Here is a 520,003-nt window from a genome sequence, read left to right as displayed (position 1 = left end):
TATTTTGTTAACATGAATGTTATTGTTAATGTTGATTTTAATGATTATATATTCAATCATGTTTCATTTAAATATGCTGAATAGAAAAGCAGGTTTAGGTAAAGAACGGAATAATGTGTGACACATTACACCTTAATTTGACTTAGAAATATTGTGTGTCATAAAGTTAGGTCAGAATATGTTATGAAATACCTAATTTAAAGAGTTATGCTCTCATATGTCATGCATGGTTTCTACTGCTAGACTGGGCTCTAAGAAACAAAATCAATTCATGTTAATGACATAGGATGATTACCTTATAATCTTTTAATGAAAAAGATACAAGACTTCCCATTAATGGAGTTAAAAAGAGACTAATGTTCAAAGATACGAGAAACTATAAGAAAACATAAATGAATAATAGTGAACTTAAAAGCATAAAAACCCCATAACATGACACGAACATAACAAAGAAAACATAAAAGGAAAAAACAGCAACTTGAGAAGACTATCATCCCAGCAACGATAAATGTCTTGAATTGAAAACCGTCAAAAGATTTGGAGAAAGAACAGCAATAAGAAGCCTTTAAACAAGTCGCATCAAAGAAAGCATTAGAACTTTGTGATGAATCATGGAAAATAAGATTATTTCTTTCCAGCCGGGGATCAAAAGAATCGCCTTGACTGTGTTGTCCAAAGCAAATAAGCTCGTGAATTCCACCTCGACCCACTTAAGAGTTATGAAACATTCCTCTCCAAAGAATGAGAAAACCTAGCTATGATATTTTAATTTGTAATAATTTAGCCTCTAATATTCGATTCGTAATAAATTAAGTACATGACCTTTCAAAATTGTGGTAATCTAATTCTTATCATGGAAATTTCCATCACAATTGTCATTTTCTATTTTTCTAACAACTTAACTTTTGTAGTTTAAAAACATTTGGTCCCTAATTTATTTATTGGGTAAAAGATTCCATCCATTAAACTTTTGTAATATTTCTCGTTATACATTAAATCATTACAAATTTTTAATTTAAAAAATAATATAAAGACAATGGATTAAACACTTACCTATTAGAGTTGATGGACTATTTGTTACGAAATTTAACATATAAAGATTAAAAAGTTACAAACTAAAATTCATATTTAGTTATTTTCTAGAACTACGAGACCAACAATAAATTTAAACAAATTTCATCCTCCTTTTTCCCTTCAAAATTTCTTCACTCCATAGTCATATATAAATTTTCTAAAGAAAATAACTCAAGAGTCATAAAACACATTTTGGTATCAAAATGCGAACTCCACATGCACTATATAGGATGTCACCTTTTTTGTATATATAAAATTTCTTATTCAAGGGATTACTATGAAGAAAGCTATCATATCAACTGTCAAGTCAAGATGAAAATCTAGTTTCAAATTTCATGCACTTTCTCATCTTCAAAGTAGAAACCGCTGAAGTAACCTATTTAATTTGTACTTATAAAGTAAATCTTAGTTCAATGGTAATTAAACAATTTTTTTATTGAATTAAATGAAAAGAACCTAGAAAATTAATAATAAAAACAGCAAAAAATTTACCAGTAATCATATAACCACATACACAACAAGTGGTTGACAAGGATAAAACAATATACACCACAAAACCAATGTTGGCTATAAATAAACAATTTTAGATCACAAAACATTTCCTACTCATTTATTATCTTCAAATGCTACCAAAAAATGTCCCAAAATAGCAAATGGCAGTTCCACCCATTTGGAAATCTCAAACTGAAGAAAAAGAGATAAAAGTTCTCCCATTAAACCCAAATTAACGATCCTACAGCTATAATCTCACTAACAATTTAACACAGAGCTAACATGCAACCACACGAACATTTCAAAGGAATTAAACAGAATGTACTCCTATTTTAGAATTAGAAAGAACAAATTTGAAACTGCAGCCAATTCTTTGAGTTCATAATGATGCAGAAAGGTAAAAGAAAATAATAATAATAATAATAAAGTAATGGATTTACCTCTTTTTTCCACCATTTTTCAGGTCTGGACTCGATTTGATTTGGTTTGGTTTTGTTCAGAAAGTGGCAGCAAACCCAGTTTAGGGCAGATTATCTGGGCTTCTTCGATTGGATTGATCATTGTTGCAGCAATGCATTATCGGATTCGGAAGCTACGAGATCAAAGGATCATCCCTCGTTTGAAAGTTTCGGATACGGGCCGCGTTGAAAAGCTTGAGAGCTTTCCCCATTATGTAGGTAAAGATTATATACTTTACGTTCTTTAATTTTCATAATCTTTTACATTATTGAAATTTTTCTAATTACTCCGATGATAGTTATCTATAAAATGAATTTCTACATCCAATCAATATAAAATAGAGTTAAAGTAACCTTTTACTTACTTACACCTAAATCTCCTCTTTTCTTATCTATATTTTTACTCTTGTTTTTAAGCCAATTTTTGAAAACTAAAATAAAATTTTTCCATAAAGTTTTTTTTCTTTTGAATTTGGTTTGAACTCTGTGATTGTATTTAAAAAAATTGTAAATTATTGTAAGAGGTGGACAGAATATAAGTTTAATTTTCAAAGATAAAATAAAAAAGATATAGTTGCTAAATGGTCTAATGTTTGTGAGACTCTACTCCACTGCATGAAATTATATTCCTTTATTCATGAATCAAATCTAGCGATAAAAGATAAAAGGTGATTTTAATCCTCAATTAGATTTGAAAATAAAAAGAAGTTCTATAAATTGGGTTGTTTTTCGACGTAGTAAAATGAATCAAAATATTTACAAGTACTACAAAATATGATTAATAGAGATGTTGATTGATAATGATAGATTCTATTACTAATGAAATTTTGTTCAACTTATAAATATTTTCAGCACTTTTGCTATTTAAAGTTATTTTTCTTAAATTTTAATTTTTTTTAGGTTTGAAAACTTACCTTTTTTTTTTAAATATCGATAGAAAATAGACTAGAAAGCAAACAAACCTAAAGGTGATATAAATTACTATAAACTTTGTTGGCAAATGAAAGATTATTACAATCATATCCTCAAACTCGTGATGTGACCTTTACTCTAATTTGATCACTCACATATTTAATTTGATAAAATTTTGTACGAGTAAAGTGGTGGTTCTTATTTCATCCTCACTTGATATTGATTTTGAGCGTTGTACACAATTTTAATATTAAATTTACATTCACAAGTTTATGTTTTTCTTTTTTGTCAATAGAGATTTAACATTCTATCAATAATCTCTATGGTTCTTTTCAGTTTAACAATTTGTGTACTTTTATTCTCAATCATCAGCAAGGCAAATGGGATTTAAAGATACACATGAGTGCCCACATCTTTGCAAGTTGGCTTCGGAGTACATAGCTAAATCAGACGAATGTGAAGATGATATCTATTCATTTTTCTCAAGTGAGCTCCATGCAGATTCACTTTTTGTCAAACTGGTGGAAGAGTTTGAGAGATGCATTCTCAGTTATTTTGCTTTCCATTGGAACCAAACAGATATTATGATTAGTCAGGTAAAGTGTAGTTTAGACAGGAAGGTGTTTGATAAGATTTTACATTGAACTTTGTCCAAATGAAGTTTCTTGTTTGTATAATTTGTGTATTGTATCTCTTTTTGTGTTTGTTTAGATTTTGAGTTCTGACCACCAGGAGCCAAAAAAGAAGCTCAGAAGCATTGTCATGGCTGCAACCAGGTGGGCATCTCTTGATCAGCCTTGATTGTTGTTGTAGTTTCTGATATACTTTTAAATTAAATTTATCGTAACCCATGAGTTTTTTGAGTTAATTAGTAATTTGATATATCAAAGTAGAAATTAAGTGATATTAATTGTAGAATTTTAAACAAGGTGTCCAATTATTTCTCGAGACTATATCACTACCATGCATAGAATCTCTAGCTGTAAAACTCCGAGCTTATAAACATGGTATGATTTTTCTGTCTCGTCGTTGCTTTCAAAATTCTAGTCAATGTTTGAAAACTAGAAAAAATAATTTTTCTAAAATTTGTTTTTATTTTTAAAATTTGGCTCATCTCAAAGTTCTAAGATGAAAAACTGAATGATTATCAAACGATCCAAGAACAACCTACACTTACATCCATATCATTTTTGTGATGTTGTTAGGGAACAGAGGTTTGAGAGGGTAACAAAGAACCTGAAAGTTGCAAGAGTCTTTACGACTTTGGTTGAGGAGATGAAAGCAATGGGACTCGCATCCACCGACGACTCTCAATGCACAGAGGTGATGGCTCCAATGGCTCATGCCGATAGAAGTCCGATGCTCTTGTTCATGGGGGGCGGTATGGGGGCGGGGAAGAGTACTGTGCTTAAGGACATTCTCAAAGAGTAAGTAAAATAACAAACATATTAAGGATATATAAATCACATATAGGATGATGGTGATGTCAAAGACTCAAAGCCCTACTTAGAGGTATAGGAGGATTATTAGTAGAATATTAGTATGGTTATTATATAAGGGGCAGATTAGTGAATAGCTAGTAAATTTGTTAGAGCTTTAGTTATAAATAGAGAGACTGTGGTTGGGAGGAAAGTGTGAGGAATTTCATGGGATTTCCTTTGGGGAATTTGGGAGAGACTAGCCCCGTCTCGAAAAGCTAGGCTATCTTGTTACTTTTAATATTACAGCATATTTTATATATTTCCAAATTTAAGTCTTCCTAAATCATCTATGTTGTTCTTGAGTATTTCCTTGCTAGGTGGTGTCCTAACAGGTGAAAGCGAAAAAGAATTAGCATAAGAGATTGAACTGATTCATTCTTTTGGATAAAATGTTAAACAGGCCATTTTGGGTGGGAGCAGGACCTAATGCAGTTGTAATTGAAGCAGATGCTTTTAAGGAATCAGATGTCATTTATAGAGCTCTTAACTCCACTGGTCACCATCATGACATGCTACAAACTGCTGAACTGGTATCATTTCAGCTCTAAAATCTTCCTTCAAAATCATTCCATGCTTTGAGATTATCTACAAAAACTTCTCACCGTCCATGTTTTCTATGGCTTTAAGTTTGTATGATAATGGTTTTTTGTGACTTCATTAAGACCAAGTATTCGTAAGGCCTGTTTGAAATTACTTTTTTAAGTACTTGAAAATAGTTCTGGGGTCTCCAATATGTAACTAACATGAAGAATCAAACACCACCTAGGGCAGTGGCTGAGTGTTTGCCTTACCACTCCATCGATTCTGCAACTATGTAGTCTGTTGTTGTGTTTAATAAAAGGTTTAAGTAGAAAAGGGTTTAATCCATGGTATATTACCTAAAGTTTAATATTCTGCAAGTTTTTTCACTCGTAAGTGTTATAGGGTTAAGTAGGTTGTTTCGTGAGATTAGTTGAAATGCATAAAAGATGACATCAACACCCGATAGGTATAAAAGATAATAATAATAATAAATAAAATAACAAAGGAAACCTACTGATATTTCTTTTCCATTATTTTCCTAATGAAGGCAAAAAATATTTTTATGAACCTCTTGTTTCTTTAGGCCATGGGATTAGATCTTGAAATCTGCTATGAGCAGATATTCTTACACTTTACTTGTGATCCTTGCTGCACCTGTTTACACCTTTTGATGTTTCAAACAGGTGCACCAATCATCCACAGATGCAGCTTCATCTCTTCTAGTGACAGCATTGAATGAAGGACGAGATGTAATCATGGATGGAACATTGTCGTGGGTACCGTTCGTAGTTCAAACCATTACAATGGCTCGGAATGTCCATCGTCGACGTTATCGAATGGGAGCTGGCTATAAGGTTGGCGACGATGGCACGGTTACCGAAAACTATTGGGAACGAATAGAAGATCAAGAACCAGACCAAGTTGGGGGCAAGAAAAGAAAACCATACAGGATTGAACTTGTTGGAGTTGTTTGTGATGCTTATTTAGCTGTCATAAGAGGCATAAGGTACAGATAAAACTTTTGAGCATTCAATTTTCAGAACTTCTAGATGAGATTTTCTTTTCCCTTCTGTCCTCTTCCTGAGATAAAAATTGTTGTCTAAAGTGGCATTGTCTGACTTTAAACAGGAGAGCTCTCATGTGTAGAAGAGCTGTAAGAGTAAAATCTCAACTGAAATCCCACAAAAGATTTGCAAATGCATTCTTGACATATTGCCAATATGTTGATAATGCAAGGCTATATTGCACCAATGCTTTGGAAGGCCCACCAAAGGTAACATTGTTTTTCATAAGCAAAGAGTATTGAACTTTCTAATTGTTCAAAAAATATTTCAATATACAAAAAGATTGTTTTTAAACATTTAGAAAGTCAATCTAAACAGGTCATAGTTTGCTTTTTTTTTTTAATATCAATTTATACCTCTAAACTTACTTTGAACTAATAATAGTTATATCAAGTTAAACCCTAAACTTTTGTAAATTTATTAATTTAGACTTTCTCTAGATTTTGTTTGATCAATATGGTACAACACTTATAATTACCTTTAATTTTTTAAAATCCTTCATGCATGAATTCTCAAACACATGTAGACTTCTTCAAATGTCGGTTTTACAAAATGGACTATTAGAGTAAATGCATAGACAATACTAAAGAAATTCTAACCAAAAGTCTAAATTGATTCATTTAGTAAAGTTTAGGATTTTAGTCGATGTAATTATAAGCTTCACATGAGTTTTCCCCAAACGAACATAATGAATGTTGCAAATTGATACACTTACCAAAAGTTCGAGGCTTAAAAGTCTAGGCGTATAAATTGATATCCCTTTTGTTGTGTTCATGTGATGTTGTGTTTATTGACTTAAAATCCATTTTCCATGTGAAGTTCATTGGATGGAAAGACAAAGACAAGACATTATTGGTTGATCCAGAAGAAATAAAGTGTCTAAGAACTGTTGGTAGTTTAAATGAAGATGCAAGTTCCATATATGAACTTTATAAAAAACCAAGTCCTGCTTGTGAATCTGGATCAGTTTGGAAAGACATTGTGTTATCACCTTCAAGGTTAACCATCCAACAAGAACTGAAATATTGCATCAAGAAAGTTGAGATTTTGAAATCTTTAGGCAAAAATGGAGCAGCTGAATTGCTACATCATTCCTAACTCTTTCCATGATGAAGCTAAGTAGATATCTTCTTCTTTTTCTTTTCTTTTCTTTTCTTTTTTTTTTTTTTCATATTTTAATTCATGATGACAACTGAGGGCTAATATTTTTGTCCATGTTGTTGGGATGGATTAATTCATTATAGATGAGGCAATACAGAACATGAGGAAATCCTAGTAAGATATTTAGAATCTCTATAAATGTTAGAATGTGATGGGAAAAATCCTTTTCGTAAATGTTTCATTATTGTATTGTTTATATATTAGCTTATGATCCTTAATCTAATTTGATCTCAAACTTTGTTTTTACGTTAGCTTATGCTATGTTTGTTTGATGTCTATTATTGAATGTATGTTTAGGAGTGATTTTGAAATTATTAAAATCACTTTTGACGTGTTCAAAGTTGTGGTGAAACATATCTTTTAATCACTCAAAATTAATTTAATATTTAATTTTACAATTTTTGTATCGAAATTGATTTTGAATGCTTATGATTTGGGGTTATTTTAAAATTGTCAAAAATGATTTTAACTATATGAGAATTACTTGCAAACATGTCCTAAATGATGTTATTTGTTCCAACATATTCAAAATGTTTTAACTCGCAAAGACATGCTTTTCTAAACATATTTGGTGCATAAGAATGAATTGGATGTCATGAAAAGGAAAGTCTAGGCGGCATAAGAATGTGCTTGCATTTATTTGTGCGTAATGTAGCCGTTTAAATTTGTTACCCTCAAATTTATCCTTCATGGAATAGAAGGGAATTTATTACTTATCCGATAACCATTTGATTTTTTAATTTTTGAAAACTAAATCTAAATATTGAGTTTTTTATTCATTTCAGGAGTTCTTTTTTTTTTTAAATAAAGTAATTTTGAAAGAGATAATAAAAGTTTGAAATCTTGTTTAGAATTATTAAAAACGTGTTTTAGAATAGTTTTTAAAATGAGAGTGATTTTAACCGTTTTAGAATCACTCAAAACGCACCCAAAACAATTTTTATTTATAAATAAATTGGATACTCAAAACGCACCCAAAACAATTTTTATTTATAAATAAATTGGATATTCATTGACCAAAGACAAACTACATAAACTAAGGTTTATGAAACTCATTCATTTCATCCATTCAACCACATGTTATATAAATTTAAGGTTTTCAACTATCTACACGAACCCAAACTCGATTTAAACTTCTAGTGCTGAACCTAAACTCATTAAAAGAGCAAGACATTGTAAATTATCTAAACTTAATCCAAGAGAAGATATTGACAGCAACAAGAAAATAAACAATGTTCATCCAATTTGGCCGATCCATTGATGAGCAGATAATACGTTTAGATTTTCTCATCGAACAAATAAATAATTACGTAAAATATGCAAAGGAACATATGCCCGGATTTCTTCTGGATTCAGCAGTTTGAGTGAACAAACTCATGGATCAATAAATTTTTGGTAATAGTTTACATTTTTACATCTCATTCCAAAAATAGAAGGAAAAAAAGATGAATTTATAAAGTCGTCATATGTTTTTGCATTACAAAATTTGACAACCATTTCGTATTATATATAACATAAATTATTACCTCAGTAAAGGGCAGGCAGGGGGAAGATCAATTCACATAATTGGAAGACCAACTTTGGTGATCATGAATTTCTTGACTAGAAGTACTTTCTAGTAAAACATCAATTCACGATAGGTCTGCAAATTGCTCTTCTTTTCCCATGAATTTGCCACGAAACCGAAAGCTCTATACCGCATCATACGTCCCCCCCTCAACAGGCATTGCCATTGAGAGAACCAATAGCCTACTTATTCTACCATTTACGAGGAAGTTCTAAAAACGCAGCGGGTTGGATGAAAGTGGTGTGGAAGGTCAATGGTTTCAACAGTTTTGATCAGTCAACTGCTTTATGGTAGCAAAATGCATGAGAGATTCCTAAATTGTCTTTAATGTTTTTGCATACCTCTTTAATCCAATGATAGGTTCCCAATGCGAATATTACGCTGCTGGTGGCTTATTCCTTTTCTTAGACGTGACTGAAACGTGCCGAACTCTCCTGGTTTTCCACTTAGAGAATCGGAAAGTTTCGGTTGTAACCATCTTCTCAAGGCCAAACCATTGATTCTGATTTTTCCACTTGATTCATTCCCCAGGTAAGGAAGCCCAAGTCTTCTCAACAATGCCGCAACTGCTTGTCCAACCCTGTAAAATCATTGCATTTGGGTTAGTTTTTTCTTTTTTCTTTCTGGAAAGAATACGGAACTGTTCAATAAAGAAATGAGAAGAGGCTAATGCTCCAAATTACAAAGAGGCCAGGTAAAAAGAAAAAAAATTGAAAATGAGGAAGAAACTAAACACAAGAGAGCATCAAAATGGAACTATGGAACTCTCCCAATTCCTATTCGAACATTGTATAGAGTACCCCTTAAAAGCATTTAGATTTTTCTCTCCTTTTTTAGGAGGAAACAAGTTTATTATTAAAAATTAAATAAAAAGAGACAAAAGCTCAAAGTATAAGAGGATTATATAACGAGTAATAAGAGAAACAAGTGGAGGTCATATCCATAAAGGAAGTAAAAACTGAATAATGTCTTTCCTTTAGACTAATATAAGCCAATACATACCGTACAGACCATACAAATCATAAACAATTACAACCAAAGTCTCTAGAAAGACCAGCGTCACTTAGGCTAATATCCGGAAAAACAAGAGAAGCTGTCCACAAAACATGAAGGCCAAGACATCAACTTGGAGGGAAAATAAGTAGATTAATAATATGATCATTTCAACGTGTGGAAAAATGCTATCACAATGCAAAATAAGGAAGAAAAGAAACCGAGTATGATTTCATAAGTTTCAATCTTTTCACCTTCCCGAAAGGTTAATGGTCCTCTCCCCCTTTGGAGAGAGAATTTGCGTTGTCTCATTCGGCAGTAAGATCATTATGTTTGGTAACCTTGAACCTGAACAAGAGAAATTTAATCGGAATACAAAATTATTAGACTCCCTCATCACCAAGAAGTGCTAAGAATCTCCTTTTCCATTATAATAATATTAATGACCTAATAACTTTCCTTTTGACGATATCTCATTTAGTGAATAGTGATTTCAACATAATAAATTATAATAATATTAATGTAGTTGTTGAGATGAGAATTAAAATAGTTATATAAGAGAAGTTGAATGAGTCCCAAAGGTCAAATATCATTTTGTATCCCTAAACCATCAATATAGACTCTAAACTAATAATTGAATTCATTTAAACATTGAACTTTAGGCTTGTATCAATTTAAACCTTAAATTAATAGTTGTATCAATTTAAACCATGAACTTTCATAAATGTATCAATTCATACCCTTAACTTTCATATCCAAATAAAACATAATCGAGGGTTTAAACTTATACAACTACGTAAGTTCAGGTTTAAATTAATATACTTATAAAAATTTAACGTCTAAATTGATACAATTATTAGTTTGAGGCTTAAATTGGTACAAACTTCAAAGTTTAAGGTTATATCGATATTTTCCCTAAAAGAATATTTTTTGGAGGGAGGAAACAGAGAGAAAGGGAATCCTCGAAGAATGTCTTAAAATTTAGCCTCAACGTCATGGAATTTTTTTCATTTGATGGCCAGTAATACTAGGAAGAATCAAAGTAGTTAAAATTCATTTAATTTTGTAAGTCTCATCAAGAAGTTGAAAACAATATGAATGAGTACGAGTTGTAAACAACAATAAACAATAATTGTGAGCATTAGTAATTAAAAGATAAAAGACCAAAAATGTATATGCCAATTACCAGCGGCAAGCCGATGTTTGAGACCTTTCAAAACTGTCAAGAGGTAAACCTGGCAGGATTTGAATAAAAATTTCAGTCACGTATGAGACTAGTTGTGAAATGCTTTTCACACATGTTGAACATATTCTACCCAAAAGTTCGTGTTGATTGTGACTATAGGAAGTAAATGGAAAGATAAAAGTCCGTGGATCATCAATACAGATTTAGTCTAGAACATACCTAGTTAGAAACCTTTCGTTGTAGGGGACAAAATAATGTATTTTTTGCTAACAGAAAAAGACCAACTTGAACCACACCAAGTAAAGCAAGCAATAAAATGGAAAATTGACTATGCTGCCAAGCAATAAATCATTAATGACAGGTCGTATTTTTATATCCTACACTTTGTGTTTAAGATCTATGTTTGGTTCCTAAGTTCAAAGAATTAATTTGGAATGACAGTGGAAAATATATGCTAGACCCCCAGTTCTATTACAATACCAAAGAAGGGGCAAGAAAGTCGTGCGGGGAAGGAAGTGCTGATTCAGTGAGAAGGAGGAAGGGAGGGAGGGAGGGAGACGGGTGGGCGGGGGGGGATCGTACAATACCACAGTAAGGGATACCTTACAATCTACTTCCTAACTGACAATTACTCAAAGTTGATTACACAATCTTTAAGTCATTTGTTTGTAAACTACTACACTGGAACTATTTTTAAATTTCAAAGTTAAAATTTTACTTCGTACAACTCAAGAACTAGTTGTGATTCCTAAGTCCTAACAGCTAACACAAAGTTAAATACAGCTAAGTATAATTATATCTAGCCAGTAACGATTCCAAAAGGTTAAGTAATTTCAGAACACATACACTTTGGTAGTAATTTCATCTACTTTGTACAGTAAATGAAGTACGATTATCTCTCAATCAAATAATAACTGTTGGTCTGTTAGCTCCAATTTTTCAAGATGAAGAAAAAAATCTTACCTCAGCTGTATGAATCTGCAACTCCTTGGCATCTACAACAATAGGATTTCCTTTTGGGAACACAAACGTAGCAACTCCAAGTGAAGCAGCTTCCTACATTTTGTTGGGGGTAAATATAGAAAGAAAATCAGATCTTTCAAATGATTCAAGAATTTGAAAATTTTCGGTAAGATATGGAAACAGCCTCATATTTGCACAGACCTCCAACAGTGAAAATGCGCGAGGGTCATATTCACCAAAGCCATCTATCAAGGAGCAGAGATTTGAAGATCTTGATGAGTCAGCACTTACTCCTATGTTTTCTATGAGTCTACTTTTTAAGGCGGAATCATGAGGAATCTGCAAGCACCCCAAAACTTGAGATAAAACGTCAATGCTTGGAACAATTCCGGCTTCAATTATTTCCCGGTACACCATTAAGGCCTGTGCTGTCCTGAGGAAAGATATTTTGAATAGTGAATAATCTCAGAAGTTGCACTATAGTATCATAGGTAGTGGTTTGTGATTGTTAATATGAATGTACTAACGATTAAATAAGAGGCAACATAATATTTTCAGTATACTAAAAAAAACTTAGTAAATGAAAATTTCAAAAGTCGAAGACTCATACCACTTATTATCGACTTGAGGCAGTTTAGAGTCCAGTGACATGAGTGGTCTATCAAGGGAAGTGGGCTCTGCAATTCTTCGTAAGCACATGCCTTTGAAAAGATTAGACTACAGATTAGTCAAAAGTATAAAAAGGCTAACCAATTAACTCAGGATAATAGTAATCTATCAAGGCAGAAGGAACATTTCTATGTAGGTACAGACATGCCTTTGAAAATATCAGACTAAAGATAAGTTAAAAAAAAAAAAAAAAAAAAACCAATTCAAAGTAATTTTTAGGAAGATATAAGCCAGAAAATATTCTTGAAACCAAGAAATGTAGAGCGCCAGAATCAGAGACAGAAGTACTTAAAATTCATGATAAGTTGAAAGATGTGCTTTTTTTCAATTTTTTTAAACCGGAAAAATTCATCTGAAAGAAAAATACATTGTTATTTGTACACAGTGGGTCAGCAGACAATATATGACAACTAGGAAATCCTAAAACAGAAAAGACATGTAGTTCCTTATGATAAAAAACAGGTGTAGACAATTGAATTCAATCAACTTACCAATTATGCACCTATACATCGTTAAGGTTGGCACAATCCCATCCTCTTTGGCTTGAGAGAGGAGCATCAGGGCAATTTCTAAATCATTATTCCTACAAACAATTGAGAAAAAGAAGCTAGTGAGAATAAGGATTAAATTAATGTCGTTGATACAAAACTAAGCCAATTGTATTTACCTTTCACTCGCTGCCGTAAGTATGGAGTATGTAATATTGTTCGGGGAGAGTCCTAATTCCTTCATTTCAGTTAGAATATCCATAGCCATTTGTAGTTGTTCCCCATCACCTGTAGGTGACATTCTAATGTTATCTTATAGAAGCAACGCACATTATTTTAAATGTATATGAAAAATGTTAGTTGTGATTAGTTAAAGTGGATATGTTTCATTTTGTTACAAATGTTGGTGAAATAACTTCAATCAGAATATTGAGCATAGAAGGTAGCAAAAAAAGGGACATACACAGTGCAGTTATCAGTGCGTTTACAGTTGATACAGTTAGCCTCAATTTCATAGACTTGAGATCCTCATACAGTGCCAACGCCTTCTGCCAGTTTTTAGCCTGAAACAATGATTGGAAAGTTTTTTTTATTGTCACAGATAATTTCGTAACAAAAAAAAAGTCCGTACTCAATTGTTTTTACTTCATAGTAAAAAGTAAGAGCCTCAAGTAAAAATATGTTGTGCCAAGACAGCATAGATGCCTCCATAAATAGAACTTCTAGATAAAAATGAACTTCCATCTCAAAACTAATTGGCAATGAAAAAAACAACTCCATGTATCTTATAAAAATGGTGAGTTTCTCAATTTCTCTAACGTGAAATCTCCAACACACTCCCTTGCCTGCCTCTTTGTGTTCACCATTTTTGGATAGGATCTCAGTTCTCTATTTCTCTAAACCCATGTATATCATTGCTCGTTTGAGTTTCATGGGCTCTTATAACATATTATATAAGCATGGAGTTCTATTCCAAAGTCAATTGACAATGAGAGCAGTAACTCGCGAATTTTATAAAGATCATGAGTATTCTCTATTTTTCTAATCTAAGATCCTCAAAAAAACAGTCAAAGATGATGAGTCATACTCCGTCAAAATACACTTTTAACATTCATATCAATCATATCATTAACCAGTATCAGACGTGAAAAATTGATTATAAGAACCTAAAAATGAAGTTTTTGAAGTCAGGATAGAGCTCGTAGTATATAATACTTCAAAGAAATTTAAAAAATAATAAAAAATCATTGAAAAGAAAAGTGAAAACAATACAGACCATCTAAACACAGCAAAACAAAGAACTAAACAATTCCAGAAGAGGGAGGGAGGGAGAGAGAAAAAATGCAAGCAGAAAATAGCACTCAAGTGAAATGCATAAAATCAGCCCTTTTTAGATGAATCTAAAAGTTTCCAGCATGCTTGTCAATAATGAACAAAAAAGAAAAATTTAACATACGCACATTGCTACAGGCACCCATCAAAGAACTATATGACACAATGCCAACACGTATCCCTAGTGTCTTGGCTTCTCCTAAGATTTCAAAGGCAGCATCCAGCTTACCAGCATGGCCTGCAACATCTATTAATGCACTGAGAAAAATCTGCAATAGAAATTAAATACGAGAATTAGCACCCCCATGGATAAATCAAAAAGCAGCTGAACAGCACACACAGAAGACTATCCAAAAACTTGAAAAAATTCTTTCTTCCAACTTACTTACCTACATGTTATAGCCGGATCAAGTTTTGTAATAGTCCGGAACCACTCTTAATAAACATTCAAAAAGAAAGAAATACCCAAACCCTAACTTATTTTATCTATTCTAAATCATCCATGAATAATGATCCAAGCAAGGTGTACTTAACTCCATCAACATAACATACCTCATCAGGTTGCACTCCTTTCCTGGTCATATCTTGATATACATTGGAAGCAAAGTCCCAATCACAAGATTGACTGCAACAATTAACAGCAATGGTGTAAACCTCTGGTGTGCCCTTAATCTTATAATCATGGATCATCTTGTACACTTCTATTGCTCGATCAACCTATAGGAAATGATTGATTTTTCTGCTCTTAAAACCAACACCAACAACCTAACTGGAGAGAGAGAGAGAGAGAGAGAGAGAGAGAGAGAGAGAGAGGAGAATTGAATGGTAGCAAGAAACTTTTAGGGGGTGTTTGGGTAAAGGATGGGGTTGTGAACTCCAAGGAGTTACTAAATCTGAGGAATTGTGAACTTCTAAAGCTAACAATGTAAATAGTTGATAATGTATAAAATCAGTGTTTTTAGTAGTGGGACTCACAAACTCTTTGGGTCAATCAAATAGTGGAGTTCACAACTCCACACTTTCCAACTCCCCCCTTAGATTTAATAAAAACATACCTGACCAGCATTTGCACATGCCTTCATCAAAGCACCAATTGTAATATGATCCGGCTCTATAGGATGTAACTCGGCCCCCATTTCTGCAAGCACGTCAAAAGCACGATCCACCGCGCCTGACTGACCACATGCAGTGATAAGTGCATTGAATACAACTCTGTCTGGCTTCACGTTCTACTGCACAGAATATCTTATCAGAAAGAATTCTTATTTTTGTTAGAATACAAGTTGAACATTCAGCGTTTAGTCAGAATATGTAGCATGCCTTGTTTGCACATCCATATGTACAAATATAAGTAACAAATAAGCACAGATAAAATGAGAGAAAAGGAACGTTAAGATCTGTGGTCATACCTTTGACCTCATTATTCCATACACGCCAAATGCCTTTGCCACTTGACCTGCTCTTGCACAACCATCAATAAGTGCCCCATATGTGTGAACGTTAGGTTCCACACCAGCATTAACCATTCGGTGGAATACCTAAAAGCAAAAAGCTCAGACAATGCAATGATAACAGGAAACTCATGTTGAAAAATAAAAATCTTTCATACAAGTTTTCAACAAATGAAAGAGGAGGAACAATTTCAAAAGCATGTTCCGTAGTTTATAAGAAGGAAAAGTAAAAAAATAAATAATACATTCTCGTTAGGTACTAGAGGAAGTAGTAAATTGTCAGATGGACCAATTAAAAAAATGTGTGAGATTCAAATTCACTGCTATCAGAATTCCAGACTGTCAGGAAAGACAACTGATGCTTCAACTTTTATAGTTAAAAGTACTGGAAAACTCAGCATGTTTTCTTTCCAAGTAGAATTAAGTTAAATGGATAAATAAATAACAGGAGGAAATATTTTTACCAAATTCAATAGTTCAAAAAGAGATATCAATAAATCAATAGAAGCTTCATCACATGTAAGAAAGGTCTATTGAAAGCGCATTAAGAAAACCCCAGTGAGATAGTCTAAGCATTAGTGAAACCTACAAACAGGTAACCAAAATGAAAGAAACCATACTTCAAACATTGCATCCACTTTTCCACTTTTGCCACATGTTGAGATTAAAGTAGTGTACAGTTTGCAATCTGCTTTCATTCCAGCCTCCTGGACAAGCCGCACAACTTGGAAAGCTCCTAAATTTACAATGCATAAATTATGCACCCTAAAAGAATGATGGTTGTAAATAGTAAAAGACTGAGATTGTTTCCACACAGAAGAAGTTAAATGATAGTAAATAATACATTAACTTACTTTCAGAATCTTGACGACTTGCACATACAGACATGAGCATATTGAACGTACTCAATGTGGGGTTTTGAATAAGTGCGGTGTACTGAAAAGCTTCCTGAACAGCCTTTTTACTCTTGCAAATATTGAAAAACTTCCCATGATAAATCTACAGCCGAAAAACTCGATAAATTAGTTGTAATTCAGATAAGCCTAAGTCATAACTCATAAGAAATTGATGATAAAAATGGTCACATTTTACCTTATTCATATCCAATATCCCTTCTGTTTCCATATCTTGAAGTATTCTGATGCAGTCATGCAGCCTGAGAAACCAAAAATAAGAAATAAGTAACAAACGATTTTCAAAAATAGTTGAACACAAATCAATTCAGACTTCTACTATGATTGGTGAGTGAGAAGTGTCCTGGAGGTTTTTTTATTTTTCCTATTTTCATTCATTTACAAATAACTTTAACGTAAATCATCAACCATATGACATGATACATCAGAGGAGAAATATTGACTGCATAATACATGAAAATGAGAAACAAACTTACCTTCCACCTTTCAGGCATTGATTATATGATTTATATTGATCTACATGAAGATTTTTGTAATGTACATGCTTCCCATTTGGATGGGTTACCCCATTCACAACTTTTCCTTTATGCAGGCTGGGTTCTTTTCTTTCCCCATGTCCTGAAATATTGTTGCCACCAGATTTTTTTCTGTTTCCTGAAGAACCTTCCTTATATCTTACATCAGGTACTTTTCTTTGAACATACCCTGAGTCGTAAAAACATTTGCTACTGAATTGGAATATGGAATAGAGAGATGCAAAGATTTTTAAGGAAATAATGTTGGCATACGAGAAAGAAAATCATATTTGCTGTCTATTCAAAGAAACAAGGTAAGAACCATCATGATCCTATTAAAGCCACTACCTGCAACTGGAAGAGAATCCTCTAACACTAATTCTGCCACTCTGGAGACACCGTTAACCATCAGTGAAGAAAATTTTTTATTGTTTAGATGAGAAGTACGGGAAGAAGTTTCTGTTTGATTACTTGACTCTGTATCTTGGTAGAACATGTAAATATCTTCTCTAGCCGGTTCTTCAATTTGAAAGTTGGAACTACTTAATTCTTCCTCGTTTAGAAGCTCACCATCTTCTTTTAAATGTTGAGTCACTTGATCATACACACTATATAAAGGACCAGTAACAGGTGGAAGCTCAGTTGTATCGACCACAACAGGCAATTCAGAGTGGGATTTGACATGAGATCCATTCAGTCGTAAGTCAGTCATTTCATTGGCAAAAATAAGAGGCTGCAGAACGCCTGATTCGAATATAGCAGAAAGAAGAGAAGGATCTGTTGCTTCACTTTCATCTGAAAACAGAGAATCACTATCCTTAGAAGTAGTAACCTCAGAAACAGAAGGCGGCAATGTCTCATTGACGCTGGCCTCATGTGAGAGGCCAGATTTTTGAAGCTGCAGAACAGTCTCCTCTTCCCCAGAATAACTCTTCTCCTCAGCTCTATCCTTTACGGCAATGTTCTGCTCTAAAAATTCGCCATGGTGATCTCTAAAGCCCATTACATGACCATCAACAGACCAGTTGATGCCTCTACCTAGTTGAGATAATGCAAGCTTTGGAGATCGGGAACGCTGTGATTGGTACAAGATCCAGAAAACATGTCATCTCCACAATACAATAACAGATAAATCAAACAAACGAACTAAATTGTTGAGCCCATGAAAATCACAGACGTCGATTTACATCCGTACTTTATGCAAGAGACTTCGAAACCTTGATGTGCTCCAAAACTAATGAACTAAATATTATAAAAAAATCCATGACAAAAGTAAGAGCAACTTCCAAAAGTGAAATTAAGGATTCGATAATAATCAATTAACAAATGTTAGGAACAGCGACGTGCTGTCAACTTCATCAAACAACAATAGAAATTAGCTTCCAATCGAAATGCTGCTTCGTGTTCAATATAATCCTCTTTAAATTTCCAACTGCAAAACCAGGATTGCAGCTAGTACATTAATGTATCTCACAATCAACTCAATTATCCTAATTAAACCTATCCTAGCTTAAAAAAACTTATTTAAAAACAAAGGTAATGCAACAGGGAAAACAACAGTCACTCTCTGAAAACTTAACAGTATCCATTCATTTTCCTAATGCAGCATTTACCAAAAAACAAAGTAAGTTCTAAATCGATAATTCCAACATACCTCAACCGCATTCTTTTTCCTTCTATTTAAATTCATGTAGATGAAGGATACAGCAGAGAAAGTAACGACAGCAACAACGATGAGAACCGGATTGGAACTTAAGGATGCTCGGAGAATGCACCTCGGAGATTGAACAAAGAGGCCAAGGTTCCGGCACCTTCGACGAGAGCGCAGGGCATCGGGAGGGCGGAGATTGTGAGAAGAGCCAAGGAATTGACGGCGGACGAAGCGGAGGCGAGAGTAGGAGAAGGAGGAAGGAGAATTGAGAGGAAGACATGGATTGAAGGTGAGTGATTGAGGGTTGGAAGAGAAGAAGACCTCCATGGAAGAATAGAACAGAGAGAGAGAGAAGGAGTTTGAGAAATGGGAATGGTTGAATTGAATTGAGGATAGAGAGAGAGAGGGAAGGAACGAAGGAGAAGGGTCGTTGTGTGAGAGACTCTGTACCAGTGGTAGTATTCAGCTTGCTTTCTCTTGGTTGGTTTTTTTTGGCTCATCCACTTCCTGCTGACGTGGAATTTTCTTTTTATTTTTCTTTTATTTTTATTTTTATTTTCTTTTTTTTAGGAAAAGAAAAAATCTAAATAAATTCGTTGGTTTAAATTATCGTTTTAGAGACGTTGTTGGCAAAATAATAAACTTCAATAAGCCTTTTTAGGTCTTTCTATTCGTACTTAATTCATCTTCTTTTAATTATCCAATTTTAGTCCCAATTTTTTAAATAAATTTTAGTTTAGTCATTTTAACGTTTGAATAATTATTTTAAATTATGAAACTTTTAAAAATATTTTCAAACATAGAAAAAATGTTTATTAGTGATAGATATTTGTTAGTGGTAGGGGATAGATACGGATATATTTCTAGTCGAAAAGTTTTATTGTATATGTAAATAAGTTGATTACCTTTACTATTTTTTGAATTATTATTTATTATTTTATAGAAATTCATCGATTAATAATTATCATTGAGTAGATTTTATTTTTTTATAAAAAAAAATTATCAATAATAAAATAGTTCAAAGGATTAGTCGTAAGATTTAGTAAAGACAAGATTAAAATATTGATGTCGATGTGGATATCAAAATTTCAATTTTATAGGTATGTCAATTGATACAAATGTACTTACGTAGAACAAAGGATAAGTATATATCAATGAATACTTACGTAGAACAAAAAAATGTACCAGATAAATATTTAGATTAATAATTAAGTTGTTTATCTAGGTATGTTAGGACATTATTTTGGAAATGTTGAAAATTATTTTTTGCATAGTCAAAATATCACTCTAAAACACAATTAATTGCTCGAAATCAATTCAATGTTTCATTTTACACTTTTAAACGTATCGTTCATATGGTTAAATTTTATTTTTGAATTAATAAAAGTATTTTTTAAAATATTTTTAAAATGACAAAAATAATTTTGATTATTTCAAAATTACTCTAAAATATTAGGGGCATTTTGGGGAAATGTTGGGTTATGGAGGGTTAGTGTTATGATAAAATTAGGGTTATGATAAACCTAGTTTTATCATAATATGAGTTTGGGGGATTGGATTAAAAATGTAATTTTATGATAATATGTGTTTGGGGAAAGGATTATGTGGATAGGGCATGTGTTTAGGGAAGAGTTATTTAGGTAGTGTTATTAAATTTATTTTTTTATACATTTTTTTAAAATTCATATTATAAATCCAATACATAAGTTTCATATATTTAATTCAACAAATTGTCTGAAAATAGTTTTTAGTAATTTCTTTAAATATGATGTCCATTTTCAACTTTTTTTTACATAATTGTTATATGCGAATAAATTATTATTTTTTTTTAAATTCATATTCTAACTCCAATACACAAATTTTGTATATTTAATTTACGAAATCGTCATAGTTTTCATAAAACAATTTGCAAATCATTTTTAAGTAATCGTTATGTGAGAATATTTTTTTTAATTCATATTCTAAATCTAGTAGACTAATTTCATATATTTAATTTTACAAATCGTCATAATTTTTATAAAATAATTTGCCTTAATTTTTTTAAATACGACCTTGAATTTTCAACTTTCTTAAGTAATCGTTACGATTGAATAAATTACTAATTTTTCTTTTAAAATAAAAATTATAATGAATTAATGAAGTTATAAAAATAAGGAAGAACATACTACATTTTAAGAAAGTAGAGCATAATTTGTTAAAAATTTTAGATTCAAAATTTAATTGAAATAAATCTTAAATCAAATTTCGCCATTAAATTAATTTTTTTTAGAAGAAAGTCTTATTGATTTAAAGTTTAAATAGTTTTTAAAATATTTGTTATACATAATATTTTGTAGGATATTTAAGGATCTAGAAGTTATTTAATTTAATATTAAATTACCTGGTTTGATTTCGTTCTACTTTCTATAAATTTAATAAAATTCTTTTTTTTTAGAAATTCATTTAATTTAAAATTATCACAAATAGTTTAGATATAACTAGATTAATTTTAAAATAAAATACTTGAAAAAGGTGAAAAACAAATAAAATAATAAAAAAAATAAAAAACATGAAATAATAAAATTAAAAAAAAAAACTAAATATTGAGAACTAAATGCATAAACTAATCACAATAATATTTAAATAAAATTAATTTCGTAAATAAAATAAATTAAAAACAATATTCTTTTTAAGATTATTAAATTAATTAAAAACAAATGATATTTAATAAATAAAAGAATAAAATTTAAAAAATAAATGAAATAATAAAGTTATGGAGGAGTCGAAGAGATAGGGTTATGGAAAGCTTAAGAGGGTTTAAGAGGAAGGAAAGAGAGGAAAGAGGAGTTATGATAACCATAAAACAATGTTATGATAACCTTTCCCCTAAAGAAGGGTTGAGTTACCATAACCCAACTCAATAGTGATAACCTTTGGGTCAAACGGCTCTTTAGTGTTTCTTTTTCCATTAATGTCGTGTTCATTTTCCTCTAAGCATAAATACATCAATGATAATTTGAAAAAAAAATGTCTCATTTGATGTTTTTTCAACATTTTATAATCGTCATTAAGTGTATGTTCCACTTCGAGATTGTAATCGACAAACACAATTTGATCGTAAATGAGAGAGTTCATCAATTTGATTACTTTATTTTTGTGTGGGATCTACGTCATCTTTTTTACTAACATTTCATCATTTGCACATTTATACATATCTATAAACAATATTAGTTTCGGTAATCTAATATAAGTATCGGTATCAATATTGATAATTAATATATTAGTAATTGGTATCCGTATCAATATCAAATAATATCATGGGAAATTTTTATAAATATAACAAAGGGTAAAATATTTACGATTCGTGTAACAATGCCCATATAGTTAGTCATTTTTTAAAATATTATAGGTTTGCTCTTCTCTTTTATCATCTTTCTTCTCTATCTTATTTCACCTCTTCGTCTGTGAATTTGATCGTCTTTCTTTCCATCGTCTTTCTTCTTTTCCTTCTTTTTTTCCAAACTGTTATTTGGTTCAAGATCGTGTATCAAATATAAAAAATTTATTTTTCAAACTTTTATTTGGTTGTTCAAGATTGTGTACTAAATATAAATATAAAAGAATAAAAAAAAACGTCGTTTAGATTTGGATGTTGTACAAAAAATTTTAAGAAAAATGGTTTAAATTGGGGTAGTCAAATCTAAACCATCCCGTATCAAAAAAAGTCATTTAGCCAAATCTAAAATACAAATCTTGAAAAAAAAATCGTTTAAATTTGGGTCCAAATCTAAACTATTTTTTTTTGCTATCCAAATCTAAACGATCGTGTAACCAAATTAAATTCGTATACAAAGAATTGAAAAAACAAATCGCTTGGATTTGGCTATCCAAATCTAAACGAACGTATATCAAATATATTACACGCCTAGTTGACGGAGTATTTTTGGTATTTTTTATTTTGGGCCTATGAACTTTTTCCATGTGTTATATTTTTTAAAAACGAGACCCTAATATAATCTTATGAAATAAAATAACATTAGGTTTTTGTTTAAAACTTGTTACGGAAGTAACCAATCACCAATAATTATTTTTTATCAAGATAGCATCAATAGAAAGCACATAAAAAAAATCTCATTCTATTTAGGATTAAGAGTTTATACATCTTAATGTTGCAACAATTTTGATTACAAATTAGTAAATGTGGGCTAAATATACAATTTCATTTTATGTATTATAAACACTTATAAAAAGATATTGAAGGTATCTATGAGTCTTAAAATTGATGTTGAACTCTTTAATGTACCAATATATTTATATGTAGTGTAACAAGTTTCAAGATTCGGATCCGAATTCAGTAACTGAAAGACTCGACAACTTAAAGCCTCGACGTTCCCCTACGACTTAGCAAGGAGTTGCTACCTTTACTTGCCTTAAAGGTTTAGGGGAGTGAAATTCTATAAGAGGTCATCCGACATAAAATTGTTTCAAGTTAAACACATTTAACTTTGTAGTTTTTATAATTGAGCCACCAAAAAGAAAGATGAACATTGTTTGTATAGATATAAATTTCCATTTCTTTTCAATCTTTCTTAATATGTGTTTCATGTCTTCAGAATCTCTCTCATTCAGACACATTAAAACATGATATCAGTTCATACATGTCTCCGTCCTCGGGGCTTGACAATTAGGTGGAAACTAAACTTTTCTACCCAAAGATCAAATGTTAGAAAACAAATTTAGTTCATAAGGATTTATGAAAGTAGCAATTTAGTTCAATAATTTTAGCATATAACAATTTAGTCCTTATACTTTTAGACTTTTTAATAATTCAGCCTCTAACGTTAAAATAACCACCAAAGCTTTTTGTCAATTTTTATTATTATATGATATAGACTTTGTATTTTATTTTATATATATATATATATATATATATATATATATATATATATTTATTTATTTATTTATTGAGTTTAATTCTTTTTCTATAATATTTTAATTCTTTTTTAGCACAAACTATATGCATCAAAAATCAAAAGCATATGACTAAATTTTCACAAACTAAAATGCGAATAACTAAGGTACTTTATTTTTTAAAATTAAATTTATTTCTTTCTATATTATTTGCATATTTCTTAAATACAATAATTAAAGAGGTATTTTCAAGTATAACAAAATAAACTAATATATTTACAACATAATAGTAAAATTTTAGATTTTATCAATTACATAAATCGTTAAACTCCTATCATTATCCATTAATACTGTCAATATTTATTTTTAATAAAATCTAAAATTTTATTATATTTCTTAAATAGTTTGTTTAATTTACCATTTTTATAATTCGCATCATAATTAAATTTTGGATGGTATTAAAGCGTTTTGTTTTTCCCAAGAATTATTGTTATTTATGTCTCTGTTGCGGTTACCCACAAGAAAGAATGGGGAGAGGGAATGAGATGGAAGAAAACAAATCGATCGCATTCTCGAAACCACTGGATAGAACTTCAATTTTCAGCCATCTCTTCCGCATCATTTTTATTTTCTTTTCTCTTTTCTCTTTTTCTTTTATTTTAGTACAACATTATATATATATATATATATATATATATATATATATATATATATATATATATATATATAGGAATGAAAATGACATTGTAGCAATCACTTCTAAGATTTTCGATGTTCAAAAATATTAAAATATTGCCTGAAAATATATTCCTTAAATAAATAAAAATAATTCAAGTGGTATTTTTTTTTGGTTATCTTTTCCTGTTTATGAAGTTAAAATGTATAATAAACTTTCGAAATTATGATCAACATGAATAGATCGAGATGTTACGAAATCAATAATGGAGATGGACATAGATAAGTATGTAATTCATTAACAATATGTTAGTTATGTTCACGAGGAAAAAGAAAAACAATTTTATTAGTTAGAGAGAATTTTTCATAATACAGTACGACCCCACCAACTTAGATAGTTTATATATAACACTTCTCTGATTCTTATGGTCAATATCGTAAATAACTCAAAAATAAGTATATATGCTTAATTATATTATGAAAGTTGAAGAACTTTTGTACTCGATTGTTTGTACCACTACATATGAAATTCGATCAAGGTATTCCAACACGAGATTATATCTGAAACAGGAGAGATCTTAAAGATATGGAGGTATTATTGAAAATGGCTTAAAGATCTTGAAAAGTTAAATGTTTTTTGGTTGCTTGATCATAAGAATTTCAAAGCTAAATTGTTCTCAGTTATCCAGGGGATTACAACAGTTCAAAAAAAATTAATTGATTGATTTATTATATATAAATTTAAATTTTATGTCTAATTAAATCTTAACTTTCAATTTGACACAAATTAAACTTCAAACTTAAAAGAACTAATTATAGTGATAAAAATTTCATAAGCCTTGGATTTGAAGTTAATGAACACATGGAAGTAAATTTGCTTTATTTTCCTACAACATTAATGATTTAGGGTTTAAATATTCTAATTATAAAAGACCAAAACAATACTCATGAATACAAGTTATTACATCTAAAACTCATAAATCACACAACATAATTCAGCAAAATTTTGCATTCATAATTGGTATATCAAATCATGTATAGTAAACGGATTGGATTTGGAGACATTCTCAACCCAACCAATATTTTCAGATTGGTTGGATTGGCAAGTCGAATAACTCGAATTAAGTTTACAATCTAATCCATATTTTTTTGAGTTGGATTGTCAAATTGTTTTTTTCTTCAAAATTCTAATGTTTATAAATTTCAAAATTTTTCTTTTTTTTTTTAAAAAAAAATTCAAACAGAATTCAAAGTTTTAAACATACGTATAAATAAATAAATATATATATATATATATATATATATATATTAATTCGACTTGGGTTGAAATAAATTTTTCAACCTTCAATCCAACTCGAAAAAAATTAAAATTTTCAACCTAACATATATTTAATTCGGCTTGGTAATTCAAGTTGTCGGGTTATTCTAGGCCTCTATACACAAGCAACATCTACTTTAAGTTTGTATTTAAATTAAACTAAAATAGGTACGGTTGGAATTAATTGAAAGATGAGTTTGAAATATATCTTGAAGTAACTTAATTTAGAAAACAAATCATCTTCGAAAACAAAACTAGCTGTGCTCTAGTCAAAATGCACATCACTAAAACATTTCCCATTCAATTTCAAAGTTGATCAACATTTTCCCTCAACTTTTGGCGCCGCCGCCGCCGCCAACAACCTCCGACCATCTTCAAAATCCCAATCTCTCCTTTCGCTCCAACCAACACCCCATTCGGCAAATTCTTCGAAAATCCATAATAAACCACACAGGCCGCAAACGGCCCCACCCAAAACACCCAATGCCCCTCCCACAATAGCCCCCCTCTCAACACCGCCGGCCCCAAACACCTCGCTGGACTCAGCCCCACCCCACCGTACCCCGCCCGCCCCGTGATCGTCGTCGACACAAAAACTGCCACCGCCGAACTCGCCGCAATCATCCCACACACCATTGGCAAACCAAACCGCTCGCTCATCTTCTGGTCGAGCACCACCGTGACTCCGACGTAGAGAACGACGAATGTGCAAGCGAATTCAAGGATGAGAGCGGTGGTGACGCTGAGGCCGGGAGTTTCGCCGGTGCCACGGATGGTGCAGCCTCCGAGAGAGTATTTGTCAGCTACATCGGGACTCATTGCATCTTTGATCATGAGAAAGGCGAGAATGGAGGCAAGGCATTGGGCGAGAATGTAGACGGTGGCACGCGTGAAGGTAATGACGCCGTGGAGGGCGGCGATGAAGGCGAAGATGGGGCTGAGGAAGCCGCCGGAAAGGGGGAAAGTGACGACGAGGAAGAGGAAGAGGATGATGAAAACGGCGAATGGGATTAAGAGCTTTGGATCTGATTGGTGTGAATTCAAGCATGAGACGATGGAAGTTGTTAAGCAAAATATTAGAAGGGCAGTCGCTACTAATTCTGTCATTGCTGCTTTCCACATCTGTATTTCAAACATGAAAAAATCCATTCATTTTCTTTGGTTAAATTCTATAAGAAAAATGGCGAATTGCAAAAATAACTCCTAAAAGTTTGATGATAAAGTATGATGGAAGTATAAAAATTATGAAAAGGCATTTACAGTGAGATTTCAGATTCTAATTTTTCAACTCATTTGATATTCTATTTTTCTTTTAAAGTTATGTTTTTCTAAAATGGTCTTTCTTTAAGTTGAAAAGTTAAATCATTTAGTCAAATTTCACGAACAATTAACAAGTTTTTAAAATTATTTTCTTTAATTTTCAAAATTTAATTTGATTTTGAAAAACAATAGAACAAAATAGATAATAAAGCAAGAAATTTAGAGACAAAATTAAACATGAAAGTTTGTAGGCTATAAAATTTTAAATTAAAAAAAATAAAATGATTATCAAAGAAGATCTTTGAACTCTCAATGATAAAATTGAAGATTCGAACTTATAGATTTGTTACAATATCTATAAATTTTAATTGGATAAATTTGAGAATGTAATTACAACTATCATGATTTTGAAATTTGAAAAAATAAAACATAAACTTTATCGCCAATCTTTCGCAAAATATTTTAGGGCAATTTTTTTTATAAAAGAAATGTCCTTTGTTAGAAAAAAAATTGATACATAAAAGACACAACTGTGAAAGTTTATAAATTTGTTCAAACATACTTTTTTTTTGTGTTAAAAATATGTTTTTATTTTCTCTTTTTAAGTTCTAAAACTTCTTCCATTTAATCATTGAATTTTTAATTCGGTAAAAATCTATTATTTAAAACTTTGTATATAATCCTTTAACCTATATACCTTCAAATTTATAACAATTTAATCCTTACATTAAAAAGTTCATCTATACTTTTTATTAGTAATGATTTGGACTTTGTAGTTTATAAAACATATAGAATTTTTAATTAGTTTATTGATTAGCTAAGTAAGATAAGAAAAAATATATATTTAAGTACATCACATGCTACGCTTATCTTTATGATTTGTTTTGTCACATGAATTATCCTATTATAATTTATCATACGACAAACTTTTATTACTTCTTTTAAAAAATATTTTTTTTTTTGCATGTGATTAGATTAGTATGTATCTAGGTATTGTTTTTCCATTAAATTTTAACACTAATTTTCAAATTAAATCATTAGATATATCAAAGTATAAGAACTAAATTATTATGTACTAAAGTTTAAGTACTAAATTGTGTTATATAATTAAATCATTATAAATCAAATTTCACATTGTTTATTATATTGTTACTTCCACAAAACCTCATAGACCAAAAAGATTTTAACTATGCAAAAAAAGGTTTCATCGACCTATTAACCATAATATCGAAATTCAATATATATAATTATAATCCTTTTCAAAGATTAGAGAAGGTATTTAAAAAAAACCGAACCAAAACAAACCTCTTCGTTACTAAAATGAAATGAGACTAATGTTCAAAATACAAATATATATATATATATATATATATATATATATATATATATAAAACTTGAAGCACCAAAGAATAAAGAATAAAGGATAAGGGGTACACTCAGACATTTCAACTAGATTGCTTTCATCATATATAGATTGTTCAAATTGACGGAAAAAGCATATCCAACATTAGACCAAGTCTCCAAATAACCCATACAAGCCCGTAATCGATTACACGGAACAACAAAATCCAAGCAAGATCACTTCAAAAACCTCAAAAGAAAAAAAAAAGATCTAACTAGAAATAAGACAATACAACAGAGAATTAGAGAAGTTGAAGTTGACATATATAAATGATTGGAATTGAAACAAACCTCTTGTGAGAAAAGTTCATGAGCACCAATGTAAATAAGAAACCTTGAGAGAAAAGAGGAAGAAGAAGAAGTTTGTTCATCAAAGCTTCTTCCTTCTTCTTCTTCCAATGGCAAAGCAAACTCCTCTTGAGCCATTATTGATTAGATCCAAAATAAGCAATAATTAATTTTCAAAATATTGAATGAAGCTTTAATTTTTCTTTATAAGTGATAGCCTTTAGTTTTTTTTTTTTTTTTTTTTTTTTTTTTTTTTTGGGCGTGGAGGTCTAAATTTTTTGTGAAGAAAATGACAAATTAATGGCTCATCCTTAAGCTTAGAATATTCATTATTCTCTTGCAAACAAGAATGCATTGCTTTGATCAATCAATTTTCCTCGTTTTAAATACTATTCTCATCCATCTAATTACGTCACTTTCTTGATGTAGATGAAATATCAAACATCTAACCACGAGATTGATGTTAATTAAACTATGCTCATTTGTTAAGGTACTTAACATTTAATTTTGTTTTCTTTTCTTTTAGTTCAACAAATGGTGAAAAGTATCAAGATTCGAACCTTTATATTTTGGTCAAGGAAATACACATCTTTAATATTTGAGTCATGTTCAAACGAGCAACTAAACTTGGTTTTAAATTGCATGTATGGATGACATAAACTTAATACGCTAACTTCATCAGTATTGTTGACTAAGAATATGTATTGAATGATATATAATTAAATTTAAATTTACCTTTACTTGTTAGCTTAAGTTTTTTAGGTCAATCGGTGAATATGTACTTTTGAAATTACTCCTTTTTTTTTGTTGTCATATTTAAAATCACTTTTCTAGAGTGTTATTCTTCCAAGTTAGATAGAATTGCTATATTTGAACAAAGCATTTCAAAATAGACAAAACAAAGCATATAGTAGATGGGGGTATATTCGGTTTGGATAAGGCAATTTTGAGCTTGGAATTGTTTTCTCATCTGGCTGTTAAATGACCTTAATCTCCCACCATTTACTCGTTCTGTCTTTTCTTTTAAGAGGGTTATTAATGTAAATTCATCTTTGGTTCTATTTCTATCATATCTATAAAACTAAGTCTACGAGCACGTGGATTGCACGTGAGAGAGAAAGCAAACAATATAAACCAAACCAAGGATAGCTTTATTAGCATACAAATGTGTTGATAATTTTAAATTTTGTGTTCTTAATCTCTATATCACTTAGTACTCAAAATAAACTATCCTCTAAATCGCATTCGGCCAATATAAAAAACTAGACGTTTAATTAATTTAAATTATAAATTTTCGATCATATTTTTTCAAATGACACGTAATAAAAGGTATGGGTTTATATAATTATTAATTCAAGGTCTAAATCAACACAATCTCTATAGTAATATGCTAATGTATGCCTTAATTATTTCAGTTTGATTGATTTTGAGTGGTTATGACTGCGAGTCATTTTAAACATATGAAACGTGGTTTTAATAATTTCAAAATTATTACTACATAGGCATACAAGATAATAATGATAATAATAAACCAAGTTCTGCTTTGTCCCTGGATGACAATCATAACGATGATGATAGTGTTGATACTAATAAACTAATTCTAACTTAGATTCAATTTCTTACTAATTCTTCCGGACAAGGTCAAAAAACTAATATTCATGTACATTCTAAGTAAAATTGTAAGAACAGTCTGACGCTCAAAAATTTCTATATTGCAAACGATAGCTAAAACGAATTTGCTGTAGCTCTCAATATATTATAGAAATCAACGTTTATTCATCATTCTATAAGGGAAAATTGTTATGCGGGCATGTTCCATGCTCGCTAATGTGAGCGCAATACAACATGGACATCGAATAATCTTCATGCTACCTTAACCTCAAGAAATGTTTAATACAAGCACGAACCGAGCTCATGAGCAATGAAATTTATTTAAAAAGAGCATCTTTCATGCTTGCAACCAAGCATGAAACAAGCTCACACAATAGAATAATCAAACAATTGAGCATGCTTCCTACTTGCTTAAGCAAGCATGAAGTGAGCTCATTTTTCCCTATATGAGGAGATTGCAACGTCTGCAGAATGCTTCATTTTAGGTTTTTTTTCCTTTGGTTTATGTGGAATTTGTTTTACCTAAGTTGTAAAAATCCTCATATCTTGAGGTAGTTGTTTTTATGTTTTTTTATACTCATGACTTCGTGCGGATCACAATTATTTTTAGAAGATAACTGCTTGAGTCCTACTACATTTGATTGTAAAGAAAAATAACTTGTAGAATATTAAAACGTCACAAAAGAATTAGCACCTATGGGTAAACTCTGTTAAGATTCTTTCTTTCTTTCTTTCTTTTTTCTAACAAGAACTTCTTGTTTTACACATAGGCTTGATTAAGGGAGTTTCCTTTATGTTTGATGCCAAAGGAAAAGGTTATCAGTTCATCTACTCTTTGTGTTAGTGTTGGTAGATCCTAGGGTTGAATCCAAAAGGAAATCGAGTTAGCTTCGAGTATAGTTTGATGAATATCTCCCTTCAACTATTTTGTTTGAACTGCATTTATTTCTTCCTTTTCAAGAATGCTTTACCGGCAGTTCAGTTTGGGATCGGAGGAGGAATTGAGGATAACGCTAAAGGAAGTGGACGCATGTAGGAGCACCCGCCCCCAGTGCAATCAGTGAACCTCTAACTTCTAAGGGTGAGAAACTAAATACTATAAGAAGTGAAATTTGATAAATCATCAATCTTCTTTAATAATTTACTTACATGCAGCCAAGGTGATTTCAAGTTATGATAACAATATCAACCCCATACCCACAAACACGTCAAGAAAAGAACTTGGCCTGGCTATGGACAAAAAAAAAAAAAAAAAAAAAACACATGACACGATATCCATGCATCACACCACTCCAGATGGGAGTCGGAGGACGAGCTGTCCCCCCAAAACGCTGCAAAATTTCAAGACAGAAAGATCAGTATCAATGTAAAGTTATTGGTTGGATTTTCCAAATAAAGAAGAAAGACTAACCTCTTCACATAATAGTAACAGAAGTCAGCTAGGATAAAAGTCTGCACAATTTCTGAGATTAGAACCATAGATGGCCATAACCCATAACCGAGAGCTACTAGAAGGTGTCCACGACTATCCAAGACCTGAATATCGAATAGAAGGCAATTCCATCATCCGTCGATAGCAAATTGTGATGAATTTGTAGACGAAAAAAATAAAAGGATAAGGACAATTAGTTGTATACAGCTTAAATGCGGTAGGTTTTGTTCATGTATTAATTATTTGTAAATGCATATAACACAATTAATTCCAACTCAGTTTTCCTTCGGGGAAAAGAAAATCCAACACGGTTGAAGAACAAGAAAACAAAGCAGTTAAAAATCAAGATTGTAGAGTTTTCTCAGTAAACTTTCACCTTTAGTCTTCTAAATAACAAAGCAAGTACAAGAACAAACAAATGCAAGAATAAAGAGAAAGTATAAAAAAATCAAACCTGGAGAACCCAATGAGCGCAGCTAAGGAATCTTGCAATACCCAATGCAAATACATAGTGAGCAGTAAACGGTTCGACAATCTGAAGGTTGAGGGGGGAAAGTTTGGCATTAACACCTCACCAAATATGTAGTTTTGTAAGGCAAGTAAATTCATTTCGTTATGAAATATTGTACCTTAGTGTTTTGCATCACTCGCAACTGGGGCAACACTGAAACAGCTTCCAGATACACACAAAACGCCCAGAAAACTCTGTTAACAAAGTGATGAGAAGTTGATGGATGAATAAGTAAAGCCAATACAGCACAGGGTACTATCTGCATGCAAAATATAAAGTCAATTACATTTAATAAGCCACAGAAATATGCATCCAACTTAACTCACCAGTCCTGCATACAAATTACCAACAAAAAAATATTGTTGTTTCAATGGCCACAAGAAGCGTCAATGTTTCATAATATTAATAGGCTTGGGGTTTTCTCGTTGTTTTTACATTTCCCTTTTCAATGAAACTGCTTCTTAGAACAAATAACTAATGAGGTTAATAACGTAACCATCAGAAAGAACCTTCTATTGATTTGGTAAGGATGACATAAAATCTATTTGGCTAGTTTCTCCTAAAGATTGGGAAAAGAAGGAACTTGACAAACAGAACCTTACCACATAATATAATGCAAAGTTGTCTTTATCCTCCATGTAGCTCGACTTAAGTTTGAAACGGATCATATATATCACCCACAAGGTTGTGGCGAGTGTTGCTAAATCTAACAGGGTGTGTATATCAAACTCCATAACAAAACTACAATACAACCTCACAGCCAAGAAGATGGCAGTTAATTCCTGAGACTTGAGTGATAATCCTGCAAAACCACAAAGTGTTTCACAATAATATTTTGAAGATGGAATGCAAAGGAGAGAACATCTAGAGCAATCAATGAGCAAAAGGAAGCAATGGAGTACCCAAGTAATTCAAAACAATACGATTTGCAAGAGAAACAAAAACTAACACAACTTAAATGACATGAAACCAAATAAATAACTAAGGTCTAGTGTGATAACTATATGGGTTTTAAAATTACACTTGTTTTCTCACAATTTCTTGATCATTGTTTTCATCTTTCAAAGTAGACATTTGAATCCTCAACCGAATTCCCAAACAATTTGAGCTGAAGTTTAAAACATAGACAACAAAACAGATCAACCAATATGAGGAAGTAATGTTTACAGCCTTGATTTGTTATCAGATGGCACCTAAATTTCTACAATATAACAACTTGTGCATGTCTGAATAGTGACCTCATACGATTACAAGTACAGCCGGTCTAAACAGAACTTATAAATTGCTGCCTGTGCAACATAAACATTTGAATGAAGGATTAGAGAAGAAATGACACCCTAACAAGTCCCGTGAAGATTAAACTTTAAGGTTCTCGTCCTTTTTGACTAAGGTCATTTTCGAACAACGAGCAGTTTGGTTCCACTTTGAGGACTTTATTACTGTATGGCAGCGTATTCTTACATTCTTTCTCAATAAAAGTTGGGAAACTTTAACCAGAATAACTATAAAATCACCTTAAATAAACTAATATAGAGGGTTCTTGAATTCCCATAGTTCATCTCAGCTAAAGGCCAAATAGAGCTGGAAATTAAATAATTAGGAACAAGCGAACAAAGGTATAAATTCCGAATCCATGATCAAATTTCGACAAATGATTTTACTTATCAGTTCAATTGGAATGAGAACCCATAAATTAATTAACTAAGGGAATTTAACCACAAAAATCCAAGGATTACCAGCACAAGTTCTCTCTTTGGTGAGCTTATAGATGAGAACCGAAATCCCAATTGAGTGCAATGCCTCGGCAGCGACAAATAGATTGTCGTGATCGTGAACGATGAATCGAAGTACCACCAAAGTTAGCATGCCAAGAACGACGGCCATAAAGGCCTTCACCTTCGGCGGCTGTCGCCGGACCCATACTGACACGATGTGGATCGGATTTCTTGCCGGCCTCATGAGATGAAATGATTGTTATCCCTTCTTCTTCTGTAAGGTTGCAGGGCTAACTGGAGGCGGGGGAGGGTTGATCTTCCGGGGAAGTTGAGATTCTACGGCGAGCTTCCGACGAAGAGAGAAAGAGGTGAACCGGTGACGATGAAATTTGGTGCTTCCAACACTTTTGAACTTTGAGAAAAATATTGGGAGTGGGGCTGAATTGAGTGTTCGGGTCAACGTATCCGGATCAGTTAAGTCTTTGTTTTTCTTTTATTTTTTTTAAATTGAAATTTTTATTTTAAAATAGCTATAAATTATTTTTTAAATATAACAAAGTGAATTAAAATATTTATAAAATATAATAAAAATTTAATGGTAGATTATTCATGTATATCTATTATTATTGTGGATTTTAATGTGAATATTTTATTAATATTTTATAAATGTATTTTACATACCAACAAGTAGTAATAAAGCATATAGTCATGGACACGTAAAAAGGAAAAAAGATAGTTATAATTGTATATTTTTTTGTGTTTTGTAAATATATTAAAAATTGTTATCATTTAAGATAATTTTCTATATATGATTTTGTAAATACGATGACATTTTTAATATGAAATTTCGTCTTTGATTTGTTCCATAAGTATACTAATTAAATCCTTTGGATCATGGCATACTTCTTTCCATTCTTTCTTCCCTCACGATTCATTTTGTTATTCATTATGCTCATAATCCTTTTCTACATTGGTGGTTGTAGGGTTTTTATATACCTTTTTCTATTTCAACTTAGTGGCACTATTTTCTATTCCAATGTTTTGACTATTCTCATTGATAGGTTTTTGGTCGGGATGTGTGTTGGTTGGTCGGAGTTAGTTTTTGATTAAGTTGATTTAATAGATGCTCAAACCAACTTTGCGTCATCGACAAATGCAAACCAACTTTATGCCGTCAACGAGTGCAAACCAACAAATGTAGGTGTAACAAATTGAGAGTGCATTGGATTGAAGAGTAACAAAGGATGTTTAGAGTGAAAGGAGTAAATCAAACATGTATAATTTAAACTAATTAATTAATTTTTAATAAAACATACTATCGCTTACTTTTGATTTAAAATAGATATAATCGAGACAACAAATGATCAAATGAAGAACATAACGTATCAAATTTATGTGATCTTATTCCTAATGATCATAAATCTTAGAGACATGGGCAAGGAGTAAGTTTGTACATTATACTCAGATTCTTTTTGTTTGTGAGTTCTGGGGAGCACTTTGTTTTACCCGAGAACATCACTTATAGTGGGAAGGCAAGAAAAAGAATTGTCTTCCTACCTAATCTCATAACTGAAAATACGTATTTAGTTATATGAATATGTTGCATCTTCATGGAAGACCAACCATAGTCTATTATTAATTATGATTAACAGACATTACATACTAACAAAATCAATTTATCATGCTTTTTTGTTATTATAAACCTTACTGTGATTGTTTGATGAAATCAAGCAAAAAAAAAAAAAAAAAAAAAGGCAATACTCGATATAAATGGCATACCATCTTTTTTGTGAATGCTCAACCTCTTGAAAAAAAAAACTCATAACTTGGTTTAAACCTTCTTTTCTCTCTCTATTTCTTTTCTCAACCTTCTTCCTCTCATTTGGTATCAAGGGTAATTGTGGACACCCCTGAACCCAAAAATCATTTGAAAATCAATGACAAACACTCCTTTCGAATAATATCTCTTCAGCATGTTGTCTGATGATGCTAACAATAATATAACCAAATTGATTTGAATATGAGCCATAAAAATATATCAAAAGTTTATATCGAAAGACATAAAATACACGTCTTACATTAAACATAAAAAAGAAAATACATGACCTAGGATTTCTACCAGCGTCTTGTGATAGATCTCATCACCATACATCACACGATCATTAACATGACAAACACTAGCTCAAAAACCTATTTTTATCATATAATGACATAATAACACAATATCATTCAGATCAAAAGATTACGAAAGGATACTACAACAAAAATACTCATAAGTTACTTCTTTCAAATGTAAAGATCATATTGATGGAAAAAACAAAGCAGAGACATGCATCAGCGAAATTTAAAGGATCATGTTTTACTCTATATGCATCTAAACGATTTGGAAGTTAACATACATCTACCATGCGATGAACCTAAACGAAGAGAGAGGAAGGTAAACGATGTACTTACCTTTGTAGTTCTCAACTTCTTCTTTGGTTCAAAACTTATTCTCTTCCTGAAAATCACGAGCAAGGACAACCATCAAGCTGACATACTATGCTCAGGACCGAGAACGGAATTGTGGGACTCGGTTATGCGAACAAATTTTTGGAGAGAGATGGGAGTCAATCGTTTAGGTGTTTTCCAGAGCAAAAACTCTTTTTTTTTTCTCATTCAGTAATGAGAAGTTTTATATGAAATTTACATGCAAATTGCATGTAAATTATTTCATATCTTATTAATGCCTAATCAAATCATTAACTCTTTAATGAAATTAGTGGCCTTCAATTCATAATCAGCTGCCACATTTCCCATTAACGTTAATTAATAAAGTAATTAGTCAAAGGGGCATTTTGGTCATTTGACCAACTTAAAGTCAAAAGTCAACTTTTTGACTTTTTACTAATTTTCCTGTCTTGACTAATTCTAACCTCCCGAGTATGAATCCGTATTCATTTATCTAAAATTCAAATCTATTTGAAAATAAATCCGGTCAAAGTTCAAAATCAACATGTTGATTTTTTTTTACCGTTCTCTAAACTTTTCAAGCTTTTAAATATGAATCTATATTCATATTTATTTAAATCATATTTAAACATAAAACTTAAAGTTTATTTCTATCGACTTATATCTTATATATTTGTCGGTTTCTCTCTCTCATCTTTATTCGAACAATTCAAATTACTTCAACATACTTGTTCTTAGTTGAATCCATATGAGCTAGTAGAGGAACCTAATGGACCTATAGATCATGGGCTCCAACGATTCGAGATTAACTGGCTAAACTCTTTTAGACCAAAGTTAATCAACATTCGTTAACTAAAGAGTCATTCCACTAAAGACTATTAGTTGCACTCCCCTCACTATAGATATATTTCTGTCTACTTGATATAACCATAATGGGTAAGTCGATCCTTCACAGGTTGTTCGTAATCTTGGTTGGGTCAAAATACCGTTTTACCCTCGAGATTACATCTTGCTCCTTAAGACCCACTGATCCACTATTAAACAATTGGTTTAAGGTCCAACCTATAAACCAGAATCCTTCTCGGGTCAATGAGAAGGTGGGGCCCCTTGTTCAAAACTTGGATTCAGTCCTTAAGGGAACAACCTATCTATTATCCCATAAGTGAGTAAGAGTGAATTCCATTTTGCACCCTATGTCCCTAGCTATCCACTCGGTCTTATCTCTGAAATGAGAGACTTATTGGGCCAGTGATGTTGAGCTGCCCTTACCTATGTAGATCTAAAGGATACTACCGAATGAACAGAAGTTCATATAGTTAGCTCAGGATTAAGATTAAGTTACCTAGGTCATCATAATTGAAATAGTCAGTTTATAGTTTACGGTGTTATAACTAAAAGTGACTACTTCGTGGTTCTAGTCTTATGCAAACCATTTACATAGGACGCCCCCACTCTCATGTCTCTACATGAACGATTCAGGATTACATCGTTTGTACTAACTACGGAGCGGGCCGCATCCATAGTGTTTATCCAGAATAAGGCGCCCAACCTTATTCATACACTATAGACCATTTGGGCTATTAACTTGAACTTAATCCATGTTTATGTCTTTACATAAAGTTCAAGTATATATGACAAACTTGTAAATAGCCTCGGGACCTTAAACTTATTGGTTTTAAGATTATAGTATTCAATAATAATTTTTATTGAATCAAATAACAAAGTATGAGTTTTAGGACACAAATTCTAACACATATAACCTTTCAAACATTCATATCATCTATAGAGATGTTCATTTTCCATGTGAAAACCATTCATTGGCGAAATACAATTTTACATGTGAGAATCGTTTACATACAATCATTCGTTTATAAGGATCACTCACAAAATACTGTCTTCACTCTTTTCTTCTCTGTTTTCACCTTCCTCTTCTCGCCTAGCGGTTCCTCTTAACCAGTCATTCAACACTAAAAACTTTTTCTTGACAATTTATCAAAATGTTAACATCTCATGCCCTTTTTCTTTCGACCTTTGGTTCTATTTATATGACATTTCACATCAACGAGTCATTTCCACGCTTTACACGTGTCCCTTCCATTTCGTTGTCTAAGCAGCCAACCCAAACTTGGCATGTAAGTTTAATGTCAGTTACGAATAGACACTTTCCTTGAGACACCAACCTTACCTCCTTGGAAAGCTAAACTCCTTATCGTCTGACTCTCTCCTCAGGAAGCCACAGAAAATTTACTTCGACTCAGAGGGTTGTCCATTCACCTTATATAGATGTCCAACTTCTTAAGAAAACGCTTACCTCATTGCGACCATACTTAGGTGCAAGCACTTCTCCTCGCGTCACTACATCCAATACCTAGTTCTTAGTATTTGTCACGACCTTCTTCCTTGCCAGCTAATCTCATGGTGTTGCTTACTCTAGCGCAATAGCGTTTAGACTTAAAGGCTTCTTTCACCTCGCCTTATCTTTTATCGCATCATTCTTCAAAGAATGCCTTTTATCAACACTTTGTCCAACACAACTCTTATCAACAGGGCTCTTCTTCAACAGAATTCCCTTTTGGATTCGGGTCTCACTATACAATTGCTTACTTTCATTTAAAATAGATATCATTGAGACATCAAAGGATCAAATGAATGAGACTAAGATTAGGGTTTTTTTTTTAAATAGAACAAAACGTAAAAAATATTTACATCGTATAGAACAAATTTAAAAAGGAAAAAAGCTTAGAAACCTACAATGTGAAATAACAAAAATATTCTGTTATTAATCGGGTTACATACGTGCACGAAAAGCTTGGTACATGATCATTCAGATATTGGTATAGAATCGTTCAGCCTTGGTAAAACGATCTTGGGACATGATATTTGTACCAAATTACCAAATACAAACAATCTTGTACTAAATCTAAACAATCTTGGTACACAAACTTGTACCAAATTTAAATGAAATGATCGCATATCAATATCTAAACGATTTTGATATAAGATCTTGTACCAAATCTCTAAACGATCTTGGGTACACAATCTTGTTGTGTTCCAAATCTCTAAACGATCTTGGTTACCCAAATGTAAATGCGTAAAAAAAAAAAAGAAGAAAGACGATGGAAAGAAATCGCAGCCAAAAAGAAGAGGAAAAGTAGAAAGACGATGGAAAGATTAAACGACATAAATAAAGAATTGAAAAATAAGAAAGATGATGGAAAGAAATCACAGAAAATAAAAAGAGAAAAGAAGAAGGAAAAAATCGCATGGGAAGACGGGGAAGACGAAATAACGGGAGAAAAACGAATCACGAGGAAGAAAAGAAAGATGGAAGGGCAAACCTAAAATATTTAAAAAATGACTAACTTTATTGGCTTTGTTACATGGACTATAAATAGTTTACAATTTTGTTACATTTATGTAAGTTTCCTAAAGAAAAAACTAAAGAAATTTGTTAATAAAAAAACAATGATGTTAATTTAATAAGGACAGATTTTTTTAGGACTGTAATTTGGAGATCGACCTATTTAATATATACTACTGACAACAATACGTGCTAGGTTTTATTAAAAATTTAAAATATATTTTTTAAAAAAATATTTTTATATTTATATCCTACTTTTATCTTTATACACTTATTTAGAGTTAAAAAATATCATAAAAATTATGGTAATAAATTATTTGTTTAATAGACATATTAGGTATTGTAATATATACAATAAATCAAACATTTTTAATGATATTTTCAAATACATATATTATATTTTTCATTATGTTCTTATTAAAGTATAATTTTTTATAAAATATTTTATACATAATACAAATACACACAGTAAAGTAAATTATTAGAACAATAAATTTTTAAATGGAAAAAAAGTTTGTTGAAAGTATGTGTTTTTTTTTACATATTGCCAATAATCTTTTTTATACTAATAACCATAAGTTATTAATTATCTATTTTTTTAAGACAACCTACAATTACAAAATACAATAAAAATAAATTATAGAATCATCCCTTCATCTTCACGTGATAAAACAAGTGCAAAGACAATTTTCAAATCAAATCGCTATATGTAGTCAAAATACAATTACCATGAATAGCAATTAATTGGCATCGCCATGATAAAAATCTTGCTCACTATTTGTCGAATAGGAAATTTTAAATAAACTATTCTTGATATTACTCTTACTTTAATCAACAATGCTCCATACAAAAATCTCTATTAATTTTGCTAGCTAGTGATTGTTGGTGCCTCATTTATTTATTTTAGTTTTTATCTCAATGGATTGGTTACTACATGACTTGATGCTTCAATGGCGTGATCTCAAACATTTTCATATTTCTATATCGTTGTCTGTCATTACAGGTTCGAGAGAATGATATTTTTCAATTAGCATAATGAGCTTTATGTAGTGAATTAAATTTGCAGAATGAGAAGAGACCTTAAATGTAAAAATTTATTTATTTATTGTTGATGTGAATTGTCTAATTAATTTTAATCAGTGGATAATTTTATAAAAATAAAAAATTAATTAAAATCACTTTCTAAAAAGAAAATAAAAATTTAGAAAGCTACAAGTTATTGAATTTTTATTTAACAAATTTTAAAATCGACAAAATTATAACTTTGACAAAAAATTTCTCTCTATAGATCATTTTATACACGGTATAGATATATGTATATATAAATTTCACGAAGTGAGTCTTCTTTTATATATTATTAATATTAATTAAAAGAAATGAGAGAAATAGTGAGTCTTCTTCTTCGTGAAATCGTCACTCCCTCTCTTCCTCTCCTTTAGTTGACGCCACCTCCCAACCGCCGTTGCGCCGCTCGACTCGCACGACGAAGACCAGCAAGCCTCGCCGTCCGCTATCTGAAGCTAACAGCCCTCGGGTCTTCGTCGTCCAGCTCGCACGCACCTGCCATTCGCGACCAAGCAGCCACGAAGAGTGAAGAGTGAAAAGAGAAGAATTCAAAGATGAAGAATGAAAAGAGGAAGCTAAAGAGTCCTATACAAACCATGAGGCCTGGCAAGTCTGCTCGAGTTTTTATCCCAATGGAGGTGGAGGTTGATGAAACAGAACGGGTACAGAAGTTGAAGCATAGAGAAGTGTCTCAAGAGTCTGAAGAAGGTTGTCCATGGAGGAACTTGGAATTGATTTTGCTTGTTCAGAATAAAGACATTGACGAACAAATGTTTGTTTCTTCACACCTTAGCTTTGGTTAAATTCCTTAGTTTTGCCTGGAACCATGGTAATTTTTTGTCTAATTATATTCGGTGTTTGGGTGCAGGAAAGTCGAAGCAGTTTTCAGTTTTGTAAACTTGAAGTTGAAGGAGAAAGATAAATATTATGATACGGTAAAAGTATCGCGCTTGATAATTTTTCTCAGTGATTGGATTCATTCATTGTTGATTTCGTCGAAAAAGAATGTAAAGAAGGATGCTGCAAAACATATTGTTTTTGAGCCATGCTTAGATTATAGATGTTGGGAGGTTTTTAAATTTTGTTTGGAAGAATCCGTGAAAACACACACCACTTTGAATCTCTCAAAAAATCTTTTGCATGCCTTCTGTTTTGTTATAAGGCATGCAATATCCTTGCTAGTTGCTTCGTTGGGTTCAAAAGAAGAGTTATTTGGTGGGGATTGTTTCAAGTTGTACAATATTGTGCTTGACTGTGTTTCTTTAATCTTTTCTACCCACTTGGGTCTATCCAATGAGAATTTAGATGTTTGGATTTCTATAATTGAAGCAGCGGTTGAGTTTCTTCACATAATTTATGTAAATGGCTTAGAAGGTGGAGATGTAGGCATTTTTGCTATTAAGTTTTCATGTATGATGCTTGAGCCTTTTGGTAAATTTTTGTGGATTCACCCTACCAAGAAAACCGGATTTCACAATTTTGTCAATAAGCTTTTGGAACCATTACTGCAATTATTGCATGACATAAGCCTTAAACCTGATGGATGCAATCATTGTTGGACAAGAAAATTGATGAATTTACTTGAAGAAGTTTTATCCCATGCTTTGTTTCATACTGTGCATATCGATGGATTTTTGTGCTTACATGGTTCAGAGAAAGTTATGAAATCCCATGATGAGAAATTTGAAGAGTCTAAAGCACATATTAGGAGCTACCATAGACATTTATTTGATAAAGTGCAAAAACTAGTTGCAGGAAAGAAGTTTTTGGCATTGGGTGCAATGGGAGAATTGTTTCATGTGCTTGTTGTAAGGGTTAAAAAGGTGAGAGGGGCTTCAATAGAAATAAGGAGGTCCCTTTTTGAGTTTTTTGTACAGATTTTGGATCCTTTACTTCAGACCATAGAACTCATTAGCTCCGAGATTCAAGTGGGATCGACCTTGTCAGATGTTCATTGCTTACTCAAATCAATAAATAATGTACTTGCGAGTTTTATGAAGGAAAAGGTGTACTTGAGAACTGAGGATAATTCTGAAGGAACTTGCCATAATTTCTTAAAAAAGGTGTATGATACAATAAAGTTGATTTCCTCTCATTTATTATTATTATCAAGACTTGAGATAGAAGACAATATAGACCTAGAAGTCTTTGTTTTAACAGCAAATGAGATATTGGTGACTCTTGGTTATCTTCTGGAAATCGAATATGATGTGATTGGGAATGATTTGGTGAGCTTATGGATGCTGATCCTTTCTTACTCTGCTTTTAATGTTTCTTTCACAAGCATATCTGAACAACACTCGTTAACAACCAAGATTCAAGAGCTTGGATGTCAACTGGTTGTGTTATATGGTCAGCTGCGGCAGGTTAGTATTAAGACTCTGAATTATCATCTGAAATTTGTCTTGATTTGTTGTCATGTATTTCCCTATTATATTTTTTTTTTGTTATATAACTTGGTTTGATATTTTTTTACTTAATCTAAAACTTTAATATACAAAACCATGGTCACTCCTCTTTTTTTTTTTTTTTAATATATGTATATATATTTTTATATATTTGCTTATTGTAGGTCAACATCAGTATTTTTGCTCTATGTGAAGCTATGAGGGCAGTGATATCAGATGAATGTGAAACTGAAAAAGGATATGCTAACTTTATGACTTCTTTAGGCCATGAAGCTTATGAGAAATCAGTTGGGATGTTACTTTCTTCCCAAGAAATAAAATTTGCAATTCATAAAGCGATTAAATATATACCGGAAGGGCAAGCTAGTGGAATTGTTCAGCAGTTAACTGAGGATGTGACGAAGACTTTAGGATGGTTGAAACGGTGTAATATGAACTTGATTATAAGAAACAAGACGGGGGGATCAGATATGCAATCTGTGCTTCTTGGGAAAGGGTTATCTGAAATATATTCTCTGATGTTGGATTCACTAATGATCACATCAGGGAATGCTTCCCAAGTTGGAACTTTGATTGCGAACTTGGTTTCAGTCATACGTCCTTGCATGAGTAGATTAGTTGGACTAGAGTCAGATGGTGCCAAAGCATTCTTCGTTGCTGTCATGGGAAAAACATGGGAGAACTTGGTTGCAAATGAAGAAAATTGTCTCGGATCTGGAGTGACTAGTCATTGGGTCTTTGTTTTCTTCTTTCGCTTGTACATGTCCTGTCGGAGCCTGTACAGGCAAGTAATTAGTCTGATGCCCCCAAGTTTGTCTAGAAAGATGTCAGCAGCAACTGGAGACTCATTCATGGCCTATTCTGCTTGTGATTGGATGCAGAAGACTGATTGGAGTGATGAAGGATATTTTTCATGGATAACTCAATCTTCAGCTTCTGTTCTTGTTATTGTTGAATCTGTTTGTAGTCTTTATCATCAAAGCACCAACGTTGGTTGGTACTCTTTAATTTATGTCTTGCTTATCATGGTTCTTCAGAGGTTAGTGGATTTGAATAAGCAAATAAGTTCTCTCGAGTATTTGCACCAGAGAAGTGAAAATTTGATGCAGGTTGAGGTCCTTAGTGATGATGACTTGTCAGTGTTACAGAAAAAGATAAAAAGGTTTGGAAGGCTTGTCTCTGTTTTGCGAAAAGAAGCAGAAGATCTTACTGATTTCATGATGGGGCATTTATCTTTAGTAGCTAAACGTCGAATTTTGAAATCAACCAAAAGCAATGCAACTTCAAATGATAAATCTACTGAAATGCTTAGTCATATAGATGAATGGGACTTTAGTATTTATAACGTGAATAAAAGGTCATTTCCCACAGCTGTTTGGTGGATTATTTGCCAGAATATTGATACTTGGGTGAGTCATGCTGCTAAAAAGAAGTTAAAAATGTTTCTTTCTTTCTTAATTCCTACGGCTCTTCACTTCTTAGCAAGCAATCATGCTAATATTGGAACACAACAAACCTGTGGATATCGGCAGCCAAAGAAAGTGTCTCTGCAACAGATTTCATCAGCTGTTCTAAGTGATCCCATCTTTTATGAACACAGAGTAAGACGCTAAAACAAATACTACTCACCCTCTCAGTTTCTTTGTATTTCAAGGGAAAAAATGAACATTTTATTCTTTAGTTATGGTTTGAACATGATTGTTGATGTCTTTCGAAGGTTTCATTGCCGTCAATACCTTCTGACTATCTAAGTTTTTTACTAATTTCTTAGTGTTCATGAAGTTTATAATATCACGTGATGGTAACATTGTCTATTCTACTAGTTTGTACGCAGGTTTATGCCATCAAGATTTTGTCGTGAGTTGAAGTCTTCATTATTATCGTCGTTTCATGATTTGAATAGAAGTTTGGCTGATTGGATGGAGGTGATAGCCACACTCGAGAGATTAACTATAGGTGTTTGCAGTGGCAAACGCACTCCTGATGATAATGCTCTCCTTGCAAAAGCAGTTAATCTTTCTTCTGATATGTTACACACAGAAGATTGCAAGTTGAAGGGTGATTCATCTGAAAGCAATGTGAGAATTAGAGATTGTCAGCATCTGATTAACCTTTTATGTCTGATGCCAATGGGAAATATGAGTTCAAGGTCCTTTTCCCTTTATACGACTCATGTTCTTGAACTTGAAAGGTATGCATTTTTCGTGTCTTCGTTGCTCTTTCTTCCTATTAATGGTGCTGCAGATGTTTCTTACTTTGCAGGATAACGTAGAACTCACTCTTATACTGTAAGACACTTCTTGTTGTATGTCATTGTTTTGATATCAATGCTATTAATTAGACAATAAATAGTCGAATAACAAAACAATCTCAAGTGAATCTTGGAAGCTGGTTTGTTCTGTAGTTTCTTGGAGTGTCATAGTTTAGAGCCTCTTTTTTTTTTTTTTTTTTTTTTTTTTTTTTTTTTTAATTTTCTTTTGTTTTCCAGGATACTGGTGAATGCTTTATTAGATAATCAGACTGCTCTATGTTCAAATCAATTTGAACTCCTCAAATTGTTTGCATCTTGTCGGAAGGCCTTGAAATATATATTTATGGCTTACTGTGAGGCTGATAATGGACAGAGCTCATCTGTTCCAATTCTATCTGAAAATCAATTTCCTGTTTTATGGCTTTTCAAGTCTTTGTCTCTTGTTAATCAAATTCAAGAAGTCTCTCCAGAAGGTACTGACAGACAAATTAAGGACATCATCTTTTCATTGATGGATCATACATTATACTTGTTTTTAGCAACTAGCAAATATCAATTTAAGGAGGCACTCTGCATAATTGTAAATGACAACAAACCCTCCAAGGAGCAACACCAGGACGTGTGCCAAGAACTAAATGATGGGGATGATTTATGTTTAGATTCCATTCACAGTGTAGAAGTATGCAATAGTGCTATTCAAATGAGTAACAGTTTGAAGGAACAGGTGGAGAGTGAACTTATCTCTCTGAAGAAGTCTAATTTTCCAATTGGAGATTCTAAAAATAGAGCCGATATTTGTAAATTTAATTCTCTAGCTTCTTGCCTTAATGGATTTTTATGCGGCCTAGCATCTGTTGACCATACTGATTTGAGGAATGGTAACCATCGTATGAGATCAATGAAGTTGAAACGTGAATATAGTTCTGAACTGAACAATTGCATTAATTCAATTTCAGAATTATTAGGCCTCATCTTGGAAATGTTTCTTGATAGAGATAGTCAATTGCCGAAAAACTTGTGTGATTATCAAGCACTTCAAGACCTAGAATCTTCTTATTGTGATGATGACAGTGAAAATGTTACCAAAAAAAGGAAAAGGTTGAAATTGGAAAACAAAAGCAGTTTTGCTTCCATTCTCAACGATGCTAAGTCAATTGAGATGCAGTTCTTGAATCAACCCCTTTTGCGAGGTCTGCTGCAAGGTTTCTACCCTGAAGTTAATTTTGCTCTTAAGCAGCTATTTCTTGCTGCTTCAAGAATTCTGAGATTGCATAAGCAATATGATACCACTCCTTTGTCATCGAGTTCTATGACCATCCTAATTGGCATTTCCAGATTCTTGTTGCTTGAATTTGTGGATATGGTTGATGTGCCACAACCATTTTTGCTTGCATGCTTAGATGGTGTTTTAAAGTATTTGGAGGAATTAGGCCATCTGTTTCCTTTTGCTGATCCCGTGCGGTCCCGAAACCTATATTCTGAACTTATAAATCTACATTTAAAAGCTGTTGGAAAGTGCATTTGTCTACAGGGAAAAAGAGCTACATTAGCATCCCATGAGACGGAGTCCACTACAAAGACTCTTGATGGAGAATTTTTTAAAGAATCATCTTTTCCTGGAGTCTACTGCATGGATGAATTTAAAGCTTCATTGAGAATGTCATTCAAAGTGTTCATAAGGGAAGCCACGGAGTTGCATCTCTTATCTGCAGTTCAGGCTATAGAGAGAGCAATAGTTGGAGTACAGGAAGGTTGTACATCGATATATGGATTATATTCCGAAAGTGAAGATGGGGGAAGGTGTTCCTCTATTGTTGCAGCTGGTGTTGAATGCTTGGATTTGGTACTTGAATTTTTTTCAGGTAATTTTTAATCAACATGTCCATGTTTGTTTTATTTTCTTCTTAATGAAAGTTGTTTTTATTTTAAAAATGAAAATTTGTACAGTGTGCTTTGTTTTCTTGACGGAGTTCTCATGATTCTTCTTTACTGCCCCTTTAAATGGATAGTCTTACTAAGTGTCCATAATGGCCACCTAACTAGGATATGTCCAACAAGTTTCTTGACACCTAAATGTTGTAGGTTTAGGCAAGTTGTCATGAAAGAAAAGTGGTTTTAGCATGTCTTATAGGGTTTATGTTTTTTTTTTATTTGTATGTTACTTTACCATGGTCTCATATCAGCATTATCTGTATGTAGAAGTAGGAGCAATTAAACTGAAAGGTTATTATCATGTATTCTTTCTGTGCACTTTTCTTCCAAATAATTTCGTTATGCAACTTAATTTTCTTCTTTTTCTTTTTTAGGACGTAAATGCATGGGTGTGATTAAAAGACACATTGAGAGTTTAACTGCTGGTCTGTTGAGCATAGTTCTACACTTGCAAAGTCCGCAAATTTTCTATGTAAGAATGATTGCCTTGAAAGAAAGGAGTGATCCAGATCCGGGATCAGTTATTCTTATGTCTATTGAAGTTCTTACAAGAGTTTCAGGGAAGCACGCTCTTTTCCAAATGAACGTTTGGCAAGTTGCACAGTGCTTACGCATTCCTGCTGCACTTTTTGAAAATTTCTCTCTTAAGCTCCCAGGAATTGCCACTGAATCAGAATGCTCGTCGATCTCAGCTCAGGAAACCTCCTGTGTAGTTGTAACCACGAGTAATTCTACTATAGACAAACAATTCAAAGTAGATCTTTTTGCTGCCTGCTGCCGCTTATTATACACTATTCTCAAACATCATAAAAGGTATGATTTAGCATCGAGAATTTAGTTGTAAAGGTAACTATTGGAGTCTGTCTCCGGAGAGTGTTAATATTTGTCCTTTGTTCAATCATTTTCTATTGGTGATTTAGTCATGCTCAATGATTGGATACATGACTAGTTTTATTATGTTTAATCCTTGAAATATGTTGTAGTTCATTTAACTACATAAAGTACAACCTATTCTAGTTTTAACAATTGAATGTAATCTTGTCTTGTCAAGCTAGAAGCATGAAAATAGTTTCTTTTTGATGTTTTAAGTTGATATAACTACAAATAAGTCCAGCACCTTGATATCACTCCTCTAGTAATTCGCTGTGATCTTTTGTAGATTGCTGTAACTGTTGTTATTTTTTTCTCCTCTGTTGTACGTGTGTTTTATGTTGCTTGAATCAAATTGATGTCGGTTGTAGGTGTCAATTTTTATTCTTTATTGTGCCTTAGCGTAAAACCTGTATTTCTCGAACTAATTTCTTGATTGTTCATAGTGAGTGCAAGCGTTCCATTGCTCAACTACAGGCATCAGTGTCTGTTCTTCTTCAATCCCTTGAAAGTGTCGATCCAGACCCGAAATCTATGGGTGTTTACTTTTCATGGAAAGTAGAAGAGGGTGTAAAGTGCGCATCTTTCCTCCGAAGGATTTATGAAGAGGTTTGATATCTCCATCAATGTTCTGTTAATATCTATTTATGACTTGTGTTCCACAACCTAAATAGCATCAGCATTTCTGTAATTCTCCTCTCATTGCCGAGACCAATTCTTTTCTGCTTACTGCAATCAACTCTTCATACATTCAACAGCTTTTGATCAAATTCTTGTGTGTGGTTTTAAATGTTCAAGTTTTTTACTTTGACCAATCTTGTTCTGGAATTAGTGTCATTGGGGACCCTTATACTATAATATAATGTTCTGAGCTACAATGAGCATTTAAGATGGACGGCATTCATTTGCTTTTCAAAAATGCTATGGAGTCCATGTATTCTTTCCCATTCTCCGTATATGTTATTTGTGAACTTTCCAATAAACTTGTTGGAATTTTTTTTAATGACAAATGATCTTGTGGTCGGTTATGCTGTTGAAATGTTTTCTCAGTCCGGCTAAGTACCCTTGGTAGTTAGATAGATAATTTAAAACTTCCCTTATAGTTTTCAGAGTTTCGCTCTGATACTAAATGAAGTTGTTTTCATTTGTTTCATGTTTGTCTGTTCAAGTGACATAACCCTTTTCTGTTTCCACAACACAGATAAGACAACAACGGGATATTGTAGAGCGACACTGCTCCCTATTTCTTTCGGATTACATTTGGGTTTACTCGGGACATGGTCCCTTAAAATCTGGCATTAAAAGGTTTGGATCCTTTTTACTTCTAAGAATTTTTTTATTAAATTATAGCTCTACAGTCTTCCTAATATGTGTAGTCTTCCTTCTAAATATATATATGTGTGTGTGTGTAGTCTTCCTAATGTATGTAACTTATCCATTTGTATTAGTCTTCTTAATGTATGTAACTCATCCATTTGTCTTGGAATAAACAGTTGTTGAATTGTTAAAAAGTAAAACTATTGGGGAAGTTAATATGCCGTATTCTTTGAACTTTTTCCGAATTTGATAAGATTTTGATTGAGCACGTTGCTAACGTCGGACAGTGAATGCTTAACTCAATATCGTAAATTTGACAATTCTACTGCAGGGAAATCGACGATGCATTGAGGCCTGGTGTCTATGCACTTATAGATGCTTGTTCAGCAGAGGATCTTCAATACCTTCACACTGTATTTGGCGGTACGTATTACTAAATTGATATGATCTGTAGAGAAGTAGAAACACCGAATTTTTAAAGGACAAAGATGAATATGCAAAAGGTTAACATTACTAATTTTTGTTTGGTTTCTGCAGAAGGTCCATGTAGAAACACTTTGGCAACTTTGCAGCAGGATTACAAACAATTTTTCCAATATGAAGGAAAAGTATGATTCTAATATAATACAGAAATCATTCTTTTATATCTTCATGAGAAACGAGAGATTGTATCCATATCATGCCACAAAAAAACCTCAAAAGGAGTGGCTGTTTGATTGGATAACATTGCCTAACACAGAATTCTGAGGTAAAGTTAATGTATAACACAGAATGCCTTAACCATGGCTGAATATATGTGTAAATAAAATTTAAAAACTCAGTTTTCCTTTTCCTTTTTTCTAGTAATGTAATCTATTTTATGTTATTTTTTACATTGTATATTACATAGCAGTTTTTACTGCAGTTTTGTCTAATTATAATTTATATACCTCTGGGGGTTTGTCATCGGTCTCTAAATTGTGAAGTTTATTTATTTTCTTCATTGAATTGAATTTTTATTGCATTTTGTTTCTTGAACTTTTAATTGAAATATTTTAGACTAATTGTATATTTAATATTTAATCTCAATTGTGTATTTAATGTTTAATCTCAGTTCTCATTTTAAATTTACAAGGCTCAAATTTGTATTCGTTTAAATAGTTAAGTGAACTAATTCAGCTGTAACTTAACACAACTTTTTATATCATATGTAGAAGGTTATCAATTCTACGTTTTCACAAATGTTGTACTTAACTTGTCATTTGAGACAATTTAAGGTGTGTTTGGAATACCTTTCAAAAATAAGTTATTCCAAAAAAAATATGTCCAGTCAACTGTTGTTCTTCAACGCATTTCGGGAAGAACTAGCTAACTTTGGGTAGAAGTGGTATTTCACCCCTAACAACAATTCATTCGTTGATTCTTCAACATTAGTCGGTTCGGACCTTAACTTAGTTTCACCTAAACTTCATCATGGTCATGGATAGATCACCCATGTTCGGGTCCATAAGCAGTGAAAATTGTCTCACGAAGACTCGTTTTCGCTAAGTTCCTTTAACTAAGCCATTGTTATGAGTCGTCGGCTCATTCTTCAACAGGCACATAGTCAGAGTCCTGGTCTCCTCTCACGAAGTGTTATGCAACAACTTAAAATCTTTTGAAGTATATTTTAACCCATTTTCGTTTTTGGAAAATCATTGTTACTTACTTTATCTTTTGAAATTAATATTATTATAGATCATAAATTTTCTTTTGAAATTAAAATAGATTTGCTTTAAAACTAATGTCGAAAAAATTCAATCTTTTTAAAAGTGGCTTAATCTCATCGGATGTGAACTTAAAAAAAAAAAAAAAAGAAGCAAGGTTAGATGTTGACCCCATAAAATTTTCTCTCACTTGGGTTTTTGTTATGAATTTCGAAAAATTATTAATCAAACCTTCCACTTTTTGTATATGCGGAAATAAATACATCTAAATAGAAGTTAAATTATATTTGTTAGCTTTGGCCTCTATAACTTTACAAATAAAAAATTTATTGCTAGGCTTCTAAATTCAAGTTCTATCAATTCACTAATCAACCCAACACAAACTTTTTTTTTTTTTTTGGGAAAAGATAAGTGACAATGCGACTGAAGAATTACACGAGAAAAAAATTAAAGACTCGGACCATAGAAGATAAGGAGAAAAACAATAAGAGAAGTCGATTGCTCCTCCATAGCCTTTGAAGGTAAACAGTGATGTAGGATAACCAACTTGGAAGAGGTAGTTATTTAAGTTTTATTAAGGTTAAAGTACTATTTCGGTCCTAAACTTTGTATCTTGTTTTATTTGGTTTCTATATTTTTAAAGTCTATTTCAATATTTGGATTTTTGAAAAAAAAAAAACTCACTTTGATATCTATAGTTAATATTTCGTTAAAAATAATGATGTGACTTCCATATTTGGATTGTTAGTCTTTATATTAATTAAACTGGTAAATAACCAAATATTTTTGTTGATTTATTCCATAAATATTTTTTGCCAATAGAAAAACACAATCAACATTTTTGCAAATAAACCAAATTAAAAATTAATTATTATTTTTTCTCCAAAACTTAAAAATCTCCTGCAACCCCTCTTTGCCTTCTCACCTTTTATTTATTTCTTTTTCAAATTGGAATTGGAATTTTGGAGCAAAGCATAATAAAATAGAACTAACATATCGATCCATAAATAAAACAATTACAACACAGGTATAAAATGAACTATATATTTGAAACCAAAAAGAAAAGAAAAAATTGGGAGAAAAAGAAAAAAAAAACACTCAATGAATCACAAAAAAGAAGAATTTGTACACGAAAAAATTGAATCTAGCATATGAATTAAAAAAGTGAAATAGAATGACAATTTGTCAAAATAATGGCAATCAAAATCTTAAAGTTAATGCGACTTTTTAAGTTTTTTTATAAAACATCAAATTACTATCTAACATTTAATTAAAAATTAAAATCTTAGATTATTGAATGTTATTATTTTATTTGGAATCATAGTCATCTAAATATAAAAGTCACTTCATCATTTCATTAGAGAGTTAGCAGAATCTTAAGAGCATGGATTAGAATAAGCTAATTTTAAAAGTTCAGGAATTAAAACAAATATTTTTAAAAAGTTCGAAGAGCAAGCTAGAACAAAATTTAGAATTTTTTGGACAAACTTAAATATTTAGAGTTTTACTGCGAATGTATGAAATTGTTAGATACAACAATAAAAGTTTATAGATTTATTCTATACAAAATCAAAAGTTTAAACTCAATTTGTCGTATTTTATTTTTGTAAACTAAACTTATAAATAACCCTTTTCGTTTTACGTTTTTTTCTTTTTGTTTTGAAAACTAAATTTTCTTTACTTTTTAGTCTCCAAGTTTTGATGAAGAAGTGTTTTTGGTCCATAAGTTTTAAAAATTGACCTTTTTAGTTCTTAGGTTTATAATAATAGACTCATTTGATTTTTGAGTTTTCAAAATGTACCTTTTTAGTCCATGAGTTTTAACAAATAAGTTAAAAGGCCCTAAAAGTATTTTATTTTTTTATTTTTAAAAAATAATTATACGACATTTAAAATTTGAAAAAATAGGTTTAGAGTATATGATTATTAAAAGTTATTCTTCTAATTTAAAATGTTTAAAATGTCATATAATTATTTAAAATAAAAATAAAGTTATTTAAGGGGTATTTTAAATATATTTTTAAAAATTCGGGAACTAAAAATGTACATTTTCAAAACTTGAGAACCAAATTAGTTTATTCTTATAAACTTGGAGATTAAAAATGTTTGACTTTAAAACTCACAGAGGAAATGCACGTGTTTATCAAAACCTATGAACCAAAAAGGTAGGTTTTCTTTTTACTTTTTGTCCGCATTTTCAAAAACTAATCAAAGTTTTGAAAAATGAAAATCCAACTTAACATATTTTTCTTTAAGAACTTGTTCTTGTTTTTAAAATTTGACCAAAAATTTTACCATTTCTACTTAAAAAAATATATGCATATAAAAAAATTGAAACAAAATAAGTTTAGAATCCATTCTAATTTACTTTAAAAAAATGTTTTTAAAAAACAATATTCTTTGAACCTCTATTTACTTACTCCGTTCGGGGCCTTTCGAACTTGAATCTCTAGCCCCTACTTTTTGACATCCTTCCCAGGGAGCATGTAAACCCCCGTATTGCACTTCGGGTCGGATCGATCGGCTGAAGCATAAGAAGAGAAATCGGCCGAGGCGCGAAGCGAAGCCGTAGAAGATTTCTCTCGTAGGACCCACGGGGCGGTAAGGATAAGGAATATGAGTCCGTACCTTTTCAAATCAAGAAAAAAGACGGGAGAGTAGGATCATACGACAGCAATAGGAGCTGTAGAGGCAGGTTAATAAGGAGAGGTTGAAAAGAAGAAAGCCTAGAGTAGAAATGGAAGATCTCTCAGACTAAAAGAACTAAGGACCCGTCCGAAGACCTCCTTACCCCAGACGGCGCTTACCCGAGAGGCGAGTTGGAGCCCTTATTTCAGTCAGACAGCACAAAGGCTCCCCGGGAAGTCGATCGAGAGAGGTTTGAATAGCCCGACAGCTGCTCGTGTACATTAGGCTCGGGAATCGGAATGAGAACTCAGTTTGCTCACTCCTGGCTGCAAGAACAAGAAATAGAAAATCAGAGGTCAGAGACAGTGGCTTTGGCTGTGACTAATCAAGAGTCCGAGGTTAGTTTCCCGTATGTCAAGGTAGAGACCGAGTTTCAGTCTTCCATCCGACATCCTGATACACCAATAGACCGGCAATGAGTTCAGGAAAGAAGGAGGATTATGATTCCCCTGCCTGACCCTAAATCAAGGCCTTTCCCTGATGAGATCAGATGCACATGCGTGGGGACCGTACGAGACTGACTTATGGTGGGAGTTTAGTTTGTCCCAGAACTCTCTTTGTACCAAGGAGGGATCTGACTCGTTCATCGTATACAAGAAAAAGAATCTTAGCTTTGAAAGAAGAAAACTCCAACAGCCTCATCTCCAGCAACTCGAAAAAAAATAGCCACTACTATAACGAGAGAAAGAAGGCAAGCCACATCGTCTCTCAAATTCTTTGAGCCTCTTCCTACGCGGGTACAGATCCTTCTGATCTCTCCCAGCGAAACTAATAAGAAGAGACAACGGAGAAGGAGTCTTCTTCCTTGCCGTAGGGTTGGAGAAGGATAGGCTTTCGTACTTATTTTAGGTTTAGAGGAAAGGCATCAAAATTCAATTCCTTTCCTCTCAAATTCGTCAATATTCTTTCGGCTATTTTTTGGTCCGAAGGACTTGTTTATATCCATATTCATCTGCCCTTATTTATTAATGTTAATGAGACGGCTTTTCTCTTGATTTTCACCCTGGATCTCCGGCCTTTGTTCATTGAGGCGGTCCCCCTCCTCGATCTATGCTTGGCTTGCAACTCGAGCCGTGGCACTTATTCTCATCTCTCAGCCCGAAGCTTTCCGTCCTGAGTTGAAGCTAACTTATAAGTGTAAAGGCCCCTCATTCAAAACCGAAAGGCGGTCTGTCTAGTAGAATTCCTTCGTTGCACTCCTTCAAATTCAAAGGATAAGGACTCTCATATTACATTGATCCTCTCCTATATCTGAAACGTAGAGTACCTTCGCACCTTGAAGATTTGATATGGATTTCTGACTCGTCCTACGTAGCTTAATTAGGCCTATTCAAAGGCGAACTTTCAGTCCCTTTTCACATTCTTTGAGCGTCCTTCGGACTTGTTTATTCTACCATATTAATCTTTGAGAGTTGCTGGCTGTGAGTCGAAAGACCTCTTTTTGGTGTGAGCTTTCTCCCATTATTTCTTTTCTTTCTCAGGTGGGTATAAATGCCTTGCCTTTCTTACTGGTCTTTCAGGCACTATCTACAGACTATCGAAAACAAGAAAAGGATCTGGGCCTAGAGAAAAGATGCCGATGCCTTGGAAGCATTGATCTCATTTTTGCTTTGACTTTGTGGGGTTCAGGGATTGAGTTAGGAAGCCAAAAAGACTGATTTGACCTATATACAGATTTTCCTCTCCCAAAACTATGAAGGTATTAACAACCTGCAAAAATCTTAGTTAGCTAAAAAAATCTGAGCTTCGTCTTTCAAAGTTAGCTCAACTGAGCTAGCAAAGAGCTCGAAAATAGAGGAAGCTAAGCATGCAGTCCAGTCACCTACGGAGAAGATGGTGAAGCGAAAATCTGTTCTATCCTTCGTGTGTGGGCAACCCCCACGTAGCGCTTATTACGCCTCTTGGGCTCTCTTCGCTCTATCGCACCATTTCTTGGTGTAATTCCCTCTTCTTTCTCTCCTTGTGGCTATTGAGGCCTTCTACCGCGGAGTGGGCCTAGGCCTCATTGATTTTCTTTTCTGACTTTCTTCTTTGAACTGGATTTTTGAAGTCTCGCCTTATATGTCCCAATTCTCTTTGATTTCATTCCCCATGTGCATTCCTTCTCCTTGTTCATTGATGAATTTTGAGTGGAATTCATGATCCGTCCTTATTCAAAGAAGATCCCTGTCCGGAGGATTTATCCGGAGGACTATCCATATTAACCTACGGACCAGAAAGTCGAACTCTCATCAAAGTCTGTTCATTTCTTTGATAGGCTTGATTCTTTCATTGCCTTTTCCCGTCCGAAGGACCAAGCTTTTTTGACCTTTTTTATAGGACTTTTTCGAATCTTTCTATTGAACGAAAATAGAGAAAAAAATCTTGCATTTTCTTAGTTTTTCTCATCTTTCTATATAACGAAAATAGAGTGAAAAATCAGGCATTTGACTTTCAAAGTTGCTACAAAGTGGTTTGCTCTCCTTATCAGTCGAGCCCTAGCTTTTTCTTCATTTTCGCTAAGAAAAAGATAAGAAGAGAATCTTTAAGGTTCATATGGATTTCGTCTTTGAAGGGCTCCTTCGTCGAATCTGAAAATATATTTTAAAAACTATTTTGAATAACTTTCAAACGAGAAATATTTCATTTTAAATTAAACACTTGAAAATGTAATCTAAATATACTTTAATTTTCGATTTTTGAATAAGTAAAAAGTTTACCAAAAAGTTATCTTACACTTTTGAAATTAGGACATAGGAGAACTTCACAGGGGACTTCAAATTTCACCATCCATTAACCTCTAAGTTCGAAATTAGTTAACCCCTACCGCTTTTTCCCAACTTTTTGTCCTACACCTTCTGATGTCAACTAACATTCTCAATTACAAATGGAATTCAAATTAATTTGTGTTCTAAAAATTCGAGAGGAATTCTTAGAGGTGAAAAAGAAAATGTCAAAACTAATTAGTAGAAGTCTCTATTGATGATATATTTCTATCGATAAATTTATATCATTCATTGTTTATAGGCAATACATTTTTATTAATATCTATCACTTATAAACATTTGTATACTTTTATCAACATAAACGATAAAAGATATAGAAAATTTTACTATTACTTGTAATTAGTTTGATTTATTTTTCGATACTTAACATGCCCTTGAAACTTAATTTAAAATAAAATTCAAAAAATGTGAGGTTCCAAGAAACATAGAAATATCATCAATGGTATGAATGTAACTCTAAAACTTAGAAGCTAAGCTTAGAAATTTCGTTCTCTTATAAACAAAATACCTTTGAAAAGAAAAGTACGGACTCAAACTTCACACCGCCACCGGTCTACGCTATAAATACTCACTTCTCTCTCTCTCTCGCTTCCACTCCTCCCTGTTATCTTCCATTTTTCAAACCTTTCAACCTCCTCTCTAAAGTTCCCCATTGTCCACAGTTCAAAGATCCTGAAAAATGACTTATTGCTATGGATGTAAACCTCGCCCTTCCGGTCCTCTTCCCGGCCCTATCCTTCTGCTTCTCGCCGTGGTTTTCATCTTGATCGCCTTGTCCTCCCTTTTCCCCTCCGAACCAATCGACTTCTCCGAATTTCAAATCAATTGGCCTCTTCTCGCCGTTCCCATTATCATTCTTGTTCTTGTTCGTTGTTTATCATCCATGGATTCTTCACCCAGGTACTATGCTTGCCCTTGCAATCGTGGCTGGAAGATGAACTGTCGGTGCGGCCATGGCAGCGCGTGGTAACTGCTAAACCTAATTTAATTCAAAATTCGTTTCATCGTATACGTAATCGTTGTTGTTAGTGTAAATTTATAAAGAGGATGAGATTGTGATACGAAAATTGTGATGATCGTATTAAAGGATTATTATGATCGATTGATATGTGACGGTAAGGATTGAATAAGATGTATATGAAATTGAATTACGATGATCATGTGTGTTTGTTTGTTTGTTCTTATATTACATGTGAAGCGTAAATTTTTGTGATTTGGGGATAATCAATCAACTCTTAGACATTGAAGTTTTTTGAATTTGCAAGTGATAGTAAATCCTGCAAATCAAATCAAGAAAATCATTCCACCACACCTTGAAACAAATCCTATCAAACATTCTAGAGACCAAATTAAACTATCTGTCACCTGATAGTTGTTCACGGAGCAATTCGAGCATACCCGTAGCTCCTTAATTCAAACTTCGAACTTACATGTTATATCGATTGAAAAATTGTCACAAATTTTACTCTTATAAAACAAACACTTCATCCAGAATTTTATTCTACATCTCATACCAAAATTATTTTGTTAAAAACTAAATCAAAATTTTCTTTGAGGAAATAATTATGGATGAGTTAAATAAACAATTTGTTCTACTAAGATTTGCTAATGCAATTAAAAACTAAAGTATTAGGACTCGATTTACTAGAATTAAGTGTTAAAATCGAATTAAGATTTTTATACATAATCAAAGTACTTCCATGTCCATCAACCATATATTAAAATAATTGTGTTATTAATTTATTAATGTAATCATCTTTTGGTAGTACGAGACTTTTATACTCTATTCTTGATAAAATATATTATTATATCGATAACTATAAAGAATTTATTTAAAAAAATCAGTATTTGATAATTATAAAAATCAGTATTTGATAATTATAGCTTTAACGAATAATGAAAAAAGTAGATTTTTTAATTGACAAAAAGTGGATCTCTTAATGTAAACATTAGACCTTCTTAAACCATATGTTTTAATATAATTCATATTAAATTATCAAATCAATTGATTCAAAAATTTATTTATTTATTTTTTTTTTTTGAAAATGAGGTTGAACTAAACTTGATATCGAAGCTAATTGGCAATGAGTCAATTCAATCACATTCAACAAGAAAGAAAAGTTGGTATGAGGAATAATGATAAAATAAAATTAAAGTTGAAAAAAGGTGGGTGGTGGATGGACAATAGACTCAATTGGACATTAAAATAATGGATATGTTGGTAACGTTTGAGTGGTTCATAGAAAGTTTCTTCCTATTAATGCACCATTGGAAACTCCTATCACAATTTTATTAAATGAACAGTTCTCTTTTGGTTTGGAAATATATATAATCTTTTAAAAAGACAAAATATTTTCTATCGTTAATGTATTTAGAAATTTGTCAAATCAATCCTGGTTCAATTAATATAATTATACAAAGTGTATTTGAAATCATGAGGTTTGTTGTCTAAATTCTTTCACTTTATTTGTATTAAAAGGTAACGGTGTTAAATCTCTGATCTCTTATTATACTTCTTAAAAGATATATACATAGTGAAAATAGAGAGGCATCGATTCTTCCTCAAACACATTTCACATAAATTTATATAAAAAAAAACCCTACAATCATATTGGATTAGGTAAACAAACAAAAGTGGGATAATGATAACAAATATCCAACGAATGTCTTATTGCATTAATCTATTTGAATATTGTTAAGGGATTTAGTCCTCCATACCTTTGATTTGAGATGGGTATAGAGATATATTTGTTTTACATTGTATGCAATATTTCTTTTTAAAATAATTGGTTGTGATTATCACGTAGGATAATTTCACCTTTACAAATAATTGATTTTATTAAGAATTTTTTAGAAAATTACAGTAGTTTTAGAAACTAAACTTACATATGATAAAAATTAAACCGTTAAACTCGTACAAATAATTGGTAAATTCTATAGTAGGTAAGTTTGAGGGTCCAAGTCTAATATTCCAATTTTTATAATTGGAAGCACAAGGATATAACAGCGAACACTATTTAGAGAAAAATTTTGTAATTTAAAATTATCATGACATTATTCATACGTTAATAAACCGCACCATAAGGTTGAAAATTACATACTCATACCATGCATATCACAAGCTTTGTAAGATTAGTCTGATTTCAATGGAATGAGGATTGATAATAAAGCAAAACCAGAATGAGAAGGACCAATATGGCAATAGTCCAAGGCGAGGCACCTCGTTGAGCCAACCCGGTTGCCGATCGGCGAAATCCGAAGTTGATAAGTCGACCGGAGGAATATGAATACATGAAGAAAATAACGAAGATGGGCAACAAGAAAAGAACCAGCTGGAAATTTCTATTCAGTTGAGCTTCATGGCCAGCATTGAACTGAGAAAACCATAGCAAGACAATAACAATGCCAAAAATGATGAGCAATTGAATTGGTGGAGAAGAAACAGAGCCTAGGGTTTGGTCTGTGCCTGTCAATCCTCGTTTCCACTCTGGACCTCTTCTTTTTGGATAAAAAAAATCCATTTCTCACTTGAAAATTCTATAGTGTCATGAAATAGAGATAGAGGGGGACTATAATATTTGGTTGCGTTGGTTTTGGGATATATTCTTTGAGTGTTGCCTCAGCATAAGGTCATTAGGCTCCGTGGACTGATGCCTATTGGACACTCAAGTTCTTGATGCCAAGTTTGCATTTATATTAAGTAATAAGATCCTTTTTCCATCTCAAATTATCTGTGTTCTTCAAAAGGTAGAATAAAACACAGATCATTTGAGATGGAAAGAGGATCTTGTTACTTAATTAAACACTGATTATGAGAATAGAACAGACATAGGAAACTTATTTTCAACCATCTCTCATGTATTCATGGTTCGGTTTGAAACCAGAAAAGTCGATTTTAGATATATACTAAACACTGTGTTTGTTAGCTCCCGAATTGAACCAAATAAATGACAAATACTCATTTGATTTAGTTCTGATTTCAGTTTTGTACAACTGTCGTACATTTTTAAGAAATTTGGAAGTATACACCCAAACAGTTCAAATCATTTCAATTTTTCTGGATTAACAAATAGAAACAGTTATGTTTGATTTTCAAATCGAACATTGAACCTTACCATTTAAAAAAATGGACTCCTCACCATTTTAAACCCTAACAAACCAGTACTTCAATTTTTTTAAACCCTAACAAACCAGTACTTCAATTTTAAAAAAAATAAAAAATTTCAGTTCGGCTCGACTCGATGAGATCAGTTTAATCAATGCCCCTAGTCTACAAATGTAAAGACTACTGTGAGAGGTTTGAACCTTGACAGTGAATGAAAAACATGAACATTACCCAACACTTCCTGAGTCTCAATTTTTCTCTTGCTCTCTTTTTCCCCAAAGTAAAGATTGTAATAAACTTCCTGAGTCTCAATTTTTCTCTTGCTCTCTTTTTCCCCAAAGTAAAGATTGTATCTTTATTGTACATGGTTGAGAAGGTTGGTCGTTTTCCCTACATTTCGTATATTGCGAGTATTGTAGGTGCTAACAAGTACGAATTCAAATAAGGAACAATATTTTAAGCTATAAGTATTTGGACCAGCTCATATGCATCTTTAATGATTTTAAGGGACAATCCATCCGATCCTACAAAATTTTGATGTCAAGGAAACTCATGTAAAATTGATTTCTAGGCAAGTGGCCACCTTGGATTAAACCTATGACTTCTTAATTATTTATTGATAAAAAAAAGCGGGTAGAACTCTTATTAAGCAGAAGAAATAATCTGGATCCAATAATTTATGTGCTCTAGTATTCAATAGCAAAGTAGCCTCAGGAATACAACAGAAGGATATTATTTTCTTGCCTTCATTGAAAGAAGACCCTAAACACGCCGAAAACTTGATTAGCATGGAAACAAAACCCAAGGGATATTTGTTATGAATACAAAACATTGCCATCCTTTCCTTTTTTGCTCGACACTGGGGGCTCCTAAAAAATTATCAAGCAGCAACTTTCTTGGCAGTAACCGAGTTAACGATAGTTCCAAATTCAGGACCCTACAGTTGCAACATGGAACAGAAGTTTAGATGGAAACTATTAAAACATGTCTAGAGTGATTCTAAAATGATTAAAATCACTATGAAACATATTCTTAATCTTCTGAACTAATTTTGATGATGTGAAAATTGCATTTTGAATCGTAAAATTTAATACTAAATTAATTTTAAGGGATTAAAAATGAGACTTCGGCGATTAAAATCACTCTTAAAAAAGAGTGCGGATATAAAGAAAAGAGTACGGAGAGATGAGAAATGCACCTTCAATGAAGCACCGCCGACTAGAAATCCATCTATATCCTCTTTTTTTGCAAGCTCAGCACAATTACTTCCATTCACAGAACCTAACAATATTATCATTCCTTAGACATGTGAGCCACTATTGATGGCAATCTTAAGAAACATGGACATGGACTTCACAATAACAAATTCAGACGAGTAAAATGGGAGTGGCAGTTACCTCCATAAATGATTCGTGTTTTAGAAGCTACTTCTGATGATACGTTCTTCTTAAGCCAGTCACGAATTGCTGCATGCACTTCCTGTGCTTGCTCGGGTGTAGCCACTTTGCCAGTTCCAATGGCCCATACTGGCTCATATGCAATAACGATACTATCCCAACTCGGAACAGCATCTGCACTCAATGGAATACTAAAGTTACAGAGAACTCCAACACTTTTCTGTTCTCAGATTAGTAAGTGACTGTAAGATCATAGTGAAAGTGAAATGAGGAATGAGCCAGAAACTTGCCTGCATAAGCTTTCAATTGTTGAAAGCAAACATCAAAAGTTTTCCCAGCTTCCCTTTCCTCTAGTAATTCTCCAATGCAAGCTATTACTCCAAGACCCTCGCTCAAGGCATAGGCAGCCTTCTTTCCTATAAACTGTAGTTGCCAAAGCAACAGTCAGCGTTGGAGAGAAGCAGGTTGATCACTAATTTGTTGGAAACCACTCAAAGCAATTTCAAAACGTTTACCTGATCATCTTCACCAATGACATGTCTCCGTTCAGAGTGGCCAAGGATGACCCATTTGCAGCCTATATCTTTCAATTGTTCAACACTGCAGTACATAAAAATTAATTTAACAACGACAAGATTTGATACATATTTGAGAGCAAAGAAAACACAAAACATACATGACACGTTGTGCAAGTTCCGGGATATGAATTCCAAAAGAAAAAGAAACTAGTTTAGTAAGCATCTGATGCAAACAAAAATTAGCCCAATCATACAATTGCTTTTTGAAAAACTTCAACCTGTAAGGTGAAAGAGTTCAAAAAAAGGATATTTGACAAGCTAAAGCTACAAACATCAAAATCCCTTAGGGCTTCTAGTGTGTTTCAAACTCATAAATTTTGAAAGGTAAAGTTTACAAATCGCTCAAAGAAAATCAGTTCAAGCTTGTAAGTACCATCGAACTGAACACAAGTATTCTTGTGTTGAACATTATCATTATCTCATTTGCAGAATAATAAACAAGCAGACTTAAGTTGTCATCCTCATCAAATGGTGCAAAGTCAAGAGTTGCATGCACTAAAATTAATTTTAAATGTATAATTCTATGTATTTTAATATATATATATATAACTTCATGTTAGGGGAGAAAGAAAAGCATCAACAACAATAATAGTTGAATTAAGATAAATTTTTAAAGGCTTTTAAAAATTAAAAAGTCTCATCAAGGAGAAGTCGTAGTCAGATAACCTGATTTCTCCAGTAAAAGCGCCACCCTTGCTCACCCATGAGTTTTGGGCAGAAATCTCAATCCTAGATGTCAATGAGCTCTTCACCTGCTCAATGTAGACAAATGGAGGTGCTACAACGACATCTACATTTTTCCACACAAATCCAAAGTTCTTATTTTCAGAAGAATGTACTTGAAGAGTAGAATAATGAATGAGAAGAAAACAAATGAGTACGGAAAAAGAACAGCTTTCAATATGAAGATAAAGACAATCAATATTTACAACAAAAATGCTTTTCATCCTCATGACTTTTTGTTTTTGAAATAAAAGTGTATACATTAAGAAGTGTCAATAATCATTCTCCAATATCAAACGAACTTACCAACATCATCCTCCAACTTTGCATTGTTCAAGTCTGAGACAAGCTTGGCTATAGACTCCTTTGTACCATTCTGGAAATTAAAATAAATAGGGAAGGAATCAATATATGTCAATAACGAATCAGAAATACTCAATTTCCTTATCTACCAAGCAGGGAGGCTGGCAGATAAATGTTTTTATTTTGGGTATGAGTTACTACAATGGATCCAGTATACCTGAATAATAATAATAACAATAATAATAATAATAAATTATTATTAGTATTATCATTATTATTTAGGAAAGAGAGAGAGAGTAAACAGGAAAGAGTTCCTAATGACTAAGTATTAGGAGATGAAAGTGTGTAAGACGACAATCAAAATAATTTAAAAGTGGCATCTGCAACTCCCCATTAGACCCCGGATTCGGCAGGTGACGGCCTCGATATTTTCTTGTGTCTCCTATGAGCTGGCAACGTCATTCTTACTTGTCTTAAAGGCTTATTAGAGCAAAAGTGGTATTTTCAGCATGTTTTCTCCTCACTCACATGCATTCTAGAAAAATTCTCATAAGATCACCTACCATAAAATTGCTCGTATCTAAGCACATAAACTTTGGAGTTCTTACAGTTGAGCCACCGAAAAGGAAGGTATACCTTGTTGGTATAGATAGTAAATTTTAATTCTTTTAAGTCATTCTTAACTTTACTTTCATGTCCTCAATATCTCCTTTACTCAAATGTGATATTGGTTAATTCATGTCACCTTCCTAAACTCGGGGCGATACAGTATCTCACATAGAAATGGCAGGACAACCTTTGTATAGTCTAAGCAGCTTTAAAATTCAACAATTTTTCCCATGACAATGAAGTCTATAGAAAAATAGAATATGGTCATATTCTGTTTTCTACCGCTTCATATATTTCAAATGATTTGTACATGCTTCCATTTGGTAGCTAAAAGAAGGAGTTCCATACAAATCTAACTAAAACAATAGTAGATATCAATGATGGTACTAGACTAGAAAATAAATGAAAATCAATTACATTCTTATGAATATTTGACATAAGTTGATACAGATTAGCAAAATTCTAGATGCATCCATCAGACTTTTAGCTATAGGACTCTGATAATGAAGATACTTACACATTTCCAGTTTCCACCAACGAAGAACTGCAAATACAACAAAGGGTGATAATGATCAGAAATTACAAAAATATGCAAATGAGAGAATATAGAATACAGACTGTCAAAATAAATAAATGAACCCCGTCAAAACCATGGCCTTGTGAGTTTAAGGATGGGGCTAAAATCAATTTGAAGAAAGCATTCGTTAAAGATGTGGCAGTACGTATACTCTCCACATGTATTCGAAAACGCCGAACGGCTTCAAAGACATGATAAATGAAACGGAATACTAGTTGCTAATAATTAAGGCCTTGTACAATAACCATTTGGTTTTTGGTTTTTAATTTTAAAAAAATTGAGCATATAAACATTCATTCCAACTCTAAACTTCTTGGTTTGTTAGCAACCAAAATTATTTAAAAAAAAAAAATTGGATAAGAACTCCGCTCTTTTTACTCCAGAAACATGCACACCATTGCAATGAATGAGGAAAAAATAGGCTCAATTTTCAAAAATGGAAAACAAAAAATTTAATGGTTACAAAAAAGGGTCTAAATCTTGAATGAAAACTAATCACAATTCACAAATATGACCTACAAAAGAGATCGAAAATTAATGAGCTCGAACAGATTTGTACATAGGAGTCATCGCCTAAACGCCTAAGAATGAGAAAACAGGCAAACATGATCGACAGACTAATCCAAAAGTGGTTGAGGTAGCGGAAACAATTGGAGCAGAGATGAAGAAGGTGATGAAATACCTTGCCGGAACCGGCCATAGCGACAACGCCACGGGAAACTTTCCGGGAGGAAGCAAGGCGTATTTGTGAGTGGACGTTGTGAAAGAGAGAGTGAGAAGTATCGGAGTTGGAAGAGGAGAATCGGAGAGGTGAGAGTTGAGAAGCGAGAGAAGTAGAGACCGCCGCCATGGCCGAGCAAAGAAATGGATTCGGTTTGGTTTGGTTGGGCTGTGATGTGCTCCGCCGCTAGAAGTGGACTGAAGAAAGTGTTTCTGTTTGGTATCAGTTTGTGGTTCACGATCAAGATTAGGTGAGTGTGAGTGTGTGAGTCAATAAAGTAGATGTGGAAAGCGCGTGTCATCACTCTCTACGCTACCAACAAGCAAAAAATTTAATTATTTTCTTACTTTTTTTATAATTAAACATTAAGTAATCAAATTTATCCAAATTTTAAGATTAAACTTTCAAATTTACACAATTATACAAATTATATTGAAAATATTAACAATTTATAAAAAAAATTAGTCAATAAATAGTTGACAAGAAATATTAAATTTAATATTTATTAAAAATATTGAAAAATATCCCCACTCGACCTTTGATATTCAAAAACACAAGAATTATTCAATAGAATAACTAAAACAATGTTTTGGGTTCAACTAAATAGATAAATACATCTTCAAAATATCTCTAACACTTACAACAATATAAGTAACTAAAAACGAATATCAAGGAAAGGACTTATAGATAGTCTCGTTTTCGTTTGACTATCTCGAAATAGAGACATTTGCACATAGATTAGAGGGAGCTGACAATTAAAATAACAACTAACCCTACAATAATTATTGAAAAATTAAATAATCTTTTTATATATATTAGGTAAAGATAATAAAATTAGAAGGGACTCAGTACCGTAGGCTTATAATAAATCCACCGGTGACAGCAATAGAATAGTCTCTTGAGCAAATCTAGGTTGAGGCAATCAAAAGTAGATGAAGGAGAAGCGGGCCGCACTTCAACATATATTGTGAGGCTAACATTACCACGCGCTCTGCTTGCGATGGAAGAACACCATCGTCGGTGCACCAATTGTTGTCCTTCAACGGCAAGTGATTTTGCTTTTCAATTTTGGAAATTTGTGGTTATTTGACTACTGAACTTAATTTGCATTCATAATTGCAATAGATTTATTGACATTTTCTGTGACATTCGATAATATATATCAGAGTAAAGGCTTCCCTAAAAGGTTTAGAAATAAAGACAAATATGTACAACTTAACTAATGTGCCAGTAATAACTTTAATGAGCCTACATATGACAATCACGAATATATCTACGTAAAGGAAATACCGAATTTTCACTATATACTTAAAAAAAGAACGATTTTTCAAAGATAAACGAAAAATATTATTATAGTAAAACTTAGCTCCATCTAAACCTTTAGAGAGAGGCCGCTAGATTATGACCAAGAAGATTTCAAAGCTCATAAAGTGAGGGCTCCAACTCTCTTGCACTCTTCTACTTCACCAATGTCCCGTGAACAAGTTTAAAACATATCTAGATTTTCACAAGCAGCAAACAAAGCAATATCTTTTGGGGGCACTCATAATATGGATGCTTTTCCACCTTTCATTCAAGACCTCCAGATTTCTGGACAATATCATCATTAATGGTCTCTCTCCCACCATCTCTTTCAGCATTCAAGTCCTTTCATTCTATCCTCATAATCATTTTCACCTTCTTGGTGTTACAGCCAATGATGGTGTGATTGCTCTCCTTCAATCAAAGCGTGGATCATACAAGTCGCAGTTTCTAGATTCACAATTTCAGACATAATTTCTGTATGAATATTTCATATTTATATGCTCTCAGAGTCATTACCACATGATTTTTTAAACCAAATATCTGTGTCACATTCTCTTTTATACATCAACAATGACATAACCTCGGAATTTAGCACAAGGAAACAAAAAGCATCCAAACGAATGGACCAACCATCTTTAGAGTGCTTTAGCTAATTTCTCAGTGTGGGATTTTTGCAGCAAAACAACCCTAGAACCATAACCTTATTGCTTGCACTTGTACAGCCAAGTCAAGTAGATAAGATGAAGATGGATTGAATGGCTGCTGCAACTCCGAAGACTTCATAAAGGAGGTAAGGTAAAAATATAATGGTTGATAATCTCAAAATACTATTAATTGTGCGAAGGCCCTTTACATTGCATTGAAGATGATCCACCTCAGTTGCAGACGACTAGATAAGCACCAAGGAGTTTTTGAGTAAATTACAGACCATCCAAAATAAAATTCAGGGAATCATTAATTTGGGCGAACCTGCAACTTTTACGGGCTTCCACATATATCAGTTGATTTTCGTCCACTTGGCATGCTACTAGACGAATTGGCCTCTAAACTACGAGATGAAGAACATCTACTTGAAGAACTCTCTTCTGATAGATTACTTTCCTTTCTGTTCTTATCGTTTGTTTGTTCGTACGATGTATCCTGCAAATGAACAAACTTAAATGATGGTACGGATATATCATATAAGTATATTAACTACAGAGACCACCTTCAGGAGGTGAGTACTATAAACTAACCTGATCTGTGGAAGATCCCGGAGTTTTCAACTCCAGGCAAGTTGCAACTTCATTAGAATCTACACTTTTCTCAATCTTGCTTTCACTTGAGGACTTGCTCCCGGTATTTTGCTCACTCAAGTTACGAGACCGATTGTCTAACTGAATGAAAGGTGGTGCATTTTGGGAGGACTGCTGCTCAGTCAAGGAATTAGGAGGTATGTATGGGACGAAGGTTGAACAAGGGTTTGCAATCACCCTGGGATCTGGATTACCAAAGAACGTATAAGGCTGCAAGGATGGATGCAGGGGATATGGCCCTGGAGGTATTTGCATCGGCATGGGAAATGGAAAGGGGGCAGGGGCCATGACAACCGAGTGATCCATGGCAGCCCAAGGATATGTAGCCCTGAGTTTCTGCTGATACTGAGCATTAAGATTCTCGATATCAGATTTAAGCAATGCCTTCTCTTCTCTTAGATCACTTTTTTCCTGGGCTAGCTGCAGTTGATTAAAATCATGTGATAAACTAATGTTAATTGCTTAGTATAATATGTTAGAATTAGTAGGGCTTTGGGAAAAAATAATATATAAGATTTTATTTCCTAAATATTTCCTAGATTTTTTCCTTTCTTATTCCTATTGTACTCTATTTATTCTCCCTTTGTACCTATTGTATTTTGTTCATAAGAAAAATAATAAAAACTAAAGTATCGTGGTTTTTCTCCCGGTTCACAGGTTTCCACGTAAGTCTCGGGTTGTTGTTAATTACTTTCAATATGGTATCAGAGCAAAGCAATAACGAAACCTTAGAAAATAACCTAGGAGAAACCCATATCAAAACTGAACCCGTCACTGCCGCCGCCGCCGTGGAGAAACTGCCCCAGAACCTGCAGAAACCGCCGATCTACCCAACGGGAGTGGTTCCGCAGCCGTACGCGCCGCCGTCTGACCAGAAGATGATTCATGCGCTGCCTGTATCGCGCCGCCGCCGTTTCACGTCACCGCCCAGCTCGTTCCCTTCTACGCGCCGTCGGATGTCCAACCGTCAAACCCTTCCGGCCATCCGGATCCTCACGCGCCGCCTATGAGTTCTGGACAGCAACCCTCAACCGTAAATCTGTCAAATCTGTACAATAAGCATCCGTTGTACGTTGACTCTTTACAGCAATCGCTGTTTTCTGGTAACGAAATTGATCAACCCCAGAACAGATCGGACATTGAAGCGGGCGAATCTTCGACGCATTCCAAACAAACCGAGTTGCCGATGTATTCCAAGAACTCGGTAACTTCTTTCCCTAATTTACCGTCAAATTATATAACTGGCTCTTTGGGTTCATCTACAGGGAATTTTTCAGGTGAAAAATTAAATGGTCAAAATTATTTTTCTTGATCCCAATCAATAAGGATGTTCCTCGAAGGTCGACACCAGTTCGGCTTCTTAACTGGAGAGGCTGTGCGTCCTTCACCAGGAGACGCCTTGGAACGACTCTGGAAAGGAGATGACTCACTTATTCGGTCCATGCTGATTAATACTATGGAACCACAGATCGACAAGCCTCTACTATATGCAGCCACAGCAAAAGATTAGTAGAATACAACTCAAACCCTTTACTCGAAATGACAGAATACCTCTCGGTTATATACACTGCGAAAACAGGTCCATAATTGCAAACAAGGGACCCTGGACGTAACTACCTATTTTAACAAGCTCTCTCTCCTCTGGCAAGAGATGGATTTGTGCAGAGGGACAGTTTGGGACACAGCAAATGACAGTACACAATATGCTAAACTTGAAGAGGCTGACCGTGTTTATGACTTCCTTGCAGGACTTAATCCCAAATTTGACAATGTTTGTGGTCGTATACTCGGACAAAGACCTCTTCCCTCCCTAATGGAAGTTTGTTTTGAAGTCCGCCTGGAAGAGGATCGCACTAATGCCATGGGTGTATTGACTACCCCTACCATTGACTCCGCTGCCTCTAGCGCTCGGTCCTCAACTCATGACAGTGACAAGAATAATGGGAAGTCAATTCCTGCGTGTGAGCACTGCAAGAAACAATGACACATCAACTATCAGTGTTGGAAACTCCACGGTCGTCCCCCTGGAGGTAAGAAACGGTCGTCCAACGAGAAACATAACTCAGGACGTGCCTACATTAGTGAGACTACCCCTACTAGCACTTCTCAATCAAATGATCCTACTGGAGCCAAACCAAGACTCCGACTCTGGGTGCCATTGCTCAGTCAGGTATGCCTCAGTCCCTTGGGCTTATTAGCGTTGATGGGAAGAATCCCTGGATCTTAGAATCGGGGGCTACAGATCACTTGACAGTTTCTTCGAAACACTTTATCTCATATGCCCCGTGTGCCGGTAATGAAAAAATCTGAATAGCCGATGGCTCTCTAGCTCTGATCGCTGGCAAAGGATAAATAGTTCCCTTTGACGGTTTTGCTTTCCAGAATGTTTTGCATGTCCCTAAATTGTCTTACAATTTGTTATCTATAAGCAAGATCACTCGTGAGTTGCATTGTAAAGCTATCTTCTTACCTGAATCGGTTTATTTTCAGGACATGAGCTCGGGGAGGACGACTGGCACTGCCCGGCATAGCAGGGGACTTTACATCCTTCATGATGATACCTCATGTAGTAGTTTGTCTAGGGTTAGTTTACTATCATCCTACTTTAGCACTTCTGAACAAGACTGTATGTTGTGGCATTTTCAACTGGCCACCCAAACTTTACATATATGCAATATTTATTTCTTCACCTTTTTTCTAAACTTGATGTCTCTTTTCTATCTTGTGATGTGTGTATCCGGGCTAAACAACATCGAGTCACTTTCCCCTCACAACCATATAAACCTACACAACCGTTTACCCTCATCCATAGTGACGTTTGGGGTCCTTCCAAGGTCACCACCTCCTCGGGAAAGCGGTGGTTTGTAACTTTCATTGATAACCATACCCGTCTTACCTGGGTCTACCTTATCACAGATAAATTCGAGGTTCCATCTATTTTCCAAAACTTCTATCATACTATCAAAACACAATTTCATACAAAAATTGCAATTTTTCGAAGTGATAATGGTCGCGAATTCCAAAACCATAACTTTAGTGAATTTCTAGCCTCCAAGGGGATTGTTCACCAAACCTCGTGTGCCTACACTCCTCAACAAAATGGAGTGGCCGAACGAAAAAACCGTCACCTTGTGGAAGTAGCTCGTTCACTTATGCTTTCCACTTCCCTTCCATCATACCTGTGGGGAGATGCTATTCTTACAGCTGCTCACTTAATCAATAGAATGCCTTCTCGTATCCTTCACCTTCAGACTCCCTTAGATTGTCTTAAGGAGTCTTACCCCTCTACTCGTCATGTTTCTGAGGTTCCTCTTCGTGTGTTTGGGTGCACCGCTTATGTCCATAATTTCGGCCCTAATCAGACCAAATTTACCCCTCAGGCTCAGGCCTGTGTGTTTGTTGGGTATCCCCTTGACCAGCGTGGTTATAAATGTTTTCACCCGCCGTCTAGGAAATACTTTGTCACTATGGACATTACTTTCTGTGAAAACCGACCCTACTTTCCCGTTAGCCATCTTCAGGGGGAGGGTGTGAGTGAAGAGTCTAACAACACCTTTGAATTTGTTGAACCTACTCCTATTACCGTGTCTGACATTGATCCTCATCCCATAATCTTACCCACAAACCAAGTTCCCCGGAAAACATATTACAGGAGGAATCTCAGAAAGGAAGTTGGGTACCCTACTAGTCAACCGCCAGCTCCAGTCCAAGATTTCGAACCTCCTCGAGACCAAGGTATGGAAAACCCTACAAAACCTTGTACTAATAATACGATGAGTGAGAATGATAAGTCTGATGTTGCTGTTCTTGAAAATATGGAAGAAAAAAACCAGTAACGATGAAGCTGAACAAGGTCACACAAGGAAACTTGATGAGTATGATCCCTCTCTTGACATTCCAATTGCATTGAGAAAAGGTACCAGATCATGCACTAAACATCTCATTTGCAACTATGTTTCCTATGATAATCTCTCTCCACAGTTTAGAGCATTTACAGCAAGCCTTGACTCTACCATAATATCGAAAAATATCTACACTGCTCTAGAGTGTCGAATGGAAGAATGTTGTTATGGAAGAGATGGATGCTCTTGAAAAGAATAGAACTTGGAAGATCTGGCTCTACCCAAGGGACATAAAACTGTAGGATGCAAATGGGTATTCTCTCTCAAATACAAAGCAGATGGTACGCTTGATAGACACAAGGCAAAGTTAGTTGCAAAGGATTCACTCAAACCTATAGTATTGACTATTCAGAAACTTTTTCTCCAGTTGCTAAATTGAATATTGTTAGAGTCCTGCTATCTGTTGCTGGGAACAAAGATTGGCCTCTATACCAACTGGATGTTAAGAATGCTTTTTTGAATGGAGACCTTGTGGAGGAAGTCTACATGAACCTCGCCAGGATTTGAAGCCCAATTTGGTCGGCAGGTGTGTAAACTCCAAAAATCCCTATATGGTCTGAAACAGTCACCGAGAGCATGGTTTGACAAATTCACTACCTTTGTCAAGTCCCAAGGGTACAGTCAAGGGCACTCTGACCATACTTTATTTACAAAGGCTTCCAAGACAGGGAAGATTGCTATTCTAATAGTTTATGTGGATGACATTGTTTTGACTGGAGATGATCAAACAGAAATCAGTCAACTAAAGCAGAGAATGGGTGATGAATTTGAAATCAAAGATTTGGAAAATCTGAAATATTTCCTTGGAATGGAGGTGGTCAGATCTAAAGAAGGTATTTCCGTGTCTCAGAGAAAATACACCCTTAATTTGCTAACCCAGACAGGTATGTTGGGATGTCGTCCTGGTGATACTCCTATTGAATTCAACTGTAAACTAGGAAACTCTGATGATCAAGTTTCAGTTGATAAAGAACAATATCAGCGCCTTGTAGGTAAATTAATTTACTTATCCCATACTCGTCCTGATATTTCCTTTGCTGTGAGTGTTGTCAGCCAGTTTATGTAGGCTCCCTATGAGAAACATATGGAAGCTGTTAACAGAATCCTGAGATACTTGAAAAATACACATGGTAAAGGGTTGATGTTTAGAAAAACAAATAAAAAGACCATTGAGGCATATACTGACTCAGATTGGGCAAGATCTGTTATTGACAGAAAGTCTACCTTCGGTTATCATACCTTTGTTTGGGGCAATCTTGTAACTTGGAGGAGTAAGAAGCAAAGTGTTGTGGCCAAGAGCAGTGCTGAGGCTGAATACAGAGCTATGAGTCTAGGAATATGTGAGGAAATTTGGCTCCAGAAAGTCTTGTCAGATCTTCATCAGGAATGTGAGACACCACTGAAGCTTTTTTGTGATAATAAAGCCGCTATTAGTATTGCTAACAACCCAGTTCAACATGATAGAACTAAACATGTTGAGATTGATCGACATTTCATCAAAGAAAGACTTGACAGTGGAAGCATATGCATTCTGTACATTCCTTCAAGCCAACAGATTGCTGATGTTCTTACCAAGGGGCTTCTCAGACCACACTTCGACCTTTGCGTTAGCAAGTAGGGACTCATTGATATTTACGTCCCAACTTGAGGGGGAGTGTTAGAATTAGTTGGGCTTTGCCCTAGAGTACTTTTGGAAAAAATAATATATAAGATTTTATTTCCTAAATATTTCCTACATCTTTTCCTTTCTTATTCCTATTGTACTCTATTTATTCTCCCTTTATACCTATTGTATTTTGTTCATAAGAAAAATAATAAAAACTAAAGTATCGTGGTTTTTCTATCGGTTCTTGGGTTTCCACGTAGTTCTCGGGTTGTTGTTAATTGCTTTCAATATAATATAATTGTCTAATTTATTTATATTAGCACGTACAAAATATCATCTCCGCTTGGTTCCTCTTTAAAGTAGCACATTCAAAATTGTCTAATTTATTTATATACTTAGACACATACAAAATATCACCTCTTGTGATTCTTCCGTTAAAGTAGCATATTCAGCTTTCAACTTGTTCACTTGAGATGTCAAATCCTTCAGCAGTTGAATGGTATCCATTAAAATGGTTGCTTTGTCATTCTTGGGCCTATCAGGATCTGCAGAGTTATGGATAATATCAACGTAAGTAATCCATGTTCCTGATCCACAGGCAAATAACTGCACACAGTGACATCTGGAATCATTTTTTAAAAATATGATCTTACTTGAACTAGATTTGTAAGAGTACAATTGTGTTCTGAGTCCTAAGAATAAATAATAAAAATACAAAAAGTTCGTATTCTTGCAATACAGCAACAGCTCCAAACAGTATGTGATGGAGCTATTAGCTGAAATATGGCAATTTGTATTGCTTAAGAAAGAAAAATTACAAAGCTGTCAGACAGTTAGGGAGGTCTTATTCTCTCCCCTATTGACTAAGCTACTACTTTCCACTCCCACCCAGACCTCACTCTGATACATTTCAAACTATGGTTGTACAAGAGGGGACCCGGTCAGTTAACAACATCTGCTACGCTATGTCCATCATTTACACAGGTTCTCTTGATCTATGCATCACCTTCTCACCAAATCATCCATATGTAAACTGATTCAAATCCACACTTGGATCCTAAGCATAGGTAAAATGAACCAGACCCTAGAATTCTAACAAGTTCAATTGTCAACACATTCTAATCAAGAAATTCAAGGTAAACAATCTGAAAAACAAAACTTGAATAGTATTGAAGGCAAGCACACTAATGGTATGCAACAGAATAGAATGACATCCACTGTGAAATTTTGAGTCTCCCTAAAATATGTACATGTTGAACACAGAAAATAATAAGAAAGTAGAAACAAGGTTTTAAATTCCACGAAGAAAATAAAAACATAAGGTACAAACGATGGTACAAACAGAAAAACAGCAATGTGTGAGACAGATGAAATTCTTTTCATTTCACCTAAAATATTTCCCAGCTCGACAAATTGCTCATTCAAACGACCCCTTCTTAATTTCTCTCTGTCAGCCTTCTGAACTTTTCTAGCAGCTGCAGAATCCTTGAACTCCCCTTCAGACCTATGGTGGCGGAAAACATTTATGGATACGATAGCCAGTAAGCTAGAGGTAATTTATGTTCTTAGGACAAGAGGGAAGATAGTTAAACAACTCGGATAATGAGAGAGAAACCACAGAAACCATGGTTCTTTCATTGCATACTTAAACTAAATCAATTTGGACCTTAGGTTTCAAATTCTCCATAACACTGCAAAGAGTACCAAACTCAGCCAATGGGCAATATTTGTGATTGCAGATTGAGAAACTTTTCCTCTAAAGTCAAATTTTCCGAAATAAAAGCCATTGCCATTGCGATAGTTTCACAGAGAAACTAAATCGCTCTTAAACAAAGAATTAACAACAAAAGATCACATCTCCTCTTAATAGTCGGCAAATGTACAAATGGAGGGCAAGAGACTACACTAATGAAAGGCAACGAACTAAAGAACCATACAAGCTCAACGGGATGATCGAGACAAATTAAAATGGCGGATTCTTGCACGGACCTGGAGCTGGATTGAGAACGAATTGGGTGGCCGGGAAGTTCAACGCATGGTACAACGGAGGAGGAGGGTGTGGGCGGATTCTGAAGAAGATCATCGCGTTGAATTAGTTGATCCATTGCTGCTGGAGACGGGCACTGCTGGCCGTGAAATTGACAATCCACCGTCTGAGCTTAAGGTATGAGAATGTCTCCGTGGATCTTTCAAAATTCAGATGCATTTTCGAGTGCAAAAGTCTGTTGATAAGGTGCGACGCGGTTAGATGACGTTGACGCTTCTTGAAATTGCAGCTTCATGACGATCTTAATATATAATAAAAATAATAGATTTAGTGGTATTTTCGAAAATATAAAAAACGACAAATTATTAACTATTTAGATTTTGTATGTCTCTTTTTTTAAAAAAAAAAATTTGGTATAGACGATTTTTTTAATATTATTTATACACAATTACTTACCGGTCTAATCAATATTATTCGATATAAAAAAATAGATTTGGTTACCCAAATTTAAAATAGTGAAAGAGAAAAGACAAACAAAATTTCATAATTCATTTATAGATTCTGAAAAATATGTCTACGAAGATTTCTTTCACTTTGTAAATTGATGAGTTGGAAAATCAAGAACTATGTAATTTACTCAAATTTAAAATAGAGAAACTTCTTTCATTTTATAGGTTGGTGAGTTTAAAAAATTGAAAGTCACATGGTTGTGTAATTCATTTAAATTAAAAAAAATGTTATTATAAGAAGTATATTTGTTACACTATCATTTTAGCTTCTATATTTTGAAGTTTGTTCACTAATTTTAATACTTTTAAATCTCCAACTTTAATGAAAGGTAATTATATAAATATATTAAATGACAATACTAATTTACACACAAGAAATATAATATTTTAACACATGTTTATAATAAAAATATTTAAAATACGATAATCTTTTTAAAGAAATCAACATAGACCCAAATAAAGATTTACTCGATGCATGTGGACTAAAATTAAAATAGTAATTTAATTGTTGGATAATTAATTAATATGAGTGAATTAAACTATAAAACTATTCTTTAATTTACCATTTGATTAGAAAATAGAGAAATCTTAAAAAAAAAAGTTACAAAATATTTGTTTTAGTTGTTTTTAATTGAATATAAATAATTTAATTTTCTATTATTTTTGAAAAAAACCTTAAAAAATATTGTTCTACTTTCAAAATTATAATATTAAGTTTAAACATTTGTAAATGTTTAATATAATTTTTTTATAATTTAGATGAAAATAGGAATATGAAATTGTAGAGGCAACAACGTAGTAAAAATTGAATTATCATATTGATGGAAGTCATCTTTGTATATGAAAAACGTTATTAATTATTTTGAGAACAAAAAACCGAAAACATTACTAAATACTTTCGTTTCTTAGAAAATTAGAAACAGAAACATTACCAAACGGTCATCGGTTCTCAGTTTCGATCCATTTATATTATAATTCAAAAATAGTTTGAAAACATGATAAAAACTGATTTCCCGTATTTATACTTTAGCCCCAAAAAAGTTAGATTTCGATTTCCTATATTTCTATCTAAATCCTCTTTGGCGATCGTCTTCTCCGATCCATTACGAAAGGCTACGGCTACTAGGGCTGTAACGCAGAGTCTCTCCTGTTGAAGAAAAACCAGAACAAGAATGTCGGGCATGGGAGATGGCTACGTGGGCACTGCCCAGGACGCCGTCAGGATTCGAAGACTCGAGAAGCAAAGAGAAGCCGAGCGCCGGAAAATCCAGGAACTTAAGGCCAAGACTGCCTCCGCCAAAGGCCAGCCTGGTCTCCTTCAGTTTGGCTCCAGTACCTCTGAGGTTCTTATTCGATTTCAATTCTATTCTTTTTTTTTTCCCCTTTTTTCAATCCACTGTACGTGTTCTTTTTTTCTTCACAATTTCGATGATCTCGGTTTAAAAACTTATATGGGTTTTTGAAAATTTTGTTCTTGGTGTATCAGATTCTGGAGACCGCGTTCAAGAAGGAAACTGTTGGTTTGGTGACGAGAGAAGAGTATGTTGAGAAGGTATAGAAAGAAATTATGATATAAGAATGTTTCCCTTTACTGATAGTATGGTTACAAACAATTTGTTCTTCTTGATGTAATTGTAGAGGGTGAATATTCGAAACAAGATTGAAGAAGAGGAGAAGGAGAAACTTCAAAAGCTACAACAAGAGTAAGTTGGGTTATGGTCGTATTCTACTGCAAAAAATTCGGCTGCTTCCCATTCACTGTTTTTATTTCCTTGTGTTCAGGGAAGAAGAACTCCAATTGCAGAAGCGAAGGAAAAGGAAAATAAGGGGGAACTCACGTTTGTCCTTTTCTGATGATTTTGAAAATGGAAGTGATGAGGATGATGATAATAGTAAGTGGTTTTCTTGTTGTATCTGAAATAGTTAGTATCAGTTGACTTTTCTGTACTATCAGCTGTGATTAATGTACTTCATTTGAGTACGATGAGAAGTGTGGTATAAATCTTACGTCGTTTTAGCGTAATAGGATTTAGAAAATTGACTTCCCATGTCAATGCTAAGATGTTACTAGTTATGTCCTCTACTTAACAATCCTTATTGGTGTTTATGAGTCAGAAAATTTGGAGCCAAAAAAGCTTGGTCGTGGTAAACTTGGCAAAGATCCTACAGTGGAGACTAGCTTTTTGCCTGATAGGTGTGGCATCTTTTCCTCATCCTCCCTTATATCTTTAATGTTTTTTTGGAACTAACGTTTTAGCTTAGGGGGGTTGAGGATGCTATTACAGTGAGCGGGAAGCTGAGGAGCAAGCTGAGCGTGAAAGGCTGAAAAGACAGTGGCTTCGGGAGCAGGAGCAGATTAGAAGTAATCTTCTATTTGGACTCTGTATAGATTTCATGATGGCATACGAAATGATACAATACTGAAAGAAAAAATTAAATAGTAAAAAGATTAATACTGTAAGAAATGACTGTTTCCATTGTATTGCAGACGAGCCTCTTGAAATCACTTACAGTTATTGGGATGGAGCTGGCCATAGGCGAGTCATTCAGGTTTGTAACGATTATCTGGTTTTGAAACAATCCATTTTCTTCTCCCTTCCTGAGCTCTACTTTTAACCTTATGTATATATTTTGTTTTCCTCTTTTAAATTCAACCTTGCATTATTCAGGCACGAAAAGGTGATACAATTGGAGAGTTTCTCAGGGCCGTACAGCAGCAGCTTGCCCCCGAGTTTCGTGAGATTAGGACTACCTCAGTAGAGAATTTGCTATATGTGAAAGAGGATCTCATAATACCCCATGTAATTTAACTTCAAATTTTTTTGGGATATTATTTTGGTCTTTGCTGTGTGGTGACTGTGCCGAGTGTTTCTTGTATTGTGCAGCAACATAGCTTCTATGAGCTTATTGTGAACAAAGCTAGAGGCAAAAGTGGCCCAGTAAGCCTTCTTTTAGTAATCTTGACAATTCTATTTCTTCTTCACTTACTAATGCATTAGGAGTTCACATTTTTTTTGTTTTCAACTGTCTTCAAGATGTAATTATTAAGGACTTTATTGTTTGCATGTGTCTGATTCACAACTCCTTATTGAAGATTAGGGTTCCCGTGCCTATTGGTGGGCTTGTTTCTTTATTTACTCTTGTAGATTCTTTAATATTTCTTAATAGAAAGTCAGTTTCTTAATAAAAGAAAAAACATATAATTTTGTGTTTTTTTAGCTCACAATATTCTTTTCACGTACTTGTATTTGCTTTTTGGTTTTTTCTCCCCAAATTTTTCTTATCCAGAAAATGATGGGCAGAGGATTTTGGCTCCTTGACACTGAGAGGCATCGTACTTGTGTCCTCTTAGTAAATTTGAGGGGACTTATGTTATCATTTTGTTTTGCGCAGCTTTTCCACTTTGACGTACATGAGGATGTTCGGACAATTGCTGATGCAACAATAGAGAAGGATGAGGTATATTTTCAAATTTATTTTATTTGCATGTTTCTTGTGTTGGTTGATAGTACCAGTTTAGTGATGTCAGCGGAAGTAGAAAGTATCTTTGTATTCTTTATTTAATCTTGTGTACAAATTATTTGCTTCAGCCCCTTGTTTTTGTGTTACAGCAATGTCAAATCTTGTAAGCTAAGTACAGTCTGATTTAGTGAGCTAATCCTTCTATCCTAGCAAACATACTTGTAGAATTTAGATGGTAGAGATCTCCTAATTTATAGACTCTAACATCCCCCCCCGATCAATATTTCATTTGTGTGATGAAATATACCAGACAGGGACAAAAGCTAGCGGATTATAAAAGAACTGAAAACTGTGGCCCCTTATGTGTCCTATCAAATATCAAATGCAAAATGTTCTCAGCATTTGATAGTATGCAGTTGCCTTTTATGTTTTTCTGTCCCTGTCTGTTCCAACTTCCGAGGTTTGATTAAATGCATGTTGCTGCTTGAAAAAAGCGTTTGACAAGAAGAGTGAACTTTAAGTCCTAAAACTTCCGTTAAAGAAGAACAGAAGAGGATGCGTTTTTACAAGTTATGCTCTTGATGATACTGTTATTGGACGTCATAAATTCATCACTTATGTATTTGTTCATTCATTTTCTGACAGTCTCATGCTGGGAAAGTTGTTGAGAGGCACTGGTATGAGAAGAATAAGCACATCTTTCCAGCTTCTAGATGGGAGGTGAGCTATCTTCTTCTGGCATTGTTTTGTTAGCTTGGTCATGTGATTATTCTCCTTGTATTTTACTTCCACAAACTTTAATTCTTAATCCTCCTCGTGTGGGGCGAAAGAAATACTAGGAGCCTAGGATCTCCTTGGACGAATACAAAACTTCGAACAATATCATTGACTCTGTTATCTTGAATGCCTTGTGTAAAGATGGACCGGCTATGAACAGCCACAATTTTTCTTTCCTTATTGCAAATTGGACACATCTTTTGTATACTCTTTGATTGGTCCCTTCTGTATCCTTGAATATCTTCGGATTTATTTCTTGTTTACCTATTTGTTGCAGATATATGATCCAACCAAGAAATGGGAACGATACACCATCCATGGGGACTGATTCAATGACTTGTAGCAAAAGAAGTATGATTTATGCTTTGAATCTACAGTTTTCTTATCGATGTCTTCGTATACACGCCTGCTTGTTTAGAAATCTTGAAGGAATACGTTTTTAACCGAGAGATAAAGTCATGTAATTTTCCCTTGAGCATTGTTTTCTTGCTCATTGTGAATGGTTTGTGCATTGTGTTATTTAAGCATTTAGCTGTAGGATTGAGATGTTATATTATTCTACATTTTGGCTTTAGAAACTTGTTTAGGATGGATGGAACTTTCATTGATATTGATAGATTTGCTTCCCGTTGATCTGCTGTCTATCTGAATTCTTTTTCCCATATGACAAAAGATAGAGTTACTCATTTACTTACCTATAACAGGTAGTCATTTTGAAATGGTTGATATCACTTTTGTCATAAATACTCATTTACATACCTATACCTATAGCATGTTATCTTCAAACCATTAAAATTCTATTTGTATGATTAAAAGAATGTTCCATTTTGGAAGTCACAATAGTGATTTTTACAACTTTTACGTGCACTTACTTTGTGTCGAACACGTTTTCATATATTTGCCAACTTGAGTATAATTTATATTTTATTTGAGGTAAAATATGAACTTCAGCATAGGATCAAAAGCGTATCTAGCTCGAGTACAATGGATACTTCTAGATAGCAATCTCACTCGCATGATTTGCTTAAGAGATTGAGAATTGTCAAAGTGTGGGGTTATAATCAGTAATGGAGATGTGGTGTTTGCAACAAAAGGTTTTCATAATTCTTACTACACAAAATTGATCTTGTTATCAATGTGGGCATTTGTGATTTTTTGTTGAGACAATATCTTTGATTCTTTGGAAAGCTTTTTTGTGACGTATCTACTATGAGAATTAACTTAAAGAACTTTGTCTTTTGCTATATTAATAAGGTTTTACTTGTTTGGATTTAATAAAGTTAAAAAAATGATTTGAAATCTTGTGATTTTGAAATCCAAGAAATGATTTAAAATCAATTGTTTTGTTTGAAACGAATTTTTTTTGAAATGTATGTATTTAAAATTTTATGTTTAGACTGAAAATGAAAAGAAAGTAAAGAAATTATTATTATAAACTTTTATTTGCAGATGTGTTAGAAAATGATAAGGTTAATTGTGTCATTGTCCAGACATTTTTTCATCGATCTTTCCTATTAGAAGTCATTTGAAGTCTGTTATGAATTGAGATCCCTTTAAATCTTGACGTTTCAAATAAAGTAGTAAGATTTTCTCTGTATTCTATTGGATACTAATATGGTTGCTTAGTATTGTTGTCATTCGTGTAAAATGATGTCTTGGGAACAAAATTTAGCTACATAACCACCCTCGATGGGTTTATAAGATCCTAGTAGGGAATTTATTCTTTTTTATATATCTAATTTTATTTCCTTGTTTTTTTCGTTGGAAAGATAAAAGAGAGAGATTCTTTTTTTTTTAATTGAGAATGCTTATGGACCAACGTTTCTTTAAGGAAAATTCAATCAATATTTTGTATTTTTGTTACTACAAATAAGAGTGCAAAACTGTTCATACTATTACAACTTTGGCATTCTCTCTCATGGTCTTTCTTTGACCTAGAAAAAGGTTTTTTGAAATAGTATCTCCCTTGTTCTAGCTGATGAGTCTTGGGAGTAGTTGGATGAGTTTTTTGTTTGCTTTGTTAGTTCAGACACGTGAAAACGATGATTCAAACATTTTTGTATTTGTTAGTCGAGGAAAAAACTACACTTAGGTCGATAACTTTAGTTATACAAAGTTGCAATAGAAGTTTGATATGTAAGTTTTCTTAATAAAATAACTGTTGAAATAAATAAATGAGTCGATTGAACCTTCGACATAAATGTCATGAAAACTATTCTAAGTTCACTTTGGCAATTGCCATATAGATTAGTCAATTTGAAATTTTAATAGCCTTTCTTAAAGTCGCTATTTAATTTAGTTGATATAAAAATTAAGGTTTCGTTTAGTAACCATTTAGTTTTTTTAGAAATAAAAACTTCGCCTATAGATTAATTTTTGTTCCACCCGAGATTTCTTTTTTTTTTTTTTAATTGAAAAAATAATTTTTAAAAACTTGTTTTTGTTTCTGAAATTTGACTAATAACTCAACACTTGTAAGATAAATACAAATTATTATAAAAAAACAAAAATGGGTAGGAAAAAGCTTAATTTTCAAAAATAAAAAATCAAAAAAGTTACCAAAGATGATCTTGAAAGGTTGAATATATTGAATCTGTTAGAAAACAAGTACCCTTTTAATCTACAAAATTTGATGAATGTGTGTTTGGTCCTTGAGTTTTAAAATTATACATTTTTACCATGTCTATAAGAATGTCTACTTACTCCTCCGCGAACTTCCAACCACCATCAATCTTGGAAAATTAATAAAAATGATTTATTGAAAAACATTTTCTTTTCTGAATCATTCTAAATAAGTCTTTTAATTTAATCACAATAATATTTTTTAAAATACACATTTTCTCTTTCTTCTATTTCTTTTCTCCTCCAATTTTTTAATAATAATAATGATTGGATTATCTCTTTAATCATCTTTTTTTCTTTGTTTTTTTTTAAATTAATATTTTCTTCATTTTAGGGGATTTTGTTATATATATTCGATTTTTTATAATGTATTTTTAGAAAATAATAACGAAAATAGGGTAGGCGAGAAAGAAATGTAAAGAATAGAGTAGTAAAATTGTGTACCCGATCCGCGGTTACGCTAAATCGTGGATCGGGTACACTACTATAGGTCAAAATCGTGGACTCGATCCACGATGTGTGACGTGGAGTCATGTACCCGATGCATGACTCCGCTCTCATGTATACGTTCAGTTGACCGCCACATTTGTCCGGCATGCAGGGTGTTGTGGATCGAGTACACGACTTCGTCACTTTATAACCTAGTCTTTGAGCCTTTTGCCTTCCACCTTCAATTCGATTATGCCTTACATCTTCACGAAAAATCCTTCTTTCTTCAAGATTATGCCTTCCATCCTTCATAAAAACTTAGCAACCCTTCCTCAATCATGAAAAATCAGCAACCGAGAGCCTTCCTTGCAGTCGAGCTTCACGAAAAAAGTCTCATCTCCTCCCGTTTTGCCTTCCGATTTCGTCGTCACAAGGTATGTTTATTTTTCATGTATGATTTTATTATTTAACTAAGTCGTAGACCATGTAGATGATTTTGTTGTAAAAATAATTTAATTTAAGTTCGTTATTTGATTTTAAGATTTTGCTGTAAAAAAATTTTGAATTTAGGTTCGTTATTTGATTTTAATTATATTATTTGAATTTAGTTATATTGTTTGATTTTAGGAAAATTATTTTTTAAATTTGAAAATTATTTAATTTTATGTCATTTAGTTTTAGGAAAATTATTTAATTTTATATTATTTGATTTTAGAAAAATTATTTGAAATATTTGATTCGAGGTATCCTGTAAAAAACAATTCTTTGAAAATGAATTGATTTGAGGTAATTTGAATTTTGAGGATTATGGATATTTTAAATGTTAATATTTGTAGGATAAGTCTATGGGCATTTGATTTCGAACCTGTGCGCCAAACACCACTAGAAATATTTTTTGTTTGATATTTTAAAATAACTAGTATCATATACATATTCGATACTGATATGATACGTCCAAATACATGACAGATACATAAAACGAAGTATCTTAAAAAACAGAACAAATACGTTTATCCCTTTCCAGATACTTGAAGAAAATACACCAATCAATTTTTATACACATGTATAACAAAACAATTACTAAAACCTATAGCTTAGTTAATTTAATAAAAATATTAAAATTACTAACAAAACAATTATATATATATATATATATATATATATAATTAAAAATTAAAAGAAATATACCATAAAATCATAATTTCTCAAAGGTTTACCATCAAATATTTTCATAAACTCAACTTCCTTCATCCTTTAAACATTATATTAAGTATATTGATGTTATTAATTTGATATTTTATGTTTTATGAATTAAATAAATAAACAACACACATATACACTTCACAATTTCACCTTTTACCTATCACCATTGAAAGTTCAATTTCAAAACTTACACTTTCATTTTATATTTTGTTTATTTCTTGTCACCATGTGTATAGATGTATTCCTCACCTCAAAATCACATTTCAAATTGCAATTTGTATATTTCGAACATAATTGACCAACGACACAGAATCTATCAAAATGTTCAAATCTAGATTTCTTTTCGCATTAAAACACTTTATTTGATACATCAAAGTTAAGCATAGATTTCACATCACTTCATCAAATTTTAACTAAAATCTAACAAATTTTTATGTAGTTTCCTCCCCCAATTTCTATTAAAACGTGTACTTCCCACTTTGTTGGACGTGTTTGGAGATAGAAGACTTTTATTTAATTAATTTTTAGTAAAAGTTCAACAAAATAAAGTAAAAAAAAGTAATAAATGACTAATGATCTAAACTATGGAGTTTAAATCCATGTTTGCTCTAAAACAACACATGGGAGTTGTCAGAGAAAATAAATGAAAACAAAATTAAAACTTTAATATATTCAAAACGTTCCTAATTTATTATAAAGATCCGTAGTAGCACAATGACAATTTCTCTTCTTTGAAATTTAGGTTCAAATCCTTGCTGCGGAATTCAATGTTTTGCTATTTTCGTTTCATTTAGGAAAAATAGTATAGTATATTTACGTCTTAAATTATTACAAATTCCTAGCTAGGAATTAAAACTTTAATATATCCAAAACGTTCTTAATTTATTACAAAGATTCGCAGTAGCACAATGACAATTTTTCTTATTTGAAATCTAGGTTCAAATCCTGGCTGCAAAATACAATGTTTTGTTATTTTCATTTCATTTGGGAAAAAAAGTATAGTATGTTTACGTCTTAAATTATTACAAATTCCTAGCTAGGAATTAAAACTTTAATATATCTAAAACGTTTCTTATTAATTATAAAGATCCGCAGTAGCACAATGGCAATTTCTCTTTTTTGAAATCCAGGTTCAAATCCCGGCTGCGGAATTTAATGTTTTGCTATTTTCGTTTCATGTGGAAAAAATAGTATAGTATGTTTACGTCTTAAATTATTACAAATTTCTAGCTAGGAATTAAAACTTTAATATATCCAAAACATTTCTTATTTATTATAAAGATCCGCAGTAGCACAATGGCAATTTCTCTTCTTTGAAATCGGTTCAAATCCTGGCTGCGGAATTTAATGTTTTGCTATTTTCGTTTTCATGTGGGAAAAATAGTATAGTATGTTTACATCTTAAATTATTACAAATTCCTAGCTATGAATTAAAACTTTAATATATCCAAAACGTTTCTTATTTATTATAAAGATCCGCAGTAGCACAATGGCAATTTCTCTTCTTTGAAATCCAGGTTCAAATCCTGGCTGCGGAAAAATAGTATAGTATGTTTACGTCTTAAATTATAACAAATTCCTAGCTAGGAATTAAAACTTTAATATATCCAAAACGTTTCTTATTTATTGTAAAGATCTGCAATAGCACAATGCCAATTTCTCTTCTTTGAAATCCAGGTTCAAATCCCGGCTGCGGAATTTAATGTTTTGCTATTTTCCTTTCATGTGGAAAAAATAGTATAGTATGTTTACGTCTTAAATTATTACAAATTCCTAGCTAGGAATTAAAACTTTAATATATCCAAAACGTTCCTTGTTTATTACAAAGATCTACACTAGCACAACGGTAGGTAGTTTCTCTTCTTTGAAATCCAAAATCTTTGCTATTTTCATTTCATTTTCAAATTGAATGCATAGCTTTAGATTGTAGTAAACATTGTATATATATGTTTAGGTTGTGCTAACTTTAAATGTACAAAATTCAAAATGTAATAGAATTAGATGTACATGATAAAGAGTTGCAATATTTAGATTAAAATATAAGAATTTAAATGTAAGACTTGCATATATCAAAAAAAGATTTCTTTATAAACAATATTTTTTTATACAATTTGAAGGCAACTTATTGTTACTCATGGGCTTGATCCAAACTTTTGTTGTCTTCACTAAAATTCCTCTAAATAGTTCAACATAAAGTTGTTCATGAGAAAACTCATTAAGATATATTCCAACATTATGAATTGTTTGTCCTTGTATTTTGTTAATTGTCATTGCAAAGTATAAATGAATGGAGATTTGTTTTCTTTTGAACTTGAATAGATATCCATTATCATTTGGTGGGTTTAATGGTATTCATGGAAGAAAAATTTATTTTTCTGCATAATCACCCATTATTATTTCAGCATGTATAATATTTTTGCTAAATAATTGACATACTAATCTTGTCTCGTTACACAATCCATTAGATGAATCCAAATTTTTCAATAACAACGTTGGTAAAAAAAATCAAGACAGCCTTTTATATAGTAAAAAAAATGTTACAACAACTTTTCAACGTTCAAGTCTTTAAATTTGTATTGTTGATTAGAATTAATAAGATATTTGATTTGCAACAAATTTCTAAAATGTAAATAAAAAACCATTTGCATTCAAACTCTTTACATCCAATACTTTAATTCCTTCGCATCCTATACTTTAATTCCACTCAACTTAAATATAATTAATTAAAAATATAGTGGATAAATGAAAACCAATTTGCATTTAATTTTTATATATGCATACTTTAATTCCACTAAACTTCGTTAGAATTAATTCAAAAAGTTGTGGGAGAGAATGTGCATTTTATCATATTACAAGAAAAATAAAATTAAAAAAGAATTTACCATAAAGTCATTAAACAAAATTCAAAGGTTGAATGGAGAGAATAAAATTTCTGCACGCTTTGATATATACAAGATATTTAAAATTAAAAAAATAGTTTTAAAGAGAATGTTTCTAAATTATTATTCTAACTTTAAATATAATTACTCATAATTATACTTATTTTTTTTTAAATTTAGAAACTAAAATGATACATTCTCGAAAACTATAATCAAACGAGTTAATGTTATAAATTTTGAAAACTATTTTTTGTTTTTAAACTCTGCATAGCAAATAGCATATAGAGGTTTTTTTAAAAAATAATAATAATTAAAAAAACATTAAAGGCAAAATCTATTATTCCTTGATTTGTGTATAGGGTGTAAATATTTTGTTACTGTGTTATTTTTAACCATTTGCGCACTGATACGGACTAAAAGGTAAAAACATAATTTTCTCGAATTGTTATTAGAAAACTGGGGAAGAAAAAGGAAATCAAATCGCGCGAGGTGGGATTTGACCCGGGAACCTAAGACTAGCTCGGTGTGGTGTTGAAATCCACGCGTTGTTCACCGATTTTCTTCATAACAAACGCACCCAGGCTACGGCAGTCTTCGAAGCTCTCTCAATCATGGCGTCTATGGCCTTCAGGATTTTCTTTCTTGCGCTCCTTCTACTTGCCTCGCCTTTTCTCCAAGGTTTTGCTTCCTTAATTCTCTATCTCTAAATCTTTTCTTCCACCTGCATATGTTTAAACTGTTGCCTCTAGATTTAATCGAATTTCGATCTCGCTTGCATGGTTGCGGGCTTTAATTCTCTATTTCATTGAGATCCGGTTTCATTTATGCATTCTTGTCTGGTTCTATTGCATTTGGCCCTCCAGCTTCGTTGATTTTCTGTTGGATCTTGTGCGTGTTAGATTCGCTAATTTTCAGCTAAAATCTTTGGAATTTTTGTTCTTCGTCATTTATAAGCTGGTCGATAGCCTTTCTGTGGCTCTTCGACTCTCTTATACCTGATTTCAGATGAAGGTTTTTTTTTGTTCTTCTTAGAGGGGATGCACAAAATTGCTTGGGCAGCGTTTTTAGTGTATCCATATCAACTGTATAAATTAAGCTCGATATTTGGGTTCGTTGATCCACGCCGTTCTAATGTTTTTGTTCTGGTTGATTGGTGGCTTTAGGTTGTTCTTCTGTTGAAGTTATTATCGATCTTCCGCGATGTCATGGATCTGTATACTTCAATTCGTGCTTTGTTTTTATGTATTTTGTGTCTTTTCCTTCTTAAGTTGTTAGATGTCAATCGGATGCGGAGACGGAATCTGAAGAGGCCGTTGTTGATGATGCCACTGACTTGGGGATCGTTGGGGAGGAGGAACTAGATTATGGTGATGGGAGCTTCAGCGCTGCCCCAGGGGTTGATACCGTGTGTGTTTTCCCCAAAAATAGCGCACGTTGTGGGTATTCCATTTAAGTTGAGCACAAATATGGCCTTTTGAATATGATGTAGAATAGTCTTATTAATTTATAATTTCTCTAAATGCAGTAGTAGTGGCCGGAGAAGAGACTGAAATATTAGCAGGAGTGAAAAATAATGGTAATTGGTCCTTACCTGTCAACTACAAGCGTTGAATTGTCCTTATTTTTGTATAATCAGCAACAGTTGGCAGTTTTTTCATTTTCTTTTTCTTTCAAGTACAAATTGCGGGTGGGAGATTTGAACTTGAGACTATTTGGTTCTCAATAGTACATACAGATATCAGTTGGACTAAGCTCTTGTTGGCAAGAGACGACAGTTTTACAATTCATTTGGTGCCTTAAGTGGCTTTAATTATAGTTAGTTATTGTTGTTTTATCTCCACTCTGTGCAATGCATGATTTCCACTTTTTATTTCTTGATTCTTCCTGTTTTTCCAATTTGTTAATTGTTTAGCTCTTATTTCTTTAATCTCCGTTCTCTGCATGTAGTAGTACCTTTTTCATTATAGTTTTGTTTGTAATTTTGATGGCTACAAGGGCACGGGTGCACAAAAAACAGTGAGGTCTCCCTTATCGATACCTTGATCTGTGGTTTGAAAACTTTCTCTTGAAAGGATTGTTTGAAGTTTTCCTTTTTGTGTTCTCAACGAAGGAGTCCCCTGCTGGGTTTTGTTTGAAGTTGTCTGCTATGTTTCTTACTTCGTTTCTTTTGGTGAAAAAACAGGGGATTCTAGCTTGAATGTCCTTGCAATAAAGGCGAGTGTTCATTACACTTTTGATCACCGATTATTGATTCAAAATCTTTCCGCAGTGGTAAGTGACTGCATGGCTAATGTACACAAGTTCCTTTTCCCCATCAAAATTCATTGCATAACTTATATCTGGTCTTCCATATGCAAGCACAATTTTATGCCAACAAAATTCCAGAACTTTTACTCACTGGGTTCAAGTATGCGTAATGTAGCATCATTTACATATTCTGTATGTTAGGGGGATGAATTATTGATTGTGTTAGAGCCGTGAGATATGAACTAAATTTCATAAGGGTCCCCTTTTTAGCTCTCGCAGATTGTTCCTGCTTTAGCTTATTACTGTTAGAATCCGTAACTTAAATCATCTTTCTTCAGCTTAGAAGCATTGTAGGAGATGGTGTTGCTGTTTGATTTATTAATTTAATATACATTAAAGTAGTTAGTCACGAGGCACAACATAGATTCCATGCTAAAATGACTACCAGATAAATACAAAGAAATGTTCAGTCTAAAATTAAAGAGTAGAGAAGAGGAGACCCAGCCACCAAAAGATTACAACAACTATATAAGTCACTACAATCAAGGCTGCTAAAAAAAACTATTATAATTACAAAAATTGTGTAGCTGGTTGTACATTTCTTTTATCAGTGAACATATTTTGTTCTTTTAGAAAAAGAAAACCAATGGGCAATGGTAGAATGGGCAATGAACAAAAAAGAATGAAGGTCCTTCTGTGCGTGCTCATGAAAACAACTCTAACTATTTAGTTAGAAACTTGGAGGGTTTTTTTTCAACACCTTGTTCTTGATCTTCCTAGGAGCCACCAACTTTGTGAAGTTTTTGAATTTTTGGGAAAATATTGCGTTAAGATCAAGTCTATGATAGAGTAGAGGCCACATTGGTACCAGAAAATATTTACATTATCCTAGCCCCCAAGAGGCCAAGGTCTTTAAGTAAAGACATGCTAGAATCCACCTCAACCTTTTTTCAGAGACTGGATAAATAGGGTAGATCTGATACCGTTACTTTACATTACTGCATCAGCAAAAGTTTCAGGGAGAATCTTGACTCTCCAGACCAATTCCTTTGGACAGAAGGAATAGTAGATTACTAGGCTGTTTGAAGATAGGTATGCTTCTTTTAATTCTTCTTGGATTTCTGTTCAGCATACACCCTCCTGGTGGTGCACTAATTACACCAAATTCTTTTGTAATTGTACACTTTTAATAATTATTAACGATTGGAAGGCTCTCCTTCATTAGCTCTTTGGGGAGGGTCCTCTCAACCCCTTACCCTTGGGTTGTTTATTTTGTTCTTTTGAATATACATACCCATTTGTATTAAAAAAGTGTATATATGTATCTTGTAACACTTGGGATGATATTTAATGATGATCTTTAAGAAATTGAATGTGTTTCTTTTTCTCTTTTTCCTGCTAAGAATAGACAATTTTCAGACTTTGAGAAGGAAGTATATGAGCAGGATGTAAAAAGACCAAGGTGTTACAAACTATACACTGTTAAGATACGGGATTGATTCTTTTTACTGAATTTGTGTTTCATTCTTTTCTGAAGTTCTTTCCAGAGAAATAGGAGAAATTTCATAGGGGAGTGGTAGAGAAATGTTGGAATTTAAAGATATAGATTTCTTTTTGGTTATTGTATTTCCTTTAATAGCTTATTTTGTGATTATGATCTATTTGGAAAAGTAATTCAGCCTTCTTTAGTGAAGAGCTAATTTCTTACATAAAATTGTGTGATTCTGTTTTTAGTCTTTACGTATTCCTGGATGGACCATTTTCCCTTCTCAGTCTCTCTCTTTTTTCTTTTTTTTGTACAAGTTGGAGAACCATTTTGTTATCCCTATTGGTTGATGGGGGCGTCCAGTCTCTTAATTTTTTTATATTGAAAGATTCCTCATAAGAAACGATGCTGTGTTGTTGCATCACTTCCATATAAACTTTCAATATTTTATACTTTAGTTCATGGAATCTGTTGTAGTTTTGACTGCCCCCTTGGTTGGTGTTGTTAATCATTCCATTAAGTGAGATTTGATCTCACTCCATTGTTGAATATTTCTAGTAGTTCTTGTTTCACACAACTTCATTCTGTCTTATTCTAAAAAAAGTAGATGAGTTGATGTTTTGTTTCTCTATTCTTTAAGAATTTCTTATGTGCCTGTTTGTACATAATGCATATTACTTGCTACTGCATTTTGCATCTTGTCAATTCCCTTCTGTTATTTATTCACGTTTATGTTTTGGTCACAGACTTTTAACAATGCATCAGTACCAGCATCGTCACAAGCAACTTTCCCATACCTTTTTGCAGTCAGCAAATATCTCCAGGTTTTTGTGTCAATGTGATAGTCCTCTACATTGAAATTAAATTTATTGTTATCTAGATTATTTCTCTTTTGTCTGTGCTTTTTGACTGTAGTATAAATTGCATAAATGTCTAAAAAGACATTTTTTCCCTTTGTGCAGTCTGGAAATTTTGATCTCGTTGGAACCATTATCTATGAAATAGATCAGCATCCATATCAAAGTACCTTCTTCAATGGTACCATTGATGTTGCTGAAGCTGGTGGTTTTCTCAGCATTGAATCTGTATTTCTAGTTACCCTTGGAATTGCACTTATCGTGCTGCTTGGTTTATGGATTCATGGTCAAATACAGAATCTTTCCAAGGTACACAAGGCTGCTAAAATTGAACTTTTGGATTATTTATTTATTTATTTTCAATCGAGCAGCAAATGCCAGATATCAGTGATTTTAAGATATATATGCAGCATATTCAACCACACAAAAAATTACTAGCTAATGTGATCAGTAAGAGGGTGTTCAGAATACATTTTCAAGTGTTTGATTTAAAAAATGTCATTTTAGAAAACATTTAAATGTTTGACAACCGCTCGAAATAGCTTTTGAAACTACTTTTGAAATGTGCTGTAAATAATTTTTATGAAAAAAGTAAAAACAAAAACGAGTTCTTTTGAAAAACATCTTTCCGAGTCAATCCAATGGGCTCTAAATCTGCTGGCAACGATGCAATTGCAATATGCTTATTGCATTTTCTCTTGCTTCAGGGGTCGATTTCTTATCACCCTTTTTTGTATTGTTTTCATCGTTGTAAGTTTCTTAGTTTCCTATCAACTGATAAAATTAAAAAAAAAAAGGAAAAAAATTGTATGCTGATTTTCTCACAGTTATATTTTGCACAGTATGGATTTTTAAGTACGTTTAAGTTCTATTTTTCTAATGGCCATTTGTTTTGCTTTTTTTTTTAACAATAGAAACAATACTTGCTCTAAATATGATCCTAAATATATTTTTTGGGAAAGAAATTCTGTATTGCGATTAATGTACGAAATAATTTTTGAGAAGGATCGGTGAGTTTCAACAGAGCATTGTCTCACACTACTGGCTGCTTTCTTCTACAGCAAAACTGGTCGTGATTCTTGTAATTCTGGGTTTTAATTTGTTTTAGTTCCTTGACTAATTGTAATTTCTCTCTTTTTCTATTATAAAAATATCGCTGCTGATTGAAAAGTATTTTTGCAATCTAGTTGATTTATGTTGTGAGAACTTCTTATCTTCCATACCTTTGTGCTTATTCTCTTTCACTGGAAAATGATCTCTTGATAATAAAATAAAAAAGAATGCTATTTTATTTTTATTTTGAAAGCAGAATTATATATTTCTTTCTTATAGGTAATTAGATCGGCATCCTGAATTTCTTAACCTCTCATGATCATAAATTAATGGCTATTGAATGTTTTGTTGCTTCAACATTCTACCCCATCGCCTGCACACACCCATATTAAGCAAACCTTATAACACTTCTTTTATTTTATTAGAAAACCAAGAGGGCTCCTAAGGTTGAAGTTGGAACCAAGTCCTCAGATGCTTCATTAGACGAATGGCTGGAGGTAAGACCTGTAATTATATATGGAGTTGTTCCTGTCTCCCCTGCTTACTGAAACTTGTATTATTCCTTTCTTTTATAATGCAGGGCACTGCTGCATATTCCGGGTCATTGTCAAATAAATCAAAGAAAAAGAAGTAGATCACACCTTTTTCTGCCTTTACACTCGACACGTACCAGATACGCAGTCTCTTGTAACTCACAATTAAGCATTTGAATTGTTTAAGAGGCGCATCTTATATCAGTTTTTGGAAAGTAGGCTAGTTTAGACTTTTGGAGAAGTTGAGTTATTTGATAGAGATCTTTTAATTTAATCCAAATTTTTGACCATTTAATTGTTGTTCTTAAGTTACTTCTTGATCGATAACTTTTCTTTATTCCATCTATAGATACCACAGTGTTTTTATGCTTACCTAACTCAAACATAGTTCGACAGGTCTAAGATATACATAACACTCTCAACCCTTGCATGTACATGGATCGAGTCAATAGAGATCGTTTAATTTATTCAAATCTTTTATCATTTACCTTTTAGTCTGAAGTTACTTTTTGATGATAACCTTTCACTATTCCTTCTAGAGATAGATACTATCTGTCTCATCTGTTTATAGTTGAGCCTCAGAGTTGTTCAATTGGTCTAGGACATACATGAATAGAGTCGATAGAACTGTTTTAAACTAATCTAATTTTTTGACCATTTACCATTCTGTTCTAAAGTTAATCTAATGGATAACTCTCTTTTGCTCCATCAATTCCACCCATGTAGTTGCCATACCACCCATTTGTAGGATTAAGTGCTTTTACGCTTATAGACACTCTCAATCTAGAGGTCGAAGGTTCAAGTTTCGTTACTCCCAACTCCCAATTCCCAAATTTTTATACTCGAAAAAAAGAAAAAAAAAAGTGTTATGGTCATTATAGGATTTGATTATTGAGGAAACAAACACCAGCGAGATACATGTGAAGCTGTTGCTTAGTAGAGCGATGTAGGTAGACGTTTAGTCAAATGACAATTACGGTTGTGATTCTTGAATTAGATGGACTCCCTCCATACCCTATTTGTGAATCATTTTATCTTTAATTGGTGAAGTTGAAATAATGGCTAAAGTATAGCATGTGGGTTTGACCTTTGGTATAGCTGTTATTAGTTTTGCTTACTTTATACCCTCTGTTTCTTGTGTTATTTTTTAATTGCTTGAGCTGTCAAATCACATAGAACCAATTATACATTTGCACCTACATCTGTTGTGCTGTTACTCCCGTTATTTTATTTATTTCTTCGTTTTATGGTTGGGGGTTTTCAGGTTATTATCATTATTATTATTATTATTTTAATCAAGATCGATGGTTTCATTTGATTCACGTTTTTTGGTTGGTTGTTCTTCAAAATTTACAACACCGATCTGTCTAAACATGGCATTTGATGTTGAATTCATTGAAGACATGTTTGGGAGATTTGATTATAATGGATTATAATGAGCAGCCATGTTTGGATTCAGAGTTTGAGCCTGATTTGTTGTCTCTGTTACATTTCATTCCATTTCCTCCGTTTTGAACCAAACTCTCTTTTCCTCCAATTCATGCTTCATGATCCCATTCTAATTCTGATTTTAACTTTTTGTCGTAGTCTTGCTTACCTTTTAGCCTTCCAAATAGACTTTGAAGTTTCATTTTGTAATATGTCTTTAACCATTCGAAAGTAATTTAGATCATCTTTAATTCATTGGGGTGGAGTTGCAAAGAAAAGATCACTCATTTTCTCGAAGAAAAATTCTTATTTCAACGGTTTAGAAATTAAATAATTCTCAAACCTATTGTCTACCCACAACTAAAAAAACTTGACTAGATGTCTCAAATGATCCTTGAGATTTTAACTTTACATTTTGAAACATTATTTTCATACTATAAAAGTAATAGCATGCTTCTGAAATGAATAGACCATTCTAAAATCAACCGTGATTGTGACTTTATTTTTTCTTTTTCATCTTTAGTAACAAATTAAATTACATATTTGAATCTTTACTTTGATATTTGTAGTGGAAATTTGAGTGTTGATTATTGATGTACTTGTTAATGCTTGTTATTGATATATATTTGTAGTGGATGGGGGGCCCTTGGCATTAAAATAATCATTTGGTTTAATGTTTATAGTTTAAATTTGAATGTTTATTAATATTTCTTAATGATCGTTTATTAATATTTCTCAATGATCGTGATCGTGACCTTTGTAGAACATTTTCAAACTATAGAATAATGAACTAAAACATTTACAAAATATAACAAAATTTCATATTTTCTATTAGTGCTACTAGTACATTGATAGCCATAGTCTACTATGGTTGTAAAATTTTAATAAAATTTTGTTATATTTTATAAATACTTTATGCAATAACGTCTATTTTTATTTTATTTTATTTTTTAGGTTTAGGACTATTTATTTATATGGTTGGTTTTGTAAATATGTTCTTGATATTGCTACTGTGCTTCTGCATATTTGTTAATTGCCCATCGTTATCAAACTGCCTTTTGCTAATTAAATATTCAGATAGCAAAATTTCAATCACATCGTAACATAACTTGAAAATGAACATGAACTTGTCGACTCTTTCAACCATACAGAAATTAAAATCAACTTAAAAGAAAGTTCAATTTGAATGCAATTACTCTTAACAAGAACTGATTTAATTTACTCGATATCCTTTCATTTTATTTAAGGACTATGTTCCTTTAGTCAATAATAGTCCAACCATATGGTTTTAGGTGAAATCTAATCTACTCGGGAGGGTTCTTTTTATAGATTTTGTCATGAAATTTCAAATACTAAATCCAAAATATTATTATTCATAAACTTTCAACTTTATATGACTTTAGCATCCTTTATATATGGGAAATTTCTCACCTCCAAGATAAATAATCAAAATATAGTCTAATTAATTAGTAAAGTATTTTCCTTTATTATTACTATTAAGCTTAATTAATTATTTATTAACCAGGGATATTTTATGTAATGTTCAAGTGTTTGAAATAAAATTTTATTACCGTTGATTGATATAATTTATTCATTTATATTAATTAAATTAATTCAATCATGTTTAATATAAAAATGTTCCTTTATTTTTATTTTAAATTACTAAATAATTAGTTAATACAACGATAATGTTGTATTTAATTTAGGACTACATCAGTTGTTCTCTTAAATAATCATATAATTACAAATATTTAACTTCAACAAAATATTTAAATCATTTAAATCTTATACATTTAACATTCAAATTCATACCTATGAAATAATATTTGTAATCTAAACAACTCGTAAAATAATATTGATCAATTTAAAACAATGGTATAACAATTTTGTGTCACGAATAATCACCAAATGAAAGCACGTGAACATGCTCGTGGTTAAAAACTCGAGTACCTTTACATTATTTGCTTCCTTTATTCATATTATGCTTTTACCTTTGTAGATAATTTTGCAATTAGAATATTTACTATTGACTTTTCTTGGTTATTTCTAAATATGTGAAAGGAATTCACTTATCTATCCATCTACGATAGCATTGATAATTTAGTGTATTGATAAATGTCTATCAATCTCTCTTATATTTGTAAATGTTTTCGACGAACTCAACTAAATATTAAAAATATATGTTTATGTGTACACTGCAATACCATAATAAAAAGAAATAAATAAAAGAAAATAAAGACTACTTTCTTGTTGTTAACAGCTGGATCTCCACAAAGTGTTGTTAAAAGGTGAAGTTGAAATTGAAAACAATTAGGGGAAAGTGGATTGAAGTGTCATCAAATCTCAGCAACTTTGGAGGCTTTTCATTAAATAATAGAATAGGCCTTCATTTAATCCTTTGGTAATTAATAGTGTTCAAAATTAGCTAAGATTGCACAAGCTTACAACATGCTTCATTTCAAGCAAAGTACCTCTACCTCTTGTGAAAACCACTTTTGGTACATTTCATTCATTATTCATTCATGAATCATTAGAGACTTGGCCCTTTTATAATAATGCTACTATACTACTAATCTAATCACCATGTCTCATCATTATTCTTTTTTTTTTTTTTCTCTTTTAGTTGGTGAATGCATTTACACTACTCTCCTTCATCTTTTATAATAATGTAGGTGTGATATTATGTTGCTCTTTCGATCCTTTTTTTTCTTTATCTTAATGAATGACTTTATCTATCTTTGTTCAACTCATTTAACTGTGTCTAACTGTAGATTATGATTATGTTATGAACTTTTCTTTATTTTTTCTAACATATGCATATTTATTGTGATTGAAGGGGGTGCGTGGAGATATGTGTATATATTGTGGATTACATCAAAGTATTATTCGATAAATAATTGACGTATAATGTCAATTGTTTTTTTTAGTTCAATGAGTATGGAGGTTGAAAATTGGAGAATGTGAACCACAATTGATATGTTTCATTCATTTAGTGATATATCACAAGACCAGAGTTGGCTCTTCTTTTATCATTGCTTCTAATCACAATGTCTTATCATTTTTTTTTTCACCTTTTTCCTTTAGTTGGTGAAACCATTTATACTCTACACCTACATCTTATTTGTGAAATTTTTTCCTTAAATACATCTTAACATCTAGGTCTCTGCTGTTGCCCAAGTACTTGTTGCTTTTTACCTTAATGAATGGGAATTAATATGTGTAGAAGCCCACTTGATGATGGTTTTTGCTTTTGTTTATTTCGAGTTTAATGAATATAAAGGTGGGAGATCGAATAACCATCGACTTTTGAAATGTGATTTATGTCTTACAACAATTGTTATGGGAGAAATCAAATTTATTTGTAAAAGAAAAGATAAACAATAAAGGACATGGTTAGAATTTACATGATTCACTAACGATATATATTAACTACGAGAGAAATTAAAGATTTGAGGGAAAAAAATACATGTATAAGTGTTAACGGGAATAGAGAGTTCATATATGGCATCTCTCAAAACCGTGGACTAAAAATAATAAATGACATATATCATATGTACACAATTTAGGTTTCTTGTCCATATAATCCTTTAATGGGTTCAAGGCATTCCAACTACAATTATATAGGGTTACACTTGCTTTTGTTTTATATTTTTATGAATTGTCGATTAAGTGTGTAGTGGTCGATTCAAGTATACCTCAACTGGCTTAACTATATGCGCATTTGACCATATGATTAGAAGCTTAAATCTCTCACTTTACACATACAAGTTAAAGAAAGTGAACCCACGCAGGGTGCGGTTCAAATTATTCATCTTTTGTATTTTTAATATAAATTGAAAGTAATAATGTGGTGAATTCTTTTTTCTTTTTTAGGGTGTTTAGTAACTTGAGTAATTTGGGAGTATTGGGTTGAACGGGTAAAAAAAGCTAACTACTGTTTGGTTGACCAATAATTAAAGAGATGTATTATCTCGTTATTCACATCAACTCACATTTCTCATTTTGTCATTCGTGTAACTCTCACTTACTCCCCTGTAATTATTAGCAACTCAACTTAGTTCAACTATATATTTTTATGGTCGACTAAATGCTTTCTCTGTGAAAACTACTTTTCTTAATTTTGGAATTTGAAAATGTTTTTGCAATTAGATTATGTTAAGCAAAGAAGAATGTTAGCAAACAAGCACTATCAAAGGACGATTCTTATAAACATTTTCAATCACAACTAAATTTCCATTGTGCAAAAACAAATGAACTATATATACGTAATTATGAAACGTAATTAATTTCAATGTGTGAAAGCAACATTTGAATTGGTTGTCATTACTATCAAGATACGAATTATAATTTCTATATAATCTTTAATTGGTTTATCTATTTAAGCTTAAAGTCATGTGATTTTTCATTTGGCCATTAAGTGAAGTGTACAAAATTGTTTTTGATAAAGTTGCTCAATAAATGTAAAAAATAGAAAAGAGATAGGTGACTTGCTCGAGAGTTGCAAAAAATAGATAAAACGAAAAAGATAGAATTACTCGATAAATGTATAAACTTTTCAATTGTATTTACTATTGAAGTCAAAGGTCACGTTTACTCTACTGAAATTATAATAGATCAATGAGAAATAAAAAGTGGATCTCATTTGATTACTTTTGATGCCGTTTACTTATGTGCTGTATTTGCACTAAAACATGAGATCCACATCCAAATTTATGATGAAACAACACAATCTTATAGATGAACTGAGAGTACTCAATCCAACTACACCCTCATAATTAATTGCATCATTATTACCATTACAACCATCATTATTGTTATTATTACAACTAAAAATTTGTCATTTTTGACATTTTTACTATTACTATTTGACCTTCAAAGATAGAGGTAGAGATAACAATAACAATAAACGTAACAAAATTCATAATTCTAAGTAAACACAATGATGAAAAGCAATCCAATCACATTTAATTATGAGTAGAACTCATTACAATTGACCCATCAATAAAACTCCATTCCGATTATACCAATTTTTATTACGATTTAGTCCAACTTAGTCGTTTAATACCAATTTACAAAGTTGGCGGGTCGGATTGCTCCTTCGTATTATTGAAAATGCTTAAAATTTATTAATGGAGATGATAGGGCATGGGCCTTCACTTTTATAAGATGTGAGACTTCCATTGTCATCCTCCTAATAAAAACCTCAACAACTTCCAACTATATTTTTGAACCACCGTCACTATTGCCAAAATGTTTCCATCATTTGATCTTTTTTTTCTTCTTCTTCTGTTTCCCACAGTATTTAGATGTTTAAGTTTGTCTCCCTCCACAAATAAATAAATGAAAGAATCAACATAGTATGATATAAGATAATGAAAATGATATATAGGTCTATTATTCCATTGTTTTGGGTGTAAGATGAAGATTACTGTATTTGGGGTAAATTGGGAAAATCACCTTGCGTAAATATAATTATATTTTAAAAAATTTTAAATGTTAAAAATTAAATTAAGCCATTAAATTAATTTGAATTTTAAAATTAGCCCCTTAAACATATATAATTGTATAAGTTCTGTTGAATATATAAGTTTTGAAGATTCATCTGTGAGTCTAACTTTTTTTACGATTATTGTAGTGGTCTAATTTTAACACTTTTAGATGTTTAGGAACTCAATTGCTGTATTGAAAGTTTGAAAGTGTAATTGTAAATACCGAAAGTTTGAGGGTGTAATTGCAAATGCTAATGTAATTTATAAGTGGTTTATGTTTTGTCTGTTTATTTTTATATATTACGTAAGAAGAGTTTAAAAAAATTAAAACAGAACAAAAAAAAGGAAAGAAAAGAGAAGTTGGACTACACGTGAATATGTTTTTTGTTTTGTTTTATATTTTTCACTCATTAAAATAAATGGGTCTTTTCGAAAATATAACAAAGCGGCAAAACATTTATACCGAACAATTTTAAAAATGGAAAAAAGAAGAGTAAAGGAAGAAAGACAATAGAAGAAATTGCAGCGGGAGGAGAAAAAAGACGGAAGGACAAACCTATAATATTTTAAAAAATAACTAACTTTATGGATTTTGTTACACGAGCCGTAAATATTTTAGTAGTTTGTTATATTTATGAAAAATTTCTTAAAATAAATTGTTTGATAATCAGTTGAGTTTTCATTAACAAGCAAAAACAAATAATAGTAGGGTCTCGTTTCGTAATCATTTCAATTTTTTTATTGCTTTTTATGTTATTAAATTTTATTTGTTATACAAAAAAAAACCATACAAATTTGGTAACGGGTCTTGTTTTTTGTTTTCGAAAAACACGAAACTTTGTTTTTTCATTTTCAATTTTCTTCCTCCATTGCACTAATAGCATCCTCCTTTGCATTAATTTTAAAAACGTCTTTTTGTTTAAATAATAAAAAAAAAAAGTTACCAAACCACTTGTTTTTAAAAAATTAATTTTCAAAAATAAAAAACAAATGAATCAACAGATATGCCATTTGTTTGGTAATTAATTTGGAGAAAACAAACACAATCTAAATAGTTATCAAACATAAACAAATAACCATATAGTTTTCCAAAAAAAACTGATTTTGTTTTTAGAACTTGAATGAAGATTCAAGAATCTCTTTAACAAAACGAAAACCATACTTAAAAAATTTGGAGGGAATCTGTATAAATTTCAAAAACCAAATAGCACAAAAACTATAATCAAACTAATGTTATGTAAAAAAGGGAGGCATTTGCAAAACTAGCAAAAAATTGTGATAATAAAGTCTATGTCATTACATTTTTTAAATGACAAAAATAGCAAATTTAAATGAAGACAATCTTCTGATAGCCCTCCGTTAACCTTCATTAATTACTTTTCATATTCACAATATACAAAAAAGAGGTAATATGAACGGTTGTTTTTTTAAATATTATTGTCATCTCAAAAGGGGAAAAAAAACATAATTTTTAGTTTCATTATACTGTAAAGAATGAATGTCCCCTCTATGTGATTCATGGAAATGTACTTTGTCGATCAACTTCCCATTAAAAACCTTACCATTTTCCCTTTTATCTAAAAAGTACTTTTAAGAACTTATTAATGTGATGTGGTTAGTAGTAGGTTTAGAAAGGTGTGGAAGCATAGACCATTTTGATTACTCAATAAATGAAAGAAAATGGCAGTTGAGTTCTTTTTTTCTTTTGCTTTTTTTTTCAAATGGCAGTTGAGTTTATTCCTAGCTTTGTATGGCCAAACTTTCTCATATATTGCAAAATTAGTCCTTTCTTTTAAGGGTCCCCCCTATCTCATGTGACATGCCCTTAACAAGCTCTCAAAACTCATCTTTTTTTACTCACTTATTTTGCATCTATATAATGAGCTTCATCTCTTTCATTTCTTGTACATTGCCTTGAAGCTTATAGCTTCTGCTCGGTCTCGAAAAGAGTTCGTCTCGGATCGGGTTTAAGATTGTGGTTTTGACATGAGGAATCCCCCTCTGCTAGGAAGGGCACCTTTGTTGTGCTTCTTCTTGGTGTCCTTTGTTTTTGCTGCAACATTGTGCTATGCTGATGTTAAGTCGGTCGAGGTCGTCGGTGTTGGTGAATGTGTTGATTGCAAAGAGAGTAACATAAAAACTAGCCATGCTTTGTCAGGTTCATGCCATTTTTTCTGTTTTATGATTATGGTGAAAGCTATTTCTTAGGAGTTTAGTTTCTCTTTTCTTTTTAGCTTTACAAGTAATGAAGACATGTCTTTTATAGTAGAGACACTCATGAAAATGGATGGCTTGATTGATTACTTAGCTTACTTCATTTTGGTCTCCATTGACTTTCTGTTTTAATCATTCAACTTTAAATGTTTTGTTTTAGTATCTTAATTTTGTTGTAGTCACTGTCTTTGGGTTTCCATTAATATTTCTGTACAATCTAAACCTCTTTCAAAATCCATTGTTTAACCTACTTAGAAAAACTCTAGGCTATCTTTATAACAAACATCTACCTCTCAGATTCTCATCAAATAAGCAACACAAAATACTTTTCTAAGCAAAAGAAGTTTTTGCTAATGACACTGGATGGATGGAGAGTATATCGTCAAAACCGTCGAATTACCAATTGATCCAAAAACTTAAATCGATAAGTGGTGAAAAATATCAAATTGTACCTCTAAATTTAACAGAGTTGTATTAATTTAAATTCTGAACTAATTATTATTGTATCAACTAAACATCTAAAACTATTGCAAATGAATAGATTTAGATTCTTAGACAAATTTTTCTTTGAAAATCATCTGTACATTACTCAAATTGTGCATTTTGTAAACCAATGTTTGTAGAAGTACACACGTTTGAAAATTATATCTAACACTCTACCAAAAGCCAATCGTACTGATACGAAATGTACACTTTTAACTATGTGCAGGACTGAAAGTAGCCATAGATTGCAAATCAAGTGATGGGAACTTCAAAACAAGAGGAATTGGAGAGTTGAATGAAGAAGGAAAGTTCACTATATTGCTGCCTAATGCCATTGTGGAAGATGGAAAGTTGAAGGAAGAATGTTATGCTCAACTTTATAGTGCAGCAGCCAACCCTTGCCCTGCCCATGATGACCTTCAATCCTCTAAGATTGTTTTATTGTCCAAATCAGATGAGAAACACACCTTTGGGTTATCTGGTAAACTCAAGATTTCACCAGGAACTTGTACATCAGCTTTCCTTTGGCCATTTTTCAAGTACCCTCCTCTTTCCAAGTTCCCTCAATTTCCTTTGCCACTCCCTCTTATACCTAAGTTTCATCATCCACATTTGAAGCATTTTGTTCCCCCATTCTCCTTCCCTCCGTTGCCACCTAAAGTCTTCACTCCATTTCCACCTAAAGAGTTCCCACCAACGCCGGTGTATGAAAAGCCACTTCCACCACCTGTTCCAGTTTATGAAAAACCTGTTCCTCCACCTACACCAGTCTATGAAAAGCCACTTCCACCACCTGTTCCAGTTTATGAAAAACCTGTTCCTCCACCTACACCAGTCTATGAAAAGCCACTTCCACCACCTGTTCCAGTTTATGAAAAACCTGTTCCTCCACCTACACCAGTCTATGAAAAACCACTTCCACCGCCTACTCCTGTTTATGAAAAACCTCATCCTCCACCTACACCGGTCTATGAAAAGCCACTTCCACCGCCTGTTCCTGTGTATGTAAAGCCTATTCCTCCACCCACTCCGGTCTATGAAAAGCCACTTCCACCTCCTGTTCCGATTTATAAAAAACCTGTTCCTCCACCTACACCAGTCTATAAAAAGCCACTTCCACCGCCTGTTTATGAAAAGCCACTACCACCTCCTGTGTATGTAAAACCTAACCCTCCGCCAGTGCCAATCTACAAGAAGCCACTTCCACCACCGGTTCCTGTTTACAAAAAGCCTTGTCCTCCCCCTGTTCCTGTTTACAAGAAACCTAATCCTCCACCAAAATATGAGAAGCCACTTCCACCACCAGTTCCTGTTTATAAGAAACCTAATCCTCCACCAGTGCCAGTCTACAAGAAGCCTCTTCCACCTCCTGTTCCCATATATAAGAAACCCCTCCCTCCACCAGTTCCCATTTACAAGCATCCATTTTTCAAGCATAAACACCCCTTCTTCAAGCATTTGCCTCACATTCCAAAGATTCCCCATCATCCATTTTTTAAGAAGCCATGGCCACCTATCCCTCACTTCCCTCCTGTTCCCAAGTTCCCACCAAAGTACTTCTCCCACCACAAGTTTGGAGGGTTCGCTAAACATCCACCATCTGTTTCTCATCCTTAGAATGTCACTGTCTTGCAGCATTGTTGCTTTTTTCTTAATAAGCAATGAAGGAGATGGTTAATGTGCAGTGGAAGTTTAGTAACTTTCAAGTTCTACAAATAAAGCTCCAGTTTCTGACATACAAATTGAACCGAATCAGAAGGGAGAAAAAGAAGCGGGAGTGAATTGTTGTTTTATTTTTAATTTTTCTATAAAAAAAAAAAATTAGAATTGTGTGGATTGTTTATGGTTGTTGTTTCACAATTTGAGATCAGGATTCTGTAAATGTCAATGAACAGATTTTTCGTTTTGGAGAACTTTCACCTTGAGGTTCTTGCATGTTATGGTTGTTTATCCAGGAAATGATAATGAAAAAGGCATATGATTTACCCTTTTTTCCCCTAAACATCATTTGTTTTTTCTATGTCTCATATTCTTCCTGCTCCTTAAGAGTTGTAATCTCAAATTGCATGAACTGGAAATAAAAATTTCAAACTATGTGCTATATTATAAAAGATAGAAAATTATATAGTACTCCTAAACTGTGCAATATAAATGTCTCTTAAAAAACAAAAATTATCTTAAAACTGAGCTCCATGTTATGTAGGATCGTAAACAAATGAAGAAAGTTTGGATAAGTTTGGTTCCTTGTACTATCATATATGAACACAAACTATGCAAACTTTGCTTCTCCTTTTTCATACGGTTTCAAGTGCTCTAACTCCAATGGAAAAGCAGATTTTCACATCGAGTGTTATTGCCATCTGGAACCGACGCAACTCGATGGTCTCCAATGGCTTATAACATGCAGTTTGACCATATCAGGCGGGATTCGGAGTTTGTTGAGCAGATGCATACATATGTTGGTAAGAGAAGATCGAGTTTGTTATAGTCCCAGACGCACTTTTATTCGACTATTGATGATGTTTGCATCAATAGCTGAGAAGCCACCATAGGGTACCTCGTACAAGCTTAACTCCGATGCTTCTTTCACCGTGAGAGTGGTGGGCTTTACAGTCATTCTTCGTAATTCCAATAGAGAGCCAATGATTTTGATGTATACACTAAAGTTCACAACTTTTGTTCAGCTCGTCGCGATCGATTATGCTCTCTTGGGAGAAATGGTTTAAATAGTTTTAGTTATTTTCTTAATGGAAGGTCGTAACTATTTCAACAACTATGTCCGAACCATTGTTGATTACATTCGAACTTTTCATTGTTTTAGACTTTTCTCTCTTCACAAAAATTGTAATTACATTGCTCCTATTTTTAGGAACCAACGTCTATGGTGTTTTGATATGTTTACAAATATAGAGCAAGGAGGTGGTTGTTAGTTTTAGGTTATTATACTTTTGTTAGAATTGTGTTTACGATGAAGATTATTTTAGTTTGATTTATAATATTATATGTTTGGTGTGTTTACTGTTTTAGTTTGATAAGTAAATAATAAATATTGTAACAAATAATAAAAAAATGGTGAATGTCAAAGAGTAAAAAGGATAACAAATAGTAAATATGATAGCAAATTTGAAGTTTTGAAATAGTGTTTACTGCAAATTGGAGGAGTGGTTATCATGGTCTTAAATGATCTTTGCTCCAAATGGCCTTTTAGTTTATTGTTCTTCTCTGTGCTGCTAAACAAAAAGTTCCAAAAATGAGTTTAGCTCAGCATAATTGATATGACCTCTTTCTATCCTAGAAACGAGAGCTTTGAGTACTCCAATTCAAAATTAAAATTCTTGTATAATTCTAAGGGTGTGTTTGGGCCTCAGATTTGCAAGAAAAAGAGTGTTAGGGTTTCCATAATCCCTGTATTTCCTCTCAAACGGCCTTCCGTGTAATCTGGCTCACTCCTCTCTCAATTTTTCATAGTTTTCGGCATAATCCTTCTCCTTCTTCGCGTAATCATTCTCACTTCTAGCTCCTTCTTGCGTTCTTTCTCTTTTCCCATACCTCTGTTCCTATCCTTCTCCAAATGTCAGATCATTGTCGTTGTTTTCGTTGAATGGTTCGTTTTTAAACTCTAATCTTTGATTCCATTCTCCTTCTCCGTGAATGGTTTCGTTGGAGGCTGAGTTTCCAAACCTTGCCTCTAAAACCCTAATCGTTGTTAGTCGTTTATTTTGTCAATGTCGAGGGACAAACTAAGGAAACAGTTTCCTCGAATCAAACACAGAAGAGGAAAAGGTTTGGGTGATCTTAGGTTAAAGTTATAATTAAGAAGATTAAATAAAACCATTTGAAGAAATTTTTTATTTGATGTACCACATATATGCATAAAAAAAAAATAGTGAAAAATCAAGATTGAGGCAAAATTTTCTAAATGAATATCACAATTAAAAACATTTAATAAAATCAATTTAAGAAAAATGTGTATTTCATGTATAGTATACATGTAAAAAAAGAGTCATAGTGAAAAAAGCTGAGATCATAATAGTTTCACCCTAAACACAACTTATAATAACACATACTATCATAATATACACACCAAACACAGACTCTATAGTCTTCACTCTAAACGCAGATTACAATAGTCTGCACCCCAAACGTAGACTATTATAATCTTCTGACTATTATAATACTCTTTTCACTTATCGCCCCAAACGTCCCCTAAGAGAACAAAGATAGGTTATAAAAGAGAGATGAGGGTTTATATTATGCAACAAGTATAAGGTTCTAGAACGATGTAGTCTTCAAAGTAACGAAAGCAATAGGCTACACGAGAAAAATATTTTTAAAATATAGTGCTTTCCCTAAACTAGATTTCAATGACAAATTATTATAAAAAATAGAATCATTAATCCAACATGGCTTGCATGTCACACCTTGGCCAAAACTGAAGACGGATGTCATACTCGACTTCAATATATTTTTTTAATTAATTTTCATGTGACAACACATAAATATTTAAAATTTAGATTGGGTTGGATTTTTTTTCAAGTGGGTCCCAAAATACTCTTCAAACCCAAACCAACCCAACTTGTTTACCCATCTAATAATAACCCACCAGGTTCAAGAAGACGAACCGAACCGAACCGATCCGGTCTAACTTTGTTTCATACTTAAGTCGAACTTAGCGGTACTTTTGGTTCGGTTCTCGGTTTCCCCAAACAGAGCCACTCAAAATTAGATTTAGGGTTCCGTTCGCAATTTTCAGCGCATTTTTATTTGAATCGGTCGTTTGTTGAACACGTTCTCTCTCAGCTGGTTTAGGGTTCATCGTTCTCTCTTCTCGCGCTATATCTTTCTCTCTCTCAGGTTCGTTTCTTTCTCTTAGGCCATTTTATCAGAAGATCCTCTTCGTTCTCCGATTTTCTTTCCGTGTTCGCCCTCGGTTTCTCAGCAGACGTAGGAAGTTTGGTTTCCGTTTAGTGAATCTGTTTGGGGTATTACGAATGATATTTTGTACTGGGCTTTCCGCATAGTCTTTTTCTTTCTAGGAATATATGCATCTGAGAATTTATTTGTTTGGCTTTTCTTTATAAAGTATGAGGACATATACATCTCGATTGCTAATCCTTGATTATAATCTTTTTTTTTTCTATGTTGTTTGAATCTGTTTTTTTTTTTTTAATTTCAATAGGTTTTTTGAATCTAAAAATGTATTTCTTGGATGAATTGCATACTGTTGAATTAGAAGTTTATTGATTAGATTGTTGATATTTGCCCTAAGTTCCATGGATAGGTTTGCGTCTTTCACCTTTTCGTTTGCTTTTTCTTTTGGCTGACGACATCTTACATAGCCTCTGCTCTAAAAGGTGCCATGATTTTTTTTCCTGGCTTTATCTGAGTTTGCGCAATTTAGATTTGAAGTGATGATTTGTCTAAATATAAATATCTATCGGCCATACTATTTTTTGTTATTTTGAGTTTTTCAGGATGACTGCTAGAGAATGAAAAATCTTGAAACATTGTGTTTTGAAGTTCAAGGATCTTGTAGTTTTGTTCTTTTCTAGACTATCTCATTTGATATAGCCCTTTAAATTTAATCAAAATTTGTTAATATTCAAATCCTCGGACATTTTAATTATTTATCTAAATAGTTGTTTAGGCATTACTCAGGTTGCCCACTATTTTAAGCTTAGAAGCCTACTCTGGTTGACCTAAAGTTTGCATGCTATTTGCCTTATTTCGCACGACTCTAAACTGTTATAGACATCTTTTTTCAGCCTTCAGGTAAATGAACACAAAAAGGAGTGAAAGTCTGACTTCTGTGTGATGGTCTTTTAATCAATTATAGGGATTAAGATGGTTTTTTTATTCATTGTATAAATATTAAATTAGAATGATGACAACCAATAATATTAAAACTGACAATGGAAGGTTCCTTATATTATTTGGAGTGTACATTACAACAGCCTGATTCTTGGCTTGGCAGGTTCCTGATCACCTTGTAAACATGCCAAAGAACAAGGGAAAGGGAGGAAAGAACAGGAAGAGAGGAAAGAACGAAGCAGACGATGAGAAGCGTGAGCTTGTTTTTAAGGAAGATGGTCAGGAGTATGCCCAAGTTCTCAGAATGTTAGGGAATGGTCGATGTGAGGCGATGTGCATCGATGGGACAAAGCGTCTTTGTCATATCCGGGGGAAGATGCACAAAAAAGTTTGGATTGCAGCTGGTGATATAATTCTTGTGGGTCTTCGTGATTACCAGGATGACAAAGCTGATGTTATCCTCAAGTATATGCCTGACGAAGCCAGGCTGTTGAAGGCATATGGGGAACTTCCTGAGAGCACACGTCTCAACGAGGGTATTGCTGGTGGTATCGATGATGAGGATGATGGTGGTGGCGATGATTATCTTGAGTTTGAGGATGAAGATATCGACAAGATTTAGATTTTGAGTAACCTTTACTTTTGAAGTTTAGAGTTGTGTTTGTGTGGATGATTTGGTCGTATGGATTTGCTCCACTTTTGTTGTACCATTTACTCTTCTATTCTGTTGGAGAATTGGTATTTATTGCATAAAATCTGGTATTGATATATATATACAAAAAAAAAAAAAGGAAAAAAAAAGTCTACATTAAAAATAATTCCTGGAATGTGCATAACATTATTTATATATTATGTTTTAATTATATGTGGACAAAGTTTATTCGCAGGTTTCCTCTTGCATCCTAAAATTACCTCTGCCAATGATGCAAAAAACTCATGCTGGAGAGCAATTGCTTTGATTTCTAATACTAGTTTTTGCCCTCAACCACAATCATCTCTTCCTCTCTCGCTCTCCCACTCTGCAAAACACATACATACATGTGTATATGCGCACGTATATCACCCTTCTCTACAGAAACATTTCTATTATTGTGGTTAGAGATGAGCAGAAGCTAGTAAGCGAATTCAATGCAAACATTGTCTAGGATGAACTAATCTATGAGATCTGAGGGCTTTGTGCAACACTATTTTCACTCTTCCTTCCAAAGGATCCACATGAATGTGGATATTGTTATCACTTTGATATAATCTAATCTGCTTTGAGTTGGCGTTTGGTTCAAATTTATTACATGTTATTATTAACAGAAGATGTAGTTTGCTTAGTGCTCAGCGATGGTAGTTATGCCCATTTGATATCTGGCATTTAGGAACAATGAATGTGTGAATTATAGTGCTTATTTGATAATGTAGTTATGCGTTAGTGTCATTTTGAGCTTCATGCCCTTTAGAGCTCTTGGAAGCTAGAGTGTAGAATCAATCCATCCCAAATATTTTCTTTTTCAAAGAATGTCCCCACGTTTTCATTCAAAAAAGGAAGCCAATATATAGATCTATATTTCAATGGTTAAAGTATATTCACACCAAGTTCAAATTTTAAATAAAAAGTGTTTACAATCTAAGTTTAACATCGAGGAAATCCAAAATTTCAAGTTTAAAGTCAAGCTACTTTATAGAAAGATATGTATTTCACAACATCAAAACAATCTTCACAAATCCATGTCTTATGAGCTAAGAATATAGATCTACACTTCATAAATTAAAATGGATAAAATGTAAATAGAAATGGATAACATACCTATATAGGTTAATTTTTATAAATATAACAAAACATCAAAATATTTATGGCATGTATAACAAGATAATAAACTCATGAAACCTGTCATTTTTTAAAATTATTCAAGGTTTGTTCTTGGCGCTTTTGAATTTTACACGGTTTGATTTCCTCTTTTTTCCTTTCGATCTTCCTCACAGTGGGGTCACTTTCTCTTCTTTTGCAATTTTTCTTTTATATTTTTTTGAAATCATAATCATTGTTCTACGATGATTATTATTCTTTTTAATTGTACTTCTATTATTAATATATTTGTTTTCAATCTATCGTCAATCTTATATATATATATATATATTTTTAATTTTTCGTGGACAAAGATAAACTACATGATCGTGTATCATGAACTACAGGATCGTGTATTATGATCTACACGATTGTTTATGACACATGATAGTTTACTAGGACTTTTCAAAACCATCGTTTATCATGAACTACACAATTGTGTATCATAAACTACACACAATCGTGTATCATCATCTACACTATTGTTTACTAGGGTTATTTTTAAAACCATCATTTATTATGAACTAACAATCATGTATCATGACTATGCAATCGTGTATCATTTTCTACACGATTGTGTTTCATGATTGTTTATAAGAAAATTACACGTGTGCATGGGGTTGATATTGATACCACCTACACGATCATGTATAGTGATTGTTCAAAATAAGAATTACACACTCCCGCGTGTGATCAATTAATCGCGTAATGATTGTGACATTTTTTATATTTTATACTGTGGGTTTGTAGGCTTTTTTTCGTTTTCGAAAGTGTTTTATACAATGTAAAAATTTTGACAGTTTGTTATATTTTTTTAAAAATCCCACATATGTACCCTTTTTTACTGTGTCTGTGGAGAGAATAGAGAATATTGGTTGGGAAGCTTGAAAGGCAAATGAAATGAGACATCCTCAACATGTCGAAGAGGTGGCATGTTAGCAACATGCACCGATTTGGCACGAAGTCGTGTATCGGACATACAACCTCACAATTCACCTCCATTCTATTTTTGTCAACAAATACTAAAATAACATTATTAAAAAAAAAATCCCAAAATAAGTCATATAATATTTTTAAAAAACCTAAACATTTTTTGGATTGGAAGCACCCAAGTAGGTAGCAGGCGCGAAAGCTAAAAGCACTACAAATTTCTCCGTTCCAACAAATCACTCTTCCTCTTCATTTCAGCCGCTCCATGGCAATTGCTGAAGAAGCTCTCTGAAACTCAGAGGCGCGAGAGAAGAAGAGAGAATCACACAAACATTTTATTCTTTCCTCGTTAGGTTTCTGCTCCCAAGCTCTCACTTGAACTTCTCGCATGGCTTCCTCCACTTCAGTCGATTCGTCTCTTTGGTGGGATCCTTTCCATCCGTTTCTTACCGAGCTCGAAAATGTTTCCCTCTCATCTACAGAACTTCCTCCTACGCTGGTAAGATTCATCCCCTCCATATCCTGTGAACTACTGTTTCAGTGCACATGTAACTGGGGTGTGTCTTTTCAGATGAAAAAGATGGATGACAACCATGCTTGGTTCGTGGGTACAGTTTCACTCTTTAAGAAACCGAATGAGAAATCAAGGGTGGCTTTAGATTCTCAGGAAGTTAAAATTGGAGCTCACACGCTATCTATACAACCTGAGCTTAAAGCTAAAGCCCTCAAGTTGAGCTCTTATTTGGTCTGTCCTCGCGCTTTGTATGGTTTAGTTGCTATATCTGAAAATTTGAATGCTTTACATTTTGTCGTTCATGTCACTGCACACAGCACTAAATTTGTTAAGCTACTAATTCATTTTCTGTTGTTACTCTAGTTGTAAGCACGACAATATGAGAATTATTTTAGTACTATTTTGATAATATACGATGTTCTCGTTTGAAATAGATGAAATTGTTCACCAAGAAATGACATAGTGAAAGGATTCTCCTATCAGTGCTTTAAAAAGCCCTCAAGGTTGTGCAGAGAGGCACTAAGTGCAGGTCTGGGCTTTGCCTTAGGTGCACATCAGACGTGTCTTTTGTGAAGCCCCAAGGCTGAGCCTTGGGGCTTTTTCATTATTGAAAAACCCCCTACTAAAGGTTTTATTCTTTATTAACAAAATAAAAGAATTTTTTTCTATTAAGCTTATATGCAAAATTCCTAAACTCGTGTTTAGGGTAACATTTTTTTCCTTCACTTTTCTATGTCAAGTCGTCAATTATGCTTTCTTTTCTTTATGGAGGACTTTCATGTATATCGCACCTCACACAAAAACCAACCTTTTTCGTGTGGAAAGTGCTTAAGCCCTAGAAGATTATTGCACTTCGTTGCGGCTTGAGTTTTTAAAATACTGACTCATATAGGGAGTGAGAAAGAACAAAGTCAAGGAAAGGAAAGGAAAAGGGAAAATAAGAGAAGCCTAGAGGGAATATCACCCTGATTTTTAACAAGAAATACAAGGTACTGATAAGAAAAAGAACAAGAGAATTTATAATTATTTGACAAAACTGGGTTTTAATTTTTGAGGTATAATGTGAATGAAAAGGGTGGATTCCAAAATATTTACTGGACATGTTATTTTCTTTTCTCCTTGTTAAAAAATATAATATTATCATTTTATTTATTGATGATGTACGTTTATCTTTGTGTTTCAGTGTTTGGATGAGGTCCAATCGTACATTCTGGCTTCTAGAACCATTGAACATGAGAATGTACATGAAAACTCCCCATTTGAGGAACTTCTTCACATGGTTGGTAGCTTCTTCCGATGATTCTAATATGTATCTTTAATTGACAACTTTTGAGAGAGGTATTACATTTTGTTCCGTGGTGCAGATTCAACATTTGATCATATGTTAACTTTGTAAGTCTACAATGATATCGAGTAGCTAGGTGAACGATTAAGTCTGGTGGTTTAGATATATTATTGACGTTATATGCTCAAGTACTTTTTGATTAAGGTTTTATGAATTTAAATCACTAGAGCTTGTATAGTTTTTATACCATTGGAGGTAATGAACCATCTATATTATTTAATGGTATGAGATAGGCAACAAAATTGGGTTTAAAAGAAATGAATTCAAACAATGGCCTCTAGTTTATTCGATGAAAGGAGAGGTGGTTGCCATCTCCCCTAATAGGGTCAGGAATAGCCTTCGGGCTTCCCTATTAACACAACAATGACATCTAGGTACTTAAGATTTATGGTGTTTAGGTGTGAATGGAATTGTTAGATGATATAAAATTAAATTCGCCTTTATTCATAAGCGATGATTTAAGATGGTATCGAGGCAGGTGGTTTAGGGAGGTTCTGTATTCAAGCCTCTATGTCGTTGTTTCCTCCCTATTTAATATTGATTTCACTTGTTGGTCATTCTTTATATTTTGATTCCATAAGTGAGGGAAGTGTAGGAGATACATAATTAAATTCGCCTTCACCCATCAACTTAAGCTCTTAGGTTGATGAGTTATTTAAAAATTTCTTCTCCCTTATGCAAGCTTCGGTCAATACCATCAACCGTTTGGATAGGATCGTTATAGACTTTCTTTTGGGTAGGGGTGAACATAAGCCGGGTTGAGCCTGGTTGGAAGAAAATTATGGACCAATCCAAAGTATCCGGGTTGGCAAAAAAATGAACCATATCGGTTCAATTCGTAAGGGTCAACCCAACCCAACCCAAAAAATTCGGGTTGGGCCGGGTTGGGTTGACAGGTTTTTTTTTTTTTTTTTTTTCCATCTCTCCATAATTTATTTAGACAAATTTTCATATTATTTTTCAATATGCAAGGTGAACAAATTGTTATTCAAGGTACAAGGTGACAAATATATATATGTGTTATACATTCAAATTTCAAGTATAAAATGTTCATTCAAAATGAGGTTTACTTTTAGTTTTAGGTGTATATATATATGTATATGTATCTATATATGTATATATAATTGGGTTGGGTCGGGTCAACCCTACCCCTAACTTGCACAACCCCGACAACCCGACTCAACCTTTTTTTCTCTAATTTTCTAACCCAACCCAATATAAAATTTAACCCAACCCAACCCTTACGGTTTAGGTTGGGTAATCCGGGTTGGTCGGGTTATCGGTTTTTTTGAACACCCCTACTTTTGGGAATAGAACGGTGGCTCCTGTGTTCCTACTTCCCCAATAAACGAATAAGAAGTAGGAAGCATCTGGTCGATTAGCAGCAGGGTGAATTGGCGAGTGTCCTTCTAGTCTTTTGTTCCTTGTTAACTAGGATTTGGGATTGGTTCTTTTCGCCAAAAGAACAATGCCCTCCTTATTAAATGGCTTTGGAGGTTCAGTTAGGAAGAAAATGTTTTTTGGAGATCCGTTATTGGTGCTATCTATGGTGTTGGTTTCAAATCGGGCGAAGGGAATAAAGTATAAGATTATGGGCTGGAATTTTAAAGAACAAAGGGCATTTTGAGCATTGGTCCCTTAGAATTTCGGATTCTGTCTCCTTAGAACTCAAGGACACAGATGTACAACCTATAGAATATGGATTCCAGATTTGTTTGTCCCTTAGAATTTCTAGCACTTTTGATAATTCTCTTGTACTTAAAGCATGGTTTCATTTTATTTTACTAATGAAGATACTTGTTGCCGTTTAAAAAAAAACAAGCACAAAGAGCATTTTTTCAATTTCATTGAGTTTTCTTTGGGTGACGGGAAAGCAATTAGATTTGGGTGGATAGTTTTGTGATACTTAACTTCTTGCACTGAAATTCTCTGACATTTTTATCATTTCTTCTAAAATAAATATTGTGGTAGTCGATTGCTAGTGTGGCTCCAACCAGTCGTGGGATTTAGGCCTATTTCTGATAGAGAGATGGGTGATATGGCTGCAATCTGCAAGTTCTTTATTCTTGTGTACCGCAGGGAAACCATGACTGCCTAAAGTGGAAGCTTGATGCCTTTGAAAATCTGCTGCTAAAGCCATTTTCTTAAATATTGCTAAGAAAACCTCTCCCATCACCTACCCTCTGGATAATCTTGTCTGTAAGCAAAAGTTTCCCAAAAAGTTAAATTCTTCCTCTGGTCCCTTGCTTATAGAAGCCTAAATACCCACGAAAAGCTTCGAAGGAAACTTAAAAGTAGCTCCCTGCCCCCCTCTATTTGCTGCCTTTGCTTGAAAGATGAGGAATCTCTAGACCTTCTGTTTTTGCAATGTGAATTTTCCACTAAGGGGTGGACTCTTCTGTTTAGTACTTTTGGCTTGGAGAGTTGCTTCCAACAAGGTTGATGATTGGATGATTGGATGCTTGATGGGCTTGGCGAGCTTGACAGTCCTGCCTTTAGCAGTGAAGGAAAGATTCTTTGGAGGTGTGCTATGTTGTCTCTCTTGTGGTGCCTTTGGAATAGAAGAAATAGTAAAACTTTTGAAGATAAGTTTGTTTCTTTTGATTCTTTTTGGGCTTATGTTCAACATACAACCTTTTGGTGGTGCACAAATTATACCAAATTCTTTGGTAGTTACATCCATTTGATGATTTCTAACATTTGGAAGGCTCTCCTTCACTCGTGCTTTGGGGAGAGGTTTCTCATCCCCTAGCCCTTGGAAGGTTCTCTCCCATCTTGTTGGAATATACTTATTTGTTTCTTATAAGAAAAGATATATTAGTGAGAAGTTTTTTCCGTAAAAAACTACGGCCTCAAATTAATATTAGGTATTTGTTTGATTATATATTCTGTTTTTGAAACGGAAACAAGCCTCTTTATTAATGATAATGAGACTAAAACTCAAAGTACAAGAGTATTATACTAAGAGCAAAAAGAACTAAGGGAAAATACAAGCTAAAACTTAAACAAAGACTATACTTAGGTAACATAAATATGATGGAATTCTAAAAGCGAACTCGAGCAGAAAATAACAAGCTAATCAAAGCCACTCAAAGACAATACATTGGTAGAAAGCAAAATACAAAGAAAAACTTAAACTTTCCATTTTTCATTAAACTTGATCATATGTTCTAAGTTATTGTCCTTGTCTTATTCGGTTTTCTTATTATAATGAAGGTTCTACTTGAATATTACATTGAACGGCAGTGCTTGCTGAAATGCACAAGGCGCATACTCTTGCATGCTTGTAAGTTCATTTCGATGAGTGATTACCGTTTCTGATTTTTAGTTGTTTGCTCATTTTTCCTATCTTAACCGACTTTTGCATGCATGAGATTTCTCATTTAGGACTACTTTTTCCTATAGATGTTAATTTTTACTTAATTTCTAATTGATTTTATTGATGATCTCAATGTAGTATTTGTTGGAAATGGTTCCAAAAAAGGTGATATTTGTGACACAGCACTAAGACTGATCAATGATGGATTAGAAAACAAACTTATATCAGTCTTGCAGAGTCTTTTGTCCTCCTCTCACTCCGAACAGATGGTACGGTTAGAATGGTTATTGCAGTCTACTTTTCTCCTTTACTGTTGCAGTTGTTAAGTTTAGAGCTGGGTGACACATATATTCTGATTGAGCAACTTCAAGGAGTTAATTTCTTCGCAGCACTTTTTCCTAAAGCATGAGATGAACTAAATTCCAGTTGTCCTCTTGGACATTTTCTCTTGGTGGCACACCATAGAAAAGTGTAGTTTAATTCTTAAAAAGAATATAATATCATGAATGTAATCAAAGAAATTAAAGGTTTTTGTAAGAGGCGTTTTAGAATTTGAACTTTGGGTTATTGGGAGCTTTGGGAGTGCTATATTCACAATTTTTTTGGGGGTAAGATCCTCTCTCTTACTATAGACTTAATTTAGACTTCAGTTTTTTTGTCTTGTCCCTCCAATTTGGTGTCAGGACCCCTCCTAAGGCCTTTGTTTCTTTTGTTGGTTTGTGTCTTATTAATATATATATCTGATTTGCTAGCATATTTGATTTTCTTTATTTATTTTTGATAAGAAACAATTTCATTGATGACTGATGAGTGCAATTACAAAAGGAGGAGGAAGGGAGTGTAAGACCTTTACTTGGGGAAATATTAGGATTATTAGTGTGTTTATTAGTAAGGGCTTTCGTCATTGGAATTAAAAGTGCTGGGATTAGAAGTCTAATAGGAAGCAAGAGCTTTCGTCGTTGGAATTAAAAGTCTAATGTTCAAAGTACAAGAAACAATACCTTTTATTAGTAAGGGCATTTTAATAAATAGCTTAAGAGTTGGTTAAGCTTTTTTGTTGTCTGACTTACGTATGTTTAAAAAGAAGTTGGAGTGTTAGTTTGAGATCAGAGTCTATAGTCTCTTTCTTGTTTCTGCTGGCATAGTTGCTTTGAAGGTCATTTGGATGTTTACTTCTGCCACTACAATATTTGGCCACTTAAGTGAGAAAAAGGATAAAGGCTGTTTCCCCATTTGTCGATGATTATATGTTTTAACTTGATATTAACAATTGGAAATGCTATGTAGGATGTTGACCTTTTCACATTTTGGGCTGAAGAGACCTTGACAGAAGATAATCTAATTTTGGACATTCTTTTTATTGCATATTATGAGTCATTTGTTAGATGCAATGCTGATCAATGGAAAGCGTTGTGTCTGCTTTATAAGGTACATTGTTGTTCTTCTTTTATTGCATTTTTTATTGTATTTTTATAAGTATTCTATTATTCTGTTAATGCCGCAAGCGGTCCAGGGAATCATATCTGGTTCTTATAACATGGAAATACTTGCAATATCAAGTGCGGCAATACATTCTTCTCGTCAAGTTAAAGTTCAATTATTATTTATCCTCATGGAAACATTGGACCTAGAAAGTCTTCTCCAGATGGTTCATGATCAAACAACCTTCAGGTTATCATCTTGTTTACTAAAGCTTATATATTTTGGATTTATAGGCAGGCAATTGAATAAGGATGTCTTACCTTTCTTCTACAACCCCTATAGTTTCTATCACTGTTGGAAAAGTGTTAAAGTACAATGATTTGGAAAAAGTGTAAAGCTGATAGAATGTTCATGTTTTATTGAATGTTTTTGTTCAGAACTTTTGGTTGATTTTCAGTTGTGTTATTGGTTGCTTTATTAGTTGTTCTACATTGTTTTATCTTGGGTGTCTCTCTTTTTTATTGCATTGTCTTTTTCGCTCCTATTGGGAACTTCAATAAAACATAAACATTTTACTACCTTTCCATTTCCTTTTGATGATTTAATGAAAAATGGAATGTTGTTTTTTGTTTTGTTTTTTTATTAAATGCCCCTTTCCCGATTGAGAAAAATTAGGGGTGGTAACTTGTGGCAATTGCTTATTTGATTGTTCTGTGCAGCTGTTTATTCTTTGTTTTGGTCATTGCTGGCTCTCCAATTTTTTTCTAATTTATTCTTCTATTTAATATGAAACTCAACTTTTCGTTGAATTATTGTAGTCTCACAGCCTATCTTATCATCGACTTTTCATGAAATACTTTTCCATTCTTCAGGCATGGTGTGTCAGTTTTTACGTTGTCTGATTTTCAAGAGATGGACGCAATAGTCTCTAGTTTGAATGCTTTTGAAATAAAAGAAGCAGGTCCTTTGTTACTAACATGGGCAGTTGTCTTGTGCCTAATATCCTCACTTCCCGGAAAAGAGGAACACAATGTCTTGCTGGTATGTGGGTCCATGAAAAGTGCTGGTTTGTTTTAGTGGTTATTGGATACTTCATATGACTTCATTTTTAACGTATTATCTGTCGGCAGGAGATTGATCATGTTGGTTATGTACGTCAAGCTTTTGATTCTGCAGCATTCAATTATTTTCTTGATATACTTCACAGCGATTTACTGAAGGAATCAGAAGTATGCTGCCCTTACTCTTAAGTCTTCTTATTGTTATCTAGTTAAAGAATGAATTTGACAGATTCTTCGCCCTCATACTTTGTGCATGATAACAACTCATTTTAGTTTATATTTTATTGTGTAAGGTTGGTTGTTCTGTGTGTTCTTTAATACTTTGCTTTATATATATGTATATATTTTTTTTTGTAGGGACTTATTGTTGGCTATCGAAGTGTCTTGAGAACCTTTATTTCTGCGTTTATTGCATCCTATGAAATTAATCTTCAGGTACATGTTCTGTTTATACTTTTTAATGTGATGCTTGCATAGAATGGTTGCTGTTTTGTTATTTTTATTATTATTATTCTTATTGTTATCATTAAAATTAAAATTTTATTTTTAAATTTTAAAAAAGGAAAAAAGCTGGTATAGTTCCTGTTTTTTAAAAAATACATTTTCCCCCATAAATACATAGGAATATGCATGGAGAACATTATGGCATGGGTACTAGTAAGTGACTATTCTGGTCCTCAACAATTCCATTTTGTTGAGGGATATTTTGACATGCAGAATGATGTAAAATGCTATTTTCCTTTAAAAACTCGATCAACGTTTTTGTTGAAGTACGTAGTTACATTATCAATGTGTAAAATGCTGATTTTGGTTTGAAATTGAGTATCAACCAAATTATAGTGGATATGCAAAGGCCATGTCTAACGGCAAGCCAATGTTTCTAAAGTCTTGCTTCAGTGAGATTAAGGATAAGTACTTCATTGCAAATTTGATGAAGTAAGTGAATAATGAAGTTGGTCATGAGAATGTTGTTCAAGTGAACGGATAATGCTCCCAATTGCAAAGGTGCAAGACATTATTGAAGCACAATTTCCAACCATGATATGGACACCATGCGTAGTTCATACACTAAATCTTGCCTTGAAAAACATTTGTGCTGCTAAGAATTTTGTACTCCTACAAACTACAATGGTTAAGTATTAAGTTGACAATTGACAATGACACAGTGACATTTTATTCTTTTTCTAGTGAAGAACATTTAGTATATTTTTTTGTTGAGGAAATGAAAAACATTTAGTATTTTGTGACGAATTATATTATAAAAAAATTAATTTTAAAAAATAGCGTATTCCCAACATGTCCGTGTCCTATTATTTAGTGTTCTGTCTTATTCGTGTCCGTGTCCTATGTCCATGTTTGTGCTTCTTAGTCCGGGTGTACTTCCTGATTGTTTGTTTCTAATTTTATTTTTTAGGTTTCTTTATTATTTTCATTGTATAATTCTCTTTGTACTATAAGTTTTATATTAACGAAGATGCTTGTTTCCGTTTCAAAAAGAAAAAAGAAACAAAGAGTAGAAGCTATATTCTCTAGAATGACAAAGATGGACAAGTTATAGGTGGAAGGCCGGCCAAAACTGAATTACATGAAGTTTGTCTTTCGCCTCTTGAAACATTGAATCTTTTCCATCTATCCAGTTTTTTGTGCTCCTTGTCAATCACTGGTTTCCAGAAGACTCTGTCTTGGGTAGCCTCCCAAAGGGAGACCTAAATATAGAAAAGGAAACTTTTCCGCTTTGCATCTTAATTTTCCTGCCATTTGGATCAACTCTTCTTCCCCAACGTTAACTCCAGTAAGTGCAAATTTATCCCAGTTAATCTTTATGGCCAGAACACTATTCAAACAAATTAACAGCTTCCTTTTGCTTGAGGAGCATGGCCTCTTCATATTTACAGAATAGGATTATATCATCAGTGTATTGGAGTATGAGAACGTGTATCTTGTCCTTTTCATGTAGCCTTTAAAATGTCCATTAATGTGCAACTTATTGATAATGGCTCCTAGAACTTCGCTGTCTAGCAGAAATAAAAAAAGGGGAGAGAGGGTCTCCTTGTCGAATGCCTCTGTTAGGCTTCCTTCTTCCTGCTTAACGTTGTACAGCACAAACACACACCACAACAACACTACACACACAATAATACGCAATACTAAATATTTTTAAGATCAATGTAAGTCAAACTGAAGTTTATTTATATATATAACGGAAGAGCATTCATTACAAAATGATTGCAGTCAAGTAAGAGGGCTGTTCTCTCCCACACATGAACTAGGAAGTCCACTCAAAACATTCTTTTCATATCCCCCAACCCTAGCTAAGCTTTCACTATATATCCTTCCTCCACTGCTGCCACGTCACCCCCCCCCCCCCCCCCCCCGGGACCACTGACCATTCCAACTACCAATTTGTCTACGTTGAAATGTCCTTCCTACCCTTCTTCCTCTTTCTATGATAAACCTGCGTGACTGGTGGCCTAGCAATACCCCATGGAGAAGAGCCACCTTGTCCTCAAGGTGGAAATCTAGGAATTGATTCACCAGTGTGGCGTAGGACTCTCAAGTAGCTTCATGGCTGGGTTGATCCTTCCAATGGACTAAGTATTCCCAGTCCCTTTCGGCGTCATTCCAGTGAAGTTGTGATACGTGGTCGAGCTCTACAACAAGTTCCATCTGATCATTAATCACCGAGATGTCCGGTTGAATAATGTGTTTATCCCCCACCACTCGTTTTAATTGAGAAACGTGGAAGACTGGGTGAATTTTGGCCGTGTCCGGGAGGTCCAGCAGATAAGCAACCTCGCCAACTCGTCCCATTACCATGTAAGGACCAAAATACTTAGGGGACAACTTATCACAGCGCCTTTTTGCCACGGATTTCTGCCTGTATGGCTGCAACTTCAGATATACGCAATCTCCGATGTCGAAAACCACGTCCCTTCGGTGTACATTGGCGAATTTTTTCATCTGATCCTGGGCATGCTGTAAATGGCGTTTCAAAGTTGCCAACGTTTCATCTCTAGTCTGTAACTGAAATTCAACCGAATCATTCGGAGTAGTATTCCCTTGACCGTATGAAATAATGGGAGGTGGGGGCTGTCCATAAACTACAGCATAAGGAGTCGTCTTAATTGATGCGTGGTAATTGGTGTTATACCAATATTCAGCCCAAGCTAACTTGTCACTCCATGTTTTCGAGCGATCTTGACACAAGCAGCGGAGATACAATTCGAGGCACTTGTTGACGACTTCGGTTTGGCCGTCGGTTTGCGGGTGGTAGGCCGTGCTTCTTTTCAGCTTGGTCCCCTGTAAACGGAACAACTCTTTCCAAAAATGACTCAGAAATACCTGATCGCGATCGGACACAATTGATCTAGGATAACCATGGAGGCGCACAATTTCCTTCGTGAACTCCATTGCCACTGTTTTAGCCGAGAAAGGGTGGCGCAAAGCGACAAAGTGGGCATATTTACTCAACTGGTCTACCACCACGAGTACTGAATCAAACGTCCGGGAGCGAGGGAGACCTTCGATAAAATCCATTGAAATGTCTTCCCAAATACGGCTCGGAATTGGTAGAGGCTGCAACAACCCAGCAGGCGATAGGGCTTGGGTCTTATTTTGTTGACATACCGGGCATTGATCCACATAGATCTTAATGTCATTTTTCATCCCTTCCCAATAAAGTTCCGCTGCAATTCGTTTGTATGTGCGTAACTGCCCTGAATGTCCCCCTACCACCAAGTCATGGAAAGTATGGAGGATGGTAGGAAGTAAGCTGGATGTTTTTGGTAGGACTAGTCTCCCTTTATAAAACAGCCGACCTTGTTTGATGGAATAGCGCGGAATACTATCGGGGTCCTTCAACAATTGCTCGAATATGTCTTTGAGCTTGTCATCCTCTTGAACCTCCTTTTCTACCACCTTCACATCCAATATGGAGGGAACCGCAATAACATTCAATTGAGCCTCGCCTGGAATGCGGGATAAGGCGTCCGCAGCCTTGTTTTCGGGCCCTGCTCTGTAAAAAATCTCAAAGTCGAAACTCATGAGTTTCATCAGCCACTTCTGTATGCCCGGAATCAGTTCCCGTTGTTCCAATATGTATCGCAACGCCTTCTAATCAGTGAACACCACAAAGTGATGTCCTAATAAATAGTGTTGCCATTTTTCCACGGCCAGTACAATGGCCATCAATTCTCTCTCACAAACGGATTTTTCCTTCACCGTTTCTGACAATTTCTGGCTGAAGTAGGCAATGAGTCTTTTATTCTGTGAAAGGACTGCACCCAAACCGAATCCGGATGCATCGGTCTCTAACTCAAATGGCTGCTGGAAGTCGGGTAAGGCCAAAATTGGTAGCGTAACCATAGCTGTTTTCAGTTGTTCAAACGCAAATGTGGTTTCCGTCGTCCAGTGGAAGTTCTTCTTTGTCAAACGAGTTAGGGGTGCGGCGATGGTTCCATAATTGGCCACAAATCGGCGGTAGTAGCCGGTTAGCCCCAAAAATCCTCTAAGCTCCCTAACATTCCTTGGAATCGGCCCTTCCAGCATTGCTCTAATTTTTTTTCGATCCGCTTCCACCCCTTTTGCTAACACCTAGTGTCCCAAATATTCAATTCGTTCCTTCCCGAATTGACATTTCTTTCGGTTTGCGAAAAGGCTATGTTCCCGCAACAGAGTGAATAAAATCGTGAGATGCTCCAAATGTGATTCTGCGTCTTTGCTGTATACTAGAATATCATCGAAAAATACCAAGATAAACTTTCGTAAGTAAGGACGAAAAACCTGATTCATGAGAGCCTGGAATGTCGTCGGTGCATTCGTAAGTCCAAAAGGCATTACCATAAATTCGTAGTGCCCCTCATGCGTCTGGAAAGCGGTCTTCTTTACATACTCGTCGCGTACTCTGATCTGATGATATCCCGATTTTAAATCGATCTTGGAGAAAATACTGGCTCCGTGTAATTCATCCAGCAACTCATCGATCATAGGAATGGGGAATTTATCGGGCACCGTCGCTCTGTTTAACGCCCTGTAATCAACACAGAACCTCCATCCTTCTTTTTGACTAGTATCACTGGACTGGAGTAGGGACTAACGCTCAGGCGGATGACTCCCGTGCTGAGCATCTCATTTACCAACTTCCCAATTTCGTTCTTTTGAACATGTGGGTATTTGTATGGTCGGACGTTGATCGGGTCAGTGCCGTCCTTAAGCTGTATACGGTGATCAATGTGTCTCAATGGGGGTAACCTGACAGGTAATTCAAAAATATCGGCGAATTCCCGCTCAAGTTATTCAAATTTCGGTTGGAGTTCCTCGGCCGCTTCACTCACGGTTAACTGCCTGTCAGCCCTCGACACTCCCATGGATCGGAAATTCACAAGAAAACCCCTGTCCTCCGGTTGCCATTGCTTCATCAACATCTTTAGGGAGATTGCCATCCTTGTCAGTGACAGGTCTCCTCTTAGCATGACCTTAACATCTCTTACCGCGAACGTCATGGCTAAGTTCCTCCAATCGACCGTCATTGCTCCCTGTTTTGGTAACCACTGCATGCCCAACACCATATCCAAATTTCCGAGTTCCAATGGTAAAAAATCTTCCACTACGGTCAGTCCGGGTAGTCCAACGACTACTCCCGTGCACATTCCTTTTCCTTGAACCGCCTTACCGGAGCCCATGATAACTCCATATTGCGTCGTTTCTGTCGTCGCTATTTGCATTTCCTCCACCAGCCTCAAGGAAATGAAGTTATGGGTAGCCCCGCAGTCTATCATAACCACCACTTCACGATCCTCCACTTTTCCTTTGATCTTAGAAGTCCCCGGAGCAGTAAGTCCCACCACAGAGCTCAAAGATAACTCAACAATCGGGCCTATCTCTACCATGCCTCCGTCGTTCTCCTCCTCACTCATCTCGGTATCGATCAAGTCGTCGGCCACCACGCAAAGCCTTAGTTCCCTATTCTTGCAGCGGTGACCCTTACTAAAGGGTTCGTCACAACGATAGCAAAGCCCTTTTTCCTTCCGTGCCTGCAGCTCAGAGTCAATCCATCGACGATATGACGGTTCTCGTCTGCCTCCCCCGCCTACAGTATGAGATTGACTTGTGTTTGAATTTGACGTTTGATTGACAACTTTTTTCGCCAATGTCACCATTTTCGTCGGTGGGCTCCCAAACGTCTTCGGGCTGGATCCTAGGTTTGTCTTCGCAGCCTCTTTCGAGTATGGGTATGGGTATGGGCCTCCTTTCGTCACTTCGGCCTTTTCCTCCGCGAGTTGGGCTGCTTCCATTAGATCCTCCAGGCCCACGACCCGCATGGAAAATACTTCTTTTCGAATTCTTGGATCCAATCCGTTAGTAAATGTTCCCTCCAAAACCTCTTCCGCCATCTCCGGCAGCGGTGCCGATGACTCTTCGAATTTTTGCAGGTACTCGCTCACTGAGCCTTCTTGTTTGATCGCCAAAAATCTCGCACAAGCCGTTCCATAATCCCTACATCGGAATCTGTTATACATTCTCTCCTTTAACTCCTTCCAAGACCTGAACCGTTTTCGGTTTTCCGCCCATCTAAACCAGTTCAGTCCTCTCCCTTCCAAACTGACCACTGCGATTTTCAGCTTTTCACATTCGTTCAGCAAGTGCATTTGAAAGTAGTGTTCCGCCCTGTAGAACCACCCCTCGGATCTTCACCGTTAAACACCGGCATCTCCAATTTTCTGAACTTAAACCTCTTCTGTCCCGCCTCCGTTTCGACGCTCAGGGATGTTTCACCTTCTTCCCCTTCCTCTTCTGTCACTTCTTCGTTTCTGACTTTCCTCTTCCCGGTGCTTATCCCGGTTAGTTTCGACCCTCCGGTTTGTCTCTGGCGGTCTTCGTAAATCACTGAGAGCATGGCGTGCATCTTTTCTAAGTTTTTCTCTAACAATGGTAGCCTCTGGACTTCTTGCTTAATCGCCTCGATCTCTGCCTCTGAAGCGGTTAGGCGATCCTCTATCATCTTTTGCGTCATTTTCTTCCACCTCCCCAGACTGTCGACTCGCTCTGATACCAATGTTAAGCTTCCTTCTTCCTGCTTAATGTTGTACAGCATAAACACACACCACAACAACACTACACATATAATAATACGCAATACTAAATATTCTTAAGATCAATGTAAGTCAAACTAAAGTTTGTTTATATATATAACGGAAGAGCACTCATTACAAAAGGATTTCTCACAAAACGATTGTAGCCAAGTAAGAGGGCTGTTCTCTCCCACACATGAACTAGGAAGTCCACTCAAAACATTCTTTTCATATCCCCCCAACCCTAGCTAAGCTTTCACTATATATCCTTCCTCCACTGCTGCCACGTGCCCCCCCGGGACCACTGACCATTCCAACTACCAATTTGTCTACGTTGAAATGTCCTTCCTACCCTTCTTCCTCTTTCTATGATAAACCTGCGTGACTGGTGGCCTAGCAGCCTCTAGAAGCCACAATTCTGTCTCTTGGTTTTTCGTTGATGAAGATAGAAAATCGAGGGTTTTTCAGGCAGCCCAACATCCATGTTGACCATTTAGAGCTGAATTTCTTACAATGCAGTACCTTGTAAGTGAGGATAGTCTGACTGATGGGTCTAAAGTCCTTTGCATGAACCGCATCTTCTTTCTTTTGTATTAAACAAAAGAAATGAAAGTTGGTTAATGAGGTATTTTGATATTTTTGAAAAACAATCGAACGAATAAAACAAATCAAATCTTCAAGTTGGTTAATCTAACCTTTTAGGTTAATGAAAATCATGTTTTGATCGTTTGGGAGATGAATGATCAGGTGTTTCATGGTAGGTGGTTTTTTTGTATGTTCGTGTATTCTTTCATTCTTCTTTATGAAAGTTGTTTTGCTCAAAAAATAGAAAAAATCAATTTCATGTCCGTTCTTACCATTAGGCTAACCCATAATGGTTCTTTCTTGGTGGTGGCTTCAAATCACAAGAACCTTCCTCTTCTTCTTCTTCTCTCTCTCTCTCTCTCTCTCTCTCTCTCTCTCCCCCCCCTCTCTCCCCCCCCTCTCTCTCCCTCTCTCTCTCCCTCTCTCTCTCTCTCTCCCTCTCCCTCTCCCTCCCCCTCCCCCTCTCCCTCTCCCTCTCCCTCTCTCTCCCTCTCTCTCCCTCTCTCTCCCTCTCTCTCTCTCTCTCTCCCTCGCTCTCTCTCTCTCTCTCCCTCGCTCTCTCTCTCTCTCTCTCTTTGTAGTCTTTCTTGTAGCTCCCTTTGGATGGGTTTCTCTTATCTTGTTTTTTAGGTTGCCCTTTTTTGATCAATACTAGTTCTTGTTTCTTGTGGAATATTTTTTTTGGGATATGAAACAATTTCATTGATGAATGAATTAAATTGTTATACACCTTTTTTGAGTAATGTTAAGAGTCCAATCTCTAAATGCTACGTCCCATCAATACACTTCTTTTCATCTGGCTTTATTTGTATTGCAGATGGAGGACACTACCTTCTGTTCAATTTTGGATATTCTTTGCAATATATACCGTGGGGAGGTTTGGATGTATAATGATCGGCAATAAGATGATTCTGTAGTTTCTGCTTCTTGTTTTTATTATATTATATGCTGATAATTTTCTGTCCATATTGTGTTGTTCATGAAAATTGCAGGAGTCACTTTGCATTCAGTTCTGGGACAAAGAGAGTTTCACTGATGGTCCTATTCGGTGTCTACTTTATGACCTAGAAGGTGAATTCCCTTTCAGGCTTGTGGAATTTGTTCGTTTTTTGTCGTCTCTATGTGAAGGAGCTTGGCCAGCAAAATGCGTGTAAGCAATGTCTCTATTCTCTAGTCCTTATTGGCCCTGAATTTGCTAGAAAACACTGTAATTCTGAGTCTTTGGGTGCAATATCATGTTGAATTTCCACATTTTCTCCTGAGTTTGAAGAATTAAAGTCAGGCATTTCTTTTTCCCACATGTTGAAAATGAAATTCTTATTTCCTTTCACTAATGAAAGTTTTTATTACTTACGATTAATTGGATCGCTCTGATTAGAGCATCTTTGAGGGATAATTTGTCTTTTAGTCACCAAGGAGGGTGTAAAAGCCCGGTGGGGGAGGAGGTTAGATAAATAAACTAGGAGGCCATAGTTATCAACTTGACGTCCCTGGGTTTAGGGTTGGGAAGCATTTTATATGCAATATGCCAATATCATACACGTGGTGAGTGCTAGTGATACATAATTAAATTTGCCTTTCCTACTAATTGAAGCTTTTGGGTCGATCGGTGATTTAATTACATTTAGGTCATTGAGTTCGAGTGACTTTTTGTCGACACCACCCAACTAAAAAATAGCATTGCTGCTGCCGTGTACGTCGCCACTCAATGGTGCGTGGGAGGTGCACGTGCGGCATTTTAGCTTCCCTCGTTGGGTTCGTCTCAGATCTTAATTTTTGGTCTGTTTGTGCCTTTGGTTCCATCAAAATCTACTCAGGTGTGAAGTTGTTTGGAAAATAACCCTTTCGTTCCTAGGTTTGTGCCCGTTTTGTTCTAGTTCCTGTTTTGCCTTTTGGCATGTTTTTCAACATGGTTTTGATTCTGTTTTGCTTTCATTCTGCATGTGAGATCTATGGACTATGCGTTAGTTCATAATGGATGAGATGAAGCATATAGTATTTGATGTCACTCCCCTAACTTCAAAGATGACGGAACATTAAATGGATCTTGTTGCTATGATGGGCGTCAAATGATTCAACTTTACTTACTTAGTGGGTACTGATATGGATGGTTGTGACTGAGGATCTAACTATAGATGATAAGGAAAAGAGTTGGCTTTGAGATGTTACTCGACTTTATATTTAGATAAAGAATTTCAGTGATAATGAGGTCGTTGGCTACTTGGCTTGGTAGATCATTGTAATTCTGAAAATGAACTCTTAGAATTCTTAGAACTACTTTCATTTTTTCTCATTGTTTCTATAAAAAAAAAAGAATTCTTAGAATTTCTACATTGGAAAGAACACCTCCATCGAATGTTGAAGTTTATATGCAATTCTTTCTAGCCGAACAGAAAACATAATCTATTACAAGCTATTTTATGAGCTTGTTGATGTACGTGGAGCAATGGTGCTATATGGTTGCAGATAGGGTAGGGGATTTTGGGGTTTTGTGCTTGGATACCTTGTAAAAAATACTATTTTATTGAAACATAGGTATTTTCCTTTACATAATTACAAGAGTCTTGCTTAAATCTTTTACTTCTAAACTGTAATGCTTTTATTTCATCAGTGTAATCTTTTTGTAACTTTGGGATATGATGAGGATGCTATGGTTGTGTCAGCCTAGTTGAAATAGCTTGGTGCATCTGTTGATCTTCGTCTTCTAGTTTTTGTGGGTTATTATATCTTATTGTATTTTGAGCAATAGTCTCTTTTCATTTTATTAATGAAAATGTCTCATTTCTGTTAAAAAATAGTCTTACTTAAATAGAAGAAAGACCTAAAAAAGAAAAGGTAAGAATCCTATTGTAATAATCACTTTCTAATTACTTCACATATTAGTATTAACAAAAATTCAGGGATAAATCAGTAGCAGGTCTATATGTCGGCTTCATAATACAATAAAAATAATTTGAAAAAAAATTCTTCATAATGCAATAAAAATAATTTGAAAAAAAAAAAAGTATAGGGCTTGAACCTAGGTCTAGAGAGGGCTAAAAATTTTGTCCTCTTGGCCTAGGGTAAATCCGCCTTTGGATAAATCAATAGAGTTTTAATTGGTTTCTTAAGGAGAGTTAGGTTTTTCTTTTGATTATTTTTCTGGTTTGTTGTGTGAAATTCGAAACCAAGAGATACAGGAGGAGTTCTAGAGGGGTGGGGATCTCTTTAGGAGGTTTGAGCTATGACTAGGTTCAAGTGTTTGTGATTAGTACCCATTTTTGGACTCATCCTGTGTTATTATTGACAACTTCAGTCTGTTTTACTTCGTTTTTTGCCTGATTTTTTATTGCCCGCGAGTATCCACCTTACATTTCATTTCCTTTATGAGTATGGTTTCTTTATGTCCGCTAGCACTATATATACCTACGTTATATCACCTCGTCACTTATCCTTTATTATTTTAGATTTAGTCTTTCTCAATTGCCATGCAGTTGTTCTCTATCTTATGTATTGATTAATTTCAATAGGTTTGACTTTCTAGATAAGTCTGTGGGCATATCATCCTTGTTTGAGATTAATAGCAGTACCTTGGTAGATCATATCCCAGAGATTGTTGAAACTCAACAGCCATTACCTGTTCCTAGAATGGAAGGAATGTTGATTCCCTGTAAAACACGTGGACGTGTATTGAAAGTGGTTGGTGAAAATACTGTTCTAGTACGTTGGGAGGTAAACAAATGAATTAATATTATTCTTCTACTTGTATTGGTTTATCTATTTGGTGTTTTTGGTCTTTATTGCCAACAAAAATTTCACAGCTGTAATAAAATTATAAATGGCTATTTCAATAATGTTTAGAGTAAATGATCAAAAAGACTTTAGGCTTGGTTTAAGTTCACGGCATTGGTGAGCTTCATAGATACTAGGTTTTCTCTACTACCACTCCTAGTTATAACTTGACAAAAATTTCCAGTTAAAGTACATCCAGTTCAAAAAGAGAACGTCTATCAGGATGGGATTCAGTTTTTGGTGTCAAAAATATCTTTTGGAGGACACAAAGGTTGTCACCGTCTGTTGCTTGAAGTTTCTTCCTCATACACAAGGTCAGCTTTGGCGTCCAAATATTCCTCGTTCATTTCATGGACGGGAAGGGTTCTTCCAGAGGGTATTTGTTTTTTTTAGAAATGGAAACATGCCTCTTCATTAAAATTAAAAGAGAGATTAACGGTCAAAGCACAAGAGAATTATACAGAGCACAAAAGGGCTAAAATAGTTGCAAACAATAACCAATAGAAAGTAAGCAATAACGAGCTAATCAAAATCCTCGACGGAACAACAATTGGAATCTAGATTGTAAACTAGGTGCATAGTAATTAAAACAAATTGTCAAAAGGAATCCAAAGACAGCTGACATGTTGCTCACCATAAGCTTCGAGATGAGTGAAGAGGGAACGCTAAGAGGAGAATAACCATCCTTGCGGAATCTTCACAACAATGAAAGCACAAACTGCTAAAACTGCTAAAATAATAATAATTGTTCCATCGGTTGGAAACAATTCTTGAGCCCAACTTTTACATTGAATCTAGGGAGGAGACTTGAGTCCCAATCCTTTTATCAGCAACCTTGAAACTGCACAATGTAACCAATTACTGAACCAAAAAGTGACTAAAATCAGATCTCAAACGAAAACTAGTTTGCATTCTTCTACTATCGACTTTAAATGGGCTGGAGTTTTGGAATGCTTAGAGTGAGGGGTTTCCGGAGGTCTGATTTCCAATTCCTCTTCATTCTGAAACAAATCATTGAGATCAGTTGAAACAAATCATTGAGTTCAGTTTCTAAGGGGTCCTTCAAAGAATGATCCTCTAACCCATTTAGCTTCTCCAAATGATCGTCTTTGACACTGCACACACTAAAAGGAGAATCAAAATCTGAATCACATTACTTTTTGGATGGAAGGCTCAGAGTTTGGCAAGGGGACCCTCTCAAAACTCCTACTTCCGAGGAAGGCAAAGAAAAAACAGAATATTTAAAATGTGGATGGCAAGATCTTTGAGGGACTGATCCGGTTGAAAGAGAAGGAACTTGTCGAGAGGAGTGATCCATTGAGGGCGTTTGTTGAAAGGATTCCCTGGAGTTCACACCTATAAAATTTTCCAGGAGAATGATGATTACAAGGATTAGACATTTTACGGGATATTTCATTATTTCGAGAAAGAGACTTGTCTTTGTTTCAGAAAAAAAAGAGGGTTAGATATTTGTTTCAATTGTTCCTTCAAAACCTTCCATAGGTGAATTGTCTTGTTGGAATTTCATTCTTCTTGGTTTCCGAAGTTGAAGAACTAGCTTGAGAATTGCTTGTTAAGAGGTCCATTGTGTTCCTTCTTTGGACAACGTATTGGTTCTCCCAAGTAGTTTTTTGGTAAGTTTGAAGAGGTTTTGGCACATGCTCTTCAAAGTTCAAACTTAGAGGCTAAAGTTATCACATTCGCAAGCTAAGCCAATGCACGTAGATTAACAACTTTCTCTATGTCCTCACATATACTCTTGACAAATCTTGAAATGTTCTACTGCTTTTTGCCCCTAATCGGTGAAATTCTTATGTGTAATCTAAGATGGAGTTATTCCCTTGATAGCAATTTTTCTCTTGAAACAACAAGTTTCTTAGTGATAATAATCCAAGATGGAGTGATATTGACTATCGTGGATTAGTTGGTAATTAACCGGTAGAAATGTTTTTGCATCAATTGGAGCATCTTTTTTTTTGAAACGGAGACAAGCCTCTTAAATTATTATTATTTTTTTTTGGAAAGAAGACGAGCTTCTTTATTATTAATAAACTCTAAGTACAAGAGACTTATACAGTGGGAATAATAAAGAGAGAGAGAGGATCATTAGGTGCACTCAGACATCTCAACTAGGTTGGCATCCCTATAACTCCCTCATCATATCCAAAATACAAGAACAATACTAAGGTCATGAAAAGACCAAAGTAAACACAAAAAATAACAATATAAGCCACCTACGGTAGACAGAAGCAAGGCTAAAAAGTAATAACTTAACGGTAGAAATACATATTAAAGCCTGTCAAAACTACAAAAGTACATATTCTGAACTAGCAATCAGGGGAAACTGCATTGAATCTCTTCATATGAAGGCAATCCAATTGAGGTAGATATCCTGTATGGAGTGATCTTTGAATTATGCATTTGAAGAACACCAAGCTGCTGCGTTTGTTTTAGAATTGTCTACAATGTCAACTCAATCCCTTATTTTATCATGGAAGATATGTTGGTTACATTCAAGCCAAATTTCAGCTAGAAGTGCTTCTATCAAATTAACCCAAATGAGAAAAGGTTTTTTTTTGTTAAATAAGGCCCCCTCAATAATTGGAACACATTGGCGCTTAACGAATCATCAAAGACCCTAGCTGTTTTGAGCATAGAAAATATGCTAAACCAACAATTAGATGAGAAGGGACAGAAAATGAATGTGTATTAGGAGCTCAGGGTTTTTCAAGCAAAGGGGGTATACTGAAAGGCAGTGAGCACATATTGGGAAATTTCATTTGCATAGTCTCAGAACAGTTTAGAAAACCCACTACCATAATCCAAATCAGGACATTTGTTCTCCTTGGACTGCTGGAATAAGCTAATGAAAGAGAATGGGCAGTATTTTCCTCGAGCAAAACGGGTACTTGATCATCTAAAATCTGGGCTTTTAAAGAACGCTTTGCCATAATCTTTTTTGATTTTTTCTTCTACATAAAATACTTTGGAAATGGCTTGAGGTAATGTGGGAAGATCTTTGTAAAATTCTTTTTTTTCCAAATTTCCTCTAGAGCCTGACTTTGACGAGGAAAAAGATAAGAAGAGGAGATGGGAGCTGAAGATGAAAGGGTTGAAAGGAGGAGCAACCGTTGATTTTTTTTTTTTTGGAAAATAGCAACTGGAATAATTTTAGCTTTTAACTTTTTGTTCATAGGATTGGAGGAAAGAGGATCACCAAAAAGAGGGTTGCTGGCTAGTAGAGGGGACTTTCCTGCTATAAAAGAAGACACAACTGGATTTTTCTCTTTCTTCATTAAAAGTCTCTTCAACATCCTCTTTCTTGTTTCCTTTCAAAACAAATTTTCTTATTCTCTCTCCTTCTTAAGTGTGGCTCTTCGAATCCAACTGAGTTCACACTACTTTTCTTGGAGTCCAAATTTATTAACAAGTCGCTTCTGGGGAGGTAATAGGCGCCGACGCTGGCAAGGCTAAAATTTGGCGAGCTCCTTGTTTTAAAGTTTTTAAAGGATTTCTTGTATATGAAGGAATTATTTGGATTGATCTTAGATATTCCACCCCCTTCAGGAAGAATGCATCATCAACAACTCTTTCATCTTTTAAAGCCTTGTTTAATCTCAGCAAGTCAAATGGGTTTGAAAAATCTTCAAAATGATAAACGACCCTTGGTTAATGGAGGAGGCTCAATCTATTCAAAATCACCAAAGTGTAAGAAAAAATTCCCTCAGTTAAAGTCTGTTATTTCTAATGTAGCTCGTAAGGAGGTATCAAACCTAGTTGAGATGCCCGAGTCCGCCTGCTGATCTTTCCCCCCATTGCTCTTTGTATAACCCTTATGTACATTGAACTTTTGTCTCTCTATGTTTCAATATTAATAATAGTGAGACTCGTTTCCTTTAAAAAAAATGTACCTGGTACAAAATCACATTGGTTTCTTTTTACTTGAATCTTTGCTTCGCTAACATTTAGAAGGTTAAGCGTTTCAGAAGCAATATTTTTCCAAAACATCTTATTGCTCCAATAATCAAGAGGGATATTTTTTATTTTAATCCATCCTTCATAGCCTTCAATAACAGATGGTCTGCTATGTTTACTTTTGCTCTATTTCTTAAATTGTAAATGAAAAGAACCAATTACTTGCCATAACTCTTCTTTCCCAACGAACTCATCTAGAGATCCTTTAGCCAATTTAATCAAAGCATTCTTTGCAAACAATGGATTAATAATTATTTTTGATTGAAAAAGATCCTCCAAGGTTTTTCTAATTTCCTTCCAATCATCAAGCGCAAAAAATCTTGAAATAATCCATAGATTATCGAAGTTTTCTTTTAAAACTTCTAAATTTTTAATGACCCAGTGCTGAGTTGCACTCTTAAATTCTGAGGTCAGAACAGGGGAAGAATTGCTCCGTTTTACTAATTCTTGAACAGATAGTCCATTAAGCATTGCCTTTTCTGCATAACTTGCTCTTAATGACTCAGAAGGAGGCTGTAAGGAGGTCTGGAGATGATTTCTGTACCAAATCGAATAATTGTTGTGAAAGGATTTCCAACCCTATCGAGAGACACCAAAATAAATATTGGCGAAGGATATATTTTTGTTCCTTTTCCAAGCTACACACCTCATAATCCAACCTTATTTTGACCTAATTTTTAAGAGCCTTATACTTTCAAAATCATCAAAACCTTTTGAAGAAGAAAACCATTCTCAAGGCCACACAAGAATTCATAAATTTCCTTTAACCATCTGAATTGAGTGTTTGATGCTGATAAGATCTTCCCAGCTTCCACATCTTCTATATAGAAGTTATCTTTGTCGAACCAAATAGAGTAAAGGGTGTTCACTACTTTGCATCTTTCTACTTCCGTTTCACCAAAACTAGACTGCCGTTGAAACAGGGATGGATAAGAAGAATCAGGCTCTAGGAAACTTACCGGAGAAGAAGGATGAGAAATGTTGGTGGAGAAAAAGGGGGCCGAAGTGTAGTTAGGGACGAAAGGAAGGAGAGAGGAGAGAGGAGGGTGGAGAGAGTCTTTTCTTAAGAATTTTTTGTTCTTTTTAATTGGAGCATCTTTGGTCATTAATTGGTTGGTTGTTCAAGAGCTGCAGTTCAACTTTTTTTTTACAGAGACAAACTTCTCTATTAATAATAAGAACTCAAAGTGCAAGAGAGTTATACGAAGAGGGGGAATAAACAAGTTGTAAATTTGTAATCGATGGAGTTCTAGAGGGATCGGGAGGTGCACCCGGACATCTCAACTAGGTTGACACCCCCTTAGTGCTAAGCATCATATCCTAAGAAAACATTAAGGCAAAAATTTGACGGAGGAGCAATAATAATAAACGTCCAGCCTATTACAAGGGTCTAGAAAAACAGGAAAAACACGACCACAAAATACAAAAAAGGACCCAATAAAACAATCTCAAAGTTAAAAACCTCCGAAAGGCCGATCCTTCAAAACTTCAAGGCTTCAAACTGAGAAATCTGCAATTTTGTGGATTTGGTGCAGCAATGGTTAGTCTTGATTGAGAAAAACATTCGAGTTGAGGCAAATATCTTGAATAGAATAATTAACGAACTCCTTTTTTAAGTAACACCAAGCTGCAGCATTAAGATTTACTGCATGCATAATTCTGTCTTTTGCTTGCTTTATCATGGAAGATACATTGGTTTTGCTCGAACCAGAATTCTCAAAGTAAAGCTTTTGGCAAATTTTCCCATATGGTGCGAGGTGTTTTGGGTAAATTCGGACCTGACAGCAGCTGAACCTCACTAACACTTAGTGAACTATCAAAATTCCAAACTAAATTGAACAAGGAGAAAATCCTTTCCCAGCCAAAGGAAGAGACGAGACAGTACAAGAAAATGTGATGAAGGTTTTCGCTAGCCTTCAAGCAAAGAGGACAGATCGAAGAAGAGAGACATTTATTGGGAAATTTCTTTTGCAAAACTTCTGAACTATTTAGGAACTCGAAGACCATAATCCAAATCAAAATGCTAATTCTCCGAGAGCTGCCTGATTTCCGAATTGCTGAAAAAAGACGCATATCCATCGGAGAGGTAGTTTTTAGGTGAGCCGAAAGAGACTTAATGGAAAACCATCCATGAGACTCAATGGACCATGATCTAAAGTCATAAGAGTTAACCACTTTTTTCAGTTGGGAGGAGGGATAGAAGTGATTGAAATTTTGCAATCTCTTCATCTTTCAAACTTTTTCTAAAGGCCAATGACCAAGATGAAGTATCATGGTCTCAGTGTGCTTCTAGTGAAACCGGTGGGCAAAAGAGCAATTCTAAAGAGCCTAGGAAACTGCTCCTTGATAGGGGTGTTACCAACCCAAGGATATGTCCAAAAACCAACTCTAAGACCGTTACCAAGACTAAATGAGGGTAATGAGTTAACCGACCTCCAAACTCTAGCAATGTTGACCCAAGAGCTTCTTAGGCTATTAATGAACTTCCTTTTAGTGAACCAATCAAAAGCCTCCTTACCGTGAATGCTTCTAATTACTTGTCCCCAAGGAGCTGACTTTTCTTTCGAGTATCTCCAACCCCATTTAGCAAGCAAAGCAGTGTTACGAATTTTAATTCCTCTTAGGCCATGACCCCCCATCTTTTAGATGAGATGAAACCTTGTGGAGTCCCGCCTTTTTTTATTAAAGATTCTACATTCTTTATTCGGTCCAAAATCTTCTCAACATCCGTTCTCCTGTTGAAGCTTGATCTGAAGGCATAAGTCTGGCCATTTGGGTTTTGGTTTTATGCTAAAAAAGATTATTCCTAGACGAGCTTGCTCAAAGATTTTATAGTGTCACATTTCTCAAGGTTAATGTGGATGAACCGTAGTTGGTGGCAAATAAAGGGGGGGGGGGGGGTGAGGCAATGCCTACTTTTATATTATTGAAAGTGGGTAGAAACCATCTTGGGTTGGGTTGGCCTAGGGATAAAAAAGGTGACATAGTCTTAATACATGGCTATGAGGTCCAAGGTTCAATCCATGATGTCCAACTACTTGAAATTAATTTCCTAGTGGTTTTCTTGACATCTAAATGTTGTAGGATTAGGCGGGTTGTCTGATGAGATCAGAGAGGTGCATGTAAGTTGGACCTTAATTGGTGGAGAGCCATTGTTTTTTATTTTTTGATAAGGAGACAAGCTTCTTTGTTAACAATAATAATTAAATTACAAAAGAGTTTTACAGTGAAAATAATAGAGAAGCCTAAAAAAGAGAGAGAGGATCAGTAGGTGCATCCAGACATCTTAACTAGGTTGACACCCCTATAGCACCATCGTCATATTTGAAATAAAACGAACGATATTAAGGTCATGCTAATATGACAACCATTGTTTATTAAGACTAAAAATTTCAGTAGTTGTGTGTCCTAGCATGTCCTTCACGTTCCCAAAGTGTTGGAAAATAGAAAAGTAGTAATAAATTATCAATTCACATTATTTTGCATGCTGTAGGGTCAGGTGGATAGGGTCAGGTGGATTGTGACTTTTTAAAGAATCTTTCCATTTATATTTTTGAACTCTGTTATCATTTTCATATTGTTTTTTTATTTTCTGACATACATTATTGTTTACAGTATAAGTTACCAGGGATGCTCATGTTGCTCATGCGTTTGGCCCAAGGGATGTATTTGAATAACGATGAACAAGTTGCTATACTTGACTTGTTGAGTCGGATGATTTCCTTTAATACGGTATTTTGTTTGACTTGTTGCTCATGCTTTGGGTTTTAACGTTTCTGTATTTACTATTGGGCTCACCTCTGTTGACTGTTTTTTTGAATGAAAACATATCTTTTCGTTGAAATATTGAAATGAGATTAATATTGATTATACGAAAAATAAGCTATCAACAACTTGCCAATTTAGGATTAGAATATCAAACTAGACCCAAATATCAAATAAAAGGAGACTAGAGAGGATAAAAACGTGACATGAAATCTACAAGAGGACCAAGATCATGCAATAGGAATGCAACTGTTTCATCAATTAATCTATGACCGTCTTCTGAACATTGAAATCAAAATCTACAAGATGATCAAAATTGTGCAATAGGAATGCAACTGTTTCATCATCATCAAGAGCTCGGTCATCACTTTCAGCATATGCAACTCACTTCTCTATCCATCTTTGTCAACAAACGAATGAAAAGAACACCCATTCCTGATCTTCATTGCTTTTCTGAGAAGCTCAATCTATTTAACAACAATGGCTATGTGTAGACAGTAATCAAATCCAATTCCACTGGCTGGGATAAGAATTCAAATGGTAGGAAAACCACTGACATCTTCACCAATTTCGACAGGCTTGGGATAAAGCCTATGAAACATATCATTCACCAGCGACAAAAACAAAACAACATCTACTTCTTAGCAAATCCGAAGTTCTCATAAATACTACCTCTAAGTCATGATGCGAGTACATCATTGAGGACACACCATCATATCTGAACCCTTCAGACTTATATTGCTCTAGCCATCATCTTGCACTTCATAGTAGAAACCTTGAGTACGCTTAGCTATGTGTTTTATATGCATCACAAAAGTTACAACATAGCCAGAAGCACTCAAACGTCTCCCTCATGCCTCAAAGCATCCCATAAGGAACCACCAACAATTCAAAACATTCAGCTGAGTCCAGAAAATGATGTACCAAATGCAAAATAAGACGCATGACAATGCAATCAGACTTCCCCCTCAATTTCAAAATGGTAGAACAACAAACAACTTGAGTTTGCAACGAAAAACTTTCGAATCAAATCAGCAGATCTAGATTGGAAACAAAGAAAACGCATGAAGAATGCTTGGGAGTATGAAGAACTTCTAGGCTGAAAATAGAAATCCACGAAGAACGAAACCAAGAACTTCTGGATCGGAAACAAAGATCCTCATTGAGAGATCTAAAACGAAACCTACTAAGAATGACACAAAAACTTTTGAGCTGCTAACAAAGATCCTGATAGAGAGATCTAAAACAAAATCTAGAAGATCATTTTGGGGATTTGCGCGAGATATAAATAATTTTTGAAAAGGAAACATTCTGTTTTTGATATAGTAGGAATAGGGCATTATGGTCAAATCTTTAATTTATAAGGATTAAGATTAGTTTCTTGGTTTATTAGAATTAGAATTAGTTTCTTTTATTATTTAGATTAGGATTGAGTTTCTTTTATTAATTAGGATTAGGATTAGTTTACTTTTGTTAAGTTTCTTTTATTAATTAGGATGATTAGGATTAGTTTACTTTTTCTATAAATAGATTAGTTGTCTCCTTGTATCTACAACTTTTAAAAACGTTAATATAATTCTCTCATTTGAGTTACATCAAATGGATTTGACTATAATACCGTATTCCTATTACATCATTTTTATTAATATATTAATATGGAGAAAAAAGCTCAAATTACAAGAGGATTATGCAACGAGCAAAGGAACTAAGGATCAGGAGGTGCACCTAGACATCTCAATTAGGTTGTCACCCTCTCAGTACTCTCATCATATCCAAAACAAACTAAGATTCAAAGATAACATGTCCACAATCTAGTCCAATCATACAAATCAAAATTACAAAAAGAGAAATACACATAGCCATCTAACTGAAGGAAAGACGCCCAATTTAGGCTTATATCTAGTACTTAGTAACGCATGAACTTCTTAGAGAAAGAGCACCAAGTAGAAGCTGAATTTTTTGCTGACTCACAAGGGTTCCTCCATTGAAAAGCTTTGCTCTGAAAAATTCTTTGATTCCGTTCCAGCCCCAATTCCAACGGTATTGCTTTTATCACATTAATCCAAATAAAATTAGAAGCAGATTTTAAGGAAGGACCCATGAGAAGTTGCAGCCCGTTTTCTTTAAAAGAACTTCCAAAAGCCCAACTGATTTTAACCTCTGCAAATAAACTGTACCAGCATGAAGATGAGTAAGGACAATCAAAGAAGAGGTGCTGTGAAGACTCGTTTTCTGCCAGACATGAAGAGCAGATTGAGGGGGACAAACACTGATTAGGCAGCTTCCTTTGAAGCGTTTCCGAACTATTTCGACTTCCACCAACATTATCCATTATCCATAAAAGGATGCTGACTCAACGTGGGCTTTTGGATTTCCTTAGTGCTTTTTCCAGCTCTTTATCCAAAGGACAAGAGAATCGAAGAGGTTTAACCAACAAATTAACTGAAAATTTTCCACTGGGGTCCAAAAACCATGATCTCCTATCGTTTCTGTCTCTTACCTTCCTACGGAATAAAATGCTCATAGATTCTGAAAAAATTGTTAATCTCTTCATCTTTCAAAGCTCTCCTAAACAGTAAAGCCCAAGATTTTATCATGGACTCTCAATGATCTTCTATCGAGCCTTTCGGCGATAAAGCAATTCTAAAAAGTTTCGAAAATTGCAGTTTTAAAACAACCTTTTCGATCCAATGTCCCCATTTATGCGAGATAGAAATAAATGCCGAACAAACTAAATTATATCTCAAACTCCCACTTCAAATGTTAGAGCCAAATAAGCAATCGATCATAAAATAACAAATAATAATGCAAAGGGAAAAATAAGAACGACACCGAAAATTATACTGGTTCTCCCCAAATTCGGGACTTCTATGATGGAAATTGAAAGAAATCCTCAAACTAACTCCTAAAAATCTTTCCCAAGTAGCCCAACAAAAGCTATTTGAATCCAGTACTACAACTTGGTTTCTTGAAATAAAATAGAGAAACCTTGAACCCAAATAGAAAAATACACTGTATTTTACTTACAGTCACTCTAAAATACCGAAGAAGAAAACATCAACGCTCTCGTTCTGAGTCTTCCTCTGCGGCAAAATAGCTCACGACCCACTTCTATAAATTTTCTTCTTATATATACATTGTCCACCGCAACTTTCTTGTTGAATTAAATCAAACCTCAAACCGATTTCTTCTTTCAAGAAAATGCCTCTGGAATGAACCAATTAAAGGCGTTCTTGTGTGTTAAAAGTAAAAAAGGAGATGAGCTTTCCAACTCAAATGGGCCCAATTGCCTTGAAATTTTCCACCACCACTCCTTTAAGTATTTCCAAGGTGGCCTCCAAATTAACCAATAAAAATAATCTTATGGGTTAAGTAAAAGGAATTTGGGTTTTGAAGTTTTGCCCCCAAATTTCCTAACATTTCATGGAAATCATAGAGGTGGGGGCTCAACGGTAAAATAATGAGAAGCAAGCTACCCACCATTTTGGTCTTAATTTGGTGTGTAACTTACTTTCTTTTTTATGGGTCATATTTTTTTTACTTCCCTATGGAAGTTTATTCTTTTTGTTGGGGCTTGATTCCTTCATTTTTTTTAATTTTCATGTCACCGATAAAAGAAATAATGTCTCTTTAAGCAAAACATTCATCGATATAAAATGACAATATGAAAAGAAAAGGCAAGAGGCATACTTAAAGACTGGATTATTTTTAATTGCAGTTGCTTTTTGAGATTATTTTTGCTTCGTTTTTTATGTAGGCATATTTATTTTTTTTAAGTTAGATTTCTTGCTCGTTTTTGTGTATGAACATGAACATGAGCTATTTGATGTTCGATCACTTATCCCAACTAACATACAATAGTTATTAAAAGCCTGGGATGTAAATTCACCAGAATTATCAAGATGGATCGACTTAATTGTATAATTAGGAAATTGTGCTCTTAACTTAATTATTTGAGAGTAACCTTGCAAAGGTTAAGTTTCGTTGATAATAAGCACACGTGTGACCATTTGCTGGATGTGTCTATTAATACCATGAAATACTTAAACGGTCCACTTGGTGAGCTAATAGGTCCACATATATCACCATGAATTCATTCTAAAAATGTAGGTAATTCAATTCCCACTTTAGCCAGTGATAGTTTAATTATTAATTTGCTTTGAGAGCAAGCATCACATAATAATTCATTAGATTGAAAAATCTTCTAGCTCTTCAAGGGATGTTCATGGGAATTTTCAATAATTGTTCTCGTCATTATAGACCCCCGATGACCTAATATGTCATGTCAAATAACAAATATCTTTGGATTCATGGACTTTAGGTTCATCGTTGTATATATTTCAATTACTCGTATATGAGTATAGTATAATCCAGATGATAAAGCAGACAACTTTTCCTTTATACGTTTTTTCATTTGAGATAGTAGATATAATATAAAGATATTCTATCTCATTCTTTCTTTCAGTCACAAGATAACCGTTGCAATGTATGTCTTTAAAACTCTGTAGATTTCTCTTTGATTGACTAGAGAACGGTGATATCAATTGTGGATTTTGTTCCTCTAGGAAATATAATATTTGATTTTCCAAATCTTTCAATCAGGTTTTGCAAACCTGATATTTTATTGAATTTTGCTTCCACATTTGTCAGTTTGGAAAAATATTTTTTACCTGGTAGTATTGTGTGCATGGTTGCATTGTCTGCTTGACATATATCTTTATTGTTTGTTTTTGAATTATTCAGCATAAGAACTATATATGCTTCTTCATTAAACAAAATATTACAACGAGAGAAATGAAACTTACACCATAAAAAAAAGATAAAAATGAGAGATTAAAAAACATTAATTATGATATAGTCACAAAGAAACACTTGCTATTTTTCCAAATATGCCAATTTTCTCTTCAATTCGTTTTGTTAACCGTTAGAACGTCATATATAGGCTGTCTGTTTTACTTTGATTGGTGGTACAAGCATTTCGAATCCTCAAGTTTCAGACGTAGCTCGTCCGACAGAAAAGAATTTGTGGTGATTTTAAATTCTTTTTATTCTGTTTAAAAGTTTCATTACTTGCTTATTTGTTATCAATTCATATAATTTTTTATTTTTCACCAGGTTGGTTGAGGTCATTTGTGTTCTCGTGAGAAACTTATCTCCTGATTCAAGTAATGCTACAGTGATGGCCATGGGTCTAAATATTTTGTCAAAGATGTTGAAATGGTAATCTTAGAACTTTTAAAGTTGTTTTTCTTTTCACAATGCTGTGAATGTTCACAATATTTTGTCCTGAATTTTTCTATTCGATCTTTTTCTAATACATTTTTGTTCTACTTCTAGTTTCCCTGCTATTGTCACTCCTGTGGCGCTCAAGGCCAATATTTTCAATGTTGCTGGCCACGATGCACTGAGGTGAAGCATTCCTTTGTCTTCTTTATTTTTTATTCTATTTATTTTTCCTTGAAAATATTTATTGTTTTGTTGCTAAGTTGCAGTTTTGGCAACTTGAAAGTTGAAGCTGCTACTTGATTTTTTCTTGAAATGAAAACGAGTCTCTTCATTAGTAGTCAAAATGGGCATAAGCTCAAAGAATAAGAGGATTATACAAGACCTTCTAAAAAACTAGGATTAGCAGTTGCATTCGGGCATCTCGACACCCCTTATTGACCTCAATCATATCTAGAACTACATGAGCAACGGCTCTTTACTAGGTCTCACTAGGTCATGACTATTAAAGAGTTTAAAATAGGGGAAATATAACCAAAACAAAATAGAGAGAACGAATCAGTATGATAAAAACAAAGATCATAATCAATCTGGAAAAATAAATTCACTCCAATTTAAGTTAAGTCCTGGAATGATTTAGCAGCTGAAAAGCTCTGAGAGAGTACACCACGAGGAGGCAGTTCTGTGAGCTATCCATCCATCCAAGGGATTTATCATGGAAGACTCTTTTATTCCTTTCAAACCAAATTTCTGCCAAAATAGTTTTGGCCGCATTTTCCCAAAGTAAATAGTTTCTTTGTTCAAACTGAAACCTTTTAGCAAAAGCATGCATCACGTTTTTTCGAAAAACTGCTCGAAACACCCTACCAGAGCTGCAACTTGAATTATAACGGCTGTCTGAAATTTCAAGAAAGAGTACGGTTTATTTGTTTTTTGTTAGGCTTAGTAATAGAAAATGCATAAGAACCATTTACAAGTGATATTTTACCCGGGTTTTAAATTGTTGTATTAAAATATTGAAAGCAATAAACACGAAATCAAGCTTACGTGGAAACTCGAGAACCGAGAGAAAAACCTCGATGTTTTTAGTTTACTAATTCTAGGGTAAATCCTCCCCAATGGGCTAAGTCCACTAATTGTAACACAACTCCCTCTCAAGTTGGGACGTAAATATCAATGATGCCCAACTTGCTAACATAGAAGTCAAAGTTTGGTTTGAGAAACCCCTTGGTGAGGACATCAGCAACCTGTCGGCTCGATGGGATGTACGGAATGCATATGCTCCTACTGTTAAGTCTTTCTTTGATGAAATGCCGATCAATCTGAACATGTTTAGTTCTATCATGTGGAATTAGGTTGTTAGCAATACTAATAGCGGCTTTATTATCACAAAAGAGCTTCAATGGAGTCTCACATTCCTGATGAAGATAAGACAGGACTTTCTGGAGCTAAATTTCCTCACATATTCCCAAACTTATAGCTCTATATTCGGCCTCAACATTGCTCCTAGCCACAACACTTTGCTTCTTACTCCTCTAAGTTACAAGATTGCCCCAAATAAAGGTACAATAACCGAAAGTAGACTATCTGTCAACAACAGATCCTACCCAGTTCGAGTAAGTATATGCCTCAATGGTTTTTCTGTCTGTCTTTCTAAACATCAACCCTGTACCAGGTGTCGTTTTTAAGTATCTCAGGATTCTTTTGATAGCTTCCATGTGTTCCTCATAGGGAGCTTGGATAAACTGGCTGACAACACTCACAATAAAGGAAATATCAGGACGAGTATGAGATAAGTGATTCAATTTACCAACAAGGCGCTGATATTTATCTTTATCAATTGGAACTTGATCATCAGAGTTTCCTAGTGTACAGTTGAATTCAATAGGAGTGTCAGCAGGATGACATCCGAACATACCTATCTTGGTTAGCAATCCAAGGGTGTATTTTATCTGAGACACAGAGATGCCTTCTTTAGATCAGGTCACCTCTATTTCAAGGAAATATTTCAGATTTCCCAAATCCTTGATTTTAAATTCATTATCCATTCTCTGCTTAAGTTGACTAATTTCTGCCTGATCATCTCTAGACAAAACGATGTCATCCACATAAACTAGCAGAACTGCAATCTTCCTCGTCTTGGAAACTTTTATAAATAAAGTATGATCAGAATGTCCCTGACTTTACCCTTATGACTTGACAAAGGTAGTGAATCTGTCAAACCATGCTCTAGGTGACTGTTTCAGACCATATAAGGATTTATGGAGTTTACAAACCTGTTGACCAAACTGGGCTTCAAAGCTAGGCGGGGGGCTCATGTAGACCTCATCTACTAGACCTCCATTCAAAAAAGCATTTTTAAAATCCAATTGATTTAGAGGCCAATCTTTGTTTACAGCAACAGAAAGATCTTTGACAGTATTCAACTTAGCAACAGGAGAAAAGTTTTTGAATAAGCAATACCATAGGTCTGGGTAAACCCATTTGCACCCCACAACCTTATGTCCCTTGGGTAAAGCACAAATCTCCCAAGTGTTATTCTTTTCAAGTGCTTTCATCTCTTCCATGACAACATTCTTCCATTCAGAACACTCTAAAGCAATGTGAATATTTTTCGGTATAGTGGTAGAGTCAAGGCTAGTAGTAAAGGCTCTGAACTGTGGTTAGAGATTCTCGTATGACACATAATTAGATATGGAGTGCTTTGTACAAGACCTAGAACCTTTTCTGAGTGCAATAGGAAGATCAAGAGAAGGATCATACTTGTCAATTTTCCCTGTATGACCTTGTTCAACTTTATTGTTATAGGTTGTTTTGCCCGAATGCACACATCACAAGATAACGAGGAGACATCTATTTTAGGAAAGAGATAGGGAACAAATATGTCATATAAGTAAAGTTCGGGTGACCCAACCGAAAATGCCACGACATAAAGTCATGTTCAAAAGTGCTAAAATAGAAAGACAGTAAACTAGTCTTAGAGATACTACTATTGGAGGTATCATCATCAAGGATGTAAAGTCCCCTGCTATGTCGGGCAGTGCCAATCATCCTCCCTGAACTCTTGTCTTGAAAGCAAACAGATTCAGGTAAGAAAGTAGCTTTACAGTGCAGCTCACAGGTGATCTTACTGATAGATAACAAATTGGAAGAAAGCTTAGGCACATGCAAAACATTCTGGAGAGAAAAACCGTCAAAGAGAACTATTTGTCCTTTCCCAGCAATCGGGGCTAAAGAGCTATCGGCTATCCGGATTTTCTCATTACTGGCACAAGGGGTATAAAAGACAAAATGCTCTGAAAAACCTGTCAAATGATCTATGGCCCTTGAGTCCAAAATCCAGGGATTCTTCCCATTAACACTAATAAGGCCAAGGGACTAAGACATACCTGACTGAGCTATGGCGCTTAGAGTAGGAGAGTTGGTTTGGCTAGTAGTAGGGCCAGTTGGCTGAGAGGTGCTGGTAGTCTCCCTAACATTATTACACCCTGAGTTCTGTTGCTCATTGGAGGAACATTTATTACCTCTTGGGGGTCGACCGTGGAGTTTCCAACACTGATCCTTGGTATGTCATTGTTTCTTACGGTGCTCACAAAGGAGAATTGGTTTCCCATTATTCTTTTCATTATCATGGGTCAAGGATCAATCACTAAAGGCAGTACAGTTAGTTATATAATTTGAAGGCACATTAGGAAGCAAAATTAATGGGTTCTTGGAATACATCGGTAGATCGGTTGATTTAGACTGTGCCAAGGATGTACCAACTTCAAAAACAGCTCTCTTGTAGGTTTGGTTAATCCCGAGACCAAAAACATATGGCTGTCCGTAACCGGAGGGTGCCGGTGACTTGCCCGCTTCAATCCCCTATCTGTTATGGAGTTGGTCAGCCTCATTCTTATAGAAGGAAGGTTGCTGTAAAGGGTTGAAAGAAAGATTTGCATTGCCGTACGGATTTGACAGTTTTGCAGGTTGCTTTCTGGCAGCGATGGGCGGCGCGTGCGGTGGCGGATGACCGGAAGGGTGAGATGGTTGGACAGGCGACGACACGTAGAATCAAATGGGATGGGCAGTGAGATTAATGGAGGGCGGCGTCTGGGCCCACGCGCCCGACGGAGGCGGTGCGTGAGGTTGTTTTTGGTCGAAAGGTTGGGCGTACGGTGGCGAGGGTTGGCCCATTAGATAGATCGGCGGCATCTGAATCCTTTAGAGTAGTTTTTACATGGTGATGTCAACCCGCGGTGACAGCTTATGTTTTGGTCTGGGTTTGTTCTAAATTTTTCTTTGATGTTTCGTTGTTGCTTCTCTCTAATTCCATATTGAAAGCAATAAACACGAAATCAAGCTTACATGGAAACCCGAGAATTGGGAGAAAAACCACGATGTTTTTAGTTTTATTATTTTCTGATAATCATACAATAGGTACAAGAGGGAATAAATAGAAAAGTACAAAGAGATAAAAAAGGAAATAATATTTAGGGTAAATTTCCCCAATGGTTTAAGCCTACTAATTCTAACAAAAAAACACTTCGTCAGCAAACTTTATTTAAAAAATTAAGAGAAAATAAAAGATTTAGGTAGAATTAAAAAATTAAACTGTTGAGGGAATATACAATTCTTGATACTTGCATGCCATACACAAGTTAGTTATTTTTGTTGTGGTTTATTAAAGGGCTATTTTTAAATATAGCAAAATGAACCAAAATATTTACAAAATATAGCAAAATATTAGTCTGTCCATAATGGAATGTGATATATCAAGATAGACTACTTTTTTTGTCTATTTGTAGAATGATAGAAACAAGTAGTAGTGTATCTTGGTTTATTACAAATAGGTTGTGATAGTTTGCTATATTTGTAAATATCTCTAGAAGTTTTGCCATTTAGAATAATTTCCCTTATCTATTTTTAATCAGAGATGGAGGAATGCCCATTCTCTTTTGGCCACTGTTAATTAACTTCAACTGTATTCTATTTGCACACGGTGATTTCTCCTTTTTCTTTTCTTCTTTCAGTGAGTCATGGCTTCAATTTGGAAAGCTCGCAAAGATGTTGCTTATTGATGTTGAGTACAACGATTCTGACTCCCCACTGTCCATATCATGTAATGTTTAGTTCTAGATTTTAATGTTTTTTGGCTGATACGATTTATTTCACTTTGGCCCTTCATTTTCTTAGCTTTTAAGAATTTTTTTTGAAAATTCTCCATTCTGTACAGTAGAGTTTAATGTTTATAGATATACTTACATAGAAGGCCTAATTTGTGAATGGTAAAATTATAATAAAGGACAAAGGACTGATAAGCTTTTATATTCACAAAAATACTATTGCAGAAGTCTATCTGCTCTTTTATCGCGTGCTTTTAGTTCAATGAATTCAGTGCAAGCACCATTCACTCAAAGTAAAAACTGCTCGTCAACAAAACTTTGCTAGATCAATTGGTGAATTGTTTTGGAATGAAAACATTTCTTAAAGCTGTCTTTTTTTGGGAAATGGAAATTTGCGTCTTTACTATGTGAGAACAAATACAAAAGAGACTTAAAACAGAAATGATTTTTTTTATAAGAAACAGAAAAATCTATATATATATAAATCAGCAAGTACAGGGGATGACCCCGTTCCCCCCACCCCCCCAAAAAAAGAAAAATAAGAAGATATATCTATATGTATACATTCGGCTCAAATGAAATATATCCTTAATTTATCATGGTTTGAGCAAAAGATGTCCTATGATCAGCCTGTAATATCAATTTGTTTTCTGTTAATATTGATTTTCACGAATTGAATCTTCTACAAAAATTCAAACCCACAAATGGAGGAGTGTTAAAAGGGTTGATTTAATTAAATTTACCATAACCCATTAGCTTAAGCTTTTGGGTCAAGTGGTAATTTACCAGTTTTAATGCTCTGGAAATGTTGTGTTGTTGATGTCCTCACTTGCTTCAATGTATGGTGTATACTAGCATGGTCTTATGGTTTTGAACTTCTAAACTTTTCAGTACTGGACTTTACCATGCAACTACTGGAGACTGGATTAGAAAATGATGCTATTGTAGCTCTTGTTGCTTTCTGTCTTCAGTATATTCTAGTTAATCATGAGTATTGGAAGTACAGAGTTAAGCATACTCGTTGGATTGTAACTTTGAAGGTATGCTCTCATTTATAGCAGATGTTTTCTTGGCTTTGTTACTTTGTCAAAGTCTCTAACAGTGCGGACTTATAATTTCTACCTTCAGTTGACTGTATCAATTTTGTTGTTTATTCTAGTAAAATTTGAAGTTTGAATTTTTTTTTTTTTTTTTGTGTGTTTTTGTGTGTGTTTCGTCTTTCACATCTAGTATTTTTTGAACTGATTGCCGTTGGTATCTTCTGTGTTTGGCATGATCCAAACATTTTTCTCAAGGATATTTCTATCGAATTGATAGGGCTGTATTTTTATGCTTATTTCAAGAAAAGAGCCTTATCTTGTAATATCAACACATATATATGTGAGCTTGTGGTTGGAGTGTCCTCTTTTTTATTATTTTTGTTGTAAAAAGTTGACTGGTTGCAACTTTTCAATTTTGAAAAGTTCATGTTTCTTGTTTACAAAAAGAAAAATTTATGTGTCTTAATATAAAAAAAAAAAGAGAAAAAAAAGCATTGGAATGGAATCGTAGTTTACCTGTCTTGTGTTTGTTATAATTGTTTAGGGAAAGGCTTGGCTCAAATATTTGTTCCATTTCTGTTTATTCTGACCGATTACCCATTCTGTTGAAGGTGCTTGAGGTGATGAGGAGATGCATTCTTTTAAGTTCAGGCCCTGGAAAACTGGGGCCACTTGTCCAGAATATGCTTCTTTTTGATTCTTCCATCCATAACACTCTTTTTCGAGTGGTTTGTACGACCAGACAAGCTCTCGAGGTCTGTCTAGCAAATGTAGTATGTGTATATTTTAAGCTTATTTATTTTCTGACGTGGGGTATATTCATCAGAAACTATATATTAGCCGTCTTTCTGAACCAAGGGAGATCGAGGGTTTAGAGAATGCCATCTGTTCTATCCTGGATATTTTTTTCATCATGCTTTCTGCATTTTCAAAGGTATTTCATGATTGCATCATATTTTTTTTTCAAATGTAATTATTTCTGAGAATCTTTGTTACTGTAACCAACCTTTGGGTTCATATAACTTGTTCCATTCTAGTAGTCTTATGCATTGTTAATGAGTATATCAAGTCAAGCAACCTATTATTATTATTATTATTTCTTCTCACAAGAAACAAACCTAAACGTTTGGTGACTCGTAGTTTGTTGGCTTTACGTCTTGGTTAGCTTGTATTCATCTACAGCCATTATAGTCTTGTGTGTTTTTGTTATTTCCTTGTAAATTTTGAATTTTGAAATCTTAATCTCTTTTCATTTTATTGAATTTTTTTGCTGCAACTCAAAAATGGTTGCCATATATGGTTAAAAATCACCGAAAAGTATGTGCCGAAAATAATGTTTTCTTGTATTTCACGAAGGGAGAAGGGTGTTCTTAAATAGAAGAACAACCCTTTACAAAGAAGGGAAAATTAAATTTGGCAAATATAATACAACTAATACACTAAAATATAATACAAAAAAGGAAATAATCAACACTCCCCCTCGAACTGGTTTGAAGATATTAGTCATTGTCAGCCTGTCAATCAATTTGTTGAATTGCCACTTTGGAAGACCTTTAGTTAACACATTTGTAATTTGTTCTGTTGTCGGAAGATAGGACATGCATATTAGTTAACTTATTTGTCATGAGGGACTGGATTGTGGGTAATGGAAATTGGTGCTTTGTTATCACAATAAATGGGCATGGGCATTGTTTGAGTGAATCTCATTTTTTCTAACAATCTTCTTATCCATATACCCTCACAAATACTATGGGCCAAAGCTCTAAATTCTGCTTCTGCACTACTTCTTACAACCACACTCTGTTTTTTACTTTGCCAAGAAACAAGATTTCCTTCAACAAAGGAATAGTATTGAGAAGTGGATCTTCTATCAGTTGTGCTACTTGCCCAAATAGCATAGTGTAAACTTCAACATTGAGATGATCATGTCTTTGAAACCATATGCCTTTTCGTGGAGTACCTTTCAAATATTTTTGGATTCTATAAACTTCATCAAAGTGAGCTGGTCGAGGAGTATGCATGAACTGACTTACCATACTAATTGCAAAAGGCAATGTCGGGACGCGTGTGAGAGAGATATATGAGCCTCCCCACAAGTCTTTGGTACCTTTATCTTTTCTCTGTCTCATTCTTGGTTGCAATCTCCAATTTCAGATTTTGCTAAATGGGAGTTTCTGCTATGATGCAACCAAGTAAACCTATCTTTTAGCATATCAAGAACATACTTCCTTTGGTTGACAAGAATGCAACTTTTGGACCTGGTAAACTCCATGCCTAGGAAATACTTTAAAGTTCCCCAATCTTTGATTTGGAAATCTGATAGACCCTCTAACATATATCAATACAACAGAAAGGGAAAGAAGGAGAAGAGTGGCACGTGTGAGGGTATATGAGTCCATTGTAAATACTAGTATAAATAGTATTTTAGTTTCGGAGGGAGAGTTGGTTAGAATTTGGAAGTATTAGTTGGTTTTCTGTTTCATCCTTGAGAGATAGGATAGCAGAGAGGAATTGCCCTAATCTTGAATTGATGCTTCATCAATTCGATTCTATAGTTTCATTGATTCATGTACTGTGATTCTATCTACAAATATTATCAATGAACTCCATTACTTGAATATCAAGTTCGGGTCCCATCAAAATCATCTGCTAATTTTTTCTTCACAAAAGTCTATCCTGCTCATCATTGCATGTAAGAATGATATCATCAACATAAAACTATCAAAACCACAACCTTGTCATTTCTTGTTGTAGAACATTGTATTTTTTCTTCCTTCCTCCTCCTCCCTTTTCATTTTTTTCTCTTCCCGGTAGCTCCCTCCTCCTTCCTTCCTCCTCACTTTTCGATTTTTTCTCTTTCCGGTAGCTCCACAGTGACTACACCCCAGACTACCAGTGTTAGCCCTGCGGTGAAGACTACCTTCAAACCAATCACTAAAGTTCTGGTGGTGAGTTTTTGTTTTAATTGCACAGAGAAGTTTAGAAGCAAGATTGGAATGGAAGTGGTAAGTTTCAAAGTTCTTCGATCGTATTATCGCATTTGGTCAGAAGACGATAACTTCCTTGTTGAAGATGTGGAAGCTCAAAGAGCTTTATCAGTATCTAAAGCTCAACTGAGCTGGTTCTGGAAGTGTTATTGGAGTTATTAAGAGGTTCAGAAGATTGTTTCTTCCAGAAACAGGGGGAGTTTGACCGGGGAAGACTGAAGTTGTCGAAGTTCAGGGCAAAGGAGGGATGTGTTTTATGTTGTGACCTTTGGCCATTGTCAGGAGGACACTCTTTCATTAATGTGTGTTCGGGAGAAGACAAACAAGGGTGGCTGGCATTTCACAAATTCTGGAGAATTTCCTTTGAAAACATAGTATATAAGTTGGTATACACATAAAATTGCGTTTTAATCCAACACAGGCCAAGAATAAAAGGTGGTTGTGGTTATAGTTAGTCGTTGGAGATTATCGATTGAGTTGCCCACTAAAGGTAGTTGCGTGGAGCTGGTTGTTGCTGAAGGTGGCAGTCAAAGGTTGTTGGAAGTGTTATTGTAACGACCCAACTCCTTATACTGAATCGAAGTCATTACCAATATAGAACAAGTGGTTTAAGTCATGAAAAAATTTCAAAACGAATACGGCTTAAGAAATTTTATTTATAAAATTCAAACAAGGTAGTCATGCAGAAATGTAAAAGCAATCTGAAATCCTACTCGGGCCCTATCTACATAAAAGATGGTAAGTGATGTAAAGTACTCAAATTCAAATGCGAAAATCTGAAATAAGAATAAGCGGAAGCGGTAGTCCCTATGGCCCTCCACGGTCTCACTTCGGGTCGCTCGCCAGCTTGCCCTTGCCCTTGCCCCGTCCTCTACCTGAAAACATAAAACGAAGAGAGTGAGTATAAAAATACTCAGTAAGGGACCCACTACTAGTCCCACTAGGTGCCTGTTAACTTCCTGTTAGAGTCCTAATAACTGGTACCCCATCTCTGGCACGTTCCCGAACACGTGCAATCATGCGCTCCCGTAGGAACGTAACTCTGGTCTTCGGTGCCCCGAGGGACACCTAGGACAGTCGGGATGCGAGGACCCCGTCGAGTCACTCGAGTCATATCTATATCCATGCTAGACTGGCGTCCCGTCGGACCACACAGTCCTCAATAGGTGGTGATCCCGAAGGACACCCATGCAGGTACGACTCTAACAGATCAAGCTAACAGGTACCCTAAGTGCAGTATACATACACATGGCATCAGCATATAACATATCATATAAATCATCTCTGCCCTCTCCGTCTCGACATTCGTCGTATAGCTATAACGGCTCTCGCCACACATAACAGGCTATAGTATAGCCATACCGTCATTTACATCATACTAACATTGATTTCAGGCATCGTACCGTCCAATCCCCAACATGCAAAATTGGAGTATACATCATCTCATATTTCTAAGCGTGGAGCTAGTAGTAGAATCTCTTACCTGGAGATTTACTTGACGAGTCCTAACCGCGAGGCAGTACGCTTTCCAAGTGACGAGGTCCTAACTGTTTAATATGCCAAAATTCGTAATTAGGTCGCCCACGATTAACGGTTCAAAACTCATTCGAAATGACTTACCCTAGAAGGAGATTGCAGTGCTCAAGCCCCTACTGAAGAAATCCCCCGCTGCAGCAGTTACTTGGTCCAAGACGTCCCTTAAGGAAAAATGATCCAATTTAATTCCAAATTAAATTAACTAGTGCCCAAAATATTGAATCTTACTGGATAATGCCAAAATAATTGATTTAATTACCAAAAATTAGGTGGAAGGAGCCAAATTAGGCTTGGCGGCTCGGCTGGAAGGAGACAGAGATCGGCTCGGCTCGGCTTGGCGCAAGGATCTTGCGCGTGCGGCTCGGCTCGCGTCAGCAAGGAGGCGCGGCTCGGCTTGCAGTGCAGGCGGCGCGGCGCGGCTTGTGGTGCAGACCGGCGCGGCTCGTGGCGTGGGATGGGCGCGCGCGCGGGCTCGGCTTGCGACTCGGAGCGGGCGTGCGCGAGCGTGGAGCGGGTTCGGTTTCGGGCGAGCGGGCGCGGGTCGGTTTCGGGGCGAGCGGGCGCGGATCGGTTTCGGGTTCGGGCGTCGGCCGAAACGTGGGTTCGGCTTCGACGGCTGGAGGCACGCGCGGCGGATCGGCTTCGAGTGGCGGCTGCGGGAGACGGCTGTGCGCGGATCGAAGCGGCTCCCTTCGGCTTCGATCGGAGCGGCGCGGCTGGCTGGCTTCGGCTGTCTCGACGAGTTCCGGCTGCGCTGCGTCGGATCTACGCGGCGCGGCGTGGCTGGCTGCAGATACGGCGCTCGGCTGCGCGGATGAAGAGCGGCTCCGGATTCGGCTTGCAGACGCGGCGCGGCTGGGATGGTGGTTCGTCTCTACTACGGCCGGCTCCGAGGGTTGGCGTGCGGTGGCGTGCGGCGGCGTGCGGCGGCGGCGGAGAGTGGCGGCGGCTATGGTGGGAGCAAAGTGGGGCTAGGGTTTTCTTGGGAAGGTGATGAGTTTCACGCCTCCCAATGCCCCCCTTTTAAAAGGATAAAAGAATAATAAAAAAAAAAAAATATAAAATAAAATAAAATCCACACCAATTTACTTTCTTTTCTCCTTTTATTATTAATTTCTTTTCTACTTTAGTCCAATGGCAACTCTCCTCTCTCTCTCTTCATTAAGGCCACCATTGACCCTTTCCAAGGCATTAATTAATTTGTTGCTTCACAATTAATTAATTTATTTCACCCTTAAACCTCAACAATTAAATACCCAACCAAGGAAAATTTTAACCTTAATTAAGTGTAAGTCAAAATAAATCTCATTTCATAACCACTTTTAAAAAATAAAATACTCTTGAGGTGAACAATGGAACTCAAATCTACTGGGGCGTTACAACCTTCCCTCCAAAAAAAAACTTTCGTCCTCGAAAGTTCTAATCCTCGAACAGCTCGGGGTACTGGGCTCTCATATCCTCTTCTTTCTCCCACGTAGCCTCTTCCACTCCATGGTTCTGCCAAAGGATTTTGACCAGTGGAATTTCTCGACTGCGAAGCTTCTTGACCTCCCTTGCCAAGACCTCGACAGGCTGCTCCTCGTAGCTCAAGTTCTCGCTAATCTGCAGTGGTTCGAAGTCCACCACATGTGTTGGGTCTGCGACATATTTCCTCAGCATGGAGATATGGAATACGTCGTGCACTGCAGCAAAAGATGGGGGTAGCGACAAGCGGTACGCCACGGGGCCAATCCGCTCCAATATCTCGAACGGCCCTACGAAGCGTGGACTCAGCTTCCCCTTCTTCGCGAACCTCAGAACACCCTTCATGGGTGCAACCTTCAGAAAGACCATATCTCCCACTTCAAACTCGAGGTCCTTACGTCGTACATCAGCGTAACTCTTCTGTCTGCTCTGGGCTGTCAGCATACGAGCTCGGATCTTCTGTATGGCTGCGTTGGTCGTCTGCACTAACTCGGGGCCTAGCATCCTCTGCTCTCCAACCTCGCCCCAGCAGACAGGGGATCTACAGCACTTGCCATACAGAGCCTCGAACGGTGCCATACCGATGGTAGCCTGGTAGCTGTTGTTATAGGCAAACTCCATCAGATGCAGATGGGAGTCCCAACTTCCTGAAAATTCTAGTACGCAGGCTCGCAGCATGTCCTCCAAAATCTGGTTCAATCTCTCTGTCTGACCATCAGTCTGAGGGTGGAATGCCGTGCTGAAGTCCAACCTCGTACCTAATGCAAGTTGAAGTCCTTTCCAGAACTTCGATGTGAAACGGGCGTCTCTGTCTGAAATGATGGATACGGGTACTCCATGTAGTCTCACAATTTCTGTCATATATAGCTGCCCCCACTTACTGGCAGTGTAAGTGGATTTCCCTGGCACGAAATGGGCCGACTTCGTGAGTCTGTCAACCACAACCCAGATCACCGTGTAGCCCCTTAGGGTCTTGGGCAGTCCCGTAATAAAATCCATCGACACACTCTCCCACTTCCACTCTGGCACACTCAAGGGTTGCAACAACCCTGCTGGATGCTGCCTAGGTGCCTTCACCTGTTGGCACACCAAGCATCTACTGACAAAGTCTGCCACATCCCTCTTCATGCCCCTCCACCAATAGACACTCCTTAAGTCCTGGTACATCTTCGTACTCCCAGGGTGCATGGTAAACGGGGAACTGTGGGCCTCAGTCAAAAGCTCCGTCTTAACTGCGCTGTCTTCCGGCACACACAGGCGTCCCTCAAACATAAGGCCACCGTCAGAGGATATGGAGAAGTCTTCACCTTCCTCTGTCTCTACCACGCGACGCTTCTCTGCCAAGTAAGGATCATTCAGCTGAGCAGCAATGATCTTTTGCCTCAAGGTTGGCTGAACTGTCAACTGAGCCAACTGTGCGGTAACCTCACCTACTGAGACTGCAATCTCGGCTCTCTCAAAATCTCTGAGTAAGGGGGTCTGCTTGGTGATTAGCGCTGCTGAATGTGCCACTTTCCTACTCAGCGCGTCAGCCACTACATTTGCTTTGCCTGGGTGGTATAGGATCTCGCAGTCGTAGTCTTTCACCAACTCGAGCCACCTCCTCTGCCTCATGTTCAACTCCTTCTGAGTGAAGAAGTACTTCAGGCTCTTATGGTCGGTGTAAATCTGAATCTTCTCACCGTACAGATGGTGCCTCCATATCTTCAGTGCAAAGACTACAGCTGCCAACTCCAAGTCATGGGTAGGGTAGTTCTGCTCATGGATCTTCAACTGGCGGGAGGCATAAGCAACTACCTTACCTTGCTGCATCAGGACACAGCCCAGTCCCTTCTTGGAGGCGTCACTATAAATTACAAAGTTTCCCGAACCATCGGGCACTGTCAGGACCGGTGCAGTCACTAGCTTCTGTTTGAGCTCCTGAAAGCTCCTCTCGCATGCTGGGCTCCAGACCAAAGGGGTTCCCTTTCTGGTCAACTGGGTCAACGGGCTGGCTATACGTGAGAAGTCTTCCACGAACCTCCTGTAGTAACCTGCCAAGCCCAGAAAACTTCGAATTTCACTAACCGTGGACGGTCGAGTCCAGTTGGTCACCGCTTCAATCTTTGCGGGATCTACTGAAACTCCCTCACTGGAAACCACGTGGCCAAGAAACGTCACCTTCCTTAACCAGAATTCACACTTGGAGAATTTGGCATACAACTTGTTGGCTCGAAGGGTCTCCAAAACCTGGTGTAAGTGCTTCTCGTGCTCCGCCTCAGTTTTTGAGTAAATGAGGATGTCGTCAATGAAGACTATGACGAACGAGTCTAGAAAGTCCTTAAACACCCTGTTCATCAAATCCATGAATACTGCAGGAGCGTTAGTCAAGCCGAAAGACATCACAACGAATTCGTAATGTCCGTACCTCGATCGAAAGGCCGTCTTGGGAATGTCACCGTCCCTAATCCTCAACTGGTGATAGCCTGATCGCAGGTCGATCTTGGAAAAGACAGTGGCTCCCTGCAACTGATCGAACAGGTCGTCAATTCTGGGCAAGGGGTAGCGGTTTTTGACTGTCACCTTGTTCAGCTCTCGGTAGTCAATACAAAGGCGCATCGACCCATCCTTCTTCTTCACGAACAATACTGGGGCTCCCCAAGGCGACACACTGGGCCGGATGAAGCCTTTGTCCAGCAACTCCTGTAACTGGACCTTCAACTCCTTTAGCTCGGCTGGAGCCATTCTGTAAGGGGCCCTCGAGATAGGGGCAGTGCCCGGCTCTAACTCGATGGCGAAGTCTACTTCTCTGGGAGGCGGAAGTCCTGGGAGTTCGTCTGGGAAAACATCGGGGTACTCCCTCACCACTGGTTCAGACGATAGGGAAACTTCTGGCTCTCTAATATCCACTACGCTTGCCAAGATGCCCCAAGTTCCCTGGCTGAGCAGTTTACTAGCCTTCATGGCTGAGATGATCTTGGGTATACATACCATGCCTGCCCCCTGAACTTGAAGCTAGCCTCGGAGGGAGGGTTAAAGACAACTTCCTTGCCAAAACAGTCTATATTTGCATGGTTGGCTGACAGCCAATCCATGCCTAGTATCACATCAAAATCCTGCATGTCTAACACTAGCAAGGTCACGTCTAACATACGATTCGCTATCTCTACCCGACATGCCTTTATCTGTTCTTTGGACAACAGGACCTCCCCAGATGGAGTAGAAACCGACAAAACACTACCCAAAGGCTCTACCTCCAAACCCACATGCTGAACGAAAACGGAGGATATAAACGAGTGGGATGACCCAGAGTCAAATAGCACAAAAGCATAATGCCCCAAAATTGGGAGCGTACCTGTCACCACTGTGCCAGCTCGCTCGGCCTCCTGCCGGGTGGTGGCGAAAACTCTCCCCTGTTGGGGAGCAGAAGGCTGGGGCGGTGTCGTCTCAAAGGGTTTCCGAGGACACACATCAGCAGTGTGCCCCGGCTGTCTACATCTGAAGCAGACTCCACTTCCAGCTAAGCAACGACCTCCGTGGACTCTCCCGCAGGTAGTACAAGCGGGTAGCTCTCTCAGAGTCCTCCCGGCTGCTGCAAGCTCCCGTCGGTGTCTCTGGAAGACACCTCCTGACCTCAGTGTTCGCTGCGGTGCTACGTCAGGCTGCGTCTCCACCTTTCTCTTCTGTCCCAAGGCTGACCCTCTGCCGGCGGCCTTAGACGGATCGGCTCTCTCAGGCAGGCTCAAATCCAGTGCTATACGTAGTGCATCAGCATGCGTGGCTGGGCGGAGGGCTCTGACAATGCCCTGAAGGTCTAGCCTGAGTCCTCTAACGAATTTCTCCGTCCTGGCAGCCTCATCCCTTACCATATCGGGAGCAAAGCGGGACAGCATATCGAACTCGGCGTCGTACTGCTCCACCGTCATGTCGCCTTGCTCCAAGTTTAGGAACTCTTGCAGCTTGGCGTGCTTCACATTTGCAGAGAAGAACTTAGCATAGAAGTTCTCCTTGAACTGCTCCCAAGTTATTTTGCTGACATCGCCCCCCAGCATTCTCTCAGCGGTCTCCCACCAGGCGGTGCCCCTGTCCTCCAAGAAGAAGACTGCACACTGCACCTTCTGGTCTTCTGGGCACTTCATGTACCGGAAAATAGTCTCTATGGACGTCAACCACATTTGGGCCTTTGTGGGGTTGTCCATGGATCCGTCAAAGGTCTTGGGATTATACTTCCTGAAATCCCGTAAGTGTTTCGCCTCGGCCGACAGTTGAACTGGTACTGGTTGAGCTTCCTCAGGGGCTGGAGGAGCGACGGCCTGAGCCGGAACAGGGGCGGCCTGGGCCTGAGCAGGGGCGGCCTGGTTCTGCTGGGCGGCAAGGAAGGGCGCCAAAGCAGCTTGCAGCATGTCCTGATAACGCTGCTCCATCGCGGCGAGATCCGCCTGGGTGACCGGTGCGTTTGGGTCGACTGCCGGTGCAACAGGTGGCGCCTCCGGCTGGCCACGACCGGCTCCTCTGCCTCCCCTACCACCTCCTCGGCGTGCACCCCTACGTGGCGGCATTCTCCCTAAAATTCACCAACAAACTTTTCACCACGAGAACTTAACACCCTATATCTAGGTCTTAGACTATTCAGGCAAAATTGTAATCTTAACATTAGCAAGGCTTTAGACATACCTGGCGAGTGCCGAAGGACCGTATAGCCATAGGGTGAAGTAAAACCAAAACAAAAAAAAATGACTTACATCGTAGGTCAGTCTACAGAACCTAAAACACTGTGCTCTGATACCAACTGTAACGACCCAACTCCTTATACTGAATCGAAGTCATTACCAATATAGAACAAGTGGTTTAAGTCATGAAAAAATTTCAAAACGAATACGGCTTAAGAAATTTTATTTATAAAATTCAAACAAGGTAGTCATGCAGAAATGTAAAAGCAATCTGAAATCCTACTCGGGCCCTATCTACATAAAAGATGGTAAGTGATGTAAAGTACTCAAATTCAAATGCGAAAATCTGAAATAAGAATAAGCGGAAGCGGTAGTCCCTATGGCCCTCCACGGTCTCACTTCGGGTCGCTCGCCAGCTTGCCCTTGCCCTTGCCCCGTCCTCTACCTGAAAACATAAAACGAAGAGAGTGAGTATAAAAATACTCAGTAAGGGACCCACTACTAGTCCCACTAGGTGCCTGTTAACTTCCTGTTAGAGTCCTGATAACTGGTACCCCATCTCTGGCACGTTCCCGAACACGTGCAATCATGCGCTCCCGTAGGAACGTAACTCTGGTCTTCGGTGCCCCGAGGGACACCTAGGACAGTCGGGATGCGAGGACCCCGTCGAGTCACTCGAGTCATATCTATATCCATGCTAGACTGGCGTCCCGTCGGACCACACAGTCCTCAATAGGTGGTGATCCCGAAGGACACCCATGCAGGTACGACTCTAACAGATCAAGCTAACAGGTACCCTAAGTGCAGTATACATACACATGGCATCAGCATATAACATATCATATAAATCATCTCTGCCCTCTCCGTCTCGACATTCGTCGTATAGCTATAACGGCTCTCGCCACACATAACAGGCTATAGTATAGCCATACCGTCATTTACATCATACTAACATTGATTTCAGGCATCGTACCGTCCAATCCCCAACATGCAAAATTGGAGTATACATCATCTCATATTTCTAAGCGTGGAGCTAGTAGTAGAATCTCTTACCTGGAGATTTACTTGACGAGTCCTAACCGCGAGGCAGTACGCTTTCCAAGTGACGAGGTCCTAACTGTTTAATATGCCAAAATTCGTAATTAGGTCGCCCACGATTAACGGTTCAAAACTCATTCGAAATGACTTACCCTAGAAGGAGATTGCAGTGCTCAAGCCCCTACTGAAGAAATCCCCCGCTGCAGCAGTTACTTGGTCCAAGACGTCCCTTAAGGAAAAATGATCCAATTTAATTCCAAATTAAATTAACTAGTGCCCAAAATATTGAATCTTACTGGATAATGCCAAAATAATTGATTTAATTACCAAAAATTAGGTGGAAGGAGCCAAATTAGGCTTGGCGGCTCGGCTGGAAGGAGACAGAGATCGGCTCGGCTCGGCTTGGCGCAAGGATCTTGCGCGTGCGGCTCGGCTCGCGTCAGCAAGGAGGCGCGGCTCGGCTTGCAGTGCAGGCGGCGCGGCGCGGCTTGTGGTGCAGACCGGCGCGGCTCGTGGCGTGGGATGGGCGCGCGCGCGGGCTCGGCTTGCGACTCGGAGCGGGCGTGCGCGAGCGTGGAGCGGGTTCGGTTTCGGGCGAGCGGGCGCGGGTCGGTTTCGGGCGAGCGGGCGCGGATCGGTTTCGGGTTCGGGCGTCGGCCGAAACGTGGGTTCGGCTTCGACGGCTGGAGGCACGCGCGGCGGATCGGCTTCGAGTGGCGGCTGCGGGAGACGGCTGTGCGCGGATCGAAGCGGCTCCCTTCGGCTTCGATCGGAGCGACGCGGCTGGCTGGCTTCGGCTGTCTCGACGAGTTCCGGCTGCGCTGCGTCGGATCTACGCGGCGCGGCGTGGCTGGCTGCAGATACGGCGCTCGGCTGCGCGGATGAAGAGCGGCTCCGGATTCGGCTTGCAGACGCGGCGCGGCTGGGATGGTGGTTCGTCTCTACTACGGCCGGCTCCGAGGGTTGGCGTGCGGTGGCGTGCGGCGGCGTGCGGCGGCGGCGGAGAGTGGCGGCGGCTATGGTGGGAGCAAAGTGGGGCTAGGGTTTTCTTGGGAAGGTGATGAGTTTCACGCCTCCCAATGCCCCCCTTTTAAAAGGATAAAAGAATAATAAAAAAAAAAAAATATAAAATAAAATAAAATCCACACCAATTTACTTTCTTTTCTCCTTTTATTATTAATTTCTTTTCTACTTTAGTCCAATGGCAATTCTCCTCTCTCTCTCTTCATTAAGGCCACCATTGACCCTTTCCAAGGCATTAATTAATTTGTTGCTTCACAATTAATTAATTTATTTCACCCTTAAACCTCAACAATTAAATACCCAACCAAGGAAAATTTTAACCTTAATTAAGTGTAAGTCAAAATAAATCTCATTTCATAACCACTTTTAAAAAATAAAATACTCTTGAGGTGAACAATGGAACTCAAATCTACTGGGGCGTTACAGTTATGGCCTAAGTTGATCGCTAGAGGTTGTCAGAGTTTGTTGCTAGAGCATGGCACTGGACCAAGGCAGTGGTATTTGCTAAAGTTTCGTGTAGGGCAAGTGGAGTCATTGGTAACATAGGGGGAAAGAAGAAACCTGTTTAGTTGGGTGAGTTGGTAATAACCAACTAAAAAACTAAGTGGGTGACCAAACATTGAGTTGGTGAACAAAACAGCCCCTAAGAAATTCGTAACTAAAATCAGAGAAGGAAGATAAAACTTAAAACAGACTCTAGAATGGATGATGCTTCAGCCATTTGATGGTGCTTATTCACATTCTTTTACCACTTCTATTTTTCAATTTCCTTCTGCTTATTTTGAAATGCAATTGAGCTTAGTGGTAGACCTATTAAGAAATCTATTATTTTTTTTCATTATATTCTATAAGTTCCAAGTTAATATCATAAATTTGTTGTGCTTGATTAATTAGAAACTGGTTAGATTGGATGTATGACTGACATGTTCATTTCAGGATTCGTCTGCTGCACCTGCCGTGTTTCATCAAGCAGTGATATCATTGAAAACAAAACCCATTCCTATAGCAGCAGCGGTCATTTCTTTGTTATCTTATTTTCGAAATGTGGTATGCATCGATTGGTCAATTCAAACCATCTTGTGCGAAGACTTCATGATGGTGATCTTTATCGAAATCCAAATATTGGTCTTAATTGAGAGCTTTTCATTTATCCTTCTTGTAGTCTTATCTTCATTTATCATGATATTATCTGTTTCCTAGTTTTTATTGTTTTTTATTGCATTTGTTCTTTCCCTAGGGGAGCTTGTATATTTTGACAATTAGCTTATTTTTATCACATCAACGAAAATGTTTAGCTTCTTTTTTTTATTTTTAATTTCAGTTCATTGAAGTATTCTTGGAAACTTCATTGCCAAATCATCCGTCCATTAGTCAACTAATAGTCAAATGAACTTTGAGATCATTTATTATGTTATTGCAAGTATAAAAGCAGTTCTTTAATCTGCTTATAGCCTAGATTTTCCATTACACCTTATGCTCAATTAATTGAAATCATGAAACGTATGAGTATGACTGAGATTTCTTTTCCCGTTAGTTTTTATTATTTTTATCGTTGTTTATTTTCTGTCTCAAAGATTTATTGGTTGTGATATTTCTGCAGAGAGTACAAGTCGGTGCAGCAAGGGTACTATCTATGTTATTTTTTATAACAGACGATTTGCAACCCCATTTGTCTAGTGCATGCTTTAGTCTTGATGATGAGCAAGTATAGTACTCCATCTTGAGCTGTTTCCACTTGATGATTTCTGTTTCCTATTGAGATGTTTTTTTTGTTCTCATGGCTTTAGATAGCAGAGTTGAGGCAATCAATTGAGTGCATACTTCTTAAAAAATCTGTGTCGAACGAAGATCTCTTTGTTGCTGTAGTTAACATGTTGACATCGGCAGCACTTTATCAGGTTGGTTATCGTACCTACTTATTTTGTGGTTATAGACATTGGGGATAACATATGAATTCATTTTTAAGTAGATTTGCATCCTTGTGTATTCTTATAACGAATACCCGGGAGGTCATAATGTATCCTTTATTCTTGTTTTTACTTCAATTTAAACTTCTTGGGTTTTCTTGATATTTTTGTTATAAGGTGTGCTAATATGTGTATATTTATCATCTATGTTTGTAAGGTTTATTTGTTTATTAGTAGACAGTTTTTCTTTTATGTAGAAGACTAGTGGCGTTCATAAGAACTTTGAAAACCAATCCGATTGACTAAATTAGTGTCATTTGGTCAGTTTAAAGGAGAGGTTAGTCGGAAGTTGGTTTTCAAAACAAAGTTCTTTTTTTAGAAGGAGACATTCTTCTTCTTTTTTTTTTTTTTGGAAAGGAAACAACCCCATTTATATTTTTTTTGAAATGAAGACAAATTTCTTTATTAATAAGTAATTAGAGTACAAGAGAGTTATACAATGAAAGTAATAAAGAAGTCTAAAATAGGTAACCTTGAGGGATCAGGAGGCGCATCTGGACTTCTCAACTAGGTCGACACCCCTTAGCACCAATCACCTCATTTATTGATAAACAATGAGACAAAAGCTCATTGTACAGGAGGATAATACAACGAGCAAACAAAATAAACCGAACAAGGATCATGAGGTGTACCTAGGCTTGTCAACTAGGTTGATACTCCCTCAGCACCCTCATCATATCCAACAAAATAAAGGACCAAACAATCAATAAAGTCCAATTAGGGGCTAAACACAGCCAATACAAGAGTTGCTTGGTTTTCCCGATTTCTTTTAAACCCTACCACAATAGTTTAAATCCCAAAGCATCGCAACGGTCTTCCCAAATCTCACAGGCTTCAGATTCCCATGTTTGCATTAATTGGCCAGGTTGTACTATGCAAGATAAAGCTTCCAATTCAAGCACTAATGATAAAGGCATTTCATTGTTTTCTGATTTGAACCCTGACTTATTGGAAGTTAACTGCACCAAACCACTTGTTCCAACCCCTTCTATCGGGTAGACTTCACATTCTCTTCTTCCTCTACGGTTCAAGCATTCTGTTTTTTCTTTGCCTAAATCTAAGAAGTTTTCTAGAGGTATACCGTGCATTACCCCGAGCAGTCCCTCGAAAAAGATGGGTGAGTCTTCTTTTAACTCTCCTTTTAGTGTCAGTAGTGAGAAATTGGCTCATTGAGCAGTCAGTGGAGCTTGAGACGCAGGGTCATTTTGAGCTTCTAGAGACCGATTTTAGTGCTTTATTTCAATTCGAGGAAGAACAGAAAGTTGAAAAGATGTCCACAGATATTCGTTTTCATTTGAAGTCTATAGTTGCTGATTGTGGTCTGGTCTTTGTTTGATATTTTAACTGTTGATTGCAATCCTCCAACTTTTTGAACCTTTGTTTGTCTTTCTGAGAAGTTATTTTTTCACATGCAGGAGAGAGCAAAGTCTTCCAATTGATGTTTGTTAGATTAAAAGTTATATATTTGGATGTTTTGTCTTTGTTTTAATGATTATCAATGGAGGACAAAGAACTCTGGGCAAAGAATTATTGGGGTTGGATAGTTTTGAAATAGCTGATTGCCTCTTCTTGGAGTTCCTCTCCTTCTTTCAGATTGAAGCATGTGGAATACAAAATTTCAGTCCGAAGTGGACACTTTTCGTCAAAGTGCTTATATTTTCTTTGTATTAAGTTCTTTACTAATGTTCCAATACTTTGTTGCTTTGGTTCTTTCGTAGTTTCTCCTTTGTGATCGTTGGTAGGTCGTTTTCACGTGTCGATGTTTGTGCTTCCTAGATAATTATACTAGCCTTATAGAGTTTTGAAATCCGAAGTATGTTGGATTCACCATTGCAGGTTGGAAGAGGAGGATAAGTGCTGGAATTTACGTTTAAGTAACATATTCGAAAGTGAGATTGTAGATTGAGTCATGCCAAAATAATATATTTCTTGTATGTTTCACAAGGAGGGAAAGATTTTCTAAAATAGAAGAACCCATTATAAAGAACGAAAAAATAAATTTGGCAAATATAATACAACCAATACAATAAAATATAATACTAAAAGGGAAATAATTAACACTCCCCCTTAAGGTGTTTTGAAGATATCTATCATTGTCGGCCTATCAATCAATTTGTTGAATTGCCACTTTTGAAGGTCTTTAGTTAACACATCTGTAATTTGTTATGTTGTCGGAAGATAGGGTATGCATATTACTCCCGTATCGAACTTTTCCTTTATAAAGTGTTTATGGACTTCAATATGTTTTGTTCTGTCATGAAAGACTGAATTATGGGAAATGGAAATTGCTGCCTTGTTATCATAGTAAATGCACATGGGCATTGTCCTTGTGAATCTCAATTCTTCCAACAATCTTCTGCTTTTGCTTTTGCACTACTTCTTGCAACCATACTCTGTTTTTTACTTTGCCAAGTAACTAGATTTCCTCCTACAAAGGAGCAATATTCAGAAGTGGATCTTCTATCAGTTGCGCTACCTACTCAAATAGCATTAGTGTAAACTTCAACATTGAGATGATCATGTCTTTGAAACAATATGCCTTTTTGAGGAGTACCTTTCAAATATCCTTGAATTCTATAAACTGCATCAAAGTGAGATGATCCTGGAGTATGCTGTTAGGATCTCACCTAACAACGATTATTAAGAAGAAAGGATGAACTCTATAACACTTAAAGAACATTCAAATATGAAATATATACTAGAAGATCATAAGAACAAGTACTTTTCGAGAGGGCTAGACTCTCCCAAGGTTCCCTGACAAGGAAATCTTTCTATAGATTTCTTCACACTAACCCCTCTCCTGCTATTTATAACAAAAAGACCTAACTAACTTACTAACTATTTACTAATATGCCCCCATTAATAACCATCTTCATTTTCTACTAATAATCCACTACTTTCCTATCTAGTGTCCTGTTACTTTTCTCTTTCTTTTATCTCATTCTTGGTTGCAACTTCCAATTTCAGATTTTTCTCAATGGGAGATTTTGCTACCATGCAACCAAGAAATCTGTCTCTTTTAGCAGATCAAGAATATACCTTTGATTGACAAGAATATATACCTTTGATTGACAAGAATGCAAATTTTGGACTTGGCAAACTTCACCCCTAGGAAGTACTTTAAAGTTCCTCAATCTTTGATTTGGAAATCATCTAATAATTTTTTCTTAACGAAAGTCAGTTCTGTCTTATCATTGCACGTAAGAACGATATCATCAACATAAACTATCAAAACAAAACTCAAGAATGACTGTCAAACATGAAAATATGTTTATATGCATGACATATATTTAATTTTTTTTATTAAAAAATTAACATGTCTCTAACGTGTCGTGTCCTACTTTTTTGAAAAATAACGTGTCGTCGTGTTGCGTGTTGGTGTCTATGCTTCTTAAGAACTTAGTTTCAATCATATTGTAAAATCTAACGAAAACCTTTTTTACTTTTGACTAGTTAGTCAACAAAGAAAGACGGGTTAAACAAGTATGATCATCTATGAAGGTAACGAATCAACACTTAACATTGTGTGTTAAAACTTTAGACGAATCTTAAGCATCTATGTGAATTAAGGAAAAAGGTGAAGAGCCTTGTAAGGTTTGGGTAAATAAGTGGATTGATGATGTTTGGCAAAAATGCAACTTTCGTATTGATGAACAACCAAGATCTTTAAATAAATTTGGAAACAAATACTTTAATAAAAGAAATTAGGATTCCCTAATTTACGATGAAAAAGTATTATAGTTTCTTTAACAGAAGAAGAACAAACACTACTCAAACCTTGAACTTGTTTATGACTAGTTGAAACTTCATCAAAGTAGTAGAAACCACCACTCATCCTAGCACATCTAGTCGTCTCTCCCGAGTGCTGATCCTAATATGTACAATGAGTATCACAGAAGACAACACGACAGTTAGTATCCTTAAAGATTATACTAACAGGTAACAAATTGCAAGCTAATTTTGGAACATGAAAGACAAAATGCAACGTAAGTTTTGTAGTAAGAGGAATAGTTCTTTTTCCTACAATAGAGGTGAAACTACCATCGGCGATGCAAATTTTTTCATTGCAATGTCTAGGGGAGTAAGCTGCAAATAAGGAAGTGGAATTGATCATATGATTAGAGGCTCCAGAATCTATAACCCATGGAGATGAGTTTATGCAAGAGATGGCGTGAGGAAAATTACCTGACTATGCCAAAGAAACACTAGGATTACCAAATAATCTATTTCCTTTCGAATTCTTTAAATTTTATTAGCTTTTTTATTTATTGTAACGATCTCAAGATCTGGTTTCTTTATGGTTGGCTCTGTAATTCCCAAACTTTCATAGACTAATTTATGGTTGGACGCCCTGAGCTTATTGAGTTGATTTGGATGGCCAGAATCCCCAAGAAGATAGTAGTTTTATGTGGATCATCACTTCAAAGAATCGTAAGTACATGGGGTAGAGTACAAAGAAGGATGACAAAAGAAGAAGGAATGGTATTTATTTATTTAGGAAAAAGATGGAATGTTATTAGACATCTGCTTCTTTGCTGATGCTTGGCCTAAGATGCTGCAATCCTTGATCTTTTAGATGTAGATCCCCTTGGTGGCCTAGCTAAAATGACTTGGTCCAGCACTGTCTTTGCTATCCTTTAGAGGATTTGCTTGGAGAGGAATCAGAAAATTTTGGTAGGTATTGTGTTAAATCAGAGGAGTGCTGGGATATCGTCAAATTTTGGCCTCCATGTGGTGCTCGTGGAGCTACCTTTGAAATTATATAATGGAAGTAAATTGACAATACACAATTATCATTTTTGGCCTGATTTCTTTCCGGCATGCGACATGCATAAGTCTGATTTCCTTGAGACCTTCTCCCCTAATAGTTGTAAATTTAAGTTGCCTCCCTCTTGATTTGTTTTAAATTAAAAAATTATATTATTTGTTTAGTATTTTATGGTTCTTTCTAATATTTCTCCGAAATTTCCATAACTAAAAGAGTATATGTAAGAAACCTAAAAATATAGAACTTTTCCCTTCCCAATTAATATTTCCGGCAAGTTTGTGTGGATGAATTGTTAGTGCTGTTTGTAATTAGTGTTGATTATTGGTCCTTGTTAGGCCTGGTGCTCTCCTCTTGTTTCTTTCCATGTATTTTGTTTGGTTGTGATGAGGGTGCTAAGGGGTGTCAATTTAGTGAGATGTCTGAGCGTGCATGTTGGTCCTCCCATGTACTAAATTCTTTGTACTTTGTACATTGAAACTTTGTCTCTTTTCATTATTTCAAAGAAAAGTGTGTTTCCTTTTCAAAAATAAAAAAGTAGTGTTGGTGGGCACACATTCTTGTTGGAACTTTTTAGACCATTGTTGTTGTTACCGAATACATTGGGGGTTTATTATTTTATTTTTTTGAGCACATACCTCGGTAGCATTATTCTGATTTGGTATTTGTTTTTTCATGCTTCCTCTCTACAGCCTTCTTTCCTTGTTACTTTATTAGCTAGCAAGGAAAATTTGAATGGCCAACTAAATGTCAGTGGTGGTGGGACTCATCAAACTAAAGATTCTTTGCAAGCTTCATCAGGATTGGAGAAATCAAGTATTATTGATGCGCTCTTACAATATCTGAAGGAAGCCAATAAGCATGCCAAAAGGTTCATTCCCTAAAAGAATCCTTCCCGATTATCAAAAGACTACTCTTATTTTTACATTTTAAAAATATCTAAAGGTAGCCAATAAGCATGCCAAAAGGTTCATTCCCTAAAAGAATCCCTCCCGATTATCAAAAGATTTACTCCTATTTTTACATTTTAAATTGGGTCTCGTGTCCTTTTTGTTGGGTGCTAGATTCCTTATTTTATTAATTGCTATTGTCTTAACATTAAATGTGATTATGATCTTTTATCTTCAGCAACCTCCGGATACACCTGAATGTACTCAACTTTATCAAGGCACTTTGGCAGACAGCTGGCCCATTTATAATGATTTTGAATAGGATGAAAACTTCAGAGAAGGTTTTGGAACAATTGACAGACGGTGTTTCCCACTTCGTTTCTGGAGATGCTTGTGCCCCCAAAACTATTGCTGCGATGCAGGCTCTAAACTCTGCTTACAAATATCTATCACTCTCATCCATGGTGGAAACAATGTCATATGACATTTTTCTGCAAAAAAAGATGCTGCATGGTGAGTCGATTGCAGAACAACAGACTGGACCAAAGGACAAAGCTGCCGATGCTGTGAGCAGTGAAAATTCGAAATTATCCACGAGTCTCTCTGATGTCAAGAATATGTTATCAGCTGCATGTGATGGCTCCCTTTTAGCCAAGCTGACCAAGCTGCTTGCTTCTTGTGAATTTGATAATGAAACATATCACCGTGCGAAGGTGGTTTTCATTCAGTTTATAATTTCATTCAGTTTATTGTTATCTCTTACATCTTTATATTTTTTCAACAAAACATCTGTAATTCTATCGTACGCCAAGTTCTGGTTTCCGTTTTTCTTTCTTTTTTTATTTTATTATTTTATTTTTACTTTCTGGACTTCGTCTTACATATGACCTTTTCACCCAATGTTACTTTTGATAGAGCTTATGTTTATCAGAGCTCCTTGCTGTATCTGTCTATTGAGCATAACAAGTCGTGCACTTGATGGTAGGTTGCTTCCAGTTTATTCATTGTGCATGCGATGTCCAAATTAGCAACTGGAGACGGGGGAAGCTTGTCAGTTTCAATGCTCGGGAAGATCCATGAACTGTTGCAAAAGGTTGAATGGTTCTGTCTTTCTTCCTCATATTAAGGTTTTCCAAGTGCTTCAGATCAGTTTCTAATTGCAGTGATTTCTCTTGCAGCTTATCAGTTTGCCTGCTTTTGCAGAATTATCATCACAATATTTGCAGCGTGGTTACAGGTAGGATACTGTTTCTTTTCTTTGTGTTTATATATTTATTTTTAATTGGCCTTCTAAACAATTGTGATCTTCTAAACTACTAAGATTTATTTTTTTAATCAATGATCTCTTTCTATTGTTATATTCTGAGAGATGGATAGATAAAATGAGGTTAGTGTGGTAGCTCGATTTTGTATGAAGCACACTATCATTCCAATAGAAGATTCATAAGTTCGATTCTTGGAGGATTACTCTTCGAGGCTATTGAGGCTACATCAGTTCATTAACAGAGCAGTTGTCTAGACCAACTTTGATTTTAGTTGGTGGAAGATTGGAAAACTCTTGGTGACATAGATCGCAAGAGGGAGCTTTGAGTGTTGTGCTTGTTGCCAAATAACCCACATATATTGAGGCGAATCCTTTAAAATCAGGATTAGAAAGAAGAAAATTGAAGAAAGGAGCAGGAATCCAGTTACTCTTTTGGTTATGGAATACTACCAGGAAAGGATGATTCCTACTCAAGAACTAAAAATGAAAATAAAAAATTTAATGTCTCACTGAAAGTTTTAGATCCTGTAGCATTGAAGAAAATAAAGAAAGGAATAGGAATCCAATGTTCATTGGGAAAACTCACTCAGTTTTAGATCAACTATCAATTCATTTTGTAAGAGTTCAAGAACGAACTGGTTTTTTATACTGAAGAGAAAATATAAGAATTCGAGCAGAGAAAACGCGATTGAAGAAGTCAGTAGCATGGGCGAACGAATTCAAAAGAACTTAAAGCTCTAATTTCAAACTTTCAGTCGATTGCATGGAAGCGGAAAGGGAATAAAAATTTGATGCCTCAAACATGGAGATTTTGTGACATGATCTGAGGGAAGATGATGAAGTTGGTTGAAGGTGATGGGAGGCACCGTTGAAGCTTTTTTGATGAACGTGGTGTTGTTTGCAACTGGTTTCCAAGTGCGCATTACAACTACGATTTCTCTAGCGAAGAAGAGATGTGTCCATGCAATTTTTCATGCCTCGAAGTTGACCTACCCGACCCGGACGAAACTCACCTTTTCATTTTTTCGCCCAATCCAACATGTGACCCAACTCCAATTATTGTAGGTTCGACCCATTCCTTGTCCGGTTTGGTTCATTACTTTTTCCTAACTAGCCAATTTGGAGCCCATTTCTTGTGAATCTTTTATTAGAATGATAAAAGGTGAAATACTCATATTTATAGAGTTTATAATGAGTAAGGGTAAAAAGGAAATTAAGCTAGATTAACCCTATTCTTCCTACATCATATGGGTTATGGTAAATTTAATTATATCTAACACTTCAACGCTCTTTCTCACTTCTAGGCTTGAAATTTTCTAGATGTTAGATGATATATAATTAAATTCGCCTTCATCCATCCAGCGGTGGAAGTTGAAAATCCTAGTGTTTTGATACCATATTAAATCACCAATTGATCTAAAAGCTTAAGTTATTGGGTGAAAGGTGAATTTAATTATATGTCATATAACACTAGAAAACTCAACTAGTTGAAATCAATTGGGGGAGTAAATGATTTATAGGGATTTGAACATGTGATCTCCTATTTTAATACTATGTAAAATCACCAATTGACCGAGCTTAAGCCGATGAGTTATAAATTTAATTATATGAACACTAACATAACCAATCAACTCCAAAGCTATGATATTACTAGAGATCGATTACAAAACTTCCTACTCTCATAGCCTGTGACGTAGGCTCTTTACCATTAGTTGAAGGTCTTTCTGTATTTTGATTACTATTTTCTTTAATTGACTGCGGGTGGAATTTTATTTTTTATTTTTTTATTTTTGTAAAATCAAGATTTGTTTTCTTGATTCTTCTTTAGTTTTAGGTGGCATAGTGCATGTAAATGGCCGTTTGTTTCATTAGGCTTGCAGATTGTAAATAGCAGCCCTTCTTACTTTTTAGGGTTAGCTAAAATCTGAAATTATATCTTCAATCTGCAAGCCTACTGAAACAAGCGGCCAATGTACATCTTCAATCAACCTTCATTTCACATGGTAAGTGTGAAAGTGTTGTAATATTAAATTTTGCTTTCACTTATGAAATTTTGCTTTTAGGTCATTTACTGATTTAACAGTAAGTTTAATCTTTTATCAACACTTCAATATTTCCTCTAGCCTTTCTTTTAACGGACAAAGCATGTAAAAAAGAAGTCAATTGTCCCAACAGTAGAGGGAGAGCTTTATGGTATCTTCATGCTACTCAAAATGATGCATCTGTGTGGTATCTTCACATATGTTTCATTGAACGCCTATTCTGTTTTATTGTTGTTTCTTTGTTTCTGTTTTACTACTACTACTACTACTACTATTATTTATTTTATTTCTTCCATTTTCATTCCTTTCATTCATACTTCATTTACTTTCTTGTGCAGTGGAGGTGATGAATTGAACAATCTGATTTTGAGCGATCTTTATTATCATCTACAGGGAGAGCTTGAAGGCCGTAGTATTGGCTCCGGAGCTTTTAGAGAGCTTTCTCTATACCTTATTGATTCTGAAATTTTCCATTTTCACAAACATAACTATGAGGATGATATTTTTGTGGCCATCAAAGATGCACACTTGTTTGACCTCGTGCATATACAGGCAGATTTGGGTTTAGATCTATGGGATTATTCAGAATGGAAAGAATCTAAGGCGATTGCAGCAAGAATGCTTAGTTGCATGGAGGATGTAAACTCAATGATACTGGTCACCAGATCAAAGCTTACTGCTTTGAGAGCATTGATAACCATATTAACTTTGATGGCCGATGATGTAAGTTTGGAGCATTCTGACAACTTTGTCATTAATTGAAACTTGGAGACAAATAGTAAGAATAAAAAAATATAAACAAATTAAACTAGACTTCTGATTAGACTCGGATCATCTCTTTTTTCTTTTGTTCTTATTTGTTTTTCTAGATACAAATTCCTAAATGCATGATTTTGTCAGAAATTTGGTTATATAAATCGCATAATTATTTGTCCTCTGAAGTCCAAAAATAGGATTGCAATCTTGCTATTTGCCTCCCTCTCATTTTATTGCACGTCTGTTTCGTTCATTCCTTCAGCCTTTAATTTTGAGAAAAATATAATTTCTACACTTTTGCTTTTGATTATTTGCTAATTTGTATGATACATCTACATATGTGCAGACATTGGAGAAAGGGACTACAATTAGAAGAAAGCTCATTGATCATCTTGTTAGATATTGCATTGCAGACATATGGAAATATCTCGATGCGACTATTGAATCATTAGCATTCGGTTTGGGTGCCTTCAATTGTGTCCTTTCTTTTCTTACTGCTCAATTGGAATTGGTAATTCTTCTTATCAGATCTGCAGATAAAATTGTGCCTCTGTCTGTTTGTGCACTTATTTTAAAGACCTCAGGCTCCGGTCTTAAACAGTTGAGTTGCATCCAACCGGTTGCTGGAGCTCATAAGACAATTAATCTCTTGCTGAAGTTGGTTCTTTCTTCTTTGGAATGTCATGATCTTAATTCTTTTTCAGATCGACAACATAACTCTGAACATGTAAAAGACTTGGCTGAGTTTTCTAATGTATTGTTGGGTCTTTTACCTATATTATCTAGCTTTATCACAAATGCTGAGCACTGCACCCTGGCTCTGACTACTCTAGACTTGATACTAAGAAAATTTTTGTCGTCTGAGACATGGCTTCCCGTCCTACAAAAGTATCTTCAGCTGCAACATCTTTTTCTGAACCTTCAAGATGAAAAAAGTTTGTCTTCTGTCCCTGTGTTAATGAAGTTCTTCTTGACCCTTGCTCGTGTACGGGGAGGTGCTAATATGCTCATATCATCTGGTCTCTTGTCATATCTTCAGTTGTTGTTTACTCGATTTTTGGATGACAGTATTTGCTCGCAATCCAACTATGACAATCAAAATCACCAACTAATTTGGAAACTTGGATTAGCTGTTATCACTGCTGTAGTGCAATCTTTGGGAGATGGTTCTTATCTTGATGTTCTGGATAATGTAATGAACTACTTTTTCTCGGAGAAAGTTTATCTGATCTCCTATCATCTCAATGCACCAGACTTCTCCCCTGATGAGCACGACAAGAAAAGGTCACGGACTCAAAGAACTAAAACTTCTCTCTGTGCCCTCAGGGAGACAGAGCAAACTCTCATGCTGATGTGTGTGCTAGCAAGACATAGGAACTCTTGGGCTAAGGCAACTAAAGAAATTGATTCCCAGCTGCGTGAGAAATGCATACATATGCTGGCTTTTGTTAGTCGAGTTACTCATTGCCATGGAGAATCTCCTGTGAAGGTTGCTCCTTTCACATGCCCTCCTAATCTCAAAGAGGAGTTTGATCATTGCAAGAAACCATCGTTTATCCACAGCAAAAGTGGATGGTTTGCTCTTTCACCTCTCGCTTGCGGATCAAAACCTGAGTTCACGGCACCCTCAATGTCTTTGATAGTTAAGGATCAAACCACCGAAAATGCAGATCTAGTTTGTCCAACACACTTCTCTGATAGTCTGGCCATGCATATCTATTCAATTACATTTCTTCTTTTGAAGTTTTTATGCCTACAAGCTGAGGGTGCGGCTCAAAAGGCTGAAGATGTGGGTTATGTTGACCTCACACATTTTCCGGAGCTACCAATGCCTGAAATTTTACATGGGTTGCAGGTATTGCTGTCATGGCTGCAAAAGCCTGTTAGTATAACTCAACGTTGGATTTTTAGTGATCTGCACTTGAGTTTTTTCTTTCTATACTTTGTTAGCACTTGGAAAACATTAGCGACTGTCAAGATCCTGATGTTTTACCGTGTTTATGATACAGGATCAAGCAATGGCTATCATTTGTGATCTCTGTGATACCGAAGCAAAGCCTATTGATATTGATGTCCAGAATTTCTGCCGTTTGCTGTTGCAAATTATGGAGATGACACTGTACTTGGAACACTGTGTTGTGCAGATTTGTGGCATCCGAACCGTATTAGGCCGAGTGGAAGACTTCTCAAGGGAAGTCAAACTATTATTGAAATGTAAGATCTATTATTACATAATGCAGGTGATCCTGATACTATTTATTTTTCAATCTCTTCTCTGTTGACCCCTCATTTCATTAAATTTAGGTGTTGAGGGTCATGCATTCTTGAAACAATCAGTAAATTCCTTGAAGCAGATACTGTCGTTTGTCTATCCTGGCTTGGTGCAGAGTGAAAAGTTGTGAGGACTGAGCCTTGCAGGTGAATGTTTTGAAGCATATAGAGATTTCAAATTTTCGTCAAAAGAGGCGTGATTCTCTTACATCTCTCTTTTTCAGAAGTGATTTGAGAAATTGTAGTAACTTTGTATATATTTTCGGCTTTTCCTCTATAGGCATCTAATTGTTTTAGCTAGAATAGTAGTAGTAAATCATTATGAAAATGCAAGATCCGTGTATTGCAAGTTGCGAACTTATATGATGAAATCAGTAGGGAACAATGAAATAGAATTGTACAATTTCAACATAATTACAAGTGCATTACTAGATAAATGTGGTTTGGAAAATAGGGAACAATGGAATATAATTCTAAAAAATTAAAAACTCATTTTTCAGAAAAAAAAAAAGAAAAAAAGAAAAAAAAAAGAAAAGAAGAACTTCGGAAATGAAAGTGGGTAACAAAACATAAAAGTTTATCGGTATGATTTATAAGCTTAAAATTTAAACATTTGTTAGAGAGATTTAGAAATAGAATTCTTGTTTAAGGTCTTGGTTTTGCTCTTTCGGCTATTTCCTGATATTTCAGGAAATGTTCTACATGTCTCTTAGGATCAAATGTTGATCCTGTTGATTATTTCTTCCTTATTGGAAAATTTCTACAAAGTTATTTCACTCATTTTATTCCACATAAATCCATTGCATAATTAGAATGAGTCCGAGTTTTCTTTTTCTGCTGTGTTTATTTAAGGTCAAGTTGTATGCTTGCTAGGTTTTCGCATTTAGTATCCTATATTGAAGTTTTTGTTTGTATGGTGGTCGTAGGACATGGTTGTGTGTCAATCTCAGAGATTGTGAATAAAAAAGTTCTGTTGATCTCGAGGTTGTTCTAGATCATTTTGATGTTTGAATAGTTACTTGGGAAAGTTGTTCATTCTTGTGTAGAGCTTTAAGGTACTATTGGTTGAGAAGGGACTCTCAAACTATAAGAGAGCCTAAGTGGAGTCGTCTTCACTTGAAGGTAAAATTATTATAATTGAAAGGAAGTTTAAGTCTCTTTAATAGTTTGCCGCACACCTAGGAGAGATAAATGTTTTTTAATCAAGTTAAGATACTCGTGTGTTATTGTATTTGTTGATGTCTACAAATAAGTACGATATTGTAATTGTTTATCTTCTATTAGTAAAAGTATCTTTAACAATCGATTTAAATTGATATTGTAAGTGTAATATCGAAAAATTGCGTATCGTTAACAATCGATTTAAAAAATTTTATTATTATTTTTTTAATTCGTATAGATGTATTTTTTTTAATTTGTATCGTAAATCCAATATACAAATATTCATATTTTATTTATCGAAATTTGAAATTTTTATTGGAAAACATGTTTCATTAACTTTTGTAAATACGATGTTAATTTTGAACATTTTATACACAAGCTTTTCGTGCCAAAAAATTTATTGATGCATTACTTGCGAAAGAAATTATATGTATTTTTTAAATTGATGTTGTAAGTACAATATCAAAAAATTATGAATCGTTGACAATCGATTTAAAAGAACGATGACCAACGTAATAGCATTGAAACAAAATGAAATATGGGAAACAAATGTTTTCTTTTTTCGAATGCAGTTAAACGATGAACATCAATTATATCTGGCAACTCTATTTTGAAATATAGTATTAAAATAATAATAATAATAATATTTTCTTAATTTAAAATAATAATAATAAAAATATCACACTTTAAGAGGGAATTGAGAGGAAGAAAGAGAAGGATTAAGAAGGAATAAGGAGATTAAATATATTCTTTTGCCTCGCCTTATTCCTTGTCCCAAACATGGAAAGGACTGTATAGTCATTTCCTTCTCCCAAACATAATCTAGAATTATTATAATCATTTTTCTCTAACTCTTTCCCTCCCCCAAATGCACTTTTCTCTATAGCACTTTTCCTCCTCAAACGCACCCTTAAAGTTTAATTGTATTTTTGTTTGTTTTTCAAATTGTTGGACATTGTGAATCATTGTTATTATGTGGGATAGAATATCTGCATTTGAAAATAAAAATTGAAAATCAAATGATACTTTAGACTTAATTTTGTAACTATTTGTTTAGACAGTTAATAATTATTTTGTTTTTGGCTTTTGAAAACTCAATGAATTGAGTTCTTAGCCATAAACAAAAATAAGATTTAAAAATTTGTTTCCATTTTAAAAATAATTGGTAAAATGTAGATACCAAAGAAAACATTTAGAAACTGCATAGTTGTCCAATAGATTGTTTTTTTTCTTAAAGATATATTAAGCTTATAAATGTTACTTTTAATTATGTAATAAACTTCTTTGTAAGAAAAAAAATTGGATCTAACACGTTATATAAATGTCAAACATGATGTTGAAACATGTTTACAAACAATCAGAATAGCAGAGATAGTAAGACACATAGTTTGATACCTCAATTTTGTGTAATATAATATACAAATGGATTGGTTTTGTCTCTGGGAAAGAAACTTTTATAGAATAAAGAGTTTAGTAATTTTCCATTTAGGTTGCCTTTTATGCTTGAGGTCTAGTTTTCATGAGATAGCGTTAACAAGATTTGATTGATCTCCTCTTGATATCGCATCAAAGAAATGTATCGTGTTTTCATTGATGACTAAAACAACCCACACAAAAAAAAAAAAAAATCATAAAAAAAGAAAACATATCATGATAAAAACCGAGAGAAGTCTATCAATACCTTATATTCTTTTTAGCTATTTCATATTACATAGGATTTATTATATGTAATACTCATAACTATCTACCTTAAGCGTTTTTAGTCACTATACTATTAATAATTGTTCCTTTTAATTCGAGGGTTGTAAATGATGACTATAGACTAATACTAGAGGATATCAAGAATGTGGATAACATGATCATAATCATAAGAATGTCAATTATACAATAGTTGAACATAAAAAATAAAAAAGTAATATCTTATCTTTTATATTTACCATCTTTGATTTTTTCTTTTTTCTCTTCTTTGATTCTCTTCATTCTTTTCATCATCAATATCTTCTTTAAAGTGTTCTTTCTCAATTTGCTGGGAGTTTTTAAGTTAGGAGAAGAACACTATCATTGTCTATCACCACCATCATTTTTAAAAAACGATATTATATTTACATTCTTTTTTTCTTTTCAATTCTTTTGATTTTTTTCTTCATCAAGCTCCTCATTCACTTCAACTTCAAGAGAAATTGTTGTTCAAATACATTGTTATTAAGATAGATATAAGCATTTGCATATAATTATCTATCACTAACGAAAATTAATAAAAGTTTATAACTAACCAAAACCGATGAAAACCTATCACTTTCTATCATAGTCTTCTAATACTTATATACCTTAACAAAAGAAACAAATACCAATTTCTATAGTAGTGGTTGTAGGCAATTTATGATAGAAACACAATGGTTCCCTATGTTCGACCCGCTCTTGCTACCGATATTGAACATAAATTAACTACAAAGTTAATAAATATCTTGGTTTGGTTCAACCATAAAAGTTTGATGCTATTGTGTGATACAATACCAATAAGTCCAAAAAGGCCTTAATAGTCCAAAACAAGATCAGTCATTTCAAAAATATCATACAAAAACTAACTAAACCCAAAATAATCTTGAATAATTACAAAACTAGATCTATTTATCCAAATAAAAGTTATATACCATAGATATATTCCCCCACAATATAATTAAAAATAAAACCTTTAAAGGCTATTTAGATCACAAATATTGTTTCATGAGTATAAATATTAAATATGTGAGATTTGAATATCTGAGTTTTAAATGTTTTCGATAATTAATGCATGCGTTTGGATGCGCATGATAATAGATGACAAATGGTTAAATACTTGTGTTCAATTCAATAATTTATCAAATTAAATAATTACTTCACTAAAATGCTAGAGTTCAATTAAATTTAACATAAAATAATTTATTGTAATGTTAATTAGTTACTTAGGATATGTTCGGTTTGAGTCTTTTTTTATTATTATTATTATTGAGTTGACTTGTAACTATTATATGACTGAGTAATCGAAAGAGTTGACAATAATAAAAAAGTAAGAAATAGTTGACAAGAATAAAAAAGTAAGAAATGTGAGTTAATAAGGTAAGTTAAACCTCTTGAATTATTAGTATTCCCAAATTGTGGACAATTCAACTCGACTTAGGTGCCAAACATCCCCTTAGTTAATTAAAAAAATAATAATAAAAGAATACCTTTTTAACTAAACATAATTATATTAATTACTAAAAACAATTAAATTAATAAAAATATTAATAATTAACCATACTAATTTATATTAGATAGTTAAGATAACATAAAATATTAGTTGAAATTTATTAAGTCTATATAATATATTTATATTTAATAATTAACTAAAATTAATTGTAATAAATAATTTATATTAATTTATAAACTCATTAAAAGTGTATCTTTGTTGCTCATTCTCAAAAATAAAAATTTCACACTTTTATAGAGTATCAAAAAAACATGTGTGAGATGGATTTTAAAAAGTGAAATTATGAGAAGCAAATAGGAATATTAAATGTCGATCTGAAAAACTCGTAAAATAAATGCGGCTTAAAGCTAATCGCTATTTCATAGGAATTCAAGGTTCTATTTAGGTAGGCATTTGGATTACCACATTGTTTTGTGGTAATGTAAGATATCAATACATTTAAAGATTCTTGAACATCCTAAAAAAAGTGTCTACTATGTAACTTTCTTCGATTAAATTGGGGTTGTTTATGTTTTCTTGAAAAAGAAGAGAATCCAATATAAATCTAAATTAATATATATAGTAAAGAAAACTAACAAATAAAATAATAGAACTATATTAATTCAAAAAGAAACAAAAATAAATATCTTAGTTAAGTTTGACTTGTATTAAAAAATAGTCGAAGGTATTCTTGAAATATTAGTAAATTTAAGACATTTTTCTGACAAAAATCCCACAAAACAAACACAATTATCCAATATCTTCAAACATACCTCTAACATAATTATCTAAGGATGCTATTGTCAGAACATAAAAACAATCTACCATAAAAAACAATCGACCATAGAAGACAATCAACCATAATATTTAAATACCCAAAATTATAGAGATTCAACGTTACAACCTTACATAATCATGTTTTTTTGTAGGGATATTTTAAAAATATCTAAAAATATCTGAATAAGTGTATTTTGTTTTATAGTATTTAAACACATAAATGACATATTTAACTCATCTTCTAAGAATAACCCTATGACTATTCATTAAATTGATAGAAATAAATTGCATATTTCTTTTATTAATTTGATTTCTAAAAAAATAATACAGTTGTACTATTTTATTTATTACTTTTTTAAAGATAATACATATTAATTTCAAAACTTCTATTAAATAATATTATTTAAATTTAAATTTGAATGACTTTCTTAAAAAAAAAAAGTAAAATACATAATTAATAAATATGTATTAAAAACGTAGATGGATGATATTTAATATATGAAAAAGGGATAAAAGAAAGAAAAAGAGGAAAACCCAAAACATGGAACTTTTGGGAGGCGCCAGAAATCTTCAAATATACGGACATCTTATATTATAAGACAACAAACACGATAATCTAAATATTCACGGAAAAAAAAAGACTCAAAACTTATTTATACTAAATATGGGTTAACTGACAAAACCTAATTAATTTCTTTTAAGATTATTCATTTGGTGATGCAATTCCACCAACCTCGTTTGTGCCCTTGTTAAAACAAATTTAGATACAAGAAAAAATCCAAAACTTTTTCTTGATTTATATTTCACTACTTGGCCATGCTTCCAGCCAAAATTATCTAATACAAAAAGTTTGATTTAAGTAAAACAAATATCAAAGCTACAGCTATTCCTTCTACACATTTTCTGTTGTGTAAAGAGATAAATAAATTGATAAGTCAAAGATTGCTTCCCTCTGTCTACAAAAAGCCCAAGGCTATATAGCAAATCACTTGTCTTAAACCTTTTTAATTAGTAGGAGTCGGGAATTAGACGACTAGGAGCTTCCAAACACCTGCAGAAGCGGGGATGAAAGCCAAGACCTTGGTTATAACATGTATAAATAATAAGTCACAATGCAACAATCCAATCAAATTTTATGAACAAAAGATGTATTGCAGATAGCCAAGGTTATCATTTAGTGAGTTTGAAATGCTTTTAGATAAAATATTTTTGAACAAAGAACTTGTATGCTTCCAATTAAAGAAAAAACACTGTGAGTACTAGGAAGGATGTATTGCGAATATTAGTAGGATAGTTATAATATTAGTTAGGTGTGTCTCCCAAAGAAAAGGTTAGTAGTGCCTTCGTTATAAATTAGAAAGGTTGGGCACTTCAGAGGAATGTATAGTTTTGGGTATTGTCCTGCCCTCTCCAAAGGCCATTGGTATTGTAATATTAATCGACTGATATTGCAATATTGTTCTCTATGCGTTTTGTTCCTACGAGAATCCTAATGCACTTGTTGAAAATAAGGGTTTTTGTTGAAGTCTAGCTCTAGCCTATTTAAGTATTTTACTTTACCCTTAGTTTATTTTCTTTCTTTTTTGTATTAAGGCTTGTTAGAGCCTTTAAAATTATCTTCTCTTGCAATTTTCATTGTATGTGAAAACAATAAAAAAAGACTATCCGAGTTTTCCACGCAAACCTTGTGTTGTCTATTCCACCATGCAACTTGGTATTAGAAAATAGTGATGAAACCCTAGCCACCATTAGCGAAAACCAAATATGAAAGATAACCTTAATTCTACACCAGTTTTGCTTTAGCCACAGTTGCTGTTGCCATTGCGCCACCGCGGGAATGGCCAAAGCCACTAATTTTTTCACTACCGTCACTCCCATTGTTGTTGATCGTTATCTTTAATCCTTGCATATCCGTCCAATTCTAGCACCACCACAACCCTTTGATGAAAACCTTGCCTCAAACATACACCATGAAACCGAGATTAGTGAGTCGTCCACCTACTACCACACAGGTAAATTCCATGTTGCGGCAACAGGGTCTTCCTCATCATGCGTTGCCTAGTTCTAAACATCAAGGTTTGATTAGTTTGTCCCCATTAACAATGCAACAACAAATCGTTGCTTTTGAGGTACTAGGTGCTTCCACAAACCTAAATTCCAATACAATGAATTTTGACACTCCTTTCGGTTTACCGATGTACCAGAGCATATGGTAACCTCTTGCCCAACTTTAACTACTACAAACTATTTGTCTAGCTCTATGGAAAATTTCATGGGGTTAATTGCAGGAAAAAAGTTGAATGGTCAAAATTATTTCTCCTAGTTTCAATTAATTAAAATGCTTTTTGAGAGGCGTCATAATTTTGGGTATCTAACTAGTGAGATGCCAAGACATAGACCAAGAGATCCTCAAGAGTACATTTGGAAAGGAGAAGACTCCTTGCTACAATCACTACTAATTAGTAGTATGAAACTTCAGTGGGGAAATCGTTGTTGTATGTTTTCGGCTGCTACAAGATATCTAGGATGCATTTCTATATTCTAAAAGACAAAATGTGTCTAGTCTTTACATACTGCGTAAAGAGGCACATGACTGCAAATAAGGGAAGATGGATGTCACTTCATACTTTAACAAATTGTTCCTGATCTTGCAGGAGATGGATTTAAGTCCAATTTCGATGTAGTATGAGGCCGTATATTAGGATAGAAGCCTATACCTTCTCTTATGAAAATGTGTTCTACGATGTGCTAGAGGAAGATATAGCACTGCTATAACATCATGACTAGATCGGCTATTGATTCTGCTACTTTTAGTGCGTAACTATATGGTTCTGATAGTGACAAGCAAAATAGGAAACAGACCCCAGTGTGTGAACAGGAACCCGGGCATACAAATTAACAATGATTGAAGTTACATGGTAGACCACAAAATGGCAAAAGACACCCTCCAAATGACAAGCCCAACGCTGATCAAAGTCTTAGGAGTGAATTGGCGAGTACCCCCCTCCCCAGCCATAACTTCAAAGTAACTCCGGTATCTCTTCCCTTGTGGTCATCGTTCATACCTCTCAATCCTTAAAGTCACCTCAACATAAATGGTAAGAAATCATGGATACTTGATTCAGGGGCTATAGATCATTTGACCGAATTCCATGATAAGTTTCTATCATATCTTCTGAATGCTAGTAATGAAAAGATTCATATTGCAAATGGGTCCTTTGCTCCTATTGCGAACCCGGTCATATTTCTCCCTTTGATGGTTTAACTTTACAAAAATGTGCATGTGCCCAAAGTATCTTACAATTTACTATCTATTAGTAAGATAACTAGAGATATAAGTTCTTAAGTCGCCTTTAGATAATGTTTTCTTCTTGGACTTGAACTCGGGAAATGCAATTGGCACTGCCTAATACTATAGGGGACTTTATCTCCTTCACGATGGTGCTCCCTCTAGGAATTGTTATAGGACTATTTGTTGTCTTCTTATTTTTCAACTTCAGAAAAAGATGGTATGTTGTGGCATTTTTGCCCTGGTCACCATTCCAATATATGAAATATTTGTTTACTCATTTATTTAATAAAGTTGATGCCTCTTCTCTATCTTGCGATGTATGCATTTGTGCAAATCAGCATAGTCACCTTTCAGTCTCAACTTTATAAACCTTCTCAACCCTTCACCCTTATTCATAGTGATGCTTGGGGTCTCTTGAGTATTACCAACTTTTTGGGGGAAACGATGGTTCGTGACTTTTATTGATGATCATACCCATCTCACATGAGCTTTTCTCCTCACTAATAAATCTAGGGTTCCATCAATATTTCAACAATTTTGCACTGCCATTGAGACTCAGTTCAACACCAAAATCACTATTCTTTGTAGTGATAATGGTCGTGAGTTCCTTAATAATATCCTTCGTGACCTTTTCTTCTAAAGGCATTGTCCATCAAAGCTCATGTGCCTATACCCCTTAACAGAATGAGGTGAATGAAAGAAAAAATCGTCACCTCCTCAAGGTTGCACAATCTCCCATGCTGTCTACTTCACTTCCATCATACTTATTGGCAGATGCAACTATCACTACAACTCATCTTATTAATCGATTGTCTTCCCATGTCCTAACTCCAAACCCTTCTTCTGAATGCCTCGAGGAGTCATAACGTACCACGCTGCTTATTCCTAATGTCCCTCTCCAGGTTTTTGGGTGCACTTCCTTTATCCATAGTCATGGCCCTAACCAAACTAAGTTTACCCTCGTGCTAAAAAATGTGTCTTTGTTGGGTATCCCCTTCACCAACGGGATTATAAAGGATGTGCCCATGATACCCCATTGAGGAAGGGTAGAAACTTGTTGAACCCATCCTGAGTGCCCATGACATTGTTCCACCCACCAAACAAGTCCCTCGGATGTCTTACTACAGGAAAAATATCAGAAAGAAAATGTTCTCTACTGCTCCGCCGACTGCGATCCATGGATCTGAACCAACACAAGTTCAACGTACTATTGACCTGATAATACAAAGTTGCAAGTAGTGATGAAACTTCGACAGAAACACGAGGGGGTAAGACTCTTCCTCAGGCTGGAAAAGGTAATAAAAAACCCATTACAGATGAAGAATTAAACAATCAAGGGATTATGATATCTCTTTTGACATGCCAATTGCATTGAGAAAGGGCACCAGGTCTTGCACCAAATACTCCATGTATAGCTTTTTATCTTACGGTAATTTGTCTTCTGAGTTTAGAGTGTTCACTTCTGGCATTGATATAGCTGCAATACTGAAAAACATACATATAGGTACAGAAATTCCTAAGTGGAATATTGTCGTCATGGAAGAAAAGGGATCTTTTAAAAGAATAATACGTGGGATCTTTGTGCTCTTCCTAAAGACCATAAAACAGTTGAATGCAAGTGGGCATTCAATCTGAAGTATAAATCAGATGGAACTCTACGTAGGTACAAGGTTAGTCTTGTAACAAAAGAGCTTACTTAAACTTAGAGTATTTAGAGACATTTTCCACTGTAGACCAGTTAAAACTCCTATTGAATTCAATGCGAAACTAAAAGATTCTGTTGACAAGGTTCTTGTTGATAAAAAGAGGTATCAGCGTCTAGTGAGAAATTGATTTACTTTTCTCACACTAGACCAGATATTTCCTGTGTTGTCAGTGTTGTTAGTTTGTATCTACAGGCACCCTAGAATGAATGTATGCAAGTTGTGAATCAGCAGGCACCCTAGAATGATGTATGCAAGTTGTGAATCAGCTTATGAGATATTTGAAAAGCTATGAGGGTAAAGGTCCGATGTTTAGAAAAATTGACAGAAAATGCCTCGAGGCTTATATTGATTCTGATTGGGAAAGATAAGTTATTGACAGAAAATCTTCCTCCAGGTATTGTACCTTTGTGTGGATAACCTAGTTACTTGGAGAAGTAAGAAGCAAATTGTTGTGCTAGATATAGTGCTGAAGCTGAATACAGAGCTATAAGTTTGAAAATTTGAAGAAATCTAACTGACGAAAGTTTCGTCTGATCTTTACCAAGACTGTGTTTTACCTCTAAAGCTCTATTGTGATAATAACGCAACCATAACCAATAATCTTGTACAACATGATAGAACAAAACATGTGGAGATTGGCAGACATTTTATAAAAGATAAACTGGACAATGACAGTATATGTATTTCGTATATTCCATTTAGTCAACAAAGTAGTTGATGTTCTCACCAAAGGTGCTGAGTTTTGACTCATGTATTAGCAAATTGGGTATGATTAAAATCTACCCAACTTGAGAGGGAGTGTTGGAAATAAGAGACTTTTTTGATAGCTTATAGCCCGGGGATATTTTACCATTTTACTTTACCCTAAGTTTATTTCCTTTCTGTATTAGGGCTTGCTAGAGCCTATAAAGTTGTCCTCGTATAACTTTCTGCCAAAATAATATATTTCTTGTATTTCACAAAGAGAGAAGGGTTTTCTTAAACAGAAGAACGATCCATTACATAGAAGAAAAAAATAAATTTGGCAAATATAATACGACCAATACAATAAAATATAATATAAAAAAGGAAATTGTCAATTTTCTTGTGTGAAAATGATAAAAAGAAACTCTCTATAGTGGTTTTTTTTTCCCTAGTTTCTATAGTGGTTTTTTTCCCTGTTCTAGGGTTTTCCATGTAAACCTTGTGTTCTCTTTTCTACCATTCAACAACACTATTTGCTAAAAATTTCAAAATCACACATTCACACGTGTAACTATCCAAAGCTAAAAATTACTTTTTACCATTTTAATAATCATACCAAACTCAACCTGGATAAAAATTGACAAGTTAAAATCTAGTAACTTAGGGTAAATCATGAGATGAAGTTAGATTGTAAATGAAACGTTATTACTTACCCTAGCCAGGACATTTGTAGATAGTTTTTGTTTGTTTTGTACGGCAACATCTGCAACTGGTTTTGTTTGTGGAAAGCTGCGGATCAACTTTGGAAGTTTCTGGCTATCATCAAGAGAATTCATTTCTGAATCTTCTCGCAACTTCTGCTTCTGTGGGCCATATAAAAAGAGGGTAAATTTTATATTTTCAAAACGGGGACAACACACATACAAGTACAACAATACGATGAGAAAAATCAACTGCAGTTAAAGTTCCGGATCCCCAAAACGTCCAAATACATACTGAGATAGTGTAGTGATGTAAGCCAGTAAGGCTCTTTGATTACCTTCTTTAGCCGTTCTTCAATGGAATTTAATGCACGTGATTTATCAACTTTAGCAAGATAGAAATCCCTTTCCCTCTTGGCAGCAGAAATTTCTAAAGCCAGTTTCTGCTCCCGAATGGCGTGCTTGTAAGCTGCAAATTGTGAAGTGTTTGATATCAGTAACAGTGTTGTAACTTGTAAGCAAAAATAGGGCAAGACCAAGTTTTTGAGGTGTGTACCAGTTTCTTCCGTGAGATCATCCCACTTGAATTTACTCAAAGACTTGATGTTCCAGAGATCGTAATAGAAAGATGACCTCTTCCTTCCTCCTAAACCCATGCACAACAGGTAGGGAAACACAACTTTTATAGAGAGAAAATGAAGGAATACAAGAAGATACGAAGCCAAGCCCATAAAAGGAATTGAAGTCCATATATAAATATCCTCATTAGGGTTTCTTTCCACCTCTAAACATCCTACTATTCCACTCCCCCTCACAAAACTTAGATCACACACAACTCAACATGCCATAAAAGTTGACCATTCTCCTGAAGAGAAAGTTGAACTTCCCAATCACGTTGTCAATGAACTGCCCATACAAAAAACCAAACATCTGGATAGAAAAGTCCCAAAAGAAGCTCGCAAACTCAAGACGACAGAGAGTACGGTCCAGATCTTCCTCTACCTTCCTACAAAGGATACATCAAAAAGAACAACAAAAGATGGCAACTTCCTCACAAGTTAATCCATCATATTGCTGAGGGCATGTAAAACTTGCCAAGTAAAAAACCTCATTTTTTTCTAGGATCTTAATCCTCCAAAGAATGACTCACCTAGGAGAAGGAAAGGGTCACTCATATTTTGGAAGGGCGACTTACACAAGAATCCCACCAGTGGACTGAGACTCCAAACTCTTACATCCCTTCTCCCATACCTACCGTGACGGTCCTCAAGTAAAGAAAGAAGAGGCCATGTCTATGGCTTCCCTATTTGACACAGAGGGATGAAACCCGAAAGACCAGCCATATGCAATGAATTCCACCATCTCCCAAAGAGAGTAAAAATCATAAATCGAACCAGGATATCAAATACAAAACATGTATATTTAAATAAAAGTTTACCTATTGGTTCACCATTTAACATATTAGCCACCTTCTTGGCAACTCTTTTATCAGTAAATTCAACCCATCTGCATAGTACATATAAGGACAATACAAAATCAGTAACTAAAACCAAATCATTTGAAAAGCCAAGCATTGTTCTTTATTACTTTTGTTATTATTATTAGTCACTTGAAGGTTGGAACACAAACAATTAGAAAATAAAAAAATTAGCTAGGCGTGTGAGTTTACCCTTCGGAAAAAAACTGTCCTCGAAATCCCCCTGCACGCTTTCGTTGCACTTGACTGGCAGCATCTGAACACGAAAAATAAATTACCTTGAAAAATACACTAGAAAAAAAGTAGATTCTAAACAAAATGCCAGCAATGGAACAAAAGGGAGAACAAATAGGCAAGTAAGATTTTGAAGCAACAGGAAACTGATAGAAAAAATAAATGTTATGCATAATTACTCATTACCCTCAGGTGCAAGATAAATTCTTTGTATTTCCCCATATTGTGAGAGGATCTGACGAAGTCTCAAAGGATCCATGTGCGGAGGAACTCGACTCAAGTAACAAATACCACGCATATCTGCATTTGCTGCTTCCTTTAAGAGCTGCTTCTTCCTCTTAATTTTCCTTCGATCAACTTTTCCATTGTCAGACTCTAGAATCTTCCTATCAGAGTTTTCTCTAAGTATGCTGTCAGTCCTTTCATTCTCAGCATCTTCCAAAGCAATTTTCCTCTTCTCGAAAAATTTTTCACATCCACTATTAGAAACAGGACTAGCCTCTTTCTTAAAAGTCTCTGTTCTATTTTCATATTCTCCTGCCTCATCCTTGATAGAGCTCTCCTCTATACGTTGTTGAGTACTCTTGTTTCTCTTTTTCTTCTTTTTCACTTTGTCACTATCAGAGTTTATGTTGCTTTCCCCCAGCTGAACAGATCTTACATCTTTCATTTCCATGACATCTACACCTTTCATCAATAACTGCTTCTTTTTGTTTTTTCTACTTTTTGCTCTTTTCTTACTAGATTCTGGGTTGCAGTCAGTTGTTAAATTAACTTCAGAACTCTCCTCCTTGGACATCTTCCTACAAGATACAATTAACAACTTCAAATGACAATAAAAAAAAAAAAAAACATATATTGCTGCTATAAGAAAAATAAGAATAACATCAGGGTTCCATCGTTGTAAACAAGAATTACATACACTGTACTAACAAACTTCATTAATCACTTCTGAATTTCTTAATCCAACGTTCTCTAAAAAAATTCTTAATCCAACAAACTCTCTAAGTAAGATGATCGGTAAGGAGTTCAATTCTACTTCCAAAGAACTTTATTTTCTTTGGTATCTTAATCCTCCAAATCACAACAAAGACTGACTCACTACCAGAAGCAGGATCCAATAGGAACCTAAAAGACTTGCAAGAAAAACTGGCGAGCCCGAGGCCTTGTTCCTGTCCCTCTCAGAGACCGCTTTCCTAATTTCCTCCAAAGTAAAAGGGCCCACCAACTCCTCATCCTCCTTGGTTGAAATGGGACACCAATCAATACATGACCAAAAGGCTTCGCCTGAACAACCAGGCTAAAGAGATAAGGAAAGGCCAAGATCACCTCCTCTTCGACCTCTTTATCATTTCTAGTGCATTCCTCATTCTCCAAAATTAAAGGGTCAATATGGTTCTTATTCCTTTTTCCACTAGCCACTATATGGAAAAAGGCACTGTTGCATTCCCCTTCCATAGACCATTTGACTTTAGCCTTTTGACCCCAACTAATACTTTCTTTTAAATTCCCCTTTTAAGACATTCCTCTCCCCCTTTCAAAGCACTATCCAGAGTATCTTCCAACTCCAAGACATAGTGTCCTCAATTCCAGCAGTGATCTCTTTCTTTCTAGTATTGACATTTTCAAAAACTTCTCTATTCCAGACTCTACGATTTCCTTTTAGAGCCCTCAAATTCCCCATAAAACAATAGTCTTCCCACTTCCCTCGAACTGTAGTATTCCACCAAAAAGAAATATTAGCCTTAAAAGAAGGGTGTTCTAACCATATATTCTCAAAGAAAAGGGGAATTTGCAGGATAATGGACCAATGATTCGATGTAACTCTTGGCTTCCTCGTTTGTCTAGGATTACCAAAACTATCAATCCAATCAACGAAGAGTAAGAACCTATCAATCCTTGTTGCAGCTCTACAACTAGCACAAGTATACTTCTTACTAATGAAAGGAGGGCCAAACAATCTACTGTCATCAATGAACTTATTGAACACTCTCATGGAACTAGTGATCCTCCCATCAGAAGCCTTCTCTTTGGGAGAATCAAAAATGACATTGAAGTCCCCGGCCACACACCATCTAGGATCACAAGAACCATAAAGGTCCCCTAGTTTCTCCCGAAAATCTTCCCTCCCTCTAGGCCTTTGGAGGGCCATAAACCCTTGAGACCCAAGACTTTTCGCCTTCCCTATCAAGGAACGAGATTGAAATGGAAAAATTGCCTAACCATCTCAAGGACCTCCCACTCCACTCGCATACTCTTCCAAATACTAGCAGTTCTACAAAAAAACGAACTTATTTTGGTTTCCATTAACACAACAATATCTGGATTTTCTTGTACAAGCACCTTCTTCACAGACCTTTTTACTCTTTCATCCAACCTCTAACATTCCAAGAAATGATCTATTTAAATTAGATACATCAACATATATCTAATCCAATTTAAATAATTTAGTTAGCAAGACCAAAAGATTTTCAAATAAATTTTCTTTGTCTAACTGAACTCTTTTCAAATAAATTTTCTTTGTCTAACTGAACTCTTTCGCTTACAAAAGTTCTTGAATTAAACCCTCAATTGTGATTTGATCTAAATTCACTCAAATTAAGCTATCATCTTAATTGATGATAACTTGATCTCAAATCGATCTTAGCGAACACATAAGTACATTTCAGTTGCGCAAACAAATCGCCAATGCATGGCAATAGATACTTATTATAGATTGTTACTTTGTCCAGCTATCACTAATCAATACTAACCCTTAGGATGTCATCTTCTTCTAAGCAACTCAAGACTAGTGCATCCGACTACTGCTCCCATGTTATACCAATACTGAATCCATAAAGAGCTCAATCTCTCTATAGACAGTAATCCTTGTATTTCATCTGGAAATACATTCTGAAAACTTTTTGTACCATAGGAATGTTCTCAAGTTTTAGCTCTTGACTTGGGTTTTTATTACATAAGCCAGGTAGGCAATACAACCCTTTCTTAACAACTACCTCGCTCTTACCACAGAATTAGCATATGCGAGAAAATTTGTCTATTGCCTTTGAACTCACTTCAACATCACCTTGTTACTTAAACACGTGCTCCTTTACGATATAAACCTATAGTGGTGTGATACATTGACAAGAAATCTATTCCGATAAACTCATCAAACTCCAGGGTTAAACCAGCCATTAGATCTTTCATATGATAAGCTCGAAAGATAAGCTATTCGAGCACCCCTTAAGATTTATTTATCAGCCTTCTTCTCAAACAAGTTCTTCGCAACTTGTATAGCAGTATTTATAAGCTAACAACATCATCCATTTAGTGCTAACAGTAATAGCATACAAATCTCCTTTCTTAAACTATCTTTAGAACTTTTTCATCTGTCCACCTCATCTTGTATAACTAAAATTGCATGCTTGGACAATTACGTGTGCTTCTTTTCATATTTTTCCATAAACATAGTTTCTTGTTTAAGCTTCCAAAATTCATTTCGCTTCGCATCTTAGGATGACCACTGATAAGGTTTTTTACAATAACTCTTTAGGATTCTTTCTAACTAATTGATCTACCGTCGAGCATAACTTAGAGAAACGCTTCCAGTTCTTTGCTCCTTTCTACAACAAGAGCGTGGCAAATCTTGCCTTCCTTTCATTTAGACAACTCATGGCCCCAAACATTTCTACACTATCTCCAACCAATATTCTACATTTTTGGGATCAATCATTTCTGAAAAATATTGTTGCTCTCAAAGCCTCCAAACACTTAATTTTGAAGTTCTTCGTGGGATTATCTTGTATAACTCTCATACCGACGACAATTTCTTGAGCCAAACAAGGCATCATCCGCTCATCAAAGTTCTTCTCAACACGGTTGGCTTCGACTTCAAATTCCTTAGTCCCACGTCTAAACTAACGGGAGCGTCACGAGTTCCCTCAGTTTTGCTTAGTTTGGATTTATCAATGAGTTCCCTTACTCTTCGTTGATGCAAAACTGAGGGAACTCGTGACGCTCCCGTTAGTTTAGACGTGGGACTAAGGAATTTGAAGTCGAAGCCAACCGTGTTGAGAAGAACTTTGATGAGCGGATGATGCCTTGTTTGGCTCAAGAAATTGTCGTCGGTATGAGAGTTATACAAGATAATCTGAGTATAGGTGAGGAGGTGAATAGAGATTGTGGCATTGGCTTCGACCCTTGGAGGGTAGCTCTATGTGCACATAGGAGCCTAGTTATTGGTGATGTGGAAACTGTGATGAAGTTGCCACCTTTGCAGGTACTAAAACATATATATATATATATATATTGAAATCAAATAGAAAACATATATATATTACTCTCTTTGGAACAAGCTAGGTGCTACACAAGCTAACAGTATTCAAAGCGCTGATGCTATATTAGCTTATCAACAGGTAACCAGCCCCATTTCTCTTTCTCTACAACGTGTCTTTGGTGCTTGACATTTTTTTTTTATAAAAACAAAATTCAATGTTAAATAGTCGGCATTAAAAATTTATTTTAAAAAGCAATGGTCTTAATTCTCAAAATGCTTGAAGAGGGGAGATACTTGTTTATTCATCAAGCTGCAAACAAGCAACATTGGAATTGAGTGAGAGTGAGGGAGGGTGAGATAGTTGACTAAAAAGCTGGCAGTATTCATCTAGGGTATTGAATATGGAGTTTGAATTATTTACGATACTCCTTAGGTGAGTGTTTGGAGGAGGAACAGAAACAGCGAAGAGAGGATTAATTGTGGGATTCATTTGCATCCAACTAGCTACTGGCTTTTGGATTGAGAAGTGTTAGGTCCTCTTGAGGAGCCCCATAGACAACATATTCTTTGAGCAAACAAGAGATTGTGACTGTTATGATTGGAGAAAATCTTTAACAAGGGGGAGGAGTTCTATTATTCTGCAATGTTATCATTTCTGATGAATCTCTTGGCTACATCATCAATTCAATCAGTATCTGGAAAACCCAACAAACCAATGACGGTCTACATTTGAATGTTTAGCTGAGTTCTTTTCTTTATGAACAAGGATTCTGCTTAAGTTGCATTTATATCTTTTCTCCTACAGATAGTTGAACATCATGATTCTTATTATTGGCCGTATCTGTTGTTGACTGATGTGTACCCATTTCAGATGGACTTCAACTTAGTCAATATTGCATCCTTGTCATTAAGTTGCTGCTATACCTCAACTACAGGCATTGTAAGAAAGTTTAAGGATGATCAGTGTGGACAACTATATTTAGTTCAAGGAGAGGTTCAAATAAATATGTGGATGTCTTGTAGCTATGCTTTGTTCAACAATCTAGCTATGCGAAAATTGAATATAAGCAAAAACTCCACATTATTTCACTAGTTCACTTCATCATTAATTCATAGTCCCAGAATTCTGCATTCTAAGACCTTTTAAGGCAGAATTCTAATCAAAATACAAATTACACTCCATTTATTCTAGATTTCATGATTCAAAGTCAGGCAAAGTACTTAAAAGAACAAAACGAAAGTATAAAGCAGCAAAATTACCCATTCCCAGAGCAGAAAGTTCAACCTCATCAGCAAAAACAAAGAAGTTAGCAAAAACACTACCATACTAATATATAATAGATAGAAACAATAAACATGAGACTACACTGCAATTAATGCTAATTAATATATATAATACCACGGACTAATCAATCATTCTTTATTCATTCAAAATTTCTTTTCCAAGTTAGCAACCAATTTAGCACAACTCGTTTAATTCATTTCTATTTTCTTAATATATATATATATATATATATATATATATATATATATATATATATATATATATAAAAAGTTTAGAAAAGATGAAAATAAATAGGAGGAGAGGAGAGGAGAAGCAGTAAAAGGAAAAGGACAAAGAGAAGAGAAAGGGAAGAAAGAATGGGAAATTGGGACATTATTTAACCCACCTTTGCTAATAAAGTGTGTGTAATCCTAATTCATATTATTTATTAATTATGATGAATTTCAATCCTAAATGTAATTAAATTGCTGTAACTTGTAATCACATTTTGTATAAAATAACAAATATTATTATAAGACATGGGGGTGTGTTTAAGAAACGTGGTGAGTCGCAATCGAATAGTTTTATAAATAAAAAATGGTAGATGTAATAAATCCTTTGACGTTTCTGCCTTTTTTTTTTTGTTTTGTTTTCTTTTACACCTAATCCTCCTTCCCGGCCTACATAACATAATTCACTCCATTTCCAATCCCACTACCACTACTACTCTTTCACCTTTAATTCAAATTCTCCATTTTCATTTTTATGTTTTGGTTTTTCTATAAACAACCTTTTTCTTTCAACCAAAAAAAGAGAAATCACAGCATTCATTCCCTTTCCTTTGTTATTCTGTTTATATTATCTCAATTCATCCATATCATTTTTCTTCTTCTCTCTTTCAAATCCTTCCAAAACTGTGATAAAATGACAAAATGAGTATGATAAAATGAACTATGAACTCAAAATCAAAACTCAGAAATCAAAACTATGATAAAATGACTTCAATTTTGAGCTCAGAAATCAAAACCATGGCAGCAAAGTCACTTCAATTTTGAACTCAAACTCAGAAATCAAAACTATGATAAAATGACTTCAATTTTGAACTCAGAAATCAAAACCATGGCAGCAAAGTCACTTCAATTTTGAACTCAAACTCAGAAATCAAAACTATGATAAAATGACTTACGGCTGGGTAGTCGTCGATGAATGAGGTGATGCGGCGGTTGTCGTCAGGCGGTTGTCGTCGGAAGAGACGCGGCGGTTGTCGCAGCCCGATTGACGGGATGAATGGCGCGAGGCGGTGGTCGTCGTCGAAGCTGCTGTCGTCGAATCGTGCCGCCGTCGAAGGTACTGTGTCGAAGCTACGGCCGTCGAAGGTACTGTGTCGAAGCGGCAGCCGTCGAAGGCTTTCTCGTGCAGCCGTCGAAGGCTTTCTCGTCGAAGCCTTTCGCGATGAGGAAGAAGAAGAATGAAAGCCGCGCGTCGAAGCCTTTCAAGACGGCCTCTAGGGTTTTTTTTAGATAAATAAATTTAATAATAATAAAAAATTTTAAAAAATTTAAAAAATAATAAAAAATAATAATAAAATAATAATATATTTTTTTAAAAATAGGTTTTTTTTAAAAACATTCTTGACGTTTTTAAAACGTGAAGAAACATCAATAAATTTGAAAATGAAATTTTTTGACGTTTTAAAACGTCAAGAATTTAACGACATTTCTTGACAGTTTTAAAACGTCAAGGATAAATATATACATTTGACGTTTTAAAAAAACGTCAATAATATCAAACTCATGATAATTCTTGACGTTTTAAAAATGTCAAAAATGTAAAATAAACAACTTGACGGTTCCAAAACGTCAAGGAAACATTGCATATTACTTGACGTTTCAAAACCGTCAAGAATTCTGTAAATTGCCTCCCCTCCGCCTTTTAATCAAAATTCTTGACGGTTTTTTCATTAAACCGCCCCTTTCTTGACGGTTTTTCAAGAAACCGTCAAGAAAGGGTGTTTTTCTAGTAGTGTATTTTCCCTCCGTTATGTTGGCATCTTCATTAATTACATCAAACTTGAGCATTTCTTTTTATATATACACACACAATGACTTGAGCATTTATTTATATGAAAACTATTCAAAGTTCTATAAATTATGAATTTAAAACTCCCCCTCTAAAAAAAGATACATTATATCACCTTTTTAAAGTAAAGTTTGTTATATTTACTCATACTATAACAAACTAATTAACATAAAAACATAATCATAATCGGTAACAAACTCGGAGATGGATATTATAAAAAATGTAAATATAGTAAAAAAATGTGTCAAAAATAGGAAAAATAGGTAAAATATTTACCCTCTATAGCAAAATAAGTGTAATAAATTTTTGAAAAGTTGTCTATTGTTGACAAGATTTATGACTTATCAATAACGAACTAAAAACGATAGAGAGTTTATCAAGGATAGAAGTTAATTGGAAATAGATTTTTTTATTATAATATTTTAATTGGTATATTTGGAAGTAAATTTGTTTCTTCACAGAAAGGAATTTATTTATTTTTTAGATAATTGAAGGCTGGATGAGATAAAAGATTGAGCTGTTAAGAAATAATATTAAAATAAATAGATATAAGGGAGAGTTTTCTTTCAAAATGATTAATAAATAAAAATTGTATGGAAAAGGAAAAATAATATTAGAAGAGGTAAAGACGTACACGTCAGTTGATAATATTCCGAAACCAGATCTCAGCCGTTGGATCATACCTCTTTGGTGTCTATAAAATAAGGAAAATAAAAGGAAATAGAGAGGCGTTTGTTGCCGCTTATTTTCGCTGCCAACGAACGCAACAACAAAACCACATAGCGAAGAAACAAGATTCTCCGGCCACAAACTCAACCGACGACATGGCGGCGACTGTCTCACCGTGGGGAAAGCCCGGAGCTTGGGCTTTGGATGCGGAGGAGCACGAGGCAGAGCTTCTCAAGGACCAGCAGGACCAGTCTCGCCACCAATCGGAGCCCAGTGCTGACTTTCCGTCCCTTGCCGCTGCGGCTGCCACCAAGCCTAAGAAGAAGAAAGGGCAGTCTATTCCTTCGTCGGAGTTTCAGACTTATGGGGGTCCAAGGCCGGCCGCTCAATCTACTGATCCGAAGGGTCTTACGGCTGAAGATCGAATGATGCTTCCGACGGGTCCTGGTCAGAGAACGGCGGAGGAGATGGACCGTAACCGGCTTGGTGGTGGGTTCAAGAGTTGGGGTCAGAATAGTTTGTATGACAGAGGGAATCGGTATTCTAACTCGGAAGATTCGCCGAATTCTCGACGGAGTTCTAGGGTTTTTGATGAGTCAAGGAGGAGTAATGATGGATCTGATAGAGAATTCAGAAGGGAATCGTTACCCTCTAGGGCTGATGAGATTGATGATTGGGGAGCCGGGAAGAAGCCTATGATGGGTAATGGGTTTGAGAGGAGAGAGAGAGGAGGAGGTGGAGGTTTTTTCGATTCGCACTCGTCGAAAGCCGATGAATCGGATAGTTGGGTATCAAGTAAGAGCTTTACACCTTCTGAAGGTCGGAGATCAGGCGGTTTTGACAGAGAGCGAAGAGGAGGGTTTCCCACGAGCGGCGGTGGCGCCGATTCAGACAATTGGGGCAGAAAATCTGATGGGGCTAGAGCTGGAATGGGTGAAAATGGTGGTGGGGCTGATTCGGACAATTGGGGCAAAAAATCTGAAGGGGTTAGAAGTGGAATTGGTGAGAGGCCGAGGCTTAATCTGCAGCCTCGTTCAATCCCTTTGAACAACGGGAATCAGGAGGCTTCTGGTGTTGCAGTAAAGCCAAAGGGGTCTAATCCTTTTGGAAATGCAAGACCAAGGGAAGAGGTATTGGCTGAAAAGGGGCAGGATTGGAAGAAGATTGATGAGCAACTCGAATCAATGAAAATTAAGGATACGGTTGAAAGGGCAGAGACATCTACTGGGGCTTCGTTTGAAAGAAGAAAGGGCTTTGGAGTTCGAAGTGGTCGGTCTCCCGATTCAGGAAGGAGTTGGAGGAAGCCAGAGTCTGCTGATTCTCGTCCCCAAAGGTTTGTGTTTTACTTGAAAACTCTGTTTTTGCTGCTTTTGATGAGTAGTCTGTACATTTGTTCTTTAGTTTTTCCCTTATATTTGTTAGTGCGTTATGATGCTTTATATGTGATCTTGGTTGTCCTATGAATAAACTGCTTCATTTGCTGCCTTTTTTTCTAGGGTTCATGTAGATTTAGACGTACTTAGGCAAACTAAACAAGCAACATTTGAGATGGAAATCATCAATTACCCATGTCACTTGTGTTGATTACCTAAATAAACAAGATAGTTATTGTATTTTGCACCTTTATGATGATGCATTTCCTCTCACGATGATGATAACTGACGAGTATGGTTTGAAAGTGAAACCAGTGACCAGTTGAGTTCTGTGTAAATGATAGTTTTTGAGGCTTTTTGTTATCTCTTGGATCAAAATGGAAAATACTTTTCATATGACTTGCTTTCGAAGGTTGCTCCTTTTCCCTATTTTATCTTCAACTAGAAGCAATTGACCATATCGATGTATGTTGAAACTTTGAACTTTGAAGTTCTTTCTTTTAACGATTCTTGCATGTGAATGATGAGAGATTAAAATTCACAAATCTGTAAAATGTAGCTTTGTATTTTGTCCTTCTATGAAAATATTGAATCTATTGGTTTAATGTTCTTCTAGATCATGTTGATTCAGTTACTTGATTTGGTGTTTCAGTGCTGAGTTGGTTGAAGATGGACCTGCTGAGGAAAATTGAAGAAGCTATAATATGCAACTGATACTGAAGTTTGCTGATATTCATTATTGAAAGCTCTTGAATTATTAACTGTGTTCTTCTATGGCTACTTTGTGAGTTATTCTCGTCCACCCCCCCCCCCCCCCAAAAAAAAAAAAAAAAAAAAGATCGAACCATACATATAAATTTTTTTGTTCTGAGTGTTATTGATGTGGATCAAGTACAGGACATTGTGCAATTTTGGTAGGTTTATGGTAGCTTTTCTTATTAGGCCTTTTTTATTTGGATTCATTTCTACCTCTTGTTGGTGTCCCTGAGAAATACTGTTCAACTGTACTGTTGTTACTAAAATCAGTTTTGTGTTCTGTTGAGAAATTCTGATGTGTTTCATTTTGCTTTCTGACCTTGTATTACTTTACAGAACAAATTATGATAATTTCTTATTTCCCAATCCCCCAACATATGAATGATTGCCTAGGCTTTTAGTATAGATCTGGGGTTATGCATTATTGTCTGAAAGTTGGTTGTTTGATGAATTGGAAACAGTGAGATATCTTTCTCATTTCCAGCCTTTTCAGTCTGCCATATTGTTTCTTTTGCCCTCAAAGTTATGGCTAAATTACAAAAGAACCTTGATCTTTATAGGTTGTTTCGAAAATATCCATATTCATATGTAGTTGCGGTATTACCCTTTATTATTTTTCTAAAATTCCTAAATGAGGCTTTCTTCCAACTCTATTTCATCCTAAAACAATTGGTTTAGGAGTAGAAATCTATTAGAATCTTGGATTGAAATTACAACCTAGAAAGACAGCCAGTGAGTGATTTAAAAGAGTAGTGTTTTGGCTCAATTTCAGTTTGAAACCTTAATGAAAGGTCAATGTAATTTAGCCACGACCATTTTTTTTACTAGTACAAGTGTGCTTAGAGTTAAAAATTTAGAAATGCTTTTTTTTTTTTTCCTTTTCATTTCTCCTTTCTTGATAAATCTTGTGATGCTATATGTATGATGATCCGTCAGTTTAATTGCTTGCTGTCTATGTGTTCCTTGTCTTTGTATGTACAAGATTTATTCGGAATGGTACAATCATACGACTAATTGATTTATAATTTACTAGTTGTGATTCTTTTTACCCAGCGATCATCAAATAATTTCTTTATGGCTCCTGCTGAAAAAGTTTAGTAAGACAGGGCATTGGGGTGAAAGAACACGAAGCATGAAATAAAATAATTGCAAAAGAAACCGTCTTAGTAACTAAGAAACCGTCTTAGTAACTAAGTTATCGAGAGGTCGTAATCAAGGAATTAATTTTTCTATAAGTTTTTTTTAACATTCAAATGTCGTAGGATTAGGTGGGTTGAGATTACTCAAAATCAATGGACATGGAAGTTGGTTTGGACATTTTGGACATTCATGAGTATTGAAAAGGAAACTAAAATGTTCATTTACCTGACTGTTTAGCTCTGTTTTGATTATTTTATGTAGTTTGGATAAAGTATAAATAATATTCTTATAAAGTATAACCAATATTCTTATAACACATGGATTAATAGGAAAATCTTTGTTGCATGTATTTGAAATTTGGTGGATGATGACTTGTTTGGTGGTGGAAAATGCAGGTAAATGGTCATGAACCAACTTGATTCTAATCTTCAATATAATAAAACTATATTGGAATCTAAACCTATATGACAGAATAATTAGCGGCAAAAGTAATTGGGTAGAGGCTCTAAGAATATGGTGAAACACATTCTATCCATTATCCAAGCATTTCTGCCTTTTGACACTTCTTATTCTATAATATTTTAGTGGAGTGTGATTGTATTCATGCGGAGTATACAAGAAATGGCTGTGACAAATAATGTTAATTAATTATGACAAAAATTATCAAATAAAAATCCACATATAAAATCACAGTTTATTGGTAGTGTGTTATCCATCTCTATGAGGAAATGAAACAAACAGTTTAGTTGTCTTGAAAAACAATATAACATAAAATATAGAGTTAACAACGTGTAAGTAGCATATATGGTTTATATAGTTTTATATGTAAAAAATATTTTAAATCTTAATGTTGGAATGTTTTGAATTCATTGTGACGTTATGAATAAGTATGAAGAATATGTAGTTATTTAATTATATTTTTTTACATGGGTGTTTAAACAAGTGTAATACCATTTTTCTCTAATAATATCCAATCTTCATCTACGTATATCGGTGTGTCTTAGTAGGCACTTATGAAGCAATAAATTGAGTTAGGGTTTTGACCTAAAATTGAAATAATTCGTAGGAGGGGAAGTAACTAAACCAAGATTTGTTTCTATTTATCTTTTTTTTTTTTTAAATAAAGTTTGTGTCAATATTTGGGTTGCACATGTGGTTTCCTAAATGTTAAAATTAAAAAAAAATATTGTGAAGGGTTGTGACAGATTGGTCAATAATAGTATTCCCATAGACATCATATGTGTATGGGTGTCATAAATAACATCTCTAATATTAGAAATTGATTTCAAGATGTGAAATAATGGTATACCTAAAAAGCAATAACATATACATTAAATTTTGAAAGGAAGAGTTTGAGATATCTTTTTTTTTTTCAGAAAAGAAAAAAAATTCTTTCAAGTGAAAGCACTTTTCTTTAAGAATGCTTTGAAGAAGTAATAATAGAGCAATTCAAATATTTTTTAAGGTTTAAAAGCTACTTTTATTTAACTAATCTAATATAGAAATCTTTCTAAAAAGACACTCTTTTATATAATTTTTAGGAGCCGTTTGGGGAAAGATTGGGTTATGGGGGTTAGGATTATGTAATTCAATCTTGGAGAAAGGTTATGTAACCCTAGTTTTAGCCCCTTAACCCTTTCTCAATACTTCTTAACCCTTCTTTAACTTTTCCTTAACTCTTCTTCAACTCTTCCTTAATCCATTTTTTTTCATTTATAATTTTATATTTATGAGTTTTGTTAATTCTAATTTTTTTTAATTTTAAAATCATAGCTTATTTTTAAGTTATGAATTTGGTACAATTACATTATTAAAATTTTAATTTCTTACGAAATTAAAATTTTAATATCAATCTCAACCTCAATGTATTTTGTTAATTAGCTTAAATATCTAAGGAATGTCAATTCAATAAAAAAAAAATGGTAACATTTTAACAAACTACCATAAATTTATTTCAACAATCCTATTATTTAGAGGCGGTTTGTCTATATTTTTCATAATGTTATTTTGGTTATTAAATTAAGCTTGGTTAAATTAACATAACAAATATTTTGTTATAGAGCCAGTAAGATCATGAATTTTTTTACCCAATAATTGTTGCAAAATGACTGAAATAAATATTTTGAAAGTATATAAATCACCGTTAAAAAATAAAAATTAAATTTAATATTTTAAAAGTAGACTAAAATAAATTGAAGAGAAACTTAAAACTAGATTTATTGTAATTTTCACTAGAAAACAAAACTATAGTTGGTAAAAGCGTTGATTGTTATTTTTCGTTTCCAATACTTCGTACTTCCAATTGTTATTTGCATTTATTTACATGTTTACAGGTTGCATGTGTGTCATATTCATAAAAATCAATTTATTGAAATGTAACGTATACTTGAAAAATGTTGAAAATGAACATTGTAGTTAAATAAATTAAGGCAAATTGTTTTACGAAAATTAGGATGATTTGGTAAATTAAATATACGAAATTCGTGTATTAGATTTAGGATATGAATTTTAAAAACAAAAAAAATTATTCGCACGTAATGAATTACTTGAAAAAGGTTAAAAATGAATGTCGTATTTGCAAATTGTTCTACAAAAACTATGACAATTTGGTAAGTTAATATATAAAATTTGTGTATTGGATTTATAATATGAATTATATATATATATATATATATATATATATATATATATATATTAAAAAAAAAACAAATTTCATAAACAATTTATATAACTCTTTCCCCAAACACATCTTATTATAATACTATCGTAATCCTATCCATATAACCATTCTCCCAAACACATCTTATCACAACATTATTATAACACTTCCTTCATAACCCTTCCCCCAAACACATCTTATCATAACACTTTCTCCATAACCATTCTCCCAAACACATCTTATCATAATCCTAGGTTTATCATAACACTAGGTTTATCATAATCCTAATCCCCCATAGCCCAACTCTTTCCCTAAACGGTCCCATAATATTTATTGTACGTATATTTTAAAAAAATTAATTAAAATACCAAATGAGTTTTAAAAAATAATGAAAATTTTTATGTATTTTGTTATATTTTGTAAATAGTTTTAATATTTTATTATATTTAAAAAAATATCTCTTTTAAATAATTTATATGTCATGGATTATATTAGTAAAAAGGAAGCACAAAAATGGAAAAAGTTAAGAGAGGGAAAATTATAATTTTATTTCCAAATTTGTTTTATTAAGTTGTATAATTTATTTTATCAAATTGCCTTAAAAGTTAAAGTAAATATTGTAATTTTAACCTTACATGAAAAAAAATGTTATAAGTTTCTGTTTGAACGATCATCCACAAAAAAAAAAAAAAAAAAAAATTACAAAATGTGATTAATGAATTATATATATATAACAAATTTCACCTTAGGAAAAAGAAGATAAGTGTCCATTAGATTTAAATAGAAGAGGCTAGAAAAATCTAACTTTCTTCCTTTCTTTTATGATTAATACGTAGGATTAGAGAATCAAATCTCTAACCTATCGAAATCTGAAATAATATTCACTCAATTTAATTACTTATTAGTTAATCAAAAGGAAAAGAATATAATACAATTACTTTATATATACTAATGTGTCAAAAAAATCTATGACTAGTTGTATCAAAAAGTAAAGAAATAAAGGAACGAAAGAAAAGAAAATAAAAGGAAAAAATGTTTAATGAATTAATCTTCTTCTTAGAGACAATGATATCTCCAAGTACCTCCATAATGATATGATATTGATATGTATGTTTTAGGCATAAAGTCTCATGAATTTATGCTTTCTAGCTTCATCTCAAAACAACTCATACAAAAACAATGAATTGTTATTATTTATATACATATTAACATCCTTTCGCCTAATCAACGCGATACTAATTTAGTCACATTTTCAATCATCTTTTCATTGAACAAAAAATTGTACCACTGACTATTTACTTTTAGTAGTCTATATCAAGTTAGACGATAAAGTTCAACTACAAATCACACCACAGTTATTTCAAAAAAATTCATCACCAAATTGCAAGCTGAAGTAAATCTAAAGAATCAAAAGTGTGATATTTTTTCAAAAATTATTATTATTATTATATGAAAAAGAAAAAAAAAAGGGGAAACCAAAAAGGAATTCATTTATTATGGGTTGTTGAATTGTTAATCAATTGGTGATTGGCACGATATCCTCCTGAGATGGTAAGAACAGCTGCATTTGCCAACCCCTACAAGATTCTACTTTTATTTTCTTCTAGATTTTATTTTATTTCTTGAGAAAGAAAAGTTGGATCCATTCCTTTTTATATATAAATAAATTATCAAGTTTTTCTTTTCTTTCTTTCTTTCTTTCTTTTTCTCTTTTGAGAAGGGTAAATTATCAAGATTTGTAGTTATGATTGTTTAATTCTTACATGAGGAGGAGTTATTTCTTTCTTCTTCTTCTTCGACTTCTTTTTTTTTCATAACGTGTAAAAGTGGTAGAAAACTTGTAAACAAAATTTAATCACTACTCATTTTTTATTATCACTCAAAAAAAAGCAATTTTTAGAGTCACAAAACAACCGTTGGGAGATAGTGCATCGAGAGAAATGATATCTACGACCGGTAGATTATAGCAAGTGTCAAGAGCAAAACATAATCTTCGACGTCGTACAATAGTGTCGAGATTTAGTTGGAAAAAAATTGTAGGAGAACTCCCGATGTGGGGCATCGAGAATTCTCACCGAACTCTCAACATCGAGAGTTCAAGTCACATTTCTTTTCACAGCTTTAACCCTAATATTTCACTCTCCATCTCCCTCACAACACCACTGCCTTTCGCTTGCACATCAACCCTCAACTGCTCCATCTCTGCCACTCCCTTCGTCTCCATCTCCGTCACGACCTCTTCCTTCATGGTATCGTAGTTTTTTGCGTTTTTTCTTTTCTTTATATGTTTCATTTGTACATTAATGAAGAGAAAGAGGCGACAAATGAAGCAAATTCGATAGTTTTTGTCGAGAAACCATTAGGTCAAGTGAGTTTCATCAAGTTCTTACATCTCATGTTTGGCATTGCAGACCTACGTTTGGCATTGCATTCGACATTTGATGGTGTGCTTCTTCGTGGCAATGCTCCCACATAGGCTCTCCACAAGCTCTTAGAAAGTTATATATGATGATCCTAGCATGTTTTCTGTGTTTTTGTAGCCCAATTACCTTGAAATGTTTGTTTTTCTCTTCCTCTCTTGTAATGTATCTTTGTTTTTTTCTTGCCAGGTGTATTAAAGGTTCATTTTATCTTCTTCACAATGGTAATTTCTTTTATTTTACTCTAGTTTTTAATTTGATGTGATGGAAATGAATAGGGGTTGTTCAATCATATCATTATTTAACTTGATGGTGTAATAGTTATAGAATGACTAATAATTAATACTGAATATTACCAATTTATATTTTTCATTTGTATTGTGTTTGTCAAATAGCACCATCGTTGAAGGGATTTTTTTTGTAATAGTGGGTAAAAATGAACTCAGCCTCGATCGGCTGTAGAAGTTTTTTCTTATCTCTTGATCATGCCAATCTTTTTACAATTCTTGAAATCTTTCCTTTTTTCTATCTTCGATTGGTAAACTTTTTTATAATCAAAAGTATAGTTGAACTTGAAGCACTTAGTCTATTCTTTTCCTCTCTCTTGCGCTTTTAGACGATTAAGCTCTCTTTCGTTTTTAGTGGATAAGTAATTATGAGTTAGAGGAAGAAATGTGGTAGATTCACAATGTAATTATTAAATTTTGTAGCTATAGCTTCAATTAAATGTATTTTGGATTGCATTTTTTTTATGTAGTTGTGATCTTTGCGTTAATTATGTGACGGAGATGACATCTTGAATATTCTTTTAATTAAGATTTAAACGATAATTTTTCTCTAAATTATTTTTGGATTAAATTTGAGTGTTATAGACTAGTTTTGACCTCGTTCTACCAAAGATCCTAACCTTTGGAACAATCTAAGTTTCCTTTGGTAGTTTTGTCTAACTTTTAGTTTGGAGTTTTATTTTATATATTTTTAATATGTGTTGTGATACATGCTTGCATTGTAACTATAATGTCACAACTTAATTATGTTTTAGGTAAATTTGATGCCTTGGAAGTGCCTTTTCGGTGCCACACAAACTACGTGTAAATTAAACACTTATCTTGTATTCTACGTATATGTAAACATTATTATTATTACTACATTTATCTCTCTTATATGTAACGACAATCTTAATGTGAATAAAACACCGCTATTGGTTAGCTTTTTTTAGTGTATGTGAAAACTTTTCCTTTTACTTCATCATTATTAATTTGGAATTTGGGATCTATAAATTTTCGATTATGAAGATCAAAAAGTTAAAAATGATCAACTTAAATAATGAATATTAAAAAGAAAAAAAAAAAAAAGAATCTTCCGACGGTTAAACACCTCTCTTGAGAGTTCAAAATAACTCCCGACGTCAGTTGATACTTCATTGGGAGTTCAAGGGATATCACATAGCATTGGGAATTCCTCTCCCAATGAGGATTTCCCGATTAGACTCCCAACGGTATCGATGGCATCGGGAGAGGGATCTTTCTATGCATTTTTAGTCATTTTCCGACGATTGTAAGCATCAAGAGATCTTTTTTTTTTTTTTTTTTTTTTTTGTATCCCTTATCATTTGGGTATTTTTCTTTTCGATTGCTAGTGTTTCAAATTCCTTAGAGCATAGACACTTGTTGGTGACATGCTCTAACATAATCTGTTTTGGAAAATATTTCCATTCTTTTTATTCCTTGGTTTGCTATCTGTGATCTTTTGCAAACATGTGATAGTATTAGTGCAAAGGGTTTCTGCAATTTCTAGGGTTTGTGTTTTGTGCTCGAGTGCAGTTGAAATCGATAGGAGGAATATGCTATTTTGGGCCGGGGTTGCATGCTCCCACAAGATTGCACATTGGGATACAAACATATCACAAGACTGCTTTTATTGAGTTTTGTCTTTTCTTTTCTTTTTTTTCTCTTTTATGTCTTGACCTTATGTGATACATAGTATCTTATAAAGAGTATGTCCTATTGACCTTTTTACTATGACATTCTTAACATCTCAAAATGCCATTTAAAAAAGAGTGTCTCTTTAGGTTCACCAATATGATCTTAATTTCATTTTTATTTGACCGAATATCTATTTAGACTTTATGGACTCATATATCATATGAGGTTTTATTTTAAAATCAATTGACAATGAAAGAAGTAATTCATATATCTTATAAAGATGGTAAAATCTTTTACTAAAAATTGCAATTCAATGACTTTGAAACAAAAAAAAAAAAAAAGAAAAAAGAAAAAAGAAGGTATACTCTTTATACATTAAATTACATCTAAGTTGATAATATTTCTGGAAAATAGGAGAGATATAAATTTTCCTTTTTTGTACTCAATAATGTAAAACTATATATATATATATATATATAGGTTTTAACTTGTAAGAGCCAACTCTTAAAAGGAGTACCATTAGTTTGATATATGACATAAAAACATGATCTTTTTAGACCTCAGTGTTTTATTGTAACATTATTTTTAAATTATTCAATTTCATAATAAGTCAATATATTTTTAAACAATTTTGTTTCTTTAAAAATACTCAAATAAATTTTAAACCATATATCACAGTTTTTATATTGGTGTTCATGTGGTAGGTTTTGTTCACCTGCCATCATTAATTATTTTTAACATAATATTACATTTTTTTTAGTTTTTCAAAATTGTTTGATTTAATAAATTTAGAAAATCCCTTGAATAACCTTATATATTTTTATTTTAAATAATTACGTTGTCATTTTAAATAAAAAATAAATACTTTTACGATCTCTTTAATTTATTTTAAAAATTTTAGGGACTCTCGACTAAATACATATTCAGAAACTTGAGACTAAAAAAAAGTATTTCTTTCATTTTTAATTACAAATTTATAACATATTATAATATTTAATTAATAATTAAAAGTTTGAAATCATAAAATATATATAAGTTCAAATTTTATTTAAACAAAAAAGTATTTTGATTTGTTAATTTAATTTCAAAATTAAGTCAATTAAAAAGTGTATGCGGTAACCATTTTGGACTTTTTTTATATGTCGTTGAGTCCAGACCAGCTTAGAGGCATCCAAAAAATTGCAACAACTGGTAGGATGTTTAAATTTGATCATAAAAATGGACAAATTAATTCAAAACGAAGAATTTAAAAAAATAAAAAAAGAAAAAACAGTTTAAGTTTCAAAATGATATATTTTGTTCATGAATTTTAAGTTTAATTTTTATTGATCTAAATTTTAAAATTTACAATTTTACTTTATTTAATTTAATGTTCACTTTTCGTTAATTAATTTGAAACAAAATTTTAAAACTCAAAAATAAAAATATAATTAACATTTTCAATATTTAAAAGTCAAACTTATCGATATCGATAACAACATTTGGTTTATTAATTTGGAAACAACCTACAAAATCTAAACCAACTTTCTTTTTCTTTTTTTCAAAAACTAATATAAAATTTAAAACAACCTAAAAAATCTAAACCAACTTTCTTTTACTTTTTTCAAAAACAAATATACAATTTAAAACAACCTACAAAATCTAAACTAATTTTCGTTTTTTCAACTTGAATGGATATGAATCTCCAAATCTTTTGGTTCTCTTTCTTTCTTAGCATTTACTAACCTATCAAATCAACTCCAAAACTCCAAAACCTCGTGTTAATATCAAAAATTTAATTAATTAATATGTCCTTTTTAAGGGGACATGTAAATCTAATTAAAAAAATATATCGTAGAAACAAAATAATCAAATATTAACCAACCCTCCCATTAATTTGGACAGTTGAAGGTTGAATTTGAAAGGTTCTTTCTTTATTTTTTTCATTGGCTTCATTAAATTTCCTCTGACTCTTTTGTTATAAATATAACAATTTCATCTACATTTTTCAACTATCTCTTAAATTCTCCTTTTCATTTTCCCCATCTTTAAATTCTTTCAACTACATCATCATCCCCATTCCCATGGATCCTCTCTTCAAGTTCAAGCTTTGTTTTCTTGCCTTATCTCTTTTTTTGGCCACCGCGTATGGATACACTGTCGTCTCTGGCTTTGTCTTTTGTGATAAATGTAAAGATGGCCAAGTATCTATATTCGATTTCGATTATCCCATCAATGGTATGATTAATTTGTTCACTAATGCTTCAAATGATGTTTTGAAATTTAGAAAGGAATTCAAATGTTTTGGATCATCCCAAAAAATTAAGTTATAGTTTAGTGTTTGAAGATGTTGTACTAAGTAACATTTTCGATCTTTGCAGGAGTTAAAGTTAAGATAGCTTGTGGGGATGGAAAAGGAGGAGTTACTGATTTGAGAGAGGAACCCACAAATTTTTTTGGAGGCTATACGATGAGTTTCGAAGGAACGCCTGACCTTAGCGGTTGCACTGCGACGGTTACTGGACCCGCACAGGGAGCGATGACAAACTGTAGCGCAGGTGGTGGACCGCCAAGGAGTCTTAAGTTGCTGTTTAGGTTGCTTGACCTGGAAATGTATGGGGTTGATCCTTTGGTATCTCAACCTGATCAACCAATGTCGTTTTGTTCGTCTCGTTCGGCTCCGGTTCCTGGGCCAAAACCACCATCTCCACCTTCTCTTCCGTCACTTCCGAAACTGCCGCCACTTCCAAAACTGCCGCCACTTCCGCCACTTCCACCATTTCCGCCGATGCGTCAGATGCCGCATACGCCGTTCTTGGAAGCTTCTGCTTGCCAACATGAGTGAGTGAAGTTTAATTACATTGTGATTCTTTTGTATATTTCTTTTCCCAAAAGTAACTTTGATCAAATTTGTTTTTCAGGAATTGGACAAACCCAGATTACAAATGCTATTGGAGGGCAGTGAACCCAGACACAAAGGTAGCGGTTATTTTTGGGGCAATAGCAGCGGAGCGATACGGAACAGACATGACCCTATGGAAGGGGCTACAAGGACGAGGGGACCCTTATAAGACCCTTTTAAGGGAAGCCATAACCGCGTTTCTCAATTCCTATAGTTCCCTTCATTTCCCCTACCATTCACTTTCTGTTGTCCAACACTTCAATTTGGCCTTAATGGACGGCTCTGAACGCTCCGTCCTCCACGCTGCCCTTCGCTTCAAACACGCCAACTCCGGCAACGGCCACGTCACCTGTAAATTCGATCCTTGCAAGTGACGTCATGATCATCGTACAAATTTTACCTTTTAGTTTCTAAGTTTTGGAAAATAAGTTTGTTTGGTAGTTAGTATTTTTAGTTTCCAGTTTTGAAAAATAAGTTTGTTTGGTAATTAGATTTTAGTATGTGTACTTTTGATCTCCAAATTTTTATGAATAAGAGCATCCGATTCTTTAGTGTTAATAATATATGTTTTTGGTTATGATTATCTAAGCTGAATGATATTTTCTTTTAAGTAATCTATCGTTAAAATGATATTTTCTTTCTAAAACTAATTAAGAAAATTATTTCCATGATCTCACTACACATATTCTTAAATGAATTTATACGCATATTTTTCAAATAAAAATGTATTTTTTTTCTAAAAAAATATACTATATTTCATCTCTACTATTTAATAATTATGTAAAGATCTTGATTCTCATTTCCTTTAGTAAAATTTGATGGTAATAACATTTCTCTTAGTTGATTTGAGTTGGGCATTTCATATGGGTATTGAAAAGTTACCCTTAAAAAGTGGTTCTTCCAAATACTCTTATTTGATCAAGGTATGTGTGTGCTTTTAACATTATTTGTAGCTATTGTGACTTGGCATAAGTCAAGTTCATAATCACCTAATATATTTATCACATAATTCCTTTTAAATAAAGTAGAAAAATAATAGACGAAGACAAAAGTATGAAAATGTACTCAAATTTAATAAAATTATTGTTGGATGTGACTCTTCGAGAGGCATTTTTTTAGTTCCACGAGTCATTGTTTCATAAATCAATATGTTTTTTCATAATTAATAAACTTTTATATTATAATGATCATAAATTAGTTTATTAATATATTTTTTTTCTCTTGTAAGTTTATTCATTTGATTCATGCATTTTTCTATATAATTTAGAGCAATCTTTGCATTTAAAAGATATTTAGTAAAGTGTGAAAATAAGGTGGTATTAAAGAGGTGTTTGGGACATTAACTTGAGTTAGTTGAATTTTTAATTTACTTTTTCCAAACCAACTTGAGAAATCTATTTTAAATAACTGATTTACCATTGAAGTTTGAATATTAATCTAGAAACTTTCGTATTTACCTCTTTCTCTCTCCCTCCTCCAATATTTTCTATGACCTCATCTGTTGACCATTGCTTATGACTGACTTTGTTGTCGTTCTCTGGCGACCACCTCTAGTGCCCAACTCTAAAGATAAACTCTAGGAACCATCTTTGACAACAATCATGCACTTTTTGGACAGGTTTTGACAACCACCTCTCTCGACCAAACTCATACAACAATCTCTAACAACAGCTAGCTTTTGGGACCTACCTCTATTAAAAACTATCTTTTATAATCGTCTTAAGCAACCACTTGAATTCAATGTCCAATGTCATATTACTCTTGCCTCTTTACTAATGACCAACTCCGTCCAACTGATTGTATGCTAAAAAGACATTACAAAAACAACATAATGTATACAAAAATGCAATTAAAAAGAGAACAAAAAAATTTATCAGCGAAAGCTTTTTAAATACAAAATTAAATTAAATTTTTTAGTTCATGGTGTTTTGTACTATAGTCTAATATAGTAGTTTATATCAAGATAACTTCATGTTTTAGGATTTTCTAATGGGTTTATTACTCATCTTCTTACAAACTTATATACATTAGTTGAATGATGTAGTAAGAGGGTCTTCAAGAAGATATAGAAAGGAAAAAGAAAATAAAAGAAGAATGATAGATAATAAAGTATAGTTTAAAGAACGGGTACGATGTTTTTTCCTTAGTACAACAATCGTAGGGATAGAGGAGGACTAAAACTATAATTTTATTATGAGAAGGTCATGCACTTACCACTAAATTAAGTAGTTAATATTATATATACATACACACACATATACAAATGATGCTTCTAGTACACACTTAAGTTAATAAACGAGGGAACAACTGAGAAAGCAATAAGCAAAAATAACAAATAGAACTCAGTTCGATGACATAGTATCTTGGGGTCATTAATCATATATTTCTTGGTGATTACATAATCATGACTATCAGTACAGACATATCAACATATTTTCTACATTCTGTACTTAGTGATAAATGAAACAACAAAAACATTCACTAGTATTTGTCATAGATACAATAAAGGAAACACTCCCCCTTATTCTATCACTTAATCAACCAATCAAGTTGCACTTGATCTCTGATAATCTCAAATCTCACTTCTAATCATTTATCGAAAAACCTTCATCGTCAAATTTGACTCACCACAGGAGTACACAAGCTTCACAACTTGTCTCTAACTCTTTTTTCCTAAAAAAACAATATTTCTCACACCCAACACACCCTTGAGAACAAGAAAGAAAACCACACAAGAAACCCCCATCGAATCCCAAAACCAGGAGCAAATGACAACAACCAGATTAATCCTAACAACACAATCCAGGTTTTAATATTTAAATCCAAAATAAAATAAAATGATTAAATAAAGGAAGTTGGACCACATTAAATTAATTTTGGGTTTAAAGTTGATAATGCTAATACTAGATGAGTTAGTTATTATTAAAACATTTAAAATTTCTCATAATATTTTAGTCTATTTTAAATTATAATCGTAGTCTACTTTACAACGCAAATGATATATATATCAAGAATTTTTCATAATATATAATCTAACCTAATAAATTTTATATGATATTTTCCTACTTTTTTTTTTTTTAGTATAAATAGGAGTGAGGATTTGAACCTAAAACAAAGGTTAACAATAATTTCTATAATTTATCCAAGGTTATATAAACAAGTTCCATTGTATCACCAACCTTGCTTCCACCACAATCAATACATTAAACTAAATTTCTTCCTCTTCTTCTTCTTCTTCTTCTTCTTCTTCTTCTTCTTAATTTAATTTAAAAGTTTGTTTTAATCTGCAAGCAAAATTTAATAAAATTATAACGGAAATAGATCAGTACGAATACGAAGTAGTTCCAAATTTTTTAATCGAAACAAAAAGAAATCCAACGACGCCATTGAAACCCCCTTGAGAAAACAGGGCCAACACACTCTCCATCACCCTGCCCAGAGAAATCTCCCAATGAAGGAATTTCAACTATCTCTACCAGCGGTAATCTCGCTGTTGATCGCCGTCGGCATCAGCGCAATCAGTCAAATCAATGGACATGATTTCACGATTGAAGAAGCAACAATCGAGGAGATCCAGAGAGCTTTTGCCGATGAAAGGCTCACATCCAGAATGTTAGTCGATTTCTATTTAAAACAAATCGAAGCCCTAAATCCGGTGCTTAGAAGCGTGGTGGAGGTGAATCCGGAGGCGAGGGATGAGGCGGACAAGGCGGACCGGCGGCGGAGAGACGGGAATGTGAAACGGTTGTCGCTCGGAGGACTGGACGGCGTGCCGGTGCTGGTGAAGGACACTATAGCGACGAAAGATAGGATGAACACGACGGCTGGATCGTACGCATTGGTGGGATCGGTGGTGGCTCGGGACGCCGGCGTGGTTGAGAAGCTGAGGAAAGCTGGGGCGGTGATTTTGGGGAAAGCGAGTCTGAGCGAGTGGTACTCGTTTCGGTCCTTGGGTCACGTGCCCAATGGATGGTGCGCACGTGCCGGTCAAGCAGTGGTAAGTTCTTTCAAACATAATATATATATATTTCTAATTACATCACTAACTAATTTGAGTTTTATTCTCTTTTGAAATATATATTTTTAATGAATTTTAAAATTAATATAACTACCATAGTTTCAAGTTAAAGGGTTTAGTTCTCCACCTACCTATAGTAAAAAAGAAATTTTTTTTAATTAGTTACGTGTAATTTTAGTCACCTACATGAATAAATTGTACTTTTAATTAGAATAGTATTTGTAATTCTCAATTTCAAAGATTAAAGATTTTTAAAAAGAATCTTTGGTTGGTTAAGTTTTCTAAATTAGTTTTTTTTTTTTTTTTCGATTTTAACTAGAGGAATGCTTTAGGATAGCAATAAAATTGAAATTATTGATAAATTATAGGAAAAGAAAAATTAGATGATTCAATTGATTTTGCTATATTTTGTAAATAATTTTTATTTTTTTATATTTAAAAAATGTCTCTTTTAATAATAAATGGAATAAATTATATAAATATTTTCGAAAATTTTGTAAAAGGTAGTGATAGTGGTTATATCTAACTGCACTCTTATTCTTGTATAAATGGTAGAAATTGGACTCTAGATGATGAAGTTGAACTTTCAAAATATATTCAATTGTTACGATTTCTACAATTATATAAGTTTTGTTGGTCTAATTTTAACATATGAATAAGTTTTGATGACTTAATTTTTACGGTTTAAATGATATGTATTGCTATAATGATCGTACTTCAAGAGTTGTTTTAACAATTTGCACTATTTCTTGTGTCAATAAATATATTAAAAGTTCGTTCATAACCGATCTCAATAAAATCTAAAATTTTATTATATTTTGGAGTGTTTTCAAAAGTTTAGTTAAAATGTATGGATTGAACTGCAGTTGTACTTAAATCACGACTCAAAATTTAATACAAGCTGGTGTTTGTGAAACGATGTAGAATCCTTATTTGGCTTCTGGTGAGACCTGCGGGTCGAGCAGTGGCTCAGCCATTTCTGTTGCTGCTAACATGGTAGCCGTCTCATTGGGTACAGAAACTCATGGCTCCATCCTTTGCCCATCCGATCGAAACTCCGTCGTAGGATTCAAACCAACTGTTGGCCTCACTACCCGAGCTGGAGTCATTCCCATCATGTCTAGCCACGACACCGTCGGGTAAGTCCATACTCAGTTAGAAATGTTCACGAACAACAAAAAAATCTAAATATCTGGAATTGCATATATAGGCCTATAACGAGGACAGTGTCAGATGCAGTTTACGTGCTTGATGCAATTGTTGGTTATGATCCAAGAGATGCTGAAGCCACAAGTGAAGGCTCCAAGTTTATACCACTAGGTGGATATAAACAATTTCTAAATCCCAATGGATCAAAAGGGAAAAGAATTGGAGTTGTTAGAACCCCATTTGCTGATAAGTTCCCTTCGATGCAAGTTTTTGAGAATCATCTTCATACCTTGAGGTAAACTATCTTTGAAAATTATGCTTGCATAATGGTTTTGAGTAAATTGTTTGAATTCAATACAAATTTCAAAAAACTACTTTTGTTTCTCTTTTTTTTTTTTAGTTTTCAAAACTTATAGTTGGGTTTTAAAACCATTCCTAAAGGTTAATAATAAAACAAATAAATGAATATTGTGGATGCAGTGTGTATAAGTTCAAAATAAAATAGAGTTGTAACGAGGTGTTATTATTTGATTTTATTAAATTTTGTAGGGAAAAAGGTGGTGTTATAGTGGATGATCTTGAAATTGCTGATATAGATATAATATTGAGCCCCAAGAGGAGTGGTGAACTAACAGTTATGTTGGCTGATTTCAAGCTTTTGCTAAATGATTATTTGAAAGAGCTCGTAAGTTCTCCGGTCAGATCACTTGCAGATGTTATTGCCTTCAACAATAACCACACTCAATTGGTGAGAACTTTCTCAATTCTTTTTTCACAATCACTCCTACTTTTTAGTAGTTTTTTTCCGAACAAAAACAAAGTTACTTTCTCCCTCTACTGATTCCGTAGATGTAGCTAACACCCTTTAGATTTCTTAGTTTCAAAAGAAAAAAAAAACAAAGTTTTTGGGTTCCGGTCAGATTGCTAGCGACTCTGTAATCTGTATTACTTATCTTTCTCTCTGATTATAAAATTAATGTCTCCTTCTGCTTGTTTATGGACGTAGCTAACACACTTTTTAGTGAAATTCATAATTGTCTGAATCTTTATTGTTTATGTCTTGTTCACCTCTTTTTCTTTTTCAATTTTGTAACCGATTTCTTTATTTTGTTACCTTCTTTTTAGGAAAAATCAAGTTTTGAAAGTTAGAAAAAAGTCTTTTAAATTAAAAAAAAAAAACTAAGAATTTAAGTGTTTTATTAGGAATGATGAAAATTTTATTTAGATTGATTTTTGAAGTGCATAAACTCAAAAACCATAACAAAGGAGGGTCGAAAGAAAACAAGTACAAATTTCAAAAACTAAAAGTAAAAGAACCTAAATACAGTTTGACGTAATGATTTAGTTCTCTTTTGCTCTCTCATGCAGGAGAAGATCAAAGAATATGGACAATCAACCTTCATTCAATCAGAGAAAACAAATGGGTTAGGGGAGAAAGAAAAGAAGGCAATCGAAACGATGGCGAATCTATCGCGAAATGGATTCGAGAAGTTAATGGAAGAAAATGAGTTGGATGCAATCGTCACACCGGGATCTGGCTGCGCTTCCGTGCTGGCGATCGGAGGATACCCTGGAATTACTGTCCCAGCAGGATATAACGAAGACGATGGTATGCCATTTGGGATCTGTTTTGGAGGCTTGAAGGGCACAGAGGCGAAGCTTATTGAGATTGCTTATGCTTTTGAGCAAGCCACTATGATGCGAAGGCCTCCATTTCCAAATTCAATAGATTGTCAAGTTTCACATAGTAATATTTGAGGATCATTCTTACTTTGTTTTGAAATATGTTTGATATGTTTGAGTTAGAAAAATAACTAAGTGTATCTCATGGTGTATTTATCTTTGTGCATTACGATCAACTACTCAAACCCAAGTTGTTACATGGAAAACATTTTTTAAAAAGTAAAAATTGTTTTTTTTTTCATATATATTTTTCAGGAGAGACATACAAAAACAGTGTAGCTTTAACACTCAAACATTACTCCAAAAAATACATGAAGGTTCGGGGTGGTTGGAGGTGAGGAATAGGAGAGTAAAGAGGTATAAGAGAGTTGTGAACTTCGAGATCCGCAACTTGTTGAGCCAAACAAAAAATGGAGTTCATAACTTAGTACTACCAAAATCTTTGGCCAAACACAAGGAAATATTTTGGAACTTTCTTTGTGCAAAATTAGATAATTTCTCAATATGTGATAGTTTTGGACTATTTCAATTGGTTTTTTTTCTTTCTTTTGTTCGCTAAATTACTTATTTAGTTTTAGAAATTAAAAAAATATCTAATAAATCTTTTATATCTTATACATTTATTTAATACGTTTTAAATAATGCTTAATTGTTATAGTTTAAAAAAAAGTGGATATTTAGTGAACTAATCAATCTCATGGGTAAGAAATTTGATTAAACCTTAACGTCACACCAAAAAATAAATCCTTATTGATTAGTACTTATTAAAGTTAAAAAATCATATTATTACAACTTAAAAATATTGCTGAAAAATTTAACCTGAGAAAGTTGTTAAATGAAATTTTGATAGATTATAATTTGGGGCATTTTTAAAAATAATAAAATAAATTAAAATATTGGATTCTATCGATGATAGAAACCGATAGACTTCTATCAGTGTTTAGGAATGGATATTAGTGATGTTTATTATTATGAATAGAATCTGAAATTTTGTTATATATTACAAATATTTTTTCAAAATTTCTATTTTTGAAGATTTTTGTTATAATTTTGAATTTATAATTTCATATTTTTTTAATGTCGAGTTCAAATTTTTCGTAAAATTTTGGCCAAACATAAATTGGCGCATGTTTAACTTAATTAATTTAAATAAATGATTGAAGTTTCAGTCTACCGACAACGAATATTTCATCATTCTCAAAAAGATGTTTCCATTAACGGGTGGGCCGTATAAAATTTGAAGAATATGATGTTGAAAGGACAATTCCAATTGCTCGTTAACTTACCAAAGAAAAAAAAAAGCTGGTTCATGAGCTGAGCTTCCATGGCTGGCCAAAGCTTTCTCCTTTACGTATCCATGCTTCTTGGTTTGATGGCAATTTTATCATCATATGGGAGTTGTAGCTTTCACACTAAACTTTCAATTGAAGAAGCAACTTTAATAGATCTCCAACATGCTTTCTACCAAAACAAACTCACCTCCAGACAACTTGTCGAGTTTTACCTCGAACAAGTGCATAGATTTAACCCCATCCTAAAAGGGATCATAGAAGTGAATCCAGATGCTTTAGACCAAGCCTCTCGAGCTGACATCGAGCGCAAGAAAAGCTCACCAAGATCTTTGTCTCCACTTCATGGCATTCCTGTGCTTGTAAAAGATAACATTGCAACCAAGGATAAGCTGAACACAACTGCTGGCTCTTTTGCTTTACTTGGCTCTATTGTTCCTCGTGATGCAGGTGTGGTGACGAAGTTGAGGATGGCAGGTGCAATCATATTCGGAAAAGCGAGCCTGAGCGAGTGGTCTTATTTCAGGTCCAATGAACTTCCCAGTGGTTGGAGCGCTAGGGGTGGCCAAGGCAAGGTGGGTAACTTTTCCGACTTCAATTCTAAAAGAGAGCAGGATTATCAATTATTAGAATATATTTATTAGATAATATGTAGTTTCATCTCAAAAATCAATTGATGATAATGAGCAACATAGTTTATCTATCTTAAAAATATTTTGAGGTTCCTTAGTTTTTCCGAGGTGAAATACACAATATATCCATTCAAGATGGTACCACTTTTGAGTTTAACATTCTTGGACCAGGTCTCAAGTTTTGTTTTTAGACCATGTCAAATCATCTATTGACCTACAAACTTAAGCTCATGAGTTATGATAAATTCAATTATATCAATACCTATATATCTCTAACAATCAAATAAAAGAAGATTTTGAACTATTGACATACTCAGATTCAGCAAATAAATAGTGATGTAAATTCAAAATATCTAGTCAACATTAGGCTAAGTTAGACAGTCCAATTAAAAGACGAGAAATTTGTTTCAAATCAAGAACAAACTAAGGTCAGCCGTATGCGCCATGTTTGCAGAATCCTTACATATTGGGAGAACCGTGTGGCTCGAGCAGCGGCTCTGCCATATCTGTTGCAGCAAATATGGTTACAGTTTCACTGGGAACCGAGACTGATGGATCAATATTATGCCCTTCTACTCTCAACTCAGTAGTTGGCATTAAACCCACAGTAGGTCTCACCAGTAGAGCAGGGGTTATTCCAATCTCTTCGAGGCAGGACTCTGTCGGGTAATCAATTTGTCATCATTGGACTTTTCCCATTTATATTTGTATACAAACGAAGTAATTTCTGCTGAATGAGTAATGATGAAACAGGCCTATTTGTAGAACAGTATCAGATGCGACTTATGTTCTAGATGCCATTGTAGGAGCGGATAGATATGACAATTCAACAATTGAAGCATCAAAATACATTCCAAAAGGTGGATATGGCCAATTTCTAAGGGCTGGTGGGCTGAAAGGAAAGAGAATAGGAATTGTGAGGGAATTCTATGATTTTGGCCATGATGAAACTTTCTACCCTCAAGCTTATGAGAAAGTTCTCAAAACCTTGAAGTAAGAAAGCAATCTCACTTTTGATAAACCATCTGTTTTTTATATAATTATGTTAGAGGTTTTTATCTGACATCAATAACATGAAAGGAAAGGAGGAGCAATATTGGTGGACAATCGAACGATAGACAACCTACAGCTAATCTTTGACGGTTCAAGTGGAGAGCAGATTGCATTGCTCGCCGAATTCAAAATATCCTTAAATGCCTATCTCAAAGAGCTAGTTGCTTCTCCAATTCGATCCTTGTCAGATGCAATAGAATTCAACAAAAAGAACTCAAAACTTGTGAGCGACTATCATCTATTCTGTTCTAATTTTACAAAATCAGCACAACACAAAAGGCAAACTATCATAACAATAAAATCTAATCATTATGTAGGAAAATCTAGAGTATGGTCAGGAGTTATTTCTAAAAGCAGAAGCCACAAATGGAATCGGAGATGCAGAAAAGGCAGCATTAGCCAGATTAGCAAAACTGTCTAAAGATGGATTTGAGAGACTGATGATTAAGAACAAGCTTGATGCAATAGCAGCTCCTGGTTCGCTAATATCTTCTGTTTTTGCAATTGGAGGTTTTCCTGGAGTTAGTGTACCAGCTGGATATGACCCTCAAGGGGTTCCCTATGGTATCACCTTTGGAGGATTAAAGGGATTCGAGCCAAGGCTGATAGAGATTGCATATGGATTTGAGCATTTGACTAAGAGTAGAAAGCCCCCTTCAATTAACGGACTCTAAATTATCCATCTATGGTTGAAATCTTAAAGTTTGCCAAAAAGCGATTAGACTTATAATGTTTAATCCTTGTGATGAAACTACATGCTTCAATAAGTAATAAAATGATTTCCTTAATTTAAATACAAAACTTCTAGGATATTAACTGACAATATTTAACATAGGTGTAGAAAGAAAGCTCTGCTGCTAAACCTGTTTGTTGAAAGCCCGGCTACTAAACCTGTTTGTTGAGAAAATGAAATCGATGGAGAAATATAGATGTTCGGGAAGAAAATCAATGTCTCAATGTTTGTTAAACAAAGAGAATGTGAGAGAGAAGTCCAAAGGGTGTGTTACTCAAAATGAAGTACCCAAAATTGTGATAAACAATGTTGTATAACAAATGTGATACTAAAAAATGTTGTACTAAAGGCATTTCCATCCTATTGATATGAATTCACTTTTCACGCATTGCATAGGTAAATTGGATTCAAAGACTGGGTTTGAATTAAATTCAATGGTATATTGATATAACAATCTTCATGAAAGGAAGACCAGTGGTGAATCCAAGTTGTGATTTACTTTCCAGTTCAGTATAAATTGTAGTGGAACCTAACCCAGACTACAAATGTGATACATAACGAGATTTCATTACCATTCCTAATTAGACGAGACAATCAAATTGCAAGAACAATGGGCTTCAATGATGCAATATGAGAATCAAGAACCAAGTCGACGAGAGCCAATATCAGTGTATTGATGATAATACTGTTTTAGAGAAATAAAAAAGATGGAAATTCAGGACGATATATCTGCCTTGAGGGTTCAATTAAAGGAGAAGTTAACAAATCTCCATTTCTTCCTTTTCAACGTTCTCAGCAGCAAAAAACCAGCGCTGTCCAAATGACGCACCCAAACTTCGACCAATCGGCAACACCATTCGTCAGCATCTACGCTGTCAACGACCCCCTCTGAGAAGGATCCGACCTGAATTCGAGAGTCACTACAAATTCAAGTAAAAAAAGAGATATTCTCTCATGTAACAAAATGAACTAAAATCACAAATACAAAGTTTAGGTAAATGATATTTTTAAAAGCGGCACACATATCTTAGCATACTTCAACTTATTAAGACAAATCTTCTTATTAAAACATACATTCAACTCCAAGTTAAAAGTTTCAATCTCCATTAAAAAAAAAAAAAAAACAAAAGAGTCTAAGCATTAAAGTATTCTTGATTCTCAAAAAGATATTTCCACTAAGGAGTGGAGCATACTCCACTTGATCGTTGACTGATAAAAAAAAACAGATTCATGAACTAAGCTCCCATGGCTACCCAAAGCTTTCCCATTTACATATCCATGCTTCTGGGTTTGTTGGCGATTTTATCATTATATGGGAGTGGGAGTTGTAGCTTTGACACCAACTTTTCCATTGAAGAAGCAACTTTGAAAGACTTCCAACTTGCTTTCTACCAAAACAAACTCACCTCGAGGCAACTCGTTGAGTTTTACCTCGAACAAGTGCGTAGATTAAACCCCATCCTGAAAGGGATCATAGAAGTGAATCCAGATGCTTTAAACCAAGCCTCTCAAGCCGATCTCAAGCGCAAGAGAAGCTCACTGAGATCTTTGTCTCCACTTCATGGCATCCCTGTACTTGTAAAAGATAACATTGCAACCAAGGATAAGCTCAACACAACGGCTGGCTCCTTTGCTCTGCTTGGCTCTATTGTTCCTCGTGATGCAGGTGTGGTGACTAAGTTGAGGAAGGCAGGTGCAATTATCTTTGGGAAAGCGAGCCTAAGTGAGTGGTCCGATTTCAGGTCCTATGAACCGCCCAATGGTTGGAGCGCTAGGGGTGGCCAAGGGAAGGTGTGTAACTTTTCCAACTTCTTCAATAATTGTCCGCTTCTAAGTGAAATCACACAATAATGAATCTGTACCACACAGTAGGACGTCACATCTCAAAATATATTTCAAATAATAGGATAACTAAAGAAGATTTTGAAAGTGTAGAACTACTCAGATTCGGCCAATAAACAATCCTTCTAAGTTTTTAACTAAAAATATATTGTTAATATCAGCCTCTAAGCTATCTTTTAAAAAAAAAATCAGTCAATTAGAAAGTCTAATTAAAAGACATCAAACATTAGAGTTAAATCAACAATAGACTAAGAGCAGAGGATATGTTTGCAGAATCCTTACACAATGGGAGAACCGTGTGGCTCAAGTAGCGGCTCTGCCATATCCGTTGCAGCAAATATGGTTACAGTTTCACTGGGAACCGAAACTGATGGATCAATATTATGCCCTTCTACTCTCAACTCAGTAGTTGGCATCAAACCCACAGTAGGTCTCACAAGTCGGGCAGGGGTCGTTCCGATCTCTTTGAGGCAGGACACTGTTGGGTAATCAATTTGTTTCTATTGAACTGTTTCTATTAAGTATCCAAAGGAAGTATTTTCTGCTGATTGACTAATGATGGAACAGGCCTATTTGTAGAACAGTAGCAGATGCTGCTTATGTTCTAGATGCCATTGCAGGAGCGGACAGATATGATAATTCAACAATTGAAGCATCAAAATACATTCCAAGAGGTGGATATGGCCAATTTCTAAGGGCTGAAGGGCTGAAAGGAAAGAGAATAGGAATCGTGAGGAAATTGTATGATTTCGGCCATGATGATGTCTTCTACATTGGAGCTTTTGAGAAAGTTTTCAAAACCCTGAAGTAAGAAATAAAACTCACTTTTCATAAACCATTTCTTAATGACTCATGTTAGAGGTTTTTATCCAACTCTTTTGTCTTCAATAACATGAAAGGCAAGGAGGAGCAATATTGGTAGACAATTTGACGATCGACAGGTTTGATGTAATCACTGGAAGTTCAAGTGGAGAGCGGACTGCATTGCTTGCTGAGTTCAAAATATCCCTAAATGCATACCTCAAACAGCTAGTTGCATCTCCAATTCGATCCCTGTCAGATGCAATAGAATTCAACAAAAAGAACTCAAAACTTGTGAGCAATTATCATCTATTCTGTTCTAATTTTACGATCAGCATAGCAAAAAGCGGACTATCATAACAATGAAATCTTGTTAATATGTAGGAAAAGCTAAGGGAGTATGGTCAGGAGTTATTCTTAGAAGCAGAAGCAACAAAAGGAATCGGAGGTGCAGAAAAGGCAGCATTAGCCAGATTAGCAAAACTGTCAAAAGAGGGATTTGAGAGATTGATGATTAAGAATAAGCTTGATGCAATAGCAGCTCCTGGTCGGTTAATCTCTCCTTTTCTTGCAATTGGAGGTTTTCCTGGAGTTAGTGTACCAGCTGGATATAACCCTCAAGGGCTTCCCTTTGGCATTGGCTTTGGAGGATTAAAAGGGTTTGAGCCAAGGTTGATAGAGATTGCATATGGATTTGAGCATTTGACTATGGGTAGAAAGTCCCCTTCACTTGGGAGACATAAAAAGTGATTCAACCACGTATGAAATTTTTTAGGACAGACTTTGATAAGTTTACCAGAAGCAATTAGAATGGCAATTGTTTATCCTTGTGATAAAGCTGCACGCTTCAATAAGTAGTAAAATGTTTCCATTAATTTTAACACATTTTCTTTTGATATTTTGGCATATGACATGAACTGTACACTTGTTTAACTTCTCCAGAGGTTCTGTAGAAAGAACCAAGGCAATTGCAGCGTCATGGATGATTTAGGGTATTGATTGATCTTGCTCCAGTGAGTTAGACGGCAATGCTTTTACGTAGCCTAATGGTTCAAGATTTTCTGATCAAACATTCATTCATCTACAAGCACAGAAGAAGCATCAACACTATCTTTCACAATTCTCATCCCCCCTTGAGATAAAAGACTAATTTTATTATTCAAATCGCTTAAAGAAACAACATCTATCTTTGGAGTTAAGGGTACTCAACATCCACACAATTCTTCCTCAAGCCAAACTTCATTATGGCTAATTTAACTAACTCTAGATGAAGAAAGGAAGCCCTGCCAGTAAACCTGTTCGGCATAATCTCTAAACGTTACGATTATGAGAAATGATCATCATTGATCCCTCTTTCATTTCTAATGAACCTAGATATGTATAATGAATCTGTTTCTAGATCCATATGTATCATCTGCCAACAAAATGCAGTTCTATATTGAAAGAGCCTTCAGCTAAATCAATATCTCATGCTCTCTCAAAGTATTAGTGTCTTATCCTAAATTATGCTCGGATTGACCAAACTTTTTTCTTATAACCAAGATGATATTCATTATATAAATCCATTTTCCCTACAATGCATTTCCATCTTATTAAGACAAATTCACTTGTAACGCATTTGCATTGGTAATGGATTCAAAGACAGAGTTGTAATTGACTTTCAACGGTATATTGATATAGAAATCTCCATGAAAGGAAGGCCAGAGGTGAATCCAGACTAGCATTAACTTTCCATTTCAATATAAACATCACCCATATTATAAATATGATAAATTACAAGACTTCGTTACCATTCCTAATTAGTAAATACAATTAAATTGCAAGAACCATCGGTTTCAATCATGCAGTATAAGAATCAAGAACCAGTTCCGCAACATTCAATAGTAGGAGAATGAAGAGGAACATGGAGATCACCAAGATAGCGATGGGGGTTCTCGTCCTCCTCCTCTCCGCCGTATCTGCGCGTTCCGAGTATTACTCCAAAACTGTCCCAAGGGTTCAGTTAAAGGAGAAGGTAACCAATCTCCATTTTTTCCTTTTCGACATCCTGAGCGGGAAAAAACCCAGCGCCGTCGAAGTAGCGCGTTCAAACATAACCATAGGCGATCAGTCAGCGACTCCATTCGGTAGCGTCTACGCCGTGGACGACCCGCTCCGGGAAGGACCCGACCCGGAATCAAAAGTAATCGGAAACGCGCGTGGGCTGTACGTATCGGCAAGCCAAGGCGCAGACTTGTGCTTGGCGATGTATATTGATTACGGTTTCACAACGGGACCGTTCAACGGCAGCTCCCTCAGCGTGTTCTCGAGGAATCCGGTGACGGAGCGACGACGGGAGGTGGCGATTGTTGGCGGGAGAGGGAAGTTTAGGATGGCTAGAGGGTTTGCGAAGCTGAAGACACATTACTTGAATGTGAGTAATGGCGATGCGATTATAGAGTACAATGTTACTGTGTTTCATTACTAAATCGGAGAAGAAAGGAGCAGTTGGATTTTGATTTGTGATTGACAATTGTAACATCTTTAATAATTTGGTTCATCACATCAGCATTAAGAGGTGATTCATCCGAATGAAAAGTGATTTTCTTTATGAATGATTCAAATTTTAAGAGGGGATGAAAGGTTACTTTGTGAGTTTACTGATTCGCCCATGCATTCGGTGCACTTGCAATTCAAAAACTTTACTCAATGCACAATACTCATACGTGATGATCTATGCCCTATACTCTATGATATATATCAGATATTCGTTTATCGATCTTTATCCTCAATACTAGATACTCGATTCCTAATGCCCAATGCTAGATGTTTTACATTTTCTTTATATTATTTATATTTCGACACTCGATGTTCGATGCTAAAAGAAAAAACGGAAGAAGAAATCCATATTAAGGAGGCAAAAGAAAAAAGTACAACAACATACGAAAAAAATGTAAAAAAATAACCCAAAAAATCATAAAAGAACAATAAGAACGGAAGAAAACAAAGGTCATTTTAAAAAATAACAAAATATTGAAACTATTTATAAAATATAGAAAAATTTATCGAACTCTCGTTTGAGTTCTTTTTGGTATGTTTCTTTTTTTTTTCTCTTTTTGCAATCTATAACAATTCTCCTAAAAAAAATTGCAAAACAAATAAAAGAGAAGAAGAAGCATTTTAGATATGCCACTTTTCATTGGTTTGAAAAATGTACCCATTTTTGATTTAGGCCTTTTATTTTAGATAGGGTAGGCGAATTTTCCAACATCAAGGCCCTATTCTTCTTCTTAAATTCAAATCTTATTAGAGTTAGTAATAATTGGCACGATCTTTTATTTTAGAGGTGAGAGATTCGAATCTCCCAACTTTCAATTCTTGTACAAATAAAAGATTCAAATCATAAAGTTTATGGTTACTATTACAGTTATGGTTAATGTTGTTGTTGGACTCTAATAGTAACGGAATGATGAATGATATTAACAATAAGGGATGGTAAATATAGCAATTAGATTCAAAATATTAGCATACATAACAACGTTTTTTTTAAAAATTCTCAATATAGCAAAATTTGTCAAATTTATCAATGTAATCTATCACCGATAGGCCATGTTGCAAACTTTTAATTTATCACTAATAGATCATAAGATGTTTATGATCGATAGACTTTGACAGATTTTGCTCAATTGAGAATTTTTTTAAATGTTATTATACACTTAATTATTATTCCTAAAATTGCTAGAAATTATAATTACCCTAACAATAAATATGAGAGATTTATAATTAATGTAACAATATCTATAATGATATCGATAATAGCAAGTGGGTCCCATGTAAATGTCAACCACAATAAGATTGAGCATCTTTGATTCCTCGATCAAATTACATTATTTGATTACAAAATTTGAAGTTGACTCCACGTTTTATTTTGATTACGAAACACAGGTAAGCAACAACAAACGTAATCTAATGAGACTCATTTTTCATATTACTATTGATTTATTGTGTTTACACGTGGGCAAACGATAAATTTATTTTTGATAAACTCTTTTTAAATTATCTAATTTTAAGAAAACAATTTAGGTTTTCAATATAAAAAAAAAAAGGACAAAAACAATAACAAATATAGAATTTCATGCTGCTCATTTAAATAGATTTTAATTTTTTTTTTAATTTTATGCTCAATACATAACTAACAAAATTCAACATTTTTAAAAACTAATTAATTTATTAGATATAAACTTTAATATCATATTTAATATAGCTCTAAACTTATTTAATACCAACATATGACTTTAACACTTTTATAATTTATAAATTGAGATTTTTAGTAGGAGTGAACATCGATTGGTCGAAGTCAGTTTTTCGACCAAATAAATACCAAACTAACTATTATTAGTTTAGTAAATTTTCAAATCGACCCCACCAATGTAAGAGAAAATCAACCGTCGGTCGATCAATCAGTCAATTAAGCATTTGAAATTTTTTAAAATATTGTCGATTTTATTTTTGTCAAATTAACACCGATCAAACCTCTCCTAATCTCCAACTAACCACCTTCGATTTTGTAGTTTTTAACTCGATTTTTCGATCTATCATAGTCTCCCTTAATCTTTAATAATCATCGAATAAGAAAAATGTCATCAAATTCTACCATGTCTCTATTTATCTTGAATGTATGAAGGGTTTAAAGTTACATTTTGGTTAGCTTAAAATCAATAAAGATATGAACTTGCTTTTCAGTAGTTATTATTTTTAACTATAAAATTGCTTTTGTTTTGTTTTGTTTTTTTTTTTTTTTTTTTGGGGCTCTCCTACAAGAGTCAAAGTAAAGATTGTTTTGCTTTTTTCTTTTTCCACTTTTGTCATACTTTTTAATAGTTGAGTGAGTTAGTTGCTTTCATTTATCAATTATACATTTCTTAATACTTAGATTAAGTCACACAAACATATTGAGAATTAGTTGGACCATTATCTTTTCTTTTCTTTTTTAATTTGGTATAAATAAAAAATAAAATCTTTGTCATATCTTTTTATGTAGAAATATTTTCATGTTACGATAGTATGTATACTAAAATCATTGTTAGTCATGTCAGCATTTTGTAAGAATGGTGTGTGAGGTCAAATAACAGAAGAAAAAGATCTTATAAAGTACGAGCAAAACTACCAAAATACTAGAGTTTCTCCCTAGACTACAAATACTTAAATGAAAAAGCAAAAAAAAAAAAAAAAAAAAAAAAAGATTTGTTGTAACTATGTGTGTGCAATTCAAGTTGTACGTCAATGAAAATATGTCATATGACGATATTTTTAAAAAATAATGTATATATCGTACTTAATCAATGTTCTAATTGAATTACATTAAACTTAAAGAGATAATGAAATACATTAGATTAGGGTTTAGAATGAATATGAATTCTTCGGGTCAACAAACACACTTCTAGAAAGTTGAAATTTATGAATTCAATATATATATAATTATTTTTCACAATTAAGTATTTATGATTAATTTGAACAAACAACCCTACCTCATTTTTCCAAAATTGGAATAATGGGTCAACTACCACAATATCTTTGGGACCCTACCCTCTACCAAATTCAAACTATTTTCTTGTTGAGTTGAGTTGTTGTTCTTTAACACTTTTTCAAAATTGTCCTCCTTTGGTATTGGTTGGGAAAAATAATATAATCCCCCCATGATTCCAATTTTCTTGTTTCAACTATGCATGATATAGTCAACCATATATAATATTATAATGTCTTATAATATAATAATGAAGTCTAAAGGATCTTTAATTTGCCTAAAATATATAACAAATAATAGAAAGTAACCCTTTGATGTTATTTGAACCTGTAGCAGAGAGGTCGAAAAAATCAGATATGACTATGCTAACGTCAAAATGGACTGATGTCGAGAATCTCATTCACATCCAATTTAATGATTGTGTCAGTGCAACGGGAAATGAATGAGAGTGATCATGAGAAAATGAAAATATGATTAGAGAAGACTTAAAAGAATTGAAAATGTGCTGGAAATCATAAGAACTATAAAGTTAAATGGAACGTGGAGGTTTGAGTCCGCTTCAAGACAGAATGTTATGAATGCTGTTCGACAATAGTTAAATGTGCTTAGCTTTAGACAATCTATATGTTGGATGACTTCTTGTTTTTTCTTTTTTTTCTTTTAAAGAAAAAACATGTGAATGAAGATAAAACATACTAAAAACATTCGTATAGGATTGTGATAACAACTTTTATTCTTAAAAGTATTAATAGGTCAATTGAAAGAAGTGGATATTTACGAGTGTCATTTTTGTCATGATACTAAATGTCACTTAAGTTATACTCACTTTTTCGATCAATACAAATTATTATCTTTTATGGAAAAGGGAAAAGCTTTGTTGCCTCTTCCAAATATCGAACCATTTTTTTCAAATGGAAAAATAAAAAAATCTTCCATTTCGAGGAACTTCCAAATTCATTTATGTATTCCATAATTGAAAGAAGAAATTAAAAATAGTTCTATATCCTTTCCCTAATATGTAAGAAATTCTACTATATGTAGAAGAATTTGGACAATGAAAGTTGATATAGTTTTAATTCCTTTCCCTTTGCATATCCTCATGTAAACTAATAGAAAGTTAATCTTAAATGTAAGTATAAACTATGAAACCGAAATATCAACTAATTGCTCCATAGCTTTGTTAGTGACCTAATGCAAAATTTGTAGTTTGATATTCTTCCTATCGTGTTGAAAAACAAATTAATTGCCACATCTCTAACATTAGTATAATTCTTTTGCTTTTCTAAAAATAACATATATAAGTATATATAAGAGAAAAGCAAGAAATTTAAATTTATGGACTCTATTTGTAATGCCCTAGGTCTAGGGATTCGAAATTCAGATCTCCCCTACGTTCTTCTACAATCTGACAACATCATTTTTTCTTGTCGATGTGATATCGGTTCATTCATGTCTCCCTCTTAAATTTAGGGCGTTACATGCCTACCAGCTTCGTTCTCGAACCACATCTTATTGAAGGAGGTTCCGTTGATGCTATATGTAACGCCTCATGCTTAGGATTCAAGCTAGGATTTAGATTTCAGATCCCCGACCTCCCCCTGCATCATTTGCGATCTAGCCTAAGGGTCACTCAACATAGAATTATTCTGAACTAAGCATACACTTAACTTTGGAGTTCATATGATCGAGTCACCGAAAAGGAAGATGTACCTAGTTGATATAAATATTAACTCTCAAGTTTTTTAAGTTTTTCTTAAACTTACTTTCATATCCTCAGGATCGCTCTCGTTAAAATATAATCAGTTCATTCATGCCGGTTACGATATCACTTTTTTATGTACTCTTTCTTTGTTCCACCAAAAAAAAAAAGAAATTATTTAAATATCACTTTTTTTTATCAAATGTTACGATATCACATCTAAATTAATTTCCTCAAATTTAGTTACATTAATTAAAACCTTAAATAATTAGTGATGGAATAATTAGAAACTTTCATTTTTAGTATGGAATAAGTTGAAACCTAAAGTATACTTATATTCAATTTCAATAAACATCATAATTTTATAAGAATACTAATTTGAACGAAATTTGTGAATGTATCAATTCTAATAGTTCATTTTATAAATTAAACATTCGAAGAAAGGTTGCATACATAAAAGAAATTTTTTTAAATCAATCTTAATAAATGGTCTAAAATCATTCTTCTATAGCAATTTAAAACTTTAATGGAAATGTTTATAAGTTTTACACAATGAAATCCAAAAATTAATGAAAATTAACATACTCACCCACAAATTTATTCTATTTCCAAAAACACCCTTTCTTTTTATGAACTTTTTGGTCAATTCCCACTATAAAACCTCACCCTCCTCATCGTCTTCTCCATCTCACAACTCTCTATTCTCCACCAAAAACAGATTCAAGAAAAAAAAGAAAAAAAATGGCAAATCTTTCTGTATCATTCTCCTTCATCCTCTTAATCGCAACTCTCCCATGGACTCAAAGCCTAAACCCAAAAAAACCCGTAATCTCAAGACACCTTTCTCAAAAACAGACCGTCACCAACATCCAATTCTACTTCCACGACACCGTCAGCGGGAAAACCCCCTCCGCCATCAAGGTCGCCGAGGCCCCAACCTCCAGCAAATCTCCGACCCTCTTCGGCGCCTTGTTCATCGCCGACGACCCTTTGACAGAATCACCCGACCCTAAATCCAAGGAGGTTGGTCGGGCGCAGGGGCTGTACGGATCCGCAGCGCAGCAGGAAATTGGCCTAATGATGGCATTAACCTACGAGTTTACCGCCGGCGAGTTCAAAGGCAGCTCCATTGTTGTTTTGGGGAAGAATTCGGTGATGCATACCGTTCGTGAGTTACCGGTCGTCGGAGGGACGGGAGTTTTCCGATTCGCTCGTGGGTACGCAGAGGCGAGGACTTATTGGTTTAACACTCTTGGTGATGCCATTGTTGGTTATAATGTGACAGTTATACACTAATTTGTTCTTCTATTTATGATCAAGAAATTGTAAAAGTATCTAATGATTTTATTAGAGAATATCTAATATTATAGGACGATCTATATTAAACATGTTACTAAGATGCAACTCTATACTCTAATGTTTAAGGTCCATTTGTACTACATTCAAAAAATTTCTTTCTTTTTGGTCTAATGGTCCCTTAGTTGATTTTCACACATGCATTTGTCTAATGGGGTATGTTTGGTTCAAATATTAAGCTAACAAACCTAAGACTTCTTTTTTTTTTTTTTTTTACAATGTTCTTCACAATTGAGGGGAGGGAGTGATTTGATTCAAACCTATAAGTCTAAATAATTTATTAAAGATAAAAAATGATAAAATGAGAACAAAGAAGATGCTAAAGCAAAAGGTAAGTTTGATGGTTGAAATTAATAAATTTTGGTGGAAAAATGAATTATAAATTATTGTAACCAATTTTGGTGAAGTTTGAGTTGGTAACCTACTCAACTTCACTTAGCTTTGGCGGTTCTCCCACTCTTTTATTCTTCTTTTTTCTTTCACCACTTCTTCTCTCATTATAATATCTTCTTTTCGGTTTAAATTATTCCTCGTAGGGTTTAAAGACTTTCATCTAGTTTATATTAAATTATTACTTGCTCATCTCAACCTAATTCATTATTTTTATTGCTAATCGAACGCTTTGTTAGATTTTTATTTAATAGACGTCTCAACTTTTAAACGAAAAAAAACTTTTTTAGAGTAATTATAATGGATAGCATGTATAACAATATTTTTTAAAAATTGTAAAGATAGCAAAGTCTATCAACGATAGACTCTTATATGATATATAAGTAGCATACCGATATTTATAGTATGGTCTATTAGTGACAGACTTCTATCGTTAATAGACTCTAATTGACTTTTTAATATTTACAATTTTTGAAAAACGTTGTTGTATATACTAATACTTTTGAATTTAATTGTTGTATTTGCGATTGTCCCTTTTCTATAGATTCATAATGTCGATTTTGCAACTATAATAAGTCATAACATTTCATATATGAAATAAAAAATAGTATATTTATTCAATATAATTAATAGAGTTTTAAGTCTAATGGAACCTTAACTTTCAATTTTAAGATTCATGCTATCAATGCAGAATGGAAATGTCTAAAAAAAATTACCAAATCTTTTAAATTCAATTTACTAAACACAAAATTAAAAGTTTACAGAAGAAATTAAGTGATAACTAACTCAAAAAGGACTAATTAAGTTTGTAATTTAACTTCTTTTTTTCCTATTTAAAAGTTACAAAAACCACATTTAAACTATGTCGATAGCTTCACTTTATACGTTCGAATTTTTAATTAACTTCGAGCCTATAAACTTATACAATTGTTAAAATTTGTCTCTTTTAGACTTATATAATTATGAAGATGGTTAGCAAATGTGAAAAAATTTGAGAGTTTGATTTTTATTATTTGATTTCAATGCAAGAACTATGGTAAGTTTGAGAGTCCAATTTTAACAGTTCCATAAGTTTAACAACTTAACATTGAGAATCGAAATTTAAAGGTATAATTGCAATTACCAAAAAGGACTCTATTATCTTTTTCTTCTTGAGTATACCTTACCCTACATATTTGTAGGGTAGAGGAATAAAGCCTGCAAGAAAGAGAGGAAGTATTAAGAAAATAGTATGTGATATTGATGATGATAAAGGTAGGCTCCCTTGACTTAGAAGACACCACTCATGAAGTTGATTTCCATTTGTATTCCCCTTTAATTTGCAATACAACATAAGTATGCAAAGGCGTAAAAGTGAAGAAAATGGACCAAAAAGTAACTTTACCCTTAAAAGGGTCTACAAGACAAATTATGAGGGGATTTTAGGGTTAATAGTATAGATGAATTACTTTTTTTACTTTATCGTGTTATCTTAAGGTAAAATTTTATTGATCTAATATAATATTAGAATCCATGAGGATGGATTATTTCAAATTTTAGAAAAATGGGAACTGATTAAAGAATTGTAAACTCAACGAGTGACTATTTTAGAAGATTATGCTGAGGATTTCGTATTAATTAAAAGATGAGGAGATCTCACGATCTTTATAAGATATGAGAGTTTTACTTTTCTTAATTATTGTCAGTTTGTTTTGAGATGAACTTGTATTTTATTTAAAGGACATCTTCAAATATAGCAAAATGAATAAAATATAACAAAATTTCAGATTTATCCCTGATAGCTACCGGTGTCATTAATATGAAATTTTGCTATATTTTGTAAATAATTTCAACAGTTTGACCATTTACAATAATTTTCTTTCATTTAATATGGTACCAAAGTAGTCGAAAAAAGTAATTGGTATCCAACCGAAGAATGATGAACATAAAGAAATACTATTTTGAGGGGACATATTAAGAATTTTACGATCGAAAAATAGGGAGACCTCAAACTCTTTATACAATGATGGGTTTAGTCTTTCTTATCGTAGATAGTTTTAAGATTTACCTCAAGTTTTGTTTAATGATGATCTATACCCTTCAAATTAAGATTTTCTTTATGTACATTCTCATTTTTTTTTAATTTTTTTTTTATGTTTATAGGATTGAAATAAGTGAAACAAATTATTTGATAATTAGTGAACGTTTGTATCTAAGTTGAAGAATGTTGAAAGATATAATTAAATTTAGGTTAACGTATTATTTTGGTTCATATATTTTAAATTTTGTTTAATTTTAATCTTTGTATTTTCAAAGGTTCAATTTTGGTTCATATACCTTGAAATTTGTTTAATTTTAATTTTTGTAATTTCAAATGTTGATTGTACTTTTAGTAAACCTTAAAAGTTAATCACTCAGAGTAAATTTTTGTTGAAATTGACTAAATATTCCTAATAAACAAATAAACACAATATGTAAATAAATTTTTAAAATTTATAGTGAAAATGTTAATAAAAAATAAAAGGTAATGAAAAAAAATTCTATAATAAACTAGTGTTAAATGACTAAATTTAAGATTTATTGGAAGTCCTAAGGAATAAGATTTGCCTTTAAAAATATATAAACTAAAATTGAATAAACTATAAAATATAAGAATCAAAATGATATTTTAACCTTAAATTTACTAGAACTCAGAGTACGAGGGTAAGCATTTCAAGTTAATATTTTATATTTTGGATAAAATAATATTTTTAATTATTTTTATTTTTACAAAATACCAATAGATAAAATAAAAACAATAAATTAAATAATTAAGAGGTCAACTAGTTCATCTAATAAAGACCTAAAAAGAAAAAAAAAATAGAAAAATTGGCAAGATATCTACCCTTCACACAAAAATCAAAATCAATGAATTTTGTTTTTTGTTTTTTGATTTTTGTCTACAGTTTTTTAAAAATAGAAAAATTAACAAATTATTTACGCTCTACGTAACAAAACCGGTAAAAGACAAAATTTACTACACTTGATTTGATTTGATTTTTTTATGAAGCGTAAATATTTTGTCAAAATGTTCTATTTTTTATACTTTTCTACGAAATACAATTATTTTTAAAAAAAATTCTAAAAAGATATGACAAAAATAAAGTGAAAAAAAAAAAAAGTAGTTGGGTTGTAGTAGTGGAGGTGGAGGCCAAATTTATGGGTCTCTTTATATAAGATGTGAATAGAAAGTGGGCAAAGTTAAAAGTAAAATTGGGCCACCTGACCCAAGTAGTCAACCTTGACATCATCCCCTATATGACTTATTCATCATTTTGGAGTCCAATTCATAAGAATGCTTTCTTACCTAAACACCTTCCTTTACACTAAATTATACAATAAACTAACAAAATACGATCAAAATAGAAAGTAGGGAATAATATTTAGTACATTATTTTGTATATAATATGTTGTGTTGTGTATAAGATGGTATATTGTACTGTCATTTTGTGCATGCACTTAATAAATGTAACGTTGTATCTTTTAAGAAATAGTATAGTCTATGTTGCAATATATGAATGTGGTTTACATGTGTATGTCATTTTTATGAGCATATACAAACCTTATTTAAAATATATACAATATTTTTATGCAAATTTTAGGCAAGTTACATTTACACTATATTAAGATATATATTTCTCTTATTTTTCATATATACAAATATATATTTAGTTATTTTGCAAATATATACATAGTGTTGTTATAATTGTAATGTTAACGTAGGATAAATTGGAGCATAAAATGAGATAGTCTATGTTCTCAGATTATTTGAAATAAACTCATACGTATTTGAAATTGGAAACAAAATACATAAAATAAACTTGGTGTACATATTTCGAAAAATTTGGTGTGTGGTGAAATGGAGTCAGATGAGGTAAAGTCAAAGTGTGAACTAACATTATCGGTCTTTTGTCAAACTCGAAGTGTAAATTAACTCAAGGTGTGAAGATTACTAAAGATGACTTGCTCCTTAGTATTCATGCTAAGAGTTAAACTTGAAGTCGGTGTACATGCTACATATGGAAAAAAAATATAATGATATCGAAAAAAATACACTATTAATTAAAATATGCAAAAAAAGTCCAATAAAACATAAAAATAATATACCTATATGACTTAGTTGAAACAAAAAATGGTCAAACGAATAGAGATGTTAAGAATATTGAAAAAAAAAAGGCACTGGAAGATAAGAAATTCATAATTTTAGAAATAAGATGCAATTGATGAATAGCTAAAAAAATTCATAATTTTATGAAATATATTAGGGGTGTAATTGGGCCGGGTCAAGTCGGTTTTCCTTCAAAACCGTAAACCGACCTGACCCAACCCAAAATATACGGTTTATTCATTAATAGAACTTGACTCAACCCGCATTCGGGTCGAGTCAGGTTTTCTTTTTCTTTTTTTTTTCTACATACTAAAATAAAAACAGACACTTCTTTTTCTATGCACATACTAAAATAAAAACAACAATTTTACCTACCTTTCTACTGCACTCCAAAGCTATTGAAAAGACCGCTTATATAATTAAAAACAGGTTCCAAGGTTACAAATTGGTTCAAAACCTTTTCCACTCTCAAAATACGTTCAAATGCTTTTAACCAAAACAACCTTAAATCTTAATTCAAATGCTTCGGCTTGAAGTCCAAAACTAGAAACAGAGAGTTTTCGAGGGTCCAACTAAATTGCAGCACTTTGAATAACCAAAAAAAGCTTAAACCAAATTTTACTCCTAGAAATCGGGATTGGCTACAAAGAGGGGAGTTCTAAAGGTTAGAACCTGTTCAATTCATTTAGAGCAGCTTTTCAAACATCAGCTATTAAGAAGTGGGGTGAGCAAAAAGGGACAGAACACATCCATTTCATGACCGCGATTTTCCTCTATAGCTTCTAGACAGAAATGGGGTGATGGAAAAGATTAAAATTGAAATGAATTGAAGAATGGAAAGGAAAATGGTGAACAACGATGGAAGACAAATTGTTGGGCAGAAGGAAGGACGAACAGAAGATGGAAGGAAGAAAAGACGAAAGAAGAGAGAAGACAGAAGATGAAAATGAGTTAATTTGAACCTAACCGCTTAACCTTGACTTAACTGTTTGATTTAGTTCAGTTCGATAATATTATTGTTATAAACCAGTCTAACCTAATTCTGGTTGGTCGGATCGGGAGTTTTCACCCCTAATTATTTACGATTCCTTTGATAACTATCTCGTTTTTTGTTTCTTATTTTTTATTTCTAGTTTCGTGTGTATATATATATATAATATAATTCTATTTCCTTTGATAACATAAGTGCTCGATTCATTTAGAGCAGCTTTTCAAACATCAGCTATTAAGAAGTGGATAACTCAAATCTAATGTTGAACGAGAGTGGGGAAAGTATCGAACCTTTCAAAAAGGAGAAAAATATGGCTCTAAGCTAGGGGTGTAAACGGATTAGATTGGGAGACATTCTCAAGCCAACCCATATTTTCGGGTCGGTTGGGTTGCCAACCCGAATAACCAGAATTAAGTTTCCAACTCAACCCGTAAAATATGGGTTGGGTTGGGTTATGGGGTTAGTATTATTTTTATTTTATTTTTTTGTTTCTAAATTTTAATGTTTGTAAATGGAAATCATCAACCATAAATCGAAGTTAAGCAAAAAAAACTCTAGTAACTCAAGATTGTTTAACTTTTATTAAATAAATAAATAATAATGAACAACCCAACCCAACTAAAAAAAGATAAATTTTCAATCCAATCGAACCCACATTTTAAACTAACCCAACCCAACTCATATAATAAGGATTGAGTAGTCCTGATTGTTAGGTTACTCGGGTTATTCTCACACCCCTACTCTAAGCTGGTGATATGCGTTTTGGTGCATGTGTCGTCGGACATTGGTTGATGAATGGATAGAGAGATGGAAAGGGGCAAAAGTTTACGACGAAGACAAGAATTCGAGATGAATAGTTTAGGGCAAAACAAAAACACTAAAATTCTTTTTTTAATTGGTTAACCTCGACTGACTCGAACCGATTCAAGTCGGTTCAATTCGGTTCGGTTCGATAATACTGTTGTTGTAGACCGATCCAACTCAAACTGGAACCGGTTAGGTTCGATTTTTTAACCCATAGAATATGTCTCATGCTATTTACCATAATTTTTACAAAAAATAAACAAATTCGAATTATTCATTAAAAAAATATTGCAAGTAATGCACAGTATCGAAAATAATATAAAGAATATTTTACATATTAAGAATGACAATTTACGATTAATACAAAATATAAAATTTCTCTCTCCTATTGGACAACATTAATATTGATTTTCCATTCATTAATGATAAATAATTCTTTTTAAATACATAGATATTTGAATGTATGGAAAAATTAGTTTGAATTATACGAAATAAATAGATTAGGACATTTATAAAATATCGATTATAAGCAAGTTATCTATCTAAATCTTTTTTCATAAAAAGACGAAGGAAAGTATATGTGTTAGCTCCTATATGGATCATGATTTATGAGAATTTATAGGGGTGTAATTTGTTTGGGTCGGGTCAGTTTTGAAGAAAAACGAATTCGACTGTAGTTTGTGTCTAACTGAACTTGAGTTGACCTGCATTCTGGTCGGCGCCTTTTTTTTCTCTCTCGCTCTTCTTCTTTCTTTACTTTATGTTCCACTTCCTTCCTTCCTTTCGTACCAAACCTCACTAGCAACAAAAAATGGATCTAGTGCAGTTACATTTTCGTCAATCTAAACATCCCCTGAATCAATTCAAACAAACCCACATCCAAAATCTCATCAAACAACACAACAAAAACCAATTTGAAACTTACGAGATGGAAAAACATCTTGCTCCAATTTGAACAAACTTACTCTCTTATAACTCACTCTCTTCACAATCAATTCAACGAAATGAAAATGAAGTAAGCAGAGATTAAGAATCAAATGCTTGTAACCCAAAAGACCTACATTGAAGTAGGAGAGGAAATCACAAGCGATATATGTTTACGGAAGTTGGATGAAACATTCTTTCAAAGCCTTGTATGATCCATGGGAAAAATCATTGCTTCCACGCCTCAAAGACGGATTAAATTGATGAGTAACGGAGAGAAATGGACCATCGAGAGTGGAGGAGATTGGTTGATCATTGACCACAATCAACCCAATTATGAACGAAAAGGGACAGAACACATCCATTTCATGACGGCGATTTTCCTCTGTAGCTTCTAGACAAAAATGGGGTGATGGAAGAGATTAAAATTGAGGTGAATTGAAGAATGGAAAGGAAGAATGGCGAATGACGACAAAAGACAAATTGTTCTGGAGAAGGAAGATGGAAGGAAGAAAAGACGAAAGAAGAGAGACGATAGAAGATGAAACTGAGTTAATTTCAATTTTTAACCTAACTGCTTAACCTTGACTCAATTTGAACTAGTTTGATTTGGTTTAGTTCGATAATATTATTGTTATAAACCAGTTTAATCTAATTCGGGTCGGTCGGGTCGAGAGTTTTCACCCCTAATAATTTATGATTCGTTTAATAACAATCTTGTTTAATTTGTTTGTTCCTTATTTTTTATTTCTAGTTTCGTATATATGTATATATAATTTTATTTCCTTTATTTTTCTTTATTAATTTTTTATACTCCGTTACTTTAATTTTGAGTTTAAATTTTAATATTGGTATTTAGATATTATCTTATTTTTAAATTTCAAATTTTCAATATATTTTTTAACTTTGAATTTTAAATGGTGCAACATGCTTGTATAATATTTTAAGTTTAAATATTTTTAAAAATAGTAAAACATTGAAACTATTTAAGAAAAATAGCTAGTAAAATCCAATAAACTCTTTATAGTCTATTTAAGTTTTTTTATTATATATATTGTAAATAGTTTTATTTTGCTGTCCATAAGAATTTCCCTTTGTATTATTCATTTTTATATACTTTTCAAATGTCAAATTTGTATATTTGAAAATCTTTTGAATTTTAAATATATTTTATATAGTATATTCTAATTTTTTTTAGTACACTTGAAACTCATTAGAATCTAACAATATATAATAGAAATGAAAAAAAACGAAAACGTTATCAGATAGACTTTAAATTGTACATTAATTATAATCTTGAAATAATCATAAGATACAAATGAAAACACAACTTGAACCTGAAGGATAAAGGTATTAGATATTATAACGATATTTTGAAATATATAGTAATTAAATGAAATCATATTCAAAAACTCATGAAAAGGAAGTTTCTCTCTCTCTGTATATATTTTTCTTGAACAAATGTTCTTTAATTTATCACCCTTTTTTACATCTAGTTTTCTCTTAATAACCCTCCACACATATTATAGAAATTTTAACATTTTAAAGATAGTTATAAATTAAAATTATATTTTTGATAAATACCATTAAAAATCAATTAGAATTTAACTCACTCGTAATTGACATAAACACTCTCGAAATTATAAATTTGATTCTTTTATAGAGGGATCAATTTTATCTATTTTCCTATTCGTTTTTTTTATTCTCAAAGTCTCTTCAACTCCATAAATAATTTATTTATTTTTTTAATTGATTTAAACACATGATATCGGTTTGTAACATTTTAAAATGTAATTATAAGTTTAAGATATATATTTTCATAATTACCCTTAAAATATGTTCATGGAAAGAGAGGATGCATTTAATTCTATAGTATATTTTTTTTAATCTCACTAAAAATAAAAATTAAGATTTAATCAAGACATAAATGGCAATACTTTTGACTATATCCACATTTACTTCGACATCCACCAATTTTTTTCATTATACCTTTGAATTTTTAAAATAAAATATTAAACTATCAAATTTATCTAAAATTTTAAATTAGACCTTTAAACTTATATAGTTGTATAAATTATATTGATTCATGAAGCATAAATATTTTAAAATTTGTAGAGAATTCGTATTAGATACGTATTTATATTGATACGTTGAAATACGTTTAGGTAGAAATTATTTTTATTATATTTGCAACTTAGTGTTTTCTTGAAATTTGGTCTTATTATTGTAAGATAAAATGGTATTTTATTTGTGTGTGTGTATATATATTTGGAAATTAATGTGACAAAAGGGCAGCCAACTCAACCACACTTTGATAGGTATGAATATGAATGATTGGATGGAATAATATTATATAATGTGTATGTTCTACACGTAGCCCTCTTGAAATTAACCTAATCTTTATTACATTTCATTTTCAAAGAAAATGACACTATTGGTTTTGCTTCTAACCAAAATAAATAACATTTAAATATCATAACATTTTGTTTTTTTGTGTGGCCAATGTCTTTCTCCCATTTTTATGAAAATAAAGATCTTCTTATTTCATTTTATAATTAAATAATATGCTTGTTTTTTTAAAAAAAAAAATTTCTTCTTTTTTCAAAAGGTTTTAATTTTTTTTTTTTAAATCCTCCCTCGTCTTGTTGTTTAGGAGATTGACATATAAGCTTTTGCATTTATTACAAGTCTTTCTCCTTCTAACTTGTAGTATTTAGATATGAAAAATCATATCTTATGAAGCTTTAATTTTAATAGTGGAAGTCTATGTCAATTATTGTTAAGTTGAGTTCGTTTTAGTTTTTATAACTATTAAATAATTTACGAAGATTAAAAATTTTAAATATTTAAAACACAATAAATTCGGGGTAAAAACTAGATTTATTTTTCGTGCATAAATGTGTAACAAATAGTTTTTTTTTAAAAGGTAAAAGATAGAAAAACGCTTATATGTGAAATTTCATAAAAGTATCAAATTGCTGTCTCAATTTTGGTAGTTTGTAACAATTTTGGTAATTTGTAACGATTTAATCTCCATATCTTAAATTTTGTGATAATTTAGTCCCTAGTATTAGAAATTACGGGTAAGCACACTAAAGAAAAAACCTCTTTGTCAATGCCAGTGTGACAATTTGTGACCTGATCTTTTACCAACGTCTAGGCATTGACATTGTCTTTATTTTTTAAAAAAATATAATTAATTTTGAAAAGCAATATATTTCTCTTTAGTTTCAATTGTAACTTAATTTTTTGATAAAATATTTCCATATGTTCTAAATTAAATTAAAGCAATATATTTAAAAAGATAAAACATCAAACTTTAATTTAAATAGTCATAAACATCTTTACAAAAATCACAAAACAAAATAACCTATATTAATGAAGAGTAGCAAATCATATTAGTTAAACTTTTTAACATAAAAAGACACTTATGTTTAATATAGCACATAAACATCGACAACAGAAAAATACTTGATTCTTGAAAGCCACGAACGTAACATATTAACTCTGGAAAAAAGAAACAAACAATAAAGTTTAATTTATATACACGTACATACATATATACACTCATAATATAAAACTATTTTAAAAAAAAAGACTTAGTTATTTATTCCAAAATTTTCGACACATAAGAACAATGCAAGCACCATTAACTCATAATTCTCGATTAATCAACAATCAAATCAACACAATAAGAACACAAGTTGTTAACTCATATTCAAAACAATAGTCAACAATACAAAAAATCGTTAACTAACATTTCTTTAATACACGTACGAGAGGACAATAAATCATTAACTAACATCTCTTTAACATACGTACATCCGAGGGATCGACAACAACATCGTAAACATAATTAACTCAAAATTCTCAACCTACATTCAAAAACATCAATGCAACATAAACAAACAATTCTTTTAACTCACAATTATAAACTCAACATTCAAAACAACACAAAGAATATTAACTCAAGATAGGAACAACTCACATTCAAAACAACCCATCTCAATTAACCTTAAAACAACATTAATCTAACCCCATAAACATAACTATAACAAAAAGAAAAACAAAATAATCTAAATTGGTAGCATAACTGCATGATATGAACATAATTCCCAAACCTAACTTTTATCTATTTTAAGCACTCTTCATTTACAAATTATGGGAAAAGTTAAAATTATTTTAATTACAATTTATTATTTTATTCGCCAAAAAAATATATATTCAATATTTTTTAGATTATAATTTAACACTAATTTTGGGTTTGTTTAATTTTTAAATTTTTTAGATTTGTTTGTTTGATTTTTTTTTTTTTAATTTAGTTGCTATTCACTATAGTTACACATATAATTTTTTTTTAAAAAAAATGTGTTTGGCTAACCATCAAAGGACAACATGTTCCTAATCCAACTAATCAAGCTCGTTAATAATTTAATATAGCTAGGATCTGCTTTGAAGTAGTGTTTTCACATACACCTAAAGTTCAATTATACGTACATACATACATATAAATATTGTTGGGGATAGACTTAGGGTTTTAAAAATTTTGTTTTTCTCGACCCCTTAAAAGGTTGTCCCCACCCTATATCCCAATGCTTATTTTAATGGTGTTAGATAGTCCTTTATCTTGATCTAAAATTACTATGGTGACAGGATAGCCCCTATATACCCCCGGTAGTCGTTTCGGTGTTGATATTAGTGTCCTATGCATCCATTTTTCTTGTAGTTAAGGTTTAATAAGATTTCTTACATAAATAAGGGTATTGTATTTTATTATTTATTTATTTTGGTTAAATGTTTGTTTGAATTTCATGAGTTATGGTGCCATAAGAAAACACATGTTATGCTCGAACTTACAAACAAACGATTCAATTTGAAGTTTAGTTTTAAATTTGTAGAAAACCAAACCTCATTTCTTGATTCTATAATTATTTAAAACCGAATCAAATCAAACATTTCATAGTAGTAATCGAAATTCCATTTGATTTTTTTAATTATATTGATTTTGTGAGTTTCTTATGTGCATGTATTGAGAAAAGTCCAAGCCATATATGATAATCTCAATATAGACAACTAAGCTATTGGTGAAAATAATGTTGGGCAAAATTAAATGATTTTGTACAAAAACTCCAAATAAAGAAAAAAAATCTAACAAAATTTCTTTATTTATATTTTAAATGATGACAGCTAAACAAGGGGCCCCAACCATGACATTGACTCTCCACCAATGATAATAACACAACAAAGGCTATCCCCACCAACCATACAAATGTTTCCATATATCAATATCAAATATCTCAATGAATACTTCATTTCAACTTAGCTCAACTAACATCTATATGTTTTCGTGGACAAAAGGTTTGAGTTTAAATCTTCCACATTGTATTTAAGAGACCTTTTCAAAATAAGAAAAAATTGTATGAATATCAAATATTTAGCTACATCGTGAGCTGAACAATTTGAAATATGTTTAAAATATTTATGTATTGTGATTGAACAATTGAATGATTGTAATTAGATGGACGTGATTCAAGATGTAGCTAAGGTTTGTTTGTTGTTTAACAATATTTGGACGTATACACTAACAATATTCGAGTATATCGTTTTGTGCAACTCACATCATTCACATAATAAAAAAAAAGTTCAAAAACATTTTACTTGAAAGAGAGTTTGCCAAACAAATTGTCGTTGAACAATTGAATGAGCCGCTTGGATACGGATCGAGCCTAAAAAGCTGTAACTTTTTTTAGCATGAAATATCATGTTTGTCCATATGTTTTTTAAGTTTGTTTAATTTTAATTTATATATTTTTTAATAAATTTGAAATGGAGTTCGAACTATTACTTGTTTATCCTTGTATTTTGGTTCCTATCCTTTAAAGTATTTTCAATTTTAGTTTTTTACTTTTAGAGGTCCAATTTTCAATTTAAGGCAAATTATTATCGTTATTATTGAACCAATTTCGGTAAAAAGAAAATTAACCGTTTTAAGTGCCTATTTTGATTTATTAGAAGAAAAAAAAAACACATATTTCAAAATTCTCAACTAACCACATATAATATCATTTCAAAACCTTAATTTACTAAAGTATTTTATTATTTTCTATAAATGTTACTATTTTACTTTAGTCATCTTTTAATAAATAGTCCACCCAAACACTTTGGTTATAAATTATCGATAAGTCGATTATGTTCCAAAAGTTAGTTATTTTGAGCGGTTGCCAAAGAATTCAACTTTTTTTTTAATCCAAAAAGTTACTTTCAAAATTAATTAAACCCAACATATCCTAAAATTAAGATTTATTAAAGCTGTCATACCTAAAATTAAACATTACAACAACTTGAATGTATCTTTTCAACATTTTTTTTATAAGTATTTAATTTCATTTGTAGGATTAAACAACAACTATCACGTCCCTATCTCAATTCCCACTAAAAGATTAATTTTTCTTTTATAAAAAATTCAACAACAGCTTAACCAAACTTTGAAAAAAAATGAAACAAAATTTAATCACTTAAAAATAAAGAAAAAAAAAATATAATAACCAAAATTGATTGTCTTAAACATCAAAATCTCCATTTCAAAAGAACAAACATCCATCGGAAAGTTCGGAAAAACAACAATGGGTTCTCAAGTATCCAAACAAGTGGAACGCCGGAAGTCCATTAACACGGAGAAGAAGGTTCTAGCCGACCTCCGAATAAACGCCGGCGAAGATTTCCCCGGTTCCGATTACCGGCCACCCGACAGAAAGAACTGGATGTCAAATCTCGGCATCGAAAGAACCCGCGTGAACCAAATCGTATGGCCAGGGACTCACGACTCCGCCACCAACGTCATCGGAATACCTTTCATCACCCGTCCTTTCGCCCAGTGTCAATCACTTTCCATTTACGAACAGCTCGTGTTAGGCACGCGCCTCCTCGACATTCGAATCCAAGAAAATCGTTTAGTCTGCCATGGGATCCTCTCAACCTACAGCGTCGACGTCGTTTTCGCCGATATAAAGAAATTCCTGGCCGAAACCCAATCCGAAATCGTAATCCTCGAGATCCGAACAGAGTTTGGCCATGAAGATCCGCCGGATTTCGACAAGTACATTGTTGAACAAATCGGGGAGTTTTTGATTCACAACGATGATCGGGTGTTTGAGAAGACGATTGCGGAATTGTTGCCGAAGAGAGTGATTTGTATTTGGAAACCCAGGAAATCGCCGGCGCCAAAGGCAGGAGATCCGTTGTGGGGAGGTGGGTATTTGAAGGATAATTGGATTGATACGGATCTGCCGTCAACGAAGTTTGAGAGTAACTTGAAATTCTTGTCGGAGCAACCACCGGTGACGAAGAGGAAATACTTTTACAGAGTGGAGAATACGGTGACGCCGAAAGCGGATAATCCTATATTGTGTGTGAAACCGGTGACGAGAAGGATTCATAAATTTGCTCGGTTGTTTATTAATCAAAGCTTTGCGAAAGGAGTGGCCGATAAATTGCAAGTTTTGTCGACGGACTTCATTGATGGGGATTTTGTCGATGCTTGTGTTGGACTCACAAGTGCAAGAATTGAAGGGAAGGCCTAAATTTTTTCTTTTTTTTTTTTCTTTTTTCTAAATTTTAAAATTGAAATTAAAATTTGTGTTTTATGTTTTTGTTTATGATCAATGTGTGTAAGTGTTTGTTTGTTTGTTTGATTATCTGGGTATGTTTAACTTTAATTGTGAGAAAATAAGGGTATAGTTATTTGTAATTAATTAGGGTAATTATGTTATGCCTATAATTAAGGAGCTTTTGATTTTTGTTTTCCTTCTTTTTTTGGTATTATTACTCGAGAGCCACATATGAAAGTCAATGTATATTGAATTAACCTCATATAGATTGTCCTGCATATATGTTTAGGGGATCAATACCAAATCTTCCACACATTTTTGGTTAATTATTCATGGGTTTACGCGGGTCGAGTTTGTTTTTACGTAGGATTTAATATGTAAAGTTCGACATTAATATCTTATATTTCGAGTTAATTTTTGGAGGAGATTGAGTGATTATAAAATTATGTTCCGCGTGTAGGTTTAATTAGAAAGTTTGTGGATAAGGTTTATATGAAACCATTTAGAATTCTTTAGGTTTTTTTAATAAGATTTTTGTTTTTTTCTTTTCATATTCAAAAGTTATACTATTTTTTTTAGTGAAAATTTTAATACAAAAGTAAGTTATTAGACAGCAAATGTGAGATGGTTAACAATATGATTTATTTATTTATAAAGTTTGAATATTTGTATAAACATAGAGATTCTTTATTATCTTTGGATCACTTTTAATGTCATCCACATTGTAAAGGATATAATTGGTTATGCAATCAACTTTTAGGTATTGTCAATGAATTCAAAATGTGATTTTTTTTTCTTTCATGTCATTACTCATCCAACTTGTTTATATATTGGAGTCATTTCAATTTCTGTTTTGTTTTTTTTTTTTTTTTTTTTTTTCTCTTTGTCCTATTTTTTTAAAATACTTTTCGACATGAGAATCGTTATCATCTTTAGCTTAATTATAAAAAAAGTATAAAAGTTTTGTTTTTGTTTACATTTGATACATTATATTATAATAATCATTCTTCAAGTTAAATTTAGGTTGAATTATACTTTTTTTAAGAAAAAAAAAGTTCGTTAACTCACTAAGAAGGTCAATATATACTTCAAACGTGTGTAAGTGAATACAACATTCATGGAAGACCAACGATATTGATATTATGAGCCATCTTATTGTTGGATTATATATTATTTATGTAATTTCACATTTATGGTAAAAATATCTCCAACGTAGGTTAACACAAAAGAGAAAACCAAATCAAGAAAAAGGCATGTCAAAAGTCAAGTTTAGACGACGACTGAAAGATGATTTTAGGCGTTTGGCTTTAGGAACCTTTCTTTTGCTCTTACACTAGGTCAGTTAGATTTCTATTGGAACGATCTATGTTATTAATCGATAGGATGTCAATTTTGATAGAAACTTTATTCATCTTTGAAGATATCAAAGGGGATCTAAATTATTTTTTACTAATCCATTTTTTAATTTCGCATTGTCCAGAAGAAATAAATAGTTTTTTAGTTTTTTATTAGTCATATTAAGGAATATGTGTATTTTCTTGTTTTTTTACTTCGAATAATCATCTCTCTCTTTTTCATTGGTTGATTTGAACGACTTAAGGTAAATCCATGTAACTAAACTAACATTTTCATCTTTTTTTTTTTACTCTTTTCTAGATAAAAACAAAAAGTCTACATGCTACATAAACATTAGTTTTTTTTCTTCTCAACGACAAATATACATGCATCATAATAATTAAAAAGACATTTTTAAATATAGTAAAATAAAATAATTAAAAAATTTATAAGATATAGCAAAATTTTAGATTCTATTAATAATAGACACTGATAGACTTTCATATCTATCAATGATATAATATAAACTTTTATTATATTTTGTCAAATTTATCATTTTTTAAACTTCTTCGTAATTTTAAAACAATTTAATTTTCAACAAGGGTGTATACATAGACACACATATATATATATATACGTTGATTCAATTTGTTTAGTAGAAAACGTTGAGTTTTTAGTTTATTTTTAAAATAAAGTACAAGTCAAAGTGTCGAATTTTATACTAAAAAGTGAAAGTAAACTAAAAACTATTGGTTGGATCTTTTTATGTTGCAGTTGTGGTAGTAGTCGGCAATGATATTTGGTGTGTTGCCAAACGCGGCGGAAGTTATGAGTTGTGGGCTTTTGAGTCCTCCTTGGCCCTCTCTCACTCACTATGTCGGTGGACGGTGGGCGCGCGCGCGCACACACACAAAGCAAAGCCATAAATGAAATGTGCCGTTTCTGCTCCAATCTACGCGCCCACTCCACCAATATCCTTATTACCAAAAATGTTATCCACTTTTACTTTTACTTTTACTTTCATTTGGTTTATACTTGGAGTGACGTTTATAGTTTTATCAATTAAATTTCTAAACTTTTAAGAAGTAATGAACAAATTTAAGTTTTTTAGTTAATAATTCTTTTAAAAAAGTTCATGCATTAGTTATAATCATTCATTTTGTTAATTTAATATTAGAAAAAGTTTAAATGTCGAGGTAAGAATGGATGAATAAAAAAGTTCCAAAAATAATTAAAAAAAAAATAGAGAGTTTAATTGATTCGATTACAACAATTTAAATTAATATACTCTAAAAATTTCAAAACTTCAAACATAAAATATCAACTCAAAATTTTATTCACATAACCTCTAATAAAATTAGGGTATACTTTGTTTTTAGTAGGTCTAAACGATCTCTTAGTAAGTCTAAACAATATTGTAGCAGGTCTAAATGATCTCGTAGCAAATCTAAACAATCTTGACTACTTGTATTTAGTCTAAACAATCTTGTATCAAATCTAAACGATCTACTAGTGAACGTGGTTTATCTCTGTTTATGTAAGATAAACAACTGATCGTTTAGATATTAATACACGATCATTTAGACAATATACCATTAAATCTTGTACTAATAAGAAAAAGAAATGAAGATGAAAAATGAAGAAGAAGGAAGAAATTTTGGAAGAGAAAATGAAGAAATTAGTAACTATATTTTATACAAATAATCATAATATTGTAAACTGAAAAAGAATTAATAATATGAAGAGGAGATGAATAAATCGTAAGAAGAAAAACAAGTGAAAAAGCATCTGTATTATTCAAGAATAAACATGAAATTTATGAAAATATTATAAGTTTTTTTTTACTTTGTTACCTATATCGTAAATATTTTAGTGTTTTATTATATTAACGGGAAAAAAAAAAAGAGAACGTGGTACATTGATTCCAAAAATGGAGGTGGCATTTAAAGCCACACAATTGACCTCATCACAAAAGAAAAATAAAAGAGCTAAACATTTTTGTGGATAAATTTATTTGGCTTATCCTCATATTCATTGTGAAAGCTGACTCATGTTCCCATCTCTTATTTTTACTTCCCACCATTCAAATATATATATATATATATATATATATATATATATATATATATATATATATTTATTTATTTATTTGTTGTGATCCCTATAGATTAATAATATGAACTATATTTTACCTTCATTCAATCACTAATTTCAAATAGAAATTAAATTTTGCACAATTAACCTTCTTTTTTTATATATAATTTGTTGATGGAAAGTTGAAAGATTTCGAGTCAATATTAATTTCGTTAGATCGCCTTGTGGGTTGGACTGATATATTTCTCTTTCGTTTTTCTTCCAAATCTACTAATAAGATTCAAATCTGTTCCAAATTCAAATCTATTCCAACTTTCTCTCTTATGTTTGAGAACTATAGGTTGACGATGAGGCTTCTGAAAGACGGATTGATTCTCTTGCCCAATAGCCTTTCTCTTCGTCGGCGGAGCAACAACCTGTTATTTTGGGACTTTTGACTCTTCTCTTTCTTCTAATTCTAAGTCTGACCTTCATGCTTCCTTTTCCCTGTGAACTAGGTTGCTACTTATAAGGGCTAGTCCATCTTTCGAAACCTCTAGAAACATCTTTCTACTCCTAATAGGCCAAGCATCTTCCAACTTCTTCAACCAACAAGAAAAAGATTAGTACGGTGGATTTTAGAGTCCTTCAAATGGCTCGCGAACATGTAGATTTCATAATCCAGATGATAGATCCGAAGGATAGACTTTCTTTGAACAATGTAGATGTAGAAAAGATGAAACTCAAAGAATTTAAGAGAATCGAAAGAGTGAAAGGAAGGAAGGTTTGCCTATCTTGAACAAAGCCTACGTTGAGCGATTTTTTTTGTTTTTTTACCAACTTATTTACGATTAAATATAGCAAAATGACACTAATTTTGTCATTTATCCATTTCTAAAAATATCTTTAACAATTTCTTTTTTAAAATTACAAATTATAAATACTAAATATTTGGATAGAGCAAGCTAATTGGTTTCTTACTTTTTCACTTCCAACACTCTTTCTTAGTATTTCACACTACACAATTTCATCTCCTATTTTCAAATGTATTTTTTTTACACATGTTTCGAATTTATTCGATCTCTCCTTAACTAACAACCCCTAAACAGTCATTTATTTTCAAAATTGCCCTTTCAAATGGATAAGACTTCCAAACATATCATCATCAATACGTGTAAAATCCGTACTTTCCCCCTCGCCGCGTTCTCTATAAAACCATCTTCCATTTCTTCATCCCCTTCCATTCAAAAATACCCAAATGACTTCCTCCTTTTTCACTTCCTTCACCCACTCACCTCTCCGCCCAACCCCCACCTCCCCCTCCCTTCACATGCCCACTTCTCCACTCGTAGCTTCCGCAACCGGGGTACGGTTCGCTCGCGACCTATCGGTTAGCCGCTCCTCGTTTTACGAAGTGCTTGGGATTCCTATGACAGCTTCTTGCCGGGAAATCAAGGCGGCTTATCGGAAGCTAGCGAGGATCTGTCATCCCGACGTTGTGGCGGAGAATTCAGCGGAGGAGTTTATTAAAATTCAAACGGCGTATTCGACATTGTCGGATCCGGATAAAAGGGCGGATTACGACAGGGAAATTTGCAGAGCTCAATTGGTTTCGGTTTCGGGGTTGTCGTCTCGGACGCCGGTCTCGGGTTATTCCGGTTACTACACACGGCGAAATTGGGAGTCGGATCAATGTTGGTAGTGAAATTGAAATTTGAAATGTGACCCAGAAATGGAAATTCAGGGGATTTTGAGGGGATCTGTTTTGGATAAAAACAGAGTCGATGAAATCTGAAAATTGCAAATGGGAATATGATTGCGCCATTGGAGGACAGCTCAATGGATGAAGAAAAAAGATAAAGTGAAGAAGAAGAAGAAGAAGAAGAAGATGGTGATGATGATGATCGGAAAGATCTTACCTCCGACATCAATGAGCAATTTTAATTATTATTATTTATTATGGTGTGAATAATTTTATGGTGGTGGTGAAGAGAGAGCGATGTCGTTTTGTGTATGGTTGAGAAATATGATGAATCTTGGAATTTAATTCAATCTAACTGTTCCCTCTTTTATTTATTTGTTTATATCTCTTTTTCAATTTATACATAAAATTTAAAACAAATATCTATTTTAAATAAAACACGAACTAGATTCATACGTTATGAAATACGATAATTTTCGATCTGTATCACTTGTTGACTACTTTTTAAGGTTAACAAGCATGCATCTTGACAAAGCACTTGTTAGAGAACAGTTCGAAGTAAAGGTTATTTTAAAATTGTGAAGAGTTAGAAATAGATGTATTAAGGTAGTTTTATATTTGTTAGTTATTCGGTGAGTTGTCATTTTGTAAGAAATTCTATGCAAGTTGTTTTATTTACACTCACAAGATTCTCTTTTTCTTTTTCTTTTTCTTTTTTTGTGTGTATCATCGAGCCGAGAAGAAAAACCATTCTCCATTCTCTTCTATTACTATATTTTTCTCACGGTTGGTTGTTGATCGGTATGTCAATTCCCATTTCCTTCATCATGTTGATGGTATTGGCTATAGTCTTGTTTTTGTTTCCGATTTCTGACCTAATTAAACTATATCTCATGGAGCGATATGCTATGATTTGGAATCTTCCTGTTAAAAAATTTTATATCATAATTCAAGCTACAAGTGGTAACAAGATTAAATTAAAGGTTGTTTTCAAGAGTAACGATAATAAAACAAAATATTTACACTCCATGATAAAATTTTAGTGAACGAACAATTTTTTTCCTAAAAAGACAGAATTTTTGTGCATCCTTCTATCGTGGAAAACTTCCATCAAGATCTTGAAATTTCAGTAGAGGATAAATTTGGTTTTTATTCCATGTCACGAAATTTTGAGATTTAAAAAAAATTAAAAAGATTATATTCGATTTTTTTTTCCTATTTTGACGAAAATTTGAGAAATTTAAAAGAAACTTCCGAAATTAGCTATGATTGCTCAATTCAAAATTTTCACTTGCATGATCTTTCTAATTAAACACAATTGTATAGTTTCACGTACCATTACCATTTCTAGCAAAGATATTTTTTTTTTCATATGCTACTTTTCTAATTATGCAGTACTTTTCTTTCGACTTTATTTTCAATTTAGAATTATCCTCTTTTGTTGTTCAATCTATCTTGCGATTTTTTGTTGATTGGTATATCATTCCTATTTTCTTAATAATTTAGATGGTATTAGTCATGTTCTTGTTTCGATTCCTACCGGCCAAATCAAACTATTTGACCCCTTTCTTCTATCTTATTTTTAAAAAAAATATTAATTTCCACCGCTAATTATAAAGGTTATATCAATTTAGACTTTTTAACTTTTATAAGTGTTTTAATTTAAAGTCCAAACTACTTACACAATTATATCAATTTAAACCTTCCATTGTATTTTATTTGTATACCTTTATAAAAATTGAAAGTTTAAATTGATACATTTACAATATAATCTAAGAAAGTAAACGTGTCAAATTCTTTGATTTAACAAATAATAAATCACAATTCACAATTACAACTAAAACAAATATATACATATCCAAAAAATTTCTACAACTTTATATACCATAAAAAAAATGTTTCATACATAATAACATATATCTAATTACCTTACTTAAAATATTTCAAAACAAACCTAAGCATAACAAACTAATAATGCCCTCTAAGTTATCGATCTTCATATTGTTTAATTCCTTCTTTTGTTTTCGTCACAATTAAGCTAAAATTTTTTACAATACATGTCTAAATTGCAAATCTATATCTAGTCGTTTTAACTTGATCGATAGCATATGTCTTAAACAACTAAATCATGTATAGTAAAATGGAGCAAACTAGTAGTTTGAAGAATGAAAGGGATTGATTAGTATCGGTTTGTGTAATTAAATCGACTAAGGCCGACCAAAACCAATGCCACTTTTACTCCTTAACAGTTGAGGATGGTTCGAAGCTTACTAAACCGGATCGATTTTGTGGTTATTTGGAATGAAAATCGAGTTCGACCAAGTGATGAACTGCTCGTATGAGTCTTTTTTTAGAAAAAAAGGATGAAATGCGTTATTTTGATTTAATAAGAACACAGAAGAGCGAAAAATAGGGAGGGCCATGGCCTCTCTTTCTCTCAATCCGCCATTGTTTCTCTCTCTCTTTTTCATTTTTTTTTCTTTTTTCCAAAAAAAAAAAAAGAAGAGAGAGAGAGAGGAACTCTCCGTCGAAATTTCAGTCTGGCCATGGCCGGCATTGTCAAGGAAATCCTGGCAAGGCCCATCCAACTGGCCGACCAGGTTACCAAAAATGCCGATTCTGCTCAATCTTTCAAACAAGAATGCATCGAACTCAAAACCAAAACGGAAAAGCTCGCCGCCCTCCTCCGTCAAGCTGCACGTGCCAGCAACGATCTCTACGAACGTCCCACACGCCGGATCATCGACGACACCGAACAAGTTCTCGACAAAGCCTTAACCCTCGTCATCAAATGTCGCGCCAATGGGATAATGAAACGTATGTTCACCATTATCCCCGCTGCCGCTTTCAAAAAAACCTCCACCCAGCTTGAAAATTCCATTGGCGATGTCTCTTGGCTCCTCCGTGTCTCCGCCCCTGCTGAAGATCGCGACGATGAATATCTTGGCCTTCCTCCCATTGCTTCCAACGAACCCATTTTGGGTTTGATTTGGGAACAGGTCGCGATTCTTCATACCGGTACTTTAGAGGAACGATCCGACGCTGCTGCTTCTCTGGCGTCGTTGGCTCGTGATAATGATCGGTATGGGAAATTGATTATTGAAGAAGGTGGGGTTACGCCATTGCTGAAATTGGCCAAGGAAGGGAGAATGGAAGGTCAAGAACATGCCGCTAGAGCGATTGGACTTCTGGGTCGAGATTCAGAGAGCGTTGAACAGATTGTGAATTGTGGGGTTTGTTCTGTTTTTGCTAAGATTCTAAAAGATGGGCATATGAAGGTTCAATCTGTTGTAGCTTGGGCTGTTTCGGAAATGGCGACTCATCATCCTAAATGTCAAGATCATTTTGCTCAAAACAATGTGATTCGTCTTCTGGTTAGTCATCTTGCCTTTGAAACCATTCAAGAACATAGTAGGTACACCATTGCTACTAAACATCAAATGTCGATTCATTCTGTGTTTATGGCTAATAACAATGGTTCTGATCAAAATGTGAAAAATGGGTATGAAGAAGAAGATCATAAACATACGGGTAATAATGTCAATCATCCAACCGGGAATCAATTGTCTAGCCAAATGCATAACGTAGTTACCAACACAATGGCTATGAAGAATCCCATTAAGGGTCAATCCAATACCCAGGAAATTCATAAGACTAATCATCACATTCAAAATCCTGGCCGTGCTGCATTATCCGGAGCTAGCATTAAAGGAAGGGAATATGAAGATCCTGCCACTAAAGCTCAAATGAAAGCCATGGCTGCTAGAGCTTTATGGCATTTATGCAAAGGGAATGTTACTATTTGTCGAAACATTACAGAGTCGAGAGCCCTTTTGTGTTTTGCTGTTCTATTAGAGAAAGGTCCTGAGGATGTTAAGTACTATTCAGCCATGGCATTGATGGAAATCACCGCCGTTGCCGAACAGAATTCCGACCTACGTCGTACTGGATTCAAACCCACCTCCCCTGCCGCTAAGGCTGTTGTCGAACAGTTATTGAAAATCATCGAGAAAGCAGATTGCGATCTGCTTTTACCTTCAATTCAAGCCATTGGTCATTTGGCTAGGACATTTAGAGCAACCGAAACAAGGATAATCGGACCACTCGTTAAGCTGTTGGACGAAAGGGAAGCTGAGGTTTCAATGGAGGCTGTGATTGCACTTAACAAATTTGCTTGTACAGACAATTTCTTACATGACAACCATTGCAAAGCCATAATTGAAGCAGGAGGGACAAAGCACTTAATCCAATTAGTGTATTTTGGTGAACAAATGGTTCAAATTCCTTCGTTGATTCTGCTTTGTTATATAGCTTTACATGTTCCTGATAGTGAGACACTAGCTCAAGAAGAAGTACTTATAGTGCTGGAATGGTCATCTAAACAGGCACATTTAGTGGAAGAACCCACCATCGAAAGTCTATTGCCAGAAGCCAAAAGTAGGTTGGAACTTTATCAGTCAAGAGGTTCAAGAGGATTTCATTGATTCTTTTTTTTCTTTTTACAAAAATCTGTATAATAATTGTTCAAAAATATCCAAAATGAGTTTTTTTTTTCTTCTTTTTTGTTTCATCTGTTAAGCTTTTCATCTTTGATAAAACTGTATGTAAACTAGTTTGGTAATGGATTAGAAAAAGCCTTCTAACAGTTCATTTAGCTTTTTGTAACTTTTCTTTTCCTTGTGTTTTTTTCCATATATATGATAACTTTTGATCTCAATCTACCTTTGTTTAATTTCTTTGTTGGTCATCATTCTGTTTCTTGACTTGGAACTTTTAGCGGTTGTCCTTAGATTCAAGAGGGAACCCTTTCTTGAATTGCCTTATGCTTGTTTCTACGTTAGTTGAGAATAAAGTTAGGAAAGAAACATGAGTAGATTTTACCTTTAATTAGATTGACTCTCTATGCAGTTAAAAACAATTTGGGAATGTTTGCATCTTTGAGGTAGTTGTTATTATACTCCACATATTCAGAATATATGATTTTTTTTCATTTAATAAATATAACACTTCTTAGTGTTTCAAAAGTATATCAAGATTATTAAGTGTATTGTATCTATCAAATATGTATTAAGTATGTTAGGTGTATACTTTTTTAACATTTTAACATCGATAGAAAAAAATAAACATTATAACAATGAGAGAAATAGAAGATAAATCAATTTGCCTATTGAGCATATGTATTTATTTATGATTTTGATCATAGAGCTTAGAGAAGTTAGATATAAGCTTACACATTATTAGTGAACCATGTAGACATATCTATGTGTCAATCTTTATACTTCTTTTATATTGCTTAATTGTTGGTTCCATAACAACTACACGATTCTATCTAAAAATTGTGAAAAGTTTTATATTCATATCTAATTCGATGGTCGTTGACATGTTTAACTCTCTTCGATTCAAAATTGTGGAACGAACAATAAATTTAGCAGACCGGAAGAGTTTTTATTTATTTATTCATTTGAAAAAGATAGAAAAAGAAGTGTTCTTTAAAAAAGAAAAGACTAAGGACAGAGAAACATAGTAGAATATACAGTGGTTGGAGAAACAAGACCCAGTGAACATATTGCCAATTTCATCATCCAAACTTTGCCTTGGGATTTGAAATTCAATATATGATTAGAGTTGATCTTAGTGTTAATTGTTATTATTATTTTTTTTAACATTAGATAGTGCCCGATAAAAAGGTAATATGTTAGAATTTTTTTGGTGTTATCGGAGAATTGTTTGATTTGTTGAAATTAGAATTAATTAAATATTTTTTTTTATGAACATTTAATTAAGTATGAAAGCTCGGATTATGGTATTTTAAAGATTTGATTTAGATTGTGTGATTTTGGGTTGATTAATTTAGTGAGGAATTTAAATGAATAAAGAATAATTATATATATAATTAAATAAATGTTTGGAATGAAAATAATTATATTGTGATAATAGAGAGTATTTTGGAAAGAAGATAAAAGATGATTTGATATGATTATTAAATAAGAAAGAAAAAGTGATTTATTATTATTTTTTAGAAAGGAAAAGTGGATTGGATTAATTGTGGAGACAATAAAGTTTATTTTGATTTTATTTGGAAAGGTAAAAAGAGAAAAGAAAAGTAAAATAATAATAATATTATTATTATTTTAAATAGGCACTGTTCATCATCTTCTTCAACCTTCCTTCTTCTCCATTGAGTAAACCCTAGTGCCACCAAGCATCCTCTACCGTTTGTTCCGTCACGTCAAGCCGGCCGTCGTCATCAGTCTTCTCTGTTTTTGGTAAGTCCGTCACTGTAGCGTCTCCATTCTCGTTCTGCGTGCTGTTCGATCGTCTCTATTATTCGCCTCTGTTCGGTCGTTGCATCCCTCCACTGTCCCAACCGCATCGGTCGCCTTTCATCCCCGTCCGTTCGTCGGTGGTTTTGCCAACTTCTAGCTGCTGCCGATCATCTATTCTTTTGGTGAGTTTGGAAGATTTGGTTTGGGTTTTAGCGTGGGTTTTCCAGCTTTATCATTAAAGATCAATTCTTGATTCTAAAATAGTAAAATTTGGATTTTAGTTTGGGTTTTCTTAAAGAATAAATTGAGGCTATTGGGACAACCTTCGGAAGAATTTATTTGCTAGCTACAAAGGTTAATGTTTGGACTCTAATTAAATTATTGATTGGGTCTAAATTGGAGTTCAATTAGTATTAATTTTAGATTAAGATGGATTCCTTCCTTAAAGTTTGATTATTTTCTTCAAGGATGTTTTGGCTAAATTTTGAAGTAGTTATCTTTGAGATTCTTCCTCAAAGGTTGAAACTCATTTGTCGGTAAGTTTGGAAACTCTAATTAAATATTTTGATGATTTTGGTTGACAAAATTATTAATTTAAATTTTATCTATGTTTAGGATCGAGTAAATTGGGCATTTATTGTCAACCAAGAAATTATTATTTGTTAGCTAAGAGATTCTATTACTAGACATTCAAATTGAATTTAAGAGCTTGCCTGTAATATTCACTGTGCATTGATGTAACTAAGATGCACAATGTGTTAGTAACTAAGATGCATAATGTGTTAATGCTATGTTGATGACTGATATTAATGTCGGAATGATATTATGTTGATGATAATACATGATATTTAAATATATGATTAAGGACGTTATCATTGATATTCATGCCATGTTTATGATGTGTGTATGATATGCTACATGTTATGGATAATTGTTCTGTTAACTTTGTCTATATTAAGGTCGTATCCATATGAGTGTCCATCGAGATCAACTTTGGCTTTATTAAGGTCGTATCCATATGAGTGTCCATCAGGATCACCACCTTTTTGTGATCGTGATCGTGTGAGTTTGACAGGACCACCAGTCTATCATGATATGTCACTTTATGAGTGATCTGATGGGGTTGCTTATAGTCCGATTCTCTTGGGTGTTCCTTTGGGTTCACCGAATATTAGATGTATTCCTACGGGATCACTAAATTACGTGTGTTCGTGATAACGACAGTCTTGGAGTACTTCCTTATGGGACCCTAATGGAAAGTCAACGAGACTAGTAGTAGTTACTGAGTATATGTTTATATTCACCCTTTTTATATTTAATTTTTTAGGCAAAAGTAAAGAAAGCTGACGAACAACAAGAAGTGATCGCGACTTGCCATAGAGGAACTTTTTGTTGCTTCCGCTCTTACTTTTACGGTTTGGATTTTTAGTATTTTTGTATTAGGGAATTTATCAAACTCATGGATTATTTATGTTACTTTTCTTTAAAAGCTAGATAGGGTCCAAACTAGGATATTATTTTCTAGCTTTTATTTCTACCTACTTTATGACTTATAAGTTTTAGTGTTCTCTTCATTTTAAATGTTATAGTCTTTAGTTTTTCTAGTAATAATGTCCTCAACTTACTATCCAATGTTCTCTTTGAGTCCAAATTTCAAATCTAAAAGTATTCCTATAGACTTCAAAAAAAAAAATATGCATGGATTAATTTAGGGAATTAGTTTTGTTTTAAGAAAGTTGTGTACCTGTTACACAATTTATGTTAAACTAGTCGCAGCCCACATGGCTGAAGATTGGGTCAAACTTGTCAAAATATTTATGACTTCCTTCGAAAACTAAGACCACCTTGTTTTTTACTAGTTTGTACACCAAACCTAGTTGTGTATTTTCTTTTCTAACTGCCCAATGTTATGATTACTCTTTAAAAACATTATTTTTGAAATTTGTTCTAAATCTTAATAGAGAATTCTTTTAAAAGGCCATAATCTTAAAAAATAATAATAATAAACATCCTTTCGACAATTTTTAAATATTTTTCTTAAATAGAAAAAAAAAACAAACTATTTAGGCTACATGGAAAAAGCCACCAAAAGACAAAATACATTACATATCATCTTTTTTATAAAATGTAAATATTTTGTCGATTTTTTTATTTTTAATAATGTTTCTTCTTTTAAAAGGTTAACTTAAATTATTGTTATTATTTTAAAAGTCACACAATTTTTATCAGTTCAAATTTTTATTCTGTAATGAATTATTTATTATTTATTTTTAAATTATTCAGAGATAAAGCAAAACAAATTTATTTTAAATGATAAAACTTTTAAAAATAATTATAAAATACAGTAAAATATTATAAAGTCTCAGGTCAATTTAATAATGAGATTATTATCATGAATTTATAGGAGAAAATAACCTGAAAAAAAAAAGAAAAGAAAAACAAAGTCATAATAAAGTGGATAATATCATATCATAGATACTGTTGTTCCTATCAATTAACCTAACATTTATTTACTGTCTTTTTTATTTACTTTTTAATTTTTCATCCCAAAGTGTTTCAACGTTCAATCGTTTTCTTCTTAGATCTTATAACCTTTGTTACGTCGTGTCATGTCATGCCATTCCTTGACCATTTCTCCTGCTTTCTTTCTCTTACTCTTTTTTGGTTTCTGACATGGAAACATATATACACACATTAGAAAAGTTGAATATATAATAATAGGTATATGAACTAGAAAGCAAACAATTTCTATTTCAGTGAATGTTTAAGCCAAGTTGCCTACCTATATTTTGCGACAATTCTTCAAATGTTCGGGTCAATGCAAGCATGGATTGAATACATTTTCTTTCCTTTTTTTTTTTACCTGGTTTATATAAGATAATATTAATTAGTACTTAATTGTATTGTGGAGTATATATACTTAGCTTTCATAAAATAATAATATACCGTTGATATAAAATTTTGAGTTTAATTTTACTTTAATTTAGTTTAAATTTTAAATTATTATAATTTTATCATTTATTTTTTATTTCAATTATTTATCAATATGTTGATCAAAATATACACTTTTAACTTAGATTTTTCACTAAATACTTAATGTCTATTAATTAATTTAAAAGTATATATAATTAATTAAGTTCTATTATTGTTTTCTTTCATCATTATTAAAATTAATTTAAACTAGGCTACATAATTATTTTCAACTTTTGAACCAAAAATTCAATATTATTGAAAAGATATATTATCATGCACTATAATAGCACTCATGGAATCTTTCTTCAATAGGAATATAATTCAATTCAGTATCATTTCATCATATCATCGGTTCTTACAAATAACTTCGTCATAACTCCTTAAACCACACTACTCCAAAAAAAAGACATTAGTTTACACTATAGTTCTTACCAAATTTTGTTAAATTTCCATAAAACGAAAAATAATCGTTTAATCATTCTATTGTTCTCATCATCAAAAAAGGGGGAAAAGAAAAACGAAACGATAAGAAGACAACGGTCAGTGGTGGTGGTGGTGAAGCGGAGGCGGCGCCACCGTGAAGTTATGTTGCTGCGAAGGCAAAGGAGGTGGGCATTGATAACACTTGGCAAAGAGGCCAAAATTATCAATCTGTCGTATGAAGTTCGTCATACTCGCCCACCCACCAAACCCAAACCCTACAACCAAGACCCACACCACTACAAACACATTAATCGTATACGTCCCCACCCACCTGCCCACAAATTTAGGTGGTTGCTCCACAGCATTCTGCAACATAAAAGAATAAATTTATCAAAACCCATCAATTTAAAAACCAGTTAGATTTATAGAGATGAATGAAGTAGAGATACACACGAAACTAACCTCTCTAGCAGCAGGGGATTTGAAGGTGAACATATGAGCAAGGGCAGGGATGATGTAGACGGTGAAGCTAACGAGGAGTGAACCCACGGCAGAGTTGATGGGGCCGAAGAAAGGAAAAACAATGGCCAAAAACCATATGGGAACGACGACGGGCAATCTAGCTGCGGCTCGTTTGCATAAGCTCTTGCATTTGTGCATCCCTATTGCTTTCTCCCATACAAAATATAATGGTGTGCATGCGAACCCGAATGTTATGAACTGCATGCCCCCACAAATATCAAACCCCAATATAAAATCACATTAGTAAAACCAATACGTCTACCAACAATTCAACTTTACTAACTCACTTGTTGAATTTCGATTCTTCTCTGAAATTTGATCAATTTGTTATTAGTCTATGTTGTTAGTTAACTAATGGAGTCACCAAGAAAACAAAAGTTCAACGTTGATGACTTAAAAGTTTATGGTTCAAATCATGTCGCCTTCTATATAAATTAAATAAATAAATATTTAGAGTTGTCAGAAAATATTAAATGGACGTGCGATATTTATTTTAGAAATCATATGACAATAACCAATTCACTTACCAAAAACCAACTTGAAATTTTTTTTTTTCCTACAAAGTTTCTAATTATATTTATTACTTAGTAACAAAATAGGTCCAGTCTTTCTAGGGTTTCGCAATTTTCCTCCCATGTTTTCATGTCTCCCTTTGTTGTTCCTCTCGTCTCTAAGATGATTCATACATGTCACTTGCCATATTTCTCCTTCTCGTTTTTCAAAATGCAACCCTCTCTTTCAAACATCTCTAACACAATTCTCATTTCTCATAAAAAAATTATATGGTAAATTAAGAAAAATTGATATCACGCGCATAATCGATCAAAGTTAGTTTGATAAGAAAAATAGACTTCAATTAAACTGATAATGGACCATGTACTAAATAAACACAACTACAAACTCATATAACAAATTGATGAAAGGATAAAGTTAGAAAAAAATTACCTGATGAATGAGCATTAAAACAACAGCCAAATCCCTAAAGGTAGATTTTGGGAGAAGAGCAAAGGCATTAGAATGATTAAGAAGCAAATCTCCAAATGCCCAATAAACAGCCGCCGCTGATGGAAGTGTCAATGTCAATACATAAACCGTAGCCATCAAATATATCCCTTTGAATTTCTCTGGCTTCCACATTGCATCCATAATTTCTCTACAATAACAATAAATTCCAAAATTATACCAAATACAAACCATTTTAAAAGAACAAATCACGAGAATAAAATCCTTGTAAAAATAATAAATATCAATGAGCCAATTGAATTTTTTTAAATATCAAGTTTGTCATTCATGGTTATCATTCATAGAAGCTATTATTGTTAACGAAATATCAATTGTTATTATTGCTAGCTACAACTAATGGTAGCTTTTAAAAATTTAGGAAGCAGCGTAAAAGGTGGTGATGGTTAGACGAGAGATTTTTAGTCTTTTACTAATTTTTTTATTTTATATAAATAATGATATCTTTATTTATTTATTTATTTATTTATTTATTTATTTATTTATTTTTGCTTTTAAGTGTCATTTAGGCATGTGGTTTGAATAAATCTTTCAAATTTTAAACAATTAACTAATAATTATTTGAACTAATTTTTTGTTTAAAGAAAAAGGCACTAAATAGACACTATAGATTTATTTTCAATTTTCACATTTTTGTACTTTACCCTATGAGTCTATGCTTTCAAAACCATTCATCATGAGAAGTCCTTTCACATTAAAATACACCAATTTTTTATTTATTTTGTTTTTGCAATAAAGTTCTTTCATATTTAATACTTTATGTGTTATTAATTGTTGCTCAAGATATAGTAATAAATGAATGACGTCATATATGATGCATGCAACCATACTATTAATAGTTTTTCCTTTTAGAAGTGATTGAATGTTCACGTGTAGACTTAGTTCTTTTTAATACTCTTTATGGCTATGTCTACCCAACATTCTATTTGAAATATTCCAAATAAAATTATTCTTAATATGAAAATTAAAAAAAAAAAATATAATATGAGTTTCCCATCCCAAACATGTTTATTTCTATTTTAGGTTTAATTGGACTCTATAAGACTTTTAAAAATAATAATTAGGTATATAGAAATAGTTTTAAAGAATTAATATAAAGTTTGAGTTTGATTGCTATAACTAAAATTTTTAAGGTATAAACATTATGTTGACTTCAAACTTTGGTTCATTTTAGTAATTCTTATATTTTCAACTATAATTCATTTTGGTTGTTATACTTTTAACTATGAATCATTTTGGTTTTTGAACTTTAAAAAAGTAATCATTTTGATCGGTAAAAATAAAAATGAAAAAACTAAAATGGTCACTTTTAAAAACACATGAACCGAAGTTGAAAGTATAATATGAAAAAAAAATATGAACGTTTAAGGTAAATATATATAATACTAGTGATAATATATGAAGATGGTGTAAGGATAAAACGAGCAAAGGAAGGAGAGATTCCAATCCAAAGTTAAAAACTTTTTTCAATCAAGCTATTATATTTTTGTTCGATAGATTTCAAAATGTTATATTCATATACTCTCTATTTAAGACTTCCAAATCTACACTCTTAATTTTAATATTTCACCAAAAACTTACTATTATATCAACGGCGTATATAAAATTTTCATCGTTAGATAAATTAAGTAAAAGTTTTAACATTTCATTTAGTTCATAAGTTTCACAGATTATGAACGAACTAAACTTATAACTAAAAGAATATAAAAATATAACATTTTAAAACCTATATAAAAAGAAATTTAAACTCGACATTTAATGATAAACCCTAAACATTTTGAAACTTAGAAATCAAGAGAAGCATTTACGATAAGTATTATTTAGACTTTAGTCAACCTTATTATTTCAAAACTTCCCATTTTCTATCTTATGTACTATTTATTACATTGTTTACTATTTTATGTTCATTTTTTTTTATTTTTTATTACAGTATTTATTATTTTCTTTTCAAACTAAAATAATCTACCTTTCAAACACTATAATCTAAGATTATAATTTAAAATAAACAAGTAAACAATTTTCTTTCAAATGTAAAAGAAAAAGTTTTTTAACTTTTTTGAGTAGTGAAAAAATGAAAAAAAGAATAAAAATAAAAATAAAAAATGTAAAATAAATAACTAAATATATAAGTTTTAATTACTTACACAGTGACGGCATGTCCCCCAAATGTGTACAGAATGTTAGTGGCCCCCGTGAAGTATAGGACCATCTTGGTCGGACCCGAGTGTTTCACTCCTTCAACCTATACGCGTTCCATCGAACATTATTTTAAATCGCAAAACTTCTCAATGTATTAACAAATATGGTAAATTATAGTAATTTTTCTATGAAATAAAAGGATCTTCTTTGATACGTTATCATACTGATAGATACTACTGAAATAGTAAGTATTCTATCACGATTCATCGTCAAGGAACTATGATATTTTGTATATATTAACAATATTTACCTGGCCATGAAGGAAGGAAGCAATGGCAAGATACCAAGCAGTGTAAGTGGTCATTGCAAGACCCAAAAAAGACCAAATTCTGTAATTGTGAAAAGAAGGAACGAACACTGTTGTTGCACAGCATGCTCCAAATATGTATGTCCATGTCCTCTTCTCAATCTTCTCATTTATGTAATATATGTTGCTACACACCAAAATATATATACACATAAATATTGTTATACTCCACACTACTAATTGATAATAATATCAATATAGTAACATTTAATTAATTTCCATACTATTCATCATCTTACCTCGCACATGCTATTAGTTGTATCACCTGTAACGCCCAACAATTTCGGTTTCCTTTTGTTTTGACCATTAATATTAATACTAAAGTGTGTTTATTATTAGTATTAAAGTAAAGTTTTTTTTTGTATTAATTTTGAAGTTAGGGGGTGAAATAGATTATTGGCTTAACAAATAAATGGCCTTGGAAAGGGTCAAAGGTGGTTATTGGAGGAGAGAGGAAAGAGGGTTTTAAAGATTTCTTTTATTATTTTTATTTCTTTTAAAAAGAGGCCTTGGGACTCGTGCGTAAAGAGGAAGAGGAAAATTTTCAAGAAAGAAAAAGGGGGAAAAATTTTCCTATTGAAACCCTAGCCGCCGCACGCCGCCGCCGCCGCCGCCGCCGCCGCCGCCGCCGCGAACCCGAGCCGCCAAGTACCCTTCTCTGTTCAGCAGCGCAGCCGAGCCGCAGTCGCAACCGAGCCGTCGCCGAGCTCCCAGCCGCGCCGGGAGAATCGTCCAAGCCGATCTGCGCAGCCGAGCGTCCGTCGGAGCAGCCGTCTCTCGCACGCCGAAGCCGAGTCGAAGCCGCCTCCGCGCGTCCGCAGCCAACCCGTCAGCCAGCCGAGGCGCGCCGCTCCGATCCGACGCAAGCGCAGCCGAAACGCCAGTCGGTAGCCGTCGCCGAGCGAAGCCGCGGTAGCCGGACCACCAACAACCGCCGCGCCGCCCGAAATCCGGAAGCCGAAGCCTCGCGCGCAAGGGTCCGACCGAAGACCCGCCCCGCGACCCGAACCGACGCGCGCCACCTTCCGGAAACCCGACCCGCGCCCGCGTGCACCCGTGCGTGAGCCGCGCCCGCGTGTGAAGCCGCGCCGCGCGCTTTTGCGTAGCCGAGCCGCGTCTCCCCTGTGGCAAGCCGAGCCGCGTCTCCCCCTGTTGCAAGCCGAGCCGCACGCGAAATCCCTGTACCGAGCCGAGCCGCGTCTGCCCAAGCCGAGCCGGTCCTGTCTTCTTCCAGCCGAGCCGCCAGGACTAAATTGGCTCCATCCACCTATATTTTGGTAAGCTAATTAATTATTGTGGTCCTTCCGGTAAGACTCCATGCTCGGACGTTAGTTAAATTAATTTGGGTCTAAATTAAATTATTTTCCTCAAGGGACGTCTTGGACCAAGAAATTACTGCAGCGCGGGATTTCTTCAGTAGGGGCTCGAGCACTGCAACCTCCTTCTAGGGTAAGTTAAATTCAATTGAGTCTCGAACCGTTGGTCGTTGGCGACCTATTTACGAATTTTGGCTTATTAAACAGTTAGGACTTCGTCGCTTGGAAAACGTACTGCCTCGCGGTTAGGACTCGACAAGTAGATCTCCAGGTAAGAGATTCTACTACTAGTTTCATGTTTGAAGTATGAGACTGTGTATGCCCTATGTTGCATATTGAGGATTTGACAGTATGATGCCTGAAATAAACGCTAGTATGATGCAAATGACGATATAGTTGTGCTATAGCCTGTTATGTGTGGCAAGATCTATTGTGGTTACGACGAATGTCGGGACGGAGAGTGTAGAAATGATTTATGTGACATGTTATATGCTGATGCCATGTGTATGTTTACTGCAATTAGGGTACCTGTTAGCTTGATTTCTGTTAGAGTCGTACCTGCATGGGTGTCCTTCGGGATCACCACCTATTGAGGACTGTGTGGTCCGACGGGACGCCAGTCTAGCATGATATAGACATGACTCGAGTGACTCGACGGGGTCCTCGCATCCCGACTGTCCTAGGTGTCCCCGGGCACCGAAGACCAGAGTTACGTTCCTACGGGAGCGCATGATTGCACGTGTTCGGGAACGTGCCAGAGATTGGGTACCAGTTATCAGGACTCTAACAGGAAGTTAACAGGCACCTAGTGGGACTAGTAGTGGGTCCCTTACTGAGTATTTTTATACTCATTCTCTCCATTTTATGTTTTCAGGTAGAGGACGAGGCAAGGGCAAGGGCAAGCTGGCGAGCGACCCGAAGTGAGACCGAGGAGGGCCATAGGGACTACCGCTTCCGCTTATTTCTTATTTCAGATTTTAGCATTTGAGTTTGAGTACTTTTTTATTTTTCACTATCTTTTATGTAGATAGGGCCCGAGTAGGATTTCAGAACGTTTACACATTTTTGCATGACTACCTTGTTTATGTTTTTATAAATGAATTTCTTGAACCGTATGCTTTTAATAAAATTTTTAGACTTAAACCACTTGTTCTATATGTAGTAATGACTTCGATTCAGCATAAGGAGTTGAGTCGTTACAGTTGGTATCAGAGCACAGTGTTTTAGGTTCTGTAGACTGACCTACGATGTAAGTCATTTTTGTTTGGTTTTACTTCACCCTATGGCTATACGGTCCTTCGGCACTCGCCAGGTATGTCTAAAGCCTTGCTAATGTTAAGATTACAATTTTGCCTGAATAGTCTAAGACCTAGATATAGGGTGTTAAGTTCTTGTGGTGAAAAGTTTGTTGGTGAATTTTAGGGAGAATGCCGCCACGTAGGGGTACACGCCGAGGAGGTGGTAGGGGAGGCAGAGGAGCCGGTCGTGGCCAGCCGGAGGCGCCACCTGTTGCACCGGCAGTCGACCCAAACGCACCGGTCACCCAGGCGGATCTCGCCGCAATGGAGCAGCGTTATCAGGACATGCTGCAAGCTGCTTTGGCGCCTTTCCTTGCCGCCCAGCAGAACCAGGCCGCCCCTGTTCAGGCTCAGGCCGTCGCTCCTCCAGCCCCTGAGGAAGCTCAACCAGTACCAGTTCAACTGTCGGCCGAGGCGAAACACTTACGGGATTTCAGGAAGTATAATCCCAAGACCTTTGACGGATCCATGGACAACCCCACAAAGGCCCAAATGTGGTTGACGTCCATAGAGACTATTTTCCGGTACATGAAGTGCCCAGAAGACCAGAAGGTGCAGTGTGCAGTCTTCTTCTTGGAGGACAGGGGCACCGCCTGGTGGGAGACCGCGGAGAGAATGCTAGGGGGCGATGTAAGCAAAATAACATGGGAGCAGTTCAAGGAGAACTTCTATGCTAAGTTTTTCTCCGCCAATGTGAAGCACGCCAAGCTGCAAGAGTTCCTAAACTTGGAGCAAGGCGACATGACGGTGGAGCAGTACGACGCCGAGTTCGATATGCTGTCCCGCTTTGCTCCCGATATGGTAAGAGATGAGGCTGCCAGGACGGAGAAATTTGTTAGAGGACTCAGGCTAGACCTTCAGGGCATTGTCAGAGCCCTCCGCCCAGCCACGCATGCTGATGCACTACGTATAGCACTGGATTTGAGCCTGCCTGAGAGAGCCGATGCGTCTAAGGCTGCCGGCAGAGGGTCAGCCTTGGGACAGAAGAGAAAGGTTGAGACGCAGCCTGACGTAGCACCGCAGCGAACACTGAGGTCAGGAGGTGTCTTCCAGAGACACCGACGGGAGCTTGCAGCAGCCGGGAGGACTCTGAGAGAGCTACCCGCTTGTACTACCTGCGGGAGAGTCCACGGAGGTCGTTGCTTGGCTGGAAGTGGAGTCTGCTTTAGGTGCAGACAGCCGGGGCACACTGCTGATATGTGTCCTCGGAAACCCTTTGAGACGACACCGCCCCAGCCTTCTGCGGCCCAGCAGGGGAGAGTTTTCGCCACTACCCGGCAGGAGGCCGAGCGAGCTGGCACTGTGGTGACAGGTACGCTCCCAATTTTGGGGCACTATGCTTTTGTGCTATTTGACTCTGGGTCATCCCACTCGTTTATATCCTCCGTTTTCGTTCAGCATGTGGGTTTAGAGGTAGAGCCTTTGGGTAGTGTTTTGTCGGTTTCTACTCCATCTGGGGAGGTCCTGTTATCCAAAGAACAAATAAAGGCATGTCGGGTAGAGATAGCGAATCGTATGTTAGACGTGACCTTGCTAGTGTTAGACATGCAGGATTTTGATGTGATACTAGGCATGGATTGGCTATCAGCCAACCATGCAAATATAGACTGTTATGGCAAGGAAGTTGTCTTCAACCCTCCCTCCGAGGCTAGTTTCAAATTCAGGGGGGCAGGCATGGTATGTATACCCAAGGTCATCTCAGCCATGAAGGCTAGTAAACTACTCAGCCAGGGTACTTGGGGTATTTTGGCAAGCGTAGTGGATGTGAGAGAGCCGGAAGTTTCCCTATCTTCCGAACCAGTGGTAAGAGAGTACCCCGACGTTTTTTCAGACGAACTTCCAGGACTTCCGCCTCCCAGAGAAGTAGACTTCGCTATCGAGTTAGAGCCGGGCACTGCCCCAATCTCGAGGGCCCCTTACAGAATGGCTCCAGCCGAACTAAAGGAGTTGAAGGTCCAATTACAGGAGTTGCTGGACAAAGGCTTCATCCGGCCCAGTGTGTCGCCTTGGGGAGCCCCAGTATTGTTCGTGAAGAAGAAGGATGGGTCAATGCGCCTTTGTATTGACTACCGAGAGCTGAACAAGGTGACAGTCAAGAACCGCTACCCCTTGCCCAGGATTGATGACCTGTTCGATCAGTTGCAGGGAGCCACCGTCTTCTCCAAGATCGACCTGCGATCAGGCTATCACCAGTTGAGGATTAGGGACGGTGACATCCCCAAGACGGCCTTTCGATCGAGGTACGGACATTACGAATTCGTTGTGATGTCTTTCGGCTTGACTAACGCTCCTGCAGTATTCATGGATCTGATGAACAGGGTGTTTAAGGAGTTTCTAGACTCGTTCGTCATAGTCTTCATTGACGACATCCTCATTTACTCAAAAACTGAGGCTGAGCACGAGGAGCACTTACACCAAGTTTTGGAGACCCTTCGAGCCAACAAGTTGTATGCCAAGTTCTCCAAGTGTGAATTCTGGTTAAGGAAGGTGACGTTTCTTGGCCACGTGGTTTCCAGTGAGGGAGTTTCAGTAGATCCCGCAAAGATTGAAGCGGTGACCAACTGGACCCGACCATCCACGGTTAGTGAAATTCGAAGTTTTCTGGGCTTGGCAGGTTACTACAGGAGGTTCGTGGAAGACTTCTCACGTATAGCCAGCCCGTTGACCCAGTTGACCAAGAAGGGAACCCCTTTTGTCTGGAGCCCAGCTTGCGAGAGGAGCTTTCAGGAGCTCAAACAGAAGCTAGTGACTGCACCGGTCCTGACAGTGCCCGATGGTTCGGGAAACTTTGTAATCTATAGTGACGCCTCCAAGAAGGGACTAGGTTGTGTCCTGATGCAGCAGGGTAAGGTAGTTGCTTATGCCTCCCGCCAGTTGAAGATCCATGAGCAGAACTACCCTACCCATGACTTGGAGTTGGCAGCTGTAGTCTTTGCACTGAAGATATGGAGGCACTATCTGTACGGTGAGAAGATTCAGATTTACACCGATCATAAGAGCCTGAAGTACTTCTTCACCCAGAAGGAGTTGAACATGAGGCAGAGGAGGTGGCTTGAGTTGGTGAAAGACTACGACTGCGAGATCCTATACCACCCAGGTAAAGCGAATGTAGTGGCTGATGCGCTAAGTAGGAAAGTTGCACATTCAGCAGCGCTAATCACCAAGCAGACCCCCTTACTCAGGGACTTTGAGAGGGCAGAGATTGCAGTCTCAGTAGGTGAGGTTACCGCACAGTTGGCTCAGTTGACAGTTCAGCCAACCTTGAGGCAAAAGATCATTGCTGCTCAGCTGAATGATCCTTATTTGGCAGAGAAGCGTCGCGTGGTAGAGACAGAGCAAGGTGAAGGCTTCTCCATATCCTCTGACGATGGCCTTATGTTTGAAGGACGCCTGTGTGTGCCGGAAGACAGCGCAGTTAAGACGGAGCTTTTGACTGAGGCTCACAGTTCCCCGTTTACCATGCACCCTGGGAGTACGAAGATGTACCAGGACTTAAGGAGTGTCTATTGGTGGAGGGGCATGAAGAGGGATGTGGCAGACTTTGTCAGTAGATGCTTGGTGTGCCAGCAGGTGAAGGCACCTAGGCAGCATCCAGCAGGGTTGTTGCAACCCTTGAGTGTGCCAGGGTGGAAGTGGGAGAGTGTGTCGATGGATTTTATTACGGGACTGCCCAAGACCCTAAGGGGCTACACGGTGATCTGGGTCGTGGTCGACAGACTCACGAAGTCGGCCCATTTCGTGCCAGGGAAATCCACTTACACTGCCAGCAAGTGGGGGCAGCTATATATGACAGAGATTGTGAGACTACATGGAGTACCCGTATCCATCATTTCAGACAGAGACGCCCGTTTCACATCGAAGTTCTGGAAAGGACTTCAAATTGCATTAGGTACAAGGTTGGACTTCAGCACGGCATTCCACCCTCAGACTGATGGTCAGACAGAGAGATTGAACCAGATTTTAGAAGACATGCTGCGAGCCTGCGTACTAGAGTTTTCAGGAAGTTGGGACTCCCATCTGCATCTGATGGAGTTTGCCTATAACAACAGCTACCAGGCTACTATCGGTATGGCACCGTTCGAGGCTCTGTATGGCAAGTGCTGTAGATCCCCTGTCTGCTGGGGCGAGGTTGGAGAGCAGAGGATGCTAGGCCCCGAATTAGTGCAGACGACCAACGCAGCCATACAGAAGATCCGAGCTCGTATGCTGACAGCCCAGAGCAGACAGAAGAGTTACGCTGATGTACGACGTAAGGACCTCGAGTTTGAAGTGGGAGATATGGTCTTTCTGAAGGTTGCACCCATGAAGGGTGTTCTGAGGTTCGCGAAGAAGGGGAAGCTGAGCCCACGCTTCGTAGGGCCGTTCGAGATATTGGAGCGGATTGGCCCCGTGGCTTACCGCTTGGCGCTACCCCCATCGTTTGCTGCAGTGCACGACGTATTCCATATCTCCATGCTGAGGAAATATGTCGCAGACCCAACACATGTGGTGGACTTCGAGCCACTGCAGGTTAGCGAGAATCTGAGCTACGAGGAGCAGCCTGTCGAGGTCCTGGCAAGGGAGGTCAAGAAGCTTCGCAGTCGAGAAATCCCACTGGTCAAAATCCTTTGGCAAAACCATGGAGTGGAAGAGGCAACGTGGGAGAAAGAAGAGGATATGAGAGCCCAGTACCCCAAGCTGTTCGAGGATTAGAACTTTCGAGGACGAAAGTTTTTTTTAGGAGGGAAGATTGTAACGCCCAACAATTTCGGTTTCCTTTTGTTTTGACCATTAATATTAATACTAAAGTGTGTTTATTATTAGTATTAAAGTAAAGTTTTTTTTTGTATTAATTTTGAAGTTAGGGGGTGAAATAGATTATTGGCTTAACAAATAAATGGCCTTGGAAAGGGTCAAAGGTGGTTATTGGAGGAGAGAGGAAAGAGGGTTTTAAAGATTTCTTTTATTATTTTTATTTCTTTTAAAAAGAGGCCTTGGGACTCGTGCGTAAAGAGGAAGAGGAAAATTTTCAAGAAAGAAAAAGGGGGAAAAATTTTCCTATTGAAACCCTAGCCGCCGCACGCCGCCGCCGCCGCCGCCGCCGCCGCCGCCGCCGCGAACCCGAGCCGCCAAGTACCCTTCTCTGTTCAGCAGCGCAGCCGAGCCGCAGTCGCAACCGAGCCGTCGCCGAGCTCCCAGCCGCGCCGGGAGAATCGTCCAAGCCGATCTGCGCAGCCGAGCGTCCGTCGGAGCAGCCGTCTCTCGCACGCCGAAGCCGAGTCGAAGCCGCCTCCGCGCGTCCGCAGCCAACCCGTCAGCCAGCCGAGGCGCGCCGCTCCGATCCGACGCAAGCGCAGCCGAAACGCCAGTCGGTAGCCGTCGCCGAGCGAAGCCGCGGTAGCCGGACCACCAACAACCGCCGCGCCGCCCGAAATCCGGAAGCCGAAGCCTCGCGCGCAAGGGTCCGACCGAAGACCCGCCCCGCGACCCGAACCGACGCGCGCCACCTTCCGGAAACCCGACCCGCGCCCGCGTGCACCCGTGCGTGAGCCGCGCCCGCGTGTGAAGCCGCGCCGCGCGCTTTTGCGTAGCCGAGCCGCGTCTCCCCTGTGGCAAGCCGAGCCGCGTCTCCCCCTGTTGCAAGCCGAGCCGCACGCGAAATCCCTGTACCGAGCCGAGCCGCGTCTGCCCAAGCCGAGCCGGTCCTGTCTTCTTCCAGCCGAGCCGCCAGGACTAAATTGGCTCCATCCACCTATATTTTGGTAAGCTAATTAATTATTGTGGTCCTTCCGGTAAGACTCCATGCTCGGACGTTAGTTAAATTAATTTGGGTCTAAATTAAATTATTTTCCTCAAGGGACGTCTTGGACCAAGAAATTACTGCAGCGCGGGATTTCTTCAGTAGGGGCTCGAGCACTGCAACCTCCTTCTAGGGTAAGTTAAATTCAATTGAGTCTCGAACCGTTGGTCGTTGGCGACCTATTTACGAATTTTGGCTTATTAAACAGTTAGGACTTCGTCGCTTGGAAAACGTACTGCCTCGCGGTTAGGACTCGACAAGTAGATCTCCAGGTAAGAGATTCTACTACTAGTTTCATGTTTGAAGTATGAGACTGTGTATGCCCTATGTTGCATATTGAGGATTTGACAGTATGATGCCTGAAATAAACGCTAGTATGATGCAAATGACGATATAGTTGTGCTATAGCCTGTTATGTGTGGCAAGATCTATTGTGGTTACGACGAATGTCGGGACGGAGAGTGTAGAAATGATTTATGTGACATGTTATATGCTGATGCCATGTGTATGTTTACTGCAATTAGGGTACCTGTTAGCTTGATTTCTGTTAGAGTCGTACCTGCATGGGTGTCCTTCGGGATCACCACCTATTGAGGACTGTGTGGTCCGACGGGACGCCAGTCTAGCATGATATAGACATGACTCGAGTGACTCGACGGGGTCCTCGCATCCCGACTGTCCTAGGTGTCCCCGGGCACCGAAGACCAGAGTTACGTTCCTACGGGAGCGCATGATTGCACGTGTTCGGGAACGTGCCAGAGATTGGGTACCAGTTATCAGGACTCTAACAGGAAGTTAACAGGCACCTAGTGGGACTAGTAGTGGGTCCCTTACTGAGTATTTTTATACTCATTCTCTCCATTTTATGTTTTCAGGTAGAGGACGAGGCAAGGGCAAGGGCAAGCTGGCGAGCGACCCGAAGTGAGACCGAGGAGGGCCATAGGGACTACCGCTTCCGCTTATTTCTTATTTCAGATTTTAGCATTTGAGTTTGAGTACTTTTTTATTTTTCACTATCTTTTATGTAGATAGGGCCCGAGTAGGATTTCAGAACGTTTACACATTTTTGCATGACTACCTTGTTTATGTTTTTATAAATGAATTTCTTGAACCGTATGCTTTTAATAAAATTTTTAGACTTAAACCACTTGTTCTATATGTAGTAATGACTTCGATTCAGCATAAGGAGTTGGGTCGTTACATCACCGACCCAAATAACAGAAACGTGCAATTGAACACTAGTCCCACGTTCCTCCATCGCCTCCCTAGTAGCCCCTCTAGAACCTCAAACCACTGTATCATCACCATAACAACAAAATTATACTATTTGTTAACGCTTAGCCTAAAAGCTTAAGTTGTAATATTATTATTATTAAATGGAGAGGAAAATGACTTCCGGAGAATCTGTTTAAAGAGAAGAGTGTTGAGACCTGAATGACATGATTCGTAAAGTAATGAGGTTTTTGAGTCTGTTTCCTTAGTCTATATTCAAGATAAAGTGAAGTAATAAGATAAGCTGTCCAACTTCCCATCAATCCATACAACAGTTGAAGAACAATTCCAGAAACCATTCCCACTTGAGAAAATGAATATGGCAATGTAAGAAGAACTTGAGCAACCTGTTCATCGTCATTAGAAACCCAAATTTAAAAACCCATATTACTATAATTAGCATTCAATTAATTAGGGTCCTTATAATAATTTACCTGGTTTGAAGCACAGCTGAACCAAGCATCATAAACTGAACCCCCATGCCAAAACAGCTTCGACAGCTTTGTCATCGCGTCCGTTGGCTCATTATTGTTATGATTATTATTCTTCTCAACTATCACCGTTGTCGTTGTCATCATCGTCGTCGTCGTCTCCGCAGCTGCCTCCGCTATCTCCATTTTCTCTTGTGTGTGTCTCTCTCTCTCTCAAATGGATAGTTCGTTGGATTTGTTTTAATGTGTACGGGGTTTCTCCCTAGACGTAGCTTGTGTTTATATAGAAGGAGACTGAAAGCTACGTTGCCAAACATAAAGAAACATATACCCTTTTTTGCCCCATTGCTATCAAAGGGGAAGTCGACAACTTTAAAAACAAAAAAATATAATAAAAAGGAAAATGAAGAGGGACCTGCTGCAAAAATAATAAGATCAAAAGGGGAAATAATGAATCTTTATACATAGATATATAATCTGAAATACCAAAAAATAATTATGTTAAGAAGAATGGAAACTAACTTTATAAGGCATAAAATACGACACTTTTCATATTTGTTGATTTAAATGTTAAGGTAAATAGGCTTTTGGGTTGTTAGGTAGTCAACTTTTCTATAACTTTTATGATGTCAATTTTTAGAATTAAATTTGATACGACTTCATAGTGATTCTTCTTGTAAGGATCCACTATTAAAAGTCACTTCCTAGCTATATATCTATATAGAGCCTAGTTCCTACAATCAAATTTTATCATGGAATCTATATTTATATAAGTTAACATTAAGAAGAAACATAAAAGTTTGTCTCTCCTTAGTATATTTCCAAATATGATTAAATATCAGCATGGTCTAGTAGTTGAAACATCATTCCCTTTGCTTTGAGATGAGATATTTGAATTTTACAACTTTCATATTTGTTGAAAAAATAAATCTTAAAAGAGATGGTAGAAAAATTCATATATGTTTTTTAAGAAATTAGTATTAGAAATATATGTCGTTGGCTCTCATAATGAATTTATAAAGGACTATATGATTAATTTAATAGTACAAAAACATAGGACATGAGACAATAATTAATGTAAGAAAAAACATTATCAGTAACTAACATAATGATATATATACATATTTAAAAAAGTAATATAATAATATATTAAGCTTTGGTTGTATCATATATATATATATATATATATTATAAACTATCTTAACATTAAAATTGTTGACTAGTTTAGTGGTAAATTTGAATTTTTAGTCAATTCTGCATTTTTTTTTTTACTTTTGTACATAAAGTTTATGTATGAACCAACTTTTTGAATGGCTTTTATTTATTAGTTATTTGTATTTGTAATTTTTCACGTTTCTTTTCTTGTAATACGTCACAGCATTTAATCTTTGGACAGCTTACCTAAAAAAAAAATAATAATAATAATACTAAAGAAAAAAAAAACCTTTGCACAATCAACATCATTCTCGACTTTCTAAAAAAAGAGAGAAATATATTATTCTTGATTTTTAATTTAATATTGTTATTAAAAAAGTATTTTTTTCAAAAAAAATTATTGTTATTATTAATTGATTTGATAAAGTTTAATTTGGAGAAAATAAACTTAAAACTGGATAATTAGAAGTATATACAAAATTAGACAAATTTCAAAGCATGAGGTAAAAATAATATTCTAACTTTAATTTATTCTAATTTATGAACGTAGGTCTAATTGTGACGGAATACCATATTAATAGTTAGAGTATAAATTCTTTTAATTTTAAGTGATCTTTTGAGAATAGTTCATAATCATCTTTATGGATGTAGGAAAAGTTTGAATTTTCAATTGAATTATGATAGGGTTACAACGGTTTAATTTGAGATCGAATACCGTCATCTCCTAAAGGTCGATGTTTAATTTCTTTATTTCCTACTTGGTAATTATTTTAGTTTTTAAAAATAAAATTACGTTGCACCTTTAATTTTTTTATTCGTTATCTATTATTATTTTTTAAAAAAATTTGAAAACTAAAAAAAGTTAAAGTTAAAAAATTTTTGTTTTTGTTTTTGAAATTTTTGCAAAATAAATAAATAAATATACTTAACAAAGATTACCACGATTGGTTAGTATACAAATCCTAATCGATTGGGAAACTCTTCCAAAATTTTATCTAGGGTTATAAAACTCGTGAGATAATTGAATGACCGCCTAACATGTAAGATCTAGCTAGCTAGTTTAAAGAGAAAAAAAAAATCTATCAATGATGATGGTAAACAATATAATAGAACAATCATGGAGGACAAAATGGCAATGGTTAGCATTAAGAAGTGTGATGCTATATGTCACAAGGGCCCATATGTTTGTTGTCCATAAAGAATGGTACAAGGATTTTAGATACTGTGGGCATTATATTCAAATTGAATGGTAATGTTGCAAAATTTATAGCATGTGTGTATATAAATTAGAAACAGAATATTTTGCTTGAATCTATCTACTTCTTAACTCTCATCACAAATTGTAAACAACCCTTTTAATGGATTAAAATGTTCAAATTTTGAAAATATATCAATAAAGTATCGATGTTCATATATACTTACGAAAAAATTAATGAAAGAACCAATAATAGTAATAATAGTATCTTTGTTTAATGAAAAATTGATATTTTAACACAAAATCAATAGTATAAATTCGTTTTAGTTCAGAGGTTTGAAGGGATCCGAACCAACATAGATTCCATGATTACTCATACATATAAATGTCAATTGAGTTATGCATTAATTGACGATATAATCGTAATTGTGATTAATAGTTTATATGATATGAGTCATCATCAAAATAATATATTTTTAAAATATATATTTAAATGTAATAATTATATATTTTGCACATTTGCTTAAATGGTTTAAAGTGTTTATTGTCTTTACTAAACTCATGTTACTAACATTTGTTTCTTTTTCTTTTTAATGTTTCATCTATTTTTATATGATATAGGAAATATTGATTCATCCCTAAGTTGATATTAAACTTCATAGAACTGTAGATATATCAAAAACAATAATAATAAATAAAAAAAGAGTCGATATATGTTAGAAGAAAATATACACTTTAAAAATAGTTTTAAGTTTTTACCTCAAAAAAAGTATCTATAGCATAATGTACACATTCACGTGGAAGTTTTACGAAATTTATTTGTGTGTAAGATCAACAATATTTATTAAGAATGTATTTGAGAGTGGACGTAGTAGAAAATAGTGATTTGTGAAAAAAAAAAAAAAATTCTAAACGATAAAATTCATGTTTGGTAACCAACTATTAAAATTGATTTTCATATATTTTAAATTGAATTGATTTCAAGTCGTTATGTTTAATACAAAAAGTGATTTTAACTATGAACAAGGATACTTCAAAACATACCCTAATTTTATTTCAACGATCGACTAGGGCAAAATGAATGGATATATATATATATATATATATATATATATATATATATGCAAAGCTTTAATTTGTTTTTTCTTTCTTTCTTTCCTTTTCTTTTTTGTCCTATCTATACTTTTCTTTTCTCTACACTACCAACAACTGCTATTGTATATCAATAGCAACAAATCTTTTATATAATAATCCAAATAAAAAGAAAAAATATTATAAAAATAGGAAAATATTGAAGTTATATTAATTACAAAATTATGGACGTTTTATTTAAAAATTTTGTTATATTTTGTAAATAATTTTTTTTCCTAACAATTCTTTTATATATTTTAAATGAGAAAATTACGTGCACATTACTGATTGATTATATTTAAAAGCTCCAACTAATTAAAATTGAAACAAAAAGCATAAAATACATTTAAGGGTGTTTTTCTTATAACATTCACTTTTTTTATATACATTTTTATCTTATATTCAAATAGTGTAAAATAAATTAAAATACTTATAAATATAGCAAAATATCATAAATAGATAATAAATAGATACTAATTAGATATCACTAATAAATCAATAAAAGAACAATGGTTTATTAGAATCGATTATTATCTATTTTCAAATGGTATATAACTAAATTATATTTAAGCTCTAAAAAAGTTAATTACAAAATTTTCTTTTCTTTTTAAGAAAACCATGATTATCAAACAAAGCTTCTTTTGTTCAAGAAACAACAAAATAAAATAATAAAAAAAACAAAACTAGTTACTAAACATTTTCGGTTTTTAATTTAAAAAGAAAAATAAAAAACAAGAAACATCATGAATTACAAAGCTTATAAAAATGTGAAGGTTGCATATAAATTAATTAAGCAGATCAGAAACAATACAATGGAACAATTATCAGTACAAAAGAAATGGCAGAATATGATATAAGATTTTGTATATATTATGATGATAGTGTGGATATGTATGTAGTACAAATAATTAAAGTTTATTGGTTTGGTGTGTATGGTTGTATGAAATTATTATTGAAAATTTAAAAGCCTAAGTTTTTAATTTGGAGCAGAGAAATGTCTGACTTGGGGCATGCAATGACAATATATATATATATATATATATATATATATATATATATATATATATATATAAAGATGAAAGGAAATGTATAAATTTTTCAGAATAATGTACATTTACTTTTCTAGCTTTAAGATTATTAATGAAATATATCAAATGAAAACCCCCTAAATAAATTTAAAATAAATTAAAAGATGGTGTGTGTGTGTTATTATTATTATTGCATGCAATGCAGTGAATATTAAATGGCCCTTTCGTGTACGTTTTCTTTCATAATAATTCATACCCAAACTTATATATGTGGGGAACTCATACAACCATACACTATATCTACATTAATATTTCATTATAATTATTAAAATCTTTTTTCCCTTTTCTATGCTTTCTTTAATTTCCATCCTCATCCTTTTTCTTTTTCAATTTTTAAACTAAATTATAACGTCACATGACATGTCCTAGCAATCATAGAGAGACAAGAGAGTGAATGATCAACATAAAGAGAAACAACAATAACACACAAAAATTGGTAATCCAGTGTGCTTAGGAAAGATAATCTAATACTAATATATATAATTAAGTTAATTCGAGATTACAAATTTTGTGTACTCTTATTTGTATGCTATCAAGATTACAATGACAACTGTAGATCGTAACTCATATGAACACGTAGGCTTCCCTTAGATGTTAGACTCCTTCTCTTTAAAACTTAGAGCTCCCCTAAGTATGTGATTATTAGGTGATGAAAAACTTAAGTTTTCCCTAAATGTATGATAACTTCATTCTCACAAGAACGATCCTTAAGGGCCCCCCTTAAGAATGAGACATCCTTCTCAATTTGAAACGACTTTAGACTCTCTTCATGAAGCATTGTAGTATATCTTGGAATCAATGCAATCTTCACGTTGAAGACTCATAAGATTTGTCACCACACTCAAAGAAAATTCTCTGGTCAAACAGTACAATACTACTCTACTAAATTTTCAACCGAAGAACAAGCAAAACAACATTTGCGGCAACACCCTAGCAACATGTGCTTCTTGATCTTAAATAGCACGACAAGACAAAGAAAATCATCTTAGCATATCAAATTTGAAGAATTAATATTCTGTAAGAACTACAACTTTTGTGACAATCCTGCTAAAAGATACAGACACTCTAAAACATATTCTGGGGCAACCACGAAAATAGCTCAAGTGACAAGCAAGGAATCTTAATAAAAAATATTTAGTCAATTAGCAAGACACTAGCAAAGAGATTTTTAAGATCTATGTTAATTTATGGGGATAATTTTCACCCTCAAAAGTAGTTCGAATGTGTTGTCATGTCACAGGGATGTCCAATAATTTAGATTCTTAATCTTGATTATGGAGCATTACATACATTATATATACAACAGCAAAGGGTGCAAACAAAGTTCCACTACCTTGACTAGAGGTTGAAAAAATCTACGATATATAAGCTAGTGGTCATTAAAAGGCTATTTAGTGATTCTACTATATTAAGGACATGAGTTTGGTACTCACTAAGAGACAAATGGTCCTCCATATTTTTGTTTACAATGGTAAAATATTTGTCTACTTTTAACTTAAGTCCTCGTGACTTTTGTTTGTTAGAAACTAGCTAAAAGATGATCTGGGCATTTGTCTTCCATTGAGAAAAATTTGTTTGTACCATACAACCTCTAACAAAGTACCACTCGAGTCTCTCCTCATTTTCTCACTCCTTATCGTCAACAAAGGGTCAACAAAGGGTTTGTTTTTCTCAAGGTTCAATAAAAAAAATCCAAATAGAAAGCACAACCAAGAATCACTTTGTAAATGATAACGAACCATTATTTCTTACCATCCCAACAACGATACAGTCTCGTATTTTCAATTTTGTAACTATAGCTAACGTTAAAGATAACTAATAAAATGATAAGTAAAGATTAATTTTGAATAATTTGTTTGTGGAATATGTTTGAGTTATTTGTACAAACAATATATATGCACCATAACATGATGATGTTAAAACCATAGCAAACATAAATAAATAAATAAATAAATATATATATATATATATATATATATATATAAAATAAAAATAAAAGTATAAAGTTTCTGAATATGAATTGATATTATTATTCATTATAAACAAACTCATTATTTCCTCTCTTGTGGGACTTAGGTTAAAAATAAGGTAAGATGAGAAAGGGACAAGTTTTTATATTTGAATGTCTCCCTTTTAAGACATAGACAAACTTAAACACTTCATTGTTATTTATATGTATATCTACAAAACATATGTAGGTCAAACTTGAGACATAATCTTTTATATATCCTTACAAAACTTTTATTGTGTGTACCTTTTTCTCTTTTGACCAATTGATAAAGAAAGAAAGCAAAAAAAAAAAATTAATAATTTTGATTCATTATTTCATGATTTAAGACAAATCTATAAACTACTAGAGTTTATTTGAGAAGTGATTTTTTCAAAACTAATTCAAGTTGTGAATTAGTACTCTTCATGTATCAATGGTTCCTTAAATTTCATATATAAAACTTAGTTTTTCATTATATTGCATTGCTCAACTAGCATACACACAATATATTATCAACCTCATATATAATATATTATCTAAATAAAAATATATTTTTATTCGTATGAATTAACCTAAAAGCAAATTAAATTGAACATAACTCAACTAATCAAGATATGAGATTAGAGTGACCTTAACTTCTCCATCCCATTTATTTAATTAAAATGAAAACTAAGTGTTCGTCTTTACGGGATATTTTTAAAACAAATTTATATTTACAAAATATAACAAAATTTCGAATTTATTATGACTGATAAACACCGATAAACTCTCATTAGTAGAATCTAAAATTTTATTATATTTTGTAGATATCTTCGACAGTTTTATCATATACAATTAATAACTTATTTTTCATCCTAGTTTTATACAGACAAATAATACATTAAATGTGGAATTAAACTCCTGCTTGCAGAAATCTTATGTGAAAGACCAAAATAACAATTTCTCTAATAATAATAATAATCAAATAAAGTTATAGTCTGACTATGGAATGAATTGATTCAAATTCAATAGTTTATCATAAAGTGAATTTATTGTGTTCTTCAAACAAAAAAAAAAGTGAATTTATTGTCAACTCCATAAGAAACCACAGTCAATTTTGGTTATTGAGTTAAACTTTAAAAAGAAAAGGAAAAGAAAGAAAAAAAAACATAAAAACATTATAATGATTCAAAGTTGCTTTTTGGTTTCCTTTATGAACAGCAAATAAAGTTATAGAGAACCAAAAACAACTCCTTACTTTCCAAAGGGACCAATTTGCAAACATCATCATCTCCTTCCTTCCTTTCTTTCTTTCTTTCTTTCTTTCTTTCTTTCTCTCTCTTTTAAATTTAACATAATTAAATCAACTATTGATTAATTAATTAAGTTTTAATATTCTTCGTCACTATTTAAATTCAAATTCAAATTTTAACTTCGTAGTTATTTTAATTAATTAATAGACATTGGCATGAGTATTAGGAGTGTAAACGGGTTGGGTTGGGTTGGAAATGTCCCTCAACCCATATTTTCGGGTTAGTTGAGTTGACAACCCGAATAACCCATATTATATTCCTAACCCAACCCATATTTTTAAGGGTTGGGTTATCGGGTTGTATTATTATTTTTTTATTCTTGATGTTTGTACGGTTTAAAATTGTTGTACGATGTCGATAAACACTCATATCCAAAGTTTCAAATATCTATAAATTCAAAGTTTCAAATATCCATAAAAGTTCAACATTTTAAACATTATCCATAAATATTAAATAAATAATAAAATATCTATAATATAAATATAAATAAATATATATATATTATTAATTCGGGTTGGGTTGGGTTGGCCTGAATTTTTCAACCCCCAACCCGAGACCCAATCCAACCCATATAATATGGGTTGGATAGTCCGGGTTATCGGGTTGTTCGGGTTATTCTTACACCCCTAATGAGTATTTCATATAAGAAATAAAATTGTAAAATTTTCAAATCTATGGATTAAATTGAAACAAAATTCAAATCTTACGAATAAATTTGTAACCTTTTAAAACTTAGAAACTAAATAGAATCCATTTTTAAAGAAAAAGAAAAACAATTGTAACTATAGTAATTATATTCAAAATATTAATATATATAATATCATTTTTTTAAAAATTTTATAAATATAACAACTCCTATCAAAGTTTATAATAGATCACAAGAATATATGATTTATAAAATTTTTTTATATTTATAATTTTTTAAAAATATTGTTATACACTTTATCATTAAAAAAAATAACTCGGAGAAGATGGGAATAGTCCAACCCGAATGTTTCATTTATTACATATGGGTGCACATATATCTTTTGAAACCCTAAAACTCTAACTTCCAACTGCAATTAATACCTTTGTGCCTTTATTTTAATGTCATGTCTCTCCCAAAACCACTTTGTTTCTTGGAAACCCTCTTAAATTCATCCATCATCTTTATTCCATCGTTTATGTGTTCACGTTGAGTTAAATTAGGTTGTTATGTTAACCAAAATGAGTATAGCTCACTGCGACATAAATTTTATACAATCAAATTTAATATCAGTATTTTTATTTTCTTTATTTTCCAATATATGGTTTTAAAAAAGAAAAATACATTTTATCTACAAATTTTCAATATTATATTAGATAAATCCCATTTGAACTTTTAATTTTATTTCCTAGTTAGGTAATTGATCTATTTCAAAAAAAATTAATTTATGAAATCTACGGACGCAAAATTAAAAGTTTAATAATCTATAATTTATTTCGAATAAAATCGTAAAAATAGTTGATTATGGTGAGAGTTGTGCCATTGCAATATTTTTTAAATTGTAAACTTTTCGAAATGCATAAATTTTAAGAGTCTTCTAAAAAATATAACAAAACGGCAAAATATTTATATTGTATAGAACAATTTCAGAAATGGAAAAAACTCACAGGCCCATGATGGAAAATACTAAAAATGCCCCATCAACAACAAAATCAACAATATATTTAGTATACGTTTAGATTTGGTTATTATTTAGTATACAACCGTTTAGATTTTAATAATAAAATCTAAACGAATTTTTTAAAAAAATTTAGTATACCATCGTTTAGATTTGGCTAAACAAATTTTTTCAATGTTCTTTGGTATAAGATCATTTAGATTTGTTTACATGATCGTTTATTTTTTTAAGATTTTTTTGGTACACAATCGTTTAAATTTAGCTCAACGAATTTTTCCAAATTCTTTTGGTACACAATCATTTAGATTTGTTTACACGACCATTTATTTCTTCAAGATTCTTTAGTACACAATCGTTTAGATTTGACTAAACGATTTTTTTTAAAATCTTTTGGTACACGATCGCTTAGATTTGTTTACACAATCATTTATTTTTTTAACACGATCCTTTAAATTTGGCTACTCCAATTTAAACTATATTTTCAAATTTCTTTATACATTATCCTTTTCGCAGCGTAGAGGAGATGAAAGATGGAATGACAAACCTAGATATTTGAAAACTAACTAACTTCATAAGCTTTGTTGTACCAGCTGTAAATATTTTAGTGATTTGTTATATTTATGAAAATTTCTCTAAATTTTATATTATTTTGAATTTAGATAGTTTATAAAAACATTATACTAGACTTATAAAACTAATAATTTTATCGATTAGACTCTTAAGCTCTTATAAACGAATCAATTTTGGACTCTAGTTGGATTTTTATGTGAAAATCAAATTTAATCTTCCATTTTTTGTGTTAATTTGACATTCGAAGAAATCTAAACATGTATAAGAATTGACATTTGAATAATGTATTAATAAGGAGTAATTTGAATCTAATTTGTAAGAAGAAATCTTACTTTCCTTTAGGGTTATTATAGGGGGCCATTTATACGACTTTTTATAGAGATAAGTGCAATATTCAAAACAACATAGATCTCAAGGTTGTCGAACATGAGCATAACTCAATTCAGTCATCTTTTTCTTGGTGAAACTCTATGAACTAGGAATCCAAAGGTTACTTTTTCATTTCGGGGCATGTTGACCTCTATCTAGGCTTCCATTCCCATATCATTACCTTGAGTAACCCTTCTCTCTCTATATATATAGAGTAGGAAAGTAATTATTGTGTTTACCATTTTTCTATGTATATACTTTATAGAATATATATGAAGGCTTACACCTTACTAGAAATTGGGTTCACTAAATTAGTAACCTTACTCGAGAAAATTATTCATCCATAATTAGGATTATATTTTATCATTATTTAAGTGTTAGTATAATAATCTAAACATTTTCAATAATTGGTGAATGTTGAAAAATATCCATTAATTATCCTATAACCTATAAAAACACATAATTAGGGACTAATTAACCCTTAATGATAATACTTAATTTGGATATAAGTTACACTTAATTATATTAACTTGTATGGCTCTATATATTTCAATAATATTATTTTGTCATCATAATCAATCATGTTCCTTTACATATTTTGCATATTTCTTGTGCTGTTTTTTCTATTTAGTTTTACATTTATTTTTTGCCATTAGATCTTTTGGTAATTCCTATTATATGTCCCTCATAGGATTAAAATCACATAAATCTACAAAATGTTTATATAATTATATAACAAACATATTTAATTATTTCCTTAAGTTTTGGAGGTTTAAATTATCTGTTCACATATGTTGTGTTTATAATATAATTGATAATCGAGAGGTCATATATTTGATTTCCTATTGAATAATTTAATTCGTAATTGTGTAACTTATCGGGCTAGAAAGAGGAATAATAGATTTTATCTTTTCATTTTTAAAAATAGCAAATCAATATTTTATTTGTAAAAATGGTAAAACGAAATTTGTTCAAATGAAAGTGTAATTAGGGATATATGTGTGTATGGTTTCATGGGATTTAGCCAATTATGTCTTGATCGTGGGATATCATTGAGAAATAGGAATCCGTGTTATCAAAGGATTTTTTGCGATTATTTATAGTATGAAATGAGCCAATCATCTACTTTGGTATCTTATTGAACAAAAATGGTGATATTGTTCCTCCGTTGATCAAGAATTTCGATTTTTGGTATATATATATATACATATAGCTGATTTTACAATAGATTTAAAATGAGTGGACTTAGACCAAAGTGTTCTATGATGGGCTGGGCTGTTGTAAGAAGATTGAACCTTGTGGAGGCCCATTGAACAAGGGCCCAAGTTTAATATTATATTATGTACAAGAAAATAATAAGTTATAAAATTTACCATTTCAGTCAAATAGTTGTCTTTTAATTAGAAAAATGAGTTTAAAAATAATTCTCAAGAGAAAAGAGATATTTTTTTGTATAAAATATAATTTTTTTAAAATAGTAAAAATGGTTGTTTTCAAATAAAGCAAAATTATTTATAAATTTAGTAAAATATTATTAATAGACGTTGATGGAATACTATCACCTATTAGATGTCTATGATCATTTTCTTTCATTGATGTACTATGAAATTATGTTATATTTGTAAATATTTTTAGTATTTTTATCATTTACGATAATTTCCTTAAAAAAGTATCGCATTAACCTTTTAAATATATCTAAAGAGCTTATAGACTAAAAAAACATATGATTTTGAAAATCGTCTTTCAAATGCACAAATTTTTTAAAACTTAGGAGGTGTTTAGCAACCAACATGAGTTGATATTTTTTTACTAACTCGACCTTTGGCCTACTAACTTTCAATGGTGGGGTTGAGTTTGTTGTTTTACCAACTTACCTCAACTCACCCTAATTAACTCTCCCCAATTCTTGATCCCTTCAATGTTCTTAATAGCTCCACTCATTGACCATCGTCAGCAACTTCTATCGCTTTTGCACTTTGTCAACATACTCTGATAACCTTTATGCAACCACTCCGATGACTAACTTCAAGCTTCGACAACCACCTCCAACGATAACTCTAATGACCAATTTTGACAACCACATTCGCACAAACCAACCCTGCGACATATTGTGACTTCCACCTTCGTACGATCAACTTTAACCATTAATATCTTGTGATTTCTCAACCACTCCGACGATAACTTTAATGACTAACTCCAATGACTACATTATTTGCACAAGTAACTTTGAGCTTCGTCAACTACCTCTGACAACCGACTTCGACGAATGTGGAAGTCAAAGTTGAATGGAAAAGGGAAAGGCAAGGGGAGAGGAAGATGAGTTTGAAGATGGAGATTGGAAAGTGGAGGGAGAAAAAAGAGGAGAGAGAAAAGGGGTATACTCATTGGTATGTAGTATTATCCTATCTCTCTATCTTTTAAGTTAGAATTTCCAACTTCTAATAATAAAAATAAGTATAAATAACAAATAAATTAATACATTGTAAACATTTCAATGACGTATGATTTTGACATTACATATGTTTCATTATTTAAGCATAATTGTTTTTTGGTTAATCATTACAAAAAAAAAAACTAATATAAAATATTTCTCTACATCTTCTATTTCAAACAATTCAATTATAAATGAAAGTCATAAATCCCATTCTTACCCAAATATCAAATAGTAAAAACCACAATAATATATATAATTATTTTGAGAACATATAATTGATACAAATGGATCTATATATATAGAGTTAAGACAATTAGGGTATAAGAATATGGCAAAAATGAATATAATATAATATAATATGAGTATTGATTCTTATTCACTCAAAAATTCTCAAAGTTTAATTCACGATGTCTTATGACTAAATAATTATAGTAATATTCTCAATCTAATATATCTCTATATGCTTTTTTAAAATTCACACATATATACTTTTTATTAGTTGTCACATTAAAAAAAAAATAATAATTTTTTACCATTAAAAAATAAAATTTTAAAAAATTAAACAAATCGTAGAATTATTAGACATAAATTAAATTATTGTTGAGAAACTCACTTTCACCAAAGTAGACTTAAACAAGATTTATGTATGACATCCTCAAATGAAGGTGCTAAAAGAAAATAAAAAAGATCTAATGAGAGAAGATTATAGATTTAAGACGTTCCAACCATAGTTCATATCAATGATAAAATTATGAATTTTTTTAAATAATATTATTTTAATAAATAATGACAAAAATAATGGAGTATAAATAGATTTGACAAAAATAGGTGTCAAAATCGTGGACCTAGTCTACTATTTTCACCACATGGTGCCACATCAAAGGAAGGAACTTGTGGACAAGGTACACAATTTTTTGTTTTGAAACACGTGAACTTGGTTCACGATTTCATTATAGAATTTATAAATTTCGTTACCTAATAAGTTTTAAAGGTGTGATTGGCTTAGTGGTTTTTTTTGCCATCGACATGGTAGCTATCCCATCTCATCCGAGGTTAGTTTTTTTTTTTTTTTTTTTTTTTTTGCAACTTATGTAGTTACCATAAAAGAACTAAACTAATGACATCTTTTAAACTTTATAGGTAACAAAAATCATAAACTCTATATGAAAATCGTGACCTAGTCCACAAGTCCCAAAAATCGTGGACCAGATCCACGAGTTCCTTCCTTTGATGTAGTGGTAGCAGTAGGAGTGGGACGTGGTGCCATGTGGGTGGAAATCGTAGACATGTACTTATTTTTGTCAATATTTCCTACTTCGCCAATTTTTTTTCATTTATTTATATTCTCACGATATTTTTAGAATAAATTTGCTAAATACCCTATTTTTGTAATTTTTTTTCAAACAACTATATTATTTTTAGATTGAACCCTAAAATTATTGGTGTCAATATTCATAAGGATTTTAGCTTTAGGTATATATCAATAATATTTTTTAAAAGATGTTTTCAAATATAGAAAATGAGTAAACTTATTTGCAAATATAGCAAAATTTAATTTGTAAATAGATCGACTCAAATAGACATCTCAATTATAATACATATCAATGATCAACAACATATCAAGAGGTATATATCGATAAAGTATTGATATCCATGAATATTTTTATAAATCATAAAATGTATAAGAATTATTAGCTATAGATATTGTGATTAGTATTTTTGTGTACCAATTTAAATGATGTAACTTTTAGTAATGTTTTTGCAGACTTAGATATATCTTAGAATTAAAAGCTTAATATATAATGTTTTTTTTTTCTTTCTTTCTTCTAAAAATGGCATAATTAAATAAAGAAAAGCAAGAAAAAGAAAAAGAGAGACAGCAAAGTGTATATACGAAGGGCTGTGTATTTCTCTCGCAACAAGGAAAGTAAAGTTCTTCTTCTTCTTCAATTCTCATCAAAACCCAATTCTTCTTCATAATTTTCTTTACCCCATTTTTTTCTTTCTTCTTCTCAATCTATCTTTCAATGGATCGTCCACTTCCACTACTTCTCGCCTCTGTTTTCACTCTTCTCCTTCTCTCAGGTAAAAACACAGATCATACCCTTCTTCTTGATCTTCTTCTTCTTCCTCAAATCCCTTTCCTTAATTTCTATTGTTTACTTTTTCTTTCTCTAATTCCCCCTCTTAGATGTTCAATCGACGTCTTTTAAGTTAATCAACAAGTGTCGTACCACGATTTGGCCTGGTTTGTTATCCGGCGCCGGCACTGCCCAACTTCCCACCACCGGTTTCCCTCTCCGCAGCGGCAAATCCAAGATCATTCCGCTTCCTAAATCTTGGTCCGGTCGATTATGGGCTAGAACCCTTTGTGGGTTCGATTCAGATGGGAAATTCTCTTGCTTAACCGGCGACTGTGGGTCGGGTAAAGTGGAGTGTATCGGCGGCGGCGCTAAGCCGCCGGCTACTTTGGCGGAGTTCACTCTCAACGGTGCCGACGGGCTTGATTTCTACGACGTCAGTTTGGTGGATGGGTATAATATTCCGATGCTGATTGTGGCTAAAGGTGGGACGAGAGGGGGTTGCGCGGCGACGGGGTGTTTGGTGGATTTGAACGGCGGGTGTCCGTCGGAGCTGAGAGTAGGGCATAGTGGTGGAAGGAGCGTGGCTTGTAGAAGCGCGTGTGAGGCATTCAATGCTCCGCAATTTTGTTGTAGTGAGGCGTTCTCTACGCCTGACACGTGTCGACCATCGGTATATTCGTTGTACTTTAAACATGCTTGCCCACGCGCGTATAGCTACGCGTATGATGACAAAACTAGCACTTTCACGTGCGCCTCCGCTGATTATCTCATTATATTTTGCCCATTGCCTTACACCAGGTAAATTTACTATTTTGTCCATCATCTTTTCTCCACCGTTGGATTCCATTTTTCGTTAGACTTAGTGTCCCCACATATATATATATATATATATATATATATATATATATATATCATAATCTTCTTTTGCCACGTGGATCCTATCTGGACCCTTAAATTTTGCTTCGCTATTGTTGATTAAAATGCACATTTTTATGTTTGATAATATCTGATTGGACGAGATATTTTAGTTTCTGAGAATTTAGGGTTTTGTATTTGGAATTTGGTTAAGAATACAATTTTTGCATTTGAGAAAAATGAAAATTATCGAAAGCAAATGGGTTTAATTTTCAAAAATTAGAACTAAAAAAAACAAAATGTTTTTCAAATGGGATTAAAATTTCTATTTCTTTGTTTTCAAAATTTTGATTGGATTTTTAAGATATTAATTAAAAAAAAGACTTGTTTGGTAGAGAATTTGGATTATGTTTTATATTTTAGATTTATTGAGCTAGGTGGATATGTGTTACAAACAACTCGAATTATTTGAAATTTCTTTTTAGATTTTGTGATTCAAACTGTGTAAATTCTATTTTTTTTTTTTTTAATTGTACCCGGAATTTGAATTTTACATTTTTAGATGTAGAATTATAAAACCGTTTACAAATACAATATATCATGTTATAGACTTAATTTAGTTTTTAATATAATATGTACTAGGAATGTATTATAAATTATATAGCATTACAAAAATAATATTTATATAAATATTTTAGGTTAATTACAAATTTTGTCTCTACGAATTTTTCATAATATAGAATTTAGTGCCGATGGCTAATAATTAAAGTTTAGTCCCTTTTCATTTGATGAAGTCATAGAAAATTATCACGTTTGTTTCTAGGGAATTTTTACTTTTTTTATATATATATATATATATATATACACGAGGTTTTATCAAATCATAGAGACTAAATTCTTACTTTCCCCAAACTATAGGGATTAAATTTATAATTTAATCAACTTTTTAAATATAGATTATATTCATAAATAAATTAATAATAATTTATTGGCAATTAAATCTCCGTAAATAAATAAGACTAGTTTTACTATCTATAAATATATAATATCCAACATAATAAAACATTTTTTAAAATTAGAATTCAATTTCTAAATTGTCACCGAATGTATAACTGAAAACATAAAATACAAATTCACTAAATCCATTATTTTCAAATTTGTGTTTTCAGATTCTATACCAAACAGACCATTTAAATAAACAAACAAGAAATTTAAAGGTGGAAAGGTCTATAAACTTCATTTTCCAAATCTGAAAATCTAATAATGTTTAACAAACAAGACCTTGAGCTTTGATTATATACTTCAAACATAAGTTCTATTCCATTAAAGTTGTATCTAAAAGCATCTTTTCAAGTGATTTTTATCTATTTCAAAATCGCTCACAGCTAGAGTTTTGTAATTGAATCAGCTTTCTATTATGAATTCATTCACAGTTCTTTCTATATATGGATGTTTGTTATTTCTGTCCATTGTATTCTCTTAATGTGAAGCTTGATAAATCAAATCCTTTCTGTGGATATGGATTCAGATAATCATATCATAGTACACATTTTTAAACTTGTTATAAGTTGAATATCAATGTTGAATAATGTCATGGCATTATTTGTGATCAATTGCTTACTATTGGATTTTTTTTTATACATATCCATGACATTAGTTTTTCTTTGGGATCTAAATTGCAGTCAGAAAGTGTTGAGTGCAAGGAAAGATGGGGCAGAGCTACCGCTCGTGAACAAGACGATGATGTATCTGAGAAGCCGAAGAGCAAACGGCGTGTTATCTGCAGGTTTAATTGAATACTAAGGACTATAAGATCAAATCAACCAAAACTATGGCTGTGATCTCTTCTGGCCAACATTTGTAGCTTCCCTCTCTTACTGACATTGGCCTTCCCTGTAATTTTCAGGCAGATAGTTTCGAAATGAATGGTCGACGTCGACAAAGAGGGTCGTTGTTGTGTATCGACATCGATGATAGGGGGCAATACCAGCCTTACCGCCACCATACTCGCAAAGTTTCATAGTTTTTTTGTGTATACATAGTTGAAATTCATGTGACAATAAATCTTGTCTTTTTGGAAAAAAATTCAGATTACATTCTTGCCTTAGAAGTGAGTAGTATTCAAGTTTTGTCTTGTGATTTTCCCTATAATTTTTGTGTTGGATCTTTATCAATTGTATTTTCTTTTTCTAGAGATGTTTGAATGGCAAAGAAAGAGTATTGGACCTTCACATCCCAAGGTCAAAGCATAATCAATCGTGAGTTAAGAAAAGAACGAGGACAAAAAGCCAACAAGCATCCTATTAAGGGAAGATAATCAAAGTTAAACAAAAAAACTAGACAAATGTATAGTCGACGTCAAGATTCGATATATTAAGAACGTGTTAACTACGTTCATAAATAAAGAGAGAATGTACTTTATTATTAGAGAAAAAAGCATCAAATTACAAATTCAAGAATACCTATCAAGTAAGCTAGCTTAACACACTCTTCTAAACTCAATAACCAAAATCGTAAATAAGATGAATAAAAGATGTAACTTAAACCTTATGTTTGGCCATTCAAAGCATCAAATAACTAATAGAAACCCTACTTAAGTTGACACAACTTGACTAAACTCTTTAGAAAGAATGTCACGTAGTCTTTCGGACGCAAAGCTTAGGCTCACATCAAATATAATATATAATAGCATACCAAACAACTCTCGAAACATTACATTTGAACTCGATTTAAATAGTTAAAATGTTTATTTTTTTTTTTTAATGGCATGATGGAGAGTAAAAACAAAGACCCAAAATAAAGCAGTAAACATTAAAGTTGGTAACCATTTATTGTGAAAGGATGTGGGGGGCTTTCATCAATGCTTTCACGTGGTTGGATTCTCTCTTTTTCGTCCCCCGTGAAAACAGGAAAAACGACATGTCGATATATATATATATATATATATATATTGGACACTTTGAAAACAACCCACCAAATATCCTTTAATGTCTAAACTTTGGTTATATTATATCAAAACACTATCTAAAACTTTGGATTATGTTCTCCTTCTGTCCTTCTACACTTTTTGAAACATTTTCCCAACAAAATGCTATTGGAGGATTTTTCACTATAATGATAAATGAATATAGTATTAGAATCATCTTTGTCAGTCTATGTTACAAGTCTTTGTGTTAGAGTGACGTCGAGTCTACTGCACTATAATGCTTAAGTTAGTATGAGAAGTACGTATAGTTTGGAGATTATTTATTCTTCCTTTTGAGGTGATTGAATGAACTTATTTATATAGCTCCACCCTCTAATACATTTGTCTACTTACGCGTAATGTCTCTAGTGCCAAAGACGTTTCTAGCTCTCAAGATTATGGGTATCAATCCGAGTCTAAGTCAGTATTTCTCAATTAGTATATGTTCATTGGTTCAACTAATCGATTCAAATGGTCTGGATGTATTGACTTTTTTCTTTTGGGATTCACTTTATCATATGCCTCCTTCCCATAACCTATAGACTTGGACCTGTCGATAGGCTTTGGATCTTGTGTTGAGTAACCCTCAATAATGATTATACCATTAAGAGATACGTGAAGGTTTATTATCTCTAATTAACCATCGTAGATTTTCAAACAATTTTTTCTATTAAACCTTTCAGAATCTTTCGAAGGATTTGCAACTCATTTAAAGGGCATATTGTCCGAACATAAATCGAATAAAGATGGTTTCTTTTTTTGTTGTATTGAGAGGCCTCCAAAGAGATACAAAAAGCAAAATTTAATGGTGGGATGCATATGTTATTTGAGAGGCAGGGCAGTTAATTAAGTGAGCAGTTAAAAGGCATTTTTAAAAAGTTGTAAAAAAAAAAAAGAAGAAGAAGAAAAGAGATTGAATTATTACTAGGAGTAAAAAAAAAGTAAAGAAAAGAGAGGATAAAGTTGAGATTTTGCAATAATTCAAAAACACAAAGGATTCAAGTAAATTTACTTTACTTTTTTCAATCATCATCAAATATATATATATATACATATATATATATATATATATATATATATATTAATTAGATTTTGATTGGACACCAAAATCACTTGCTTTATTAATTACATGTTCAAAGAGTGATTAATTTTTTTTTTTTATCTATTAATCCTCCTCCAATCCAAAAATCCTAATATAATAATAGGTTAGTGTTTGAAAATTGACAAATAAAAGTAACACATATTTATACAGTTCAATAGTTATATGTTAACTAGGCAGAGGAAGAACAAATAACTATTAAAAAGAATAATTCATATTACAAATTAGAGACATCTCTAGGATTAATTAGAGAGTTTAATTTATATAGAGTAGTTATATATCTATCTAAACTCTATGATTAAATGGTAAATAACGTCAAAATAACAATTACGGTTACAACTTAGGTTCGATGGCATTACTTGGTTGAAGTACAGACTCCTATATGTGTGATGGTTCATCCTTTAATTTTGCATGAGTGGGATTGGTGATGGTTCTTCGAGTTGTCTACTCAATAGAAATGTATAATTTTACTAGATTGAATATTTTTCTTTTGTTTAATTGATTTAAAGACTTGAACCATGAGGTCTCACCGTTAATGATTGTGTGTTACTTCTTTTATTTTGTAAATCACTTCGTTTTAACCGTAGAAAGTATTGTGAACCTGAAGTGAGATTCTTTCCAACTATTTATTTTTAAGTTCAAGAAATGAACACGAATGGGTTTAGGGAAGTCAAATGCTTTTCCATATTGAAATTTTTTAATGAAATGATTCTTGATTAAAAGTAGTTGAAGAATTGGCAAGTCATAAGAATAATTAATTAATGCCCCTTAGCTTCATAATCTAAATGGTGAAACTTAATTAAGATTAGTGTTGTTGCCATTAAAGAGATAAAAAAGGAAAGATTAGTGATATATTATAGTGATTGTTATTATTATTAATAGAAAGTATGGAGTATTAGATGCTACATTTTGGTTTAACTTTGTGTAATAGATTTTATTATTCTTCAAAAGTACCATCATTTTAGGAGAAAACTTTCAATAATGACATACCATTTTGAAAATAATAAACAAGATGGGATTTTTTTTTCTTTTTTATTTTTCCTAAAGTCAAACATTTTTTATTTGTATGTCTTCCAATAATTTAGATTTTTTTTTATTGTCAGTCAAATTTTAAAAATAAAAATAATTTTTTGAAAGGAACTTTTTCTTCTTTTTCAAATTTTTGTTTAGTTTTTAAACAATAGATAGAATATAGATAATAAAGGAAGAATGTTGGAGTTTGAATGAGTGTTTATAGATTTAATTTTAAAAACAAAACGGAGAAGAAAAGATTGTTATCAAAGGGACCTTAAATGTGGTTTTAACTATTTGATTTTCTATTTTTAGTTTTTATAAGTTGTGTTTTTTATTTTTTCCAAAATAAATATTTAAATTTTAGTCAAATTCAAAAAAAAAAAAAAAAAAAAAAAACTACTTCTTAATTTTCTTTTTCAAGATTATGTTTTGTTTGTGACCATTGTCTAAAAGGGAAAATAAATAAAAGAAAAGAAAATCAATGGATAAAAGTAGTGTACTTACTTTTTAAAAACTAGAAATCACATGTGTTGTAAAATCGGATCAGATATTCAATTAAATCGATAACTTGAACAATTGGGATTGTCAATCCAAATTTGTAAGGGTTGGGTCATTGAATTAGTTTTTATTTTGGACTACGTTAGGTTGATTTTTTATTTTTATGTTTTTTTAGTTGAGTTAGGTTCGGGTTATATTTTCAAAAATTCAAGTTGATCCAACCCAACCCAAATTTCTAATATTATTAATATATATATAAATTTTAGAATTTATACATCTTGTTATGAAGTTTGTTTGAATTTCGTATTGCATACATTGGATTTTGATATTTAATATTTGAGTTTTATGAAATTTTGTGTTGTATACAAAGGTAAGTATTATAAGTTAATAAAAAAAAATAAAATAAATAAAAAATAAAATAAATAGATAACCTGACAACTCAATCCAATCCAAATTTTAGGTTATTTGCATTGCGAATTTGACCCACCCAAGAATTCATATTGGTTTAGAAAATCTTTCCAACCCAACCAAACTTAACCCATTTACATCACTATTTGAAACCTTGACCAGTTTTATCATTTGAAACGATTTTGGATTAAAAATATTAAAATGAAAGAATAATGACAAAGTTATAATAGGAGTAAAGCATATAAAGTGGAATTGATTTTTTGTTGTGCACAATTATATTTTATTTAAATTAATGGACTTGAAATTATATTGACATTATTTTTCAGATGATATCTCTTAGAAACATATAATTATAAAAAAATGTAAAAATTAATTATTTATCTTTTATCTTTATTTTAATATTTTACGTATTCTTTTTATCTTTAATTAAATAGTATGATTAAATTATATTTTGTTTTCCGTTTGTTTGAAGGAATTAAATTGGAAGTGGCGGTATTCCTTATAATACAAGGAATCCTATAGTTATTAGGATTTTCTTATTACTTTCTATAAATTCAACACTTCATATCTAAATCTCTCACACCTTTCTAAATTGAATTTACCAACAACATTTAACAAATGGGTGGAAGAAATCAACCTCGATCAAGAAGATCAAAAAAGCTTTTCATTCGGCAAGTTTGGGCTTCCAACTTCATTTCACAAATAACACAATTTGATGAATGTCTTCGATTCCACACAATTCTTACCATCGATACTGAATTCCTTGGCTTTATCATACAATCTCCACGGGATTCCATTGATGAAGAGATTTACAAAAATTTTCATTTCAACGTAAACCAAATGAAACTCATTCAACTTGGCATCACAGCTTCGAATGATTTGGGTCAAATTGGCGGTTCATGGGAGTTTAATTTCTCTGATTTCGACTTCCAAGTTGATGCTCATTCTCCTTCTGCCATTCCGTTTTTAGAAAAGAATGGTTTGGATTTTAAAAAACTGAAGAAAGATGGAATACCCATTGCTTCATTCACTAAAAAATTCTTACCTATCATTAAAAAACGTGATATCTTTCGATGGGTCACTTTCCATGGCCTGTACGACATAGGGTATCTCATCAAAGCAATGGGGTTAATCACAATGTTACCAAAATCAATGGAAGAATTTGCAACGTTGGTGGTTAACGAAGTTGGAATTGTAAGAGATTTGAAGCATATGGCTAGATTCTGTGAAGTACTAGAAGATGGAAGACTTGGACTTGAAAGATTAGGAAAAATATTGAATAAAAAACGATTCGGAATGAAACATAACGCTGGATCAGATAGTTTGCTTACATCATCCGCACATTTTGAGATGGTGAAAAGATTCGGAATGACTTATGAAGTTTGTAATGGATTTTTGTATGGTTTTTCAGAATCGCTTGAATCCATGAAGATGAAGATGAAGATTTATCATCAAAACATTCTTAGGTTAGGTCAAATTCCACATTTTCCTTATACACCTTCTTGTATTATTTCCCATTAATTTGGGTTTAGTGTATTGAAAATAAGAAAGTTTTGGTTGATTTTGTATATTTTGTTTTTACTTTTTTATCAATGAATGAAACCCATTAAAGAAAGTTTGGTATAAAAAGATTTCCACTTCATTTGGTGGGTTGATTACTAGACTTCCAATGTCATTGACTATCGTATTTATCTTAGTAAAATGACTAAGTCATTGAAAATCAAAGATGAGATCAATTATAAAGCTACTAAAGAGAATGATACCCTCCACTTACCAACTAAATAAAACATGTAATTCCATGTAAAAGAGGTTCCAAAAAATGTCCAAGTAAAGAACACTAAAACAACTAAAAAGTTCCACAAAGGGTTCTTAAGATGTAAGTCACCTCCAATTTTTTAAACAACTAAAGAACGACTAAGGCATTACTTCAACATCCAAGTAAAAAGAAAATGGAAACACAAACAACTTAACTACATGTAAGAAAAAATTTAACAAGTTTATGTTTTAATATTTGAAGTTATTTTTCGTTAATTTGTTAGATTTTTATCGTGATAATCAAGGGATGTTGAAACTAATTAATGACATATGTTTAGGGATTGTTGAAACAATATAATAATTTTTTGATTTAATTAATAATTATCATAAGTGGGTGTGTTTACATATATTCGTGATATGTGATATTTTGTTTGATTTTTTGATCTCAACAAATACACTGTATTTGTATATGGACAATTTGTCATCCATGGAGGGATAATTTCGAACCAAAAAAACTGGAAAGATATTTATGGCAATTAGTTTTGACATAAATTAAAATAATATAGCAGTTTGTTTTTTTTTATCTTCATATTTGCTATTCCCGCGGATTCCTCATTAATAATCTGAAATAGACCAAAAATTCGAGTTGATCCAAAAAATCTCCCTAACTCAATCCAACTCATTTACGCTAGGTATAACTATTTAATTTTTAAAAACAAAGTTTATGCACATTATGTCTATTGTTTAGTTTTCTTTGTCTAGTTTTTATAAGTATATAAAATCCATTCAAATTTTGAAAACTAAAAAAAAAATGTATTTATAATTTTAAAAGTCCCCTTACAATTTTAGAATTGAGTTAATTGAAAATTTTTATCTAAAAAAAATGAAGAGTAGCTAAAAATTATATATAAAAAAAAAAAGAAATATAATTTTAAAATTAAATAGGTATCAAATAAAATTAAAAAAATTTATATCTAAAACGAATGAAACTTGATTCTACCAAAAAAAAACAACTTATACATATAAATATATCGATTAAAATTCATTTCTTTTTTTAAGTTCTAAAATGAATAAATAAATACCAAAAGGAACATAATTTAACAATAACTAAGATTTTTAATTAAAATACAATTTTTATCCTTTGTTCAGTTTTATTTCATAACTTCCTATCGTCCTGTGTTAATCCGTGTACTTTTCATAAATTTTAAATTTAATAATGTAAAATTAATTTAATTGTTATCGATATTTGATAAAATAATAATAATAATTAAAAAACTTTAAAAACAATAATTTAAAAGAATTACTAATTTAGAGATTAATTATAGTTTTGGAATAAAATAAATAAACAGAATTATGGGGTCAAAATTTTGAGCTTCCGATGCATAAAAAGAAGAGCATGTAGGCAGCGGAAAGAATCCAATGCTTTTGCTCCTAATTACGCTTCAACAACCAACGACCCCCACAAATTCATATCCAACGGTCGCCCTCATCCGACGTGTTACTTTCAATGCCCTTGATTATTGGGACCCACTTTCGATTTTGTCTCCACGTTGGACGGGCAGCATCAGCATCAGCACCTTCTGGCCCTTTGGTGGCTTTTGGATGTGACACGTAAAAGGAATTCTTTTTTTGTGGGCCCACCTCTTCGTTAAAGCTCCATCTCTTTTTCACTTTACACGTGGCTACCTGTGATTGGTCCTCATTCGTTCTTTACTGTAGTGTTGCCCGTACTAGAACACTCTCCAACCCTCTCTAATTCATTTTATTTTTCCTATGCAACAGATCTTCGTTTGAGTCAAGCTTTTGTTGATAATTTAACTTTTCTTACGTAGTCTTATATAGTTTGATTTAGTATTTAACGATTATAATACATTATTATTATGTTAATTATGATATTTGGTAGGGATAATGATAGTTTGAATATTGTTCATAGTATGATATTGTTTGTTTTAGAAATAAATTGTCGTGACATTGTTTTGAGTTTCATTTTAAAGGTTTTGATATTATTGGAGATAGTTCGTGATTTGTTATACGCACATTCTCGTGGACCTTTTTTTTTTTTACCCAAAAAATACTATACGATTGGATATAATTGTAATAATAGATTCTTTTATATACTCATGATCATTTTCTTATATTTCACATAGATTATGTGATATGTTTTTGTTTTGTTGATTGTATTATGGTTTAATATCGAGAAGAAAATAAATTCTTAAATGAATAAAATAGTTAGAGTTCATTTGTGACGCTTGAACTTTTTAAACCAAATCATTAACTTCATATTGAATCTAAGTTCAAACAATGAAATCATATTAGCTTTTGAAACTAATCCTAATCCATAAAGGTCAAGTTAACACTTTAAAACTATAAGATTCAAAATAAAATCGAGCTCAAATTCTCGAGACTAAACTTATAATTTATGATTGTTTTATGTCAACTTGTTCTACTAAAATAAAAAATATTAAAAGAAATAATGATATTTTTAAGGTAAGAATGTGTTTGAATTTTAATGTTAAAAAAAAATATAAGTTCTTGAAATGTAAAATATTTGGCATACATTATAGAATTTATTTTCTTATAAATAATTAGTGGCTAAAAAAAAAACATATGTTTGAAGATTAGTGTTTATAAGTTATATGGAAAAGTGTAAAGTTTGTGGAGACTAATCATTATCATTAATTAATAATCTAAAAAGAGGAATAGCATTAAATACTAAAAGAAAATTAAAATTTAGTGGAGGATATAATCTTTATAATAAATATAGGTCCACCACAAGTTGGTAAATTATAATTCAAAGAGTTAATTAATGATAATTATATTCCCATTAAGAAGAAAAAAAGTCACAAATTCTTATATTTTTACTTTATACTTTTTTGACAAATATGAAGCCTTTTTGTCATGCTTAATCTTATGTTTATTATTCTTTAATTAAGTAGTGAACTTATGGTTGTTGAAGAATTTTTAGGACTATAGTATTCATATGGCTAATATGATTATTTTCTTTAATAATATTGTTTTCTTTAAAAGTAACTCCAAAATTTAAAGTGATCCTCAAATTAATTTCCTAACAAAATTAATGTATATATATATATATATTACAATGTTTAAATTAAAATTATTATATAAAAATTTATATTTTAGAAGATTGTGCTTAAATAAATTTATTCTTAAAAAAGAAATAGAGAAATAAATTGAAATATTTATCTTAAAAGGTTAGTTTCTTTATTTTTTTAAAAAACTTTTTTCCCAAGTATTTTTTTCGCCAATATAGTTTCTTGTTTATTTTAAAAATTATGAAAGTATAGATATCAATATTAAATGAAAAATAAATTTAATTTAAAAGATATTTATTAAATATTTAAAAAACCGTCCCAAGTGATTGGGACTGATAATTAATCGGGTAAGCGTTAGTTTGATGGTAATTGACATGGCATTCCATCTTAAAGATGGAAGGTTCGATCCTTCACAATTATTGTATTAAAAATTTGGAGCAAAACCAATAGAATGAAAGCTTTTAATTTGGCTCTTAGAACCTCTATCAATCAATGTGGAGGAGATTATTAAGTGTGTAGATTTGAATGTGTGATAATTTCAGCTTATTAGTTTAGTATTGAATCATGTGACATATCGATCAATGTCACATACCTTTAATGGGCATGTTTGCAAGTGGAGTGAGACGATATCTTTGTTTGAGTTTGTCCGCTATTGAAAGAAAAACTCTTTCAAATTTTGTTAGTTTGGTTCATGTTATGTTTTAAATAATTATAAGAGAAAATAGTGATAAAGGTAGTTGACATGATTGCAATGGCCATACATTGGGTCTATTTTCCATTAATTCTTTGGTGGTGTGATTTTCTTATCGGTGTTTTCTAAAGAAAATCATTTCAAGGTTGAACGGTCAAAAAATAGACGTACTTTCAAATATAGTAATATAAACTAAAAGTATATAAAACATAATAAAACTTTGTATTATGTTAATGATAGAAGCTGATAATCACTAATAAACTTCTATTGACAGGGGCAGATTTATTAAAGGGCCAGTGAGGTCACGTGTCCCCTCACATTATCGATTTTTGTATTTTAATATTAATTTTGAAGTTTTAAATTACAATATACTAAATAATGCTTTATTTTTAAAAATATATGGTTGTACTGCAGTGGTTGTGAGCTCAAATCTTACATTTGAATTTTTTTGCCCCCATTGTATAAAATTTTAGGATTGTGCATACATTGATAATGGTACAATTCTCTAGTGGCTACTAATATCTATTAGTGATAAAATATGAAATTTTGTTATATTTTGTAAATATTTTTATTAATATTTTTCTTTACAATAATTTCTCTAAATAATAATAATTTCCTTAGCTCTTTATTTCAAGAAATACATCTCAAACTTAATAACTAGGTAACTCGTTTAATCTTTAAAAGTTTATATGTTTCCATCTCGGTCTCAAAAATAAAAGTTTACCGTTTTATTAGACATAAAATTTAAATGCATAATTTACAAATTTAATCTGTAAAATGGAAATTAGAACTTAATCTCGTGATTTATAACTAGAATTTAGATAAAACTCTTATATATAATCTTTAAGATAAGAGTTCTATTCAGGTGAATCTATCAAATTATAAGGACTATAATGAGCTATATCCAAACATAAAATTAAACTCTAATTTTCTCTAAACAAAATGGAATAAATTTTTTATTTAACCAATTTAAATTTGTATCCAATAGGTCGATTACTTTTTTCTAAAAAGAAAAAATTGCTCGGGACCTATTAGAAACCTATTGAAATTTTAAGACATAAAATTGAGTATTCGAATACCTATTAAATACCGTTAATACCTTTGTTGAGGGAACAAGTAGAGAAACTCAACGTTTAAAAACTAAAGTGGTAATTTAACCCAATAATTATGTCCCAACTTCATAATAAAATATCCGCATAGTTTAGGTCATGTTTGTCTAACCATTTGATTTTTGAAAATTAAGTATATAAACATTTCTTTTAGTTTCAGTCAAAATTTAAAATCTGTCAACTTTTCAAGGTTAGCCATTGACAACCTAAAATTGATGGAGTTATCTAAGTTGGTGGCCGAAAGTTTGCCGACAAAGTGGTTAAAAATGGCGATGGGGAGTTAGTCGACAACGGTCCCTAGAGAAGATGGCAAACAAACTTTTAATTCTAAAATTAAATTAGATAAAGAAAAAGAAAAAGAAAAATAACCCATGGGAATGTAGGTAAGAAGTTAAGGCTTCTAAAACACTTGTACCAAATAAGGATCGGGCTTAGGATGCTTAACTCATCCAATCTCAACCCGAAACAAACATCCTTCTAAGTGTAGTTTAGATTGTATATATTGTTTCATGGATATATGAGTTTTAAATGTCTAGCATAATTAGTGTTTGTATTTGAACATGTAACATAATTAACGTGAAAGTTAATTGAATATTTGATTTAACTATTTGTATATAAAAAATAAAACTAGATAATTATTTAATAAAATGAAAGTGAACAAGTAAGGAAGATGATTGAATCAATTGAAATATATATATATAAAAAAAAAACAAATACTTTTTTAGTTAACTATTATTTAAATTATTTTATTTAATAAAAAATAAAAAATAAAAAATAATATATTGGAACTTTTTTGTTGTTGTTAACTTATATTAACTAAATAACATAAAATTTGTAAGTTTAAGTAATATATTTTTACTTAATAATTAATAGTAATAATTAATTGATATTAATTTATTAATGAATGATACTATAATTAATTAAAATATAAACTGGCTCATTCCTTAAAAATTAATGTACCAGAAGGCAGTCTACCCCTTCCTACCCTATGGATCCAACCATTATCCAAAATAGTAATAAGAGTACAATCATATAAAATTATAAAAATGTTACAATTCAACTTTCTTTACTATCCATTTAGATTTTGAAATTTATGTTTGTTTCTTGAATGTCCGATAGATTATTGTGAATTATCATGTATTTAAAGTTTAAGTAACAAAACAGGCATACCTCAATTAGGTTATATATTACATTCTCTAGAGTTTTAATATTCAAATCCTATTTAAAAACCCTAAAGTTGATAACACATTTTGTGGTAAAAGTAGAGTCGCAAAAGAGAATGAAACATCAATAATGGAAAGAATGAAAAGGAAAACAAAATACAGATCAAGGCCCAACCCTCCTCCATTATCACCATCATTATACTCTTCTTCTTCTTCTTCTTCTTCTTCTTCTTCCTCTTTCTCATACTCTCTTTCTTTTTTCATTACCCTCTTTCTCTCTCTCTCTCTCTCTCTCTCTCTGGTTTGTACAGACATTTTTGTCTTTTACTTCCGCTGTATCTCCTCTCATAATCTCACCCGCCAAAAACCCTTCTCCATCTTCCTCTCTTCTCCAAATATCCACAAACAAACCCACCAAACAAGAACCAGAGTAAGCCCTCTGCTTCATTTCCATGGCTTCCTCTGCCCCGCATTTCATCTCTCTCATTTTCACACTCCTTTTCTTACTCCCCACTTCACGAGCCGCCACATTCACCTTCGTCAACAGATGTGATTTCACCGTCTGGCCCGGCATTCTCGCCAATGCCGGCAACCCCACTCTCGGTACCACCGGTTTCGAACTCCCCAAAGACACTTCCCGTTCTTTCCTTGCCCCCACTGGCTGGTCCGGCCGTTTCTGGGGCAGAACCTCCTGTAACTTCGACGGATCCACTTCTGGATCCTGCCTCACCGGCGACTGCGGCTCCGGCCAAGTCGAATGCAATGGCGCCGGAGCAGCCCCACCAGCAACTCTCGCCGAGTTCACTCTCGGAACCGGCGGGATGGATTTTTACGATGTTAGTCTAGTTGATGGCTATAACCTACCCATGATCGTTGAAGGAACTGGTGGGTCGGGTCAGTGCGCTACCACGGGTTGCTCCACGGATCTGAACCGTCAATGTCCGCCGGAGTTGAGGGTCGGCCAAGGAGACGCGTGCAAGAGCGCGTGTGAAGCGTTTGGGACTGCAGAGTACTGTTGCAGCGGCGCGTACGGTTCACCCAACTCTTGTAAACCGTCGGTGTACTCAGAAATGTTTAAGGCTGCTTGTCCTAAATCGTATAGCTACGCTTACGATGATGCTACGAGTACATTCACTTGTACCGGTGCCGATTACACCATTACATTTTGCCCTTCTTCTCCAAGGTAATCCATACCTTGTTCTAAGTTTCTTCAATTTCCCCTGTTTTTTACTGTCATAATATGAGATTACCGATTGATTTAGTTTAGTATGAAATGTTATGGCCCAGATAAATATTAGATCGAAAATGATTGAAGGAATTTGCTTTTGCTTTAGCATCTGGGGTTCTGACAATCTGTTAAAATCTTCATTTTGTTTATTTAACTGATAATGGAGGTTTTATATTAATGCCAATCCCATACTGCCAAAGATTCTCTTTCAAGTGATCACTAAAGAATATTTATGCATTTTAATATATTTAAAACTTCTGCTTCAACAAAGAACATGACACTAAAATTATTAACATGTGGGGTCATTCATTCCAACTTGATGCAGCCAAAAATCATCAAGTTTTCCTACTCCAACAACCCCAGATACAACATCTCAAGGTTACGGATCTGAAACGGGGATAGAGTCAGGGTCGGGATCGGGATCGGGATCTGAGTATGGGATGGGTTATTCAGGAGCATCTGGAACTGATATGTTAGGGAGAGGTGCGAGTACGGGATCGGAGTCGGGGTCTGGATCTGGGGAAGCTATGCTAGCAGATGGGTCATGGTTGGCTGGTTTGGCTATGGGAGATTCAGCTAGAGCAGTTTCTCTTCCATCCATTATATTGTTTTTAGTAACATTTTTAGTCATTTTGAGTTCTCTTTTCTTGTAGCCTTCTTCAGTTTCCTCTCAACTTATGGATTCAGCTTTGTTATGTGAAATTGAGTAAGGAAAGAATCTTCCCCCAGATTGTAAAATGCCATCTTCTTGAATGATTCATTTTCTATTTTAGTTTTTGGAAGTGTTTTAGTTCAAGTGTTCTTTTTTAGTTTGGGTTTTGTTATTCCTTTCTAAAGCTATTTTCTCATTATTTTATTTCCTTTATGAATGTTTTATAATTAAGCACATTGCTTGTGGTGTGAACAAGTTGACAATGGCTGGTTTTTTTTTTCCCTCATAGAGAGGATATCTTGGCCTGTAATGCAAGTTACAGGTCACAGCTTTGTCTTTTTTTTGCCTTTCATCTTAGCTAAGGAGAAAAAAAAATTGAAAAAAGATGCAACTTTTCAAAGCCCCTTTAGTTCATTTTGATTTAGTGGAATGTGAAAACTTGTTAAGTTGTTGGTTGAATAAATTGGCAGTGGAGAAAAATGAATCACTGAAGTTGGGGATCGAATCTGCTGTGTAAAAAGGTTGAAATTTGGATAAGGGAATAGAATCAACTTGTTAATTTATTTTCCTTGTTAGTGCTCCGGACCAAGAGTCATGTTTCAAAAAATCTTAAACTTTATATTTGTATTTATGTTATTTTTTGATTTTAGTCTCGAGTTTAGAGAAGTGTGCTGTATGTATTTTCTTTTAGTGATTGATGTAGTTAATACATTGTTAGTAAACTACATGAATATCTTCGGCAATCTTATGTATTATTTATTTATTTATTTATTTTGTTTCTTTGTGGATTTCATAACAACTTGGTTTGTTATAATAAATGAGACTCTTTTGAACACTCAAGTGAAACAGTTTATTTTCTGTAGAAAGAGTAATCCTTTACTATTCAACCTCAAATTGCAACAGTTTTTCTACAACTGAATGCTGAAGTGTTTAGTTTCATCACCAACTGAGACAGGGAAAGTTGAAGTAGCACTTCTGTTTTCATACTTAACGCTTACCTCATATTCACCCAAAAAGCCATAAAAGCTAAAGGAACCATGGTTGTCGGTCCGAGCTTCAATATCTTCGGTTTTCCATTCTTTCAAGAGCTTGTCGACCACATCGCCAGTCGGGAGGTTCCGAAAGTTGGCGTCGGTCAAGCACATTTGGTAGCAACCGTTCGGACCCAGCGCCGACCACAACATAATCCCACCTACAGCAGGGTGTGAGAAACCTTCCCTCAGCACAACTTCCAAATAAGAAGCCTGCAAAGAGGAGAGTTTCATGTCAAGTAGAATGAGGGGAAAAAATAGAGGGTCAATAGCCCTCTTTCATTTGTCTAATATAAGTCGGGTTTGGATTATTTAAGTATCGTTTGATAATCTTTTAGTTGTAGTAAGTCGGGCCCCCAATTTTAGTGGATTATTAGTCTAATAATAAGTCTCAATTGAGTTGATAGTTCGATCTATATGTGTCTTCAATTATAATAATAGTTGGCACTTCCAACTAACTACAATAATACTATTTGAAATCCTTATTTGTTGGATAATTTACTATTTCTTACACATCTATTACCTTCCTCTTTATTATGATGTTTACTATCTTTCATCGTAACTAAAAAAGTCTTCTCAAGTAACACAAAGCTAGTGTTATTACATACAAGATAGGAAAACTACTAATTATAATAACCAACTCCATATCCTAAAGGCTCCATCAATTTCTTTGTCTTCTTATTCTTTCTACCAATGTTTTAAAAAAACCAAGTTTTGAAAGTTATAAAAAGTAGTTTAGAAAACTATGTTTTTGTTTTTAGATTTTGATTAAAAATTCAAATGTTTCTTTAAGAACCGAAAACAAGCATAAATTTCAAAACATAAAACTAAAAAGAAAATTATCATCAAGCAAAGTCTTTAACTTTTAAAGTTGTCTAGTAAGTCCCTGCATGTAAAAAAGTTTTGATAGACTTTTGAACTTTCAAATTGTGTCTAAAGAACATTATTCCCAATAACTAATTTGATACTTTATAACATACAAACTGTGCATTATTCAAAGATTATGTGAGTGAGGAAAATGCAAGCATAGCTTTGTGTGTTATGTTAAACAAATTAGTCAAGCAACACAAACTTATAAACAACAAATACAAGTTTTGAACATTGAAAAAATTGTCACTACCTATGAACATCTCTACTAATGAATGAATGTGTTATGGCAATAGAACTTCTAAATTACCTGAGTTTCTTGACCCAAAGTATGGCTGATATCAACTTCTGTGAGCCAAATTGGAAGGTTGAGAGTAGCCAATTTGTCTAAGATGGCTCTCATAAGAGGTGGGTTAGGAATAGTGAAATGACCTTCCAATCCAATCCCATCCATTGAAACCCCATTTCTTTTAAGTTCTTTAAGCCTATTAATGTAATTGTCAACAGTTGATTTCACATCACTGCAAGTCTCCACCACATTGAATTCATTCATAAACAATGTAGCCAATGGATCAATCTCATGTGCTGTTTTGTAGAAATGCAATGTTGCATTAGCACCAAGGCTCTTCTCATAGAAATCAAAATGCAGCATTTCATTGCTCACATCCCAATGTACAAACTCATCTTTGTATCTACTTAACAGCCCCTTTATCCGTGAATCCACCGCCGATTTCAGCTCCTCCCCAGTTAGGTTTTGGACCCACGGGGGCGTGTACTTCGGATCCTCCCAGAAGATGTTGTGGCCTCTAGCGGTTATTTGATTCGCCCGGACAAATTCCAACATTCTATCAGCTGTTGTGTAGTTCAGAACCCCTTGTTTTGGCTCTGTGGCATACCATTTTAGTTCATTTTCAAAAACTGCTGCATTGAATCTCTTCACAAACCAATCCTGGAAATGGGGTTTTGAAACAAAAATGAGAGATTGTGTCATGAAATTCACAAAGTGTAAACAATAAACAATCAACATAGAGTTCTACGTAATTCATTAACGGTGTGTAACCTCTGACGTCAGAGAGTGTATATAACGTACTTTTCTAAACCATAAGGTCAAAATCGTATATAACATGTATATGGAAAATATGAATACAACTTAGGTTTTTGGAAGGGGTGTTGCCCTCTTGGAAGATGAGAGCCTCCTACTTGTCGTTCAAGAAATTCCAACCGATTGATTTACGAAGTGGATAAAAAATGAACACATTTGCAGATTGTTTAAGTTGAATTACCTGATAAGGTAAGTTCCCTATAATGGTTTTTGCAATTGCAGATCCAAATGGGAAGTCTTTAGAGATTTGCTTGACATTGATCAATGCTCCTTCCAACCTCCCTCCTTGTTTATCAGAAACATGAACTGTAACAGCTCGTTTCCTCACCTGTTTCGTTTTGAATTATCATTATAAAATTGACAAATAAAGAAAACAAGAAAGCATAAATAATAAATATCAACACAGAGGTTTACATGGTTAAATAACAGTGCAAAGAGACATTAGTTTTATTAACAGAGTGGAATGTCATATAGTACAAACCATAGAGGCACTAATAGGCTCAAAACAAAACTAAAATTATAGATTTAAAGCAATTCACTTAGCAACCAAAGGAGAATTGATTGTCAATAATGTTCTTACTGTATTGATTGTGAGTTGTTGATTTACTCTCCACTCTTCTTCTGTAAATGGCTGTAAAGAAGCATTATCGATTGATATATTGGCATCTCCCTCATCAAAAATCTGTAAAAGAAAAAGAACTCAATCAACACCCAATTAAAGTAAAATTAAAACGTCTTTTGTTCATGTTAAAGAATCAATAATCAAAGATAATCCAATGACATAAACATTAAAGAATCAATGCGAATATTTAAGTGGTTTACTAACGGTGTGTTTCATTCACAAACAAAGGGACTAGAGATTTTATATAATGCATTAGGGATAAGATCGTAAATAAATAACATAGATACGAATACAACATAGATTTCACGGTATTGTAATGATTCGCAATCTTTATTCCCCTCATACCTGAAAGAATAGAATAGAGAAATTTGAAGGCAAGTTCATGAAGAATCCACCTTTGAGAAAAGACCAACAACCATGCTTTGCCAAAACAGTGCCAATGCAATTGTAAGTTTCATTCTCGATCCTGAGGCTTGCTCTTACAACACTTGAAACTGCTCCTCCTAATTTCACCCAACCTATCACCAGAGCCCGACAACACAACAACAATTTGGGCTATGAATTAGCTGAGTTCTCATTTCCAAGCCCAAAAGAAGAACAAGAGACTTACTGTTCTTTTTTTATACAACAACTCGGGAACTGGGATTGTAGACGTCTAAGAAAGAAAGTCATGCTAATTATCAGCTAGTTAAACTTGAAACTTACTTGAAAAGGAATAATAGGTTTTGGCAGTGAGATTGTGCAAGAGAAATGCAGGTGAATAGATAGCATTTGAAGTGTCCCCAATGGCTTGAACACTCAAAGCTTGATTTTTGAGGATTCCTCCATTGTAGAGTGGCTTCTCTGGACGTAATTTACACTATTCAAAGAAACCCCATTTGAAAAAAAGATCTCCATTTCATTAACAGAAGAAAAAAAGTTTCAAATGTTAAGAGACAAACATATTGCAAAGAAATATTACCTCAGTATGAGCTGTGTAATCGTATAAAGGCCCATCTGCAAGAAAAACAAAACGACCCCACAAAAAGAATAAGCAAAAACTTTAAGAACACACAAGACTTTTCCAAAGAAAATGACAGAAAAATCAGAGATTTGAGAGAGGAGATACCATATGAATCAACAAGAACAAGAAGAAGAGGATGAAACAGGAAGACGAAAAGCAAAAAAGTAGAGAAGGGATGAAAGTTTCTCATGGTGCAATGAAAAAGAGGGAAAATTGGAGGCTTTTAAAAGAAAAGAAATGGGTAATGGTAGAAATAACTCCAACTAACCTTTTCATCTCATATCCAAACCACTGACGAAGACAAAGACCGAGGAAAACTATTTGAACAAATTTTTAAAAAGTGTGTTAATTATGAAAATCGAAAACATTTTGGAGCCATTTGTAACAATTTAGAAAAGAAATCACGAGGGAAACAGCGAAGAATCTGTCTGTGGGTAAGTAAAATCTGTTCACAAGCTTTTTCTTTAAACAATAGTTCATGTGACTCTTGCCATATAAAGACAGAATTTTTTGCCTTGTTTCTTTGTTCCTTAAACTTCTAATTAACATAATGTTAGTCGCATGTTTTGTGTTTCTTTTGACATATTATATAACAATCTTTGTCTTTGTTCTTCAACGTTCATATGATTCTGTTTAAAGTTAAGTTTTGGTTTAATTGTTGTGTTTATATGATGGTTTTTTTAGTCAATTTCTTTTCTTATGCTTAATGTGTGTGATTCTCTTAAAACATGATTTGATGATCATTTTATAAATAAAGTCGTTGACTCTTTCATTTATTATTGAATGAATATGCAATTAGGTGTAGTTTAGTCCTAATTGACATTCACTACTTTTTTTTTTTTAAGGTTCAAATTCTTCTATGAGTTTGTTTTACTTAAAAATGAAATTTATTTAATCGAGAACTATTTGAATTTCAAAATATTATAATATATTTATAGGGATTTGAATTTTGTTCAATTTTGTAACATTCCAAATTTAAGAAAATAAAAGATTAATTTGACGGTGGATATTGGTTATTTTGATTTGGATTTAAGGAAAAAGTCAGATGGATTAAAATTTAAGGTATTAAATATATATATTGAAATATATTTAATTGGAAAAAACTTGATTAATTAATGAGGAAATAGAAATTATTAAATGTATTGATATATTTTTAATTGAAGGAAATTTTGGATAATTAATGAGGTAAAATAAGATATTAAAAAGCACATTTTAAAAAATAGTAAAATATTTATTATTAGGATAATTATAATTGGTGCCAATTTTAGAAATAATAATTAACTATATAGTAACATTTAAAAAAATTACAAATATAGAAAAATCTATAAGTGATAAACTTGTATGGCTGAATCACTGATAAACCAATATTTGCAACATGATTTATAGTGATAGACTTTGACAAATTTTGTTATATTTGTAAATTTTTTAAAATATTGCTATATACTTAATTATTTTGAATCTAATTACTATATTTGCAACTATAGCAAAAAAAAAAAAAAAGAAAGAAGGAAAGAAAGAAAAATGAAACTATTTGTTCAATTTTGCTATATTTTATAAATAGTTTCAATAATTTGCTATTTTTGAAAATACCCCTAGAAAAAAATGTCAAACTATTTACATAAATAACAAAAAAAGAGAAAATATTGATAGACTTCTATCAACCTCTATCCATGATAAACATGTATCAGTTTATATAATTAATAATATCAATGATAGACTTCTATAAGTTTTTAACATCAATAGACTTTTATTTATAATTTTTAAATAGTTTGACCTATTTTTTTATGATTAAAAAATCTTAATAAATAGTTTGACCTATTTTTTATAATTAAAAAATCTTAATAAATAGTTTGACCTATTTTTTTATAATTAAAGAATCTCATGATTAATTAGTATTAATCAACCCTTAGTTTAGCCTTTTTGTTAGGTTAATAAAAACAACAAAATTTTGAGAACATAAGTCTTTTTTAAGTACAATCATATATAAGGGTTTCCATGTGAACATTGTTTACCTTTTTTTTTATTTTAATTATTTTTTTTTCCTTTGTGTGAAGTTTTTAATTATTTGGAAGACTTTTTACACCTAAAAATTTAACTTAGTGATGCAATATATAATATTTGATATTCTACTATTAATTAATTTTTACAACCACTTCTAAGACTTCATAATCTATCAACTTGTGTATTATATCATACTCAACAAATAAACAAGAAGTTAACATATTCCTATTTAAAATAATTTTCAAAACAAATATTATACTTAAACTAAATTCTCTTCCAATATCTACGATCTAGTGAACATCGTAAAAAAACAAAAATTCAAAGGATTATCAAACATAATCAAATTGTTATATATGTAAAAAAAATAAACGAGAAACAAGAAATGAAAAACTAGAAACAAAATTTGATTATTATTTGATTTAAAGGAAAAAAAAAAGGAATCATAATTGTTTGGCATAGTGTAGCCCTAAGACTTGGGGCAGTGTTGTATGTTAGTATGAAACCTTTGAAAGATAGGTAGAGAGAGACAATGGAAATAATAATTAGGTTAATGAAGCCATAAGTTGTCTGGAATCCTATTTTCAAGTGGACAACACTTCAACCCATTTGTTTGTGTTTGACATTAAAAGACACCAAAACAAAAAGAAAAAAAAAAAAAAGATCGTAGTGTCCGATATAACTTTTTGGTTTAAAAAAGTCTGTAAATAAAAGAAAATAGAAAATGTAAAGTAATAGAAAACTAATATAAAAAGATTTAACGTGGTTCAGTAACAATTGGTTAGCTACATCCATAAGTTTATTTAGAAGAGAATAATTCAGAATTACAGAACATCGATACCTCTAAAGCTAAAGAGTTAATATAACACATTCCTTTAAACTCTATTGTCAAAACCATAGATAATATAAATGTGTCAGATAACATATTCAAAACATTCTATATTGTCATAGTATCAAATTGTTTTTATTCATGTGTCAGATCAACCCAAATTCCCCATTCCTTTCATGGAGGGAAATGGGAGAAGTTTTCAAGTTCCAAAGTGGGATTTTAAGTGTTGGAAAAGGCAATACCCAATTGAAGGAGTTTCCAATGTTTTTCAGTGTGGCTCACATGAAATTGTGAATGAATCTCTGTTTGGCAATTGGCATGCCATGTCCTATATAATTATATATAATATAAAAGCTAGGGTCCATTCTAAGCAAAAGCATGGGAGAAAATGCTTATATATATATAAATATATATATATTACAATATATGTATATGTATATGCTAAACTCCACCATTTGTTTCATCAATGCTATTCTTTCTTTTTTCACTTCATGTTGAAGTTTTCATAATTGCCTTCTCACCATTTTCCCACTCATTCATTCACATGGACCAAGACTTGAGTGGAGAGATACATTATCACAACTATTCTACACTCTAAGTCTATACTACATTACATGCAAGCTACTCTAAAAGTTGTATTACTTAACATGTTTACAATATTACATAGCAAAGATTTTGACGCTTTAAAAACCAGTTTAGAAAATATTCATGTCTATTGTTATTACTTCATCAAGTAACATAGTTTTTTGTCGTAAATATTTTCTACAATAATATGCTATTTTGTCAACTTTGTGCTAGATAAGCCCTAGTGGCTTTGTTTTTTGATTTTCCTAAGGAGCCTTATATCAATATTGACATAGTTCTAAGATTCCACACCAACACATCCATATGATTTAACCTTTAAATTATTTTCACATATATCGTTTGTTTCATTACTATAGAGAAGCTTCTAAACATTTTTTCACCAAGCCTTTCTAAATTGATGGTTTTTAGTTAGAATTAGAAAAAATTAAAAAAAAAAAATTGAAGATGATTTTTGAGTTAGGGTTTAGATTACATTATTTGACATATAGCTTGATTATTCATGTTTGAATTAAGGTTATTAATTAGTATATGTACTAAACGGTTGAATATTTAACGCAATCTTAATCTTTCTTAATCTAAGAACTCATACATATATTTCGAAACTATTTGATTATCAGAACAAATTTCTTCACCTAACATTATAATTTAAATGACATGAACTTATACCAATCGATCCTAAAATTCAAGATTTTAGACTATGGAAGGAAAAAAAACTATGATCCTTTTCAACTTGTTTTTTTTTTCCCTTAATTTTTAAATCAGTCATGTGTCATTAATTAACATAGGTGATCCATTCCATGCATTAATAAAATCAAGTGGTGATTCCATTTGGGATTATTTTATTTGTTTATGATATATATATATATATATATATATTGTTATTATTATTTACTAATGGAGGGTTTGTGTTTTGGGCTGAAGTATATGTTGTTTCTAGTGTAGAATGAATACTAATCTCCAAACATGAATAACCTTCGATATTCCAGACACTCTATCTACACAATCACCAACACCAACTTCGGTAACATACTTTGAACATCATTCTAGTGGCCAACTCTAAACACCATCTCTAAATCTGGTGACCAAATTCAAAAACAACCACTGTCGACCACATGCCTTTATTCATTGACCACCTTAAGTAGAAAACTCCAACAACGACTACCGTACCTCTAGCTTCAACGTCCAACTTCATGCAACAGCAAATCCTTTGTAACTAACTGATCTAACGACAAATTTTATCCATCAATCTCCAATGACTAACTCTAAAGACCTCATATACTTTACAGATAGAAACAATAACAAAAAAAAAAAAAAACTAGTCGTGTTACATAATAGTAGTTTAATACCCTCGTGACTTTAGTTTTGGTTTTAGTCGAAAGCCTTCAAACCACAAACCATATCCCATAATTTGACACAACATGCCATAAAATCGCATAGTACATCTACGAGAAGCCCAACCCAATTGTCAGTTTTTGTGAGCCCAAACTTTTGACCCAAATTGGCATTTTCCTTCTATTTCAATACATTTTCAATAATCCCTATATACAAATTTATTTAAATTAAAATTTAGGGTTTCTATTTGTTTAGTCCTGACCTTTTTAAACTTTTTCTTTTTTTCATATAACTACAACTCTATCAAATGTCACGCCCAAAAAACATGGAAAAATCAATTGCAATGTACAAATTAAATATGGATCTTATTATTTAAGAAAAAGTCATGATTAAAAAATACAAATCTAATTACTCATTACACAACAAGGGTAAAAATAGATAATTCCAAAACTTGCTTACACAATCTTAAATGGCATTGATTCAAACTTAAAAAAAAATTACAAATTCAAAAGAGAAAAAAAAAAAAAAGAAAAAAGAAACAATATATATATAGATTGGGGGATGTCATTTGGGTAAAAATTCCCATCAATCCACCAATTAATTGTGAAATTTGTGCTCACTAAGAGTTATTGTTGTTGTTTACCTTTTTTGTTGATCTCTTGTTGGCTGCTTTAAGCTTGGAATAAAGTTCTTTGGTTCTAAACGCCAACCAAATGTCCAAAACAAACCCAATTACACAAGCCAATGCCATCACCAGAAACACAATTCTATAGCAATGCCCTCCGATGCACGTGTTCCCGCCGCCCTCGGTTGGAGTCGCCTCCATGTCGTAAAGGAATCCTGCAAGAAGGCCTGAGAATAGGAAGGAGCCAATCGGGAGGTTGAGGATGAGAATGTTGTAGATGAGACCGTAGTATTTGAGACCAAAGAGCTCAGAGGCGGTGGGGACAGTGATGGAGAGACGAACGCCGTAGCAGATCCCAACGATGACTGAACCGATGTAGAGAGACCCCGGCATTGCCATCGCCATCAAAACGTATCCAACGGTCATTAGAATTTGAGATGCTGCGTTCCATAGAGGCCTTGGTGTGCCTGCCTTCCTGAAATAATAGTCATGAAGATATTACATTTCAATTTCAATCCACTTTAGTTTGATAGTATCTTTTTCTTCTTTTTTCAAAAAGACATAAACTTTTTACTACATCAGTTTCAACCATTAAAAATTTGTTAAAAAAAAAATCTAATTTTCTTTTTAAAATATGTAATAAACTTATATTTTAAAATCAATAGTCTAAAATTTTAACATGTTTATTTTAATTTCTAAAAGTAAAGAAAAAGTAGAAGAAAAAAAAAGGAAAGGCTTTGTTACTATTTTCCTCTTTAATCTCTCTTTCATTTAGTACTTATCTTAACCAATTTAGGTATCTCTAGCAAATGTCATTTCAATCTTTTCAAAAGAATATATCAAAGGGTTCAAAAGAATTAACTTTCTAAAGTTGGACCAAAATGGATATTTTCTATAAAACATATTTTGAAAACTCAAATTGCCCATTTAAAACAACATTTACAATTCAAATGAACAAAATAGAATAAGTTTCAAAAGAAAAAAAAAAAAAAGAAGTTAATAACTTTTGATACCTATATTTATATTTATATTTAGTTTCTAAATTTTAAGATAAATTTTAGTTCTAAGTTTGTAATTTAATTTCAAGTTTTACTAGGTTTGAAAATTTCAAGTTTTACACTCAAATTTTGTGAAAAAAAAGGTACTATTTCATTTTTGATAGTGGTCTAATTTGAAAGTAGGATTAATTAATAGGCATTGATATCAAATAATAAACTTATATCTAGAAAATATGAGAAAAAAATCAAATGAAAACAAAAGTAAAATTGTAAAATTTTAAAGTATAATATTTTGAAATAGAAATATAAATTAGACAAAAAAAAAATATAAAATTGAAAGTCAAGAAGATCCTAATTTTTGGAAGAGAGAGAGATAAAGAGAAAGAGGGGAACTTACTTGAGAAAATGCTCGGAGAGTGTACCGGAAAGAATCCGGCCAAAAAATCCCCAAATACTTGTAAGAGAAACGAACATGGATACATCCGCGTAACCCAGAGCCAATCCGATCTGACCCATATTGTTCATCACCGCCAATCCCGTTCCAACTCCACACAAAAACGACACGAACAGCACCCAGAAATCAATCGTTCTCACCGCTTCAAATATCGTATGTTCTTCTCCAATCACCGGCGCTCTCTGTTCTATCATAGCAATTTCCCCTGTTTCCTCCTTCACCGCCCCTGTCACCGCTTCTTCTTTCACTAGCGGCTCCTCCAGATCCAACCGGCTCCGAATCGAGTTCCAGCTCTTGAAAAATGAGTATATCGGGATAATCAAAGGGGATCCAAGGAGAATCAGAAGCCCCATTGAGTATAATTGGGAAATGAGTCTGCCGGAGTTTTTGATGAAATCGAAACATAAGAGATAAACGGCAACGACGACAGCAAGAACGTTGAAGACGGAAAAGTAATTGGATTCTTGTTGGGTATCGGCGGCGGTAATGGTGGTTTGAGTTGGGATTTCACGGAGGAAAAACATGGCGAAGAGACAGACGGCGAAAGGGACCAAGGAGAGCATGAGGAGGAAAGAAGATGGGTCGGAGGAAAACAAAGCAAAACAGAGATCGGTGAAAATGGCAGTGCTGAGACCGACGTAGCCTTTGAGAATGCCGGAAACTGGGCCGCGATTCTTCCGGAAGTTTCTGATGCAAGTTACTAGCACCGCCGTGTTCATCCATGTCGTGCTGTTTCCACCCATACACAAGAAGATGCACATCTGAACAGCACAAACGCCATTTTCTTTAGTTGAAATGAAGGTTTTTAGAAAGAAGAACTAATTCAACTGCTTTTTAAAAGATTTTAGAAGTTTAGTGCATAATGAATCATTAGCTAAGGTTGAAGAAGAAAGATGTATCGTTGCTCATAATCTTGAACAAGAAAGATTCAAATATTGACCCAATAAAAAAATAAAAAAGAAAAAAAAAAGAAAGAAAGTTACCTGCCAATAAGGAAGAGGAGAGATCCTGCGACTAACAACAAGCCATTGAGCGCCATACCCAACAAGACCTTCAACAGATCCAATAAGCAAAATGACCCAAGTCGGAAACCTATCACTAGCCATTCCGGCGAGAAGTCCAAACGCTTTCCCAACGTCTTTGGCGACGGAGAGATTATTGAGTTGAAGTTGGGTTAGATTCATCAGAGATTTCAAGGCGTCGGAGTAATTCGAGAAAGTGTAGTTGTTGCCAGAAATCGCCTGAACCCATACGGCGGACACAAATCCTAGCCATTTTAGCACCGTCATGGACGGCGGCAAGTTTAAAGAACCCATTAAATTTTTGAAAAACAAAAAGCAGAGAGAGAGAGAGAGAGAGAGAGAGAGAGGTGTTTTTCTTTTTCTTTTTGAATTGAGGAGGAGATGAATGGTTTTGAATGGCGGAAAGAAGAGATGTTATCAAGTATTTAAATACCAAAAACTGGGATTTTTTAAAAAACTTTTTTGACTTTTCATAAAATTTTATGTTTCTTTTCTTTGATTTTTTTTTTTTTTACATCTCAAATCTAACACATTTATATATATGGTCCCGATTGAATAAAAATAATCTTACATATTGGAATTAGATCATCAACCAACAAAATGCACCATTTTCAATAAACATGTTTTAAAAAAAAAATAATCAAAGGGATCGGTTATTACTTTTGTAAATTTATAATTTCATCATACCTTTCTCTTCAAATACTAATTATAAATTAAACATACAAAAAAAAAAAATTCTTAATTAATTTCAGTATTATAATAATCCATAGCAAAATAAGCAGTTGTAATCAAGGCATGACAAATGATACAAAAATCTATTCACTATATATATATATATAAAATTCTAATATCATTTTGATTCTTAATATTATAAAGTTTCTTTCCTATTTCGATACCGCTGGTTTGTTATTGATTTTTTTCCAATACTATCTATTAGTATTTTCATTATATTTCGAACTAGTTGAAATTAAATGAATTATTAAATTTAGATATTTAAAAGCTAAAACCTAAACTTGAACAAACACCAAATAATAATACATATACCAAAATGCTATTTGTTACTCGTATTTAAATTAACGAACAAATTAAAGTGTTAACTATATTGATTGATATTTAGTTGTCTATTAATGTTTGTAAATCAACTGTTTTTTTTTTTTTTTAACTTCTAGATCTTGAAGTATATATAGAGACGTTAACGATCTCATAAACATATAAAAATATGGATTAAGAAAAACAAGAGTATAATATATATATATATATATATATAAAAGGAAAGTTGGTGATGTATAATAAAAGGCTAAAAGTGGGTTGACCAAGACGTTACTCTCAAGTTTTGGAATAGTAATGAATTGGTTAAGCAAAGTTTGGTTAGGAAGAAAGAGAAGAAGGGAAAAGGAAAGGCTTGCAAGTTGCATATACAAAGCTCTTTGTTAAATTGCGGCAACAAAACGCGGCCTCTGTACACGGTTTCCTATCTATGCTTTTACAATTTTCAATTTTCTTTTTTTCTTTTTCTTTTTTTTTTTTTATTTTAGTGTTTGTTTTGTTAACGTATGATTGGATGACTCTGTTGTCAAATAAGATAAGATAATCACTTTTTGAAAATATTTTACATTAGACGGTAAATTGACATTTTACCAATAAACTCAAGAAGTTATTTTGGTCGTCACTGTTTAGATGTATTGACATTCTATTTCATTTTCTCTAACTCAAACGTTAGATGTAATTTCATTGGTAAACAATTTTTTCAGTGCATTACGTTTCGGATATTTTGTGATTTTCTCTTCTTCTCAATTTTTTATTTATTCTACTCAATCTTCTTCTGAAAAAAAGTAAGGGGATGCGAAAGATTTGAGTGTTTGAAAAAAAATAATGTTAATATTTTAGGGTTTATGTCGATTTTGTTTTAATGTTGTAGTAAGACTTCTTAGTTACTTATTAATTTAATTAATATAATGAATAATCTAGAGTCTAATATAGAAGTCACTTCATCCTTTGATAAAAAAGGTGACAAAATCCTGATGGATGTAGAGACTAAAATATAGAGAAAAAATAAAACAAAATACAAAGTTTAGAATAACGGAGAATAGAATTTAAATATTTTCATTATACAGTGGAAATGGAAGAAGGGGTAGGAGAGGTCAATAGCTTGTAATTGAATGTTGTGGGCAGCCTTATCTTGTTAACCCCAATGCCTACGCGCCGCCCACACTTATCCAACAAACCTTTCCTTCCTAATATAACCATCAAACTTTCAATGTCTCAATCTAATTATACAAATAGCAATTTAATTGATTCATTTTTCAATATGTAAACTTAAATGATGGAATTCATGAATGTGAATAAACTGCTCAATTTTTCTCCAAAATATTATGAAACATGAAGAGAGAAAAAAAAAAAAAAAAGGTTGATTATTACAAATAAAGTAACCAACCAACTCAATTTGGAAAACTATTTCAATCTATTTCTACCTCTTTATATGTACCATAAAGTTCATAGCTCATAGATGTCTATTTTCGGTTATAAATTTCACAACATACATTTATTTTAAGTTTTTAAAAATCATCCATCCAAACTTCACTCATTTAGATTGGTTTGTATGTCTATTTTGGTCAATCTACAATCATTTTTTCTTTTAGAATTTGGCATGTTCGCACGTTTAAATATGTTCGTATTGATCATTTAATTGTAAAATAGAGTCGTTTTAGTCTGTGGGCTTTATTGGAAATATTTTGATTATTTTATATTAAAGGTAGAGTTTTGTTGTACAATTAAAAAAGGAAAGAGAAAAAAAAAACAATTCCTTTCTAGAAAAATTAGGACCAAAATAAAACGTATCGAATATTTTGTAAATATTTTAGTTTATTTTTTTATATTTTAAAATGTCCATTTTTTAATTTTAATTTTATTTTTTAGTATATTTTAAAGCAGAGATTTGAACCTCAAACTCTTATTAATAGTTTAATTCAATTTTCTTAGGAGAGTTTAATTAGAATTTTTAGTCTCGATTTCACAATCTTCTCATGCTCATTAGACATGTCGATGTCGGTGCGTGTTGTAGGTGTGTGTGTGTGTTTTTTTTTTCTATTGAGAAAAAGAGTGTACTTTTAGTAAACAATTTAATTCATTTGTTTCTTAAGTTGAATTAAAATTTAGTCCACCAAAATTAATATATTTCTTGAAATTTTAAATATTTATTATTATTAATATTGTTTACTTTTAAAATTGGAGCATGGAACATTTTCTTTTGTCTTCCAAGAATTTGATGCAACTTTTCTTCCACCTAAATGCCAAATTATGACATTGTACTTTACTCTTTCCACATAAAACAAAAACATCAAAATTATTTGTGTATTTAGTTACCATTGCAATCACATCTAGAAAGGAAAAAATCAATGGTCGAGGGTATATATTGAATGTGGTATTCGAATCTTCGTCGTTGTTGGTTGAGACCATGTATTGTTGACTCTACGATTAATTTAAATAATACAACTTCTTCCGCGAAAATATATTAATGTTTGTGTTAATCTTTCTTTTCATTGTTATTTTCTCTTTAATTTGGCTTTTAAATTTTTTTAAATTAAATTGTGTATAAACTTTGAATTCAAATTTATGATGAAGCTATCGTGAGTCATAATAAAAATACATTTGATTTAAGTTTACCTAGTAAAGAATTAAAAAAGTTGTTGAAAACTATACTTTGAAATAAAAATACTCTATATGTTTAGCAATTTTTCTTATAAGTGTATTCATTTATTATATACATAAATATTTTTATTAATGTTAAATTATTCTAAATGACGATGATTATATACTATGAATTAATAATTTTAAGAAAATGGTTATTAGAAGTTGACGAAGATGACACTCTTAAGTGAGTAGAGTTGGTCGGAAGTGGCTATCCAAACTAGTCGATTGAGGAAATATGAGATAGATGACTTTTGGTAGTTTTAATTAAGAATTATATTTAGATTAAACACTAAACACTTGAAAAAACTCAATTTCATGTGTTTATCAATTTTCAAATTTATAAACTCTCTTTTTATTTAAGAGTACTTATTCTAAGTTTATATATTTATCAAAATCAATTTCCTTCCTAAGGCAATATGCATATATAGTTTTCAATCATTTTCTAGGTATAGTTAAAAGATTTATGTGTATTTTCATACCAAAGTAGAAATAATAATTCTTAATTCACAAGCAAACTATTTATTAAAGAATAATAATGAAGAGGAAACTTCCAAGAAAGAGGTTAAATTTTAGATCTTTTCACTTGTCTTCAAAGTTGAATTCCACAAAAGTGCTTCCTATGGGTTGGTTTGGAATAAATAAATGTAAAAAAGGAAAGAAAAAAAAAACAAATAAATATCCAAATTTATTTTTTAATGTAGGACCTGACTAAGGTTGATATTAATCAAATTGTAAACTTTTGGAGACTATCTAGAAAAAGAAATTAAAAAGGACAAAAGAAAAAAAACATGGATCATTTCTACACATTAGAAAAAAGTATAATAAAATAAACCCGAAAGCACGTGGAGCTTATTTTTTTTTACAATGAATGTGTAAAAGTATTTTTTATTAACAAGAGTTTAGCTTAATTTACGTTTGTAATAAAAATTAAAAGATAATAAAAACATTCGTATCAATTTATATTCTAAATTTTGGTGTATGATTAAATCTCTTATAAATTTTTGTAATTGTATTAATTTACCCCTTCGTTAAGTTCTATAAAAAATATTTGTGTGGAATTTATAATTGTATCAATTAAATCTTTTAAAAATGAATTGATTTAGACTTTTGAACAAAAATTCACGTGAAAATCATCCGTGCATTTACTTTAATTGTCCATCTTGTAAAATTGACATTTGAATAAGTCTATACATACTATTTGAGAATTAGTGTTGTTGAAAGTTGTCAGAACACACAGACAGGTCCAAACCCAAAAGAGTACTAAAAAATAGAAATACACATCCCGAAAGAGAATTGTTCATAGCTCATGATTTTCGTTAATTAACCAAGAAATAAATGAGTCAAGGACGAACCGGTATCTGAAACGTCTCAACCAGCCCTCACATTTAGTGAATTATTATTCTAAAATATTATTCAAATTGACTTTAATTAGAATGATAACTTAGAATTTAATAGCCTGCCTTGAAAATAAATAACTGCAATTAACTAAATAATAAGAATAGAGTTGAATTGCAAGTGTTCCAAGACTTACTTTATGAAATTAAAATCATTTGTGGTTAATTATTGTCTCATTTGGAACTTGTTCCTTTAAATAATTATTTGAAATTCAATAGATTAATTATTGCAAGTTGAATCATATCATAAGGTCTAATGATAGATTTCCATTTATATTAATAAATATTATGAATTTTTTTTTATCATTTTTCTTAAATTATTTTTATATTAATTCAAAGCAATTTGACCCACTATTCTCTAAAGGTTGAAATAGTCTTTCCACATTCCCTAAACTTTTATCAAAATGACTCCCACTAATATTATTCAAAGATCAGATTAAGAATACAATACTTTTTTCTGTCTAAACCTATTTTAATTTCTATCTAACTAATATTATTAAATGAGTTATGAGAGAAAATATATATTCTTATTTTGCCCTTTTTAATTACAACTATTGCATCGAGGTAGTTACATGTGAAATGGTATATTCATTATTTGATGTAGACAAAAAATATTACGATGTAATGGTTGATATATGTTTGAATAGATAGATATATACGTCAAGCTATGTTGTAACTATTCGAATATAGATGATTACTCGATATATAGTGTTAAATTTTTTCATGTACAAGTGGAATGTAGACTATAGGTGTGGAAAATCAATCTAACAGTGATCGAACATATATTTATTGAACGACGATACGTTCTTTAATCTCCATTAATATGAAAAATCACAATTTAACAATGAAAATACTATGAAGGGAACAATTACATTCTATAAATTTCATTTCTTTTTATAGATTTACTATATATATATATATGTTAAAAGTGTCATATCTGTGTTTATTTACTATGATGGATGACTATAAAACATTCAGAACCTAATAATAATTTTAAAAATTACTGGCGGGTGTTTTTTAAGCATATATATGATGGATTTAATTAGTCGATAAAGTTAACCATCAATAATCAAAAGAGTCATTGTTGGGTTAGTTGTCTAACGAGATATATCGTAGGGGTTAATTAGGCGCCAAGATTGATCAATGGAGGTGGTTGTTGGCACTGTTCGTTATCGAAGTTGGTGGTCTGATGGTTGTCAAAGATAGCTTTATATCGGAGATGGTCCTTTGAGTTAATCCATATGAGTTACATTGATTGCACAAAGTTTATCATTAGAGGTAGTGAAATGATTTAAATCGTCAACAGTTGCTTCCTAAAAGCAGTGGGGTAGCCAAGAACAACCATGACTGAAGTGAGATTTCAGTAAAAATATTTTAATAATTCTACGCATCATACAAATTAGGAAGAGCTTAACTATTTTACATGAAATTTATAACGTGGATGGCTCCACATCATTTGACCCAAAACAAAATTTATTTTTATATCTACAACTTTAATAGTTGATCTCATTTTAGTCAAATTTTAGGGAAAAAGAAAAAAGAAAATAAAAAAATAATGAAGTTGATGGGTAATTATAAGATTGGTTTATTAAAATTTCAAATTTAGAAGATATTTATTAGAATTAAAATAATGGAGTGTGGGGATCCCAAAATCTTTCAAGGGACCAATAATTCTTTTTAATTTTTCTTTTAAATTTTAATTATTTTAATTAATTATTCATTTATTATTATTATTATTTTAATGTATGATACCTTTTCACGATTAATAGACGATGTAAATTGAAAAGCAAAAGCGTTTTCCATATTGCGGCCTTCCAAAGTAATATATATATATATATATATTTTAAGTTCCATCCATAGATTTCTTTTTATTTTTTATTTTACTTGATAATAACCTTTTAACTGTTCTTTGTCTTCTCGTCTATTAGTGTTCGTTTGGTAATGTTTTTGTTTTCTGTTTCTTGTTTTTAATTTTTTAAGAAACGGATGTATCTGATAACGTTTTATGTTTTTCGTTCTTAAAATAATTAGAAATGTTTCTAAAAAGGTAAAAAAAAAAAATATTTTCACCTGTTTCGTTTTTCTTCTTTTCAAATTTCCTCTCTCTCTTTGTGGCTTGTCCATGTTCTCTCTTCCGTCTTCTCTCTTTCGAAAAAGTTTCGTGGCTTCTCCGACAAGGTGTTCGCTGGCATTTCTTTTCGTTCTCCGGCTAGGGCTCCGTCTCTTCGTTTGCCTTCTTCAATCTCTTTACCCATCTAATCTTTAAGCACTTGACGACAAATCCATCTCCGATGATCCTTAGGCTATCCAACTCAATCACAAAGAGCCGGACTGTGGTGGCTCTTCCTACTTCGTCAGATTCAATTCTCCGCTACAACAGATCTACAAGTGCAAGTGACCCACGAACAACTCTTGTGTATTTAGTGCTACAAAGCTTACTTTCTTTTTTTTTTTTTATAGATACAGAGAGAGAAAATAAATAAATAAATAGATAAAGAACTTGATGCCCGTTTGATGTGTCTATGGGTGGTGTTATTTTTCTCTCTTTCTCTCTTTCTCTCTTCACACTTTCTCTTTAACCATATCTCTTGTGAACTTGTTGCTAATTTCATCATCAGATGCTGCTTTAATTTTCATTAGGTTTGTGTGTTTTTACATCTTTGTTTCTATGGATCCATTTCTGGATGTGTTTTTTTTTTCATTAGTTTTCTTGTTTTTGTTGGTTAATCTCTTCCCTTTTGGATTATTTCATGATTTATCTCTAGAATCTTTTGTCTTGGTTTTGTTTTGGTCTTTGTTGGTTGAGTTTTATTTTCTATTCCTGTTCTTTTGGTTTTGGATTTCTTTCGTTTGTTCTTCACTATTTACTTTCGCTGTTCGCTCTACCAAGATTTGGGGGTTCTTTAAGAAAATAAAGTAAATTTCTTTTACTATGGTTTTGTTTTGGGTGTTCTTTTTTAGTTTTTGTACTGATTAGTTTGTTCCATCTGTTGTTTACTTAATGGATCTTTGATGGTGTTTGTCTTTTGATTTTGAAGTTTCTTCAAATTTTATGCCTTTTTTTACTTTGGTCATCTGACTCGTTTGATTAATTCTCTTCCTAATCATTCCTCTTGTCAGGCTTTATTTTCTGGGTTTAATCCAAGTGAAATGATCTTCAAAACTCAGTAAATTTTGTTCTTGTTTTTTGTTAACCTTTCTGCTGAAATAAATGAGAAATAAATTAGGATCATGTGGGTGTATTCATCTATTATATGATTCAGAATTGTAAGAAAAATGTGTATGTTGTAAAATATATATCGATAGCATGTTGCACAATTTACAATTATATGTTTAATGTAGGACATTATTGAGAAAACAAGAAATAAGAAATAGGAAACAATAAATAGTTATCAAAACACGTTTTCTGTTTCTGTTATTTTTTTCAAGAAACAAGGAAAAGAAACCGTTATACAAAACATTTATGTTTCTTATTCCCTGTTCAACAAGAAACAAGAAACGAAAAACAGGGAACGAAAACGTTACCAAACGGGTCCTAGCTTCTGACCTTTTTTTTGGTTATTTTTCTCTCAATTTTTTTTTTTTTAATTTTGGAAAATCTTGTATGATATACGACCAAAATTTGGATTGAAATATAAAAAACGCAAAGTTAATTCGTACAATAATATTCAAATATTGTCTATCAACTCTATCCCAATTTCAGCTCCAATAACTCATCTTTTTCCAAACGATATTCCAAAAGAAAGGTTAGGGTTTCATGGCATAGAAATGAGTAAAATCTTTGTGTACTTACTCTATCAAACCAACATTATTCTAAATTGAACCCCAAAAAAAGACAAAGAAAAAAAAAAGTCATCAATTCAATTTAAAAATGAGTGTAGGGTTGCAATACTATACATTATTATTATATGATACAAAAGAAAGGGTAGAAGAGAGATGAGAAGGTGTGTGATCAGTTTGTAAAATGTATGGCTCAAAAGGGTTGCGTATGGAGGAGGAAGTAAGAGTGTAGGAAAAAGGAAAAGCACTCTTGACTTTATATTTTTTGATAACCGAGAGAGGAAGAGATCATATTTTGGAAGTTAGCAATAATTGGTTTTGCTTATCGCATCTACTCCGCACAATTTAATCTACCACGTGCTACCTAACGCTTCATCTTCTTCTTCTTCTTCTTCTTTGTTAAATATTTACAGCCTGTTCTTTTGTCTTTGTCTAGTTTGTCGTTGCATTCTGTCCTTTCCGGACACACCCAAGCAAACAAAATTCACGAGTACTCCAAAAGAAAAAAAAAGAAAAAACAACGACCAACATATGTTTCATTGCATCTATTTATAGGATTCATTTTCTTATGATTTTTAGAAAGTTTGTTTATTGAGGGTACGTAGTTTGATTTTAGTGTTAAAGGACTGTTGGCAAGCATGGTTGTTGGCCTTTGGTCGGTTTCATCTTTTGGTCTGATATCGTTGTTTGACCTAATGATCCTTTAAGATTACTTGAATTTTGTGGAGTCATATTGATTTAGTTTGAAAGAAGTTCATTTAGGCAGGGTTATTACTTTTGAAGTTTACTTTACTTTTCTCTTCGGGAGTTCTCTGATAAAATCACTTATAATGTTTTTCTCTCACAACCAAAGATCGAGTTTAACATGATTTTTTTATTACTGTAATTTCTGCGATTTGACTGGTCGTCCTAAAACTTGAAGGTCTAACTTTTCCTTTCTGAGAAATGTAGTTCCTTATAGTTGTCTTCTAGTTTTTCTTAAGTTTTGGATCTTCCCTAAGACAACCTCAACATAGAGTATTTGTGAAGATAACTTAATTAAAGGTGTTCAATAATTCGATAATTCAGACCATCTGAACTTACCAAACTGAAATCATAAAAAAATTTAGTTGGATTAATAAAACCTAAACAAAAAAGTGATTATATATAGACACACTAAAAAGGGACAAAGGGATCAACAATGAAAAGAAAATGAGGAGAAAAAGAAAAAGAAAAGCCATGTCTTTTGAGCAGTAGACCTAATCAATCCATGTAAATCTCCAGACTCAACTGATTAATACAATATTTTCTTTAAGTACTATATATAATTAAGGTTAAAAATTTATAATTTATAGTATCCCAACTCGGTTAGGAGTTTTTATTCCTTCAACCACCAACCTTATAATCATCAATATGCCTTCAAATTTCAGTTGAACTATGTTCTACTTGTGTCATCAACTCAAATTAATTAAATAGCAAATTTATACAAGCTTGTAAAATAAATTTATGTTTAGGGATAACGTGATTATAATAAAAATATGGAGAAATTTGTAACTTCTACGTACAAAAGTGGTTTTGTGAATTCGAAAGTGATCATCAAAAGTAGGTCGTAAAATGTGATCATGGAAAAGAGAAAGTAGAAAAAAAAAACAATCTAAAAAGATTCAAAGTACTTTCCATCTTTTCCATCTTATCTATCTCATATATCTATTGAAAATATTTTCCAACCATAATTACTTTTGTTATTCAACTTTCGCTTCACACAACTTTTTTTGAAATTGGGATGTGATATATCTATAGCACGTTCACGGACTCACTTCTTCTCTAGTGGCTTGAATGATCGTCAAAGAAATTGTACACATTAGATAAGATAATATTCAAAAGACTGATATTATAACTAATAGAAAAGAAGAAAAGAGAAAGAAGCGTGAAATACGTATGGATTATAGAGATTATAAAAAGTGAACAACCATCCGATAATATTTTCTATGAATTTATATTTTTAAGTACAATTTTGGAATATTCTCAAAAAATCAAAGGGTAATACAAAGATACAAAAATCTACTTTTGAAAAGACATTATACTTGATCTTCTTTTTTTATTTTAAATACAATATGCATAAATATTTTTGGTACCTATTTATGTTTATTGTTTCTCATAAACAAAAAATTAATAATAATTAAAACGTTTTGTCATTTTAAATATAACTTAGTTTTTTAAGTTATATAATATAGAAAAGAAAATTTGTTATAAATAACAAAATATTGAAACTATTTACAAAATATAACAGAAAATTTAAATAGGCAATGGTTCGATGAATTTTGTTTTATTTTGTAAATGATTTTAACATTTTTGTACTTTTGAAAATACCCGTCGATAGAATCTTGATATATATAATTTTTTTAGTTATCTTTTAAGAATAATAATAATTAACAAAATAAATTATATACTTTGTAGCAAAAATCCATAATTTTGTCACGGGGTGTAATTAAATATTTTGCGTGTATTTTCATTAAACACGCATTTAACCTCCTTTAAATATTTTACTACAACTTAACTCTGACATCTATGAAAAGTAATATAATTGAGTTGGATTTAAGACAATACCATTCAAACTAACAAATTTGAGCGATCAAATTTGAGCAAATAAGAAAAATTATAATAAACGAGAAACAAGAATTTGTTTATATTTATCAAAAACCAGTTTCTATATTCATTTCTTTCATTAAATAATTAAGTTACAAAACATATTTATGATTTTGTTATTAAGAGTTTTTATTAAATGGTTAGATCTCACTCACGATATATATGAGAGAGATGGAGAATTTTGAAGAATTTGAAAGAGGAGTTTATGGAATATTCTCACAATCCCATTTGACACACAAACCCTAAACAAAAAGAGAGTGGGAGAGGGCCACAAGGGAGAGTGATCTCACCTTTAGATGTAGGCTTCGATTAAATGATGAAAGAGATAAAAAAGAGTTGGATGATGGAAAAGTTAGAATCGAAAGGTTAGGACAATGGGACCTCTTGAATAATGACAAAGTGGGTTTACAATAACCATTCATTCATATTTTGACACATAATCTATATATTGACACGTAATTTGATATTGATATCACATGTTATTATTTTTCTTCATCAAACGATTATGATATGAGTGTTCACTCACATTTTTAATATATAAATATTTGTTTTATTTTGTACGACCCTTAACCCTAGCCAAAGGAAGGACCATTACTATTATTAGAGTGAATACAAAAGTCGGAAAGTTGAGGACCATCCTAAAGAGAAAAAAAAAAAAATACTTATTTTTCTATCTTTTCCATTCAACAGATTTGGAGAAGGAGATTCAACATTATTGAATCTATAATATAGACAGAAGAAATTATATATTGACAAAGGCGATACACACCCGTTCGAATTCTCCACGTTTCGAAATTAGAACGCGACTTATCATTAATAGATACCAACTAAAGTTGATTATAAAACACCACCGAACGTGAAAATGTGTACACATTACTCTTTAAAATGTAGGTTCAAAATGAAAGTAACAGTGATTTACCGTCATGGTTGCAACTGGGATAACCACACCAATGGTGACGGATTGAACAAGAGTGAGGAGGGGTCGGGCCAGTGGGGTGTTGATAAGTGATAGTGGATATTTTGGATTATTAATAAAGAAAAATGGCTCTTGCTTATTGTGAATAGTCATCGTAAAAGAAAGAGACGTGGTATGATATGTACGTACGGACTGTCACCTATTTTCTTCCCTTTTTCTTTATATCGTTTGCACTTTTACTTTACAGCCTGGCTTGGCTTTTGTCTCACTTTTCAAAAGAAATTTCATTAATATGTAAGCCTACTTTTGTAAATTTTGAAACCATGGTTCAATCATTATAAATTGAGCAACTCAATTTGCTTACTCTCACTGCCTTTACCCCTAAAATCTTTTGTTCCCCATTTTGTATGTTAGTTCAATAATTGATTACTCCCTTCTTTACCCACTGTTTCTTTTTATTCTTCCATTTTCTTTTCTACTTACATTCCTCTTCTTTTTTCTTTTCTCATCCCAAATATTATTGTTGTATTTAATGACAACGTTATAGATCGAAGAACCAAAGGCAATCGGATGGAGGTGAAGAGGGACTCGATTAGCGTCGGTTTGAAAAAAAAGATATCTAGACAAAAAAATTTCTATTTTTTTAGAAGAATATTAAACTAACTAAATGACGATCAATTTGTATTAATTGGTCGAAGTTTGTTTGAAAATTTACTGAATTGATTATTGTCGGTTTAATAGTGATTTTATCAAAAAAAAAATCGAGTCTAATCAATAGTTGTACATTCCATTTTTTTTATATAGCTATTCATGTTTTCTATTTTGTTCTTGAGAAAGTTTGAAGACATCAAAATTTTTGTTTTCCTTTCCCTTCCTTTTCCAAACACATAGATTTTTTTTTAACTCTTATGTTATACCAAATTTGAAGTATTTAATTTTAATTTTTTAAAGAAATATTTTCAAATATAACATAAAATATACTAAAATATTGCAAAATTTAAGGTCTATCACTGTTATATATATATATATATATATCAATGTCTATCATTTAATATAATTTGAAACTTTGGAAACTTTGTCATCATTTCCAAAAACTAAGAAAGTTTATGTGTTGTGCATGAAGACAAAGCTTCCTCCCACAAGAGAAAATCTTCATTACAAGAATTATTTAACTTATGTTGTTGTCCTAATTTCTATAGAGAAACTCTTCGTGACATAGCTTTCTTAATGTGTGCATAATTAAACAGAAAGCTATATATGTCAATTTTCTCAGCTCTCAAGAGTTAAATGGAATTGCATGCATGCAGATTTAAGTAGTAGTTTCTACTGCAATTTCGTAGCTTTAACTTATATGATTACAAACACTAAGAAAACAATATAATTAGGTCTGAGAGTTACTATTGCGGAGATTAGGAGATGGGAATACAAATGTTAGCTGAATGAAGTTTGAGTTTTTGACATCCTCCATAATGCCCTTTCACTCGTTACATGAAAATGGAAGCACTAAAGCCATTGGAAACTCACCAAAGAAAAGGAAAAATAAGAGGTGTAGTAGCATCAATTCGAAAAGTTTGTTCTACTATTGAGATCGTGAATTTTAGAACTATTGTTCGTAATCTCAACCGTGAAACTATGCATTCAATACGTAATTAAGGTTGAAATATTTATTAGTTTTGTTGAGCTTATTGAAACTACCCCTCTTCTAAATGATAATCTCATGAAGGTCTATAGTATCTATCACTAATAAAATCTAAAATTTTTCCATACATAGTGAATATACTGATTAATGAAAAAATAAAAAGTTGAAAAGAAAATATATATATATATCGTTAGATCTGGAAAACCATTAAAGTCTATAGGCAAAATTAGTAATTTAATGAAAGAAAAAAAAAAGGAAGAAAACATATTGGGAAAGTAGTTGTTGTTTAATAAAATTAAACAACTAAGTTTGGTGGAAGATTTTTAGAATGATAGACGTAATATATATACACACACGTATACGTATGATGATTGATGACATTGATATTTAAAATAAAAGATGACTACGTCATCTCCTTTTCCCTTTTCAACTTTAATACCTTTTTCCTTCCTTTTTCATTTCCCTTTTTCATTTCAAATTATCGTTTTCAAATAATAATAATCATATAAAGAAAATTTAAAATTGCATCCATCTTTTTGTAATTTATCTAAATCTAAAATTATAGTTTTTAATATTTATAAATATTGAAATGTCTTTAATTTGTTATTTTGCTCGACGAACAAGCTAAGTACAAAGAATTTTTGTTGTATTTAACCTATTAAACTATTTGTGATTATTTACGTTTAATTTGTTATCTTAATAGTGCTAGTTTGTATATTTTATAAACAAACCTTCTCTTTAATAAAATCATTTTTCTTTATAATGAGAACGTAGCTAACACACTTTAAGTAAATCACATATATTTATGTGTTAATCTCTCGATAAGGAGGGATGAATGAGAATATAAATTAAAATAATGTTTATTCACTATAAGAAATTGGGGTTTTTCCGACGTAGAGAAAGGCGTCGAGAGAAAACTCGTTGGGAATGACATAATATCCCGACGCATACTTGCACATGTCGGGCGAGTCACCCTTTTCCGACGTCGTGATATAGACGTCGGAAAAAACGTCGAGAATAACATGTTATCCTGATGCATGCATGTCGCGCTGGGAATTGATTGTCGGAAATTTTCTCAGACATATATTTCCGACGTATACTGCATGGCATCGAGGACAACGTCGGGAATAAGGCGCTCTCCCGACGCGCTTTTAATGCGTCAAAAATGGCATCGAGAGTAACGCGAAATTCCCGATGCCATTAGTTATTTGTCAGAAAAGACGTTGGGAGAAAGGGGATCTCCCGACGTTTTCATGCTGCATTGGGAGTTCCCCTATAAATTCGATATTTCTGAAACAAACGAAAAAAATTAAAGAGAAACTGCCGACGATCGAAGAAGAGAAGCCTTGTTCCCTCGCCGCCGTTGCCCTCACCGCCGTTAGCCGCTGTCGTCCCTCTCTCGCCGCCTGCCACCGTACATTCTTAGTTGAGGTAAGTTTAAAATCATTAATTTTAGTTAATTAGGTTAGGTTTATTTAGATAGTTTAGGGTTTTGCTTTTTAAAATTTGTTTTAGGATTTTGATGATGAATTATTTTTGTTAGATAGTTTAGGATTTTGTTTAGAAATAGATTTTTGTTTGTGAAATGAAAATTTTGAATATGGGTTGAATTGAAATTTGAAGTGGGAGGAGGGGGAGGTTGAATAGAAATTTTGAATGGGTGGGGGGTTTGAATTGAAAATTTGTACTATGGCATTCTTACACACATTAATTAATTTGATTGGATCAATGATTAGTTAATACTTGAACTTATTTATCTCAAGTCCACTATACCGTAGATTTATCTTCTCTAATCTTTGACCTATTTCGTTATTTAAAAAAGAAAACATTTGACCTATTTATTTTAGGTCCAAATTCACAGCAACACCTATTTCCATGAAAATTATGTGTAGTTAAAAAGTATGATATTTGGGCTCATGATAGATACATAAATTTCCCTATATTCTTGTGTTTTGGAGAAGATATATGGTTCCAATTATTTGTTTTATTGATATACAAATTGTAACTTGATTTATTTGATCATAAGGAAGGATGATGATGTTGTTATAGATTCGATTCAATCAACTTTTAACAAATTAATTAGCTTTTAAGTTTTCTAACTAGTCCCACTCCAATTACCTTGATCTCATGAGTGAATAGAAAATTGAATGTACGTTGAATTTTAACTGAAATCACTTATATATTCTCATTAGAATAAATTTGATTCAACGAGAGAAGTATGTCATCTTAACGTGCCTTAGATGATCTACATCTCAAAGGCCTAACACTAAATGAACACACATTAAACTATCCATGTGTCTCAGTTTAGTGTGTGTAAGAATGCATCTATATCTATATAAAATGTTCAAATTTCCTCTTAATCTTATTAGTCTAGATATAATGACATAGTACAAAGTTCATGGTATTTATATATATATATAAAAATGTTGAGTCTAGAATTGTGTTTCAATATTAGTTTTAGTTTATTCATACAATAAACAATACATATTTAATGATACATTTCATATCCTGATAGATCAATACCTTTAAATATCCTAATAGTTATAGCCTTCAAATTTAAATTTTGATTCGCTCTCTTAGATTTCAAGATTTACACTTCTAATCTAAATTTTTTTATTGAACGTTGAGTGTCCCGTTGGTAGCTCATTTATTTTTCTTTTTTTATTTTTAATTTTCTAATCTAAATTTTTTTCATTTATTAATGATCGGTAGAGTATTCTAAATTTTATTTTAGTTAGATAATTTGAAGAGATCTACGTGTTCGTTGGAATAGTATTCCCACAAAAATATCACATTGAAATACATAGCTTAACGAGTTTTGATGTTTTAACTGGCTTAGGGTTTATATCAAGAGAGTATAGTAAAAAATTCTCTCATTCCACACATTCCCTTAGCTCATGTATATTATATACAAAGAGAGATAGATTTTAGAGTATAGTACACTCACATTGATATTAATATTTGTGCAAAAAGTATTCATAGTCATACAATACAATGAAATACAACTTACTTTTAAACATATGGAAAGAGAATTTGTCAAGATGAAATGTGATTGAACAATTAGAAGAGAATAAAAAAATTGTATTAAGATCATCGATAAAAAAAAAAAAAAAAAAAAGAGAGGAAAAGAAAGAGAATTTTAATTTTAATTTTCTTCAATATTTTTCCTAAATTTCTAAATTTAGACACCGACCATTTCTTATAGTGATAGGGTCCTTAAATATAGGTTTTTTCATGTTGTGCTTTTTCTTTTTCTTTGTCTTTGCTTTTTTTATTAGAAGATGTGGGCTATGGGTAAATTTTAAGTAGTCGTAATAGGTGATACTTTTAAGAATAATAATTAAGTTTTTAGTAATATTGTAATGATCCGAACTTTTAAACTTAAGGTTATTATTCAAAAGAACATTAATAATTTAAATTTTCTTAAAAAGAGAGACTAAAATTTTTTATGAAATTAATATCAAGTAAATGTTTGAAAGATATAAAATTTGAAAGTTCAATAAAATACTGTGAAAACATGATCCGCACGAGTTCTAACAATTCTTTAAATAAAACAAAGTTAAATAAATAGGATCAAAATTTAATAAAAAATATCTAAAAACAAAATACTGAAACACTGATACATAGACATGAAAGTAGAACTAGGTCCCCATAATGACATGTTACGGACCCTTCCCGTTACTCGCCTGCTTTCCAGAACCTCTACTTTTGCCTGAAATATTAAACATAGAAAAAAGTGAGTATATAAAACATACTCAATAAGGGACTCACTACTAGGGATCTGTTAACTTCTCGTTAGAAACATATTCATAACGTCTTGTGCCCAATGGAGCATACCTGGGCAAGTGAGATTGTATGAACACCCTTAATCATGCGAGTGATCCCGTAGGAACGCCTCTAGTCGTGTGAGTGATCGTAGATACACACTAGGCAAGTGAGACCGTATGAAAACCCTTAATCGTGCGAGTTATCTCGTATGAATAACCCTAGTCATGCGAGTGATTGTAGGTACACACTCCTAAACATATTTGTGATACATAGGTCCACCTCTCTAATCGTGTGAGTGATCTCGTCGGAACACTTCTTGTCGTGCGAGTGATCTCATATACAGTATAACTAGCACATAACCCTGCATGTGATCCGTAGGTACACCCCTAATCGTGCGAGTGACTCCGTAGGAACACGTCCTAGTCGTGCAAGTGACCCCATGGATAGGACACAATACAGGTAGGGTAAAAGGCTTAACAGTGAAATTTAATAGACACACCACAATCCAAAAGCATGTAATTAACAATCAATATATACATAGCATGAATCATCAGTTATAACAGTCCATAAAACATAACAGTCCATGAAGCATGAAATCCATAAAGCGTGCTTAATCATCATCTAACATCAGTCAACATCTACACAACATCGCATTATGCATTTTCAGCTACTATCAATGCATAATCCATAACCTATGCAATCTCTTTAAATTCAATTCGAAGATTCAGTAGTAGAACCTCTTACCTATTGTAGTCTATCTCTATCTATTTGAGATAAACGATTGATCGTTTAGATCTTAGTATACGGTTGTGTAGTAAAAAAAGAAGAAGAATGACACAATACATGATAATGAAAAAAGAATAAAGAGATGATGTCGAAGATGAGGGATGGAAAAGAAGGAAAAAAATTCTAGAAAAGAAAATGAAGAAATGGCTAACCAGAAGAAGTAAAAATACAAAGAAGGAGAAGTAATAATATGAAAAAGATCTATAAACATTCAACGTAAAATTCAAAACTATCAAAGATAAATCTAAATGTATGAAAATACAATGATGGTTTCATGGATTTTTTTTTTATTACACGGTCCATGAATATTTTTTTTTAGTTTTGTTGTATACATGTGAGTATAAATAGTGAAGAAGAGGCACATGAAGGGTTATGGTCCAATAACTACTTGGTCCTTTAAAGGCCCAACAACTTGAACAACCAATTACTCTTGGGCTTCTATCCAAATCTGACCCACATATCAATTTTGAAATTGTCACATATACCTAATTAAAATAGCAAAATCTGTCAAAATCTATCAATGATAGGAGTCTATCACCGATAGACCATGTAGCAAATGTTAATCTATCACTGATAAACCATAAGAGTCTATCAACGATAGAAGTGTATCACCGATAGATTTTGCTATTTTTGCAATTTTTTTAAAATATTGCTACATACTTAATAATTATTCTAAATATTGCTACATATTATAATTACCCAACAAAATTTGAGTTTTAAATGTTACTTTCTTTGTCAAATTTTTAGTTTTAGTTTGGTTTGTTGGTTTCAAAATTTTACATTTTTATCCTGAATTTTCACTTGCATAATCATCTGTCTTAATTTTGAATTAACGCATAATCATTTGTCTTAATTTTCTCTTAATTAACTTAAGAGAATTAATCGCAAGTATTATTAAATAGTCTCATTAATTTCTTTTGGTTACAATTGAATTTAATGAAAAGATTTAATCACGATTATGTTTATCAATGAAATTTAATACCTAAAAGTAAAAGTTCAAAATATAAAATGGTAGGAACAAAATTGAAATTAATCTCCAAATTAAACAATAGAAATGTAAGATTTATAAAATGAAAATATCAAATTAAAATAAATTTAAAATTTAAAAATAAAAATAAATGTCAGTGTATAATTTTGTGATTTATTTTTCTAAATGAAAAAATCAACTTAATAATTTGCTTCAGCCAAAACCGTAGAATGATGAAGAAATTAAAGAGTGAAATTTTTAAATCAAAAGAAAAAAATTATCGGATAATGTACCAAAACTATTATTTATGTGAGGGTTGTTATTGTGTTTTTTTTCTTAAATTAAGACATGGGAACTAACAAAAATGAATGCATAATATGGTTTATGGAAAAAAATCATTAGAATCATTGCAAGACACGCTGTTCACACAAGATTTTTGGAGAAATTTGATTCGTGGAGCTAAACTTGTGTTGATGTCGTATTTATGTTGATTTTGATGCGATGCGATTCGATCTCTAGATTAAAAAATAAATATTGCAACAACAAATTGAGGACAAATTCATCCAACCTACATTCAAGGAAAAATACAATATTTAAAGTCTTAAAAAATAACTACCCACTAACAACATGACCCTAAACATGCTCCATGATTACAAATCATGAATAACTAATTCCTAAGAAATAGGAACAAACTTGGACTAAATTAACTTAACAAAAACAAACACACGTGAGCATGTTTCAGTCCTAAAGCAGTTTCTTAACACTTCTCCTTGCTTTAGGAATTGCAAACTGTAACGCCCAACAAATTCGATATTTCTTTTTGTTTTGGCCATTGTCATCAATATTAAGTGTGGTTATGGGAATTTTTTTAATTTATTACAAGAACCTTATCATTTTGATTTTTGTGATTAATTAAGGCTTGGGATTTTCCATTTTTTAGATATTAAGTATTTTTTTTTTATTGGGAAATTATGTGGTGAATTATTGTTAATTGAAAGGTGGGTTGGTTGAAATTTTGGTGAGATTTGGGAGAGAGAGAAGATGGTTGGCTTTGATTTAATTAAAGGAAAAGAAAAGAGATTTTTATTATAAAGGAGCCTTGGGTCCCGTGCATAAGGAAGAAAAATCAAAAAAAAAAAAAAAAAAAAAGAAAGAGGGGAAAAGAAAAGAGAAAAGGGAGAAAACAAAACCCTAGCCGCTCGTCGCCGCCGCTCGTCGCCGCCGCGTACCCGAGCCGCCAAGCCCTCCTCCTTCTGTTCGTCAGCTCAGCCGGATCGTTTGCAGCCGCCAGCCGTCGCATGAAGCCGCGTTTTGCTGCGTCGTCGAGCAGCTCAGCCGGATCGTGCGCAGCCGCCAGCCATCGCGTGAAGCCGCGTCCTGCCGAGTCGCCGAGTAGCAGCAGTTGACGATCGTCAGCCGCGCGCCTCCAGCCGTCGAAGCCGAACCCACGTTTCGGCCGACGCCCGAACCCGAAACCGATCCGCGCCCGCTCGCCCGAAACCGACCCGCGCCCGCTCGCCCGAAACCGAACGCGCTCCACGCTCGCGCACGCCCGCTCCGAGTCGTAAGCCGAGCCGCGCCGGTCTGCACCACGAGCCGCGCCTGTCTGCCCCGCAAGCCGAGCCGATCCCCAACCTTCAAACCGAGCCAGTCCCTGCTCCCCCAGCCGAGCCGCCAAGCCTATTTGGCTCTTTCCATCCAATTTTTGGTAAATTAATTAATTATTTTGGCTTACCCAGCAAGACTCAAATTTTTGGGCACTAAATGATTTAATTTGGAATTAAATTAGATTATTTCTCCTTAAGGGACGTCCTGGACCAAGTAACTGCTGCAGCGGGGGATTTCTTCAGTAGGGGCTTGAGCAATGCAACCTCTCTCTAGGGTAAGTCATTTCAAATGAGTCTTGAACCGTTAGTCGTTGGTGACCTAATTACGAATCTTGGCATATTACACAGTTAGGACCTCGTCGCTTGGAAAGCGTACTACCTCGCGGTTAGGACTCGTCAAGTAAATCTCCAGGTAAGAGATTCTACTACTAGCTCCATGCTTAGAAATATGAGATGATGTATACTCCAATTTTGCATGTTGAGGATTGGACGGTACGATGCCTGAAATCAATGTTAGTATGATGTAAATGACGGTATGGTTATACTATAGCCTGTTATGTGTGGCGAGAGTTGTTATAGCTATACGACGAATGTCGAGACGGAGAGGGCAGAGATGATTTATATGATATGTTATATGCTGATGCCATGTGTATGTATACTGCAATTAGGGTACCTGTTAGCTTGATCTGTTAGAGTCGTACCTGCATGGGTGTCCTCCGGGATCACCACCTATTGAGGACTGTGTGGTCCGACGGGACACCAGTCTAGCATGGATATAGATATGACTCGAGTGACTCGACGGGGTCCTCGCATCCCGACTGTCCTAGGTGTCCCCCGGGGCACCGAAGACCAGAGTTACGTTCCTACGGGAGCGCATGATTACACGTGTTCGGGAACGTGCCAGAGATTGGGTACCAGTTATCAGGACTCTAACAGGAAGTTAACAGGCACCTAGTGGGACTAGTAGTGGGTCCCTTACTGAGTATTTTTATACTCACTCTCTTCGTTTTATGTTTTCAGGTAGAGGACGAGGCAAGGGCAAGGGCAAGCTGGCGAGCGACCCGAAGTGAGACCGTGGAGGGCCATAGGGACTACCGCTTCCGCTTATTCTTATTTCAGATTTTCACGTTTGAGTTTGAGTACCTTTCATTACTTACCATCTTTTATGTAGATAGGGCCCGAGTAGGACTTCAGAACGCTTTTACACATTTTTTTTTTTTGCATGACTACCTTGTTTAAATTTTTATAAATGAAATTTCTTAAACCGTATGCGTTTTAATAATTTTTATGACTTAAACCACTTGTTCTATATTTAGTAATGACTTCGATTCAGTATAAGGAGTCGGGTCGTTACACAAACACCAAGTTTTGACCTTAGAAACTCGAACTTGCAAGTAGGCAACGGTTTAGTTAATATGTCTGCAACTTGATCTTCTGTTTTGCAGTAGACAAGAATCACCTCTTCACTTTTCTGCACTTCCCTTAGAAAGAATAACTTGATGTTAAAATGTTTAGTCTTATTATAAAACATAGGATTATGAGAAATAGCAATAGCAGCTTTGTTATCAATAAGAATCTTCGTGTTTTCCCTTTGCTCCAGATCAAGATCAAGTAAAATTTTCCTCAACCATAAAGCTTGATTAACAATAGCTGTTGCAGCAATAAATTCTGCTTCAGCAGTGGATTGGGCTACAATTTCTTGCTTTTTCGAGCTCGAAGAGAAAACACCAGAGCCAAGAGTAAAACAGTAGCCTAAAGTGCTTCTCATATCATCAATGGAACCTCCCCAATCACTATCAGAAAAACCAATCAGCTTGAACTCCTTGCCCCTAGTGAACTTAACACCAAAATCACTTGTGCCTTTGACATATCGAATCACTCTTTTTGCTGCCTTGAGATGTAATTCACTTGCACAATGCATGAAACGAGACAAAATACTCACAGCATTCAAAATATCAGGCCTTGTTGCTGTGAGATACATCAAGCAACCAATTAAACTCATGAAATATCCTTCATCAACTTTGTCAGCACCATCTTCTTTGCACAACTTCTCTTTTTGATTCATTGGAGTGCTTACTGCCTTACACTCATCCATCTTAAACTTCTTTAGTATTTCCTTTGCATATTTTTTCTGGCAGGTGAAAACTTCACCTTGCCCTTGCTTGATCTCTATGCCAAGGAAGTAAGACATGAGCCCGAGATCTGTCATTTCAAACATCTTCATCATCTCCCATTTGAAATTTTGAATATGATCTGCATTGTTTCTTGTAACCAGTAGGTCATCAACATACAGTGAAACAATAAGAATGCCAGTACCATTATGCTTGACATATAAGGTTGATTCTGATAGACTTTTCAAAAATCCCAAGCTTAGTAAATGTCATCAGTTTTGCTATACCAAGCTCCTGGAGCTTGTTTTAAACCATAAAGAGCCTTCTTGAGAAGATAAACTTTATTTCCTTCACCTTGCTTCCCACATCCTTCGGACTGCTCAACATAAATTTCTTCTTGTAAGACACCATTCAAAAAAGCTGATTTGGCATTCAACTGAAACAATTTCCAGCCCTTTTGTGCAACTATTGCAAATAGTAACCTAATTGTGTCCATTCTAGCAACAGGAGCAAAAGTGTCAGAGTAATCAACACCAAAGATTTGAGCATACCCTTTAACCACAAGTCTGGCTTCGTGCTTGTTAATCGAGCCATCAGCGTTAAGCTTGGTTCTAAACACCCATTTAAGTCCAATTAACTTTCTTGAGGTCTGTCAACAAGGATCCAAGTTTTGTTCTTCTCTATCATTGACAACTCCTCCTCCATTGTAGCTACCCACATTTGATCTTTCTTTGCTTCTGCATAGTTTGCAGGTTCACACAAAACAGCATTGCACCTTTCGTAAATATCAGAAAGCAACCTTGTTCCTCTCACGGAAGCATCATCTACTATTTCATTCTGCTTGTCATCTTCCTCTTCAATGCTTGAATCAAAGAACTTGAATTTCATCTTTTCCAAGGTCTGACTTTTCTTCTCTGCATCATCAAAGTTCCACTCTTCATCCTCCACGAAGTGAACATCCCTGCTCACGACAATCTTTTTAGTTTGTGGCTGGAAAATTTTATAGGCTTTGCTGATAGAACTATAGCCTACAAAGACGCTCGATGAAGCTCTCCTATCAAGTTTGTCACGCTTGCTTTGTGGAACATGAGTGAAACACAAACAACCAAATACTTTGAGAAATTTTAGTGATGGTTTGTAACCATACCATGCCTCAAATGGTGTCTTTTCCTTCACTGCTTTTGTGGGAAGCCTATTTTGAAGAAATACAACTGTATTGGCTGCCTTTGCCCAAAACTTTTTTGGAAAACTCTTCTCATGCAACATGCATCTTGTCATCTTCATGATGTATCTATTTCTCCTCTCACTAACTCTATTTTGTTGAGGAGTGTAAGGAGCTGTAAGTTGATGTTTTATGCTTGAATCTTCACAAAACTTGTCAAATTCTGTCGAAATACACTCCTTCCCATTGTCAGACCTTACAATTTGAATTTTACAACCACTTTTATTTTCTACTTTTGCCTTGAACTTCCAAAAAACATGAGTAACCTCTGATTTAAACTTCAAGAAAAAAATCCAGCACATTCTGGTGAAGTCATCAATAAAGACAATATAATAGAGACTGCCTTTTAAAGAAGGTGTTCTCTGAGGGTCTGCAACATCTGTGTGAATGAGTTGCAATTTTTGAGTGGCTCTCCAAGATGACTTGGGAAATGAATTCCTATTTTTGCTTTCCAAAATGACACGCTTTGCAACTTGAGATTACTTCACTAAGCTTGGGAATATCAAGTGCCAACTCTTTTAGTTGCAGCAGCTCTTGATGATGATAGTGATCGACCCTTTTGTGCCAAAGCTGTGTTACATCTTCTTTGAGAGCAAAAACAGATTGCTCCTCCTCTAAAGAATTGAGTGAAAAACTTTTTCTTTTCATTTTTACTTTGAAAATATCTTGATTTGTTGCATCCTTAATCAAGCAATATTCATTTTCAAAAGTAACTTTAATTTTTTTTTCAATAAGTTGACCCACACTCAACAGATTTTGATTAATGTCAGGTACAAAAAGAACATCCTGTATATGTTTTGTACCTGTACAACTTGCAATCGCAATAGTCTCATTTCCTTTGACTGAGATGTAGTCTCCAATGCCAATTCTGACTTTGGTGATATTTGTTGGCTTCAAATCTCTAAACAACTCCTTGTCATGAGTCATATGGTTGGTACAACCACTACCAATCAGCCAGCTTTCATTTGACTCACCACCCACGAAGCATGTTGCCACAAACAATTGATCCTCCTCCTTCTCCTGATCAGCAATTTTGGCCTCTACACCTTGTTGTTGATTATTGTTCATGCAAATTACAGCTTTATGGCCCATTTGGTTACATTTGGTGCACTTGGCGTTTGGTCTTCTTCAACATTTAAAAGGAGGATGACCCTATTTATTGCAATGTGGACATGGAGGGTAGGATCCCTTATTGACTCCTGCTTTGTTGTAAGCTGAAGATTCTCTAGTAGAAATTTGATTCTTCTTGAAAAATTTCTTCTTCTTTTTGCTTCTAACATTTTCATGATGCTTGGCTGGCAAGGCTCCTTCAAATGCACCTTCTTGCCTCATGGCTCTTTTTTGTTCTTGCGCTTGCAAAGCATTGAGTATCTCTGCAAGAGTGATTTGAGTCAAGTCTTTGGTATTTTCTAAGGCAAAAATAGATGCCTCAAATTTTTTAGGCACTGATACAAATTTTTTTCTACAATTCGTGAGTCCTTGAACTCAGAACCAAGTAATCTGATTTGGTTTGCAATGTCAAATAACCTAACAGAATACTCTTTAATTGATTTTGTTTCCTTCATCTTCTGCAACTCGAATTATCGAATCAAGTTTAACACACACATTCCTTTGATTCTTTCATCTCCCTCATACTCTGACTTGAGATAATTCCTTATCTCATATGCTAATCTCAGAGTCATAATTCGAGTGAAGATAGTAGATGAGATTGCAGCAAACAAATAGGCCTTTGAGCTTTGATTTGTGTCATAACAGGATTGTCTGGAAAAGTAGGAATTACATAATCCTCTTCCACTGCTTCCCAAATATCCAAAGCTTTTATATATGCCTCCATACGAACTGCCCAAACTTGGTAGTTGTCTCCATCAAATATCAATGGAGAAATTGAAGAGAAACTAGAACTTGCTATGGCGTCCATGACACAACAACTTCACACACACTTACAGATCCCTTAAGAAGAGAGCTCTGACACCAATTGTTATTTTCTAGATTAAAAAATAAATATTGCAAGAGCAAATTGAAGACAAATTCATTCAAAGTACATTCAAGAAAAAATACAATATTTAAAGTCTTAAAAAATAACTACCCACTAACAACATGACCCTAAACTTGCTCCATGATTACAAATCATGAATAACTAATTCCTAAGAAATAGGAACAAACTTGAACTAAATTAACTTAACAAAAACAAACACACGTGAGCATGTTTCCGTCCTAAAGTAGTTTCTTAACAGATTCTCTCGGCTGGAAGCTTAAGTTGGAGTCTTGGAAAATAGTTTGTATTTTCAAAGGAGATTCAATCTTCGAGGACGATCAACTTCAAGAGTTGAGCCTCTTGGGAGAATTCTCTCTAGATCTTCTAGAATAAAAAAATTCCAACCCCCACAAATGAAGAGAATTTCTCTATTTATAGAGTTCCCTGATGGGCTTTCATGATACCCATGAGCTCAATCACATGGATATTTAACTTTGGGTTAAATTAAGCTTACTTTTTTTGCTCAATTGAATCTTAGCCCAAATAAATAATATTTAATTGAACCAGGTTAATTAATTTGATCCAATTGTCATAATAAAGACATGTGACATTATTAGAATTAGCTAATTTGTCTTTAAATTTAATTTGGGACACATACCAATTTTTTAGTTAATTCAAAATGCAATTATTTTAGTAAATGACGTGGCAATTTGTGATTGGTTCCAAAATTTCTTATTCAACAAATGCATGATAATTGTTCATGAATTTTTTAATTACGAAGATTAGAGCATGATAATTATGTGTATATATAAAATTAATAGAGCTACTATGAGAATTTCATTTAATATTTTCTTTTATGAAATATTACTCTCTCTATATTTCTTTTCTTTTATATTCATGAATGTTTGGGTCAGTTTATACACATCTCGACTAATCTCACGAGACAACCCACATTTGATTGTCAAGAAAACTCGAATGAAATTAATCTATAGATAGTTGGTCACGTGATCAATAATCTCTTAATTAGTTTTCTAAATAAATGACAATTCCATTTTAATTTTAAAAAACAGAAAGACAAAACCTTACACGAAATTAAAGGGAATAATCAACAAAATAATTTATATGAAATAAAATGAAAAATCACATGCTATAAAATAAAGTGAAAATTTATAAAATCAAAATGAAATTAAAGGAAATGTTTTTGCGAAATCTCATAGTAAATCGAATATGAAGAAATTCCTCGATTTTATATTCTCCAAAATATTATAAAACTGTCATATATTTAATTAATTGTTAGTGAAGAATTTAATTCTTTGTATTATTTTGAAACCTTTCTTAAAATCAAGGTATCTTCCTCATATAAATTTATACTCACGTAAAGTTTCAATACAAATATTCATACGTACGTACCGTACCTACATACATACATATTCATGCAAATTTTCAATGCAAATATACATACGTACATCATATACCTACATACATATCTTAGAAAATTAAAACTCTTCAATTATTTTATTCTTTAATTATTGTTTTAAGTAATATCTTTTATATTACTTAATTAACATAATTAAGTAGTTTATGTTATGGAATATATGTGCTTTGGTTGAAAGAATTATATTATGGAAAGTTATTTGAATTCAATCAACATTAATTTTTTGAGATCTTATAAGGATTTTCTTTAACTAAATATATATTCTATAGATATGTATGAAATATTAAACTACGATGCATGACATACAATTTGGTATATCAAAATATTTATGTAAACGTCACCATTTATAAATGTATAAATTATTCCCTCAATTATTTCTCTTTATACTATCCTTATATATAGAGAGAATAGATTTTGTATTGTATGCAAATTGTTCAAGTAAGAAAAAAAAATGGAACAGCTGGAGTATACGATCACAGAGACACTAGATGGAAGTAGAAAATTAGGTTTAAAGTTGGATCCTGAAGAAATGTTATCTGAATCACAATTTCTTCTTAATTGTTTTAAAGACCTCGATGGGAAAACAAAAATCACCATGTTTGATGATGTTTTAGAAAAAAGTTTTAAAGCGACCATAGAAAGGAAAAGCGCTTCTCACCAATTTGTTATTGAGTGGGGTAAAGACTTCGTCAAAAAAAATAAACTATAAGAATGGAGATGAAATTAAGTTGCGTTGGGAACCTCGGAAGGAAAGTCTATGTTTTAAGATTATAAGGTGTTCAGCTCTTAGAACTTATCCACAAATGTCTTCTCAATATCGTTCGTATAATTATCGTTCCTAGAATAAATGTAGCAAATAAAAAATAAAAATAATTAAACTTTATATATTTGTAAGTGTATTAAAAAGATGTATGGTTGGTATATTGCTATAATTATGGTTGGTATAATTATTATCTTTTAGCACTTAAATTTACTTAAAATTTGAAAATTTACTCTCTTTTTTTCTTGAAAATTATTATTATTTTTCAATTAATTTCAATAATAAAAATTAACTTTGTCTAAATTTAAGATTTATCGGGATTAAAAGGACTAAATTTGGCTCAAAGTACGTATTTTAACTTAAACTTTTAAGATAAAATTGAAATAAAAAACTTGCTGAAACTAATAAAATGAACCTTAATTTAATTTTGTTGGCCATTTGAAAAATAAAGCAATAAGAATATAGAAAATTTACCATTTTATGAATTTTAAATAATTATAATCAAAGGTTTTTTTTAAATAAATTTTAATGATAAAATGATTAAAACGCAATTAAAGGTTTTTTTATTTTTTTATTTTTGCAAAATATCGAATGAAATCAAAGAGCAAAAATTCTTCAAATTTATTATCCAAACTATTATTCCAATCAGCTTAGCTGTATTTAATTAATTGTCATTGAAGTATCTAATTCCTTGTATAATTTAAAAACCTTTCTTTAAATCAAGGTATCTTCCTTATATAAATTTATACTCATGGAAAGTTTCAATGTAAATATTCATTCATATGTAGGGTTTAATCGCAAATCCTGACTGTGATTTCTTAATAAAAACACATGGACAAATTGGATTATTTTAATAACCTTTTTTCAATAAATATTCACTTAAGTGATTATACCACATTCGTCCTGATTGTTTCAATCCATATAATGATCTTTGTAATTTAATTGAACATAATTCTCTAGAGTTTGAATTATATGATTTAGGTATATTAAATCCTTCAGGGATTTTCATATAGATTTCATTTTCCAAAGATCCATACAAGCATGCTGTAACTACATCCATAAGATGCATATCAAGATTTTCACATCCAATCAGACTAATTAAATATCTTAATATAATAGCATCCACCACAGGAGAATATGTTTCCTCATAATCAATGTCTGGTCTTTGAGAAAATCCGTGTGCAACAAGTTGTGCTTTATATCTTGTGACCTCATTATTTTCATTTCGTTTACGCATAAATACCCATTTAAATCCCACAGGTTTTACACCTTTAGGTGTATGGACTACAGGTCCAAAAACTTCACGTTTTGTGAGTGAGTTTAGTTCTACTTGGATGACTTCTTTCCACTTGGGCCAATCCTTTCTATTACAACATTCGTCAACAGATTTAGGTTCATAATCCTCATTTTCATGAATGATATTATGTGCAACATTATATGCAAAAATGTTGTCCACAACTACATTAATTCTATTCCACCTTTTTCCTGTCATGGTATAATTTATCGAGATCTCATTGTTATCTTCATATACTTGAGTCTCTTCAACATTTTTACCACTAGTCGTGTCCATAACTTTTTCTTGAATGTTTCTATTGTCAATTAAGTCATTTCGACTATTGGTCACTTTTCTTTTTCGAGGATTTTTATCCTTTGAACCCATCGGTCTACCACGCTTTTGACGCAGCGCTGATTCATTAATTGTATCAACTTGCTGAGTTGGGATTTCAATTCTGGATGGAGCATTTGCAGCTGAAATATATGACTTGGTCACTTTCTTAGTATCTATAAATGCATCTGGCATTTGATTTGCTACACTTTGTAAATGAATTATCTTTTAAACTTCTAGTTCACATTGCTTTGTACGAGGATCTAAATGAGACAATAACGATACATTTAAGTCAATTTTATTTTCCAACTTCTTAATTCCTCCCCCTAATGTTGGAAAATTTGTCTCATTAAAATAACAATCAGCGAATCGTGCAATAAATACATCCCCCGTCAAGGGTTCAAGATCTAATAATTGATGGGGATTCAAATCTGACATATATTCCTAACCTTCTTTGAGGTCCCATTTTAGTACGTTGTGGTGGAAAAATTGGAACATATACTGCACAACAAAAAATTCGCAAATGAGAAATATTTGGTTCCTGGCCATAAGCACTAGAAGAAATATGACCTTTAATGTCAGTTGAAAAAAATGAGAACGGATCTTTAATGTCGCTTTTTAAAATACAGATGTTTAATTTCAGTTTTAAATCGACATAAAAGAGAAAGGACTATTGTCGATTTAAAACCGACATTAAAGAATCGCTTTTCTAAAACTGACATTAAAGATAATGATTATTTTTTTTTCTCTCTTCATTTGTGTCTTTAGGGCTTCATATATGAGGGTTGTGCAACCAACAGTCACGAAAGAGAGAGAGTAAGAGTTTTTCCCTACAATTCGTGAGCATTGTCGCCACTGGTGGATGGAGTATTAACGTTACCTGAGGTAGTTGACGGAGATAAAGACGTCGAAGTATTGACATCAGCTAAGCGGCGGGATCGAGCGAGCTTTTTCGGTGTGTTTTAACACCTTTTCGGCGTTTTATCAGCGTTCCAACATGAAGAGAGAGAGCACCGACATTTGACGTTGGCGTGGGTTTGACGATATTCTAAGCGAACCCTTCCAGCGTTTGTTTGGCTTCGAGGTTTGAATGGTTTGGCAGTAGAGTAGAGTGATTTTCTGGTGAGTTTTAGTCGTATGTGTTCTATTTTAGTCGTGGGTTCTTCTTGGGTTTGCAGTGGGGTGTTCAACACGTAGGTCTCCCGGTCTCCGGTTTGTGTGAAACTTCTAATTTCTAATTTTATTTATTTGTGTGAAACTTCTCATTCTTGATTGAATTGATATAGAACCTCCCGCAGTTATGTATATGCCTGTATTTTGATTGAAATGTTTGTTTCTGTATCATTTAAAGGAAGCAAGAGCAGTTAAAGCCATAAAGTTAGAATTTCCTAAACTGACAAAGTTAGCATTGATTCAAATGTTTTTAGAAAAGTAAAGAACTCGGTTGTACTTCAAGTTAAGAATGTCAGATCTTCAAAAATTAGTACTCTTGATTTTCTACCTAATAGTTTAAGGTGGATGAGTTGGTCTGAGTTTTTTTTTCATTGTTTCGTTCAAACTACTCGATGAAGAATCTTATTCAACTCAAATTGCCACAAAGCTACATTGGAAATTGAGCATTTAAGGTATTTTTATCAATACTTGAGTTTTATTAATTTCAATGAAGAAATGAAGTCTAGTATAGAAGATTTGTGGTTTTATAGTAGTTTTATAACAAAGCTATCTTCAACGATTAGATATCTTACCAGCCTCAAAGATCTGACCATTAAAGATTGCAAAAAGCTCACAACTCTTCCAAGTATAATTTATGATTTAAACAAACTTTTACATCCATAGAAGTCTCACAATCCGATCTTTCAACATTTCCTTCCTCATATTCTTGCCCTTCCTCACTTTCCTTTATAATATTATCGAGCGACTCATATTCTACTGTTGTTTTATTTTTCTAAAAGATATTGCTTGGGTGCCAAACGTAAATTCAATGAACTCCATGAAAAAGCTTTTGTTGTGGAGCTTGATCTTCGAGGTATTTATTTGGTTTAGTTTTGTTGACCGTTTCCAATATTAATAATTGTTTGAAGAAGCATTTTCGGGGCCTTTAAAATGTCGTGATCTTTGAATTTATATAATTCTGTTTGGTTGCTAGTGGAAAGGGAATCATGATCTTGAGGAGATAATTCTGATTATCTGAGCCAGTGTACTGGGAGTGTGTGCGTATGTGAGTGGGTGGTAACATATTGAAAATTCGTGGTATAATTTGAGGTTCATGTTTAGGGTGGTTGTGCATTTTTTGGCAAATTAAAATTGTCATTTTCTTTGCTAAACAAGTTTGACAAGGTGTTTAGATCTTTTATTTTCAGTTTCCCTCGAAATTGGTCGATGTTAGCTTGAGTATAGATGATTTCTTGACTTTTTCACTGGTTTTGTCTGATTATGGTAATATCACTTTTATAATGTGCTTACTAACTTGATGTAGCTCTCAAGGATAAATGAAAGAAAAGTGAAGGTATGTAGACCATACTATTACTTATCTTAACTCCTTATATATCATTTTGCTAATATATTTTTGGAATTACTATCAAATATGTTCTTTGGAACTTAGAGTGCATGTGCAATATATGCTTCTTTTTTCTGAGAAGGAACACTTCATTAAATAAAGGAAATAGAAGGGAAATCCCTAAACACTTATAGGTGATTATAGAAGAGATTTCCCATGTGCTTTCTTATTTGTTGCTATGATTATCAGTAATTTAATATATGTCTCTTGCTGGCATTTGTTGAAGTTAATTTTACAAGCATGTTTTCTCATTTTCGATATTGTAGATGCCGATTGCTTTGTTTTTAGGGTCAAGAAACTATGCCTTTACTATGTATCTGACTCCAGTAAAAGCTAATTGTTAGACAAGGTGGAGCCTAGACTTGTTAACCTTGTCCACGCTATTAAGAAAAGCCCTACATTTTTTAAGTTCACAATGAACCTGTCAATTCCAGCGAAAACTAGAGTTAAGGCTATTAATGAAATTTTGATATACTTCCAAAATGTTACTGCCTTGGATTGGAACTTAGACTTGAAATTGTGTTATTATTTTGGTGATACTAATAACTGATAAGTGGACTCGGTCAGTGAGTTATCCGATAGTTATTGTTGTTTGATGTTTAATGCAATATTCAAATCCTGCTCTATCCATCCTTTTCTTGATTTGTGTGGAGGTGTTTATTTCTTTTTCTTCACATCACCATAGAGATTTTCTTGTTGCTTGTATGAAAATAGGTGCCTAAAGGTTGGGACAAGCTATTTGTATCTATAATTTTTGAGCAAACTGGGAAGACAATTGTCAAGTCAAGCAAAGCATCAATTCGTAATGGAAGTTGCCAGTGGACTGAGACTTTATCAGATTCCATTTGGGTTTCACAAGATGAAGTTTCTAAGGAGTTTGAGGATTGTAATTTCAAGCTTGTTGTGGCCATGGTACTATTGTTTGAGCTTTATGAGTAAACCATGTTTATAAGAAATTATTCCGCTTGCTAGGCCTATGTTGTTTCCATGACTATCCTTTGTTTAACAATAGTTGTACTTTGTAATTTGGCTTTTTACATATTTGACATTGATTTATTGCAAAGATGGGGAACTGATTATGATAGCCACTGAGTCTAATTTACACTTAATTTCCAATCATAGGGTTAGCAAGATCTAATATTCTTGGAGAGACTGTGGTCACCATGACAAATTACACAGATTCCAAATCTTCATCTGCAATCTCACTTCCACTGAAGGTAATCATTTTAATTTAGAGGTATTTGACTTGTTTCAAGTCTATAATTTCATTATTGTACTATTTTTGAACTTTTGCTATCATATGGAAAACATCAATTTTATATCAGCCGAACCTGAACATAATAAAAATATCTTTTTGATAATGGTTTTGAAATAAGAGTGCAGAGAATGAAAATCTAATTCTTCAAGAAACAATGAGGCGGAAAAGATGAGATATTTTAAGCTGGAAAAACAATGGCAAAGTTCAAGATGTGGTACTTGCTCCAAGAAAGATTGTGCCGAAGTTGATTCATCTATCGAAGTAGCTTCAAATTTTGAGTTAAATAGTGGTTTGGAAGAGCATAGATTCAACGATTCTCATGAGGTGTGCTTGCAGAATTATTTCCTCTTTCTCTTTTTACTATATTATGATATGATGGCATAATATTGTTTTTGTAGTTAATAGTGTTCATTCTTCCTTTGGATTTGAGTCCCTTTGTTTTTGGCCTTCTTTACATTCCAATGGATAAGGGGTTAAACTTGTTGGTAATAGATTATATGATTCTTGTATACTGGATTTGAATTGTAAAATGAATTGTATTTCGTTTTTTCAATAAATAGTTGATATTGCACAATATGGAAAGATTTTTGCTAAGTCATATGGTGAGAAACTTGAAACCTACAACATCAATGTTTCTGCTTCTAAACTTCACAAAATTGCATTTTATGGAAATATTTAATTTTCTTTTCATGTTATCCAGAGTTGCTCAAAACTTGATGAAGTTGAAGAGGCAAAGACCAATCCTAGGAATAAGTGCGAAAAAACTTACATATGTGGAAGCAGATGATAGTTATCCGACAACAAATCCTATAGGTACTACATGTTTGTAGGTTGTATTGACTACTTTTTAATGTGGAAACTACTATAGCACATCTCTAACAGTAACATCCTTTAGAGAGATGAACTGTGAATACCTGCTAAAATCAAAATGTGGGTAATTAAAACCTTTAGGGTGACACTATTATCATAAGTGTAAGATAATTGGAAGTTGGAAACCTTTAATGTTTTTACAAGCTATTCTGATTCAATTGTCAAAATTATTGTATGTTGTGTTGGTACTTCATATTCCATTATGTGCAAGAGGTTGACATTGGTACTTCGGCCATCACAATTTTAAAGTAGTTTCAGTTTTAATTATGTTCTCTTTTATAGTATTGATTTGGTTGTACATTTGTCTGAAGGTTGAAGACTGGGAAGGTTGAAAGTTGAAGCGAGTGACATTAGCAATATTGTGTAGATAGCCAGGCGATCGTTGAAGGTTGAAGACTTAGAAGAAGGCATTTAGGATTTCTTATTTAGTCTTGTATTAGGATCTTGTTTCATGTACTATTGTAGATAAAAAAATATTAAGATTTCCTTTTGTGTATACAAATATTATAGTTTCTAAAGTAATATTAATTTTATTGATTTGTTGGAGTGAGAAAACAATATTTATCTACATGGACTCAATGTTGGTTTATAAAAAATGAACAATAATGTAACAATTAAATAAAAATAAATTGGTAAAAATGGACCAAAAAACAAGGCTTCAATGTCAGTTTTAAACTGACATTATTGGGGATCTATAATGTTGGTTGTAAACCGACATTGTTGGCATCTTTAATGTTGGTTTTAAAACGACATCAAAGTCTAACCGACATTAAAGGACTTCAATAACACTATCAAAGATGTCGGTTTTAAACCGACACTAAAGGCCAAATTTCTTCTAGTGAAGCTAATTGTGTTGGGGAATACTTATGATAAGATGTCGGTCTTATGCGTATAAGTGACGATGCATGCCGAATAGCATGACCCCATATAGATAATGAAAGTTTTGCTCTCATAAGTAATGGTCTGGCGATCAATTGTAAACGCTTGATAAATGATGTTGCCAAACCATTTTGTGTATGAACATGAGCTACAGGATGTTCAATATTTATCCCAGTTGACATGCAATAATTATTAAATGCTTGGAATGTAAATTCACCAACATTATCAAGTCGAATGTTTTTTATTGTATAATCTGGAAACTGTGCTCTTAATTTGATTATTTGAGCAAGTAACGTGCAAATGCAAGGTTTCGACTTGATAATAAACACACATGTGACCATCTACTTGATGCATCAATTAAAACCATGAAATATCTAAATGGTCCACTTGGTGGATTGATTGGTTCACATATGTCACCATGAATTCATTCTAAAAATGTCGGTGACTCAACTCCCACTTTGGCTGGTAATGGCCTAATAATTAATTTTTCTTGAGAGCAAGTATTACATGATAATTCATTGGATTGAAGAATCTTTTGGTTCTTTAGTGGATGTTCGTGAGAATTTTCAATAATTCTTCTCATCATTATTGACCTGGGATGACCCAATCGATCATGCCAAACAGTAAACATATTTAAATTCATGAACTTCGGGTTCATGGTGGCAAATGTTTCAATTACTCGTATATGAGTATAATATAATCCAGAAGAAAAGGCAGGCAATGTTTCCAATATACGCTTCTCATGTGAAACAATAAATGTAATATAAAGATATTCTATATTATTTTTATTGTTAGTTTCAACATGATAACCATTTTGATGTATATCTTTGAAACTCAATAAGTTTCTTTTTGACTTACTAGAGAACAAAACATTACTAATTGTGAATTTTGTTCCTCTAGGCAAAATAAGGTTTGCCCTACCAAAACCTTTAATCAAGTTTGTAGAACCTGATATTGTATTGACATTTGATTCAAGCAATGTCAATGTAGAAAAATATTTTTTACTTTTAAGTATTGTGTGCGTACTTGCACTATCTGCCAAACATAAGTCTTCATTATTCATCTTTAAGTCAGCTAAAATATGAGAAATGTCCATAACTCTTCATTAAAAAAACGATTACAATAAGTCTCTTGGTAAAAAGGAAAAAAAAAAACTAACCTTGAAATGTAAATAAACTGGTAGATTTTAAATAGAGAAAACATAATGCAAATATTAGTTTTGGACATTATCATAATTAAAGGAAGTATTTGCTACTCATTCATTAACATTATTTTTCTCTTCAGGACACTCAAAAAAGTCCGGCACATCCAAATGAGTCATGTTGGAAGGGTCAAATACATCATCTTGATAGGCAAAGTTTATTTCCACATTCTTCCCTTTTTCCTTCAATGAGGCTTGATAAAGGTCGACTAAGTGCTTGGATGTACGACAAGTACGAGTCCAATGATCATTCATACCACAACGGAAGCATTGATTTTCACCACTTTTAAATTTCTTATTTTGTGGAGTCTTCCTTCTATGATCATCATTTGTAGTTTTCTTGAAATCTAAATGATTATTACCACGTAAAGTATAATTACTTCTTCCTCTACCACGATCACGACCTCGGCCACGATTACGACCACGACCTCGATCTCGACCATTAATATTGTTTAAAAATACAACATTCGCTTCAAGGAACGGTGTTGCTCCAGTTGGTCGAGATTCATAGTTTTTCATTAATAACTCATTATTTGGTTCAGCCATAAGAAGACATGATATGAGTTTGAAATACTTTTTAAAACCTCTTTCTCGATATTGCTGCTGCATGAGCATATTCGAGACATGAAATATTGAAAAGGTTTTCTCTAACATATCTTCATCAGTAACTTTTTCTCCACATAACAATAATTTTGAACAAATTTTAAATAATGCAGAATTATAATCACTTATTAATTTAAAATCTTGCAACCTTAAGTGCATCCAATCATATCGAGCTTTAGGAAGAATCACACTTTTTTTTTATGATCATACCTTTCTTTTAAACCTTGCCATAGTTCATAGGGATCTTTTATCGTAAGATATTCCATCTTTAGTCCCTCATGCAGATGATGTCGAAGGAAAATCATGGCTTTCGCCTTTTCTTGACTTGAAGTCGTGTTTCCTTCTTTAATCGTTTCTCCAAATGAATTTCAGCATCAAGCACCCATGATAAATAATTATCACCATTGATATCAAGAGTTAGAATTCTAATTTGGTAAGATTTGACATGGTAAAACTATAACAAAGAACAAATAAATTAACTTATATTAGAAATTTAATAAACATGTCAAACGTGCATTCTAAGACAACTTAGATAAATATCATATTATGCACATGATACAAAAATCAATGGAACCCATATATAATAATTTAAAACATGCATGTTAATGTACAATAATTAAAATTACAAATAAAAATTACATCTACATATTATGGAAAATTAATAACAATACACACCGAAAATGTTAATTTTACAACATACTTAAGTAAATTGATAAAAACATTTAGATCATAAAAACAATTACAAAACTTATACTAATAGAAAGTAAACAACTAAATTATAAACACAAATTATAAAGAACCCATAAACTATACATAGATCTTAAAATAATTGATATAAGAAACAAACATAAACAATCACATAAATCATAAAGAATTAAAGATGAACTAAATCATAATCTTATCATGAACTAAAAATATTGTTTAACAAACAATAACCATGTAAACGTAATATGTAAAATTACAACATGCAATAGGTATAAAATATTACATTCTCAAACATTTAAACCATGCATGATGTATACATGGATTATTTCATGCAATATTCACATATACCATAAAAACAAACTAATATTATAACCTACCTTTTGCAAATAATAAAATTGTAGAGTTTCGTGCTGATAACGTGTTATGAAATAAAGAACAATGAAACAAACAAAGAGAAGAAAGGAAGAAGAGAAGACAATTGAACTCAATTGTGGTGTGTCTTACAAAGGCACCACACTCCTCTATTTATAGGACATATTATGGTATAGGTTACATTATGGAATTCAATGGGATGAATGTTACAATATGGAATTGAATGCGAGAGTTATATGAAAATTGTAACCTATGTAGGTTATGGATATCTACATTTATAATATATCTTTATATTTACACTAGATTATATATATATATATATATATATATATATATATATATATATAAAAGAAGAAACAATATGTAAAGAATAAAGCTTAAGAATAAATTAACAAAGGATGTATTGATTGCTAAGCATCGAAAATGATTTGAACTGTGTTTCTAACTATGTTTGGTTTTAAACTTTAAACAAGTAATGTTTATAGAATAATGTTGATGATTTACCTAAAGGTTACGTGAATGTGTTTCCATAGCGCCACCTATGGTTGTTAGGTGATTTTGAGATTGAAAGAGGTCGTGACAGGAGATCCGAGAACTTGAGCCTAGGTAAGGATGTGGCTGGAGGATTGTGATATGACTTCGTTCCTAGCTTAACCCATGGTGGGTGTGTAAGCCCTATTCCGTTCTCTTCTACTTTATCTATTTATTTAATATTTTCTAAATTGTGAAAAACATTTTAGAATATTTTATTTTATACACTTTAAGGTGATTTGCCTATTAAAGAAATTTTAGAACCATTTAAGTTGGGTTTAAGAGTTGAATTTGTTAGTTTTTGAAAAGAATTGTTTAAGGGGCAAAAGCAAGTTAAATTTGAAGTGGAAGGGCATTATAGTAATTTTCTAGTGTTAAGAAAGGGGGAAGATATTTTCTTTTCTTTTCTTTTCTTTTCTTTCTTTCTTCTTCTTCTTCTTCTTCTTTTCCTTCCTCACCCTTCTTGACCGACCACCTCTCTTCCTCTCCCAATTCTTCTTCCGCTCACCATTTCTCCTCTAACCGACGCCTCCATCCGCATCCCTCACGGCGTGTAACTCGACGGACGACGGCTGCATGTCGACGCAACCCAGCAATCGTCGTGCATCTCTCCCTCGAGTGATTGGAGCGTCGTGGCTTGTCAACGCTAGATCCACCGCCGTCACACCACCAATCTAACTGAACGACAGCCACTCCTTGTGCGGTTTAACTCACCATTTATTTTCGACCACACACAGCTGTTTGAAACCATAGTTTTCGTGGGTGGTTAGATCTTAGAGTTAGGTAAGGTTTTGCTTGTTTTAGTGTATTTTAGTTGGGTTTGTGGAAGATTTTCAATTACCCATTAAGTTTCAACTCGATTTTCACAAAACTCATTACTCTTTGATGCTAGATTTGATTATTAGAGGAATTTTTTTCCACTGTACAGCCATTCAAAAACTCGAAATTGGGCGTTTTTAGCATAACTTGGGTAAGATTCTAACCCTTATTGAATCGGTCTTTAGAATCCCTTATTTATTGGTACCAATATTAAGCAAATCATGGTTTATGGATGCTAGGATTCGATGATTGATGTCGTTAAAGCATTTTTCATTGAAGTTAGATTACTTTGCTAAGTTCTTGAATAGCCCATGATGTCGGATGCTTAATTTGAATTTTGAAGGTAGTTAGAGTGCTCTCCGTTGAAGTTATGGGTGCTTTGTTAAGTCTTTGGAAAGTTTTGGAATAATTTCATTGAATTTTTCCTAGAGTTGAAGGTTAAAGGTTGAAAATAGACTCTCCTTTAACTTTGGAGTTCATCGGGGTATTACTTTTATAAGCTTCGAAACATAAAATAGTTGTAGGTATTAGTTTCAAAATTAGAAAGTCGTTAATGTGTGTCAAGGTAATTTCGTCAAGGTATCAATAAGGTTTTAGATAAATTTATTAGGTTCTCTTAAAATTCTTAAATACCCATTTAGTTTTATCGTGAACTTGATTTTACCCATATTGTTTTGTATGAGTAGTTGAAGATTTCGAGAACTTGGAGGCATTAATCAACATGGTTGAGGTTGTTTTAAATGAGATGGGGTATGCTTCTAAGTTATTGTCCTGTTAGATGGATGTTGAGATTGTAAATAGATCTAAACTTCTAAGTTATGGATATTGGATATAAGAGTGTATGGATTTTAAAAGACGACTCAAGTTGGGGTGCTTGTGGCGTTAAGAGTTTAAATTGAAGTTTAAGGGTCCAAAAGTGAAAATTTAGCCTAAATTAACGCACTTGGGGAATCGTTCAATCTAAATCTTAGGAAGTGCTAAAGGTTATGGGTCTTGTGTGATATAATGGATATAAATCCCAAAACATCATCGATTATTGGAGATAAAAGTGTATACACATAAAAGACCCGTTGAGCTTGAACTAAGTTGGATGCTCATTGGGTTAAGTATTTAGACTTCAAGTCTAAGGGTTTATAGGTGAAAAGTCTCATCTAATCGAAGGCAAATTGGGAATTTAGGGACTTTCGAAACATAAAATAGTTTGACTTAGCTTTTTGAAGTATGTTGAAGATTGTTGTGTCGTCTTTCTTTGTGAAGATAATTGATAAATCTTAATCTTTGCTTTAGGCTAAATTGAAGTGAGGAAAGCGTAAAATCTCGGGGGATCGAGTAATTGATTGTGAGTGGCTTATTTCCATGTATAAATCCCAGGAGATCGAGTAATTGATTGTGAGTGGCTTATTTTCATGTATTTTCATTATAAATCTAGTATGATGGTTTCTAGTACAAAAATTTAGAATATGATTGCTTAATGAATTATGTGTTTGAATGGGTTAAGATCTTGTATTTCGGAATTGTGGTTGAACCAAAACTTATTAAACAAGGTTTAGATGACAACTGGTTTCTAAACATTCATTGATTTATAACTAGACTTGAAGGAGTTCTAAAAGCATGTATTGATGGCTAAGGATTGAAAATGATTTGAAAACGTGTTTCCAACCATGTTTGATTTTTAAACTTGAAATATGTGATTTTCATAAATGTTGGTGATTACCCTAAAGGCTACGTGAATGTGTTTCCGTAGCGTCACCTATGATTATCAGGGGGTTTCGGGACTAAAAGAGGTCGTGACCGAAGATCCGAGAACCTAAGCCTAGGTGAGGACATAGATGGAGGATTGTGATATGGCTTTGTGCTTAGCTTAACCCATGACAGGTGGCTCTATGTGCACATAGGAGCGGTATGTTGTTACCGTGGTAGGTGCTAAGTATGCATGAGCTCCATTCGATCGCGTGTTTCCTTGTGGATATGGATCATGTGTGAGCTATTATGAGCCGTGTATTTAGTATGCTATCATGGTCAGATTGGATGGAGGTTGCTATCGTGGCTGGTACTAAATATGCATGAGCTAGTTTTGGGCACATGATTCCTTGGTCATGTGCGAGCTATCTTTGGCCATATATTTAGTCACCTTGTCATGGTTGATTGGGTACAGGTTTTTTGGCCTTGCTTGTGGTTTATGATAAAATACGATTTTAACGTTGTAATTATTATTTCGTTATTGATGTCATATTTAAACTGTTTGAAAATATGTTTTATGAACTTTTATAAAAAATAAAAATAGATGTCAGTATATAATTTTGTGATGTTTTTTCTTAAATGAAAATATCTAAACTCAATTATTTGCTTCAACCAAAACCATAGAATAATGAAGAAATTAAAGAGCAAAATTTTTAAATCATTCAAGGTAAAATTAGGTTATCGATATGACTGACAAACATTATTAAATATTGTTATATATTTTTTTTTTTTTTTGCTTTCGTATATTTGATTAGGTGATGAATCTAAAAATCAAAAGAAAAAAAATATTGGATAATGTGTCTAAACTATTATTTATGTGAGGGTTGATATTGTGTTTTTTCCCCTTAAATTAAGACGCGGGAAGTAACAAAAATGCAAGCACTATTATGGTTTATGAAAAAACAAAATCATTTTTTGAATCATCCCAAGACAAGCATGATAATTATGTGTATATATAAAATTAATAGAGCTACTAATGTGACTGTGATTAGTATATGAGAATTTCATTTAATATTTTCTTTTATGTAATATTACTCTCTCCCTATATATATATATATATATATATATTATATTCGTGAATGATTGAGAAAGTACGGACCTCCGAACCTCCGGAACTCATTCATTCCACTAATTCTTTTCACGTCTTTTTTCTGTATTTTAGACTGAGTTTTCTCTTTCTTTTTCTTCCTGGGCTCTTATTAAAGATATAAGTCGTTTATTACCACATTCCGAAAGAGATCATTCAAGAGAAAAGAGAATATCCAATAAACCCACGTTTTAGAGTCCCCTGGAGCCATCCATCGTCGGTGGAGCTAGGGAAATATTCTTTGCGCCTTTCTTTTTCAGGGGACCACGGACTCTGAATCAACTTCCCGCTACCTGGGCCGATTTCGGACCCCTCGGCCTTCCACTAAGAAGGACCTATTAAGGGAATCAAGGACTAGGATGGATGAAGAATTCCCCTTTCTGGACCACAGGAGTCAAAGTATTTAAGAGCCCATGACTTTCTCCCCTTAGATGAATGGGATCTTCGACCGCTCCGAAGGAGTATTATGATATTTGATTTGAGAATATTCCGTGAAATTTGAATATTGATATTGCCTGAAACCTGAATATTGATATTGCCTATATATATATATATATATATATATTTCTTTTTTATATTCGTGAATGTCTGGATCAGTTTATGAACACTTCGACTAATCTCATGAGACAACCAACATTTAATTGTCAAGAAAACTCGAATGAAATTAATTTATAAATAGTTGGCCATGGATTTGATCAATGACTTCTTAGTTAGTTTTTCATATAAATGACAAACGAATTTTCTATTCAAATTCCGACTTTTTCCCATGCTAATTTAAAAAAAGGAAGACAAAATCTTATACAAAATTGAAGCGAAAAAAACGAAAAAAAATAATTTATATGAAATAAAATGAAAAATCACATGTTATAAAATAAAGGGAAAATTTTGATAAATCAAAATCAAATAAAGGGAAAATTTCATTGTGGGTGTTCTGTTTTACAGTCATAGTTCTTCTTTGGGTTTGCAGTGGGTTGTTCGACACGTGAGTCTTCGGTTGGAGGAGTGACAAGAAGAAAATTTCTTGATTTGTGCCAAATGTATGAAGATTTTGAAGGGGAAGAAGCTAGAAACTAGCTTCAATCGAACGTTTGAATGCCTGAACGCGCACGATTTGAAAAAGATATGAAATGGCTGCAGAAATTATACGGAGCTTTGATGGTGATAGGTGTTAATTGTGAGTTGGGAGTTTTATTTAATTATAGGGTATTTGGGGTTTATTGAATAAATTATATTTAAGATTCAAGTTTGTCACTTATGTAGGGGCATTTACGATATTATTATTGCAATTTTCTTTTCAGATTTTTCTGTTTTTGCTATTTTGTCAATTTAAAAATAAATTTTCCATTTATCCAAAGTAAACCTTATATTTTACCATTCCTCTTGTTAGCCCTAATTAAAACTCAGATGTATATAACAAAATTTGAGTTTTAAATGTTACTTTCTTTTTCAAATTTTGAGTTTAAGTTTTGGTTTCGTTGATTGGTTTTAAAATTTTACATTTTTTTATCTCGAGTTTTCATTGATCTCTATGTTTAATCATTTGTCTTAACTTTCTAACAAAATTAAAGTATAATTAAATGTCTCATTAATTTTTTTTTTTTTTGTTACAATTGAATTTAATGGAAAAATATTTCATCATTATTATGTTTAGCACGTTAATTGAAATTTAATACCTAAAAGTAAAAGTTCAAAATATATATGGGTAGGGATGAAATTAAAATTAATCTCGAAATTAAAAGATAATAATGTAAGATTTTTAAAATCAAAAGATCAAATTAAAAATAAATTTAAAATTAAAGAATAAAAATATATCAGTGTATAATTTTGTGATGTTTTTTTAAATGAAAAAATCTAAACTCAATTATTTGCTTCAACAAAAACCATAGAATGACCAAGAAATTAAAGAGTGAAATTTTTAAATCATTAAAAGCAAAATTAGACTATAATATCACTGAACAGATATTATTAAATTTTGTTATATTTTGTAGATCTTTTGTTCACTGTGATGTATTTGATTAGGAGAATCTAAAAAAAAAAATATTGCAAATCAAATAACGTGTTTAAACTATTATTTATGTAAGGGTTCATATTGTGTTTTTTTCTTAAAAAACCAAATCATTGTTAGAATCATCGAAAAACACGAATGAGAATTGTTCGTGAATTTATTAATTACGAAGATTAGAGCATGATAATTATGTGTGTATATAAAATAAATATAGCTACTAATGCGATTGTAATTTTGTATATGAGAATTTCATTTAGTATTTTCTTTTATGAAATATTACTCTATCTATATTTTTTTTCCTTTTATATCTATAAATGTTTGGGCCAGTTTATGCACACCTCGACTAATTTCACAAGACAACTAACTTTTGATTGTCAAGAGAACTCAAATGAAATTAATGTACAGATGGTTGGCCACCATAGATTTAACCAATGACTTCTTAGGTAGTTTTCTAAATAAATGATAAACAAATTTTCTATTTAAATTCCAACATTTTCCCATTTTAATTTTAAAAAACAGAGAAAGAAAAAATCTTATACGAGATTAAAGGGAAAAAATCAACAAAAATAATTTATATGAAATAAAATGAAAAATCACATGCTATAAAAAAAAGGGAAAATTTGACAAAATCAAAATGAAATTAAAGGAAATGTTTTTGCAAGAAATTTATTGATTTTATATTCTCCAAAATATTATAAAACTCATTGGGCTTATGCTATGTATTTAATTAATTGTCATCGAAGAATCTAATTCTTTGTATTATTTTGGAAACCTTTCTTAAAATATAATTAAGGTATCTTTCTCGTATAAATTTGTACTCGTGCAAAGTTTCAATGCAAATATTCATATATATGTACATACCGTACCTACATACATATATACATACATATTCACGTAATTTTTTTAATGCAAATACACATACGTACAAAATTAAAACTCTTCAATTATTTTATTCTTTAATTATTGTTTTAATTATAAAAAAGTAATATTTTTTATATTACTTGATTAACATAATTAAGTAGTTTATGTTATGGAATATATGTACTTTGGTTGAAAGAATTATATCATGGAAAGTTACTTGAATTCGATTAACATTTTTCTAAAAGCAAATATAAACCAACATTAATTTTTTGAGATCTTGGAAGAATTTTCTTTAACTAACTATATATTCTATAGATGTGTATGAAATATTAAATTACGATGCATGGCATGCGATTTGGTATATCAAAAAATTTATGTAAACATCATCCTTTATAAATGTATAAATTATTTTCTTTATTATTTCTCTTTATACTATCCTTATATATAGAGAGAATAGATTCCATATTGTATGCAAATTGTTTAAGTAAGAAAAAAAAATGGAGCAATCGGAGTATACGATCACAGAGACACTAGATGGAAGCAGAAGATTGGGTCTAAAGTTGGATCCTGAAGAAATGTTATCTGAATCACAATTTCTTCTTAATTGTTTTAAAGACCTCGATGGGAAAGCAAAAATCACCATGTTTGATGATGTTTTAGAAAAAAGTTTTAAAGCGACCATAGAAAGGAAAAGCGCTTCTAACCAATTTGTTATTGAGTGGGGTAAAGACTTCGTCAAAAAAATAAACTATAAGAATGGAGATGAAATTAAGTTGCGTTGGGAACCTCGGAAGGAAAGTCTATGTTTTAAGATTATAAAGTGTTCAGCTCTTAGAACTTATCCACAAATGTCTTCTCAATATCGTTCGTATAATTATCGTTCCTAGAACAAATGTAGCAAATTAAAAAAATAATAATAATTAAACTTTATATATTTGTAAGTGTATTAAAAAGATGTATGGTTGGTGTATTGCTAATAAAAACTTGATGTTAAAAAAACTATTTTGGTACACCAATTTTAAAGATTGTTTAATTTTATGGTTTTAGTCACAATTTTTGTAAAATTATTATGTTTTAGCACTTTAATTTACTTAAAATTTGAAAATCTATTTTTTTTTCATGAAAATTATTATCATTTTTCAATCAATTTCAATAATAAAAATTAACTTTGTCTAAATTTAAAATTTATCTGAATTAAAAAGACTAAATTTGGCCCATTCAAAGTTTGTATTTTAACTTAAACTTTAAAACAAAATTGAAATAAAAAACTTGGTGAAACTAATAAAATGAACCTTTTAAGTTTTAATTTAATTTACCATATATAAAATTGGCCATTTGAAAAATAAAGCAATAAGAATATAGCAAATTTACCATTTTATGAATTTTTAATTATAATCAAAGGTTTTTTTAATAAATTTTAATGATAAAACAAATAAAATGCAATTAAACGTTTGTTTTTTTTTTTTTTTCAAAATATCAAACCAAATGAAACAGCAAGAAATTCCTCAAATTTATTATCCAAAATATTATTCCAATCAGCTTATGCCAATGTACGTATTTAATTAATCGTTATTGAAGTATCTAATTCTTTGTATTATTTGAAAACCTTTCTTTAAATCAAGGTATCTTTCTTATATAAATTTGTACTCGTGGAATGTTTCAATGCAAATATTCACTTTGGTATATTTGATTAGGTGTCGAATTTAAAATTCAAAAGGAAAAAATATTGTAGATCGGATAATGTGTCAAAACTATTATTTATGTGAGGGTTGATATTGTGTTTTTTTTTTCTTGAATTTAGACATGGGAACTAACAAAAATAAACGCACTAAAATGGTTTATGAAGAAACAAATCATTATTAGAATAATTGCAATACACGCATGATAATTATTCGTGAATTTATTAATTACGAAGATTAGAGCATGATAATTATGTGCATATATAAAATGAATAGAGCTACTAATGCGATTGTAATATGAGAATTTCATTTAATATTTTCTTTTCTAAAATATTACTCTCTCTATTTTTTTTCTTTTATATTATGAATGTCTGGACCAATTTATACATACTTCGACTAATCTCACAAGATAACCCATATTTGATTGTCAAGAAAACTCGAATGAAATTAATTTATAGATAGTTGGCCACCATGGATTTGATCAATGACCTCTTAGTTAGTTTTTTATATAAATGAAAAATAGATTTTCTATTCAAATTTCGACTTTTTCCCATATTAATTTAAAAAGAAAGAAAAAATCTTATATGAATTTGAAGGGAAAAGAAAACAAAAATAATTTATAAGAAATAAAATAAAAAATCACATGCTATAAAATATAAGGAAAATTTTGATAAAATCAAAATGAAATTAAAGGAAATGATTTTGCAAAATCTCATATTAAACAGAAAATTCATCGATTTTGATATTCTCCAAAATATTATAAAATTCATTCGACTTATGCTATGCATTTTATTAATTGTTATTGAAATATCTAATTCTTTATATTATTTAAAAACCTTTTTTAAAATCATATAAATTTGTACTCGTTGAAAGTTTTAATCCAAATATTCATACATACATACCGTACCTACATACATATAAATACATATTCATGAATTTTTCAATATAAATATACATACGTACGTCATATACATACTTACATATCTTAGAAAATTAAAACTCTTCAATTATTTTATCTTTTAATTATTGTTTTAAGTAAAAAAGTAATATTTTTTATATTATTTAATCAACATAATTAAGTAGTTTATGTTATGGAATATATGTGCTTTGGTCGAAAGAATTATATTATGGAAAGTTATTTGAATTGGATCAACATTTTTCTAAAAACAAATATAAATCAACATTTTTTTTTTTTTTTTGAGATCTTATAAGAATTTTCTTTAACTACATATATATTCTATAGAGGTGTATGGAATATTAAACTACTATGGCATGTGATTTGGTATATCAAAATATTTATGTAAACATCACCTTTTATAAATGTATAAAATATTTCATTAATTATTTCTGTTTATACTGTATTGCATGCAACCTGTTTAAGTAGAAAAAAAAAATGGAGCGACTGGAGTACACGATTATAGATACGCTAGATGGAAGCAAAAGATTGGGTCTAAAGTTGGATCCCGAAAAAATGTTATCTGAATCACAATTTCTTCTTAATTGTTTTAAAGACTTGGATGGGAAAGCAAATATCATCATGTTTCATGATGTTTCGGGAAAAAAAATTAAAGTAACCATAGAAAGAAAAAGCCTTTCTAACTAATTTTTCATAGAGTGGGGTAAAGACTTCGTGAAAAAAATAAACTAAAAGAATGGAGATGAAATTCAGTTGCATTGGGAACCTCATAAGGAAAGTCTATGTTTTAAGATTATAAAGTGTTCAGCTTTTAAAACTTATCCACTGTCTTCTCAATATCGTTCCTAGAACAAATCTATCAAATTAGAAAAAATAATAATTAAAGTTTATATATGTGTAAGTGTATTACAAAAGATGTATGGTTGTTATATTGCTAATAAAAACTTGATGTTAAAAAACTATTTTTGTCCACCTATTTTAAAGATGGTTCAATTTCAATTTTTCTAAAATTGTTATCTTTTACCACTTTAATTTACTTATAATTTGAAAATCTATTTTTTTTCATGAAAAATATTGTTATTTTTCAATCCATTTTAATAATAAAAAAATTAACTTTGTCTACGTTTAAGATTTTTTAATAGACCATTAAAAGTACGCATTTTAACTTAAACTTTAAAATAAAATTGAAATAAATTATTTTGTCAAACTAATAAAATCGACCTTTTAAGTTTCAATATAGAATTGGCCATTTGAAAAACAAAGCAATAAGAACATAGCAAATTTACCAATTTTATGAATTTTATATTATTATAGTCAAATATTTTTTTTTATTATAAATTTTAATGATAAAATGAACAAAAATGGTTTTTAAGGCCTTTAGATTTAAAGGATTTTTTTTTTTCAAAACATCAAATGAAATGAAACAGGAAGAAATTTCTCAAATTTCTTATCTAAAATATTATTTATTCAAATCAGCATATGCCATGTATTTAATTAATTGTTGTTAAAGTATCTCATTTTTTGTATTATTTGAAAACCTTTCTTTAAATCAAGGTATTTTCCTTTTATAAATTTGAACTCGTGAAAAGTTTCAATGTTAATATTCATTCATACGTACATACCTGCCTACATACATATATTCATCCAAAGTTTCAATATGCATACATATGTTAGAAAATTAAAATTCCTCAATTATTTTATTCTTTAATTATTATTTTAATTAAAAAGATAAAATATTTTTTATATTACTTAATTAACATAATTAAGTAGTTTATACCCTGAAATATATATTTTTTGGTCGAAAGAACTATATTATGGAAAGTTACATTAGTTTGATCTAACATTTTTCTAAAAACAAATATAAACCAACGTTAACTTTTGAGATCTTATAAGATTATTCTTTAACTAAATATATATTCTATAGATGTATATGAAATATTAAACTAACTATGACATGCGATTTGGTATATCAAAATATTTATGTAAACATTATCCTTTATAAATGTAAGAAATATTTCCTTAATTATTTCTCTTTATATTATCCTTTTATATATATATATGTATATATATATATATATAATAGTCGCTATTGCACACAATTTGTATAAGTGGGAAAAAAAATTGAGGTACAGAGACACTAGATGGAAGTAAAAGATTGGGTCTAAAGTTGGATGATGAAGAGATATCAATTATCTGAAGTATAGTTTCTTCTTAACTATTTTGAAGAAAAAAATTCTGAAGTGGATAAAGACTTCGTAAAAAAATGTATACTATAAGAATGGAGATTAATTTTGTTGGGTTGGAAATCTCATAACAAAAATCTATGCTTTAAGATTATAAATTGTTCGACGCTCAGGACTTATCCACAAATGTCTTTTAGATAGAACAAATCTAACAAATTAGAAAAACAATAATAATTGAACTTTATATGTGTGTATGTGTATTACAGATATAGATGTTTTAAAAAACTATTTTGGTACACGAATTTTAAGGTTTATGTCACAATTGTAAAATTGTTTCTTTTAGCACTTTAATTTGTTTAAATTTTGAAAATATATTCTATTTTTTTAAATAAAAACTATTATTATTCTTTAATCGATTTCAATAATAAAAAAAATTAACTTTGTCTAAATTTAAGATTTATTAAAAATAAGAAAGACTAAAATTGGACAATTAAAAGTAAATTAGACCAAATAGCATTTTAACCCAACTTTAAAATTAAATTGAAATAAAAATTCCCTTGAGTAATAAAATGAAACTTTTACCATTTTTATGAATTTGAAATAATTATAATCAACGGTTTTTTTTTTTATGAATTTTAACGATAAAATGAGAAAAAAGAAACTAAAGGATTTTTTTTCCTTTTTGCAAAATCTATACGTATGAAACATGAAAATATTCCTCAATTTTATTATCCAAAATATTACCCCAATCACATATGCTATGTAATTAATTGTTATTTAATTATGTTAGTATTATTTGTATTATTTGAAAACCTTAAAATCAAGGTATCTTCAAAGTAGTTAATTTTAGCAAATATTTGATTTCTAAGCTCGTTTTTCATATGAATACAATAAAATAGAAATGAGACTCATTTATGAATAAGTTGAAGATAATTTTAAAATGTTCTATTATTGATATACATCTAATCTTTAATTATAATCAAATGTTACATTTCCAAGTTCATTTATTTAAAATTTTCATTCCTTTGATAATATATATGAATATATGACTAAGTTAGACCCAAGTTTATAATTAACATTTTATATGTTATGAGTGAAAATTAGTAATAGAGTGGAGTCCAAAACTAGTATGAGGCTTAAAACCAAAAGACCATAGCCTACTAAAGTTTAATTAGTCAAAAACAATCTTAGAATACTCATCACGAGTAACAAAAGAGATTGTGAGCCAATGATCGAGAGATCGTTGGTAAGTACAACAAAATCTATGACTATTACATATCAAAGAACTTGTATAAACATTATAACCATAATATATAATTATATTATTAGATCAATTTTGAAGGTGCATGTGGCTAACATTACATCGAGTGGAGATGGTGAAGTGAAATTAAAATTTATACACAAAAAGTAAATGTAACAAATTTATAATTTATTCACATTTATTAAATTTGATTAACAAAGAGGAAAAAAGTAAAGTTGAGTTAGGAGTCGACTCATCTTCTCGCTTTCTCGTACGATCGACTCTCCACCGAATTGCTATCCAGTTCCCGTCCCGCCGGCGACTGACATTTTCATTTGCATTTCCTATTTTTTCAATCAAATTACTTGAAACCGCTGAATCGAGATCCGCCATGGAGTTCCGACTATGAGAAAATTTGTGAGCTTGAAGAAGTAAGACACGGTTTGAGAGCCACGTTAACGATGCCTCGAGGATTCTCTTTGTTGTATCAACCACGATGCCTCCTTCTCTTGATCGTCTTTCTCATTTTCCTTGTTTTCGCGCTCTTCACTCACAATCAAGTATGTTTTCTTCCCTTTTGAGGATTCCTATTCCTGATTCTGTTTCGGATCTGATTGCCGATAATTTGACTGTAAATGGTAGCTTTAGTTGTACTTTTATTCGTGTCCAATGTGTAATTATATGCCATTTTTTGTTTCTTGGAGTTTGTTGTTTGTGGATTCGTTTTGACTCAATGTGATTCTTGTACGAGGGGTTCTCTGCGTCTTAGTTCCCTATTGTTTATTTATTGGTTTTATCCGTGAACGTGTGAATTAGGCTTCCATTGAGCTGCTCATTGTCCAAATCTCTTGTTTACTCTCCTGTACGATCCGTGTCAATTTTGTTGTCAATCCACTTGGTTAAACCAAAACTTTTATGTGGGCTTCTGGCTGTTTCAACTTAGTTGGATCATAAGGGCATATATTGAACTTTTACATGGTATTGGAAGTTGTGTTGTGGCGATTATCCTGCTGTTTAGGCATTTACTCAAGGCCCTGTGGACATGATTTTCATTGATTTGCAGCTATGTTGTTATCTTGCGTTTAGTGGTTCGGTTATTTCATAAGATGGGGACTGACTTCAGGTTTTGTTAGTGTTGGGAAGGTATCTTTTTTTGGAGGGCTTTCTTTAAGTTGTTAGTTCCTTTTCTGATAAGTACTAAAATAACACAAAGTTCGTTCATCTTGGTGCAGTTTCCATTGGCTTTCTGTACAAGAGTTATTGGGATAAAAAAGTTCATTTAGTAATTTGTTTCTGGTAATCCAATTCCCTTTGAATACCCTGTTTTGGTTATGGTACATGATTGTTAAAAACCGATGATAGTTGTTTCCTTATGATGGTTTGGTTGGACATGCTAGTTTTAGGGAAATAGCTTTTTTGGAAATGGGGATGCATAAAATTTGAATTCGCGAGGCTTCTTTGTTATTTTGATCATGTGGAATATGATCATCCCTTTACTTCAAACAAATAATATATTTAGCCTTACCCTGTAGTTAATTTATTTATCTACATGTATTCTGTCATGTAAATTCTAGAGGGAAGAGAAACAAGAAGAAGAGCCAGAAATTACTCACAGGGTTTTCTTGGATGTTGATATTGAAGAACAGAGATTAGGTAAACTCCTTTTGCCTACACTTTACTTTGTTCCTAAGTGTAGAATTATTGTCAATTGGTAAGGCTGGGTACTGCTGTCTTCTCTTGTGAGTATAACTGGATTTGAACATGAGCCATGGCAGCTCACATTTTATGAAGTTTTTGTTTGTAAAAGGATACATTCAAGCTTTATTGCTTGGATTTTTAAATTCCTCAACCGTTTGATCTTCTGCCCTCCTTCAATTCTTGTTTGACATTTCTAAATCCTTTCGTTCTTCTCTCTTTGTAGGTAGAATCGTGATTGGATTATATGGGCAGGTTGTACCCAAAACCGTAGGTATGTCCTTCCATCACTGTATAATTAATTTAAACCGAATGGAGCCTTATCTTGCTCTATTATCTCTGAGTTTATTGTTGAACCGAACACATGTTCATGAACGTGCATACACGTTGAACAATGTACTCGTACCCAGTATGTTAGATTTTCAGCCTGCAATCAAACTAATGTACTAGTACCCAGTATGTTAGATTTTCAGCCTGCAATCAAACTGATTTTTTCAGTGTAATCAAGATCTTGCCTTGACTTCCACCTTATGCGGAAAAGGGCAAATTGAACTCAAAATTCTTCTCAGTTTTTAAGTTGCATGGCCAAGGTAGAAAAGGTTTCAAGTTCAACAAGCAGTAAGTTTTTCACCATTTGCCTGGAGGATGTATTCAGTTACCTTGAAACTGAAGAGTAGTCTTGGAAGTGTGACTAGAACTTATGGATGCTTTGCCTTATTTCACTTGTCTTTTGCCAATATTCCTGGTGTGTGATTGTTTATTGATTGTATTCTGCAATGGAATTCTCAAGTCTCCAGTTTAAACTTGCAATATGTTTCTATGACATTATGATCAGATTTTTGTTTAAATTCTAACTTGTGTTCTTCTCTGCAGAAAATTTCAGGGCTCTATGCACAGGTATGATGAATCTTGTATTCTTTACCTTCTACCTAATTTAGTTTTCTCATTTTCTGAACTTGCTCTAAAATTCTAAATGCAGGGGAGAAAGGTAAAACTACAAGTGGAAAAGCACTCCATTATAAAGGAACACCATTCCACCGTATCGTATCTGGTTTCGTGATTCAAGGTGGTGATATTTTATATGGGGATGGAAAAGGATATGAATCAATTTATGGTGGTACATTTGCTGATGAGAACTTCAGAATAAAACATTCACATGCAGGTCTTGAGCCCAATGTTTTCATATGGCCTGTTAACTTTATTATTAGTTTGTTGACTCAATAGTTTCACATCTTCATTATAAATGGATGGCTTGTTATACAGGTGTTGTCTCCATGGTAAACTCAGGACCTGATTCAAATGGCTCACAATTTTTCATTACCACCATTAAGTCCAGCTGGTACTATTTTCTATCCAAATATTATTTGATGATTTTGACCTGTTGGAAATGAGAGTATTGAATATAGCTTTTTTTATTTTTTATTTTTGAAGAGTTCCTTTGTTATAGAAAAGGAAGATTGAAGTTGAACTAATAATATGCTTTGAGATCCAGATGCTTGGTCAATGCTAAACTGTCCTAGATGATGCAAGCTGTCGTATATGTACACTTTTCAGGTTAGATGGAGAGCACGTCGTCTTTGGCAAGGTTATCCAAGGAATGGACTACGTATATGCAATTGAAGGCGGAGCAGGAACCTATAGTGGGAAACCTAGAAAGAAGGTTACCATTGCTGACAGTGGGGAGATACCCAAGAGCAAGTGGGATGAGGAAGCATGAGCGTGGTTTTGCTATTAACAACAGAAAATTTTCGTTTATTAATTCTTTGTTCCTTCTATGGTTTTCAAGTTTCTTTTGATACGCCCCTAATATCTACTTGTATGTATAAACAATATTATAGAAGTCATGTTGAACCCAAGGTACAAGAGATTTAGACTCTATTAGATGTATGTAGCATTCATCAACCCAAGTTTTATCAAGCGTAAGGTTTTGTAGTCCACTGGTAGTTTGATTTTTCTCTGCAGCAATATTGCTTAAATGATTAATCTACAAGACAAAGTACCATCTAGACTCTAGAGAACTTACCCTGAAATTATTCTCTTTCTTTTGTTGTTTGAGATATACACATCTATTTTCCGGATGATTTGGAATATTGTTGAAGGCGTAAATATTTGTTGAGTGCAGTTCAAGCGCTATCATAAAAGTTTAAATATTATACTGGAGCCGAAAGAAGAAGAAATTTGAACTTCTGAAACTTTTTCTTTTGTACAACAGACAGTGAAACCTTCAGAAATACAGGAACTAAAACATTATTCACTGAGTTCAAGCTTATAACAACTCCTTGGAAGTACTCTAACTTCCAGAAATATGGAATTTATGATCAAATTTTGTAAAGGATGGCATAAATGAAGATGAGTTTGGTAGTCTGTTCCGAAGACTCAACCTCGGAACTTGCAAGCTATTTTGAGTTCTTCAGGTGGTTTCTCACCAGCAAATCCACTATCAACCCAAGCAGAGTAGCCTCCTCCCATGTTATTCACATGCTCGAAGCCCTGAAATTTCTCACTAAATCTCATTATTATTTATCCTTTTCTTTTGCAGGTCTAGTAAACCTTGCAAATTAGTTCTAGCATCTCAAATCTTACCGCGTTAAGAAGATCGACGCAAGCGCGAAGGCCTCTACCACCACTATTGCAAGCCTGCACAAATAGGTAAATAATTTGCAATTTGTTTCAATTTTACTATTGGATCTGCATTGGGATATAAAAGTGGCGACACCGAGGAATAGTTTTTCTTTTTCTTCTTACCACTACTATATGATCTTCCTTCTTCAATATGGATGTAACTTGTGCTAGAAAGTCGGGATTCTTTACTCGACCTGTTCATTAGCGAACTGTCAGATTCTATAGGATCAAACCTACAAGAGTTGAGCTAAGAAAATGCATCTAGATCAATGCTTAGCAGTGCAAAACATCCTAAAAACTGTAGAGTTTAGCTGACTTTTAGAACAAAACCATACATGTACTTGACCACTTGTTACTACCTTCTGGGGTTAAGAACATGTAAGGAACATTTAGTGCATTCTCGACATGGCCTTTGTTATACTCTTCAACTGTCCTGCAACCAAAACCATCTCTTCAGTTATTTAGCTTCATTACCTTTGATTATATAGATTTAGATATAAACCGACCTGACATCCAAGTAGAGGTGACCCTTTTCTAAGAGATCTTTGGCAACTTGAACATCGACTGTCCTGCAGATTGTGAGTGAATAAATGAGTTAATTTCAAACTCTTTTTTGCCTAGTAAATGTGAGTTTACATCCTATGAATTAAGGAAATAGCAACATGGTTGATAATATTAACCTCTCCATCTTTTGAAATAGCAAAGAGATTCTTTGCTTCAGCTTTGCCTCTTCCTTGTAAGATTGGTTCCATTCCTTAAGAACTAAAAGATTTTATAAATGATCAAGATCGTAAAATGCAAGCTTTTGGTTGACTTTCATCATTTCAAGTTATGCTAAATTCATAATATAATTATTGATTCTTGAATTTTTAATTAACAAATAGGCTTAAATTTTCAGTTTCATCACCATTGGTATATATATATAATATTAATGGTCGGTTCTAAATTATTTTCATATTGGACTTTGCGTATTTGACTTTTGGTTCTTTTTTTTAAAGAGAAAACGATGAGTTGTTTATATAGTTAGTTTGTTGGTCAACCATTCATTATCCTTGAAGTTTATTGTTGGAAAGTTTTGAATTTTGATGGTGAATTTGTTAGATTGTATTAACTTTGGACCATATTCTATTTCATCAAATTGTACTCTGATGGTAAACTAAAAACTCATTATTTTGATGGTAAACTTGTTAGATTGTATCCCTTTTCATTTGTCTTTTCTTGTGGGCAATTCCTGCCTCATCCTTGAAGAAATGGAGGAAAGAATTTCATTATGTCAAAAGTTATTATAATCATTCAAAATTATTCTCCCATTCATCTTGATTATAAAAGTACCGTTTCAAAACTTTTGTATTATACATACTTTTTAGTCCAATTTGAAAATCAGAGAGTATAGAAAGGAACACCTATAGTTAGCACACTCAAATTTAAAGTGTTTCTAATTAAAACGATTTAAAACCAATAGCATTATTTTCTTTTATAGTGCTTGAATCTCATTGATTCATTGAACTTTTTTTATGAAGGATAATTACACTTCTAATATTGCGTCAAAAACTCAACAATCTTTATACGCTGTGATACTTAAGTTAGTACATGGAGTGTATGATTTAACTAAGTCCGTAGAAGTACTCTCGTTTAGATATTACAAACTCTTCCTCTTAAGGTCATCAAAATTTTATAATGTTCTTCCTTCGACAATAGCTTATGTTACATGTAACGGTGGCGATGCCAGAGTAATTTTCTATGCTGGAGGCTACTGGAACATCTTACCACACACAACTCAATTATGCTTGTATATGTTTTTGGACTTTGACTAATCGACCCAAAACGAAGGCTTGTTTCGTCAACCATCAACATTTTCTACAAATGTATGATTTTAAATATATTGCATGGTGTAGTTGTCTAGCATTATTGTGTCTTGTGAATATCAAAGTTCCAATTGTCTAATTTTGAATATTCCTATTTGCCACATCTCCATATATTACAAAGTCAAATAAACATTGAATAACTTCCAATTATGATACATACCTAAGTTTTATATTTCTTCATAATTGAGATTTATTAGCTCTTTTTTTTTTCTTTTTGCAATAATAAAAGTTTTCAAAAATAATTCACTTTGTTTTAGAGTATACATTAGACACATAATTAAAAGTTACGAAATCTATTGTACACACACAAAAAAAAAAAATCACTATTTATAAGTTAAAAACAAACTTAATCACAAACTTGTAATTTAATTTTGCATATCTTTCTAAGATTTGAGTCTAATTTTTATTTGTAACATTATCCATTTAGTTTTGAGTTGAGTTTCATCTCAATTTAATCATTAATTTTAAAAGGTTACAATTTTACCCTTAGATTTTAAGATCTATTATAATTTGATCTCCAGATTTTTAATCTACCTTTCTAATCTCAAATTTTTACTAACAGTAATCTTGGATTCAAAAAAAAAAAAAAAAAAAAAATTGAATCCTAAAGGGTGAGGTACTGAGATCTACTAATTAACTCTAAAAAACCAATTATAATAATAATAACAATTTTAATATCTATGTTTTTCACAACTGTTAAAATTAATTTTAAAACTTTACTTAATAATTATTTTAAATTAATTTACCTTCTAACATCTAAGTTAAAAACATCTTTCGGCTGAAATAAGACTTAAACTTCAACTATAAAATTGTAATATTTTAAACTTCAGAAGCAAATTTGAAACTTTTAAAAAATTATTTTTCTCTCTTAGTAGAATGGATTATTCGCTCCATTTTGAAAAGATTTCAAGAGATTTTATTTCATAACAAATTAGGCCTTATTTCAAGAAAGCATTTGGTAAAAGCTTTTAGTAACCATCATAGTGAAAAATAAAGAATAAATTTGTATGATTATTGAAAGATAAGCTTAAGATTTTAAGTGCTAATTTTGTCTTATATTTTCCACTAATTTCATAACTAAATTTATAAAAAAAATGTAATATTATCTAAATTAAAATGGTTGAATTACTATTACTATATTTGTTTATCCTTCTTGGCTATAGAGTGTAGGATTTGTCTAACTAGAATTAGAGCTTTGTCAAACAATTATGGTTTAATTTGTAAAAAACATAATTAATCAAATGTATAATTAAAATGAAAACTTAATATTAAAACCCATATCTTAGTAAAAAAAACTACTTTATTCGACATTTAACTAATTAATCGATCAAGCCATTATACATTTAAAATTGAAATTTACAAGAATTAAAAATTAATTTATAAACTTTTATTTTTCTTCATCATCATCTACAACATCATCGTATTACCGTCGCCGTCGATCTTATATGATTTTGACTCCTAAAATATAATTGATTTATGAATATGGTAGTAATTAAGTTGATGAAAAAAGTAAAATTTAAATAGCAACCAACGATGCCTTTAAACTATATTATCAAATTAAAAACAATCAAACCTCACACTCAAAATTCAATTAAATTTCCTATTTACTACAAATTTAATTAAACCAGATAACTAAATTAAATAACAAACTTAAATCCAATTAATATATCTAAATTCAAACAATATAATTAAATTCAAATAATTTTTTAAAGAAAATTAATAAAATCAAATAATCAACCTAAATTAAATTATTTATATAATTTTTACCACAAAATAATATAATCAAATAACAAACCTAACCCGATCTATCATTTAACTAAATAAACATACCTTGTGATGAAAAAAACAGAAGAAAAATGGATGTGGAAAAAATCAACTACAACATAAATTAAATTAATTTAACAACAAAATAATCAAATCAAATAACAAACATAAATTAAATTATTTTAACCATAAAATCGTGTAGCCGGAAGCAAAAATCTTGACAAGAGGAGCACTCTTTTTTGTGAAAGATGTTAAGTGCCGGTGGTTTTTTGGGGTAAAAAATGGAATGGGTGGGCCTTTTTTGGTGCGAAGAATGGAAGGGTGTGCGATTTTTGGTTAAGGATGGAAGTGGAAGAGAAATTTTGTTAAAGGATGAAAGCATATCCGTGAAGTACAAGACTTCACTACATAAGGTACATGTGTACATGACTTCGCTGCTACGCGATAAATCTAATAGTCAACGCTACACTTGTCAGACGGATGCATCTGAATCGTGTATTTAGTATACGACACTAGTCAGAAGTCATGGATCGAATCCATGACTCCAGTGAGATATTGTGGTCTAGGTCTACGACTCCGATCTTTTTTCAGCTTGAAGATGTAGACCTAGTCCATGATTTAGCAAAATCGTATACCAAGACGCCGCTACTCTATATTTTACAATACTTTTGAAACTATCCGATTATTGTCTATATTTTTTAAAATCACATTGTTTAAAAAAAAAAATTCCAAAATTAAGGGTAAAGCTATGTTTGAACCCTTTTGGAAAGTTTAGGCATTTTTGACCTTTGACAAAAATTTAGGATAATACACCCAAAAAGATTTGAGAAAAAAAGGATGAGCATAGTGATGATGGAGAGAGGTACGTGGCTTACATTCAGCATAATTCACTGTGAAACGTCTCCACCTTCTTCCTTCCTTTCAATGGAGCTTCACCATCTTTTACTGAAATCCAAAGCTCGTTTTTCACATTCCCTTCTTCTTTACCTTACACTGTAAATCAAAACCATGTCCTTCTTTCATCCCTTTCTCCTCCTTTCCTAATCCAATTCCCCTCTTGGCTTCCCCCTTTCCTCTTCACTCCCATGGCTTCCGCCGAAGAACCCAACAAACCCACTTCCCTTTTCGACTCCTCATCATCCTCCTCTCAGCCTCTTCTCTCCAATTCCCCTGCTTCTCTCTTCCCTTACCCTTCCATTGATGACCCACCTCACAACAATCCCCATGAATCCGACTCTTCTCAGTTCCTTCAGATCTCCTACAACTATGGCCACAGACCTTTCAAGGATATCCCAATCCTTGTTCTTTTCCTTCTTTTTGTTGTTTCCTCGTTTGGGTTTGGGATTTTCGCCTCTTTCAATCGAAATATCCATTACCCTGATCTCTCTTTCTATCACTTTGATTCTAAAACCTCCAATTGTGTTATGATGAACTCGCTTTCTTCTTCTTCCTTCAATTGGGTCTCTCTTTACTCCACTTCTTCCTCTGTTTTCAAATCCTTGATTTGGACCCTTGTTGTTACTTTGATTCTTAGCTTACCCATTTGCTTTCTTTTACTTCTCTTGCTCAAACACTACACCAGACAGATTGTCTACGCTTTACTTCCTTTCTTTGTTCTCGTTCCTATCTTCATCAATGTCTATTGGTTTGTTGCTTGTACGGTCAACTCCACTTGCAGTAATGACTTCCCGATGGTGTATAGGATTTTAGTTCTCATCTTCATATTCTTGGTGATTGGGGTAATTGTGTGGATTTTTATCGTTAATTGGCATCGAATTGAGCTGACGATTCAAATAATTGGGGTTGCTTCGGATGCATTGTCGATGAATCTGGGTTTGTTTGTGGCTATACCGAGTATGACACTGGGGCTATTGATTTATTTTGCGCCAATCGTTCTGTTCTTGGTGTTTGCGAGGATGAATGGGAAAATTTTACCCCGTCACCATGGATCAAGTGGAGAATATAGTTGTGTTTGGAAGGAAGATAAATGGGTACCTGCTTACTATGCTTTGGCGATTCTTACAATGTTGTGGTCTGCTGCTGTAATGGTGGAAGGACAAGTTTATGTGATTAGTGGTACCATATCGCAGTGGTATTTCTCGAAAGAAGAGGATGACACTCCAAGACGGAGCATTAGAAAGTCTTTAAGGTTAGTTTCTACTATGAATCAGTGTCATGCCTTTCTTGTATGATCTTTATCACTTTCTTTGCATGCTGTGTTTTTATCATTGGAAATAAGGATGGAGTTTGTGTAGGTATGATCTTTATCTGTATAAGTTCGTTGACCTCAATTGAGTTAAGCTGATCTGGTATAACTTATAAGGAAAATGGAGATCTTGCTCACGTTGACATTGATAACACCCATCTAAAAGAAAAAAAATGAATTTGCAAACACACGCATAACAGCCTCTTTAATGATGCTCCAAGCCTCTTTAATCAATGCTCTCAGAAGTCAAAACCTCCTCTATGAAAGGGACTTCAAACTTTTTACAGTTTTTCTTTAGGATGGTGTTACTGATTCACCCTCCACATGTTAGAGAACCTGTTCCCATATTTAGTGTTGAGGTGAACTAAGAAGAGGAGAAACTCTGGTTCAATGCCCTTTTCAGTAACTAGACTTACCATAAAACCATTTCCCTTAATGTTAGGAGCTGGATTCTTATAATGGGAATCTGCTTCATTTAAAAATTACTCATTTGGTTTCGGATGGTGAAAGGACCAGGGGGCTGGCTAAGGTTCAAATTAGAGTAGAAGCTAAAGTTTTGGGGTCCTAGACAAAGTATTGTATTAGAAACATGCCTGGAGGCTTGCGTGAAAGCTGAAAAAAAAGAGGAGCTGGAGGAGAAGAGTAGTAAGTCCGATAAAAAAGAGGAGGCAATGTGTTAAGAAGAACCTTACAAAAAATTTATTCGAATCAATTGTTGCAGCTAATGAAGCAACAAGTGAAAGAAGAAAACCAAATGGGTGAGGGTGGCCATTTGAAAGAGACACAGAAAAGTTATGTGATGTAATGTATTGGAAATTGGTGCTGTTTGAGTTAGAAAGAGTGGGCTGGGTTGAGTTGAATGCGAGGTTGCATTTCAAAAATGAATTTTTCCTACTCAGTGGAAAGATAATGGCCTCGAGGACTAGGATACTGAAGCAAAGGAATCCCATCTTTCTGCCTTTGTTTGTGATTATTTCTAATGTATTGAGTCAGTTGCTAGACCTAGGAATACCGATTTTCCTGCTGGAAGGCTTAAATTGGTAATGAGAGAATGCATCCATACTGTTTTTCTTTCTTTTTCTTTCTTTTTTTTTTTGGGGGGGGGGGGGGGGGGGGGGACAATTATGTCGATAACAATTTTTGAAGATCGTGGAAGTGCTGTGGGAATGTAAGCCTTGATGAGTCTTCAGTCTTGGGAGTCGAGAGTTTCTTATAGTTGCTGGCTAATGACCTTCTTGCATTCTGAAGACAGTTGATTTTTGTAGTCACTGTAGGAAAGAATTTTGAGGAAGCTTGCAAAATGGAAGAATTTGACTACATAGGGTCCATCTGGCCTTGTCCTCTCCTATGATAACCAAGCATCTTTAAGCTATTCCTTATCAATTTTTGAACTGAAAGGAAGGGTGCAATGAGATAGAAAGAAGAATGATCAATTTCCTGTTGTGGGGCATAATAATTGCGAATTGAGTAATAGAATTGGTGCATTGCTTCAGTTCCATTAGAAAACAAAGAGAAAGAAAGCCTTGTTGCTTAAATGGTTATGGAGAATCTTGAAGGAGCAATGAAACTTTTGTTCAAGGATTTTATGTGGTTCACACTGAAGAGATGAAGGTTGGGGGTTTCAAATTTGTTAGTGAAATATCATAAAACGAAAGAATTGAATCAAAAGTTTCTCAACTCTTAAGCTTGGAGAACTTAACAGCATATGTTTTTTTGGGGGGAGATAATGGTGTTCAATCACCATGCGAAGTTCATATTGCCTAAAGTTCATGGCCTGGCCGTTCAAAAAAAGATGAATGTCTGAGGTTACAGGGGATTTTGAAATCAGGTCTTGGGAGTTGGGTAGTACCGAGGCAAAACCTTGTACCTGAACTAGAACTTAAAGTTATTTTGCAGTTTGTTGGGTTGAAAGTTGTTAGCAAGTCTTCTCGGGCTCAAGATCGTTTTTTGCCTTTTCTTGGTGTTCCCTCTCCATTAATTTTGAAGCTATCAGTGTGGAAGTCTTCCGCTGAATTTGGGTTTATTTTATTGAAAAAACACTATTTTTGCTTGTAATTATTTCTCTTTTTTTGGTTTGAGATCTAGAGGAGTTTGGCTTGTTTGTATTGTTCTTTTGATTGATCTTTTAGTCGTTTTAGTCCTTGTACTCATTTGTGCTCTAGTATAATTCTCTTGTACTTTGAGCATTAGTCTCATTTATTATCATTAATAAAGAGGGTCATTTCCATTTCAAAAAATATATATAACTAACAATTATAACAAATTCCCTAGCTAATTACTAATATTTAATACTTAAACACCCTAATACCATTCCTATCATTATTCAAACCAATACTATTTGGACCCGTCATCCATCAGAGTCTCCATTGAATCACTATTCAGGAAACTTGCATGCTTGAGGTGTAACTAGGCAGGTTCCCAATGGACATGTCCACAGTAACCCAGAAAGATAAGGGTCCAGAGAAAGTAACTTTCTTCTCTTCGATTTTATCTGTGCAGGCACCAATAATTTCCCTCTTGGTCCAAAATGGTTTGTTGCATGGAGAAAAAAAGTTCTCCATTTTTTTTAACAGGGAATCAAACTTCTCTTGGGTGTTCTTGTGTTGAGTTTTCTTTACGGTGTTTCCTTTCAAGATATTGGGTTTGAACTGCAATGCTTTTGGATTTCCTTGTCTTTTTTTCCTCCAAATTTCGTCCTTATTTCCACCGATCTCCCAAATGGACTGTTTGTCCTCATCATGCTCAATCTTACCTGGCTAACTTAACTGTCAGTGTTTGGGGCAATTGTGCGTAATAGGCAAAGTCGATATTTGGAGGAGATTTTGATGAATTCTCCCTTTCGTGGTAAAGGAGGAGTCTTGTGGTAGGCTTTTTCTTTTTCTATTATCTGGGGAGTGGGGAGTACAGCTTGAGAGGAATAGTTCATTAGAGGTTTTGGGAAGGTCTTTGGAGGAGGTGTGAAAAATTGTGAGGTTGAATGTGGCTTTATGAGCATATGTTTATTAGTCTTTTTAATTGTTAGCTAGTTGTAATTCTTTTGAACTGGAGTGTGTTTTGTTGCAAGTTGAGAATTCCTATTGCAGACTTGTTTTTTGTATGTCTTTTTTTTTTTTCACTTTTCTCCATGATACCAGGAAAAGAAAAGGTAAGGGAAAATTCTGTTCATATCATAAATCAACTGTAGAGTTAACTGTCTTCTCTCCCAGTTTTTTTCTTTTGTGTGTGGCATGGAGTTCTGAAAGCTTATTACATGATAGGCATAGGCGTAATAAAGGGTTAGGCTCTAATATGAAATCTGAGGTAGTAGAGGTATGGAAAAATGGAGCTAATTTAAAAGAGAGGGAAACCAAATTAGATTTGAGTTTGGCTTTGGTATCAATACAGAAAAAAAGGGTAATGTTATGAGAAGGTTATTGAGGTGATATACTCTTGTTCATGTTCCTTACATAAATATATTAATGGCAACCTGATTGCAAGTACATTTGAACGTTTTTTCACTTTTGTGATATGTCTTTGTCATAGATTCAACCGCAGCCAGTTTTTATCTTTTGAAATTGGAAATGTCACTAATTTTTTTCATTTCCCCCAGCTTTTTATCATCGGCTTCGTTCCTGGTTTGATTGTATTAGTTAGCTGACCAACGAGCCTTCTCTTTCTTGACGAGAATGCCTTTTCTGCCACACTGTCAATTTTTCTTTTAAACTTGCTCAACTTATAACTACAATATTTATGAATGTTTGAGATGGTTATATATATATGCACAACAGTGATGAGGGTCTTAACAGGAGAAATGTCTCATTATCTGAGGAAATTAAGATTGTGGCATTATTTAAGATTATTGATTCTTATGCTGGTCTTTGCCCATTTGCAGGAATGCATTTGGCCCCTCTGCTGGCACTATATGTTTATCTGGATTACTAATTCTTGTGGTGCGTGTTGTTCGTGCTGTAGTCGATAGTGCAAGACAAGAAGATATTCCTGGGATGTTCAACCTTATTTTACGTTGCTGTGTAAATACATTTCTGGCAGCTGTTGATTATCTGAACAAATTTGCAATAACTTTTGCAGCAATAACAGGTGAAGCTTACTGCTCATCTGCACGAATGACATACGAACTTTTGAAACGAAATCTCCTCTCAACTGTTTTCGTGGAGACAATTTCGACACGTTTGTTAGCTGGAATTGCCTTTGTCCTCTCAGCCATATATGCAATTGTGGTACAGTACCATATCTTTGTTAAAATCTTGTTCCCCTGTAGTTTTATGCTGCAAAAGCTTACAAACACCAACTTTTTCTATCCCCTTAGTCCTCTTTCTTATATTCCTTTCCGATGGTTGTATATTTGCAGGCTTGTGCTATCTTGCATGCTGTGAGCCATCTTGGGGTTGATACATACTTCATTGCTGTTGCAGCATGGCTGCTCTTGATTGTCGTACTCGCATTCTTTATCCACGTACTGGATAATGTAATCGAAACTGTATATGTTTGCTATGCTATTGACAGGGACAGAGGTGAAGTGTGCAAACAAGATGTTCATGAAGTTTATGTTCATCTACCCATTAGCAGGAATCACAGATCATCAATGGCAACTACTTCACTCCTTGTATGATAAATTAGTGTTGCAATTCACTTAGTATGGTTTTGATTATTGACAGTGGTTGAAATTGTTGCGATTCTGTGTATAATGAGTTGTCACCTTTGTACATTTTGAGCCCTTTTTCCCTCCCTCTTTTAAGTTGACGAAGTTTTAGTGAGAAGATTGCAAATTTTTATCTCATGAAAATAGAAGACCAAAACTTTAGGCCTTGTTGTTTAATCCTTCCCTCAATTGTTGATTACTTGTAACTGAAGGCATAGCCCTTTCTTCTTTCTTCTTTTTACATATATTTTGCAACATTCACGCATGTACTTTTTCTTTTTCTTTCTTTCTTTTATCATTGTGAATCTCTAAGCTTATGTGTTCTTTTCATCTATATATCTATATTTTATAGAAACAACTTTCATTGACAGGGTAAAAAACTAAGCACACAAAAAGAGATCTCCGGAGAAGGGATTCCAACTATGCAAAATAACTCGAAGTGAAACCCACAAAAAGCAAACAAGAGATTAAACCTCACCAGGGTTCTTATCTATTCCTCTAAAAAACCTAATATTCCGCTTACCACTTGGTCTATGAGATCCCACTCAAAAGCCATAAAAAGTTATTGAGGAGGAGTCCATTGATTACCGCTCTAGTGTCTCTTTAACAAGTGTATGAAATGTCAAAGATCTGAAAAACTAATACTGAGGGTATGATCTAGATCTTCCTCACGTATTTCTACTAAAATGCAACATAAAGGAGCTTACGAAAACTTCCTCGCAAGTCGATCTATTATGTGTTTCATAAGATAGAAGATTGGGGATGTAATGGTTTATTTAAATCTCAAATCATTGGAGCTGTTAAGAGATAGAACAAATTACACCCAACATATTGCAATGTCATAGATATCATATAATAATAAAAGTTAAAAACATTTATAAAACTTCAGTTTTTTTTTTTTTTTTTTTGTCTTTGTACTTTCAATAAATTTTAAATTTATTCAAAAATTTTAAAAATAATTACGAATCAAACATAGAAGATATTAAACTAGTAATTATGGGGCAAAGTACAGAAATTCCATACTAAATTATAAAGAGTGCCTTTAAATTTTGGTTTCTATTTTTTTTTTTCAAAAGTTAGTAACATAGTTATTAACATTTCATAGATATCCCGAAACTAGCTAACTTTTTGGGTAGATATCCTATAGAACGTCAAAACGGAAAATTGACGAGGAAAAAGCTGGTCATGCTTGTTTGAAATAAGTTTAAAAGGAACGCGATTCAAATCTATCAATTTTTTTTTTTTTGTTTAATATTCTAACGGTTTTTCTACTCTAATAGTAATTTTGAAATGTTTATAGAAGGTCAAAAGTACTACTACAACTTTTAAAAGAAAATTATTATTTGTTTAAAAAAACAAATGGTAAAGTCCGGGTCTTAGTGGGCATAATACTCTATTTTACGAACGATTAAAACTCCTCATTTTAAAAATAATTTGATTTAGTTTTAGTCATTGTTTGAACCAAAAATGAAATGAGATGCATATTTATTTAGATTCTCAAAACATCAAATCTCCAAACACTCTTACAAACAAGAAGCAAACAATCTTATACGAACACTAAAATGAAATCAAAATAGAATGAAAAATGGATAGGTTCCTGTTTGCAAAGCAAAGACATTGTATTTCAAGGGACTATGGTGCTACCGTGTCGATTCTATATGTTATAATCTTAAGAAAACTAACTAAAATCACTTTTGCCATTTTTAAAAATCACTCCAAATTAAAATATGTTTTGGAGTGATTTTAAATATGACAAAAATGATTCCAATCATTCAGAATCACTCTCAAACACATAGAACGTAGAACAGTGTTAGTTTTCTCCGTTGCTCTAGTACAAATCAGAACCACGAAAAAGGAAATAGAGTAATTCCATTAGAAAGAGGCCATAGACTAAAACCCAATATTTGTTAAGAACACAACTAGCAGATAAACATCGCAACCTCCTCCTTCAAATTGCCTTCTTTCTTCCATATATATTTCATTATTTGCCCCCACAATGTCTCCAAGTCTTCCCTTTCTTTCTCTTTTCTTCTCTTCATTGGCCTTTTCTCTTTGTACTCTCTCTTCTTCTCTCTTTCTCTCATCAAACTTTATCTCCAAACACGACATATATTCACGATAGTATGATATTGTCTATTCTAAATCTTCATCTGTACGATTTAGTTTTAGAAAAAAAGTTGATCTCTACGTTTTGTGTTTAGTTTCAAAATGTTATTCACTTAGTTGTCCTTAAGTTTTGAGTTTTGTGTCTATTTAATCTCTAAATATCATCTTTGATTAATATACATTAACGCTAATGATTGAAATTGAGTATTTAATAAAAACTAACTTAAAAGTGCACACCTTGAAAATTACATGCCACATTAAAAACAAAATTATCTTTTGTAACATTTTGAAACCTACAAACTAATTTGAAACAAAACTAAAAGAACTTAAATGTAACGACCCAACTCTTTATACTAAGCTGAGGTCATTACTAAAAAGAAACAATGACAAGAGACACTTTTTGAAACGAGGGAAGAATAAATTTTCATTAAAAACGGAATATTAACACACTGAAACATAAACGCGGAAGCAAAACTGAGTCCCCATATGGCATGTCACGGATCCTTCTTTGTCGCTCGCCAGCTTTCCTCTACCTTTACCTTCGCCTGAAATGTTAAACATAGAAAGAGTGAGTATAAACATATACTCAGTAAGGGACCTACTACTAGTCCCGCTAGGTGTCTGTTAACTTCCCATTAGAGTCCTGAAAATGGTATCCAATCTCTGGCACGTTCCCGAACACGTGCTACATGCACTCCCGTAGGAACGAAAATCTGGTCTTCGGTGTCCCGGGGGAGCACCTAGGACATGCTGGTCTATAGTGAACCCGGGAGTAACACTAAGACAATCAGGATGCGAGGACCCCGTCGAATCACTCGAATCATATCTATATCCATGCTAGATTGGCGTCCCGTCGGACCACACAGTCCTAAATAGGTGGTGATCCCGAAGGACACTCATGCAGGTACGACTCTAATAGACAAAGTTAACAGAACACCCTATCCATAGCATGTAGCATAACATAACATCATAACATGGCATGAGTATTAATCTTAACGTCCTTAATCATGTGATTAATATATCATGCATTAACAATCATCAACAGTCATCAACAACATACTATCGGTCATTAACATAACATCAGTCATCATCATCAATCATCAACATAATAATCTCAGTCATCATCATCAACATCAATACAATGACAGTCATTATCAATAGTATCAAGTTATGCATTTTAGCTACCATCAATGCATAATCATAATTACATGCGGTCTCTTAAATTCAGTTCGAAGGTCTAGAATCTCTTACCTGGAGATTTTAGCCAAACAAGGTACTCCCTAGTTGACAGTAAAAATTCTCCAATTAACTTGATCCTAATCATAAAAGGAAAACTTAGTATCTTAATTAATGAAATTAGCAATTGGCTAACATCCAAAAATTCTCCCAAATTAATTAACTTTCTAAAAAATGGGGTTGAAACCAATTCAACCTTGATTGGGAAAAATCCAAGATTTAAATCTTAAAAAGTTTAGTCAATTGAACCTTTACAAAAACTCTAAATAGATCCAAAATTAAATTAATAAAATATTAATTTAATTTTATTGGCTTACCAAGGTTAATCAGATGGAGATTGAAAAATCCTCTCATCCTTGATGAAAAATTCATCACTTTAAATCCTCAAGCTTCCAAAGAGACCAATCTTAACTTCAACTGAGGTGGCGACAATCTTAGAGAAGAAGATAAAGAACCTTTTTTCTTTTTCCTTTATTTCCATCTTAAGCATTCTAATGATATTTATAGACCCAAATAATAACAATAATTATTATTATTATTATTATTATTATTATTTCCTTTTCCTTTTCCTTTTAGGATATATATAAATAATACCAAAAAAATATACATATATCTTTATTCCCATTATCTTTCCTAAATAAATGCCTTAATCTTAGGCATTTATAACCATTAATAATAATAATAATACTTCTTTATTATTATTATTTTTCTCTCACCAAAATCTACAATAAATATATATTTATTTAAACCATTATACTCTCTTATAAATAAATATATATCTTTTTCGTCCAATCAAATCAACCATCTCTCTCCTTATGGATTATCTTTTTTTCCAAACAAATATAATTATATTCCAACATATAATTAACTTCACTTTTCCAAATTATTAATTATATATATATATATATGGATATATATATATATATATGGATATACTCAATTAAATCCAATTCCACCAAAACCAACTTTTCCCTCCAAAATCTCAAACTAACTTAAGTCCTCAATTCTTTTAATCAATCAAATCTTTCCCAAAATATAATTATTTTACTTTTTCTCCTTTAATAAATATCATTTCTCCAAAACACAACTATCTTTTCCTTAATTAAGTATATTTCAACAAATATAATTCTCGTTTCCTTTAACATAATAATTATATATATATTTCTACATATACATATAATTATTCAATCTCCAACAAACTTTCCACCCCACAATTTAATTAAATAACATCCATAATTATTTAATTAAATTCAACTTCAACAGCACTAAAAATCCACAACTTTATTTAATCCTCTTAACCTACCATTTAAACAAAAACTTAACAAACACCACATGTTAAAACCTCTAATTAATTAAATATTCATCCAAGAAATATTTAATTAATTTCAATTCCCACCTAAATCAAATAATTCTCATTAAATGGATTCAAAATAACGTCCAATAAATTATCTTAATTTTTGGGGCGTTACATTAAAAACTATTGTGTAACAAACATATGAACAAAAAAATTTGGTTTCATTATAATTTTAAACCAACTAACCGAATCTTTAGTAAAAACCAAAATTTCAATTTGGCAGTCGGTTCTAATGCGTAGACCTCAGAAGTTTGTCCTAATCTGAGTGATCAACTCTTCTTTCTCCTTTGATACAACTCAAATCATGAATCACACACGAAATGAAAACTATTTTTAAAACATTTTTCGCATCTTAAATAGTTTGAAACAACATTTTAGGAGGATCGTATAATTTGACCTATCACATAAACTTATCGAAAAGATACACGTTACATAAAGAAAACAAAGGTGTTGAAACTCATTCAAAGATCATAATCTAATAAAAAAAAAAAAAGAAGGGGGAGAATTACATAAATTGAGAGTTACTCAAACTATAATAGTTAGGGAACATCCCCACCCAATGGAATGATGGTTAGGATTTTCTTCCACATTGTTTGTGTAGACAAATCCATGGAAAAGCTCAAAACACCTTTTTAGAACTAATAAAAACATTGAAATCAATGACCCAAACATTGAATCATAACATTAATAATATACACTTAAAAAGACTTGAATCATTCCCAACTTGAACCTACCCCTCTTATCCTTCATTGGTTGCATACTGCATTGGTTCATTGGTTCTTTTTTTTTTTTTTTTAATTTGGAAATGGTGTACACATTTTTGGTCCCAAGGTCGGTTTTTGTTCGAGCTTTTCTACGTTTATGACTTAAATTTTAACTTTAGTTTCAATTTAGTTTTTAAATTTTGAAATGTTACAATCATATAGTAGAGATTTAAACTTTGTTTCGATTTGGTTTATATGTTTCAAGATTTATACTTTTATCTCCAAATTTTAATTCGATACACACTTTTACTCGTAGCTTTAATGTTAATTAGTTAATTTAAAACAATTATGGAGTGAAAATTTAAATTTGTTAACATGAATATGGTCAAAACTTTATTATTTATAATTGGGAAAAATATATTTTTAAAAGAAGATTAGAAAAAAATAAGTATATATGGATATAATGATCCAATGCATTATGCAACCAATAAGGGATAAAAAGGAGTAGGTTCAAGTTGGACAATTTATTTAGTGTATACATATAATTATTGCTATTATTATTCAATGTTTGGCACACTAATTCCAATGCCTTTTAATACAATTTCCAATTTGTTTTATTTTTAGATTAAAAACCTTTGATACATATGCTTCTAATTTTAATTTTAAATTCATTTTTAGATTTTTAAACTTTTTAAAAAAAGTGAGTATTTTGGTTTCTTAAAAATGTAATAATAAATAAAAATGAATAAATGGAATAATTATTTTTCTCTCTCTATATATATATATATATTAAAAAAGGGGGTTTTGATATGAGAGAATTAAACTAAAACCAAATGTAGTATTAAATTTTTTACATTGAAAAAGCAAAAAAAAAAAAAGAATCATTATATAAAATTATTTTGGGGTTTGCTTCCACGCAAAGACTTTTTCTTTCTTTGTACAAAGAAAGAGAAATAGAGAGGAGATGTGGCTTTGTGATCCCAAATGGGACCATTCTATACCCTAATTTATTTTTTATATTATGTAATTACGTACTTACTATTGCACGTTTACTAAATTGAAATAGTCGATCGGTCAGTTTACATTCTTACATGGTTGGAATTGGTTTGAACATTTACTAAACCAACCATAGTTAGTTTAGTGGCGATTTAGTTGGAAAACCGACTTCGACATATTGACATGTATTAATTGGATTAATTATAGTAAGGTTAAATTATTCGATATGGTCTCTAATATCGTGAAAGTTTGTTCAATTGACATACAAACGTGTTAAAAAAAAAAAAAAGAGTTTGTAATTCGGAATTTTTTTTATTTCCACTTGTACTAAAAAAATGTTATTTATTTGGTTTGACTAAGCTTCAACTAGTTTATCTTTTTACGTGACAATGAGTATTGATGTTTTCAACTTCATAGAGATCATGTAATTAAGCTAAATGTAATTCAATGTGGACATGTTAGCATTTTCGTAGGTGTTTTTACAATTCTATGTTCGTGAAAAATTATGTTTATAAGAAAATTTATCGTCAAGTTGGAACTATATCTACTGTATTAAAGTTCTAAAGTATAGATGTAACGCCCCAAAAATTTAGATAATTTTGGAGTCAGTTATCTTAATTTTGTTTATCTAGATTTAATTTATTGGGCGTTATTTTGAATCCATTTAATGAGAATTATTTGATTTAAGTGGGAATTAAAATTAATTAAATATTTCTTGGATGAATATATAATTAATTAGAGGTTTTGACACGTGGTGTTTGTTGAGTTTTTATTAAATGGTAGGTTAAGAGGATTAAGTAAAGTTGTGGATTTTAGTGTTGTTGAAGTTGAATTTAATTAAATAATTATGGACGTTATTTAATTAAACCGTAGGGTGGAAAGTTTGTTGGAGATTTTATAATTATATGTATACGTGGAAATATATATATAATTATTTTGTTAAAGGAAAAGATAATTATATTTGTTGAAATATAATTATTTAAGGAAAAGATAGTTGTATTTTGGAGAAAGGATATTTATTAAAGGAGAAAAAGTAAAATAATTATATTTTGGGAAAATATAATTATTTGTAAAAGGATAATTAATTACTTTGGAGAAGATAAATAATAATTAATTATTGTGGAAGATAATTAATTATTTTGGAGAAAGATAAATAATAATTAATTATTGTAGAAGATAATTAATTATTTTGGAGAAAGATAAATAATAATTAATTATTGTGGGAAATAATTAATTATTCTGTAGAAAGATAAATCTTGATTATGGACTGGAGTTGCTATGGTTGGGGTTAAGATAATTCATGTTGAAAGTTATATACATATAATTATTATGTTAAAGGAAAAGATATTTATATTTGTTAAAATATAACTATTTAAGGAAAAGGTAATTGTATTTTGGAGAAAAGATATTTGGTAAGGGAGAAAAAGTAAAATAATTATATTTTGGGAAAATATAATTATTTGTAAAAGGATAATTATTTTGGAGAAAGATAAATAATAATTAATTATTGTGGAAGATAATTAATAATTATTTTGGAGAAAGATAAATAATAATTAATTATTGTGGAAGATAATTAATAATTATTTTTGGAGAAAGATAAATAATAATTAATTATTGTGGAAGATAATTAATTATTTTTGGAGAAGATAAATAATAATTAATTATTGTGGAAGATAATTAATTATTTTGGAAGAAAGGTAAATAATAATTAATTATTGTGGATGATAATTAATTATTCTGTAGAAAGATAAATATTGTTTATGGAGTGAAGTTGTTATGGTTGAGTTAAGATAATTCATGTTGGAAGTTATAAGTGATTTATTGGAAAAGATTTGATTGATTAAATTAATTGAGGACTTAAGTTAATTTGAGATTTTGGAGGGAAAAGTTAGTTTTGGTGGAATTGTAATTAATTGAGTATATATATATGGATATATATATTTAATTAATAATTTGGAAAAGTGTAGTTAATTATATTATGGAATATAATTATATTTATTTGGAAAAGAAAATAATTCATGAAGAGAGAGATGATTGATTTTGATTGGACGAAAAAGATATATATTTATAAAAGAGAATAATGGTTTAAATAAATATATATTTATTGTAGATTTTGGTGAGAGAAAAATAATAATAATAAAGAAGTATTATTATTATTATTAATGGTTATAAATGCCTAAGATTAAGGCATTTATTTAGGAAAGATAATGCGAATAAAGATATATGTATATTTTTTTGGTATTATATATATATATATCCTAAAAGGAAAAGGAAAAGGAAATAATAATAATTATTATTATTATTGTTATTATTTGGGTCTATAAATAGCATTGGAATGCTTAAGATGGAATTAAAGGAAAAAGAAAAAGGTTCTTTATCTTCTTCTCTAAGATAACCCTTTGCTGTCGCCGCCTCAGTTGAAGTTAAGATTGGTCTCTTTGGAAGCTTGAGGATTTAAAGTGATGAATTTTTCATCAAGGATAAGAGGATTTTCCAACCTCCATCTGAGTAACCTTGGTAAGCCAATAAAATTAAATTAATATTTTATTAATTTAATTTTGGATCTATTTGGGTTTTCTGTAAAAGGTTCAATTGGCTAAACTTTTTAAGATCTAAATCTTGGATTTTTCCCAATCAAGGTTGAATTGGTTTCAACCCCAATTTTTAGAAAGTTAATTAATTTGGGAGAATTTTTGGATGTTAGCCAATTGCTAATTTCATTAATTAAGATACTAAGTGTTCCTTTTATGATTAGGATCAAGTTAATTGGAGAATTTTACTGTCAACTAGGGAGTACCTTTGTTTGGCTAAAATCTCCAGGTAAGAGATTCTCCTACTAGACCTTCGAACTGAATTCAAGAGACCGCATGTAATTATGATTATGCATTGATGGTAGCTAAAATGCATAATTTGATGATAATGATTATACTGAGATTACGATGATAGTTGATGTTGATGATGATGACTGAGATTATTATGTTGATGATTGATGATGATGACTGATGTTATGTTAATGACCGGTAGTATGTTGTTGATGACTGTTGATGATTGTTAATGCATGATATATTAATCACATGATTAAGGACGTTAAGATTAATACTCATGCCATGTTATGATGTTATGTTATGCTACATGCTATGGATAGGGTGTTCTGTTAACTTTGTCTATTAGAGTCGTACCTGCATGGGTGTCCTTCGGGATCACCACCTATTTAGGACTGTGTGGTCCGACGGGACGCCAGTCTAGCATGGATATAGATATGATTCGAGTGATTCGACGGGGTCCTCGCATCCCGATTGTCTTAGTGTTACCCCCGGGTTCACTATAGACCAGCATGTCCTAGGTGCTCCCTCGGGACACCGAAGACCAGATTTTCGTTCCTACGGGAGCGCATGTTGCACGTGTTCGGGAACGTGCCAGAGATTGGGTACCATTTTCAGGACTCTAATGGGAAGTTAACAGACACCTAGCGGGACTAGTAGTAGGTCCCTTACTGAGTATATGTTTATACTCACTCTTTCTATGTTTAACATTTCAGGCGAAGGTAAAGGTAGAGGAAAGCTGGCGAGCGACAGAGAAGGATCCGTGACATGCCATATGGGGACCCAGTTTTGCTTCCGCGTTTATGTTTCAGTGTTTTAATATTCCGTTTTTAATGAAAATTTATTCTTCCCTCGTTTCAAAAAGTGTCTCTTGTCATCGTTTCTTTTTAGTAACGACCTCAGCTTAGTATAAAGAGTTGGGTCGTTACAGTTGGTATCAGAGCGTCAGCTTTTAGGTTCTGTAGACTAACTTACGATGTGAGTCTCTGATTTTGTCTCTATATATGGCTATTACGGTCCTTCGTCACTCGCCAGGTATGTATTTTATGATACATGATTATGAATATGCACGTGACCTTGCCTGTATTAAACTAGAACTGCATGAATGTTATGATTTAATGGTGATGGCTTTGGTGGTAAAGTTTTAAGAAAAATGTTGGCACGTAAAGATGCTCAAAGGGGTGATTGAGTAGGCAAAAGAGTTGGACGTGTTCAGCGTGATGAGCTGTTTTGTGATTGGATATCTAAGAAATAAGTTATGTTGGTGGTTTTAAAGGGAACTAAAGGCATGGTTAAGTTCAAGTATATCAAGCACATTTGATTGTGTTTAGAATTGAGTTGTTGGAGAAGGAACAAAGCAAACTTTAGTGCATAGTTATTTTGGTGAGACTTCAAGAAACTGTTTTTGAGTTTACCATGAAGGATAAGTTACAGCTAGTTCAAAGTACAAGTGATGAAATAACGAACTCCTTTAGAATAACTAGCTAAGTTGATGTCATTAAAGAAAGCCAATAGTTGGACAAAAGTTTGAACTTTATCAAACAAGAAAAGAGAAATTAGTGAGTTCTAAAGATTGCTAAATGGTGGAGAATGCCTTACTAAGGGTGGAAGTCCGAAGTTGGAAAATAGAATGTAGTTTTTGAAGAGTTATGAATTAAGTTTCACTTAGATAAGTGTAAAGGAAAGAAAAGTGTTTGAGAAAAGTAATATTTTGTCAAGAGAAGCGAAGCTTTGCGCAACATGAGAGTTGCACTTAGGAAAATTTTATGGCAGAGTTACAAAGTTGAGAAGGCTACTTAGGAACAAGAGTATGACAAGGGAGCTCGATACTCGAAATTTTACGAGGACTAAAACTTTCGAGGACGAAAGTTTCTTAGCGAGGGAAGATTGTAACACCCAATAAATTTAAGGAACTTATTATGGGTATTACATTAAGTGGACTTCAAAGTTAAGGAATATATTCGGTTGTTTTGTGTTGGATTAATTAAATATATATACATGGGTGTGTGTATTTAATTAAAGATTTTGGAATTCGGTAGAATTTGTTATTAATTAAGACGTGAGAGCCAAGTATCCCAAGTTGTTCAAAGATTAGAACTTTCGAGGACGAAAGTTGTTAAAGGAGGGAAGATTGTAACGCCCCAAAAATTTAGATAATTTTGGAGTCAGTTATCTTAATTTTGTTTATCTAGATTTAATTTATTGGGCGTTATTTTGAATCCATTTAATGAGAATTATTTGATTTAAGTGGGAATTAAAATTAATTAAATATTTCTTGGATGAATATATAATTAATTAGAGGTTTTGACACGTGGTGTTTGTTGAGTTTTTATTAAATGGTAGGTTAAGAGGATTAAGTAAAGTTGTGGATTTTAGTGTTGTTGAAGTTGAATTTAATTAAATAATTATGGACGTTATTTAATTAAACCGTAGGGTGGAAAGTTTGTTGGAGATTTTATAATTATATGTATACGTGGAAATATATATATAATTATTTTGTTAAAGGAAAAGATAATTATATTTGTTGAAATATAATTATTTAAGGAAAAGATAGTTGTATTTTGGAGAAAGGATATTTATTAAAGGAGAAAAAGTAAAATAATTATATTTTGGGAAAATATAATTATTTGTAAAAGGATAATTAATTACTTTGGAGAAGATAAATAATAATTAATTATTGTGGAAGATAATTAATTATTTTGGAGAAAGATAAATAATAATTAATTATTGTAGAAGATAATTAATTATTTTGGAGAAAGATAAATAATAATTAATTATTGTGGGAAATAATTAATTATTCTGTAGAAAGATAAATCTTGATTATGGACTGGAGTTGCTATGGTTGGGGTTAAGATAATTCATGTTGAAAGTTATATACATATAATTATTATGTTAAAGGAAAAGATATTTATATTTGTTAAAATATAACTATTTAAGGAAAAGGTAATTGTATTTTGGAGAAAAGATATTTGGTAAGGGAGAAAAAGTAAAATAATTATATTTTGGGAAAATATAATTATTTGTAAAAGGATAATTATTTTGGAGAAAGATAAATAATAATTAATTATTGTGGAAGATAATTAATAATTATTTTGGAGAAAGATAAATAATAATTAATTATTGTGGAAGATAATTAATAATTATTTTTGGAGAAAGATAAATAATAATTAATTATTGTGGAAGATAATTAATTATTTTTGGAGAAGATAAATAATAATTAATTATTGTGGAAGATAATTAATTATTTTGGAAGAAAGGTAAATAATAATTAATTATTGTGGATGATAATTAATTATTCTGTAGAAAGATAAATATTGTTTATGGAGTGAAGTTGTTATGGTTGAGTTAAGATAATTCATGTTGGAAGTTATAAGTGATTTATTGGAAAAGATTTGATTGATTAAATTAATTGAGGACTTAAGTTAATTTGAGATTTTGGAGGGAAAAGTTAGTTTTGGTGGAATTGTAATTAATTGAGTATATATATATGGATATATATATTTAATTAATAATTTGGAAAAGTGTAGTTAATTATATTATGGAATATAATTATATTTATTTGGAAAAGAAAATAATTCATGAAGAGAGAGATGATTGATTTTGATTGGACGAAAAAGATATATATTTATAAAAGAGAATAATGGTTTAAATAAATATATATTTATTGTAGATTTTGGTGAGAGAAAAATAATAATAATAAAGAAGTATTATTATTATTATTAATGGTTATAAATGCCTAAGATTAAGGCATTTATTTAGGAAAGATAATGCGAATAAAGATATATGTATATTTTTTTGGTATTATATATATATATATCCTAAAAGGAAAAGGAAAAGGAAATAATAATAATTATTATTATTATTGTTATTATTTGGGTCTATAAATAGCATTGGAATGCTTAAGATGGAATTAAAGGAAAAAGAAAAAGGTTCTTTATCTTCTTCTCTAAGATAACCCTTTGCTGTCGCCGCCTCAGTTGAAGTTAAGATTGGTCTCTTTGGAAGCTTGAGGATTTAAAGTGATGAATTTTTCATCAAGGATAAGAGGATTTTCCAACCTCCATCTGAGTAACCTTGGTAAGCCAATAAAATTAAATTAATATTTTATTAATTTAATTTTGGATCTATTTGGGTTTTCTGTAAAAGGTTCAATTGGCTAAACTTTTTAAGATCTAAATCTTGGATTTTTCCCAATCAAGGTTGAATTGGTTTCAACCCCAATTTTTAGAAAGTTAATTAATTTGGGAGAATTTTTGGATGTTAGCCAATTGCTAATTTCATTAATTAAGATACTAAGTGTTCCTTTTATGATTAGGATCAAGTTAATTGGAGAATTTTACTGTCAACTAGGGAGTACCTTTGTTTGGCTAAAATCTCCAGGTAAGAGATTCTCCTACTAGACCTTCGAACTGAATTCAAGAGACCGCATGTAATTATGATTATGCATTGATGGTAGCTAAAATGCATAATTTGATGATAATGATTATACTGAGATTACGATGATAGTTGATGTTGATGATGATGACTGAGATTATTATGTTGATGATTGATGATGATGACTGATGTTATGTTAATGACCGGTAGTATGTTGTTGATGACTGTTGATGATTGTTAATGCATGATATATTAATCACATGATTAAGGACGTTAAGATTAATACTCATGCCATGTTATGATGTTATGTTATGCTACATGCTATGGATAGGGTGTTCTGTTAACTTTGTCTATTAGAGTCGTACCTGCATGGGTGTCCTTCGGGATCACCACCTATTTAGGACTGTGTGGTCCGACGGGACGCCAGTCTAGCATGGATATAGATATGATTCGAGTGATTCGACGGGGTCCTCGCATCCCGATTGTCTTAGTGTTACCCCCGGGTTCACTATAGACCAGCATGTCCTAGGTGCTCCCTCGGGACACCGAAGACCAGATTTTCGTTCCTACGGGAGCGCATGTTGCACGTGTTCGGGAACGTGCCAGAGATTGGGTACCATTTTCAGGACTCTAATGGGAAGTTAACAGACACCTAGCGGGACTAGTAGTAGGTCCCTTACTGAGTATATGTTTATACTCACTCTTTCTATGTTTAACATTTCAGGCGAAGGTAAAGGTAGAGGAAAGCTGGCGAGCGACAGAGAAGGATCCGTGACATGCCATATGGGGACCCAGTTTTGCTTCCGCGTTTATGTTTCAGTGTTTTAATATTCCGTTTTTAATGAAAATTTATTCTTCCCTCGTTTCAAAAAGTGTCTCTTGTCATCGTTTCTTTTTAGTAACGACCTCAGCTTAGTATAAAGAGTTGGGTCGTTACAATAGACCTACAACTTATTTTCTTTAAATAATTTTAAGAGAAAATGGGAATTATTAATTAAGGCTTGTAATTATGAATTGATTGTGGCCTAAGCTCCCCAAAGGACAAATATATTCACTTCAAACAAACAATTACCAACATAATTTTAAACAATCTTAATTAAATTATATTAAATATGCATAACTCTCGAGAAAGGTTTCAATATTATGTTTCTAACTTTAAAAAACAAAACATTTACAAAATATTACAGTCTATTTGTATCATGATTGACATAGTCTATTGCAATCCATCATAGATAGATTGTGATAGTTTACTATCTTTATTAAATATTTTTGTTTATTTTGATATATTCAAAAATAGTCCAAAGAAAAAAATATATAGATATTTTTACGATTGTTACTAAAAAAAGTTAAATTATTTCATTAATAATGCCCATCACTTTTATAAAATAATAAATAGAAAATTGTCAAAAATAGAACCTTTGACAAACTATTTATCCTCTATAGAAAAATCGAGTGTCGATAAATTTTATATTTAGTAGTTTTGTTCTATGGAATTATGGAAGGTAAATAGTTTGTCAACTTTTTTACTTTTGAAAAAACTAATATTTCATCTCGTTATAATAATATTTTTTTAAATAAATGCCAAAACCTAAAGATAGTAATGAAATTATTTTATATGATTTTTTGCCCAAAAAAGGTATTTTAAAATAAATTTTTAAATCATTAGGAATGAATTAACCTTAAAAAGAATAAAAAATAAAAATAAAAAAATACTAATTATGTAATTTAAATTAATTACCCTCTTAAAATAATAAAGTTAAATAAACAAATAAAACTTTTTACAAAAACAATTTCATAGAGTAGGCTTTTTGAGATTTTCCCCCTTATTGAGTATTCAATTTTTAGTACAATGATAGCTTTAGAACATGTTCCCCTACTATGAGACATTATTCAATAAATCATAATGTATATATAACATTCATTTTAGTATATGATCATATTATTAATTTACAATCATTATAATAATATGTGTACATTGTCTATCTATGTGGATATGATTTTATTTTACAAATAAAATCATTCTATTCTTCACATTTGGAAATACAAAAAACCCAACTCCATATTTTATTTAAATAATATAATACTTTCTTGAAAGAAATTCCATAATTATTAATATTTAATCCAACAATGATTAAGCATTAATTAATCTTTGTAGAAACATGTTATCATCTTTCTATATTTAGCATAGAGTATTACTAAACATTGGTTTGAATCTCATTTTATTTCTTATTGTTTTATTTTAGCTTCTAATTAAAAACATTATTTTTAAATATAACAAAATATCATACTTATATTATAAAAATGGTTAAAATAATTTCGGTCTCCTTTAATTACATATTTTTTTTATGAACCAATTTTAGTCTCTATATTACTTTCAACGAATCTTAAAATTAATCTCGTTTTTAAAAAAATTGTTCTATAACATTTTCATTGTAAATTCTAAAAATATATTCATATATTATACTTACTCATGAAAATTATTGTCATAATTTAATCAATTTTTATTTAAAAAAATAAAAAAAAACTAAAATTAATATTTAAATGACAAATTTGACAAAATATTTATAAAATATAGCCAAATTTCAAATTATATGATGATAGACGTTGATAGACACTGATATGCTTATATTAGTCATATTGATAGATAGTAATAAAAGTCTTATCATTAATAAAATCCAAAATTTTGCTATACGGGTAAAATTTTAGTTTATTTTAATATATTTGAAAATATCCCTCTAAAATTTACTCAAAATACTAAAATTAAAATTAAATGAAAATAGTAAAATTGAACAAATTTCTTTTAATCTAAAAAATCCATACATAGACAAAACAAGAAAATATCACTAATATAAATAACCTAAAGTTTTAAACCTTATAATATACTATAAGCACATAATGTGATAAAGAATAAAAATAGATGAAGCGTAATTATGTGTAATCGATAAGGGCATTTTGGTAAGGCGAAGTTTATATAAATCCCCAAACCGAGTTTCACTCTCACTCACTCACCGTTCTCTCCATTTTCAGACCTCAAAGCTTTACAACGAGACCTCAACAATGGCGATGGCTTTCAAAATGGTAAAAACTAAACTAATTTCCTTAACTTTATCTCTTACAATCAATCTCCTCATTTTTACTTCTTTCTGATTCCATTTCTTTAACGCCGAATCTCAGGCAACCACAGGAATGTGGGTAAGCGACGAGTGTAAGAATTCATTCATGGAGATGAAATGGAAGAAAGTGCATAGGTATATCGTGTTTAAGATCGATGAAGGATCGAGATTAGTCACCGTCGATAAAGTAGGCGGTCCTGCCGAAAGCTACGATGATCTCACCGCTTCATTACCAAACGATGACTGTCGATACGCGGTCTTCGATTTCGATTTCGTTACTGTTGATAATTGCCGTAAGAGCAAGATCTTCTTCATCGCTTGGTATATTCATCGATTCTGTTCTGTTTTTCCTCGATCGCGCATTTGAATCTGGCTTTTCTGTTAAAATCTCTGATTAATTAGATGAGTTTTTTCGTCGGTTCTGATTGTAATCAGGATGATGGAATTAATCCCTAACTAATTGTTTGAATCGAATAGTGTGAATTGAAGGGATCTGTGTTGAATGGAATGAATGATTTGGTACAGGTCACCGACGGAATCGAGAATAAGAGCGAAAATTTTGTATGCAACTTCAAAGGATGGATTGAGGAGAGTACTTGAAGGAATTCATTATGAAGTTCAAGCAACTGATCCAACGGAGATGGGGATCGATGTGATCAAGGACAGAGCAAAATGAACAAATAATTAGAAGAAAAAAAGAAATACTAATCTCTTTAGGTATCTTTTACTTCGAATTTTTAATAATGAAATGACTATCTGCTTTTTTTTTTTTTTTTCTTTTTTGTTCTTGGTTTGTTCATCATTTTTTTTTTTTTTGTTTGGGGGACTAATGTAAGTAAAAGAAAAAGGAGGAAAAGGGAAATTAAAGCCACTTTTCTTTTTATGTATTATTATTGGGTTTAATTTGGAAAAGAAAAGGAGAAAAGGAGAGCTGCTGATAATTTATGAGTATGATATGTTAGTGTGTAATTTAAATCTTATAGTTGTAATTCAAATGTTATATTATTGTTGTTGTTTTTAATTATCTTTTTGCCTTTTTCATTTTCTTCCCCCACTTCATATTTGATTTTTGACACTTCACCATTTCTTCATTCATACACTTTATGCAATTATTTATCATTATTTTCCAATCCTTGTACATAAATTCTAAAGATACACTTTATGTTAAATTATACATATATTTGTTCTAAAGATATAGATTAGGGTCAAAATCTCTCAACCTTTTTTTTTTTTTTTTTTTTTTTTTTTTTTGGTTGAATAATCGTATTTAAGAGGCTTGGATTTGTAATCATGGTTTTAATTTGTTGAACTTTACGTCTAAGCTTAGAATTTATATCTAATAATTTAAGGTTTGATAATTTGTTCTTTTGATTTTGAAATTTTATTTTCTATTTGATGATCATTTTGTTTTCCACAAAATTACTACAAATATCTATAAAATTCTATATGTGTTTAAATTTCATAATCTATTGTTGATAAACACTAATAAAAAAATAAATAATGCATTTTACACTTTTAAAAAAATGAGTTAGAAAAGTGATTTTATGATCAATGTTTTTATTTTATACAGTTTTGATCAAATATTGAGTCTATTGGGAATTTAGGATTGGAAACAAGAATGAATTTGTAGGAATTTATAATAATATTTATGAAAGTGAGAATAATATTATTATACATAAAGTCTATATATATATGTATAGTCTATAAGATCAATAATACAATTACAATACATCATCCAACATGCACATGAGATTTTAATGTAAATAATTGATTTATATCACATTATTTTACATTATGGACATGTTTGTTTGTAATGGGAGTTTGGAATATGATGACGCATGAAATTATATGATTTATTTGGAAGCCATTTTTGGATAATAATACTAATAATAAAGTTACTTTATGTTATATATATATATATATATATATATATATATATATATATATATATATATATATATATATATATATATATATATATATATATATATATATATATATATATTGTGAGCATATATATGTATGAAGTATTATTGCATGGTGGGTAATCATGGACAATGACTTAGGAACATAAATGTGTGTTGAGGTTTTGGATGAAGATGAGTAGTGATGGTTCATTTTCTTTTTCAGCTGCAAGGAAGTAGAGATAAAGACAATTAATTAACATCATATGACATATAACCATCCTCCATTTCGTTTCTTGTTACGGTTAATTTTAGAACTATAGACTTTTGTAACGTGTTATAAGGCTATCAGTATCTATTCAGATTTATCAATGATAGATATTGATAGTCATTATCTATAAATGCATTGGTTGACACTGATATATATAAGTGAAACTTTGCTATATTTTATCAATATTTTAGTTTATTATACTTATACATTTAAAAAAGCTCCATAAAACAACTTAAAACTATCATATCTATTGACCTCAATATAAATATATGAATCTAATAATAAAATTTATAACTTAGTTTGGAAGTAAAACCAATTTCATTGTTAATTTAAATAAGTTTTTTAACTTCTTTTATTTATAGAAATATCTGTTAATATCAAGTTGGCACACATATACATATCATCATACTAAAATATTATCGGTAGATAATCTGACCTCGAGGCTAATTGTACAAGTACTATTGAATATATGATAGTTGAGTTAGAAAATAAAATATTAATAATATTTTTAAAAAAACATAAAACTATGTCTTTTTTTTTTTCCTTCAAGTAATAGCAATTTTGATCGTGAGATAATGTAAGGATGGAAATAACGAAAAAGGTAATTATAATGAAATAGCAATTTTAGGAATAATATAGTAAAATCTATTAGTGATAGATTCTTGTATTTTATCAATGATAGACTAATAGTTGTAACGATAGATTTTGCTATATTTGCAATATTTTTAAAATGGATAATAATCAAATAGTTATATTTTCAATTAAATTTACCATATTGTAAAACGAGCCCCGTTTTTATTTAATTATTATGGGCCCATGAGGAGGCCCAAAAAGGATCGGCATGATTTTATACTTTGCTTTTATAGGCCCATTTGGATTTTTGATTGGACATAAGAGATGTTATGGGCCTCAAATGTCCTCCTTCCTACTTAGGGAAGGAAAATGAGCATTACTTCAAGTTAGATATTCAATTTCCAGGCTCCTAAAAATTAAAAAGAAAAGAAAAAAAAAAAAAAAAAACTCTTAAAATGAAACATATATTAATTTATTTCTATTGTTCAACAATTAAGACTGTACTCTCCAACTTTGAGATTATTATGTCTATGTGTAGATTTGGACTTAAAAGAAGGTTATACCTAAATTCTCTTATGTTAAGGTTCGAATGAGATAAAAGTTAATAATCAAGACCAAAATACTTAACTCAAGGTTTAAATAGACTTTCAGACCTCTTTAATTTCACCCTCAAGCTTAACTAAATATGAGGTCGTGGGTGACCATACACACACCCACAATCTAGTATCAAAGATTAAAGAATGATGTGATGTTTGAGGGCCCAAATCTTGAGAGGATAAGGAAAACTCCATATGTCAAGTGGCCTATATGTATGCCTGCTCATGACTTTATAAAGATATGGTTGATTTCCATATCTCTAAACTTTTTGCTACAACAAAAACTTTCTTATTAACTTACACTTAACAAGGTTAAACACATGCAAAAATAGTATAATTTTCTTTGTATATATTTCATATCAAAATGTATGGAAGCTAAAACTATGTATTATTGCGGGTTCCACATTAAAAAAAAAAAAATTCAAAAAATCATGTATTTTTATAGTTTGAAGAGAGTTAGAGAATAGATAATTCATATAGTGTTTTTAGAGTGCCCCAATTGCATTGATCCATTTTGATTATATAGAAAACAGTTTTATAACAATTACTTAGTTAATTAGATTTTGGTATAATTAATTAATATTTAATTTTTACTAATTTACCTTAAACTATTATTAAACGACAAATCCAAGAACTTTAAAGTTGTGTTTAAACACTTTGGGCATGCATGTCTTGTCCATAATGGCTAACCACTGGGGGAACTTCATATGTACCTTTAAGACTTCCATGGTTAGTTTCTATATATTGGTCTTTATGGTTGTTGTCGATCCTTCGGTCCAAGTTAGAAATAAATAGTACTATAAAAAAATTTAAAGGAAAAATTTTTCGAGATTTATTTGTCCAAAAGACTCATTTTAAAGGCTCAAAATGACAAATGAACTAAATTTCTTTTAAAGAATGTCAAATGCCTCTTTAATGATGTCACATCATCGCATAAAATTACAACATCATCATCAATCTTCATTTACTGTTTTTTATCTTCCTCTTAATCGTTGTAGTTTATTTTATCAACTCCCACGATCTTCTTCTTCTTCTTCTTCTCCACTTGGCATGCACACGTTTTCCCTCATCTCTCACGCAACTTCTTCTTCTCTAACATCGAGTGACACCAATTGATTGGAGGGAGCCACACCAATAAAAAATGGCAAGATTGAACAACACCAAGGAGACGAGCAAAACAAAACTACTTTTTCGCATATATGCATGTGTATTTTGATAATTTCACTCGAATTTAGTGTCTCTAAAAGTTTATTCAACATCTTTTCCAAAGAAAAATAAAAGGAGTCACCCTATATTTTTCTGTAATTGTTGGATCATCCACCCGTGGAACTCATGTTCCAATAATAATTACTATTAGACAAGTGTGTAAAATGAAACAGTATTATTCACAACCATTTTGTCGGCATTCTATTAAAAAAGAAAAAACATCAAAATATTTCACTTTTTTTCTTTTCTTTTCTTTTTCCCTCAATAAATAAGCTTTGTCTTTATTTATTTAAGTAATTTAGTACTGCAATCGTTTTCTCTTAATTTTCAGGTTCTCTCTCTCTCTCTTAAATATTTACATTGGAAAGTAATTAATGTTGAAGAATAACAAACTTAGCGACAAACACGGAGGAAACATTTGACCATCTTTTCTCTTCTCCTTCTCCTTCTCCCCTTTTCTTTTCTTTTCTTTTTTAATATTTTTATTTTAACTTAGTACTGTGGGAACCACTGAACTAATGAGATCTTCACCGTTGATTTAGTAGAAATCATGGAGTTTGCATTTGAAATGGAGGGTTGGGATGATAATGAAAAAAACAAAAACAAAAACAAAAAAAAAAAAAAAGAAAAAAGAAAAAAGAAAAAAGAAAAAATGTGAGTTAAGTACTACAGTTATTATGTTCCCTCTCTTTATGGCTAAAGCAAAAAAGAAACAAAGCGCACGCCTTCTTATGCCACCACCCACGTGCTTCTCAATCTTTTAAAATTTTCAATAATTCTCCCACCCACATACATCGCTTAGGCTCCCATACACCATTTTATTGCATCCTCCTTCTCCAACAAAACCACACCATCAATTCTGTCCTTCTTCCACATGGTTTCATCCTCAACCACATTTGCATCCCACTATATCTCTTCTTCGACCCCTTCACCATTTTTACCAGACACACATCCTTCTAAGTAAACCCATTCCTTACCAATACAACACATTTCTACAAGTACGTGTTAGTTGTCATACCACTCTCCCTACATAAGAATACAATACAATAACACCCTATGTTATTGATCTAGCTAGGTGGGTTGTAATTTGTTGCACCTTCAAAGTTTTCTAAACGATGGTCTACTTAGAAGTTGAAAGCCTCGAGAATCTTTTTCTTTTGATATTATTCTCTCCTCTTCACTATTGCCAGGGAGGTATTGCATTTGATAAAAACAACCTATGGTTAGCCTTTAAAGATTTTCATAGATTAAAGTTTAAATTATAAAATATAGGTATATGGATAGATACTTACGAATAAAGTTAATTTGAATACGTTAGTACTTTTTTTTCGATTTTTAAATCCATAAAGCAATTTGTGATATACAAATTAAATTTAGATATTCACAGCTCATTCTTTTGCTTTGTCAACTTATGGACCACACAAACTTATAAATTCTTAAAGCAAAATAATGGACATTTGAAACCTATAAAGTATATGATTGATTATATAGTGATGCTAAATGTATATAATATGATCTATATTTATATTTTGAGATTGAAAAAAAGAAGTGTGTCTAATCTTTGCCTAATATTTTCAAAGTATAATTTCATAAGAATATGATAAATTAAAAAAGAAAGAAAAAAAAAAACAAATGACACATAATTAAGTTTTGATGTGATATATTGAAAGGAATAAATTAAAAGGAAATAATCCAGTTTAGAGGAATAAATAATTGAATTTAAGAAGTGGAGAAGAGAAGTAATTAATTGAAGTAAGCTTTGTGTTTTGTTTGAAGCTAAATTTGCATGATGACTCTAACACCATCACACATTAATTCCAATCTACCTGCCCACATTATCATACCTAAATTATGTACATTATTCTATACCTCATCCAACATCCATGTCTCTCTACTTAATTTCACAATTGGTTTGTAAATATTATAATTCATAATTTCAATTTTAACCTCAAATTTTCACGATTTTTATTTACGGTGGTAAAGCCATTAATTAATTTAAGAGAATATTAATTCATCTTTTTTCATCCTTCTTAAAACTAAAATTAAAAATTCAACTCGTTATTATTTTAGTTAATTAATAGAGATTAAAACCAAATACTAAAGACGAGTTTTTTTTTTTCTAAATTATCATTAAAAGTGTAAATCTTAAATAAAATAAATTAAAAATTTTAAAATATATGAATGAAATTGAAAACAAAAATGTTTGAAGTTTTAAAATTTAGGAACCAAATAGAAATTATAAATTTTTTTTTAGTAAAAATAGAAGGAAGATTTGCCTACTGATTTAACTTTTCTATCATGATCAATTTTCAACAAAAAAACCCAAATAAATTTACGCAAACATCTAATCATCCATTACAAATCATATCTTATACAAAAACATCCAAACAAAATTTTACATTACATTATTAATTACATCAAAGTGGAAATTATTGCAATTTTTCACTCATTTCTTATCTTACCTTAAAAGTGGAGGAAGAATAGCCCACATTCAAATACTATTTACCCTGCCTATGTGACATAATTTAATTAATAATTCACCACATAAATTCATGATTAGATTAAACAATCATTTTTATTCGTTTTCAAGTAATAATTTAGTGTATCATCTTTAAGTTTAATCCTTATAAAATTTGCAACAATTTAATATTTAATATAGAAATTAATCTTAAAATTTAATAAGATTTTTTACATTGATCATAAAATAATAAAAGTTGACATATAATTTTGATGTTTTTTTTTTTTAATTTTAGAGACTAATTCGCTACAAATTTGAAAATACATGAAGTAAATGATAACATAGTATTGAAATATAATATTTTGTGTTTAAAACATAGGTTATAATAATACGTATTCGAGTGATTATTATAGTTCTAGACACTAATAATCCACGTGGTTAAAAGGAAATATTATTTTTCAAAAGATAAGAGAAAGGTCACTGTTGTTGTTATTATTCGATTCCATGTAACGAGGTTTTTTATTAATTTTTAAATTGTGATTAATGTGAACCCCACGATCCAACGGCTGTGATTATTCATCATGATTATCATAAATTCTACAATTCTACTTTTTTTTTTCTTTTCCTCTTTTTCTTTTTTTTTTTCTTTTTAAATAAATTTATAAACTAAGCCAACCAGTTTTAGAAATTTATGAAAGCAACCCCTCGAATTGTACGTACCATTACTTTTAAATTTTCCTTTAACTTTTCCCATTTCATTATTTTTTTTTTTCTAATAATAATATGATTATTTGTCACACATTTGAACTTAGATAAATCAATTTTCATATCATATAATAATTATAATATTTGACTCAACGGTGTCGTTTTAACCAAATCTTATTTGTACTTTCTTCCCGGTCCCCCGTTAAAGTTTGCTGACTCACCATATCTCCTTTGACGATAGTTTTGAACCATCACTTTTTTTTCTCTCTTTCTTTTTCCTATTTTTAATAAATTTACATTTTAGCCCTTTTGTTTGCTATTGAATTATTTGTCGAAAACTATTTACAAATACGCTAAAATAGACTCGTATACATGTTTATCACGATCATATTTTGCTATATTTGATAACAATTTTTTTTGTAATGAAAAATTATATGGTATTATATATATTCTAAATAATTATTTAAAACTAAAATATAATTTCGAAATTTACTATCAAGTATTTATCCGTAAACATGAAATATAATTATGTTTTTTTTTGTTAAGTACTAATTCTAAAATTTTAAAATATATTTTTTCATTCTTCATCATCGTAAGGATAGGTTTAAAAAGTCAAAAGTAGTTTTTTAAAAAGTAATTACATGATATTTTAAATTAGAAAAATGAGGAATATGTTTTAAAAAAATTTAAATTTAAAATAACAATTAAACAATTAAAGACTAAGGATAGATTTGTAGAGACTGATTTGATTTTTTAAAATGAAGCATATTAGACAAAATTTTAGTTTAATTTATTTGTTCTATAGATTGTTATCTACATTTTTAGAGCGTTTCAAAATCAAAAGCTAAATTGGTAATGAAAATATAATTTTAAAAAAATTGTTATTATTCTAGAAATTAGTTAAAAAATACTTGAGACCCATAAATTAAAAAAGAAAAAACGGTTAAAAAGTAAATTAATAGGCACAAATTTCAAAAGTATTTATGAAAAAAAAAGTGATCAAATAATAACTAAAAAAGTTTTTCACTTATTTCTAGGAAAAAAAAAAAGAGGAAAAGAATAAAACAAATTCCTATTTATTGGTTATTCTTAATTACATGTTTAGATTTAAATAAATTAAAATTAAAGAGAATTAAACAGTCTTCTTGATTATATTTTACTCCGATTCTCCTTTGTCGGTACATTCACTCACTCCCCATTTCCACTCTCCACTCTCTAATGGCCGCTTTTCTCTCCACTTCCCTTTCCCCTTTCTTCTTCTCCTTCCTCCTTCTTCTCTCTACAGTTTCATCCCTTTCGCCATTGAAGACCTTCATCGTCCGCATCGACCGTTTCTCCAAGCCCTCTGTTTTCCCCACTCATTACCACTGGTACACTTCCGAGTTCACCCAATCCCCTCAAATCCTCCATGTTTACGACACCGTTTTCCATGGATTCTCCGCAACTTTAACTCAAGAACAAGTCGATTCCATTGGAAAACACCCTTCTGTTCTTGCTGTTTTTGAGGACCGTCGTCGTCAACTTCACACCACTCGTTCCCCTCAGTTTCTCGGCCTCCGAAACCAGCGTGGTCTCTGGTCTGATTCCGATTACGGCTCAGATGTTATTATTGGAGTTTTCGATACTGGGATTTCCCCTGAACGACGAAGCTTCTCTGATGTGAATCTGGGTCCGATTCCTCGCCGGTGGAAAGGGGTTTGTGAGACTGGAACTAAGTTCACGGCCAAAAACTGTAACAGGAAGATTGTGGGTGCGAGGTTTTTCTCTAAAGGTCATGAAGCAGGGGCCAACGCTGCTGGTCCGATTATTGGGATAAATGATACGATTGAGTATAGATCTCCAAGAGATGCTGATGGACATGGGACTCATACGGCGTCCACGGCGGCTGGACGGCATTCGTTTCAGGCGAGTTTGGAGGGTTATGCTTCGGGGATTGCAAAGGGTGTGGCTCCTAAAGCGCGTTTAGCGGTTTATAAAGTTTGTTGGAAAAACTCTGGTTGTTTTGATTCTGATATTCTTGCGGCGTTTGATGCTGCGGTTAACGATGGTGTTGATGTTATTTCGATCTCAATTGGAGGCGGGGATGGCGTTTCCTCGCCGTATTATCTTGACCCAATTGCAATTGGAGCGTACGGCGCCGCTTCTAAGGGTGTTTTCGTTTCGTCTTCGGCTGGAAACGATGGACCTAATGGAATGTCAGTGACAAACTTGGCGCCGTGGGTTACGACGGTTGGGGCAGGTACGATTGACCGGAATTTCCCGTCGGTGGTGACTCTTGGAAACGGACGGAAGATTTACGGGGTTTCTCTCTACGCCGGAGCGCCGTTAAACGGTACAATGTATCCGTTGGTTTACCCTGGGAAATCAGGGGTTCTCTCTGTTTCGCTCTGTATGGAGAACTCGCTCGATCCTAAGGTTGTGAGCGGAAAAATCGTGATCTGCGACAGGGGAAGTAGTCCCAGAGTGGCCAAGGGTTTAGTCGTGAAGAAGGCCGGTGGCGTCGGAATGATTCTAGCGAACGGAATCTCAAACGGCGAAGGACTCGTCGGTGATGCCCATCTTCTACCTGCCTGCGCCGTCGGCTCCGACGAAGGCGATGCCATGAAAGCCTACGCATCATCCTCTACAAATCCCACCGCCACCATCGCTTTCCAGGGGACCATAATCGGAATCAAACCTGCGCCGGTAGTGGCTTCGTTTTCAGCAAGAGGGCCAAATGGATTAACCCCAGAAATCCTAAAACCGGACATAATCGCACCAGGGGTTAACATTCTCGCCGCCTGGACTGACGCCGTCGGTCCAACCGGTTTGGACTTCGATACACGAAAAACCGAGTTCAACATCTTGTCCGGTACATCAATGGCTTGCCCCCATGTGAGTGGAGCTGCCGCTCTGTTAAAATCAGCTCACCCAGATTGGAGTCCAGCAGCGTTAAGATCCGCCATGATGACCACCGCAAGTATCATCGACAACCGCCGCCAACCAATGACGGAAGAATCCACCGGAAAACCTTCAACTCCTTACGATTTCGGTGCCGGACATGTAAATTTAGGACTCGCAATGGACCCAGGTCTAATCTATGACATTACAAACACCGATTATATAAACTTCTTATGCTCAATCGGGTACGGCCCGAAAATGATTCAAGTTATAACAAGAACACCGGTGAGATGTCCAACGAAAAAACCATTACCGGAAAATCTGAATTACCCATCAATAGTAGCAGTATTTTCAAGTCTATCAAAAGGGTGGTCGACAAAGTCGTTTATACGAACGGTGACTAACGTGGGGCCATCAAATTCAGTGTACAGAGTTAAAATCGAAGCTCCAAAAGGAGTGACAGTGAAGGTAAAACCATCAAAACTGGTGTTTTCAACGACGGTGAAGAAACAGAGCTTCGTTGTGGCAATTTCAGCCGACAATCAGAATCTTGCACTGGGGGATGTGGGGGCTGTTTTTGGTTGGCTTTCTTGGTCCGATGGAAAGCATGTGGTCCGTAGTCCACTGGTAGTGACTCAATTAGAGCCATTGTAAAAGTGAAGCTTTGGAATTCGATCATCTTTCTCATGATCAAAACAAGAACAACAACAACAAACAAAAGAAACCAGACTGCTATTTTCTTCCCCTTTTACAGCTTTTTTTTTTCTTCTTTGAAACTTGTAATCTCTAGTGTTCTATGTTGTTGTGTAATGGAATGTAATTTTTAGGGGTTTGAGATATCTTTTTTTCTTAATATAATCTCTTCAAAAGTTATGTTTTTTTATTCTGACCTGGGGATGATTTGAAGGCAGTAATTATGGGTTTGCATTCGATTGATTGATTGATTTTTAATTTAAGAATGGGGGAGCCACCAGAGAAGAAAACCGGGGTTTGTTTTGTTTTGGCAATCCCAAAAAGACATTTGTATGATAATGGTATGGTTAGGTTTTAGCATATGGTTGAAATTTGCAATTGGGAACTTATGAAGAGGACCCTTTATTTAATGCTCCAATATCCTTCTCCCATTCAACCTTTTTTGGGATTCGGATATTTCTGTTTTCAGGTGAGTTTTTCAAATTGCTATTGTTTGAAGCACTTAATTAATTAGTATAATGGGTCAATAATTAGAATATTTTAGTTTAAATCATACTACCACTTGGCCCTAGAATGTATGTTTTTAGTGCGAAGTATTTTAGTCTATGTTATAATAGTTTGTACTAGTGAAAAACGTAGGGTATGTTCTATGTTTGTTATTATATTCTTAAGGTATTATTGTTTTGTTATAATATTATGTGTTTGATTTATAAACTATTTAATTTAAAAAAGATAATGAGAACATCGTAGTAAGAAATAAAAAAAGATCAACTGTCCAAATGTCTTGTAGTAGTCCATGCTTTAGGTAACTATGTTAGTCTCGGTTATAATAATATGTATTTAGGGTGGAATAAAGAGAGAATGTGTTTATAAGAAAGTAAAATATTGAATGAGTATTTGATCGATTTGTACACACTTCGAGATTTTTGAGGGTCGAAAAGATTTAAAAGATAGTAAATTTTAGATAGATAATCCTACCAAATTGAACAATTTTGCAGGAGTTCCATTTATTACTTTATGGTTATAGTTTACTATTTAGCTTTTATTTCTTGGATTCAATGCTTATGAATTTGGGTGTTAACTTTGTCAATATCTTTGACTTTGACAAAGAGCTTACTTGTAATAAACACTTGTAGTTGAAGCTTATGGAAAGCCAATGTCTTTTTGTGTTATTATATGGGTTTTTCTATGTTGGGAATCAATCTCATTTTTTTATAGAATTATGCTCAAAATTTTAGGTATGGTTGTAGAAATCAAAATCATTAGAAGAAATTGGAGTGAATATTTGGGAATATAATGACCAATTCATTAATTATTAAAGGAAGGTTAGTGGATGAAAAATGTAGATTACCATTTGAGCAAAATGATAATTAATCTACCACATAGGTAACTAATTAGCTAGAAATTGGTAGCACTATTACTTTTCCTTTAATTTGATTTGGTTCACCAATTTTATACAAATTTCAAATTGAATTTTAAGAACACATGAGAATGCATTTGCACCCATTAATGGTGGGTTTGGTATGTATCACATCCACTTCAAAATTATTATTACTATTACTATTAGTATATAAATAGTTCAATCCAAATAACTCTTTAGAACTCTTTTGAACTTCTCATTTGTAGGTAGAGAGTTTTAGAATAATAATAATAAATAAGTTCGTTAAAGAAAATCAATGACCCCAAAACCCAATCAATCCAATTTAATCGATATAGTTTGAGTCGAGTTATTAACTTATTTAGGTTGGGTTGGATTTAAGAAATAAAAATTAAGTGGAATTGGTTCATGAATCAACCAAAACAAACCAAACCAATCCCGAACTTTTCATTAATTTTAGTTAAAAATATGTTTTTTCTACGAAAATTGTTGCAATAACAAAAAAAAAAATTACAAAATATAGCAAAATTTTCAAATGAGTTTTAGAAGTTTTGCTATATTTTGTAAATAGTTCTGATATTTTGATATTTTTCTACTTTTGAAAATGTTCCTTTTTTTCTATCTTAGTTTTATGAATTTTCTTTGGATAATTTACCCCGACAATTCTTAAAACTAGTTTTCTAGACTTTGAAAAGAAGCTTTTTTCTAATGTAAATCGAGATTGAGTTGTTAATATTAATTTAATACATGAAATTAATCAAATAAAATTTTTACATGCTAACACAATGCTTAATTTTAGGACAACAATTTAAAAAGGAATCACTCAACTAACCCGAACAAACCTAATCCAAGTGGATCCGTAGTTGGGTCGGGTAGGAATGTATAACTTAATCAATTGAGTTGGATCTAAAAGGTGCTAAAAAACAATCCAATTCCAAACCCCCTAATAATTATAAAAATAACAAAAGAAAAAAAAAATTATCCAAATTCAAAACGGTGAGTATAGTTTTCTTGGTTAAAAATTAAGTTAGCTAGTTAAGATTTGTTTTCTTAATGTAGCATTAGTGATGAGATTGAATCATGAATTGATGTCTCTTCTTTAGTAGTATGTTTTGTTTCCATAATTAATACTATTGATTGATTAAATATCCTATACTTCCCAACAACCCATTCCTTCCATTAATCACTACTCTCTATTCTTTATATATCTTAATGATTCAATACATTATTGTAAAATTAATTAAATAAACAATGGAAGTCTAGTAATTAACCCACCAATGAAGTGGAAATCTTTTTATACCAAACTTTCTTTAATGGGAAATAATACAAGAAGGTGTATAAGGAAAATGTGGAATTTGACCTAACCTAAGAATGTTGTGATGATAAATCTTCATCTTCATCTTCATGGATTCAAGCGATTCTGAAAAACCATACAAAAATCCATTACAAACTTCATAAGTCATTCTGAATCTTTTCACCATCTCAAAATGTGCAGATGCTGTAAGCAAGCTATCTGATCCAGCGTTATGTTTCATTCCGAATCGTTTTTTATTCAATATTTTTCCTAATCTTTCAAGTCCAAGTCTTCCATCTTCTAGTCCTTCACAGAATCTAGCCATATGCTTCAAATCTCTTACAATTCCAACTTCGTTAACAACCAACGTTGCAAATTCTTCCATTGATTTTGGCAACACTGTGATTAACCCCATTGCTTTGATGAGATACCCTATGTCATACAAGCCATGGAAAGTGACCCATCGAAAGATGTCACGTTTTTGAATGATAGGTAAGAATTTTTTAGTGAATGAAGCAATGGGTATTCCATATTTCTTCAGTTTTTTAAAATCCAAACCATTCTTTTCTAAAAATGGAATGGCAGAAGGAGAATGAGCATCAACTTGGAAGTCGAAATCAGAAAAATTAAACTCCCATGAACCGCCAATTTGACCAAAATCATTTGAAGCAGTGATACCAAGTTGAATGAGTTTCATTTGGTTTACGTTGAAACGAAAATTTTTGTAAATCTCTTCATCAATGGAATCCCGTGGAGATTGTATGATAAAGCCAGGGAATTCAGTATCGATGGTAAGAATTGTGTGAAATCGAAGACATTCATCAAATTTTGTTATTTCTGAATTGAAGTTGGAAGCCCAAACTTGCCGAATGAAAGGCTTTTTTGATCTTCTTGATCGAGTTTGATTTCTTCCACCCATTTGCTGATGTTGTTGGTAAATTGAAATAGCTGGGATTGTTTGAATTTAAATGTTGGTGTTTAGAAAGGTATGAGAGTTGTACGTATGAAGTGTTAATTTATAGAAAGTAATTAGAAGATCCTAATAACTATAGGATTCATTGTGTTATTAGAAAATCATAATAACAATAGGAATCCTTGTGTTGTAAGGAATACGGCCACTTCGAATTTCCTTCAAACAAACGAAAAACAAAATATTTAATCATACTATTTAATTAAAGATAAAAAGAATACGTAAAATATTAAAATAAAGATAATGATAAATAATTAATTTTTACATTTTTATAATTATATGTTTCTAAGAGATATCATCTAAAAAATAATGTCAATATAATTTCAAGTCCATTAATTTAAATAAAATATAATTGTGAACAACAAAAATCAATTCCACTTTATTTGCTTACTCCTATAATAACTTTGTCGTTATTCTTTCATTTTAAAATTTTTAATATTTTTAATCTAAAATTGTTTCAAATGACAAAATTGGTAGAAGTTTCAAAAGTTTTAAATATGGGTGTAAATGAGTTGACTTTAGTTGGGTTAGGAAGATTTTTTTGAAGCACTCTGATTTTTTGAATGGTTCAAATTGTCAACCCAAATGATCCAAATACGAACTTTTACCTAACCCAATCCATCCCTGAAATTTTGGTTGAGTCGTCAAATTATCTACTTATTTTATTTTTTTGTTTAAATATATTTTTTTTATTAACTTAAAATACTTACCTTTATCATCTACAACGCATATTTAATGACTAAAATTTCATAAAACTCAAATGTTAAATATCAAAATCCAATGTAACTTCAAGTAAACTTCATAACAATACGTATAAATTCTAAAATTTATAAGTTATAATATACGTATTTTAATAATATTATAAATTTGGGTTGGATTGGATTGGATCAAACTAAATTTTAAAAAATGTAACTCGAACCGAACCCAACCTTAAAAAACTATGAAAAATTCAACCCAATCTAACTTATAATGAAAACTAACTCAACCCAACCCTTACAAATTTGGGATGAATATATAGTTTTATTCGTATAATCGGGTTATTTGAACACACCTAGTTTCAAAAATACTTTTCGACTTTTAAGATGAGTTCAAAAATAGGAGTTTTTATTTCAAAAGTATCTTTTAACTTGATAAAAGTCCAAAAATACCCCTACTGTAAGTATTTGAATATAAATCGATTTCTTTAACGTATTGAGCATTTAGTAAGAAAAATGGGCTACCGTGATAGCTTACTAAACCCAAAGTGAAAGGGAAGAAAGATTACAGAGATTTTCAGATTTTTGGGAATTAGATGATATTTTGTAAGTGTCAAAATTTTATATTTTTTTTAGTTTCTTCGAAAATAGAAAAAATTAAGGAACTATTTATATTTCATAAAACAGAACCACTCTAACAAAAAATTAATTATATATGATTTTTCTAGGTGAAAGGGTGTACTTCACCTAACCCCAAAATCACTTTCTCTTCCTCCACGTGAACACCAAACCATGAAACCCTTCAACTTCGACAGCTTATCGCTGACCAATACCATCTATGTCGTCTGTTGCTACTCATCTATCGTCGATATCGTCCGTCTGCCACGCTCAAGATGCTAAATGTTGAGGTAAGGTTGCACCATCTCTCTCGGTCATCCCACCTCTCTTCTTCCCGAGTCATGATCGCTCCGTAACTAGTAACTAACGCTCACATCGTCATCGCTGGATTAGGATTCGTCCTTGTCGTCGTTTGGTTGCCAGAAGAGTCAACCAACATGTTTAGGAGAATGTTTTCCACGTTTTTCTCTCTTTCGGCAAAGGTATTGTAAAGACCGACTCCTTTTTATCTTGGTTTTGATTTACTATTGGTTTCCCAACACCAACTGTTCGAGGAATTTTCTAAATGATCTGCATTGCTAAATGTTGTCTTGGTTTCTTTGGTTAAGTATACGTGGTTTTTGAAATGAATATATTGTATGAAAATTAAGTTTGATATGGTGTTGAATTCCATGGTTGGTACTTGGGGCCGGGTAGGCATACAAGTGCGTAGGAACTGTGTCTTCGGTTTTTTGGTCTTGGTTTCTATACCTCTACATTATGAGTTAAGAAACTCTTGTGTGGTAGACCTCCTTTCCTTATTATCAAACTTTATTTTTTTTTCTTCCAAGTTCTTGTACTAAAAAGTGTTGCTTTTGCATTTTCGAACTAACATAGTCAATGGAAGTAAGGGTAGAGAATTGACTCGAGAAGTAAGTTTTAAAGAGTTCTAGGGGCGGTTAGCTGCTTCTTGTTTGTTTTGAGAGGAAAACATCACTTGGACACTTTTTAAAAACTTTACATGGTTTTCTTAATCAAATTGTCACTTAGTTTAGAATATTCTAAGTGAGATTTTGTGACATCTAGTTTTTTTTTTTTAAATAGAAGTATCACTTATTCTATTCTACAATCCTCGTCTGACAACATCAAGAAATTTAACCCTCCCCGGAGGGGAAGTTTATGTGCAATATGTTGTGAGTTATGTAGCAATCGTGTGTGAAGCAAATGATTTACAGAAAGAAAAGTTAGAATTTTATCTTTTTAACATATTTCTCTCATTGTGCCTCTTTTAGTAGTAGTCATATCTCCACAGAAGACTATAGTCAATGCAATGGCTACCAATGAGGAGAGTGCTATGGTGGCTTAAGGTTTTATTTTACTATGCTGATTAAACTTAGGAAGTGTCCTTGCATATAAAAAAGTTGATTCCCAGTTTTTGTACGAGTAATTAAATTTGTTTGCCTATAGTTAGATTCTATAAAGCATCCATAAAACATGGATGCAACTTGCAATTTCTCATCATGTGGTTTGTCCATCCCTCATGTCCCTTATGGACAATTTTGCTTCAGTAATTAAATTTGTTTGCCTATAGGTAGATTCTATAATATGAATGCAGCACACAATTTCTCGTGATGTGGCTTGTCCATCCCTCTTGTCACTTATATGGACAATTTTGGGTCAGTAGACAATTTTGTTCCAGTTCAAACATGAAATTGAATTGATATAGTTCAATAGGTTTTTGCCATGATGGTATAAGGTGTTTTTTCATAAGAGAAAGAAAGCTTTGAAGAGATTTTTCTTCAATAATAAACAGAAAGCAGCAGACTTTGAAGGAAAAGAATGTAAATATGTTGTATTAATTTTTGGAATTTCATATTTCAAATATCTTATTACATTTGTGATTTTTGTATGGTTGATGCTTTCTTGGACTTTACACACTTTCTGCAATTGTATAATTAGACTTCTAATTTGACTAACAAGTAAACTTGGTCAAATTAAAATTACTTTTCGTGGTTTTTAGTTGCATTGCCAAATTGTCTAAGTGATTGTGTTTGATAAATCATGTTGGGAAGGGTTGATTAATTATTGTTTATGCCTTTATGGTGTTTTTTTTACTTGTCCAAAACATAAACTTAAATTTCTTATATATATAGTTAAGTTGTTTGTGTTTCCAAATGTTTTTTGCTTGAATGTTGAAGTGAGGCCTTAGTTTGTTTCAAGATTGAAACTGTCTTGCATCTAAGAACCCTTATAGAACTTTTTAGTTGTTAGATTGTTACTTTAGTCATTTTTAGTTTGTAATTTGGAAAGTGAAAGTGTGACTTAGACATTTCTTGGAAACTCTTTTACATGGAATTACATAGTTTAATTTAGTTGGTAGATGGAAACTTTATAATAGCTATTAAAGTGACTAAGGCAACAAAAAAACAAAGAGGAGATCCTTTTTATATTTTGGAAGTTTTTTCTTGGAAGCCTGAAAATTAAAATCAAATGTTTGACTATTCTAATTAAATATAAGAATGGTAATTAATTATTATAATTATATTCCCGTTTTAAGTTATATCATAAAAAAGTGTGTTAAAAAGTATGTTAAAGTAATTTTAAGTTCACTAATTTAAATAGAAATATTTAGAAAATCACCCTAGTCATTCTACGTAAATGTTTTAAAATTTCATTTATATTCTTAATCAAGATTTCGTTTTTAAGATCATTTCAACCTCAATTATAAATAAAATTGATTTTCAAAAATATATATAATATAATATCATAATTATATTATACCATATTTATTATCTATTTTATAATTTTTAAAATTAATATAATAAATAATCCAGATTTATATTTGTATTTAATATTATGATATCATATATTGGAGAAATAATTTTAATATGGTATAAAACTGAATTTGATACAGTAATATTATGTTAAATAATTTTTACAAATTAGCTTTATTCAATTTCATCCGCAAAACAATTAGAGAAATCTCATTCAACTAATTTTTTCACATTTTCGTTCTCACGTTTTATATGTGTACATAATATATTATATATTTTTCATATACCCCACAAATTTTTAAAAATATGAACTAATTAAAATATTATATATTTTTTATATACACTAAAAATTTTCCAAAGCGTGAACTACGTCATATACTATATATATTTTCATATATTTCAAAAAATTTTGTATATAATTGTAAATCCTTACTCCCTCAAAAAATTTGAAGGATATGAACAAAATAAGAAAAAATAGATGGATGGAGAAATTAGCAAAAAGAAATTTTTTTGAACAAAATCACTAAAAAGAAAATAATTATGGGATAATTTTGATTATATTATTAATTAATGTCATACCATATTTATATATGATATTTAATAAATGCAAATATTAATCATGGTCACTTTCTTTATTTCATTTTTTCATTATTGAAGTTTATTAAAACATTTATGAAAAATTTTGGCACATTATATTCAACTCGTAATAAGACACCCTATTTAGACCATAGTAGTTAAAACATAATGAAACGAGAGAAAAGAACATAATAGAGCAAGAAAAGAAAATAATATGAAATAAGTGACCTCAGATGTCTGGCCTGGCCCGACCCATATGAAGTCTAAGTTGTCAAAAGAAATTAATTATTTGAACAAGGTAGCAGGATTGGATTTTGAAATACCTTAAAAAAATACCTAAATATTTGATATGATTTTTAAATTAAAGTTGGCAACACAAAGATTATAAATAATCGATAAAGTATTAATTATTTGGATTTCTTTAATACCAAGTTGAATGAGTTTCATTTGGTTTACGTTGAAACGAAAATCTTTGTAAATCTCTTCATCAATGGAATCCCGTGGAGATTGTATGATAAAGCCAGGGAATTCGGTATCGATGGTAAGAATTGAGTGGAATCGAAGACATTCATCAAATTGTGTTATTTCTGAAATGAAGTTGGAAGTCCAAACTTATCGAATGAAAGGCTTTTTTGATCTTCTTGATCGAGGTTGATTTCTTCTACCCATTTGCTAAATGTTGTTGATAAATTCAATTTAGAAAGGTGTGAGAGATTTAGGTATGAAGTGTTAGAATTTATAGAAAGTAATAAGAAAATCCTAATAACTATATGATTTGCTGTGTTATAAGGAATACGACCGCTTTGAATTAAAAAAACGGAGAATAAAATATTTAATTATACTTTTTAATTCAACCCAAAGAATACGTAAATAAGAAAATAAAGATAAAAGATAAATAATTAATTTTTACATTTTTTTTATAATTATATGTTTCTAAGAGATATCATCTAAAAAATAATGTCAATATAATTTCAAGTCCATTAATTTAAATAAAATATAATTGTGCACAACAAAAAATCAATTCCACCTTATATGCTTACTCCTATTATAACTTTGTCATTGTTCTTTCATTTTAAAATTTTTAATATTTTTAATCTAAAATCGTTTCAAATGACAAAATTGGTAGAAGTTTCAAAAGTTTTAAATATGGGTGTAAATGAGTTGAGTTTAGTTGGATTAGGAAGATTTTTTTGAAGCACTCTGAATTTTTTAATTGTTCAAATTGTCAACCCAAATGATCCAAATACATCTTTTACCTAACCCAACCCATCCCTTGAAATTTTGGTTGAGTTGTCGAATTATCTACTTATTTTATTTTTTTTTGTTTAAATTTTTTCAAAATACTTACCTTTATCATCTACAACTCATATTTAATAACTATAATTTCATAAAACTTAAATGTTAAATATCAAAATTCAATGTACGTGTTACAAACTTCAAGTAAACTTCATAACAATATGTATAAATTCTAGAATTTATAAGTTATAATATACGTATTTTAATAATATTGTAAATTTGGGTTGGATTAGATTAAATTAAATTTTAAAAAATGTAACTTAAACCCAAACCAACATGAAAAAAACTATGAAAAATTCAACCCAATCCAACTCATAATGAAAACTAACTCAACCCAACCCTTACAAATTTGGGTTGTATAGTTTTGTGAGTATTTGAATATAAATCGATAATTCCTTGTGATAAATAGTAACTTTAACATTTTTTTTCATCAATCAACTCAATTTTTAGAGTTGCGTTGACTTAGATAACAATGAAATAGAGGAATTATCGAAAAAATTTCCTCTCTATTGTATAGAAAATTCTTGATCTAAACCTAAGAAAATATTGCAAATTAAGTTTTTTTTTTCTCTATTCTATACAAACATAAAAGCTATACGATTGCGCTAATAGTCATTTAAGATTCTTTTCTATTTTATAGGTCACAATCGACGCATATTTAGTCTTCTCTATTAATACATTATCTTATTTTTAATTAACTCGCGGTGAGCTAACTAGAAAAGTTCTAGTATAGGATAGTAGTAGATATTTCCTTTGCAAATTATATATATATATATATATATATATATATATATATATATATATATATATATATATATATATATATATATATGAACGAACAAATTTATAGTACAAACTAAGTAAATGTATAGAACTAAAACTCAACCTTGAAACATTCAAAATTAAGGAAAATTGCAAAATCTCCCCTAAAATATTAAGGTCTTGCAATTGTAATCTCAAACTTTATTAAAATTGAACTCTCAATCAATTACAATCATAGAAAATGTAACAATTAATGTAAGTATGAGAGCTCATTTTTACCATTTGGAGATTCAATTTACTATTACAAATTTGAGAACTTGGGTAGGAGAAAGAAAAAAAAAAGTAGCAATTTGTATTTACATTTTTCCCATTACATATGTACTAAAAAAAAAGTAGTGAAAATTAATTTATGAAATGAACGTCGTAATTAAAAAGTTTTAAAAAAATAATTTTAAGAGAAATATTGCATTTCATGAAAAATATATGTGCACGAAAAAAAAATATTAGTACGAACGCAAAATCGAAGTTTAAATTATTGTTACGAACATTGTAATTAGGAAGCTTTTTAAATTAGATTATAATAGATGTGCATGAACAAATCATGAAACATCATAATCGATGGTAAATTTATTGAATAAATATCATAATTAAAAATATTAAATAAAATTAATTTATGAAAATTGTGTATTCTATGTACAATATATATGTTAAAAAAATAGTGAAAAATGAGTTATAATATTCTACACCCAAATAGTTTATAATAACCCACATTATGATAGTTTGCACCCAAAGATCGACTATCAAAACAATTACAAAGTATTTTAGAATTTTAAGTTTGTCATTTAGTGCATACATTTTCATCATTGATTCCTATTAATAATTGATAGCAGACTAGAATAATTTGTATCTCGTAGATTATTATAATAGTCTTCACTCCAAACGCAAACTATCAAAACATACTATAATAGTCTGCACTCCAAACACCAACTATCATAATACAGATTATAATAGTCCATGTCCAAACAAAGACTATTATAAGTCACTATTCGCCCTAAATGTCATTTATACATTTGAAAATTTGATGATATAATTGTAATTTCCACCCTATTCTAAAATCATTTTAGACTATTCTACGTAGGACTGTGTATGATCGATTGAAGACGATTTTATGATCAAACAACCACTTAAAGATCATAATATATGGTAAATATTCAAATCAACTTCGACGATCAAAAACTGTAAATCCACAGTGAATAGATCGGTTGGTTTGAATTCTTATGGAATATTGTCCATTTGAATTTTTCTCGAACCAACTAATGTATGTTTTGATAAATGATGGGGAACTCTAATTTTAGGAAATTTGGTTGACTTGAATGGTGTATTTTAATTAGAGTTCTTTATAAACTATAATCCAATTTTGATTGATTGTTTGTTTTCTTTTTTTCTCTCTTGAAAACGGCTAAGTTTGCACGAGTTGTACGCGGCAGCATGAGGGACTGCCACGCGCCTAAGCCCTACTCGGCTCGTCTGAAACCAAACAGACACGCTCTGTTTTTCCTTCGCTCCTACGATTTCCCTCTCTTAAATGTCTTCTACTCTCTTCTTCCCATTTCATTCAATTTCTCCACTCCCATCATCTCATACGCTTCACTAATCCATCCATGGCCTCTTCAAATCAACAACCCACTTCTTCATCGTCATCTTCCCTCTATCCCTCCCTCGACATGAAAGACCTCGCCGAAAATCTCTTCCCCGACGAAGACCCCCCTGTTTCCGGTCGCAAACACCCCGATTCCTCCGAACAAGTTCTCCTACAGATTCCCGGCGCCATACTCCATTTAATCGAAAGACAGAACAGTATCGAACTCGCTTCCGGTGAGTTCTCCATCGTGGGTCTCATCCAAGGTAACAACGTCGTCGCTGTACTCGCTCGTATTGGGGATCAAGTTCAATGGCCATTAGCTAAAGACGAACCCGCTGTAAAACTCGACGATTCTCACTACTTCTTCACTCTCAGCGTTCCCTCAAATGGGTTATCGGAGAATCCCGATTCCGTCGCCGGAAAAGCTAATCAAGAGCCGGAAATGTTAAACTACGGCCTGACCGTTGCGTCAAAAGGGCAGGAAGATCGATTAAAGGAGTTGGATCGTATATTAGATCAGTACAGTTGTTTTTCGGTCCAGAAAATGGAGGAATCAGCGAGATGGGAGGTGTTAGACGGATCGGTGGCGAAGGAAATCTCGCCGGAGGATATGGCGGTGTCTGAGGAAAAAAGGGAGCTGCTAGAAGAGAGATCTGCTGCTTATTGGACGACGTTGGCGCCGAACGTCGACGATTACAGTGGGAAAGTTGCGAGGTTGATTGCGGCGGGATCGGGACGGGTGATTAAGGGGATTTTGTGGTGTGGGGATGTAACTGTGGATCGATTGAATTGGGGAAATGAGTTTATGAAGAAACGGATGGGGCCTCGTTCTGATGTAGAGATAAGTTCAGCTGCTATGAAGAGTATAAAGAGGTTTCAATTACATCAACCCCTTTTGATTTTCTGCATTGATATTTGCAATTGTGTATTGATTTGGTGTTTTTGCAGTGTGAAGAAGATGACGAAGATGACGGAGAAAGTGGCGACCGGAATACTATCCGGGGTTGTGAAAGTGTCGGGATTCTTTACGAGTTCGATAGTGAACTCGAAAGTGGGGAAGAAATTCTTTAGTCTTCTTCCTGGAGAAATTGTTCTTGCTTCATTGGATGGATTTAGTAAGTTCTTCATATCTGTTCTTACTTGTGACTTGAATCTTTACATGTTTATACATAGTAAATTTCTTTCATATATTGCATATAGTACACCGTTTGATCTCGATATCCTTTGGTTTTCATCATTTGTTTTTAAATTTATGCTTGTTTGCTACAATTTTTCTTTTGTAGTTTTCACATATTGTAAAATAATGCTTGAATTCTTAGTCAAATTCTGAGAACAAAACAAGCTTTTAGTGACTGTTTTGCGATGATTTGTTTTTAGTTTTCTAGTTTTTGAAATTTATGTTGGTTTCCCGCGCATTTCTTAAACAAAGACTGGGAACTCCTAACTAAATTCTAAAAAAGAAAACTATTTTTTGCCAAGTTACTATTTTAGGAGTCATTTGGTAATTGTTTGGTTTTTTTTATTTTAAAATTTAGCCTATAAACATTAATTCCATTTCCAAATTTCTTTCTTTCTACCCACGGTTTAAAACCAAGCCAAATTTTGAGAACTAAGACAATAACTCTTAAAAAACTTGTTTTAATGTCTGCTTGCTTCAAATTTTGGCTTAGTTTTCTATTGTATTATTAAAACGTGGATGCCAAAACATGGATAATTTTGTCTAGAACTAGTATTGGAACTAGTATTTATAAGCCAAATTTTAAAATAAAAACGAACTTTTTTATGAACTACAGTCTGGTTCCTCTTTTTTGAAGTACAATAAATAAGTGTATCTAAGACCAATTTTCAAAATCCAATAGATGGAGTCTAAATGGTTTGATGGCCTGTGTTCTCTAGTTTCTAAAACTTAAGCTTAGATTTTAGAATCATCAGTAGAGAGTGGATGACAAAATAAGGAAATTTGTGAGGGGGAAGTAGTGTTTATATCCTTAATTTTAAAAATTAAAGGACAAGGATTAGTCATTAGGTATATTAATAATGCAGCTGCAGCTGCCAATTATAATTGCTTGTGATAGATGTGTCATTTAAATGTTATACTCTCCAGAATTGTTTCACCAACTATCACCAAAACATGAAACAGCTGATTCTTTACTGTTTAAAAATGGTTTGGTTCAGTGCTTAAGTTTAATGATTGAAATGAACTCGATTCAATTTTTCATGTTGGGTTTGTCCTTAGAGCAGAGAACCTAGCATCTTCTATCTGCATTTTGATTATTAGATTAATGAAGTGTCTGAAAACATACATCACTGGAAGTGGTTTACTGATGTCTCTCATGTATGAATTCTGTATGAACAGACAAGGTTTGTGATGCCGTTGAAGTAGCAGGAAAGAATGTGATGTCAACGACGTCAGTTGTGACTACCGGACTTGTTTCGGAAAGGTACTTCTTATGCTATACATATTATATACATATGCGACTTCATGAGTTTATATCAAAGCATAAACTTCGCTATTAGTTTCCGAACTTTGGAAAGTGTTTTAGTCCGATTTGGTGTCACAGAAAGCTTAAATTACTTGAGTATCCCAAATTTTGGAAAAGTCTAAGCACTATGTTACTTACGATTACGATTTTGGTCTGAAGGGTTAGAAGGATGCATTATGTTTGACCTCTCTAATCCTACTGACTGAGGCCTCTATAACGGCTCTCGCCCTTGTCTTGTGTATGTAGCCTACACTAACAAACTACACAGATGTCTTTAGACATAAAATTGATAGTTTCAATTTTTGCAGATATGGAGAAGAAGCAGCGAAAGCAACAAATGAAGGGCTTGGTGCGGCAGGGCATGCGATAGGAACAGCATGGGCTGTGTTGAAGATAAGAAAGGCTTTGAACCCAAAAAGTGCTTTCAAGCCAACTACTCTTGTAAAAGCAGCTGCTGCCCATTCTAGTTCCTCAAGGTCTTCTAAATAAATTCATTAGATTCCTTTTCTTTTCTTTCAATTGTAATGTAATTGTCCCTAATTATCATCATGTGGTCTGATGGAATTGTAATGCCCAATTTTTCTGTAGTGGGTTTGTGTTTCTATTGTTTTGTTGTATTATTTATTTTTGTATATCAAACAATTTTGGATATAATACACCTGTTTTGATTTGAAATTTTTTTAGTCAGATTTCTTGGGCTGCTTTGGTTATGTTGTAACTAAAGTAGGTTGCTTAGGTAATACAATTTGGTCTATCAATTTATTTTGAAAAAAAAATGCTAATGATAAAATCGAACAGGTAAACTGATTCTAATTGTAATTAATGAATAGAACTGAAATTAAGGAATTTACTTTTGCAATAAGTAATTAAGAAATTGATGAATATATCTAATTAGCTAACCCAACGATGATCATCTCTTAATTAAAGATGATGTTTGGTAATTTATTTGTTTTCTTGTTTTTTTACTGATATCTTTTTATTTACTGATATCTTTTTACTTTTTAACATTATGAAAGAAAATAAAAAAGAAAATATGTGTTTACACGAGATTTTTGAAGAAATTTGATTCGTAGAGTTAATCTTGTGTTGTATTTATGTTTATTTAATGCGATGTGGTCCGATTTCTATCATTTGGTCCTCTGATTTTAACGGAGTACATTCGTATCTTTAAACTAACTTTGGATATCTTCAAAGTTCATTTCGAGCTTGATTTGAGGAACATTTGAGGAAGTGAAGCACGTTCGTATCTTCAAAAGAATTTTGAACTTCTTTGAACTTGTATGCTTAGAAAAGGAACTTCATATCTTTGTTTCTTGGAAAATTCTTTCTAAATCTTGAAGTCAAAAATTTCTGACCTGGTGTGCTTTTATGAACTTGGGTTTAGTTGGTCCATAACTAAACTTATAGGCTCAACCACGTGGATTTAGATTATATTTAACTATTCCACTAAATTAAGCTTGTTTTTTTATTCAATTTGAACTTTAGTTCAAGTAAATAATATTTAATTGGACTAAAATAATTAATTTGATCCACCTATCATAATAAGTCACGTGACATCATAATTTATGTCTTTAATTTTAATTTGGAACACATAGCAATTTTTAACCGATTGCAAATTCAATTATTTTAGTTCATCATTATACATTTCATTTTTTAAGAATACAAAATCAGTTGTTAAATATATATCGTTTATTTCATTAATAGAAATTAAAAAATGTAACTTAAAAGATAAAAAAATAATTAAAATTGTTATCAAACGGGACCATCGATGTTTTGTGCGTATCGAGTTTGATTCTTAAAATGCGGTATCACTCTCCAAAATAAGATAAAGTATAAATAATTGGATAATGTTTGAAAAGAGAAAAAACAGGAAAACAAGTAGTTGGTCGAAGAAATAATTGTGATAATTTCAAGTGGTGGAGATTAGAAACCATATCTTCTAATTGTTTTTCTTTCTTTCTTTTCTATTGCTTCTTTTCATAAATTTTATTTTCTACATTCTTATCTCAAATGTGGAAAAATAAGGTATTGTAATTTCATATGTTGACATCAATTCTTTCTTTCTTTCTTTCTTTCTTTATTTTTTTTGTATTAAATCTCCTAACAAAAGTGTGTTCAATACTTTTCTTTTCTCTCTTTTTTTTTTTTTTTATAAACTTTGCAAGTGGTTTAAACATTTTGATTTAGTCGTTTGGTGTATGGTAAATTTAAATTTAAAACTAAAAATGATAAATTATACTATAAAAATTTAAGAGTATTTACATTGATATAGTGTTGAGTCGAATAAACTCTAATGCTTACAGAAGTTCATAAGGTTGTCAGTGTAGAGTTAATTTAAAAGGTTCTTTTTCTAACGTCTACTTCGGGATCTATGCAATGATACAGACAATGTCAAAGTGGGTGTGACTCTCTTGAAACTCCACGAATTTAATTGATCAACTTTCAACATATATATGGGTATGACTTTTCCTTTTAAAATTTGCATATCCTAATTCAAACCCTGTGTAGAGCCACACATGTGTTTTGCCTACCCTCAATAATCTTCTTATTAAATAAATAATTCAATGAATGGAAAACCCATTGAAATTAGGTTTCATATTCAATTTTTTTTGTATAAGAAAACTATCATAAAAGAAAAGATCAAAATAGTACTTAAATCTCCCCCAACATTAACCTCTCCATTAATTTGCACCTTTGGCCACTTGGAAGCCATGGAAATATCTTTGTTGTTTACAACTTTCCACTTCCTCTCATTTATTTATTTTCTTGAAAATCAATGGAACTTTAAAAGATGTCTTCACCACATCACCATCACTCATAAAAACAAGGGTCCACTACACAAACTACCATGCATGACCATGAGCATCATTTAGTATCTTAGCCACACCCTCTACATATATATATCTTCATTAATCATATGGATCATAATATATATCCTACCAACCTCATTAATTATCTTTTTCCTTTTCCTTTTTCTTTGCCTTTTAACCCAAACCAACCCTTGTGTGACACATTAAAGCACCTTTTATGGGTTATAAAATGTATGGCTCATCAATTTTATGATATTGTTTTCTCTTTCAAATCTTCACTTTAACCTTTAATTATTCTTTATCTCATTCATATAATTACTTGTCGTATTGATTTTTCTTAATACACACTTACCTATCGTATTAACTTTTTGGTCCACAATAAGAATGGAAAATCTAAACCACAAATGTCTCATTTGTTAACATATATTATATAAGCTATATGAAATTTTTTTTAATATACAGTAGAAGTTGGTAGTAATAATATGATATTAGCTAAATTATGCTCATTATTTTATTAAATATGTCTCGAGAGTTATTGTTGATTGATTGATTAATTCAAGTCATTAGCTACATGTACATATTCACATGAAGTCTTTTTTAAGCGGAGGGGATGTTTGTTTACAAAAATTGTTGACTCGGTCATATTATTCAAGTTTTGAGAACCAACTAGATAGGACCATCCATTTCACTGATGGTCTGCATATCCTCTACTATGTGAAGGAAACTTTTGGGTATAGACTTCAGTTCTCTTCTTAATCATCTCTTGTGTTATATGGCTACTCTGATGCAGATTGGGTGAGGAAGATTCTATAGATCGACGACCTAAAAAATGTTGTCTCTTGTTCCAGTACTAAATTAAAATATCATGCTCTTGCTAATGCTACTTCAGAACTCTTATGACTCTATTGGCTCCTTGCTATATATGAGAGTCTTTCAACAGACTCCATTCTCCTTCATTGTGTCAATCGTAACACTATCTAGATTGCTCACAATGATGTCTTTCACAAGTGTACAAAGCACATAGAAAAATTACTGTTGTTTTGTTCGTCATCATCTTCTGAGCAACACTCTTCTTTTACGCTTCATTTCCACTACTGCACAACTAGCATAAATATTCACCAATACATTACCACCTGGTTGCTTCATTCAATTGTTTATCCAACTCCAAGCTCACTACTACACTACCATCTTGAGTTTGGTATAAATATAAATTATGAAATCCAATAACAATTACATCTTTATTTATTGTCTTTCCTTTGTTTATATTAATAGACTTGTGTACTTCATTGATTACCTCTTCTTATTTTCGTATGTAATATACATCAAATGCATCACCAAAATATTCTAAGTTTACATAATCTATTTATAATATGATATCCAATTAATTGAACCTAAATTGTACATACCGGAAGAATGATCTTAAGTTGAAAATCAAACGTAAATTCTCTAATTTCTCATTACAACGTACTTTTCCATCTTTCCCCTTTTTTCCTTGAAAATAATACAACCACCCTATTCTAAATTACCCTCTAGATTCTATATGTCAAAACCTAATTAGAACACCACCAATTATTAACCTAAACTTTAATGGCAACCAAAAAACAACTTTAATTCTAACCAACATATTAATAGTAACATGTAACAATAATATTAATAATAATAATATAAACCTTCACTAATTAATTTGGGTGGTTCAATGTTTTTTTTTTTTTTCTTCTTTTCTTTCCTTTTCTTTTCTTTTTGACGTGTCAAGTTTATTGTTCTAATTAAACTTGGTCCCATTTGAAAATAAAGGTGACTTGGTTGAGTGATGTAATTAACTAAATAATTATTGGTAGTTTTAAACAATTAGATAGGTTAGTTAAATTTACAAGTTTAATTTATTAAATCTTTTATGTATTTTATTTATTTAAATCTCTAGACAATAAAAGTAAGTGTCTCATAAATGCTAAATATGACTTATAATTTTTATCGTGTTTAAATAGACTATTAATAGACAAAAAAAAATTGAAAATTTATAGGTTCGTAAAACAATGTTATATTTAATAATTTTGAATAAGTTAGTGTTAAGAACTGATAAAATACGAAGAACTAAACCTATATAACTTACTCTTTTAATTAAAATAGCTGTAGTTTAACCTATATGATTATATACAAAACTTATTCTTATACTCTCCCTTTACTGAATTTAAGACAACTATCATCTTAGTATTTAAATATTTTTGTTTATTATTTAATTTATGAGTTCTTCAAAAGAGAAAATAAATAAATAAGATAAACCAAAGTAAAAAAGATTCAAACTTCAAAATCAAATTGTTTATTATTTAATGCAATCTATTAAGGTGCAATTAAAAAAAAAAAAAAAAAAAACTCTTTCCCCAAAAGTAAATTAATGTTTTTGTCCTTTTTAGAAAATTAGAATGCATTAAGGAAAAAAAAAAAAAAAAAAACTAAATATCATCCCCACTAAAAGATGACAAAACCATGGAACAAGACAAAGACATTATCATGTTCAAAAACATTTACATTTTGTGGAACTCTCAACTAGCTAAAGTGTTGGATCCAAATTAAGCAGATACCAACTGTATACGTTTACTTTCTCTTTTCTTTCAACGTTTGAGGTTTAAATCCTCACACATACTCAGAAAAGCTAGAATAGAATTATATACAAGTCATGTAATTATGGTCTTTTTGAACTATGACATAAAAAAAAAATGGTCATTTTTAAGGAATAATTTTCTTTTTGTATTATATGCTAACACTATTGTTCATGTTGCCTGCATATGCATATATATATATATATATATATATATATATATATATATATATATATATATATGTTGATGTTGAAATCTTAGATTAAGCAACAACAATAAATTTGTTTGGAGGGTGAGAACGAGAAATCTACGAGAAAGAATAATCTTGCATGTGTGTGTGGTGGATGTCACACCCACACCAATAATTAAGTTAGAAAAACAGTTAAAAGTCATAAGTATTATGTTAAACAAAGAAACTATTTAGGGGAAGGGGTTGGATTATGATAAACTTAGTGTTAGGATAAACCTAAAGTTATAATAAAATGTGTTTGGAGGAAGGATTATGGAGGAACTACTATAATAGTATTATGATCAGATGTTTTTGGAGGAAGGGCTATGTAGATAATATTATGAAATTTATATATATATATATATATATATATATATATATATATATATTAATTCATATTATAAATCCAATGCACGAATTTCATACATTTAATTTACTAAATTGTCATAGTTTTTGTAAAACAATTTGCTTTAATTTTTTTAAAAACGATATTCATTTTCAACACTTTTTTAAGTAATCGTTAATTGCAAATAATTTTTTTAAAAAATTCATATTCTAAATCCAATACACGAATTTTGTATATTTAATTTACCAAATCGTTTTTAGTTTTCGTAAAATAATTTTCCGTAATTTATTTAACTACGACATTCAATTTCTACATATTTTAAGAATACATTACCTTTCAATAAATTGGTTTTTATGAATGTGACACGCAACCTGTAACCATGTAAATAAGTGCAAATAACAATTAAAAGTATGAAGTCCCAGGAACAGAAAATAACAATCAAGGCTTTTATCAACTCTAGTTTTGTTTTTTAGTGGAAAATTACAATGAATTTAGGTTTAGGTTTCTCTTCGGTTTATTTTACGTTACTTTTAAAACATGCTAACTTTAATTTTTATTTTTTTTAACAGTGTGTATACACCTTGTAAATATTTATTTTAGTCATTCTGCAACAATTATTGAGTAAAAAATTCATGAACCTACCATCTCTATAATAAAAAAAAAATTATGTTAATCTAACCAAGCTTAATTTAATAACCAAAATAACATTATGAAAGTGGAAAACTACAGACAAACCGCTTCTAAATAATAGATTCGTTAAAATTACAGCCCCACAAATTTTTAATTTAATCAAATAATCCTTATACTTTGCTAATCGTTGTGATTAATTTATGGTAGTTTGTTAAAATTTTACCATTTTGTTAGTGAATTGACATTGCTTAGATGTTTGAGCTAATTAAAAAAAATACAATGAGGTTGAGATTAATATCAAAATTTTAATTTCACACATAGAGTTGATTGAATTAAGGTAATTAAATTAAAATTTTAATTGTGTAATCACAGTAAATTACCTAATTCAAGAATAAATGATGAAAATAAAAATATAATAATATAATTGTACCAAATTCCTAACTTAAAAATAAGTTTTATTTTTAAAATAAAAAGATTAAAATTAAATTTATTTGATAAGACAACCGACAATTGGAATGTCCAAAAAATCTGTTTAATACGAAAAAAAGATCTAGAAAACACACTGCCCAAAGAACAAGAAAAAGAAGAAGAAGAAGAAGAAGGGTATACTAGTAATTTTCAAAAAAAAAATAGAATTAAGAAGCTGAGGAAGAGTTGAAAAAGGGTCGTGGAGGAGTTTAGGGTAAAACGAGGGTTATATGATAACTCTTCTCCCAAACAAGGGTTTGGTTACATAACCCAACCCTCCCCTTTATCTACCAAAACAAATTAATTTCATAGTACATTTTTAGAACCACTTGCACTAAACCTCTAGGCTTACTTCTCGAGTCTAAAATATTGTTTTAACATTAATTTCTTTTAATTAAGTTAATTTAGGCCAAACTTTTAACAAATTTTAAGTCAATTTTGCGTTTTGCTGTAAAAAAGATGTAATGTGAAGAAGAGGAGAATAGGTGATGGTTACATATTTTCAATAATTCATCAAACTAACTTCAAAAAAATGATATCATCCTTACCTTGTCCTCTGTTCCTTTCACTAAAACCAATTTCCATGAATTCTTTTTTCCCCCACACCCACTTTTTCCATCCCAACCTTACTCCAATAACACATCAAAATTATAATTTTAAATTTCATTTCACTTCACTTCATTTACAAACCACAACTTTTCATTTTTTTATCCTCTACAAAGCCTCTCTTTAAATTTCTTTGACTTTATGTAATAACAAATAATATTATTAGCATAATCAACTTCAAACTATCCTTTAAATTAAAAGAAGTTACATCGAATTCGTCCAAAAACAAATCTATATAAAAGCTAGAGAAACACGTGTCACGATAAAATTAGTCTTTTTTAAAAAATAATGTAAACTTTGCCACTAAAATACTCAACGTACTAAGCTAGGAGAAACCGAAGTGAAAAAAGTTATAAATCTATTTTTCCGATGTCACACATAGAAATATTGATATATAGATAAAATTTTAATATAAAAAATATATTTTAAATTTTAAAAAAAAATATTACACTCTCGAGTCTTTTTCAACTAGTCCTAAAATATTGCAATTTTAGTTTGAATTTTATTTTCAATTTATTGTTTGTTATTATTAAAAAAACAAAAAAAAAAAAAGAGGAAAAAAGAAAAAAGAGAGAGGATGAGAAGTGATGAGAGGAGAAGAGAAGAGGTGAGAAGGGGAAGAGGTCGGTGGAGAGAGGCATGTGAGGCTGTGGGTCCCAACGCCGCAACAACGCACGTGATCATTGCTTTTCTTTTTCTTTCTTTTTTTCTTTTTTAAAAAAGTTAATTAATTAATTCATTCATTCATTAAAAATAATAATAATTATTATTATTATTATACTTTCCATTTGTTCCCAACAATAGAGGAGAGGAGAGGAGAGGAGAGGAGAGGAGAGGGGTTTGGTTAGGTGAATAGCTACCCCTTTTTCTCTTCTTTTCTTTTCTTTCTTTCTTTCTCATCCTTAACCTCTCCTTTTCCTCTTTTCTCTCTTTTCTCTCTTTTCTCTCTTTTGCCCCCACCCACCTTCCCCTTTATTACCACTTCTACCCTCTCTTTCCTCTTTCCCTTTTCTCAACACTTGCAATGTAATCACACAATTTTGAGTAGTAGTATTGAAAGCTATCACTAATTGGAAGACGAAATCGAAGCATGAAATAAAATTAAGAAATAGAGTTTGATTCGAAAATTACTGAAACAAAACCTGTTTTATATTACAAAATGAATTCAAAAATACTCGATCCAAATATGACTCTATCTTAGATTACATTACATTTTTATTACAGGGTTACCAAACTTCCTGTTATATTTTATTTTTTTTGTTTCTAGATGGATGATCAAGAAATGGGTCATACTTAGCCAAGATCAAAACATGCCAATATGAGAGAGAGAGAGAGAGATCAAAAACTCACAAAGAAGAAGATTGCTTGCAACACAAACCCATGGAAGAAAAAAAAAAGAGAGAGAGAGAAAATTGGAGTTGAGGGAGATGAGATAATCAACTGTTAAGTTTTGATTGTTATATAAGATTACATCTCCTTTCTTTGTCTAATAAAATATCAACAGCTTTTTGCAAGTTGTTAATATCTTGCTTTGTTTGCAATTTTTTCAAAACATTTTTATACACTTAACTATTCACTAAACTGTTGTTATATATTGTAATTACCCAATTTATTATTGAAATAAAATGAAACGAATAACAGCTTTAAGAAAAAGGTTCTTTGTGTTATAGTTTTCAAAAAAGGTTGGAGTTATAGACAACTTTCCCTCTATCGATAAATTAAAAACTCAAACTATCTTGATGCAAATCATCATTAGGTCAGCCTAATGACGTATGAATCCTATTTTAGCACAACTTTACAAAAATATTCTCATTTGATGAGTATCTAAATGAAGGATCCACTACTTTGAGTATATACACTAACCAACGAGTATCTATGAAATGAAATATTACAAAATATCAAATTCTTAGGGAATGTGTTCTTAAAAAAATTCAAAATTTTAAACAAAACCCTCCCTAGAGTTGGCAACCAAAGGTAAGAAAAAATGATTATGATCAATTAAAAGTAAGCATTAACTAAAATAAGAGTGAAAATATTCCAGAAAAAAAAAAACATAATTCAAATATCTATCAATCTTATAAGAAATGCATCCGCTTATATCGTTTTAAGTGTTAGGTGAGGCTCGTGTAATGAATGAACAATGTCCTTTTGTGATCATATTTCACTCTTATCAATTATGTATAGATCATGTATGATGTAATTGAAATATGTTCACAACCTACCTAATCGACACTTGAATCGTGAGTTCAATTCAAAATATGTTCCACCTGTTAAACCTTTCAAAGAAAACCAGTTCTTATCTTAATGGATTATTTAGAAGGTTAAACAAGGCTAAGTTTTCTAATTATGATATACGATTAGTTTTAACTTAAAGGTAAGAATAATTTGTGATGAAAATTAGAAGTGTCGATTGAAGGGAATAATTGTTTGAAACTTATGTTAGCCTTTTTGGTTTTTATTTAAATTCACTCATATAACTTAAATAGAAAATGACAATTAACATTTTAATTCTAAAATCATTCATCTTTATTTTTAGAGTTGGTAGCTTTTTTTCACACCGAACTTCATTCATATGACGAAGTCACATCCCTTATTTTCTTCAAGACTTACTTTAATGATATAGATATATATTCAAAACTTATTATCAACAATACTAAAATAAATTTTGAAAAAGCAAATGGTTACATCAACTATTAAGCTCAACATCACTATTATGTTGTTCAATCAAACTACCATTGGCTTAATGTTAATTTTCTACTATACTAGCTTAACTTGCAAGATGATTAAATTCAAGTACATTGGAGTTAAAAAAACTTTGTTGGCGTTTAAATCTTGCACATGTTCGTCATCGTTGTACCCATATTGTTGCAACCATTGATCATTTATATCACGCTTTATCTCTAGGTTGTCTTGCATTTGAGCTAACATGCATGAAAGATCCTTGCATCAATGTGAAGCTGAGTCTACCACACTTCGACGTGTCTATAAGTTAGTACAAAGAGTATAATAGTTCATCTAAACACACAAAAGCAATATTAGGGCTCTCCTTTAGGGTGGTCAATTGAGTTTATTTTGCAATGCTGTTCTTCCTCTAACAGTCATCTATGCTTACGTGTAACCTTAGGTTTCATCATGTTTGTCCATGAGCTTTAAGCCTTGTTTGAGACAACCGTAAACAAACTTTAAAAAAAAGGGTATAAAGTAAAAATTAGCCATCAACCTAAATATATGAAGTGTGTGATTTTAACTTTGAATAAGATGGAAATTGTTGAGAAAGTGTTTGTGTCATCTTCTTGGGGTGTGGTGTGACATATGGGAGAGTGGGGGGGAGGAAAAAAAAATATCTTATGGAAGCTTCTATTGTGTCAACCTAACCCCTTTAGAAAAAGAGAACAAAAAGGGTGAAGAGTTGCAAAAGTGACTCTCTTTTAGGCCCATCATCAATTTCTCATTCATTCATCTAATCATATATTTATTTCTCTTTTTTCATTCTCAAAATACTATTAATTTATTTAATTATTATTTCTTTTTCAAAAAATAAAAATAAAAAAATTCATAGTGTGGCCACCACCACCATGTTTGGTTCTTTTTCTTGGTTACTCATATGGCCATTTTGTGTCTTGTTTGCTTTTTTAGGTAATGAAAATTCATATCTTTTTATCCTTTTTCTCACTTATCTTGGATTCTCAATTAAATAAATAATTTCTTTATTTATTTTGTTATTAGTTTTTTTTAAAAAAAAAAAAGTTGGTAACTTGGTTTCAAACTCTTGTAGGTTAAATAATGATTCTATTTGTTTTGTAATCCAAATTTGGAAAAAAAATAAAATAAAGTTATTATGGAACTAAAAGCATAATAATAATAATAATAATAATAATAATAATAATAATAATAATAATAATAATAATAATTGTCATCACATTTTTGTTCTTGCAACTTTTAGAATTAATCCATTTTGTTTTCTTGAATCAAATAATTTTCCACTATATTCTTTGAACTTTTTAGCTAATGAAAAATGGGTTATTTTAATTTTAAAAAATCAAGAGACTAAAACCATAAAATCTTCCGATTTGAAGGACTAAAATGAAATTAAGCTTAAGAAGAAAAAAAAAAATTAAGTCCATCTCAATCTAATATAACCATGATGTCATCTATATTTCACATTTATACATATATTAACAAAATAAATCTTAAAGTAGCCAAAAGAAAAAGAAAAAAAACACACAAAAACTATTAGATTATAGAGACCCCATCAAAACATAAATATAGTTAGTGAAATCATGGATAAGATTTGGATGGTGGGCATGACTCATCTAATTTGGTCAAAATGAGACAAATATCAATATATATATATATATATATATATATATATATATATATATATATATATATTATATATATATATATATTTAGCCTCTATCATATTATTATTTTAATTCTTTTTCTTTTGGGTAATTTCCATTGGTCATATTTAGACAACTCAATTCTCTTATAATACACATACACACACAAACTTATACTTATAGTCAACTTCATATTAGGTTTCACCATTTTTAGGTAAGTTAGCAAAAATACAAAAAAGAAAAATAAAAATTTTAAATTTTGATCTAAAATGCAACATTTTTGGAGTAGATCTCATAGTCAATAGTGAGAAAACATTAAAAGTTTTTTTTTCATTGGTTCTAATTTCTTAAAAAAAAAAAAAAAAAGAATTCAAAGGGTCCCTTTTACATGAAATTTTTTTCTCAAATTCCTAAGTCAAACAAGAAATCCATTCAAAAGGGAAAAAAAGAAAAAAAAAATAAAAAAGAGAGACAAATCATCATGATGATGAGTAAGAAAAACTAATGGGTTTATTTTTCTCTCTTTTTTATGGTTAAGCTTGATATTATTTTTTGCTTTAAGTGGATAATTTTTTACAACATGTATTCTTATCCATTTTATCATTATTGTGTAGGTAGAAAATTTTCATAAAGTTTTACATTTTTTTTTTATTATGAAACAATTAGTTAAATCTACTATTACTATAAATATCTTGAAACCAAAACTAGAATTACTTAAAAAGGTAGCATCCTAAATCATTGTGACAAAAGAAATTAGTCTTTGTAGTTGGTAAAACTCTAGAAAGTAGATCTAATCAAAGTCTTCACAATTTCCACAACTTCTTCACTTTTTGCCATTAATTTTGTTTTTGTCCTGTTTTGACAACTATTTATTTAAACATACCAACAATAACTTAGTTCAACTGATGTTCGAGTTTACTGATGATTATGAGTTTTGTGGTTTGAGTCTTTCTAGCTAATTGTTTTACTAAAAAGAAATTTTGTTTTTGATATCGTTTTCAAAATCCATGCTATATTCTAAAAGGAAAATATTACTACACTTATCTTTGTGGCAATTTCACTTTACTTCTTTTTCAAAAATATTTTAGGGAAACTGTAAAAATTGTCCGTAAAGTATAGTAGTGGTTGCAACTGCAATTGTCCACTTTCAATTGTAAAAAATGAGCCCTCAAATTTCTACGTGTGTTAAAATTGAGTATTCATATTTATAATAGTCGTAGAAATTGAGCATCTAAATAATAAAAAGTAAACCATTAAACTTATATTGTTGTTATAATTTCTATAAGTATGTAAGTTTTTAGTGTCGAATTTTAACACTCGTACAAGTTTTACAGAATTTCAAACATCCTTGATCTTGAGCCATAATTTTCACTATAAATAAGAACCAAAATTTCAACAATCGCGATTAATATTGCTGTAACACAAGTAAGTGGATCAATCAAAGCAGAAATTTATGATAAGATTACAACTATCACTATAGTTTAGTGTCACTTTTACCGTTTGTCCTAAGACAACTATTTCAATAGAAGGTACAATATACACAAAAACTTCTTTTAACTTTTTCTCAAGTACAACAAAGGGAGATGGAAAGATTTACTCTTTTCCACGTTAAAAGGAATAATAACATATCAATTACCACTAAATTAATGCTCACGTTTCTAAGAAACATCAGAAGTAGAATATATTGAATAACATAAGATGACATCTCGAAACTAATTAGTAACAAGAAGTTCATCTATTTTAATATAAGATCAATTTTCAACATATTCTTTCAAGATAGTGTCTCTTCTAGATTTACCATTTTTTATTAGATACCAAAATTTTTATTCATTCAAATGAATATCATCTTTTTGTAGACTTGATACCATAGTCCATCGTCCCAAGATCCCAAAAAAACTTAAGCAAATAGATTAGAAGAAAATTACTTATTATATAATTCAAACAACAAGGGTAAAGAAATTTAAGAGTGAGAAGAAAAGTGTGGTGTATGATGAGAGTTAGATGATAGGCCAGAAATGGGAAAAAGGGAGAGATAAATGCAAACAGATATCCAAATTCTAGTGGATATATATGGTAGGTTGAGTCATGATGGATTAGATATAAATGCTAAGAAGGTTGGTAGAGAAAAGATGGTACTGCAGCAACACACACAGTTGTTAGTTCCTTCACACCTTTTAATATTATTATTATTTTTCTATAATATTATATTATATGAATTTCAAACTCTTCAACCTAGAGAGAGAAAATCAATAAAAGCTTTAACTATGGAAGAGATGGGTCACCCACCACTTTCAACTCTCTTCCTTTCTCCTCCTCTCACAGCTTATCCATTACCCTTCAATGGCAAATAACAAAAGAAAAAAGGAAAGAAAAAAATAAAAGAACCCCTTTTGCAGAAAATGACAAGAATAAGTAACCCATTTGAATTTGGGAGTTTCTTCATTTCATTTAATTCCCTTTCTCTAATATAAAAAAAATCTCAACTTTTCACTTCTAACATAACCTTAACATTTGAGGTTTTATAGACAGTAAAATTTATGACAGTATTTTGTTTCCTCAATCAATGTTCCTTTTAACTTCTCAGTCTCTTCTTACCCACTCCTGTCTTTATAACAACACTTTACTTTGGTATCTTTTGCTATAAAATTTCAAGAGAATATATAAATAAAATCAACACTTGTTTGTTATGTGTGTGAAATGAACTGAAACTCCAAATTCAATAAGAAAAATAGATCCTAAAAGGGGATCTTGATCCATTCTTGTTTATATATATATATATATATATATATATATATTTATATTTATATATATCTCAAGTCAGCCAAAATAAGATACAAAAATGAAAAGGAAAAAAAAGTTTATACTTCTTCTACAGAGAAAAGGAAAAACCTCTGGAAAAAAGGGGGTGTTTTAAACTATGTTTCGTCCAACTATATGCAAAGATATTTAACTAATTCTTCAGCTGTACTCATAATCATTATACTATACCAATATGCACTGTAAATCTTACAGATCAGAAGGGGAAAATGAGAAGAACTTAGAGAGATTTGAGAAAGAAAAAAAAACTAATATATTTTTTACCAATCTAGCTTCTCATTTTTCCCTGCAAATCAGATAAAAGAAACAAAGCCCAGCTTATAGAATTTTCTTGTTCTCACTTCATCTCCAAGCTTCTATAATCCAGAATCCCATTTTTGATACCAAGAAAATCATACCCAACTTTGTTGTTATTCCCAGTTGAAGTACCAATACTACATCCAATTTTGCAGCTACAATCTTTACTGTTTTGTAATCCCAAACTACAAGCAAAACAAAGATTCTTGGGTCCAACAATTTTTTCAGGGTGAGATTGATATGGTGGGCTGATTCTGAGTTCTAAGTTCAAATCAGGACATCTTTCTTCAATTTGGAAATCTTCCCTTTCTAACTCTTGAAACTCTTCAACAACAACCATGGATTTATCTTCTTCCACTTTTACTTTCACATCAGTAGCAGTGAAGGAGATTGTTGTTGAAGCTACTTGTTCTTGAGATGTTTCATTGATGGGTCTATGAGTAACAGGATCAATTCCTCTGTTTAAAAGCTTCCTTCTAATATGAGTATTCCAATAATTCTTAATTTCATTGTCTGTTCTTCCAGGTAATCTCCCAGCAATTAAAGACCACCTAAAACAATAAAAAGAAAAAAACCCCAAAACCCCATCAATCAATTTGAAAAAAAAAATTCTCTAAAATTTTCAAATTATATATATATATAAAAAAAAACAAATAGTTAAAAGATTGATTTCAAATTTCCCACAAACTTACTTGTTACCAAGAAGACTATGAAGCTTGATTATCAACTCATCTTCATCTTCAGTGAAATTCCCTCGTTTAAGATCAGGGCGTAGATAATTAATCCAACGCAATCGACAACTCTTACCACAACGAAGAAGACCAGCAGCTTTAGGGAGAGATCGCCAACAGCCTTCACCATGAGCACGAATATAAGAAATTAAACGCTCGTCTTCTTCTTTAGTCCAAGCACCTTTGTTTGTGTGGGCTTTTTCACAACAAGGAGAACGACCCATTTCACAAAACAAATAGAAGAATAAGAAAAAGAAAAACAAGGAAACCCCAGAAAAATCAAAGGAAAACCCAGATGGAAGAAGGGTTAAAAGTGAAGCAAGGTTGATGAAAATGGCGGTTTAGGGAACAGTAAGGGCGGCCATTGGAAGGGATTTGGGAGTAGCTTTATAGCGTTTTGACTAATGAAAAAAAAGAAGAGAAGTGAGGAGAGGGGTAATTGCTTCTAGATGCGAGTTGGTGAGATAGGTTAGAGAGGAGAATGCCTGCTCCTGCCCTTCTCTCTCTCTCTCTCTCTCTTTCTCTTTTATCATCTTATATATATATATATATATATATATATATATATATATATATATATATATAAATCTTCAATCATATAATAAAGTTAAAGTCACATTTAACTATAGAGGTGACATTTAGTTTGGTGTCAATTTAAATTATTTTTATATATAATGATAATGTTTCTATATTAGGCCAAAATTCCCAACCTTCCACATATATATATATATATATATACATATGTATCATCCTTTGTTTTTTTTTATTTAGTTAAAATATTGTTTTAGTTTGTATATTTTGATGTTTAGTTTAATTTTAGTTTGATGTACTTTTAAATGTACAGTTTTAGTTCGTACTGTTAATAAGTTTTAACTTTAGTATCTTAAAGTTAATTTATTTTATCAATGTTATAACTTTCATCCAAGAAAATATAATGTGTGTCCCAAAAGAGAAAAGTCAAAATCTAGAGTTTGAATAGATTGATCGAGCTAATTATAAACATATACTAATAAGGAAATAATCGAAAGCAGTGTTTAGCCTGACATTGCTATATGTACACGTAACTATAAGTGACTGTCGTAGGAAAGGTCTTATACATAGTCTCATTCGACGACCTCCAAAGGAAGAAGTAAGTAATCTCCCCGGAGGAAAGGACATATCTTACTTTTATTGCATTCTAGTTGAACTATATATACATTGCATACTAACTTAATCATCAAAGTGTGTTAGGCTCAACAACAAACCGATGTAGCAACTTGTGATCTAGGTCAACTCAAAAGGCGAGATCAAATTCTAAAAAAAGGGGTTGAAGAACAAGCCAATGAAGTGTTCACAACAAGAGCATAAATGTGTGAACAAGATCCAAGAGTCGCTCAATATGTTATCAAAATTTGTTAATTCTCTTTCATAATTCTCTCTAAACAACTTCAATATTGTATATTAATATTGGGTGGGGTTTGGTTTAGGTTTATGTTTTAATTATTTTGATAATTTCATTTGGCTCTCCAAATCTTGCTTTACTCACCAGACAACATGTACTATCATGCACATTCACAGCTACTTATATAATTAATTCTAAATATATGACATAAGGAAACTAAACTAAACTAAACCCTCCATTTTTATTTTTGGCTCAATTATTTCCTACACATGCCCCACACCACATTGTTTAGTGGCCTTTGCACCCTAGACAAGCAAAAGTGGAAAAAAGATTAAACCTTTTTTTTTAAAGTGGGTTTTGATAGTTTATTATGTGTTTCTTAATATTATATATGGGTTTACATTTATTTGTTAGGGGATCAGTTTCATTTTGAATGTCTCTTACGAAATAGGAAAACGTTTAGAGAGATTTAAATAAAACAATGTCGTACCAATGTAGAGATGTAAAATAGTTGTTGTGTGGTGTTATCTAGCTTTCATGTTTAAAATAAGTTCAGTTAATCATTGATTTGATCAGATCTAATACTAATCTTAACTTATGTAGAACAAGAAATGATATTTTCTTCTCGTCCTAAATCTTCAAAGAAAAAGGTAAAACTTTTGGTTGTTATTCTAATAAATATATTCGTATAACTTCGTACGAGGAAATAACTCTAACGTGATTTGAGATATTGGGAACTTTATTTCATCGGAAAATAAATCCATCCTACTTTTCTTTTCCTTTTCTTTTAAGGTTTCTCTCCCTCAAATTATAAATTTACAGTTGTTGTCACGTGAAAGTTATATGTGTTTTTCCTTCTTCGTTCAAATTTTGGGAGCAAATGACAAGGTCATTCAAAACATTACTAAATTAGGATGGCAAAATATGTTTGATTGATTAGATGAATGAAATAAGGATGTGGAGTAAGATTTGTTAATTTTAGGTAGGGGTGGTGGGTACACAAGAGGAAATTGTGATGAGTGGTTTTACTATCCTTGTGCAAATAAGTATAAAGATGGTATGGTAGTTGTGGTTTTTTTTTTTCTTTTCTTTTTCTTTTTTTTTTCTTTAGGTACACTATCATTCACCAAGAGAATAGGGGATGGGGAGGGAAAAGCTAGGTAGAGAGAAATTAATTATTAAATAAATAAGGGTTGGGGGGAAAAAGGGTTTCTAGAAGAGTTTGGAGTTTGGTATGATGATGCAACAAATAGTAAAAAAGATATAATGAAATTTTGGTTGTGATTGTGGTTGTGTGTGGCCTTTGGTTCAACTTCCACTCCTCCTTTTCTCTTTTTTTTTTATCTTTCTATCATTTTCCTTAAAACAAGATTTGATCGAACTAAACCGTATAATTACTGTTGAGTTAAGCTCACTTTAGTTTTGGTGATGTACAAGTTTGTTTAACCTAAAAACAAAACGATTCTCTTTTTCTACACTCAAATATAGGGTTTTCGTACTTAATTTGCATTTTATTTAGTAACGAAACGAAAAACGTTTAGATAAAACTATAATTTTATTAAGAATATGTGTATGAGGAGAAATAAATTACACCATACTTTACTTAGTAGTGAAAGAAAGAGATGGGCACTTTTATAAAAAGCTTTATATATATATATATGGTTTCACCTACCAATTTTAGATTTTAAATTTTTTCTTTTTTTTTTTACTTTTTTTTTTCTCCTATTGTTCTTGCACTTCTTTAGCAAAACCCATCAAAACATATCAACTTTACATTCATATATGAAAGAGATATCATCTTTATTCCCACATCACAACTTGTGCCCCCTTTTTGGCTTCCAACATCATAGGTCTTCTCCCAACAAAAAGAAAAAACGAAAATTACAAATATACCATATTATACAATAATATATAATATTTCTAACATCATTACATTCATATTTGAAAGGTTAAATGGAAGTTGTGAAACCTTGTTTAATCGTAGACTCACAATGTATGGAGTTAATAAAACATAAAACTAACGTTTTGTAGTCGTAGAGCGGTCATAAACTCCTTGAATCGAAAAAGAAGATGTAGTTCATACAATTCCACTTTTCAACTCCAACTATTAGACCAAACACGTCTCTTTATCACGAGAATAAGTTAGATTATTTGCATATATTTTAGTTAAAAATTTAGTGTAGTTTTTAATTAATTAGATCGTAATGTTCTAAAAATAATTAATTAATTGTCTTATTTTCTTGTAAGTTCATAAATAATAAATCGTAGTTAAAAAAAAATTGAATATAGAACAAAGACAAACTTCATTCACTCTACCATAAACTTGACATAATACTTTAACGAGGGTCCAATCATCCCTTCAATGATTTCTTAGAGCAAAAACTTTTGTAAGTGCACCAATTTAATTACATTCCGCCCTATCATGTTAATTAAAATTTTAAATTTTCAAAACTCAAATGCAGGCTAAGACCAATCATTACGATTACCTTTAAAAATCATGCATACGTAACGTACGTTACTTCTTCCAATGTTAGTTTTACATAATAGAGGATTTATTTCATAAAAATATAAACTATAATAGAATTATAAATGGAAAAGGAGAGGGGTATAAGGGGAAAAGTGCATAATAATAATAATAATAATAATAATAATAATAATAATAATAATAATAATATTTGTGAGGGAGCAATGAGAGAAAGGAAAGTGGTTCCATGAAAACTGGACTTTGTTGTTTATTGTTGTTGTTTGTTTTTTTGTTAATTAATAATTAATTTAGTTAGGTCTAATATAATATAATTATTACATATATATATATATATATATATATATATATATATATATATATATATATAGTAACAACCTCACATCATGTCATTGTCCCAACCCAACCACACCACACCTTATTAACAGAATTTCTCAATGCCTCCTCACCACCACCACCATCACCACCTCCACATGCCCCTTTTCCTATACAACAAAACACAACCCCATATGATAATCCCTATTTCTCTCTTACCACTCTTTTTCTAAACTCTCTCTTTCCTTTTAAGCCAACTTAATTACATTTTTTTAGTCAAATCTTCCACCTTAAACTTTAAGTTTGGTATCTTTTATTTAAGAATTTATAGATACTATATATATATATATATATACACACACACACACATATGATCATCTCAAAAACACACAAATTCGAGTTGGTGATTGGTGTGTATAACCAAAATAAAAAATGACAAATGAGAGTTAGATTAAACAACCAACTAATCTAAGTTGCCTACGAAAAGGGATCGACCTTAAATGTCAAACTAAAAGTAGAAACTAGATCTTTATCAACTTGGTTAAATTTTAGACGCATATTTAATCTACTAGGTCAATATCATTTGCTTTCTAACTAATATTATCACTATTTGTCATTGGTGTTGTTCTGTATATTATCGACAACGTTAAGTCTTTCGTGAGATGTGTTAGAGAATTAGGTTAATTTTTTTAGAAAAATTTCGATTAAAAATCGCTTTTAGAACCTAAAAGTTCATGGAAGTAATAATGTCATAGTTCTTAAACTTTGATTTGTAAAGATTTAGTTCTTTATGTTTTCAGTCTCTCGATCTTACTATGTGACAAATTTAGTTCTTATACTATAAAATGTGTAACAATGTCATCTTTATTATAGAAATTAATCTTAAGATTTAACGAAATTTCTTACATAAACAAACTAAAAAAAAATCTAATCATCAAAGATCACTAAATATATTTATAAAATACAAAATCTACATCATAAAACAACAAAAATTGAAATGATAAAGTTTTTACCCATGGTTAAAAAATTTGAGAGTAAAAAAGAATAAATTATAGTATACTAAAATGTAAAACCTAAATTGTTTCAAAATTGAGAGTAGAAACGTTTGTTTAAACTTCTTTTTACGTGGTTAAGAAAATTGATTTATATTATAATTAAAGGGTGGAAATGAAACAAACACAATGGATAAAATTCTAAAATATATTTAAAAGAAAAAAAAGATAGAAAGAAAGAAAGTCAAACAAAATTATATGTATATGTAGAGAAAAGAGAAATAATTAGGTGGGTTGATAATAAATAAATAAAGGGTTAGAATAGAATAGAATAGAATAGTAAGAAGAGGGAGGAAGGGGAAGGGGAAGGGGAAGGGGAAGGGGAAGGGGAAGGGGAAGGGGAAGGGGCAGCACATGAGCACGTGGAAGTCATGTGCAAGGGGGTATTTGAAAAAGACCAATGAAAGTTGATATCCTCAAAGGCCTTTACCTACCTCTTTGGCTGTCCTCCACATGTGGGGGCACCTACCCTCCTCAAAGCAAGAATATACATGGGATTGGCCCCACCCCTCCTTTGGTAGATATTAGCTTTTAATCTTAGCCTTCCTTCTATTTAATTTTAAGCCTTCCTTTTTTCTAATTTCATTTCTTTATAACATATCAAATAAATGGTTTGGTAAATGATTGATTGAGACAACTAATTTTAGATCTCACTCACTTCTTACTTCTTTCTTTTTCTTTTTCTTTTTCTTTCTTTTTTTCTTTTTGGCAAAATTACAAAACTCTCCCCCTTCAAATATAATTAACTTCACAATAAGGATTTCGAAACGATTATGTACTTGTTCTTGCTCTTGAACAAGTCAACTAATCCAAATTCGAATAGTCGATGCTACAATGGACGTCTCTCGCAACCTCCGCACACTCGTATTTTAAGAAAAAAGTTTTTACAAATGTCGTTTGAGATAAGAAAGGTTATCTTTAGACTAGAAAATGATAGGGGAACAACAACACCTTAATAGCTTTACAACTTCTGAGAATGGGAATAAGACCATATCCTCTTGCAATTGCTTCAGTAGTTTTTGTTGATGGAGCAGTTAATTAAAACACTTGAAGTTAATCAATAGTGATCTGACAGATTTGTTGTTGACACCTTTGCTTGTCTTTCGGTCGATGCCTTGTAGCTTTCCTCATACCTTTGTAATCGCTCTCTAAACGTTGGATCTATCGTTGCTAAAACAACTTTTCCAAGTTAATCCATAGAAACTCTTACACTATATCTTCAAACCTTTCCTCGAAAAAAATTAGACTTTCAAATTTATACAAATATTAAAATTAGATTCTCAAACTTACGGCAATCATAGAAATTGAACTCTCATATGATAAAAACTACACATTTAATACATGACGTTTTTACAATATAAGTTTGAAGGTCTAATTTTAACATTTGTATAAATTTGAAGGTATAATTGCGATTATTATCCTATCTCAAGAATAATGTTTCTTTTATCATTATTTTAGTACGCGTAATTTGAAATAATCGCAAATAGTTGCCATTATTATGTATAAATATGTGTTAGTTAGGTAGGTAACATTGTCACTTTTTTTTTCCAATTTTGGATTAGAATTTTAAAATATGTTCATTAATTAATTTATTCTACTTTTATCTACTTAAATGTCTTATATTAGTAATTTTTGTACTCCTTTTTACTTCAAAAATTGTTTACATGTTTAAGTCATCATCTCGAAATTATAAAATACAACATATGAGCCGTTTTTCACGTCAATTGAAAAGAAAATGACATTACAACTACAATAATTCTATCCATATTTTCCACACGAAACTATGATATTACAAAAGTTTTCTCTTACAATCCTAAAGAGACTAATCTAAAATAATAACTAAAAATTGTTTAATCTAATTAATTAACAACTAAACAAATATTAAACTCTAATATACTAATTATTTCATTATTCTCCTTGTCACATTCCTAGCACCAATAATATATTAATACTCTCAAATATATTCTTATTCTAAAGTTAGTTTTCACTTTCACACATGTTTTTATACCGAAGTTAGCTTTCACATTGAATGATTATATTTGTTATAACTAAATTATAACAATGGAACACTTTTATGACTAATTTTGAGTGTCTTTCTTTATACTAACCAAACCCGTAAATCGATCACCTAAATCGATCTTAATATAGTTTTCTAATTTGACTTTAAGAATAACAACAACTAAACAAAGGGTTTATATATAGAAGTTTTCTAAACAATAACATATAAGTTTATTGCGCTTAAGCCCCAACCAAAGTGTGTCACCCCTAGATCTCAATCACCATCCCGTGTTTGGTCAACTCGTAATGTCATATGACAAATTCAATGCATTCCAACAAACTTTTTGATCAAAGACGTACGTATATATGTCTTGACCAACCAAACTTTGCTCAGATTCACAACAATAAAAAATTTCAAACATTACGCTTAAACTTGTTAGGAGAAAATTGTAACGACCCAACTCCTTATACTGAATCGAAGTCATTACTAAATATAGAACAAGTGGTTTAAGTCATAAAATTTAGTAAAACGTATAAGGTTTGAGAAATTTTATTTATGAAAATTCAAACAAGGTAGTTATGCAAAAAATGAAATGCGTTCTAAAGTCCTACTCGGGCCCTATCTACATAAAAAGATGGTAAGTAATGAAGAATACTCAAACTCAGGTACTAAAGTCAAAAAACAAGAATAAGCGGAAGCAGGAGTCTCTATGGCTCGCCACGGTCACTTCGGGTCGCTCGCCAGCTTGCCTTTGCCCTTGCCTCGTCCTCTACCTGAAAACATGACATGAAGAGAGTGAGTATAAAATACTCAGTAAGGGACCCACTACTAGTCCCACTAGGTGCCTGTTAACTTCCTGTCAGAGTCCTGTAACTGGTACCCAATCTCTGGCACGTTCCCGAACACGTGCAACATGTGCTCCCGTAGGAACGTAACTCTGGTCTTCGGTGCCCCGGGGGACGCCTAGGACAATCGGGATGCGAGGACCCCGTCGAGTCACTCGAGTCATATCTATATCCATGCTAGACTAGTGTCCCGTCGGACCGCGCAGTCCTAAATAGGTGGTGATCCCGAAGGACACCCATGCAGGTACGACTCTAACAGGTTAAGCTAACAGGTACCCTAATCGCAGTATACATACACATGGCGTCATCATATAACATTACAGATAAATCATCATTACACTCTCCATCTCGACACCCGTCGTACAGCCATAACAGTTCTCGTTATCACAACAACATGCTATAATATAACCATATCATCATTTGCATCATACTATCATTTATTTCATGCATCGTGCAATCTAGTCCTCAACATGCACAATTGAAGGTATACATGATCTCATAATTCTAAACATGGAGCTAGTAGTAGAATCTCTTACCTGGAGATTTACTTGACGAGTCCTAACCGCGAGGCAGTATGCTTTCCAAGCGACGAGGTCCTAACTGTTTAATACGCCAAAATTCGTAATTAGGTCACCAACGACTAACGGTTCAAGACTCATTTGAAATGGCTTACCCTAGAAAGAGGTTGCAATGCTCGAGCCCCTACTGAAGAAATCCCACACTGCAGCAGTTACTTGGTCCAAGACGTCCCTTAAGGAAAATAATTTAATTTAGTTCCAAATTAAATTATTTAGTGTCCAAAACATTGAGTCTTATTGGGTAATGCCAAAATAATTAATTAATTTACCAAAAATTAGGTGGAAGGAGCCAAATTAGGCTTGGCGGCTGGGCTGGAAAAAGGACAGGGATCGGCTCGGCTTGGAGGTTGAAGACCGGCTCGGCTCGCGGCGCAGACAGGCGCGGCTCATGGTGCAGACAGGCGCGGCTCGGCTTGGTACAGTGGCTACGCACGTGCGGCTCGCACGCGGGCGCTGCTCGGCTCGCGAGTGCACGTGGCTCGGGTTCCGGGTCGGAGGCACGCGGCGCGGGCCGAGCCTCGGTCACGGAGCGGGCTTCGGCCGGGTCGGGTCCTCACGCGACGAGGCGCTGGCTTTCGGATCCGGGTGGCGCGACGGCTGTGGGTGGTCCGGCTACACCACGGCTTCGCTCGGCAACGGCTGCAGACGGACGCTCGACTGCGCTGCGTCGGATCGAAGCGGCGCGAAGCGGCTGGCTGACAGATCGGTTGCGGATCGCGAAGGGTGACGCGGCTCGGCTTCGGGCGACGGCTGCGAGAGACGGCTGCTCTAACGGACGCTCGGCGTGCACGGATCGGCTTGGACGATTCTTCCGACGTGGCTGGAAGCTCGGCGACGGCTCGGTTTTGACTGCAGACTCGGCTGCGCTGCTGAACGGAGAGGGGAAGGCTTGGCGGCTCGGGTTCGCGGCGGCGGCGGCTAGGGTTTGATTAATAATAATTTTTTTTCTCTCTCTTTTCTTTTCCCCTCTTTCTTTCTTTGATTTTTCTCTTCTTCTTTACGCACGAGTCCCAAGGCTTTTTATAAGGCAATAACTTTTTTTCTTTTCCTTTTAAATAACCCAAACCAACCATCTCCTCTCTCTCTCCAAATCTCACCAAAATCAACCAACCCTCCTTTCAATTAGCAATAACTCACTAAATACATTCTAAATACTAAAACAGGTAAAATAATACTTAATAATAAAAAGTGGAAAATCCCAACTTTAATAAACCGGAAACTTCAAATTGATAAGGTTCTCCCAATAAATTTGTATTTTCCAAGACCATACATAAATATTAATAGTAAGATGAACAAAAATGAGTTTGTTGGGGCGTTACATACTCCCCTCCTTAGAAAACTTTCGTCCTCGAAAGTTCTAATCCTCGAACAGCTCAGGGTACTGAGCTCTCATGTCCTCTTCTTTCTCCCACGTGGCCTCTTCCACTCCATGGTTCTGCCAAAGGACTTTGACCAGTGGAATTTCTCGACCACGAAGCTTCTTGACCTCCCTTGCCAAGACCTCGACAGGCTGCTCCTCGTAGCTCAAGTTCTCGCTAATCTGTAGTGGCTCGAAGTCCACCACATGTGTTGGGTCTGCGACATATTTCCTCAGCATGGAGATATGGAATACGTCATGCACTGCAGCAAAAGATGGGGGTAGCGCCAAGCGATAAGCCACGGGGCCAATCCGCTCCAGTATCTCAAACGGCCCTACGAAGCGTGGACTCAGCTTCCCCTTCTTCACGAACCTCAGAACACCCTTCATAGGTGCTACCTTCAGAAAGACCATGTCCCCCACTTCAAACTCGAGATCCTTACGTCGTACATCAGCATAACTCTTCTGTTTGCTCTGTGCTGTCAGCATACGAGCTCGGATCTTCTGTATGGCTGCATTGGTAGTCTGCACTAACTCGGGGCCTAGCATCCTCTGCTCTCCAACCTCGCCCCAGCAGACAGGGGATCTACAGCACTTGCCATACAGAGCCTCGAACGGTGCCATACCGATAGTAGCCTGGTAGCTGTTATTATAGGCAAACTCCATCAGATGCAGATGAGAGTCCCAACTTCCTGAAAACTCTAGCACGCAGGCCCGCAGCATGTCTTCCAAAATCTGGTTCAATCTCTCTGTCTGACCATCAGTCTGAGGGTGGAATGCCGTGCTGAAGTCCAACCTCGTACCTAATGCAAGTTGAAGTCCTTTCCAGAACTTCGATGTGAAACGAGCGTCTCTGTCTGAAATGATGGATACGGGTACTCCATGTAGTCTCACAATCTCTGTCATATATAACTGCCCCCACTTACTGGCAGTGTAAGTGGATTTTCCTGGCACGAAATGGGCCGACTTCGTGAGTCTGTCGACAACAACCCGGATCGAAGCGGCGCGAAGCGGCTGGCTGACGGATCGGTTGTGGATCGCGAAGGGTGACGCGGCTCGGCTTCGGGCGACGGCTGCGAGAGACGGCTGCTCTGACGGACGCTCGGCGTGCACGGATCGGCTTGGACGATTCTTCCGACGTGGCTGGAAGCTCGGCGACGGCTCGGTTTTGACTGCAGACTCGGCTGCGCTGCTGAACAGAGAGGGGAAGGCTTGGCGGCTCGGGTTCGCGGCGGCGGCGGCTAGGGTTTGATTAATAATAATTTTTTTTCTCTCTTTTCTTTTCCCCTCTTTCTTTCTTTGATTTTTCTCTTCTTCTTTACGCACGAGTCCCAAGGCTTTTTATAAGGCAATAACTTTTTTTCTTTTCCTTTTAAATAACCCAAACCAACCATCTCCTCTCTCTCTCCAAATCTCACCAAAATCAACCAACCCTCCTTTCAATTAGCAATAACTCACTAAATACATTCTAAATACTAAAACAGGTAAAATAATACTTAATAATAAAAAGTGGAAAATCCCAACTTTAATAAACCGGAAACTTCAAATTGATAAGATTCTCCCAATAAATTTGTATTTTCCAAGACCATACATAAATATTAATAGTAAGATGAACAAAAACGAGTTTGTTGGGGCGTTACAAAAACCAAAACTTTTATGATTGAAATGGACTCGCCAAACAATTACATAGCATGTGACCATAGCACCTACCATGGCGAGAAAAGGTGCAATGTTTGGAGATTGGCATCCTCAATTTGACCCACTTTATTTCACAAGATCCACATGCCATTGCCCTCCCCTCTCTACCAACCTAATCTAATCTCTTTGTTCCCAAAAGCATCACAAGACTCCCAATATAATATATATATATATATATATATATATATATATATATATATATATATATATATAGTTTTAGTACAGATAACACCTTGAGTGAAAATGGATCTTTCAAGTAGTTGTCAAAAAATGTACCTTTCAATCTCTCTTATCCAATCTTCCCCCCAACTCGACATCTGCCCACTTAATCCGCTTCCACGTTATAATATGACTAGTTGTTATAAATATATCTTGAATATGTTATTTACACTTCAAACGACCAAGCACAGGGTCTCGCTAGGATATAAAATGAATCGATTTCTATCTATGCTTGTGAATATTGTTATTGGTAAATTATGTAAATCTACTCTATCAAATATTTTATTTATTTGTCTATATTATACGAGATTATCGTTTTATTTATTTGTTTCATGAGATTGAAAGGAGGAGATTGGTGGGAAACATGAGACATTACTGACATGTCAGGTAAAAAGTCAACAATATGTCTGAAGTTCAAGCACAATAGTGGTTGAGGAAAAAAATATGAACTTTATCAAGAACAAGGGGATGTGGTAAAGATCAATTAATTTTTCAAACTGGGTAGCATGTGGGATTCATGGATACAATTCAACTGCTTCAATGGAAGGGAAATTAAAAAGTGAAGAAATGGGTTGAAAATATGACTTTTTTTTTTTATTTTGCTAATAAGTCCATTGATATTGCTATTTTGCTACTTAGTACATGAATTTTTTTATAATTTTTTTGCATGTGGCTGATAGCCTTCCACACTTACCTTTGTAAGATGAATCACGTTTGCACAATGAAAGTTTTATAATAATGTCCGACATTGAAAGTACCTTATCATAGTGTCTTCATCTGATGAAAGGAAGAAATGAAATGTCGTCCTTTGAGTATAATTTTTCCTTCAAAAGAAATGCTGATGTGCTTTGGACATCGACTAATAAGGTTCGTCTACGACCAAACGTATCCAGTAGCATCTTGCGCAAGAACTGGGTGCAAAAGAGTTTCAAACCAAAAGATCAACAAGCTAACGAACATTAGCTCTCCAATGAGGATCCAGCCACATCTTTCAGTATAGCTAAACTATGGATTCGTGAAGACCATAAAAACATTGAAATGTCTGTACTTTGAATAACCAAGCACGAGGTTTAAGATTATACAAATCCTCCATTTCCATTAGCATAAAACTGAGAAGATATATAGTTCCGCGCTTTCCTTACTGTCCGTTTTGTTCTATGCTTTGCTAGCCTAAATCTCAATCCAATTGAAACTAGAGAAATACAGAAAAATCAAGCTTTTTCAATGGAATTGGCCTGCTATATACTAGCATGCATCACACGTTATTTCCTTATTTGCTTCTTAACATTATCGTTGATGTTTCTTACGTAAAGCAGGTTATAAAAACACTTTTCAAGAGTCCAAAAGTTACACAAAACACACCCGAAATTTACAGCTCAAAAACCAAATAAGAAAGAAGTGATCTATGAGGAAGTTCTCCATTGAAGTTCAACATGGATGCGTCCATTCTTTGAGTCTATGAGATGGTACTTCTCATTAATCCTTTTGTTAGCCACCACATCCGACAGGCTGATGTCCACATAGCCAAGACATTCCTAAAGAACAAATCAAAAAATATTTATAAGTTCACTCAAAAACCAAAGTAGAATATGTAGTTGTTGGTTTTCTTGGTAATGTTTTATTACTAATTACCTTTGGATGCAGCAAACCTATTTTTGAAGAAGTGCTGATAACTTCTATGTGTACTTTGTCATTTGTTGGAGGTTCGTCTAGTGGAAAAGCGAACTCCTCCTCCCATCTTGGATCTCTATTCTTCTTCACCCGCTGCAAAAAAATCGTGACTATTTGGTTTTCTTGTTTCCGTTTTATGACTAACCCATTGGTTCATTTGTTTTGTTATATACTTCTAAAAATGTTTTCAAAATCCAAGTCAAAGTTCTGAAAAACCAAAGCAAAGCAGTTCTAAAAGCTTTTTTTTTTTTTTTTAATTAGACTCAAAATCAAGTGTTTCCTCCTCGTGAACAAGCATAGACTTCAAAAAGAGAAGATTAATAACTAAAAGGTTATCAAATGGGTTTGGCCTTAGTTGTTAAGTTTTGTTCTTATATGATTGTAGTTACCTAACATGTTCAGTGACAATCTTGTTCTATGTAAATGAATAAAGAAATTGCATTGATTGACATGTACCTTAGTTTTTCTCTTATCACCCCTGAAGTAAATCCTTACAAATGGATTGGTGTGATGTTTTCCTTCAACATCTTCAGCTTCATGAATTATGATCACCAACAAACCGCCACCGGCTGGTGTTCCGTCGGGAGCTTTTGGTACTGCGTGCATTTCCTCAAAACCTTTCGGTATCTCATCCTCTTTAAATGGTTTATATTTAAGTTCAACTACAACCTGACCACGGTCCTTCTCGTTCTCGACGCCATCTGAATCAGTCTTCTTTAGAAGGGGAAGAGTCAAGACTTTCACCTCATCAGGAAGAAGATCTTTCAAAGGTACAACATTTATGCCCATCTTGTCATGCTTCCCAATCTGAGATATATTTGAACTCCACATTTTAAGAGATTCAAGGCTGTCCTTTTGGTTCATGTCGACCTAGGCACAGTCATTATTTAAGTTGTAAAGAATAAATACCTTCTCCCAATCAAAAACATGGAGCTCTAAGGCTTGGGATTGAGGATCTCGAACAATTAACTTGAACTCCTCGTTCCATTCTGGGTTCAAGTTATTGTGCTTCACGGACGTCTTCTTCGAAGGTAACTTGTCATCGGTGAGCTTCAGTTTTATATATGGATCTGATGCACCTAAAAGATCCTTTTTTTTAAGGTTCATTGCTTTAACAACTTTCACATGAAGAATTCCCACAGGCTTCCTATAGGCTCTATAAAGTTAATTATACTCAATTAGTCCAATCCATATATAGAAAAGAAAACTTTGACAAAACTTCACAAGGAGAACCAAATACATACTTGGCAGAGTCGAGAATTTGTATTTTTAAAGTCTTTGGCCACAGATACATGCTTGCAATCTGATCTTTTATTTGCTCCTAACAAATTGAATTTAGAAAGAAATATCATAAATATGAAACAGACAAAGTTTTCTCTGGTAGAGAAGGTGTCCAGGAAGCCCAAGCGTGAATGTTGCCCCGTCTAGTAACCATTTGAATTTTCGTTGTTTTCTTGTTTTTCAAAACAAGCCTATTTTATCTCAACATTTTACCATGGTTTCATTTTCCTTAAGTAAAAGAGTTTGATCTTAGCTAAATTCTAAGAATAAAAACTAATTTTCTTCGCTTTGTTTTTGAAAAACTTTTAGAAAGAAATTTGGAGGTAGAAGGGGAATTCATAGGCTTAGTTTCCAAAAGCTAAAAACCAAATGGTTATAACCAAATGAAGCCTAAACACACAGCTTATTTAATGGTCATCCTTTAAATGGAGGGAGATGGAAATGAAAATCGAGATAGATAAATTGACGAGCATCGTACCTGGACAAACGTATAAAGACCGGGTATTGACATAAGGTCTACCCCCATGAGCTTTAGTCCAAAATCAATGTGTGGCTGCAAATCGTAAGAGATAGTTGATAGATATGTTGAAATATAAACATGAAAAAAAAAACTGAACAATTATCTTCCACTGATCTCAAAGTTAGGTTTAATGCCAAGTTAACAGAAAGAACAAGTAGTTCAAATGAAATAGCACTAACTTTTAGAAATTCAGTCCTTGTTGGATGAACATTTTGTTTTTAGTTCTCTGTTTCTAAAAATTTTGTCCGTCTCCTTACAATTTCCTAAGAAATATCAGAATTCTTAATTTCTAAATTGGGCCTAAACGAATAGGTAATTATTTTATCTTAGAAACATTAACCATGTTAGTTCAAGCAACATTAACCATGTAAAAACATTGCAGTCTCCTCACAAAACTAAAAACAATCACAAACCTTTTCCATGAGAGAGACAGAAATGTTTGCAAAACAAGGAAAACTTGGAACCAGTGGCTTCAAGATGATCCGAGGAACGGCGAAAACTTGCAGATCCACCATCTTTCAAAAAAAGCAAAAGGGAGTGAAGATAAGAACTCGTTCTCAGTTCTTACAAACATTTCCTTTTATCCAAAAATGTACAGTTCACCTGAACAGTGGCTTTTAATCCAAAGGCTTTAATTGCAACCATGATGTTGGGATTTCCTGCCCACTTAATTGCTGGTTCCAATATCAACTCATTTTCATGCATCTCATACACTTTCATACCTGTTAAGAACAAAGTTGAGTTAAAACTCTCTGCACCAAACAATGTTTTCAATTCAAGACTCTCGCGAGAACAGTGTTTTGAAAAGCCCTTTCGAGTGCACGCCTAGGCTCACAACACTAGTCTTGTGCTCAAGGAATAAGGCTAAATGGCAAAACATCTTGTGCTTGGGGATCTTCTTTTTCATATTTCCACTTCAACTGTACTTGTGCATATGGATCTTTCTGAGCCTTGTGCTTAAGGCTCAAAGAGAGGAAGGTGTGATCCTCATTTGTAAACCAAGAAAACCAAACAAGCAAGCAAAGAGAGGAAGAAAGAAAACAAGACAAGTTAGTGAGGAACTTTATGAGCAAGAGTGAGTGTGTTTTGAGAGTGAGTGTGTTTTGAGAGTAAAAGAATGTTCTCTCCAACACTATCCATTGTTTGTCGTAAATTTTCTTAATAAAAGTTTATTTCTTTGAAGTGAATGTCTCTTTCTTATGTGTCAGTTTCTTCAAGATAGATGTGTTCTAAAGTGATTTTAAACATGACAAAAGTAAGTTTAACCCTTTCAAAATCACTCCCAAAGCAGTTAATGAGTTTAACCATAGATTGGCTTCATCCTACAACTCTCATAAAAGTGTTTGTTTTGAGATTTTTCTAGCATTGGAGTAAACATCTTAAAGCAATACCATGTTCCATTTGCATATTCAAAAAATAGAAGGCTGGGAGACAAGAGTTTAAAGCATAAATAATTCCAAAACCTTGAAGAGTCGGCGAAAGCGTCCCAAGCGTGAGCTCTTGGATTTCAACAGACTGGATCTTATACTTGGGAATTTCCTCGGCAATTATAGGCTTGATGACAGTTCTTACTGTCTTGGCAATTGCCTAAGCCACAGAGATTAAAATGTAACAAATTAAACTGATGACAAAGTAAAAGAAAAGGAGAAGAAATCAAATTTAGAAAAAAAAGAACAAGTACCTTGTCAATATAAGGCCACAAATAGTCAATAAACGAGTTTAGCCAATCCATCTTTAAGAAAATGATACAAAATAAGATTGTTAGCAATGAAAATTTTCAATAACTCCTGAAGTGACAATGAACAAACAAAATCTTTTTTTCTTTAATTATCAATGATTCGTTAAAAAATATTTTCTTTAGTATTTACGTACTCGATCATAATCTGGATTCTTCACCCAAAGCGGCAACTCAAGGAGCATCCGCTGCATAGTTTCGGGGTCGGGTTCAGTCAACGGCTTAATCTCAGGATCCTGTGACATCCTCAACACACACAAAACTAAATTAAAACTTGGAAAAATAACAAAAACAAAATAATAATAATAATAATAATAATAATAATAATACATTGCTAATAAATGTAGACCTCGTTAGATAACCATTTTATTTATTAGTTTTAGTTTTTGAAAAGTCGAGTTTATAAACTTTGATGTCTGCCTGAGAGTTTCTATGTTTTGTTAATTACTATATTTCGAAGTGTTTCCAAAATTCAAGCCAAAAGCTTCGAAAACCAATATATATATATATATATATATATATATATATATATATATATATATATATATATATATATATATATATATATATATATATATATATATATATTATTTTCAGAAGACAAAAAGTTTTGTTTTTGTTGTGGAATTTAGGTATGAGTTCGTATGTTTTTAATTTTTTTTCAAAAATATCAAACAACATCCTATTAGGCTCCATAGATAATCATTTGATTTTTTGTCTTTGGATTTTACTTTGTAGGGTGGTTTGAAAACCGGTTCTGAAAAAGAAAACGTTTTTAAAAAACAAAAATTAAAAACTTCTTTTTGGAATTTAGTGAACAGTTTGAATCTCTGGTTTTGAAAACTAACTAAAACTTTGCTAAAGAAATGGCAAGAAAACAAACAAAATCGAGTTATTATCAATTGGTGCTTTATAAAAATTAAGCTTATACACTTTACTATCCATAAATCTTTTTCCTACATTTTAGAAATGCTTCAAAAACCAAACAAAATCTAATTCTTAGCCAAATTTAAATTTAAAAGAGAAAAAAAAAAAAAAAACTCACTCTCACTAATTCTATATAATGTTAAACTAAACTTAGTTCAGTTGAGCTAGAAGATATGTTATGTGTTATATGGGGACTCCAGTCACGTAGAAGCATCTAGAAAACATACCTTCACATGACTTGGTTTGAAATATATGAAGAAGAAATATCCAACGATGAAGCCAGCTGAGATTCCAAGGGAGAACCCACAAATGCTCCAAAGGGCGTTGAGAAAACCCATCAGAAACCGCCGTGTCGGAGCGGGATCCCACTCCCGGCGTCCGCGAAGGTTTGTGTTGTTTTTTGTGTTTTAGTTTTAGTTTGATTGAGAATTTTTTTTTTGGAAGTTGGAAAAAGAAAGAAAAGGAAAATTCTTTTCTTATTTGGTAATCCACCGAGAAAACGCGATTCGTTGTCGCATTTTGAACACATGAGGGATTAATCAGAGAGATGGGGTTGAAAATTTGTTTACACGTGGCACGAGATAACCATACTTATTATTCTCCTTTCTCCATGGGTTAGATAGTTTGTGTTCTTTAGTTTGCTTTATGATAAACTATATATACAGCTTGAAAAGAAAAATCTAAACATTATAATAAAAATAAAACGGTGAACGGTAAAATATTAAAAATTACAGTAAATAAGTAAATATGATGGTAAAAGAAAGAGTTTTGAAATGGAAAATTAAAATAAGTGTTCAATCTTATATACAACCAAAATAAGTGTTACTTTATACCTCTAATAATACATATTTGATACGCTAAATACATATATTTATATATATAGACGTTGAAAATGACAATATATTAAAAAAAAAAATTGTTTATTAAATGAGAACACATGATGATGATTATATTGCATATCTAAATTTTATGTATATAACTATAGCTTATCATGCAAGATAAAGTTAAGATTTATATATATAAATAAATTAATTAATTAATTAATTATATATATATATGTTATATAGGAAGATTATTGAAATGGTAAAATTGTTTTAAATATTTCCAAAATATAGTAAAATATCATATTTTATCAATTATAGAGTTTATCGATGTCTATCATCGTTGATATAATGTGAAAATTTACTATATTTTGTAAATATTTTGATTGTATTTGAAAATGTCCAATTATATATCGCTTTTTATTTGATATATATTTTTATAAAGTATAGATTAAGTTACGTTGTTGTGATATTTGAGTTTTAATTTTTAGGAATTATGAACAATAAACATTATCTAAATTTTATCTTAGAGAAACCAATCCCTGCAGGAAATTTAGCGAGGATAGGAATGAAATGGTAGTCGGGAACAACTCGTCCCATGGACATTTCTACTCTCATCCTTTCGAGTACCCTCTTACTCCCCTTCTAGTAGACTATTCGGCTTCTCTTTGTTTGAAAGAATAACAATGGCCCATTTTTGTTAAGGACTAGATTATATTAAAATTAAAAAACAATAAAAGAATAATAGAACTGCGGAATGACTTCATGACTGAAATGGTTTTTTAATGATGTTGTAAGTTAGCAATTAAGCGTGTGTGTTGAAAGCCAAACAAGTTTTTTTTAACAAATTTGGCGAGTCCTAAAAGCGAAAGTTAATGTTAAGAATTTGTATGAATTTTTGTGGAATTTTATTAAGTTTGAAGTTCTTGGTTTATATTTTTATATAAACCTTTTTTTCCAATTCAAAATAGTTTCAAATAAATTGATAACCATCTCAATGTAACGTACTTTCTTAAACTTTTCTTAAAAAAGAAATATTAAAGTAAATTTTGAAAATTTAAAATTATTCTTTATACTAGTCTATATACTAACACATACATACATACAGTATTTATTAAAAGCTATTTTAAATTTAACGATATTATTGAAAATTTAAAAACTCGATATTTTTTTGAAATAAATAACCAATAATTTCATTGGTGAGATATATTTTTAAAATTTTTAAAAAGTGTTATGATATTCTTAAAAAATTAAAAACACCTTTTTTAGGGTGTGGATAAATATTAGATAAAAAATTTATACGATTTATAAATAAGTAAAATTATGCTATATTTATAAATATAATACTTGTTTTTTTCTTTTATAAATTATTATTATTTAAAACAATATTATTTTTATAATTTAGCACAAAAATTTTATAAAAGAAAAAGAAATACAAAAGTGGTTTGTGGTGAGGTCATGTGGCATGTGGGAAACGTGGCAAATTCTAGAGTCTCCACGTCGGAGGGTGCAAGAAGGCAAGAATTAAGAGTGGGGCCACTTCGATAACTGTCAAATAACGGTAATACGGAAGTCTTCGACATTGACGATATTCCAAATTTGTCCCTCACAGATAATACAATATTTTCCAAGACGTTTTTCTATTTCTTACTTTTTCCTCTTCTCATATTTATTATAATAATTTTATTTTATGTTATGTTATTTGTTTTAATTTTTATCGTATAAAAATATATTTCATTTTCAACATTTAATATTTAATGATCCATGAATATGTTTGAATTCTAATAAATTTGGATAATTATTTTCTTTTTTAGCTTGAACCGTTTGAGTAATTTCTCTTTGAATTCTAATTGTTTCACTGACCATTACTTGAAATTTTTTCAGGATAAGGTTTTGTACGAACTAGGAAAACGAATTGGAGAGCGGAGATAGAAAATAGAAAAGTCATCTCTTGTCCTACTCCATCAATTTACATCTCTAATACTAACGATTATATTTAGGATGACATTTGGATTAACAGATACACTATTGTTTCTTACATTTTATAACAATTTAGTACGTAGACTTTAGTTTATAATAATTTAAGCTTTAGGAAGAGATATTCAAACCGTAAAAGTAAAATCTTTCGTATAACATTAGATATTACCTAAAAATGTAATTTTACATTTTTTTTTATTCCTTTATTTGATCAATGAACTTGTTGTTGGATTGCAGCCAAATTGAGGGCAATAAATTATTCAAGTGCTTTGGTATAATCACAACTTCATTTGAGTACTCAAATGGAATAAATATTATTTATGGTAACAAGTGTCTTGGTTTCATTATTGGTGGAAAAGTTTGAGAAAGAGTGTTTGTATAAATAATAGCAAAACAAATATAATCAACAATAGAAAAAAATCTTTTCTTATGGGTTTAGTTTTTATTTAATTTATCATCCGATTGGAAAATATTATAATTTTACTTTTAGTTTTGAGTTTTGTTTCAATTTTATCGGTAGGATTAAAGATTTATTATCAATTGTTTCAATTTTTCGTTAAATACTTATTTTAAGTTTTAGTGTTGATGCTTATTAATTACTTTTAGCTTTTCGTTATTTATTAATTTAAAATAAACTATAATAAAGAAAAATTATTATAAATGGTAAAAAATTTGAAAATATTCACAAAATATAACAAAAAAATTTAAATTCTTCTACCAATGTTAAATATGAAATTTTGCTACTTATGTCGTAAATAGTTTCGTCCATTTTGTTGTATTTGACAATGTTCTTAACTATAATTAATTAAGTGTCACTAACTTTCATCGGATTCATTTTAAAAATTAATTTTATGGTCGTTTAAATTAATTAATAGACATTAACATCTAATATCGAGAGTGAGTATGTTTAGTGAAAAATCAATGTTAAAAGGGTAAATTTTGAAACTTAAGAACTAAATTGAAATAAAATTTAAACTATTAGAGTAAAAATGTAACATTTTGAAATATACGAAATAAATAGAAATCAAGCAACAAACTTAAATAACGTTTCAAAATATATAAATTAAATAGAAATTAAACTAAAAACCTAGAGACTACATATAATTTTTTTTTTTCAAATACTAAAAGAGTTTGAAGAAGGTTAAGGTTAAGGTGAGATACAATGACAAATCGTCAAAAGCAGGAGCTGATTTATTAAGGAGCCAGTGGGGGCACGTGTCCCACTCACATTATAGATTTTTGTATTTTATTGTTAATTTTGAAGTGTTAGACTATAATATATATTAAACAATATGTTATTTTTCAAAATTCTAGTTTTGGTGTTGTGGCTATGCCCTCTTTTTGTAACCTTTAAGTTAGAGGTTTGAATTCTACAAATTGCAATATTTTTATTCAAAACATCATTAATTTTCTTTTTCCACATATCAAATATCTTTTCAAATTTCAATAATTTTATTTCAAAATAATTTGAAATTGATTGCACCTGATATTAAAAAAGATACAGTAAACTACATTGCAACAGAAATTGTTAATATATTTATAAGAGATGTGAGTGACAAACAATTTTCTATCTTGATAAACGAATCAAGAGATATATCGTCAAATGAGCAAATGTCAGTTGTATTACGATATGTGGATGAAGGTCATGTGATTGAATGATTTGTTGGAATCATCCATGTCAATAATACAAGTGCCCTATCACTTAAGGAAGCTATTGATTGTTTTTCTATAAACATGGGTTAAGTATGGCTAATTTGCGAGGACTAAGATACGATGGAGCAAGTAATATGCAAGGTGAGTTCCATGGCTTGAAAGCACTTATTTTGAAAGAAAATGAATGTGCTTTTTACATTCATTGTTTTGCTCATCAACTTCAATTACTTGTCTCAAGTATTACAAAGAAAATATCAGGATGTTGTAAATGCAATGAATTTAGTCAACATTTGTAAAGGTAGACTGTAAGCAATGAGAGGATCTGATTGGGATTCATTATTGGAAATAGTTTCTTATTTCTACAATAGTCATGATATTGAAGTTCTTAAAATGGATGTTATGTTTTTAGTTCGAGGACGAAAAAGTCGAAAATCTCAACCAATTACAAATTTGCATCATTATCGTGTTGAAGTCTTCTATGCTATCATTGATATACAACTTCAATAGTTGAATAACCGTTTTACTGAAGTGCTTATCTGTATGGCTTGTTTGAATTCAAGTAATTCATTTGCTGCTTTTGATAGACAAAAACTTAGTCAACTTGCTCAGTTTTATCCAACATACTTTTCAGTTATTGAAATTTATATGCTTGAGGATCAACTTCAAAATTACATTATTGATATGCGTTCAGAGTTTGTTGAACTAAAAAACATTGGTGATCTTACAATGAAAATGGTTGTTACGAAAAGAAATAAGGTCTATCCATTAGTTTATTGGTTGCTCACATTGGCGTTGGTTTTACTGGTTGCAACAACTACTATAGAGAGAACATTTTCTGCTATGAATATTGTGAAGGCTTGATTGCGCAATCGAATGGGAGATCAATGGATGAATGATTGTCTTATAGGTTATATTGAGAAATATTTATTGGATAAGTTAGATAATAAACTTATCGTGGATCGATTTCAAAACATGAAAACTCGTAGAGGACAATTGTAATACGTATTAAATTAATTAATCTTTGAAGCTATTAATATATTTTTTTACATTTTTTAGTGTGTTTATTATATAGTGCCCCCTATACAAATATCCGAATATGCCACCGGTCAAAAGTAAACGATGAAGATGATGATGATAATGAAGAGAGAGAGAGGTATAACCTAAATCACATAATAAGGAACGTGAATGATACCAATAGGGAAAATAAGGAATCCAAAAAGAAAAAATGAATTCTCAATTTTGATAAATAAGAATGTAACGTCACATTTTTCATTTACAAAGATTCTCATAAACTTGCCTTAAGAATTAAGATAATAATTTTTTTGTCAAAATGAGTTCAAATGATACATTAGGAAGATATTAATGCGAAGTTTGAGTTTCGATTCTCCATCATCTTGAGAAGGAATTTAAATGCGTGTCCGTGGTATAATACTGTTTAATTTATATACATTTTATAATATGTTTTTAAGTTAATTAATAATAGTTTATAAAATAACTATTAATTTTCCTTACTCAACTTCTTGATGAATATCTTTTTTATAAGTTATTTAGAAAACCAAACCTTTTTATGAAACATTTTGGTTGGGTTAGTTCGATCATCTGTTCAATAAATATATAAAACAACTATTTATTTATTTTTTAAAAATATAATTCAATTATGTATCGAACATTTAATCTCTTCCAACCACAAAATCAATCTGTCATTTCTTAAACGAGTGATAAAATTACAAAGTATAAAATTTAGTACTAATAGTTTGGACTTCGATATTAACTCGTCATTAGTCCCAAATTTGTCCCATAGCAATAATATCACGTGTCTTTATGTGACAATTATGTTATTTTTCGGCCAAAATACCAATCAAACTAAGCCCCAAAATTTAAATCAAAACATCACTTGATTGGCCAAAAAACTTTCAATCTCAAGTTCACATGACTATAAATAAAATATTTTGTTGTGGGGAGAGAAAGGAGAATGGAAGATCGAAGTAATAATTATCAAAATATTTAAAGAACGTAACTCTCTTGAAATCCAAAATCATAAAATTAAAGCTTTGAATTATGTAGCTCTCTGTAGTTCTAAAGATGGAAGACTTAAAAAAACATTCTTGAAGAATTCACAACCACACAACTGAAGGTCCAAAGAGACTTAAAAAAATAATCTATATTAACATTCGAGAGAATGCAATAACTATTAGTATGATATCAATCGTACTCACTATGCACTATGCGAAATTGGAGAACAAATAATTTACAATACAAATAATTATAAATACAAACAAATAAAAATGCTTAACAATTTAAGTTAGCTTGGCTTGGATCAACCTTGAACCAATTCAACTAAAAAGTAATGTGTAACCAACCCGAACCATATGGGTAAAGTTGAGTTGATCAAATTTTTGAATCACTGATGTTTTTAACATACTTAATAAATACTATTCGTTTTATTTACTTTTGTTGTCTACTATGTACGTAGGAGTGTTTTAAAATACTGAGCTAAGTTTTGAAATCAAGGTTTTGTTTGGAAACTATTTGACTTCTTGTTTTTAAAATTAAGTCTATAGAAACTGCTTTTACCTCAAAATTTTTTTAAATTTATTATTTACTATTCACCAATGGCTTCAAAAACCAAACAAAAAATTTGTAAACTAATTAGAAATGTAGTTTTTAAAATTTGTTTTTGTTTTTAAAATTTCACAAAAGAATTCAACTATTGTACCTAAGAAATATGCCGATCATAGTAAGCAATGAAGAGAATCTATGTCCATTTTTTTTTTAAATACAATGACTAATTATCCTGAATAGAAAAAGAAAAAAACTTATGGTATAAAGAAGTTGTAAAGAAACAACCATAAACTTAAGAAACCAAACAATTACCAAAATAATTTTAAAGGAAATTAATTTAAATGACAAAATAAATATTTATAAATATAACAAAATATCACAATCTATCTGCGATAGATCACAATAGACTACTATCATATTTATTTTGATACATATAGACACATATAGAAGTGTATAGCGGTAATCACTATATTTTCATATGTCAAAACTTAGTATTTGTACTCTTCTATAATCAAAATTTGCTCAATAATCATAATCAATAAAAATATTAATTTATATCTCTCAAATAGGATTGTATCAATTTAAATCATAAATTAATAATTTTATTAATTTAAATTATAAATTGTCGTAAAAAATCACTTTATACCCAATTACATCATGTTTGGAAAACATTACATGGATATCAATTAAATCCCTAAATTTATACGAATCATCTATACACTTATTCTAATTGTCCGTAATAGATGATTCTAAATGATAAGCACAGTAAAATAGTAGAAGGCGGTGTATAGACACGAGTAATAAAATTGAAATGTAATAAATTATTCATATTTAGATGGAACATTTTCCATCCTTTTTTACTATTTATGATTCTATTTTTGTTGGGTGACACGTTTTTTGATTCTCTAATAATTTTGATTACATCGTTGCTATCAGACTTTCGAGATTTAACGTACTAAAATTAATATTAGATTAAATTATAAATTTCGGATGATATCAAATTAAAATTTCAATCGATACTTATATATATATATATATATATATATTTTACCAAAACAAAGGTGGTACGAAAGAGGGGTTTTTGGAGGTCGGCGATGGAACAAAGCGGAGGAGTTTGGTAGTATGAAATGTTTTAATCACCGCCATGCAAAATGTGGAACCTCATCCTTCTTCCTTATCTTACACAAAGTTAAGAAAAATGAAAAAACTAACTAAAGTATTAGTAAAAGGATAAATTGAACCCTTTCAATTACACCTTCGTTTTTTATTGAAATTGATTAATAATTATAATAACTTTACGGAAAAAGTGTAAATATATATTTAAAAATAAAAAAGTAATAAAGAAAACTAAATTAAAGATTTATCTAAAATTGATACCTGAATTAAAATTGAAAATTGAGTTTATATGTTGGGTAAAAGTAATAAAAAAAAAAAAAAAAAAAAACAAGGACAAAAAATTTCACTACATAAAATTTTGTAATGAAAATTTTTACCATTTTTGAGGATTTTCATATTTTATATTCTCAAAATTAAAATATTAATAATAATAATAATAATAAAAAAGAAAAAACAGAGCATAATAAGAACAATTAGTTCCCATTTCATCTTCCTCTACGTTTTTCTTTTCTTCCTCCCTAGGGCTTTCCTTCCATTTTTCTTTTCCTTCTCCATACCTGAGGGGGGGACCTTTCGTTATACGTAAATTCAATCTCAACTCAGATTTCCATACGTTTCCAACTCTTCAATCCAATCCCCGGAGTTTCCTCGATTTCTCCTTCACATTTCCATGGGCGTTTTGTTCTATATCTTGAAATTTTATTTTTGATTTCTTTACTTTCCTTGCTCTAAAGGGTTTATGAGCAATTCGTGATTTTTCTGTTTCTCCGCCTTTGGATTCACATTCTTTTTCTCTATTGGGTTGAGGGGAATCTAGGGTTTTCGAATTCGGGTGCAGGACTCAGCTGGTTTTCGGTTCAGCTACTGTTTGTCCTTTTTGTTGTTTTTGATTTGGTGCTGGTCAGATGTGTAGTAAATTTGGATCAAGAACTGTGTGATCGCCGCTCGGTGGCGAGCGACTCGTCGATTTGAGGGTTTGGGTTTTTGTATGGAAACTCGGAGCAGAAAGCGGGCGGAGGCCTCCTCAGCAGCCCCTTCTTCTTCGTCTTCTGGTCCCACTACTCGTTCTACCAAGCGCGCTCGTCTTTCTGCTACCTCTTCGTCGAATCTTGCTGCTGCATCTACTCTTTCGATCTCTACACGTTCTCGCTCTACCCGAACCCAAGAACCGTCTGCCACTACTACTCCAATGGACTCGACTAATGAATCATCTGGGTCACGCCGACGTGGGAAGAATTCTGATAAAGAGAACTCGGATAAGGGGAAGGAGAAGGAACATGAGGTTAGGATTGGGGATAGAGAAAGAAATGCTGACCAGAGCTTTGGGTTGAATATTGAAGGGAGTGGCGGTGGGGAGGATGATGATAATGATAGTGAAGGAGGAATGGGAGTCTTGCAGCATAATTTGTCCACTGCTAGTAGTGCCCTTCAGGGACTTCTCAGGAAACTCGGTGCTGGATTGGATGATTTACTTCCATCTTCTGCTATTGCATCGGCTTCATCCTCACAGCAGAGAGGACGGCTTAAGAAAATCTTATCTGGGTTGAGAGCGGATGGAGAAGAAGGGAAGCAGGTTGAGGCATTGACACAACTCTGTGAGATGCTTTCAATCGGGACTGAGGAGTCTCTAAGTACTTTCTCTGTTGATTCTTTTGTCCCTGTCCTTGTTGGGTTGCTTAATCACGAAAGCAATCCTGATATAATGCTTCTAGCGGCTAGGGCACTAACCCATCTGTGTGATGTTCTCCCTTCATCATGCGCTGCTGTTGTGCACTATGGTGCTGTTCCCTGCTTCTGTGCGAGATTGCTGACTATAGAATACATGGACCTAGCTGAACAGGTTTGCTCTTTGCATCTGACTTGGCTCTTGTGAAACGTGGGAGTAGATATTGTTACCAATTCAGAGTGAACTATACTTTGCTGATTTGTAAATGTACTTATGCATAATATTTACCGTGATAAGTGGGTGGAGCCAAAAATGCTAGCTCTTCTCACACACTTTGGTGGTCACGAGGTTATGAGACTGGATGTTGACTTGTAGATCAAGCAGTTTTGTCTCGTCTTGTTTCTGTTTTAATAACTGATAACATCATTCTGACGATTAATACAGGGTGGTTTAATGAATTCTTTGTCTATGTTGCTGTGCATCAAATTCTATGAGTTCATGTTTTCTCTAGTCTGATATGATGGTACTAATAGAAGTAGGTTTCTGTCAACAGTCCCTGCAAGCTTTAAAGAAGATATCCCAGGAACACCCTACTGCTTGCCTGCGGGCTGGTGCTCTCATGGCTGTGCTTTCATATTTAGATTTCTTCCCTACAGGAGTTCAGGTAACTGATGGCTGTAGACACTATTACTCTGCAGATTTTGGATGGCATCAAAGATTGGACTTGTTTTTCATCAGGGTTCATATATTTTACTGGTTAACTATTATCATTTTGTTGAAATTGTATTGTAGCGAGTTGCACTGTCCACTGCTGCGAATATGTGCAAGAAGCTTCCTTCAGATGCAGCTGACTTTGTGATGGAAGCTGTTCCTCTGCTGACAAACCTTCTTCAGTATCATGATGCAAAAGTAAGTTGCTTTAGTCACAGTTAACAATTTTGAGATTTAGGTTTCTGTAGTAGATGAATCTTTCTTTGCCTTCAATTGGAGACCAATGAGACGGTGTCTTAGAACAAAAAGAGAGACAGGCTCTCCTCCTGGAGGATTTATCTGAAGACTCACACTTCTTTGCACCTTTTTGTGGGTTCTTGTGGCTAAACCCTTTTGTGATGTTCTTTTTTCTGTTTTGTTTATTTATTTCTTACACTTGAAGTTTTTGAAGGTCTTTTTGGTCGCTCAGGCTTGGCGCCCCCCATCCCCCCTTAAAAGATTAACAATTAAGGTATTTTTAAAGGAAAATCAGTGAGGAAATGTGAGATACTCTTGTTTCTTGTTGGTAGGTGTTGGAGCACGCTTCAGTTTGTTTGACTCGTATTGCGGAGGCCTTTGCATCATCTCCTGATAAATTAGATGAACTATGTAACCATGGACTTGTTACGCAAGCTGCCTCACTTATTTCCACCAGCAGTACTGGAGGTGGACAGTCAACTCTTGGATCAGCTACTTACACTGTAAGTTCCAAATGTGCTTTCCTCTTTCGATGGTTTTGTGTTTGAGGGTATTGATTACATCTTACAATTATGCAGGGATTAATCCGACTTCTTTCCACATGTGCAAGTGGATCTGCCTTGGGTGCAAAAACTTTGCTGCTTCTTGGGATCAGTGGCATTCTTAAAGATATATTATCTGGTTCTGGCGTGTCTACTAACGCATCTGTTTCGCCTGCATTAAATAGACCACAAGAGCAGGTAGGTTCTGCTAATTTTCCTGGTGATCACTATGCAGTCTGCATAGTATCATTTTCCCCATGTAGACAACTCTCGTTATTCCCTTGTGTTTTCCATCTCATTTGTAATCTAATAGTACGAAAATGAAAAATCTGATTGATTATTTTCTTGCTGTTTTACAACCCAAACACCTGTATTTATACTAGAAACTTTGCTAATCTAACGTAGTAACTGACTAAACCAACTGATGGAGGGTTAATGTGCCGACTGATCAGGTCTTATTCGCAGCCTAGCTAATTGTATTATTTGTTGACTAGGATTTGTATTGTGAGCCAAGATCAAAATATCCATTAACAAGTCAATAACTGGAAATCCAAGGGTTCAACATTGATATTAAAGATCCACTGATGTCTTTGACATCTTTTTTTAATTCTCGTAAAACATAAAAAATGTCATATGTTCAGTCCAATATGAATATAGATTATCCATCTTAGTTTGGGAGTAAAAAATAAGTTAATTACTAACCCAAATAAATTTGTAAATTTTTTACTTCAAAAAATATCTGTTAACAGCGATATTTGTGGTAAGGGTGGACTGGAATGACTCAAGGCCTTTGATCAATGTGGTTGAATGTAATCTTTTAATTAATAATTATTTACTTTCAATAGATTTCTGTGAATTAGTTACTTATCTGAAAAATTTTCAATTGCCACAAATTACAATCTTCTGTTTACGGTCTGTCTATTGTACTCTAATATTCTATAATGGAGGTTATTTTTCTGATTTTGTTAACTGTTGAGTTGAATGTTTTACCTCTTTTCCTCAAACAGTTTGATTTCTGTTGAATGTAGATTTTTGAGATAGTCAACTTGGCAAATGAGCTTCTACCTCCTCTACCTCAAGGAACTATTTCCTTTCCACCCAACTTTAATATGTTTGTGAAAGGACCAGTCATCAAGAAGCCATCTACAAGCGGTTCTGTGAAAGAAGAAGATCCAACTGATAGCGCTCCAGAAGTGTCAGCTCGTGAGAAACTCTTAAAGGATCAGCCTGAGCTCCTCCTCCAGTTTGGAATGGATCTCCTTCCTATTTTAATACAGGTATGGTGGCATATTATACTTACTTTGGATCCTAAGAGAAGTCATTTCTGGTTCAGTTAGTACTGAAATTGAGCTCTTTGGTCAATTAGATCTATGGTTCCAGTGTGAATGGTCCAGTACGTCGTAAATGTCTCTCTGGAATTGGAAAATTGATGTACTTCAGCACTCCAGAGATGATACAATCATTATTGAATGTGACTAATATAGCAAGGTATCCAACTTCACTGTGCCTAAAATTTCTAGGCTTGCTTTGTTGATGTATTTAATTTTTCATTTCTTGATTTAGTTTTCTAGCTGGTGTTTTGGCATGGAAAGATCCACATATTTTGATTCCTGCTCTGCAAATTGCTGAGATTCTTATGGAAAAGCTTCACGAAACATTTTCTAAGATGTTCCTTCGGGAGGGCGTTGTTTATGCTGTTGACCAGCTTATCTTGGCTAATAACCAAAATACTTCTTCCCAAGCGGCTTCTGTGGAGAAGGATAGCACCTCTGCATCTGGAACTTCATCACGCACTCGACGTTATAGGCGGCGTAGTGGAACTATGAACTCGGATGGAAGTTCACTGGACGAAAACAAGAATTCTGTTTCTGGAAGTGGTGTTCCACAGGGTTCGGTGGAGGTTCCATCAATTAATTCTAATCTCCGATCTTCTGTAAGTTCCTGTGCCAACGCATTTAAAACTAAGTATTTCCCCTTAGATCCGGGAGATGTTGAAGTTGGAGTTACAGATGATCTCTTACGTCTGAAGAATCTTTGTTTCAAGTTGAATGCTGGTATTGATGATCAGAAGAGTAAATCAAAAGGAAAGTTGAAAGCGTCAGGGTCCCACTTAGATGATATTATTACAAATAAGGAAGAGTATTTAACTGGCGTGATATCTGAAATGCTAGTTGAATTGGGCAAAGATGATGGTGTTTCCACCTTTGAATTTATTGGTAGTGGTGTTGTTGGAGTTCTGCTTAACTACTTTTCTTGCGGATACTTTTCTAAAGGAAGAATTTTGGATGTTGAGTTGCCAAAGCTTCGGCAACAAGTGCTTAAAAGATTTAAATCATTTATTTCTGTTGCCCTTCCTGCTAGAATTAATGAAGGAACAGTAGCTCCTATGACAGTCTTAGTTCAAAAGCTGCAGAGTGCTTTATCATCGCTGGAGCGTTTTCCAGTTGTCCTGAGCCATTCTTCTAGATCTTCCAGTGGTAGTGCCCGGCTTTCCTCTGGGCTTAGTGTATTATCTCAGCCATTTAAGTTACGACTTTGTCGAGCTCAGGGAGAAAAATCACTTCGTGATTATTCATCAAATATTGTTTTGATTGATCCATTGGCAAGTTTAGCAGCTGTTGAAGAGTTTCTGTGGCCTAGAGTTCAGAAAAGTGAATCTGGTCAGAAACCTTCAGCATCTGGTGCAAACTCAGATTCAGGAACTACGCCTTCAGGAAATGTTGCTCCATCAGGGTTAAATTCAACCCCGAGTTCAACTGCTCGTCGTTACTCTACTAGGTCTAGATCATCGATGACTATTGGAGAAAGAGCAGGGAAGGAATCTTCACAGGAGAAAAGCACATCAAAGGGGAAGGGGAAAGCTATTCTAAAGCCTGCCTGGGAGGAGAAGAGGGGCCTGCAAACTAGAAGTTCTACTCGTAGGAGAGCAGCTGTGGACAAGGATGCCCAAATGAAGCCTGTAAATGGAGAGACTACATCTGAGGTATTTTTTCACAACAGGAGGAACACTATTTCAATTAATCTAATGGTACAGTAATATACAAGTTTTGGGCTAGATGACAAATTCAAATGGAGTTCGAAATAAGTTATCTTTCCGAGTATGTTTTGCTACACATTAAATTTGTAATTTGTTGATATGTTTTGTATGTGTTTTAACATGTCCTTAAATGCAATAAGTTACAGGGATTAAACTTTGTGTAGTCTTTATGTTTGTTTAAGAATCTCAAACTTTCTTGATAGTACCATTACTCAGGTTTTTCTCTTTTTTTGTTCTACTCTTTTGATGGTCAGTTTCTTATTCTCTGTAGGATGAAGAATTGGACCTATCCTCTATCCAGATTGATGATTCTTTAGTGATTGAGGATGATGATATTTCTGATGATGAAGACGATGATCACGATGATGTATGCAATTAATTAGTAGTTTTTTCTTTTACATCACAGTTCGATAATTTCATAGTAGGATCCTGATAATTGATATTGCAAAAAGAAAAGGGTTCATCTTCCACTTTTGTTAGTTTCTATCTATAGAAATCTCATTGTTTGGAAGCATGCTTAGCATGTTAACTGACTGAACCTTTTCTTCTCAATCCTTCTTGGTTCTTATGATTCAGGTGCTGCAGGATGACTCTCTTCCTCTTTGTATGCCTGAAAAGGTGCATGATGTCAAATTGGGCGATACAGTTGAAGATGGGGATGCTGGTCCAGCTACAAGTGATGGTCAGATTCATTCAACTTTTGGCTCTAGCAGCAGAGCTGCTACAGTCAGGGGTTCTAGTTCTCCTGATCATAGGAGTGGAAATTCTTTTAGTTCGAGGGGAGGTATGTCCTTTGCTGCTGCTGCTATGGCTGGGCTCGGACCAGCTAATGTCAGAGGTTTCCGTGGAGGTCGGGATCCACAGGGACGGCCTCTTTTTGGTGGCTCCAATGACAACCCAAAATTACTTTTTTCTTCTGGTGAGAAGCAGCTTGATAGGCATTTGACAATATACCAAGCTGTTCAACGTCAGCTTGTTTTGAATGAAGACGATGATGAGAGGTTTGCTGGTGCTGGAAGCGATTTCTTGTCTAATGATGGGAGCAGTTTATGGGGTGATATATATACTATCACATATCAAAGGGCAGATAATCAATCTGAAAGAGCTGCTTTAGCTGGGGAATCAAGCTCTTCAAAATCTAAATCCACCAAATTTGTATCGGCTTCCAATTCAAATTCAGAGTCTCAATTCCATCAAATGTCACTTTTAGATAGTATTTTACAAGGAAAACTTCCATGTGATTTTGACAAGTCTAATCCTACATATGATATACTATCTTTATTGCGTGTACTTGAGGGATTGAATCAGCTTGCTCCACGCCTAAGGGCACAAATCGTGTCAGATCAATTTGCAGAGGGAAAGATCACTGCGCTTGATGAATTGGGTGGAGTTGGTGGAAAAGTTCCTCATGAGGAATTTATCAACAACAAGCTTACTCCCAAGTTGGCTCGACAAATTCAGGATGCTCTTGCACTATGCAGTGGGAGTCTTCCCTCATGGTGCTACCAATTGACTAAGGCATGTCCGTTCTTATTTCCTTTTGAGACCCGCCGGCAATATTTCTATTCAACTGCATTTGGGTTGTCACGTGCATTGTATCGGCTACATCAGCAGCAAGGAGCTGATGGTATTGGAACAGTAAATGAACGAGAGGGAAGGGTCGGAAGATTGCAGCGCCAGAAGGTTCGTGTCTCCCGTAATCGTATATTGGATTCTGCTGCAAAAGTTATGGAGATGTATTCCAGCCAGAAGGCTGTTCTTGAAGTTGAATATTTTGGTGAAGTGGGAACTGGATTAGGTCCGACCCTTGAGTTCTACACACTTCTAAGTCATGAACTGCAGAGGGCTGGACTTGGAATGTGGAGGTCTAATTCATTGCAAGAGTCAACAGATAGCGGTGAAGATGGACAAGCTAAGAAGCCTAAAGGTGGCTCTAGGCTTACTTCTGATGCAGCCAATATTGATATCATTCAATCACCTCTTGGGTTGTTTCCTCGACCTTGGCCACCAAATGCTGATTCTTCTGATGGCAGCCAACTTTCAAAGGTTATTGAATATTTCCGGCTTGTTGGTCGTGTGATGGCCAAAGCTCTGCAAGATGGAAGACTATTGGATCTACCGCTCTCAACAGCATTTTATAAGCTTGTTCTTGGTCAAGTAAGTTAGTAATATGATATACTTTCGTTTTTTCTCCCACTCTAAATGGATGAATGTCATCTGGGCATTATGCTTTTAATATTTTCGTTTTGATGAAACACGGTGAATCAATTTTCAGGATCTTGATTTACATGATATCCTCTCATTTGATGCTGAGCTTGGGAAGACTTTACAAGAATTGCAGGCTCTTGTTTGCCGGAAGCAGTACTTAGAATCGATAAATGGTGATAATCAAAATACAATTTCCAACTTGACTTTCCGTGGGATTCCAGTTGAAGACCTCTGCTTGGATTTTACAGTTCCTGGTTATCCAGACTACGTGTTGAGACCAGGAGATGAAACTGTATAATTATAAAATCTCTAGTTATTCACCTCAGTTTTCCATGCTTAAGTAAAATTTTAACATTGGATAAATTTTCAGGTTAATATTCATAACTTGGAGGAGTACATATCCTTAGTATTAGATGCGACTGTCAAGACTGGAATAATGCGGCAAATGGAAGCATTTACTGCAGGATTCAATCAGGTAAGTTCACGACAATATTTTTATTTGATTTGCTATTGCATGTTTCCATTAGATGGGTGCAGTATTGAAGGGAGGCTTTTCGATTCAATCTCTATTTCAAGACGCCTTTAAGACACCTGCTGAGATATTAAACATTTTCCAAGTCTTCAAATTACCATATTGTAATGTTTTGTAATGGTCTTAATTTCGAACCTGCTGCACTGGGGGATATTCCACAGTAAAAAGAGAATGATGAAAGACATGTTTTGTGGTTTGTGGACCTTAGTATAGTGTTATAACTTTCTTGCTTCCCATTCTTATTGTGCATTATGACTTGTGGGTTTTCAAAGATTTCCTTACACAGGTTGATCAATCACTTCTCCCCTAATGAGTTATTGATCTGTGTTCCTGTACTAATTCTAACTTTTAGCTATCTGAATATGGACTTCAAGCTTGCTTTTGATAACTATGGTATTGGTTTTGTATTCACTGGGAAATTTTTTGTTATTTATTCATTTATGACATTGATCTTAATATGTATACACACACACACATATATTAATAATAATATTTATTATTATTATTATTGGTATTTGAATTTTTTTTGCCCGAGCAAGTTAGAGTTAAACCAAAGATGAATCAGCTAATCTTTGCCAATTGACCTATCCTGTTGGATTATTACTCAGTGTTGTTAATTTTGATTTAGAGTTTTCAAATTTAAATATTAGTCAATAATCTACAGCATCAGCATAATTCTCTTTACCCCTTTTTTATATGTGCATGGATTCTCTCTTTATTTTCCCGAAATTTGATCCTTTATTTGAAATTCAGGTCTTTGACATCACAGCATTACACATATTCATTCCCCATGAATTGGACCATTTGCTATGTGGCCGTAGAGAATTGTGGAAGGTATGCCGATATTCATGTTACCTACTGTTGAATGAGCAGTTTTGGAGTTTCTAACGTCATCTTGTTTCAAAATTGCCTTATTGAAATAATAGTGACATTATGTCATTTTTTTTAGGCCGACACACTTGTGGATCATATTAAATTCGATCATGGATACACAGCCAAGAGTCCTGCAATAGTCAATGTGAGCTATTTTCATAGCTTTTGAAGAATGAAATCTCGAATTATGACATCATCAAGTATTGATTCATGGTTCTCATATGTTGTCTGTCTCTTATGGCATTCTCAGTTTCTTGAAATTATGGGAGAATTCACACCGGAGCAGCAGCGAGCATTCTGCCAGTTTGTTACAGGTGCACCTAGGCTTCCACCAGGTGGCCTTGCCGTGTTGAACCCAAGATTGACTATTGTGAGAAAGGTATTGTATGAAGGAATATTAATCTTTTGATAAAATACGGACAGCAATATCTTTTAGTTGCCATCCGTGTACTAGCCAACCTTAGTGAAATTTCTAATCGGTTATACTGATAGCTCAGTTTGATACCAAACTGATGGCTTGGTTGCTTATGTGGTTTAAGGTCATATTGATGTATTTACTTTTGTTTTTAAAAATTGAATCAATTGGCTATTTTTCTCCATTGAAGGCCTTATGCTGTTTTTATTTTCTTCAGCATTCATCAACTGCAACAAATACAGCAAACAGCGCCACAGGGGCTTCTGAGTCAGCAGATGATGATTTGCCTAGTGTCATGACATGCGCCAATTACCTTAAGCTTCCTCCGTACTCAACCAAGGTACTTATATTTCATAGATTACGTTTACAAAAACTTGAATTGAGGACGAGACGTTCTAAAGCTTTGTTTTAGTATGTGAATGAACTAATGGTTTGCTGTTGTGCAAGCAGGAAATAATGCATAAGAAACTAATCTATGCGATCAATGAGGGGCAGGGATCGTTTGATTTGTCATGAGTTTTTGGGACTAACCACAACTTGTGTATACTATTAACTTGCAATACTGCCGGATGGATCCTGTTTGTCTGCAAAATAGCTATGGTGGTGAAAGGTGCCTTACATTTGGCAGCCGCCGTCAGAGAATCAGTACCTTCTTCTCATTTTGTTTCTACTTTTTTACCTTTTGGAGTTTGTACATTCATATTTTAACCATTCTGCTCATCATGTTCTCCTGTTTATTTGCTCTCTTTGTTAGAGCAATGGGTAATTCCACAGTCTGGTTAATGTTCGGGTCGAAACGGAACTATTGGCCACATTTTCAGGGAAAATGTAGAGGGAATTTTTCGAAAGTACTTTCTTCTCAGTTCCAACTTTTTAGATTATCATGTAAATAAATAGGAATTCGTGGATTCCCTCCACAAGCACCTGGGGTGGTTATTGGCTGATACATGATGTATGTCATAAAAATGATTGAAAGCGAAATAAACAATTCAATATTCTTCTTCCTGCTTTATTTATTTTTGCTGCTGCTAATCATTACGTGTTCACGTTCTTTTTACTTGTGTTTTTTAAACTCGTTTTCTTGTTTCTGAAGATTCTTCTTGTAGAGGGGCTTAAATTTCTTCTTTAAGGCTAAGAAACTACATTATTGTTGTATCGGAAAGCTTATGATTTTGGCATACCATTTAATTGAAAGATCAAATGAAATGATTTACTAAAAGTTCCGTGGTTCGTATGAATGCTAAATTTAGACATTAAGAGGAGCACAAGGACACTAAAAAATAACGTTTACCTTATCTCGTTACAAAAACACCTTTAAAAGACGAAATAAAATCTTTGTAATTGAACTGGAAGTTTCATTTGGAATTGTGGTGGTGTTGGGTTGAAATGGTGTGACGTTTTCGTTTTCCATTCTACGTTTTAGCGGATTTATATTCCAAAAGTTGGAGGGGATCTTAAACATTTTAAAAAAGTTCTAAGAGTCATTTGCTACTTCAGCATCATGACTTTGGTAGACTACTATACCACTAAAGAGAATGGTAAAGCTAAGGAATCAACTTGAAACGGTAAAGTTAAAGAATCTTGTGGAACTCATGTGTCGTTTTAGTGGGATTTTTCCTCATATGATGCATGAGGGGTGGCATAAGGGGGCTTTTAAACCAATAATATTATATTTCAAGAAAAGAATATGAAAAATAGCTTTTGTAATTTAGACCATTTGTGTTTCGTATGATATTGTAATGGACAAGGAAAATATGGGCCTAATAAAGTCGGCCTAATGGGCCACTCAGTCTGATTTTCCCCGCCAAAAGTATAAAATAAAATTTTCACTTGCGCGGCAAAATGGATATAAAACCAAACAACGAAAGAACTGTCAAACGATTGCGAACAACAACTAGCGCAAGCCATGGGCACTGAAGAAGACGATCTCGATCTTCTCCTTTCTCTCCAAGATAAAGTCGTTGAAACTCCTCCTGGAACTCCGCCTCATACCTCAGGTTCGATGCTAATTTCATCAACTATGGTGGTCAATCACTTCTTTGTTTCTTTTACTTCTTCTTTTCATCGTTTTCCCCCCTGGTAATTCTGATTCCATTGATTCAGTACGTAGTTGAATCAATGTGGCTTCGATAATCTGTGTATGTTGATTTTTCTTCCAGAAGAAAAAACTTGTATTGAAGATATGTTTTGGACTGTTTTTCACGGGATTGTTTGTTATGTTGCAGATCTTCTATCTGACGATGAATCACCAAGACGAGCAGGTCCGGCGGATATGTCTATCTTCAGAAACGCTGTCAAAGACTGCCTTGATTATGACCACATACGGACTGAAAAAAATGCAAAAACGAACCGGTCTAAGGCGTCTAATGATATTTCAATCGAGAAGTTTTCTGGTTTGCGAATGAGGTACTGCGTGGTGATTTGCGTTACAGAACTGTGCATACTCTGTTATTGAATTCGTACCGGGAGAGTTTATGGACCAGCTCAGTCCCATGTGAAGGTTTTAGGGCACTTAGAACTCAATTATCAGGGAAGCTATTCTATTTAGCATATCATATGTGTTTTCTCTTACTTTTATTCTCTTTTGATACCAGGAATCAAGTTGTAGCACCTGCAGAGCTTCATGATCGTTTTTCTGATATTCGCTTTGTTCGTTTGTCAACCATAAAGTACGTTCACTTTACAGCTTTTCACATCTTTTTATTTTTGTTCTTGTTTGAATGCCTTGTGGCACTTCGAACAGCTAAGAAAGTTTTGCTGTTAGTGAAATGCGTATATCCGTGTTCCTTACTTTGTTGATTTTGTTACAATTTTTGTTGGCATTACTTGCTTACTATTAAGGAGAATGACGATCGTGCTCTATTAGATCAACTATTATGTTTTTCTTCATGTGGAATAAGAGAATGCAATGACAATGATTTCTTTTAGGAAGATTGATATGATATTATTCTGGTAAATCTTAACACAAACTCCATCAACATTGAAGGGAACGGCTGTAATCGTGTTTCACATTTTTAAAGGCAAATTAGTTGACTGAATTTTCTCGAGCGTAAATAATTATATCTCTAAATTCTATGTATCTTTGTATTCGTAACATCATCAAGATGCTTGACTTTTTCATTAGTCTTCAATTGTGTCATGGGGTTTAAGGATTTTTACATGCTTTAGGACTTAACTCGATTAAAACCTAGCACCAGTTTTCTATTTATTCGAGATTGTAGAGTGCACGGCAAAGAAGACACACTTTTTAAGGTGGCGAAGCAATACCAGGTGGTGGTTTCTTATAGACTTCTTCAAATAGAGTTCTATTGAGAAACACATTTTTAACATCCGTTTGAAGGATGAGTCATTGTTTTGCAGTTGAGATGACTAAAAGAGTCTTTCTAATCGTGCTTTGCAACTGGAGCAAACATTTCTTCATAATTAATGCCATATTCCTGAGAGTAGCCTTTGGCCATGAATCGTGCTTTGTAACATTCAATAGATTCATCATAGTGAGTCGATTTAAAAATCCACTTTTTCCAGGAGATAAGTAACATAGTTCAAAATATGAGCCTTTTCTAAGGCTTGAAGTTACTTATTCATTGCTTGTTGCCACGAGTGGTTAGTATTGACTTCCTTATAAGAGGAAGGTTCAACCAAAGACATAATAGTGAAAAAATAATGGTAATGGTAATCTTTGAGATAAGGAGAAGTTTCTCTTACTCGGGTGGAGTGACGAACAAGTGCAGGTTGAGGTTCATCACAAGGGGTAGATGGTAGATTCGGGAGCACAGAGATAGGATTAGATTGAATGAGCTCAGATATGGGTAGAGGAGAAGGTGTAGTGTCGTGTAGTGAGACAGAAGTGGGGAATAGATCAATGGAAGGATCGTTGAAGAATGGGTGAGAACTAGATAGAGAGGTATGGAATGAAGAAAGACTAAAAAACATACGATGTTCCCAAAATGTGACATGGCTAGATACGTAATCGTTGAGATATGAGATACCAACAACGAAATCCTTTATGTTTGGTATCATATCCAAAGAAACAACATAGACGAGCACAAGGTTCAAGTTTAGTATGTTTATGAGTATGTAATAACACAATGCATGCATAACCAAAGACATTGAGATTAGAGTAAGAGGGGGGAATACCATATAGTCGTTCAAAGGGAGAAATATTGTGGATTAGAGTAAGAGGGGGGAATATCATATAGTCGTTCAAAGGGAGAAATATTGTGGATGACCTGAGAAGGAAGACAGTTGATGACATAAACAGAGGTGAAGACAATCTCCCAAATTTTTTCAGGACAGGGGCATAGAAAAGTTGAGCACGAACACAGTCCATAATGTGGCGGTGTTTGCATTCTACCCTACCATTTGGTTGGGAGGTATGAGGACAAAAGTGTTTAATCAGAATGTCGTGTTGGGCAAGGAAATAAAGTAGTTTAGAGTTTGGAGTTCTTATATTTCATGAAGAGTTTTTCTCGTGCAAGAAAATTTAGTAAGAACCATTTTTGCTAATCAATGTTAATTTGAGATAAGGAAGAACGATGTTTAAGAAAGAAAATCCAAGTAAAATAGGAATAGTCATCAATAAATAAAACAAAGAATCGACAACCATTGACAGTAGTACATGAAGCAGACCCTAAATGTGAATGGATCACATGACGATGACGAAGCAAAAGTAGTAAATGATAATGCACGATTGTTTTGCAAGCTAGCAATTTAAAGAGTCAAAATGACTAAATTTAAAGATATTATTCAAAGTGTCAATAGAAACTAAATTAATAAGTTTATCAGAAGATGAATGATGGAGGTGAATATACCACTGGTATATAACATTATTAATGACTAGTGCAGGGATGGGTGGAAACACAAGAGTGTTGAAGAGATGTGAGCTCAAATAAGCATCCATTGTCCCTCCGTTTGTCCCGTACCAATCACCTGGCCCGTTTGCGGATCCTGAACCTAACAACCATGAGAAGAAAAGATCATCCTACCATTCGATCGTTTGTCTCCTACCAATCAACTGACCCGTTTGTGGATCATGAACCTAACCATGAGAAGAAAGGAGCACATAATTGGCCAACAGAAACGAGGTTGAATGTTAAATTAGGCATGTGATAAGTGTTGGGAAAGCTTATAATGGGTGTATTAACAGAGCTAATGTGAGAAATAGACACGTGATTACCATTAACATAGTGGATTGGAGGAAAGGATTGGATAGGAATAAGATAGGACAACAAAGAAATATTAGATGTCATATGATTACAACAAGTCGAGTCAATGAGCAAAGAAGTACCTGGGGGTGACAATAAGAGTAGTAAAGTTGGAAGAGATCACCTGTTTCAACAAGTTAACTAAAAACTTGGAGGTATGGTGATGTCAGTTGGGGTGGTATCAACAATAATAGATGAAGAACTAGATTTAGGAGAGACCTTGGGTTTATTATGTGAGTGACTAGGAGGGCGGGGTAGGTGAGCTGAACAGTTTTCCAAGATGTGACCTCGCTTGTGACAATACATGTACTCAATGGTAGGACAATTAGCAAATTTATGACTATGAAGTTTACAATTTTTTGCCGGAAGTGGAGTCATTTGCAGGTCGTGGATGAGTGGTTGCAAGAGTCTAAGAGGAGACAATGCTCCTCGAATAAAATTTCTTGAACGACGATGTCGAGAGATGACAGAGGGTTGAGATCTAATAGAGTAGGGACAAATTGATTGATACCCCTATGAGGATTTTTATGAGGTGAATATGGTTAGAACTGATTTCTACCTAGTTTAATTGAGCCAAAATAGGTTGAAGAGTAGCACGATATTCATTTATAGATTGTTCGACCTCTTGGTTTAGACTAACAAGTCAAGAATAATGTAAACATATGCACAAAAAATCCCCAAGTTTTGCAGTATCAAATGCATTAAATTGAGTATGAATAGTTGGAATCCAACCAAGTGATGATTTTTGCTATCAAAGTCCTCGAATCTTTCAATATACTTGACGTCCTCTACAGTAGTCTCTTGAATAGTGACATCAGGAGGGTCTGAATTATCCTTTTCAGTGGTCTCTTTATTGATGTTTTTCACTAGAGGAGTTTTTGAAAAATTGGGTGATATCTCCATTAGCCATAACTTTTGGTCGATCAAAAAACTCATTTGATGGGCCCAGGTAATATAATTTGTGTCATCAAGAATGATGTTAATAGAAATATTCAATAAAATCGCATGATGCTAATTGAAATATTCAATAAACTCCTCATTAACTATACGTCATATTTCAATGATCTTGCCATTAAGGATATATTTTCTTTTTATTGCTTTCTTTTGTGTGTATATTTACTTTAGCATTTACCTTGTAAAGGATATAAAATATAGAAATATTCAAAAAAATCACAGATTTTGTACCTAGCTGCTGCCCTTTAATCATCACGAATTTTGTACCAACCGACTCCTTCAGATTCACAGATTTGCTGACCCTCCATTTGATCCGTTCTGTTCAAATCCGTAGATGCCGTACACTGTACCTGACGCAGAAGGCGATGGAGATTCGTTGTTTGGATTCGTTCTGCTCCAACGACGATGAGGCTCTTCAAATCCGACGACTTGCTCTGGTTCCGGTTTGTTCCAATCCGACAACCCTTAGATCCGTTTTGTTCAAACCCTGTACCTCTGCCCCATTTTCGCTTCGCTCCGACGCCGACCCCTTCGAGAATGCTCTTAAATTTGCTGCCTCGTTCCTCGCAAAATATTTTTGGTTCATAATAATTTGTATTTGAATTGTGATTGTCTCTGTTTTTGGTGTTCTAATTACGAAGGAGGAAATTTATTTACAACTATCTGTTTTTGTGGCCTCTGTCTCTGCCATTTTTTTGATCAAGGAAAGTTATTTGTTGGCTTTAGCGAGCTCTTGTTTTTCTCACAAACCTTTTTAGATGGAGAAAAATGATATATACATCTTATTAGCATCATTCTTGATGGCATAGATTACATTATCTGGGCCCACCAAATGAGTTTTTTGATCGATCGACGTATAGTTAATGGAGATAACATCAAACTTGTCAAAAACACTCCTCTCATGAAAAACTTCAGTAAGAAGACTATTGAGAAAGTTACTATTGTAGAAGACGTCAAGTATATTGAGAGACTTGAGGACTTTGATAGCAAAAATCATCAAATCATCACTTGGTTGGGTAACACTTCTATTCCAGCTATTCATACTCAATTTGAGCATTTGATACTGAAAAAGAACTTTGGGATTTTTTATCCACATGTTTTCAGTCTGTTAGCTTTGTTTAGTATTATCAATTACATTTTTGACTTGTTAGTCTAAACCATGAGGTCGGACAATCTATGAATTAATATCTTGCTACACTTCATTTGGACTCACCTAGACTAGGCAAAAGTCAGTTCTAATCATATTTGCCTCATAAATCCTCATGGGACTCTGCCTAGAGTATGAATTAGTTCTTGTGTTACATCCCAACCCTCTGTCATCTCTCGACGCTGTCGTTTAGGAAATTTTATTCAAGGAGAAAGGACTTGGCATTGTCTTTTCTTTATCATTTGATGTCGCTCTTGCAACCAATCATTCATGACCTGCTAATGAGTTCACTTTCTATAAAATTGTAAGCTTCATGGTCATAAGTTTACTAGCCGTCCTACCATTGAGTGCATGTATTGACATAAGCGAGGTCACATCTTGGAAAACTGTCTGACTTGCCTACCCCGCCCTTCTGGTCACTCACATAAACCCAAGATCTCTCTTATATTGTTGCCACCCCATCTGACATTACCACACCTCCCAATTTCCAGTCTTGTGATTTTCATGAGTTGTTGAAACAGGTGACCTTTTCCAACTCTACTGCTCTTGATGTCACATCTAGGTAATTCTTAGCTTCTTGACTTGGCCTTTTGTAATCATATGACGTTTGATATTTCTTTATTGTCCTCTCCTATTCAATCCCTTCCTTCAATCTACTATGCTGATGGTAATCACATGTCTATTTCTCACATCTGTTCTGTTAATACACCTACCACAAACCTTTTCAACACTTGTCACATCCCTAATTTAACATTCAACCTCGCTTCTGTTGGTCCATTATGTGATCTCGACCTAACCATTGTCTCCTCTTCTCATAGTTGTCATGTTCAGGATCCGCAGACGGGCTAGGTGATTAGTATGGAACGGAAGGTGGAACGACTATTTGAGCTCACATCTCTTCAGCACTCTTCTGTGTTTCCACCCGTGGTATATTCGCCTTGGTCATGCATCTTCTAATAAACTTAGTAATTTAATTTCTATTGGCATTTTGAATAATGCCTCTAAATTTAGTCCTTTTGACGGTTTAAATTGCAAGCTTGCAAAACAACCTATTTTATCCTTTACTACTTTTGCTTCGTTATGTGATAAACCATTGGGCCTAATTCATTCTCACATTTGGGGTCTTGCTCCATGTACTACTGTCAATGGTTGTCGATTCTTTGTTTTATTTATTGATGATTATTCTTGTTTTATTTGGATTTTCTTTTTTAAACATCGTTCTTTCTTATCTCAAATTTACATTGACTTTGCAAAAGTGGTTCACACTCAATTTTCTTGCACAATTAAAATTATTTGCAATAAATAATGCAATCGAATATAAAGACTCCCAATTTCTTTCTTTCCTTGCACAACAGGGCACTCTGATTCAACTCTTTTGTCCTCACACCTCCCAGCAAAGTGGTAGGGTGGAATGCAAACACTACCACATTTTGGACTCTGTTTGTACTCCACTTTTCTCTACTTTCTGTCCTGAAAATTTTTTGGGGAGAGGTTGTCTTTACCTCTGTTTATGTCATCAACCATCTTCCTTCTTAGGTCATTTACAATGTTTCCCCATTTGAACGATTCCATGGTACTCCTCTCTCTTACTCTAATCTTAAAGTCTTTGGTTGTGTATGCTTTGTATTATTACATCTTCATGAACATACCAAACTTGAACCTCGTGCTCGTTTATATGTTGTTTCTTGAGATGTGTTACTAAACATATAGGTTTTTGTTGTTTGGATCCCATCCCACAACGATTACGAATATCTTGACATTTCACTTTTTGGAAACATCGTATGTTTTCTTGTCTTTCTTTATTCCATGCCTCTATCTAGTCCTCACCCATCCTTTATCGATCTCTTCCCTATCTGAAAAAATCTATATGAAACCACCACCTGGTACTGCTTCGCCACCTTAGAAAATGTCTCCTTCGTTGTGTACTCTACGGTATCAAACAAGCTCCACGAGATTGGTTTGCAACGTTCAGTTCCACTATGACTCAACTTGGGTTTACTTCTAGCTCTCATGACTTTGCCTTATTTACTTGCCAGATATCTAATGGTATTGTTCTTCTACTTTTATATGTTGATGGCATTATTGTTACAGGTGATGACCCTCAAGCCATATCTAATTTGCAAAATTACTTGGGAAAGCACTTTGAGATAAAAGATTTAGGGACCCTCAATTATTTTCTCGGTCTTGAGATCTCCTCCTCATTTAATGGATACTACTCATCTAAAGTAAATGCCTCTGATCTTCTGACTCGATTTGAAATCATTGATTCTGCCACATCCTCAATACCACTAGATTTGAATGTGCGCCCCACTCCTTTCGATGGCGTTCCTTTGGACGATCCCACTCTATATCAGCAACTTGTTGGCAGCCTGATTTACTTAACTGTGACCTACCTAGATATTGCGTTTGCAATTCACATTGTTAGTCAATTCATGGCAGCTCCTCGTACTATTCACTTCATTGCAATTCTTTGTATTCTTCGGCATGTTAAAGGCACTATAGGCCATGAACTACAATTCTCATCTTAGTCCTCTTTAGTTCTCTTTGGATTCTCTGTTGTTGATTGGGCAGGTGATCCTACTGATAGAAGGTTTACCACTGGTTATTGCTTCTATTTAGGTGATGCTCTCATCTTCTGGTGTAACAAAAAACAAACTGTTGTTTCTCGTTCTAGCACAGTCTGAATATCGTGCTTTGGCTGATGCCACTTTGGAAATGTGGCTTTGTTGCCTTCTTTCTGATATGAAGGCTCCGCAACAATCACCCACTATTTTTCGTTGTGATAATCGTAGTGTTATTCAGATTGCTCACAATGATGTCTTTCATGAAAGAACAAAGCACATTGAGAATGATTCACTTTCTTTGTCATCATTTTCAGAGCAACACTCCAACTCCATCCATCTCCACCATAGATCAACTAGCTGATATCCAAAGCTCTTTGTTCTCCTCGCTTCACTCAGCTTCTTCACAAACTCAAGTGGTCTCTACTTTACCATCTTGAGTTTGAGGGAGGGTGTTATTGTAATCTTAGTAATTAAGTTGTAATTTTGGTACTTAATATCCTTGTATTTATTAGGATATACTTTCCTTTTATTTCTATCTGTTGTGTGTATATTTATCTCAGTATTTTTCCTTGTTAAGACAATGAAATACAGAAATATTCAATACATATGAAGTTTATCAGGAACGGCATCTTTAGTTTTGGAAATAGATTTTGTTAACTTCAATTTTGGATAAGATTTGACAAACAAGTTCAATTGTTCGTTAAAATTTCAGGAATCTGTTGATTGGGGACACCCTTTCAGGGTGTTGGGTGACTGTCGGAGTGTTGACTGAGAAAGGAAGTCAAAGGACAAGCTCTACTGGGAAAGCTTACTGCATCTGGAAACTTAGTTGTTTGGATGAACAAACCGTTTCTGTGTTCTTATTTGGTGATGCTTATCAAAGAAATTGCAAGGAGCTGGCTGGAACAGTTTTTGCCCTTTTTAACTCTACAGTACGAAAGGATGCAACGGTACAAACTATAAAGTTCTTCTGTTCGGTGATACATGTGTTGTAGTTCTTGAATTACCTACTTCCATTTCTTATTTCAGGGCATGGGATTTTCTTTAAGTGTTTATCAACCAAACCAGTTGTTATTGATGGGCACTTCAGATGACTATGGAGTATGCAAGGGGAAGAAGGATGGGATTGCTTGTACAACAGTAATAAATAGGTTTGTCATTAAAAAATTTCAGTTACCTTGTTTACTAGCTCATGATATGATTGAATGAGACTCCGAATACCTATGTGCAAAAGGAGTTCTTGGCAATTTTGTGATCCATTAGACTGAGCTTTTACACTATTGATTGAACGAGTATCCAATGTGTCAAAAGCATATATACCTGGATCAGCCTATCGTAGATGGGATTTTCCTTTTATTGATAAATGGGACAATCAATTCATGTTAGATTGGTCCTTTGGCTAGAATAACTTAATATATTTTAAAAAAAATTATGAGCCGGATCTTATAATCGGAGATGGAATTTTCCTTTTATTGATAAATGGGACAATCAATTCATTGTTAGATTGGTCCTTTGGCTAGAATAACTTAACATAATATTTAAAAAAATAAATTATGAGCCAGATCTTATATTCAGGGAAACTATTCGATACGGTCTGTCTGGGTTCATTGATACTTCATCTTTAAAGATCCTAATAATGCTAACCTTACGGTTGTCATGTTCAAAGTAGTTTTCTTCACCCTAAATTTTGTTTTGGCCTGAATATGATTATTCTTGTGATCAAATTTGTCAAAACCCATATTATAGTTATTGATAATATGAACTGCATTTTCCTATACAATAAGACTATCTGTTCATTGCTAAATATCTGGGTCTAACTTGTCGAATTCCATGTGGATTGTGGACTGCCATATGTCTTTAATTTATCATTCATCGAGGTCTTAATATAATAAAATTCACAAGTTGTTGTGTTTCATTGAGCTTAGTAAAATATGCAAATCGTGGGTCTGTTATCTCTTCATAATTCTTTTATTATCATCATTATTTTTAAAATCTCATAATTCTTTTATTTCTTTACTACACAAGGCAATCTTATTTAGGGATTCTTGTTTGCACAGTCAATACTGCATGTAGTATAAGGGGTCTATTTCTCATGTTTTCATATTTTTTGCAATTCAAATTTTGGAAGTTCTGATGAAATATTTTGTTTCTACAGGCGACGTGGCATATACTGTAAATACCATAAATCAGTAAGTCAATGTTCTCAATATGGTAATCTTGTTGTGGATGCGGATTTTGAAAACACATCTAACTGATACATTGATTCTTTCTATTGTTTTCTTACAGAAGGCATCAGAAAAATATTCCACAACCACACGAACTGAGCTCAAAGGAGGGTAAGTGAGCAATGATACGATCATGATATTACTTTCTTTCATACTCCATCCTTCTTATTTGTTTCATTTACGGGCACAGTAATCTGAGGACTGCATTCAGAGATTATCATCATAAGCCAGAGGGAGTTTACATGGTAGATCCGCGAGCTGGTAAAGTGACTTCTAAAAGGCCAACACAGCCGGTAAAACTGTTGTCTGTGGAAAGCCTGAAAAGGGCATTGAGGTTTGTACAAGACAGCATTTCATTCATAATTTATTGTAATAAAAGCAATTTCAGAAGAATTAAAAGATATTCAATAAGTGGAGGGATGTTATCTTGATTTTATGACTATGGGTAAATCCAAAATACTTGCAACACTTCACCCCTATATGGTTAGGTAGATTCTACTCTCTTTATTTTAGTTTCAAATTATTTGCCGTTTCATTTTAATGGTTTTAACAAATTCCATTCTGATTTCCTTCTACATATTGAATTAATGCCTATAACAATCTCCTTTACTCTTGAACTCGAAGACTTCAAATTTTTCATTAAGAATATGAACTTGACTGGTGGGTTGGAGTAAAAATAGGGGAAAGAATTATGTACTTCCAAGTTTTACACTTGATCATTATCTTGAATTTTAATTGCGGGTCATTTTGAATATCCCTTATATTATTTGTAATTCAGCATTCTAAAAAAAGATGTATTCTACATTTTCTATCCTTCTTTTGTTAGAATCGAACTTAAGCCATTTATGAATGGAATAAGAGTATGAGTGGTCATTCATCTGTAGACTATATGTCCTCTTGGGTTCATTTGGTATTGAGTCACAAGCCATTTGACTCTATTTTAGTGTAGTTTTCCATTTTTCAAACATTGATCTTCAACAAACGGACAAACTAAACGGATTCTTGAATGCTTAACAAGTACTAACTCTTTTGTTGTGTTCTTTGTTTTCGGCTGATTTACTCTATCCACGTGAACAGCAATGCAGATAAAGTTACCACCAACGCACACTCACAAGGGAAAAGATTCCTCGCTGAGATAACAGGTTAGAGATATTAACCTTTACGTTGCATTATCCGAAGATCTATACAACTTCTCTTGAAACTTTTCCCAATTGCAGGGAAATTGTATAGCGAAAGTGTAAATAAAGAACCAACCAAAAGAAGTCAGCAGAGAATCAGTTCAGAAAAGACATCAATTTTGTAAGATTCTACTCATTAACTTATTGTTCTTTTATTGCCATCTTTTCTTGCCATTATCGAACTACAAGATATCTTTCAGGAAGTCGAGAGTTGAAAACCAACAACCAGATCCAAAAAGAAAGAAAACTGACCATACTCCGGCAAACAAAACCACTAAAGATATCGGAAAGATGATAGAGTTAGATTATGTTAGTTCAGAAGACGAGGATGATATCGACCTTATATTCAGCAGATAAGTTAAAATTAGAGCTTCGGTTCTTACAACCAGAGGTAATCTAATAATGATCAAACCTTGACGATTATTCTTAAAAGGAAGATCGATGAAGTATGGAAACTAATTAATAATCATTGCTCATTGTGGTTTGACAGGAGATATGGTATTGATTCATGGACTACTGCGGCAACAAGGTTTTGTTTATATTGAAATGGGAGGAACTCTATTTTGCTTATTTGAGGCCATTTTTTTAGCTTCCCTTTTGTTTTCTTTGCATAACGAGTTGGTGGTTTTACACAGCTTGATGCCAGATGGCTCAATGCAAAGCTCTAATTGTTGATATAAAACAAAGGGGGGAGAAATAGTCATCCATGCACATGGGATAGGTGATGCCCTACCCATCTCGTATTTTTTGTTTTGATTCATTTTGGTTTTTGTATTGTCAAAATCCACTATCGTACTTTTTTATCCTAAATCTGGTCCTTTAAAATGAAAATGAATGGATCAAAATAGTTACTTCTTTGAATTAGGGCATACCAATTTATATCTCTAAATCTAAGGTTAGTATCAATAATTTTGTTAATTTAAATCTTGAACCTTTGTATGTATATTCATTAACACTTTTCATTTTTGTTCATCCAATATTACGTAAAGCTTAAGATTTGAGTCGGTAATTAAACTCAATTTAAACATTTCATTTTGATTACCATCATCGTATATTGATTTGCAAACGTGTATAAACTTTTTCAATTTTACAAATTAGAAGATTATAGACAATTCTTAAAAAAATTTATGCCATAATCTAAATTTATTCATTTGAGAAAGTTAGAGTTTTTAACTAATATAATTGTAAACCTTATGTGAAGTTTCTCAAAGTGAATGCAATGGACGAAGTAAATAACAAAAACAAGATATAAAAATCAAAATGAACAAAAGTTAAAAGTACAAATATATCAAAAAGAACAAAGATAAAACTACGATCAAAATATTATTAAACCTTAATATTCAATCACTACCCCATGTTTTCCAATGTTAAATAGCAGTGGTTTAGTTTAGAAAAGAGAAAAGTCCAACATAAACAGTTTGTGAAACTGTATTTTATTTGTAGATTGTTTTCAAAATGAAATTGAAATCAACATTTCTTGCAAACAATTGGATTACTGTTTACATTAATTACAATTTGGTTCACACATATTCAATAAGATGTGAATTATTTAATATGATCTTACAAATATAACATAATAATTTCAAACCAAATGTGACATCATAGCCATTCTAATTAATTAAATATAAACATTATAATTAAATAATTAATTTCTCGTGGAAATTTGTAAACTTCTTAAATGAATAAAAAAAAACTAAAATTCATATTAAGTTATCTAGGTATCTATGTATAAAGGTTTAAAATGGTTCAAAATATTCGTATAATATCCTTGTTTATATATGAGTTCAAACTCATTCAAATACATAAATATAATTTAAAAAATAAGAAAGTAAAGAAACTAGATGAAAAGGACGATTAATATATTCATCTGTAATTCTACATTTTGTTTGTTCGAGATAGACGTAGACCTCTAATGACATTTTTAATGGTATAAATCAAAGAGAGGGACCATACTGATTTGTATGTGTATTTTCTTTCTATTGTACTTGGTTTTTTTGAGATGTTGCTTATTCAGTCTCGACCGTTACATTGCTTTTTATCGACTAAGAAAAAGAAGAAGCATATTTTGTATACTTGCCTTTTGGTTAACCTAAAAGAGAATGTTGAAATGTGGTGATTTGTGTTGAATCATATGCATGAGTGTTAGTTGTTGGCACATTACTTGATATGGATTTAGTTAGGTTATGATTGTTAGCCAAGAAACTGTTTGTGTCAACAAATTGACTGAATTTTTTTAAAGCCATGAGATAACAAACTTAAGAATTGAAGAGAGAGAGAGAGAGAGAGAAAAAAAAGGAACAATTGAAAAGTAGACTAAAATACAAATCTTCAACCACCATTAACTACTCAACCACCACCATTTTCTTTCAAATTACAATGGACCAAAATTTTAGTGGTGTTTGGTCATTGGATTAGTCTCTTTTGGTTAATTAAGAAATTATATATTGATTTGGTATGTGGATTTGTTTATGTAAGATTATGAACCAATCTCCCAAATTATGTAAATATATGTTACATATGCTTTGACCCTCCAAAACTATATTTTTAACAAAATCGATGGACAAAGAAAGCGACAAAAAAACATAAATAATAAAAATCAAAGAAAAAAACATAAATAATAAAAATCAATGAAGAGATTTACATGATTCAATAATAATATGTTAGGTTCACAGACAAATGAATTGAGTAGTTTGATTATGAGAGAAAATATTAGGTAATAGAATGCAAATGCGACAACGGGTGTTAGGGAGTTTATATATAGGTATCGAGGACATGGCCTCCAATCCCCTCACAAGTGCATAACATCCTAGACTCCAATTTGTTGATCGATCAACAAGATTTTGTACTTGATCACTAGAGGCAACCAATCAACAAATCAAGACACGTTCTAACATTTAGATTTTACATTAAGGTTATGTTTACCAAACGAATAATGAAAAATGATATAATCATACTGAAATTTCATTGATGGATCATTAACAATGAGCTTGAATTGCAAACGTAATTGGATTTTGTAGCATTTACTGTTATTATTACCATTACCTTTATATTTAAGAGCCAAACGATATCAGTATCGATAACTCTAATAGTAAAAATGTTAAAATTGAAAATTTTTCAATTATAACAATGACAATAGTGATAGACGTAATGGTAACTATATCGGTAATGATACGATAAGATATAATTCTCAAGCATAATTGGAGTGAACATTCTCAACTCATTGATCAAATTGCGTTTTTTCATTACAATTTTGGATGTAGTCTCATGTGTCAATATAATTGTATAACATAAGTAAACAACCCAAAAGTAATCAAATGAAACCCACTTCTTCTTTAATTCTATTGACCTATTACGTTTTCACTGTGGTAAACGTGATCTAATTTCTATAAGTCATATTTTAATCTAAACAAAGTAAAGTGATAGATTTAATTCACTCTTTCACAAGAAGGAAGTGTATCATGTATTGCCTATTTCACATATATATATTATGTTATTTACTTGTCACATTGGACTTAAATTAGTTAAGGTTGACCCACGAATAAGTCGTATTATTATTTAACTATTCATCGGCCTGGATTATAATTCAAAGTTTAGAAGGGTCATTAGAACTTGTTAACATGTAGACATATATATCTAATTGATCTAATATTTATAATTAATCTAATCACACACACATATATATATAATTGAAGGCAGGTTTGGTCTAAACCAAACTTTCAAACAGCTTGCAACTAATCTCATCTCACTAATTTAATCAACTTTCCTACAACTACCTTCCTAATTCACATTCATATTTTTCTTTTCTTTTTATGTTCATCAAGTCCTCTTCTTCCATTGATTAGCTGAAACATCAAGAATCAATATCCCATTTGGGACATTAAAAAAAAGAGACCTTTTTTAGGTTAAAATTCACTTTCTCACACCTTAGTTTAAAAGACTCATTAAAACCTTCATTTCTTTGTTTGGACAACAATGGATTGCCCACTGGCTTCTTCATTCATCTTATTTATTTGTTAGTTCAAATTAAATCTAGTGGACCATACTTTATTTATATATATAATATGTTAATTAAGGCAACGAAACCTCCGTCTTTTTTCATAATATGATATGATATTGTCTATTTTAGACATAGAACTTAATGACTTTGTTTTTAGCACCACTCAAAAGATCTAATGTAATTGTCTTAACTTTCCTAACGAGTATGAGACTTTGTTTTTCCTCTTACCAATCTTCCTCTCGAATAAAATACTATTTCAAGCATTCTCTTGAAAAAAATTTGTACGCTCCATCTTAGGTCATTTGTTGATCTCTAGACATATCTTGTCTATCTTAGATCAACATGTAAATAAAGAGCAAACATGGATCACACCTCTTATATATCAATGTAAGGGGAGACAATCAGGCTATCCAGATCAAGCATGAACAATACTCACTAAATTTATTTGTTTGAAATCTGAGAATTTCACCCGTACAATTAGGTTTAGACTATATGACTTTGATAATAATTGGTAAGGGAAAGGGAATTCCTTTGCATATTTTTATCATGACAACAAACAAACCTCTCGTCACTTTTTTTATACACTAAAGATTTTCAAACGATAACTCAAGTAGGGTCCGATAAATTTGGTTTCATTTTCCAATTAATAAGATTAAGATTGTATGCTTTCATTGCGTAGAATACAATTTTAATTTTAATTGTTATACTTCTTATTGTTTTCATTATAAAATTTCGTAAAAGAATATCATAATGAGAAATTGTAAAAAATAACAAATTTGATAAAATATAGCAAAATTTTATATTCTATCGATGATAGACATTGATATGCTTTTATCAGTTATATTAATAGATAGTAATAGAAGTTTATCAACGTTGAATCCAAAATTTTGCTATATGTGAAAAATATTTTAGTTTATTTTACCATATTTTAAAATGCCCTTATCATAATTTTAAATAAATTAATAAAAACTTTATATTAAAAATTAAATAATTTAGTTAATATAATTTTCTCATTAAAAATTGTCTTAAACTACAAAACTGTCTAAAATATTTTTAAATTTAATAAAATATTACAATCTATCGGGAGACGGCGATAGATACATACATCTATTGACATTTATCGATGATAGATGATGATAGTTGTTTATCGATATCTATCTATATTTATCATAACTCCATCTTCGGTACATTTTGAAATGGTGTGGATTCACTTTTTCTTTCTTTTTTTTTTTCTTTTTTAAGTCAAAATTTCTTTACTGCTTTCTGTCTCTACTTTTGTTATAAGGCTCGAATGGAATTCAAATTGACATTCGAAAGTTTGGTAAACAAAATCAATAAATAAAAAGACCCTTTTTCTTTTTCGATTCAATTCTTAAATAATTTTATAAATTGTAGTTAAAGAAAAAAAAAATCTCCACATTTTCATACACAAACAAAATCTTTGGCTGTGACTCGTGTCTTCCTTCAAACAGAAGAAAACAAATAACAACCAAAGAGAATACCTTTCTTTAAAGATGAGATTGAGAATTGAGAAAATTAGTCGAAGCAAAAAAAAGAAAGAAAAAGAAAAGTTACCCAAAAGTTGGTGCGAGCCTGATAGAGACCGAGAGCGACAAGTTTCACCTTCAACATCCATTGATTAGTAAAAATTTCCAATTTTTCATCAACCCCAAATCAGTAGAATCAATAGGGTACTTTCCATTTCAATTTTCGTACCCTGATTTTTACTCTACCATAGATAGCTGGCCAAGAGCTGGCCTCTTCTTTCCCTTCTTTATAGACCCAGTTCCCTTGTCTTCTTGACTCTCCCTCTCTCTTCCAATTTCTCTGTGACCCTTTGTAAATGTGCCTAGATTTGTGGGTCAACTCCACAATTTTCTCTTTTTCTCTTGGTGATTCTGCATTGGGAGATTTTTGAACGAAGGTCTGAGAGGAAGAAATGAGTGTTTCGAGGTTTATTAAGTGTGTTACGGTTGGTGATGGTGCTGTTGGGAAAACTTGTATGCTTATCTCCTACACCAGCAACACTTTTCCCACGGTGAGCTAATTCAAGCCTTGACATGACTCTTTTGTTCTTTTTCTTGCTTGGATCCTGAGAAAATTTGGGGGATTTAGTTAGTTCTAAGAGGGTTTCTCTTTTTGAGTAATGAACTTCAGTTTCTGCACTTTTTAGACTGAGAGTGCTTGTTTCTTTACTGGGTTTTGTGCACTTTGTGTTTTGTTTCTGTTGCCTTCCTTAAGCTCTTTGGTGCTTGTGTTCTTGGTTTTGGGAGAATACATCTGTTGTGTTTCTTGTTTGCATGCTTTACCAATTGAAGCAAAGATAATTTGTATCTAAATGTTTGGTGGAACATGAATCTCTTGGAGTTGGCAGATTCTGTTGAGTAATTTCGGCCTCTATCCAGTCTGTTTGTTGTTGTAGGAAGATTCCCAAAAGAGAGCACTAAAATTCTGGTCTTTTGACCAGGTTTACAAGATTAGGAGGGAGGGGATTATGGTTTCTTTTTCATTTGTGTATTGATTTCTTGCTCTTTATTATTATTTGATTTCTGTTTAATTTTGAAGTACACTTTGCTTTTTGTATTCATGTGGCGATCCTAATATTTTGGTGTCTAAGTTTAAAGACAATATCTATATCTTCAGTTGGAAACATTTCCTGATCCTTCATAAAGTTGTTTTTTTGCCCCGTCTTGGATCTCTATTCGTCTCTGTTCATGCTTGAGTTGGGGAAATTTTTTGCATTGTAGGAATCTTGATAGTTTATCTGGAGCGTTTGTTTTCCATTTCAAAATTTTGTGAAATAAGGTGCCTGGTTTGAAGATTGTAACTATTTATATAGACAAGGTTTTGTATGCTTTAGATTCTGACATTGATACACAAATTTAGTGAGATTGTTATCCATCTTTGGTGACTGGTGAATGCTTTGAAACAGGATTATGTGCCAACTGTTTTCGACAATTTTAGCGCGAACGTAGTTGTGGATGGCAGTACAGTCAACCTAGGCTTGTGGGATACTGCTGGTATGCCGAAAACAAGTCATTACTTAACTTGCCTTCTTGCTAAGATTCTGATGCATGAATCATGAATCAGGTCAGGAAGATTACAATAGACTGCGACCTTTGAGCTATCGTGGAGCAGATGTATTTTTGTTAGCATTCTCTCTCATAAGCAGGGCTAGCTACGAAAATGTGGCCAAAAAAGTAAGTCTGTGCTTTATCTTTGTCTGGTTGAACTTATCCTTCATTCTTTTTGTTTTAATGCCACGTGTTCCTAATTCAGCTAATATACTTCTTTACCATGACAGTGGATTCCTGAATTAAGGCATTATGCTCCTGGTGTACCGGTTATTCTCGTCGGGACTAAGCTTGGTTATATTCTTCACTACCTTTATAATTTTGAAGTGTTGCATTTCAAACTGTCTTTTCCCACTTGTTTGTTGGAGATTGTTCCTAAATGCAAATAACTCACCATGTTGATTCTGTTTCTTTAAGAAAAGGGAAAAAAAAGTAATCACCATGATAAACAACATGAAACAAAAATGCTGTTAATTTAGATATGGTGTTAGTTGAACGACCTTGCCTAAATAGGACATGTTCTATAAGTTATACAACAGTGTCTTTGAATTCTAAGGATTTGGTGTTAGTTTATACAGTTTATTTTACTTGAGCAACATCTGAAAGAACAGACTACTCATTATGTAATGAAACTATGTTTATTATTCTCGATTTCGCCTGTTAACTATCGGGGTCTACTGTCTTGTTTTATACCTGGAAGAAATCCGAGCACCGTTTTAATTGACCCAACCCTCTTAGTAAAGTAGTCTTTTTTATTTTATTTTTATAAGTATGTATTATTGTATGCTCTCAACATGGGATTATCCGTAATCATGAGCATCAACTTGCTTTGTGTAGATCTTCGAGAAGATAAACAGTACCTGAACGAACACCCAGGGATCGTGCCAATTACCACTGCCCAGGTATCCTGCAATATACCCTATAGTTACGAGTTCCATACTACAAAATTATTCCAGCGTTTCTTTTATAGTGTGCTTTAATTGTGTTCTTCTCATGTTTCTATATTTTAAGATTTCAACTCTTCTTGCAGGGAGAGGAACTAAGAAAACTCATTGGTGCCCCAGTTTACATCGAATGCAGTTCGAAAACACAGCAAGTATGTAGAATCCATTTTCTTTTTTTTTTTTTTTTTATACTTTGTCTAGTCCCTCACTCCTTAACAACTCCTTTTTGGTTTATGATCCATATGCAGAATGTGAAGGCAGTTTTCGACGCAGCAATCAAAGTGGTTCTTCAACCTCCAAAGCGGAAGAAGCGAAAGAAGCGAAAGGCACAGAAGGCTTGTTCTATATTATGATGCAAAATTAGGCGTACCCCAACCGGTTAGAATGAAGACCTAATAGTAAGCTACTCATCACATTTAGCCCCTAACTATCACTATATGAGTTATATTTTCACATTGTCCTTAACACAACCCTACAATCAAGCAGCACAACTCATCCTCTTTGCTTGCTTGCTTTCTGGGTTGTGCTATGATTTGTAAAAAGTGGTTTAAAGTCATCTGTTTGTAATATGCATACGATAGTATATCTTCGATTTTAGATATCTTTTGTGTAACTGATTCTCGAGTTAGTATCGATATAGCGCAGTATGTCGTCCTGCTTCAATATATTGTGATGTTCTTGTATGCTTTTCATCTACCAGTTGGTTAGACTCATCTTTCCAGAGATTTGGGTGATTGTAGAAGAACAATCTGTATTTGGAGTAATGTTGACTAAACAATATTTCTAGGCTTGTAATATGATTTGAATTTCTACCATTAGTTTGTATGTAACTTTGGGACTTCATATATATATATATATATATATGCATGATTATGATATAATAAATCTGATTTGGACTTCATTTTTGTATGAATTTAGTTTTCTTGTTCTGTTCAAAAGGTTATTATTCAAAAATGCTAAGATCAACTATATCTTAATCCAAACGTTATGTTGAATGTCCACCACTCTCTCAGGTTGATTTGAATATTGTATCAGTTGAAATGTTGATGGAGAAAGAAATGTTCTCAATGGATATTTTTTAAAAAATATTAAAAATAACAAATTTAAAAAATAATTAAATGAGTAAATAAATATTTTAGGATTTTTTAAGCAAATTAAGATGTTTAGTATTTATATGATATTTATCGTGTCACTTTGTTATTTGTTTTGTTGATTTTCTAAGATTTACGGTAATGTTGATTCATTCTACTTTTGATACACCTATGGTAATAGTGAAAATGTCGAGGAAAGTTCAATATCATGGTTTAACTATTTGTTTTCATCTAATATATATAAACTTCTCAATCCGAATGTTTTACTTAAACAATCGTATTTGGCTATTTGAACTTGTTTTTTCAGGTCATTTATTATTTATAAAACCAAACAAAATTCAAATAACATTTCCAAAAATTGAAATATCATTTCCATTGACATTTTCATTCAATATATTTATTGCTTTGAAGGACTTTTAGCATGTTTGCATTATTTGTGATATTGTGATTCTTCCTTGTTTGTAATGAATGTTAGACCTATTTCAATGTAGGGGTTTCATATTTAACATAACTTTAGTGGGACTTGTGAACTAATAATTAATAGTGGTTGGCATTATTATTATTCATATATATATATATATATATATATCAACCTCCTTCCATATTATTACTATCTTTTAAATTCCTTTGTCTAGGAAAATGGGTTTATTTGAAATTATGTAGGCCATTTAATTGACCTATCACAAAATTGCCTCCCCCACAAAGATTTTGTAAAGATACTTGTGAAGGAATATTCCTTATTTTCAACCTCTCAAATTGAATCTTGCTAAAGCATATAAAGTTGTCAACGATTTGAATCGAGATATTTTAGATCAATAAAAAACCCTAAATAAAATGTATTTTCTTTTTAGGGGATAAAAGTTTGTTTAGTTCGTAGTCAAAAGGAAAACGAAAGTTGAAAAATTTATTAATATAGACTTTTAATTATGTTTTGTTAATCAAAATTAGAATACTACAAGGTTAAATAAGTAATTTAATTCTAAATCTTATGAAAGAGTGTAGAATCCGACCATTCTTGTTTGTTTGTTTTTTTTACTTTTACTTTTACTCAAAATCTAGATTTAAAATCATTTGATATTTGTTACGAATTGGAACATTAGATAAGTTCAGTAAGCATATACTTCGTGTATTAAATAAATCTTTGAACAATAAAATATTAATGCTGACGAGATTTTGTAAAACTCACTTTAGCCGATTATCATTTTAAAAGTTAATAGTACAAATAAAGATAAGAAAATTTGTCTTATTCTAACAAAACGACGTTGATTTTTTATATATAGTTTCAATTAAATCAAATCCAAAGTCAAAATCGTAGCTGTAGTATCCTCTTTTCTTCATTCCATTCCATAAAATTGAATGAAAGGCTCAATCATAATTTATTAAGTAACACTCAAAGTATTTAGCAACAAAATTGAAACAATACAAAAAGAAAAAACAACAAAATTCCACCACTTATTATTATCATTATTATTTTTTCTTACAATACCCCCTTCATGTTTTTAATGTATTGATGGATTTTAAGACTTCAATACTAACTTTCTTTTTCTATTTTGAAAATACAATAATATATAAAAGACATTAATTAAAGATAGAGCACATCCTCATATAAATCGTTCTATATAAATTTATAAATTATTTAATTAACAAAGAAAGAGATGAATCTATATGAAGTGTTACATCATATACTTTGGTTGTATTAACACTTTTGACCATTTTTTCCATCTTCAATTGCACTTAAACACAATTATTGAAAAATTAATTGGAGTCTCTTTTCCAAAATAAATAATAAAAAAACCAATTTGAGGCATTATGACAAAGATGACTCATAAAGGCTTCAACTTTTGGTTAACCTTTAATTCCAAAGTCTGTCCTAAGGAAGGTAGGTTTCCTCAAGGCTCTAACTTTCATTACCCTTAGTTTCTTTCATATTTTATGTTGAAATTCTATAGACCATCTTAATAAAATAAATGAATTATTCTTTTTCATTATCTATTAATTTTAAGGTAGAATCTATAAAAATTAAATATGATATTGAGTACTCTGTAAAACCGAAACGTAGATTCAATTCAACAAACAAAAACTTGAACTCCAATCTAAGAATGATGGACCCAAGCGAGCATCGTTTTTGAGAAACACATGTTGAAGATCTCATATTTGATCGACTACTCGCTACTCCTCACCATTTGGTTTTGAAATGAAATTCTATATAATCGATTTTTAGTATTTTTAAAAAATTGTATTCCCTAAAGATCTTAAGAGTGTCAAAGTTGACGAAGTCGGTGGTAGTTAATCGATATGTACTATTTTTTCTTTAGATTGAAAGTTCAAATTTATATTTCCTAATAATTAGGAAAACAACCTATATAACTAAGCGAAAAAATTGATAATATTTTCTTATTGCAAGAAAATATCAATAATAGATGTTGATAGACACTGAAAAACTATTATCACTTGTCAATGATAGATGCTGATCATGGACTATTAAATCTCTATCATTGTCTATCTCTGTTGATAACCAATAAACTATCAAATATTGATATATTTTTAAATATTTTTCAACAGTTTTATCATTTAAAGAACTTTCTTAAAAAAAAAAACGATTTAGTATGCGAAAAAACGATGAAACGAGTCCACCAAAAACCGTTGACTTTCATTACTTTTAATCTTAAATTTAGTTAAACTAACCAATCAAACCATTGAAACTTTTAAACAAAAATCCTCAAGCTTAGGTATTAAGAGAATACTAATCTATGGCATAAGATTGGGTAGACAAAAAGTCAAAAGAAAGATTTTAATCCAACATTAAAAAGCCATATGTATAAATAAACTATAGGCCCTAAGATAGGGTTAGTTATTTAAGATGCAATTTTCAATTATACAAAAAACAAAGTCAAATTTAGTTTTGAATAGTAGAACAATGGTGATGTAGAATGAATTGTTAGGTCATTTTTATTGTTTAATTTGTATTTTAATTTTTTGTTAATTAATTATATATTTTATTTTCTTCTAAACTTTATAAATAATACTTAAGTTGTAATATTAAGCATTTTTTAAAAAAACATTTTAAAATAAACTTTGCTGTTATAGAGTTTTTCTCGAATTTATCGATGAATTTTCCTTGTTTGGCCATGTATTTGAGCTCATGTTTAGTCTTATTAAGATTCATAATCATAATTAAATAGTGTTTGATAAATTATTAAAAGCAAAATTATAAATTTAACTTGTTCATGAAATTTCAAATTTTTTTCTTTAAGTTTTAACTTTGTATTTAATAAGTCCATAACTTATTTAAAACTTTTATAGATGTATCAACCATTTTTAAAGTTTAAAGATTAAATAAACATAAACTTAAAAGTTTAAAAAGTTTAATTACTTATTATTTTTTTTTAAGTTTAGAAACTAAATAGTCTCAAACATAAAACTTTACAGAAATCTTTCTTTATCTTTTAGTCGTGGAAAATCGATACTTCTAATCTTAAAGTGGATATAACGAATATTCTATCGATTGAATTATATTATTTTTTAAATAATTTTAGTTAAATCAATGTTTGTGAAAAAATTATTTAAAATAATAAAAATTTTATAAATATAGCAAGATATTACAATAGATCACGATAACTACTATTTACTGTATTTTATAAATAATTTTTTTTAATTATAAAAAATGACAAATTTGATAAACTATTTATAAAATATAGTAAAATTTCAGATTTTTTCTATAATAGACATTGATATGTTTCTATCGATGATATGAATAGACAACGATATAAGTTTATCAGTTTCTATTATCGATAGAATAAAAAAAATTATATATTTTATAAATGTTTTAGTTTATTTTACTATATATATATTTTTTTAAAAAAAATATATATATATATATATATATATGTATTTATTTATTTATTTATTTCACTTTATTGAAAATAGTAAAAAAGAAAATAATTGTTTCATAATTATTAGAAAATCCAAAAAAATAATTTGGATGTCTATACTTTTAAAAGAAAAAATAGTGAGGAGAGAGAGACGCACACATTTCCTTAGACGATTTTGTTTGCATGTAGTACGGGAAACGGTCAGGTAAAGGGCAACCCGCAAGAGCCGGTAGAAAACTTGAAGTCCGCTTTTATCCAACCACACAATATTACCGGATACCATAGGTTTCCCGCGAAAACTTCCGGTTTTCCTTTTTAACTGTTCTCAAACAATTAATAATTTAAAATATTTTTTTTTTTAAAAAAAAAAAGTTGCAACGAATCAATCAAGAAAATCAAAATCTTCTCTTTCACTTCCTTCAAAACCATTAAAAATTCTCTGCAAATCTCTCTTGCCGACATTTCCTTTTCCCTAACTCCATCTTCTTCTTCTTTTTCTTCGTCTTCCCTTTTCTTTTCATCAACTAATTTATACAATAAATCACTCAAACCCCATTTCTTTTCATCCATGTTTGACGTCACTCTACCTGAAATTATTGTCTTTTACGACAATTCTTCTGCCCTATTTTCCCTTCCTTTTCAAATTTCTTTATCCTCTCTTTGATTCTTATCATTATTTAAGGGTTTTGATTTGATTAATCTGTTAATTCGGTATTTAAAAACCATGCTGAGTTTGGACGACGAACCGCTACAAGTTTTAGGTACAACCCATTTGTCGGTTTGCATTTATCTTCTACTTTATTTTGAGTATTATATTTGAAATTATTGTTCTAATTTCTCATTTGGGTTTCTTTTTTTCTTTTTTTTTTCTTTTTCTAAAAGAAAAAGTGGTGGGGTTTTGATTTCCTGTTTAATGGTTTGCTTTTTTGGATGCGTTAATGGGTTGTTGTTGTATTTGCTTGTTTTTAAATACTTGTAGTTAAATACTGGTTCTATCTTTCTTTCTTTTATGGGTGGAATAAGGTTTCTGAATCGTTTGTTGGTTGATTTTGGTAGTAGAGAGTGAAATGGTGGAGGGTTTTAAAAGTGGGGAGTCTCTTAATCAGAGGTTACCTGCTGAAGCCCCGGAAATTGAAGAAGATTCAAAATCTGTGGGGTTTGGAGGATTATAGAAGATTAATCTCGAGGAAACGAAATGACGGTTGATCAGGAGGATTCTGAAGCTATTGAAGAGGAAAAGAAGACGAAAAAGACGAGGAAAAATGTGTTAGTGGGGATTAGGATGAATGGGGATAGCAGAGACCTGCTCAATTGGTCGATTGTTAAAGTTGCTGATCCTGGGGATTGTGTCATTGTAATCTATGTTTGTCAAAGTTCTGGTGCGTTTTTCTTTTCTTCTTTTTCTTTCTTCAATCCTCAATCTTTGATTTTAGTTCTTTTACATGGGATGGTTACTTTTATGGTGTATAGTTTTGGAATGTGATTTTTCCCTCTTGCCAAACAGACCGTGCATCAAAAGATAAGCCCTTATTTGATGAATTCTTAGAAGGATACAGAAACCTTTGTGATGTAAACAAGGTTTGGTTTGGAATTTTTGCTCTATTTGAATACAATGGATGAATTGAAGTTTTTGGTAATGTTTGTTATCTTTGGATTTGGGTATTAGGTAGCTTTCATTGCACAAATAGTGACTGGAAGTTCGGTTAAGAAGACTCTGGTCAGACAGGCAAAAATCTATGCTGCTGGGGCTGTGGTTTTGGGAACAAGCAAACCATGTAATCTTGGGTAGGGAAATCACTGAAAAGTCAAGTTGTTTGGTAGATGGTAGTTGCCTCTTTTTTGCTTTGGTATTTGGTCCTAACAGACACCGTTTGCAGGGGTTGGTCTTCAATAACCAGATATTTTGTTAAGCGTCTGCCTCCAACCACTGATGTTTTGGCTCTCAACAATGGCAAAATTGTCTTCAGAAGATCCACCAATGATCAACTAACAGGTTTAGTGTTCTTGGTCTATAAGACCATTCATTGGTAGACTGATTTTTTTTTTTTTTTTTTTTGAGAAAAAAAAGTTGAGTTAGTTATATATTTGATGTTATGTGGCAGGCTTGAGTCTAGACCCAAAACCAAGTTTTAGTCAGGCTAGTCAATCTGACTTTGATGGCTCTGAGACTGAGAAATCTGTTTCTTATGGGGTTGGTAGTGAAGACTTGAAGGATGAAGTTGATGGAGTTGTCCTAGAAAGTAAAAGAAATTGTTCCGAACCAGATTCTCCAATGATGATGGAGCATTCCGAGCCGGGGCTTGGTTGGCCTTTGCTCCGAACAACTCCAAGGATTTCGCAAACCTCATCTGTACATAACATGTCTGTAGTGCAATGGGTGATGAACTTACCTGATCGTTCCCCACATCGAAGTTTAAGCATAAAAGGAAATGATCCATTGAGAAGCGAGATCCCTGTTTTTGTGGATGAGAGAGCTAAAGGCAGTTTATCTTCCTTTTCTGAACCACCAGAAGACTTGAAGGATCTCCTGAAAACTAACTCAACTACTTATAAATGGTTTAGTCCTTATGTGTTGAAAACTTCAACTTCTCATTTCTCTTCAGGTTTTGAGTTTATTCTTGCTATGAATTGATGATTACATTCGTTTTCTCGCCCCGCCCTTCTGAGTTTAAGTTTGTCTTTGGCACATGGCTCGTGAATTTGTTTTTTTTCTTAACAGAAAACTTGATTGGGAAAGGTGGTTGCAATCGTGTTTACAAAGGAATTCTCCCAAATGGAAAGCCAGTAGCCGTTAAAGTAATGAACTCGTCCAAACAGGCATGGAATGAATTTTCTCGGGAAGTTGACATTATGTCCTCATTACGTCACAAAAACATAACTCCTTTTCTCGGTATCTGCATCGTAGACAATAAATTGATCTCTGTTTATGATTTCTTTTCCAAAGGAAGTTTAGAGGCAAATCTGTATGGTAAGATATCAGAATTTTCTTCTTCAAACTTAAACACTATCAGATCCAAGGTCATGCCGATAATAAAATTATATGATATTTAGGTAGGAATAAAGAAAAGAACATACTTTCATGGGAGGTAAGATTCAGGTTGGCTATTGGAATTGCGGAAGGGCTAAACTACTTACATGACGAATGTCCCCGACCTGTTGTGCACCGAGATGTTAAGACTTCAAACATTCTGCTCTCTGATGAACTCGAACCCAAGGTAATTTGTTAGAGTATCCTCATTGGATGAGACTTCGAATTTTTCTCATTTATTCCTAACAGATGGTGGTCTATCTAACAGTTATCAGATTTTGGGCTTGCTATATGGGGACCAACAGAATCATCCTTTCAGATTGAAGCTGATGTGGTCGGAACATTTGGATATCTTGCTCCGGAATATTTCATGTATGGAAAAATGAGCAATAAGATTGATGTGTATGCCTTTGGTATAGTTCTACTTGAACTGTTATCGGGAAGGAGAGCAATCAGCGCCGAGACTTCTAAAGAGCAACAAAGCTTGGTTATGTGGGTAAGATTTCTACAAAGCTGCCTACAATTCAAATTTTCTTGATAATCTACGTATACAAGTACGATTAACATTTGTCATTGTACACCAGGCCAAGCCAATCATAGAGAGTGGCAATGTAAAGGACATAGTTGATCCAAATTTGGAGGGAAGATTTGACAAGGAACAGTTGCAAAGAATGGTTCTTGCAGCAACCCTTTGCATCATGAGGGCATCTCGACTCCGTCCTAGAATTAGTCAGGTATTACTTTGAACATTATACCTCTTCCTTAAAACTCAACGACAAGATTGTAAAACCTACTGAACATATCCCGTTTATGTAAGCTAGTTTGCACATTACTTGTATTAATCAAAGATGTTTATGAACCGTCTTTCGTTCTAGATATTGAAGATTCTAAGAGGAGAAAGTGATACTGAAACCCTCCCTGTGGAGGATTCACAAAGTGTAGAGAATGGAGATGATGAAGTTTATCCAAATTCAAGTTCTGAACTGCATTTAAACCTTGCATTGCTTGATGTCGATGATGATGGTGGAGACTCATTTAACAGTGTGGAACAAACAAAAAGGCTTTCATTGGAAAAATATTTCAAAGAAAGATGGAGCAGATCCTCAAGCTTCGACTAGCTTCTTCTTTAGAGATATGTATCAGTTTCCCCTTATCTTAGACTGTATATTAGCCAATAATCTATAGAATAAAAATTGTTATACAAATTAAAACTGTACAATGATTATATTCTTATGCACCCTTTTCTGAGGTGATTTCTTAAAGGCTTGTAAATATTTCAGTTTCTTTCTTTTTATTCTTAATGGAACCCTATTTACCAAAAATATCATTGATTTGTGACAGACAATAACATTTTACTATATTTGTAAATATTTTGTAAAACAACCTTCTTTTAATGAAAGTGACCAATATGAATCTACAACGTATAGGATAATTTGTGCACATTTGTACGCAATAAGCCTCTCTCCATCTTATCACCATATTATATTACTCTTGTTTTGCAATAAGATATTCATATTATATTAATATATTCAATTTATATTGAAACAAATTGTCTGCTATATGTATCAAACCATTTGATAGAACCCGATTACATTGAATATATAGGATAATGGAAATATACGATAGACCGAGTGACTCAAGGTACTTGGATCCCCCCTTTTTGAGACTATTCCCAAGCCTATCTTGAGATAACTCTGAAGCCTTAATTGACTCACCAAATATTTGCTTATATTCACCATTCCCCGTTCTCTCGGTTTATAACCAACAAATATAACTAACTCTCTAACTAATTACTATTATGCTCTTAATACTCTTATAACCCCTAATACCAATCCTCTAATTGTTATTATAAATTTGGATAATTCTCGTTTTTACTTTAATGCAAATAGTTGTTACGTTGAGAAGAGTCCACTACTTTGAAAGCAAAATATGATGTGCCCTTCATGCTATCATATTTTTGACGTACACGTTTTCGAAAAATGATGGATTTTAAAAGAACAATTGAATAATAGCAAAAACCAAAAGGTAAAAATGATTTTTTTTTTCAAATCTAAGAACCAATTTGAAATACAAAAGGTAAGAAAATAAGTTTTTCGTTTTGATATAAAGTTTTAGATCCTCAATCAAGGAAGAAAATGAAACAAAAACTTTTTGGTAAAAATATTTGGAGAGAAAAATATTTTGAGTAAATAAATATTTATTTTGAGTTTTAGTGGGAGAAAATTCAAAAAATTTTATTACTTTTTCTTTTCAAAGTAAAACCAAAAAATCACTACATGAAAAAAAAAAAAAGAAAGAAAAATTCAAGTTCAAGTAAACTCAGCTTGCTCAACACTAATTATCATGACATTTTCTATATAGGTTGAAAGTTCAATCATTCTTTCGTATAACTGTCGTATTAAAAAGATCAATAGAAAAATTAGAAGATTTTGTCAAGTTGCATATTTTTAATAATCCTTAACTATTAAATCAACTCGACTTTTTATTATTTTTTATACGAAATATAATTTAACTTATTAAATCATAGAAAGCTAGAATTTATTAATTTAATTATGATATTCAATATTGAGAAGTCTAATTATTATTTTTTTCTAAAAAAATGTGTCAGCAAAATTTTAATTAGTTATGTAGATATATAATTCATAAAATAACTAAAAGGGCATGGTTTGTGCTCATTACTCCAACTTTGACATCTTAATTTTTATTAATTTATACTCAATTGACAAAATAAAATTTTTATTTTAAAATAAATTTATATGATTTAGTTGAGCTCAAGATACACGTATGAAAATTTAGAGTATATATATATATATATACTAATTAATCGATAGATCCTAAATAACTTGCTTCATTTTCTATGTTTAAAAACACTTTTAAATTTTTAGAATTTTACAAAACTATTTGAAAATATTTACAAAATAGAGTAAAATTTCATGACCTATCAACAATAGGCACTTGTAAACTTGTATCAGTGTTTGTCTATCATTAATGATGCTAAAATTTTACTGTACTTTATAATTATTTTGGTTTATTTTACTATATTTGAAAAGCAGTGAATCCTTCTATCTATTTGATTCTTCTCATTTTAAAAACTAAACAAAATTAAAGTTGCTCATTTTCTCGTTGGTTATGTGCCAAAAGAATGCCTCAATTGAGGTGAAAAATGATTGAAAGAACTAAGAAAGATCAATCCACATTGTGTGCATACGAAAAATATGTATGTCACATAAGTATATTTTGTAAAGTAGGGTGGAATTTACTTTTATCGATGGGATCTACTAGTATTTATAATGATAAAATTATTGTGCCACTTTCTCGTACGAATTCATCTTCAGATCTCCACAAAATGAAATACGAAAGTTCAATAGAACTGATATTTAAATGACTACGTCCATCTCCATCACATGAATAGTCCTAAACAAATTGCAAATCAAACTATTCATTCTTAGTCTTTCCAACTTGAGCATAAAATATATATTTTCGACAAGAGATTAGAGATCTCTCATATTTATAAATTGAAAAATGTTAAAATATTAATTCTTGATATTTGTTCATTAGTCTTAATAATTTTAATAAATCTTAAATTTAGTATGTCAATGGTAAATTTTATAAAAACTTTCATACAAAATACAATATGTGAATAAAGCTTAAAACTTGCAGTAAAAATGAATAATAAAACGGTTTAAAATAGAACAAAATTTGAAGTCTATCAAATAGATATAAAATTTTGCTCTATTTGAAAAATAATATTAAGATTCATTAAAATTGGTATTATAAAAAAGAAATGTTGTTTGAAAATGAGGGTGAGAAGAGATGATGAATTTATAATACAATAGCATTTTGAAGAGGCAAAAAAGATTTGATTTTGAGAAGGAAGAAGAAGATGATATGAACGGAAGAAAAAAAAAGGATGAGTTTTGGTGGGTTATAGATTATAATTGGACCCACAATGATAAATGGTCATTAAGAACAAGCAGCAGCTAAGATTCTCCCACAAACCTCTTCCATTTTACATCTATGTCCTCCACATACCTATAAATTCCTTCCATTTACACTCACATTCCCAATTCCTTGACTTTTCAGGCAGGCAAAAGTTGTTCTTCACTCCTCTTCTGATATTCCCTATTCTCGTTTATGATCCAAGTTTGAAATTCTGGCATCTCTCTTAAAGGTTTTGTATCCTATTCTCTCTCGCTTTCTCTCCGATACTTGATTCTCCCCCAAGATTTTTTACCGTTTACTTGTCATTTGTTAATTGGGTTTTAGGTTTTGCTTTTTGGGTTTTCTTCCTTTTTCATGCTCTTTCTTTGTTCTCTTCGTAATCATGAAATGAAATTCGCTTCTGGGCGTTTGATTCATTTGAGGGGTTTTTTTTTTCTTTTGTCACTACTTGTTTTGTTAGCATGTTGTTCTTGATGTAGAGGAAATTAGTGTTCTTAAAGGGTGAGGAATTCTCCATGTGGGTGACCTAGAAATCCCCATTTTAACTGATAAACTGGTCCATGATGGTTTTTGTTGTTGAATTGTTCTGAATCATTGTTATGTTTATCTAATTGTTTAGGATCTTGGTTAGAGTTGTTTCTCCTTGGTGTTGCTGTATTGAAGTTGATTTTCAAGTGGTTTCCTAGCTGTCTTGGTTGAGATATCTATAATGGAAGATGGGGAGCTTGAATCCTCGAACCCAGAAGTGTTTTCGGGTTCGAATGCCGTTGAGCTTCCAAGTAGTTGCTCAATGGATAGCTTCTTTGATGAAATTCTGAAGGATACTCATGCTTGTACACATGCTCATACTTGCAACCCTCCTGGTCCTGATTATTCACATACACATACCTGTTTTCATGTTCATACGAAAATTGTTTCTTCCCCCACCGAAGAAAAGCTTTCCACTGATGATACAGAGGATTCCGTGGATAAGAAGAATAAGAAGCGCCCATTAGGTAATCGTGAAGCAGTTCGTAAATACCGGGAGAAGAAAAAGGCAAGGGCTGCATCGTTGGAAGATGAAGTTGTGAGATTGAGAGCCCTGAATCAGCAACTGTTGAAGAGATTGCAAGGTCAGGCTGCATTGGAGGCTGAGGTTTCTAGGCTCAAATGTTTGCTTGTGGATATTAGGGGAAGAATTGAAGGGGAGATTGGAAGCTTCCCGTATCAGAAACCAGCCAATTCAAATCCACCCAATCAGAATGTGTCTGGTAGTTACTTGATAAATCCATGTAATGTGGAATGCAATGATCAAGCATATTGCCTTCGTCCAGGGGATGATGGAAAAAGTGGAGAGAGCGCTTTGTTGAATGGGCAAAGTTTTAGTGCATGTGACTTTGAAAATCTTCAGTGCTTGGCAAATCAAAACACGGGAGCAAAGGAACCTCCTGACTGTGGACTAGGGAACACTATTGCTAACGTTAATTGTGCAGAACTAAATCCGAAGAAAGGTAAAACGAGAGCACTTAACTTTTAATCTTTCTAGTTTTATGCTTTTGCAGTTTATGGTAGTTCGGTTGATCAATATCAGTTTTTCTGACTTACTCTACTTTTTAGCTTTTTTCATCTTTTCCTTATCGACTTGTAACATCTGACTTCTGAGGCTTGATCTAGATTATGCTCTTTATATTTGGAGAACTTACAAGAATGAGCATTGCAGTTTGAGAACATGGTCAACTAGACACAGTTGATTTCAATTCCATATTAGTAAAAAGTGAAAGAAAAATTTGCTCCGTGGTCACTGTGCAGATGCATGATTTCCATTGCATATTATCATGTAGATGTTGTAATGATCATGTTGTTCAGTTGATTGGTGCATGGCCCTGTTTTATGTTGGGATGCATAGATCTTGCTACAATATAAATTTGATGAACAATTAATTTTCTCATAATAGCTAGGAGATCTGAGTACTGGACAATATATGTCCCGTTGTTTACTTTCTTTTTACTCAATGTATTATATGTGTCTATAATCACGTCTTAACCTCAGGTGTATATGAAAGACTCTATCCAAGTTATGTCTTATAAAAGTCTGAACTTGATGTTGCCTTTTGAAGCAAAATCTGACTGGCACACGAAGATCTCTCTACCGTCTTAGGTTCTTTTCATATTTTTCTTGCAAGACTCTTGCTGATTGGTTGTTGGGATTAAATTTATTCATTTGCAGCTGTCAAACCATCTTCTTATCATCTGATATGAGATTTGTAAACTCTCATTTTCCTTTGGGGTGTAAAATTATATGCAAAATTTTTCGTATAGGTCTCGTAACCGTTTGTAAAATGATATGAGTAATCTTCTCATTCCTTCCTTTCCTTTGTTTTTTTCCCTTCTTTACATTTATTTAAGTTTTTTAAAAGTTTGATACGGCACGAGGACTTGCCTCATTTTGTCTTCAGCTACTAACAACTCTTTGTATGATGCTCACGGTTCAATTAGGAGGAGGGGTCTGTAAGGCAACGAAAAATGGGAAATGCTGATCTCGGATAGTATATGCATCTTTTTTGTGTATATAAAGCCTGCCACGTCGGTTCCTGTTCTGTGCAATGCAGCATCAACATTGTCTTTCAGGTTTTCTCTTATGCAACACGTTCACCCTCTTCTAGGTTGTTTGAGATGCTTATTTATGTTGAATGAGAAAGTAAAGCAGATGCATAAGCATGCCTTTAAGAAGCTAGAAAACAACTATTTGGAATTATCAACCTTGATAGTTTAAGATTGCCACGACATGCCTCACATATATTTAGCTGTGAGAGGATATTGTTAGTGGGTTAGCAAACTTTCCCTCTTTCTAAGCCAAGAAATTTCATGGATTATTGAAATTACAGAACTAGGAAATGGTGGGATTTCAGTACCTGAGCCATATTGAAACACCTCAAGGAAACTTAGATCTGCCATTCAATGTGCTAGAGAAATTTGAGTAACATACAGTCTAAGAAGAAAAGTGACAAGGAATCAATGGAACCGGAGGACTTTTGTTTACTTCCATTCTGAGTAATCCATGTCGATCAAGTGGGGTTTCACCATTGTTGGTGAAAAATGCTTGTGGCTGTACTTTTGATGTCTGATGAAATAGGTAAGGTTTGAGAGAAGATATAATTCAGAAGATAAGGCTTTAATTATGTTATTTTATTCTGAAATGTGAATCATTTGTATTATCATGGGAGATTTTCAACATGCAAATTGCAAATGAAAAATTCTTGGAACTTCTGTCACATGTCTTGTAAAACTAGCCATCTTAATGAAATATGGAAGATCATAATCTTCGAGATCTTTTTTCATCTACGCTAAACTTCAAAGTCTGATTTATTTAAAGTTGTGTCGAGCTATGGAGTTCAAGTATGCAAACGTCTATGAAGAATTTGCATCGGTTCTTCTACTTTTTGGTGGTTGTCATTTGTATCTTATTTATTAGTATTAGTTTTGATAACTTCAGAATTTTTTATTTAGGTATGATTGGAGTTTTCATGATATGGTGGAGGACTTTGTATTTGTAATGTTTGTCACCACCCCTTTAAAAAATCAAAGTAAAAGCTGTTTGGATGAATGCTGTTTTAGCGTCTTCTTGGAAAGATCTGTTTAGAAAGTTCTATAAGAAAAAGAATATTTCAATGGTGGAGAAACTATTTTGAGGAATATAAGGAATAGAGATATCATTTGCTTTGTAGTCTCCACTTTCTTTTCTAGAGATTTTCAAATTATTCTCTTTTTGTACTTCTACTTTTACAAATTACGTGGCATTTTTTATAATTTCTAATGGCATATTTCCTATGTTCCTTATATTGTTTGTATTTTTTTTCAAAACACATGCATTATTTTTATTTGTAATAGAGCTACTTTGGACCTACAATCTTATTACTTTTTTTTTTTTTTTTATTTCACCCCAAAAGATTTCACATCAATAGAAATAATTATCCTCACCTATATACCTACGATCACTTCTTTTTCTAATCAATTTGAGTTTTTATTCCCATCCCGTACAATTTTATCATCGAAAAATCCTATTGATCTACACAGAAAACGCCATCCGTTCATGAAATCTTCTCGAAAGAGAGGTTAGAAATAACAATTTAATAATTATGAATTATGTTTTTCTAGTGTGTTCATTTAACCAAAGAAGAAGAAAATTAATGTGTGATTGGTTAAAAGTTACTTAAATTTGTGCAACTTTTGTGACTGAAATGTGCTATTTTTTCTTTCCCAATGAAATATGCACCATTCTTTTTCCCTACCTTTCTTTCATTGATTTGAAGCTGTCTTTTAGATGCATTATTTTGTATTGGTCTCCATTTTTGGCAGGTAGAATACAGCTCCCCATTTTTTGTGATAATTTTTTTAGAATAAAGACTTC

General features: G+C 32.8%; 43 protein-coding genes, 7 long non-coding RNA genes and 1 pseudogene across 70 annotated transcripts; 36 read left to right on the top strand and 15 right to left on the bottom strand.

Annotated features, from left to right (window-relative positions):
* Positions 1-1,733: 1,733 nt before the first annotated feature.
* LOC103497509 (calmodulin calcium-dependent NAD kinase-like) lies at positions 1,734-7,410 on the top strand. Its single transcript, XM_008459723.3, has 9 exons — positions 1,734-1,963; positions 2,067-2,243; positions 3,309-3,532; positions 3,648-3,712; positions 4,142-4,363; positions 4,818-4,947; positions 5,623-5,945; positions 6,068-6,212; positions 6,823-7,410. Exons 1-9 carry the CDS (start codon positions 1,951-1,953, stop codon positions 7,099-7,101), a joined length of 1,578 nt encoding a protein of 525 aa, XP_008457945.2. The 5' UTR covers positions 1,734-1,950; the 3' UTR covers positions 7,102-7,410.
* A 1,113-nt stretch (positions 7,411-8,523) lies between these two features.
* On the bottom strand, positions 8,524-19,349 carry LOC103497289 (pentatricopeptide repeat-containing protein MRL1, chloroplastic). 2 transcript variants are annotated; one of them, XM_051079579.1, is made up of 20 exons: positions 18,897-19,349; positions 17,591-18,317; positions 17,204-17,432; positions 16,906-16,969; positions 16,668-16,812; positions 16,434-16,549; positions 15,772-15,900; positions 15,418-15,591; positions 14,915-15,079; positions 14,491-14,631; positions 13,494-13,593; positions 13,210-13,318; positions 13,034-13,125; positions 12,484-12,574; positions 12,075-12,306; positions 11,874-11,966; positions 10,911-10,959; positions 9,979-10,072; positions 9,073-9,311; positions 8,524-8,942 (listed from the first exon to the last, which is right to left on the bottom strand). In XM_051079579.1, the coding sequence occupies exons 1-19, from the start codon at positions 19,218-19,220 to the stop codon at positions 9,077-9,079; spliced, it is 3,309 nt and encodes a 1,102-aa protein (XP_050935536.1). In that variant the 5' UTR covers positions 19,221-19,349; the 3' UTR covers positions 8,524-8,942; positions 9,073-9,076. The 2 variants fall into 2 exon arrangements, with proteins under 2 accessions (XP_050935536.1, XP_008457640.2); XM_008459418.3 differs by having other exon boundaries at positions 8,524-9,311.
* A 6,627-nt stretch (positions 19,350-25,976) lies between these two features.
* XIP1-1 (aquaporin XIP1-1) lies at positions 25,977-28,953 on the bottom strand. The gene is given in 2 exon segments (NM_001393793.1): positions 25,977-26,898; positions 28,729-28,953. Coding segments are annotated over 2 exon segments (951 nt in total). The 5' UTR covers positions 28,864-28,953; the 3' UTR covers positions 25,977-26,082.
* A 1,877-nt stretch (positions 28,954-30,830) lies between these two features.
* On the top strand, positions 30,831-32,042 carry LOC103497292 (uncharacterized). Its single transcript, XR_539386.3, has 2 exons — positions 30,831-31,417; positions 31,492-32,042. It is a non-coding gene; the product is annotated as an uncharacterized LOC103497292 (long non-coding RNA).
* Positions 31,431-34,450, bottom strand: LOC103497291 (uncharacterized). The gene is made up of 6 exons (XM_008459421.3): positions 34,016-34,450; positions 32,882-33,081; positions 32,398-32,538; positions 32,223-32,303; positions 31,748-31,872; positions 31,431-31,667 (listed from the first exon to the last, which is right to left on the bottom strand). The coding sequence occupies exons 1-6, from the start codon at positions 34,236-34,238 to the stop codon at positions 31,619-31,621; spliced, it is 819 nt and encodes a 272-aa protein (XP_008457643.1). The 5' UTR covers positions 34,239-34,450; the 3' UTR covers positions 31,431-31,618.
* A 6,718-nt stretch (positions 34,451-41,168) lies between these two features.
* On the top strand, positions 41,169-50,652 carry LOC103497293 (uncharacterized). Its single transcript, XM_008459423.3, has 10 exons — positions 41,169-41,643; positions 41,740-43,237; positions 43,444-44,880; positions 45,103-45,470; positions 45,768-47,392; positions 47,837-48,275; positions 48,779-48,941; positions 49,534-49,637; positions 49,981-50,072; positions 50,187-50,652. Exons 1-10 carry the CDS (start codon positions 41,426-41,428, stop codon positions 50,261-50,263), a joined length of 6,021 nt encoding a protein of 2,006 aa, XP_008457645.3. The 5' UTR covers positions 41,169-41,425; the 3' UTR covers positions 50,264-50,652.
* Positions 50,653-61,534: 10,882 nt separating this feature from the next.
* On the bottom strand, positions 61,535-66,066 carry LOC103497295 (triosephosphate isomerase, chloroplastic). The gene is made up of 9 exons (XM_008459425.3): positions 65,762-66,066; positions 65,020-65,046; positions 63,897-63,966; positions 63,534-63,657; positions 62,805-62,889; positions 62,580-62,712; positions 62,290-62,463; positions 62,091-62,173; positions 61,535-61,829 (listed from the first exon to the last, which is right to left on the bottom strand). The coding sequence occupies exons 1-9, from the start codon at positions 65,927-65,929 to the stop codon at positions 61,773-61,775; spliced, it is 921 nt and encodes a 306-aa protein (XP_008457647.1). The 5' UTR covers positions 65,930-66,066; the 3' UTR covers positions 61,535-61,772.
* A 559-nt stretch (positions 66,067-66,625) lies between these two features.
* On the bottom strand, positions 66,626-76,179 carry LOC103497296 (transcription factor bHLH121). Of its 3 annotated transcripts, XM_051079578.1 has the most exons (6): positions 75,898-76,179; positions 75,297-75,412; positions 74,326-74,453; positions 68,341-68,820; positions 68,075-68,245; positions 66,626-66,837 (listed from the first exon to the last, which is right to left on the bottom strand). In XM_051079578.1, the coding sequence occupies exons 1-5, from the start codon at positions 76,011-76,013 to the stop codon at positions 68,084-68,086; spliced, it is 1,002 nt and encodes a 333-aa protein (XP_050935535.1). In that variant the 5' UTR covers positions 76,014-76,179; the 3' UTR covers positions 66,626-66,837; positions 68,075-68,083. The 3 variants fall into 3 exon arrangements, with proteins under 3 accessions (XP_050935535.1, XP_008457648.2, XP_008457649.2); XM_008459426.3 differs by lacking the exon at positions 66,626-66,837 and having other exon boundaries at positions 67,565-68,245; positions 75,898-76,178; XM_008459427.3 differs by lacking the exons at positions 66,626-66,837; positions 75,297-75,412 and having other exon boundaries at positions 67,565-68,245; positions 75,898-76,172.
* Positions 76,180-77,428: 1,249 nt separating this feature from the next.
* On the top strand, positions 77,429-81,276 carry LOC103497297 (protein XAP5 CIRCADIAN TIMEKEEPER). The gene is made up of 12 exons (XM_008459428.3): positions 77,429-77,747; positions 77,891-77,956; positions 78,043-78,107; positions 78,187-78,296; positions 78,520-78,598; positions 78,690-78,766; positions 78,893-78,954; positions 79,074-79,205; positions 79,290-79,343; positions 79,798-79,863; positions 80,512-80,586; positions 80,921-81,276. Exons 1-12 carry the CDS (start codon positions 77,577-77,579, stop codon positions 80,969-80,971), a joined length of 1,008 nt encoding a protein of 335 aa, XP_008457650.1. The 5' UTR covers positions 77,429-77,576; the 3' UTR covers positions 80,972-81,276.
* A 6,980-nt stretch (positions 81,277-88,256) lies between these two features.
* Positions 88,257-94,247, top strand: LOC103497301 (translocon-associated protein subunit alpha). Its single transcript, XM_008459429.3, has 8 exons — positions 88,257-88,454; positions 89,045-89,212; positions 89,302-89,352; positions 89,959-90,047; positions 92,256-92,333; positions 92,472-92,675; positions 93,845-93,916; positions 94,000-94,247. Exons 1-8 carry the CDS (start codon positions 88,388-88,390, stop codon positions 94,051-94,053), a joined length of 783 nt encoding a protein of 260 aa, XP_008457651.2. The 5' UTR covers positions 88,257-88,387; the 3' UTR covers positions 94,054-94,247.
* Positions 94,248-102,508: 8,261 nt separating this feature from the next.
* On the top strand, positions 102,509-105,568 carry LOC103497511 (extensin-1). 2 transcript variants are annotated; one of them, XM_051079576.1, is made up of 3 exons: positions 102,674-103,027; positions 103,793-104,524; positions 104,591-105,568. In XM_051079576.1, the coding sequence occupies exons 1-3, from the start codon at positions 102,856-102,858 to the stop codon at positions 105,181-105,183; spliced, it is 1,497 nt and encodes a 498-aa protein (XP_050935533.1). In that variant the 5' UTR covers positions 102,674-102,855; the 3' UTR covers positions 105,184-105,568. The 2 variants fall into 2 exon arrangements, with proteins under 2 accessions (XP_050935532.1, XP_050935533.1); XM_051079575.1 differs by having other exon boundaries at positions 102,509-103,027; positions 103,793-105,568.
* Positions 105,569-108,248: 2,680 nt separating this feature from the next.
* On the top strand, positions 108,249-110,195 carry LOC103497302 (eukaryotic translation initiation factor 1A). 2 transcript variants are annotated; one of them, XM_008459430.2, is made up of 2 exons: positions 108,249-108,420; positions 109,541-110,195. In XM_008459430.2, exon 2 carries the CDS (start codon positions 109,562-109,564, stop codon positions 109,997-109,999), a length of 438 nt encoding a protein of 145 aa, XP_008457652.1. In that variant the 5' UTR covers positions 108,249-108,420; positions 109,541-109,561; the 3' UTR covers positions 110,000-110,195. The 2 variants fall into 2 exon arrangements, with proteins under 2 accessions (XP_008457652.1, XP_008457653.1); XM_008459431.3 differs by having other exon boundaries at positions 108,386-108,548.
* A 2,121-nt stretch (positions 110,196-112,316) lies between these two features.
* LOC103497512 (uncharacterized) lies at positions 112,317-177,425 on the top strand. Of its 4 annotated transcripts, none has more exons than XM_051079571.1 (32): positions 112,317-112,640; positions 112,713-112,886; positions 113,839-113,934; positions 117,217-117,286; positions 117,458-117,588; positions 118,607-118,747; positions 118,833-118,990; positions 119,614-119,782; positions 119,872-119,970; positions 120,160-120,237; positions 128,275-128,334; positions 128,450-128,607; positions 130,967-131,168; positions 138,819-138,935; positions 143,911-143,996; positions 144,084-144,188; positions 144,306-144,377; positions 149,204-149,292; positions 150,188-150,336; positions 150,948-151,091; positions 151,163-151,270; positions 163,970-164,080; positions 164,634-164,738; positions 164,821-164,931; positions 170,458-170,636; positions 170,894-171,368; positions 171,641-171,748; positions 171,834-171,892; positions 174,300-174,684; positions 175,064-176,572; positions 176,727-176,931; positions 177,022-177,425. In XM_051079571.1, the coding sequence occupies exons 1-32, from the start codon at positions 112,530-112,532 to the stop codon at positions 177,117-177,119; spliced, it is 5,862 nt and encodes a 1,953-aa protein (XP_050935528.1). In that variant the 5' UTR covers positions 112,317-112,529; the 3' UTR covers positions 177,120-177,425. The 4 variants fall into 4 exon arrangements, with proteins under 4 accessions (XP_050935528.1, XP_050935527.1, XP_050935530.1 ...); XM_051079570.1 differs by having other exon boundaries at positions 163,970-164,131; XM_051079573.1 differs by lacking the exons at positions 112,317-112,640; positions 112,713-112,886 and adding an exon at positions 116,407-116,523 and having other exon boundaries at positions 113,898-113,934; positions 163,970-164,131.
* On the top strand, positions 114,283-114,389 carry LOC127144127 (U6atac minor spliceosomal RNA; annotated as a pseudogene).
* A 5,483-nt stretch (positions 177,426-182,908) lies between the features above and the next one.
* LOC103498123 (pre-rRNA-processing protein ESF2) lies at positions 182,909-197,252 on the bottom strand. Its single transcript, XM_051079569.1, has 9 exons — positions 196,937-197,252; positions 195,747-195,771; positions 190,415-191,027; positions 190,187-190,250; positions 189,956-190,023; positions 189,074-189,163; positions 188,856-188,986; positions 188,530-188,679; positions 182,909-183,185 (listed from the first exon to the last, which is right to left on the bottom strand). Exons 3-9 carry the CDS (start codon positions 191,025-191,027, stop codon positions 183,168-183,170), a joined length of 1,134 nt encoding a protein of 377 aa, XP_050935526.1. The 5' UTR covers positions 195,747-195,771; positions 196,937-197,252; the 3' UTR covers positions 182,909-183,167.
* A 1,306-nt stretch (positions 197,253-198,558) lies between these two features.
* On the top strand, positions 198,559-200,917 carry LOC103497303 (eukaryotic translation initiation factor 4B3-like). Its single transcript, XM_051079568.1, has 2 exons — positions 198,559-199,831; positions 200,524-200,917. The coding sequence occupies exons 1-2, from the start codon at positions 198,654-198,656 to the stop codon at positions 200,561-200,563; spliced, it is 1,218 nt and encodes a 405-aa protein (XP_050935525.1). The 5' UTR covers positions 198,559-198,653; the 3' UTR covers positions 200,564-200,917.
* A 9,849-nt stretch (positions 200,918-210,766) lies between these two features.
* On the top strand, positions 210,767-212,235 carry LOC103497304 (uncharacterized). The gene is made up of 3 exons (XM_008459434.3): positions 210,767-210,988; positions 211,132-211,591; positions 211,672-212,235. The coding sequence occupies exons 1-3, from the start codon at positions 210,835-210,837 to the stop codon at positions 212,024-212,026; spliced, it is 969 nt and encodes a 322-aa protein (XP_008457656.2). The 5' UTR covers positions 210,767-210,834; the 3' UTR covers positions 212,027-212,235.
* Positions 212,236-214,846: 2,611 nt separating this feature from the next.
* Positions 214,847-219,316, top strand: LOC103497305 (probable amidase At4g34880). The gene is made up of 5 exons (XM_008459435.3): positions 214,847-215,649; positions 216,595-216,809; positions 216,881-217,114; positions 217,369-217,567; positions 218,188-219,316. The coding sequence occupies exons 1-5, from the start codon at positions 215,104-215,106 to the stop codon at positions 218,575-218,577; spliced, it is 1,584 nt and encodes a 527-aa protein (XP_008457657.2). The 5' UTR covers positions 214,847-215,103; the 3' UTR covers positions 218,578-219,316.
* A 401-nt stretch (positions 219,317-219,717) lies between these two features.
* Positions 219,718-222,277, top strand: LOC103497307 (probable amidase At4g34880). The gene is made up of 5 exons (XM_008459439.3): positions 219,718-220,366; positions 220,878-221,089; positions 221,177-221,416; positions 221,504-221,699; positions 221,794-222,277. Exons 1-5 carry the CDS (start codon positions 219,827-219,829, stop codon positions 222,148-222,150), a joined length of 1,545 nt encoding a protein of 514 aa, XP_008457661.2. The 5' UTR covers positions 219,718-219,826; the 3' UTR covers positions 222,151-222,277.
* Positions 222,278-223,232: 955 nt separating this feature from the next.
* LOC107991571 (uncharacterized) lies at positions 223,233-224,483 on the bottom strand. The gene is made up of 2 exons (XR_001763753.2): positions 224,334-224,483; positions 223,233-224,065 (listed from the first exon to the last, which is right to left on the bottom strand). It is a non-coding gene; the product is annotated as an uncharacterized LOC107991571 (long non-coding RNA).
* On the top strand, positions 223,455-225,735 carry LOC107990287 (probable amidase At4g34880). Of its 2 annotated transcripts, none has more exons than XM_008459440.3 (5): positions 223,455-224,000; positions 224,325-224,536; positions 224,631-224,858; positions 224,951-225,146; positions 225,237-225,735. In XM_008459440.3, the coding sequence occupies exons 1-5, from the start codon at positions 223,455-223,457 to the stop codon at positions 225,600-225,602; spliced, it is 1,548 nt and encodes a 515-aa protein (XP_008457662.2). In that variant the 3' UTR covers positions 225,603-225,735. The 2 variants fall into 2 exon arrangements, with proteins under 2 accessions (XP_008457662.2, XP_008457659.2); XM_008459437.3 differs by having other exon boundaries at positions 224,619-224,858.
* Positions 225,736-226,365: 630 nt separating this feature from the next.
* LOC103497306 (dirigent protein 4) lies at positions 226,366-227,468 on the top strand. Its single transcript, XM_008459436.3, has one exon. The coding sequence runs from the start codon at positions 226,744-226,746 to the stop codon at positions 227,317-227,319; it is 576 nt and encodes a 191-aa protein (XP_008457658.2). The 5' UTR covers positions 226,366-226,743; the 3' UTR covers positions 227,320-227,468.
* Positions 227,469-232,731: 5,263 nt separating this feature from the next.
* Positions 232,732-233,547, top strand: LOC103497309 (dirigent protein 23-like). Its single transcript, XM_008459441.3, has one exon. The coding sequence runs from the start codon at positions 232,796-232,798 to the stop codon at positions 233,348-233,350; it is 555 nt and encodes a 184-aa protein (XP_008457663.1). The 5' UTR covers positions 232,732-232,795; the 3' UTR covers positions 233,351-233,547.
* A 13,571-nt stretch (positions 233,548-247,118) lies between these two features.
* On the top strand, positions 247,119-248,448 carry LOC103497310 (uncharacterized). Its single transcript, XM_008459442.2, has one exon. It carries the CDS (start codon positions 247,269-247,271, stop codon positions 248,223-248,225), a length of 957 nt encoding a protein of 318 aa, XP_008457664.2. The 5' UTR covers positions 247,119-247,268; the 3' UTR covers positions 248,226-248,448.
* A 4,470-nt stretch (positions 248,449-252,918) lies between these two features.
* LOC103497311 (chaperone protein dnaJ 11, chloroplastic-like) lies at positions 252,919-253,362 on the top strand. The gene has a single exon (XM_008459443.3). It carries the CDS (start codon positions 252,919-252,921, stop codon positions 253,360-253,362), a length of 444 nt encoding a protein of 147 aa, XP_008457665.2.
* Positions 253,363-255,876: 2,514 nt separating this feature from the next.
* Positions 255,877-258,069, top strand: LOC103497312 (uncharacterized). The gene has a single exon (XM_008459445.3). The coding sequence runs from the start codon at positions 255,909-255,911 to the stop codon at positions 257,844-257,846; it is 1,938 nt and encodes a 645-aa protein (XP_008457667.1). The 5' UTR covers positions 255,877-255,908; the 3' UTR covers positions 257,847-258,069.
* A 4,832-nt stretch (positions 258,070-262,901) lies between these two features.
* Positions 262,902-277,400, bottom strand: LOC103497313 (auxin transporter-like protein 2). Its single transcript, XM_051079566.1, has 9 exons — positions 277,172-277,400; positions 276,896-277,084; positions 276,672-276,758; positions 267,312-267,337; positions 267,016-267,199; positions 266,711-266,808; positions 264,492-264,699; positions 263,487-263,744; positions 262,902-263,390 (listed from the first exon to the last, which is right to left on the bottom strand). The coding sequence occupies exons 1-9, from the start codon at positions 277,352-277,354 to the stop codon at positions 263,142-263,144; spliced, it is 1,482 nt and encodes a 493-aa protein (XP_050935523.1). The 5' UTR covers positions 277,355-277,400; the 3' UTR covers positions 262,902-263,141.
* Positions 269,815-343,426, top strand: LOC127144043 (uncharacterized). Its single transcript, XM_051079567.1, has 2 exons — positions 269,815-270,998; positions 343,270-343,426. Exons 1-2 carry the CDS (start codon positions 269,816-269,818, stop codon positions 343,317-343,319), a joined length of 1,233 nt encoding a protein of 410 aa, XP_050935524.1. The 5' UTR covers position 269,815; the 3' UTR covers positions 343,320-343,426.
* On the top strand, positions 291,821-295,125 carry LOC103497314 (thaumatin-like protein 1). Of its 2 annotated transcripts, XM_008459449.3 has the most exons (4): positions 291,821-292,120; positions 292,227-292,917; positions 294,657-294,760; positions 294,881-295,125. In XM_008459449.3, the coding sequence occupies exons 1-4, from the start codon at positions 292,063-292,065 to the stop codon at positions 294,886-294,888; spliced, it is 861 nt and encodes a 286-aa protein (XP_008457671.2). In that variant the 5' UTR covers positions 291,821-292,062; the 3' UTR covers positions 294,889-295,125. The 2 variants fall into 2 exon arrangements, with proteins under 2 accessions (XP_008457671.2, XP_008457670.2); XM_008459448.3 differs by having other exon boundaries at positions 291,877-292,120; positions 294,657-295,125.
* Positions 306,815-308,739, top strand: LOC103497315 (thaumatin-like protein 1). The gene is made up of 2 exons (XM_008459450.3): positions 306,815-307,912; positions 308,283-308,739. Exons 1-2 carry the CDS (start codon positions 307,182-307,184, stop codon positions 308,608-308,610), a joined length of 1,059 nt encoding a protein of 352 aa, XP_008457672.1. The 5' UTR covers positions 306,815-307,181; the 3' UTR covers positions 308,611-308,739.
* On the bottom strand, positions 307,942-313,590 carry LOC103497316 (endo-1,4-beta-xylanase 5). Of its 3 annotated transcripts, XM_051079564.1 has the most exons (9): positions 313,340-313,460; positions 313,193-313,227; positions 312,937-313,090; positions 312,577-312,749; positions 312,190-312,291; positions 311,791-311,937; positions 310,818-311,456; positions 309,608-309,853; positions 307,942-307,959 (listed from the first exon to the last, which is right to left on the bottom strand). In XM_051079564.1, the coding sequence occupies exons 1-9, from the start codon at positions 313,422-313,424 to the stop codon at positions 307,957-307,959; spliced, it is 1,584 nt and encodes a 527-aa protein (XP_050935521.1). In that variant the 5' UTR covers positions 313,425-313,460; the 3' UTR covers positions 307,942-307,956. The 3 variants fall into 3 exon arrangements, with proteins under 3 accessions (XP_050935521.1, XP_050935522.1, XP_008457673.1); XM_051079565.1 differs by lacking the exons at positions 307,942-307,959; positions 313,340-313,460 and adding an exon at positions 313,503-313,590 and having other exon boundaries at positions 309,436-309,853; positions 312,627-312,749; XM_008459451.3 differs by lacking the exon at positions 307,942-307,959 and having other exon boundaries at positions 309,436-309,853; positions 313,340-313,492.
* On the bottom strand, positions 318,325-321,476 carry LOC103497317 (protein NUCLEAR FUSION DEFECTIVE 4). The gene is made up of 3 exons (XM_008459452.3): positions 321,039-321,476; positions 319,999-320,816; positions 318,325-319,078 (listed from the first exon to the last, which is right to left on the bottom strand). Exons 1-3 carry the CDS (start codon positions 321,369-321,371, stop codon positions 318,598-318,600), a joined length of 1,632 nt encoding a protein of 543 aa, XP_008457674.2. The 5' UTR covers positions 321,372-321,476; the 3' UTR covers positions 318,325-318,597.
* A 17,373-nt stretch (positions 343,427-360,799) lies between the features above and the next one.
* On the top strand, positions 360,800-363,302 carry LOC127144042 (uncharacterized). Its single transcript, XR_007815647.1, has 3 exons — positions 360,800-361,117; positions 361,227-361,304; positions 362,441-363,302. It is a non-coding gene; the product is annotated as an uncharacterized LOC127144042 (long non-coding RNA).
* Positions 363,303-373,080: 9,778 nt separating this feature from the next.
* Positions 373,081-376,496, top strand: LOC103497319 (peptidyl-prolyl cis-trans isomerase CYP21-1). The gene is made up of 7 exons (XM_008459453.3): positions 373,081-373,424; positions 374,439-374,517; positions 374,786-374,833; positions 375,433-375,456; positions 375,539-375,721; positions 375,823-375,898; positions 376,114-376,496. Exons 1-7 carry the CDS (start codon positions 373,326-373,328, stop codon positions 376,274-376,276), a joined length of 672 nt encoding a protein of 223 aa, XP_008457675.1. The 5' UTR covers positions 373,081-373,325; the 3' UTR covers positions 376,277-376,496.
* Positions 376,497-376,715: 219 nt separating this feature from the next.
* LOC103497320 (protein HIGH ARSENIC CONTENT 1, mitochondrial) lies at positions 376,716-377,968 on the bottom strand. Its single transcript, XM_008459455.3, has 6 exons — positions 377,862-377,968; positions 377,688-377,750; positions 377,541-377,614; positions 377,305-377,375; positions 377,143-377,196; positions 376,716-377,049 (listed from the first exon to the last, which is right to left on the bottom strand). The coding sequence occupies exons 1-6, from the start codon at positions 377,867-377,869 to the stop codon at positions 376,936-376,938; spliced, it is 384 nt and encodes a 127-aa protein (XP_008457677.1). The 5' UTR covers positions 377,870-377,968; the 3' UTR covers positions 376,716-376,935.
* Positions 377,969-381,640: 3,672 nt separating this feature from the next.
* Positions 381,641-387,832, top strand: LOC103497321 (uncharacterized). Its single transcript, XM_008459457.3, has 3 exons — positions 381,641-382,959; positions 386,888-387,233; positions 387,365-387,832. The coding sequence occupies exons 1-3, from the start codon at positions 381,896-381,898 to the stop codon at positions 387,623-387,625; spliced, it is 1,671 nt and encodes a 556-aa protein (XP_008457679.2). The 5' UTR covers positions 381,641-381,895; the 3' UTR covers positions 387,626-387,832.
* Positions 387,833-396,371: 8,539 nt separating this feature from the next.
* On the top strand, positions 396,372-397,744 carry LOC127144041 (uncharacterized). Its single transcript, XR_007815646.1, has 3 exons — positions 396,372-396,568; positions 396,807-396,871; positions 397,590-397,744. It is a non-coding gene; the product is annotated as an uncharacterized LOC127144041 (long non-coding RNA).
* Positions 397,745-404,207: 6,463 nt separating this feature from the next.
* LOC103497322 (actin-depolymerizing factor 5-like) lies at positions 404,208-405,384 on the top strand. The gene is made up of 3 exons (XM_008459458.3): positions 404,208-404,325; positions 404,422-404,681; positions 404,886-405,384. Exons 1-3 carry the CDS (start codon positions 404,305-404,307, stop codon positions 405,034-405,036), a joined length of 432 nt encoding a protein of 143 aa, XP_008457680.1. The 5' UTR covers positions 404,208-404,304; the 3' UTR covers positions 405,037-405,384.
* A 7,811-nt stretch (positions 405,385-413,195) lies between these two features.
* LOC103497323 (subtilisin-like protease SBT1.6) lies at positions 413,196-415,836 on the top strand. Its single transcript, XM_008459459.3, has one exon. It carries the CDS (start codon positions 413,292-413,294, stop codon positions 415,605-415,607), a length of 2,316 nt encoding a protein of 771 aa, XP_008457681.2. The 5' UTR covers positions 413,196-413,291; the 3' UTR covers positions 415,608-415,836.
* A 2,498-nt stretch (positions 415,837-418,334) lies between these two features.
* On the bottom strand, positions 418,335-419,237 carry LOC107992290 (putative CCR4-associated factor 1 homolog 8). The gene has a single exon (XM_017048170.2). The coding sequence runs from the start codon at positions 419,235-419,237 to the stop codon at positions 418,335-418,337; it is 903 nt and encodes a 300-aa protein (XP_016903659.2).
* Positions 419,238-420,729: 1,492 nt separating this feature from the next.
* Positions 420,730-421,140, top strand: LOC127144040 (uncharacterized). Its single transcript, XR_007815645.1, has 2 exons — positions 420,730-420,891; positions 420,995-421,140. It is a non-coding gene; the product is annotated as an uncharacterized LOC127144040 (long non-coding RNA).
* A 6,333-nt stretch (positions 421,141-427,473) lies between these two features.
* LOC103497324 (protein EARLY-RESPONSIVE TO DEHYDRATION 7, chloroplastic-like) lies at positions 427,474-430,788 on the top strand. Its single transcript, XM_008459460.3, has 4 exons — positions 427,474-428,503; positions 428,579-428,745; positions 429,987-430,071; positions 430,422-430,788. The coding sequence occupies exons 1-4, from the start codon at positions 427,650-427,652 to the stop codon at positions 430,600-430,602; spliced, it is 1,287 nt and encodes a 428-aa protein (XP_008457682.2). The 5' UTR covers positions 427,474-427,649; the 3' UTR covers positions 430,603-430,788.
* A 14,299-nt stretch (positions 430,789-445,087) lies between these two features.
* LOC103497325 (myb-related protein 308) lies at positions 445,088-446,523 on the bottom strand. Its single transcript, XM_008459461.3, has 2 exons — positions 445,949-446,523; positions 445,088-445,807 (listed from the first exon to the last, which is right to left on the bottom strand). Exons 1-2 carry the CDS (start codon positions 446,209-446,211, stop codon positions 445,297-445,299), a joined length of 774 nt encoding a protein of 257 aa, XP_008457683.1. The 5' UTR covers positions 446,212-446,523; the 3' UTR covers positions 445,088-445,296.
* Positions 446,524-459,130: 12,607 nt separating this feature from the next.
* On the bottom strand, positions 459,131-464,498 carry LOC103497326 (synaptotagmin-1-like). The gene is made up of 12 exons (XM_008459462.3): positions 464,275-464,498; positions 463,258-463,356; positions 463,067-463,117; positions 462,849-462,972; positions 461,989-462,107; positions 461,799-461,900; positions 461,344-461,418; positions 460,829-460,905; positions 460,494-460,740; positions 460,041-460,391; positions 459,546-459,677; positions 459,131-459,448 (listed from the first exon to the last, which is right to left on the bottom strand). Exons 1-12 carry the CDS (start codon positions 464,383-464,385, stop codon positions 459,317-459,319), a joined length of 1,620 nt encoding a protein of 539 aa, XP_008457684.2. The 5' UTR covers positions 464,386-464,498; the 3' UTR covers positions 459,131-459,316.
* An 8,159-nt stretch (positions 464,499-472,657) lies between these two features.
* Positions 472,658-483,409, top strand: LOC103497327 (E3 ubiquitin-protein ligase UPL3). The gene is made up of 17 exons (XM_008459463.3): positions 472,658-474,016; positions 474,396-474,506; positions 474,635-474,751; positions 475,123-475,293; positions 475,369-475,530; positions 476,361-476,609; positions 476,699-476,820; positions 476,896-478,315; positions 478,641-478,736; positions 478,946-480,526; positions 480,645-480,869; positions 480,948-481,052; positions 481,863-481,943; positions 482,059-482,127; positions 482,233-482,361; positions 482,615-482,737; positions 482,848-483,409. Exons 1-17 carry the CDS (start codon positions 473,165-473,167, stop codon positions 482,911-482,913), a joined length of 5,679 nt encoding a protein of 1,892 aa, XP_008457685.2. The 5' UTR covers positions 472,658-473,164; the 3' UTR covers positions 482,914-483,409.
* An 838-nt stretch (positions 483,410-484,247) lies between these two features.
* Positions 484,248-496,530, top strand: LOC103497330 (uncharacterized). Of its 2 annotated transcripts, XM_008459466.3 has the most exons (12): positions 484,249-484,394; positions 484,623-484,803; positions 484,992-485,066; positions 492,979-493,216; positions 493,296-493,417; positions 494,422-494,455; positions 494,553-494,602; positions 494,682-494,825; positions 495,569-495,633; positions 495,709-495,790; positions 495,870-496,060; positions 496,160-496,530. In XM_008459466.3, the coding sequence occupies exons 1-11, from the start codon at positions 484,304-484,306 to the stop codon at positions 496,024-496,026; spliced, it is 1,239 nt and encodes a 412-aa protein (XP_008457688.1). In that variant the 5' UTR covers positions 484,249-484,303; the 3' UTR covers positions 496,027-496,060; positions 496,160-496,530. The 2 variants fall into 2 exon arrangements, 1 of the variants encoding a protein (XP_008457688.1); XR_007815643.1 differs by lacking the exon at positions 496,160-496,530 and having other exon boundaries at positions 484,248-484,394; positions 495,722-495,790; positions 495,870-495,944.
* Positions 486,950-488,934, bottom strand: LOC107991573 (uncharacterized). The gene is made up of 2 exons (XR_001763760.2): positions 488,787-488,934; positions 486,950-487,435 (listed from the first exon to the last, which is right to left on the bottom strand). It is a non-coding gene; the product is annotated as an uncharacterized LOC107991573 (long non-coding RNA).
* LOC127144039 (uncharacterized) lies at positions 488,858-490,514 on the top strand. The gene is made up of 3 exons (XR_007815644.1): positions 488,858-488,998; positions 489,365-489,571; positions 490,224-490,514. It is a non-coding gene; the product is annotated as an uncharacterized LOC127144039 (long non-coding RNA).
* A 4,662-nt stretch (positions 496,531-501,192) lies between the features above and the next one.
* LOC103497331 (rac-like GTP-binding protein RAC1) lies at positions 501,193-504,499 on the top strand. 2 transcript variants are annotated; one of them, XM_008459470.3, is made up of 8 exons: positions 501,244-501,704; positions 502,599-502,686; positions 502,757-502,866; positions 502,971-503,034; positions 503,578-503,642; positions 503,771-503,836; positions 503,933-504,082; positions 504,385-504,499. In XM_008459470.3, the coding sequence occupies exons 1-7, from the start codon at positions 501,606-501,608 to the stop codon at positions 504,035-504,037; spliced, it is 597 nt and encodes a 198-aa protein (XP_008457692.1). In that variant the 5' UTR covers positions 501,244-501,605; the 3' UTR covers positions 504,038-504,082; positions 504,385-504,499. The 2 variants fall into 2 exon arrangements, with proteins under 2 accessions (XP_008457691.1, XP_008457692.1); XM_008459469.3 differs by having other exon boundaries at positions 501,193-501,704; positions 503,933-504,499.
* Positions 504,500-509,009: 4,510 nt separating this feature from the next.
* LOC103497332 (protein kinase STUNTED) lies at positions 509,010-513,095 on the top strand. Of its 2 annotated transcripts, none has more exons than XM_008459472.3 (11): positions 509,010-509,408; positions 509,707-510,026; positions 510,152-510,225; positions 510,314-510,432; positions 510,525-510,640; positions 510,750-511,250; positions 511,367-511,615; positions 511,699-511,862; positions 511,944-512,171; positions 512,260-512,409; positions 512,551-513,095. In XM_008459472.3, exons 2-11 carry the CDS (start codon positions 509,843-509,845, stop codon positions 512,791-512,793), a joined length of 2,028 nt encoding a protein of 675 aa, XP_008457694.1. In that variant the 5' UTR covers positions 509,010-509,408; positions 509,707-509,842; the 3' UTR covers positions 512,794-513,095. The 2 variants fall into 2 exon arrangements, with proteins under 2 accessions (XP_008457694.1, XP_008457695.1); XM_008459473.3 differs by having other exon boundaries at positions 509,068-509,408; positions 509,704-510,026.
* Positions 513,096-515,654: 2,559 nt separating this feature from the next.
* Positions 515,655-518,933, top strand: LOC103497333 (basic leucine zipper 19). Of its 6 annotated transcripts, XR_007815642.1 has the most exons (5): positions 515,655-515,846; positions 516,237-517,107; positions 517,646-517,753; positions 518,092-518,223; positions 518,481-518,933. XR_007815642.1 is itself a non-coding variant. In XM_008459476.3 (3 exons), exons 2-3 carry the CDS (start codon positions 516,327-516,329, stop codon positions 517,681-517,683), a joined length of 819 nt encoding a protein of 272 aa, XP_008457698.2. In that variant the 5' UTR covers positions 515,656-515,846; positions 516,237-516,326; the 3' UTR covers positions 517,684-518,933. The 6 variants fall into 6 exon arrangements, 2 of the variants coding, with proteins under 2 accessions (XP_008457698.2, XP_016902183.2); XR_001763756.2 differs by lacking the exon at positions 518,481-518,933 and having other exon boundaries at positions 518,092-518,241; XR_007815641.1 differs by having other exon boundaries at positions 515,656-515,846; positions 517,646-518,223.
* The last annotated feature ends 1,070 nt before the right edge of the window (positions 518,934-520,003 follow it).

The sequence above is a fragment of the Cucumis melo genome, chromosome 11, assembly GCF_025177605.1.
Source record: "Cucumis melo cultivar AY chromosome 11, USDA_Cmelo_AY_1.0, whole genome shotgun sequence".
NCBI lineage: Eukaryota > Viridiplantae > Streptophyta > Magnoliopsida > Cucurbitales > Cucurbitaceae > Cucumis > Cucumis melo.
This window is presented reverse-complemented; position numbering and strand designations above follow the sequence as displayed.

What these genes read in the sequence shown, in the direction of transcription:
- LOC103497509 (XM_008459723.3), top strand. An exon ending in CAGATATTATGATTAGTCAG is followed by an intron (nt 3,533 to 3,647) that starts GTAAAGTGTAGT and finishes GTGTTTGTTTAG; the next exon opens with ATTTTGAGTTCTGACCACCA. An exon ending in GCTGTCATAAGAGGCATAAG is followed by an intron (nt 5,946 to 6,067) that starts GTACAGATAAAA and finishes GACTTTAAACAG; the next exon opens with GAGAGCTCTCATGTGTAGAA.
- LOC103497289 (XM_008459418.3), bottom strand. Translation starts at nt 19,220, where the DNA reads ATGGAGGTCTTCTTCTCTTCCAACCCTCAATCACTCACCTTCAATCCA. An exon ending in GGATATTGGATATGAATAAG is followed by an intron (nt 16,813 to 16,905) that starts GTAAAATGTGAC and finishes TTTCGGCTGTAG; the next exon opens with ATTTATCATGGGAAGTTTTT. An exon ending in TGCAGATTCATACAGCTGAG is followed by an intron (nt 10,960 to 11,873) that starts GTAAGATTTTTT and finishes AAATCCTGCCAG; the next exon opens with GTTTACCTCTTGACAGTTTT.
- LOC103497291 (XM_008459421.3), bottom strand. Translation starts at nt 34,238, where the DNA reads ATGAGGCCGGCAAGAAATCCGATCCACATCGTGTCAGTATGGGTCCGG. An exon ending in CAAAGAGAGAACTTGTGCTG is followed by an intron (nt 33,082 to 34,015) that starts GTAATCCTTGGA and finishes GTGGTTTTGCAG; the next exon opens with GATTATCACTCAAGTCTCAG. An exon ending in ACTTTGCATTATATTATGTG is followed by an intron (nt 32,539 to 32,881) that starts GTAAGGTTCTGT and finishes TTTTGCATGCAG; the next exon opens with ATAGTACCCTGTGCTGTATT.
- LOC103497293 (XM_008459423.3), top strand. Translation starts at nt 41,426, where the DNA reads ATGAAGAATGAAAAGAGGAAGCTAAAGAGTCCTATACAAACCATGAGG. An exon ending in ATTCTCAAACATCATAAAAG is followed by an intron (nt 48,276 to 48,778) that starts GTATGATTTAGC and finishes GATTGTTCATAG; the next exon opens with TGAGTGCAAGCGTTCCATTG. An exon ending in TTAAAATCTGGCATTAAAAG is followed by an intron (nt 49,638 to 49,980) that starts GTTTGGATCCTT and finishes ATTCTACTGCAG; the next exon opens with GGAAATCGACGATGCATTGA.
- LOC103497295 (XM_008459425.3), bottom strand. Translation starts at nt 65,929, where the DNA reads ATGGCGGCGGTCTCTACTTCTCTCGCTTCTCAACTCTCACCTCTCCGA. An exon ending in CTATGGCCGGTTCCGGCAAG is followed by an intron (nt 65,047 to 65,761) that starts GTATTTCATCAC and finishes TTGTATTTGCAG; the next exon opens with TTCTTCGTTGGTGGAAACTG. An exon ending in TTGGTGGAAACTGGAAATGT is followed by an intron (nt 63,967 to 65,019) that starts GTAAGTATCTTC and finishes TTTAATTTCCAG; the next exon opens with AATGGTACAAAGGAGTCTAT.
- LOC103497296 (XM_051079578.1), bottom strand. Translation starts at nt 76,013, where the DNA reads ATGGATCAACTAATTCAACGCGATGATCTTCTTCAGAATCCGCCCACA. An exon ending in CGTTCTCAATCCAGCTCCAG is followed by an intron (nt 75,413 to 75,897) that starts GTCCGTGCAAGA and finishes CCGCCACCATAG; the next exon opens with GTCTGAAGGGGAGTTCAAGG. An exon ending in CGAGCTGGGAAATATTTTAG is followed by an intron (nt 74,454 to 75,296) that starts GTGAAATGAAAA and finishes ATAACTCTGCAG; the next exon opens with ATCCTGATAGGCCCAAGAAT.
- LOC103497297 (XM_008459428.3), top strand. Translation starts at nt 77,577, where the DNA reads ATGTCGGGCATGGGAGATGGCTACGTGGGCACTGCCCAGGACGCCGTC. An exon ending in CAACAATAGAGAAGGATGAG is followed by an intron (nt 79,864 to 80,511) that starts GTATATTTTCAA and finishes ATTTTCTGACAG; the next exon opens with TCTCATGCTGGGAAAGTTGT. An exon ending in TTCCAGCTTCTAGATGGGAG is followed by an intron (nt 80,587 to 80,920) that starts GTGAGCTATCTT and finishes TATTTGTTGCAG; the next exon opens with ATATATGATCCAACCAAGAA.
- LOC103497301 (XM_008459429.3), top strand. Translation starts at nt 88,388, where the DNA reads ATGGCGTCTATGGCCTTCAGGATTTTCTTTCTTGCGCTCCTTCTACTT. An exon ending in TGCCTCGCCTTTTCTCCAAG is followed by an intron (nt 88,455 to 89,044) that starts GTTTTGCTTCCT and finishes TTCCTTCTTAAG; the next exon opens with TTGTTAGATGTCAATCGGAT. An exon ending in CATTAGACGAATGGCTGGAG is followed by an intron (nt 93,917 to 93,999) that starts GTAAGACCTGTA and finishes TTTATAATGCAG; the next exon opens with GGCACTGCTGCATATTCCGG.
- LOC103497511 (XM_051079575.1), top strand. Translation starts at nt 102,856, where the DNA reads ATGAGGAATCCCCCTCTGCTAGGAAGGGCACCTTTGTTGTGCTTCTTC. An exon ending in AACTAGCCATGCTTTGTCAG is followed by an intron (nt 103,028 to 103,792) that starts GTTCATGCCATT and finishes AACTATGTGCAG; the next exon opens with GACTGAAAGTAGCCATAGAT.
- LOC103497302 (XM_008459430.2), top strand. Translation starts at nt 109,562, where the DNA reads ATGCCAAAGAACAAGGGAAAGGGAGGAAAGAACAGGAAGAGAGGAAAG.
- LOC103497512 (XM_051079570.1), top strand. Translation starts at nt 112,530, where the DNA reads ATGGCTTCCTCCACTTCAGTCGATTCGTCTCTTTGGTGGGATCCTTTC. An exon ending in TTGAGGAACTTCTTCACATG is followed by an intron (nt 113,935 to 117,216) that starts GTTGGTAGCTTC and finishes ATTATAATGAAG; the next exon opens with GTTCTACTTGAATATTACAT. An exon ending in GGATGATTTCCTTTAATACG is followed by an intron (nt 138,936 to 143,910) that starts GTATTTTGTTTG and finishes CGTCATATATAG; the next exon opens with GCTGTCTGTTTTACTTTGAT.
- LOC103498123 (XM_051079569.1), bottom strand. Translation starts at nt 191,027, where the DNA reads ATGTCCAAGGAGGAGAGTTCTGAAGTTAATTTAACAACTGACTGCAAC. An exon ending in AATTTATCTTGCACCTGAGG is followed by an intron (nt 190,251 to 190,414) that starts GTAATGAGTAAT and finishes TTTCGTGTTCAG; the next exon opens with ATGCTGCCAGTCAAGTGCAA. An exon ending in TGATCTCACGGAAGAAACTG is followed by an intron (nt 188,987 to 189,073) that starts GTACACACCTCA and finishes CACAATTTGCAG; the next exon opens with CTTACAAGCACGCCATTCGG.
- LOC103497303 (XM_051079568.1), top strand. Translation starts at nt 198,654, where the DNA reads ATGGCGGCGACTGTCTCACCGTGGGGAAAGCCCGGAGCTTGGGCTTTG. An exon ending in GCTGATTCTCGTCCCCAAAG is followed by an intron (nt 199,832 to 200,523) that starts GTTTGTGTTTTA and finishes TTGGTGTTTCAG; the next exon opens with TGCTGAGTTGGTTGAAGATG.
- LOC103497304 (XM_008459434.3), top strand. Translation starts at nt 210,835, where the DNA reads ATGGATCCTCTCTTCAAGTTCAAGCTTTGTTTTCTTGCCTTATCTCTT. An exon ending in TTTCGATTATCCCATCAATG is followed by an intron (nt 210,989 to 211,131) that starts GTATGATTAATT and finishes CGATCTTTGCAG; the next exon opens with GAGTTAAAGTTAAGATAGCT. An exon ending in GCTTCTGCTTGCCAACATGA is followed by an intron (nt 211,592 to 211,671) that starts GTGAGTGAAGTT and finishes TTTGTTTTTCAG; the next exon opens with GAATTGGACAAACCCAGATT.
- LOC103497305 (XM_008459435.3), top strand. Translation starts at nt 215,104, where the DNA reads ATGAAGGAATTTCAACTATCTCTACCAGCGGTAATCTCGCTGTTGATC. An exon ending in CACGTGCCGGTCAAGCAGTG is followed by an intron (nt 215,650 to 216,594) that starts GTAAGTTCTTTC and finishes GAAACGATGTAG; the next exon opens with AATCCTTATTTGGCTTCTGG. An exon ending in ACAATAACCACACTCAATTG is followed by an intron (nt 217,568 to 218,187) that starts GTGAGAACTTTC and finishes TCTCTCATGCAG; the next exon opens with GAGAAGATCAAAGAATATGG.
- LOC103497307 (XM_008459439.3), top strand. Translation starts at nt 219,827, where the DNA reads ATGGCTGGCCAAAGCTTTCTCCTTTACGTATCCATGCTTCTTGGTTTG. An exon ending in TCGAGGCAGGACTCTGTCGG is followed by an intron (nt 221,090 to 221,176) that starts GTAATCAATTTG and finishes ATGATGAAACAG; the next exon opens with GCCTATTTGTAGAACAGTAT. An exon ending in ACAAAAAGAACTCAAAACTT is followed by an intron (nt 221,700 to 221,793) that starts GTGAGCGACTAT and finishes ATCATTATGTAG; the next exon opens with GAAAATCTAGAGTATGGTCA.
- LOC107990287 (XM_008459437.3), top strand. Translation starts at nt 223,455, where the DNA reads ATGGCTACCCAAAGCTTTCCCATTTACATATCCATGCTTCTGGGTTTG. An exon ending in TTGAGGCAGGACACTGTTGG is followed by an intron (nt 224,537 to 224,618) that starts GTAATCAATTTG and finishes ATGATGGAACAG; the next exon opens with GCCTATTTGTAGAACAGTAG. An exon ending in ACAAAAAGAACTCAAAACTT is followed by an intron (nt 225,147 to 225,236) that starts GTGAGCAATTAT and finishes GTTAATATGTAG; the next exon opens with GAAAAGCTAAGGGAGTATGG.
- LOC103497306 (XM_008459436.3), top strand. Translation starts at nt 226,744, where the DNA reads ATGAAGAGGAACATGGAGATCACCAAGATAGCGATGGGGGTTCTCGTC.
- LOC103497309 (XM_008459441.3), top strand. Translation starts at nt 232,796, where the DNA reads ATGGCAAATCTTTCTGTATCATTCTCCTTCATCCTCTTAATCGCAACT.
- LOC103497310 (XM_008459442.2), top strand. Translation starts at nt 247,269, where the DNA reads ATGGGTTCTCAAGTATCCAAACAAGTGGAACGCCGGAAGTCCATTAAC.
- LOC103497311 (XM_008459443.3), top strand. Translation starts at nt 252,919, where the DNA reads ATGACTTCCTCCTTTTTCACTTCCTTCACCCACTCACCTCTCCGCCCA.
- LOC103497312 (XM_008459445.3), top strand. Translation starts at nt 255,909, where the DNA reads ATGGCCGGCATTGTCAAGGAAATCCTGGCAAGGCCCATCCAACTGGCC.
- LOC127144043 (XM_051079567.1), top strand. Translation starts at nt 269,816, where the DNA reads ATGCCGCCACGTAGGGGTACACGCCGAGGAGGTGGTAGGGGAGGCAGA. An exon ending in AGCTGGCACTGTGGTGACAG is followed by an intron (nt 270,999 to 343,269) that starts GTACGCTCCCAA and finishes TTATGTTTTCAG; the next exon opens with GTAGAGGACGAGGCAAGGGC.
- LOC103497313 (XM_051079566.1), bottom strand. Translation starts at nt 277,354, where the DNA reads ATGGAGATAGCGGAGGCAGCTGCGGAGACGACGACGACGATGATGACA. An exon ending in TCAGCTGTGCTTCAAACCAG is followed by an intron (nt 277,085 to 277,171) that starts GTAAATTATTAT and finishes GACGATGAACAG; the next exon opens with GTTGCTCAAGTTCTTCTTAC. An exon ending in TTACGAATCATGTCATTCAG is followed by an intron (nt 276,759 to 276,895) that starts GTCTCAACACTC and finishes GTGATGATACAG; the next exon opens with TGGTTTGAGGTTCTAGAGGG.
- LOC103497314 (XM_008459448.3), top strand. Translation starts at nt 292,063, where the DNA reads ATGGATCGTCCACTTCCACTACTTCTCGCCTCTGTTTTCACTCTTCTC. An exon ending in CACTCTTCTCCTTCTCTCAG is followed by an intron (nt 292,121 to 292,226) that starts GTAAAAACACAG and finishes TCCCCCTCTTAG; the next exon opens with ATGTTCAATCGACGTCTTTT. An exon ending in TGCCCATTGCCTTACACCAG is followed by an intron (nt 292,918 to 294,656) that starts GTAAATTTACTA and finishes TCTAAATTGCAG; the next exon opens with TCAGAAAGTGTTGAGTGCAA.
- LOC103497315 (XM_008459450.3), top strand. Translation starts at nt 307,182, where the DNA reads ATGGCTTCCTCTGCCCCGCATTTCATCTCTCTCATTTTCACACTCCTT. An exon ending in TTTTGCCCTTCTTCTCCAAG is followed by an intron (nt 307,913 to 308,282) that starts GTAATCCATACC and finishes AACTTGATGCAG; the next exon opens with CCAAAAATCATCAAGTTTTC.
- LOC103497316 (XM_008459451.3), bottom strand. Translation starts at nt 313,424, where the DNA reads ATGAGAAACTTTCATCCCTTCTCTACTTTTTTGCTTTTCGTCTTCCTG. An exon ending in TGTTCTTGTTGATTCATATG is followed by an intron (nt 313,228 to 313,339) that starts GTATCTCCTCTC and finishes TTTTTCTTGCAG; the next exon opens with ATGGGCCTTTATACGATTAC. An exon ending in TCTCTATTCTATTCTTTCAG is followed by an intron (nt 312,292 to 312,576) that starts GTATGAGGGGAA and finishes TTTCTTTTACAG; the next exon opens with ATTTTTGATGAGGGAGATGC.
- LOC103497317 (XM_008459452.3), bottom strand. Translation starts at nt 321,371, where the DNA reads ATGGGTTCTTTAAACTTGCCGCCGTCCATGACGGTGCTAAAATGGCTA. An exon ending in CTCCTCTTCCTTATTGGCAG is followed by an intron (nt 320,817 to 321,038) that starts GTAACTTTCTTT and finishes TGTGCTGTTCAG; the next exon opens with ATGTGCATCTTCTTGTGTAT. An exon ending in CTCTCCGAGCATTTTCTCAA is followed by an intron (nt 319,079 to 319,998) that starts GTAAGTTCCCCT and finishes CTATTATTTCAG; the next exon opens with GAAGGCAGGCACACCAAGGC.
- LOC103497319 (XM_008459453.3), top strand. Translation starts at nt 373,326, where the DNA reads ATGCCTCGAGGATTCTCTTTGTTGTATCAACCACGATGCCTCCTTCTC. An exon ending in GGTTGTACCCAAAACCGTAG is followed by an intron (nt 374,834 to 375,432) that starts GTATGTCCTTCC and finishes TCTTCTCTGCAG; the next exon opens with AAAATTTCAGGGCTCTATGC. An exon ending in TTTCAGGGCTCTATGCACAG is followed by an intron (nt 375,457 to 375,538) that starts GTATGATGAATC and finishes TTCTAAATGCAG; the next exon opens with GGGAGAAAGGTAAAACTACA.
- LOC103497320 (XM_008459455.3), bottom strand. An exon ending in CATGTTCTTAACCCCAGAAG is followed by an intron (nt 377,376 to 377,540) that starts GTAGTAACAAGT and finishes GCTAATGAACAG; the next exon opens with GTCGAGTAAAGAATCCCGAC. An exon ending in AGGAAGATCATATAGTAGTG is followed by an intron (nt 377,197 to 377,304) that starts GTAAGAAGAAAA and finishes CTATTTGTGCAG; the next exon opens with GCTTGCAATAGTGGTGGTAG.
- LOC103497321 (XM_008459457.3), top strand. Translation starts at nt 381,896, where the DNA reads ATGGCTTCCGCCGAAGAACCCAACAAACCCACTTCCCTTTTCGACTCC. An exon ending in AGCATTAGAAAGTCTTTAAG is followed by an intron (nt 382,960 to 386,887) that starts GTTAGTTTCTAC and finishes GCCCATTTGCAG; the next exon opens with GAATGCATTTGGCCCCTCTG. An exon ending in CAGCCATATATGCAATTGTG is followed by an intron (nt 387,234 to 387,364) that starts GTACAGTACCAT and finishes GTATATTTGCAG; the next exon opens with GCTTGTGCTATCTTGCATGC.
- LOC103497322 (XM_008459458.3), top strand. Translation starts at nt 404,305, where the DNA reads ATGGCGATGGCTTTCAAAATG. An exon ending in TGGCGATGGCTTTCAAAATG is followed by an intron (nt 404,326 to 404,421) that starts GTAAAAACTAAA and finishes GCCGAATCTCAG; the next exon opens with GCAACCACAGGAATGTGGGT. An exon ending in AAGATCTTCTTCATCGCTTG is followed by an intron (nt 404,682 to 404,885) that starts GTATATTCATCG and finishes GATTTGGTACAG; the next exon opens with GTCACCGACGGAATCGAGAA.
- LOC103497323 (XM_008459459.3), top strand. Translation starts at nt 413,292, where the DNA reads ATGGCCGCTTTTCTCTCCACTTCCCTTTCCCCTTTCTTCTTCTCCTTC.
- LOC107992290 (XM_017048170.2), bottom strand. Translation starts at nt 419,237, where the DNA reads ATGGGTGGAAGAAATCAAACTCGATCAAGAAGATCAAAAAAGCCTTTC.
- LOC103497324 (XM_008459460.3), top strand. Translation starts at nt 427,650, where the DNA reads ATGGCCTCTTCAAATCAACAACCCACTTCTTCATCGTCATCTTCCCTC. An exon ending in GCTATGAAGAGTATAAAGAG is followed by an intron (nt 428,504 to 428,578) that starts GTTTCAATTACA and finishes GTGTTTTTGCAG; the next exon opens with TGTGAAGAAGATGACGAAGA. An exon ending in ACCGGACTTGTTTCGGAAAG is followed by an intron (nt 430,072 to 430,421) that starts GTACTTCTTATG and finishes CAATTTTTGCAG; the next exon opens with ATATGGAGAAGAAGCAGCGA.
- LOC103497325 (XM_008459461.3), bottom strand. Translation starts at nt 446,211, where the DNA reads ATGGGTCGTTCTCCTTGTTGTGAAAAAGCCCACACAAACAAAGGTGCT. An exon ending in CATAGTCTTCTTGGTAACAA is followed by an intron (nt 445,808 to 445,948) that starts GTAAGTTTGTGG and finishes TTATTGTTTTAG; the next exon opens with GTGGTCTTTAATTGCTGGGA.
- LOC103497326 (XM_008459462.3), bottom strand. Translation starts at nt 464,385, where the DNA reads ATGGGTTTTCTCAACGCCCTTTGGAGCATTTGTGGGTTCTCCCTTGGA. An exon ending in GTCTTTATACGTTTGTCCAG is followed by an intron (nt 460,906 to 461,343) that starts GTACGATGCTCG and finishes TCAATTTGTTAG; the next exon opens with GAGCAAATAAAAGATCAGAT. An exon ending in TAGGTTTGCTGCATCCAAAG is followed by an intron (nt 459,449 to 459,545) that starts GTAATTAGTAAT and finishes TTTGTTCTTTAG; the next exon opens with GAATGTCTTGGCTATGTGGA.
- LOC103497327 (XM_008459463.3), top strand. Translation starts at nt 473,165, where the DNA reads ATGGAAACTCGGAGCAGAAAGCGGGCGGAGGCCTCCTCAGCAGCCCCT. An exon ending in AATGTGACTAATATAGCAAG is followed by an intron (nt 476,821 to 476,895) that starts GTATCCAACTTC and finishes TTCTTGATTTAG; the next exon opens with TTTTCTAGCTGGTGTTTTGG. An exon ending in AGAGTCCTGCAATAGTCAAT is followed by an intron (nt 482,128 to 482,232) that starts GTGAGCTATTTT and finishes TGGCATTCTCAG; the next exon opens with TTTCTTGAAATTATGGGAGA.
- LOC103497330 (XM_008459466.3), top strand. Translation starts at nt 484,304, where the DNA reads ATGGGCACTGAAGAAGACGATCTCGATCTTCTCCTTTCTCTCCAAGAT. An exon ending in CAGTACGAAAGGATGCAACG is followed by an intron (nt 493,217 to 493,295) that starts GTACAAACTATA and finishes TTCTTATTTCAG; the next exon opens with GGCATGGGATTTTCTTTAAG. An exon ending in TGTACAACAGTAATAAATAG is followed by an intron (nt 493,418 to 494,421) that starts GTTTGTCATTAA and finishes TTGTTTCTACAG; the next exon opens with GCGACGTGGCATATACTGTA.
- LOC103497331 (XM_008459469.3), top strand. Translation starts at nt 501,606, where the DNA reads ATGAGTGTTTCGAGGTTTATTAAGTGTGTTACGGTTGGTGATGGTGCT. An exon ending in AGGCTTGTGGGATACTGCTG is followed by an intron (nt 502,687 to 502,756) that starts GTATGCCGAAAA and finishes ATCATGAATCAG; the next exon opens with GTCAGGAAGATTACAATAGA. An exon ending in TGCCAATTACCACTGCCCAG is followed by an intron (nt 503,643 to 503,770) that starts GTATCCTGCAAT and finishes CTCTTCTTGCAG; the next exon opens with GGAGAGGAACTAAGAAAACT.
- LOC103497332 (XM_008459472.3), top strand. Translation starts at nt 509,843, where the DNA reads ATGACGGTTGATCAGGAGGATTCTGAAGCTATTGAAGAGGAAAAGAAG. An exon ending in TTTAGAGGCAAATCTGTATG is followed by an intron (nt 511,616 to 511,698) that starts GTAAGATATCAG and finishes TATGATATTTAG; the next exon opens with GTAGGAATAAAGAAAAGAAC. An exon ending in AACAAAGCTTGGTTATGTGG is followed by an intron (nt 512,172 to 512,259) that starts GTAAGATTTCTA and finishes ATTGTACACCAG; the next exon opens with GCCAAGCCAATCATAGAGAG.
- LOC103497333 (XM_017046694.2), top strand. Translation starts at nt 516,327, where the DNA reads ATGGAAGATGGGGAGCTTGAATCCTCGAACCCAGAAGTGTTTTCGGGT. An exon ending in AGAACTAAATCCGAAGAAAG is followed by an intron (nt 517,108 to 518,091) that starts GTAAAACGAGAG and finishes CGGTTCAATTAG; the next exon opens with GAGGAGGGGTCTGTAAGGCA.